The 463,071-nt window shown below is 40.1% G+C and overlaps 1 protein-coding gene and 2 long non-coding RNA genes across 22 annotated transcripts; 2 read left to right on the top strand and 1 right to left on the bottom strand.

The window, feature by feature from the left end:
* Nucleotides 1-47,644: 47,644 nt before the first annotated feature.
* On the bottom strand, nt 47,645-341,738 carry DTNA (dystrobrevin alpha). Of its 18 annotated transcripts, none has more exons than XM_074352224.1 (24): nt 269,190-269,415; nt 206,331-206,460; nt 164,971-165,156; nt 161,004-161,071; nt 152,532-152,612; nt 133,706-133,919; nt 123,738-123,823; nt 119,880-120,034; nt 115,751-115,856; nt 113,030-113,196; nt 110,480-110,604; nt 105,626-105,709; nt 96,178-96,255; nt 95,488-95,580; nt 84,599-84,686; nt 82,790-82,887; nt 79,221-79,334; nt 73,423-73,519; nt 71,591-71,611; nt 63,084-63,243; nt 60,335-60,424; nt 58,923-59,091; nt 56,496-56,628; nt 48,606-51,319 (listed from the first exon to the last, which is right to left on the bottom strand). In XM_074352224.1, exons 4-24 carry the CDS (start codon nt 161,068-161,070, stop codon nt 51,122-51,124), a joined length of 2,424 nt encoding a protein of 807 aa, XP_074208325.1. In that variant the 5' UTR covers nt 161,071; nt 164,971-165,156; nt 206,331-206,460; nt 269,190-269,415; the 3' UTR covers nt 48,606-51,121. The 18 variants fall into 18 exon arrangements, with proteins under 18 accessions (XP_045366772.1, XP_010945474.1, XP_074208325.1 ...); XM_045510818.2 differs by lacking the exon at nt 164,971-165,156 and adding an exon at nt 54,380-54,428 and having other exon boundaries at nt 48,645-48,745; nt 269,190-269,414; XM_074352228.1 differs by lacking the exons at nt 71,591-71,611; nt 164,971-165,156 and adding exons at nt 54,380-54,428; nt 103,858-103,947 and having other exon boundaries at nt 51,191-51,319; nt 269,190-269,414.
* On the top strand, nt 269,555-299,439 carry LOC123614515 (uncharacterized). Of its 2 annotated transcripts, XR_012502043.1 has the most exons (4): nt 269,555-269,849; nt 270,215-270,290; nt 294,376-294,720; nt 295,501-299,439. It is a non-coding gene; the product is annotated as an uncharacterized LOC123614515 (long non-coding RNA). The 2 variants fall into 2 exon arrangements; XR_012502042.1 differs by lacking the exon at nt 295,501-299,439 and having other exon boundaries at nt 294,376-295,441.
* LOC123614511 (uncharacterized) lies at nt 340,643-445,297 on the top strand. Of its 2 annotated transcripts, none has more exons than XR_012502044.1 (5): nt 340,643-340,817; nt 342,268-342,335; nt 373,781-373,904; nt 392,164-392,373; nt 443,166-445,297. It is a non-coding gene; the product is annotated as an uncharacterized LOC123614511 (long non-coding RNA). The 2 variants fall into 2 exon arrangements; XR_012502045.1 differs by lacking the exon at nt 443,166-445,297 and adding an exon at nt 404,704-405,418.
* The last annotated feature ends 17,774 nt before the right edge of the window (nt 445,298-463,071 follow it).

Below are 463,071 nucleotides of genomic sequence, written 5' to 3'. Positions count from 1 at the left end.
TGTTGGGCCGCACCCGAGAAGGATGCAGCCGGCGCCGCTTCAAAGGGGGCTGGAAGAGGCGACGCCGCACCCTGAATTAACGGGGGGCCGGCACACTAACCAGCTTGCATCCGCTTTTTACATCAAGTTCCCATACCTGGGGAGCAGTTGATACTGAGGAGAAAACTTGTTTTGTTAGGCACATTATGCTTTAAACTAGTCAGTTTTAAGCTGAGCAATATATAAACAATGTAATAAATAATACCAAGTTCTACTGAGGTTTCAAATCTGCTTGTCCGTGCGGTTGATATTTGGATTCTATTTGGATTCTATTTGGAAAATGGAATGCAGGCTGGAGAAGCTAACTGCAGATTATTGATGTGGGCACTTGTCCATTTGGAAGAGCACCTAGTTTTAATGAAATGAATTGAGAAGATGTTCTGGCTTCAAGACCCAGCTCAGTATCTGCGGCTCTTGAGAGTGGGCCAGACCCTTGCCGGCCTCCAGTGTTTGAAACCGCGACCTGTTGTCTGAATCTTTCCTTTTGCCCGTGGAAAACACACACACGTTTGTTCCCCTCAAGTTTTACCTCAGGGGAAAGATGGTTCCCATCTCCCCGGGGCCCTTCAAAGTGAAGTCTGCCTAGTGGAGTGACTTAGCCCTGTGCTTCCCAAACTTTCATGTGCAGAGGGACCGCCTGGGGGCCTTGTTAATACCAAATTCTGAATTGAGCCAAGGTCTGCTTGTTGGATCTGAGATTCTGCATTTTTGCAGAATCTCAAATATCATCATTGCTGCTGGTTTGAGGACCACGCTTCGAGTAGCAAGGCTCAAAGCACCCTCTTTGGTGGTCAGCCTATATTGAGTCTTGACTGCACCATTTAATAGCTTTGTGACCTTAGGCAAGTTTCTTAACGTTTAAGCCTCCACAGCGGTAAAATAGGGATGATATTAATATCCACTTCAATCTTGAAGGTTAAATGAGAAAACCCATTTATGGCACCTAGTGTAGTGCCTGGCATGCATACCTAGGGTTTAACAGCCTTTAGCTAATTAGCCCCTGTGGTCATCCTTACAGGGGCAAAGTTGGCAATAAGTCCACCATACCGGTAGGGGGAGCAGTGTGTGTGGGCACAGGGAATGAGGCAGCCCGCCCAAGAAAAACGACTGCATGGCCATTGCACCTAACACGGGCCAGAAGGGTAGAATGTTTGTTGAATTAAAGAATGACTATAATTCAGAACAAATCATACATGTTTAAAAGTTCTTCTGTTTCTTCGGCAAAACTTTAAATCTTGATAAATTAGTTCTGGGACACTGAATTAAAAAAAAATCATTTTGCTTTTCATTACAGATAATGTCCAGTTGCCTGTCGGCTGGGTAATCTATTTTAATATCCGAGCGAGTAAATGGATTGTTACAGAGGAGTACATTTTTTATCCTCATTAAAAACCTTGAAATTTAAGTTTAAATGAATGTATTAATGAAGATCTGGTATTCTTAGCTCTCAAAATGAATGAGTATTGTCATCAGAGTTCTCATATTTCCCTTCCCTGCTTCTCCTCCCTCTGCCACCCCCTCAAGTATCATTGTTTCTGAAGACTTGTTTCTTGGCTTTTTATTTTTCTCACTTCATGTCATTTCCCTTAGAAATTTTATTTGTAGTTTATGTTCAACTTTCAAGTGTGTGGAGATTACTTCTGAATTTATGCCCACATTCTCTACCCATTTCCAAGACCCATTTCTGGATTACCAGTTACTTGCTAGGCATTTCTACTGAATTCCCCACTAGCCTAGAAGTTTCAGTGTGTCCTAAATTTAACCCCTCTCCCCTTCCCTAAAACTGATACATCCTCAGTAATAAATCAAGATGGTTATTTGCATTGGGACGCCCTCAGGGGTAATTCAAGGACCTGGCAGGGATGTGATTCTGATTGTCCCACCTACCTTCTTGCTGCTCCCAGATATTTCCGTGAGACTTTCCTTCAACAGTGACTGGGGCCAACTCATGTATAAACACAACTCACTGGTCTAACAGCCACATATGCAGCTTTGGGCCGCTGCAAAAATGGTGATCAGGGCGAGTTGAGCTGGTGAGAGACTGCATCCCTCAGGGCAGGCTAGATTATGCTGCTGCAACAAACACCACCAAAATCTCAGGGACTTCATGCAACAAAAATTAATTTCCTGCTCAAAGCAAAGTGTCCAGGGCAGCCCTCATGGTGACTTATCATTCTAGCCTGCTTCGTTCCTGTGACCTCTACACGAGCACAACAGAAGAGAGTGTGGGAGAACTTAAATGCTGTCACCCACCTCACCAGTCAAAGGAGGTGACATGGTGATTACCTAACTTTAAGGGGGTAGGTACTCAGAAGGAATGGTAATAGAAATCTCAGGGAGTATGAGTGATGTCTACCATAGGGATCCATTCCGGTTAGGAGGATGAGGGATAAAATGAAACTGAGACATTTTAGTTATACAGAGGGTGAGCACAGATGACCAGGCTGAGGAAGGTCCCCAGTTGTGAGTGGAGTCTTTGGAGAAACATCAACATTGATTTTATGATACAATATTATTATATAGACACTTAAAAGTGGGAAATTGTCTCTCTGCCTGTCAGGGTCACCTTATGATTTAGCCAAGGTCAGTCTATTCTAGGCATTGATCATCCAAACTTGTCTGCCACACCAGGGCTGGGACATAGCTTCCATCTTGATTATACCCCCAGGAAACACACCAACCATTAAGTAAGTAAGGTTGCATCAACACAAACACATTTACTAATTCTGCTGACTCTGATGATCACTCTCTACTTGAGGAATGAATGTGTATCTATGAAGAATGAAATTTTTCAGCTGGATCAAATTGCCCCATGTTTCTCCTATGATTGACTGAATTACGCCTTTGACAAAGAATGTTCTTGTCTTCAGGGGAATGCTGAAATGTAGCCTTGAATTGAAAAATCAGTCATATCAGTGTGAAAAAAATAATCATGGTTTTCAATAAGCTTTTGGGCTTCTTTCTCCAAAGAGCAGAGATTCTATCAACTAAACTTGCTTCCTATATCTCTCAACACTTCATGTGCTTAAAAAAGATAAAGCATTGATGAATGCTGTAAGCTTTAAAATGCTATACAGATACAAGGTGTTACAATATGTTCTTGGGCACAATAGCACCTTTAATCTCAACAATTTTATGTTATTTTGTACACATCCATCAGTGATAGCCCTTTTAAAACATTTACCTCTCATTAAACTGTTCCCCCCCAAATTTTTATATAACACCAGTATCTTCTTCCTAAGACTAATATTCTAAAAGCTGCAATCACACATTTCCACAAGTATCTAACACGGGGGATTAAAAAGGAGAGGCAGTTTATCAATTAATATTTTAAACTGTTTGCTCAAATGCTTTTCATTTTATCCGATTTATTTTTGGCTCAGAGTCCTTGCTAAGCTGTAATACTGCTCTAAGTATAAATCATAACCTCAAGGGATACGCTACAGTGAACCACTTATAAATGTATCATTAATACCACGTACGACTGAGATGGAAGTGTTCATTACCAAGATATGATAGCATTTATCAAGATGAGTGGAAAAGGTGGCAGAAGATGACAGCTTCACAGGGATCACAGAGTCTTGTGATGACTCTGGTGTCTAGTTACAGAGTAAATGTGAGAATAAAAAACATTGCCACGTTCAAAGCATAGTCTGAGTTCTTATGAGTAAACATTTGTGAATTAGCTAAAAAGTATCATTATTTCATAGAAGAAGTTACAGAGAGAGCTTGAATGACTTATCCAAGTCCTAATTTCTAGGGATGACTGCTAGCAAAAACTACTGCCTCTGAAAGATAATATAGAATGGCAGAGAGAAAACATACTTGTTATATAATATATATTGGTGTATACATCACAGACTATGTTTAATGTGGATCAAAAGAGCAAAATGTTACCTCGGCTCCTACGAAGCCATTGTGTGATAAAGGTGTCTGTTTATAGAATATTATCAAAAAAACCCCTCATATACAAAGAAATAAATTAGGCAGATATATTCCTATACACTAATTGGAAGAGGTGTAGCACAGCCATAGAACTATCAGCTGTTTCTGTATTCAGTATTTTTATCACAGCACATTTTAATGGCAGCAGATATAATGAATTAATTTGTTGATTATTAATTATCCCTTAAAGGATGAAGTGTCTGAGGCCAAGAGATGCAATCTGTTAAAGTTTTCTGTGGCAGATCCACGGAGCCCAAATGAATTTCTGGGGACCGATGGGATCATCATCTCAGCTTGGGATCCCTTGGGAGACAGTTCAGCCAATTTCTGCTGGATTAAAAGCTAGCTTTGTGTTATTAAAGACGGCCTTGCCAATGCATTTTCTTTGCATTTCTCCTATATCCTGTCCATGAGTTGGTCAACCAGTGTGAGAATATTAGGTAATTGATTCCTTATGCCTCCTCCGAATCTTCTTTTTCATGGTCTTTGATTCTTCAGAAGAGGTTTGCTCTTCTTTGGCTTTTCTAATTTTAAAATCAATTCCTTCTTTCTAACTTGTAACGTATCCAACAAACAGTTCTGTGACGCCTTTTACCGGGCAGTCACCGGGTTAGGTGCCTGTGGTCATCCAAATGGTCTCTGGTCTCAACGGACTTACAGCACAGGGAAAGTGTGTGTGGTGCAGCTTGAGGGGTATAAAAAGGTATGGATAAAATGCTAAGAGAACACTGGACAGTGAGGGAGAGCATCAGAGAAGGGCACACCTATGTGTTGGGTCTTCAAGGCTGAAGAGGAGTGTACCAGGTGAGGATAATTTAGGGTGAGGCGGAGTGCATGGGCAGAGTATTCTAGAGCGGGAAAAGTGAAAGCAAAGATATGGTCAGAGATAAATCAGAGTTATGATCAGAGGATGGTGAGAAGTCCAGTGCGGCTGAAGGGTGAGTTGTGGGGAATGAAGACGTGGCTGGGGTAGACTAGGAAAGGGCTGGGGTGTCCAGCTGAGATGTCTGGATATAATACATTGGCCAGTGGTCTCCAAAGTGGGGTGAGAACACTCTGGGGTTCTGTGAGATGCTACACCAGGGTGTGGGAGGGAAGTATGAAACACGCATATCTGTCTGAAGATAGAGGAAAGGACTTAGTAACAGATGGGTTGGCCTTGGTGCTTTTGCTTAGTTTGCATGTCAGACAGACAGAGGGACTTAGCAGGTGCAAAGAATTTTTGAGGGAAGGGTTGGTATCCACAACACAACATGGAAAGGGGGGGGGTCTGTCCCTAACCTCCTTTCTAATTCTGAAAGCAACTGGAACTTACTAGCATTTTATGTGTACTTGGTTAAGTGGACTTATGTATATTGTCTAGCTTGACTAGTCTAAGCCACATGGAATGGATAAATGACTTTAAAAGATTAAAGATAACGCAAGTCATACAAGCATTAGTGAGTTTTCAGAAAAGCCCTTGCAAAGTTTGTGGGTAATTCTGAAAAATGAGTATTATCATCTCAGAAGCCCACCCAATGACACATTTCCTCTGTTTGCATATGGGATTCTTTGTAAAATGCATTCCGCAGCTCTGACACCCAGCAAACTCAATGTTGAAATAAACTGCGCTTAGAACCCGATTTTAAGTTGTTTTATCACAGAGTAATAGACCTTTTTGGAAATTATGAAGCATCTTCAACCACGTTACTCTCGTTAAATAACATTTTAGTGATAACAAAATATTTTATCTACCATTAACAATTTAAAATAATGTATATTTCATCTTTATCTCACCCTTTAAAATTTTAATTTTTATGCTGTTTTCTTATGTGTACAATATATTAATACAGTAGTTGTATATCTGTAGTATTTACAAATGAATATGTATGTGTGAGATAAGAAATGTCTTACTTCACAGGAGTGTGCAGGCAGATGGGAGCCAAAAACGGTATTAGGGCAAAGTGCCTATGATTGCGTTTGTTTTTAGGATGATGACTTGGGCAACAGCATGGAATGGAGAATGAGAGACCAGAATTTGGAATATCAGCCAGAAGGCTAGCCTGTTTTGTGACCCAGAGGAAAACTGGTGATGAAGAGGAAAAATGATGAAAAAAAGAGAGATTCTCAGTCTGAGTGGCTGGTGGAACTGTTACTTGAGATGAAGCAATGGAATATTGAACAAGATACAGAGTTCAGTTTAGGACATGTTAAGTCAGAGGTGCCCAAGGGATCCCCAGGAGATGACTAGTGGGTGCTTTAAATGTAATTCCGAAGCTCAGAAGAGCTTATACAGATTTTATAGTAGCTTTAATTTCTCAATCTGTAGCCCTTTCTGCAGCTGCTGGTCTTAAAAATATTCCTTCATCTAGAAACAAATTAACACAACAGTTTAACATTTACAGTTATTCATAATGAGATGAAAATGACTAAGAATCAGCTTATCATTGCTTGATGGTAAGACGTCATCACTAAACAGAGAATCTTAGAATTACAATTTGACGAATTCTTTAGGCGAATTCTGCATTCTGCTTGACCTCATTCAAAGTATATTGTCCTTGGCTGATTTTCCATGTTTACTCTTTTAACTGTTTTGTGACTTCTCAAGTGCTATCGAAGCTATGATTTATTGTAAGATAGTCACTCTCTCTTGTACCCCGTTTTATTTTTTGGGGGGGAAGGTGAGTTCCATGCCCTCCTACTCCGCCACCGTGATCTCCCCTTGGTCTGTGCGACCTTCTGTCTTTTCACTCCTAAAACCTTGTTGTTCCAGCCAGCCATTTCTTTTCTGGTATGATACTGTAGAAATTGTGAATGTTTCCCGATTCTGCTGTATCATGCCCCTTCTTCAGGCATCACGAGCGTTGTAAAACCCGGGTGTGATGTCCTCCATCCTCTCCACATTGTCTATGTTGTTTATCGACCAATCTGCAAAGCATGTTCTTGCTAAGTTATGTGGATGCTGTTCATACCAAGTCTTGTTCCCCAATTCCTTACCTTATGCTTACTAAGAATCTGTAGATAATTTACCAGTTTAACTTTTAGGTTTCATACAATTCTATATTTAATCTCATACACAAGGTTTTATAATTAAATAGTACCAAATAAGCATTCGTTTAAAATCTGAAGTTTCTTATATCATAGCTTTGTGGCATTTTTATTATTTAACATCTCAGACGCTTACACACTGTTGCCTTCATTAAATTGGAGTTTAATTTTAATTTTAATCCAGGGACACATCTCTCTCCACGAGAATGCAAGTCCCATGAGGGCAAGAGTTTTTGCGTGTTCAGTTGACTGTTCTATGTCCAGTGTGTTGAACTGTGTCTGTGACATGATAGTTGAAAATAAAAATTTGTGAATGATTGAAGGAGCCAGAATAGACTCATAAATATGTCTCGAATTATCTTCATTCCTTGAAAGAAATCTAAATCTTCTTTGTCATATTGTATTTGTCTGTAATTTGGCCACTCCATTCATTTTTTTAAAAACTCAATTTAATAAAAGTCTATTGTGAGGTTGTTGCTTTCATATACACAACACTGTTCATCTTTCAGCATCTGGGAGAAAGTTTTTCAAGCTTCCTTCAGCTTACAGATAGACTAAAGACTCAATCATGTTTTATGAGAGTCAGCAGTACTTAGGTAGGAAGGCTAAGTTTAGTCTTAAAAACAAAACTGAGTGTGTATAAGCAAAAGTTATCTCTAGAACATGGAAAAAGGAAATGCATAAAATAATAAAATAATAGAACAGGAGACTTAGAAATCAGTTTCTTGAAGAAACTCTGTAGTTAGATGCTAGATTCCAAGGCCTTTTAAAAATTGCCTTTAACCACATCCACAAATTAATTCCTGCCATTACTATCACCATTTCACAAAATGCTTTTTTCCACCCCCATCTAAAGTCTGAGAAGGGTAATTGGAAAAAAATGCCACTTAGCTGTCCCAGAGAATTCCAGCTGCGGGGGGCTGTATATTGGCTGTGCGGACTTGATCAGACCCTCTGTCCGTGAGGGTAATGGATGGAGAGAGAAACTCGCAGTGGTCAGGGAATGAGGCCCTGAAACTCCCGGGCCAGCCCTGCCTCGGAGGGATGCAGACGTGGCCCACCACGCCGCCGCGTGTTTCTTTGTTCTCCATGAGCGCACCTTCTGTTCACCACTCACGCGTGCCTGTGTAGTCTCCTCTCATAATTAGGAGTGTAAATGAGTAAATAGAGAATCCAGAATATTTTCCTGCTGAGTTTCCCTATAGGCCCATTCGTAACTCCCCTCCCTCCTTTTATTTCCTTTGTTGTTGTTTTTTCATTCTTATGAGGATCTTGTAAGATTCAACACATTTTTGGACAAGTCACAAACATTGCTATGTTACTTGAAGACAACTGTGTGCTCTTAACAGTGCTGCTGACGTAGGCTCAGGGACCAGGGGTCCACGTCACTGCCACTAAGACCCTTAGGGTGGGTGCAGATCTTCGGGGTTATCTCCAGAACATTGACTTTTTTTGATGCCAGGTCAGACTCACTCTGGGTAAAGGCTGATCTGGGAACACACTCTGTATTCATTATAAGCTCTAGCTGGCACCAAGTGCAACCAAGTGTAACACTTTTCTCTGACATACAAAAAACTGTACATATTTAATGCATCTAACTTGATGAGTCAGCAGATACGCGGACTCCTGCTACGTACAGCACTTTTGCTCCCAATCTCGGGACGCCTCAGAACCCAGACGCAGCACCTCTCTGGCTTTGCACATCAAGAGAGAGGGTTGCGCATTTCAAGAATAAAATGAAATCATCCCCAGACCCAGAAAAACAGTCAAATAGCTAAACAGATTATCATTTGGTTTTGTGACGGATCATCTGTTAACTGCTAAAAAAATCACGTTAAAATATTTAAGGGCATGGAAAAATGATCACTTGAACATACGAAGGGACAAAAACAAGACTGGAAAGATCTGAATCTGGTGTATTCAGTGTGATGTCATTTGAGTGAAATGTTTCCATATGTTTCTGTGCATAGAAAAGTAAATAAATAAAGTTGGAGAAAATATTTTAAAATGGTATTCCTGGGGGGTTGAGGGAGGGGGAAGGGAGAGAAAGAGAAAGATTGATTTTAAGGAGAGAGATTGATTTTAAGGAATTGACTCCCACAATTGTAGGATGATTGTGGGGACTGGCAAGTCCGAAATCTATAGGGCAGGCCAGGAGGCTGAAGACTCAGGTAAGCGTGGATGTTGCATTCTTGGGGAAAATTCCTTCTTCTTTAGAAAATCTCAGTCATTTCTGAGGCCCACCCACATTATGGAAATTAACCTAATTTTAATCACATCTTAAAAATACCGTCACAGCAAAATCTAGGCTAGTATTTGGCCAAGCAACTGGGCACCATAGTCCAGCCAAGATGACACATAAAATTAGCCATCACAGTTTTCAAACAATTCTCCTCAACCCCCATTTTTTTTCTAGCAACAGGCAGATTTTCCGGGTGAGTATGACTCCCTTCCCCAGGCGGTCCATGCACTTTTCATGGACATTTGCATTTCCCCAGCAACTGTCACAGCTCAGCTGAGGTGAGACGGCTGAGGTGATCTTAGCAGTCCAGGCGAATTTTAGAGTTCTTGCTTGGAGTGCTAGTCTTCTATGCTTTATCTCCAGTGTAGCGTGGGGTGCAGATGGGACACCTGGAAATGATACCATGGAAGAAGCTTGTTTCTGGAAGGCTGCCTCTGGGGGAGGCAGAACAAAAGAGATGGAAAGAAAATGCTCTTGAGATAGCCTTCAGTCCCTGAATTAAGCCAATCCAAATCTCTGTCCTTCCTCTGAATTTTCAGTTCGCAAACTCTTACTTAATCTAGCTTTTCTGTTTCTTGCAACCATCTTTCTGCTAATATGCAGTCTTTTCCAGCTTTTCAACAAATATGGGGTCCCTTTATAATAAGAAAGCGATGATTATATTTATTGATTCTAAGACAAACTTTTTCTTTTTTGCATTTTTAAATCTCTGGCATTGGGATGTGTCATGGCATGTTGTTTAACAGAACTTTATTTGGTAGTGTGTATAAAAAACGGGGTACCTTGTGTTCAATAATGATTTAGACTTGATGAAAGATATATGATGCTTTTGATAAAGGTTATTTTTAAGAATTATGGAATGTAAATAAATGCTCAGGACCTTGGAAGGATATGGCTCATATATATATGGGGCTATATATATATATATATGATGACTTGGATGCCCCTAGATTTTTGGAATGGTTCAAGAGGAAATAAAAAAAACCTAGAACTTGGCTTTGCCTTACTAACTTAAAACTGATATAAACGAGACTGACATAGAACACTTAGTTCTCCATATTAGAAATGGGAGCACATCTTTTCCTTTCAAAGAATCTGTAGACATCCTTGTTGCTTATTTGTTTTATGTATAGTAGTTTGTATCCATTAGACCCGTATTCCTGATTTATTCCTCCCCCCTCCCTTTCCCCTTTGGTAATAGCCTAGCAATAGATGACTTTTCAATGTCTATTTTTCTTTTTCTTGGACTCTATCTTTTAATAATTTTGATTTCAAATGGTTTCAAAGTCAACCCCTCCCCTCATTATGCTATTTCAGGCTCTTGCACATAATAATAATAATAATAATAATAATAATAATAATAATAATAATAATAATAATAATATACATTTCCTCTATGTAGTATTTAAAAATTTTTAAAATAATTTTTGGATCTATGATGTGATTTGAGTCTCATAATCTTTATGTGAGTTAGGCAGGTTATTATGATTCTGTTAGTATTCAAGAGACCTGTGTGCTATCACGGAGTACTTAGTCATAGAGGTGGACTTCCAGTGGACTAGAAAGAAAGGGCTGAGATGAAATGAAGTTTTATTGCATGAAGTTATGATCTGTATCGTTAGCAAAGATAGAATACAATTTTAGAGTTTTTGAACCCCGGTTCAAGGTTATGGTCATCAATTCATGACCATCTTTCTGTTCACATATATATTCCTGTCACTAAAAAATGGTCATTGGTGACCTGAGGCCATCGTGATTCACTAGTTTTTAAAAAGCCCTATTTATTTTGTGCTAAGTCACACTGTGCTGTAAATAATTCAATAATGAACTGTCCTAGGAATGAAGGTCTTAAGCACTATTATAATTTATTAGATTGATTTGAATTTTAAACACGATTTGGAATGTATCTTATATTTACATTTTCTAAACTGGATCGGGCAGAAGTTAAAGATACGGGAATGATCATAAATTAGAAATTAGGAAGTAGTTAGAATGAATTCAGAGAAAAACCCCAGGTAACTATTTTTTTTACTTCCAGTTGCTTTTATAAAAGCTCTTGTGAATTATGCTCGCCTTGTGAATTACGATCTCAGCTTATTCAGCTACAGTTACTACGTTTTGTTTCAACTATTTCTTCCCCACGTCCTCCTCTTCACTAGGCAATGAATTTCTGGAAGATGGCGCCTGCATCTTTTCTCTCAAGTATAGTCTTTCTAGAGTACTGTCTAGGGCTTCAAGACATGCAGGAAAAAATCAGCGATGCTCTTTATTTTCTTGGTGAAGCAAGTGGGCTCTTCTGCTGAGAATTAAGAAGTAGAATCAGGTTTGGAAATCTGAAAGCATGAAAGAAAAATTTCTAGGTTTAAGTCACAGGATTTCCAAGCAGCACACTGAGATTCCCAGTGAGGCTGGCAGCTACAGGATTTGGGCTTGGATTTGGGGTGGGGCAGATGCAGGATTCTCAATGCCCACTCCTTCCATTTGATGTGGGAGCAGCACTGAACTAGACAGATGGAATGTTTGGGTCTTTTAGCTTCCATTTCTGACTGATTTATGGCAGTGAACAGTAACCAACATTTTTTTTAAGTTTAAGCACCTCACTTACTTTCTTTGAGAAGCCCATTTATGTAAAGCAGACACAACTATTACTATTCCATACTGCCTAGAAAAAACAGGGCAATGCAGTGCCTTGTTTCGTTTATCTGGACCATGCCAGTGTAGAACATGTGTCCCAGGGTCATCTATTCCAGGGATGAGGGAGCTGGGGTATTTATATACCAATTTCCATTGAACACAGGCTGAATGCTGTTCCTAGAGGTCATTAATTCCCAGCACTGTCAGCTTACTGCCCACAAAGGCAAAATGGCGGCAGTGTCCAAGCATGCGCTCAGGCAAAGGAACACAGGTGCTGAGTTGGTAGAAACATGAATCTGACTGTAATTTTCTTCCTTCTGAGCTTCAATTACATTTAACAATGAGCCGATTTCATTGTTTGTAAATATCAAAACCCTCAAATCTCCCAAATGCTGGAGACACTGCATAATCCAGCATAATTTCTTCCATCCATATCGTGCTCCAGTTCATCCCAGGTGAGAGTCTTACCAACTAGGTTGCCACAGCGCTCCTGGGATTGTGCCCACTCCACTTATACCACCAGTAATGGAGTCCTCATTGTCTTTTGGCTGGTGAGTCACTCAGTTCCAGAGTCCCAGACTGAGGATCTGCTTCTCAGGACCTCTTATCCAACCAACGATCTTAATTTAAGTTTTGCAGAAGTAGACCCTTAGAAGAAGATTGCAGAGCAAAAGTTAATCTGGGAATTGAAGCAAACTTCAGCAGGAGAACTGGGCAGTAAGACAGGGAGGGAAGGCAGCCAATAAAAAGGTACATTGCCTGGCCAGATACCACCGTGGGCTAGTGCGCATAATCCCACTGGGGGGTGCGGGGTCTTTGGGATCTTATGTAGAACACATAGTGCAGTGTTATCTGCTCCTCTCTAGGGTAAGGGATCTAGGATATTTATTTACTAACTCCCTTCCACATTCGTGGAGAGCTCCTGCTGAGAGATGCTAATTTCCCGGCATTTCTGACCTGCTGCAGAGTGGCTAGAAAAAGCCCTTAGGGAAAGGAACCCAGGTGCTGGGTGTTAGAAGCCTTGTCTGCACGCACAGAAATGGTAAGGTCAAGGGGATACTGATGGGCTCTCAATAGCGTCCCTTACACCACTGCCGCCCCTTTCTTAAGAATTTTGCTCTAATTTGAGGTTAGGTATTTATATAAAATAAGAATATTCAAATATTTGTAAAAAAACAACTACAAGTTCCAAAATCGCCAAAGCTTTGAAAATAACCACGAGGCATTTTTAAAGTGCTGGATAGTAAGTGTGAATTTGCAGAAGACAGATTTGCTAAACTGAGCTATTTAAGCTAAATTATTTATTTTTTACTTCTGCTAATAAGACTCCCAGATGTAGCTGTGAAGGAAGAGAATAAACATGTTTCTTGGATCCCCAGAGGAAGGAAAGAATATGAATCATGTGTCTATAGACAAACAGCGATTTGCTTAGAGAGGAATTAGCTCTGGTGGGCCTGAGTACACCTACTTTAGAATAAATAAATGAACTAGCATTGCGGGATGAGACCTTTCTGGTACTATGTGATACTAAAATGGAAATAAGTTTTATTTTGGTATTTAGCATTACTGAATTAAGTTTTTTTTTTTTAATGACTATATCTGTTAGAGATTAAAGGAAATTATTACTGACAATACATGAACCAGGGCTGGTCTTGTGCTCATGGGATGACCATAGTGAAACTTTTCATTATCTAAAATTTTGTAAACACCAAAATCTCAAGTGAGGAACATAATATCAGTCGTCAATAAAACCTCTTAAAACAAAATTTTATGTCTGATCCACTTTCTCATTACATACGTATTCCGAAGATACAGTAAGGAAGTGCAATTAATTGTGGTTAGGTATTCTGACAGGATAATAGCGGTAACAGTACAGATAATTTTTTGTGTGTTGGAAAAGCAGATCGGTTCTTCTGATTTCCAAAAATCACAGGGCAGTTTTCACTAACGCATGCCAAAGACTGGGTTTTCAATTTGCTGAAATCTCTACTGTCATTTGTCGTTGATTTTGTGAAAAGCATTCTGCTGGGCACTCTGGAGAGTACAAAGTCAAGTTCCACGGTCGCTGCCTGCAGGTTGCTTATGGACCAAGACGAGAGAAAATGCCAATTTGCTGAGTTACAAAACAACGGCGATTCTTCAGACCTTTGTAGAGAAGAGGTGTCATCTGACTTCAAAGGTGGGGAGAGTGACTCCACCATAAAACTAGGCCCTGAGCAAAGCTACTGGCTGCTGGAAGAAATGATCAGCCGTGCAGGGTTAGAACAGCGAATGAGAACCCCCTGGGAAGGGTTCCTGAGCGGTCCTGAAAATGTGAAGGCTGCTAGTTGGATACATCCCAGGTGGAGTCCTCTTAGGCAGGCAACGCTCCCATTCGGAAAGAGGCTAGTCTCCTCTTCACAGCATCTCTCCGTGGCTGCAGATGTGGGATGGGGATCCCCACAAATACTTGGTGGCGCTGAGTGTATTTTGCCAAAATAAACTCTATGAAACGAGCCTCTGCTAGATCCTTGGTCTGCATGAAGGCAATTTATCTGAGCCATTAGCTGCGATTACAGCTGATGGTCCTGGCCTCCTTGCATGGTCTTAAGTGGACAGATCTGCTTCATTATCTACTTAGTGAAGTCGCCGGAGAGTCGGTAGTCCTGTCCAGCTCTGTGTGACCTGATATTAAGTAGGTGGGCAGCCAGCCTGGAGGAACTTCTCTGCACTGTCATCGCAGCCTCCCCAAACCCTCTCCTGGATGGAAGCCAGGTCCGAGGCTTGCCCTGTCTGTCGTTCCCCATAGAACTGCTGAGAAGGCGGCGAGCAAATGAATTCTGCTTAACGTGCTCTCAAAAGAGCAGTAAACAAAGCTTGACCTAATTTTAAGGAAAAGCTCACATTTCTTTCAGTTACCTTTCTGGGTATGAAGTTTTGTTTTGTTTTGTTTTCAAAGGCAAAAAACAAAACCCAGACCGTAATCTGGATTTGTGCCTTGACTAACTGTTAGATGAACCTGGGTCACTTAGCACGTTCAGGGCCAGAGGGAGTCAAACTATTTCATTGATGAGTCTGCTATTCAGACTAGAATAAGTTGATCGGAGTGAAAAAAAGGACTGAATGTAGGACAACAGTTACTGACAAAGAGAATCAATATATATTTATATTTTAAAAGTATTTCATCTTAAATGAGCTTTCGAAGGAGAAACTTTTATTTAAACATGAGGCTCTCCGGGGAGGGGGAAGGGCGAATAGCTCAGTGGTAGAGCGCATGCTTAGCACACACGAGGTCCTGGGTCCAGTCCCCAGTGTTTTCATTAAAATAAATAACTAACCATGAAGCTCTATACAAGTTCAAGAACAGATTTTTAGATTAGAAAAGGGTCTGAGTTGCAATCCAATCTGAGAGTTAGACATTCTTTAATATATTGTATTTGCCTGCCAGACACCAGTACCACCAGCCCCTGGACCCATCATCCAAACTCCAAACTTTAAAGGGTAGTGAATTCACTTAAGGAAAATGAAAGGCTTTATCCAAACACCTTCTGATCATCTCCAGAGTTAGTCTGCTTGAGTGGCTGGCCCCCGTGACTGGGTTGCTCTGTGGTAGCCCTTCTATAGGTCTGCGGAGGTCTTTGGTAATCTTCCTTGAAATGATGAAAGATCACTTTATAAAACCAGCCCCTATTTTGGAACAGCGAGTAAGTTTTGCTTCAGAGAAGGTGGCAATGAAGAAATTCTACAAAGTGTGAAGAAAAGTACAGCATGACAATGCACTCCCGTCTTTTCCTAGTGCACGCATATTTCAGTGCCTCTGTGATTCGGAGTGCGGTCTTCCCCGGGTCAAAGATCAGAAGGTTCAAATGTACGTGACTCAGAGTCTTACATACTCATGGTTTTTAATGTTGATTTAATAAACATGTGGCCGCAGTTTATACAATATGAGGCATAGATGCCAGACTTTCCTGTGCGTAAAGCATCATATTAATGAACGGTCATAACCACATCCTTCTGTGCTTCAGCAATTTACATAATGATTCTCCTCTCGTTTCTTTTCTCTGCTACCAATTTTAATGTAGTCCAGTGATAAAGGTTTAAGAATATGTGCTTTCAGTGTTAAAAATGGCTGTCAAATGTGAATACACTCCACGCTTCCTATGTATTCCATCAGTTCTTATCGGAGGAAAAAAATGTGAATAATTTATTGGTGAAAAGTTCAAATTAATCTGCTGACAACGTAAATCATGCTTGATGGTTGCTAAGAATGTAGGGCTTTGGGGGAAAAAGGCATGATCTTTGCTAACAAGAAGAGTGACTCCCTCAAGGACCAAGAAAATAATTTCGCCTCCAACAGAAAAAGTCAGCACACAATTATCAAATCTATTTTCTCACAATGTAATCATCTTGGGTAAACATTTTTTCTTTCATTACGTTTATAACTGGTGTTTCTAAATATACCAGTTTTATGTGGATTCATCCACAGATATGTGATAATACAGTTTGTTTAAAGTTATATTTTAAAATGCACTTATTTTTAAGAGATCATTTTAGATCATTACATTTGAAAAGCTAAAAACATTTAAACGTAGGATAAAAAATCAAAATGATTAAAAAGTGCAAATTATAGAGAATAGCGGTTTCCACAGAGAAGGCAGGTGGGTGCAGGGATTGAAATGTAAAGAAAGAAGGTTTTTGAAAACAAGGAGGAGAAGAGAAAAATAAATGATTTGAGATACTTTAAGAATTGCCAGTTTTAGGCAAAATTTAGGTGAATTATAATAATAATTAAAAAGTTAGAAAGGATTGAACGCTTACGTTATATGTGCAAAATTTTCCATTTAATTCTCAAAATGACCCCTCCAAGAGGATGCTCTGATTTTTCCTGTTTTCAGATAAGGAAGCCGAGGCAAAGATTTGTTTCTTAAGGTCACACAGCTTTTAAGTTTCTGAGCTGGCGGCAGCCCTAAGAAGGTGGAGTTCATTTTCCTGAACATTCCACTCGGCTGCTGAGGATGCCTGTCCCTCCCCCCCTCCCCGATTTGCCTGCCCGCATCCCACTCTGCAGGGCCTGTTCTGTGAAGAGACCCAGGCAGATGCTTTTCCAGAACGATCTGCACTCATTGACTCCACTTCCTCACCTCCCGTTGCCTGATCAACTCTGCACTCAGACTTCCATTCTCACCACTTTTCAGAAAATAACTTTTTTATTCTGAAATAGCTGACTCACAAGGAGTAGCAAAAACAGTACAGAGCTGTTGGTATTATTATTATTTTTAATTTTGGCCATCCTAGCCAGGTGTGTAGCGGTAGCTCCCTGCAGCTTTCATTTGCATTTTCCAACTGGCCAAACAAACTGAAGGTTTTTTTCATGTCCTTATTGCCATTCAGACACTGCCTAGTGAAAAACCCCTTCATACTTTGTCTGGCTTCTAATTGGATTATTTGTTGATTTACTGCTGAGCCTGGCGATTTCTTTACGCATTCCGAATACAGTTCCACTGTGAGGCATATGATTTGCAAGTATTGTCTCCCAGTTTGTGGCTCGTCTTTTCATCAGAGCAGAAGTTTTAATTTTGATGCAGTCCAGCTTATGGATTGTATTCTCATAGGAAACGTGTCTTTGGTGTCATGCTTAAGAACTCTCCTCCTGACACCAGGCTGTGAAGTTTTTCTTTTATGTTTTTATTGAAAAGTTCTATGGCTTTGCGTTTTTATACTTCAATCTATGATCTATTTTGAGTTGAATTTTTATACGGTATAAAGTTTAAGTCAAGGGCCTTTTCTTTTTCTTTTGCCTATGATTGTCCAATCATTTCAACACCGTTTGTTGAGAAGACCAACTTTCCTCCCCACCCATTTTTAAAAAGTGCTCTCACCATGGTTGCTAATGGTCTCTTACTTTCCTAATCAAAGGAACAGTGGCCAGTAATGAATTTTAGCAAAGTATTGTTGGTGTAGATGGCGTGCTGCACACCAGAGTGAGACCAGGAGCTCACTCACCTGGCTGTTGAGAGGATGGAGGGGAGTGCTGGTCCCGGCCACCACCATTGGAGAAGTGACATGCATTCAGGGGTGGCAGGAGCAGCCCTCTCCCTGTACATGCCCTGCTCAGGTAGAACAAACCAGGTCTGTCTACACACCCTTTCCCAAACTGTGACAGAAAATGATCTTTCCAGAATATTTTCCATCTGTACTTCTTGAAATAACAAGATAATATTTTTGTTTTCATTTCTACTTCTAACATGATTTTTTTTTCTTATTGCAAAAGTAATATGTGCTTGTTGTAATAAATTTGGAAAATATTCAAACATCTCCTCCTCTTCTTTCTGTTCTTCCTCCTCCAGCTCCCTCTCTTCACTTCCTTTTTCTTCTCCTCATTCATGGGGATGATCCACATAGACCTTACCACGGTGGCTACTTCCGGAGAAGAAGAGGAAAGAGTGAGGGGCGGAGGTAGACAGATGGAGACATACAGGGGTTGAAGCCAATATGCTAGAAAGTTAACATGTTTAATCTTGGTAGTAGGGATATGGGAGTCTGTATATTTTTTCCATTCTGGTCTGTAGGTTTGAAATGTTTCAGAAATAAAATGAAAATGGATAAAAGCCCTCAAGGCATTTACTTTTAGATGAAGAGACACTAAACATTTATGATCTTTACTATTAAAATACACCGGCTGGGAGGTCAGAGGTAGAGTGTCTGCCCCCCACCGTCCCAGAGATGGCTGAATACCACTCTTTCCTGTGTATCATGTCCCAGTGCTGTTATTCAATAACATGAAAAATAAGACAGAGTGTCATCTATTCTGGGTGTTTGGGGAGGTGATGGATGGGAGGTGGACGGTACTTTCTCTCGGTCTCTTTATAGACGTGCTATTTCTTGGTATATGTGACAGGATGAGTAAGTGACCTGTCTGGCAATTTGGGGAAGGTTCCCGACGTGTTAAGATAATTAGAACAGGCAAGTGAGCTGACTGGGAGCTATTAGCTCAGCAGGTCAGAATTGCCCTTCAGAGTCAAGTCACCAGTTTAATAGAAGGTTTTTCTAGGTTTCGTTCGCTGATGGGTCTGTTAGGTTTGCATTTGTTCCTTTTCGGCCTCCCCCTGCCACCTGATTAAGCTCTGGAGACTTAATTCTCAAGTATAAATATTAATTGGCCCTAAAGCTGGAGGTGTCTGTCGAAAAAGGTGTAGCATTTTTAAATTTGTACTTTATAGTGGTGTCCATGTATTAAAGCGAAGCAGAGAATTAGGGCAATCATTTAGATGATTCGAGAAAAAAATTTTTTACAAGACTAGACAGTTCAGGCTAAATCTATTTTTGGTACAAAATATTCAGGAAGTTATTTAATTTGTATATATCTATGCAAAAATGATGTCAAACCGGATTTGTTCATCTGTACCCAAACACATACTTTTTACACATACGCTTTTTTTTTCCCCTTTGGAAAAATGAGAGCAATACTTTTGCTTGGAAAATTTTCCCAATGTTGGAATCTCACCTTGAACAAGTCTCTCACTCTCCTTGGATCTCCCTGTCCTTGGCTATAGAATGTAGGGTTTGGACTTGATGAAATTTCAGCTCCCTTTTATCTTCATGCTTATAAAGAAAAACCCTTGTGGGTTCCCCCTCCCATTTAAAAAAATAAAAAATAATAATAATACATAAAAAAAAGAATTATTTTGTTAGTCCATAGTGTATCTTTTTTTTTTTTAATTGAAGTATACTCAGTTACAATATGTCAATTTCTGGTGATCAGCACATAGTGTATCTTAAATAGTTTAAAACATGTAAGAAAGTAGTCTACATTTATCAGAATTATTAGGACTTGAAAGTTAAATTTAAAAATTCAATAGACAGATTTATTGCCAAGGAAAAAGAAAACAACAAATTTTTAAGACCAGTTTTAGGCTCCCAGCAAAATTAAGGAAGAGGAGAGATTCCTCTGCCCCCACACAGGCAGAGCCTTGCCCCATCATCCACATCCCCACTAGGCTGGTATAGTTGTTACAATTGATGAACCTGTATCTGCCCATCATAATCACCCAAAGTCCATAGTTTACATTAGGGTTCACTCTTGGTGTTACCTATTCTGCGGGTTTGGACAAATGTATAATGACAAGTATCCATCATTATAGTATCACACAGTCTTTTCAGTGCTCCAAAAATCTTCTGTGCTCCACCTATCTTATCTCTTTCCCTCCTTCCTGCCCCACAAAATCCCTGGCAACCACTGATATCGCTACTGTCTGCAGAGGTTTGCCTTCTCCAGAATGTCGTAAGTGGGAATCATACAATATAATTGTAGCCTTTTTCAGGTTGGTTTATTTCACTTCATAATATACATTCATGTTTCCTTTATGTCTTGTCATGGCTTGATAGTGAGTTTCTTTTTTGCGCTGAATAATATCCATTGTCTGGACGTACCAGTTTCTTTTTATCTGTTCATCTTCTGAAGAACATCTTGGTAGCTTCCAAGTTTTGGCAATTATGAATAAAGCTGCCATAAACGTTTTGTGTGGACATAAGTTTTCAACTCTCTGAGTAAATACCAAGGAGTGCCACTGCTGGATCATATAGCAAGGGCGTGTTTAGTTTTGTAAGATACCACCAAACTGTCTGCCAAAGTGGCTGTATTATTTTGCATTCCCACCAGCAATGAATGAGTGTTCCTGTTACTCCACATAATCTCCAGGATTTGGTGTTGTCAGTATTTCAGATTTTGGCCATTCCAATAGGTGTGTGGTGGTATCTCATTGTTGTTTTAATTCACACGTCTCTGATGACATATGTTGCAGAGCATACAACCTCTCTGGAAACAGCTGGCTGGGACAGGGGTTCTAGATGGGACAAAGGCCCAGAGATAAAAGCTACATTAAACTGCTTGTTAAAATTAATGTCAAAATATCTATTCTATTCTATGCTGCCTTGTAGTTTTAAAACCACGCTTGGAATGATTGCTCTTACATTCATCTTGTGTAAAATTTTAAGGTAGAATTAGCATAATTGTCATTCAAATTTTAATATCAATACTTCTATAAATTGTATTTGTTATTCACTCTTTTAAATCATTACATGTCCACCCCCCCTTTTGATTTTAATTAAGTTTTATTTAAGTTTTGAATGGTAATAGAACACAAATAAGCTGTCATAACTTATGAATCTTTGGGGCAGAAAAAGACATTTGTCTGTTGTTAAAATATTTTAGAAACTCACAGATGATTTAAGAAGGTATTTTGCCAGAAGGAAAGGGCTTGGGGTGAATTTTTCAGTTAATACCTTTATTTACTAGTTCTTCTAAAGTGGTTTTTAATAATCCTTGGGCATTTTTTGTAAGCCAATATTTTTGTTCAAAGCAAAGTTGTTAGGAAACTTTCATGTAATAGACTTAAACTTAAGAATTCTGGCCAAGTTTGGCATTATAAACACATACATTTTTTGAGGAATAGAGCTTTTCTATAAATATTCACTCTGGATGAATACTCTTCCTTGGAAGTGTTCTGTATTTCAACTCAAATAATTTTTACGTTGGTTTATCTGTCTTTTGCTTATAGAATAAGAGATATAAGTAGTTTCAGGTGTGATGGAAATTCTTTTCTTCAACTGACTTTTATTTAAACACTATCAGTAAAATACTAATTTACTAGAGTCTTTTTTTTTTTTTTTTTTGGCCTTGGGACGGTTTAAAAGTGCCTAACTTTTTTTTTCTTTTTTCACACAGACTAATTGTTTGAATTTGAATCTAAAGAGTTTTGGAGAAATGCATGAGTTGCAGGTTGAATATTTCACATTAAATTATCCATTTTCTCTGACCTGTGGACTAGAAGTACGTTGCTGTGAGCAAATGGAGAACAGTGTTTTAAACACATGGCCAAACTGTATTTGCCAGTTACAGGAGCTTGCTAAGGGACCTTGCATAATAGCAGATGTCTTTGAGAGTTGATTGTTGGTTTAAGGAATATCATTGTGAGAAGTTTTTAAAGACAAACTCTGAATTCCTCAAACTTCTGCATAAGAATGTCATACTTCATAAAAAATGAGTTACTTACGTCAACATACTTTCACAATGCCTCTGTGGTTTCAATTTGATGCCACAACAGTCATAAATGAGCATTTGGGATAGTATTTCTTAAAGTCATTCAAGTGATATATTTGAACTGAAATGTGACCTCTTTTTCTGTTTGCTATTTGAAATGGATGCAAATGTTTAAACTGTTGGTAGAGAGCATGGAGTTACTTAGTTTCAAGGGGGTGAATGAGATGTATTGAAATTATTTTTTAAAAAATCTTTTCAGTAGAGGAGAGAGAAAAACTACCAAGTTATTAATTTGATATTTTAGATGTGAATGAAATGGCTGAATTCAGAAAGTTTTATACCACAGAATTACAGCCAAGAGAAAAATTATATTTGCTTTAGACCAAATGTAGCAGAAAATGAGTTTCAGGAATATTCCCCAAGGCTTATCTGGAGCAATGATCCCCAACCTTTCCTCTGTTGTAATACCCTTGACATTCACATACGTGATAAATTCCCTTGGGAATACTCAGATGGTGAAGAAATTCTCGGTATTTTTTCACACACCACAGTAATTGTGACAACTATTGACATTTACTGACTGGCATCATGGTAAACTGTGGGCTGCTATTCAGGATAAGCTGTGGTTATACACAGTTCTCATGTATTCAAGGTAAATGAATGAGAAAGACATAAGGACATGCTAGAATTCACCCTATGTCACATTTAAAAAAGAAAATAATTGTAAAATGTTGATACTTTGTTTTCAGCAAGCACACCGCAGTATGCCTGTTTGCTCGTCGCACACTAGTCTATTCTGATAGCGTATGTGATGACTGCTAGTCTACAGGATGCTGGCTTCGGAGAACACCCAAGCGCTCTGAGTTATCAAGATTTCACTATTACAGGAAACCAGAAGCAAAACAAAAAGACAACCTACAGAATGGGAAAAAATATTTGCAAAAGATGAGACAGACAAGGGCTTAATTTCCAGAGTATATCAACAGCTCCGACAACTTAATAAGAAAACAAACAAACAAACAAACAAACAACCCAATCCAAAAATGAGAAGAAGACCTAAACAATCAATTCTCCAATGAAGGCATACAAATGGCCAATAGGCACATGAAAAAATGCTCCATGTCGCTCATCACCAGAGAAATGCAAATCACAACTACAATGAGGTATCACCTCACACCAGTCAGAATAGCCATCATTCAAAAGTCCACAAATGATAAACGCTGGAGAGGGTGTGGAGAAAAGGCAACCCTCCTACACTGTGGGTAGGAGTCATTTAATTGTACACATGCTATGGGGAGGCGATTGTGCAAGATATCGGGGGTGGGCAGAAAATGAAAATGCAATAAAGCATTCCTTAAGGAGTTTTTAATCTAGTAAAATAATTTCTAGGTATAAAAATCAAGTGCAAAACTCATATTTTTCCTCTCTTAAAAAATACAGATTACTCAGTATTCAAAGACTTAGTGTAACTAGGAAAAGCAAGGTATTTAGGTATTTAATAAACAGTGGGTGACTACTATGATCAGGTGACACCCCAGGCTTGTGGGTGCAGTGGAGCCTGAGACCGCCTTATCCCTTGCTTGACTTAAATGGGGAAAATTATTTAAAAAGAAGTAAACTACAAATAAATGGTGCAAGTTGTGTTAAGTGCAATGAGGCAAAACAAAAACAAAAACAAAACAACAACAACAACAACAACAACAACAACAAAACAGGGCTAAGAAATGGAAAAACAGATCTGAATAGCGAACCTTTAAGTAGGCTGCTCAGGAAATGTGTCTCTCAGAAGATGTAGGGGGAAAGGAGCCTGTCTTGTGGAGAGGGAGGGGAAGGGCATGCATGATTCTAGGCAAGGGGAACAGCACACCCGTGAACTCCAACTCCAACTAGCCAAAGCAGAAGGGAGTTTTTGGCTAAGTGAGCAGAAAGCCCTCGGATAGATCTCATTTCACGCTTAGCTAGAGTCAAGGCCTCAAAGGATGCTGTCAGGACTTGGTCCAGCTTCCACCCGGCACCTCTGCTGTCTGTGTATTGGCTTCGTTCTCAGATGCGCCCTCAGCAGCTCACAGCCTGGCTGGCGCTCAGAGTGTGGGCGGCACTGGATCTTCTGAACCCAGTGGACTGATGGTGGGTGGGGGTTACCCCAGGGGAAAAGGGTTCTGGGATAGTAGAAACAACAGCTCCATAAAGGTGAAAAGACTTGAGGCTTGAAAGAATTCAGAACGGAAGACAGAAGGCAAGAGCGGCCGGTGCTGAGGCTGCGGCAGGAGAGAGGCCACGGCTGGGCGGAGCTGGGGTGGGAACGCATCGCGCGGGTGTCGGAGGGAGCAGCGCCAAACTGTTCAAGGGTGTGAAATGGCAGTGACATAATTTGATTCGTCTTCAATTCTAATTTCTAAGATTTTTCATGCAAATATACTATTTCTCATTTAAAAAAATCCTTTCGATTTAGCATCCAGTCATTATTTGCTTGAACCAATCTTTACTAGGATGGTGGCAAAGAATTTTTTTCCAACTCAACACTCCTTCCACACGTATCAGTCAGCTTGATTGTAAGCAAGAATCGTCCCTTCCCTTCTGTGTATGTCTTTATTTATACTGGTGTGTGGACACATGGGTTCATATTTTTCCCCGTAGTCTGTAGTATTTTACCATTCCTAGTTGTTTTGGCCATCAAATTGTCCCAGGTTTGGCCAGGGATGGCCCTTTCAAGCTGAAACCTGAATCTTGTGATAGGCCCTGTCGCTTCTTTTTTAAAGTACAGTTTTGCTTTCTGGCACAATTGGATGTTTCATGAATTCTGTACCCACCTTGACTGAGCCTTGGAACAGCTACTTCTCTGAGGATCCGTGGTGCTTTTTAGTGGGGAATGGTATTAGAGACCAATACCTGGGAGTTAGGTGTACTCACTGCTACTGGGCTGGCTCAGGAGACAGAGCCAGGAAATGTGTGCATGTATTACAGACACATAAATATGGATACATATATCCTTGTCCCTCGTTGGTTTAATTTTTGCATATGGAGAACCTTAACCTCCTTCTGAAATAAAAATGTCATGAAGAATTATACTTAGGCAAGTGTTACTCCCTTCTACAGTCCTTCCACCCTTCTTCACTCCACTCCTGACCCCTTGTAGCGGTTGGGAACCAACTTCATTGCTTTTTAGTTTATCTTTCCCGAATTTCTTTTTAAGGATAAGCAAGTAAATTCACGTTTTCTTTTTCTCTATTTCTTTCTTACAGAAAAGGTACATCCTACATGTGTTCTTTTGTACTTTTTTTTTCCATTAACAATATCTTTTGGAAATTCTCCATACCAATTCATAACTATCATCCTCATTCTTTTTTTATAGCTCTGTAATTCTCCATTATGTATATATACCATTGTTTTTCAATCTCCTATGCTCTCCATAGGAGACATTTAGATAATTTCCTATATTTTTTAATCGAAAAATAATGCAATAAATAACTTCTTCTGCACATGTATTTCCTTACCATTGAAGAGCTGTCTTTAGAATCAATGTGTGGAATTGCTGGATAAATAGTTAGATGTATATGTAGTTTTATTTAGATGTTGAAAAAATTCATTCCATAGAGGATATGTTAACTTCTTTTTTTTTCCAGCAATGTGTAAGAGTGCCTGTTTCGTTTTTTTTTTAAGTTTTTTTTATTGATTTATAATCATTTTACAATGTTGTGTCACTTTTTTTTTAACAGCCTTACAAACAGCCTTAAAAATCCTTTTATGAGGTAGATTCTTCAGGAAGGGCACATGAGGACGTTAGGAAATAATTCCCAGAATTCTTTCATTTTTAAAGGCATTTATTTACAGCTTTGATTATTGAAGGATAGTTTGAGTGGATGTAATGCTTTTAATTTACACCCTCTTCCCTTAAGTCTTTTGAAATTGCTAGTCCGCTGTTGCCTTACTTTGTTCTGAGATGTCTGATGCCATCCTATTTCTCTTGCAAAGATAAATGGATTCTCTGAGTTTTTGTTTATTTATCTGGGAACATCTTTATTTCTGAAAGATAGTTTTTCTAGATAGTAGACTCTTGATTGACAGTTTCTTTCAGCCCTTTCATTATTTTATCCCTTTGTCTTCACCTTTTCTGACGAGAAGTCAGATGTTAATCTTATTGGGGTCCCTTGCATGTGACAAGTCATTTTTATTTTCTGCTGTCAAGATTTTCTCATTGTATTTTCCTTTTGACACAGATGCGGTAGAGGGTGAATCCCTTTGTGTTTATCCTATTTGGATTTCCCTTTTAGTTCTTTGCTTCAGTTTTTTTCTCTTGGTTTTCTGTTCTTAAATTTTCATTTGAATCTTCTCCTGAATACTTTGTGATTTCATCTTCATTTCTGACATGATTTTTGTCTTTTTTCCCCCCATCTATTTCTTTCCTGAGTTCAATCAACTCTTATTTTCCTTCTTCCTCACTCCTTCCATTTCTCTTCTTAGTTTTGGCATTTCTGATTCAAGCTATTTTTTTTCATAGTTACAAATGTTTATGTGAAAATATTTGGAGTGTTGTTTAACATCTCTTTGGCTTTACAGTTGACTTGGGGGGGGGTAGAATTTTTATCAACTGAAATGCCTTCGTTCACATTTTCCGAATTTTTATAACAGTTTTACATGGATGTGGTCTGCTGTTTCTATTCTTATTCATTTTGTGGTCCATGCTCCTAGCTTGATAATTCTCTGTTCTGACAGTTCTGCCCTCCTCCATGCTGCTCTTATAGTTTTGTTGATGGTGTCAGGAAGGGAATGTTTTGTTTCTTTGTTTCCTTAGTTATTTTATTTGATTTAATACAAAATATTTACTCTTCCTATCTTACCACCTTCTTTTCCTTCACTGCTATGTCTGCAAGGGCATCTCCTTCTTTCCCTGAGCAATGCTTCTCAGAGACTTCTGCGTCTGGTCTCACCACCCACAAGCCCTGTGGCTGGTGCTGTTCATTTCCAAGACCTAACCTGTGGTCAGTGTTCACTGCTGGATTTTCTCTTCCTGGGGAAGGTTTTGTCTGTAAGTCTCCTGCACCCCTTCAATATTTTCATGCAGTCTGTTAAGCTCCCCTCCTGCACCCCCTGCATCCACAGGCTTGCAGTTGTGAGTGTACAGCCAGAGCTCAGCTGGAATTTGGTTTGTTTCTCAATTTAACAGATCACTTGAGTATCATGATATTCTCTGTTTTATGGTATTACTAAAGCAGTGGATTACGTATACTTTTATCCACTCCCTTTGTTGGCTTTATGTTTTTTTCAGGGGGTGGAGGGTGAGTGGGTAGATTCAAAATCAGCCAGTTGCCATTACTATTTTTAAAAAATTTTTTAACATATCTGACATCAAAATGTACTTATAATTGATGTAACAAGAAAGCGTCGTGTCATAGTCCAAGTGGTATGTTATTTCCTTCATATGTAAGTTATGTTTAAAAAATGAGGGCTTCAGAGATTTGATAAAGTCTAGTATATCTTAAATAGATGACTCTTGCTGAGCTGGGGAGAACGGGTTTTAAGGGGCAAGAGTGGAATTAGCTAACCTAGTTAGGAAGTTTCTGTAGCAACCTGGGTGAAGTGAGACAGTGGTTTGTATTAAGGAGACAGCAGGTATATAGATAGGCATGGACAGAGAAGACTTTTTTGGTGGAGGCTGTGCTAAAGCCAATAGGATTTATCAACAGGCAATGGAGGAAAGGAAGGAGTGAAAATGATTCTAAGGTTTTGAATTTGAGCAATGGATGCCATTTGCTAACATGGGAAAATTACATATAGGAAGATTAGCAAAGGAACAGGTTTAGGGGAAGAAAATGAGTTCTGTCTTGGCCATGTGACGTTTGGTCTATCTATGGAGATTTCAGATGGAACTGTCAAGGAGGCTGTGGTATGTGGGAGTCTGAAGCTCAGAAGAGCAGCTTGGACTTAAGATACAATTTCAGGATCCTCAGCATAGGAAGCAATAAAATTGCCCAAAGAGTCAGTGTGGTGAGAGAGATGGTTAAGACAAAGTCCTGAGATGTTGCAATAAAAAATATTTAGGTAGAGATTGAAAGCTCATCATGGTGGACTGAGAGGGGGCAGTGAGAAAGCAAGAAGGTCGGGAGGATGCCCTGATGTGGAAGCCAAGAAAACAGATTGTTCATGGATTCAGGAGTAGACTTTGTTAAAAGCCGCTAGAGGGGGAGGACGGCAGACACAGAGACACAGAGGTGTCTGCTTTTATTAACTTTTTGGTTGAAGATGGATTTGAATCTTGAAATACTAGAAAACACAGATAAGTTGGTAGATAGTAGGGAGATAGTAGGGAAAATCTTGTGGAGCCATAATTCTCTTGAACCATTTTCAAAGCATGTTAACATTTGTTACTGTTTTCTCTACAATGTTCCTGCGGGGTGGCAGGTCAGTTATTGTTATCACTTCACAGAGGACTAAGTAGAGGTTTGATGTGTGGAAATGATTATAGCTGTGTACCCCAAATTCATGCTCTCCCTCACTGGACTGTATTTCTCAGTCCCTAGCTCCTGTCTCTGCAGTCAGTCATCGGCATACGACTAGTTCTTGATGTTGGAATGAGAGTGGAGGTGAGGCATGTCACTTGTAGCCAGATTATTACAAAGAGGGTGGGGCTTTTCCATAGTCTCTTTCCCTTTCCACCAGCACGAAGCAGAGGCCTTTGATGTCCTCATGAAAAGGGGAGTTTTAAAACAGGAAGACCCTGGACTTCTGAATCATCGTGGGAAGGAAAGTTGCTTGCTGACCAGGGACATCTGCATGGACCTGTCCTATGAGTAAGAAACAATCCTTTATCACCAGTGAACTTCTGGTGTTTGTTACACAGTTAGTGTTACTTTACTTTTTTTTTTTTTAAAACTGAAGTATAGTTGATTGACAATGCTGTGTTAGTTTCTGGTGTACAGCATACTGATTCAGTAATACGCACACATATTCTTTTTCAGATTCTTTTTGATCACAGGTTATTACAAGATATTGAATATAACTCCCTGTGCTAAGCAGTAGGACCTTGTTTATCTATTTTGTATATAGGAGTTTGTAGCTAGCGTTAACTAATGTATTGGGGAAAATTAAATGTCTCGCACACTATCCCATACTAAGTTAATGGTAGAGTGATGACTAGAACCCAAGTCCCTTAACTCCTTGTTAACGTTTTTTTATGGTCTTCATTGCAAAAGGCACCATGGGATCTGGGAACAGAGGATACACTTTATAGAAAACTCTAAAAGCAGGCAAGTGGACAGTTGTACCAAATGCTCATTTTTAAAAAGTGACAACATTGTAAATCACCTATGCTTCAATAAAAAATTTTTTAAAAATGTTTTAGATTTTTGAAATAGGTAAAACTAAACACTCATCCTCATTTCTTTATACATCTGTGATTTATTGTGAAGTAGCCTCTATTGGCTGCATAATATCATTTCTTTTTTTGTTTTAAAAAACTAAAATACACTTCTCACAGTGAGACACCAACAATGTGGATAACATTTTATCCCAGATGGCTCTCTCTTTTGCCAACTTTTATGTGGAAATCAACAGCTTGTCTGGGAGAATGCCTGAATACCCTCCCCAGGTCAAAGTTCTCCTCCCATAATAACACATTCACATGTTTTTCTCTAAGATGAGAGCTGCATTGTAAGGTAGAATCATTCTAAACTTAAGTATAATGAGCATTTTTTAGGAAAACCCCCATTCTAATGAAAACATTAGATTTCATTATCCGGGGGCTGATGATCTCCTTCATGGATCATGATCAAGAATCTATTGTTACCAGGCTTTTGGTTAGTACTATTTTGGTTAGGGCTATTTCTAGTATTTCCTTTTTAAAGTATTACCAGTCATCAGAGGAAATGATGCCAAAACTTCCACAAGTGGTTTGTCATTTTTTAAAATACTCTTCCTGTTGGCCGCTCTCTGTCCATATCGACAGTTTGCAGCTCTGTCTCGTTCCCAGCGGAGAACGGTTTCTATCTTGAACCCGATCCCAGGAAAATGATGCTGGAGTTTTCCCTTTTAACTTGAAAAACCTCTCAGCAGCTTTTCCAGGGTAAATTCAGTGACTTGGGGAGCTTGTCCACAGCACAGAGAATGGGTGGGTGCACAGAGCGAGGCAGAGAAGCAAATCCGGGGCCTGGGGCATCTTCCAGAAATGCTCCTGTTCAGTCCTATGCAGCGACACGCCGGCTGGTCCTCCGGACTCCTCTCTCCTCTGTGGCTGTAGGTTCTTTTAAGTGCAGAACCACATCTCCTCTTTATTGGAAGAGGTGACGTTTTCTTACATCCAGATGGTCATGAGTGATGGTCAGTAGTTATCACCTCCTCCCCGGAGGGTGGAGGGACTCCAGCAGAGCGTGTGGGGTCCTGGTGTGTGTGGGTGTCTGTGAAGTTAGAAATGGAAGCATGGAGTTGCACAAGAGTTTGTTGGGATTGAAGGGATAGGTCAAGTCGGAGATGGGCCAGGAAAGTTTAGGAATGATGATGGGGATTGAGGTTAACTGCATGAAGCAAGTGCTCAGGAGGAGCACACAGTGTAAGAAGAGCAGGCTCACGATCTAAGTAAGCCATTGCTTAATTCCCAAAGTTAACTGTTGCCTATTTTGGGGGAACAATATTTCCTTAAAAAAAATCCCTTTGAACCCTCTTGAAACCTTTCTAGTCTTAGCTTATTTTGTGCGTAGATGTATTTCCCTATGGGGAGACCCTTTCAGGGTTCCCGTATGAGATGCCAGGAGACACTCTCCCGGCTGCTAACTTCCTTGCTTCCTTCTCTAGGCAGTGGGACCCACTTGGGCAGCTGTAAAGCAAAGCACCAGATTCAGGAATGCACATCCAGCTGGGAGCAGAACCCAAATTCTGATCAAAGGAAGGCTTTCTATAGGTGAGGAAGCCCTAGGAAACCGGGCTGGAAGAATCACTCTGCCAGGGAGTGCCTACAAAGTGCTAGGTCAGGGGGCACAAGAGATTTTGAGATTAAGATTTGAGATTGCTTTGCTGGGGGTGGTGTTTAGAGAAGGAAGTGCAATTAAAAGAGCATGGTCTTAATCAGTGTAACTCTCTTATCTCATAGGGCTACCTGGAGAGAAAATTGTTGTCTTATTTAAGTAACGGAAAAAAAAAAATCAAAACCTCTATCGGTTTCTCCCGGTTTTTACAGAGCAGCCCCGAGCAAAAGCAGAGGCCGACTTCAAAGACGGTGGACCCAGGGTAGCCAGCCACAGGTCGGGCTCAGAGACAAAGGGGGGTGGGGGATGGGACATGAAGGGATTTCTAAAGAGTCTGTAAGAAGAGAAAGGAAGAAAGTTAGCAGGAGACCACTGGAGGCAGGGCATCAAATACCAGTGCCCAGCAGGGGACAGTGGGAAGTTTGCATTCTTACCTAACCACCTACCCCCCCCCTTTTTTTTAAACTATTTACAGGCAAATTTCATTCAGTTTTACTAGGATTTAGGTTATTGTGGGAAAAAAAGAGGTTAGATGTATACAGGGCTCTGATTTTACTGTTTTGCTTGAACCCTATTAATGCAAATAACACAACCTGGATGGACACATTTTGAGAGCAGTTCTGGGAGAGATCTATGTTGACTTTCTAGGTTTTTTTTTTCTCACCTCAAAATGTTTTTTAAGTGATACTGCTCGCATTTCTGAGTGAAGGCTCTTCCCCTCAAGATGATCCTTTTTTCTTGGTTGGAACTTTTCTGTTTTTTTTAGTAAGCACAAAAGTCAGAGTCCCAGAAGTAACCAAAATGAGGCTGAGTCTGAAACAAAGTGTTTAGGAAAAGAAGAATTTTAGCAAAAGAGAAAATTCTGGCCATCAACAGATGAGTGGATAAAGAAGATGTGGTATATTTATACAATGGAATACTATTCAGCCATAAAAACCGACAACATAACGCCATTTGCAGCAACATGGATGGACCTGGAGAATGTCGTTCTAAGTGAAGTAAGCCAGAAAGAGAAAGAAAAATACCATATGAGATCGCTCATATGCGGAATCTAAAAAACAAACAAACAAAAACATAAATACAAAACAGAAACAGACACATAGAATACAAACTTGTGGCTGCCAGGGGGATGGGGGGTGGGAAGGAACTGGGATTTCAAAATGTAGAATAGATAAACAAGATTGTACTGTGTAGTACAGGGAAATATACACAGGATCTTGTGGTGGCTCACAGCAAAAGACAATGTGACAATGAATGTATGTATGTTCATATATAACTGAAAAATTGTGCTCTATACTGGAATTTGACACAACATTGTAAAATGACTGTAACTCAATAAAAAAAAATGTTAAAAAAAAAAAGAAAATTTTGGTCTCATCAGTTTCTTCTTTCTTCTGATTGTTGACGTCAGGGCTTGAGTTGTGACTGGCCACCCCGCCCTGTGAATTATATGCCACGCCTAAGGACAATTTTGTTGACTGATTAAAGTTTTTCGGCCCAAGTATGTATTAAACTTTTATCACCAAGGGTGACAAGTCTAGCCAACATTCAGATTTTGTTTTTCTTCTCTCAGCCTCTCCTGACATTTTGTTTTGAAAACTGGGGTTTTGTACAATGTGAAGTTTATCGACAAGTAACCACTTGCCTGGGCTCAGGCTTTGGAACACAATGACATCTGAGGAATCCTAGCTCATGGCTGTGGTTTTGGGGCCTGCTGGTTTCTTTTGTTCAGAAAATACTGTCTGGGGAACAGTAGAGTACTTTAAAAATGTACACAGAAGAAGAATTTGGCTGTCGAAGAAGCTTCCGGTCCACAGTTCCTTGGATTCATGTAGAAATTACAGCTTTCCTTTAATGCCAGCAGATACAGAGTTTAGTATTGGTTTGCATAGGCAGAGAATGCATATCTTTTAATAACATCAGCTTCTATTTTCTCTCTTTGTTTTCATGGACTTAATGTATAGATTTTAAGAATTTCCGATAGTAAATGACCTCCCTAACGATATCCTTCATTTAAAGATGTGGTGAAACTGAGTTTTAGTTATGCAGAATGCTGTTTTTAAAAAAAATTTTTTCAGTGTAATTTTGATGCATAGAATTTTTTGCATTTGTAAAATGCGTTATTATGATTCCACCACAAATGCCGAAAGAAGTGGCAGAAATATAAAGAATGTCTTCTTTAGAATGCATTTGGCTGTCTTAGAGCTAGTGAAATTTCAGTTGGAAATAGATTCATATGAGAAGGACAAACATGTTCCATTGAAATGAGCTATAGATGTCTGTCAAATGGCTTCGCACAACATGGTTGCCAAGTGTCACGTTAATTTTTATTAGCTGTCCTTCACCACAGACTTGAGAAGTGGATGCGTTATTGTTTCCTATACTTTATTATTTTTAATTTTTAATTAATTAATTAATTTATTTTTTTATTGAGGTATAGTCAGTTACAATGTGTCCATTTCTGGTGTACAGCACAGTGTCCCAGTCATTCTACAGCACAAGGAACTATACTCAATAGCTTTTCATAACCTAGAGTGAAAAATATAAAAGAATATATATAAAGAATATAAAAAGAATACATATAACTGAATCACTATGCTGTACACCAGAAACTCACATTTTTAAATCAGCTATACTTCAGTTTTTAAAAAAAGACAGTGTCTGGGGAGGAGGTGCGATACATGGTCAGACAGCTGCTTATTCGGGTGGCCCCTAGGTCTGCACTGAGATACTTCCCCCGTGTAAATAATCGAGACATTTACTCAGCCATGGAAGAGAATTTGAGGGCGGTTTTAACTGCTGGATGGGAAGGAGAGTAAAAAGCCCACTAGTTCCATCTACTTGTCAGTTACTTCTACCCCTAAGTGACATAAAGCCAAAATGATAAACGTCAATTAAAAAAAAGTTAAGCCTACCATGAACTAATGAAGTGGGTAATTCCCCCCCCTCCCTCCAGCCAAGTGCCTTGCAGGGCTCAGGAGGAAGCTTCTGCTTCCCAAACAAGTGGAAACCACCGAGCAGACCCCTCATCAAACCACCCCGGGGCTCCGTCTGCAAATTTCGAGTTTCATATACCACGCCTCTTTCATTTCAATAAACAAATACTTGGGCAGCATTGGGCCAGGAGGGGAGGGATGGCTGGCTCTCAAACCCCAAGGGGACACCAGCCCTGCCTGCGGGGTGAACTGGGTCGTGGGTCCGGGTGCGGCCAGGAAGGCTCTGCTCCGAGTCCAGGGATCTGGCTCAGAAACACTGACACCATTGTCTTCAGAGGCAACAAAAAGGGTGGTTGAAAAACCAAGCTTTCATATACAGCCAAAAATCTGTGCTTGTCATTTTGTGTTTATTTGGCATCCAAGCATGGCCGTCCTCCTCGGCTCTCGGCGCTGTTTATATTTAAAGGCAGGCCTATGGCCATGGACTGAGAGCCAGCTTTCCCTATCTGACTCTTCAAAAAAACAAAAACAAAAACCCCTCTATCATTTCTACTCACATGTCCTTTGGGATCCTGTTGAAACTTGGGGGCTGGTGAGTGACAGGTCAGCAGGCGCCCTAACACCAGAGCCTGCTCACCACCCTGGGCCGCCCTCTCATAACCAGATACACATTTGTATTTACTCGGAAGAGGGGGACAACATTCCTTCGCCATTGGGTCAGATTTTCCTGGGCTCTCTCCTTTTTTGTGGCTCTCGTTGGGCAGTTCCTGTGAAATTGCAGGAGGAGGGAGCGTGGAATCCTTGTGCAGTTAACTTTAGTTTCTTGGTTAACGGTTACATGGGACCCCCCTGTTTATGGGAAACCAAGCTAACCTAATCTTGAACGTTAGAGGAAACTGCTGCAATTATGTAACCTCTACCCTCATGGCCTGATTGAAGGAGAGCTGGAAGGGAGGGTGATGAGGTGGGGCTGGTAACTTGGCAACAGGCAAGGGTCACCATGTGTTAATTGGTGTCTGCAGAGCCGACTGGTTTTTCTACGGTCATCAGTTGAAGAATATCATCATTTGCTGAAATGAAGCAATGCCCTTGACTTCTCAGGAGTGGCAAAGAATTGATCAGAGAAAGTTCTCTGAATGTAAAAATAAACTAAAATAAACCACTAGAACCGATGTGTGTGTGATAGCAATAACTGGTCGTCTGATGGTGAACTGCATCTTTTCATGATGTGTTTTATTCGTATTACTGTAAATAACTATATGGCTATATTTATAGTTCATGATATTACTTTATTTGATCACATAGTAAATCAGTAAAGAAGTGAAAATAGGTGTCCGTCCATCCTCTCAGTGAGTTGGTGGGGAATGAGAAGGTCCGTGATCTGCCTAGGGTCAAGTAAGCCAGGTCTCTTGTTTCCCAGAGCCGCATGATTTTTCAGCACGTCATCTGACTTCATGAAATGTTGACAGCTAGCCAAAACATTATGATTCAACAGTTGCAATACCATAAAATGATGACATGTCAACCCGTGGAAAATCTCAATAAGGGTAGATCCTGGTTCTTTGACTCACCCAGTTCTGACCTGGGAAAAGAGCAAATGCTGGGACGAGTCATTATTTTTCCCTGCAGATTCTGCGCCATGACAGAGGGCTCATTGCTCCCTGTCTTCTCCCTCCATCCTCTTTGTTTTTGGCCATTAAAACTTATTTTCACTTGACTTCGGTGAAGCCTTTGGCTTAATTCTGTTTTCAGTTAACTTAGGATAAAGTCTTTTATCCATCAAACCTTAATTTCAAAGGAGTTACAGTTCCTTAAGCTAGTGTCTTGTAGTGTACCTCCCCTCCATCCGTATTAAAAATGCTCACAGTGACGACACATCTTATTCAAAAGTGGTTGTTGGATTTCCTGGCCCAGGTAGCTCACTCAAAATGTTCTTAACCAAATTTCCAAAGATTCAGTGAAAGCTGGTGAACAGAGAGTAACTATAGGATCTGATGAAATCCCATTTAGCCAACTAGGTGTCTGAGGTGTAACTCTTCTGTGAATACTGTGGACCTGCGAAGAGACCGGTGGCTTCTCACACCTCAAAAGAGTTAGTTATTCAAAAATATTTGTTGATGGTAAACAACAAGACTGGAAATATTTCTCTTTGGAATTTTTTTCCAAACTTACAAATGGACATTTTGTGGGATGTTGAATATAAATATTTAAGAGCCTCAGTTAAACCCTAGTTCTGAGTATTTCCTGCTTCCAACCTTTTGTTTGTTTTCCAGTGAGAATGTACAGTAATCCATTTCAAACTCTGGCTTTCGTGGATTTAGACCAGGCTCCCTGGAGGTAGGAAGACCAGGGCAAGAATGAACCAGATTGTAATCTCTGTGCCTGGCAGTCTGACATCACTTGTAAGCTCTGCCAAAATTCCCTTGGAAGCAGATGTTCCTAGAGGGGGAATGGTAATCACTTATGCTTTTACATTTGTTCAGTAAATGCTGATTCGTGGGAAACACAAGGATTTAGGTTATGGTTACGAATAATTCACAAGGGATATACGTTTTCAGAGAGAATAAACATGATTATTCCAAACACATTTTTCCTCTCTCCCAGCACTTCTCATGTTTTAATTCAGGCTTTCTCATCCACTTACAGCCAGTGGGGGGGAGTTGTCAGATCTTCCTCCCCCTTCCCCAGTGCAATAGTTCCCATGTCAGGCTGTGGGTAATTTATAAATCTTGGTAATATTTCCTAATCGCCAGTCTAACATCCAAATATAAACTTCAAGCCCTCCTCCTTATATTTGTAAATTATCCTTTTCAGCCAAAAAGAGTGGAATTAAAACATAAAACTCTGGAGGGGCCAAGTCTGTCGATGACTTATAAACTAGGGAAACTGTGGGTCCCACCCATGTTGGCCTTTGGATGCTATAATGAATGGGTGTGTATTGACATATGGATCTGAAGAATATTGCCGCTGATTATCAAAAACGATTTTTAATTCATATATTTTTTGCATTCAAGGAATACATGCTATTTGGAACAGAAAGCTGAGTAAAACTGACGTAAGACTGATTTATACTTGCTTAAGTCTACAGCCAAAAATTTCTACATTGGCAGTTAGTCTTGAAATGAGTAAGTAATCAACTACTGATAAGAATGAGTTCTGTCAGAGGTGAACTGGGGCCAACAGCGGAAGCATCTCACCCAGGAAGTCTTGGGGACCTCTTATACAATTTGTAGTGTGTTCTACAGAGCGTTTCTCTGTCATCAGAATTTGTTCATTATGTACTCTAAACCTTCAATCATTTAGAGAATTAAAAAGAAAAGTGTGTTAGAATAAGTTTCCTCCAGAAATTGCAGGATGGGGCATTCTGTAATGTCATATATAAATCCTACTATATGTTAGTAGCAATTCCAGAAATACAGAGGTGGTACTTTTAAAATTGAGAACACAAGCTTTTACAGCATGTATCTGATTCAATAAATGGAAAAAAAAAATCTCTTAAGAGGCACATTGTCTGTTCCCTCTATAGAGCCCAAGGTTATATGCTCATTTCCAGAGTCTGTTCCAACACCCCACTGAGATTACAGGGGAGAGAGGCAAAAACAGGGCTGAGCCTTAGCCCCGTCTCTGTGAACTCATGTCTAAAGAATTTGATTCTGCTCTTAGATGAGCTGAAAAATGTCCTCTCTTCAAAGAAATGGGAGGGCAAGTGAATGACCTGGTAAAAATTTCTGAGGTAGAATCAACTTATTCTTGAGGCTCATAGTCAATCACTGTCTTAAAATAAAAAACAAAAACAAACAAAAAAAAAACAACACTCATGATCAATTATGCCAAATCTCAACTTGATTCTTGCAGTCTCTTTGGCATTTAGATGTTTCAACAATTCTTAGCCATAGGTTATCTCCTTTTAGAAACCCCAAAGCAAACCCACAGGTGTTCTCATTTTAGTGAATTCTGCAGCTAATATCATCCTGGCAGGACATCAGAATGTAGTCCTGCTAAAAGTTAAACTTTTGATGAAAAAGATACTCATGGGAGAATAAGCATTCTCTGTTCTCCAAATGTCCCACTGTAGGGTAACAGCTTACTTGCTTGCTGGTGCAGAATTCACCCGTATTCCTGCCTGAATGCCCGAGAGTCTCCTTACTTGCTTGCTTGGGAGATAAGTTGCCCTGATTTGACTGGGACTGAGGTATTTCTCAGGAATCTGGGCTTTGTCTGCTAAAACTGGGTCAGTCTCAGGCTAACTGCTGAATCACTTTCTGGGAGGAGTTCTGGCCCCGTTCTCAGGTCTTTTTGCAACCTGGAGGAGCGGAAAACAAATCAGCATCTTCACTTCTTGGAACAAGCAAGGATCCCTTCCACGCAGCTTTGGAGCATGAGGGTGGCCCCCTCAACCTCCTACTTCTAGTGTTTACCAGATACACTTCCATCTCTTCCAAAGCTTCCCTTAAATATCCTGGCTGTGACTGTCGGTATTTGGAAGAGCAGCCTCAGGAATGAAGTGTTTTCTTTAAGTGCCTTCTTTTATTTTTAAATCTCCTCTGTATGTGTTGCTCAGCCACTTTGTAGCAGGCACTGGGTTTGGCGATGTTCTAAATAAGGGCAGGCTCTTCTCACCACCAGCACAGAGTCTGGTAAGACAAGTAACTTACCAGTAACTACTCACAAAGCCTAGCCCTTCATCAGGCCAGGACAAGGCTATATAGTCTTGGAGTAAGTTCTGTTCCGCTCACTCTACTCACCCTCACAGATTTGCAATGAAGCACCAGGCTCAGCCAGTAGTCATATGAAAAACGACTTTGTGCATTTTTTAATTTTTAAAGGTTACCATCCATTGACAGTTAATACAAAAATATTGGCGGTTCTCCCCGTGTTCTACAATACATCCTTGTAGCCTATTTTACACCCGATAGTTTGTATCCCACAACACTGGTAATGGCTAGATTTTTCCGAGTCTGCTTCTCTTTGTTATACTCACTAGTTTGTTGTATTTTTTAGATTCCACTTGTAAGTGATACTGGGACCCAGTCCAAGCTTGTACTGCTCACTGCATGACCGGCCAAAACATCGAGAGACGAGTCGCTGGGGCATGGAGTAACAACTCTGTTCAGAAAACCAGCAGATTGAGAGGATGATGGACCAGTGTCCCCCAAACCATCTTGCCTGAGTTAGAGTTCAGGCTTCCTTTATACCAAAAGGGGAAGGAGTGAAGTCAAACATTTCCTGGCTCCTATCAGCCTCCGGAGGGGACGTGTTAATTTCTTCCTTCCTGTGGTCATTCGCAGAGGGACCTGGTTGGGATGTTTCCTGCGAGCTACACAGAAGTATTTTAGCCTAATGCTCGTTACCTGGGTGGCAGGGTTCCCAGAGATGGGCCGTTATAATTCAAGCTTTAGGCAGCATCCCTTTAGTGATTAACTTGCAGCAAAAGCAACAGAACACAAAGGTCAAAGCAAAAGAAACAGGTCCAATACGGAGTCAGATTTGTTCTTTCCTGTTACAACTCCCCACTGTCAGGGTCCGTTCCCCTATCTTGTGGGGAGAAGGGGTGATGACTGCTCTGGCTGCTTCCTGCTGAATGGGGGCCATGAGAGGGTGATCGTGGAAGGGAACGTTCCTTAGAATCGTTAGCAAGTGGTACAATCCTCTTTCCTTCTTTTACAGCTGTTTGAACCTGATGAAACCCCTCAGTTTGTTGAACTTGGGGAAGTGGTTCCAGCTCCCAATATGTATTTCTATACAAATCTATCAGTTTTACTTTTCTGACTGTGCTACAGTTACACTAGATTCCTTTGCTACTTGGACAAGATTGAGCAAATAGACTGATCCTCCTCCAGCTACAATGAAATTATAATCTCCATACATATCCCTTTTTATAAGAAATCACCTGAAGTCTTCCGAGTCTAAGGGTTCACACATCAATGTCCCACTCTCAAACAAGGACAAGTTTTTTTCTTTCTATTGCTTTCCTCCATTTGACATCAGTAAAAATTTCAAAAATCACAAAACTAGTTTGGCTGTAAATGGAGAAACAGTACCAAAAAAAAAAATGGAATGAAAAACCCCAAGGACAAACAGAAAATCCTAAATAAATCCTGCAGTTTGGTCTTGGGGTTTTACATATACCAACAACACAGGAGACCGCAAGTGACGTAACACAGCAAGGTGGCAGTACCCCGTGTGAAGATCCTGACAGGTGCTGTGGCCACACGTTGTTACAATAAAGTGTCATCTTCCTCTCAGTCACAGGTTCATAGCTGTGGTCAGATCACTCACCCAAACTGCGCCTCAGAGGACTTTCTTTATGAATACTGGAAACATTCCCCATCCTTTAAAGGCAGAAATACAAGAAACACAAATGGCGCACACAGATGCTAGCATCCAAAGAAACAAATCGGTTTACAAATCTAGCAGAAATCCAGCAACTATTTCCTCCCTCCAACAGGGTACCTCACTTAAATGCAAAACAAACTGGCTTATTCCGGAGGAAGAAAAACCTAACAGAGAAGAAATAAAGTTTCCGGCTGTACACACCGGAGCGACTTACCTGCAGGCTCCCGGATGTCGATTCCTTGCTCCAGCTGCAGAGCGCTGGAGCAGCCGGTGCCACCTCGGGGAACTCTGAGGGGACGATCCTCAGGACGAGTGGTCCTGGCAGCTGCCAGAGTCTCACCTGAAAACTCCCCAGCCAGGGCCAGCTGGTCACGAGCTCCCTCCTGATTTGCTACCGAGTCCAAGCTTGTACTGCTTGCTGCATGACAGGCCAATAAATCGAAAGAAAAGTTGCTGGGGCAAGGGGTAACAACTTTATTCAGAAAGCCAGCAGACTGAAAAGATGGGGGACTAGTGTCTCAAAGAACCAGCTTGCTTCTTTTATATTAAAAGGGGCAGGAGTAAAGTCAAACATTTCCTGGTGCCCGTCAGCCTCAGAAAGGGATTTGCTCCTTTCTTCCTTCCTGTAGCCAATCATGGGTGCGCCTGGCCAGGATGGCCCTCCTCCTGTTTTCCTGTGAGCTAAACAAAGGTATTTCAGCTTAGCACGCACTACCTGGGAGGTAGGGTTCCCAGAGATGGTGCCGTTATGTATCATTTAAGCTCATAGGCAGCATCAGTGATTAACTTCTAGCAAAAGCAACAGAACACAAAGGTCAAAGCAAAAGAAACAGATCCAATGTGGAATCAGATTAGTTTTTTCCTATTACAATATTGCACAGTATTTTTATTTCTCTATCTGACTTATTTCACTTAGCATAATGCCCTCCAAGTCCATCCATGTTGCTGCAAATGGCAAAATTTTGTTCTTTTTTATAGCTCAGTAGTATTCCATTGTATGTATATACCACATCTTCTTTATCTATTCATCTGTTGACGGAAACTTAGGTTGCTTCCAAGTCTTGGCAATTGTAAATAATGCTGCTATGAACATTGTGTGCCTGTATCTTTTTTTGGAAACATACTCAGGAGGGGACTTGCTGGGTCAAATGGTAGTTCTATTTTTAGTTTTTTGGGGAAGCCTCTATATTATCCTCCACAGTGGCTACACCAATTTATGTTCCCACCCAATAGTGTGTGAGGGTTCCCTTTTCTCCACATCCTGACTGTGCTTTTTTAGGGAAAAAAAAATGAAGACCATTCCTTACACCACTCAATGTTCATAATTCAGAGACCTCCACAATTGCTGGAAAAAAAACATGTCTTGGACCTTGAATACGCATGTTTGTTTGCAGTGGACGCTGAGAACTAGGAAGCTAAGTTATGTTTTACCAGCAGTTTTCAGTATCTTTTCTTAGACTTGGTTTAGTTTTTCTGGTAAAATTATACTCTCCCTATTATCCTGTTAAAATATTGGAATCCCTTTACATCAAAGAGGCTTCTTGGATCTCTGCAACAGAAGGGAAATATTTCTCTTTTCTCATACACTAAACTCTCCGAGGCAGCATTTAAAAAAAAAAAAAAAAGACTATAAAGGATTTTATTTTTCAGAGGACTATTATTCCCAAATTGCCTATGAACCAGGGAAAAAGTTCTTGCCCTAAGCTTCTCCAATGTTTGACAACCAGATCTGCCCCATTTCTCCTGACTTATGCCAGTGAAGTCTTAGGGGAATGTTTTGAGCAGTGGGTGGTTCTTGGTGTCTATCACAGTCTTGCTTCAGGATCTGATGTCTTAGGAAAAAGACTGATATTGAACATCTCTTTTCACCTTTCCAGCACCTCCCAGTTCTTCTTTACTCCTTTACCAGCTCAGATAACGTTTAGGACAAAAAAATTGTGAAGTTTCACATGTGTTTCTAGGGCAACCAGAAGACAGCAGTAGGAATTAAACCCAAGCCAAGAAGCTGAGCACAGCTCCTTGAATGAATCTTCATCTTGGCTGATGCCAGATCTAGTCGGGGTGAACTGAAGTCTTCAGACACCTGGAGAAAGGGAGAAGCCTACTGTCTGAAACCCCTCTGAGAAACACACCATCTTCTCCTGAGTGGGAAATTTCTTGTGTTTTCCCTCTGACTCTTCCCTTCTCAGCCTTGCTGCAGATTTTTTTTTACAACAAAGGCAGCTCCTAGGTTATACTCCTGGATGACTAAGCACTCCTCAGATGGGTGTTGTGAGGATTAAATGTAAATAAAACAAGTTTTTTGAAAGTTGTAAAGGATTACACAGATGTTATTTATTTTTTTCCCAATATTTGGAATTGGGGGGAGAAAAGAAAGCAGAAAGCAGAAAGAAGAGGAAGAGGAGAGAGGAGTGGGTTATGGATTTTTGACTTTGAGATAGTTATCAATTTGTGGCCAGTGAGGCAAAACAAATGACCTGAAATGGTATTGGAAGGAGCGGAATGTGACACACATAGCTAAGGTAGGACCTGCTAAGTGATGTGCTTACAGTCAAGTTTGCCTTACATTGACCCTAAAACTTGCAATAGAGAAACATTTAATTTGTTGTTAAAGAAAAAAACAAAAAACAAAAAACAAAACCCAACAGAGTTAAGAAAATGAGTGGAGGGAGGGCCATTTCCGGTATTTTTTTTTTCAAAAGGATCAAACAGATGCACATTTACATCAATCGGAAGAGTAATTTGCCCTAGTGAAAATTCATCTCCTGTTTATTTAAGTCAAAACTAGCTAAATAATTAGAATAATTTTCCATTGCTTAAAAACAGCTAAATAATTAAAGATGCCAATTACTTTCAAAGTATTTCACATTTAATTCTTACTACTTTTGACACAGGAAAACAACTTTAAAACTTTATCTAATTTCAATCATAAAAGTAACCCATGTCTATTTTAGCTTATGCAGAAAATACAGATGGAAGAAAAAATTCCTGTTAACACCTAGAAGTCTTCTACCATATTTCTTTTTAAAAATAAAAATTATGCTTAGTCTAAAAACAATCACTTCTTCTAAATTTCCTTTCTCAGAAACAACTAATTTTAATGTAAGCCTATTCATTTGGTATCTTGTTTTCAAGTTGGAGGCATTGTCTATGGTCTCCCCATCACGGAAGATGAGAAGTTAGCTCTCCTGGTCTGCCACATCCGTGCTCTCATCCCGTCTGCTATCTTCTCAATATGGTTACGTGCGACTTTGGTCAATCAACATTCCACGCTTAAGTTGTTACTGAACGCAAGTGTGTGTGCCTGATGCACAGTGAGGCCAAACAATTCTAAATATTGGAGTTTAGAGCAGAGAAAATTTTACTGCAGGGCCAGGCACGGAGAACGAGTGGCTCATGCTCAAAAGACCCAAACTCCCTGAAGGGTGTCAGCTGAGCATCCTTAAAGGCCATGTGAGGGAGGGGCGCCCCAGGGTACGTGGTCAGCTGCGCACAGTTCTCTGATGGCTTGATGGTGCTCAATCCTTAGGCGCCAGAAGGTCTGGGGACCACTTGTGCTCATGATCATCAAGTAGTTAATTTCTTCCCTTTGGTGGTGGTTTTTAGCACCTGACAAACTCAGGAAATATGCATGAGATACTATTATCTGGGTACTTCAGAGAAGAGAGAAGGCAGAGAATATGGGGGACGGGGTCTGTCCCAGGAAGGCCCCACAGAGTCCCACTCGGTTACAACATGATTATTTTGTGCATGCTGTTTGGAGGTGAGGGTCAAAGCTGAGCTATATGGTATACTAGGAGTATTTTTCCTCTTCTTGCACAACTTGGAAATTCACAATTATCTTGTTTTTCTTTTAACATTTCCTTTCTGGGTATAAACAATGATAGCTCCAGGTTTTGTTGGCATGGGCATTATACAATTTGGGGAACCTACTACAAAATAGAATACAAATTACAAAATTTCAAAAGATGTGAGGAGCCTGGATCCCTAAATCAGTGTCTAGAGGAGAGCTGCTTCCTTACCAGGAATGTCCTTTTTACAAGACGTTATTCTATAGAGGTTTGTTTTAACAGCTAGCATTATGTAATCTGATTTCTTAGGCAAAGTCTGTTTTGCTTCTGAGGTACTGTTTTTTTTCTCTCTGTTTTGGTCTCTATCACTCCTATTACAGGCTTTTCTCAAGTGTCTGCTTCTACTTGATTGTCTGCTAATTTGTAAGAACAGAGGTCTAAGTAGCTGAGTGGTGGTCTTAGTATACGAGCTTTTCTGTAGGATGCTCTAGTTGGCTCCACGTCAGTATTTTTAGGCTTTTCTTTTGGGTTAGTCTGATTCCCCAGAGATGGCGCTTTCATCATTTATCTGCCAGGGTTCTGCGTGTTGAGTGGGGAAAGCTGGCTTGAGGGTCTCCGAATTCACTGTTCATAGGATCATTAAATCCCCTGGGCATAACAATGTCTTAATTCCCAGTCTTTCCATGCCTAATGAGGTTGAATAGATTTCCTCCTGTTTGTTTTTAAGTTGAATTGATTTTTCCATGAGTTTTCTGAGAACAACTATCACCCCCATTTTATGAACTTCACAAGGGAAAAGGGAAAAAAACTGACAGAAGCTGAATTAATTTCCATCATGTTTAGAAACCTTGCTAGGTGCTTTACATGTGCTGTTTCCTTAAATTTAACTCTCAAAGCAACCAATAGATAATGTCAAACAAACATATATTGCCATAAGATGGAATAGACATTTAAAAAAACTTTATTTTTGCACATTCAGAGATCAGGGAATAATTAAATTATAAAATTTAAAATGAATTGTAATTTACATAAAACTATACATTATAAAATTTAAACCTTTTTCTGAAATATAACTAAGGCAGATGACATTCCAAAATCAACAAAAGGACTCCTTTCCCCAAAATAAAAATTAGTATACCCTTTTCATTGAAAAAAAAGTCATTTTAAAGAGTCAATAAGGGAATGTTGTCTATTTTAATTTGCTTCTTACCAATTTATTGTGTCTATCACAACATGTAAATTGTCACTGTTGTCTTTGTGGGCTGGGAACAAAGAAGAGGAGGTGACCAGTGGGGGGTGTGGAGATGGAAATCGGAGCCAATCTTGTGGATTTGCTATGCTTTACAACAGCCCCCCTCAGGCCCTGAGAGCAAAAGCAAACATGAATTTCCACTCAGTGTTCCTCAAGATTTCATTAAGAATGTAGAAACTGGGAACAGCAGAGAGATTCTTCAAATGTGATCATGTTAATTCCATTCAACACACACGTGATGCATCAGTTACTTGTTCTCGTCTTACCTGACCTGTCAGCTGCACTCAGCATAGTTGATCGTGCCTTCCACCTTGAAACACTTCCGTCACTTGGCTTCTAGGTCACCACAGCTCCTGACAGTCTTCCTACCTTTCTGTCCACTCCTACTCAATCTCCTTGAGCATCTCCATCCAAGATTTATAGCTCCAGTCTAACTGTCCCTCCCGAAGTCTAGGCTTAGATTTCTAACACTACTCTCTCTTTCCACCTGGATGAGTGATAGGCTTCTCAAACGTATTATGCCCACAGCTGAGCTCCTGAAATTCTCCCCATCCAGTCTTCTCCGTCTCAGTAATGCAGCTCCTTTCCCCCAGCTATCTGGGCTCCCAAATTGTAGTCGCCTCCTTGTCTCCTCTCTTTCTCTCACACACATACAATGCATTCACAGAACCTGTGGGCTTTACCCTCAAAATGTATTTAAAATATGACCTCTTTCCCTCTACGCTTAGTCTAAAGTATCATCGTCTCTTTTGCCTGGATTATTGCAGTGACATCCTAACCAATCTCCTGGCAAAATCATCTGTGGGGTTTGTTTCTACACATTCAAGGAGCTCAACAAATGTCAGGCAGGAGAAACTCAATGAGATCTACATCGAGACTCATTACAATCTAACTGTTGAAAGCCAAGGGCTAAGAGAGAATCTTGAAAGCAGCAAGAGAGAAGCGACTGCCACGGTCAAGGGATCCCCAGTTGTTTCTCATTGGAAACCATGGAAGCCAGAAGGCAGTGGAATGACATATTTAAAGTGCAGAAAGAAAAACCTGTCAACCAAGAATTCTATAGCTGGTAAAACTGTCCTTCAAAAATGAAGGAGAAATTTAGACATTCTCAGATAAACAAAAGTCAAGGGATTTCTATTATCAGTAGACGTGCCCTGCAAGAAATGCTAAAGGGTGTACTTAAGCTGAAGTGAGAGGACACTAGACAGCAACTCAACACTGTATGAGAAATAAAGGTCTCCCGAAAAGGTTAACTATAAGGGCACATGTAAAATTGAGTATGATGGTGTGGTACAGTAAAGAATATATCTGATCTTTGTCCCTGGCTCCTGGCACAGAGCTTCAAAAACCCTTGGAATTTTCTGAATGACAGGAGTGCCTTTGTTATGCTAATGGGGTAACTCAACCTGGGTCCCTGGACAGCTTCAGCATGGGGGCTGGTCACCAGAAGAATGGACCGTGGGGTTAGATGGTTGAAAAGTTGGGCCAGGCTGACCTCCAGGAAGAGGAGTGGGGGCTAGAGACTGAATTCCATTTGTTTATCAGTTATGCCTACCTATTGCTGTCCTGATAAAGTCTCTGGAAACAGAGGCTTCCTGGTTGGTGAATATTGCTTTTCTGAGATGGTGGTATGGCCAGATTTTGCAAGGAGAGGGCATACAAGCTAAGTATCCTGCCCGGCTCCCCCAGACCTTGTCCCACGTATCTCTTCATTTGACTATTCTTGATCTGGATCCTTTATGATAAAACCATAATAGAAAGTATAGCGCTTTCAGTGAAGTCTGTGAGTTGTTCTAACAAATTATCAAACCTGAGGGGGTCATGGGAACCCCTGAATTTATAGCCAGTCAGAATTGTGGGTAGTCCCACTGACATCCGAAAGTGGGGGCAATCTTGTGGAGGACTTTGTCCTTAACATCTGGGTAGTTAGTGTCAGAAGTGAATTCCAACATACCCACTTGGGATGGAAATGGAAGATAATTGTATTTTTGGTTTGTAACACTATTTTTTACTTTCGACATTATGTAAAAGACAGATGCATAAAATTAATTATAAATCTATGTTATTTGGCACAGAATAGAAAGATTCAGGCGAATGAACACTCGTTATTACCATAAGGTGTCTGCCCCACACTTGGCTAGATGCTGCGGATTCAAAGGATGGAGGGAAGAAACATAAAGTGCTAGAAACAGTCTCTGATATAAAGTGGAACAAAACACGTTAGCGATGGGTATTCCCAAACGCACCCTGACCTTGATTATAACAAGGCTTCCCATGAGCAGCAGAATAGTATCTCATTTAAAAAAACTGCATCCCCAAGGGCAGGAAAAGGTGAGATGTTTTGCCTCAACTGCTTGATACTCAATCGGCGGTGCAAAAACTGACCTGTGGACTTTCTCCTTTAACCAGACTAACCCCAAGTTGCTTTAGGAAAAATTCAACAAAACAAAGGCACAGAACACACAAAATATAGTGTTTTTAAAAACATTTTTTTAATGAAGAAATAATTCCATTCCAAAATATAGACACACAATTAAATAGTTTAATCACTTCAAAATATAACATGTCCCCAGGAGGTTCCAACACACACACATACACACAAAACAATACTTAACAGCAATACAAAAAACCCATACAATAGTAGTTTTGTTACAATACCAATGAATCTTGTGAAATCTTTAGTGTCTCTGAACTGGTTATTTTAAATGGTGTCAAATTACAGTAGTCATCATTAAAAATCTCTTACAGTTAATTAGCCTCAGGATGTAATGCTTCTGATTTTTTTCCCCCCTCTTTTTGGTTCAAAGGTAGAAATGCCCTTTCTTCTGAGGACACAGTGGAGTTCTTGTTTGTGGCTGCTTGTGCGGAATTGAACCAAGGTGACTGCAGCAACCGAAGGTTGCCGTATTTACAACGTCTATCTACAGGTAACAGCCAAGAACTAGTAAGGGTAGACAAAGATGATCAAAATAAAAGCAGACATCAGTGCTAAATTATGATGCAACAGCTGGGCTCATGCATATAAGAAAATACATAGGCTATCACAACAAAGGCCACACTCTTCATGTAATTCAGTTCACATTACTACTTACAAAGGGACCTTCCCTGCCTGATAGTAGATCGTTCGAGAATCCATTTTTCACAATCTCCAGCACATCTCCCTCTGACCAACCAAACGTACCCCGACTTCCGTCCTGACCAACCACAACTGATTCCTGAATCCCCTCCAGTAGATTCCATAGTCCTCCCTCCCTCCGCTAACATCGCGCTGCTGGGGAGGGCTGGCTGTGTTAGACCAGTGCTCACGAACAGGCCATCATCCCTAATGGAGATGGATGTGCAATTCATTGTGGAACAAGAGAGAAACAGCCCCCGCCAAGATATACTTGTATCTAATGGACAAGACAGGTGACACCTGCTGGGTTTGCACTTACAACAGGCCCCACAAGTAGATTTGGAGAGCCAGGGAAAGAAACCCACCGAGTAACACAAAAACCCAAAACAACACACGCCATTTTGTCTCGTTTACAGGACAGGGGTGCTTGAGTCTGGTCTCAGTGCTGACGTGGAGCTAAGAGAAAGAAAAGGCGGCTGGTTAGTCAGGAACTGGTCATTGGCAGCAGTTTCCAGAGTCCTTGCAATGGCTTTGGACGATGGTTATCAACAACCATGTGATGGAGTTGGCAATAGGACGGGGGGAAGGTTATCAGCAAAACAGTTCAGACCTTAGACAAACATTTTGATGTAGAAACACAAAATGACCACACCTGTCAGCTCGGTCCAGCGGGTGGCTGAATGCCACTTGCAGGGTCAGAGTTCTGGGGTCAAGAACTACCCGGCTATGATCTAGAGCTGACGGCAATGTAGGCAGCCAGGATGCAGTGGTTTTAGGGACTGAGTCTGAGGCACAAGTGGCCACCTGCTCCATCTAGCGAGGTACGGTTTCACAGAGGATGGGCGGTGGAAAGAGAGATGAATGTTAAGATCTACCAACAAAACCCACAATAAAATCCATCTGTGCAAAGAGACGTGAGAACTGGGCAGCTGTGCCGCTTTGGTGTCAGCCTGTTCTCAGGGGTATCTGCCAGGCTGGTTCTCCGGAGGGAAGCAGGATTAAGTACATCAGCGGACAGAACAGGCTCCTTGCTAGAGTCAACCCAGAGCTTCGCGATCCTCAAGGCAAGCGATTTAGTCCCACAGGGCAGCCAAGGAGGTGATTTCTGACCAAACTCAGAGACACGAACATCTTAGAACCCTCCAGAGAGGAGGCTGGAAGATGTCAGGGTGTCTGTGCTCAGCTGGGCACCCACCAACTACTGATGATGTGGGTGGGAGGAGGTTTTTGCCAGCCCTAGGAGCAAAATCGAGTTGCTGAAGCTTTGAGGTTGACTCAAAGCCTGTCTTGCTTATTCTGAATAAGGCCTTTTCAGGGATTTTCTTATACAACTTTATTCTAAAGCAGTGGTTGCCAAACTTTGGTGTGCATCGGAATCACCTGGAGGGCTTATTCAAACACAGGTTGCCAGGCCCTGCCCCCAGGACTTCCGACTCAGTCGACCTGGGTTAGGGCCTAAGAACCCACAGCTCTAATCCATTCCCAGGTGCTGCTGACGCTGCTGCGGGCCCAGGGAACACGTTCTGAGAACCGCTGTTCTAAAATGTTCTCTTCTTTCCCTTAAAGGAGAATCAGGAATCCAGAGAAGCTGCCAATTTAAGTATAATGTATCCACTATGTTGCAGGATTTTTAGTTCTTCGAATCTTGAAACAAGTAGAGGGTTAGTTTTTCATTTCCCCAGAATCCCCTAAGGGAGGTCTTTACCGCTCCCCCAAAAAAGGGCCCTCGGAAAGGACCATCGACAGTCTTTCCTCCTCCCTCCTCTGACCTGTTCTTTTGCACATCAGCTTTTCACGGAGTGCAAAATCCCAACTCCGCTTCGAAGAGCCTGTTTCCTCTCACATGACCACAGGAGGCTGCATGCATACACCAGGTAGCCAGCTAAGGCAATACACATTCAGAAATAAAAGGAGAGCAAACGTTTGCAAGCGCACTTTAAGCCTGTACATTTAAAGCTGAAAGGCCTCCGAACGACCTGATAGGGGAACGTATGGACGAACGGTGCTGTTAGAAACATGCTCCCTAAAGCTACACCGAGAGGATCGAGCCCGGGGAAGAGCAGAGAATCTGAGTCCGTTTTGGGGAGTCTGATGGCACCTGTGGTTTATAAACAGCTTTAGTAACGAGTATTTCAAAACAGAGTTCACAGTTTTTAAGAAGATCTGTGCTGATTTTAAAAACTAGATTCTATATAATTTGAATGTTGTCTCTTTTTTTTGAATATGATATCTATTTGGAAAAAAAATATTTACACTAAACTCTATGGCTGATTGGTTAAGAGTCTCTTGAAAGAAAACAACCCCAAGCTGGAAAGAGGCCCCGAAGACTGGATGATCCTGGTGTGTTTGCGTCCAGCCTCTGCTCTCAGAGACCTGGAGACGAACCCAGACCGTGCTGGCCGAGGACCCTGCTTGGCTTCGGGGCTGGGTCTGTGCACCCAGGCACCAAACCCTTCAGGCTTAGTGAATGATGGCAAGTGGTTGTTTTTTTCAATTGCTATGGAAAAAAAAATGTACAGTGTATATAATCAACTGTCTTGCTAAAATCTCAGAGAATTCGGAAATTGAATGTCTAGCTATAAACACTATGCATACTGTCGTCGTAAACTGACCAGGTTCAGTGTCATGTACGAAGGCTTAAGATGCATGTTAATACTGCCATCGTGAGTAACCGCAGCCTGAGTTTTCAGCCTGGGTTTTCATTTCGAGGGATGAGCCATGTTACAGAGGATGTAAGCTGATAAGTTAGCTTTGAACAGAAGTCTTTTTTTTTTTTCCTTCTCAAAACACACACCTATGAACTACAGATCTTAGAACAAAAAGTGAGCTGCACTAGAGTCGGCAGAACATAAATTTAGGGGGTAGGGTGGGGGGGGTCTGTCGGGAGCTGCTGTGGGCGGTGGTTCCTCTCTTCCGTGAGGTGAGGCTGCTGCCCGGCTGCCGTCTTCTCCTCTGGGGGGGGTGGGTGCAGCTCAGTCCTTCATCACCAGCTCTCCTGTCCCTTTCATCATCTGTCTGACTATAGCTTGCCTGGGAATAAGCAATGTGTAATTTTTCTTTTAAAGATGGAAACTGTTTTCTCAATTAGGGTTATGAGGCTTAGAACCCCCCTTTTCCCCCAAGACACACACACACACACACACAGACACACACACACATTCTCCCTTCCTCTGACAACCAGGAACGAATGTTCTGGGACACTGTGTGCTACTGCACCTTCTGAAAGAAGAAAGGATGAGACTCCTCCTCCCGCTGAGTCTCTTGCCTCATGGGTACCTGAGGCACCTGGAGGGTGTAAGCACCGTAAACAGAGCTATTTGTGCTGTCCTCTGGACAAGGAGATGGAAGCACTGACTCATTACCAGGATGCCATGCTCATTTTTAAAAAACAAATCCACTCCGGATCTTCTAATCCCCCAATGTCTGAAGTTAGGATGTGGCTGGCCAAGGTGAGTGGAGTACCATGTGGCCAGAGGGATGGAAAAGGGACCAACTCAAGGTTGGACTGGACACAAATGGAATTTTGGTGAACTCTACGCTGAGTGCTAACCTTTATGTAAACTGTTTCTTCCATCGTGGCCAGCGGAAAAGCAGTAAGTCAGGTTTCACTCTATTCACTCTTGTTAGTGTGTTGATGAGTGCATGTTTATCTCCAAACAGGCCAAAGGCTCTTCTTGAGCAGAGAAGGGGTCCTCCGCGCTTCTGGAGTCCCACCTTTTGCCCCTTAGTCATGTGGGGCTCAGCTTGGTAGATGCTAACTGACTGTGAGCTGATGAAATCGGCCTCAGGACCCTTGGATAAGAGATGCATGTACTTTGGGATAATTTCTGATCTTGCAGTGTAGCCAGGAAAGTCCAAACAAATAGATTTCAATAGCATAAACCATTAAAAAATTTCAGCTGTATTTCTTGGCTACATCAAGAAAAACGACAGTGGGTTAGAACTAGCTGCAAAGATGAAAAGCCACTAGCTTCTGCAGTGTTCTGTCAGGTCCTAAACGAATTTTGTCTGACTTGCTGATTTACTGACAGGCTGGTTTATATTTAGTGGCCTGTGGAATGCCAGCTAGTTAGGTATGGGACGCAATAAATGGCAGAGGCCACAACAGCTTTAATTTTTCACTGCCAGATTGGCATCAAAAGATTAAAAAAATGGTTTAAGAACTTTCAGAGTACTGAAATCTTTGATGTTTATGAATGAGAACCAAATACCACTTTTTTATCTGGGTGTGTGTCAAGGGCATTTTATTAGGCTTTCAAAAAAGTATATTTTTCTAAGCACTACCTACGGATGTTTAAATAATGCGCAGAGCAAAAATGATCAAATTGCTGGAGCTCAGAGAAAGAAAATGCTATGTAAGGAAAAGGCTTGCTCCTTTGGGACTAGGTTTGTTATAACTGGAGTGAGTATTTTCAGAAACAGCTCCTGGGAATTATTTCCCCCACAGTCATCATGAATCAGGAGGACACGTGGTGTGGCATTCTCAAGCCCAAGGGACGCAGACTAGCACACATTCGGTGAGATCCTTCCTTTTACACCAAACGGGCCTCCCAGCTCAAAAAGTCTGTTTCATAATAACAATTATGCCTCAATTGTTACTTGCTTACTCTTAGCCTGAGGACTGAGACGGGAGGTCAGTGGTGTTTGAGCTGGAATGTATTCTTTACTAATGGATATGTCATTTAGGAGATATATGTCCGTTTTTTTCAATTTGGCAGGCGGGGCTTACTGTGAACTGTGCTATAGACTGACGGGATTCCATGGGTGGGAAAAGGCTGTACAATTAGAGTAGGTGCAAGTCCTTGGGCTCACGCAGCCAGAGGACTGTGAGAGGTGTGTTAGCTTTGAACTGTAATGTGGGACGTCTAACTGGCCACCAGCTGGAGACAGAGAAACCTTCTAGACTCATGGGACAGGGTAGCTGGAGGTGTTTCAAATCCTTGTACAAAGCTGAGTCCCGGCCTCATTCACAAAAGTAGATGGTCCCAGGGACTGAACTGCTTGTAAAGCACTGAGCAGAGTGCTAGGCATGTATGGGTGTGCTTGGCATAAAGCTACAGCGCGTCTGCCACTATGGTAAGTCTTTAAAAACCACACCCCAGTGAGTTCAACCTCTCTGTGAGGTAGGTATTATGATACACATTGTACAGAGGGATGGAGGCTCTTAGAGGTCTAGTAATCTGTCGAGGATTAAGCTGCTGGGATTTGGTGAAACACATGATTTGACATCAGTCTTTTAGAATCCAAAGATGAAGCTTCAGATCACTACAGTCAAGTGACCCTGCCAATCGTTAAAAGAAATTACGGAGGATTTCCCATGTATTTAGGTAGACCCTTGAAGCTGGGAGAATCACACGCCACATAAACGCTATTTTAAATTAATTTATATCTTGCTGAATTCCACAGTGGCTTTGAAGCGGCTACTGCAAAAGCTTACCTCTCCATTTTGCTTTGCTTGTTTTCTTTAATAATACATGCTTTTGCTTTCACTTTTTTTTTCCCTTAGATTTGTTTTGTTTTAGTTTTTTTTGGCGGGGGGGGTAATTAGGTTTATTTGTTTATTTATTTTTATGGTTTATTTTACTTTTTTAATGGCAGTACTGGGGACTGAACCCAGGAACCCTTGCGTGCTAAGCAGGCACACCACCGCGGAGCTCTACCCCCCACTCCCGCGGCCACCTGTTAAGGTGCACACCTTGACCTCCGGGGTGCTGAGCGCACTAAGGAGCTTACTCATCTCTGCAGGTGCTCAACAAATCTGGGCTATTCTCTCTCAAGCGCAAGCGAGGCTGAAAACTTGGATGCTGTTGTGACTTCACCGTCACAAATTTCTGGGGCCTCTCTGATGTTATAAACATTTCTGTGCCAGTCTTCCAAATGAATAAAGTCAACTCCCAAGTCTGCCTGCCAAATCTCCACTGGACTATAATGAAATGCTTACATAGGCCAGGGTGATTCTTTGATATCAGCAGGGAAGGAGGATATTTCATCATAGAGAAAACCTAAGAGACAGTGCTTGTGAACGCGGGTGACAAGTTATCAGAATTCAGTGTACAGTGGCCATGTTTCCTCCTACTGGGGGGTACTTACTTGAGAGGAGAGTGATAAAAGGATATTGCATTCAACCTTGCAAGCTGACCTGTGGGTGACAAAGGACACAAACAAGAAAGGTGACAATGTCAAGTCTGTGCTGCAGTCAAGCCGGTGAATTATTTGGTTGGAAGCCATGCAGAAAGATAGACGGAGAGAGAAACACAGAGAGAGAGTCTGATGAATGAAAGTAACTTTCTGATCCATCCAACAACCAAATGCTCACAGAGCAGTCCAGGAAAACCACTTCAGCCTTCTCCAGGGCATGTATCTTGCGTGGGCCTGTTATAATCTCCCAGCCCTCTGCTTTGCCTTTCCCTTGAAGTCACTGGGTATGGAAGGGAGAGACAGAAGGAGCTTAAGATTGACCAGAGATGGCACGACCTCCAGTTGGAGCTGACGCTGTTTATAGAATTTCCCTTCTTTTTGCTCCTGTCAGGTTAAATTCCTAATTCATTAAAACAAATGAAAATCTACCGTGTATGAAAGACTCCCTCTCTTCAAAAAAAGAAAACTAAAAATTCAGTTACTGTTGTCACCAAAATCCAGAAACCCACGTGGGCTCCAAGAGGGAGGCCAACAGCTGCCTCTAACAGCACGAACCAGAACATTGATTAATTAACCAGCTCTCTCTCTCCCTCCATGCAGCAGGGCCAAATGAGGCAGATGGAGGAATGTCCTCCCTCAAGAGTTCCTGGAGACACCCTGGGGCTTCATCCAGGCCAATTCCCTTCTGCGGACAGACCACAGAAATCCCAAACGAAGAGCATCCTCCTTGCTCTGCCTCAAGGCAACTTTATTTCAGCAGTGTTGACGTATCTGATCACTGTTTGTTTTGTATGACTAGGCCTACCCTGGGGTTGCTTCTGAAATGCGGCTGTTAAACGGAAAAGACTAAGGGAACATTCCAGAACCTCTATTTTATACTGTCAAGGTGGGGTTATGGCTTCCTTCTTGATATATTCTTCTTGGCAAAATATTTCTAAACTGAATCCATAAACAGATGAGGAGAAGAGAGTTTATTCTCTCTGCTTTTCTTTCTTCCACCAACAGAGTAAGAAAGGGCCACTGCTGACTTAAGAAGGTGGAGACAGCTTGTCTACCCATTGTACAGAAAGCCTGATGTGATAAAATAACCCACTGGGGTCGTGGAGGCAACAGATCTTGACCAGGCAAACAGCCCCGAACTCTCAGAACCCCAACAAAACACAGGGAGGGGAAACAGAAGAAAAATAAACATGGCAGTTGAACAATCTCCATGGAGAAAATGCGTTCCCTTAAGGATGAGTTACTAATTACCTTTATTCCTAATTGCACGTGTTATATCCAGTGAATTCCCAGATGGATTAATACGCTTTAGTATACACGACAATCTGTCCATCCACACTGCTGAGTGTGAGCCTACAGCTCCCCCAAAATTTCTTGATGAGGTCTGTCACTCTTCTACTATTGACATCTTAAAAAAAATGGAGGTACTGGGGATTGAACCCAGGACCTTGCACACGCTAAGCATGCGCTCTACCACTGAGCTATACCCCACCCCCTCCTACTGACGTTTGATATGAGGCGGAAGTGAGGGAAGCTGAGGACAAATGGTTCGAGGGAGGAGACATATGTATGCTTATTCAATTTCCTGGTGACTTGTTCTCTGTTACAGTCATCCCACAGTATCCGGGGTGGGGACTGGTTCCAGGACCTGCCCTTGCCTTGGACACCAAAATCCATGGATGCTCGAGTCCCCTATAATTGAACCTCAGTATCCACAAGCTCTGAATCCGTGGATATGGAGGGTCAACTGTGTCTTTTTTCCAAAAGCATTTTCCTAATGATCTCAGAGGATGAGGGACAGTCGGTCACCAGGTTTCCACTAATGTTTCCACCACGTTTTCACTTTCCAGCTCAGCATTTATAAGACTACATGGTGAGTGACAGCTCTAAGAAGTATTTAGTATTTTTTACCGTCTAGAATATGTGGAGTCAGGAGTGCTGCTGGAATACTGCAGGCAGGGAGGGTGGAAGGATGGAGAAGGCTCCTGAGTTTTGGAGCCGGGTGAGAGCCCCGGCTCCCGCGGGCGGGGGCAGAGGTGGGGGTAGGGGGGGGGCTGGCTCTCGGTACCTGGTAGGCTTCATCCTGCAGCTTCTGTTTCAGGTATTCCTCCATCTTCAGCTCGTTCTCCAGCTGCCGGACGGATTCATCTTCATAGTTCTCATCCTCTGGCTGCACGTAGGGGTCCCCATCTTCTGTGACCCTGGGAATAAACCACAGAGGGCGTTTGGGAGCAAATCTTAAAAGGAAACTATGGATGGAATTCATGTGTTAGCTGTAGTTTCGGGTGCACATTTATTCAGTCCTCCAATTCGCTCCGCTTTAATTTACTTCAGTTCAGTGTCTTCTTTCCCCCAATGAAAACCTTTTAAAAAAAACTTCGGAAGTTTGGAGAAATATATGCTCAAGGTTTTCTCATGTGCAATTTTTCCATGGCAGCCTGGTGATCACTGTCATTTATGTTTTTCTAGGGCTTACCGGAAGGAGTTGCCTTTTAAATGTTTGTCAGTCTTAAAAAGGGCAGGTTTTTCTTTTGGGAGGATATAGTTTTCCCAATTTGGGGGCTTAAAAAAAAAATGGAATCCAAGAACACTTTCTATAAGCAAAGTGAGCCCCCTAGTGAAATAATGATTAAGGACATTTGTCTATGATTTAACCCTCTTTGTGTTACGTGTATACATAGGCACGTGCGCCCGTGTGCTTTATTTTTATGGTAGAATCAAGTCTCTGAATAACAGCTAATTTTTTTTTTTTAATAACAGCTAATTGATGTCGGGAAGACTAAAGTTCTACCCCATAGCTCTTGATCTTAAAAACGTATACTAACTCTAAATGGAAGAAATCCATTTAATTGTCCAATTCCACTATGAAATAAATAGGTAAGAATGATCTTATTCACTAGCGTGTGATTCCAACTGTTCATCCCAGGATATATCAAGCTCTTCCTGGGACTGAACATAAATTCACTACCTAAATCATAGGACTAAAATATTCTCACGGTAAAAACACAGTCGATGTTTAGATAGTCCAGATATTAAAATATCCCCTAAAAAAGACTGGTCAACTAGAAGTTTCTGGGTTGGAACTTAAATGCCATTGTTCATGTTTATTTATATCTGCATGACATGTTCTTGTTATTTTTAGAGGTTTGGGGCCAGCCTAAATAGGTCTGTGAGACCTCTGTGAACTTTCTCTCCTTAACTCCCACAGCCGTGTTGGTAGCTAGTTCTGCCACCAGCGTACGGTCTTGGACTTGTCTGAATTTTAGGTAATCACCATGTAAATGCTTAATTATAAAAAAATCAAATAGCTATGTATTTACCAGACTAAACGGATGACAACTAATGCACCGTTTTGAACAGCAAACAAATCAAATGACTCTAAATTATAGAGGACAGGACAGAAAGCAAACTGAAATGAAAAAGCAGCGGCCTCCTGCCATTTTAAATTATGTTATAACTGTTTTGTTTGGATCTAATGCTCTGCCTTTTCACAGCTGGCTTTCAAGCTACGTCTATTTATAATTCCCATTATTACTGATCTTTTACTCACTACTTGGTCTAAGAGCCAAAACACCAGAAAGGCTTCTGGTTAGTTTCTTCTTTGGGTCTTTAAAACAGCCAGTTTATTTTTGTAGACTTGTCTGCAGTACTTTTCACATTAAGCTCCATCACTCTTCCATAGGTTTTTTTTTTTTTTTTTTTTTTTTTTTTTAACTATTTATCAATTCTCTTCTCCAGCCTTTGGTGAGCCCCTGCCCCCATGTCTCAGAACTCCACTTCTCGCTCTTTGTTCTACTCTTTTCCCTCCCAAGCTGGGCTGTGCAGGTCTGTCCTTGCCTTGCCTTTGTTTCTTAGCTTTGCTTTCCTCTGCCTGACTATTCTGAGCTGATCCAAGGTCGCAGAGAGTCTAGTGGGGACGTCACTGATTCTGCTGGCTCCTGTCAAGCGACCGAAGCCTAATTGGGTGAAAATCCTCGCACGATGTCTTCGGAAGGTCAGATTGATACATATTCAACAAGTCAAGGAAACTGGATTTCTTTATAATGGGATTTCATACATTTACTTATTTCAATCACAAGTGTGTATATGATGTTGTTTACACCCACTCTGAACAGAGGCCTCTCCAGTGTCACCAGGTCCTTTAAGAGCAAATATAGTACATTCAGAACATAGGATGATTTATCTCCCAAACTGGTCTGTGAGTCCTGGCAGGCTGTGGGCAATTTTTCACACTACTTAGTACCCAACCAGCACAGCGCCTTGGGCGAACCGGGCTCTCAATAAGCTCTGGTTGGTTTTAATTATTGATACTCTGGAAATTGTGAGGGAAAAGTCACAATGACAAATTTAAACGTACCTTTCTACTTTTGGCAGAAAAGGAAACTGCATCTTCCCTTTCCAAAATAAAGAACTAAGCAACCATGTTTTTATGTTCCTTTGCTCCCTGCAGCGTGCTCTGTTACTGCAAAAACACCTCCAAGAAGGAGATACTCACATGTCCCCACGCATGGTGATTGGGGTGGCTCCACTGTGAAGGTACCCGGGTTTTCGCGCGTGGATTTGTGCTAGAAAAGCCTTTTCAGAGGTTGGTGATGGAACCAGGTCCTCAAACTGAGTCCGTGCAAATTCAGAATCCACATTACTCTCGGTGTCACTCCTCACGTCTATTAGGTACAATGGAAGAAGTAAAGAATGACTTAGAACTTTTTATGATTGGCCAATAAAGGGCTAGGCTTAATATAAAACCAACCTGTGCTGTATAAAACACTGACCAGTTAGTGTACATAAGTAAGTGTTCATTTCTTTCAAAATGAGAATTGACACTGACATGAATTACCATAACACCACTTAGTAGACCATATTGTCTTTTTTCTAAACTTAATAATGTTATAAGGAATTTTTGTCTTAATAACTGATTTAATTCTTTAAGCATCCTGTTTTTCCCTCTATAAAATCTTCCTTAAATCTATTGTTAGTTTTGCTTAATATTACTTTAATTTAGGAAGTACAAGGCCAATATATTATATTCACTTAATATTTCAAAACATTGTAAGAGTATAAACTAATAGTAATTGAAACGTCCACAATGAGAATAACGTTTTTAGTCATCATTTGCTACAGCAGTAGGTACATGCCATTACTCAGGATGTATTAACTACTGTCATTTTTGTACTATTTGGTAATCTTAACCTAAAATAGCAGCAATAATTTTCATGACTTTAATTCTAATTATAGAGGCTTTAAGAAGTTTAAATACAGATTTTTTTTTAATATTGAAGTTTTATTTCTTATAGTTGTTGTAATCTCAACTATATGACCGCAGTCATGCCAAACAGAGATCTTGCCAGGCGGGCTTTAAGGAATACGTGAGATATATTAGTAACTGGTAAGAATATCTGCACATTCACGCTGTTCAAGTTTTTAAAACTCCAAGTAGTATTATTAGGATAGTGTTGCAATTTTACGCTGTTTGTTTCCTGGGCAGATCTTTCATGAAATTGCAAAGGTAAATTTCAGTTTAGCCTCATTCAAATAGCTCTGCAGTCCAAATTAACAAAATCTAAATTAGTAAATAAGACATATGACCTTATAAAAATAACTTTAGCCTCATGCCACTTTGGGTCATGAAACATTTAACAGTGGCTAACTTAGGATCCTGGAATTACAAGTCAATTTTAATGTTTTTCTTTATTCTTTTCTGCATTTTTCAAACTTTCTGCATTGATAGATTATAGTCTTCTCATCAGCAGAACATAAACAGTACTAAAAAAAAAATCTAACACACCAACAAAATACCACATAGCTCTTTAAAAAGTCTTTTAATACTTGGCCACGAGCAGATCTCTAACAGAAGCTTATGGGTCCCTCCACAACGAGCACACCAACGAGAGGGGACCCAGGGCTCACCGGAATTCAACTCTTTCACAAGAGAGGACATGGTGTTAGTGATGGAATCCGCCGCTACGAGTAAGTCATTCCTTAAGTTTCTTCTTGAACCTTAAGCAAAGAAGGAATGATAATTAAAAAAAAATCAAAACTTTCCTTTTCCCCAAATTCTTATGCTAAACTCATAGGATATGTTATCACATGATATCCTATGAGTTTTTATCAAATCATATGATAAACTCACTTCCACTGATACCCTAAAGCAAGAACACTTTCCAGAAGTGCTTTGTTTCACTTCCTGAAAAAAATACATTGTGTTTAGGGCAATGTGGCCTTTGATGTAAGAAGACATGTCCACTGATGGGGGTTTATATAATTTACTGTCCAAATTGGGACAGTTTTGCGAGTGAAAGGGGTGGGATTAATAATAAGACTGGGTGACATGGCACAAACTGGGACGGTCCCAGGTAAGCCAGCACGTGTAGTCCCCCTTCTTCAGGATAACCCAGGTGGATGACGAGTCTGGTTCTGCCAGGTGAGCTGCGCCGTCCCAGCAGCTGCTGCTGTTTGAGACGTTACCTGGAGGCTGAGAACATCCGATTCTGGTCCCTATCACTGTAGGGATCTCAGTGGTCCACCTACCATCTCAGGTATCTCTTGGGGAATGGGAACCCCATGCACTGAATGTCCCCAGACTGTGGAAAAGGGGTGAGGATTCTTGCTCCTGCCACCAAGACCTGGGCGGAAGACGTACGCCTGGTACCCTGAGCTGGAACTCAGGCCATGTTTCCCCGTCGTAGAGAAAGAGTCTTAGGATGTTTCTGGCACACTAATGGTTAAATGGGTATTTGTGGGCTGGTCTGGGAGTGGGGCAAGATGGATGTGGAACAGAGGGCTAAATCCATAATATCTTTGGGAAAAGAGGCTCAAGATTCCAAATACCTGACTCCCAGATGAACTTAAGCAGGGTGAGCTCTTTCTGAAGGGGGGTTGCCCAGATAGGCCACATTTCATTCTGTCATTTCTCAGAAAGTAAAACTAAATAAGTAAAATAATAAACCCATGGAAATTAAAAAAAATCAAAGTAGCTAGAGGAAACATTAATTATAACAGGAAGCTCAAATTGATTTAAAGTACCGTAAATGTCTTTAAGATTTAGGGAAAGGACAGTTTCCCTTCTAAAAATTAAAAAAAAAACAAAGGAAATTATTTTGCATACAGTAAGTGATATTTGTACAACTTAAATTATTTTCTTTTTCAGAAGAAAAACCCCTGTAAGGAATCACCCCTCCTTCCCTCATAACAGACTAGAGAGTAGATGAGTCTGTCCTTTCAAAATGTAAGCGTTTATCCCCCATACTCAGTGGATGACATCTGTTTCTTCACAGTCTCCCTGGGACATGACTGATGTTAAACAACTTTTTTTTTTTTTTTTTTAATCTGCTAGGGAAAAGGTGTTTGTTTTGTTTTTTGTTTTTTACTAAAATCTGCATTTCTGCAGCTTTTTGTGAGACTGAACATCTGGTCATATTTTTCTCGGCTACTTATTCCTCTGTTCCATCCTTCACTTATTTCTGTTTGGGGGGGTATGTCTTTCTGACTGATCTCTATAGGCTTTATGCTGAAATGATGAAACTTGACTGCCACATATGTTGGAAATGGTTTCCTCAAGTCTATTTTATTGTCTTTTGACTTTATGTTTCTTTTTGCCTTAAAACTAGTAGTCAAATTTGTCTCTCTTTTCCTTCAAGCTGTATATAAGGACCTGGAAGGATGTTGCTGATATTTTGCGAATCTAAGGAGCACTGCAAACTGCAGACCAAAATGCAAAACATAATCAAATTTGGGTGAAAAAAGAAGAGTATATATGTCCATAAAAGCACACTTAAACATAGATATTTATACTTAAGTGAAAGGTTGACAAGGGCCAAGTTGTTAATGGTGTTTACTTCTAGGAATCAGACTGGCAGGGTGAGGGTCTGCAGCAGGATTTTTTTCCCTAATTTTCTATCAATTTAAAAAGTGATGACAAGAAAAAATTTTATAGATTGTTAAAATAATTCCATATGAATAAGATCACTTGTTTTGGGACCTCCCCACCACCACCTACCTGCCCGGCTCCCCCTCCCGCCCTGCCCTTCACTGCCCTCCCCCGCTCCCCCCCCCCCCCCCCGCAGTTTGTACGTACAAGAGGCAGCTACGGGGGGCGGGGGGGAGAAGCTGTTTGTCCCTGTTTGTCATCTCACATCACCCTCTGCCCTCCTATATTAACTCTGAAAGCCTAGCCTCGTAGCCCCGTATCACAGAGGCAATGACTCAACTCTTTTAAGGCATCTGTAAATAGACTGAAACACCCTTCTTGATCGCCTCAGCGCTTAAGAGCTGGGATTGTTTACTCCCAGTCTTGAGTTTGCTTTAATATAACAAGAAGAAAGCAGGAAATAAGACGTTTCAGAATTTTAAAAAGCATTACACTTGATACAATTTCCTGGGATATTGCTGAAAAGATTTCCCTTCCCTTAAAGAGCAAAGACTCATAAAAAACAAGACAGGGCAACAGAAGCCGAAAGAAGATACAAGATGGTGAAACGAAGAACAGATTAGCGTAGGGAGTTTGTTTCTGAAATGCCTCGCAGGCCCGGCTCTGACACAAGCCAGGGAATACTCTAGAACGCCCCAGGCGTGGCTCTGATTGACCCTAGACCTCGCAGTCCTGGGTGACGTATTTTCACGTGAAAGCAGAACACAACCAAAAAACGAAGCCACTTACTTTGTGCAAACGCCTCCTGGACATCGCCCCCCACCCCTGTGAGCGAGTCCTGAGGCGCGTGCGTCGGGGTGGAGCAGGCGGACGCGGAGCGGACGGGCGTGGGGATGGGCCGGCTGATGGTGTGGCTGGGGGAGGAGCGGGGAGAACCTGGCCCCTGGGTCTGGGGAGACAATGCACGTCGTTAATTTGCTTTCCCAACAAAGAGCCAAATGCCATTCCCAGTGCCTCAGTCAGATGTTAAAAACCGTGACCATGAAATTCCAAGAGCAGGTGGAAATCCTAGGTGACTGAGACAGTAATGCTAACCCTGAGCTGCAGGTGCAGGTGCTTTAGGACCTTACTGTATGTCAACTGAAGTTTCGGTTACAAATTGAAAGCTAGGAATATTAGTACAGCAGTCGTTGTTCTGTGATGTATGAGATGTGTGCCCAGGTAATGGAGCTACTGTTGAGCAGGGATAATTACAAGGTGTGTTTATTTTCTCCTTGAAGGGAGTTCTACATAGAATAAAAAGACATTAAGGAGAATGCTTTAAATATAAACTCAGAGACTCCTGGGGAAGGGTGGTTTATACACTTGCTAAATTTTCACCCTGTCTGTCCTGGCATCACCTGTTGAGGATAATGCCTAGTTCAAATCATATCATGCCATATTGCATATATTAAGTCTCACATTAAGAATCAAATGAGATGTAAGCTGTTTAATCTCTCTTTTATAGTAAAAGTTGACTGTTGAATTGCTCTGTGATTGAGGGATTCAAATGAGGAAAAGAAAAAAAAATCTTGGTTTCTAATGTTTGGTTAATGTTTCCTGTAGGAAATGTCCTTCTCCTCGCCTATGAAAAAACAATATTCTAGCAGTAGGAAAAGTGGGATTTAAAGAAATGAGTAAAGAAAAGAGGAGAAAACAACTCAAAAGCCATTCATCTCTGCGCTCCAGTCCTTGGCATGAAACTGATCTGAAACTGTCACACCTGGAATTTCATAGCCTTGTCTCTACAATGAGGTCTCTTGGAAACACTTTTCTCTGCTTTAAAAATTAGTTTACAAAGGAAGTAATGTCAGCACGTATGAGAAAATGCAAAGAGATTAGGTGTTCACATAAATTCCACTCCAGTCCCTTGGGTCTGGCCGGGGAGAGTGAGGACTCTTCCACAGCAAGGCCCAGAAATTCATCATCACCCCATTCAAACCCCAGACGTGCACCACCAGAGCAGTGCTCTGGAATATTCGATTTAAGTCTTTTGCTGTGGGCTCAGCTCCTTGCAGTTAAAACACACAACATCAATCCTGTAAAATGCCATGCTGTTAGCTTTCCAGGGCTCTGCGTCACACATAAAAGTCACATCTATGAACTGAGAAAAACCCAGAATTAAAAATGAAGCAAAACAGAAAATAACTCATCTGGTGCTCGAGGGGCTGAGGACTCCACTCTTTTCACTCGCAACAGTACCTTGGCATGGCCAGTCCCGGCCCCAGGAAGAGAAGTTTGCCCGCTGGCGACGCTTCGCAGCCTGCTAGACCCAGCCTGCTCGAGGACGGGTCTGGTTTTCCCCCCGCGAACTTTGGCAGCTCCGTGTCATCACCACGAAACCTCTGCGGCTGCGCTACCCGGCCATTTCTCTGCTTCCCACGCCAGTGATAAGTGACTTCGCATGGGACTCTTTTCGCCATGTAGGAAAGCTTTTCATGTCTGTCCTCACTGATTTCTCTCCGCGACCCACTGAAGTAGGTCCCCTTACACTAAATGTGCGGTTGTTGATCTCACAGCTCAGAGAGGTGAAAAGAACTGCCCAGGAGATGGCGCTAGAGAGTCCTGGCTGGAGCCTGAGTCCAGGTGCTCTGCCTCCCCACAGGATGGGCTCTGGCTGCTGGAGGGTCCCTCCAAGGAGACAAGTGTTGGTCAGGTACCCTGAGGTCAGGGGCCGCCCCCTCCCTGGCAGCCGCTCCTGTGCATCCTTTTCCAGGCAGGGTCCTCAGCGGGGCCCTTTGCCCTTTCTTACCTGTCCTCTTTACCAAGGAACCAGGTGCAGCAGGGAGGTGGGACGGGGGACGAGGCTTTGGGCAGAGGAGTTGAAGGAAGAAGGCTCCTCTTGGCTACACAGTGTAGGTTACCCTCTCAGCTCTGGAAGCCAGATTCTCTTCTGTGATGAGAGGTTCACAATAATAATAACAAAATTCTACTTTTGGTGGGGGGCGGTATAGCTCGGTGGTGGAGCGCGTGCCTAGCATGCATGAAGTCCTGGGTTCAGTCCCCAGTACCTCCATCAAAGATAAATAAAAACTTAATTACCTCCCGTACCAAAATTAAAAATAAAAAAAGCAAAACTCCACTTTTGTATGTAATTTTCAGTGTCTAAAGCACATTTACATACATTGTTTTGTTTTATTCTCTCACTAATCAGCGCTAAGAGTGATAGTAGCTTGTATCTGAACAGCAACGTGCAGTTTGGACAGCACTTTAATCCCAACTACTTCACAACAAGCCTAGGATGTATTATTACTCCCATTTTTCAGGTTAGCAAACTGAGGCTCAGTGGTGCTAATTAGGTTGCTCTAGGTCTCTGAGCTAGTGAATGATGGGGAGAAAATGGATCCCCCACCTTTAGGCTACAAGACCAGGGCCTTCCCATGGCACCGCAGCTGGATCAGGATCTCAGGCCCAGTGACCAACCATCACATGTTTCCATCTATGCTTTACTCCAGTAGAAAGGTTTAGCGATGGGAAGACATAAGGTCTAGGGCATGGGCACACCAGGGAGGGGTGTCAGGCATCGGCCTGAGGCTTCCTGCCAGGGCAGGCAGTACCTTCTAGTTACTGGGTCATGGGGGGCCATGTGAGTGCCCAGGGGAGAGAAACAGCCTTTGGGCTGTTCATCAATCAGTACAGAAAATATAGGCCCATAGGTTCTCATTTCTCTGCAAATGTGAAATCCAGAGCCACACGTGTTGTTTCATAACTGATGTGAGGCTACTTACGTGGTGTCTGCACTGTATTTGCATTTCTAAAGCCTCCATGGTTTTGGATTCTGGAGCACATCTGGACCCAGTGATTGCAGAGATGGGGCTGCGGGCCTACCTTTCGACATGTGATGGCTGTGCTCAGGCTGTACTCACACCAGCCCTGCTCGCACCTGTTCGGCCCGGCTCTCTAGCGCAGGGTGCACATGGGGCCGCCCCCTCCTCTTTGGGCACCACACTGGCCCTTCTGCCCTTCCTTTCTGTGAGCCTCTTACCTCTGGCAATGCTCTTGCCTTCCCCTCTGCATGCCTGCCGGGCTCTCCTGCTAACTGTTTATCTGAGGCATGCCCAGCCCCACCTCTTCCTGCCTAACACCCTGTCTCCAAACTTTTCCTATTTCTTTCTGTCTGCTTCTGGCCTTCAAAACTCCTATTTGTGGTCTTGTGATAGAAGTGACATGATGGACTGTGGTGATATATTAAGGGAAACCGACCACTTGACCGGGTCTAAATTATACCAACATGTGAATGACTAACAGCCACCAGCTCCTAAATGAATTTCTCATTGGTGCAATTTCAAGCAGTCTGATTACGTGAACAATTTAGGTGGAAGATTCTGTGCTGAAGCAAAGACTCAGCTGCATCTTTCCCACAATCTGTAACTCCCCAGTCACATCCACTTTTTACCCAGACGTGGAGTGGGGGCAACCTTGGCTCCCTGGGCGATCAGGGCCCCATCTGTCTTCGTCAGAACACTGCCCAGATTGATGCGTGGTAGACTTACTGCTGGGAGCGCCATCTCTGGCTTTCTTTCCTGCTGTTCCTGGAGGACCACTAGGGAAAGGCAATTGCCTCCTGGGCTTGGGGTAGGTTGGTGAAGACGTCACGGAGTTTCATTGTCACAGGCAGCAGCCACTAGAGAACAGTGGCCTCTGGCCTGGCTGTGAAGCATGGTGGAGTGAATGATCACTGCGAGCCTCCTTTCCTGGAAATTACTCGATGATTAATGGAGCAGAAGACTTAAGGGACAACGGTCCATGCTGATCAATATATAGATCTAAAATTCCTGAGAAGAGGGTTGATTTATGGCAGAAGGAAAACATACATCACCCTTGGCAAATTTAAAATAGCTCTCTTCCTAGAGAATAAATGAAAAATTCATTTCCACCCTCCATTCTCGGAGTCCAGTCAACCTGCTGTTATATCAATTTTTAAAAAGTCTGACAAGATCCATAAATTTTCGGATTTTTTTTTTTCCCCGGGAAGGATTTGGGTTTCCACTCAGCACCAGAAAGGAGGAGGGAATGCTTCAAAGAAAGGGCTGAAGGTCTATCTAATTGTGGACCCAGCACTGCCTGGAGAAAGGGCAGAGCAGAGGACTGTGAGACAGGAGTGGGTGGTGGAAGGGACCCTCCCCTAACCAGGTGCCCCCTTCCCGAAAGTCAGCCTCTGGGGTTTGGTGGCGAACGCGGCGTCGTCAGGCCTGGTTTTACCCAGCGGCCTGGGAGCGTGCAGCAAAGCGGTGTTTGGCCACATTCAACCCTCTTTTTCATCCCTTCTTCCAGTGTGCACTTACTGACCACCATCGGGTTTGCTGTGGGGCTACAGACGAGGTGACTAATTCTGACTGGCCAGGCAGGAGGCGTCATTTGACTTGGGTCTTACAGTGGAGACTTCCAGGCAGAAAAGAGGAAGCATCGCAGGGCTTAGAAGAGCATTATGGTGGGCAAGGCTCGGGGTGGGGTGGGGGTCCTGCAGACCCACTGCGGAGCCAGTGTGGTTGATACAGTGGGAGGCCAGTGTGGGGAGTGGAGCGGGGTGAGGCTGGGCAGGGGTGGGGCCAGGTTTGGGGGCCTCTAGGGTCATCAAAGGCGCTTAGCCTTTATCCTGAACTGGAGGGTCATTTTCTAAGGTTTTTTAAACAGAGAAGAAATTTTTACTTTTCTAGAATTAATTAACCAATTCCTAATTTTAAAAGGCATGAGAGGGAGAAAGAGAGAGAGAGAGAGAGAGAAGGAGAGAATGAGTGAGAGAGAGAGAGAGACTGGGAGGGTAGGTTTTTGAACACGAAATCTTAGTCCTAGAATTGCAGGGTGATTATTTCCGACACTAATTACCCCCACCCCTCTCACTTTTGATTGCTTCACGACACAGAATACCCACCAGAGAGGATGAGCAGGGGAAATAATGGAAGGTGAACATAAACCGGGGAAAAGCTGTCATTTCTGGCTTGTTTATTATATTCCACAGAAGAAGTAGGAGCCTGAGCCACCCAGTTGGAAATACAGAAGAGAAGAAGAGATGGAGTTTGGCTGACCTTTGACTCTCTCCCCGATTGGAGGCACTGCTAGTTAATGTATGGAAGAGAAGTGAATGCCTACGTGCGTGTGTGTGTATATGTGTGTGTGTGTGTGTGCGTGCGTGCATGTAAAATATGAGTCAAATTAGACAAGCGGATAGATTCCCGTGTGTGTGTGTATACACATATATACATACATACATGGACACTTGTATCTGACAGGCATGTAGCATTTTACAAAGTGCTTCCGCACCAGTCATCTTTTTAAATCTACAAAACTCTGTGAGCCATGTATTATCAGCGTGTTGGAAATAAGTTACTAGGAAGTTAATTGACTTACTCAAGATCTTACAGCTGTGAGTGAAGAGCTGGGACCGTTATAACTCAGGTCTAACTCCAGTAGTCTTTCTAAGAGAATTATTATTTGGACCCTATTTCCTGAACTCAAAGAGTCAGGATATTTGGTTTTAGACCGGGTCATACTGTTTGGCACTGGAGGTATACCAGAAACTCTGGAATGTATCATCACTGCTATTACATCCCAGCCGCCTTCATTATTAAACTTTTTATGAGTGTTCTTTTTACGGCTCCTTCAATAAATCTTAAAAATACACAAAGAAGAAAGAGGGTAGGATAATTTCGATTCAAGGTTTGTTAAAAAAAATTTATTGCTTATGATACCATAATCATCATATTATATTACAGGCACTATTTTTTTTAATTCATGTTCTCTCCTCAAGGGGAATAAATTCATGCATTACCTCTAACAAGAAACAGTATAAGTAGGAATTATATATACCAGTATAATAAAATACATTGAACCACACAGACTTTCATGATAAAGCAAGTAGAGGCTATTAAATCAAGCAGCTTGTTGTGTGTGGTGTCTTAAATCTGATTTTTACAAAGAGAATGTCCCCAAAGGGGAAAGGCTCATAAATAGAACCAGAATTTAGAAGCAGATGCCAGACTGAGACCTCTAAATTCTCTCCTTAGATCATGTTATACCATGAGAAGTCTATAAATGGACGGCATTTGTTTATTTCCTTGTAGAATTCTGCCCCTACAAGATTGGGACATATGGGGTTCTGTCTTTAATTTCGACTGAGGGTCAGTATAAAAATCAGCCACACGAGATCTACTACCATATTGTCCATTTCATCATTCACTACTCCTCTGAGTGAAAACTTTCTTTTTATCACTTATGCCAACAGAAATTTGGGTCTTTTGAAAAACTGGCATTTCCATTCTGATAAAACTGCCAATTATGTTTTCCCTTTTCTTTGCCTCATTGCTAGAAAGCTCACAGGAACACCCTGGTCCCTTGTGATGAGCATATTTGCATTTTCTTTAGTTCTTGATTTTTCTATTTCTATTTCACGAAGTCATTGTTTCTTTTATCGTCAGCTGCCTTGGGTCCTTTTTTGAAAAGAGGCTTGAATATATAAGCAAATAAAGGAGAAAGACCAGCAAACACTCTCCCCACCCACACAAGGCATTGATGACATCTGGGTGTTACCAATAATGGCCCTTAAGTACCTATGCAGTGGTACCCACTGCTGGCCGGCTGACAAAGATGTGGCCGCTGTGGTGGGCTCCGTGGGGAGGGGCTGGAAGGAAAGGCAGCTGTAAGGCTCTTACGGGCGCTGCTGTGGTTTGGCTTTATGCATCCATCTGTTTATGAACTTCCTGGTCCACTGAGCCTTTCAAGAATGTGTTGCCTCGGAAATGGTAGAGAAGGGGTCCCCGGGGGAACCGGCTAAAGCCAGGCTGACTACAGGATGGTTGCTGTCTCCACTAGGAGGAGGAAGGTTATATTTGAGCCTTATTTCCTTTTTCTATGCACATGCTGAGTAAGAGACAGGAAAGAAAAGAGGCTGTTTGCAGAGAAGCACCATGAGATGGCATTTTTCTTTACATGATCTAAGTGTGTTGGACGTACAATCGCAATATCCCACATACACGTTTATGGGCAATTACACAGGCAGCAAATGCGTGTCCTTTACCCAGGGGGACTGTTTGCTCATTAAATTTGACTTCAGTTAAGTGAAGTGATTTTTTTTCACAAAATACAAATAATGTAATACATTGTCTTTATTGTCTGACATTACAGATTCATTTTACACTTTCCTTTTTTACAGACGGGCGGGGAGGTGGGGTGGGGAATGAAGGATAAAAATGTGTCCAGCATTTTGCAAACATTCTTTGTAACACACAAACACACACAATGAATAATAGGAAAGAGAATACAGAAGAAGTAAAAGGTACGCTGAAATCAGACAGGCTGTGGTTCTGATCGATCCATGGAAAGAATGTCCACAAGTGGGACATGTTGTCATACGCAGCTTGGGACATGCACTTGAAATGAAAGCTGCTTTTATTTTGCTTTCGTTTCATTACTACTATATTTTGAGTACGCTGCTCCCTCTGCTGGCTTCTGCACCTGGCCACGTGGTCAGACAGTTCAGTTTACAGCGAGAGAGTCACAAGGCTCCTATTCCCAGGGAAACAACTGTATGTAGGTAACAGCTTATGAACTCCCAGAGCAAAAAGTGCTTGGTGATAAGAGAAAGGCTGAAAGTTACCTAGTCTTTGGAGATTACTGTCAACTAATGGTAGGGATTCTGCTTCGGGAAGAACGTAACAACAGGAAGTGAACAGTTACCAAGCATAGTCTTTCTTTTATTAGACTGGACACCTTACGGTGAGCAGCGGGGAGCAGGGCTTAATAAGTATGCAATGAAAAGAGATGTAATTGGCTGATTTTTACAAAAAGAGGTTCCATAACTTTTTCAGTAAAATGGAAACTGAACTGAATATTCTCAGCATGAGAAGATGTCAAGGTTAGCATCTGAGTGCTGTGGGTTTTACCTAGTGTAACTGGGGTGGGTGTCTTTCTATTACGAGAAGGGTCTGATCAACAACCCAGAAAAGCGTGAGACTGGCTTGAAACCTAGACCCCTGGAGATCTAAAAAGTTTCCAACAAATTAATGTTTTTGTTCCCTCTTCTAGAAGATGTAATAGCTCTTCTTTTGATGCTGACAGTAGTAATAGTTACCAAAAAAATGCTAAATTGTATACGTCTCAATTCAAGCACTACATTGAAAAGGAAGCAAATTAGTAATTTTTTTTTTCTCTTTCCAAACTGAAGCATGAACATACATTAGAGGCAAAAGCAATGAGAAAAACAGCAGGACGGCAGGCCCCTCCACTGTTAGTTAAGACCTGCAGTAGGGGACATAACTTACTCCCTGCTTCAATTCTTCTTCCTACAGAAAGATTGAATCAATAACAGTTAGATTACCCAGGGTTCCAATACAAGCAAGTACACAGTGAATGAAGGTGGGGGAACCTCAATACGGCTTGGATAGCAGGTCAAGCCTCTTCTACCTTGAGGCTTGACTTCCAAGTCTATTTAGGTATCTGAGACTCCAGACCCCTCTCTTTCCTCCGTGCATCCAACCATCTTTCAACATGATTTCCCTCCCTATCCTGCTGTTGCTACATCCTGACACTATAGACTGGGCTCAGTTAGGCTAGGCTGATGCCCAGACAGCTGGTGGGAAATAGACTCCTGTCCCGTTGCTACAGTGATAGACGCTATAGGTATAGACCCAGGGGGCTGTTTTCAGTTTCCTCATTCAGTGAAGGGAAAGATGCGACTGGCCCTCTTCCTTTGGTGTATTTGGAAAGGAAAACAGAAAGAGCTTTCCTGGACCACCAAATGAGACACGAGGGCAGAAACAGCAAGCGGTTATTCATTATCCAGTCCTGTCTTAACGTAGACAGTACAACAAAACTGGCTTCTACATTTCACATGTCTAGTACAATAAAAAGTAAATTTGGTTTAATAAAGACACAGCGTTCCCAACACTGATGGCAGGAAAAGTCGACTAAGGAACAAAAAAGAATAAAGAAAACAAAAGAAAACAGTGTTACACTTACTTCAGTGCCTGGGACACAGTAGGTTTCAACAGATATTTGTTAATAATTTAATTTTTTTATGTAAAAAATAAATAAAAGAAAGGGAGGGAGAGAGAAAAGAAAAGGAAAGGGAAGGAAGGGAAAGGAAAAAAAGAAAAAAAAGAAAGAGAAAGAAAGAAAGAAAAGAAAAGAAAAGAAAAGAAAAAGAAAGAAAGAAAGAACAATACAGAAACAATAAATGATGGGGAGTCAGGGATGTGGGGGACCCACGGACTGAAAGGCAGGACATCTTGTCCCACAAGTGAGCTGTCTCAGAGACTCTGCTCTTGTCATTCTGTCAGAATTTTAGTTCTTGCCTTTGCAATGTCACCATTCCGATCCGTACTGGTTCATGCTTATTTTTACATCAGGCAGGCTGACCACAGAGCACTGAAGCCTCTGTGGGGGGCAGCTGTGGACATGTGGCCATAATTAGTCTACTTTTGATTCGAGATGTAATTTAGACCAATTTTTAACTGAAAAAGGGAATAAGGATTTGTGACAGGAAGAATGCCACTTCCCAGTGAGAATCAGAGATTACAACACTCCGCAGAGGATGTCCAGAAATCGCCCTCTCCCTGCAGAAAAGTATGGAGATTTGCCCATTTACAGTTTGCATTTGAAACCCACAGACATTATGTGACTTGCTGCTAAAAGCCACACAGATTTGATCAAATTTACTGAAATTAACAAAGTCACTCCTCTTAATGAAACTATAATCACCAAAATTATTTCATGCTTTTATCTTCATTTCCTGAATTAGACATTAGCTTCTGTTCAATTTAGTCAGAACTGCTGAAGGCAATTACATGTAAAATGTTTCTGAATAAATCCAGTTTTATTACTTCGAAGGACATAAGGAACTGGAAATAAGCCAAGAAGTTGTCCCCTGAAGGTCCTCAGTAGTCTGGTTCCAGGAAATGGATGCGAATGAGCCCTATAATTGACTGCTATCATTTGATGTGTCTAAGAAAAGATCCTATGGCTGAGTTTGAAATCACATTTTGGAGGAAACCACACGATAGTAACTGGAAAAACCATTGCACATTATGTGCATTTTTGTTTAAACAAATGCCACAGTCCTAAGTCTAAGAAACATTTATTTGAAGTATCTTACCTTTAGTAGCTTCATGAGACCTTCCAACTGGACCATTAGCTCTCTCCGGCTCTCCTGGAGAGCAGACATTCTCTGTTCCAGCTCATCCTTGCGCTGTCTAAGAAAGAAGCAGTTGTTATCAGAAACAGCATTCAACTCACTGCTAAGCACACGTTCCAATCTCGTGGTGCTGGTGGACCACTAGAAAAAGGGCATCTTTGGATCTTTGACATGGTTTCCAGGTAGGGAAATGGTGTCAGATAAATGAACAATTACAGCTTGGGTGTATGTCTGTTTGTTAAACTTCATACTAAAACAATTAAACTCTTACTGGGTATTTCCCCCATCTACCCTGAATTAACCATTTAATGAAATCTTTTCTGAACACATATTATGTCATGGGCCTTGTGTTGTGCCACTGGGTCCCCTTCAGATAACAAACAAAAACCAGACTGTCCCTGAAGGAGGCCAATCCCACAGATGCTCCAAACCCAAGGACCCTTTCGTAAATCTTGCAGAAAATACCAGTCACCTTAGTATGTACGGAAATAAGATTAAGAGAAGTACATTTTTCACCTCTTCAATTCTTGGTATGCAAGGTGGCGCCTTTCAGAGGTGAAATATTCATGGTATATGGTTTTTATAGTCAATCTAAATTTTCTGGTTTGGGTTTGGCTTCAGAGAGTGAAGTCAGAATAAAGGAGTTCTTACACAATTATTCTAACTGAAAATAATCTACAAGGCTTGTGTCTAATTTTGTTCTGCTTGCAGAGCTTCTATTAAACTGTCAGCGAGAATGAAAACCATGAAGGACAATCTGTATTCTATCCTGTATGTTGACACTAGAGGTACCAAAAATATCTTCCAAGGAGGGAAAAGAAATAAAATGGTGTGGAGAATATTAATGGTTCACATTTTTGAGTAGAGGTGTACTTCCCAAATCAATTCCAAATCTATTATTTCATGACTGTTAGTGAAAAAGTAATATATGCAACTTTTTTCCTTGCCCCAAAGGCGTCTCTCTGATTTTGAAATATTGGAGCTTACATTTTAAAAAAATGTGTGGATGCTTTAACCATGTATGTGTTAATGTTAATGAATGGACGTGCCTAGTCTCAATGGCACAGACACAGAATTAAGTCGAGCTACAGCAGGGACTCTGAAATGGAACACTGACAATATAAAAATGTCACACTGAGTTAGGTCAATGACTCATCCAATTGCAAGATATTCTGTGGGAGGACAGGCTCTGGATGTAAGAGAGACATCTCTACTTTGCTTTCATATCGGCTTTCTCTATAATGAATTATGAATTGAAAATATATAAACACATCTCAACTCTTCTTGAATATATGTATATCTTAGGCTTTTATTGCCACTTAAAGCTTATTCCCAGAGTAATCCTTCCTTTGATTCCCTTTATAATTGCCTCTTTTCTGAATCCTGAGGACAAGGAACATCATAATTTTATAGACTTTAATGGTATCTTATTTTAGTCTTTTGTCTTTCTAGTCTGCAGCACTGTAATTTTGAGAGTCTTGCCCAATTCAAGAATATTCTTCAATGACAAATCCATTATCTGTTTCTCCTTTGCCCTTGTCTGCACATAGTGTCCCAACTACATCCTCTCAGTAGACTTGGTAGAAGGCTGGATAATGTTTCTGATTTATTTCCAGTTCTTTTCTAGCTACTGCTCTGTAATTTTTGGTCTTTTGATCATAAGAGCACTTTGAGAAGAAGGTTGAAGCAAACTTCTAATATTGTAGGTAAAAAATATTAAGAGGCATCCAAAAACTGTCAGAAAAACTTTGCTGATACTAGTATAATTAATCAACATTGAAAAAAACCTTATTTGTGCATTTATCTTATGGTAGTATTCTTTCAAAACATGACATTTACTCTTTTATGCACTTGATTGAATTCAATTTTTTAAAAAAAACCCATTAATTTAATAATATATTCTATAAGTGTTTACACCAGTGGTTACCAAATGTGGGTTTGATAACACATCTGTGGTGTAGCCTCCAAGGAGAAATGAGAAAACAAGTGATTTTCTTTCCACAGAGCTAAACATTCTGAAATGCTGTCAGATTATTTCTAATTTTTCATGTGCATAAAAACCTACTTTCTTTTAGGACAGTGTTTGGATAATAGGCAAAATTTTAATATGTATTGTATATTAAACGATATTAAATGGTAATATTAGCTTTCCTGAATTTGATGATGGTACCATGGTTATATAAGAGAATATCTTCTTTTTTGTCTTAGAAACTATACACGTAAGTATTTAGGGGTACAGGGTTATGATGTCTGCAATTTACTCTCAAACTGCTAATCAAAAATGTGTACGTAATTTATATATATAAACATATATAGGGAGATAGAGAATGGCGTGGCAAAATGTTTGCAATCTCTTTGTGAAGCATGGAAGGAAATTCATTGTGATATTCTTACAACTCTTCTGTAGGCTTAAGTTTTTTTCAGAATAAAAAGTTAAAAAACATACTGCCACTCATGAAACTTGTGATAACAGATGATGGTAGTTTTAAAAAAAAGTCATCATATGGTAAAACAAAAAGTACTCAACTTTATGTTGTTTCCCCCAATATTATAAAAAAAAATTTAAAAACTGGTTTAATGAAATTCAAGTCTGGAAACCACAGACTTGCATCAGAAATTATAATTTCATTTTTATTGGTGAAACAAGAAAATCACTTTATATTAATAAGTTTTCTCAAAGAATAATTTCATGTGAACTGAAAAGAATGCAACTTTTGGGGTATAGACAATGATGCTTATTTTTAAGGCAAGGGGTAGCTATGGAAATTTATACTTGTTTTTTCCCAAGATTTGTAGTGTGAAGTTGCTTTGCAGGTTTAATGAATGTTTTCTTCATCATAGAAGATGATATTGTCTTTGCAAACACAGTTCTTTAGCTGTCTCACTGGTTCTGCAGTTTATCTCTTCATCCCACAGACATCTATTCAGCACTTTTGTTTTAAGACACTATAAATAAAATAATGAGGGGGACACAGTTTTGGTCCTTGGGTGTGAGAGACGGAAACATAAGTTCAAAACAATGCTGGTGAGCGTGTAATAAAAATAAGGACAAACTGAGAAGACAGTGAGTTCTGCATGGTTGGTGGAAGTCAATATGGTGGAAAGGCTCGCTGGATCACCTTGCAAAATTTCCTCAGAAACTCCATTCAATAGGGGAAGAAAAAACCTGGGGAACTACATGGAATGTTCCAGACCTCTCTCTGCCTGTGCCTCCTGCCTGCCCGTATTCTTAAAATGATTAGCAATGTTCAGTACTGGGGTGCGATCTCTGATGCAGGTGAGTCTGACCTGACAAGCTAATCCACTGGTCTAGCTCGATATGTAACTCTCATCCCTCAAGGGCTTCCTGTTGTTGGATTGACAGCAATATCCTCAAGCTGGTCTGGATGGCCACATAGCATCATGGTCTACTCCCACCTACATCCTCAGCTCCATCTCTTACCAGGCACCCCTTCATTCACTACATTCTAGGTCTATAAACCTTCTGGTTCTTAAAAAAGTGCCAGATGTGCTCTTGCCATTTGGTCTTTGTGCACAGAGCATCTGTCTCCCGGAGCCCCTTCCGGCAGCTGCTCCCACGCCCGTCCCTGTCCGTAATCCCCATCCATAATCCCCATCCCCTGTGTTCCCAGCTTTCACGCTTCAACTCAAACAATCCTTCCTCCTGGTAGCCTCTTCTGACTGACGTAGCAGGTTTGATAGTTACGTCTTTTTTTTTTTAAAGGAAGATTACTTAGAGCACTTTTCACAGTTCAGAATTATATTCTTCTTTGTGTGATTATTTGATTTATGTCATTTTCCTGTCAGACCACAAATTCTGTGAGAGTGGGGTGACCAATGGAAGAGATGTAAAGAACATTCCAGGCAGAGACAGGGTGCCCTGAGGTATAGATGAAAATGACTATTCTATTTCCAAGTTGGTTTATTCCGTTATATTTCTGTGTACACTAGACTCCACTTCCTTAACTTGTGAGTCCGGAGGGCCTACGTAATCCTATTTGACAAAGGATGCTTCCAGGCAGTAATTTACTTTTATATGCCTTTGAGAAGGAGGAGGGTGTAAAACATCACTTTTTCCTTCTTTTCTATTTTCATCCCTTCTGGGTGACGGTGTCATGGAATGTGCAAGGATTTCTAATACACCCCTCTGAAGGGAGGACCAGAAATCACATAGGTGGAACAGGGAGAATCGACGTTTCTTCCATTAAATTCTGTTATTCTTCTAAAGTATGATGTGATCTCTTCTCTACAAGCTACCAGTTCTGCAGATCTCCTTTCTATAACTCAAGCCTTTGGTGGGTTAGCGTCTCCAGCCAGGGACATGAACCTGGGAGGCTGGATCCCAGCTGAGAGGAAGCGCCTGCGGCCTGGCCAGGTGGGCTGAGTCCCCAGATGCTAACATGTCCAAAGAGCAGGGCTAGGGTGGAACTCCCAGGAACATCCCTGACTATAATCAGCAGGGATTTGGGAAAATCCAAATATAGCCATAATGAACCTGCTTCCTTTAGTCTCTCTGTATGGAGGAAGTAAGTGGCACCCTAATTCTGACAAGGGTTTCTGAAAAGAGGCATCCGTATTTACTGCAAAAAGTGTGCCTCCGAGTTAGATACACCTGAAAAATACTTGGCACTCAAACTGAAAGATGGAAAGAATGTCATACTTGCTAAGTACAAGTGTCTTGAGAAATAGGACATTTCCACGGGGGAATGTCTTTGAGTTTATGTCTGTGTTGTTTTCTGCACAGACAGGCTAGAATTATGTGCCGTATTCAGGGCGTGGTGGTAAGTGTGACGTGGAGCCCACGGCGTGGCTTTCCGTCCACACGTGGGCACAGCGGAGGAACCGCAATTCTCATCCACATCCCACTGCTCTCCCCTCGTCCGACTCTGAGAAGTGCCCTGAAATTCAGGGGTTGAACCACATGACCTTCTTAGGTCCTTCCCAACTCAGATCTTTCATGATGACAGACTAGATAACACCAGGCATTTACATTCATTGGTAGAACCAGAAGATAGGCAGGTATGTGAAGCTATCAAGGACCAAGATTTAGAGAAAACTTATGGGTCCCAGGTAAGTTTGTAAATTTCAAAACCTGTGATGATTCTTTAGTTGTTTACGTGTTTGTTTGGTTGATCACTTTTTATCATAAACATACTGTTGTTAGTGCAGATAACGAAAAAGAGTTGAGTTCAAACTTCTTCCCATGAGACAGATACAGAGAAGAAAGTAGTGGTGACCAATGGGGAGAGGGAAGCACGGAGGGGCCACATAGGGGTAGGGGATTAAGGGGTACAAATTATTATGTCGAAAATAAACTACAAGGATGTATTGTACAACACAGGGAATATAGCCAATGTTTTATAATAACTATACATGGAGTATAACCTTTAAAAGTTATAAATCACTATATCACACACCATTATTGTATAATATATATTGTATACGTACTATTGTACATCAGGTATATTTCAATTAAAAAATAGTGCACTATAAAAAAATTTTTTTCCCCAGGGAAACATTTTATTTTGGCGCTAAGGAATGCTGTTTCCTTTTCTTTGTGTCAAAGGAAAAAATAAAATACAAACAGCCTCCCCGCCGAGCCCCCCAGATCTCAGCCACGAGGTGTGTGCTATTAAAAAAAAAAGGCCAAACCACAGCCACCAGAGTGGGCGAGGACAGTGTTCTGGTGGACACTGGGAGGCTTCCGTGAAGATCTCAAACACCTGTCCTTCCTGGGATGCTGGGGAGCCTTTCCTTACCTGAGGAGCCGGAGTTCCGCCAGCAGAGTGGGGTTTTGCTGCGCCTTCTCTGGCGTGGGCTGAGAAGCTTGTTCGTGCTCGAGCCGAAGCCTCTGGATCTCCTGTAAGATTTCTCTTGGGAGAGAGGAGGAAGGTAAGAAAGCCGGTCAGTTAACTCAGAGAGCATCTCGAGCAGATCAGGGCCGTCAGAGCCAAGGAAGCAGGGCTCACCCTATGTCCTGAAGCAGAGCCACCCCTCACTAACCAACCGAGCTGACTGGAGCTAGTTGGGTGCTGAGGGTGTGGGGACACCACCTTCATCTCCAGGACATCCAAACCACGAAGACTCGGCAGTATGTCACCGGAGCCCTCAGGCTGAAGGTTCTCACCAGGACCTCATCATCGCACTAGTAAGTAATAGAATGCCGCGCTAATGTGTTCAACTTTGAAATGTGCACTGCTTAAGAGACAAAAATGAATCTTCCTTTGATTTATGATCACAGCCCGACGTGGTAAAGTCCCTGCAGCTACCAAGTAAGAGGTGCTTGGCAGGAAAATAAGGATAAATGGTGCTCATTTTACAAAACTAAATAACCCCATTCTCTCACCAGGAATGAAACTCCTCTCACTGAATTTATCGGAGAAGCCCCCAGTGAGGCCACATTCTTTCTCTTTTTCTTAACAGTTCCAGTCTTCACAATGGATTTCAACGAGGGCAGCCTTAGGAGAAAAGTGCTTTTAAAAGGATTTGCTATAATTGAGTCTGTGGCATGAGTGCTCTTGGTGTGACCCCTGTCAGGGGTGAGACATGTCACTCTATTATTGATGTTGGGGGCTGGGCTGCCCTGCCGTTGAGGTGAACATTAGGCCGGCCAGAAAGGATAGGTGACCGATGCCAGCCACATTATCCCTAAGTGAGTTAGAACCCATTAAGCAAGGTTACAAGTCACAGATTCTCGGGGGAGGGGTCAGTCTCCCCTCCAGCGAAATGCACAAGAGCCAGTAAGACAGAACAAAGCGCCCAGGATGGAAGGTGAACTTGGTGAGCAAGGGGGCCGATGGCTTCTCATCTGAAAGGCTGATTTACAACCTCTGGCTTCACAAACACACCAGATTCAAGGAGCTAATGACCAGTGGGTCACTACACCTCTCAGGGTATAATTCAGTGGTTTTCAACTTTTTCTTGGTCCCCTTTGGTGTTCTGTAGTGGAAAACTCCCTTTAAAAGAAATCCTGACAGGTCTAGCCTAGGCAGTCTGTGAAATATACAGTGTAATGTGAAGAGTCCTGCTATTTCTAATACTAACATCAACTGGCTCCTCTAAGGATGCTACAAAGAAGCATTATCTTCTAAAGGGCATTGCTGAAATGGCCATGAATTACCTAGGGCAGCCATGAAATAAAATGAGAAACTGTATCCTCCCCAGAAGCCCAGAGATCTGATTATGGGGTTAACTGGCACTTTGGAGATCATAGGATCCCTGGGTGATCTCCATGGGGCAGGAAGGTGACCTGGATGAGCTTCTGGGATGTGGTTCTGGGGGTCTGGGAGGCTGAAGGCTGCTGGCTTAGAGAGATGAGTTCAGGGTGGACTGGATGCTCTTCACGAATGGGTTAGGGAAATAACTCAGGGACAGGAGGAAGCTCTCTTCCTGTCAGCTCTTCTCAATCCCATTGCTTTATTCTCTCCCTGGGTCTAAAAACGTGCATTCAGAGAGTGCCATCCCCAAACGTCCTAGAAACAAGCAGCGAGAGTCGCAGCATGGCACAGACGGGGCCGTCAGCACAGTCACGGGGCTTCTTGCTGGTTCTGGAGTCCCACAGGGAGGCGGACACTCCTGCGGTATTTCCTTAAAGGAAGTCCCAATGTCCCCTCAAGACCCCAGGCTGAGTGGAAGCAGAGGATTAACAGGGGAGACAGAGTGCTTTAAGGGAGAGGCGGGAGAGTCGGTCAACACTGCAACCCAGATAAGCTATTTGTGAGCTTTTGAGTTTTTGCTTTAGTCTTTTTTCCCTAAGAATATAAAAATGTGTCAACCAAAACTGTACTTTCCTTTTAACTTTTTCCTACTGAACTTTAAAGAATACTTTGACCGTTTATCCCCAAATTCTCAGGTCCAACTCTATAGGCATGAAACTGTGATCACAACCTCCCCCCTTTACCAGTTTGATCTCAGAAGTGACATCAGTGCTTACAAAGGAGATTAGTGTTAAGATAGTTGGGTGCTGTTTTAAGAAACATAGAATGTACAAGTTGTTCCCATGCGGGGCTTACTCAGCATGGAGTTTGAGATCTGACTCAGCTATTTATTTTTTTCTCACTCAGTATGTATTTACTGAACTTCTACAGTGCACCAGGCATGGCTCAGGAACCAAGGGGCTATTTGGCATGGGCTCTGTTCTCAAAGAACTTCCATATCAGTCAGGGAAGACATACAATAAAAAGGAAACACACTAATAAGCTATTTTTTCAGATAGTGATGTCACAGACACACACACACGGATGTAACAGAGGGTGGTTCCTGTTCCTCAGGTAGGAGGTAGTGGGTAAAGATTAGATAGGTGGGCTTTTAGGAGCTGACACTTGAGCTGAGACCTGAGCGATGACAAGGGACCATCATGCGGAGACCCTGAGGAAGAGCTTTCTAAGCTGAGAGGACAACCAGGACTTTAAAGGCTGTGAAGGAAGGAAGAAGCAGGTGTGTAACGAACAAGGTGGGCTGTGGCTGGAAAGGGAGGCAGGGATCAGGTCAGGGAGGACATGCTGATCATGGTAAGAGGGGTGAGTTTTATTCAAAGTGTGATGGAAAGTGGGGGTGGGGATATAGCTCAAGTGGTAGAGCGTGTGCTTAGCATGCATGAGGTCCTGGGTTCAATCCCCAGCACCGCCATTAAAAATAAACAAACAAATAAATAAATAAATAAAAATTAAGGAAAAACCCACAAAGTGTGATGGAAAATCATCAGAGGATTTTGAACAGGAAATAACATGATTTATGTTTTATAAAATGACAGGTGAGATTGCGTGGTAATGGTGGAGATGAAGTGGATGGTTTTGGGCACCTGCCTATGGGGCGCAGACTGTGAGTCACCCTGTGTTGAACAAAGAGAGGACCTACTGATGAACTGGATGTGGCAATGTTTGGCTTGAACAACTGGTTGATGGTGGTGTCACTCCAAATGCCTCTTTAGTCTGGGATCCTCAGGGGACCCCCCCCGCCTGGCGAGCCTTCTACTTGTCTCTGGGTGGCTGAAATACTTTCCCCCCAGCCCCTAGAAGGGCCCTTCTGCATTAGATGGCTCCTTAACCAAAATAAGTGTGTCAGAAAAAGGGAAATAAGACTGTCTAGGGAGAAAACATTAACTGCATTGACATCTCAGAAATATATAAATATTTGTTTCCCCTTGTGAAGTTTCTGAAGATCTGAAATGGAAAGATTAGCTTTTCAGAAGCCAGCATTGCTGGCTCCAGACGGCTTCCCCTGACTATGCACACAGGGTGAAAAAACCTGGGTGTTTTAAAGCATGACTCTAGGTTATCAATGAACGCATATTTGGATCAAGAAAGCCAGCACGGCCAAAGGGCCTTACCTGTTCTTGTTTTCTAGCTCTGCGATCAGCTGCCTTTGTTGCTTGTTTGCGTCAATGGTGAAGGAGATGTCAGGAGCACTTCTCTGCTGAGCCGGCTGCTGTAACATACAGGGTTAACACTATTTAATATTGGAAAGGGGAACCTGCGTCTGAGAAGACGGGGGTCGTGAGATGCGCAGACAAGAAGGAAGAAGCCACTTCCATCAAAACAATAAAGCCAGTACATAAAATTAAATGGCCACTCCTCTTCTAAGGACCGAGTTCTTTTGTGGATCTGGAGCAGATCCATATGTGGTGGAAAGCAGAACAGAATTCTTAGGCAGGCAAATACATAAAACACAGGAAAAGTTGTTTTTGAGCTTTCTGACTTGAAGTCTTCGGGGAGCCGTTCCCTTCTTGCAAATATTCTTTTAATAAAGTGGGGTTAAAAAGGTTTCACGGCTGAGGTAACACTTTCTCTAGAACTACTGTTACATCACTGTAATATACCAGTAATAACTGTATGTTCAAAAAATTTTTTTATTATTATTTTTAATGTAAATACTGGAGATTGAAACCCAGGACCCAGTGCGTGCTACCATGCACCCTTCCACCGAGCTGTACCCACTACCCCCATTTGATACAGTTTTATAAAAACCGCATCAATTACATAGACTTCCCTGTGCCTTGCTTTCTTTATTCTACAGTACATTATAGAAACTCCTCGAGGTCAATTTTTACTGTTTTTAAAATGAATTCAAAAAAATCACAACTAACCTTTCTACCAAAGAATGCCAGGCTTTAAAAGCTAGCACCCATTGCTGTTGCGCAAGCTATGGAGAAACTCAACCTGCTTTTTAATTGACAGAAAACTAACTGGAGGAAATATTTAAACTTGGTAAAGTTCTGGCTTTCAGAAAGGCCTTTCTATTGTTTTTCATCGCATTTCTTTTTTGACTGAAGTATAGTCAGTTTACAATGTTGTGCCACAATTTCTGGTATACAGCATAAAGTTTCAGTCATACATACACATACATGTATTTGTTTTCAGATTCTTTTTCATTATAGGTTACTACAAGATGTTGAATATGGTTCCCTGTGCTCTACAGTAGAAACTTGATGTTTATCTAACTTACATATAGTAGTTAGTATCTACAAATCTTGATCTCCCAATCTATCCCTTCCCACCCCCTTGCCCTACTGGTAACCATAAGTTTGTTTTTATGTGTGTGAGTCTGTTTCTGTTTTGTAAATAAGTTTATTTGCATCTTTTTTTTTTTTTTTAAGATTCCACATATAAGTTATATCATATGGCATTTTTCTTTCTCTTCCAGGCTCACTTTACTTAGAATGACAATGTACAATCCATCCATCATTAGCATTTCTTTTAACAAGGAAACCATGTGTGTTGCTGGAGAAGAATGTTGAGTCCTGAATGGTCTCCTGTGGCAGCTTTGACATGCTGTGCAGGATCTTCTTTTGAGTTTACGACATAATTTTCTCTTTCTTGTATATATTTTACATACTGATAAAAGCAGAAAGTTATCTGAGCCAGTTGTGGGCCTGAATCATCGCTTGCTCTTTAGAGTAACTGATGAGGAATTATGCGGAGAAATCAAGCGTCGGGCTGGTTCAGCACTGCTGGAACAGAACACTTTGGGCTCTGATTCGTGCTCTACCAGGACGATAGCTGAGCAGTGAAGCTCAGGAGCGGCCAGAGCGTGTCTGGGTCTTGCAGACAGTACTGCAGGCAACTGTTCAGCTCCGTGCTTGTCACCCCGGCTATCAGGGTAACGATGAACAGGACATCCTTTCACCCAAACTACTTACGGATGAAGTGGACTCGGCCGCCAGTCTTGCCGCGTATCTGGCGATCAGCCGGTGCTCCTCGTCAAGCCGGTTGGAGCTCTCGAGCATACTGTTAAGGACAGAGCAAGAAGGAGCCTGTTAGGCAGCTGAGAAAGATGGACATGTTCATACTACCACCGGGGTGGGAGTTGGGGAGGGTTGGGGTTGCTATTTCCATTTTTCAGGGCAAAACATTTGAAGGCTATACAAAACCCCGTTAGGTTAATGATACCAAACTTAGATTCGTGACATGATCTAATAGTGGCCAGGAACGTCGTTAATAAATCCTGTCTTACTAAGAAAGCTCCAAAGAGGAGTGACTTTTCTGATAGAAATTGAGAAAAGAGAAAGAATACCTTCTCTTTAATTGAATTTTATTGCCTTTAACAATTTTATTTCCTTATTACACAAGTCATACTTGTCTAAAATCAACACGTAAGAAAATAGGAAAGCAAAAAGGAGGCAAAAAGCAATTGTGGTCACTGTGGTCAGCCCCCAGTGATCCCACCTGCTGGCATTCACACTCCTGTGTGTAATCCTCTCCCTTTAGTATGGGCTGGACTTAGCGGATTTCTTCTTCTTTTTCTTAGTTTGCTAAGAAGCCTATTTATTCTTTGCATTTCAGGTCACATGTTATAACTATAGTGATTTCTTCTCTAAATGCCTTATCTACATTATAGCAAGGTCTCTCCTTCTGGTCTTGCTGTTCTTTTTCATTAAATCCTGTTGGATTTTTTTTTTTTTTTGGTAGCACTTATATTGTGAAGCTATATGTTGTTTGGGTAGTTTGTTTTTGTTTCTGTTTAATTGAAGTATAGTTGGTTTACAATGTTGTGTTAATTTCTGATGTACAGCATAGTGATTCAGTAATATATATTATATATATATATATATTCCTTTTCATTATTACAAGGTATCGAATATAGTTCCCTGTGCTATACAGTAGGTCCTTGTTGTTTATCCATTTTATATATAGTAGTGTGTCTCTGCAAACCCTGAACTCCCAATGTATCCCGCCAACAGCCCCCCTAAACCACCCCCCCCCCTTTCTTCCAATGAATAGAATGTGGCAGAAGCAATGGAAGGTAACTTCCAAGATCAGATTATAAAAAGATCCTGGACTGGATCCCCTTTGGAAGAGCCTTTAAATGAGACCACAGCCCAGCCGAGAGCTTGATTGCAACCTCATGAAAGTCCTGAGTCACACACCCCTAACCAAGCCCAACATGGATTCCTGACCCTCTGTGAAATAATATGTGTTTGTTGTTTTAAGTTGCTTAGCTTTTGCATAATTCATTATGCAGCAAAACGTAACTAATATAATTCTCATTTATCGTATTACTACCCAGGTAACTTGCCATTTTATATTTATTTCCAGAGAAGTAGAATTATGGTAGTGGCTTCTAATGACATTAATGGGAATTGTTCAGGGTCTCCTGTAAATTTATAAAAATTGTTCCTACTAGAGTAAGGATAATCCAACCCGCTAAAAAACTAATGCAAATAGATGCATTATCAACTCTCCCTTATTTCAGAAAGCCCTTTGTTAAGACTAGTTTTCCGTGCCACTAGAAAAAAAAAATCTATGAAACATACCAGTAACACTAGTCCTGTTAACAGACTAGTTCATCACAGTTAGCAGTTATTATGGTGAGTGTCAGGTCAGGATCAAGATTAAGGAACTAGTTCCTCTCAATCCCCAAATATACGGATTCTCTCCTCCACTGGCTCTTATACTTAAGCCTATTCCTTAAAGAAAACAATTAACACTCACGATTATACATTAAAAATGACACATTTCTTTGCCAATATTAAGGTTCTAAGAATTATCCACTGAAAAGACTTGGATCCATATACAGTACCAGACATTTATATCATTTATGTGTACATTTGCACACACAGTAAACATGCCACATAATCTTTTACCCTTTGTTCTAAAGTAAGAAGATGAGTGAAAGTCACATTAGCAAGTCACTTCCAAGCAGCTCATCTCTCTCTGGCGGAATCCATTACCGTAACATGTTTTTCTGGTCATTTGGAAGATATTCACGTCTCCATTATCTCTGCTCTAGTCTATACGCCTCCCATACGTAAACTATACCTGTTCTTATCCTGAATTCTTCCACTCCAGGTTAGCCCTTTTCTCTAAGTTACCGTATGCTACCTAGGGTATTCCTGAATTTTTCCATTTACCAGATCGCTGCTCCATCCTCATAAAAAGAGTCTCCTCTTTCCTGTTGCCCAAATGAGGTGATGCATGAGAAAAGCATCGAGCTAGTATGATGTCTGGAATACATTAAATGCTCAAAAAATTAGTTAATGCAGTATTATTATTATTTTGCCTCTTAAGTAACCTGTTGAGACTCATTAATGATTCTTAGCTCCTTTAAAATGCCATCTACCACCCAAAACTATTTAGAGCAGGGCTCTTAGACTTGAGTCTGTGCACAGGTCACGTAGGGATCTTGTGAAAATGCAGTCTCTGGTTCTGCAGTGGGGGTGATGGGGTAGGATGGAACCCGAGAACATGCATTTCTAACAAGTTCGCAAGATATGTTGCTATTGTTGGTCCCTAAGACACTTTGAGTAGCAAGGATCTAGATCTTGAACATAAAATTTAAAAACTTAAACACATGAAATGAACCCCAAGTGTAAACCATGTAAATAAAAGAGATCATTTTTCATGAGTATTTAAGTGATATTCACATAGCATGTGTGATACTTTACAAACATTCGCTTAAGACAGAAATTCCAGGATTCAGGGCTCACACAGGTGTAATATTAATCCCAGTGGATTGGCATTTCAATCAGCCTACAAACTTAGAGTTGGAATAAAAAAATACTTTTACTAGTAAAAGGCAGAATTAATTCTGGACAACTGATGCTTTAAGGCAGATAGTTAAAACAGATGTATTACAAAACATGTCTGCGCTCTGCAGTGGTTAAAAATAACTGAATTTCTCGTTAACAGCTTCAATAAGAAAGTTATGCTGTCCTTGCTTTAAACATAAAATCACCCCACAAAGAAACAATTTAATTTGATTTTATCATTTATCATTTCTGGTTGGTATATTAGAGACCATACACCTAATTCAACACAGTTCGTGCAGACGACCAGGCCCACTGCTCCGAGCCCAGGACAGTGATCTGTGTTTCATCGCCTGAAAATGACTTTGTCCAAAACGTTTGTGTTTTGATAAATAAATAATAGAAAAAAAACCCCTTGCTTTAAAAAAAAAAAACCTCATGATAAAAGTGCCTTTTATCATGAGTGACCAGCAAGCATAAATAATATGAAGGTTATATAAAAATCATCTTGGAAAATGTAAAATGTGAAGTTACGGGGTTTTGTCTAGTAAGCTATAACTCATACTTCCATGCCTCTCCTCCCTCCCGCACTGAGTGAATGAGGGGTGGAGTGATGTATTGCCCCTTTGTGCACACAAACGATTTATGAGTCCACACGTGCCATTTTGGTACGTTCACATTATACAAGGGTGAATGAGGCATTCCTCTAATAAATTCCATTATTTCAAGACTTCAATTACAAATAGTTGAAAATGAATGGCCAATAATCCCTAAATCATTAAAGAAATACCAACTCCAACATTTTCTCCATCCCTGCCTATTCATTTCCAGACTTTATAATCAGTAATCTTGCCACAAGACCATGATGAATGATAAAGGGGCTGCTATGTGGACTGCATTTCAGAATGGGGAAATCTATTATTTTGAAAGCTCTTCCACTTTCTACTTAAATACGTGGCCAGCGTCAGCTGCTAGTGATTTCAAAGTGGCCCCCGCTGTGCCAGGACCTCCTAAACTGTGATTTAGCAGGGATTTCTGGGAACTCAAGGTTTGTTCTCATGTCTCTGGTTTATCTGTAGGCCTGTTCTGACTTCCAGGGTGGGTGGGACAGTCAACCAAGTAATAATGTGATCCAAAGAGCGCCAGAAATACTTCCATGTTTTTCCTTAATATTTTTTCCATTTGTCTGAATGGTGCCAGGAATTTATCGCTCGATGAATTTTTAAGGTCATTAAGTGTCACTACTCTTTTATTAAAATGCAGATAGCTATTCGGAGGATTACTGTCTGAGAAGGCATTATTAGTTAATACCTAAGTGGAGGATGACTTTATCAGGGTATTTTCTGTCTTTCGCAGTTGGTTGGGAGCAAAAGACCACAGGGTAGATACTGTCCTCCTGGCCTTTAGGAGTCAGTGACAAGAAGCGGGTGGGGGAAGGAATGACATGATACCGGGGCCCAAGAAGTGGTTTTACGGACTTAAGGCTGGAGAGGGAAACTAACTAGCTCTCAGAGCTTCAACTGTTGACTGGTTTGCAAGGAAAAGACAAGAAATCATGAAATGCCCAACTTCATGGATCGTCAGCATCATAATGATAACTTATTGATAATAATGGCTTCTCTACAGAGGTGCCTTCAAACTCCTTTATTGAGACCCTGACTTTGAGAAACCACTCCATTGCGTTATAATCGACGATCAAGGCCATGCCTTCTACCTTCTACAAACTCTCAAGTTCCTCCATTTCCTTCTATTTCAGCTGTCACTGATGTGCCCCTGGCCAGCGTCATCCTATCCTGAATTAGGGTAAAGTCCTCTCAACAGGTCACTCTGATTTGAGAGTTATTCTGTCCTCCAAATCGTTTTCTATCCCATAGTCAGCGATCTTTTAAAAATGAAGTTGGCTGGAATATCCCCATACGTATAAAACTTCAATAGGTTCTCATTTCTCAAATTCCCCAAATAAAGCCTGAGAAGATCCTGCATAATCTAGCTTCGTCCTTTACCCCGTGGCCTTACTACACTTCAGTTCCTCGAATGCACCACATCCCCTCTGCCCTGAGCAATCTCTGCCTTCTCCACCTGCTTCCGCTCGGCCAATTCCTCTTCCTTCTGCTGTTGCCTTTGGCTGTCGTTTGCTACCCTCATGTCCAAACTCCAAATTCAAGTCCATCGCATCTCATACATCCCATAGCACTCTGCGCTGCACTGCCTTTTCTAGAGCTGTTATCTCTTTGCATTGTGTTTATCCTTCACTAAACTGCAACTTCTCTGAAGACAGCCTGGTTCAGTCTTTTCACCATGAGAACCTGAGTGTTTAGCTCAGGGCTTGGAACACAGCAGCAACTATCCAAGAATCAGTTGGACAAAAGAACTAATAGAGGGTGGCCCCCTTAGGCTTGCAATGTCATGCTCTTTGGCTCAACTCTTCTATATCCTGCTTGGCTCTGCATGCATCCTCAACACTTTGAGAAAATCAGAAGAATACAGGTGGAATACTGTACCTTAACACTAGCCAGGCTACCTAAAATCAAACACCTGGCAGAGTTAAAATCAAGATATATTCTATGGCTGCACACAAATTCCTTATCTGCTCTGTATAGGTGTTAAAGTTCATAGAAATGTCATTATACATGTTCATATTTGTCAGCAGATCTCCCCCACCCCCAGTCACGGCAAATTCTCTTTTGGCTCACATTTTGTTGTTGCTGTCTTAAAGATTAGGAAAGCAGATGGTGTCTGAAGAGGTAAGCTCCCACTCCAAAAAAATGCTTACTCTTAGGAAGGGTGAATAACTGACAGCAGTATACAAGAGTGGGTGGGAGGCTGGACTGGATCAATTCTGTATGCAAACCCTAGCCCTCTCACTTACAAGCTGTGTGGTTCTGGGAAAGTCACCTAACCTCTCTGTGCCTCAATTGTCTCATCTATAAAACGGATACAGTGGTAACTTACTTCGTGGCTTATGGGAGGATTACCATGTGTAGTGTTTATAGCAATGCCAGGGTACGTGGTAAGACTTGATTGGAGTATTCTTTTTAACTCTTACCTCTAAAAAGCAGGTAATATTGTTTGCTATGACCATTTTTGTACCACCACTTCCTTATCTATAAATTAGCTTTTTGCTCAAGAAAATGTGATTGATTGCCAGCCAGTATTCTAGGTTATACCCCAGTAAAGAAAAACAGTTCAGTTGAATCAATGACGGATTTTACAGAAGCAATCGGTGGTCTTCATCTCTCTGATTTCCTAAACAAAGGAAGAATTCAGCTTAACAGTGATACCTTCTCTATTTCTTCTCGCTTCTATATACAAAGCTGCATACAGAATTTTTAATTTGAATTTTTAATCAAAATATCCCTTTTGTACAACTTATCAAGCAGCATATGAGACCATGCCCCATTCTGAATTCTTTATTTTAACACATTTAGAGAAAGTACACTCTGAAGTTCATCCACTCAGAAATACTGATGAACATTCGTGAGCTATCAGTCTATTTCTATCATATTAAAACGGACAGGTTTTACATAATGGGATTTAAAATCTAACTTATTATGTGTCTTCAACCCTATTCAGAATTAAGTGAGGAACTAACACTGAGTTATTCCCATGTTCCCAGTCCCATGCTAGCTAATTTACATCAATGACCTCATCAAATTGGTAGTGTCACTCTCGTTTTCCATGGAAACTTAAAACGTATTAGAATCTATAACAGGGAAATGAACTCATCTTAAAATTTATCATCTGATTGATTATGCTGAGAAAAACCCCTGTGGGTACAATGCAGCTCATGCAGATATGTGCATTGGTGGTGTGACATTCTTTGGGTTTATGCGTTTAGGATTCTAAGGAAATATCTTTCTCAGAAGTCTAGTTCTACAACTGAAGGTTCTAAACATTTTACAGAAGAAAGGGAGTAGTGTTAACAAGGAGATAAAAACTCATAAAAGAAGATACTGTGGATGAAAAATATTGCCTGCCGGATCAGTAAACAAGGATGCTGTGGCCATCAAGTCATCAGCCACTGCCATCACTTGTGACAGTGAGCAAAGGGAACTCAGGATGCAGACAAGCTGGCAGCCTGGCCTCTGCGGCCACCCCCAGTGGTGCACCTTGAGGGCACTCAGGATGTGGAAGAAAAGGACACCGGCCCTAGATGGCTAGGTGCGTATCAAAGGAATGACTTCAATGAGCCCAGACCTTTGCACCTTCCTACATATAGAAAAATGCTAAATTCCTTAACTTGAGATATCTGGTTTTCTTTAATCAACTGTAATCTTTATTTATTTATCTTTGTTTTTGCAGGGAGGAGGTAATTAGGTTCATCTATTTATTTAGTTTTTTGATGGAGGTGCTGGGGATTGAACCCTGGACCTCATGCATGCTGAGCATGTGCTCTACCACTTGAGCTATACCCTCCCCCCTACAGTAATCTTTCAATGTTCCAACCACCTGGTCTTTGTGGCAGACACTCCTACACAGCCTGGCTCCTCCCCGGCCTCTCTGCAGCAGTCTCTCAGAGCAATCTGAGAGGCTGTCATCCCAGGCTGAAGTCCTCAGAATAAAACTCTCAACATTTGGGTTGTGCTTTTTTTTTTTCCAGTCGACACATGACGAAAGCTTCTGACTGGTAAATATTGAGGCTTATAATTACGGTTAAAAGTTGGAAGTTCTGGGCTGGTTTCTGATTTCCTTTGGTCCGCCTGCCACAGTCTGCACTATAAACCACTAACAAGCTCAGGCACTCTATGAGCTCTCGGGGAGGCCAGAAAAAGCCGCTACTATGTGACTCTGAGACCTCTCCTCCCCCATGGAAGATGGGGCTTGAAAACCATTCAGGCTTTTAAAACTTCACTTAGGAATTAGGAAGACAGCAGGAATTCTCCCTTGAGCTACAATTTATTTATGTGGCTTATCTGACATTAGAACCAGTAAAGACACATAAGTACATCTCTGATGTAGTGGCAGACTATTAACAAATGAATCCATTCCCCATGTTGTTAAGTAGCTGACACAGGGGAGAAGGCCCCCATGCAGAGTGGATCAGGGGCATATATGAATAACTACAAAAACACACCTTTTCATCACGAACGACTCTTAGGTTCCTATTTGTAGACCATCTCATGAAGGAAGGCTGAGGAATGAGGTGGGAAACAGATGCGTTCAGTATCAGAAGACCTAGCTGGCAGGTGACCCTGGATAAGTCACTTACTGTCTTGGAACTGGCATTTTCTTAGCGGTGAAAAGGCAATAATAATATCCAAATGTACAGGGCTTTGACAAGCAAATTAAACAATGGGTGGGAAAAGGCTCTGTAATTTCCAAAGCGCTTCATAAATGTACAATTTATTATTCATATTCTGGCTGCTGTGATGAGGTACAAGGGACCGGAGAGAAAATTCTCATCTTTTTGAAGCTTACAATTAAAATGAGAACTCACAATGCATAGAACTAAATACATAAGTGGCAACTTATTAACAACCACTATTCCTATTACTGGTCTGTGCTCAAAATATTTGTTAAAAGGAAGTAAAAATAGTGTAGTAGGCAGTGGCTACTAGATATGTGGTGGCTCTAAATAGGGGTGCAGAGGATATAGTGTGGAGAAACGTCCAGAAAAGCTTTCTGGAGGGGATGCATTTAAGTAGGTTTTTTGTTTTTTAAATGGAGGTACCCGGGATTGAACCCACGACCTCATGCATGCTAAGCACGCGCCCTGCCACTGAGCTACCCCACCCCCAAGTAGGTTTTATAAGACGTGATGTGGCACAGTGGTTATAAGCCTGGATCAGCTTGAAATCCCTGCTCCCTTGTGTAGTAGTTGTGTCCCTGGGGGAGAGTCATGTGAACTCTCTAAATTAATACCTTTACTTGCCTATAAAATGGGGATGACAGTATTTACTCTACAGGTTTACGCAAGTTCTAGGGGAAATTCTGTAAACAAAGGTTTTAACACAGTGCTTTTCGTGAGGCAAATGCTTTAAAAATGGTGGCTTTTGTGGTTACCACCATGCTATAGCTCACTGCAGCTGAATGACGGGAAAGCATTATGCTCTAATGATGATAAAGGAGGCGAGAGATCACTACTTTATTTACATGATCATGGCAGGTGTGGGGAATTGCCAGGATCTGATTATACATAAAGGAAAGGGAAGGAAAAAAATGAGAAATTCGAAAAAGGAGTTGGAATTTTTTAAGGATGCCAAAAAGCAGTGAGAATCGCGGAGGCCAGTAGCTATTAAAGTGGAGCCCGCTTCATTGATCAGTCTTAAATTCCGCTTTGTATTCAAAATACAAATCACATCCAGCTTTCACCAAGTAGATGTAAGGCATCTCTGCTGAGACAGTTTTACGGTCTTAAGTGACCATCAAGTCAACATGATTAACCACTTGAGGAGGGAAAAGGGCTGGTAGTGACAAACTCTTGAGCTTTCCTCTTTAGAGATTCCTTTGTTACAACTTTAATTAAGAAAAGGTCAAAGAAGAGTGGTAGAAATAACCCGAGTGTGCTTAGATTATGGGGGAGGGGACACGGTGTAGGTCACATCACTGCCTTCAGACGTGATTGAATCTTTATCGAGTATATCCTTTGAAGATTACTGATACAATCTTTTTTTTTTGATAATTTAGTATTTAGCTCTATTGTTTCAAGCACCATATAACATCGGGGAACCAAACTCATTGGGAATTAGATTAAAACAATCACTCTTTCCCTCTTGTAGTTTTGAGAGGCTGAGATGCGAGAAAGAAGAACCGTTTGATCGACAAGCTTGGAAAATCTGAACATAGGGATGGGCTGAGCTGAAGAGTGCATCTGTATCTTCTGAAAGAGTAGGCTATAGTATAAAATGAAACCAATATCCTTGTCATCTGTATTATAAAGATACAAATGAAGATAAACATGTAACTATTAAAACAAATAGATGTTCATCAGTGTTATCATCTAAAATCATCTCATGTACTAATCTTGCAAAAAATCGTTCTAAGGTATCAGAAGCAGGAATAGGAAGGAAGTTTGGAAACAGTCAAGGGGAGAAAGTTCTAGAAACAAAGAAGTGGGTCACAAGATCAGTGGCGAGGGCAATCAGCAATGGACGTTTGAGGGATGCTTTCTGTGATGTGGGAGAGAAAAGGGGACCAATTTTAAAGGCAGTTTAACCCACTGGATCACTTAATAGTTAAAACTGCAAAAAAATCCATAGGCTCTTATTATTAAGCAAAATCGAGCATTTCTAAGGAACTGGTTTGCTAAACATGTTTATAAAACAGTTTCCTAAACTAGGGTTAAAAACAGAGGATGATGATAAAGTCTGTCCACTTATTTTCATTTAAATTGAAAATGTACACATATTATCAAACTAAGTAACTTTAACCAATGGGAGGAATCGCCTAGGTCACAATTAAAATAGAAAGGGAAAAACTTCATGAATGCCTTTATCCTAATACATAGGGTTATCTGAATTCACATATTTAACACATCTGAAAGTATGTTTTGCCCTATTGTGGGATTTGGAAGGAGGCTTTATCAGGACGGCTACCCAGAAACATTCATAAGAGAAGAGCTGAAAGACACTTTCTCCCAGTTATCATTGTTGGGGAAAAGATTTCCAAGGTATGAGCCCATCCAATCACTTTTCCCCTTTTCCACTTCTATCTTAAGGGAATGTAGCAGTTTCCCAAATCAGTAGAAACACACCAGTCCTTGGAATAAGACACACTCTTGCGCCACAACCAGGCGGTAGTTTGACATGGCGCATGGAAGGCAGAACCAACCGGTGGCACCCAGAGTCCTGCGTCCACCTAGATCCTAACACTTAGCGCAGTACCCATTTACACCAGTTGTCTCTTTAGCTAAGATATAAACAAGGATGTGAATTCTATGATACATTAACGGGAAGCATCTAAACTAACAGCACAAAAGACATCTTAGTGGCATTGGTTAAAAAAAAAGTGCCTTGGTGGCACCTCTGGCATCCAATGACTTTGCCCCTTTGCTGAGACTGCTTGTCAAGAGCTCAGACTGTTCCCCTCTCTCAGGACAGTCAAGCAGCCAAACCTGCACTAACCATGATGGGCTGTTCCGGAGCATGCTGACATATAACCCAATGAGAACATGTTCGTCGGCCAGCCTGTCTGCCACACTCAGGCTGTACTGTATCCTGAAACAGGGCAGGAGGAGAGAAAGGGTGTCGTTAGGACAGGTGGACAGGACCAAGCAGAGCGGGTAGGAGTGAGTTTGTGGGAGAAAGGACATTCAGAAAACCAAGCAAGTAAAGGGAAACTAAGTGATGGTCTATGGAAAAAAAAAAAACAAACAAAAAAACCCACAAGCAAAATCCAAGCAAGGGAATTCACAATTCCATTTCACTATCTTTAAAAAAAATTAAAGATTTCCACTTAGGGAGAGTAACTTTTAAGAAAACAGATTCGCATTCTTCAAACCACTAAGGCCAAGAAATTTATCAGTACAGTAAATGCACTGAAATTGGCTGCAAGCAAAGATTATCCTTCGGAAAACCAAATCTGAAGCTTAGTCATTAAAAAAAAAAAAAAAAAAAAGAAAGGAAATCAGGGAAGGTAACAACACAGATGTGCCTGCTCAAAATAACTATTCGGTGCTGTTAATGGGGTTATGGCAGAGCTGCTGTGACGACATCAAAGACAGTCTTTCAAACACAAAGCATTTTTAACACGAGAAAACCCGCATTTTTAGTTCAGTTAATTCAGGACTCGAGCACACTCTGGCTTGAACTTACCCTCTGCCCTTCAGCAAAGCTGGAGCAGCCCTAGCCAGCAGTTTGCTCTGCTCTACTTCACTGTCCTTGGGAGGAGAGCTGGTTAATAAGATGGGAAAGCCAAGAAGAGCGTAAACACGGCAACGCCCTCAAGAAGAGACACTGGCAACACAAACTCCCGTCTACCTCCGCGCTCCACTTGGACAGCTCTTTCAGTATTTTGAAACGTTCAAGATGTTTCCAGATTCCCACAGAGTTGGACTAGGAGTAGAAACCTGGGCCGAGAACCACAGTTACAACTACACAAGCCACCTCGATCCCACATTTGCCCTCTGCTGTTTGCTCGACAACTCGATGGCATATGCCTAGACACAATGAAAATTCAGTCAGCGTCTGTTACAGACCATCCTGCACACAGACGAAGGGTCCACTAGGTCCTGCCAGCCTTCAGATCCCACACAAGGAGTTTACTTCCCCAGTCTGCCCTATGGTCTCCGCGTTTCTGTGTTGACTAGAGACTTGGAAATCACCGAGTTAGAGGCTGGCGGCATATTAATCAGCTTCGCTACCTCAGGCACAAGTCACCTGACCTTGGCTGTGAGGCTGCGAAGAAAACTTCCAGAGAAACAAAGAAATAAACCTTTGAACCTCATACATATACATTCATGTTCCTTGTGTCTTTAGCTGGTGAATAGAGTCCCATCCATATAGCAAATTCTGACCATTTTAGATTTATTAGGAAGAACACTCAATTTAATTAACAATATTAATGACAGTTTAAAAAGTTTAATGTAGTTTTACTTAAGGATAAATTGAAATAGAAATAATAATAAAATGTGGCCAAGCCAAAGTCACCAAGATTTAGTGTAACCAATAGGCATGCTTCATTGGGAAACATGCTACGATGTTTAGTGTTACAACTGGGCTTGTGCTTGAAGAGAGTTTGTTCTTTTGCAGGTTAAGAATTTGCTCTGCATCACTGGTGTATCCAAAACCGTCCTTCTCTCTCTTCATGGAGAACACAAAAATGAACTGTCTGACTTTGTTTGAATACCAAATTTTTAAATGAGGTTATGAGGTTTTTTTGTACTACAAACATTTCCAGCTTTTCATGAAGTTCTAAATCTAATATATATATGTATGTATGTATAAGGATGGCTAATAAAGTTTTAAAAACTTTAACTACAAGTTTTACAAAACTAAAAACTTTTACTACAAAGTACCACCTTTTCAGACCACAAAATGCTAAATATAGAAACTTATAAATGAATATCACATTAGAATGATGCACATTATAACTTTAATTCTTGTTTTAGAATAGTATATATTATAAGATTCCTTAAATAGTGAGGCTTCTGGTAAATTTAAAATCAACTCTGATTTATAAAGACAATACCTAGTTCTTTTTTTTTTAGATTTAGTACATTTTTTAATTACTTTTTTTTTTGGAGGAGGAGGTAATTAGTTTTACTTATTTATTTACTTATTTTTTTAACATTTTTTATTGATTTATAATCATTTTACAATGTTGTGTCAAATTCCAGTGAAATATATATTCATTGTCACATTCCTTTCTCTGTGAGCTACCATAAGATCTTGTATATATTTCCCTGTGCTATACAGTATAATCTTGTTTATCTATTCTACAATTTTGAAATCCCAGTCTATCTCTTCCTACCCCCCACCCCCTGAAAACACCTAGTATTGAGTAGGCATTCCTGTTTGTTGGATGTATACGTTCGCTCAGCTTTTCAGGAATGCACCTATTGCTTAAAAAAAATCACTGTGCAGAAATGAAATTGACTTTAACAATGAAATGAATGCTCTAGGAGAATTTACTTTCCTGATGAACTTATTATTTTTAGCATATTGATCTTCACCTTCTCAGACTACGAAACCTGCCCATCAGGGCCAATTACCACCTTCAGCCGTTGGAATTGATTTCCCATCATCCCATTGACACAGCATGCCACACCTGTCTCCTGAAACACGCCCCCTTCTGTTCGTTACCCAGCAACCACAGTCTCACTGCTGCCCAGTCACTCCTCCAACTTTTTTTTTTTTTTAAATAACACAAGCTAGGTCTACCGGCTATAGAATTGATTTCAGATCCCTGCAAAGCCACTCAAAACACCGTGTGAAATAGTAATGATTTTTCCCTCCACACGAAACGACCTCCCTGCCTGGTTTTGCTTCATTGCCCCTTCAATTCCAGAAATTGTGGTGATACTGCCTTAAATCAAAAGTCTACTAATTACAGAGGTACAGCTTCCAAGGATGAATGTGCAAGAAGAAAAAAAAGCAACACAAGGGGATCGACCACAAGGATGTGTGTGCTTGTTACAAATTACTCTGGTGATGTCTGGTGGAAGGAAGGTGATGTGTCAGCAACGTGCACCCCTCCACTGGCTCCCCGACCAGCACCAGTGCTGGCGGAGCCTGAGCACATCAGTGTGGCACAGGGGTGGTGGCAGGAAGTGAGCGGCTGCCCAGATTTTCCCTTGGATGGGCTCAGTCTGCCCTTCTCTCCAACTCTTTGGTCCTCTCTCTCCTTCCTCTTCTCCACTTGCTTGCCTCCCCTCTTCTTCCCAAGTCCCTTCCTCCCTCAAAGGGATGAGCAGATGTTTACATACGCACATCTCTTGTCCTTTCGTGGTCATTCTCTTTGCCTCGGCACTTGCCAGTGCTGGTTTGAAGGCATCATTCAAGTCCTTTCATGCTCCTTTCCTTTCCCACGTGAGTCCTTGGGAAAACCCGTTCTTGGAATATATAGGGATTACATTATCTGCATTTATGAGTTTGTGGAAATAAACCATTTATCTCATTTTGCTACAGTTTTTAGTCCCTAGTGCCAAGAGCATTTCCAACTTTAGGTACTCACTGTCCACACAGTTTCTTTACTACCTAGAATGGGTCTCAAATTCTCCTCATCACTTATTTCTGGGAAGCCAAGAGTATGACCATAGCTAGAGGAAGCCAAGTGCTGGGGAAAGTGGACAAAAACCTTCCACTCTTTCTAAATAAAATGGATCGAGAACTTAAGAGAGTTGACCAGAGGCAGGTTTCCCTTAACACTTGGGTCTATAAAGACGGTCCACGTGAAGTGTCTTCACTAGGATTTCGTCTGCAGCTCCCAAGAAGCTTGAAGGAGGGAAGCAGAGTGAAAAAGCAATTTCTCCTGGGTTGTTGGGAAGGCAGTGACATTAGGTAGCGGATGGAGATCTCTTCAAGCAATGCGCTCTCACAGTATCTTATAGCATAATTTAGATGCTTGAACTTTCATTTCGTGGCGCCAGCAGTTTGCTGGGAGAAGTTTGGTGTTATTTCCAATTCACTGTGGGCTTTGGGGGTCAGGAAATCCTGGAACCTAGGACCTCATCAAGAAGTAAGGACTTCCGGAATGTCAGTGCGTCAACATGTTCCAATGGCTTTCCTGTAGCGCTGAAAGCTTCTCTTTCTTCTATGTGCCCTGTCTTCAAATTTATTTTATTTTTTAAAAAATATCTTTATTTATTTATTTTCCCCTTAGTGGAGGCACCGGGGATTGAACCCAGGACCTCGTGCATGCCAAGCATGTCCTCTACCACTGAGCTATTCTCCCAACTACATCTTCAACTTTAAATGCATTCTTCCTTTAACCTCTGAAACTGGGAGCTACCTGGGGCTCCTCTTGACCATGGGTGGTAAATCCGATCTAATCTGAGCCCACGGAGAAGCAAGGCTACCATCCCTAAAATGGTGTGCGTTAATGTCCCTTTTTCTCCTTATCATTTTCTTTTCACCAAGACCTGCCAAGGTATAAACACATCCTTCTGCACACATATTGTCACTAGTGGGTGTGGTGACAATCATACCCTGGAAGATGTGACAAGGTCAGTTTTGAAGTTCATGTGTTCTGCTGAAAGAAGAGAGACGGGAAATATTCCTTTAGATTATTCTTTCCTAAAAAAAATTATTTTCCCACTAATTCCTTTTTATACTCTGGAAAAGACTATATGTAAAGATAAATGGCCTTTTTACAGAATTCTTCATACACACACGCACAATGGCACAATGGGTTCTGGAAGGACTGGACAATTTCAAAATACTTCATATTCATTTATTTAAATTCACCCTTTAGTTTTGGGGGATGAACAACTCATGCCAATATTTTTCCCTTAAGTGCGAACACTTTGGGGATGTTCTAAGGTAACAAAATCACCACACGAACGCTACCTGGGTTATTTTCCTTAAACCTGCAATACAGTTTTAAAAACCACTTCTGACTTGCTATGTTATTAGCTCTGGCCAAATTTGTTTTTTTCTTTTACTGAACATGAAAATAAAAGGACTTGAATAAAAGTCCCAGAGGCAGTCTCCCGTATGATATAAACAAATTATATAACCTGGCATAATTATTATCACAGTGGTTAAATGGAAAATGACATTTGAAGCTTGACAAGTTAAGAACAGACATTTCCTTTCTTATTGATTCTTAAATAGTTGACAAACACGTGCGGTGTTTGGGCTTGTGAAGAATCAGTGGTAACGTCGGCCCCTCCCTTAGCTGACAGTTCTGGACTTCTCACTCTTATTAACACAGTCCGTAACAAGGTCATCCCACTAACTTAAACACAATAAAAAAGAGTCCACATGTCAGTTCTGTCAAGAGAGAATTTCTTGAAAAATTATTTTCCCCTTTCTTTTTCTGGCTTTCAATACCTTGATCTGAAACATAATATATCTGCCGCATGCAAATCAGCCAACAAGCATAAAAACATAGCTTAGTATCTCCGTGGGAAAATGAGCTGTCATCAATTCAGGCTGGCACGAAAGTCGAACCATGGTAGGCAGGTACCGTGGAAGAAATAATAAGAATTCTTAGGTCATATTTGATTCACTACATTTACTATCTTGTCCCCCAGAAACTCTCAAGGCATATCAATTGTATTTTTGCTGAGAACAGCTCTGGAAAAGTTTGCTGGGTACAGGACACGCACAGACAACAACTAAAGCAACTCTAGGAAGAGAATAAAGGTTATCGAAGTGAAGAAGAGGTGACCGCAGATTTAATTATACACTAACAGTTTAGTATAGGAAACAGAGCTGAGTTTAATGCAAGGTTTGAAAGAAGACCAGTTTAATTCAGGTTTGGAATAAACCTAGCATATTAGTGGAGCTCTGGGGTTACATGGAATAAATAATTATTTGCAGAGAGTGTTTACTTTCAAATTTCATACAACATGCTCAGAAAGGTGTGAAAAGAATGAAGACATCTTCAGGGCGGTTGATTTATCAATTACTTATTTTGTAATGCTGATTTAGAAATGTACTTACTTTCCTGACTGAAAAGGGACAGGCTTTAATCTTAGAAAATACTAACTGTGGAGAAAACTGATTTTCAGAAGCAAAGGCTGAATGCAGTACCTCAATTTTATTTCTATTCGCTTCTGATGACCAAAGCACAAGTGCTTAAAATTTAGTTTGAACGTTAAATGTCAGATTAAAAATCTGGGCTGCTGGGTAAAGACTCTTTGGGAAAGCAAAGTATTTGAAAAAAACTGAAAAAGACGTGTGAATTAGCCTTTCTGTGGTTGAAAACCCAAACAAATCAACCAACTGACCAACCAGTCAACCAACAAAAATAAGTCACAAATGCCGTTCCACTGAGAAGAATCAGGATTTGGGAAGTTCTTGGAACGGGCGGTGTGTCTTCCCCATATGCCCTTCTGGGCCCAACAAGAGTATTAGTAATGAACCAAATGATAATGTTTCAAACCAGGATAACACGTTAGACTGTGTTCAACACACTCTATGGATCATAAGCAATGTTCTGATATTTGGGAGAGTCAGAAGATCTGGCTAGATGCCGTATATAATAGCCGAAGTGATTCTTTCCGTGAGTGGTTACGAGTTTAGAGGATGTATTTACGAAAATATCTGTGAAACCTTCAAGAGATGTTTCTCAAATCGGAGGTAAAGGAATCTAGCCATTCAAACTCTGAGAATGTCCTTATTGGAGCTTATGAAGAAGATGGCCATAATTAATGAAACTTATTTTGCACAGGAAAGGACTGGCTGACTCCCACACAGAAACGAGACAAGGATTTTGGCAAGACAGTTGAGATGTTACAAAGGGGCCAAGATGCCGACAGAGACAGCAGACGTTCAGATGCACAAGGCTATGAGCAGTGAGGGGGAAGGGGGGCCTTTGGGGCCTGACTTCGTGGTCGGCTCTTGCCATAATACTTATAATCATGGCAGGCTATCTTTCATGAGTTTAATGTTGCTGCCTTATCTTACATCATACACTGGAGCTCTTTTCCTAGTGATGATAATAGATTGCCACTGAGCCAGCTTTTTTTTGTCCTCCTATAAATTTCATGCATTTGTAAGAAAATCTAGGTTTAGGGATATATAGTTACGATCAAGAAAATGACCGACATGAATTCGTCCATGAATTGTGTTATTTGACTCACATCATTCCTAACTGCTTATCAGCATTGAGTGTATACACACACACTCACACACACACACACACACACACACGCAGGAAGACTTAGGGTTAAAGGCGAGTGCCTTTGAGAATTCTCTCTTTTCTTTCAAGTAAGGGGGAAGTGAATCAAAAATACAGCTAGAAACGGATTTCAGAACCGGGGATGGGACAGAGTTATACACTTGTCAATCTGTGTAAGTGAGGTTTACCAGGATGTCAAAAGACTTCAAAGCTAGACCATAGTGTCCTTTGAAGATCAAAGTGGTATGCCTGTAAGGGACTCTAGGTGAGGAACACCGAGCGTTTGTAGTGAGGATTCCGGTGATTTCAATTCATCCTCATTCTGCTTTATCTTTGTAAGATCTGTTGCAATACAAAGGACCAAAAACTCAGGCTAAATAAAATGCCTACAGGGCAAACTTCTTCCCTTTCTTAATGCGAACCTAACACTGACCAGCACCATCCTTGGCTTGTTCAGGTTTCAGGTTTTATCCGATTTTGGAAGGGGCAGTGGGGGTGGGTCAGAGGGAGGGCAGAGCTCTAGGTCCCGTTTCTGCGGTTCAGTTCCCATCGTAGGAAGATCAGGGTCTTTCACTTCTGCCTGCATTTGGTACAGATGGGTTTCCATCAGCCTTCATGTGCGGACATGGCTAGGAAATACACAGCATTACCAAGTGGGAGAAATTCAGCACTAAGAGCAGGACGTTGGATTTGAACTCGCTACTTCAAGAGGAAGCAGACTGCCCTACCTGGAGCCGGGGAAAATGGCCCAAGGCCAGTGGGGCAGCAAGGTGTAAGTCCCCAGGTCTTTTCCTGTGACATGCCCCAGACCTGTGACACTGGCCTGGCCTCACCCAGTTCGTGCTGAAATCATTTCAAGAGGCTGTTTAATTCGGGTCTAAGGAATCACTATCTGGGGTCTTGCAAACTGTACAAAAGCAGAGAATCGTCCAGAGAAGGAGATCCAATTTGGTTCTCTTCATAGATACACGTCTCATATATACTGTTATGATGACATCAAATCACTAAAACCAGTGGAGAAGCGGGAAAGAGAGAAAAGAGGTGAGCAGTCCAGCTCAAGTTGGAAGTTCTCAATGGAATCTCATGAAACCCCAGAAGACCTCTATCTCCAGCGAAGCACACTACAAGAGGATTTTAGTGATGAGGACTAGCAGTCTCGCTAAGGAACTACTGCTATGATTAGTGCTTGGGGCTGGGGTACTGACCGTGCGCCGTGGTCAAGCTGACTTACATACAGCTGTATGAGCGAATGCTCCTCAGCCACGGGGCTGGACGTACTCACCCCCTCAGGTAACCTGAGGGATGCAAACAACGAGACCTCGTTAAAACCTCCCACTGGACAGAGCAAGGCCCACTCAGAGAGGAAAGACGTTCGTGTACACAGCTTTATTGAACAGCACCCTTAAAACAGAACACGGAGGCCAACCTCCGCGATGAGAAAGAAGGACCGCAAACATTCAGCAACGTGCTTGTGCTTCAGAGGAAACATTCCAGAAGGACTGAAAACCGGGAAAAAAGGGAACGGACCATATTTTGCGTTAAAGGGTACTGTGCACCCTGGAGGAACCAGAACAGCTCAAAGTACAATAGGAACATTTTAGAGGAGAGGAAGCCATGTTATCCATCTAGACGCGTCCACCATAAGCACCGCCCGAGCTGAAATGATATAAAATGACCTTCAGTAAGGATGGGGTCTCTCTCTGCTCGACGTTTGCAGAATGCAGAGCTGCCTAACAAAAGCACATCTTTCTTAACATCACGCCAGGTCTTCCCAAGGCAGAGGCACTAGCCCGGGTTTCTAACAGACTCCACAGTTTCGGATTTTTGTTTTCAAAAGGCTGGTTGAATTTGCTGGCGCTTCTGAAAAGGAAGGCTAAAAGGAGCAAGCTGAGGGCCTAAACCATGTGACTTCACTGGGCATGTCCTGCAGGTCAATTGTCTCCTCCTTTCTACCTGTTTCACACGTACTTAACTGGCAGGAAGGAAACACCATGAATGGCCACATTCTGTTTATTCTGCTAATTAATGATTATGGGGAGCATCGCCATCTCAGGCTCCTGCTGATGGGCAAATCCAGGAACTCCGGGGGAAAAATCAGCAGTGCTCCGAGCCTCACTGCACATCTTCACAGGGAAACTGGCCCCTCAGCAACTCTTCAGGGAGAAGATTGACTATGTTCATTTTATGACACATGAGGCCATTTTTGTCCCCATACTGAAAGGCATTTGAAATCTTGCATTCAATTACTCACTCCAATTTTCCTTACCGTTGTTTCTGCTTCCCTGTGAGCCTTCTCCGTGCATTTCTAAAAGAATTCCCTGGTGCTTTATTTGTGATATTTGATCAGATGACTTGGAGTGCCTCTCGATCTCTGTATGTTTATCGCGTTGGGTCTAGGAGAAGTACCCGCCTCATCTATGTGCTTCCGTGGCTGTGGGTCTCCACGCAAAAGATGAGACACGTCTGCACTCTCTCTTTTTAAAGTTCTTGTTATTATCCACAGATTATTTAAATAGAAACTTTATTTCTACATTTGATCTTGAGTCTCTAGCCTCAGGAGTTCACCAAGAAGAGTCCTTTCTACCTGGAGCTTTACATGATGGGACGTTTCAGAATGTCCTTAGTGTGCTCCATCGCATCTTGAAATTCCAATTCCCTGGCTTAAATGGGCCATTCTAAGTGCTATGAGAGTGACCTTCTCAATGGGCTAGAATGCACGTGTGTCATCAGTAGTAAAACTTAAAAGTCTTCTGCATTCCTACCATGGACGGATTGTAAATGCAAGTTTCCAGAAGTGACATGAATCCCCAATCACATCCCAACGAATGCAACTGAAACTTGTGACAGATATTCACAAACCAGTTTCTAACAATTATCTTCCACACTTGGCTTAAATGAGAATAATTTTCTTGCCACAGAATCAAGGCTCATTCCCAAAGAGAGGGTTGATTTTATAACAGGATTGGAACTTACCTCCTGGTAATAAAAGGACTTCCTGAGGAGGGGACAGAGTGCGAGAACAGGGTGTCATTCATGCTGGTGACAGGTCTGGGCGGCCTAAAATGAAGTACAGTGTGGATGGCAAGTTAAAACATGCAAAAGTCAAAACAAGTTAAAACTCATCCACCATCCCTCAAAGAAAGGGCCTGGGAGACCAGAGTTCTTATCTTACCCAGGACCCACGTGCAATTTTACACTTTCCAGTTAAATTCATGAAGTGTTCGCGGAAGTGACATTTCCTTGAGAATAAAGAATGTCTGTTCAACACAGGGAGGAAGATCTCTGGACACCAAAGGAATGTTTATCTGTGAGCTTTGAGCCTTGGCATTTTATTGAGTCATATTTTCCAGTGGAGTGAAGATTTTGAGGCAGTCGACTGCCTTCTAAAGAGAGAAGCTCAGAAAACTTGATGATTGTCAGAATCTACATCCTCATGGAAAGAGGAGGATTCCTGAAGCTTTGGGAGCATCTCCCTGTGTTCCCCATGACAGTGGCCCTCTCCCAATATACCCAGCCTGCACGAATCCAGCTGCAAAATCATACGGTGCCCTCTTTGCTCTTTGTTCTTGGTGAGGATGCCAGTAAGCACCACAGGGATTCCCTGACTTTCTGTTACCTGAATGGCCTATACGATGGGATACCTAGTGCAAAGCAGACCATAAACTTCACTTTGTTTTCACATGATTAGGGAAAGAAAATAGGGTTCAGTATTCCTCGGAATTGTCCACGGTCTTAAACACCAAATGCACCAGGTCTGTCATCCCCTGTCTTAATTGTCATCTCACCCTGTCATTTTTCTCCCTGTCACTGGTGTCTTAGTTCAGGTAAACTGATAGAGCCAAGATCCTCATCTCATCTCCAAGCAGGTTTCAGCCTTATGTTAGGTTCACGGCAAGATGTTCCGTGTAGGATGAGATGAGATTTAGAGTTCGGAAGGCGGATGGTGGGGGAGGGCATCATTTTGACATTCTGAGCCAGAGGAAGCTTTGGTTTCACTATAATTCTCTATTTCAGTTTGACAGTGCAGAATTTTTTGAAGATGAAGCAGTAGCCTATAGACCCTACTTGTGTTGGCTTGATCAAGAACCAAATTTGTCACGTTTATCTTTTTTATCTTAGGAAGTCACAGTTGGTTTGGACTGTACAATGAAGAGATTCTGGGGAAAGCGTAGACTTTTTAATCCCAGTGTGTTTACGGATATGGACATGATGCCACGCAGGTTTTTAAAAAGTCAGCGCTACATGCAAAAATTCATTGAAACTTTTGGTTCCCGGTGCCTGGGTGCTAAACTGTAGTTTTGTATTTTTAAGACACATTATCTGTTGGATGAGGTCAAAACAGCAGGTTCACTGTTTAATCTACTCTAAACGTATCAGCTGAAGTCCTGAAAACTATCTTAGTGTTTTGTATTACTTATCTGGAATGTGTCTTTGATACATGAGACTCATTTGAAATTAATTCTGCTCTGAGCAAGACACTCTCACTTTATAAAAAAGATGTTAATTTTAAACAAACGTGCCCTGTGAATTTGGACAAGCTAGGTATATCAGACTTTAAAACAGTAAGCAGAATGAAATAGCTTCATCTTAACTTGCAAAAGGTGGAACAAAATCAACTTGACCAACATTTCTGGTTTTCTTTTGTCTTTTTATAAACTTTACCATCTTGCGCTAATCTCTAAGACATGAGACAAAAAGTGGATTTGGAATGCTTTTTAACCAGCCTGGGATATTTACTCTATTGAACCTGGTCACTGGAAAGCTGACATTTCAGTTTCTTAGTAAATGGCTTCATGTTTAAGGTTCATCCCGAAAATGTTGAACTTGGGTCACAGAATGGCTGACCTTGGCACCAAAGAGTGGCTTTCAAAGGGACCTATTTCCTCCATAATCAAATGGTGAGTTACCTTATATAATAAATAGGTCACATTGAAAATTTTAAACATATTTACTCTTACGAAAAAGAAATAGCTCCAGAAGATAGAGTCCCAGAGGCTAGTGCAAAGTTTTCTTTCTGGATAAGACCTTCGTTAAGGACATTATCATAAAATTGGCATGCTTCTTGTAAATTGCAAGTGTTCAGCTTAAGGCAGACTTAGTTTTCAACTAGACTCCTGTCTCTCCCTTGTTTTGTGTCTCATAACCACTTATGATTATAAATCTTTATAAGCACACTGGGGACTATTGAACTACTTACCAAGTATCTCTTTTGGCAGCGAAAAATTAAATAGAATAGAGACAGTTAATCATGGTAACATTTACAAGCAATACAATAGCTAAGAACAAATGCCAAAATACCAAATGTCACCACGTTAGTGGCTTTTATGTGCCCATGATAATTTAGAATAGCTAAACCAACAGCATATTTTAAGATTAGAAGTTTAAGATATCCCCATCAAACAAAAAAAAAAAAAAAGAGAGAGATATGAATATCTGTTCAGGGCAAGACCACTTGAGTAATAAATAGAAAAATGTCTAAAGCTAAAAATAACAAAAATCCAGTTCTAATAATAGATTGAATATTCTGCATCTGGAGTTCCTTGCATATTATTTTGACAATTAAATATCTTGTACAATTTGTCTTGTAAAATTCAGACGTTCACCCTGGAAAAATATATTATCAGTGGGTATACATCAGTATTTTGACTTAAGGAGTATTTTAAGAATCTGGTTAAAAATATAGAAGGTTTTTTTTTTCCCAGAAAAAGGTACATTTTGTGTAGAATTTTAAGGGAATCCTGAAACTCTCCATGGAATCCAAATTGTGTAGCCACTGTCTTTAGTTCAGCAAGAAACATGTCAGATCGTATTGCCACTATAAATTAAAGTTAAGACATTTTTACTCATTGGCCAGTTAAATCACACACACACACCCACACACATACACCCCAATACTGAGCGCTGACTGGACACCACCCTGCAGTGTGACTGACTGTGGGGCTGACTGGACCCCACGTGGCCTCGCTTCCTGATTCTGTCTCGAAGTGGGAGACTCCATCCTAACTCTGTTCTGCTGCAAAGCTCTTAGAACCAGGCTGTTCACAGCCACCCTCTCTGTATCTTCCTTACATCCACCAGCCCGGATTGAAAGCTGCTCCCTTGGGGGGAAACCCTTAGTGGGACTGGTAGAAAGGGACTTGGCGGCACAGCTCAGAGGGCACAGACTCACTCTCACTTAGCGCGTGTTCATTCGTGAGCAACTTAGCGATTCTCCCTGGCCAGGGCAGGAAAGTCAAGTCTTCAGAAGAACAGCTCATATAAGGTCACTTTCCACAAGTGATTGGTCCTTTGGGTCACTTCCCAGATGTATTTACCCTTGGTTTACTTTAAGGCTTTTTTTTTAGGAGCAAAATTTCCAAAAATAAGTTTAACCACCTTCTACAGAATCAGTTTACATCAGTTTTTGGATGCTCAGCCCATGGCAGGGACAGACACTTTCAGAATGTGCAGATGGCTGAGAGCAACTAACCCTCAAAACCTAACCAGGAGCAAACCAAACAAAGCCCCGAAGGATTTATACAAAGTCCACAGACACGCTGCAGCATGGTCCTTCGATGGGCTCTGTTCGGGTCCCTCAGAGGAGAGAGTTACCACGTTCACAAGGCGCTGAGATCCAGCCCAGTGCCTCGAACGGGTCATACTCGCATCTGCCGGAAGTGTGAACCTCACATTGGTGGGTTCCTGACGTCGGTACGTCCAACTTTATTTTTTAATCTCTATATTTTTATTTTTATCTCTATATTTTATTTTTATCTCTATATTTTTATTATTATATTTTTATAGTCAGTTTACAATGTTGTGTCAGTTTCTGGTGTTGAGCACAATGCTTCAGTCATACATGAACACACATATACTTGTTTTCATAGTCTTTCCTACCATCAGTTATTACAAGATGTTAAGCGCAAACAAGTTCATAGTGTACAGCACAGGGAACTTTATTCAGTATCTAGTAGGTCTGACCTTGATGGCAACAGGCAACCACAGCCCCAGCAGTGCGGGAAGTCGTGCTGAGCTGTGCAGAGAGGTGGCACAGAAGGAGGGGACCCTGCGGCTACGTAATTCCTAACTGGGCCTCGAAACAGGTAATGAGCTTCTTTCTTCTTTTGAGCCCAAGATAACACCAAGGGAAAGATGCTTGCTTCTACCTAAGCCTCCTCTGTTTTCCGGGCCCCCCAGACCTGAGAGAGGCATTTAGGAGGAGGAGGAAGGTGTACACCGTTCCTTGGCCCAATTTCCTCTGCTCCCTACCCTCACGTGTACTTCGGACAATTTTTTTTTTCTAAGTCTGTTTTTAGATCGTCTGATGAATGTCCCCACCAATCCCCCTCTTCAGCCTTCCCCGACCCAGGCCACCATTCCAGTAGCTTGGGATTCAACTGCAGCCACAATTTCTAGGTTTGCTGGTATCTCCAAGATCACTGGCTTGGCAGAGAAAGGAAACAAGGGGCTTCTATATTTGGGACTCAAAGCACGTATAATACTAGGGTATAGTGTACCTTAAAATTCCTTATTACAGTAATTCCATTGATTATTAACATCCCATTGTGCAAACTCCACTAACATCCTATTTTATAATTAAGCTTTTTGAATATTTTCCACTTCAAGGTGAATGACAAGAGCGCTGCATACTTGTACAATTGGGCAAAAGTATGGTATATTCCTCCAAGAAAAAAGTTATCATAACATGAGTTTCACTCTTTTTTTAAAGAAAAGAAAATTTAAAACTTGGCCCTGGACAGTGGATATGAAATCAACTGTCTTTGTATGGATCTGCCTGGGTGTCAATGAGGAGAGACGCGTCTTGGTCTGGAGAGCAGGGATACTCACACGATGTGGGCCAAGTTGAGCGGCTTCTCAGGCTGGTCAGGGAACATGGGGTGCAAGGGTTCACGGCTGGAAGCACAGCTCAGAGATTTGCTTAATGCATTAGTTAGCTTCTTAGCGGGGGATTTCTGGAAGGGAGAAGAAAAGCAGAAGGGATAACAGTCGACATCTATGGAACATTTTATCAGATGATTTGCTTTATAGTAGATATTCATTCGTTCATCATTCAAGGAATCTTCTTTGAGTATCTAAGTCAGGGAGTTTGCTCATCGCTGGGACTAAGATGCTCAGAATAAGCCACCAGGGTTCCTGCCTGGGGCTGCTTACTGGCAGCAAAGGCTGTGATAAATGAAGCAGTCCTTGTGCACAGGACCTCTGAGCTGGACTTAAGCAACAGCAGGGGTCCTTTGGACAAAAACTCAGGCAACTGGGAAGGTCATTCCAGACAGAGGAAGAACAGGAGACCCTGCTCTAGACAGGACAGCAGGAGGCAGATCATTAAAGTTTTATACACGGCATCCAGGAAGGACTGTGGTCTTTGCCCCAAACGCAGAGGGAGACAATGAAGGATTTAAATCTCAGAGGTGACAGGATCAGACCTGATTGACTGCTTCTGCTTAAGATCAGAAAATGGTCTGAGAGGGGATGGGAGTGGAAGGAAGGAGCCGAACAGGAGATTCTGCAGGAATCCAGGTGCAAGATGTTTCGGGTGTGGCTGGATACAGCCAGATGGACGCGCCAGTGGAACAGTCTGAGTCTTTAGAATGGAAAGTTCACGTTCTTCCCTGAGCATCACGCTACCTCTTTTTCATGTGGACTAGCGAATGTTTATCTTAGTATCTCACAGCCAAGATTATCAGAAACAGTCTACCACATATAAGAAATCTCTACCCCAATCTTTCCTTTCCGTGAGAAGTGATTTATAATTTTGTCATTTTTTGGACACACAGAGTCCATAATTGACATTATAATGAAGTGACTTTTGTCCTCATTATTTAAAAGCTACTTTAAATAATGAAAAGAAGCCCCGCTTTGACTTCCCCCAGGAGATGTAATTCTTAGAACACTTAAAACAGCAACTCTTCACCCCATAAACACTGGGGCTCCTTGGTTCTCTCAAGCGGTCTGGTCCTACTTTGTAAAGAAACTGTCCTGCCATATAATTGCAGAGTCTACAACTTCTAAGAAAAAGGCTCCTTATCTGACTTCAGCATTTACATAAAATAACAGTGAAAAACAATTAGTCCTGAAACACCAACCCTCTAGAATTTGGGACAGAACATATCTGAAAACTGGTCATACACCGACAATGGGAAAATAGTATTTTCCCCTACCTTCTCTGCTAAATTGTATTTCATCATCTGTATTAGTATAGCAGTTCTCAGCATATGATGAAGCCAGCAGTGACAGGTGGCATTTGAACTGGTTTCAAGCCCTCAGTATACAAAGTCTTAGTGAAGCACTCTTAGCTGAACTCAGAATCCGACACGTGCTAAACCATTCATATATTTACACTGAATGTCAGTTTCCAATGAAAATTCCTAGAAAGAACATTCTGATTGGAAATGTATATTCTGAAGATCTTTTTTTTTTTTTAAAAAAATAAGACAAGTTACTCTTTAAGTAATGACTATAGGTTGATTTGAAATACATTAAAATATAGAAAAAAACTCACTCTTTAAAAAGTTTGTGTTTTCTTGTGATAGAATTATTCTGAGAGGGGTTGGCAGGACTCAGAGCACATCCCACAAAAACCAGTCTGTGTAGAGAGCCATACTTTCACAGAAGCACCAGAACGACATCGCTGGATCTGCTCTGAGTTTAACTGAGGTGGGGCTCAGCGAACTGTGAACCACCTGAACAGCAAGCTCACTGAGTCAAACTCCTCCCACAGACCCAGTGCCCTGTGCTCCTGAAAACACATTCATCACATGGACAAGTCACCTTTAGCAAGTCACTCTCACAGGTCACCTTCAGAAAGTTAGTCACTTGCACTATTCATGAAAAGATGATTTTCTCATATAACCACAATCTCCCCCTTTTCCAAAAAATTAAAACGGAACAGCCTTGTGAAGCCCATATGTTCACACGTCTTTCCTGAGTGTTCTAACTCTGCACTTAAGAAAATTCCAGAAGCTCAGAGAAAAGGAACTGATGAAAAATTTTAGCCAGTTCACACACACACACACACACACACACACACACACACACAAATCCCCCAAACTTGAAAAGAATCTTAACTTACTGTGAAAATGAGATTATGTTCCAGAGGGTGCTTGCTATTTGGTTGTTACCCTAAATCAATACTGAATTATCTGTATTCCAAGAAGTGATATAGTTTGAGTCTTCCGATATTTGAAGTCAGGAAGCTACACCAGTTCAGACGCAGTAAGTGAGAGATCCCAGTAAGATGGGGAGTGGGAGGGGAAAGGAAGGAATGTTGGAGAAGAAGGTAAGTTTGCCCCCTGATTCGGTCACCATCCTTGCGAATCCCTTGCGTTCTGCACAGCACGCACACATCCAGCCGGAAGCATTGCCCGGACTTTGCCTTACCCAGGACGTGTACTCTTTCATTTGGTGCTGGTTGCTATGGGAACCGCCGGCGTGCCCCCTCCAGAAGCAGTCCTGGCAGAGCTGGTAATTGTGGCACTGCTGGCATCGGTAGCGAAACCCCATCATGCTCTCACTGTGGCAGTAGGAACACTCGACCGGATGGAAGACTGAGCGGGGAGGAAACAAGAAAAGACAAAAAGACACAGAGGTGTGAGCCAGACACACAGCCCAGCGGGAACTGCATTCTTCTGCTGTGCGCCGTGACATCAGATGATGGTCAGTTCTGGTGAGAGAAGCATTAGGTTTATTCCAAGACATTCACTACCCTCTTCAAGCACGAGCATGGGGGTGGAAGAAATGAAATGGGATGGAGGACGGGGGTTCCTGAATAACAAATCTGTGGAAGGCCGTCTGCTCTTTGGACTCCCATCTCTTCCACTGCAAGAATATAAATTACCCAAACTGGCTCGCCTTTTCCCCAAACTGCCCTCTGTCTCCAGGAGACCCGCACAGCTCACTGAAGACCGAGCAGCACAAAGGATGAACGCAGCTGACCGTCCGGTGGGTGGGGCGCAAACATTAGAGAAATGGAAAACAAGGACAGGGAAGTGGAAGGAGAACAGAAAAACTGGAGAGCGTATTGAGTTACTTTTTAAACAACGAAGTAGCTAATGGGCTTAATTAATGAGTGACAGTGACTTGTTCAACAGATTTTTTTTTTTAAATTTCCTGAGAGGCAGATAGATTGGGGCCCAAAGGGATGGGTAAATTATCTGAATACAGTTCTAATTCAGATAGTTCAAGAGATACTTAACTTGTCTTTGGCTGGAAATTTGAATGATAAAGCGGGCAAGGTGAAATATTTGAGATTTGAAGGTAACCAATGATCAGATCCAAGTAGTTGCATGCTCTGAGCTTAAACGCACCAGCAACAAGAAGGGCCATTCTTGCCTTTAGTTAAGTTCTTTTCAGGCTAACCAACCAGGAAAAGAAATGCAAATAAAAATAAATAAAGACGAAAAGTACCCGCAGGAGAGGGATGAATTAGGAGTTAGGGAGTAACAGATACACATTATTATATAAAAAATAGATAAAGAACAAGGACCTACTGTATGGCACAGGGAACTATACTCAGTTTCTTGTAATAACATATAATGGAAAAGAATCCAAAAAATATGTATGTATATGTATAACCGAATCGCTTTGCTGTACACCTGAAACTAACATTGTAAATCAACTACACCTCAATAAAAAATTTTAAAAAGATATTAAAAAGTAAAATAATTAATTCTTCCTCCCCAAAAGATGAAAAGTCAATTGTAAAAACAAAGACATAACCAGATCTGAACACTGTCTTCTGAACCAGCATCGTAGCTTCCTTTCCTGGCTCCTGAGACAGGCTGAAGGGAGACCTGAGTCTAGGGACAGCTGCTCTGGGACAGGGCCGAAGGAACTCATTTCCTGCAACAGGAAATACTGAGAGAGAAGGAATGAAATGACTACTTTATAATTGGAAAATGACTAGCCCTCGAACTGCAAACAGTAATATGAACTCATCCTGCATGATCTGGACCTGGATTGCTCTATGCCCTTATAGATGAATAAAAAGCATTAAAAACAAACAAACAAACAAAAAAACCCCCAAAAAACTATGGTGGGCAGGGCATAGCTCAGTGGTAGAGCGTGTGCTTAGCGTGCACAAGGTCCTGGGTTCAATCCCCAGTACCTCCATTAAAATAAATAAATAAAAAATAAATCTAATGCCCCCTCTGCCAAAAAAGCCCCACAAAACAAAAAAGTAATAAGATTGAAAAAAATTGAATCTTTAAAAAAAAAATCTGTTCTGGTAGTGCTTACAGAGAAACTAGTAAGTTCATTCTTTAAATCTTCTCCATGAGCAGAACAGAATAAATTTATAACTTTCAGAGAGATATATTAGGGCAGATGCCAAATGTTCTAAACGGGTTTTAAAATTAGGCTAACTTTGACCCCAATGTCTATTAAAGAAATGTGCAGAAGTTAAGATTCTAGTAAGAGACACGGGATAAATTATTTTCTACTTAAGGCTGGAGAATTCCCAGAGTTAAACAATAAATAAGAACATCTAAAGATCAGATGGAGGCACTGAATTATTACATGTTTCAATATCTTTAAATCTGGTTCTGAACTGTATTTCATATTTAAGTTTGGATATGCCATTGGTAACAACTTTCATCATAGAAATACTTTTATTTTAAAAAAGCACATTACAAAAGTTAACATTACTCATTTCTTTTACGTAACTATAACCATCGATAGCTTATAATTTGGATACTAAAGATTAGCGAGGTGCTACCACCCAGTTTTTTTCCATCTACTCCATCTATTCTTGGTGGAGTGCCTAGGAAGAAACAGTCAATGCCAGATATACCAATGCTGGACGTTCATACCTAAAACATTCCATATTGAGATTCTCCCTCTGTTATAGCACGTCTTTAAGCCACACTGGACGTGTAACTGAGAGGGAGACTGTGAGATTTAATACGTTTTTAGGACAGCCAGTCCTAATTTTGCAGTGCACCTATAAGGCTTTACTGACCAGGGAGGGAGTTCAGTTCTATTAAAACTCCAAACTACTAAATAGCCTTCGCTAAAGCAGTGACCTTGGCTTAATAACTATAGGCTTGATGGCCTAATTTTAATAATTAACAAAACCACCTTAGCTCAGCAGTAACTACTCACCGTTTTCAACATTTGCCAGTCGATGCAGAAGGGGCAGCCAGACCAGACACTGTGGGGGAGGATCTGACATGAGCGTGTCCAAGAAACCGTTCAAGGTGACTTTTTTCTGCATCAAAAAACCCATCAAAATTTAGAACAGAGAATAATCTTCCTTTACCTGCTACACAGGTTATCATTCGAGATAGAAGAAACAAGACATTCAACTAACCTCCAATACATTAAAAAAACAGAGCTTGACACTAGTTCCGAATTTAAAACATTAATTGCTTTTTTTATACGTTAAGTATACATAGGACTGGATTTTCTCCACTGAGGCTGAGTCGATGTTATCATAAGGAGAGAAACAATTCTGAAAGGACCATTTCATACAGGAGGGACAGTATGAAAATGGTGAGGAAGGATGGAGAGTGGATATTCTCCATGAAATGTTACCCCACAGTGCATCACAGCACACAGTACAATTCCCGTATAAGTTGGTCCTCTAAATGTGCAGAACAGCGTCCCTCTCCAACTTCCACAAGGACTAAATATTTTGTGGTTAATGTGACTGGTTCTGCTGTACAAGATTAGGAGTGAATTCTCTTCAAAGGGAGCTATTCCTCCTTGTTAGAAAAGAACAGTCTAAATTTTAAAAAATTTTCTTCTCTCCTTTCTTTATATATCTTTTCTCACAACCTGCTTCTGTGTCAGTATCCTGGTCCTTTCTGATGTAGAGATGAAATGTATTTTATCTATAAGTTTCTTTCAAAATGACAAAAATAAGTTATATTAATACATGATATTGTAACAGTATGAATGACAAAAATTTACATGCAAAAATCACTATTTTGTTTAAAATTGTGAATTAGAATATCAAGGTGGGTGGGACAGTTTTTATTTTTAGATAAGAAATCAGTCCTGAAGGGCTACAGTACCTTTTTAAGACTTAAACCTTACACTAGTCCTTTTAATTCACAAAACAACTGTTTTGGTACCCTTTTATTAATTTTTTTTAATCAGTAGATATTTACAATTTTAGCCTTATTTCATAATAATAAATAACTTAAGCTTTTAAAATCAGGTTGTGATGAACATTATTGTTAAGATAAATTATGTAAAGTATAAGTAATGAGACAGTATTTTTTTAAAAGCTACTATAATTCATATATCTAAAATGATACTGTCTCTCAACACAACCACTTGGGGTGGCTTTCCAATGAAGCAATTAAAACAATTCAGGAATTTCATCATTCAAACTGCTTTTATAGCCAGTTTATGAAGCACAAAAATAAACCAGTCTTATTATTTTTTTGTGTGTTGTCTCTTTTTGTACTTCATATGATTTTATCCATTTTGACCATTCATCATACTGGCTAAAAATCACTTCTAGAAGTCAAATAATGCTCCTATGATTCCAATATAAATAAATTTCTCATCACTGAGGATACATAACAGGTTATATAATGTGACAGTCTATAGGATATTTCAAAAGGAATTTTGAGCGATGGCAACATCGTATATAATTCTTTTTGAATACAGAGATCCTGCTAAATTTAAAAAGTCCTATTATTCCAGCTGGTTTTTTTCTGAGGTATCAGTATATTTCCTGAGGATTTGACAATGTTCCACCCCAAATCAACAAATGTGCAAACAAACAAATCCAGGGGCAGAGAGGGCAGTTTGGGGTTTAATGCCACAGGCCAGGCAATAGCTGACGATGAGGAAAGAGACCTGAGAAACTTTTAGAAGGTGAAATCGGTAGGCGTTGGTGATTGTTGATACGTTCTGGGTGAAGAAGTTGTATTGCAGGAGGCCTAGGTGAATGGATCCATTCTGACGGCACCAACTCGAAAGGGAGTGCTGCAGGTGGGGGCAGCCATCAGGCACCTGAGTCAGCCTGGCGGTGGGGGCGTGGGTGATAAAAGCAAGGTTCACATATTGAGATAGAGGGGAGTCATTCTGGCTCACATATGACTTCACTTGAATTGGATGCTGACTAGAACAGCCTGTTTGTGGCCTATTAAACATACATGATACATCGGCTTTAATTATTAAAGAAAAGGGCACATTGACCAGAAGTAAAGAATGTCCATGTTCAAAATGAAGATTAAATGCCCCTGTTCCTGGGACGCCAACGCTGGTCCTCCTTTGATGATAAAACTCCCTTCGCAGGTGCCAAGGCGCCAGGGCCACAGTGTATGTGCTGTATGTGTACATGCTGGTCTTTTCCCCCTAAACCTTGAAGTAATGTATCCCTCACTTGTCTAATACTCTTTGTTCTGACAAGATATAAAACTGTGCTGGAAACCCGGCTTCTCCAGAGCAGTTCCCATGGTCATTTGGGAATCGGGCTTTGGGCTAGCCCCTAGTTTGGCTCAAATAAAATTCTTTTCTATTCTTTTTTTTTTTTTAACATTTTTTATTGATTTATAATCATTTTACAATGTTGTGTCAAATTCCAGTGTAGAGCACAATTTTTCAGTTATACATGAACATACATATATTCATTGTCACATTTTTTTCTCTGTGAGCTACCATAAGATCTTGTATATATTTCCCTGTGCTATACAGTGTAATCTTGTTTATCTATTCTACACTTTTGAAATCCCAGTCTATCTCTTCCCACCCCCGCCCCTTTGGCAACCACAAGTTTGTATTCCATGTCTGTGAGTCTATTTCTGTTTTGTATTTATGTTTTTTTTTTTTAGATTCCACATATGAGCCATCTCATATGGTATTTTTCTTTCTCTTTCTGGCTGACTTCACTTAGAATGACATTCTCCAGGAGCATCCATGTTGCTGCAAATGGCATTATGTTGTCAGTTTTTATAGCTGAGTAGTATTCCATTGTATAAATATACCACCTCTTCTTTATCCAGTCATCTGTTGATGGAAAATTAGGCTGTTTCCATGTATTGGCTATTGTAAATAGTGCTGCTATGAACACTGGGGTGCAGGTGTCATCCTGAAGTAGATTTCCTTCTGGATATAAGCCCAGGAGCGGGATTCCTGGGTCATATGCTAAGTCTATTCCTAGTCTTTTGAGGAATCCCCATACTGTTTTCCACAGTGGCTGCACCAAAGTGCATTCCCACCAGCAGTGTAGGAGGGTTCCCCTCTCTCCACAGCCTCTCCAGCATTTGTCATTTGTGGATTTTTGAATGATGGCCATTCTGGCTGGTGTGAATTCTTTTCTATTCTTATTATTGATTGTTTATTGATTAGTTTGGTTAACATTATGAAGGGTCAGAAAGGCTACCTGGGTGAGATGCCCTGGGAGTAGAGTTTGATACTCAGTGTATCTGAGCCTCCTTTCTCTTCTGGATTGTACAGATCCATTTATAATTCTACATAAGTCCATGACCAGCAAGGATGCTGGAGGCACTCTGGACCTCTTAGATCACCAAGTAAACAGGTAGATGAGGTTTACCAGCTGGACAATAAATTCAGTTTTTCAGTGGCTGCTATGCACTGATTTCTTATTCAAGGGATCCCTTTAGAGGACATACTTGGTTAGGCTGGATTTTTTAAAAACTGTAAACAAATCTTCAACTTATGGATTTACACACCTCCACTGTGCTGTGCTGGAGAACAGCTCTAGACACAGAGACTTTCCACGTAACTGGAGAGATGTAAACACGGAGATCCCTCCAAATGAAGCAGCTTCCCTTGGCTAACTTGGACCACTCCCAGTTAAAACACATCGTTCTGAACCCCAGGTTAGTGGACGATTTAGGGCCTCCCAGACTGCATGTGGAATGTGCTGTGGTTCCTTTCTTGTCTCCTTTGCTGAACACTGGTGAAGCGTGGTGCAGGTCAGACTTGTGTTTCAGGTGAGGCTGAGCGATAATTCAGCCTTTTTGATAGTGTGGTGATAATAATAATATCAAGAGTACAGGGTTGTTGTGAGGATTAAATTAGACAATGCAAGTAAAGAATTTAGCGTGGTGCCCGGCTCATGCTCAGGAAACATCACCTATTATTATTATCTGGATTGTTGAGTTTAGGTACTGACTCCGAGCTCCTTTGCCATGAGCTAGAAGATACATTACAGGTTATCATGAAGAATAATGTGTCTAAGTGATGACTTGGAGTGACACACAGGACAGCAACCACGGAGGGACACTTCCTTAAACAAGTTTTTTCCTACCTGTTGAGAGAAACAGGATCTAGCTGACTGTTCTGTGTATCCAAATGAAGGACCTTCAAAAACGGCCGTGGGTAGTTTGAGAACTTCGCGAAGGAACTGATCGTATCGTCCATAAACCATCACTCCACTGGAGTCAGAAATCATTGAGAAAATATCTGATGGATGGAAAAGGAAAGGTATTTATTCATCACATTAAGAGTCCCTGTTGTTTTAGTCCAACAGGTCTGCTGGACATAATTAAAAATGTGGCAGAAATTAAATATGTAATTTATTAAGAAAATAATGACATGGCGGAAGGGCATAGCTCAATGGTAAAGCATGTGCTTAGCATGCATGAGGTCCTGGGTTCAATCCCCAGTACCTCCATTAAACAAACAAACAAACCCAATTACAACCCCTCCAGAAAAAAATAATAATATATGAAAGCTAATTTTTATGCCAAAATATTCCTGCCATGGTGTTTTCTCTGGTGTCTTTCTGCAGATGATTCTGGCACAGAGCATTAACAGATAATTTGGATAAAATTAGCATATTTTCATAAGACAGAGAATACCACAGTTTTATTTTGAAATCAACTATCAACTCATATATAACTCCATGGGAGGAATTTTTGTATATGTTGAGAAATATGCTGACCTCATTTGAGACACAGTGAAAATTTTACTTCAGTGTTGGGGTGTGTGTGTATTGAGTGAGCTAATTAATTACCCACCTATATTATCACTTAAAACTTTTGGGGTTTGGTCTAAGATATTGAAAAATGAAAGACATAATAGAGATACGGATGTAATGAAAACACTTGATTAACTTCCCACAGAAGCAGAAAAGTTCCTAAAAAATCCTAGTGTTCTGGGTGGAGGACACTTGGTTTGCAGGGAAGGGTTTGCCTCATGCAGCCAAGAGGAAGGTGGCTTTGCCCAGAATCAGTGAGGACAAGTCGACGTTCTAGGTCACTCTCCGCAGAGCCACTGGCTTCCCCGAACCTCTTTTCTTCAGTTTCTGCCACTGCGTGCACTTAATGAATACTAATGGCATAATTTCCCAAGGTCATCTGTAATTCCTCCGTGGAAGTCACTATCGGAACGAAATGGTTTGCTATGACATGGTTTGTCACCATGCTGGATTGTGACCAGGCCAGCACACAGCTGGAAAGTGCTGTAAATTCACTGGGCTGCCTCTGCTCATTTTGGACTTAATTTCTCAAGGTCAAAATGTTGTCTGGGGACATTTTAAAACTCAGCTTTACATTTGCTGCTGTTTTCTACTGGTTTGCTTTCTAAAATTTCTAAGTTATTTTCAGCCAATTACCCTTGCTTTGCCTTCTCCAACATTAAAAGGCTAGTTGGATTGAACTAAAGATCTTTCCTCTCTACACACAAAAATAGAAAAACTGCCAAAAAAGCACAGTTGGAGTGTTGGCTACAAATGAATTAGAATTTAAAAGAGGGAAGACAAAACCCTCCAGTCCTGAGAAATTCCATAGCCCTTCATTTTATTTTTCTTATTATAAAACCAGTGCTTATTATGAAAGCATTACTTTGCCTGTTTTATGATTAAATGCCAAGTGAGCAAAAGAAGACTGGAGGAGACGCCCACAGTCCGCTCACTGAGACGCAGCCACTGCCGTCTGGGGGCTGACTGGCCCACATTTGCTCATTCAGTCAATAATCATCACTGAAATATTGGTGACTAAGAATATTCATTTTGGACTAATTAACATTTGGGAGGGGTTCTTCCAACCAAACTGCTTTTAGCTAAATTCTTTTTGGCCAAATTGCTTTCAACCAACTTACCTGGAAACCATTAAGACTACCTTCCTGGGATTAACCATTCAGAGAGTGACTCCCCAGTCAGAGAACTGGGGACACACCGGGCTGTGAGTCAGGCCCGCTGCCCTGGGAGAAGGCAACGTGACGTGTCGTGATCACACTGTCTGTTTCTCTACAGAATTTGTGACACTCTGAAGCTTATTTCTGCTTGGGCTCCTCTGAATCCCAACTGCACTTGGCTACTCCCTGAAAGGAAGTTTCTGGAAATGAGGGAAGATGTGGGGTTACGTGGGGTTTCTATGTGCCTCCCCCTTATCTACTGCTCAGATGATGTAACGCTTCCTTGAAGCATGACTGAGGAAATTCCAAAGGAGTAAAGCTTTTTTTCCTTTTTTTTTTTTTTCCTATATCTTTCTTCACCCTCCCACTCTTGGTCCACGAAGAAGCAAGCAATCACACCCAGATGCTGACAGGCAGCAGGTGACCGAAGAACCCCGAGGCTGTGAGTCACAGGTGAGTGCAGCTAGCCGGGATGCTACAGGTGTCCAACAAACTCTCCAAATTTCAGGTGGAGAAGGAAGCTTCTCCAGGAGGAAGAAGGTGACGCCTTTAGTCTTTAGGAGGACTGAAGAAGTGAGGTGACTTCCACAGGGTAACCCAGCAAATTAGTCACATAGCTGGGCTCGCAACCTGGGACTCCCAGCTCCCCGAGAGCGTTCTTCCTCATACAGCATTACAAGCAAAACTCATAATACTGAGGGGAAAGGACACGGGGACATGACAATTTTTCTTTTCAACAGCGACATATACATAATTTCAAACTAGTTAAAAATAAAAATTCTTGCCCACCCTCCCCACCCTAGGCCTACTGAATCAGAAACTCTGGGAATGGGACCCAGGCATTTATTTTTTTTTTTAAAGCCCTCCAGGTGATTCCATACATATGAAAAGTTGAGAATCACTGACGTGGGATTCAATGCCTGGTACCATCTATGATTTACTTTAATTCTCTAAATCTCAGTTTCTTTACCTAAAACATACAAACCAAAAAACTCCCACTGTTTTGTTGGTTGAAAAACTACCACACTTAGTGACAAAAAGTACATGAAAGGCCCATAATCACTCAATGCACTTTAGCTGTCATGTGTTTATGGGCATCAGTTAATTCTCTGTCTGTTGAGTCAACATGCAATTTTTATGCCTACCCTCTGGCCATGTCTCCTGGGAGCCTTTGGGGTTCCCAGTGACCTGAACATCATTGGCTGGGAAGAATGAGGGAATGTGCTGGGATTTTTGGCTTTAGATGGTCTAAAAAGGAAGCTTTCCCAGCATGGCCTTCATCTCCCTGTGGTGACAAACATGCCTACAAGACAGCACAGTATAACGAACTTGAAAGAATGTACATCTTACTTTAATATCATGAACAGTCCAATTAGCCATACTCAACAGCTTACAAGTAATGATAATCCATAAATAGAAGAAAAACATTCATTTCACGAACATTTACCTAATATGAAAATATTTCTATGACAAAAATCCAAAGATCAAAGAAGATGGCATTTCTTTTTTTATGACAGGTCATCTTGGTTTATTTCATTCTCAGTTTTACAGAGAGGGTAAATTAAAATAATCCCATTGATAGCTTTAGTCATTGTCACCCTCGCTATGTACTCTTTGTAATGGAATGACAAGGCATAGCAAAGCTTAAATATTCACTATATTAGTTAAAAGATGGAAAGGTTGAAATCTTGCTTTTGCTTAAATTGATTTGTACCATGTTCCTTTTTTAAAAAAAACACTTGTATTGTGGAATGGTTTTTGTATAGTAAACTACATGTATTTCAGATGTACAATTTGATGAATTTTGATAGATGTACACACCCGTGAAGCCACTGCCACAATCAAGATGGCTAACAAAAGATATTTCTTAAACAACTCTCACAGAATGGGGGAAGTCAAAAGTAGGGCATGGAATGGGGTGGAATGGGGGTGGAATGGGGTGGGATGGGGTGGGATGGGGTGGAATGGGGTGGAGGAAAACGTGTGACACAGGAGGAATAAGCAAAGAGAGACAGAGAGAATCACTTACATCTTAATTTGTCCATGATCTTCCCTCCACACAACGTGGCTAAAGCCATTTTGACAGCAAATACTGAAATTTTACCATGGCCTTCCCTGTTTAATGATAACAGAAAAAAAAGAGGTGTCATTTGGAGAAATTCCAGTAATAAGGGTTGACATTTCCTGTTCTGCAGAAGTCACAACGACATCGCAGCGGCATGCATTATGTGAACACATCCATTTCAGAAAAGGTTGTGCAGACAATTCAACACACACTTCTGAAAAACGCTCTATTTAATGCTTCCTTTTTTCAAGGGACAGCAGAATCTTTATGTTATTCTTTGTACATGTCACTTGCTCAAAGTACCGACTGGTAGCCAACAGGCTATATGCTGTTTAACTGTGGATTAAAATGATAGAACATCCTTTTCACTTTGGGTTTCCTAAAATAATTTTATGCATGATGATTCCACATTCTTTATAATTTATTTAAACGAGCCTTCAGAAAAATCTTTCTTTTTGGTCAGATAATTTCTGAATTTTGTTAGGGGAAATACAGTTTTTTTTTTTTTAATCACGCTTTTTTTCAACCGTAATTTCCTAGCCACAAGCCAACTGTCCTTATGTGATACACTTATTTTTCAAAGGGAGTTGGTATTTTAAAGGGGCAAAAATTAAGAGCTCTTTTGAATAGTTCTCTGACCTAAATGACACCAAAGCTGCCAAATCTTCATTGATTTAAGAAATATAATTAACTGGTCTTTCACCGAATGTGATGTAAAGGGCATATTGTAAGCCGCAGAGCATTTCAGATCAATGATTTTTCCAGTTGAAATAAACTGCTTATTCTTATATCCTTGGAACCGGAAAGTGTATCAAATTAGTAATTCATTTCCTCAGTAGTTGCTACTCTTAAGAATGATCAAAAGAAGTATTTAAAATAATAATGTAGCTGAAAGATAAGCAGGGTCTTTACTGACGAGGGTTTACTACATGGAATAAATAATTTATATGAATAGAAGTCATATATCTGACATCGTAGAAGAACAAGACATAATAAATTATTGTGTCTTTTTTCCTTACTAGACTTCGGAGACAGAAAGCGAGCATTTGCTATTCAACCTTGTTGCTGTCATTCTTAGCTCAGTACCTGAAATACAGCTAGCTGAAAAGCAAAACTGACCCGGTCCTATGCTAGTGACTCTCCCATTTATATTTTTAAGCCCAAGCACCAGACTCACATCATTATATTATTGGAAATCTTCACTTGGGTACTCCACATCAAACCAAGTGTGTTCAAAGTAGAATTATCTTTTCAAAGCCCTTTTGTAATTCTCCCACCAACTTACCTAATAACCTCCTCTTCCCGCTACTATCCCTCTTACGGTTGTCAGAATCACCAAGTATCTAGCTACCCAAAAATGAATCCTGGGGAAGGGATCGCCTTCGACTTTTTGCTCTTTCTTAATTCACTACCACCCAAATAAATGTGTGAGTGGCTCAGATATACCCACCTAGCTGTATACTAAACCCATTTCCTTCTTTCCCTTCTGACTGCCATTGCTTCCATCAGCTCTTGCTTTAACACTCTAATTACTTCTTAAATGACCTCTCTGCCTCCCCACTCATCTCACAGATTTGACCATATTGTAGTCAGCACCCGGTATCTGCGGTTCAGCATCCTTGGATTCAACCAACTATGTGCGGATACCAGGGGCATCTTGAAGGGACTCGAGCATCTGTGGATTTTGGTATCACTAGGGGGTCCAGGAACCAATCCCCTGCGGATACCGAGGGATGGTGGTGTTTCATTATTTAAAACCCTATTGCCTTCGTTTGCCCGCAGGATATAGCTCCAGCTTTATCTGTTTTCTCCTGTCCCATCTGCTACCATTTCTGCAGCACGCCACACCCTGGCCCCCGCCCAATGCTTCTGCCCTTCCCACCACGGTCTGTCCAGGACTCTCCCACTTATTCATCAAGTCTCACTTCAGAATCATCATTAATTCTGCTCCCAAAACGTCCTTCCCTGGATGTGGAGGCAATTGCTCTCCCCTTCGCTTGGTACCTTTCACCCACCCGTCAGTGACTGATCACTGACCCGATTTGTTTATTTACGTGCCTGCATGTGATTCAACTCTACACCGTGAGGTCCTCGCGGGCAGAAATCTTGTCCTCTCAGCTGAATGCCCAGTGCCTCGCACGTTGTCTCCCACAGAGTTAGTGAACAATACATTTCTTGCATTAATCATTATAATAGGTGCCCTAGAGTTTTGAATAGCCACTCATTAAGTTGTTTACTAATTTTAGAGCAGGTAGCTATAATAAAAATGCAATGCTTTTGTAAAAACTGCCTCGTATAAAATTACCCCACATCCTCTGCATTCCCAACTGCACAGATAACTGAAAGTATCAACAATTTAATTAGCTTCTTTTCCTAAGCTGAAACACGGTTCAAATAATAACAAGGCAGTCTACGAAGTGTGGAAGAAAAGGAGTAATGTGGCAATAAAGCAGCCTTCAAAGTGCAGAGAAATGGAAGGGTATTACACGTGAGGCTTTAAGAGCAAATACAAGTTTCTTTTAGTGAATCAGAGAGAACAATTTAACTCAAGAAAGAGGCTCGACCACAGGTGATGTTGAAACAGAGAGTGCTCCGAAGGATCAAAAAGAGGATAGCTCACGGGTGAATTCTGAAACCTTAGCTTTTCATGAAGAAGATCCTAGGGAGATCACCAGTCTTGTATTATTCCTGGAAATGCGAGGTTAAGGCGATTAAATCCAACAATGGTTGTATCAGAGCTCTTTTGTCAAATTGACATAATAAATCAAGACACATCACCCAGTGGAGGGCAGCTCAATGAGAGTTTTGCGGGAACTCAAGGGTGAAATGAGGCCACTGGAATTTATTGTTACACCAGCTACTGTGCCAGACTGCGAATGTGACCCCTGTCACCAAGAAGACTCAGGGGGCACGCAGGAAGGTAGATTGAAGTAAGCACACAGCTACTGGGTGAGCCCAGACCATGGTCAGCCCAGGCTTTGGATAAACCTTTAAGGAGTTTAAGGAGTAACTGGAGATGACCCACTCATCGAGGGAGAATCCAGACACCAAAGATTTAAACACAAATGGATCAGTTTAAAGAACATTTTCAGTAGATAAAACAGGATGAAGAAAAGGGACAGAAAGAGAAGATTTTCTAAAGGCCTCTGACAAGATTCCACACCAAAGACCATTACTTAAACAAAGTCACCTTGGGGTCAGGGTCCCTATTTTGCCGTAAAAAAAAAAAAAAAGAATTGGCATCGATACAGGAAGTAAAAAGTAGGGAGAAGTTGGTGTGCCCCAAATAGAGAATGCAAGAGCCATTCTCTTTAGGGAGCTTCCTAACTCTGGGCAGTTTGACTCACGAACAGTGAAACCCCTGAAGTGTCTATGACATGAAAAGTCAAGCTCACGAGGACGGCTAACAGGGAGTTCCCAGGAGTCTCGGGCAAATGAGCAGGAAAGCAGCATGTTGTTCCCAAGTGAGCGCTGTGCACGCGCCGCCGCCAGGAGTCAGGTGGTCAAGCGGCAGCGGCGGCGCGCGTGGAATGACGGCTGTGGGCCGCAGCGCAGCACGCAGACCCTCCAGGGGACGCTGAGGACGGGAAACAGAGACGGTCCCTAACGCTGCAGGCCAGCGCCCAGAGGAGCCCTAGGAAAAGTCTACACCCTCGCCCTGCTTTTGTGAAAAGCCACGGCAGCACAGCTCGACTTTCCTGCGTAGTTCAGATTGCCACCTCAAGGAAGAGGCAACAGCCCCAAAGGTGTTTGACAGCACTGTGTACAGCATCCGGTGTGTCCATTAGACCATCAGCTGTTAGGGCTGGGGTGGGCCTTAGAATCAGTGCTCACTGATGTGACCGCATAAGCTTTTCTTTGTGAGTGACAGCTGCTGGTGTGAAAGGTACAGTAAAGGCTTTAAAAATAAGTTTATTACCAGCCTATTATTTTTATTAAAAGGATAATTTTACTTTTAAAGTAAAACAAAATTTTTACTTATTTCAATGTTTTCTCTTTCAATGGAGAGCGAGAACACAAAGCATAATACATATTTTACTCATTTTCTCCCTCCACTGTTTGTTTTTTGGCATCATGAAATACATGCCATTTTTAAGCCATTTATCCTGAAGCTTTTCCCTCTGCAAATTTTACTTTCCTGTTCTAGCTTGATAACAAAATATACCTAGTGAAATTATTATGTTTGTATTTATTGAACACCTAAAAGGATATTTAAGAGAACCAGCAAATGGTCAAAGGTATAAATTAAAATTGCTTCACAAGTGATTGTTTCTTGAAATCTTTTATTTCCTCTTGTACTTTGTTTACTCATTCTGAAAATTTTCAAATTTTTCTAAGGGACAACTGATTAAAAGTGGAAAAAGAAAAGCATTTACTCTCTGGTTAAAAAAAAATATATATATATATGGAGGTTGGTAGAGTGTCTTAAAAACATGGATTACTTCAAAGTTTGACTCATCATAAGAAAAAGTTAACTGCTTTGCACTGGGCTAAGTTTTCTGTGACTATACAGAGACAAACTGACTTCTTTTAACTAAGAAGCTATTACTTTTAGGGAAGGAAAATCTACTAACAACTAAATCTAAAAGCAAATGGATATTGACAGGTCTGGGGTGTTAGGCTGAAGTTGGAACTGGAAAAATTTAATAAACAGAAAGGCTCAATTAAACAGAGTCAGGAGACCAGCAGGGGGAGCTCTCACACCCCGTGATGATAACATCCTAACAGGAGGAAGGAAGACTTTTCCTGGAAAGGACTCAGCCAATGAAAAGCCGTGGACTCTTCGTTCACTGTGGTCCTCCCAACTTCCTTCTCCTTCTGTAAAAGAGTTCTCCTTCCCGTGCCCTGTGAGGATGCGCCATGGCTGCAGCCCTTGAATGGCAATTCCCTGCTGATCCCAAATAACTCGTTCTGAACAGGCTGAGGGAACAACCTCTCTATTTAAGAATACAAAACCCAGAAGGTCTCCTCTTACCAACATATTTTGCACAAGCGTTTGGTAAGCACTCCCACTTTCCCTTTTCTCTTTCTCACACACTTTGGTGGCTTAATTAACTGAAAGAATTGCTTCCTCCCCTGGCTTCTACAACGTGCCTCTCTGACAACACGTTTCTTTCTCTGGGACTTACTTTGTTCATATGGATCACGCATTTATTAACTCAGTACATATTTGGGCATCTCAAGATGAGTGAGATATGGCTCCCACCCTCAACTGGCTTCCCATCGACTGGGGAGAAAGAGTTGAAACCAGCTAACTTTAATACAACACATTTTAAGGGTGGGGTCCACCTTCCTCACCTATCTTCCCTGCTCTGCCGCAGCACCTAACACATAGCAAGTTTTCAAGATACATTAGTTAAATGAATAAATGCACAAGTGAAATGTTCTGATTTTACACTTAAGTTTTCTATTGTGCATTATTTGAGGAAAATGACAAAGACTGACTTTATGGCCCTTAATATTAGATTCTGCAGTCATGTGGTGTGTTGGATTGAGAAGGGAACACATACATAATTACTCTTGTTTGGGCGACAGTGAAGTTAACATGTGAACAGAAAGAAATCCCTTACTTGGTCCTGGCATCACTTTGGGGTCCCCAGAATGTTAGCAGGACATCTGGGAAAAGAATTCCTCATCGCACTGGGCCAGGTGAGTTTGCCAGGAGTTTGTCCAGGACGCAGGATGGAAGGGGCTGAATCTCTTGACATGTCTCCCTCACTACCATGAAATCCCATCTGCCACTCATCCAAAGTATACGTCTGACAGAAGGATGAGTGACATTAAGGATGCTCGATTCACCTACAATTGTGAAAATTCTTTGGAAGGAGATTCCATTTTTGTGACATGTAGGAATCTTGGAACAAAGTATTTTCTACCAGAACAAAATTTTAGTGACTAGAGAATGTGAACATCTTGAATTTCAGATGTGCTAAGGAAAAAACCCACTAAGCCAAGTAAACTTGAAATAACGAGTTTTAGCCACAGATATAACAAAAAGCGGAGAGAAGAACATTTGGTTTCGTGTGATTCTTCCCTTTTTCCTTTGTTCTCACACATCTACAGAGCCTCAGACGTGAACAGCACGTTTTGTGGGTGCACGGAGGAAGAGCTGTGGGTTCTGTAGTGCATCTTGCATTAAACGTCACAATCATTTTTAAGACTCAAAAGGCGGAAGGGTTTTGGCAGAGTTCCAGGATTACTTGACATCCACGCATCGGAACTAGGGCTGTGGTACCTTTCAACGCGTCGGGGGCTCAGCCCTGGGAACGGATGTGCACATGACTCAGCCAGACTCCATATGTCTAACAGAAAGGAAAATTTTGTTCTTTGTGTTCTCTGTGAAAGACTATTATAAGCTGGATTGGGCGTTCTGGATGGCTGTCGTAAAACTGACTCTAAATCTACAACGTAAAACATGTTAAGTCCCACTGCCTCTTTCACATACACTCTGTCAAATATGTTTAAATACCACACACTGGAAAGGTTAGGAATGTGCGCGTAATAAAAATACCCTGTAATAAGCAGGGTCGATCTGGGGGAAAAAGCACATTAATTCTCATTAAAAAAAAAAAAGAAACAGAAAGCATGAATAGAGCAGAGCTTAAACTGATGCCTGAAACAAAATGATTCCCCCCCCCCCCGTACCTCATCTATGAGGGAAAGCTCCATGACCTGCAAATTATTTGACCTTTTTATGTCTCAGCCTCATCACCTACTCAACCTGGAAAATTAGAATCATATAGCACCAAACCGGTAAGACTGTCGGCACACAGGAAACACCGAGTGTATCTTGGTTATTACTACAATTATTCTATTATTCTTATTATCATTAAAGAATTGGCATTAAGAATTGACCTGCAAATTTTGATAAATTTAGTTTAGACGTGCTGAGTTTGTATGTCTGTAAATCATCCAGGTGAACAGATCTAAGAAGATTATATATGGATTTGGAATAGTAATAAGTCTATGAATGGAAATATAGATTTGGAAATTTGAACAATTTAAAGAACAGGAGTTGTTTGGAGAAATGGAGTAATCAAGATGGATGGGTGGATGATTGTAGCCATAGACCGTTGCATCACAGTTCAGGATTTTAGAAGTAGTGCCATCCTGAGTGATAAGAAACTCCAGGATGAGAAAGTTGAAATTAAGATGAAGCAAAATGGCATAATGGATCAATCTTATAACCACATTTTAAAATGACTTGGCTGTTTTTAGAATTCTTTTCAAACAAAATAATGAAGAATGTTAAAAAAAGAAAAAAGAATTGACCTCCAAAAATAGGAAAATCACAGTTTCCTTTAACATATATCATTGTCCTACTTTGAGTCTTGAATCTATGTGAAAATAATATTTGCTGAAAGCAAGGCCACTGTCACAAACTCTACTTTATGAGGGATTGTCCCAAGAAGGAGGAGTCTCCTGAATTGAAATGAGATGAAGTCAACTGACTCAAGTCGATGTTTGCCCACGTTAGTGACCATGAACGTCTCATCTTCTCTGTGGGACATGAGTAAAGCCAGAGGAATGGATCTCGGTGACAGAGCAAACTTAGACTCGCTAGTTTCAGTCAGATATCTGAGATTAAGGAGGACTTACTCTCAGAAGGAGACTAAAAAGAAATTAGTGTGAGAAGAGCTAAGAGAAGTCAACCCTTGACCTTCAGTCATTCATTTGCTCATTCACTGATTTGTAATGAGCTGGAAAACGTCTCCGGGTTCTATCACTGGCCAGGTGGTAGGAAGGGACATCAGGTTTCCACACTGGCCCTTGTTTGGATAATTAGGAGTTTATTATAAGAGATGGAACTGGACATTCATTTTATTCTTGTTTCTATTCTCATATTCTCCTCTGAGTTAGATTTCCAGGTAGCGGGACGTGCTGGCTTACCTCTCACATTGTTTAAAATTTCAGAATCCGTCAGACAGAAAGTCTGCTTTGCAGTAGGGCTGGCTGTGCCTGTCTGCTCTGCAGCCCGGGGGCTCTGTGTGGCTGCGTCTGGGGGTCTCTCCGAGGAGATCGCTCTGTGTGGACGTGTTCGTGAACCTGCTACAATGAGACTACTCACTGTGTACCATATAACTGCAGTGTAGACACAGACGCCTTCCTATCTGCTGGAGCAATAGGAACCCAGTATTTCTTCCAAACACTTGTGTGAGCTGCTCTTTACCTCGGCGTAGTCCTTAAGCTTAGCATCCATCAGTCTCGAAATGATTCAGCTACATCATCATAGCCACTTAGAGAACACTTGCAGCTCTGCTTCTCGAAATGCCCTTCCCAATTTCCAAACAAAAGTGAAAAATCTGACTCTATTAGTTTAAGCTCTATCTACTTTACAAACTACCCCTCCTTGGTGTGAATGTGGCCCCATTTCTGTATTTAAAGAGTCAATCCAAATTATTTTTTTTTAGCTTTGATTCCTTATGAAACCTCTAGCAATACCCCAAGATTTAGCAGGAAATTACGTCTCTCTGTTTACATTTTCTACTGTTGCACTTCTAGCAGTAAAATAAGTCTCCCAAAGACTTTATGGCAGGTCCGAAAGCTGCCATGCTCTTGTTAAGGGGACAGACGGAAATGCTGCAGCAGAAATTCCAGGGCTTGGTTCCACGCTGCCACCTGTCACGTGCAGCCACAGCCTCCTCCCCCTGGCCCACTGCTTGGCTACCATAGTGACTGGCCCAACACAGCGCATCAGTGCTGACGTCTGCACAGACTAAGTGTAGGATCTCTCACGCTGGACTGCTTGTTTTAGAATGGTTTATTTCAACTGGGGAATTTCTCAAAACGTAAATATCACGGAGACAATAATGTGCACTGGTCAAACTGGGCACAGGCAATTCTGTCACCACGCTAGGTTGAGAAAGTGACAGCTGGTGACTCTCGTAAGTGCGGGCATAATGACATTAGTGTGGCTGGAACATCTCCAGGGCTGGGCTCAAAGACTCCCAAGCACTGGCCGGACACTGAGACTACACAGACTCTTCTGAGAGTCTTAAAATGTGGCTGCTGGAAGGCCCAGCCAGCAATTTCCCTTCTTCGTATTGCAAACCAGCGGTGAAACTGGAGGTGCTGATACCACGTCCAGACTAGGCGCTATCAGCAGAAGCCCTTTTGAGATGATCGGCTGGCGATGTGATGCAGGGGTCGTTTCACATTTCTCAGGGCTGCCACCTATGCCTCAGAAAAGAAATCTGAGCTGAGTATGTAAGTTCCCGCTCTGCCACTATCATGCTGACTGTCACTAGACAAGGGACAATCTCTCTGAGTTCTGGGTCCTTCATCTGTAAAGTGAGAGGTTTGGAAAGCACAGCCTTTAAGATCTCAGACTACTCTGAAATTCTCTGAGTCTGTGAGGGGAAGTGAGAAGATGATGAGGCGGAGTTTCAGTCGTGCTGTGTGGACGGCACCATTGTTTTATGTGCGCGTTACTTAACTGACCAGTCCGTCTAATGCCGGTCATGGCTACTTTCACTCGGCTGGTCTAGGAACCCTTTTCAGCTTTTCCCTGCTTGCTCTGGGGTCTTGTATAATAGCAACGCCTCAGAAACACTGTCTCGGACAGTTTGCAAAGGAGAGAGTCAAACACATCCTCCTATGTCATGCTTCATTAAATCGCTCCACAGGCCTGCCATCACCCAACGCTTTCAAGTGTGCATAGCTTCTGGAAAGCGTAGGATGAGTTAATAAAGGTCAGCCTGTAAAATACAATTGTCCTCCATCTCCTGTAGTGCTAATTGACCCTCTGAGTCTTCTCCAAAGCATTTGAAATTTATATTAACCACACAGACTTTCTTGAGACAGGTATCTGGTCAAGAGGAAAAAAAGGCAGTTGGTTACCCTAGAAAATCCTTTGCAATGAAGACCAAGAAGGACAAGAGGAAGGGAAGACCGGACACAGAGAAGGTAGCAGACATTCAGAGAGAGCTTACGGATCAAAGGCTGCCAGCAGGAAGTTAAGCAGGAGGCTGATGGACTGCTCCACCTGGATTTGGTGAGTGGTCGGCATCCTTTTGTTGAGCTGGTAAAAAATGGTGGAGAGCACAGCCTCCAGGCGGGCCACACTGAGTTCCATGTTCGGGTCCAGGTTGTTCAGGGCATTTTCCCGCAATGCTTCTATGACGTTCCAGATGTCCACCAGGTGCACTGCATACAACGAAAGCAGAGTGAACACATCAGCCCAGAGGGCATGGAAAGGAAAGTTCATTATTTCACACGGACCTTCTGTCCTGTTTTGTCAAGGTGCCTGCCTCACAGGCGTCAGTATTGATATTAGTAAAGGTACATAGTACAGGATCTCAAAGATTTGATGTACAGTGTATAACAGCAAGCAAATGATTTTCTGAATGTCACACTAGAGAGTTATTTCTCTTCTTCATAATGACCCTTGAAATACATGTGAGGAATTTGAGGATCAAGGATGTTAACTGACAAATGCAAAGGTCCAACTGATATTCGCATCCAAGCCTACCTGGCTTTTTTAAAAAAAATATTGAGATATAATTGATCTGTAACATTGTGTAAGTTTCAGGTGTACAACAGGTTGCTTTGATACATTTTCATATTTATTTGATACATTTCTGTATTGCAATATGACTACCAACGTAACGTTAGCTAACGTATCATGTCCTGTAGTCATCTTTTTTTTTTTTTTTGTGGTGAGAACTTTTTAAGATCTAGTTTCTCAGCAGCTTTGAAGTGTGTAGGACTTGTGATTAAAATTAACAAGTCTCTCTGACTTTAAAGCATTTTCCCACTGCACACACGGACCCCTTACAAAGAAAAGAGAAAATCAACACTTAAAGTCTGGTGTTTGAAAGGATATCAGAACTGCCTTTGAGTATTTAAACTATTTTCATTTATTTACAAATTTTTTTTAGTAGTATAAGGTTTGAAATTAGAAAAAAAGGTAAAGTGACGGCAGGCAGGAAGAAGGGAACGTTATCTCTACAATACAGCAGCAGAACCAAGGCACAGATTGCTTAACTAACTAGTCAAGAACAAAGAGTTTTTTGGTTACACTGTTAGCAAGCTCATTTAACTTAAGTCTTGGTTGCGTTCACTAGGATAGTCAAGAAATCCATTTCTATTTCTTCCTTGTTCACCTGAATCCTTGTTATGACATCCCAGATACCATCACCACAGTCAAGACAATGAACACGTGCATCCCCCACAAAGGTCTCCTCAGGCACCTTTTGATCCCTCCTGCTCCCCATTCCAGGCAACCACAGCTTCCCATCACAACTTTCTAGAATTCTACATAGCTGAAATTGCACAACATGTATTCTTTTTTGTTGTTGTTCTGTATTCTTTTACTTAGTGTAACTATTATGAGCATCATCTACTTTGTTGCATGTAGAACAGTTTGTCCTTTATTAAAAATTGCTGAATGGTATTCTATTACATGGATATACCACAGTTTGATTATCCACTGCCCTGGGGATAGACATTTGGGTTATTTCAGATTGGTTATTAAGACGAAAGCGGCTCTGAACAATCATGGACACATCTTTGGATAGACGCTTGCTTCCATTTCTCCTGATAAATACTTGGAAACAAAGTGGCTAGGTTGTATGGTGGGTGTTTGGTTAATTACAAAATTTCCAAAGGGTTTTTCAAAGTAGTTGTACTGTTTTACATTCCCATTGGGAGGGGAAGAGCCCCAGATTCTCCACATCCTCGCCAAGTTTAATTACACTTTGGTATCTGAAAATACATATGTTGTCTTAATGAAATATATATGACAACTGTACACTCCACATATGCTTTACCACCAACAACTTTCAAGTTTTAGCCTCCTATATCTTTGCTCACTTCTGATACTGTATTTGAAAAGCAAAACTAACATCTGTTGAGATCCTGGACTTGGAGTCCAAAGACCTGGGTCCAAACCTGGCTCTTCTACTATAAGTGCATATCATTTTTTTTTTTAAGTGCATATCTTTTTAGTTTTGACTTAGACCTCACTCTCCTTATCTATAAAGTAGGGCTGGTGTTCATTAAACGGAAAAATGCATGAGATCAAAAGTGCTAGTGCCTGGTATATAGAGACAATAAATTACACACAAACAAATGAATAATGTGAGTCATGTCAAAAGAAAAACTTCTGAGCACATCTCCAATTTGAGGCAGAGGAATACAAATCACTTTTCAACAGAATTACTTAGGTATTTATTAGATTTGGATACATTCAGTTTTATGTGATTCCAAATTTGCAACCTTCTCTGTGTATCACACAAGGACATTATTTATATTTCTTACTGTTATTTATCCAAGTTTTTCAACTGAGCAGGCAAGGCACCCCCAAGAAGATGGCATTATAAGTTGAATTTTTTTATTAATTATATTTCTTGAGGGAAATAGCTGGGATTCCTAGAGTTACCCACTATATATTCACTCTACAAATCCTCTGGATCCAGTCCTTGGGGATGTCTGGGTACAGGATACTACGAGAGCAGTGATGGTGGGATCTGGTCCAGGGACCCACAGGGAGTAGGCTACTCAGCTATTCTGACCAGGATCCTGGCTATGGCTCATGTGAAACAGGCACTGGAGAAGAGGAACACGGACAGTGAACTTGGCCACAGGAGGAAGATGGCTCCCAGCCAAGAAAGAGAAATGGTTGCTGGTGGAGGGAGATAATCTGGATGGCTGGGTCTCTCTTGGTGAGGCTTTGTAGGGCAAAGGGAGGCTCTCAGGATTCCCAGAAGTGGAATAATAAAAGTCCACGGGAGTGGCCAGCGTACCCACAGGGAAGTCCCTAAGGCAAGTTAGTCTCTGCTTGTCCAGCCTAACCTCATTGCTTCTCTTCCAAGCCCACTTTCTCTGGGGTTCCCTTCCCCAGTGAGTATCACCACCTTCCCATCCCTCCTCCTGCTCCAGCCAGAATGTAGATTTCATCACTGGGTCCTCACATCTCACACACTATCAGGGACCAAGTCCTGTGGATCTGTCTCCTACGTATCACTTTAATGCCTCCATTTTCATGGACCTTTGTTTGCATCCTCCAACTCCATCATCAGCTGCTGTCACCATTATCTTTTACTGGTTGACTGAGTCAGTTCTTCAGTCTTTTTTCTTTCTCCACTCCAATTCTTTCTATACGCAGTAGCCAGAGTGCTCATTCTGAACTGCGAATCTGACACAGCACTTGTGTGCTGTCTCAAGCCCTTTAATACCTTCCCATTAATTTCAAACCCAAACTCTGCAGCATGTCTTGCCAAGTTCTTTTTGATCTGGCCTCATTGATTTCTCATCTACGTCTCATCCATCATATAACTTAGTGTCACCATGACATCTTCAAGGATGTCTCTCTGGATCCCCTGCCTCTAGTTTTGTACCCCTCTCACGTGCCACCTTAGAACCCTCTTCTTTCCCATCCCATTTAGTGGAGTCTCTGTACAGACCAGCTGATCATCTGTTCCCTGCTCTGCATCATACATGCCACGGGGACAGGACAGACTGCCTGTCCTGATACCTGTTCACAGCCCTGGCCCTGTCACAGGGCCTCACACATCACAGGAGCTTCGTGAATATCTATCTGTTGGCTATGTGAGTGCATGACAAGGAAATGACAACAGTGAGACAGGGCCTTCTAAGGATGCATTTGATTACTAAAGAGGCACTAAGGCGCAGTCAGGAAGAATCACACAGCCCTGGTTTGAATCTTAGGGTTATCGTCAGTCAAACGACTTGACTTCTCTGGATCTTAGAAAAAAGGGGCTGATAACAGAGCCTACCCCCTGATGACTACTACAGTATGGTCTAACAGTATGATGCTTGTAAAACGCTTGTAATAAGGCATGTAGGTACCACAGGAAATAATAATGGCTTATTATTATAGACAAAAGTCTGGAAGTCATATGAAAGTTATTAAAAATAAATATGGTCCATATTTGTGTCTTTACACATTTCAGGTCTCACTATAAGGAAAAATAAAATACTGATTTTGGCCGTGAGGATAGATCGTTACAAATGACTTAAAGAAGCTAGTTTTCATAATTTTGCACCAGGCACTATGGTAGGTCCTGGGGACTCAATGACAGAACATCCAGATGTGGTTCCTGTCTTAGGAGCTAACAGCCTGGTGGGGGAGAGACGTGACTCACCATCGCATAAACAGATAAGCAGCAAATGACTTACTGGACAGATAAAGTGCCAGGTTTGGAACAGGATTACATGGTTTTGAAGGGACCAGAAGAACGAGATAAGGCGGAGGAGCACTGTAGATATGGTAAGGATTTTGGTCTTTATGCTAAAAGGTATGAAGACCCTCAAATGGGTTTTAAACGGGAGAGTGACATGATCAGGAATGCAGCTTAAAAATATCACTTCTGACTGTGAGGGAAGAAAGGAGCGGAGATGGACAGGCACGCACGGGGAAGCAGCTGGAACTGCGGGAGCGCACGTAAGAGGAGGCGGTATTTTTGCATAGGGGATGGAAGTACACAGAGAAACTGTAACCACGCACATCGTACGTACCTATTTTCTAGGAGTGGCAGAGCAGAAAGGATGCAGATTTTGCAATCACAAAGATTGAGGTTTCATTCCTGGCTCTGCCAATGACTCTAAAACTGTGGGCAAGTTATTTCACCTCCCTACGTTTTATTATTCCCTTTTTAGAGATGAGGAAACCAGTATCACCCAGAGGGAGCTGCAGTGAGGAAAAAAGGTATATACCTGTGTTGACCACAGGGCTTGGCACATAATAGAAGTCTGACAAATGAGTTATTAGTGTTAAAATAATGAAACACCCTCTGACCTACAGCCATGCTATGCTATTATTAAGTGATAAGATTTATTATGAGTCCAAACCCAAGTTTTCACCCAGTCCTTAAATTCAATAAATGAATTAACATATAATGTTGAGCACATACTGTGGAGGTGATAGAAAAGAAGGCTAAACTACATCCCAGCCACAAAAAGCAGGTATTTATTTAGTTCCGTTGTCATATATTCTGAGTTAGTGGAGTCTGAATTGATTTCACTGTCTTTGACAATTAGAGACGTGTTAAGGAAGACCTCCTTTCATGAAGATTTTTCGGAAACTTTATCTCATTGGTAACTACGTTGAGAGGTGCAGGTCATCGCGCAGAATAGTGTAAATTCCCGGGCAGCTGACTGGGTTCCCACTGGGCTCCCCTACTGGCTTTCTATATGACCTTGAGCGAGTCCCTTAAGGTCATTCAGTTTGATTTTCTCATCTGTAAAGTGTGGACAATGACAGTTCTTCCAATATAGGGTTACTGTGGGGGACACACGAGGTAATTCACATAAAGCCCGTCACACAGGGCTTACTGCATAATGAGCATTCAGTATCTGTTCATTATTATCGAGACAGAAAATATCACAAGCCTTTTGCTTAATTAAATAGGAACATTAAGAAACGTGCTAAGTTGAGAGTCATCAGGAAGTTATTAAGAGGTCTGTTTTAAAAGTCTGACCGTTGTATAAATATGTTAACTTACTGCTGAGCTATCAAATTGTTTTAGAAAATGAGGACTCCAGTTAGGTCATGCAGTGATGACTGTGCAACACTAGATGGCACTGTGCACACTTTACTAAATATCCATCAAGTGAACTGCCCATCACAGAGCACCTGCTACTATGCACAGGAGGTGAGAAGTGGGGTTTCCTCATCTATGTAACTGCACAGGTTACACTAATCTACTAGATAAGGCATCCACTTGCAAAATGAAATTATTCGGCTGACACCAATCATATCAAGAACAAACAAAATGTATTCGTAAAAGTAGTATTTTAGTACTTTATAGAATCTTAAAAAGAATATGTGTTAATTTCAGACATTTATTATTAATACCTCATGTGTTGTCTTTATAAATAAATGGAAATAGACAGAGCTTCAATAGCTTGCCTTCAATCCAGGCAAAATCATGAAGACAAGAGCTAGGTCGGGGCAGGATCGGGGGTGGGAGGGAGTGCTTGTGTGTGGGTAGAGACGACTTTGCTGATCTCAAGCGACGTTTCTTATCTATTCACTGATGTCTCACACCCTATTAATAGGAGGAGACTCTTAGTTCATAGTTAGAGATGATTTAAATCCAAGTATCCCTGAGAGAGGTGCAAAATGCCAAGCTCGCTGGTGCCTAGATAGGAATGACTGATGTCATAAAACTGATGAGAAGTGGGAGAATCGCAGAAATAGGGTAGAAGACGGGACTTCACCTTAGTCACCTCGGAGTGGTGGTTCTCAGTTGTGGCTGCACACTGGACTCCCTGCAAGGCTGTAAAAATAGGTCCCCAGTGATGTCGCTGCTGGTCCAGGACCGTACTTGGAGCCACAAGACACTAGGCTTGTTAGACATGCAGACCCTCAGGTCCCCACCCCAGACCTAGAGAATCAGAATCTGCATTGTAACAACATCCCCAGGCGGCCTGTATTCACGTTAAAACAGAGAAACTGCTCCAAGTCAGCAGTTCTCAGTCCTCTGGCATCAAGACAGCCTCCTATGTCCTAACAAGTTGTGAGGTGTGTTTCAAGAAGCTGGGAACACAAGCTTTTTCCTACAATTTCAGGTTTGTTTTTCTCTTAACTGATGTGATTTATAAAAATCCATCAGATTGTATCAGAGCGATGACTATTTTAGTTCACCTTCAGATTATATACTTATCTGGAAATTCAGAAGGCAGCAGTTCATGAGAAAACATTTCAACGTGTAAGTGTTTACCAGGTATCTATCTATTGCACGTACAGGCATTAACGTATGGAGAAAGATTGCTGTATGCTATGCCTGCAGAGTTGGGAAGAGAGGTAAGAAATGAGATTCCGTAATATTTTCAAAAGAAATTAAATCTAGCTGGTAATTTTAAAGATTCTACACTACCTTATGCTTGATGTTATAGGTGATTTAACACAACATGAGAGCCTGGCCATAAAAGAGCTTGTAATTCCCATGGGAGAGACCCATTCAGATGGCCTAACCAAAGCCCTGGATGAGACCCTATACTGTTAAAAGGCCACATCGTAGAGCAGATTAAAAAAAAGAACTACTGGATCTCAATGTATAGGGATGTATTATGGGCTGGAGACTTGGGAAAGATTTAGAGGAGGATGGTTCCTGAATCACAGGAGGATAGGAATACGTAGAGATGAGGAGGGGTAGGTACCCCAGGAGAAGGAGGATCGAGGGACCAACGGCAGAGAGCAGTGAGTGACCGTGATGGAGCCGGATCTTGTATTGACCTGACTGCTCCAGCAGAGCTCGTGTTGGGGTTTACTGGAAAGCAGGCTCGAACACTTAGTAACCTTTTCTCTTGCCCGTTACATAAGACTTCTCTAATTTTTCAGTAATTAAATAGATTAAGACTCTGTATCCTGCAAAGTTTATTCTTAGTTTCATTTTCAAACTACCATGCCAGCTAATTCATATCCTTCACTACAGCCAACTGGTCCAGCAGCCACTACAGGTGTCTTGAGAGCAGTGAGTGGGTCTCAAATCACGGCCGCTGATTCCGCAGGTATGGAGTGTGGCCAGGGCACCGCTAGGTCTAAGCGGCTCCTTAGGGGATTTTGAAAGACAAGGAAGTCTGAGAACCACCGCTAGGGAGTGTGATAAAGGATGGGGTTCACAAGAGCCCGGAGGAAGAGGAAACTGATGCTCACTGGAGTCAGAGGAGTTTATTTAAAAGGTATCAAGAGAGTCCCAGGAAGAGTGTGGTCAAGAAAGCCATGTGCAAATTAGCCAGTTAAGATTTTCCAAATGAATAATTTATTCTGATGCCCTCCTTCAGGTCTGTGAGCACGACAAAACTGTGTTTAAAAAGCTGTTAGGGAGGAAGAACTCAAGTTGAGTGGTTATGCTTGGCCAGGGTCCTCTGGCCGGATGTGACTGTGTTGAAAATATCAGCCATCACTCACATTAACCAAACACTGAGCTCAGAAAGAAAATGTTAGTAAAAGACAAATTTCAGACTTGATCTCTATTAGTGAGCCATGAGCGATATTCCTTTCAAAAATACGAAGAATGTAAACAACATCTCAGGAGCTCACCAAATTACTTTATGCTCCTAAACTCAATGTACGCCTTTATCACCAAGACGGTTCTCTTTGGTGAGGATCCTTGGAGAGAAGCATCATCTCTTACAAATGTAACGTTTCAGTTTCACTTTAATTTCCTGGTTAAGGTGGACGATGAGACAAGGGCTTCAGGAAAAGCTCTACAATGTATTTTTGGTGTAAAATCACCCTGAATATCGTGTCAGTCCTCAAAGGCTCTGGCGGTACATCCACTGCCTGTGAGGAAAAAGTATTCAGTTTTCCTTAAATTGTGTTTGTAGACTTGCATCATTATTTAAAATGAGGGATCATAATTGTTGGCTCAATAGCTGTCATACTGTAAATTAAATTTAAGTAAATTCAATTGAACAAGCATTTATTAGGCCCATTATTTTTCAAAGTATTGTACCAAGGATAGTAAAAATAATAAGAGAAGGTAGATGAGGAGAAAGATCTGAACAATAACTAATTTCTCACTGCCAGTATTTCACTTTGTTCAGAATGTATTTGGCAACCTTGCTTCGAGGAAGAGAATCTAGCATCTTACCTCCCCTCTGGGCAGTCATTTTAGACTTCACTGGATAACTTTGCATAGGTTTCCCGAACGTGCCCTAACTGTACCCTACATTCTAGTGCCCTATTTGGGGCTTTTGTCGCCTTCTATTTAGATTTTTACAGCAAGCCTCCTCCCTTGTCTCCAGTTCCTGCCCTTTTCCATCTGTCCTAAGAAATGTTATAAGGCTCAGTTCCGGTCATGCCGTCCTCTGTCCCCGTGGGGTAGACCCAAACTTCTAAGTATTTTCAGCATAGTTTGGACTTGAGTCTTGTAAGCCTTATCCTCAGCTCCCACAACGCTCCAGCTTCTCCCAAGAGTCCTGTGCTCCAGCCACACGGGATGCCTCACAATTCCAGATCATGCCCTTGGCTTTCTCGTCTGAGCGATTCCTCAGCCTGCTCCCTCCAGGGGACACAACTCTCCATCCCCTATTTTCCAAGGCAGTATGCACATGTGTGCCCCGAGGAAGCCCGTCTGATAACTTCAGGTGGAATGACTCTGTTCCTTTCTGCTCCCAGACATCCTCACGCACCACATTTATGACACTTGGCATTTCCCAGAGTCATTCACGGACAAGTTGTTCCTGCCACTTTTTAGACAAGCCCTTGACTGGCCGTCAGGGGAGAGGAGGGGCTCAGAAATGATGAAGTAAATTTTATGGTTAGGGTCCTGCGTGCTTTGGGGGAAAGGGTCCGTGGCTTTCATCAGAGTCTCCCAAAGACATACAGGAGGAAGTTGAAGAACCACAGCACTAAACTATAAGCAGCTTGAAGACAGGGACTGTTTCTTGTTCATCTTTGTATTCCTCAGAGCTCCTTGCATAATAGCTTGTTCAAACTGGCAGCTGGATGATGCTGGGTGAATGGAACAGGGCAAAGAGCTTACTGTTTGCCCAACGCTGCATGTAACCCCTAAAAGCATCTCCTTTACTGCAGTGTTCTAAGAAAGCTCGCTGAGACCTACTGCACATGGCTTCCCGCAGCACCTTTATCATCCCTTACCTACTAGGGCTTGAGCAGGTGGCCAGAATCCTAGGTGCCAGAGGCCATATTTCCAGAAAAAAGGGCATCCATAGGACGGGCAACCACGAGGCACTGTCTTCTATTTCTTCTTCATTGCTGTTGCCTTGTGTGCTTATCCGGCCAAGATGAAGGCTAGCAGACCAAGCACACGGTGTCGCTGAGAAGTTGGGTTCGCAGAAACTGGCTGGGACGTGCTGCTTTTTTCTACACTCACTCTGTACTGTTTAAATATCGAATTCATTGTCTTTGGACAATGAGAGCAAATAATGGGATGGAAAATGGAAAACGCATCTCATTCACCCATTCAGAGAAGAGCTAGGGCACAGCTTCCTAGTGCACAGCAAATTATTTGGGAGATGGGCTAGCATTTGGGGTGACGAGATCTCTAGATGGCTTTTTGGCAGGACAGATTATTTACAGACATCCTGAGGTCAAGGTCTGTAAAAGTCAGTAGAAAGGGCTGATGAGGAACTTGTAACCCAGAAGGTCAAGGTGCACAGGAGTGAGGTTTCAGACGCCTCTTCTGCGCCTTTGGCTCCACCTCCTTCTCCAGCCGCTGCAGGAGTGACCACTGTGACACAGACTTCGGCTCAGGGCAGCTGCCGCCAGACAGCACTTGGCCTCAGGCTCCGTCTATGGACCTCTGATGCCTCGGCCGAACACGCCCACAGCTACCAGCCGGCAGCTCGGGGTATCAAGTCCTGTAGGTCTCCCTTGACCAGTGCAGGAGAGAGCAGCTGGATCATTGCCTCCTCCTTTCTACCCCTGGGCGGACCATTCTGGAGCGCCCTTCACAGGGGTCCTTAGGAGTTCCTCATTGTCTGTGGGCTTTCCTTTCTTGTTCTGCTCTGGGTTCACCATATAAATGAGCTGCTTCCACACAAGGCTTGTCCTGGAGCCTGCTTTCTGGGGAAACATAGGCTAAAGCACTAATTCTCAACAAGCCCCCACCTATCCCTGCCCGACCCTTCCCGGAATAACACATGAGCAGGAAACAATTACGACCACGTTCAAAGTAGATTCTGATTCTGTTTGGTCAGACAGATCTTCCTCAACTTGACCTTCTCCACAATACAACATCGCTGTCTTATTCAGCCGTGTTGATCTGGAAAGTTAAAATGAATTGTATTTGAGCTTCCACTGAAGTTCATTATTTCTCTGAGAAGCCAAGCTAAGTCAGGGCTGGTGCCATTATGCCTGGCTTTGCAGCAGGCCTCGTGGTCCCCAGGCCTGCCTCTTGATGGCAAGTCTTGACAGACATCGTAGAACAGTGACTCTGTCCACTCTCGGCTAATACTCGGACGTCAGAAGTTGAGTTCTCAGTTACATGACTTTATCTGGTGTTTATCCAAGGGAAGCCGCTCAGCATGTCTTGTGCTGTGCTCTCCTCACCTAGAACAAACAGAGCTTCCCAATTCCTGATGGAAAAGGAGGTAAATAAAGCAGAAGACCAAGCCCAACTGCGCGAAGGATTAAAAACAGCGACATACACTGTCTGTTTCAGTAGACACAGGCTTACTTGATTTCTCTGAACCACCAAACTTGCAATTTTTGTTTTCTTCAGAAAAGGACAATTCGCTCAGGGCACCGACAGGCTAGATACAAGTTTAGTCTAGTGAAGTTGTAGGGTGTATTTGCTATTTGATATTCACAAAAGCAGAAGCTTTGAATAAATAGGACACATCCTTCAATTCTAAACTTGAGGATACTAATGCTAACTTTGGACATTAGGGAATCTTATGACACTTTTCTCCCCTCCATGGTCTAGCATAATGCCTGGAACTGAGTAAATCTCAGTCCATCTTTGTTGAATGAATGAATAAATGTGTGATTGCTAATAGCAATAGCAAAACGCCAACAAAGCTTCCTTGGGGAGTGAATCAAGGTGGATCAGGAATGCCTTTCTTGCAGGATCACAGGTGTGGTTATGTGGGAGGGGCCACTCTTGCATTCCTGTCCTCCAGACTGTCTTTTGTTTTCTCTCCGTGTTCGCCAGATCCCCGGGATCCTGGGAGAGCACCCCCTGGGTATCCCCTCATCACTGACTGGCTCTGGACCGATCTGGGAGGCTCTCAGGAACATAGCTTGGCAGGCCCGCTGAAGCACGGTCACTGCATCTTGCTTTGGCCCCCAGCAGACGAGGCTGGGGGGGCGTGAAAGGCACTCCTCTGTATGTACCACTCTTTCCCAACTGACTGGGGCATTTAAACATGATGCTCTTTCCTAAATTGTGGGAGTAAAAGTGCTTAGTTGGCACAGTTTCCTGACATAAGGCAGGAGCAGGAGAGAGGGAAGGAAACGAGTGGATATTAACATCCAGATGCCTGGAAACTAGACTATATAGGTGTTGGCTTAATTCACAGCTTGTGCATGCAGTGGCAGCAGCTTGAGCAGACAAAGCTTCCAGCATCCTCCCAAAATAAAAATCCTAACAAGAAAACAAAACCCTGGATCTTTAAGATCTTATAAAGGCAATTAAAGGGAAGCAGCAGCTTTAATTAAACCCACATCACAAGATCAGGACTTTGGAGAAAATCACAGCTTTTCTCTGCCAGAAGTTTGCCCTGATGAAGGGGAGACATTTTTGCCGTCAGTCCAGCCTGCCCAGCGGGGAGCACTGTTCCCATCGCCCTGGTGCACCTGCATCTTTAATGGGTCTGTTTATATTTCTGCTGTCACCACCAACTTCCCCACAGGGAATTTTTGGGAACATTGTATTTGAGTGCGATTCACTTTTCTTTATTCTAAACAGGTGCCTAGAATGATTCAATGTCAGGAATGCAAATGTGTATCAGAAACATTTGGAATAATACAAAGATATGTGAATGCACCTGCTCTTGCTTCTGACTCCTTGACTGGAGAGAGCTCTTCTGTCTTTCTCTTTTAAATGCATCTCTTTAGGGGGAGCTAGTTCTCTTGCCTGAGTTTTTACTGTAAACTTTGGGCCCTGGGGTAGGCAGAATCTGAAGATGCTCGACCTCACCCCACCCCAAGGTTCCTGGCCCGTGGACTGCACACACCTTGTCCCACGTATTCAATCAAACACTAGTCCAGGTACCACTGTGAGGAATTCTGCAGATGTAATGAGTTTCCCAAATCAGTTGGCCTTAAGATATGGTGATTATCTGGGTGGGCCTGACCTAATCATGTGCGTTGGGGATTACAGACACACATTACTACATATAAAACAAACAACAAGGACCTATTGTATAGCACAGGGAATGCTATTTGATTTCTTGTAATTACAAATAATGGAAGAGAATCTTAAAAAAAAAAGTATATATATGTATATATACGTGTAACTGAATGACTGCTGTACACCTAAAACTAACATTGTAAATCAATTATATGTCAATAAATTTTTTTTTTAAAAAGCAGAGAAGTTTTTTTTTTTTTTTTTCCTGATTGCTCACAGAGGAGAGAGTCAGAGAAATACAAGAAAGAAGCAGACATCTGAGCTCTGAACAGCTTGTGGGGAGCCACGTGGCAAGAAACTTGAATCGCCTCTAGGAACTGAGTGCTGTCCCCAGCTGACTGTCAGTAAAAAATGAGGACCTCAATTCTTCAACCATAAGGAAACGAATTCTGCCAACCGCCAGTTCACTTGGAAGAGAACCTGGAGCCCTGGATGAGAACCACAGACCCAGCCAGCACTTAGATGTCAGCCCCTGAGACCCTGAGCTGAGAATCCTGCCATGCTGGTTGGATTTTTGCCTAGAGAAACAGGGCGATGATAAAGGCGTGTTGTTCTCAGCTGCAAAGTATGGTCATTTGCTCTGCAAAGAGAGAAAACTGACACAGAAATCCACAGGCTTAAAAAGTGAGGCAAAGATGAGGAATATGCTGATACACTGGCTTGAAAAAAAATGAATGGGATATTAGCATTTGTTACTAAAAAGTATCTGAAGGCAACTCCGGCAGCATAAGACTAGTCACTTGGCTGGGGAAGAATGAACCTCATGGGGGCACAGTCAGTCATTCAGAGAAGAATATTTATTCAGGAGCTACTGCACAGATAGCCCTCACTTGGGTTAATTGCATAGTGATAAACATTTAAGGTAAATAGGTAACTGCATTTTTTTTTTTTGCAAGAAATCTTGTAAGAAGATTATACCACACTGGGTAATCAAATGATAAGTATTAAAATGTTCACCTGGGAAGAAAAGTAACATATAATGATTACTCTTAAATTGCAGATTTTAAATTATTCACTTTATCCTAAATAATGTCAAGTTACCATCATTTAAATAAATGTTGGCAACTGAAAAAAAGTTTAGAGATATTACAGACAAAAGTGTGTAGTCTAACTTGAAATTGTATCTGGGTGAAGGATACTTGAAAAAAAATATTTCATATACTAGAGGAAAGATAGTTGGAAAAACTCTGAAAGTCCAGACGCACACGTAGACCTTTTGTCCTCTTTTTCTTTTAAATGCAATTTTAATCAATATGAGTGATGGAAAGAAAATTCAGACTGTAACCAGAAGAACTAAAGATGGTGCAATGCCAGCGGTGGGTGTGGGGGAGAGGATCGCCTTGGCTCCTTATTTTTTTGTTCCCACTATTAAACAGCAGGGATTCGAGGTTTCTGATTTATTTCTTGTCGCCTTTTGTTGTTGATGAACTTAAGGTTGCGTTTCACTGACTCCAAAGTAATTTCTGAAAAAAAGATCTGCTGACATAACGGGGTATCTGGGTCATTAACCATGTCAATGCTGACCAAGGAAATAATGTTCTAATAGGAAACGGCTATTTGTTCAAAATAAAGGCTGAGATGTTGCCATTTCCACACATGCTTATGAATGGTTTATACGGTACTTATTTTGTGCAAAGTTACCAGGGCTCCTGGAAGCTAACAGGAAGGCTGATGATTAAGAAGGGGTATTGGAAATATTATTCGTACTCTCCGGTCTGTCCCATTCCTCCTAGAAAATAAACTAGCCAACATGTCATGCCCTAATTTTTAGAGACATTCGTTCCTTTATTCTAGTAGAGAATGTGCTAGTTGTGGCATGGGGAGGGAGGGTGTCGGCGGGTACAAAGATGGGTGTAAGGGGAAGAAGCTGATTTGGGAAAAGATCCTATGGAGAAAAGTTGAAGGAAGAATTTCTTGCCTAAAAAAAGAAAAAAAAAAAAGAGATAGACTTCTTCAACTCTTCTAGCAGAGGCTGGGAAATGTTTTTCATATACCTACAGGCATCACCATGTTATATAGTAATATTATATAGATATTAGGTAGAGAAAACAACTTTCCACAACATTTTTACTTACAAAGTTAAACATATAATAATGCATCCTTTTGTTTTTTTTTGAAGCACATCGACCAACGAGAAGAAAGGAATTATTTAGGGAGAGATAATGTTTTGCTTAAGTGGGGTTAAAAGTTACTGTTCCCCATTATCAAAAAGGATACAAGTACTCATCTGTGGAAACTACTCTTAGTTCACGGTCTATTCAAAATAGATTCTGGGCTACATTCAGTTAACAGGCCAGTTTTCTGGCTTCTTCTTAAGAGTTTTTAGAGCACTGGGAACGAGTTATTCTAAGTATCCATTAGGAGCTGCCTTGCAAGGAATGAATATGAATTGTCAGTGGTAGGAATCAATGGTCTAGAAACTGAGGAAGGCAAGGTGGGTGGGGAAGGAAATACAGGAAATATTAACTAACACTATTGGTCCTTGAATTTAGACAAAAAAAGAAATCTCCTGAAAATCTACACACTCCATGCTATATCCAGCCAACATTTATTTTTTTCTAGGTGATAACTTTACAAGGACCAGCTTTTATGTTTTTTCTTCCATTATGTGGTTTTTAAGCTTTTGTTAATATAAAAAATAAGTTTTACCTGTAAATAAGGTCTGAACCTAAAAATGAACAACCTGTTCTCAGTTAAGGTCCGTTGATTTCCATGGAGTAAATAGTACGTAACAGGAGTTTCCAAAAAAGCAATGCACTCACAAACACCACCTGGGTTTTTTCTTATTTCTTTTATTGTGGAGTAAAACTCCACTATCATAACTTATTGTGGGTTAGGTTTTATTGCAGACAAAAATTATCCCCCTCTGATACAGGGGTGTATATTCAATACTGACTAATGTTATGTCACAAACACCAGTGCTTCTGGTTATCTTCCTAAAAGGAAGACTTCAACTTTGATTAAGATGAACCAGGGTCAGTTGTGGGAACATTTTGCAAGTATCTCAACATCACAACTGTCACATTACTTTTTTGTCAGTAAGGAAAACTCACCAAATTACATAGAGTTACTTGCATTGAAGGCTTCTGATCAAAGTAGATACAATTTTAAAATGAAACTTTTTTTTTTTTTAAATGGCGGTACTGGGGATTGAACCCAGAACCTCATGCATGCTAAGCATGAGCTCTACCACTGAGCTATTTCCCTCCCCTAAAATGAAACTTAATTTTAGCAGAGCTTTCAAAATACGCCTCTTTTTTCTGCCTTGAGCCCTTGTTTTGTCTAGTTTGTAACGAATGTGATACCTTTTTCTAAAATGCATGATGTTTATAACGTACATTGTATAGCAAACAACACTTCTCTGTGTAATGTCTACTCATTCTTTAAGACTCAGCCCAGATATCTCCCTCTCCAGGAAGCTCCTGAAAGCAGCCCCCATACCCAGGTCAGGGCACTGCCCTCCTGGCCACCCCCCCCCCCACTTCCCTTATTTCTGTCATTACACCTCCACACTGTTCGATACGGCTCTTTAAGACTCTATCTACCCAATTAGGCGTTGGTCAACTTGAAGGCAGGGATCACATCTTATTCACTATTGCTCCATCCTTGGTACCCAGCACAGTACCAGACCTATAGCAGGAGCTCACTATTCACTTGCTAAATTAAGGGGTAAATGAATGGGTGCCTCGAGGGGCAACTGGACAGGTGCGAAGGTTCTGTTCTCACCCAGGGATGGATCAATACGCTTTCCAAGAAAGTCACTGTCTTCTGCACTGTTTTCCAAGAGGGTCAATGAGACTCTGACATGATTCTGGATGTAGGATAAGGACGAGGGCCAGAAAAGAACAGGAAAAGGAAAAGGAGGCGCTCAAGAATGAGAAAGGGCCTTGGGCAGAGAGTAGGAGGAAGGGGATGTGGCCAACAGTGTGTGCCCTTTGTAACTTTCCCTGCCAGTTGCCAAATCAACGTGGGTCTTTTTTCCTTTCTTTTCCTTTTCCCCTTCCTTCCTCCCTCCCTCCCTTCCTCCCTCCCTTCCTTCTTTCCTTTATTTTCCTTATTATTTATTTTTGGGTTCATCCTTGCCATTTTGTAATGTCTTTTTTTTTTCATTTTCTTTTTTTTTTTGTGGGGGGAGGTAATTAGGTTTATTTGTTTATTTATTTATTTTCAAATGGAGGTGCTGAGGATTGAACCCAGGACCTCGTGGGTGCTAAGCATGCGCTCTACCGCTGAGCTGTTACCCGCCCCTCCTTTGCATTTCTTTTTTTATTGAAGTGTAGTCAGTTTATGATGCTGTGTTAATTTCTGGTGCGCAGCATAGTGAGTCAGTATGCGTGCATACGTTCCTTTCCGTGCTCCTTCCCATGCCAGCTATCGGATACAGCTCCCTGTGCTATGCAGCAGGACCTTGTTGTTTATTTTATATACAGTAGTGTGTATCTGCAAAATTCCCCACCTCTACTGAAAGCAGCCTAAGGAAGGCTCTGGTGGCCAGGTTTTAAGGGGATGGCACTCCCATCCCTAATGCCTCTCCCCCAGCCTCTATTTTGAGGGCCACTGGAGTGGTAATGGGGAAAGAAAGTGGGAGGATCCCAGCACTTTTTTTATCGCTGAAAACACGGAGATTCTCCCCTTTGTTTGAACATGGGTGATGGGGGGGGAGGGGGGAAGGGAAGCTTTTCTTCCGTGGGAACATTTTCCTGGTCCTTTAACCCAGTCCTGGAAGGGGCTTTTATGATTTATCAATGCCCAGGACTCTGAGGACAAGGACAGATTCTTTCCCACATTAGTAGAGTTTTTCTCATTGTTTTGGAGGGTTTGGTTTAGATCCTATGAGGAGTCAAAACCCATCTTTGATATCTGACCAACCCATGTTTTTTCTCCCTTCTTGTCCTGCCCCAAACTTTAGCCCCATTTCTAGCCACTGGGCCTGGAGAATAAGCTGCAGCTTGAGGAGTAGATGCACCCTGCCCTTCCTCACAGTCGTTATTAGCTGCAAACCAAGGAGCCCTGGGGCCAGGGGGTGGGGGGAGGGGTCGGGGGAGTGGCAGTCTGCTCAGGGCCCCTGGAGGCATCTGCCTGAGACTCTGGGAGGGTGGAGATGCGGACATGTGTCCAATCCCCATGCCACAGACTCAAGAACCATGTCTATGTATTCAAGAGAATATTCTGGTTTTCATGTTTTCATTCGTCCAATACTAATTAGAAAATGAGAACAAAGTTAGTAATTTTTTATAGCAGTCAGTTTTCACAAAAGAAGAGGGTAAGTTCGTATACATGAAGTCTGAAGCAATATTTTTTTTTTCCCGGGAGAAAAGGGATGTGATAATGTGATGGAAGCACTGACCTACAGGCAGGGAATGGGAACCTGCTCACTGTGAGTCGTGACCCTGGACCTAGCTTGCTGCTTACATGAGAAAATCAGGGGAAGAGCTGAAGCCAGTTTCTCTGTTCCTTTAAGTCTTGTCTCTTGCCGTTGTCTGATGGAGGCAAAAGTAGTTAATCCTCTAATACAAAGGGCTAATTTTTATAGTTTCTGAAAGAAACTTAGATGTTTCCCAGAAACTTATAAACATTTTCCTGTATTTGTAAAGGAAATACAAATATAAAGAGGACTTAATGTTTGATATTTTATGAAGTTTTTGGAAACCACTTCAATGGCGCTGCGTTTACAATACCAAAGCTAGCAAATGGAAGAAAAACATCCATGCAGATTTAAACCATTCCAAGGGCAGGATTTTATACACTATGGCTCATCTATTCCAATACTTCGGCAGTGGAGTAATTAAGCCTTCAGAAGACTTAGGAACAGCCTTTCTACCATTTGTGTACCACAGTACTCCTTTTATTGTTGTGTAAACATGTTTTTATCTATACTTGCAAGAGAGCCTACTTTTAATAAACAAAGCAACAAATATAAACTATAGGATTCATGAAGGTAATTAGTCCAGACAACTGGTATACTTACAATTGCATTTCTTCTGAACAAACCTAAGCTTGCATGCTGTTCTGTAGGTGGAGAGTCGGATACGATCCAGATCTTGAGCCCCTGAGGGGAAGAAAAACGCACACATATGGTATGCCGTGCGTGTGATAATGTGTATACATAAAACAGCCACGGATTTAACCTACACAATTTAATTTTTATTTTTATTAGGATAGAAGTTTAACAGGAAGACTTGAGGAGGTCTGTCCCGTCCTCCTCAGGTCCTGGGGAAAGAGAGCATGTGGAGCCAACACAGGATGTCAGGTTGTCAGCCATGTTTGCTGGCCAAGGGTCACCAACTCAGCCCTGTGGTGTCTGCCACTTCTGAGAACAGTCTGCTCCAGCTGTGACTTCAACAGCTAGATGAAACCAGATAGTAATCTCACCAAATCATCATTTTAAATGCACTGTGATGGGTCATTAGACCATGGCTGTGAGGTGCACGCAGGTTGAATGCTGGGCATCTTTTCTTAGTGATCTTAGGCCAGTTGGTTTTAGAAGCCTCAGTTTTTTCATCCGGAAGATGGGTCTGATGATAATACCACTGCTTATTTCACAGGGTTGTTGTCAGGATAAATGAGTGACTATAACCTAACGTGCTGGGAACGCTGCCTGGCACACAGTCAGTGCTATAGAAGTGAGCCAGGCTGGGTCCTGGGACCCTGGGCTGCAATGCTTGCACTGGGACAGATGTCTCCTTGAGCAACAAAATACAAAGAAACTACTATAAGGGACTAAAAATAACTGCGGTGCCTGCAGTCGGGTGAGTTATGAACAACAAGATACAAAATAACCAAAAACCTAACTGCCACTTCCGAGATGTCAGGAGCAGAAGCAGGGACTGTACATGACCCCTGCACACTGGACCAGCAAGGCGGTGGGCTGACCACCTAAGCCACCCCTCCAGCCCGACCCCTGGACCTGTCCCTACCCCCACCCTATTTAAGGGACCAGTTCGCCCCCTCACTTAGGGAGGGAGCAGGGCACCTGTTACTTGTTTTCGCTCCCTCCTGCTGCAGCACAAGTCCCAGAAAAGCCTTGCCTGAATTTCTCATCTGGCCTCTTATCAATTTCTATTGATTAAGGAGACCAAGAACCCTGGTTGGGAACATAAGTGCTCATTATTACGACTCGTGTCTATCCTGCAAAGCTTCCAGTCACTCTCAGAGGAGAGTCCTTTCTGAAAACAACCACTGTTCTTTCTGACGCTGTGGCCTCCCCCTCCTCACATGCAGGAACACGTTCCCCGTATTTTTGAACTACTTTCCTCATTCCACTCGTCCACTCCAAACCCAGCGTGGCTTTTGCCGCCCACGGCATCAGGTCTGAATGTTCCACTCAGAATCCAAGCCCTCCGCAGGCTCTTGCCCTCCCACCTCCCCAACAATACTTCCCACTGCTCTCTACCGTGGAACCTCTGCCAGACTCAGGCCTTGCAGTCCCTCCCAGGTGGGCTGCTTGTCACATCCACACCTGACGTCCTGGTGATGCTCGCCGCCTCCTCTGAACGGGCTCACCTCTAGAATGTGTCTGGAACGTAGTAAGCTTTCAGCAAATGTCTGTTCTTCTCCACTTCTAAATATTTGGCTTTCTTCAAGCCCGTGTTTATGATTCCCAACAGACAGGAAGGCACATAGCTATATTTTGACATGTATCGAACTTTCTCTTTACCAGGAAAAGCGCTGCAGAAATGCTTCAGAATAGAATTAGGGTAGCAAGTACGTGAACGGGCCTTGAAATAGTAACATTAGGAGGCCAGTTAAGTGCTTTCCTAATGAAACTCAGGATCAGTTAGCAAGTGTCCCTCACTGAGTGCATCTATCAATCTCTCAACTCAAGCTAATCTCTTTAGATTTATTTAAAAATACTATCAATACTCCTATTACTTTATGGTTTTATGAGGCAGATCATTAAACATTCATTCTTATGAGGGTTTATTACTTGACAAACAGGTTCATTGATACCGAGCACTTGAAGGATCAAAGAGGTAGGACCTCACCCAATGCAGGAATTTGCCTCAACACGTTCTTAACAGGTGGACATTTAGTCAACAGCCATCCTATGAGATTATTCCCATTGACAGGGATGATTATAACTTAGGGAAAATACATGAGCTTTCAAGTCAGTAAACATTAACCTTTCACCTCCTAGTTGTGTGAACTCTGACAAGTTTTTACTTTGGGTCTGATTTCTTTTTATTTTGCGGTGGTGGAGGGGAGGTAATTAGGTTTATGTATTTATTAATCATTATTATTTATTTAATGGAGGGACTGGGGATCGAACCCACGACCCTGTGATGCTGAGCATGCGCTCTACCACTGAGCTGTGCCCTCCCCACTGCCCCGATTCCTTTATGTGTGAAATGCGGATAACCGTACCAACCTCATCAGCTGGTAACCTCTGTAGCTGGTACCCAGTGAGCATTTAATAGCAGGTGGGCCTCCTTCAAAGGTTTCCGGGGCCATTTTTGAGGAACAGTAAGTGATAGAAATTTCTTTTATATCTCTGGGCTTTAATTTGCTTCCCTTGGGGGCAGGTATAGCTCAGTGATAGAGCGCATGCTTAGCATGCATGAGGTCCTGGGTTCAATCCCCAGTACCTCCACTAAAATAAATAAATAAACCTAATTACCCGCCTAAAAAAATTGCTTCCCTGTAACTTCAATCCATTTGATCTGGTTTCCCTTCTGGAGCCACATAATCTTTTTTCCCTGCCAGTTGATAATTTGTTTCTTAAAGATTGGGGAGCAGCTGTTGGGATCATTGTTAGCATCTTCATCACTATCCAAAGATTAAGCACCAAGGTCCCTGCCATCACGGAGTTTAATGTCCAATGAGAAGGTCACTTCTCTTTGAGTTTTTCAGGTTGAAGATGTCCAACTCCAAAGCCATTTCAAGGACAATGTCTACCACAGAGCATGCACACAGTGGGCTTCAGTCCATGGACGTTGCTAAGACTATTATTCTTATCACCAGACAGGGTTTTGAGAGATCCTGGTCTATGGCTGGCTATTATCTGCTTGAAATGTGACACACAAAATGAGCCCAAAAGCCACAGCTATGGCCTCACCTGTACAGAATGCAGAGAAAGTAATTTTAACCACCACTGATAAGGACACTTACTGATGCAATTTTTTTTCAGAGCTGGCTCATTCTCCTGATTCTTATTAAGCTTGCAGTTCATTATAAAGCTGGTTTTAAAAAACCAGATGCACTTATATTAAGTCAAACCTTTTCTATTTTCCATTAAAGTGCCTACTGGGATGCTAAAAGTAGGATTTTTTAATTTGGTTAGTTTCTTTCACTTTTTAGCTCATGCTTCTAAGCTTCCTGATATTTTAAACAATTTGGATCTTGTCACTGGCATTTCAAAGGACCTTCCCAGTTTCATGTCCTCTGCCAACCTGAGAGGCCATGTGGGAAATGAGCTCTCCAGGGTGCCTGATTACCAGAGACACAGAGAATATCAGAAATACACGAACGCTAAATCCACCTTTTCTGCCAGATGAGGATGCAGTTTGAATGATGCTGAGTTTGGCTCAATCATCAGAAGAGTCTCAACATCTGTAAATAATCCTTTAAAAGAAGATTTTAGGAACCACAGATAATTTGTGTAAGTCTTTGACAATAATGGTTTAAGCTCTAGGTCTAAAAGAACTGTGATGCAGCATACAATTAACTTTTCTCAGTTTCAGCCGGACCTCATTCTCTGAGAGAAAGCGTGGATTCTCTGCTCCTCCCTCTCCTAGAGGTTGCAGGGGGCATTTGGCCAAGGTGCACTTCTCTGGGATGCAGTAAAGAGGGACGCAGAAATGATGGTTAGGGTCAGGAGCACACTGACTGCTCTCCTCTGCTTGTTGACCGTGTGGACTGAACCGACCCTCTGCTTTGTTCAAGCACCAGGACGGGGTCTGGAGGTCTGTTGATATTTCCTATTTGTGAAAGTTCTTCCTGGCAGAGGATAAAACCCCTGAACATAAAAAGGGAAGTGGAGAGCAATGAAGTTTAGCTTTCCAGATACAGCAGCGCACTGCCCGTATGGACAACCTTAAGTGGCCACTACGGAATCCCTAATGAGTTCTGGGACAAAAAAAAAAAAAAAAACAAAACAAAAAACAAAAAACAAAAAAATTGAGCTGAGATGGGCCACGCAGGTTCTTGCTCAACTTATTCATCTTGTTTAAAATAAGTTTCTTTGTCTCTGGCCCAAGAAATCATGATCTTAATTCAGTTTTATATGTGTGGTCTCTTCTTGAAAGTCTGTACGTTCATAGTCGGGCTTGAGAGTAGCTGCATGTCTTCTGTGGAAATACTGGAGGCAGCAGGCTTGGCCAGACACCGGCTGTGTTATGACGGCAGTCGGTGGGGCTAATGGTGGGTCCACCTCAAGCTGCTTTCTCAGCAGAAGCTTTGACAGTGAGGAGGCAAGTCTGGAAGGGACACTGACTTAACGTGCCAAAGATCCTGAATCAGCTGGTTCATGAGAACACGGGAAGTGGCTTTGAAGGACTCCTTGAACACTTGAGAGCCACAACCGTAACGGTGAAGCCTTGAGAAAAAGTCAAATTGTAAAGGGAGAGAATTGCTCAGGAATAAAACTTTGGTTAAAATCTGGCTTCCAGGGGGTTTGGAAGCTACCAAGAGACAGAAAAAGAGAAGGTGGTCAGAAACAGCAGGAAACTGGACCCCGGTGGTGACACAAGGGAGAATTTCCAGGATGGTGACCCACGTTGTGGACATCTTCAAGATGCTGAAGACCATGAAGAAGGGACATGGGAGTGAAAACAGAACCTGGATCCACCATGGCCTGAGGGTGCGGCCACTCATGCCATTTCCCCGAATTTTTGAAATCTGTTTTCTTGCAACTCATCGTGTGCATTGCAAAATCATGCTCTAGGCGCCATTCCAACTATGCACATGCTGACTGCGCTCAGCATTCTGGGGGGCTGTCTGCCTTGGAACCATTCAGCAAGTGTTTGTTGAGGACCTCCATTTGCCTCCCTTTGATTTCCGGTCCCTCCTCCACTCTGCTTTCTCCACATGACCTTCTTCATCTTCTTAGGCAGCTTTCTATGCTCTGACAGAGTTTTCCAATCACGTTCCTTCCGTTCGAACCGACCTATCCTGTGCCCTGAGGCTTTTAAAGCCACGTGAATTCAGCATCTCAGGTGAATGGGTTTGAAGAGGGAGGTAGGGTCTATCTGTCAGGAGGCGTTCCTGTGAGTGATTGACACGGACATGTCCACAAATAAGCGTCACACGAAGTGGAGGAGATGTGCACCGAGCAGAAAAACAGAGAAGACAGCGAGCTTGAGTCCGAGAACAAACTATTTGTTCTGCTGAAAGCCAGTCTGATAGACTTACTTGAGCTGACAAACTTTGATGACTGAAAAGGGCAAGGTGAGGGGTCTTTTCAGCTTTAATTGAAGGTACTAAATAAATTGATAATTAGTGCATTATACCAGGGGGGAAATTTTTGGCTGAGGGCAACTTGCCCCAAATTTCTTTAATCAAGGTATGTGGCCACAGAGGTTTTCTTGTTTTGTTTCGTTCTTTTTGGCTGATTCATGAGTCCATGCTTCTTAATTTTGTTTCTTTGTCTTTTTTGTTTATTTGGCTTCTGCTGCTTGTGGTTCTGAGCTCAGAGTAGATGCTTAACAAGTACATGTGCTGCAATCACCTGAATTAGCCAAAATTTCCTATCAATTGTTCTTCTTATTAATTGTTACTCTGTTCTGTGTGTTCTCCGCTCAGCGTGACTAAACTTTAGACAGGTTTCTCCTGACTCTAGGTCTTCAGCCTCCCTTTTCTTAGAACACTTACATTAGAACACTTGCCTTTGTAAATTCTTTGCCCCTTTAAAGATGTAAAACCTCCCAGCCTTTCGCCAGTTTCACAACCCAGGAATCTTTCTCAAGGACTGGGAGCCATTCCTGGGAAATGCAATCATTGAAGGCAGCCTCCTAGTCTCTGTGGGAGGCTAGGAGACTAACTTCCTAATCGTGACAACTGGTTGACACAGTTCACCAACTTCCCATCTGACATCCTTCAGCACTTTGCTCTAGCTCACCCCAGTGCTTAAAAACCCTCCCGACTTTTGTTCCAGCAGAGGTGAGTTCAGTCTTTCTCCCCTCTCCCAACAGTCTTGAATAACGTCTTCCCTGCCTTCTTAACGCCCCCACGTGGCATTTTTCTTTGACGTTTGTAATTTCCAAAACAAGTGATCTTTTTGGCACTTTCCTTCGATGTTTAAAAAAAGCACTTCTTCTAGGTAATACTTAGCTGACCAGATTTATAAGTTCCTCCTATGTTTCCAGTTCCCTGTCCAGACATCCCAGACTCCTGGAAGAAATGACTTTCCAAGTTTCGATGTCAGTCTTCTCTGGTAACAGTTTTCTTGTCCTTCTTTGGTGCTGATAGAGCTGGGGTGACCCATATATTTTTCAAATATTTAACACGTTCTTTTTATGAGATTACCTTTTTCTTTCGTATGACAGTTAATCAAAGTCAGTTTCTTCCTTTGAAATCAGCCAACTGTTTTATCTGGCAGGGTTCCACTTACTGTGGACACGCCCTGTTCAGTGTGAGTCCTAACACGATTGCTCACTAATGGATTGTCAAGGTCAGATGTGTTTACTTGGCTTGGAAGAAGGGAAGAAAGGAAGAAAGACACATGCTTACCTATTCTGACCACTAATCAGGAGAACTCAAAATGATTTAATAAGCTGCATGACCTCCCTGAAAAGTTTCCATGAAAAGGTTAAGTTCCATTTTGGGAAATGAAGGCACCCTTTTCCTAAGTCACTCTCCCTTGAAAACGTTAGCGCTTTTCTGTTTCTATGGCTATAAAACTTATATTGCTCTTCCTTTGAGTTGGACAGATTTCATTCCCAAGACATTTGTGACACCTGTATTTTGTCTGTGTCAATTTTGCACCGAGTGCAGAAGAAGCTGGGATAATGTACTCAAATTCAGACACATGTTTACAAAATCACAACCTAAGCCCATTTTTAGAATTCTTACAGTCTGTTGGCTGATTCAGGCTTTAATGTAACGATGATGAAGTCAAAGATTTCTCCTAAGATTTTATTGCTTTTTTTATGCTAAATATTAATATATTTTTTCCTTTTCTGACAAAACACTGGCCTGTGAGAAACATGACACTTGGCTATTCAGTCTAAGAATCTAGGTATGGGAAGAGACCTGGGCTGCTTTGAGCCTTGGTTAGCTGGGCAGGCGGTAATTAGGTTCCTTCCTCTGTTAGATCTGTCTCAACAAAGGCAACACTTCCAGGTGTGCGGTCTGGCCAGAAGCGAAACTACAGGGCCAGACATGGCCTAGGAAATTGGAAGGTCATGGCTGAAACTCTCACAGGCACTTCAGACATGTTTCTAAAAGTGGAAAATGCAAGGAGCATGATTGAGATTCCTCACATCAATTTTAATTTTCTTTCCTCTTTGTTAGTTCTAACGCTGCCTTGGTGCCTCTAGATTATTCGGAAATGATAAAGGAAACTGTGAATCGTATTATCTGGGGTTTTCCTTTATCTGCTCCGACCCTCCTTCTTGCCAATCAGTTCCAATCTTCAGTAGAAACCTAATTTTGTCTCTTGCCTTCTCAGAGTGAAAGGCTTACAACTCACTCCTGTTCATCTTCCTTCCTTTCGCAGGGAAGGAGAGATAAAAAGACAATATGAGAATCGTACTTTTTCCTTCATAACATTGAATTTGAGATGTGTGTTTCTCCCCCAATGTCAAGTTCTTCTTCCTCATGAATAAGAAAAATGGTCTGTAAGGAGATCCGACCACCCAATTACTTACACAGCAACCTCACATTTACATAAACCAACAACCTTTATTTAATGAGTTCTCTGTTGGAGTCAATCAATAGAATCTTGGTTTGGTTTTCCTCGTATAGCAGGTCACCTCCAAGCTCTGTTAAACTTTTGTTTTCCTTTTCACTTTTTAGAAACTAGTTTGCAGGGCAGATTCTCCCCCTCTGCATGAAGTTCAAGTGACAGCTTATATAGTTTGGTTTGCTACTCACACCGGATTGCTCTTTGCCATATGAACACATGACATCACTTTACAGGGAAGACATACAATGATTCATTTAAAAAATTTTATCTAGTGCCTACGATGTGCCAGGCGCTGTGGTAGTGCAGGGAGATGAACAGAGACTTTGAAGCGTTAAATAGTGTTTACTAAGTGTCCGTGTGTGTATGGATACATTTAGGTCCGCGAACCTTTTTCTTTCATATAAGACATACAGTCCTAATAACAAATTATGGTGATTAACTGAATAATTTAATTCTTACCTAAGAGGAGGCAAGAATGCCCAAATGTACATTTTATGTAACTAATTTGGGATTTTAAGGCAAAGTACAAATGCCATAAGGAGTAAGTTGCTATTTCCAGCTTTTTTGCGAGAACTCAGTGGACATTTCTGTACTCACTCATCTCTGCAAACAGCTGTCTTCTTTCTGCCATGGTATTTCCTCTTTTCCCACTATCTTCGATCATTCTATGAGACAAAATGTTGAGAACGTGTATTAGCCTCTTGCTAGTGAGGCAAACAGTCATTCCCCTGTAAACACGTTTGCAGTAATGATGCCACAAACTATTTAAAACTGCATATTCAAAAAAAAAAAGAATAGCTTTCCTTTGACTAACTTAAATGCTTGTACATATTTTCCATATATAATGTTGTTGTAGTTGTTGAAGGGGGTATAACATTTTTATTTTTTTAACTCACAAATAACCACAAAAGTATCCTGCCAGGTGCTTAGCTTTCCATCGCCCTAGTTAATCACACCATTGTCTGCAAAGGAACTATTTCAAAAATACTATGAAAATGCCAACAGTTAAAACAGAGAATAAAGAAAGGATTAAAAAATTAAAATTTGACTCGAAGAAAAAGAAAATAATGAGAAAGTTCATGGAAAAGCTGCTTAGCTCAATAGAGGGTTTGGGCTAAATATTAAGTGTTTTACAGGTTGATGGAGTTGACTTTTTTGTTATATCTAGTTAAACTTTAAAAGTTTTCTTTCATATCATATTTACATATATATATATATATCTCATTACGTTTTGATCCAGGCATGGTAAACAGAAGGCATAGCTGACTTTTTTGCTCAGAAGTAGAGTTGAGGCAACAGAGAGGTAGGGGATAGGACCAGATGTTCCTGCATCTGTCTATATGTTGCAACAAGATGAAAAGAACCATCAAAAATAAATCACAAGGATGGCAGGTCGGAAAGCTCTGACTGAAAACGTCAGGGAGGTGAAGACTGGCTTGTGAACTCGAGGCGCTTACTGCCTGTACTACGCACTTGGTACCGTCCGTGACATCTCTTTTTCTAGGTGACTTTTTGTATGTCTCTGTGAGGTGTTTAGGGGCAGTGACTTGGAAAATTTTAAATTCTTCACAGTGTCTGGCCAAATCCAATCAACAAATACTATGTCCAGGTAGTACTTACTGACCAAACGAATAAAACAGAAAAGAAAGAGGAAGGAGAGAGGAAAGAAAAAAATTTTCTTTCCTTGAAATGGATTTTTAATTATATTTTCAAAAACTGACTCACATAGTACCTCCATCAAAAAAAATTAAAATAAATAAGTAATTAAACCTAATTAACTTCCTCTGCACCCCCCCAAAAAAAACTAAAAAAAAAGAAAGAAAGAAAGAAAGAAATTCTAAATAAAAAAAACTCACTTCCAGAAGAGTGAAATTCCAATTCTGTTAGTTTCAGAGAATAATTTGACATGAGAGAAATCAATTTATATATATTTTTTATAATATAGGACTATGCATTTTAAAGCAAAATCTTGTCCCATGAAATAGAAGGTAAAAAACACACAGACCACTGATGTCACCTTCTGGTCTATTCATGCCTGTTTTTGGCTATTAACTCATAAAAGAACCGTCATTAGTGACACAATAGGTATTAATTCTCCCTTCTAAGTAAAATGTGTACCTTATGAGGAAAAGAAAGAAAAAACTCAGTGGTGTGAAATAATGGAAAGCCTGGAATATAATTACAAATATAAGAGGAAAAATAGCACACCTCTCGTTTTACCCCCAAAGTTTCCCGGGAAGCAGCACCGTTAGATAAAATGGAGAATGTTCATGTATTCTCCAGTCATAATAGGAAGAAATAGGGGAGGCTAGTTTACAGCTTACGCTGATTCCATACAGGGACTTGTGGATGAAGTAAAGCTCAGGAATCAGAGAGGTAAGCAGCATCACTGAGAGCTCCTCACTTTCCAATTTAACGCTGACCAATGGGACTTGAGAGACACCACGCCTGACTCCATTCTCCTTGCTTTAGAAAGAGAGACGAGCACAGATTTCCGTAGGGGAAGGATGGGGCGCTTTTACCGAGAGCCATTTTACTCCTGAAATTGTCAAGAAGCTCGGCTTTGTCATGAATTTCAGTATAACAATAACTGCTCAAAGTCACACAGAGGAGTGAGGGGGAAGAGAACCCATCTGGGATCATACTAATGTCACCCAGGTGTGTGACTCACCAACAGGCTTAATTTGGTCCGTTCCTATTGCTCCTTCCTGTCGACACGGCACTTAACTCAGAATTTACCAGAGGATCGCATACATGTCCAAAGAGCACAAAGAACGAACAAGGACAGAAAATCGATGAGCCTGGTCAGATGTTTCTTTCACTAGCGCTCAGCCCCACGAATTACACAGGGTGTGTGTTGTTTTCACTTATGAAATGAATCCACCCTTTCATTTACTTCAGAAATATTTATACTGTAGCTATAATTTGACAGTCTGCCAGCTCCTGTAGATTCAAAGATGAATGAGACATGATCCATTCCCTCAAGAAGCTCACAGTCCAGAAGGAGAAACAGATAATTCTAACTCGGTGTAATATGTGCAATCATGACAGTATGTACTGCTGGATATGGCAGTTTACCTCTAGGGAGAGCTGAAAGAGACAGGAAAGAGAGGGTGACTCTGGAGCAGAGTTTTAAAGGGTGAACAGGAATTTCCTAGATAGAAAAGAGTAGAGGAAAGGTAATCATACAAAGCGTCATGAAAAAACCGCAGAGCTTGCAAAAGGGAGGATGGTGCATTTGAGAACTGGGAATAGCTCAGTATCACTGAGTGCAAGTGGGAGTGGGGACATTGGAGAGGTGAACAGGCATCAGATCTAGAGAGCCTTATTTATCAGGTCTAGACAGGATAGGCCTTTCCGCCAGGAGGCTGGGTGCCATTCAAGATTGAAGGAGGAAATTAATGTGTACAGACATTGGTTTTGGTAAGACTGCCCAGCATGCTGAGTGGAGGAAATACTGGGTAGGCAAGAGGGAAGGGGGTGGGAGCCCATAAGTTAGGGAAGAGTCCAGTTCACTGAATACTTCTGTGATTCAGGAGTGGGAATAAAAGGTCTCATGCGGAAGGACTGACACATTCAGTAGGGCTTGGTGATTGGCAGGTCACGGGGAGAAGGGCAGAGGTGAGGATTCAGCGTTTGCTTTTCCACAGCACTTCACACGCATCAGGAAACAATCTGCTGTCCTCATGGCAATAATGAGTGTGTAGGAGGTGAGGTCACCAAGTCATCCTTCTCCCAGCTTAGTCACTAAAAGAGGCTGCAAATTGGACAGCGAGGGCCCCTATATGTGAGGGAGGGATGAAATAATAGAGTAGAACAGGGTGAGAACAAGCAAGACCCAAAGAATAAACCCGCCTGTAGGGCATTTCATTTTGGCACAGGGAAGAGAAGTTCACAACGAAACAGCATGTCCTTTACAACATGTCTTTAACATCATTCATAATATACGTACATTTCTATTGCATATGACATAGAAGACATTTTAAAGGTAGAAGCTTAAACTCATGGCACCTGACATTTGTATAACTTTCTGAAGATTATAAAGTGCTTTCCTCTATAACCTGATGAGGAGGCTGGAGAGATTTTATTTCAAATTATAACCAAAGAACTTGAGACTCAGGCAGATGAAGTGGCTGCCCTGACTTCCACCCCCCCACCCCCCCCAAAAAAAACATAGAGCATTTTCTGGCAGGGCAGGAAACTGAGTTCATTTTTCTGCTTTTAATTTTTAAATTCCTCAGCTAGTATGGGTTCTAATCGCCAGTAATCTTATTCCAGCTGCCACCGTTCCATACAAATTAAGATTTTTCTGAACCTGGTAAACTCCAAAGAAGTTGACAGAGGCTGGGAATTAACAGGCCAAAAGAAGACGAGAGAGGGAGGGGCCACAGCTCAAAGGTCACTGAGAAACTCCTCTGGAGGCTACTTCTTAATGGAATCTCCCCATTTTAAAACACTGTTGTACTGAAAATTATCAGAGGTGAATACTATTCCCGGCGTCCAGATTTATGTAAACTCAGACACACACAAACACACCAACTCACACACTGATTTGCACTCTCACGTTTTAAATCCACAAAAGCTGACAGCGTTTTATAGAAACGTGGGACTCTGCTTTGCTTCTGCTCCACATCCGCGAACACTCACGACTTGCGGGTTTCGTGCTGAGTATGACGAGGCTCTTCCCGTGTTTTATATCCCTCCGCTCTGCTCCAGGTGGTTGACAGGAAGGCGCTGGGTTCGGCAACCGCTGTAATCCCCAAAGTTAATAACTGTGATGAAGGCCAGGACAAGCTCCTTTCCCCCTTTAATTGATTTACTGGTGGCATATAAATGCATGTTTCCATTTCTGTTAAAGAAAGAGGCCTCTCGGGATTAGGCCAAGCTGGTGGAGAAGGACCTTGAACTCACCTCCTCTCATGAGCACACCACAGTCACCACTCACTGCTAAACAAGCATCGATAAAAAGGGCACCTACTGAAAATCATCTCCCACAACCAAAGGCATAAGGAAGGAACCACAACGAGATGGTAGGAGCAATGCAATAGCGATGTAATCAAATCCCATACCCGCTGGTGGGCGACCCACAGACTGGAGAATCATTATATTGCTGAGGTTCCCCCCCAGGAGTGAGGGTGCTGAGCCCCATGTCAGGGCCCCCAGCCCGGGGGTCCGGCGATGGGAACATTTACAGTAGTCAAGACCTGGAAGCAACCTAAATGTCCATCGACAGGTGAATGGACAGAGAAGATGTGATATACATTATGTATGCATATAATGGTATATTACTCAGCCATAAAAAGAATGCAGCAACGTGGATGGACCTAGGGATTATCTCTACTAAGTGAAGTAAGTCAGAGAAAGACAAATATCATACGATAGCGCTTGTATGTGGATCTAAAAAAAATGATTCAAATGAACTTACTACAAAACAGAAATAGACTCACACACATAGAAAACAACCTTATGGTTACAAAGGGGAAAAGGGCGGGAAGGGATAAATTAGGAGCTTGGGATTAACATATACATACTACTATATATAAAATAGATAACCAACTAGGACCTACTGCAGAGCACAGGGAACTATATTCAATATCTTGTAACAATGGAAAAGAATCTGAGAAAGAATATATATATATATATATAAAACTGAATCATTTTGCTGTACACCTGAAACTAACACAACATTGTAAATCAACTAGACTGCAATACACGTTTTTTTTTTTTGCAGGGGGTTCATTGATTTATTTTTTTCATAGAGGTACTGGGGATTGAACCCAGGACCTCAAACACATGCTAAGCATGTACTCTACTACTTGAGCTATACCCTCCCTCTAACTATACTGCAATAAAAAAATTAATTAATTAAAAAAAAAGAACGAGGCCTCTGATAGGGCTTTCTTTGATTATGCTAACCTCTGGCAATATAATAAAAAAGTATTTGGAGCTCTTTCCTGAGGCTAAGTACCACTGCATTTGCTTTTACTTCCTAGTCCTTTATCTGGATGAGCCCCTGACAGTAGGGAAGTGCTGTTACTAAAAAAATGGCTACGTTGAGTTTCTGACTTTGCCTTTTACTTTAAGCATCATCTTCTGCTCTTGGAACTTGAGCCTTGTTTCTGGAGGGCGAGGGGCGTGAGCTCACTATTTCTGTGTCCTGAGCAAGCTGGATTTGTTATCAGGGATTCGCTCTTCCCTCAAAAGTATCCACCCTTGTGGTTCTCAGCTGCGGCTTCCCATCACTCCAGCCTGGAGACTTTTATCAAAAACACAAACACTACCTGGATCTACTGACTGTAGGGTTGCAGCCGGGCATCTGTGCTTTATAAAAAGCACCACAGTTGCTCCTGACACACAGCCAGATTTGAACTAGACAGAGGACAGAGTTTGACCGTGAACTTAACCGCACAACACGAGGTGGGAATTCTTATGTTGCGTTGTAATACATTTCTCCAGCTTGTAAGACCCACTTTAAAATGTCCTTTGAACCAAGGGAGGAGACAATTAATTCTTTGGGGGCTGTACATACACAAAATATATATACATACATTGATATGAGTACCTGATGAGGCAAACTTTAAGAAACAGAAAATGCCGTTAAAAAGTGAGAGACCCATTTTTATCCAGAAAAGAACTATTATCATTGGTACTTTCAAGTCAGGAAGGAACCTGCTGTTCTGGGGTAAGAGTGCACAAGACGTTTAGGGACATTTGGTTTTGTCTGACTTCATTGACTTGGTAACGAGGCTAGGACTTCTGCTCGATAGCAGCTGCTATCTCCCTCACCTCCTCCTTCCTATTAGTGAGGGTTTGAAGATTGTAGAGCAGGGCTGGGAGCAACTTGGCGTGGTTGAAAAGAAGCCTTTTGGGAGGAAGATGATAAAAATTTGGACTTTGTCATGCGAGGTTCAAAGTTGTTAGAATGTCTCGGAAGGACTGGGGAGCCCTGCCTAAGAGCTTGAGCAAAAGGACCCCAAGGGTCCTTGGGGGAGACAACCCTAAGGAAGGGGCCATCTGTACTGCTGCCTCCAGCAGCGCACTGGGACCTAAGATTTTTCAGAGCACCGTGTTTTACCCAATCTGATGTGACTGTGGGACGACGGTTGTGTGTGTGTGTGTACGGGCACATGTGTGTGTTTGCATCGGTATTTCTCAACGTTACATGTACAGGTCCACTTGGTCACGGTGGAACTATGGCTGACCCTAAACACTGGAGTCAGAGTCTTCCCTGCTCTTCTGCTGGGATTGCCAAGTTCTTAACTTCTCTGCCGGGCAGGGTGGGGAGCAGGTGTTAGGAAAGGACTGCCTTCTGATTGTTTGGAGTCTTCTTGATTCACTGTAGGATGTCACTGTTCATAAACATAGCTCTGCTTCTTTTCCCTACATATCTAATAAATGAAAACAAATAAAAAAATAAAAGCCCCCTCTCCCATAATTACAAGGCAAGTTTTCATTAATCTTGCAAACAGGACAACCCCAAATTTTTGAGGTTTTAGATTTTTGAGCCCCACTTATCTCATTACAGTAGGATTAGACTATATATATTATATACTATATATGTTATTATGTTATTACTATATATGTTATTATATAGTATATAAAACATATAATACACTATATATATTCTTTTACTTACATATGTAGAAATGTGCATATATATATGCACAGTCATACAAGTAAAAAATAATTTGGAAAAATTAAAAGATTGTAATTCAAAATTTTTTTCAGGTGACTGAGTTACATTTAGCTTCTCAATGAAGAGGTGTTAGCTGATTAAACAATGCAATGCAAAGCAATGCATACTTTCTTTTAAGGTTTAGCTCCTTTCAATGATCTGATTAAAGGTATGGATCCTCACCCCACCAAAATGCTCATATCCCTGGATATACAAACAAAGGAATTATAACTCCTTGCATGGGCTGGTTTAGGGGAAGAAAGCCTGGATGTGGTGAGAATCAAGGGTGGCTTTAACTCTAGGGAGCACCAATCATCAGTGAAAGGGAGCAGCCAGCGGGTGTGTGTACAGAGCAGCTGCCCAGGGGAGAGGGCACAAAGGCTCCTGGTGGCCTCCCAAGGCCAGGAAAACAGCAAAGACGTCGAGCTGGAGCACTGATGATGCAGACACGGCAGTGACGGGCTCCTCACATGGTAGAAACCAGGGGGCCGGGATATACAAAGTCAATACCCCTGGTCAGGCAGAAGCTCTCATCTGGAAATGCAAAGTGCCTTAGGACATTATCGGCATGACTCCTGGAGCTTGAAAGAATTCTAACTCATCTTTTGTTTTGGAAGATCTTAGAAAGATTAGTAGAAAGAAGTAGGTCTTCCCTTGCCTATCTCTAATGCGCTGAGAAGACAAAACAAAACTGGGGCTGCCACTGACCAGGGGCTACTTGTTATGCGGGCTTCTAGGAGTGCGCTTTCCACGAGGAGAACTGGGAAAAGGAGAGTGAGAACAAAAGTGTGGGGCAGAGCATCTAGCATCCAGATGTACGCCAGGCAGACGTGTGCGCTTTACATTCTTTATTTTTTTACTGTTTAGGCTTGGGGAGTGGTGAATTTGGAGAGCTGGAAAAGGGAGGGGCAGGTAAGTATATTATTTTCTGCAATGGGACAAGAAAATCGGATTTTTTTTCTGGGAGAAGAAACAGTAATAATAATATTAAGGAGAATTGCCACAATATTATTTAAAACAATTATGTTACAAAAAAGCACACAAGGTACCAAGCACTATGAAGGCATTTTCTCATTATGCTCTTAAAAGAACACCATAATACTGGGTGAGGGGAGGGTATAGCTCAGTGGTAGAGTATATGCTTAGCATGCAGAAGGTCTTGGGTTTAATCTCCAGCATCTCCATTAAAAATAATAATAAATAAAGTAAATAAATACATAAATAAATAAACCTAATTATCCACCCCCTGCAAAAAAAAAGAAAAAATAAAGGGCTATTAAAAAAAAGAACACCATAATATTGATATATTACTAGCCTCATTTTACTGATATGGAAATCGAGCTTTAGACAGATCAAGTCATTGCCCAATTTAGGGTTTAAAACCAGATACACATTACTATATATAAAATAGATAAATAACAAGGACCTACCATGTAGCACAGGGAACTATATTCAGTTTCTTGTAATAACATATAATGGAAAATAATCTGAGAAGAACATATGTACGTATGTATATGTATAACTGAATCGCTTTGCTGTACACTTGAAATTAACATGGTAAATCAACTATACTTCAATAAAAAACAAAATTAAAAAAAAGAAAAGAAAAAAACCCAGACATATCTGACTGGAGCATCCACTGGGCTTCTTAAGAAAGACCAAAATGGAATTGTGTGAAGTAAGACGCAAATGTATTTGTCCCAGAACAAATATTTTTAAAAGATAAATCTCAGGAATTCTAGATTGCAGGAACGGCTATTCTGTCCTCATTTAAAATGAGAACTTAAGGAAACCCACGTTCAACAACTTTTCAGTCTAGTTTAATGAGTCAGTAAGAAGTGGATTTAACCCATCGTTAAATATTAAATTAATTAAGATCATGCTGTTTTCTTCCCTTCCCCAAATTCTCTCCGTGGAGACTATCTCGGGCTGATATAATATAGAAGGCTCAGGAAACAGCAGTGACAGTGTAGGGACTTTGATGATTGTTGGCCAATAAAAAGCACAGCCAAGTATATGGGGTTAATGGACGCACATGCCAAAATTAAATAGGCCACAGTGAAAAGAAACAGGCAGAGTGTGGGAGCAGCCAGAAAGTTATGGCTGCAAGAGTCTAAGAGCAAACAATGGTATTTTGAACACCAGGGTCCCTGCCCTGAGACGAGGGTTGACTGGTAGGACAGGCGTGTGGAATGGAAACAGAAGGAACAGAGGCTGCCCTTATTTCTTGCCTCTGGGTTTGTTTCTGTGAATTATAAGGCTCTCAGTTATAGCCCTTCCATTGAAGAGAATTTTGTCCGAAATTAAGGAGCGTCTGGAAGAAATCTCCGTTTCTTGAGCGAGCCATGGCTCTAAGTTGGTAGTTGCCAAGAATCTGAGGGGGGAAGAATAGCTGGTGGGAACGCGCCTTCTTTTTTCGTCTTGAATCAGGCAGGCATCTCTGAATCACCTTACTGAAGCAGAGGCATGAGTGCCTGGGTTGTGTAGCAGCAAGGGACTACGAGACTCATTCATGGATAATAACAACAGTAACAGTCAGCATTTAGTATGCGCTAACATGGGTGGGTAGGCTCTGAATTAAACATTTTATGTGAATTAGCCTATTTATTTTTATCCTAACTGTATCCTATTGATGGGAAGACCAAGGCTGATGAGGCAGGCAGAATGGTCTCCCAAGGGTACGCATGCCCTCATCCCCAGAATTTGTGAATATGTTACCATGGTGAAAGGGACTCAGGAGATGTGATTAAATTAAGGATTTTGAGATGGGGTGATTATCCTGGATTATCTGGGCAGGCTCAATGGAATTATGAGTCATTATAAGGAAAAGAGAAACTCTTGGAAGACAGAGGAAAGGCCCCGGAACCAAGGAATGCAGGCAGTCTCTAGAAGCTGGAAAAGCCAAGGAAATGGCTTTTCCTTGACCTTCCAGATGAGAAGCAACCTGCCAACACCTTGATTTTAGACCCATTTTGGACTTCTGCACTCCTAGAACTGTAAGGTAGTACATTTGCGTTGTTTTAAGCCACTAAATTTGCGATAATTTGTTACAGCAGCAATAGGAACCCAACACAGCTGAGAGGGATTAAGAAACCTCCACAAGGTCACATTGCTGGTGGCCACAGATCCAGGATTTGCACTTCAGAGGTCTCTCCACAGGCCATGTTCTAGCCCTCAATGCTATACCCCCTCCCCATTTCACCTGAGACTCTACCAGCTCCTGAGTATGATTTAGTCATTTATTGAGACCTCCTTGTGTTCATTCCTAATTTTCATGATCTTATTTAAGCTTCAAGTCTGGCAGTATTATTCTCCCCATTTTACAGATGAGGAAAGTGAGGCTCAGAAATTTTAAAGAGCTGAAATTTAAGCCTAGGTTACTCTGACTTTCATTCCAAGCTTTTAGTCTCTTCATCCTACTGTCACATACTTTGGACCACTGTTTATTGAGCATCTGCTAAATGTCATCATAAAACACAAACTCACATTTGACTAATTTGCCTCTCAGTAATTCTTGAATGCATCTAGATGGCTTATACAGGAGTCACTATGTCAACTATGCTCTAGGAATATTCCACTCCAGTGGGCTAGCGGTGGAATCCATTGACCCAAACCCTCTCCATCTCAGGGGATTCCTGATTAGAATGAACTGGGCTGCACTCTGATGCCATCTATATTACCACGTTGAAATTAGCTCTAATTGCTTAATTGATATGGTCGAACTTAATAGAGGTAAATACGGTGGAGAATATTTTCAGAGCATTAAAACACAAGATCATATCTAAGACTATCATAATAGAAGCATCACCGGAACCCCCAATCTATCACTTACCAAAAATCATTTGGACGGGAGAATACCCTGCCTATAACAGAATATTCTGAAACATAAAAGTAGCTAGTTAACCAAAAGCTGTGAATATATATGGTGCCTGCTACTGGAAACTTTATGATCTCAAAGTCAGTACCACAATGAATTACATTAACCCAATTAAAAGATCACATCCTTTTACTGTTTATGTTATTCTTATGATAATATAAAGGACAAGTTGATATACAGCACAATCATGTTGAAAATAGACCTACTCAGAGAACCAGAAAACACAGCTAATTTTTGAATCATAATCCCTCAGGTTAGTGCCTGTAAATGGAACAAATAAAACACACACACACACACACACACACACACACACACACACACACACACACACACACACACACTGTGCTTCTCTGACTCACGATGCCCATACTTCAAAGTACCCCCCACTCCACAGACACACCGCTAGAAGCAGTCATGGTGACACAAAGTAAGAACTGAACAAAACGTTTTAGCCAAATAGCATTAACACCACGGTGGACACACTTTTGAGACTGTAAAAGTCACTCTTGTGATGCTTTCAGCCTACAAACCTATGAATACTGAAAGCAAGTGCTCCAGATTCATGCTTCAGTGTCTGCATTTACGGAAACAAGCGTCCCTGACCTTTGTGAGAACGTAGCAAAGGGTAACAAGCAGCGGGCTCCGAGTCCCAGACTGAACAAGCAGTTCTTTTTTTTTAACAAAGGCTTTTGCTGAGGGGCACTCAAGCCATTTCCTGATGCTCTGGGCACACAGACTAGCTCCCACCATTCCACTGTCATTCAATGCACCAGAGCAGCGATGCATTTAAAAGCTCCTTAGTGACTTCAAAGACTTAAAGAGCCTAAATTACTACCTGGAAATGATTACACACAGAGAGAAATAACTACTAAAAAACATGCTTTTAAAAAAGCTCCAAAAAGCTTCTGAAAGGGACTCTGGGACTTGGGAAGTTTACTATAGGTGACCAATGATATCCTTTGAGCTCACATAGCATAGAAAGCCACCTCAGAGATGCTCCCTTCCAGCTGTGAGCTGTTACATGATCAGGCTTGAGACGTGCCTGAGTCTTGTCAGTAACACAGTTACCTAAAGTCCAGCCATTTCAAATAGAAAAGCCAGAGCCCCAGCATTTCAAGGGCAAACAGAAACAGTGTGTAAATCAACGAGTCAGATCAAGAAGTTCCTCATCGTTGCTTTTCCATTTGCAATACGTTGTCTGGACGACTGTTTCTCAACTTCGTGGCGTCACTTGGTGAAACCAATGACACTCAGAAGTCAAATGACAGTGGTCCAAGGCTGCAAAGTGACGTCGCACAGTCAAAACTTAAAAATTCTTGGGTTCTGGTTAGAGATGCTTCTCAGCATGATTGTCTTCACAAGTCCACGTCACTTTTTCTCTTTTCTGCTTTGCAGATCTATTTCTTTGGGCCAGTCCCTCGAATGTGAAAACTCTCTAGAGAACTCCCGTCAAGAAATGAAGATGGCGTATTAAGGAAGGGAGGAGGAATGAAGAACGAGAACCTTGAAGTTCACAAGTGAGTGTCACCATCACAAGGGTCTGCGAAGTCCTTTCAAGCCAGCAAGTCATTGCCCTGTGGCTCCACGTTTTAAAGTTGAATTATTGTTCTCCAAGGTCCATTAATAGTCTGAAAAGCAGCCAAGCTAATGAGACCTTGAAATGATGGGCTTTTTAAAGTTGAATGTGCCTTTGTTCATCCAAACGTTAGGGTTCTGCCAGTATTTTATGGAGGCATGCAGAGGGAAGGCTACTTATAATAGTCATGAATAGAAAGAAAACTGGGTCTCTCACCTCCAAACAAAAACGAAAAAAAAAAATGACGGTCAGTTTTAGCTTTAAATACGTCACTTAGAAGAGGACAAATGCGTTTATTTTTAATTCAGAGCCGGCTAGATCCTAATCCCACAGAATCAGAGTCAGGCTTTTTTTAGTTCAAAAAGTTCAAGTTAATTACACAGCTTGTCTCTGCAAAACTTGTCAGGAGTTATTTGGAATGCTGATCTGGGAAACGTTCCGCACTAATCCTTCATGAATGTGCTCCCAGCTCCGGGCTCGCAGAACCAGGACCAGGACCGTGCCCTCTGCACAGAACTCTAGCTATGAGGGCATCGCTATGAGGTCAGCAGGTCTTCCTGACGAATACTCTCCTCCACAGACACAGGAGACCCGAACAGTAGAGGGGAGGGCTCCGTCAGATCAGGGCAGCAGATAGAAGGAGAGAGAAAAGAGACTGAGGGGCAGTAAGAGGGAACAGGAGAGAGAGCAGCTAAAAGTGGGGGGGGCAGGGAGGGATGGTGACAGACTCAGCCTCAAAAAGGTGTCCAGGCTAAGCCTCGTGGTTTGCTTGGATATCTGGATTATTTGTAAACTGTATGTTGGACTATACGTGGAAGAAGCAGACACAGGACGCTGTTTGGCTTCTGGGGTTTGGGATCGCCCCTCCTCACCAGCTGGCCCTGTGCCCTGTGCCTTCCTCGGTTTAGACGCTGTCCTTCTATTACGACAGCCTGTGACTAGGTGAGCTGATTCAGCAGACGTGCCTGCTGGGGCTAACGGCCCCTGTCAATACATTTGGGAAAATGGCGAGTAAATGGCAGATGGACTTCCCTCTGACTTCAGTTTAAAGTCCAGAGCCCTTAATTGGCTGTGTCGGTCCTGAGCGACCCGGCTCTCACATCCATCCTCGGCCCACGTCGCTCTGCTCGCTCGCTGCACTGCAGCCACACACGCCTCTGGGCCTTCCTTTCTCCTGATTCCATCACCTGGAACATTCTCTTTTCTCTCCCCCTTGCATGTCCCAACCCCTCTCAGCCCTAGACCTGGCCAGCTCCCATTAGCAGGGTAGCCTTTCCTAATTTCTCTAATACCCTAGCAAACTGCTTTCTTAATGCCTTCATAATTTACTTTTATAACAGGTATCACAATTACAGGCATAAAACATTTTATGAAATTGTTTTTGGTGTCCTTATCACTCATGAGACTATTGGTGTCATGAAGGCATGTGCCATCTCAGTGATGTTCATTAATACTACAACCAAGCAGGACCCTATGGGGCCTTCCTGGGCAGTCACCTCCCCTCATGTCCTCTGCCTGCCTCTTGTTAGTAACAAAGCTGCAGTGTCCCAGGCCTCCCCCTGAGTCACAAAAGACTGGCTCAAGAAGGACTGACTGACAGGATGTGAACATGTGGTGACAAAAATAGCAGCTGGGCCAGGGGAACTGGTAACAACTTAAACAGTAAATCAGCCACATGGCTGTCACAGAATCTTTAGTTCCTCCCTGAGGTACATAGTCCCTGACGCACATTCCTGAGTTGTTTTACAGATACTAAAACCCCCATCAAATGGAAGATGTTAAACACATGACGACCATGAGCATGTAGCCCCCAGACCCACTAGAGCCTGAGAACTGATAATGTTAACCTGTGACACCACTGTTTACCTCACCATCAACCAGCCAGAGCACTGCACGAGCTGATCACACACCTTGCAACTCCCCTTCCTCACCTTGCCTTTAAAAATGCTTCCCTGAAATCCACTGAGGAGTCTGCGTTTTTTTGTTGTTGTTGTTGTTGAGGATTAGCTTCCCACACTCCTTGTTTGGTGCCTGCAATAAATGTTACACTTTCCTCCACTGCAACCTGGTATCTGCAGATCAGTGTCACTGTTCATGGGTGAGTGGACCCAAGTTCTGTCTGGCGACAAAACCATCAGTGCCTAGAATGAATGAAATCAGGGAGTGTGGCACTGACTGCAGGTCATCTGGGGGAGCTTACACTTCACAGAGGAGGAAAGAAGGAGCTTGGGACGATTCCTGTGCACAGGAGTTAAGTAATGCAAGCAGTAATTACAGAATAGTAATCTGACAGTAAATGCACCAGATGAATTGGCGATGCGGAGAGGCTGAAAAGCTTGGGAAGATTTGACCTGGAAATAATGGCAGTGGAGCGCACATCTGAGAGGTAGTCCCAAGAATGGAGGGGCTTCCTCTCTGAGCAGGCCTTGGTATATGTTCTGTTAAGACGGAGGACCGTGACACAGATGGCTTAGTTGTTGCAAAGACAGACTACTTAGAAATAAAATGAGAAGAATCATTCACTTCTACTCTTATGGCTTCAAGTATATTTTTAAGAGATGAGGACACATGGTAAAGAGCAACAGACCATCTTAGAAGAGATAATTAAGATGCCACCTAAATAAGTAAGTTTCATGATCATTTTACAAAGTAATTTTGCACACGTGTCATTTAAAATTGTAAACTGTATGCTGTTTGTGGATGTGAACTTAGCTAACAACTTCCATTGGTACAGTCTGACTCACTCTCCCTAGTAAATGTTAGCTAGCTCTTCCTTTAATGATTAAGATAATCTTTACTCACATAAAAAAAATACAGTCCTATTTCAGTTAAGCCTCAAATGGTCAATTTTGGATAACGCTGAATGTTTTCAAAGACGCCAAATATCCTTTGACTACCAATACTTTCACTATCTACACAGTGACTTAAAATGAATATCAATTAATTTTTACTACTGCTCAATTTTGAATGAAGCTAATTTCTTCCTGCGCCAAAGAAAGGGCAAAGTGTGGCCTCTGGCAGTGGAAGCCCTTCTTGGCAAAACTGAGGACATGTGACAGTAGGACAATCACATATAGGACGAGTAGAGAATTACTCTCCAGATTCTGTCACTTCTAGAACCAGATAGATTATTTTCAGTTTTTCAAAATTCACTACTGAATTTTCCATCACTACTTTCAAACAGGATCTATATTCAAGAAATGTGACTGATTCACTGGATTTTTGGCAAAAATGTAGTACAAATATTTTTTGAAGGTTCATAATATCACTCTTGTTTTAAATGCAGAATTTGAAGAGCCCAGGAACATGTGACAAACCGTCTTTCAATCCCAAGAGGTTCAAGTCATTTAACTGAAGCCTTAAATTTCAGAACACTCAGATTTTTCCCTTTACAAAGCTGTCTGTACCTTTTTACTCCAGGCTAGTGGTTTTAGAACCTGGAGTTCAATCCTGTCTGTGTAATCGTTCATTCTTCTTCCCTTACCTGTGACTTCATTTGAAAATCTACGACGTAATGGCTTTGGAAAGCAGTTCATTTCTCTCTTTGGTGGTAAGTGCTTAGTATAAAACCAATGGGAAATGTACATCTTAAAATGTTTTGTCTGGATGGATATAGTCATATTAATTATGGCTCACATCTAATCTATTTGAAAAGATTCTTCCACAGTCTTTAGAAAGTCTCAAACAAATGATAAATAGCACACATGCATGTAAGTGCAGTGTGCAAATGCCCATTAGGAAAAGTTACATTTTAGAATTTAATGTGGTTTTACTCTCTTGTAATTATAACTTTTATCAGTGTTAACAGCTAATCTGATGGTACAAACATAGTGCTCCACCACTGTCTTGGCGAGCTCTCCACATGCAGGGCACTGAGAACCAAAATTTCCAACTCCATGGTACAGATGCCCCCTCGGTGTATTTGCTGTGAAGTTCAGTTTTGTATATTGAGCACTATTTTCCTATTGATTTCAATTTTTAAATGAGAAATCAATTCCAGAAGTGGGAAGGTCATGGGATGTAGTCTTTGGGAGGGAAGTGGGGTGAGGACCCAGCATGATACAGTAAAAGGAGGTGAAGCTGAAGCTGAGAGAGTGGCTAGCTTCTTGTGTGCTGCTTTAGAACCTTGTGTGAACAGCACATCTGAAAATCGGGCCCAAGAAGAGCCAGGCCCATTGGCTGGCAAGCGGAATGACAGTGTTCTCCAACGCCAGGCAAGCCAATGAAGTAATGCAGTAAAATTTCAAGAGCCATACCAATTATTGCCTGAAGCTGAAATTTAACTGCATATCCTGCTTTTTTATCTGACACTCCTATGAACATAGTGCTTTAGACTCAGAAAATATTTGGTGGGTGATTTAATTTTCTTTACTTTGGCTTACAGAAGGGTCTTTCCCCCAGCTTGCTTGGTTTTTATTTCTGTCATGGAATCTTTTCTTCAAATGAATTCGTCGACTGGAGCCAAGCATTTAAAACAGATAATCATGGAGTTGCCCTGGCTGGGGAGGGAGGGCAGAACCCAGCCCACTCAGGCTCCATCCCTCACGATTGTGTAAAATTCTTTTCCTGAGGCCAGACTCCTCATTTTCAGGTGAGAAAAAGAGGCCCGTGGAGGAGGCTGACTGTAAATCCAGTGTCTCAGCTTTGCAATGTGCTGTCACTGCACATAGAGGCAACTGTGCAGGAGAGGAGTGAGTTATGTTCCTGAAGTTCATTTACAAGTTTCATTACAGTACACAGCCCATTTTGTTCAGAAAATGCAGGAACATTAAAGTTAGATTATTAGGTGATCCCACAAGGTCGCTAAAAAGCAAATTATCTGCCATGGAAAAATACTAGGGAAAAAACAGCAACTATTTCAAATAAATTATGGGTAAAGTAGGTTTTCTTGCACGAGTCGGAAAACCTAATGATCATGAGTTGTGTTTGTGAGGCAAAGCGGAGGTAGGCAAACGAATATTCTATTGTCTCCTTTTCAGCTTCAGTGAGGCCAATAAACCCAATGACAATAGGTAGGAGACTAATCCTGTTGGGGTGGGGAACAGAAAATGCAGAGAGACAAGGAGTACATGAAGGAATGAAGGCTCTGCTAATCATTTCCAAACTCATAAAGCACTTACAACATTCTAAGAACATCTTACGTGCCTCCTCCATCCCTCACCTGCGGTCACTTCTTCTTCCTCTAATGTCACTAACTCTAAAGAAAAAGTTCTCCATGCCTAACATCGCTCCATTTATTCATTCATCTGTTCATTAATGCAGTGAAGAGTTAAATATGTGGGCCAGGCACCCTGTAAGGCACTGGTGATGCACCAGTAAATGAGACAGAAATAGTTTCTGCCCTAGGAGGATTTATGGGGGAGACAGATATTAAAGTCTGGTTGCAAAAAATAATTATTCTAATTGTGACTGAGGTGGGAAGCCCCATAAAAAAAGACCGGCAGGACCCCCAGGCAGGGCCACTACTCTCCTGCCAGCACCATCCGGTTCCCTGGCCCAGAGGCTTTATCTCACTTTTTGCCTCTTAAACAGCTTACTTCTAGGAAAGTGGAACTTACCCCTAAAATTCTATTGGTTCCCTGAGCTAACTCCTGATTGGTCCATTTGTAGTGCTTCATTTGCATGGAGCTCACTCCTGATTGGCTATTTCTCTTACTCCTGATTGGTTATTTCTCTCACTCGTGATTGGTCCATTTCCCTCACTCCTGATTGGTTATTTCTCTCCCTCCTGATTGGCCCATTTCTACAAAGCTTTTTCCTAATTAGTCAACTTTTGTTATACCTTATTTGCATATGATGTTGCAAAGTGTAAACTGGCAGCCTATAAAAGCCTGTGTAAACCTGCAGACCGGGTCCAGAGCTTGGAGTGTTAACTACTCTGGGCTTGCTGGCGTAATAAACCTGCGTTCTCCAACTCTCTTGAGTGCTGCTTGGTCTCTCACCCAGATCCAGGTTGTTGTCTCAACTGAGCTGTAACACTGAGCTATTACACGCTTTTCTGCAACATGATAAGTGATATCCAGAGAAGTACAGTTACTGCAAACAGTGGCTACCAAATACAGAATCATCATCATCACCATCACTTATTATGCATTTACTCTGTGCAAGTATTTTACATCCTTTACACCTAAAATTCAAACAAATCTCGGAAAGGAGCAGAGGAGGGATGACTATTACTATTTTAAAAAGCTAGGGAAAACTTTCTCTTTTCTGTGTATAACCTGGACTATCTTTTGAGGAGGCCACTGGAAGACCCTTTGTTCTGCAAGCATCTTGATGTATTTGAGAATGAAAGTTTGGAACAAGGACAAAGGGGGCTAAATCTCTCTGCATAGTGAGAGGGAAGATATTTGTAGTTTCTAAGAAACAATCAGGAGGCCTCTGTGAGGAGTGAAACAAAGGAGAAGTAAGCCAGAAGTTGCTGGAGAGATGAAAAAAGGCTGTGTGCTTCCGACCCTCACCCCATCCTACCAGTCCGTGTCAACCCCAAACTCTCAGTGACGTTACTGAACCCTCAGTCTGAGTGGATTCTTCGGTGGACACTGGTGAGGAGGCAGAGTCTCACTTGCAATCTGATAAAGAAGGAAACGAGAACACAGCTTGCCTACGATTGGAGTCAGACAAATAACAGTTTCAGGGACAGGAATCCCCAGGAATCCCCAAAGGTGGTACGTAGGGTTTAGATGTACATATTGGTTTGCACCAACTTGATCTGACTCCCCCAAGGGGAGAGGAAGTCCTGGCTGACAGCTGGCTAATCCAAACGAGGACCTATGGACTCAGAGAGGTCCCAGAGCTAGTTACTGTGTGAAGATTCTATCTGAACTTAAATCTGACTTCAAGATCTGTACTCTTCCTACTTTGCCAGGCTCCCTCGGTTTTGTCAAGAAGAGCGCAAGAGGCTACAAGGCAACACTACCCATCCTCTCTTGCTCCGGAAGGAATTAGCTCCCAGCTGATGGAGGTGCCGGCTGGCTATTCTCACTTCAGAATCCCAGCAACTGCGTGTTGCGTTAATGCTCAGCGTTCAAAGCACTTCTAAGCACATTACTTAATGCATGGAATTTTACTTTTTCTGAATGAAGAGTGAGATAAATTGTGCTAAATAAATCCTCAGGTTTTTTTTTTTTTTTTTTGGTGCTTTTTACTATAAATTACTCATCTAAGCAGTTCCTTCGTGGGCATTCTCTACTACGTGCAGCCTTGCCTAACACAGATACCACACTGGGAGTAGAACCTGCATTTGCTGTGCTAGTGGACAGACTTCAAGAGCAACCTGGATGTCCTGTAGGCTTTGGAAAGAAAAATGAGGACATGACGTCCCGGCTCAAGCAAATGCCTACATTTATTTTTGGAATTGCTTCTTGGAGCTGTGGGGAGATGAGTGTTTTCATGCAGAATCAAGGGCAGGAAATAAGAAGGTTAAGGGAATGGAAACCCTGAGGTCTGAAAGTGCTACTAAACTTATCTAGTGTGTCCTGGAGGCTTAATCACTAGGTAGAGTAAATCCTTTGCAGGTATAAATACACTTAGGTTCCTTTTAGATGGTCTGCTTTGGATGGGGAACTGGCAGACCCACAAAGACCACTATTCCAGGTAGCCGTTTAGGTCTCCTCACCTTGAATTTCTCATTTCCTGCTTTAAAAATAAAAAAAGAATGCAGCAACATGGATGCAGCAACATGGATGGACCTAGAGATGATCATACTAAGTGAAGTAAGTCAGAAACAGAAAGACAAATATCACAAGATATCACCTATATGTGGAATGTAGAAAAATGATATAAATGAACTTATTTACAAAAAGAAACAGACTCACAGACACAGAAAACAATCTTACGGTTACCAAAGGGCAAGAGAGGGAAGGGATAAATTAGGAGTTTGGGATTAACAGATACACACTATTATATATAGAACAGATAAACAACAAGGACCAACTGTGTAACACAGGGAACTATATTCAATATCTGGTAATAACCTATAAAGGAAAAGGAGCTCAAAAAATGTATATCTATATATGTATGTATAACTGAATCACTTTGCTGTACACCTGAAACTAACACAACGTTGTAAATCAACTATACTTCAAAAATTTAAAAAATTATCTGCGTTTGCTCACTAACTCAGTGCCTCAAAGACATAACATAGAGCTTGATTCTCTTCCTCCTTAAAAAAGAAATTATGACATCACCTTATCTGCAGGATTGCTAGGAGATTCAGATACAGTGCAACTGAACTACCTTGCAAACAGTAAATCACGATACAGCATATTAGTTACTATGGTTAATAAAAGCTTGCTACTTCTCCAGATAATAAACCATATGTAACATTTGCAGAGATTGCTTTGGAGACCTTGTGGGTCACTAACATTACCAACACACTCCTTAAGTGTTAAAAGAAACTCTTGTCATGGAAGCTCATGGAGAAGCAGCCCACCGAGATGGGGGGCCATAGCAGAGGACAAATGTCCAAAGAGAGATTTTCCCACCCCACTCTCCCAGGGCGTCCTTGCCGAGTAGCAGAGTGGTGGCAGGTCTGCTGGTCTCCTCAGTCGTCCTCTTATTGGGGGAGGTGGCCTGGGACACTTACCCAGTGACATCATTACCTCCAACACTCCAAGGTCACAGATAAAGACTGAGGGAGCCATAGGAGAGACAAGGCAACTGCTGGTCACCCAGCTTGAGGCTGCAACATAGTCTCTCTCTTCTGCAGTCTCTGAATCCCTCTAGAGTCCCCACATTTCTACCGACCTGAGCCAGGCTGTCCTTAAACCTGCTTTGCCTTGTCTGTTGCTCATTTCTCATGCACCTCCCAAGGCAGCACCCTTCTCTCCAGGAATTCCAGCACAATGGCACTGCTGCTCCCAGGCTGCCTGTGTCTAGGACATGTAAGTATGTGTAATTCTTCATCTGTTACATACTTACTTCAATTAGATGTCACGTCACCTAATTTTCTATACACTTCTTTCTGTACAGAGGATGACAACCCACCTACCCCTCACTAACCCGTATTACTGGGAAAAGAGATCAGAGCCCAAGTTTGCACCTGACTTTTTTCTAGGGTCTGTTTGGGTTCTGCCTGGAACCACTGCATGACCTTGAGGACTCTGTTAACCAATCCATCCCCTGTGACTTAAGGCTTTCCAGCCTCTGGCCTGATTCCCTTCCCTGGCTGCCAACCTCTCACTAGCTCCCTTAGGTTATGCAAATGTCAGAGCGTTTAATTCCTAACAAGATGGCCATGAACAAATTGACATATTATTCAAATACCAAGCGTGGAAGGGGATTCCACTTGCTCTCATTAGTACCATTAGCTGCAATCACTCTCTGTCAAAAGGTCAGAGCTGCAAAGATGTGTATGTGGAAAATTTCTATCAGGCATATTCTTTTGGGTGAAAACTTCAACTGTGCGGGTCAAAATGATTGATAGTATTTGAGCAGAAGGAGGATTTCGCCAATTTATAACGGGCATGCTCGTAAACAAAGCTTTACTCAAACTTACATAAGAAATATCCAAAGCTGCCCTAAAAATCTTACCATTTCTGAGCAGTGTTGTGTAGAATAACATACATACCAGAACATCTTCTAAATCTTATTATGTAATGATAATTGCTAACATCTTTAAGAATTTACCATAGGTCAGATACTTCGTGAGCACTTAACAAGTGCTATCTTTTTACATGTGATAGACTTGACATAGATTAAGACAAGACAGCATAGTGGTTGAATCCCATTAACTACACCTCTCCTTCTCATTAACTGTTCATCCTTGGGGATATTGCTTAACCTCTCTGGACTTCATTTCTTCCTCTGTAAAATAAAGACGATTAAAGTACCTGACTCATGAGGCTGTTGTGAAGATTAACTGAAAGATAATAACTACTTATATTTATATTCAGCAATATCTATGTGTTAGGTATGGTTCTCTAAATGAGGCTCAATTAACTGAAAATTAAATGGGTTCAATGAAAAGCACTTAGAACAGTATCTGGCACTTGGAAACTATTCTATTACAACAGAGAACTCACAGAACTCTCATAGAACGTGTTCCTGTGTGTCCTCTTGTATGTTTGGGTTTCCCACTGTGGTCCAACACGCTGGGAAGAATGACGTGGTCAGCCCATTGGCCAAATAGCTGCTATTCCCTCCTCACTCACCTTGGCTGGCAGGTACCACCAAAGTCCTCCTTACAGCCAGGCTGCTCTGCATCGCTTTCAATGGATGCACAGCAATACCCTCTCCTCCTCCCAGCTCTTTATTCATGACAAAGCTCTATCTCCTCCACTTTTTTTCCCTGAATTTTCCCAAAGTCATAAGACCTTGGAAGAAATCAAAAGTAATTTATTAGAAAACGTGGAGGCTCTGATGCTGGAGGTACCAGCTTCTACTAACTTCCAACCCACAGATGAACCTGGATCTACTGCCAGGAGAAAAGAAAATCGACCCAAATGGGGCAAAGGCAGGAGAATACTAATGTACCCAAGTCAGAAATTTGAGTAGAAGACTGCTTCCACAATGATAAAGGGAGCTGTCTTTGACCTTTCTAAATGAGCTTGTATTATATATTTTAAATATTCCTGTATGTTGGAAAGAAAAAAAAAAAGCACAATTTGTCAATAGCGAAGAAAAGATTTTGATGATAGGGAAACTTTCATGAATATAAAAGTCCACCTTGAATGTAATTTGGTGCAGCCACTATGGAGACCAGTTCTTTAAAACAGAGTGTCCGTAAGATCCAGCAATCCCACTCCTGGACATATATCCTAAGGAAACTCTAATTCGAAAAGATACTTGTACCCCAATATTCACAGAAGCACTATTTACAATAATCAAAACGAGGAAGTAAATGAAATGTCCACTGACAGATGATTGGATAAAGATGTTGTGGTGTGTCTGTCTGTCTATCTATCTATCTATCTATCTATCTATCTATCTATCTATCTAGATATAATGGAATATTACTCAGCCACAAAAAGAAAGAAATAATGCTATTTTCAGCAACACTGATAGACCTAGAGATTATCGTACCAAGTGAAATAAGTCAGGCAGAGTAAGACAAATATCATACCATTTATGTGTAGAATTTTAAAAAATGATACAAATGAACTTATTTACAAAACAGAAACAGACACACAGACATGAAAAACAAACTTATGATTACCAAAGAGGAAGGAGGAGGAGAGATAAATTAGGAGTTTGGAATTAATATATACACACTACTATATAAAAAGTAGATAAACAACAAGGACCTACTGCATAGCACAGGGAATTATATTCAGTATCTTGTAATAACCTATAATGAAAAAGAATATGAAAAAGATATATGTGTAACTGAATCACTATGCTGTACAAGCAGAAACTAACAAACACTGTAAAATCAACTGTACTTTAATCAAAAAGTAAAGTTCCCACCTTTGTTGTTAATTATCCATGGTAAAAAATTTTTGTACCATTCTGGTGATGTTGAAAATGGGGGAGGCTATGAAGGTGTGGGGACAGGGAATGATGGGAAACCTCTGTACCTCCCCTTCAATTTTGTTGCAAACCTAAAACTGCACTAAAAAACAAAGTTTTAAAACATAGTGCTGTTCTCTTTCTTGTTGATTTATCAGACCTCATAATATACTATTCAGAACCTCACCTTTTCTCTTTCATGTATGTTGCAAAGTACATGATTCTAATTAGCTATTTGTCTTTTAATTTTGCTTATAACATTTCCAGAAGTAATGACTTTTCACATAACCATTCATTTAGGGTGTCTCCCTTTGAAGGCATACTTTTCTACCTCAAGTTCTATATTTTCCTCCAGTATTTTGATGGAATTGCCAATCCATTTGCCATTTTTTTTTCATGTGACAGTAGGTAGAGTCAAGTGGTTTTTCTGAGTATAATTTTTCCCCAAACAAACCCTAATTAATAAGTTTCAGAAACAAAATATCATTGTTATTTAAAACAAGTAATTAAAACTTATATGATAATTAAAATACTTAAATGGTGTCAACAGTGAACACTTTTTATTGTGCATGACAGATAGAGGGGAATTATAATTATATTACTCTAAGATGTATCAAGCTAATATTACCATGAAAGTGAAACCAGTTGATTGTACCTTTCCATATATTAAAAATGTAACAAACTGTTCATTTCTAGCAATGCATTTACTCTTTTTCTAGCAGATATTGGTCCACACATTGTACAATTCTTGGTAAGTTTCACCATTACTGATGAAAGCCTCTATTGCTTATTGAACAAAGTCGACATCCTTTATAATAGGCTCTGATAAGAACATTACAAGCACATCTATTGTCAGTGATTTGTAAATGCTATTAATGGACTTAATCAGGTTGGGAGTAAATATCTGAAAATCATACCACCCATTAGAAATTTCCGGTTTCTTTCTAAAAACATTGGCCTTTGCCTACACACAGAGCTTAGAGCTTTCGTGATGAAGTCTATCTTACTCTCTGCATTAATCATTACTGCCATTGTCATCAACATCACACTCACGATCACGGTACCATTACTTCTTTTTTCATTTGAAATATTTAAGAATATTAAAAAAAGAGCCCAATTCTTTCTAGACAAAAGATCACACAGTTGTCAATAATAAAATCCACCTTAATGAAGTCATAGGTTTAAAAGCAGCAACTCCTAAAAGTGAAATATCTAGCTGATGTGGTGTCGTTATTCATTGCTCGATCTTCATCTATTTCAGAAACATTGTCCTGGGGCCCCAAAAATTATCATTAACTTTATTGAAGAGGCTATAATAGTCAATGATTCTTCCTTATTATGACTCTGTTGAACATCTATCTCCTTAATAGAGGTAAATGTTTGCAGACAATTAGCTATTTGTCTGAGAGGCTAGGGAGCTCTAGAAATTAAAGCTAAAATGTTAAGAAATACTCCCAGTCCATTCAAAATTAACAATAAAGCATGATTGAAACAAAGGTTGACAAAAATGATCCAATTAAGACATCTTTTGCAAAATTGCTAATTTAAAGTAAGAATACCCAAAGTCATTTTGCTTCTTAAGAATGTAAGCATCAAAAAAACTATAAAAGGAGCTTCCATGGAGCTATTATGGAAAACAGTGGGGAGGTTTCTAAAAAAAAACTAAAAACAGAGCTACCATATGATCCAGCAATCCCTCTTCTGAGTAAACACCCGAAGGAAATTAAGTCAGTACCTGGAAGAGACATCTGCACTTCCATGCTCACTGTAGCACTAGTCGCGATAACCAAGATATGGAAACAATCTAAGTGTCCTTCAACAGATGAATGGATAAAGAAATTGTAGTATATACATAAAATGGAATATTATTCAGCTTTGAAAAAGAGGGAGATCCTGCCATCTGTAACAAAACAGATGAACCTGAAAGACATTATACTAATGAAATAAGCCAGACACTGAAGGAAAACTAGTGCATGGTCTCACTTATATATGGAATCTAAAAAAGTCGAATATATTGAAGCAGAGATTAGAATGATGGTTACCAGGGGCTAGGGCTGGTGGGGTAGAGAACCAGGGGGATGTTGGTCAAAGGGTACAAAGTTGCCTTTATGTAGAGTGAGCAAGTCTAGAGATCTAATGTACAGCCTGGCGACTACAGTTAATAATACATTATACTGTATAACACAAATTTGTCAAAAGAGTAGATTTCAGATACTCTCATCACAGACACAAAATGATAACTATCTGAAGAGAAGATATGTTGATTAGCTTGACTGTCATAATCATTTCACTAAATATATGTCTATCAAGTCATCATGGTGTGTACCTTAAATACATACATTCTTACTTAAAATTTAAAAATAAAATTTAAAAATAAAATGCTTACATCTAACGGACCTCTCAGTTACAATGACCTTAAAAATGGACATGTGCATTTGGACTAGTGTCAGGTGTATAAAAATCAGAGAAATCGGGTATGGACTGATTTTTACACCCTTCTAGCTCTGATGCCTAAGCTAGCTGATATCTTAGCCCCAAACAACAAGGACTAAAACAAATCCCACTATAGGAATTAGTTTTCATTTCAATTGATAGACAGGAACTCTCCATGCCTTATCATGTACTTGAAATATCGAATGATGGAAACTAGTACTTTTAGCTAATTTCACCTCATCGACGATATACTATCTTTCTTCTTTTGTATATAGAAGAGTTAACCCATTCTAGTACTGAGGGAAAGAAGAAAGTTTGGTTAAGAGATCATTTACAACTTATCTTTACCTTTTTGTCTTTCTTTTCTCCTGTCCTCTCTCTGTGTCCCTGTCTCTTTCCCTCTTTTTACCTCAAGCAGTGCCAGTATTGAGGATTTCAGACTTTAAAATATTTTAAGAGATACCGTCTTTCACCAATTCTTGGTAACTTCTTTTTTTTTAAGTACTAACCACTTAAGCTTGTGAAAATATTTTATGTGAGTTCTGTATTCAAAGCAGCAAAGGGAAAAAGGAAAGAATGAATTTGAAGACAAGCATGGGCATTTTAAAAGTGTTACGAATGCGCTACTATTACCTTTTGATATTTGTTATCATGGAAATAGTTACCCTTATTTGCAATCATGGCAAAAAATTGCTTTGAATAATGTTAACCCCTTGTTCAAATTTAGAAGAGGGCCTGAACGTAGGAAAACTAGAAAGACTAAGGAAACAGTAATAAAAATCACAGAGCATAAATGGACTGAACAAAATCTAAGTGTCCCTTTTTGAAGAAAGAGTGGTATATGAGGAACCTTGGGATAATTTATTGGCTTTCATCCCAATCAGTGCCAGTTAGTGCCAAATAAATGGCTTTTAGCTAAGAAAGCTAAGAAAGACTCTGCGCTATGAAAAGAGCCCACTGAATACTGGACAGTGAATACACTTGAATAAAGGTGGGCTCTGCTACTGCTGAGTTAGGTTTTATCTCTGGAGCTGCCAAGACAACTTTGCTCCAAGAGGAAAAAAGTTGCCCAGGTTAGTCCTTAACTGAAAAATGAAAGTAAACGCTACTGTCTTATGAGAAAGCCAAACATCTAACATCAGCTGAAACCACGAACAAGAAACAAAAACACGTTATTTATAAAGAAATTTTCTTCTTCTTTAACTTGCTCTGTGCCTACGGAAGCCTCCCCTTTTGAAGCAAGCTGCTGGGGAGATCTGTAAACAACGCAAGGGGAGGCTCCTGGGCTCTGGGAATTGATGCTTCACTGAGCCACCCTGAATTGTTTACATTTGGCTTTTACCAGCCTCTAAGCAAAAGAGTGCATTTTCTACTACCCCGTATTGTACTCACTTCTATTTTTAAGTCCTCTAAGACACACACAACCACAACGCCGGAAAGAATGGAATAGTAATGGAAATAAAATGTGCTGTAAACATCACAGATAAAACGGAACTCTTCATGTTGGACGAGGCTGGTAGTAATATGAAGAAAGAGGAATAAAATCCTAGATACAATAAATACACTGAATAACATGCGGCAGAACTTTGCCCTCCTGCTTAATTTAATATGAGACAAGCAGTTTTGGACCAATGCCACGAATAAGGTGTCTTTGAAGAAAAGTGGACTGTTCTCAAAGAAGAAAACAAGGAAACACTTTACTCCGTTTTACACTGATCTAAAGAAGCTAATGACTGCATCTTTATTACTTCCTTTCCAGTTTCCTTTCTTTTTCTTGCACGCACCCCATCACCCACCCTGCCACAGAGCTGTAAAAATTCACAACGTTTCAGACTTTCAAATTAAAAACAAATTAAATCAGAGGTAGGGGAGTTGGGGGTAGGAGAGATAGGAGAAATTGGTCCTGTGTCCATGTGGGGGTGGGGGTGACAATGAAATTCCACCCAGCAGATTACACCACTGCAACAGAAGTCAGAGTTCAGTTTCATAGATTCAATTGAACCTTACCTGGTTTTGTAGTTAAAGGCACCAGCATGCCCCTAATTCTTCCTCTAAAGTGCTACATATGCTGAAAGCTATAGTATTTGACCTTACACATTTCCACAGAAGAAACTCCAAAGTAACCTTTAACTTCAATAAAACGCTGTGTTCATTCTTCCCCTGGTGCTCAACACACAGCAATCTAATACACCTCATCATGTGGTCTGTTACCATGGCAGCGATGAATCCAGCTGCTGAAATACAAAAGACTGACAAAAAGTTGCTTTTTTCCCCTCCACCCACCCTGACAAAGTCAGATTTTTTTTCTTCTGTATGACAAGTCTAATTTGAATGTTTCTCTTGATGACTCAACTTCATGAACAAGGAAAAAAGAAAAAGAAAGACGAATAACAGAGATGTAAGTATAAAAGATCTCCCAGAACCTTTAAACCAACAAATGAAGTACCTATATGCACTTTTAAGTTGCCACTAATCCCCTGCAATACTGATTAGTATCTGCTACTTCTGCTAACCGAATATTCTGAAATCCCAGTTTCTAACTCAATAGGAAATGCAGCAATAATCTCACAGCTCCCTTAAAAATTAAAAAAAAAATACATTAAATGATTCAGTAAACACAGACGCTGAAAAACAGTACATCAGGATATGAAGGGCTAGTCTCAAAGTTTTCTAGGGCAAACTTCTAATCACAGCTCAGAGTTGGGAGGTAAAAATTCCTCCTTTTCTTTTCATCAAAATCCCGTGTTTAACCAGTATCTAAACAAATTAATTTCAGTTCTATTTAACATGTTTATAGATTTGGATCTATGGCGATACAGCCCACTAGAATCAACCAGACTGTATTTGGGGGCTCTATATTAAGATTAGAGACCTAGGAGGTGGGATAATGTAAAGTCTCAGCCATCCTGGGACCCCCACACCCATGGCTGCATAATTAAGATTTAGGGAATCACCTTCATTTTATTCCCAGTACTTTGAGGAAGGCTGATGGGAGGAGTCCGGGTGGGGCTGGGGGGGCTGGGGCTTCGCCTCATTTCAGCCGCTGATGGCTCCCCGCCCAAGGACCTTGCTGATACCTGGTGCTTTGTTCCCCACCCAGCGACTGCTTTGTCCTTCAGCTCTTGCGCTCCCTAAACCTTGCTTAGTCCCAGATTTAGCTCATATTTCATAGTAATTTGTTTACATATCCATCTTCTCTCCTTAGATATGGACTTTCCTAGCAAGGGGAAGGGTGTCTTATTCATCTTTCTGTACCAAGCAACCAGCAAGGGTTTTGGCACAATGGAGGGCTCTGGGCTGTTTGTTGAATGGATAAAGCAGGGAATGAGTGTTTTGCCCTAGTGCAGTGGAGGAAACCCTAGCCCCTCCAGCACTCTGTTCAAACTCTGTGGTTTAAACCCTGAAGGGTTCTGCACAGGTTTTCCCTAATGTTCCACAGCACAAAAGGAGGTGGGCAAGAAGAGCTCCCAGCTCTTAAGAAGATCAACTGTGGAGTCACCCAGTCGTGGGTGAAACCTGGCGCTAGTCTGTGATCTTGGATGGATTATTTAACCCCTGTAACTCTGGGTTACTCTTCTGTCAAGTTCTGACTTCAAAGAGTTCTGAAAAAGGATTAAATGAGATAGTTCAAAGGAAGCTCCAAGCACTGAGCTTGAAACAAACTAAATGCTCAATCAATCACTATTCAGTAAAACTGTTTCTGATTTTTGAATAAGAGGGACGATGAGAAAGCTCACTGACACCTGACATTCTTTTGCTGATTAAGACTGTCATCTTCAACCAGATACACATTATCAATCACTTGCTCCACGGTATAAGTTTGGCTGATGCCACAGCAGAGATGTAATGACCATTTCAGGCAAACAGCTAGGCATGCTTGTGCCCACCTACAAACCATCTAGGCGGGACTGACTGGCCAAAAAGTTACACATCTTCCCTGTGCAAAGCGGACTGTGGGAAGGGTCTTACATTTGGTAGCCGATTTTTAAGAATTTTTAAATATGAAAGAAAAACATGTTAAGGAAAGCTGTTCACTTCGATACTTATACTGGGTTCTCAGGAAAAGGTCTATATGTTATTTACCAGTATTTTTTTTTCAAATTAAAATGGGGTATAAAAAATTTCATCATACCGAGCTTCAGGATAGAAATTAAATACATAGATCACATTTTAAACAAATTCTCAATGTTGGATTAGCAGTGGCCTTTAAAAGGCCACCTTGATCTGTAACAAGGGCTGTAAACTGCTCACCAACACAGACTCCTGGCTGCTTTTCTCCACAGTCCTCTAACTCAGGAAATTACCAGACACCAAAGCCAACTGCATTGGAAAATTAGCATTAAAATGCCTTTGAAGACTTGTGGTGCAAAGAAGCAGCCAGGGGTTTAGGGGGAAAAAAAAAGACAGCAACTACCCGTGGGAGAGAAAAAAAAAAAAACTTTCATCATAGGAAGCTGCCAGAAAGAATAAAATGAATGTTGTACACTGTAAGATTTCTCTATCATTATGGGGTAAAAAAAAAAAAAAAAAGGCCTACAACAAATCCGTAGAGATGATGAAAATAGCCTTGGCACTGTTACAACTCGGAAAAATCCTTAAGAGTTGTGACTCACGATGACACCATCCTAAAAGGCAGAACAGGCAAGGGGGCAAGAAGCACCCCCATTGGAGAATCAGCACCTCTAATGCTCTTCAGGGCAGCCGATGTAGGAAAGACTAAGAGAACCACAGTCTGAATAATTCATAGCTGTTCTCGTGTGTGGCTGGCTGAACTGAAACTCTTCCGATGCTGGTATTCATTTCTTTGGGAGTCCTTCCTGTGGGCCCTTTTCCTCTTACGGATTGGTTAGGTGTCTAATTGTTCTTCATTTTGTAAAAGTAAGAGCCTGTCGTTTCTCCATAGGCAACGTAGACTGCTACCAGGGCATCGGATATGATTGGCAAGCACCCCTCGTCAGGTGTTAAAGCGACTTGTTTGATTCTCTCTCTTGAGCATCAGGGAATATGACGTTAGTACACCTGGTTTCACAAAGGTTGAAATCCCCCTTTCGCGAATGTTAAGATTAACTTCTCGCTCAGTGTGAACAAAACTGGTAACGTCATCTGTGCTGGTGTGACCCACTTAATTTCCTAGGAGGAAGTCAGTCACCCAGGGAGAAACGCTCCTGTGACATCATGCTTCAGGAGGTACGCCAGGAAGTCAATCTGCCAAGCCCCGGACCCAGAGACGTGGGAGGGAGCTTACAAGGGTTCTTGCTTCACTGCTTCCTCCCTCTTGATGTGAGGGCACCTAATTTCCCACAAACTCAAGGTAACCACACAGTCTCAGAGGTCACAAGCACGAATCATGCAGCCTGGCTACAAAAAAACCCCTGGATGCTAATGCCAATGAAATTAAAACAAGACCAAACAATCTGAACTTCTGCAAAGGTGATCTTTTTTTTTTCAGGTCACATTTTAAACCTGTTATTTATTTTATCATACCACGAAGTGCTTTATTGTTAGGGAACTGGTTTAAATCAAACAGGAAAACCTGTTAACTGCCGCAACAACAAAAAAAGATTGTGGTACACTGAACAAAGTTTGCAAGCACAGAGGTTCTTGGGCTGCTTTGAGCAGCTGACCTAAAAAATATTAATCAGATTAGTATCTATTCTATTCATGAAAATTTCTTATGAAAGAACAAGGCCCTTGCAGGCCATTTCAATTTATACAGCTCAATATCAAGATATTTCATTTTACCCTTAAGATGCTCTCAAAGCATGCACTCCTCTTTTGAATTCTATTAATGTTGCTATAAGTAATAAGGATTTCTTTGTGTTTTTCTACTGTCGACACATCACAGAAAATATCTGTTTTTAAATAGCACTGTGAAATTGATGGCTACACAGCCTACAGATAACTTATTGTAGACTGGAATCATTTTGCCCTACTCACTTATGGAAATTTATTCCGAAGTTTCTATTTGTGTTTCCCATCTCTTTAAAATTCATAATTATACAGACATATTCTGGATTTCTCCTTAGTGAAAAACAGCCTTGGTTTTTAAACTTAATAACAAAAGCTACACTTGTCCATTTTCTCACTAAAAGATAATATCACATGTCCACTGTAGAGAAGTTGAAAAATGCAATTTATGAAATAACTTTGAAACACATATAATTCAACTACCTGAGGTAACCGATATGGACCTTCTGATGTATTTCTTTAACTTATACATGAAAAATCTCGGATAATTTTGAACATCGCTTTCTTTTGTTCAATGAAAGACACGTAAAACAAGAAAACTATTACGTGGTCTTTGAAAATATTTTTTAATAGTTGCATAAATTTCTACTATTTGGATGTGTCAGAATTGATCTCGCTATCCCCATTGTTAAATATATTTTTAGTCTCTTCCAGGTTTCTTATTATAAGCAATATAACTTTGTATATAAACTTTTGGTTACATCTTGGGTTATTTCCTTAGAACAGATTCCTGTGAGGGCAAGGGGTGAGGATTACTGGGTTTAAGTTAGAAAATCTAAGCACAGAATTTTAGACTTGACAGGATCTATATCTGTAATTTAGTCATAATACTTCATTTTATTGAAAAGAAAACTGAGGCTCAACGAGGTACAAGAGCTGGCTCACGGTCCTCCTGTGAATTCTTCTAGTGCTCGGACAGAAACTGGGCTTCTCTGTGAGTCCATTTTGCTTTCTGCAATCTCACCCCGCCGGCTCGAAGTGGCCCTTACCCTCCCAGGGACAGTTTGGTGGGATCTGTGAAACTCCACCAATGTGCTCTGAGCCTAAGGCAGGAATGGGAGTTATTTGGAGGCTGGTTTTTCTGTCTCTAAAGCTACCTTCCACTGAGAGCAAAACAGAGTGGGTGTGGAGAAGCCAATATTCTCCCCGACCAAAATCCGTCCTGTGGAGAACACACTGGAAAAGGATCCCAAGGGAGTTGAGAGAACTCAGAACGTTGGTAAATTCAAACTGATATAAAATTTGGCAGAGCTAAAAAGTCATACAAGTGAACTTATTTACAAAACAGAAACAAACTCACAGACATCGGAAACAAACTTGTTACCAAAGGGGAGGAATAAATTGGGAGTACGGGATTAACAGATACCTTACATAAAATTGATAAACAGCAAAGGTTTACTGTAGAGCACAGGGAACTATATTCAATATCTTGTAATAACCTATAATGGAAAAGAATTGAAAAAAAGAATATAGATATATACACACGTATGTATCACTGAATCACTTTGCTGTACACCCGAAATTAACACAATATTGTAAATCAACTACATTTTAATAAATTTTTTTTTAAGTGGGTAGAGCTCTTGATGGGGTCTGAGTTCTTTTATGGCCCTGTATTTTGTCAGGAGAGCAGGGAGGAGCTGTGTGGTTCGAGTGGCAGACTGTCAGGTAACTCACCGGGGAAAGGGGAGTAAATATTTGTCTGGCCACCCTCCCTGACAATCCCATATCCTGTAAATTCAGGTGTGTTTGCACAGCCATGATGAGGTCTCCATTTGACAGGAGATATTATTTCTCATCTAGAGAGAAAAAGGAAGGATGTTTCTGAAAATCAGGTCTACCTGTGAAGTCAGGGAAACAGGCAGACTCCTGAGACCTCACTCTTGAAAGAATTCATTTTCTCAGTCTGAATACATAGTACACAGAGATCGCAGTTTCTTGGTCTCTTCTGTGAGACTTAGTCTAAAATTAGATGACGTATTCTAATTTAATAAATATGAAGTGCCTTCCAAAAGCACGTATTGTACTAGAGGGAGACAACGTGATACAAACGGCCTACAACCTGGATGGGGAGATGAGAACGTGGATAAGGAAAATACAGCTGCAGATATAATATACGAGAAAAAATAAAATCCACCGACTTAGATGAGTCAGGTAATTGAATTAAGTCAGTTTAAGCAGAACATTTAGGGGCAAAATCACCCATTCACTCAGCCCTAAGCTTGGAAAGCATTTGCTGTTGGGCTATTAAGTGTGTTTTCCCGGATTCTTCTACCTCGTGTTTGGGACTTGGGACACATCAGCACAGCAGACATTCTAGAGCTCTGTGGAGTGATGCCTAAAAGCATTTTCAGTGAGCAAGATTAGATGGAGGAGTGATAGAAGCTACTGAGTTTCTCCCTTCCCTTGTAATGTGCCCCTGGGAAAGGACAAGTAATTAAGAGGTCGGTGGCAAGGTGACGGGGGAGGGTGGACAGGAACTGTCCATCAAGTAGTATGAGTATATATGTTACAGGAACATGGGGCGCGAGAGGATGGCCATGTCCCAGGCGGTGTCCCTGGGATGCGCCCCATCAAGTGAGGGTGCTTGGCGTCGTGCAGGAGAGAATTCAAGAGCAAGCCGTAGCTGAATGAAAGTAGATTTATTTAGGGAGATACACACTCCATAGACAGAGCACAGGCCATCTCCGAAGGCAAGAGAGAGCGTGAGGCCCAGGAACGACACATTCCATAGGCAGGATGCAGGTCATCTCTAGAGGGGAGGGGGAGGGGGCCTCAGAGCACGGGGTCGTCTAGGAAACGGAGCTCAGCCATGAGCTTGGGGGCGGTTAGTCTTTATGCGCTGGGTAGCTCCATATGCTAACACGTAGGAGGGTTATTCCACAATTTGGGGAAGGGGAGGGGACCCCCAGGAATTGGGCCACCACTAGCCGCTCAACAATGCTGTGTTCATGGTGGGCGGTATAACCGGAAAACTGAGCTATTAACTAGATCCAGGGAGGATGAGTGCTGGAGGCCTGGACCCCAGGAGCAAGGTCCGGGCCAAAGGGAGCTCCCACCTGAAGGGGAAGCAGGTTCTAAAACATGGCGGCCCAGGGGCAAGGAGTCAACATGGGCCTCCTTCTGAAGGATGTGACTAGGGTCTAAGGAATAACTATGCTCATGACTAATTTTAAACATGCTGACTGCTAAAATCTCTCTGTTATCATCAAGATTTTAGGAAAGCTGTGAGAACTGTTCTCAGCCCGACAGTGGGTGATCATGTCCATGCCTGGAGTGGGGTACAAGGAAGGAATGTCCTCTCTCAGGTGACCCATGGCTACCTAGACCTCTCTGGGAAAGTGACACTTGAGGTGACGCCTGTGCAGAATGAGGAGGAGGCCTCTGAGGCAAAGGGAAGTGCTTATGTGAGGTCCCTGAGGTACAGAGAGCCCGATGTGCACAGGGAATACAGGAAGACGGTGGAGGCACGGGAAAGTCAGGGAAGTCTCGGCTACTGCCCGGTGGCTGTGATGGGCGAGAACACAGGCGATGGAGTTGAAGGCATATCAAAGGGAAGTTGGTACAAGGCACAGACCATGGACTCTAAGCTGGCATAACGCTACTGCACACTTAACAGACCACAGTGCGTTGTAAACGTAACTTTCATATGCACCGGGAAACCAACAACTTTGTGTGATTAACTTTACTGGGATATTCACCTCATAGTGATGGTCTGAAACTGAACCCGCAGTCTCTCTGAGGGGTGCCTGTGGTGGTCCGAGTAGTGTGGTGGTTCATTTTGTGTGTCATCTTGACTGGCCCCAGAGGTGCCCAGATATTTCATTCAACACTAGTGTGGGCGTGTCTGTGAAGGTATTTCTAGATGAGATTTAGTGAAGCAGACGGCACTTCCTAATGTGCTGAGTCTCATGCAACCTGTTGAAGGCCTAAATAGAAGGAAAGAGAATTTTCTCTCTCTGCCAGATGGTCTACAGGCTGGGACATCGGTCTCCTGCCTTTGGACCCAGATTGGAACTTACTCTACCAGCTCTCGTGTTTCCCAGACCTTCAGGCTACAGATCTGGGGACTTTGCCTGCAGAATTGTGTATAACAATTCCTTATGATAAATCTCTTTCTTTACATAACCTATTGGTTCTGTTTCTCTGGGGAACTCTTATACAAGTAGTGTCCCTCGAAATATCACACTTGCTCAGAAACTCAGCATGCAACCTTATTTGGAAATAGAGTCTTTACAGATGTCATTAATTAAGGACCAAGATGAGGTCATACCTGAATGGGTGTGCCCTCCATCCAATGACTGGTATCCTTATAAGAGGAGGCAAGGATAGAGAGAGACACACAGACACAGAGAAGATGAGGTGAACATGGCGGCAGAGATGGGAGTCACCCAGCTACCAGCCAAGGAATGCCAGTGATTGCTGGAGCCACAGGAAGTCAGGAAGAGGTGGGAAAGAGTTCCTCTCTAGAGATCCGAGGGAGCACGGCTCTGCCAGCACCTCGGTTTTAGACTTCGTCCCTCCAGGACCACAAGAGAATAAGGTTCTGTTGCTTTAAGCCACCTAGCTGGAGGCAATTTGTCACCGCAGCCCTGGGACACTAATAAAGGGAGTTTCTGGGAAAGGTCTCTTTGCTCAAAAAAGAGACACACAGGGAGAAAAGAAAAGCTTGGTGGACGAGGACATGGCGAAGGGCTCTGTGTGGCTGGGGCACGGGTGAGTGGGTGCTGAGTCAAGGCCCCGGAAGAGCCTGGGAAGGTGCGGGGAGCCTGCCCCCCACCCCCTGCCAGAAGTGCTGAAAAGCAGTGGGTGCTAGACCGTGTGAAGGGCTAGGTCGAGGAAGGATGAGTCAAGTCACTGTTTCCTTTCACATGTTATAGATGATAAGTTTCTTTTCTTGCAAGTGTTGGCTAAAGCGAACTGTTTCCTTCCTGACTGGTGAGTACGGACATTTCCCTGGGGTGCCGGGCTGCCCAGGCCTAACGGCTCCCCTTGCCCTTCCCGTGGCTCAGACTCACCGAGGGGCAGCCCAGGGGGCTTCTCCAATAGGACGCAGTAGCCTGTCATCTCCTTCAGGACGAGATGCTTGCTACCTCTGACACTGTTTCACACCATCAGATCTACGGTGCATAATCCGGACTTTTCTAGACTCCAAGTTCCCATCTTCCTCACCAAAGGTGTCTTCCAGAGAGGGACTTTTTAAAGTCAAATTTCCTTTTCCAGGAACTCTTTGGCTTCCCTTCTAACAGCGTCATCTCCTCTTGTCCAGTCCAAATCCCTAGACCCAGTCAATTCACCCTAGACTCTGCGGTTGAGCGGAAACCCATGAGTCACTCTCTTGCCACCCTGCTCAGAAGATACCAGGCACTTTAATAGGGGCCCTCGGGGCACACAGGTTCACACTGTGGCTCTTAATATTTAAAGCTGAACTTCTCAACCTGGGCACTACTGATGCAGCGGGGCAGATAAATTCCTTCCTTTAGGCGACTCTTCTGAGCACTGCAGGATGTTTAGCTGCATCCTGGCTTCTGCTCACTAGATGCTAATAGCCCTCCCCACCCCCACGCCCACAATTGAAAACCTCTGCTTTAGAGTCAAGTGGGCAGGTCTTTGTATATCTCTTCAGAAACAGAGGCTTATTTGCTGTGGCTGAATGGTAAGACTGTAGTTTTGTCTGGAAAATGATAAGGCTTTTTTTTCTCTCCAAATAAGCCTTTTGTGGATGCTAGTACCCTGGGAAGAAATTCAACTTCAGAAGGAGAACCCTGTGATACAGGAGTTGTTCATATATACTAGGAAGGGATGGTATAAAAATAAAATAATAATATATAAATTATTATAATACACAACAACACATTATTAATTAATTATATCATATTAATTAATTATTAATTATATTATTTAAATATATATTTAATATTGTATTAATATATAATATGTTTAATATTATATAAATATATAACTATAACTAATATGATATAATTATATAATCACTATATAATATGATAATCATTATATAATAATGAAATGCTCTTAGAAGCATAATAACAAACAAATAATATAAATAGTAATAAATAATAATTAATAAATAATAATAAAAATGTTCTTGGAAAAAGACAGCTGCCTTACCTTCTATGCACTTAGAATTGGAAAGATTATGACAAGTGTTTATCTGGGTTGGAAAGCATATTAAACACACATATAAAAGTCAAATTTCCAGCCCATGGTTACTAAATTGTTAGGAACTGACAGAAAAGAGGCCTACCTTATTCATCTGCTTCGATGATTTGAAACTAACAGATTTGCAGTTTAAGATTTTGCTAAAAAAAACTCTGGACAGATTTAAAAGTCAGGCTTTGAAAGTTATGAAAAAACAATTGATGCTTAAAACACAAGCTAAAACAATAAACTGTCTCTCACAAAATTACACTAGCTATAAAGCCCATTTTTACTAACTTGTAAACATCATAATCTTTAGTTTTTTGATGAAGACATTGTTCCATCCAATTTGGTGATGATCAAAATATTTCAAATCATATTTACATAAAGCTAGATAGCTTTCTTCAAACTTCTGAGGGAAATAGAAGAGAAATCAGCCAACAGAAGATAACCCAATAGGCAGGAACATCATCTGGGAATGTGAATAGAATTCTTATATTTTCTAAGATACTATATATTTATCTTACTCAAAGATCGACACAGCACAAAGGCTCATATTTTTAAACAATTCTTTCTCACTTCTGGAATGTTAAGCTATCCATATGACAGTGGTAAACCAAAGACACAGACATGTATCTTTTTGTTTGAATACAAAAGGTACTTCTGGGTTGCACTGTTACACTATGAATATGTTACAACTCTAATTGCCATTTTTAGCATCACACTATGCCTGTCATCACCTGGGCTGTTTCAGGATTCCCATTAAAGGGCAGTTCAGGGCTTCAATGCCGGGGTTTCACACACGCGCGCACAAGACAGGAAGCAGGATGTGGGCCAGGAAGACACTTCTGGTTTTTCTAGGCCAGACGTCCAGCACCTAGCAAAACGCCTAATATTTCGTTAATTCTCAATAAGGATTTGACGAATAGTAAATCTACTTCTATGTATTATAAATAAAACCAGAATCAACCTGACTTTCTTTGTCTTCTTTCCTTCTTTGTAGAAACTTCTCTTGGGGGCAAATAAGATCAGGATTACAGGAATGTAGTCTAATGCGTTTTATGGTGGAGAGGAGCCAGATGTTAAGTGTCAGATAGGTCCGCTGCTGCTAACACATGGGGTAGTATTTTCTGGGTCTCAACTTCCTCAGATATAAAAATTAGGGGGTTGCTATGGTCTGAATGTCTGTGTTCCCCCCAAAATTCGTATGTTGCAATCCTAATGCCCAGTGCGATGGTATCAGGAGGCGGGGCCTTTGGGAGGTGATTAGGTCATGAGGGTGGAGCCTCATGAATGGGATTAATGCTTTGATAAGAAAGTTCCCAGACTTGGAATGTGAGGACACAGAGAGAAAGCACCTGCTGTGAACCCAGAAGCGGGCTCTCACCAGAACTCAACCATGCTGGCGCCTTGATCATATACCTCCCAGCCTGCAGAACTGTGAGAAATAAATCTCCATCCTCTATAAGCTACATAGTCCCTGGTACTGTGTTATAACAGCCTGAATGGACAAGAACAGGGGTCCAGGTTAGATAATCTGAAATATCTCTTCTGAAGCTTCAATTCTATCATTTTAAGACATAATCAGTGGCAGATCTAACTAGGATATTACTTGGAATAATTGTACCTTATTTATGTCAGGCTCCCAGGTACCTAGCACAGAGTCAGGGAACAGGAGAGATACTTAATACATATTTAAAGAACAAATAAATAAATGAATGATCATGATAGGTACAAATGTGGCATAAGAATCATTAGGGTTTTTCACAAAAGGAAAGACCCCTTCTCTCAATACTGATTTTTGGCAAGGAGAGTGAAGTGAGAAGATTGCTTTTTGGAGATTTTGAGTTTATTCATGTCAATGATTATTCTTCTACATGGTGTTTGAATTGTGTGATTAAAAAAAGTTCAGACCAAGTTTAGGGCTCATGGTGTCACTAGGTCTAGAGAAATTTTTATTTTGCATCCAAAACAAACCCTTTCATAATGAGCTACAAATATTCATTTCCATAAATATTCTTAAGGAGAAAAAAAGAAGAGAGTCAGAAATTCTTGCCTCAAAAAGTCCCCAGCTCTCGTGATGATTCTTCATAACATTTATCCTTAAAATTCTATCAGTCTACAACTTTAGATATCATTTCCAGGCTTATGCTCACATCAGTAAATGAGGTTTTTGCAAAAATCGGTTTCAGAACCACAAGGTGCTGTATCTTTTAAACTCTTGTTGAACAGAAACAGTGCTAATTTTAGCATCAAACTAAACATAAATGCATTTGCCACGAGAAAAAAAGACCCGTGGACTTCTAAATAGCTGACTCTCAGGAAATATTTTAAATGGAAAATTCTAGCATTATCTTAGGTACATATTCTTCTTACAGGATTAAGTTGGAAAGCTCTTTTAGAGGGGTAGTTTGCTGGAGTAGAAAAATATGACTTAACATTCTTGTTCTGCCTCTTACTAGAAATATGACATTGGCAACTTACCTAAACTCTAGTTTTCTTCTAAATAAAGAGGGAAATAATAGCTAATTTGAGGAGTTATTATGAAAATTAAATAAGGTAATGTTCATGGAGCATCTGCTTTGGTGCTCAGCACAAAACGGGACAGATCTGCTCTGTGAGGTCCCCCTTCCCCAATGGAACGCTCCTTCTGCTTGTAATGGCTGGATGAAGCGTTATAATCTTCATCACATTAAAAATGCTCAAACCTATCTCAAAATATGACCCCCTCATACTTCATTCAAAACCAAAAAGGACTATACTGAACTTGGTAAAGAAGATTCAAAGATTTAAACAAAGCAGAACCAAACCAAATCAAACCAAAACCTTGGCACTAGTCCTGGATGAAAATTTCAGAGGGAAGATGGACAGACACCATGAGGAATTACAACGCAAGACTGTGAGCGATTGCACAAGATGGCTTTTCTTTCTGCTGTCTACAACAGGAGCTGATCTCTGTGATGACATGCTAAGGAATACAGGAGGCAGGCTTTGTCCTGCAGTCAGTGGGACAGCCAACACTGGCTTCCAGATCAACGTGGGTAAGGATAATTAGATCACATTGGCTACTGTTGGCTACCTATGAGGTACCAGGAACTGTACTTGCTGGTTTTTCGAATATTATTTTCTCATTAAATTAGACATATCTTTTCAGGTGGGGAATCTGAGGCTCAGGGAGCTTAAGGAACTTGCTGCTCAAGATTATAGATTCTTCAATTAAGCAAATGGCATAAAACAGCAATAGAGCTTTTAAAACATTAATTTCAGGACAAACCATTAAAGAATGGGAATGATGAGATCTGAATGTCAATTAGGTAGCTGATTTAGGCAGTCATGTTTTAAAAGGGAAGGAGAGTAGAAACACCGAAAAGAGGGAATTTGTGTTCAAAGTGAGGTTGTTCAAGATTTGAGCAAGATTTCTTAATACAAGTGTATTCTAGAAAGACACAAATTTTAAACTAATAAAACAGTGTTGCTTCTGTGTTTTATAGTTACTTGATGATTGCATTACAGGAGAGACGGGGTAGCATAAAAATTAAGGGTTGAGCTCTAAGTCAGACTGTCTGGCTTTGAATTTTCACCCCAACTTAGTTAACCTCAGGCAGGTTATTTATCCTTTCTGGGCCCTACTTTCCTCATCTTTAAAAAAGGAGATAATAATATTACTTACGCCAGAGGACTGTTTAGGCATTGAAAGGAAGTTTACCTGCATTCAAAACAGTGTTCAGTATAAGGCAGGAACTCAAGCCAGCATCGCTTTGTGCCTTTGCTCTTATTCACTGTAGATAATTTCTAAGTAAATTCAGCAATTTATTCAGAAGTTATCTACAGCATGCCAAGCACGGTGCTTGTTTCCAGGGGTGCGAAGATGGATAACAGATGATTTCTGCCTTTTAAACACATTTGATTTTCCCAACATCATACTTGGTGGTTCAACAGAAGTAGTAAGACTACTTCTTGGTTAACACATCTTCCTCGATTCTTTGGGCACCAGTGATTTCAAATCTCTATCCATAACGTCGCTCATTAGTGTAACGACTAACGCTTCCACTCCTCCGACCCCCTCTTCCAATGTGACATTAAAATATGTTCAGCCCGAGTTATCTTTTAGGACAAGTGGTCCCCTCCACCCGCAGGCAGTACTGTGAAGTTAGCGAGATGATTTCATTGTCTCCACCTACTGATGGGTACCAGACTCTCAGAAGCTGAGTGTCCGCACCGCTACCGCAGGAGTCTCTTCCTTGCTAATTCATCAGACTTCTGTGTGATGTAGTATGTATTATTAAAGGATGTATTTCTCTTCCCAAGAATATTTTTTTTAAATGTGACTTTATAAAGCCTCATTTCCAAAAGCTAGAGAGAATCATTAATGACTAGAATGGTCAGTGCCGTACCAAACAAAGGAAGACCTGAGAACCCCCGTTACACACTACTGCATTTTCAACAGCGCCATAAAGCTGCTCGTCCCTGTGGCTCCCAATTTTAGGTTATGAAGGGGTCCAAGTAATTTTGCTCCTGATGGTATTGTCACATTGTCTGAAAGGATTCTCAATTAGGCATTGCAGGTGAAACACTGACACTGGTAGAATAGATGGAAATTGTTGGTCAGAGGGACACCATGTCGTTCTGGGTGTACGCACAGTACGTTAGAATAGACAGGTGGGCAGTCATGACGACCTCTGAGAAAAGCCTGGAAAGGAACGTGTCTACGTGAATAAATGGGAAGGAAATGAAAATAGCGAGGCACTTGCATTTAAAATAACCAAGTGAATTGCCAAAATAATGACGTTAAAAAGCTTCTTGCATACCCGGGAAGCCCTTTAGAGCGAGTGGGGTTGCTGGGACAGTGGCGAATTGTTTACCTGTCACAAAGGACAGACACTGGCATCCTCATCACCGTGCTTTCCAATATATTCACTGTTTATTATGGGAAATGGAAAATGTTCAGACCATAAGGCATCTTCCAGTAGCAAAGAACCATTATTGAAAGAGAGACATCAGAGCCATCATAAAATAAATCCGAAGCTTGAGATTTAAATGTGAAGGCAGAAATAAGACTGATGCCCTGAGAAGTTCTTATGTTGCACAGACAGAAGTTTGTGAAATGTGAATATTAAAAAAAAAAAAGTAAAGATCATATTTGGTGCCTATCTGAGAATTTAAAAAAACTTCCCATTAATTTGATACACACAATGGGAATCTCAACAATGATTTTGTTAACAGCAACAAATTAATGCCACAACATTGTGGGATTTGGAAGATGGCTTTAAACACGCCAGACTAGATGTCTGTTCAGTGTGAAAATATCCAGCTTTCCATATAACTTAAAATTTTCTTTCCTGAGAATCATTTATTTTTCTCTTCGGAGAAGCAAGTAATCCTTGTTCACTTTTCTTCCAATAATTTTGGGAGAAACTAGTGAAGCACTGATGGCTCAGTTAGGAACTAACCAAGGGAAAACGGTAAACATGTAAAACAGATGGAATTTAATCCAGGAAAATGGTTACCTGGATGATGGAAGGACTGAGAAGCTAAACTGAAGCCAGTTAATCAACCTGGAGATGTAGCAGCAGCAGGAAGGCAGACACACGACCACCCACAGGTCCCAAGGGACAGAAGGAAGCGGTGATATTAATGGAGCTCAGAGTTCAAGGTCACTAGGGGAAGCCAGAGGCAACAAGAGGGCAAACCCAGCCCATAGGGGACAGCCCCCAAGGAGCCAGCCGAACAGTGGCAGGGCCAGGAATGGATGCGAAGCCAAAAACAGGCAGACCAGCACAATCGGAAAGGAGGGAGTTAAGTAAGTCAAGTAAACACGTTTTCCACTTTCATTTTCTCCTCCAGAGTAATGTTACACCAGGCAAACTGATTTACTGATATTCTCAAAGGGCATTAAGTTTAGCTCCTGGGAACTGCGTTCAACAACATCTTGTAAATAAATGAAATCACCATTTTGGTTCCACATCTGACCTCGATAAACCAAATTTACACCCCTCCTTAAGATTATGACACAACGATCCACTTTCACTTTGAAGCTAATGAAGATTATAAAGGGAGCATCACTGACTTTTTAGATTAGATCCAGCCAGTGGTCGATGCTCCATCAGCTGCTTTGCTTTATTCAGAATTGTGAACACAGGTACAGTCTGATTTTCCGGAAAACACTATTCAAAGTGGGTAAGCAAACCACACTTAGAGAACAGGACTCAGCTGGCGGGGTGGAAAGCCACACAATTTCCACCATAAGACAACCGCTCCGTTCCTCTGTTTCTCTCCGATTTGCTGAGAAATGACAACGGCATACTGCGGACTAAGAGTAAAGCATCCATTTGTACGCTCATGTCTTTTGTAGCATGGAATTACGTATGGTGATGGAAAGAAAAATTTATCCATCCATTCCATGGCCAGGCAAAACTGAGCTCAACGTGCGAGCACGTGTGTGTGGTTAATCATACAAACAGCAGTTTGAAAACCATACCTAACCTAAACCATGCCCTGTGTTAATTTAAGCAATGTACAACCTCCCCACAGGGCAGGGCAGCCTCTGAAACATTGACCTTATCTCACACTCCAACTTGTAATGATTAAACTGTCATCACCACGATCAAATTTTTCTCTCATTTATGTCATTAAAACATGGTTTTGTCTCATTATGACTTATTACTCCGCTATTAAGTACTTTTATATATTTTAAAAATTAGATGACCTTTAGGATAGAATGAAACATTACTGCTTTTATTGTCTTGATGTTTCCATTAAGCAAACATTTGCTTAATGGAAATCAGGAAGAGATGGCAAGGCTGTCTCTAGATCTAGATGGTTTCTGTTAATAACAAAAATAAACAAAAGGCCCATCAACAGAGCCTTCACTGAGTGGCACCTCACTTAAAAGCATAAAATGCCGATAACAGGTAACCCCATTTTCTTTTCATGCAAAGAAGAGACGCACTTTCAGGGGAAATAGTTTAATGTCCATCTTAAGTTCCTTGTCTCAGACACACTCACCTAAAATTCAGTGAAGGAACAGCATGAACTTTCCAAAACCATCTGTTTTCTCTCCTTTGAAATGGCAGTTGACTGTGGCATTTAAAGGCTTCCCAAGCACTTCATCCAGGAGCTGGTAAATCTCACTTACCTGTAATGAGAAAACACACTTCTACTTAGCAAAGCAACTCACACTTACAAGCTGATTACAGAAACAGAATGGGCCGATCTGGAACCCACAGAGTTTTTCAAGTTCCCTCATCCACTGAGAAAGATTTGTAACCCTCAACTCAGAACTTCGGTTTTTCATTTACTATAGGAAATATTTAGAAAAATGGACGTTTGTGCCAGAAGTTTCACAGATGAGGACGGAGAGGCCTGGGGGGGTAGAGTGGCTGCCAAGATTGAGAAGCTGGTTGGCAACAAAGAGCAGCCTTGAACCTTGGGCTCCTAACATAGCCTTTCATTTTTGGTTGATTAAAAACCCGGAAATGGGAAAACAGAGAATCTTCTGTGTTTTCCAAGTTGTTAATTATCTAGAATATTGTGTCACCATAACTATACCAAAGACAAGGAAACTGGAGTTGAGGTCAGAGCCCTCAGACCAACCTTTCCTCTAAGGGTAGACATCCAGCAGGCGCGGACTGCCGCAGAGGCGACCTGACATCATTTAATGATCCATACAATTTATCACGTGCGTCATAATAACATAAATAGTAACTAGTTCAGAATATTGTCTGCTGGTGTTTCTTAACAAAGTGGGAGGATGTTGTAGTCTTTCGCCTTCTGAGAAAACTCACAGAGGAGAACGGAAAGAGAGACGCCAGGTTGCACGCTGCAATGTGTCTGAGTCCCTGTCCTGAAGCGTGGAAGCACCTCTCTCCCCAGCATCTCCCATCAGCTAGTCTCTCCCACCTTTCTTTCTTCCCCTTCTGCTTCCCCTTTCCTTCTTCTTACCAAAACACAGGTTGGATGTTACTACCTACGTGCCAGATGGCTTGAAGCAGCAGAAATTTGAAGCTTAGGAAATCCCACATTAAGATGAAGGAAGAGTGGGGAGAAAGAGGATCCCAATGAATAAAGCAGAGAAGGCGTCTGATGGTGGTGGGGCTGGAAAAGGAAGGGACAGAGGAACCTTGCTCTGCACCCTGGCCGGTGGCAGGTGGCCTCTGTCTCCAGGGCCACCCTGCACTTCCCTCTCCCACTGTTTTCCTTGGCCCAGGTTCTCTACAACAATGGGAATAAATATTTCAGCGTTCATGGCTTCCAGCATTCTGTGTGGTTTTTTTTAGGTTTGTAGAGAAAATCCTATACAATAACTTCCTCTGCCTCTAGTCCAAGTTCTCAGATGTATTCAAGATTGCATGAGATTTACTTAATAGGAGAGAAAGAAATTTTCATTAAAAGTTTAGAACAATTAACACCTTGTTCCGTCACATTAGAACCCAACAGCCTCTCACTCGACTTAGATTCTGGCTACATGCATGTATGTGGTATTCTTTGAATTAAATGTATTATTACAACAATAGTACTTTCAGATTTTTTTTGTTTCCTTAAAGTACATGCTACTATTTTTTTTTTTTAAACTGGGGTTCGGGTAAATTAGATTGATGCATCAGGGAATAAGTGATATATTAAAAATACTAGGCTTCCTTCATGAGTGCAGCTCTCCAAGCCAGAGCACTAGGAAATAAATGGAAATCTTACATAATCTTATAAATATTTTAATTTTATTTTTGATTGAAGTGTAGTTGATTTACAATGTTAGTTTCAGGTGTACAGCAAAGTGATTCAGTTACACCTATATATTTCTCAGGTTCTTTGCCATTATATATTATTACAAGAAATTGAATATAGTTCCCTGTGTATACAGCAGGTCCTTGTTTATTAATTTTATGTATAGTAATGTGTACCTGCTAATTCCAAACTCCTAATTTATCCCTCCCTGCCCTTTCCCCTTTGGTAACCATAGTTTGTTTTCTTTCTATATATAAATATATATATACAAAATAAAGTTTGCACACTTAGATAAATGTACCTCTAGCTACACCTGGCAATTTAAAGTCACTCAAGAAATCCTTGGTATAGGTTGGCCTGGGCATCTCTTAGGATCGTTCTGCTGGTTGATGCTCCCCTGCCTGAAGATTTTGGGAAGGATGTTTTGCACTTCCATTTTTGACCTGGGCCATCCCAGCCCCCAGCGGACTGGGAGGCAGATGAGAGAAATGCTCAGACAGAGGCACTGGGTGAAAGCACCCACAGGGCGGCTCAGGATGCGCACCTTAACCGGGACCTATGACTGCAATAAGAGGGGCACTGACGTCCTGATTATGAGCCAGTTGTTCTTGCTGTTTGTCCCCCACCAGCAAGTGGCCCCCATCTCAGCCTGCATCCCACAGGCAGTGATCAGAAACAGCTGTCTAGCAGGCAGCTCCATCCCTACCCCTCTCAGCTTCTGTCCCCTGTGACCTCTTGACGATACTCAGAACCGATTATCCACAATTCTCTCTACTCTTGAGCCTGAGGGTGGCCACCTCTGAATTAAAGGCATCAGTCCTGCCCTCTACTCTCCTTGCAGCCCAGTGGACGCTTGCAAGGAAAATTCTCATGTGAACACTGATTGCAAAGAGCCAATGATAACTTTCTCTCTTAAAATTCTTATTTAAAGTCTATGTCAGCTACCAAATTCTAGTCTGACTAATGTGTGACTTGAAGTTAAAATTTAGTGTCACGTCTTCAGAATTTAAGCAGTCCTTTTTGAGTGAATAACTAGGAACAAAATGAATGAAACTGATGCATAAATGTGGCTTACATATTTATATGTTTTTCTATGTCTATGTTTTCATCTGTAGGAAGAGGGGCACCCTTTACAAATTGTTCATTGAATTACTGATGCAAATTTCTTACTGTGTCCTTTTTCGCTATTAACTGTTTTAACTTAAAAAAATTTTTTTTAATTGCAGTCTAGTTGATTTACAATGTTGTGTTAGTTTCAGGTGTACAGCAAAATGATTCAGTTTTATATATATATATATTCTTTCTCAGATTCTTTTCCATTGTTACAAGATATTGAATATAGTTCCCTGTGCTCTACAGCAGGTCCTTGTTGTTTATCTATTTTAAATATAGTCCTGTGTATATGTTAATCTCAAACTCCTAATTTATCCTTCCCCCCCAACCCCTTTCCCCTTTGGTAACCATAGTTTGTTTTCTACGTCTGAGTCTATTTCTGGTTTTATAGATAAGTTCACTTGTATTTTTTTTTTGTAGGTTCCACAGATAAGTGATACCATATGACTTTTGTCTTTCTCTGCTTCTTGCTAGGCAGCCACTGATTTCTGTGAAGTTTTGAAGTCTTTGGCCAAATAATCAGGGAAATGAATCTAATCTCAGAGGAAGCAGTGCATCTGTAATTTTTGCCCATCACATTAGAGCAGAAACATGGACTGTACTTCCCAATATGAAACATCTCGGTGCCTGCAGAGGGAAGGTAGTCACCGCCTGCCTCACCGCTCAGTCACCTACTTACCGCCCCTGTGACACGGAGCCAGACCGCCAGGGAACATTAGAGCAAGAGGAAGCCAGTAGCAGGGTATTCAGTTTCCCTCTTGATATTTCACCAATAGACGAGGATAAAAAAGTCATCCTTCATCACTCAGGTTAAAGTAAGATAAAGCGAGAGGACAACAATATTTGGACAAAACAGCTGTCAGAAGGAAACAGACATCTACAGTTTGCCGTGAATGTAGAATTTTTTATAGCATAAAGCCAGAGGCCCGCTGACATTCAGGAACTGGCAAACATTTTTTGCTTGTCAACATCAGTTCAGAGGGGTTTTCAGTCAAATGTTTTAAAGCTGCTGAGAAGGAAGAAGGTGGTTCATAAAGGACTTCCCAGCTCTGTTCCTTGCCCGGCACGTTTTCCCGAGGGACTGCCTTTGTGTTTCTATCTGCTGCCTCTCACTGTAAGGCTGGGCAGGTGCTAACCCAGATGGCAGTTGCATTTTAAAAGAACCTCCCCCTTCCCAGCTGCCCCCGCATGTTTAATGATTTGCACTGTACCTGGGCAGTGCCCTGCACAGAGGAACTCAGTTGTGGAGAACTCCCTTGAGTGTCCATCATTTTTTTCTTTTTTAAAATAATGAGTGTAAAAATAATTAGCTATATGTTAGTACATATGCGTAAGCAAGTTTAATAAAAAATGAATCAAGAGATGACTGGAAACGTGGATTTTTTTTTTTTACAATCAAAGGAACTTTCTACTTTACGAAATGTAGAAAATACAATCAATTGCAAAGAAAACTAAAATCATCCACATTCCACTACCCAGAGGCAATCCCTATTAAGATTTTATACATTCACTTCCAATTATATATACATATATATGTATACACACATGTAATCTTTAATGAAATTGAGGGATTAGAAACTATATGTAATTTTATTTCGACTTATTTTCATTCTTTGTATTCTTCTAGTATTAGTGATCCACACATATTCAGCATACACACTTCCTCTTTCACGGCTCTGAGATTATTTGCTCAAACTTGCTAATTAAAGATGCGCATCAAAGTTTTAAGACTGAATAAGATTTTTGCTGTTGTTGATGCCTGCCTTGTTTTTCACTGTAAGTGCGCGGCAGTGAAGAGCATGATTATTACGGTACAGTTTGGTATCAGTGCCTTGATTTGTAATAAGATTACAGCAACTTCATCCGCCATTACTTTTTCATTATCGCTGCAAATGTCCACGCAGTCAAAATGGCTAATAATCTGTTAGAGTTATGACTGAAATAGTTTTGGCCTCAAGGACCCTGGGAGAGTGTCTTGGGGACTTTACTCTGAGAACCACTGTCCTAAAAGGAAGGGGATATAATAAGAGGGTAGAGTGAAGACACTTGGACAGAGCCGCTGGTAAACTTCACCTCATTTCTGACTTCATCTCTGTGTAATATCGAGCAAGTTACTTACCCTCCCCAAGCTGCATTTTTTCCACACCTCTAAAATAGGAATAACAGATCTCACCTCACAGAGTTGTTCCAAGGATTAAAGGCAGTCACTTAGCCTGACACATGGTAAACTCAACACACATTAACTATGATTACTAATATTTATATCATCACTTCTTTTTGAGACCAAGCAGCAGTGATGTGAGTAAGTCAGAGGATCAGCTGTGTTTGCTGGGATTTGTTTATGCTGCACCCATCTAAATTTAGCTCTAGATTTCCTCTGTGAGTACAAGCTATAAGCAGATATATATATATATATATATATATATATATATGTATGTATATATATATATATATATTTTCCTACTATATTGAGCATAGAGATTGAACGTTTGCCCTTAGGATGCTGATTTTGCAAATCTCTGTGTAGTCAGTCACGAGAGAGATCTCTGGGTGGTTAGAGCTACTGATGACAAATGATAGATGATATTTTGATGGGGACCTTGATCTCTCAGCCCCAATCTGCTGTCTGTCACAGTCCCGTGAGGGAAGCAGATACGACCAGTGGGTTACACTCTGATCAGAAAGCCAGATTACAAGGAGTCATGGGGGCCCCGGTTGCTAAGGCCTGGAAGAAACACTGGAGCAATGTCTTTCCCAGAACGTTTATTCCTGCCCTAATCTCAGTCCTCCAGATTTCACCACTTGGTGGAAAAAAATGAATTGAAGGAAATGGTCTCTAAGGAAAATAGAGGGAACGAGGGTTTTTGCCCCAAGAAAGAGTGAGGTGTGTGTGTGCACACACACGTGTATGTATGTGTTGCACTCTCACCAACAGGAATTTAGCAGACTATGTGGTGGAAAATTCTAACCATGTAGACCCATCTAACTGATGTCAGTGGGGAAATACGTGGGGGTAAAGCAAAGAGACCCAGGTACACTCTGCCAGCACACTGTCCCCCTATGAATATTTTTTACTGCCTCAAAGACCTACGCTCTGTCTTATTTTCTTTGTAATTGTAAGAGGTTCACTTGGTCTGTTTTTCTTTTTATTGCTTTTGAGACTGACCTGAGTACAAAAGAAAAATCCAAAACCAAACAGCTCTTCACAATGATGCAAGCTTGATTATAAGGGGCCCATGATATCTGGTCTCAATGTTGGAAAAATAATAGCACGGGGGTAGCGATGGAACTGAAACGAAGACTGTGTGCCCTGTTTAAAGAGAGCAGTGCCCTCCAGCTGAGCCACATACAGGCGTGGACCCAATTTGGCCGTATCTTCCTGTTTTCATGTTCAGGGTGGAAATCCAGATTTTTTTTACAAGAAATCTTTACATTTATAAATAGATCAAACAAAACATGCTGGCGAGGTTTGCAGGCTACCAAATTTGAGATTTATCCAAAGATATGATTTCATTTCCGTCCATCTCTTGAATCAATGTACTGTGCACCTGACTCATCTGTCACCACAGGGTGGGAACAGAGGACAGAGCGGAGCCTCGATCTCCCTCTAGTGGTTACAAAGTGCCAAAACAACTAGCTGAACACCCATTCCATTTATTTCATGAAGTCCTTTCATATACTGGAAACTCACTAAAATCAGTAGAGTGGACTCTGGCTCTTCTGTGTGAGATGTGAACCACATGGTAATATTACTGTTAGTTCGTATTAGACTCTGGGATAATAAGCAACAGGAAGAAGGAGCAGGGAAATCAGTTCATGTAGAGACCGGAGACTTGGAACGCATGAGTTCTAGAGCGAGCCACCAGGAAAAGAGAAGAATCTGAGAAGCTGTGCTCTAGCTGAAGGCAGGGCCAGCAGTCCACGCCGCTGGCTGCAAGGTACACACTGTTTTACACGTACAGATGAGCGTAGTGTGAAGAATCGTCTTATCCACTGGCTCATTTGATCCCTGTCTTAAGAATCCGATGGCAGCTTAGCATTTATGAATTAACCGAGGACATCCCATCCTTTGGTTTAGAAGCTGAACTCGAGGAAGAGCACTGTTAGGGTGGGGAAGGAGATAAATTTGGTAATTTTGAAAAGATTAAACAAAATTTCAAACAGGTTAATAATATAGAGCTAATAAAGGATGCTGAGAAAGTTGAAACATGGATCCTGTGACAGCCTTGTTTCACTCGGGCGCCCGTGTTGTCTGAGAACACTGTCCCCAAGTGTTACATGCCTGCAGCTCAAATGTCAGCTTCCAAGGACGGTTCCCCCTGTGTATTCACTTCCCTGCTGTTATGCCCTCTGTGACACACTCAGATAATTTAACGAACTGAAATACAATGGCTTTTAGAAGCTCACGGCTCCATTTTACTTTTGTTTTAAAAACAGCGTTTGAGTTCAGAGCATGTCAGCAAAACCAACCGAAAGAATGTGGATGTTGCTACAAAGTCAGCTTTTCAGAAGCTGGAGGCGGCGTTGCTGGCCGGCTGTCAAACTGTCCCCGGGGCGGCAGGGCGGCGGGGGACGATGAGTCAGCACCAAACACAGTGACCCATGAACGTGCCTGGCAACCGGCACACACGCGCCTTCAGAGAGCACGGGAGGAGGGAGATGTTTTATTTTTCACGTTTATTGAGAAGGAAATCCGGACAGGTCATTAAAGCTCACGGATGCATTCATGTGAGTCTGTCTGTATCGGAACCCGGATTACAATATTTATACATATGGATTCCGTCTGTCCAGAAAAACATATTCGGAGTGAGAGCTGAGATGTCAGAAGTGAGGCATTTCAAATGGGATATTGCCGTGGAAAGAGCGAGCCGTGTTTTACACTCCGGCTGTCCAGTCCAATAGCCGTTGGCCACGTGTGGCTCCTGGGCAGTTCAAATGTGCCTAGTCCAAACTGAGATGTGCTGTTAAGTGGAAAAACACACTGGATTCCAAAAATTCAGGGAAAAAGAAGATAATGAAAATATCTCTTTGATAACTTTTTATACTGATCACATGCTGAAATAACATTTTTGATATATTGGATGAAGTGGAATATATTTCCATGAATTTCACCTGTTTCCTTTAACTTTTTATGGCGGCTATTAGACAATTTAAAATTCCTTATGTGATTTGTATTATATTTCAATTGGACAGTGCTGCTTTAGAAGAAGAAATACGATTTCATCTCCTTCCAGCCCCACCCCGCCATACACACACACACACACACACACACACACACACACACACACACACACACACACACACGGGATAGGAAGGGAGCTAGAGTAGTGAGCCATTTAAAAATCACAGGCTTCAGAATTCCATTCTAGGTGCCGATTTGGAGATCTACACCAGAAAATGGGTATAATATGAGCCACAGCGCTGGAAGACATCCTATCTTAAATTGCCAATAGGCCTCAACTGTAGGTCCAGGGATGAAAGGGCAGGTGTCAAAGTTCATTTAATTCTGGCCACTTCACTAAGAATGAAAGGGGACTGCCAAAGATGCTGAAAATGCTTTTCCCCCTTACCAACCACTCTCATAGAAAAACAAAATGAGCTCTGTAGAAAGGACCTGGGGTAGCTTCCTGAAGTCTTCAATCTGATTTAGACATGGATGCTCTCAAGAATGATTTAACTGTGGTGGTCGAAACCGTTATCATAACACATTGGGCTAAAACTTTGACTTCATAAGGATTTTGATGAAAGCAAAATCTAGACACTCATTTGGCTATTTGAATCCACCCATGAAAAATCCTACTTTCTAGATCTGCCTGAATGTGGCTTTGTGTGTGTGTGTGTGTTTTGAATTTGACTTCTCACTGCTACTAAATTATCCCCCTAAATGCCAGCTAGTGTTGAGAGGTTTCTCCTGCCCCTTGCTGCTCCATTCTTTTTAGTTTCAGTCCATGGATGAGATACGTCACCCAGCTTCTTTTATCCTCATCTTAGCCATCATCTGCTTTGAGGACTGTGGAGTCCTGGAGTGGAACAGATGCCACTTTGGGGCTCCAAAGCCATCGCCCCTTACCCTTAAATTTCTCTTTCATCCATTTTAACTATTGACTTGACTTTTTATGAGCAGAGCTGGAAAACAAGGAGCTGAGCAGAGGGCTCATTAATGGGGGCCAGGTTAGTCTGAACGATTGTCCAATGGTATGTTCTCACAATAAAAAAGGTGGTGGTGTTCTTGGCTCCAGAAAGAGTAGGAAGAAAGGGTGACATTTCTCAAATGTTTCTTCACTTAAAGCTATGCAATAGCTCCCCCTCATCCCAAATAAGCAACCTAATTTTGTCCCTCAAAATCAGAAATTGGGACAGGTTTCTGGAGGTAGGGGGACTTCTGTTGGAGAGTGGCTTGTGACACTTCCCTAAAATCTCTATTATATTCTTCCTTCTCTAAATAGACACATATGAAATGCAGTGTATTCATATAAAGTTACAGAAATGTTTTAAAGAAAAATTAAGATGTGCACTTTAATAATATTTCAGATTATTTTTCATATATTTTCATATGCTTTCTTATTTTATTAAAAAAATTGAATGTTACATTAAGTGGTACAATATGAGCATTTTCATAAGGGATCAAAACTAGACAAACACTTTTATTACTCTCCTGGGTAATTTAAAAAAATCTTTTCAGTTTGGACAGGGAAAGGAAATTGATTTATACCACATTTAACTTTTTGACAAGTTGATTTTTTCAGTCTAAATTCTTGACAAGTGTTTCTGAGCAATATAAAGAAAAGCACCTATATTTGGAAAACATACAAAAGCAAGGAAAGTTCAGGCAAGCTAGGAGAAGCTTATAGCATGTGGAGAATAGCAATTTTATATTATCTGATTCCAATGGTTGGAGTTTGAAAGATGATGAAGAAGACTGCAAATATGGAAAGACAATGTAAAACAGGCCGATTTAATTTCACAAAATTTTTAGATAACTGCATTACACTGTTAAAGATTTCAACATCTAATAGATAGAATTTTCCTCTCTTTATTCTAGATTTTATTACCAAGAAATATAATAAAAAATATGGAATCCTATACATTCTAAGATTTTATGGGTTGTTGACAAAACTCTGAGAAACTAAAGAAAAAAAAAAAGCCATACCATTGAAGGCTGTGACATCTGTGAAACGTGGTTTGGGAAACTTGACAGGGCTTGGAAGACTTCAAATCAGAGAATAAAAAGCAATTTCAGATTGCTCCCTGACCCGGAAGTTCAGGAAGAAAGGGGTTATTGGTGATTGACAGCTCATCTCAAGTCCTTTTTTCACGCCATCGGCGTTAACGGAAGATGAAAGATGACACGATTCTCAGACACTTAAGGTAAGAAGAGCCCCTCCGTTCTCCTGAATGCGATTCCTAGCAGGACAACGTGCAGAAGATAAAACTCAAAGTACACAGCTCTCACCGGCACCACCGAGATGCGCTGCTTTAATGAACGGCTTGCCTCACCTGTTCTAGGATTGACAGTCTGTGCTCAGTGTTTAGTAACACTGAAATAAGAAATAAAATCATGGTGGAGCTATGTCTCATTAAAGAAACTAAAGGAACGTGTAACTCTAGCTTTATAAAAGGAACTTATAAACTGTGTTAAAATGTGACAACGCTAGAAACCGTGCTGCAGTGGGATTCCTCAAAGCACAGAATTATGGTCAAGAACATAAGGTCCATTTGCATAACTTAATTCTTTCATCTGCAGCAAGAGAAACAGCCAATAATTAAACATTACTGTGTGTATAAGCATGTGTACATGTGTGTACGTGTGTGTGTGTGTGTGTGAAGCGTCTCTTGTCTGCTCATTTAAGGGTAGAATGTGAAAGTTGACAAGCCGGAGAATAAGGGAAACTGACAACTTAATTTCTTTGTGTATATGAATATTGACTTTCTTCCCCCCCAGAGAGTCTGTGTACTCCATGGCAAGATTATAAGACTCCTGGAAAGACTGACCCATTCATACTCTAACAGAAGAGTTTTATTGTACTCAAATGCATCAAGTTCTTAGAAAGGAATTCGGGCAATCTAACTTCCAGAAAAATCTATCTATTATTACTTATTAATTGTAAACCTAAGTGCTTACAGGAAACAGAACATAGTTTAACCAGAGTAGTGACCCTCTGAGTGTTTTTAGAAATTAAAGCTATACAACTTCTGTGATAAAAGGTGAAAACATAAGAAAATCAACAGCTGAACTGGCAAAATGCACAACAATCTGCTCACATATCTAAGAGTTTTTCCTTCTCATTTAATAATAATTAATAACAGCAAATACACTCAAAAACAACTACCCGCATAGCTATGCCTTTAACCACTGCTGCCTTACCAGTGGTAGTTAAGCAAGTAGGCTTCTGAGCATCTTTAAGCATGAAAATGATGGAGTCGGGGAGAGGAGGGGAGGTGAGGAGTGACCTGAGTTATGCTCGGGGGATTCTCGTCTTCCTCTTGCTCCAAAGTACCACCAACTGTGTAAGAGAAAGAGGGGCAATAATTTCCTATAACTGACCCAGAGAAAGCTGGGGGTGGGAAGCTGTAGTGTGGGAAGGTCATTTCTTGAACCCAGCAGTTTACTTGCCTGCCTAGCAAATTTTGCGTGGCTGAATAAGAAAATATATGTTGCCAGCATGCTACAGGGTTCTGAAAAAAAATTACATATATTTGTAAAAAAGATTCCTTAATTATAAATATATACATACATACATATGTATGTATAGATAATTCTTTTGGAGTTTTACAGTTGACTTCCTAAATGCATATGTAGTGGAAAATTACCCTACATGGAAGATAAGTTCCAAACTCCTCTGCATTTGGGGTTCAGCATATGAGGCTTGTTTTCAGAACGTGCCCAAGAGATTAACTTTCACAACTAAGCTCCGCTCCAGCTCGTATTAACGGTACTGCTCTGAATATACACTGGCAAGATGCAGAAATACAGAGTGGCCAAGAGCATGGAGTTACAGCTATTCCTTATTTTCTCTAGAAGTCTTTCCTTATCTTTAATATAAGGAGAATATTAGTGCTTTCCCAGAGTCATCTGCTGGATTAACTTAGATAATGAATGAATGTATTGTACCTGGTACACAGCTAGGTACCCAACGACAGGTAACTGCTCAGGGATTATTAACCAGGTGAGGAGTGGGAAGTAACTAAATAGAAATGGGGGCATAGGAGAATTCCTTTCTTTTTTTTTCTATTAAAAAAAATTGAAGTAGAGTCAGTTTACAATGTTGTGTCAATGTCTGGTGTACAGCACAATGTTACAGTCATACACATACACGCATTTATTCATTTTCTAAGTGAGGTAAGCCAGAACGAGGAGGAGCATTTCTAGTCTTTTTTTTTTTTTTTGGTTTACCTTTGTTACTTTTATTCTATTTTTACTGAAGTATAGTCAGTTTGCAATGTTGTGTTAATTTCTGATGTACAGTGTAATATTTCAGTCATATATATACATACATATATTTGTTTTCATATTTTTTTCATTATAGGTTCATTATAGGCTACAATACTTTGTAGTCAAGGTATTGAATATAGTTCCCTGCGCTATACAGAAGAAACTAGTTGTTTATCTATTTTATATATGGTAGTTAATATTTGCAAATCCTTAATTCCCAATTTATCCCTTCCCACCCCTTTTCCCCCTAGTAACCATAAGTTTGTTTTCTATGTCTGTGTGTTGTCTATTTCTGTTTTGGAAATAAATTCATCATTTCATCTTTTCTTTAAGATTCCACATATGAGTGATATCATGTGGCATTTTTCTTTCTCTTTCTGGCTTACTTCACTTTAGAATGATGATCTAAAGAGTCGTTTCTTAAGTGAAAATCTCCTCCCTGTCAATTCTCAACAGCTCTGTTACATCAGCTACGTGAGAATATCACCAATCCAGCTAGAAGACTGCTGTCCAGTCACAGAAGAGAGAATTGAGGACAGTGACCAGGTCAATGACTGAGGCCACCCAAGCCCATAACTAAGTCCACAGTCCCTTGGTGAACCCCCTACCCTCAGCCCAGACTTCCTCTCAGGGGAATACTCTGAATGTGGGCTTCAGTTGATTATCTGGCATGGCCTCTGAAGGCTGACAAGGAAAGGCCTCACACCCTTTGACACAGTTTGCATGAAGCTCAAACAGCATTAGCAAGCCTGGGAATGTACAAACAGGCTGAAGGGGCCCACAGATCTGAAGACGTGTACGTCGGGTCTCTGGTTCAAAACTGTTTGGTATGTCAGCACGGATTCCTCAGTGGCATTTTAAAATTCCTTAGGGTTAAGTGGTTTTTCCTTGTCCTGTTATTCAAACAGACCTCAATACACTGGAGAGAATCAAGCCTTGACTACAGTATTCACCGTGGGGACAATCAGGATTCAACTTGAATATTCACTGTGTATCACAGAACCGGCCCAGAGTATGACGGGTGGGCCCAGGAAATGCAACAGTTAATCGCTAAAAACGTCAGCTGTAAATCCATGCAGAGAGCTGTAAAAGCGAAGGCGAGGAAGAATCTTACTTTTAGCAATCAACAGGTCCAAATCTACCATACTTTGCTTCTTTTCTGAATGAATGTAATTATAAGAATACACAAAAAGCCTAAGTAACACACAGAGCACACTGCAGAGCTGATAAGAGGGGTTTCAAGCACTTCAGAGGCATAAGCCTTAATAACATCTTATCCATCTGTGGGATTTTTATGTAAATCTTGGACTCTTGTCAGAAACGGCAATTTTTTTTTCAGAGGAATTATACTAGATTCAGGCTTAATCAGTTTGAAATAAATAATTTAATTGATCTGCTTGACGACGTGGGTCATGGTTATTATATAAGCGTGTTCATTCGTTTATGTATTTATTACGAACACTGCGGCTCACAGTGCAAAGTTAAGAGCTCTGGGAAGTACAATGATAAATTGGACCCGGACTCTGTCCCCGATAGCCCAGAGACCTTGTGGAGCACTGAAGACCCACTACTCATTACTCAGACCCATGAAGTTTCATCATTAGCCCTAATGCAGTATCAAAAGTGCCAAGAGCCAGAGGAGAGACACATTTCAGATACTAGGATTTCAGAGGATGAAGACACGTGGAAGAGATGAGTCCAGTTGAGGCATCTGGGCGCCTTCACAGAAGAAAGGTCATTTAAATGTGGCACGATTCCCTCTACATGGTAGTGCTTAATAAATATTTATAGACTGAATAAATGAATGAATGAATGAATGAATGAATGAATGAAAAGACATTGGAGGGATAAAGGCGCACAATGCCTGGCACATAACAGTTACTCAGCGAATGCTTTCTACATCGAAGTGCAGGCTTTGAGGAAGGATATTGTAGTCAAGGGAAGAAGCAAACGCGGGGCTGAGCAGAGGACACTGCACAGGGCTACACGGAGGAAAGCGCAGGAAAGGGGCTTCAAAAGGCGCACGCGGCTAAATCGTATAGCGTCTAGTTGAGGAGGCTGGATGGTATTAGATGGAAGGAGAGATGCCACTGACACTTTCACAGCTACTGCAGGATGCAGTCCAGACTCCTTGACATCAGTCTCAAGGCTTCCCGAGATCTGGTGCCTGCCCGCTTCTCCAGCCTTCTATGTCTGCTCCATTCATGCCAGACTTTGTTCAGTTCCTCAATAGACAGCATTTCTTCCACCTCCTAAGGTTACATGTACTTTTCCTGCTGGTAATCTTTCCACTTTTGTCCTTCTCTTACCCCCTCGGTCTGGCTAACTCCTACTTACCCCCAGGTAAGACGGTAAACATCACTTCTTCCCGGAAGCCTACCTGCCCCCTGTATTAGGTTGGCTCCCCGTCTATGCTGCTGCATTGATCTGTACCTCTCCTGGTACCTTACTGTAATGACCAGTCTGTTGTTGGTCTCCCCTGTCTGCGGCAGGTGCGTGGAATGCAGGGACCTTGTCCACCTGGTAGCTGTATTCCCAGTCCCTAGCCCACTGCCTAAAATACTCATTAAATGAATTTGCTGAATGAATGAAACAGACAAGTGCAGACTTGAGTCTTAGGAATGTTAATCTGACTGGAGCATATCCCATATTATTGAATGAGGGGAACCCAGGCTTTAAAAAATAAAAGTGGCTGGCAATGGTATATGGTCATTAAAGTCTTATGAGGAAGGTAACAAGGAAATGGAATCATAAATACAATTATGCAGAAATAAAATCTGACCAACTCACAAAAACACTGTGTCTCTATCTTAGGTACCACTTGGTACCAGAGCTCACAGGGCTATATTTGAAGTATCTAAAGGGAATAATGAAATAGGTGTATAAAGACAGACTGAAAAATACATGGTATTAAAAAGAAAATCTGAAGTGTATAAAGCTTTGAATGATCTGGAAAAGATGACAACAATCTCATTCCCTGAAAATTCACTGACACTTCAAAGAGGTAAGTTTAAGGTCCATCAGAATGTACTTCTAATATTACTAGGAGGGGGATGAAGGTGGAAAACAATTTTTAAGCATCCAACTGACTCGTGAGCCATTGAGCTGTAATAAATTGCTAACGGACATTAGGATTTAGAGGCAAATTCTTAATCTGACAGTAAGAATCACTGCATTCTTTCATAACACACCTCCTGATGCCATTGTAACAACAAGAAAGAAAACAAGCCATGTTTTTACCAGGACCAAGAGTCTGATTCAATACTCTGGTTTTATGTTCTTTACTGACATTAGAAGATTCTCATAAATACTCAGTCGTAGCAGCTTTTTCATACAGGCCTAGTAACTTGTCTCCAAGCTCAATAAATATTCATTGAATACTCAGAGTGACCAGGGGTGCTACCGGCTAGGAGAGAACCCGAATTTTCATTCTATTTTGAGGTAGAGACATTGGCTCCAAATCTAAAAGATGATTAAGAGCATCTAAAAAGGAAGGGATCTAATTACCACCATTACTATAAAAAGACTATGTCCCAAGGGAGCATAGGGGCAGAGCAGGTGTGCACATGTAGGGAAAACAACACACCCACCCACAGACACACACCCACACACCCACCCACCACCCACCCACCCACACAAACACCCCCCCACACCCACACACCCACCCCCACACACACCCACACACACACACACACGCCCACACACCTTTTTCACTGTTTTCAGTTGACTCATATAACTGGAACTTCACCCTTGAAGTAGAACAAAGAGTTCACCTGACTCATAGTTTTTCTGCTTACAGTTCATTTTTAGCACTTTGGCAGTAAATTCAGGTGCTTGGAAGGTCAATTTTTCTCGTCAAACACTTTGCTTTTAGGACACAAGGGTTTTCATTTTCTGTGCCAGGTGCCAGAACACGGTGTAATCCGAGCTCTGCTGGGCTGTTCTGTGCAGTTGGGAATCTTAAAAAAAAATGTAAGACTCCTTTGACTCTCAAATTCTCCTGTGTAACTGACTATCTAAAACTCTGAGTCCCAGACTTTTTTTTTTTTTTTTTTTTTTAAGTAGGGTGAGAAGTACCAGCTTTGAGATAAGCGAAGTACGCAAATACCTGCCTGGAATCAGAAGGAACACCTTGAAATCTGAAAGCAAACTTGATGTCATTTTTATATTTCTATCCTATTTCCACATCCAGACTAATGGCAGAACAACAAGGTGAATTTCCAAGAGTTCTCAATTTCCTACTCTGGCTTTTGATCATGGGTAGCGTAATATTAGAGTGAGGTGGCCACGTGACACGAAAGAACAAGGGGGAAAAAACAAAAATGGCTTTAAAGATTTTTGGGAAAGTGTTCTAAACAGAATGGGGCATATGTCAAAGGGAAACTAAAGAACATCACAATAGACACAAAATGAAAACATACGATTATAAACATCGATGTGTTTGGCAGAAACAAGCACAAATTTCTTGGTAACAAATTACATTCCTCCCAGGTTTGTTTTTTTTCTTCTCCAGAGATCAATAGGCCATCAAAGAGTTTTAGCCACTGACTTGTAGCACAAATAGCACATTTTGGGTGAAAATTATTCAAATAAACTCTTTAAAATGGAAACGTTTAACCCATGTAAAGGTCATTGCCGAAAGAGTCCCAGAAGTGAGGTTCTATCTTCAGAGTGAGGCAGGGAACCTATCGGATGTATTTCACTGACTGTCGGTACAATGTCCACGAAGGAAATCTGCCAGGGGTTCCCAGCAATTCTGACTTCTGCATTTTACCATGTTGCAGACATATCAAGTCCTAAGATCATAATATTCCTTTGCCCAGATCATCTTAAAAGCTGATGGATAAACACTAAAATAGCTCTCCTAACACCTCTGGGAAATCACTCTGATGTCCATTTTCAAGATGATTAATACAGACAGAGAGAAATTTGCAAGCCAAGAGCAAATGAAGAAGGGAGGAGGGCAGAATGGAATTCAGGAGCATCGAATTTCCAGTCCTCTGTACAGAGCGTTCTTATCTCCAAAGAAATTCTAATAAAGGCCTGAGCCATTACAACTAACTCTGAAATAGTAGAACACTGGCTTCAAGGATACAGTTTTAACTCTATTACAATATTTGGATTACATCCTGAGACGTTAAATTGAAAAATTAGAACAAACAGTACCACAGTACCACAGATGGTCCCAAATGTATCTTTAAAAAGATGTCATGGGTAAAATATTTGGACACTAAAGATACATTTGCACTTACATATACAAATGAAAAACCCTCCACTTTAATTTTGTAATTTACCTAAATAATTTGTTGAAGACAAGGAGAAACAGAAATACAACAAAATCAAGAATTTTGAAGAACCCCAAGAATTTAGCCAAATTTAATTTTTCTCTACAGTGAATGTGAACTCTTTTACTGTTAAAATAAAATGATACATTAGATATCATTTAAAATATAGTATGTGCTGATTCTGTGTATGTATAATGCATATATTAGCCAAACTTTAAATGCTTATTATTTGACTGATCTCTAAGCAAATCATCAGAGTTGGCACAAAGCTTCTAAAAGAATGTGAAGGAAGCGGAAATTATCTTGAAAGGTCTCCTTTTAGTGGTAGCAAGGTCACTGTAATGACATTTCATAGAGAATAATAATGCAGTGGAGAACCAGGGGACTCTCTTGCTGTGTTTGTTCATCGACTCCAACTTCCCTCCATCTGCTCTGCCTGCACCTTGTTCGAAACCACTGTCCTGGTTCACTCCTCGTATCTGGATGATTTGAAATCGTCTCCCAACTAGTCCCTCTGCATCTATTCTCATTTCAACTCATTGTGGACAAAAAGCTGGAACGATCTTTTGAAACGAAAATGTGACCGCATCACTCCTTTTCCGTCATTTTCCATTCTACTGGCTTTCACTTCGCCTGCAGGAAAGACCACAAGGCTGAACACATCCTAGACCCCCTGCCTGCTACGGCCCTTGCCTCCTTTTCCAGCTTGACTTGTACCATTAGCACCTGGCCCCTCTGGATTCTCTTTGAGCTCTTGACCTTATCAGTCTGTTCCCAACTCAGATCCTTTGAACCTGATGTTTCCCCTGCCTGCAAAACTCCACCTACCATGCAACCCTTCTCTTTGCTAAATTTTATTCATCTTCCAGGTTTCAATGTCAGTATTACTTCCTCAGAAAGACCTCCCCTAATTGCCCCCCAGATTTAGTTTCCCCTACTGCTTTCTTTCACAGCACCTATTTTTTCCATCATATGTTTTCATTCATTCATTCATTCATGCCTTTATGGATGCGTTCATTCAGCAATTATTGCTGAGCATGTGCTGTGCACCAAGCACTGTGCTAGGAGCCAGAGAGGCATGGTCCATGCTCTCAGGAAGCCTACATTAATTTTTAATTGTACATTGATTTTCATGTTTATTTGATGTCTGTCTTTTCTTTTGGACTGTGAGCTCTATGAGACCAAATAATATGAAAGGTAAGGAAGTTAGTTAGAATCTGTTAAATTTTCCACCATTCCTTAGTGACAAAGCTAGCCCTTGAAGCCTGTCCCCAGGAGGTCAGTGCTTTCCCTCAGTTCCAGGAATATGTGACACTGTAGGTGTGGCAAAGACCACGGGTGTTCTCTTCCTCCTGGGAACACAGCTGTACTACATTTCCCAGGTGTCCTTGCAGTTAAGTCATGCGATTAAGTTCTAGCCAATGGGATGTGAACAAAAGTGAGGGCCTGCCCTTATACGGCTACCCAGTGTGCTCAGCTCTGCTTTCTCCAACTCCTGCTGGCTGGAAAGAGAGGACTCTGGAGTTGACGAGGATGGCAGTGCCATGAGATGAAAGGGCCTGGTTCCCTGAATCACCACATGGAGGGAAGCCACCGTGGTGTTCTACTGACCAAGGACACCTACCTGAGGCTGGTATATGAAGGAGAAATTTGGGGATTTATTTGTGATAATGGCAATTATTACTACCTCACTCATTTGTTACACATGTAGCTTTTCTAAAAAAATGTTAGAATTTAGGGATATGAGCCAAGGAGGCTACTGTGCATTATTTCTTTTTGGAATACTGAGTGATTTCCTAGAAAAGGCCATTGGACAGTTCCTCCTGTATTCAGTCAGATGAAGAGCACAGATCCATCTTAATTCTTCTCAGAAACCTGTGGGCCACTTGAGCATAAAAATTATAGACATTAAAGGGAAACCTGGAAAGAACAATAAGTAATTTGAGTATGTGGTTTATGCTTTTAAATAATTTTGGGGGGGAACAGAATTTGGCACTTCTGACGTCATGTTGCCTGTTAAAATAAAAGTTAACCTATAATGGCCAGTTTATCCCCAACAATGACTTGCGGCAAACCAAGTGTTTAAAAGTGAAAACTGGTGATTATTACTCTAGTAAATTAATGTCATTTGCTTATTACCTCAAAGTGACTTTTGGATATTACACAAATAGAAAAACTCTAGACATAAAATACACTTCGATTTTCAAAATAAAGTACAAAATATGACATCCATGTTGTCTGGTTATTTTTCATATAAGCTGCATCTTTCTAATTTTAAAACTACTAAGTTTAAAATGTTTAGATCTAAAAAGTAAGTTGATTGGTAATCCTAAACATAAATAATTTTTGAATTTAGTATAGACAAATAAGAAACAGAAATTTAAGTAATGTACCCAGTTTTTTTCCCTGTGACTTTTCATTATGCAGTGAGCAATGTTTTATTGTTATTTAGGTCACTATGAATTAACTGATACGATGCTTTTTAAAAATATTTATTTAAGGGTAAGGGTTGTTGAAAAATCAGAAAGCACAAACATTCCTACTCAACCAAGAAAAAAAAATCGAACTGAGCAAATACATATCCAGTCACTGTAATTTAAATTAAGCACATCCTAGGCAGATAAAAACACCAATAGGAAGGGATGGGATGTCTCGGACATATGTCTCCAGCTCTGTTTCTTGATGTCTGTATTAGATCAGGTGTGAAGAAAATGTGCTTAGAGGAAATATTAATAAATGAGACCCAGTTTTTCACAAAATAGATACAAGACAAGGAAATACGTTTAAGAGCAGAAAATGATGTTAGTCAGTATCTGATGTCGATACAGCTGAGAAGCCTCCAAATTATTTGTTTTTCTCCCCTCTTCCAGCCTTCCAGAAAAGACACTGTGGGAGAATGAAAGGACTCCCCATTTGCCCCGATAACCTGTATTTTGTGTTCTTGCTCAAAGGCCCGGACTAGGAATCTTTCTTCATTGTTGGTGTTGATGTAACTTCTCCATGTACCTGAGTCGAGTGTAGACACACACCGTCCATATAAGCTGATCCCTTATTGAGGGACTGAGGTCTGTTCTTCACCTTCTGCATATAGAGATACATCTGGGTTGATTATTCTATGAGCAGAAATCTCCGCTCTGCTGTATTACTGAAGCTAATACCTCTTTAACAAAGCCTAAAGTCAATTTCCTCTTTCCACAGTCAACAGTAACTCTCAATTACCTGCCCACATTGCAGAGGGGAATTAATAACACTCTCAACTTTTGCCAGTTTTCTGGACAGGCTCAAAAACCATATGTAAATCTTATTAAGAGCAAAGGGAACCACCCTAGTGGGTATATCCAGGGTTTACTCTAAGTGCTTAATATTGAGGGTAATAAACACATCGAAAATCACACTATTCATTTAACTAAGTCCTTCACATAATGTGAAGAAAAATCTTCAAAGGCCTTCCAGAATCAGGGTCTACAGGCTAGAGCCTGTGTTTGTAACAGTCTCTTTCTAAGATAACGCCTACATTATGTCAAAAAGCCACGTGATAAATAAGCTTGAGAAACTTAGGAAAGGATTGAATTTTCATCCAGTGTGAAAGTGATCGCAATGAACATAGCCAGTTCACGACCTCCCAAATGTGCACTAGGAACTCCGAAAGGGCAGCAAATAAAAGAATGAATTTACCATTTTGAAAATAAATTCAAATACTTAGCATATGTTAAAATCTGCTCCTGAGTACAAGGAATATTAGAAGGAATGTGATGGGCTGTTTTGAATCTTATGTCTTTTTATATTCACTGTAATAAAGGAACCATTGTGCAAAGGTCCAAACATTCTGGCAAGCTGTGGCAATACTATGAAACGCTACTGCCAGATACATTTTATATCCATATTAGGCTGAAGAAAAAAGACGAGTTGAAGTGGGCTGCAAATTTTGGTCTTTTGCTCGAACTTTTTGTAAAACACCAGTGACGTTCTCTTCAGATTATAAAGTGAGGTGCCAAATTGTGTATTTCTAGAATATTCCTGATTACAAGGACACAAATTGACAGTGACTAAACCGAAACCTGGAACTCGAAAATAAAGTGAGAGATGCTCAAGTGACTGTACATCCCGGGAGAGCCTTCTAACTCCCCAGGAGGATTTAGGATAGATACATCTCAGAGTTTGTCATTCCAGAAGGTCTTTTGAAATGATGACTCTGTTTAAAGTTGGAATCTTAAAAACGTTATTTTATGTCTGTGAGTCTGTTTCTGTTTTGTAAATAAGTTCGTTTGTGTCATATTTTAGATTCCACACGTAAGTGATAGGATATGACCCGTCTTTCCCTGATTGACTTCACTTAGTATGATAATCTCTAGGTCTCTCCATGTTGCTGCAAATGGCATTATTTCATTCTTTTTGTCTGACTGACATCAACTAAAAAAGAAAGTCAAAAAATTATTTTATTAGCTGCTTTATAATTTTATTCTATATATCTCAGCTAATAAATATGAAGATGATAAATAAATAATTAACATTCACAAAAATGTCCTCTTGATAATGGTACATTCGACTCCTATGTGTCCCACGAATCATTCAGGTTCGTGGCTATTTGGCCCCTCTGCTCTCCTGTCTATAGTTCGAGTCTCTCTACATGCATTTCCCCTGCTTATTAAAAATTCCACTAAATGGCGAACAGGACAATGAAAGGCTATAGATGGGGTAAGGATCTCGCGAGGGAAGGCGGAAACTACTTACTCAAGTGAGGTTTGGCTTATTTGTGGATTTCAAATATCTGTTATTCCTATCTCCCATTATCTCCCATAATCACATTAGCCATATAAAAGTGATAGGTAACTTAAAGAAGAAAAGCTAATAATATGAAATTGAAGAAAGATGAGTTGTAGAGTTTTGTTCAAGCAATTTAGGTTTGGGTTACAGGAGCTTACGGTTTTTACAGTTATATAAAGATACTGCTTAATGCTGTATGGGGATTTAACAAATTATGGAATTAAGGAAAACACAATCTGATTATTGCATATTATATAACAATAATTTCATTAAGATTTCATATTGGCAACTAACCCTCAAATGTAGAGCAGAAAACATCATCCCAGTTTTAATTTTTTTTTTAAAGGCAGCTTCTACCATTAAATCTGAAATATGTTTAAGGATAAAATTGGAATAGTGCTCAGATACTTCTGGCCAACAGCCTAGACAATGAAACTGGATCTTGGTGACAAGGGCCAACATTTCTGGTTCACCCAGTGAATGCACAAAACTTCTGCAGAGAATAATGAAGATTAAATAGATTTCATTAAAGATATGAACCAAACTAATTAGCACATTGCTGAGGAATCTTTTGGCATTCTGTATTTAAATTCAAGAGCTGGAGATAGGCTACTATCATTTAAGAGTGATTCGTGTAGATTCTTGTCATGAAATAAGAACGTGCTATTATTGCAAATCACATACCCTTTAATGAGTGTTAATCTTGAAAATTAAACTAACATCCTGCATTCTCCTAAGAGTGATATTTCCCATATCTGGGGCACATGTTTTACCACCATGACAAAAAACCACGGGTCCTAATGGTGGTTAAAAGCACCAATGGTCAACATAACAGAGGCTCAGAAGGCAAGCACCATGACATATCCTGCACCCCAAGTTAAAAGATTGTTACTGGAAATAGGCATCAAATTCCTTTTTTTCCCCCAAGTCATAGGCTCCAGCCCAACCTAATAATCAAGAGTTGTTTTGCAACAGCCTGTGCTGAGTTCTGGATGCTAGTTATTGGCATTGATTCCAGGTTAGTGTTCCACCAGTTTGGGACAGGGTAATGCCGCTGCGACATTTCTGGGAGGCTCTGAAGCAAAGAGACTTAGCATCGCAGCAAGGCAACATGATGCCCCAGGAAAGCCAGCCCAGAGTCAAGTGGAATGTGTAAGCTGTTTTCCTGTCAGGAGACTGCATTCCCTCTATTAAAGCAGTAAGATTGCATATTTGAATGGCATTCAAGAGTTTTAAAGAGTGAAGAAAGGTGCTCATTCTCAAATCAGCAGACTTTCTTAGAGCCCCGTGGAAGACCTACATGTACCCAGCTTCTATTTGGGTAACCACAGAGGGGGACCCCAGGGCAGCTCCACACACCTTCATTCTTGTTGCCTTGGGGCCACTTTTGATTTTGCTCTGTGACGCCCCCGCGGACTCCCAGAATGCCTCAGCGGACCCGCAAGGACTCTTGCTATGGAAAAAGTTAAAGAATAAAGTTTGAAATTTTAATATAAAATTGTTAGTTGTGGTGTAGGCGAGGCGATGGCTGGAAGGAATCTAAACTGTGGCTTAACTTACACAGACGGGACAAACAATCAGGCTGGGCTGAGGAACCAAGACTGGGAGATGTTCTCAGCAGCTGGGCCAAGCATGGTGCTCAGGGAATCTTGAAACAAGCAAGAGGTCTAGAAGGATTGGCAGGAGTATCAGGAGGTGGGCACCTGTGCTTAGCATGTGGCCTGGATAATAGGGTTATATTACTATTCTTGGTAAATGCTGATAGGATAAATGAACAAAGAAATGAATGAACGAATGTCTGCACATGGGCAGCAGGGGTCCTTGTCATGGGATCAGGCATTCTTGGCGAGGCGACCATCCCCATAAGAACAGAGATGGAGGCTGGGAAACATAGCAGGTACCGGTTCCCGGACCAGGGGCACCATTGCAGAATAAAACCAGGACAGTTGTCTACAGACCAAGGGGAAAGGATTGTAAATCTGTAGGTGCTCGTTTTTCTGCTCGAGAGTGTGGGGGAAAGGGAGGCAGAACTGAGCTGTGGGACACATGGGACACAGGGAGCTGTCGCTGTCAGGAGAGGTAAAGAAACAGTCTGCAATGTACAAATAGTCGAGAGTGGCTAATGACATGGTGTGGATAATATAAAAATATAGAAAGGATTATTATCTCTGATTGTCCCCCAAATGCAGCTTTTCTGACAGAGTTTGAAACGTAGACCAGTGGAAATTTGCCTCAAAGGCTTTTATTAGAACTTGTAAAGTCCTATCAGTTATACCTTTAAGGACAGTTGATTTTCAGGTATTCACCGGGTTGTGCAGAAAACATTCTCTTAACTATGATCCTAATCTTATCTCAGTAAATCTTGGGGAAATGTGTCCAAATTAAAAAAAAAAAAGAGCAGAAATTTAACATATCCCACATCTGCAGTTGTTTGGCCCCAAAACAGCTCATTTTAAGCATCACCAATCCTCTGTATTTTAGCTGACAACTGCATGTTCTTATGACATTGCCATGACTTTGGATTTTGTGACTCAATGGTTTAAAAGCTGGGGGTGAGAAAGGAGATGCTTTAAAATAAGATAAAACAAGATACATTTGGAAAGGGATATTGTGTCCAGAAGTGTTCCTCAGTGGTCCCTGGGCCCCTGGAGGGTGCCCAAAGAATTGATATTGTTTTCATAATATCACAAACATGGCTTGGCTCACCGTTATCATTTGCATCAGTGGCGCAAGGACACTGGTGAGTAAAACTTTTAGCACCTCAGCCAGAATTGAGGGAGTTACATTAGACTGTGCTCGTGATTTTTAACTGCAGTTAAAAAAAAAAAACAGCATTTGCTTCACTGAAGATGTTCCTTGTTGGACCAGTAAAAATGATAATTAAATTTATGAAATCTCAACCCTCAAATACATGTATTTTTAAAATTTTGTGTGATGAACTGAGAAGTATACATAAAGTATGTCTGCTGGACACCAAAGTGTGTGTGTGTGTGTGTGTGTGTGTGTGTGTGTGTGTGTGTGTCTGCCTGCAACTGTCTGTAAGCTGGACTAGCTGCTTTTCCACACAACGCCACTTCAAGTAAAAGACCGACAGATAAACTGATTATGCAGGCTTGGATTTTTCACAAATGCTTTTTTCCAAAAATGAACAAAGCGAGCTGTCATTTGAAGCAAAACAAATGGCAGTATTTGTTGCCAATGATAAAACTGGAGCTTTCAAGCAAAAATATGAATTTTGGAAAGCTTGCATCAGCCACCACAAGCCTGACGGCTTCTCAATACGTAAAGAACTTTGTGGAAGAGATTGATGGTGACGTTAACAAAAGTGACTTTTTTGTTAGTAAAAAGGGAGCTGTGTGAATATTTGGAAGATCTGCATAATTTGGTAAACCACTGTTTTCCAAATGACTAATTTATGATGTCATAAAATCATACCAAGGTAAAAAAAAATCTATATAAAGTATGAGGAAGAGAATGAATTTTAATGTAATAGACTACACAAAGTTCATTGACATGGTTTCAGATTCCACATTGCAACTCACCTTTAAGAAACAATCATTTTTTGAGTTTGGGTATCATATCAAAGAAAACCCACATTTATCTGAAAAGGCTATGAAAATACTGTCTTTTCCAACTGCTTATCTGTGGGAGTCTGGATTTTCCTCATTACTTCTACCAAAGCAACATATTGCAACAGATTAAATGCAGAAGCAGACAAGAGAATTCAACTGCCCTTTATTACGCCAGACATTCAAGAGATTTGCAAAAGTGTAAAAAGCCACGCCACTTTTCTTAATAATTTTTTTGCATCAAAATTATTTTTCATACAAAACATTATTTATATTAATGTGCAAATGGCTTGCTTTTGTGGATTGCATTCATAAATTAAAAATGAAAAATTTCTCAGTTTTGATTTCTCATTTAAACATCAATAGATGGTACTCACATAAATAAAAGAAAGCTCTTTGGAGTTAATGATTTTTCAGAGCATAAAGAGGCCCTGACCCTCAAAATTTCAAGAATAGCTAACGTCCAGAGTGCACTGGGCAAAGGAAGCAAATGCTTTAGAGAATTTTCATTGATGAAAAATGCAACCATAAAGAACGAAAGACAGACTCTCTGGACGTTATATTGTCCAAATCTCAACCTCACATCCAAGAAGTGTCTTAAGATACATTAAACGGATAGCTACTATCTTTTTTCTTTCTTTCTTTTGGTTTGAGGGTTTGGGTGAGCAGCTCAGTTTTCCCAGTAACACTATTAACTTCCATCTAGAGGATGCCTATGACTTGCAGCACAAGCTACTATGGAGGTTTACATTCGTTATCTCATTAATCAATTGAACTGATATTTAAACCCACGTTTTTCAATCCAATTTTGATAATGCCTAAACATCTCATTGGATTCTTAAGAAATATAAGCTCTGTTTTCCCATCAATTCTTTTTTTTCCCCCTAAGTTAAAAACTCAGGAAACTTTGCACCACTGGACAGTCCTTCAGGAGTGGGTGTCTTTGGGGCTAGTACAAGTCTTACCAATACGATGATGGATGCTCAGACAGGGAAGCTGAAATGTGGTTTGCGTGCATGCATGTGTGTGTGTATTTCTTCACAAAACATATTCTATTCAGCACTTCTGGGGCCCTTTGAGTAGATGACCTGTTAATATTGCATGTAATTCGAAAAATTTTTCTGCATGCCAGCTCTCTCTTTCCCATTTTCACCTGCCTTCTCTATTTCCCAACATGCAACTTTCCCACCTCATCAAATATTATTATGCTTGGTAATGTGCCTGATTCAGTCCCTATTTTTCTACAAAAGAGCTTTATACTCTTTTCACTTTATAGTTAAATTGAACATTTATCCAAGCAAAACTACTCAAGATTTTTTTTAAGTTTCTTATTGTTTTTTATTTTCCTTGATAACTGACATCACAACAGCATAGCTTCTACACTGGTTACTAAAAATAAATCACATTTCAACTATCCTAGAGTTTAAACATGATTATGTGGGCTGGTTGGGAGCACCAGCTAGTATTGTATCTGGAATTCTGAATAATTAACTTGCAGGGGACTCCTGGAACTCAACATGTGTATAGAGAACTGTCTTCATTCAGATATTAGAATAGTTACCGCTGCTTTATCACAAATGAGATACATTGACTTAAACTGCTGTATCTTCCTCATTCATCAAATATAGCTCAGTGCTCACCTGTTCAGGCACTGGAGTAGGAGACTACCTGGATTCAAAGATTGGTTTTACAAATTACTAACAAGGAAATTTCCTATCTTCTCTCTGTCTCAGCTTTTGTCAGCTGTAATTGGGTTTATAAGGAATAAAAATGATTATTTGGTTTACAACATCACAAAGGACACCTGACTTAAAATTTAGCAGATGATTGTTATTAATTGCAGGCGGCACTGTCCTAAAGGGGAAAAAATACATAATTTTATCAATTAAAATGAAAGTAAGCACTCACATGCTTTATATTATATGGTCAGTTGAAAAACAATGGAAAAATCTTCTGTGAATTAAAATTAAGATTTCTACCTAAAAAAGTTAGTGGCAAAGGCTGAAATTTCCTGATCAAATATTTCGCTTTTAAAGCTCATAAGATGAACAATCAGGGTAATCTATAGTTGGCATATTCCATGGGAACAGAATTTACTAGTAAAGTGCTGAATGAGTTTTGAAACAGCTGAGACATCCCGCTGATAGAAAGATTCTCCCTGACAGGGGACAAGAGTTCAAGCTGAGTTCTGGCATTTTCTGCAGAGGACTTTTCCAAAATAACACTAGGGAACTGTTAAAGACGGCAGCATGCCCAGAGTTATGTAGAAATCTACAACAAAGCATAGCAACATCATTTGCAGCTAGAAAGAGCTGAGATGCTATGGGAACCACTTGGCTTACTTTCTAAAAGATCTCCCTTTTAAATCATCATAGCAATGGGAACCATAAGCTTCAGGGACTGGTTAAAAAAAAAGTTGACACAAAATGCTCCAAATGTACAAGCCATTTATGTCTGTGCCACCACATGAGCAGAAAGGGACAGCATAATGCCAAGTTATCTGCTTCTGATGCCAAGAGATTTATAAATTATTGTGAAGTTTACATACAGTCTGTTTTCTTTAATGAAAAGCATTCCATTGAAAATGTTACGAGACATACAAGATGATGTTGTTAAATAAATTTCGTTATGATCATGCAAACTTGTAAGCAAAAACAAAAACAAAAACAAAACCCCCTGCCATTCTGTAAAATGTAGAATGAGCAGATCGATATAATTGTGATCAAAAACAATGTAAGGCAATGATCACGGAGGATGGATTTCAAACTAGAATGAATCGGATGTTAAAATAAATGAAACATGCACAATTGTGAAGCTCCCAACGGGAGTACAGCTGACTAAATGCAAAGATAAACCCAACTGTCTCACTGCATTGATGTAACAGGAAATCATGCCCATGAGCTCTTCCAGGCACCATCACTCTTGGGTGATGACCAAGTTTGCACATGGGACTATTCGGTATACAGCTCAGGTGAGGAGCATAAATTGGCTTCTGGTAAAAGTTGCCTGTTATCACATTATCCTCATCAAAACCTCTGTTGCGATTGTTTAACCCAACGAATCAAGAGAACTGGTTCGATGGATTATTTGCATGACAACTTCGTTACATTTAACCGATTAGTCACTCTCAGCTTCTTAAAATATCTCCCTTTGTTGCTTTCTGTAGCACCCTTTCTGGCCAGTTAAGAGCACAGGGTCCCTAGTAAGGCCCACCGCCTTTCAAATACCAGCCCCACCACTTATTTGGAGTAAGTAACGTAACCTTCTGAATCTGCTTCCTCAATTGAAACAATGGGGATAATTATAGCTCTTCATGGAGCTACTGTGAAGATTAAATAAAATTGCAATGATAAAAATAACTGGTAACCCTTGAACGGGGCTTTTTGTGAGGCAGGTTCTGCCGGACATGGTGCATTAACCATTTCAGCCTTCACACCAACCCATAAAGTTGGTACCATTATTATCCCCAAGCTACAGAATCACCGAGAGCTTAACAAACTTGCCAGTAGTCCCAGTTAGTAAGTGACAGAGTTGTGATTTGAACCCATCTGTGCTCTAAACCACCAACCACCTTAGTATAAAGCACATAAAACACTGAGCAAAACTGCACTCACTCCGTGTTATTATTATTGTTTTCATCATTTTAATTTGTAAGCATTTCTTCTTTCTCTGGCCCTGTGGTTGACTGTCTCCTAATCACTCCTACCATGTCCCAGTTCTTCCAAAATCACCCCTTTCATGATTCCATCCGCTCCTCCTGGCTAGTTCTTTCATAACTTCAATTACACTTACATGCTGGTGATTTCCCAAGCTTTATCTTCTCCTCTGACCTCTCTTCTGAACTCCAAACACAAATATCTACCATGTTTTTGCATAGATAGACTCAAAAATACCCAAAATTTATCATCTAACTGTTGTTCCATTCTCCAGCTCCATTAACAGAGCTACAATCTCATTAGTTTCCCAAGATAGACACTTTGGAATCAGCCCCCACTCCTTGTTTCCCTATAACCCGAGTGGTTATGACATTCTACAAATCTTTATCTCAAGACCAAATTCTCCTCTCACTCACGTCTTTGGAAAGTAACCACTAGGGAATTCTTCATTTTCTTTTCTCTAACTAGCTCTCATGTAACTCTGTGATGTATGATTGATTATAACTGACCAATATTATCACATATTTCATATGACTAGTCATGGAAGGAGTGGGGTCTCTGAAGCAGGAAGAGAAGATGCCTTCACTTAAGGAGGCCAAGGCCCTGAGACACTTTAGTTTTCATGGATCGCCCAATCCAGACGTGAAGTCACTTAAGAGGATGGAAGTTGCTGGGGCTGTGACGTTTACCATGTGCTGGCTTCTAAACTCAGTATGTGGGTCGATGACAGTGATCAATGGAGGTAGAGAGAGGTAAAGAAGGACTTCCCCAATCCCAAGATGAGGTCTTTATCCAAGGATTGTAGAGAAAGATCTGGAAACCACTTCAGGGAGGGAGGAAAAATGCCAACCACATCATTTAATCCTGTGGCACAGAGGGTGAGGTGGGATAAGCAGCCTTTCCAGGTGGGGCAGCTGGGGAAGCCATGTAATCAGAGGCCCTGCCGGTGCCCAGAAGGCCAGGAGATGGACAACTGCTCAGAGAAGAGAGTGAGTGTGGGGGTTGTGAGGAGCAGCAGTCAGTCCAAACTGCAAAGACTTAGGAGGGAAGAAGCTCAGGGTGTTGAATCTGGTGACAGATGTCAGGAGAGGAAGGAGAGGGGCTGGAGGGCTTTCCCTGCTGGGCTGTGGCTGACCGGAGGAAGCAGGTGTGAGGGGCGTGGAGGACCGAGGGCGCTGCAGGTTTTCAACCACACTCGTCTCAGAAGTCCAGGCAAACGGGACGTGTTACGCATCCCTGGAATGATTTCACTAAGACCCGCACTTACTGTTTTTCTGAAGAAATCCTAGCCCAGGAGAACAATTAGCATGTTGAGGGAATTCCTAAGATCTGTACTAGAAACGCTCTGGGTTAGGACAGGAAGTACCACACTCATCAGGAATCTGAACAACAGCAGCAATAAGATAAAATAAAGGGAAGACAGAGGAATAAAAACAAAACCAGTTCTGAACTTCTAAGTCCTGAAATAATAAAAAATAATAATAAGAAAATTGTTCAGGTACCAGGGAAAATCTGAGTTATTTCTTAATATAAATAATGTGGCAATTATATTACATATTATCATATATTAACTATATAATTAATTATATACTTATAATTCACATTAATTTATATATTAATTATATAGATAATTATAATGTAACTATGTTAATTACATATCAAATTGTGTTTGTAGTTGAAACTGAAATTGAGCTGTAATGAGAACTGAATTTTTCTTTAATTAATTAAACTACAAGGGCTTGTGTAAACAGAGGTGAGAATTATTAGAATATTTTATATGATATGCCATTTCACAACTTAATAAAACACGTGATTAGTAATGAAACGTGAAATTATTTATGCTGCTAAGAAGAAAAGTACTAGATAAATTATTAACGTTAACATGAAAAAAAACATTATATTGTGAATGTTATACATTTTAAATAATTGATAGATTAGGAATACCGTAGATATAAATTGTCTCAACCAGTTGGAAAATATTAGCTTATCAAGTATGACAAACAGTTTGAAGGATGAGAAAAAGGAAAAGTACAGAGCTTGGATGAAATTGAGGTAGCCAAAATACTTTACAGAGCTGTCTTTCTGCGTTAGCTATAGCTTTAGGAAGTTTGAAGCTGTATAATTACAACAAAAAAAATTGCTACCCAGGGAATCTGCAATTTTGAAATGCCAGAAGGTTACTGGAAATTCTCTGATAAGCAGTTCTTTGAAAAGGCATCAAACAAGAGTTATCTGGATCAATGAAAAGAAAATCTCAAAGAACAGAATGCAATTTGAACATTGTATAAATAGAGGCCAAGGGAAATGAGCCTTTTTCCATAAATGGATCACTAAGCCGACGGCTAGCTTCATAAAGTGGCATGTCACATCTAAAGATCCTTATGGTACAGGAGGATCAAAATAACTCACTGGGTCACAGGAATATGTGAATCCCTTACCAAAACACTTTAAGATACTTCAGTACAATTCATTTGGCGTAGAGATCTTTGAGATCTTTTAATTTATTTTTTTATTAAAAATAAGATAACTTAGAGATGATGGTTAGCAGAGAAGGAACACAGAAAAAGAATTTTATATGTCCTTTATTAAAACTAGAAAAATGACCAAAAGAAACACTTGAGTGTTTACTTGCTATTAACATTTATAGAAAACTTGACTAAAGATGTAAAAATTAGAATTCATATCTAAAGATTAAAATTATAAATTAGAATTCATATTTTCAGAAATAGGATCTGGACAGACAGAAGTGTAAAAAGAAATTCCTAAAAGAAACTAAGGTTAGAAGAAATGCTAGCAGCATTGGAAAGTCATTCAGCATAAAGAAGCAGAATGGAGACTTTTAAGGAAAATCTTTCACGTTTTGCCTCAGGCTGAGCACGCTTGCCAGAGAGAGGCTGGGATGTGGGTGGAATTTTCCACTAGCACAGCTGCCCTGGTACAGATCAAGGATGGCATCTTTCCTTCCCAGACACAGGAAGTCAAGGTGGGGGACCATGCCCCAGGGACACAAAGGGCAAAGAACACGGGACAGGGAGTAACACAGATAATGGCACTGAGACCTGAAAGCTCCTTCATCTGTGGATACTGACGAGGACTTCTCAGATGCCACGCCTCTCCATGACCCCCAACTGGCATCTGCAGACCTAAAGTTAATGTCTTGAGTGGATATGTGGGTGTTAGTTGGGAGGAGGCAACGGGGCATAAAAATGTTATGGAAGCCAGTAGGGACCTGGAAGGAGAAGACTGAGAAGTTGTGGGGAGCTGGGAAGAGGGAGCTTTCCTGGCTGAAGAGAGCAGTGCAGATTTCAACAGTGGGGTAAGGAAGTGAGCACAACTAACACAGACCCTACCTGGTATGACTGTTGGTTCCCCAACTGCCATGTCGTCTCACACTAGTATTCTTGGTCTTAAGGGTGGATTTATTTGCTTTGACTAAGAGAATAATAATAATAATAATAATAAAAAGTTCAAGGCAGTTAAATCATCAGCTTTCTTGATATGATACGTATTCTTTACATTTTTTATTATTTTTTTTATTGAAGTAGAGTTCTTTCATTGAAGTAGATTTACAATGTTGTGTTAGTTTCTGGTGTACAGCAGAGTGATTCAGTTACACCCATGTCTATTCTTTTGCAGATTCTTTTTCATTGTAGGTTATTACAAGCTATTGAATATAGTTCCCTGTGCTCTACAGTAGGACCTTGTTGTTTATCTATTTTATATACAGTAGTGTGTATCTGCCAATCCCAAACTCCCAATTTATCCCTCTCTGTCCCACCTCCCCTCTTTTTGGTAACCATAAATTTGCTTTCTATGTCTGTGAGTCTTTTTCTGTTTTGTAAATAAGTTCATCTGTATTTATTTTTATTTATTATTTTTTTTAAGATTCCACATGTAAGTGATATCACAAGGTATGTGTCTTTCTTGGTCAGACTTACTTCACTTAGTATGATAATCTCTACGTATTCTGGTTTTTTGACTGTCAGACTCATCTCTGCTTATAGACTTTTGCCTAAGTAGGATATAAGGGCATTTTTTCTTCTACTAATGATGACGGATTTCTTGTGTTCTACCATTGCTGTCCAGTTCCGTCAGTGACAACAACATGCATCGTGATTCAGCTGGAAGGAGGGGGCCCGGCTGGTCATGTGACTCCAGGAGAAAGTGCGTCCACTTGGAGGGAAATTTCATTACTCTGACACCATTAGCACGAACCTTCGACCACTCAGTTTATAAACTACAGAGAAATGTTTTCATATTAATAGTGAGACACGGCTTTTTCCGGAAGATGGCGGAGTAGAAGGATGCTCGCAGGTCACCCTCTCCCACATATACACCAAGACCCACATCTACAGACCCACTCAGCCAACCAGAGCACCTGTGGAAATCCGACAGAACATCGCCCTCTTCAAAAGATAAAGACGCCAAAAATTTGGTAGGAGAAAAGGAAAAAAGAAAGAACAAAAGGCAAAGCAGCGCGGGACGGGTCTCGCGGGGAGGGAGCAGCAAAGGAGGACTGGCGCTCGCTCCCTGGGTCTCCCCTCTCCAAATGAGAGGCCAGCGGGACGGAGGGGGAGCCTCCGAGGCTCGGATCTGTACAGAGCAGCCCTTGACTAACAGAACTAAGTTAAACGGGCACAGAGCGTCCCCCCGACACCCAGCCTGAGACGCGGCAGGCAGCAGCGGGCAGGGCCAGGCTGCACAAGCCGGGCGGAGGACGAAAGTGGCTGCACGGAGGCAGCCCCGGGGGAACGCAAGGGGCTGCGCGCCGTGGCTGTGGGTGCACAGGGCAGAACAACCTGGGCCCTCCATAAAACAGCAAGGTTGATGTGCTCTCGGGGGAAGGGTGCACACCCCCATCTCTGAAAACCCGCGGAAAGTTTTCGGGGGAAGAGAGGGGGGGGGCTCAGGCACAGCCGCCATATCCTCCGCGCTGAGCACTCAGGCCGGGGGCGGGGGCGAAACCTGCATCCGCACCGAAGGGCTTGGCAGCCTCAAAGGCCAGACTGAGACTGGCCTGCAGCCTGGAGCAGATAGGCTCTTTCCATCCTGGTCCCTCAGAGAACTTGCTCCACAAAGACAAACAAGGAGCTGGGTTTTGGCTCGGAGTAGGGACAGGGCTGTCCCTCGGTCTTCCCCGAGCCCAACTGCGGAGCGCCGACCAGGGCGGAGCGCGCAGCCGCACAGAGAGCGGAACTACCGGCAGAGTAGGTAGAGGGAGAGCGCCCCCCCCCCCTTTCGTGCAGGAACACAGCCCCTGACCGAGGTGCTGGGAGGGGGCACGACCCGCCCTCCTACCCGGCCAGTCTGCAACATCTGACTGCGGCATCCAGAGGGGCAGCGACCCGCCCGCCCACAGCAGAGAGCTGCACCTGACCCAGTGTTAGGAGGAGGCGCGATCTGCTTGCCGACAGGTGCTGGGAGCAGCACAGAAGAGGGCGCCAACGGAGGGCCTCTGAAAACAGCAAGCTGAGCTTCCAAAACAGGACGAAGACAGAAAGACTTCACATTAAAAGCACACAGACTCCAGGAGAACACCGACAAACACCCCCCCTCCCCCTTTTTTTAAAATCTGTTTTTACCTGTTCTATTTTCTATTACTCTCTTAATCTTTACTTCTTAATTCATTTCTATTTCTCTTGGGTTTTGATGTCCTGCTATTGATTAGACACAGGTTTCAAATACATCTATTCATCCCCCCCCCCTTTTTTTGTAAAGGTTTCAAAAGTACGTCTCAACCCGATTAATACTCTGCTTCAACTCACTCTTCTATTATTCATTATACACTGTTTTCAAACCCTCTTTCTCCCTTCTTTTAAAATTCTTTCTCTCTCTCTCTTATTTTTTTTCTTTTTTTCCTAAGTTCTATTCCTAAATAGGCATCAGATAGATAAAATCCTTAAGGACCAAAATAAACAACTGATACTCCATAGACCACAGTGCCAAAGAGGTATGAGCAAGATGAAGAAGCAGAAAAACCTTTCCCAATTAAAAGAACAAGAGAAATCCCCTGAAAGAAAGATCAACGAAATAGACATCGATAGCCTACTAGATCAAGATTTCAAAAAAGGAGTGATCGAATTGCTGAAGGAATTAAAAGAGATAGTGTTTAGAGATATAAAATATGTCAAAAATGAAATTGAAGCTATAAAGAAGAGCCAAGTAGAATGGGTAAACTCATTGACAGAGATGAGGAATGATCTAATAGCTGTGCAAAGCTGACTAGATAATGTAGAGGAACGAATTAGTGATCTAGAAGACAGGGCAATAGAAAGCACCCATTCAGAAGAACTACAAGAGAAGCAAATAAAAAATAATGAAAATAGCATAAGGGACCCATGGGATAATATAAAGCGTCCCAATCTTCGCATAATAGGGGTCCCAGAAGGAGAAGAAAGATCAAAGGGGATTGAAAAGGTTTTTGAAGAAATCATGACTGAAAACTTCCCAAACTTAAAGAAGGAATCAGATATCCAAGTACAGGAAGCTCAGAGGGTCCCAAACAGGAAGAATCCAAATAGACCCACACCAAGACATATCATAATCAAGATGGCCAGAGTCAAGGATAAAGAAAGATTCTAAAGGCAGCAAGAGAAAAGCAAAGAGTAAGTTACAAGGGAACCCCCATAAGGCTCTCAGCTGATTTCTCTCCACAAACACTACAGGCCAGAAGGGAGTGGCAAGATATATTCAAAGTCCTGAATGAAAAAAAGATGCAGCCTAGGATCCTTTATCCAGCAAGGCTATCCTTGAGGATAGAAGGAGAAATAAAGAGTTTCACAGACACAAAAAAGCTGCAGGAGTTTAGCAACACTAAACCCATGCTAAAAGAAATATTGAAAGGGCTATTCTAAATAGAAAAGCAGCAGGATGCTACAGAAATGAGAAACACACAACTGGAAAGGTGATAACTCATGAATTACAAATAAAGTAAACATGAAATTATAAAAGAAGACATACAAATTACTGAGAGTGGGAGAGGGAGGCAGGGAAATATAGAATATTTTTTTCTTTCTTTTTTAAATTTTTTTAACAGTAGGATGGGTTTGAGATCATGTTACTATCAGTTTAATAAAAACAGTTATAGTAATGGGTGGATAGATTTACAAAAAAGGGTAACCACAAGCCAAAAATGTACAAAGGAGTCACAAAAATTAAATAAAATCCATGATAATACAAAGGAAAATTACCAAACCACAAAAGGAAGAAGAAAGGAACAAAGAGGATATACCAATTCAACTGCAAAGATAAGTTCAAAATGGCAATAAACACACATCTATCATTAATTACTGTAAATGTTAATGGACTAAATGCTCCAGTCAAAAGACACAGAGTGGCAGACTGGATAATAAAGCAAGAACCTTCAATATGCTGCATACAAGAGACCCACTTTAGGGAGAAGGACACATATAGATTGAGAGTGAAAGGATGGAAAAGGATATTCCATGCAAATGGAAAAGCCAAAAAAGCAGGTGTTGCAGTACTGATTTCAGACAAAATAGACTTTAAAACAAAGGCCATAAAGAAAGATAAAGGACATTTTATAATGATTAAAGGAGTCATACAAGATGAGGATATTACACTCGTTAATATATATGCACCCAACATAGGAGCACCTAAGTACATACAAGAATTACTAACAGAGATAAAGGGGGATATTGATGGGAATACAATCATAGTTGGAGATTTTAACACTGCATTAACATCACTAGACAGATCTTCCAGACAGAAAATAAACAAGGCAACAGAGAAATTAAATACTACAATAGAAAAACTAGATTTGGTGGATATTTTCAGAGCATTACACCCCCCAAAAATAGGATATACATTCTTTTCAAGTGCACATGGAACATTTTCCAGGATCGATCATGTACTTGGGCACAAAAGAAACCTCAACAATTTTAAGAAGATAGAAATTATCTCAAGCATCTTTACTGACCATAATGCCATGAAACTGGAAATCAACAACAGAGAAACAAAGGAGAAAAAAAGGAAAGCATGGAGATTAAACAATATGTTATTGAAAACACAGTGGATCAATGAGGAAATCAAAGCTGAAATTAAAAAATACCTTGAGACAAATGATAATGAAAGCACAACCACTCAAAACCTATGGGACACAGCAAAGGCAGTGCTAAGAGGGAAGTTTATAGCGATACAGGCCTTCCTCAAAAAAGAAGAACAATCTCAAATAAACAATTTAACCCACCACCTGAATGAATTAGAAAAAGAAGAACAAAAAGCCCCAAAAAGCAGCAGAAGGAAGGAAATAATAAAGATCAGAGAGGAACTAAATACAATAGAGATTAACAAGACCATAGAAAAAAATCAACCAAACCAAAAGCTGGTTTTTTGAAAAAGTAAATAAAATCGACAAACCTCTGGCCAAACTCACAAAGAAGAAAAAAGAGAGAGCACAAATTAGCAAAATAAGAAAGGAAAATGGAGAAATTACAACAAACAAAATAGAAATACAGAATATCATACGAGAATATTATGAAAAACTATATGGAACCAAACTGGATAACCTAGAGGAGATGGACAAGTTTCTGGAAACATAACTGTCCGCCAAAACTGAATCAAGAAGAATCTGAACACTTGAACAATCCGATCACTAGAAAGGAAATAGAAATAGCAGTTAAAAACCTCCCTACAAATAAAAGTCCAGGACCGGACGGCTTCACCGGGGAATTCTACCAAACATACAAAGAAGAACTCATACCAGTCCTTCTCAAACTCTTCCAGATGATTGAAAAGGAGGGAATACTCCCAAACTCATTCTATGAAGCCACCATCACCCTGATACCAAAACCAGGCAAAGACACTACAAAAAAAGAGAATTATAGGCCAATATCACTGATGAACATAGATGCCAAAATCCTCACCAAAATTTTAGCAAATAGAATCCAACAACACATAAAAAAGATTATACATCATGACCAAGTGGGGTTCATCCCAGGGACACAAGGCTGGTTCAACATATGCAAATCAATCAGTGTAATACATCACATCAACAAGAGAAAGGACAAAAACCACATGATCATCTCAATCGATGCAGAAAAAGCATTTGATAAAATTCAACACCCATTTATGATAAAAACTCTCGCCAAAGTGGGTATAGAGGGAATATATCTCAACATAAAAAAGCTATATATGACAAACCTACAGCCAGCATAGTACTCAACGGTGAAAAACTCAAAAGCTTCCCACTAAAATCTGGGACAAGACAAGGATGCCCACTATCACCACTCCTATTCAACATAGTCCTGGAAGTCCTAGCCACAGCAGTCAGGCAAGAGAAAGAAATAAAAGGGATCCAAATTGGAAAAGAAGAGGTAAAAGTGTCATTATATGCCGATGACATGTTACTATATATAGAAAACACTAAAAGGTCCACACAAAAGCTACTAGAGCTGATTGAAGAATTCAGCAAGGTAGCAGGTTACAAAATTAACGTTCAAAAATCAGTGGCATTTCTTTACACTAACGATAAATCAACAGAAGAAGAAAGTAAAGAAACAATCCCCTTTAAAATAGCACCCAAAGTAATAAAATATCTGGGAATAAATCTAACCAAGGAGGTGAAAGAATTATACACAGAAAACTATAAACCATTGATGAAGGAAATTAAAGAAGACTTTAAAAAATGGAAAGATATTCCATGCTCTTGGATTGGAAGAATCAATATTGTTAAAATGGTCACACTGCCCAAGGCAATCTACAGATTTAATGCAATCCCTATCCAATTACCCAGGACATATTTCACAGAACTAGAAAAAATCATAATAAAATTCATATGGAACCATCAAAGACCTAGAATTGCCAAAGCATTACTGAAGAGAAAGAAAGAGGCTGGAGGAATAACTCTCCCAGACTTCAGACAATACTATAGAGCTACGGTCATCAAGACAGCATGGTATTGGTACTAAAACAGACATATAGACCAATGGAACAGAATAGAGAGCCCAGAAATGAACCCACAAACTTTTGGTCAACTCATCTTTGACAAAGGAGGCAAGAATATACATTGGAATAAAGACAGTCTCTTCAGCAAATGGTGTTGGGAAAACTGGACAGCAGCATGTAAAACAATGAAGCTAGAACACTCCCTTACACCATATACAAAAATCAACTCAAAATGGATTAAAGACTTAAACATAAGACAAGATACAATAAACTTCCTAGAGGAAATCATAGGCAAAACATTATCTGACATACATTTCAAAAATTTTCTCCTAGAAGAAATAAAAGCAAGAATAAACAAATGGGACCTAATGAAACTTACAAGCTTCTGCACAGCAAAGGAAACCAGAAATAAAACAAGAAGAAAACCTATGGAATGGGAGAAAATTTTTGCAAGTGAAACCGACAAAGGCTTGATCTCCAGAATGTATAAGCAAGAAAAAAATAAACAACCCAATCCAAAAATGGGCAGAAGACCTAAACAAGCAATTCTCCAAGGAAGACATACAAATGATCAAAAAGCACATGAAAAAATGCTCAATATCACTAATTATCAGAGAAATGCAAATCAAAACTACAATGAGGTATCACCTCACACCAGTCAGAATGGCCGTCATTCAAAAATCCACAAATGACAAACGCTGGAGAGGCTGTGGAGAAAGGGGAACCCTCCTACACTGCTGGTGGGAATGCAGTTTGGTGCAGCCACTATGGAAAACAGTGTGGAGATTCCTCAAAAGACTAGGAATAGACTTACCATATGACCCAGGAATCCCACTCCTGGGCTTGTATCCAGAAGGAAATCTACTTCAGGATGACACCTGCACCCCAATGTTCATAGCAGCACTATTTACAATAGCCAAAACATGGAAACAGCCTAAATGTCCATCAACAGGTGACTGGATAAAGAAGAAGTGGTATATTTATACAATGGAATACTACTCAGCCATAAAAACCGACAACATAATGCCATTTGCAGCAACATGGATGCTCCTGGAGAATGTCATTCTAAGTGAAGCCAGAAAGAGAAAGAAAAATACCATATGAGATCGCTCATATGTGGAATCTAAAAAACAAAAACAAAAACAAACAAACAAACAAAAACAAAGCGTAAATAAAGGACAGAAATAGACTCACAGACAGAGAATACAGACTTGTGGTTACCAGGGGGGTGGAGGGTGGGAAGGGATAGACTGAGATTTCAAAATTGTAGAATAGACTACACTGTATAGCACAGGGAAATATACACAAAATGTTATGATAACTCACAGAGAAAAAAATGTGACAATGAGTGTGTATATATCCATGAATAACTGAAAAATTGTGCTGAACACTGGAATTTGACAAAACATTGTAAAATGATTATAAATCAATAAAAAATGTTAAAAAAATAGTGAGACACCCTTAATCAATAATTAATATATGAATATAAACCCATCAGCTATGTCCACATGACAGACCTGCAGACTGAGTCTGTGCAGCTCATTCAAAAGGATGCCAAGTAGGGCAGACACCAAAGTCTAACAGAAATTCCGGGACCTTATAACCTCCTTATCACTAAGATCTGTTTCTGTGTCTTGGGTGGAAATTGAATTGATCTGCCCTGATCTTCTCTTCATAAGGTCTTGTTGATTACTGACTAGAGCAAATGCTCTGTTGGTTGCTGGCGACATGTTGAGTCTGTCCTTTGTCAGGAATTAAAGTTGAAATAACCAATCTGTAATTCCAAAAGATACTTCTCCCTTTTTAAACATTTTACCAAAGGAAGCTTTCTTTTCTTTTCTTTTCTTTTTTTTAACCACAGACAGGGCACCTTCTGAAGGTTCCTAAAATATCTGAGATAGGTCCTTTTGGACATAAATCTTTCTTTGCATGTAGCATTTCCACTTCTGTTTCTCTCACATTTGTTTTAACAAACGCTAAGCCATTATATCTGTTTTTTGTCTCCTCCTTTATGGTAGGCCAAGCCAACCAAATGACTTCTTCTAAGAACTGATTTCAAGAGTCTACAGAACACTTTTCTACAAGTGTCAGGGTTGTATACACACTCACGAGTTCTCTGCATGTGTCTAAGGTAATGATAACATTGTACATCTAATGCCTTACAGATGCCAAGCTGTTTAGAGGAGCTTTATATAAAACAATTCTTCAGAAAAGCAATCACTGCCAGGCTCATCTTTCTAGTGTGTCTTTCTAGCTTCTCTGCTTGTGCCACTGGGCTGCTGGACCAACGACAAGAATTTCCTGTTCCCAACAGCTCAAGCCCAGATTCTTCCTACTCTTGGCATTCAGGGTGCACCGCCATCCTACGCTTCCTTAAACAACCGCTCCGTTCTTCCAATACTCCCCAGGGAAGGCCTCCTGCTTCAGCCAGGTTGTCCTCTGAAGGTCACAGAACAGGCTGTAATCAGCCCTGCCCCAGTTCATCGTCTTCATCATTTCTGTTTTTCCCTTTGGCGGCTTCTGCAGATACCCCCAGCACTTCCAGCCCATATCCTGGTCCATCTTCTCCAAGGCATCATTCAGTCTCTCCACTCCATACCAATTCCTCCCTCTATTGCATCTTGATTTTCTAATTAGAGAATTTGGGGGGTAATTGTACATTTTATAATATTGTCTCCATTTACAGAATCCTCTAACAATTCTATGTATAATTCTTATCTCCCCAAGAATAAGGACCTTGAAGGAACGGGCCATGTCCTAGGTGAGCATTGTTGCTCTCTGTTGCATCTAATGCTCAACTCGGTGTACATCATTTAAGAGGTTTCCCCAACTGGAATTAATTTCTCTGCTCCCTGCAGGACTTTCAGGTTCGATGTTGTTCATTCAGCTATTAAAACACTTATCACAGTTGTTTCCCACTCTATATTGTGAGCTCTGGCTGAGTCTCCGTCCCATCTAATTCATCTTTTTATCTCTCAAAGCACCTAAGGTAGCACTGTGTGTAAAAAAGAATTGAATAATAGTTGCTAATTAAGTTTCTATTAAATTTCAACTGTGTTTAACACGGCAGCATTCCCTGTAGCCCTCTTTTGGAGGAACAAACACTTCCAGAATTAAAAATCATTATACTTGAAGAAATTGTGTTGACATTTGCCATGGGGGAAGAAAATCACAGTTTGATGCTTTCCTAACCCCTTTATTCAAAAATAATGGTTAAGTCTACATTTAAATACAATTTAATCAGCTGTGTTGTCAGATATCAGTATTTAAGAGGCATCTGCTATATAAAAATGCAAAAATAGACACTGAATGTAGTCAGTAGGTATAAAAATGTTCATGTATCAATGAATATTGTGACACTGTTCTCAACATAGATTTCACACCAACATTAATTTCTTGACTTTAATATCTTTACAGATTAGTATATGTGTAACTGCCAAAAGTAAAATGAAAATTAACTGTACTGTAACATTTAAGGAAATCTCATAAAATCACCAATCAATAACGAATTCATTTCTTTATTTTTTTCCTTGCTATTTTGATTTAAGTCTGACACTTTCTTTAGAGGGGGCAGAACTTTTGATGGACTCAGATGATCACAAGAAAACTTCTAACCAGCCCTTTGAGCAATTTTAATTAGAATTCGGTCCAAAATCAATCTCTTAAACTTAGCAAAAGCATCTGCCATGTTCCCCCACCCCTGGGAACTTGAGCTGAAAATATGAACATTTTCCTGTTATAATACTGCTGCGTCTGTGTAAAGTTAAAATAGCTTCTGAGGACAATTTTCAACGCATTGGGAAGAATTATGGCTGCAAAAATGCAACTTTCAGAAAACAACACTGATTCCTCATTCACTGATGGGCTGCACTGCTCGCTGCACACAGTGCCTTCTCTCTCAGCAGGGGCGTGAGGCCTTGAACTGCTAGCTTCCTCTCAGTCTCACTGCCTGGCAGTGGTCAGAATATAGCACACTGCCTGCCGAGTAACACGCGCTCCAAAGTATTTCTTTTTTAAACATTTATTTATTTATTCATTTCAATTTATTTTTAAGTGATTTTTTGTCTGCTTTTGGGGGATCATTAGGTTGGTTTGTTTGTTTGTTTATTTAATGGTACTGGGGATTGAACCCAGGACTTCACGCATGCTGAGCATGTGCTCTACCACTGAGCTATACCCTCCCCCCTCAAAAGTATTTCTTGAATGAATGAAAGAATGAATGGAATGAATCAAAGGACATAAAACCTTGCCATAGTCCCTTTATGTTACCCTACCTGGACTAACAATAGTTACAGCTTCTAGATTAGAATGTTCTCCTAATACAATGATGCCTTTGAGCTCTTGTGATTCATTAGTGAAAAGTGAGTAATACAGAAGCAGAGGATCCAGGAAGAGAACTTAAAAAAGGCCTTTGTGCAAACAAGAAAAGCAAAATTGTTGTCATATATATATATATATAATTTTTAGAAAAGGCACTTCTATCTGCCAGAACATTCTCTAAAAATCTAGTTCTAAGGAATTTACAGTATGAATGGAGCTCCTCTTTGATTTGTTCCTTATGTTCACTGCAGCTCTTGTAGAACCAATGTCAAAGTCCTGCAAAGTCTTTCCCCCGATCTTATTTGAGGCTCAGATTCTAGTTCATGAATCAGATTTTTGTTTCCTGCTTTAGTGAAGCCTGCATCGTTTGGTCCCTGACCCTACACTGGCCGGGTTGTCATGCTGTGTAGACCAGCGCATTCCTTGTGAATGGTGCGTCCTGTCATGAGCCTAAACATACAAGCCACATTTTTTATCCCATGGTATATATATATATATTTATTATATATATATTTATATATATATAAATATATATATATATATTTTTTTTTTAGAAGAAAACTCTGTCTTAATTCTAGAGAGTCTGAGGTTACCCTTGTCATACATATCAACCCGGCATTTTGGATTCAACCAGTGTTGAATTCAACAGTGATAACAATTCCAAGTTGCTCCTTTGATGGGAAAACACACTCGCTGAAAACGCTGAGTTAGCTGCAACGTTTGGAGGCCAGGTCTGATTTCTTTACTAAGAATACAGTGCCAGTTCCCACATAACTTTTCTTTCTAAAAACATTTTCTGCTGAAGATAGACTGTCATAATACATAATGATCTCTGAGAGATCTTGTTTGTAACCCTATGTGATCATCTGGAGAAGTGAGACCCAGAAATTTTTTCTGGACTAAAGGCTAGCATAGTGTCTACTTATCTTCCCTTGATCAAGAAAAAACAGAATCTGGAATTTGCAATAAATAGCTGATTTTTTTTTTTTAAACAATGCTATTTTCATGAAATAGTCCCCTGGAGCAATTCAGTCACTTCAAGTGGGTGTTTCTTTTTTTAAAAAAAAAAGTCCTTCAGTGTGGGTTCCCCTTTGGCCAGCCACCCTCTCTGAAAGCTGGTCTCTTATCCACTCTTCTTTTCCCAGCGAAGGGACCTTTTTTCCAGCGAGGAGTTCCCTTTTGGGGCTGAGTAAAGTTGGCCTGGGGATGGAGTGATTCAGAGGGAGCCGTCTTCCTCCCCTTTTTTGTGTGGCTCTCCGGTGTGTTGTTCCACTGTTTTGCTGAACTTTCTGAAGTGGACCCCAGAGTTCTCCCAGCGCTGCCTCTGCTTATGGACAGCTGACTGACTAATTGTTGTTCTTTGTTGGGCAGATGGAGGCCACCATTTTGGTGATGTTCCTCCAGTTAATTCTTCCCTATGTCTCTAGAAGATGCTCCTTCTCAATCCAAATCACCAGTGTTTACTGGGTTCTTCCTCAGCCTTCTTTTCCTTTCAGTTTGCATTTCCTTGGGATAACTCACACTTTTCACAGCTTTACCCACTTAGACACAAATGAATTTTAAATCCACGTCTCTACACGAGACGTTTCCCCTCATTTATCTACCTGCCTACCAGGCATCTTTACATGAATGGCACACAGAAGCTTCCAACTCAAAATGTCCAAAGCTGTTGTGTTCACCCTTCCCCTATATGAACCTTTCCCGTATTTCCTACCATCACTAATGACATTACCATCCATCCTGTTGCCAGAACCGGAACCTCAGACCATCCTGGATATCTCACTATTCTCTGAACCTCCTGCCCAATCGCTAAATCATACTGATTCTATTTGTGAAATATCATTTGGGTTTATCCTCCCTTTTCTTTCTCACCGTGATTGACTGTCACTGCAACGTCCTTAAAAAAAATGCTTCTTGCCTGGCATCTGCAGTGCATCGCCTTTCTGCTGTTCTTCTGGTTTGGGGTCCTTTGCTCTCCAGCTGTTCTTACAGACAGTGGCAACAGTGCTTTTTCTAAAATTCAGATTGACTAATCCATTGCCTGATCTTAATTCTTGAATGGTTTCTCATTGCCTCAGTATACATTTTAACCTCCTTAACACAATCTTAAAGATCTTTTATGCTATTTCTCTCTGTCTGTCCAGTCTCAGTGCATGTCACTTATTCTAACACATTTTATGCTTTACGCTGAGTCATTTTCAGTTACCTAAGACTATCATACTTTCTTGCCACTCCAATACTTCTGAACTGACGTTTGCTCCTCCCAGAATATTATTTTGCATTTGGATTGGGTAGCCCTCCCCTCCAATCTGCCTGTCAAACTTGGGAGTCATCTTTCAAGTTTCAGCTCATTTATCTTTCCCTCTATTAATCCTCTGCCCTCTCTATTGTGCCTTTTGGGGTTTATGTTGTGGCATCTGTCACATGAAATCATGACTATTTGCTTGAGTATCTGGCTTTCTCCTGCACTCTGTGAGCTCCCCAGAGGTTACACCCCTAGATCTCAGACAGGAGCTGGCACATGGCTAGTGACAAAGTAGATGGCGAATGAATGAAAATAGGAATAAAAAAAAAAGATTCTCTTCATTATTAAGGACCACTCATTTGACCAATGATTCCATGAAAGGTGAAAATGCTGAGTCAAAACTGCAAGTAATTGTGTTTTTGCGTTTGTTTCAACAGAACGCTGATTGGAAATTCTCTCTCTATTCGCAGCACAAAAGCCCTTGAAAACATCAAAGATACAACTTTCTGACAATAAACGGTTTGGTCTGAGCCTCCAAAAGTGACACGGGCAGAGAGGAGTAATGAAAAATGAGAAATTGAGAGGATTGTAATGCGAGTCACAGAATGATGACCTCTCCGCTCCAGCCTTTGAAAGAAATGTTTCCATTCGCCTGATCTGTTTGCAGGGAATCATCTGGCACTGTGTTTGCATAAAATGGTGACTTACAGTCACCTGGGATTCAAAATGCTTTCCACCCCAACTTTTAATCCTTCTCTCTCTAGTTTTTCCTTATCAAAAATGATTTCATGATATTGCCTACAAATAGTCCAAAGCAGGACAACCTCCACAAAAGAAAGCAGTTGGGGCTGACAAATCACTATTATAAGGGCCAAAGAATGGGTGCCTGAACTTTTAAAAGGCCCCAAGGTGTAGCAGAACCGAACTGGACAGGGTGCTACTCTTGGTCCTTGTGTTCTCGGCCAAGCTGATCTCTTTAGGATGTGGTTTCCTCTTCGGTAAAACTAACAGATTGTACTTGTCACTGGAAGATGTCTAGGCCTCCTCCCAGCTCTAAAATTTGGTGACTCAATTCAGAGATGAGCTTCTCTGGACCCAGGATAATATTAGAAAATTCATGATCAAAGAGGTGGGGGAGTACGCAGAGGAGTAAGAGCTCACAGAATTGTGCGTACTTGTTTTCAAAAGCAGTAAGAGTATATAGCATGAAGGCTGATTTGTTAGAATTGATTGATGCACTGAGAACTCGCCCAGCCATGATTAATTCTCATGGGTATAATAAAATCTTCATTTAGGTGAAAGTATATAGGGCTTCATAATTATAAGGTAAGAGCACAGTGCACTGGTGGGGAATTGTTTACAGGTAAGCTGAGCATCACTGAAAAGGTCAAAGTGTAACAACGTTTACTGATGAGTGTAGGTGCTGCAGAATTAATGACAACAACCTTTCCTTGTTTATTGCTCCTCAATATCACAGCATGGGCAGAGAGGATGCTCCCCGGTTCATTTCATTTCTGTAGGTGCCACCTCACCATAGTTATCCGCCCCCATGTCCTTCAAGGATGCATATTTCCTCCAAGCTTTTCCTTTGCTAAGAGAATGACCCAGGTTCTCAGGAAAGAAATAAGCACCTATGAATCAAGATTTATAGATCTCAATACCTGAGACTGGAGAAAACTTCTAAGAACAAATAGGATCACATCCTCCTCCACCTGATAAATTTTTATTACAGGTGAGTGAACTGGTGTATAAGACTGGAAAGGATCTGGACCAGAATACACTATTTCCTCCGTATATGATGTACACATTAGGAGGTGAATGTTTGTAAGCAAATAAAGCCATGCCACGTCCCTCTAAGGATACAAGAATTGTTAAGATCCAAAAGAAGAAATGTTTACTGGGTTGAGATTTATTTTTATGAATTTTATATTTTCCTAAGTGTATTTTGAGCACACTTTGTGAATTTACATAATACAGGAGATACAAAAAAAAATCTACATCTCATGATTTAAAGATATTTGCAATTACTATTTCCTTCTAAGCTTTTTCTATCAATATATCCTCACAATTATGATCAACTGCACACTTTTGTGTCCTCACTGTTATCGCTACATTATGACATCAGCATTTTCCCTGAATCATGAACACTTTTCACAGATATCATTCTACTCTGTGTAATGTGAGGAGCTCATAAATTTTTCACACGGATTAGCTCACAGAAACCTCTCAGCAATCCCAAAACACGGCCCTATTATTATCCTCATTTAACAGATGAGAACAAATAGTTAAAGAAATTAGACATCACACTGTTTACATAAAGAAGTTTGGTTTAGCTCATAAAAGACATGTACAACAAGATTAAATGCATAAATGACCACATAGTATTTTGTTGAGCAGACTTACCAGAGTTTTCTTAACTCTTTCCTGTTTGAGTGTGCATTATTATTCACAGTGTCCTCCCCCATCTCCATTCCCTTGGACCTATCCATCTTTCAAGTGCACCTCAAAGCAACCTATCTGTGCCACCGGCACTAGAGAGACAAATGACCACACCCCACATCCCAAAATGGAGCTCTGTATGGTCATCTCAACAATGAGGGAATGCGGGTCATTTTTTCCCCCAGCACATTGTTTCAGAGAAACTTTGTGAAATACCTTAGGAGTATCTGAAAGAGTTCTGGATTATAAATCAGGGTTTTAGACTGCCAATTAGCAGTCTGGTTTGTTCTTTGTCATTTATTTAATCTCTCCAGCCTCATCTCCTAAGATGTCAAAAGACTTCCAGGAGGAAAACACCAGCCCCTGGGAGAGAAGGTTAGTCTGACTCACCTCAGTTCTCATAAAGACAGCCTCACAGGTGAAATCTTTAGCCTACAGAAGCCTCCTCCGTACTTGGCTAATAGCCTTTGTCACTTGAATAGGACAAACTGACGACATAAACACATTGTAATCAATAACCTTGTTGCTTAACTCTTCTGTCAAAAATCCTCTGATGCAAACTCCAAGAAGGTTAAAACTGGTTGAAAATAAAACTTAACAAAGTACAATGTGACCTGACTGATAACAATAAATACAGACTCTGGGCAAAACTGGGGTGCAGACTAAAGGATATCACCGAACTCTTCAGAGTGAAGGAATTTCAAATGCCCCTAAGGAACGTTACTGTTGATAGTTATTCCATTTTTCTCAACAGTCTTGTTAGTCATCCCTAATGGTTTGAAATTTTACTTATTTTCAAAATGGAGTAATTCAATATTAAAAATATACAGGACAGAGGGGTGGCTATAGCTCAGTGGTAGCGCACATGCTTAGCATGCATGAAGTCCTGGGTTCAATTCCCAGTACCTCCATTAAAAAAATATATATATATGCATATATTTATATATGCACACATACATACAGGACAGTACAAAGTCATGTTAACTCCACAAATACTATTGTCTGATCAGTGATGAGAGATAGTGGGGCACTAGGCAGTGTCACCTGAGTCAGAGATCACAGGTGGGGAAAGCATGAATTACACCCCAATGACATAGATGAGTGTTACTATGAAACAGGAAGTAAACTGAGCAGTTGCTACAAACAAGGAAATTGATAAGCTACTACAGTTTTTCCTAACACAATTAAAAAGTTTACGAGTTTATCTTGAGAAAGAAATGCTTTCCTGGCACAAATTCCTACGCGTGGCATAACTCCCTTCTGAAGGTATCAAGTGACATTTAGCACAGTGTTACTGCAGTTGTTCAGTGTCATTCTTTATTTTCCCCATGTGCCTCATCTTAACGGTAAACCTGAACAGCACCCAAGGGCACCAAATGAAACAGCTGCTCAGTAATGACATTATATGCGTGTGGAGAGGGCAGGGAAGAGTTAACTGAATGAGCTCCAGGTACGTGATTCAACAGACCATAGCACTGGGAGAAGGTGTCCTGGCACACTCTTAGCACAGTCAATTCAGGGTTAAATCTTTTAATTGCTGCTGAAAACGCGAATATTCTGTATGGTTGATTGAAGGAAGATCTATATGTTGAAATAGCAGGTGAAAAGGCAGCAGGCTGACATTCTGATGGAGAAATTAAGAAGCCTGATTTATATTCTCACACAGAGATGGGTCACTCGGGTCCACAAAGAGACAGATAAGCTTTTTTTTTTTCCAAAAGATTTTTGAAATCGTGATTTTACAAGTTCCTTAAGGCGTGAAAGAAACACTTTGGGCCTAGAAATTTTTATGGCTAGGTCTCACCTTTACACTATCCAAATCCATAAAAGAACCTCAGAGATGCTTTTGTCAAGTATCTGAATATTTGAATAGATGGACTGATGGGTCCTCCAGGGTTTTAAATGCTTCCAGTAGATGAAGAAACTGACCAAGTAAGGTTATTTGGTATTAGTCTTCTGAATACTAGAACTTTACTTTTTTTCAGCATTGCTAAGGTAAAGTCTTTTGTCCAGGTGACAAATTGTAAAAGGCACAGACACTTATTAAAGCCACTCCTGACTGTGATAGCAAAACTAAATCATCATCATGGCTCAGGCTGCCTACAATTTACCTAAATACCAACCCAGTTATTTAGATCTATAAAGTGAGGAGGACGTGGTATGGCTTTTTTTTTTTTTTTTTTTTTTTTGGTAAGACCTAAAATTGTAATTGAATCTGTCAAAAGAGCAGGATGTTTGGTTTCATCAGGGATTGAGAAAGCTTTCTGGGTTCCCCTTAACTGGCATCACAGCCACTTAAAGATCCAAATCAGAGGGATCTGGAGCCACAGCCACTTCCAGATTCAGCACTGTTACAATCCTCCATCTTGAACTTCACTATCAAGCAGAACCACTCCGGAAATAATCTTCCTCTCTGAGTATCAAAATGCTGCCTCTCTGCCTTTCTCCTCCTTGATCCATGCAATTCTGTATCTTCTGACCTACTGATGCTGGATAAGGTGCATTATGAGCACCAGTAAAGAGGCATCCAGCAAAACTGAGAAGTTTGAGTGTTTCTGGAAAACTCCCACAGGAAGCCAAGAGGTCACGAGAAGAGAGAAGGGGGACCCTTTGGGATAAACACCTCTGTGCTAAGAGTGCTGGTTACAGTGACACACATTTCTCCCATCTTTCCCAGTAGGTATTTACATTGTTGCAGAAGGGCTGAAACTGGGAGAAAACTATGAAGTCTTTTTTTTTTTTTTTTTGGTGTAAGCTTTGCTTAGAATGTCCATTTTGGAATGAGGCTAGAGAATATTCAGCTATATCAGACGGATTTCTAAAGAATTAAACTAAAAAAAGTATACGGGAACCCCATTCTTGTGGTCTGTCTAACTCGGCATTATGGGATCACTTAAATCTTCTCATGTTTTATGAACAGACTACTGCCCTCCATTCCTGCCTTCTTTAAAATCATCACCCAGAGGGATCAAGATATCCATACTGCATCGCATGCAGTTCCCACTACCTGTAGCTACAGCCGTGCTCCTCAAGCAAAGCGATTTATAAGCAAAAGAAGTTCTAAAGAACCTGGAAGGATGAGAAAGCTACTGGATAAACAGGTTGCATCTTCCTAGAAACTTGGAGAAAAATACTTTTTTTTTTTTGCTGAATGAAACAAAGATTTATTTCAGAGTAAATGCAAACACATGAGAATTCAAAGAACTTGATACACATGGTGGATCATTTTGAACTCTGGCTCTGGGCCATATGCCCTGTGAGTGTGCATTTATTCTCCGTTTTGGCTTTGTTTCCTTTAGGGGCGGGGTTTAGATTTCAGAAGCACTAAGTACCCTAAGGAATAGAGAACAAACCCCTTGGAATGCCATAAAAGGCTTTCCATGGCTGGGTAACTATTTATCTCTTCGAACTCATTTCGCATCACTCTAGCCTCAAACTCTGGCAATACCAAACTGTTGATCAACCCCTCTGCTATCGTTGCTCATGCTAGTCCTTCAATCTTGAATACCCTCCCATCTTTCTTGATCAAGGTAACTCCTACTCACCTGTCAAGGCCCAATATTGTCCCCGCCTTCAGGACATCTTCACTGAGCACCTTAACCCCACAACCCATCACTTCTGACATTATGACTAAACCATCACGACATGTACCTGGCTTCCCAGGACACTAGTCAAAGACGGGGACTTGGCAATGTGTGGTTGTCCAAAATATCAACTACAGGGTCTTACTCAGAGATTTAGGAACCTCCGACTCTAACAGACAGGATCATGTAATTTTGACATGAGTCCCAGTAATGAAATAATAATTTAAAAAATAGGCATATGGTTCATTTCTCTTACTGGTTGTGAAATTATTTTGTTGTAAAACAGTGAAATAACACAATAAGTTAAATCTGATTTTCCTTTTATTTTGTATTTCGAGAACATGTGCCATCTTAAGAGCTAGGCAACTACATAGCCTTCAGGATTTAAATTTGTTATACCAGCATTTCAGCCACAGCAGATGATTTCCAAAGAGTTGAAGCAAAAAAATCCAAGAGCCCTCTAGTGGTCAAAATAATATATGCAAATACTCATCGATACTTAACTCAGTATTTCTCCCTCTGAAGAACTGAAAAGATTTCAATCTTCTTTTACACAAATGCTTGCTTTGATTACTTTTTTAAATCACTATTATATTACATAATTTTTTTAAGCATTTTGGGAAAGCAGATGTTTACCCAAATCATTTAAGTCCACCACAAAAATTAGCAGCCCAAACCACACATTGATCAATGAGAGGTTCTGACCACCATCGGCAATCCTAAATCTTGTCCACATAGGAGGAATTTAATTCCTTCCCTTGCAGTTGTTGGAAGAAATGATAGTAATGATAAGAAATGATATTAAAACCACTCAGGATAGAGAAAGGATCTGGTCAACACCAGCTGGATCTTATAATGTGTTCCCCTTAAGCACAGAGTTGGAATTTAATGTGTATCTTCCTAGACTTATAAAAGCATTGTGCGTGTGTGTGTTCCTAAGTTGTGATTTTGATGGTTGCATAAGAAACGTGTTGGCTTGTCTTTTAGCAAACGTGTCTCTAACTAAGCCAGGCAGCAGTACTTTTCATTTGCTTCATCTCTTGATTACCAGTAATGGTTTGGCAGAAAGCCTGGAGTCGTGTCTCTGCCTTGAAAGTTGTCAAGCGCTAACATTTACCCAAATGCTGCACCACTGATTGGTGAGGGGATTTTTTTCTTGTTTGTTTTAATTCAATTCCTATATTGCCGTATTAGAAAGTAAAGCTTGTTTAAAAGACTCCCACACACATTTTGATTCATCCATTTGGTGCTGAAGAGAGGATGAAGTTTTTTTGTTTTGTTTTTTTGTTTTTGCAAATCTGAAACTACATACTTAACTGTTATAGTCCTAAATCTTTGTGGACCACCCTGCAAAAGCCTGTGCTTATTTATTTAGAAAGTTAGCAACATCAGAGCTCAAATGCTCAGAAAAAATTTTCTGTCCTGTAATTTCATTTCTTACTCAGAATTTTAGTGCTTATTTTCCAGTTTTAGACAGAAAGAAAATGTCCATCGTTTTCCCTTTTGTATAGTGATGTATGAAGAGTTACCACGTCAGTCAATGTCCCTACGTTTAAAAAAAAAAGTTACGTACAGTTAGCATCTGTGAATGACCTTCAAGAAATTCAGCCCACTGCAAGAAATGTTATGGGTAATTCTCCAAAGGCACACTCTAGTGGAGTAAGTTATTGCCGAAGACAAAAGTAGACGTTTCTGGAAAGCTACATTGTGTCTTTGAGGCCACTGGGGTACCATATAGGAGACTGGAGCAATAATTTACCCTTGTGCAATGAAAAATATAATGAAACTTGCACACTAGGATCCTTTGCCTCATTAAGTTAAACACTTCCCTCATGTCATTTTAAAGGAGAGATTATAATACTGTAAATCTAAGTAACTTAGATTTATGTTCTGGTGTCTGGCAAATGGTTACACAGCGTATTTTTCAGCATTCCTAATGCTTAGGTGCTAGGCAATTTCAGAATGTAGATATAATTGCCTTCATAATTTGGCAGGCGAGGCAGAGGTGAAGTTGTGCTGTGCGGTTATTTACAGAGTTGCAGAGGAGCAGCCCTGCAGTGCTGAGAAAAAGATCTTCAAATCCTCCTGCAGTGAATTTTTAGCGGTGTTGGTGACATCATTATAGTTTCTGAATCTTTTTATAACCGCCAGGGAAAAATATAAACAAAAATCAAACAGAGGAAAATATGTGTGCTATGAATTTATGCTGTCCACACGTTTGATTGAATGATTCCTCTTTCTATGTAGCAGAAAGAAGGTACATTTCCCCCAATAATTATCTTTCTAAAAAAATATATTGATTTATCTCATTCTCTTAAAATCAAGGGAGGAGAACTGGGATGCTAATGAATGAAAAGCAGAATAACGTCACATTCTCTCTGTCACACCTAAGTACCCTGATACCTGTAAGTGAACCGAACGTCCAGAATTTTCTTTGAATAGAGTTGCTGGTGGCGTAGAAGTTCGTGGAACAATTAGTTTGTTTTAAGCAATCACAGCACATAATTGAATATAACACACATTCAAAAGAAAAGAGTGGACATTTTGTTCTTGTTAGTCTATTACGCTTCTTCTTGCACAGAAAAATTCCCATAGATGGTAACTTTCGTAGAGCATCTTTTGAAACCCAACAGTTTTTTTTTCCTTTTTAAGCTTTAAAAATCTTGAACTTAAGGGAGGTGAAACAAACAAACAAAAAAAAAATCAAGAAACAGATGTTGAAGATGACTTTTCTTTCCACATGGTCTTCATAAAGAAGATAACTTAGCCTAATAAATTATTAATGTATGATCAGATTCTAAAAATGGAGTAACAGTTTTAGAGCTTCCAAAAAAAAAATGGATATAATAGTACAAATCCCTATTGAATTCTGGGTTCTGAGGGACACAGCCAGGGTCCTAGCAGTGCCTGTATCACAAATTATATGCCCGAGTAAAGTTAAACAAATGTCCCTGGCTGCCCTATCAGATTAAGATCTGATTTCTGTTGGTGTTTAAAATTAGTGTCACTTATCAAGAGAATACAAAGTACCCAAAGGTAAAGATATTTTTTGAAGTCCTTATAATTCTCAGCTTTACGTTCTCAAAGTATTACATGAGCTATGTGGTAAATATTACATCATCACATTTTTAATTACTAATACAATCAACTGGGAGTGATTTAATGCAGAATTTATCAAGTGTATTAAAGTATATGTTAAAAATTATATATATAATAATGTTGATATATATGTTTATATATTTAAATTATATATATTTAAATTATACACACACACACATCTATTCAAGTTAGCTTAAGAAACACTGGGTTAAAGAAAATCAACCATGTCTCTTTAGTGTAAAATTTCAAGAGTCTCTAATGCAAAGGTCACCTTAATCTCCAAGAGAGCGCTACGGTATACAGTATTTCCCAAATTCATCTGACCCAGGACCCTCATCTTTTTTCTTTTTCTTTCATACAGCATTTCCTAGAATTATTGCCCCAGAGAACATAAATTGGGTTTGCTGAGTTAAATTAAAATCCAAAAGACCTTAAAATATTGGCTTAATAATTTTTCAACTTTTAAGTGTCCCATTAATCTCTGAATCCCCATTTTATCTTGTTAATGCTTAAACTAAATGCAAAGCAAGAGTAGAATATTAGTGTGATGTAAATGCTATTCAAAACTATGCATTTCTTGCTCACTTTCACTAATTATCAGAGAAATGCAAATCAAAACTCCAAACGTCCTACACCAGGCAGAATGGCCATCATTAAAAAGTCCACAAATGATAAATGCTGGAGAGGGTGTGGAGGAAAGGGAACCCTCCTACACTGCTGGTGGGAATGTAGTTTGGTGCAGCCACTGTGGAAAACAGTATGGAGATTCCTTAAAAAACTGAAAATAGACTTACCCTATGATCTAGCAATCCCACTCCTGGGCATATATCCAGAGGAAACTTGAATTCAAAGATACATGAAACCCAAAGTTCATAGTGGCACTGTTTACAATAGCCAAGACATGAAAACAACCTAAATGTCCATTGACAGATGACTGGATAAAGAAGTTGTGGTATATTTATACAAAGGAATACTACCTGGCCATAAAAAAGAATAAAATAATGCCATGTGCAGCAACATGGATGGACTTGGAGGTCATCATACCAAGTGAAGTAAACCAAAAAGAGAAAGAAAAATACCATATAAGATCACTTACATGTGGAATCTAAAAAAAAGGACACAGATGAACTTACTTACAAAACAGAGACAGACTCACAGACACAGAAAACAAATTTATGGTTACTAGTGGGGAGTGGGGGTGGAGGGATAAATTAGGAGTTCTGGATTTGCAGATGCTAACTACTATACATAAAATAGATAAACAACAAGGTCCTACTGTAGAGCACAGGGAACTATATTCAGTACCTTGTAATAGCCTATAATGGAAAAGAATATGAAAAAGAATACATATATGTATAACTGAACCACTATGCTGTACACCTGAAACTAACACAACATTGTAAACCAACTATATGTCGATAATACAGATTGTCATTCCTCTGTGGCATTTCCCCTCAGCCTAGTCCTTTTCTTTGCGCCTAGAAGTGGGGGCTGGGGATTAGAATTACATTCAGTTACTTGTTCTCCATTTCTCTGCTACACGTGGTCACTGCTTAGAGATGGGAAAGTGGTAACGTTTCACAACTTCTCTCTACAGTCTATGGAAATTCCCCTATCAGAGGCTCTTTTCCCTTTCCCAAAACTGTCCGTGGGCACAACTCCCTGAGAGATAAGTGTGAGGAGAGGTTAAATGCCAGGATTCCCAAGGACCAGAAAAGCTGAGAGAGGAAAGGTCACAGATGCTCCAGAAATGGCCAAGATTTAGAGACCCAAAACCGGCTCAGTGGGGCTGAGAGTCAAAGGATGAAAACAGACCAGAGACGTTAGCATCAATTTGCAGGTAGTATCAGTATGGACCAAATACTGTTCACAGGTATGTAAGAGTTTAAATCTAGATCTCTGTTGGTCTGGAGGTTTAGGGCCATCTACCGTCCATGACTGTGGAATTCATTAGAGCTCTTCATGAATATTCCTGCTCTTTCTCTCTCCAGGCAAGTGGAACGACTGTATTATTCACCCAGCTGAAGTCAGGTGTGATCACGTGGCAAGCTTTGGCCAAGGGAATGTGAGCATAAGGAACATGGGTCATTTCCTGGTGAAAGCAACAATGTGGAGACGGGCCTTCCAACCCCGTGGCTGATGAAAAATTTGCCTGAGTGGGAAGGAAACCTTGGTTTTTATAAGCCACTGAGATTTAGGGGTTGTTTTTTACCCCCAGGAAACCACATGTAGTATATCTGGAGCACTTCGTATGTCTGCATCTTAGTTTTATCGTATAGAAAAGAAAATAACAACATATGTCTCTTACCCACAAAATAGTATGAAACATTGGATGCATTTTAGGACAGAATCGTTACACTTATCTGAGGTGTTAAAAACAACATCTTTTGGTGAGTAAATATGTTTCTACAAATGTGTAGGAATGAACCATCTAAGACTAGAAAGTTCATATGTATGAGAAGACACATTTCATTCAAAATGAATCTACATCTTTTAATAAAATTAATAAAGGAATCTGTATTATTGAATATATATATCAACAAACTATGATTAATTCAGCGAATCCATTCTTTCAGCACCCAGAAATGTGTGCTATGTAGGAATGGGGTAGAAAAGTCAAGTGAGACCAAGACAGAAAAATAATAAAAATAATTCTTATCGCTGTCTTCAAAACACACAGAGCTTTACAAAGCCTTCATGACTCAGAGTGTCTCTTGAGTCATCTTTATGCCATATTCATCTTGCAAGAATGCAAAGTCCAGCTTTATTTATGCAAATAAATGCATTTTTATTTTATGTTCAGATACAACATAGCTTCCTATGTGATAAAAATACATTTTCTACGTAACTCTTTTTTAAAAATTTGTTCAGGTCTCTTTAAAGTGTTCTATAATAAAATATCTGCTAAACACTTAAAATTTAGCTTTCTGAGAGGAAAAACACTAATTGTTGAGGAAAGGCAAAGTCACTTTTTAACAAGTGTGGAGATTAGTAGAAATTAAATAAGAATATAAATGAGAGAATAACATAAAGCAATTTGCAAATTGCATTTCCATTGTTTTAACACAACATATTTCAGTGTCAGTGGCCAGTGAAGGGGTCTATCTCAATTTCATGGTCAAATGCAAGCGCAGGTAAGGCACAAGGTATGAGCCTGGTAGGGATTTCTTGAATTAATAAGACAAATTAGCTCAGCTGCTTGGAAGCTACAATTTAAAATCAGCCAGTTTTCAAGAGCTAGTCTTAATTTCTTTGATTGATGAGGTAAAAAAAAAAAAAAGGCCAATAATGTTATATTGTCACATTTTGGGTTTTTTTAATATATATTATTTTCACATTTTGTGATGAAGAAATCTGTGTGTTCATCTTAACAATGACTTGAACATTAGAGTTACAGTCAAAAAAAATTTAAGATAAATTTTAACTCCATTCATATTAGGGCTTTTTGTCTTTGTGGAGGTAAAAGAGCCCCATATAAGGAAAAACATAAACCAAGTTTCTTATTTTTTTCTAAATCGCAGGAGTTTGTATATCAAAGGCATATAATATGTGTGTGAAAAGTTTATAAGTGTTCTGAGGAATACGAAATTGGTTAAACATCCTTAGAATTAATAAGCTGTATTTCCTCTTCCTCTGATTCCCACCAACTCTATTCAGTTTTTAACAAATAAATGCAGTTTTCTAAACTCAGCATAGGAAAAAGATTAATACTGTACTTTAAGGCCTTAAAATTTTTTAAGGAAAAAGTTTAACCGACTTGAAGATTTAGGGTCACAGTGTCATATCCCGTAAGCAAGCCACCGCTTTCCTTCTAGCACACACTGCGATCGGAAAACAAGCCAAACAACCATCGGAACCAATCTGATGGTTCAGATTCAGGCTGTGTGCAGTGAGATGCTTTTAATTTTGTTGTGTCATCCTGACTTCTTCTATTTGTGCTGTCTAGCATTCTGGGCTGGATTTGTTGGAACATGTCTATTTTCCAACTCGATGACTTCCTTTCTGATTATGAATCTCTCTGATAATACACAGCTAATTTATCATACTTACACTTCGACCATCTCTTTTGTCATCACAATCAAGTTATATAGTCTCATTTGGCAAAAATGAAAACAGATAACCTTCCCCCCTCCACCACCAAAGTAACAATAACGAAAAATTTTTAACTGATTCTACTTGACACCAAGGATGACAAATGATCACCATTCTAGACAAAGAGCCTAAGGTGAAAAGAATACGATGTTTAGAATAAAACAGAATAAAGTCAGAAAGGAGTGGTTGAGGAAAACCTCCCTCCAAATTGTCGTGTGTTCACTCCTTAAACATGTATTGAATGGTTTCTACGTGATGGTCACTGAGAATAAACGTGAGTAAGACACAACACCGGCCATCAGGGCCACCCAGAACAGGGGGTGAGCTACACAGTGAATGGACAGGGGATGAGATCCACATCGAAGGAGAAGTGGGATTTGCCCACAAGGAAAATTGTGCCCACATTGGGCATTCTGGGCAAATAAAAAAGAAACCAAAAAAAAAAAAAAACCACCACCAGACTAGTGGGTAGTCAAGCAGACATACAACTGTGTGTGGGTTTCTCTGGAGGCAGCGATCACAGGGGACTAACGTAACGTGTTGGAGGTAATCAGTGGTTGTGGTGGTGATGTTAGAGACACGGGTTGCGGCTTTGTGACACAGTAAGACATACTAAGGAATGTATATTGACGGGAATGGTGAACCACGAGAGATTTTTAAGGGGGGGAATAACCCACTTGCATCTGCGACTTTAGAAGACGGGTGTGCTGGTCCCAGTAGGGGGATATGTTGGAGGGTAGAACCTGGGGACAGAAGAACAACTGGGAGACCACAGGAGCAGCCAAGTGAGGGGATGAAGCCCTGAAGTTGCAAAGAGAATGGAAAGCGGGGAACTTATTTACGATGATTTTTCAAATGTGGTGATACTGGATACGGGCCAAGGGAAAGCGAGAAGAGTCAAGGTCAACAGCTGAGAGTGATGGCCGTGGGGGTGGATTAGAGAGACTGAGGGGCCCGAGAGGGACAAATAAAAGGGCTGCTAAGTGTTGTTGACAGCTCAGATCAGGCTGGAACGCGGGGCTCTTCCAATCAGAAACCTGCATTTGCAAAGTCCTCCAAAAAGCCGAAACAGACCAGGCCACAACTGTAACCCCAAATCAGACAAATGGACAGAGATCATCAGTCGCCTCAGCAGACTGCCTGAGAGCTTCTCTAGAATGAGGAATATCAACAAAACGAGCATAAAAGCAGACGAGTGAGTTTCTATTTCTAGTCACAGCAACGAGATAATTCGGACCAACACTCCCACCGCGGTAACGGAAAATATTTAAAATGTAGAACAGCAAAGAGCCAATAAGATGGTGAAGACACGGAAATTCAGCAGAAGACCAGAACTCAGAGGGAGATGCCCGTCTTTGAAAGGTTTTGCTCCCGGGCATCTGAGTATCAGGAACGAGAGGTCTGGGAGACCAGCTGGACGCCGGGCGGCCTTACGAGCTTCGTGGGAACGACAGGGCCCGTGGCCGTCAGATGAGAGCTTTAACACGCTAGCCCAGCTTTCACTTGGGACCTCAACAGGCCATCACTTCCCTCGGGGTAGACGTGAACCCCCAGTAAACCGCTGTTCCTCACACAGACCTGAAGCCTAGCTTCTGGCACTCGTGTTGCCCTTTGACTAAGGTGATTCTGGCCTGGCATTGCCCCCAGGGGCCTGGCAGAAGCAAACTCAGACCCTCTTTGGAGGAAACCATCATCACCACTAGCTCTCAACTTTTTCTTACCAGTAATTTAAAAAAACACATTTCCAGCAGAGTCAGAGGTAGCCAAGCAACCAAGCAAACAAGACACCATGAGTGAGAACTGATAGGAACAATAATTATAAGAATAAATCTCAGTAATTCTTGAGATATGAGAATTAGCAGACATACGTCATAAAACGACTTCACTTGCTACGTTTGAAGAGATAACATCCAAGCTTGGTGACGTCAGCAGGGAACTAGAAACAGTGAGTGAGTCACAGGAGCAGAGAAATGTTCATTGGCCCCCTTGTCAACACTATTTGGCCACCTAAGTTCAAAATTCTTACATTTTAGAATTTTTAAATTTTGTGTTTTTTTGAGGAAGGGGTTTTCTTTTGACACACTGGAAACAAAAAAAAGCCCCACACTGATAAGCCTAATATAATTTTACTTATGTGCATAATTCAATCAGAAATATATTAGTTAAGTACAAGGTAAGTTTACACGTGTTTGTGTGTCCTTGTGTGTACGGTGCTCACACACACATGCGCGCGTGTGCGTGCCCTCACTAATTTCTTGGGAGACACCTATGATTCCTGCCAGGCTCAATCCTCTTGCCAACAGTCCAGGACAGAGCTGGGTAAGGCAGGGAGGACATGCGTCCAATGTCACCAGGGAAAATGTACAAAGGTACCATCCGCTCGCAGAGAAGTGAAACTTACCTGCAACTCTTACAACCTAATGGGTTAATTATGAGGATTAGGGAAGGTTAACTGTGATCTAACGAAATGGTTGTAAGAACAAGTGCCTCTCTCATTTTTCACTGTATCAGAGTAATACGGTCCCTTATTTATCCTTACCAAAGTTGAAGGAAAGGTTCATATTAAGTCATTCACTGTTTGCACGCAGGTCAGCCAGCTTAGTTCACTAGATTCTGGTCTATTTGACAGAACAAAACCTGGCCAGTTACATGCAACAACTGTTCGGCCCCACACTCTGTAATAAGAACGTCAGCACGTTTATTTATCCCATATAAAGTAGAATTTCCAGTTCACTCCACGGACTCTGTGACTATTATGGACAGTATTTATTCAGAAGGAACACTCTGCAAGTTTGGAAAAGCTGTCTCTATGAGAGCCAAGAGGTCACTGGACAAAACAAGAAACCAAACCTATACATGGTCAAAACATGAAGACGATTAAAGTTTGTCATTCTTCCTTTGAAAAAAAAGAGTTTTGAAATCCTTAACACCCAGCGAGTCAGGAGCAAATCAGACAACTTTCCGTCCCACACCCTCAAGCTCGTATAATCAGAACGCCTCTATTTGCTTAGCAAGTATCAGCTTTTTTTGGAGGAGAACCTGCTTGGAATTAATGAGGCGACACCAAAAAATAACTTCTATTAATAAACTGTTCTCTTCAATGGAAAATTGCCTATTTTTCTCATTTATTTTTTTCTAAAAAAATAGTATATCTTCTAAAGGCTCCTTAATGCACTGCACACCACCTCTTTCCCCCTTCTTTTATTATTTTCTTTTCTCATTTTTTTTAATTAAAAAAAGCCGTAGTGCCAAGCGAGGGAAGTAACTCTTATCTCCTGATAATATAGTCACATCCAATGGCATCCCGGACTTAGTAACATTTAGTCAGTGTTGTGACATTTAACTACCAACGTTGTAATTCAAGAAATGCCGGGTGTTTAAGAGAGTTAATAGAGAAGAAAGTAAGTAAGGGTAAAGCAAAACTGAAGTTACAAGGTCAAGCTCACAACTATCTGAAATACTTTGTTTCTTTCTACTTCACAAACTGTAAAATGCCAACTATCTCAAGAAAGGGAAAGCAAGTTCCAACGCTGGAAAATCCTCACTCTCACGTTTTCACTCGCACCCATAAAAAAAGAAAAACTCAGCATGAAGCTTCCCAGAGGAGCAACGTGCCTGACACCAATCTTTCCACTTACCCTAGCGTACGCACACCATGATCTCTCAAATCCTTTTAACTCCAGCACATCCCGAACGTATACGAATTCTTAGCACATTCACTTAAAGAAGAAACCTCAATCAAACGGTTAATTACAGCAGAGATGGCAACAGGACTCTGTGAAATGCTGGGGAGAGGCGCGAGTTTAAAATCCAGCTTCTGGATCCTGGTGTGTACAGTGTCTATCTTTAACTTGAAAATGATTTGGTTTCACATTCCACTCAAGTCCCACTGGCAGACGCCTTTGGTAAACTCACCAATGGCAGCCTGTCAAACGCCCGCCCTCCACCCCCCACCCCCCACGCTCAGGCTGAGCTTCCGCTGTTACAGCTAATGCTGATTTATTCAGCTGTCTCTTTACCTGTCTCCGCTTGGGTAAAAGGAGATGCTTTCATTGATGGCTATTACGGAAACACTTGGGAGCTGAAGACCAGCCCGAGGAGGAGGGCTCACTGTGCTCTCCCCACCACCATCCCCTCCCCCTGCTTGCTGCCAGAAACCAACTGACTTCCAAACTTGGCTGTCTGAAAAAGAATGTTCTCTGATTGGCATTCCTGGAAGCAGAAAGCGAGGCAGCTCAAGTTTTGTTCTGTTACTCAGCAGGAAAAAAACTTCCCAGGTATACATAATCCAAAAACAAGTAAGTTTCCTGATTTTGTGTTTTCTTAACTTTGTGGAGAAACGGGGCAAATATTTGGGAGGCATTACAAAGATTTTTCTTGTTGCATCGCGTTTAAGTTTTAATGTTCACATATAATTTTACCCCAAATGGCCGTAGATGTGGGGGAAAAAAAAAGAAAGTGAAATGGCAACTCTTTTGTTAACAGCTGAGTTTTTTCTTATTAGCAAATGAGTGGGGACCCATTACGGGAAGAAACAGTCATGCTGCCTGCTTGACAGTATTCTAGAGGCAACTGTTCATTCCGTGGCTTTGCTGCGAGAGAAACCCTTGCTCCTAGGAATTGTGAAGAAACTGATTCAGGTGTCCTTTGTTTTACATTGCAGACAGCAGGAGGAGAGGGTGCAGGAAACACTTTGATCTCCCTGGCAAATCTTTTCCAGAACTGTCTTGCAAACTCTGGTGAGGACTGGGAGGGAAAGTGTGTGTGTGTGTGTTGGGGGGGCACATATAATACACCTCCACACCCATGTCCGAACAAAGAAAAACTGAGTGAATGGAAATGAGGGGAAAATATATTTCCTCCAACAGGATCTGGCCAGAATGAATCATGTGGAGTCCCTTCAAATCACTACTCATAAAGTTGTTTTAATATTGATGTAGTGGTTACTGGGGTCAGATCCACCACTGCAGAAAATAATTTGCCTCTCTTTGTTCAAAATTGTGAATGTACTTTGTGCAATGTGATGGGTCAGACACCTTCTTGATAGCCCTGACAGAGGGTCTGTAATTTCGGCAGTCAGACCCACGACAACCCCAGGCACCTTGGGGTTTCCAGATCTCCTCCGGCGGTGGAGGCCAACTCCAGGCAAGCGTCAGCTGGCTGGGCTCAGGGCGGTGGTGTGGGCACAGCTGCTCCTTGCAACTTGTGCAGCCGTCTCAAAATTATCCAATGGCAGAAGGCTAACTCCAAAAAGAAAGCTTGCTCTTTGTTTGTTTATGGTGGGTTTGACATTTTCTGCTGGAGGTGATCTTTTACCACATCTGAACAAGACCATTTTCGGGAACCGTGAGTGAACACTTGATAACCTAGCATCACATTACTAATTTATTTCAGGCTAATTTGATGCCCCAGATAGACGGGCATGCTACCAACCTGCTCACTCTTTTGCCTGTTACTGGATGTCCTTGAAAAAAAAACCAAAAAGGTTATAAGAAGGAGGGAGAGGAGAAAGAAACTTCCCTTACTCTTCTTCCAAAAGCCAATTAACTAAGGGAAATTTCAAGCTCTATGTCATAATGATAGATAAAGGCATCCGAATGCCTTCAGAAATAAAGAGAACAAACCACTCACCCAGAGAGCACGCAGCCCTGTCTTTGGGGTTCTTCTTCCCTCTGTCAAAACACTCCTCCCCGAGGCTAATGGATGGTGTCAAAACACATGTGAGCTAAGAAGAGTGGACAGAGTTGGCGGTAGGCCATCTGGTTCACATTCGGTCACACTACTTACTTCCATGGTACCTTTGAGTGAACATTTATATGTAACCGACACTCAGGAGATGTTTGTTGAAAATGCTTATGTAAAAGTGTACATTTTAACCCAAGAAAAATGGTTAGACATTGGCTCACATTTTAGATAATATATCTTGCATTTGTCTGAATGATTTGGGGGAGAAAATTATATCTCTTTTCAAGCCATCAATCAAAAGATTATATGGAGGGTATATTAGGCACTGAGCACCTCTACTGAAGCAAAAAAAAAAAAAAAAGAAAGATCATTATGCGTTTCGTGTCTGTGTGAGTGAATGACTCTAAATACCAACTTGGCATATTCTGCTAAGATTATTTCTGTTGATCTTGCTGGCTTCTGAGGGAAATAAAGAAAAAAGGAAACATTAGGCCCTCCTAATATTTCATATTAACTAGTAAACTAAAACAGTTTTCTTCATTGGGTCGTCACTCGCCATTCCTTAAGAGTACAACAGTCATCAGTCACGTATCTCCGTAGGTTTCCAACTTCATCTCCTTTTATATTTTCATCTGTTTCGATCCATGAAATTCCAGAACATTCTGCAAGGGTAGTGACAGCATTAGTCCAAACCCAAGGTTAAGTGAGCACACGGGAATTTTTTTTTCTTCTTTCTTCCCCCCTAACCTTCACAAGGCAATTGATAAGATTTATAATGGCTAGAACTCAGTCTTTATCATGAGTAAATGTTATTTTTCTCTTTCATAAGCACTAACAGGAGAGTTAGGGTTTGATCAGAAAAATAGCTTCCAGGGCTTGCTTCCAAAGAAAACTGGGCATGTAACAGGCAAATCAAATACCCTTGATTTATCACGAGCGAGCAGTTAATCTCTGCTCCATTCTCCAGAAATAGACTGTCTTAGCACAGTTCTGTGGATGGCAAATGCTGGTAGCAGGCTCCTAGCCGGGTAAACAAGGTGTTCAAATTCAGGTCTTAGGAGCTGATCTGTCAGGCATCCCCTTGCGTGAAGAGTCCGGTCATTGTTACCTTTTCCTCCCTGGCATCCTGAAGACACGGACAGAGGCTCTATTCTCATGGTGATAGTTTTGTGGATGACTTTTTGTGTGTGTCTTTTCCATATCATTATTTTTTTAAAATTATACACTATTTGCTATAGACTGAGTATTTGTGGCCCCCCCCCTCAATTCATACTGAAACCTAATCTCTCATGTGATGGTATTAGGAGGTGAGGCCTTTAGGAGAGGCCTAGATCATGAAGGTGGAGCCCTCATGAATGGGACTAGTGCCCTTATCAGAGGCCCCAGGGAGCTTCTTTGTTCCTTCCACCGTGAGAGGACACAGCGAAAAAGATGGCCCTCTGTGAGCCAGGAAGCAGGCACCGAATCTGCAGGCATCTTGATTTTTGACTTCCAGCCTTCAGACTGTGAGAAATAAATTTGTTATTTATAAGCCACTCAGTCTGCGTATATTGTTATAGCAGACTGAATGGACTAAGATGCTCTTTATATAAAAGTGAGTTTGTTTGTATTTTTTTGGGGGGGGGTGTAAATAGTGGTTTTTGTTCCTATGGAAGAAATGAATAAATCCAAGTAGTAGTTGTTTGAAAAGAAATTAAAACAGACACTGCCCAAGAAAAAGCAGAAAAACTATTACAACAGACTCTAACAACAGATATGGAATGGATCCAAAACAACAAGTTCCTAGTGTACAGCACAGGGAACTATGTTCAGTATCTTGTAACAGCCTATAATGGAAAAGAATAGGAAAAGGAATATATATATATATATACTGAATCACCATACTGTACACCAGAAACTAACACAACATTGTAAACTGACTATACTTCAATTTAAAAAAATCTTGCTAAGAATATAAAAACCCCAGCAGCATGCTATGTATAATCTTATTAAATGCCAATCAATTTCAAAATGGGATGAAACAGGCACTCAGTTTGAATGCCGAGGGTATGAAAATATCCCTAGTTATGAAAAGGGGCCGTATGTATAAATATACTAATTATAATTTCATGTTTGGTGGAGGATAACTGGGAACAATGATAATTTTGAAGACAACAGAAAGATATGGATTAACAATCATAGCATATAAACGTACATGCCTCATGATTTCAACTATCTGAGAACACCTGTGGGCACTAGGAGGAAAGGTGAAGGCCAGAAGGAATCCTAGCTAAATGATTTATGGGTCCACACATACACCCCCCCCCCAAAATACTCAAATAAGAATACATGCAGCCTGTCCTCATTCCTTCTCTCTCCTCATCTTTGAAGAGGTATCTCTCTCTCTTCTCTGAGTCTCTGGAAAGGCAGGTGGGTTGGGAGAGGAGCGGAAGGGAAGTGGGAGGCTCCAATGGGGAAAGAGACCCAGAAGAAGCTTAAAGGGGCTTCTGTTGATGCGAAGAAAGGGCCTGGAGAGAAGCATGCAAGAAAAAGAGTGATCTTGAAGACACCAGTGAGAACAAGGGAATGGATCTGGGAATAGAATCTGGCCCAGCAGAAGCAGGCAGCAGGCTGTAACCCAGACTGGGGGCAGCACCTTGGACGCAGCAGACTCTTGAGGACAGCAAGGTGTAAGGGGGGGATGAGGATGGCTAGTCCTAGGATGTCTGGCTGTGTGTTTGGTGATTACTTCTCATGGGATGCTTCACAGTTCAAGATTTGGCAGTGTCCAGTTTGGGTGTCTTTTGGACCCTTCATGATATTGACATGGATCATGAAGCTACAGATGTATTTATTTATTTATAGGAAACTTTTTGTCAAGTTGTGGTAATTGTTCTGTCGTGTTGCTGTGGTTGCTAAGACCGATTTTCTTTGATATGGGTGAGAAATCATCTTCACCCTTGTCTCCATAAACCATCTCGATCACTTTCCTCTACTTGCATTTCTTGTCTCTCTCTCTCAGTTCCCATGAAAGGCATCTATTACAGCCTTTTAGGCTGAGCACTGTCTGTAAAGTGACCAAACATCCTGGTTTGAATGGCACTGAGGGGTTTCCCTGCAGGCAGGATTTTCAGTGCTAAAACCAGGAAAGTCCCAGGCAAACCAGGACTAGCTGGTCATCCTATATATGCGATCCGGGATTTTTTTTTTTTTATGTACTATGCATGCTTTTAATAAAAATTAGTCTTTTATTAATTAAGGGGTGTTTGGCCCAAGTAGAATGTTAGAAAATATAGATTTCTTTTTGTGTTTACCCCCTGTCATCCATGCAACCTGGGGCACTATTTCCTCATCTCTGCAATGAGAATACTACTACATACGTCAAAAAGTTGTCAACTTAAATGAGATATACATGTAAAATAAGAATATATAAAATACATAAAATGAGTGCATACATTTTATGTTATATTTTATGTAAACTTTATATAAAATTATATGTAGTTATTTTTCTTTTTTATTGACGTATAGCTGATTTACAATGGTATATAGCATAGTGATTCAGTTAAACGTGTGTGTGTGTGTGTGTCTGTTCCTTTTCATATTCTTTTTCATTACAGGCTATTACAGGGTCTTGAATATAGTTCCCTGTGCTATATAGTAGAATTGTGTTGTTTATCTATTTTATATATAGTAGTCTGTATCTTTAAATCTCAAATTCCCAGTTTATCCCTCCCCATCCCCTTTCCTCCTCGTAACCATAAGCTTGTTTTCTGTCTGTGAGTCTGTCTCTGTCTTGTAAATAAGTTCATTTGTGTCCTTTTTAAGGTTCTACATATATAAGTGACATCATATGGTATTTTTCTTTCTCTTTCTGGCAAAGAAGCTCTTAGTTATTTTAGACTTAGAAATAGTGGATGCCCACAGAAGACGTACAACACTTCAAACTGTGTGTATGTGGCGGGGGTGGTGGGAGGGTGAGAGAGAGAGAGATTGGTTGATGAGGGAATAGCTTTCTCAAGAGTATCTATATCAGCATTTGACTTTTCCCTAAATTAAACTCACCGAGTTAAGGATGATTTGTTTTTGAGAGGGTCTGTAGCCCAGGGAACAATCGATACTCCACACGTATAAATGATAGGGATTATCCTCAGTATTAACAGTCACGATTTTATTTGGATCTTTTCCTTTAAGCCGGGGGAGGGGTATTTTTCCTTATGGGATTAAATTCAACCCTAATTTGAGCACAATCATAACTATATCACTAGGCAAAACTAGAACATCTAACCTCCTCCTAGGGACACAGAGAGTCCTGCTATTACAACACTTATTTGAGCTCCAGCAGCATTTTCCACATTTGATGCCTCTTAAGAAGTGAGGATGCAATTTGGTTTGGGAGAAAAGTGAAAAGGTTTTTAATGCCATCACTTCAAACCTGTGTACATTTTCATCATCAACCATCCAGTCCTTACTGAAACCCAAACAAACTGGTTCTACGCCAAGTTTCTTGAGATTTATCCAGAGTTGGAAATAGGACAATTGTACTGGACGAGGTAAAGGAACACGAAAGGTGATGGGCAAGCTGGAAGGAGCCTGGCGATGACTGTATTCAGCTAATTCATTCGGGAGCAGATTTTCTCCAGATGAGCATGTGGCTAATCAGGGCTTTTCAAACCTGTTGGTTGTTGTCATTGTTGTTTTGCTATGGAATCCTTTGTTCAAAGGAAAGAATTCACTGAAACTTGACCATGATGTTGCACAGCTTTAGCAGAAGCTCAGGACCCCCTCCGCAGCTCCCTCTCCCACATGCAGTCCCTGAAGAAACCTCCAGGCATCTGGGAGGCTCAGCTTGAACACCGCTGAGCTCTAGAAGTCACTGCATTCAGTTTATTTTAAAAGTGTAACTTTTATATATTAAAAAAAGTATGCACGTATTTTTAAAAGCTGTATAGAATGACAGAGCTTAAAAGGATGTCCCATCCCAACCCTGCCCCTCCTTCCACTTGAATCCCAGAGACCAATGCCTTCAACTTGCAACTATTCATTATGACGATTATTCGATATTCCTAAATGATGCTCTCGTACAACTTTTTTATTATTTTTCAAATGTCGATATTATCTACTGTCCTTCTACTATGGAAGATAAGAATGTAGTTCTTACACACACTTCCTCCAGCACGTGTGCTCTAAATCTCTCTTTCTTACACACACACACACTCTTCTTCCCTTAATCCATGCAATTTAATTACACAACGATTTTAGATGAAGCACTAACCAATGTTTACATCGTTTTGGCCACGTGCATGTATCGTTTACATGTAAACCACATGGGATATATGATCCATTTCCTTTCTTTTATACAGTTTTCTTTTTCTTGCCATTGGTAGTTGTGTCATGTTTTAGTTTGCTTAATTTTCTATCTGCCATTATTACATTCCCCCCCCCCCCCGCAAACTCTCCGATAGACATGCAACATTTGTCTTAATATAGGCAAATGTATCAATTACTTTTTCAGCATCCCCCTCCCTGCCCCCGCACTGGTCCCTTTTGCAGCAATAGTGCTTCTAAGCTGTCATCCTGAGACTGGCTTTTGCTTCTCTGCGGTGTTGAGCCCCTTTGCTGGATTCTTTGTTCTCTTCTTCTTGATGGACTCCCCCCTGGGTGGGTGGGGTAGCATAAACTCCAACCGCTTCCTGGGAAAGATGCTCAGGACAGACAAAGTTTTGGAGAACTTGAAAGCATGAAAACATTCTTCCTCTCTTCTTTCATTAATCAGTAGCTTGACTAGAGTTCATTGTTTAGAAATACTTTTACTTAAAAATTTCAAGGAATTTCTTCATCTGACTTGTAGTTCCTAGGGCTGTTACTGAGAAGTCATTCTGTTCCCTCATCCAAATATGATTTCTTCTTTATTCCTGGTGTTCTAAGAGCCCATGGCAGCATACTTTGGTGGGGTCCTCCCCCCCCCCCCATTGTTTGTGTTTGATTCTCAAGGGACTTTTACTCATCATCTCCAAGTCTAGGGAAATTTTATTATATTTTTGTGTAATTTCTGAGCCCTGTTTCCTCTGTCCTTTCATTCTAAAACTAACCTCCTTTCAGTTAATGTTGGACCTTTTAGACTGATCTGCTCATTTTATTATCTTTTCTATTCATCTTCTTTCTACCCCTTCCTCCCTGGAATAGTTCCTCATCTCTCTCCTGTTGAATATTTAATTTCTGCTAATAGATGTTTAGTCTCTAAGAATTCTGTTTGTCTCTTAACTGTTTCTCTTTCATAACACCATGTGTGTTGCATGGATATAATTCCTTTTCTAATATCGAGTACATACATTTCAGGATTTTTTTTTTAAAGCTTTCATCTCTATCCTGCAATCTTTGTTTCCTTCAATTGTTTGTTTGTTTTGGTATGTTTTATGTTAGCAATTTTCTGCCACTTCTCAGGTTCCTTAACTATCCACTCAGCCACTGCGTTATGGGCATTAGGACTAGACAAAGCTGTGACTTCCCTGAAACATCCTCGAGGGTAACTAGATTTCTCCCCCCATGGGTAGTCAGATCTAGAGACCTCCAATGTTCTGCCTGCGAGGGACAACCCTGATTACCAGGATCCTGGGAGCAAAACTGGGTAAGAAGGCTTGGAATAGAGGGAAGTTTATCACGATTCAACACGCAGATTTCCACTTCGTCTACCAGACTTCACTGTTACACCTCACCCGCACCTGCCACTGTTTCCACACTGCTGAATCTGCAGCCTGTCTAGCTAAGTCACTCCGGGGAGCGACGCCCCCTCCCGCCGTGTCTCCTGCAACGTGAGGGAGAGGTGGCTGCCAGGCTGCACAGGGTGAAGGAGGCGACTCTGGGGTCCAATTACTCGCTGGAAGACTTTCAACCAAGCCGTGTTTTCAGTTCCACCTCTCACCTCCAGCTTCCTTGTGCTTCCCGTCCTTGAACCTTTCGAGGACTCTCTAGGGAGTCTCCATTTCCATCTCGTTGGCATCTCCTCTGCAGACACCCAGGTTTCCGCATCTCTGCCCAGCTAAATCAAGGACCACTCAGCCATTCCCTTCCCATTTTTCCAAATATGTCCATAGCTCTCTGCTGTTCTATGCACTCCCTTTTCTTTATTCTAGTGAGTATTTTCGTTTACTCTTAATATAGGGTTTCTTTGGGAGGGAGAGGGTAGGATTAAGTACATGTTGCACCCACCATATTCACTATAATTCTCTGCCTTCACTCCTCAGCACTGCTTCAAAAAGGAAACACATCCTCCAACCTCTCTCCAAGATGATCCCAACAAATTCAGCATTTGTGCGTGTGTGTGGGGAGGCATAATATTTCATATTTTTCTACAAGTATATCTTAGGCTACAATGAAAGCTAAATCCCAGAAAAGCATACAATTATCTGTATCAGACACAGTGAAGAATAACTTTTAATTAAAGTTATCTTTTTATTCTGAAGTTGGTTGTAGTTCCTTACATTAAAACTTCCATCATGTAATTAAATATAGGAACACCTATAATTATAAATAATTCCTTCATATGTAAAAACTATGTACCTTAAAAAGTGAATATAAGTTTCTTTTGCAACTGAAGTTCTGCCTAAACTATCAATTAAATCCTAACCCAGTCAAGACAAGTAAATTATCTTAAGTTTATCTCAGCAGTCATTCCGTGCTTGCTTTTGGTTGGAGGGCAACGTAAAATCTGATAGTGAAGACATTTCCCCTTTGAGTTGTCATAGTCATTCTCAGGTGGGCCAAGTTTGTGTATTTTATTAATTGAGGTAAGCTTTTACATTAGTTCTGTTCCTTATAATATGTCAGTCTGGAGAGATTAGCTTTCTAGAAGATGTGCTGTACCCTATTTCTTCAAGACTATCCCAGCAATATTGAAGCCACCTCTACTCTTAGAGAGATGATGTCTGTATTCTATTTCTATAGCTCTAAGAGTTGGCCCTGGGCAGAGTCATAGGTCATCTTCAGCATCTTTTATTTTCCCCTCTACATTTGCCTTCTCTTTATGAAGTTTTCCCACCTGTCTCCAAAATACTACGCTATCATCAGTACTGACCTCAGACCTAGCCAAGCGAGCAGGGAAGGCCCTGCCCTGGACCTCCTGGTCCTCCTTGGCTTGTGTTCTTCCCTACTCAGCTATGAGTTAGAAGAAGAACCAGTAACTCCCTTCTACAACATATGCTGGGTACTTGGGACTCTGGAGTTCCCTGCCTTGAAACTGCTTCTAGGTCTGCCTTCCCAAGGTGGACAAGCTTCCGGTACGCACACCTTAAACACTTAAGGGTGGTTGTTTGTGGGGAGGTGAATGCAGTAGGTATGAAATAACCCACCAAAGAACTGAAGACCCAAAGTAACTTAGATAAATTAATTTTCAAAATGAGATTAACCCTTGGAGAGAAGAATCTACAGCTTTAATCACTCCTGAGGACACGGTGAGAGGAGGAACACCCTCACCACATGGGACGGGGGAGGAGAGGGATGTAAGGACAAGCAACTCAGCCATTAGCAAAATTTTAACAGGTGCAAAAGGGCTGGTATCATAAATTAAAATCCCAAGGCACCGCAACCACAGACAGACTCTGTATCTGACTGCCAACTCTTTCCTGCCGGCGTCCATTGAGTGTTTAGGGGTGGCTGAGAGAGGCTGGGCAGGGCAGGAGAGCTGACAAAGATCCCCTCAAGGTGCACAAGGTCTTCAGTCTGTTCATTGCAGCAGCTCTCCAGTGGCTGGGGGTCAGGGCAACATGGTGGAGAAGTATGTCTTCAAGCCTGGACAGTTGGGACCTGGAGTGTAGAGCAGGGGGAGATTTCCTGTGGTTCAGAAATGCTGGGTGTTAGGCTGGGCATAAAGACATTGCTGCAGCATTGCCAAGCTCAGTTTAGCTAAAGGGAAAGTCCTGTTTCCTTCCTCAATACGCCTAAAGCTAACAGTGAGCTGAATTTGTAAGTAAAGCCGTAGCAAAGCCCAGGTCCAGATCTGGCACATGTGAGACTGATTCAGTCCCCTGCACACCACCCCCAACCCTGCCCCAACACACACACACACACACACACACACTGCAGTGTAGAGTGTGGTTCTAGGCCACACTATGCTGAATTACTGGCAGTAAAAATGTTAGACTTCTGATAAACTATGAAACCCCATATTCCATTTTTTTGGCCTTATTTTTTGAAAATTACCCTTCATTTAGTGTGAACAACAAAGCCTCAGATTCACGTTGAACGTGCCTCTTTTTCCAATCTATTGTTCATATAGACTATTCCTATTTCTACAGAAACAATAGTTTCATTTTCCTCATATTTCAAAGAGCATTTTCTCCCAAAAGCAATATTCATGTAAAGAAAACTACATAATTGTAACATGCAGGAAAATAACATATAATTGTATCTTTAAAAAAAATAAACCTGCAGAATAAAGAACTTGATAATGACATTATAAGTAGGGCAAGGATAAAAGCTTTACAGAGATCAGAATTCTCTCTTGGGTGAAAGGCTTATTAAATTCTAATTAGATACACATATGTAGTTTGTGAATATAAATGCTAAAAGAATAGAAAATACACTGCTGGATTTTTCTATGCTGTGCCAAAGAAGCCTTAGGATCATGTCTTAATTGTGGGTGGAAACTAAACTTTGGTGGTAAGCACACTCTAGTGTATACAGAAGTTGAAATGTAATATTGTACACATGAAACTTATTATGTTATAAACCAATTAACAGCCTGGGTGGCCAGCAACAGTGTAACATATATTTAAAAATCACTGTGGATAAAGAAGATGTGGTTTATGTATGCAATAGAATACTATTCAGCCATGAAAAAGAATGAAATTCTGCCATTTGCAGCCATGTGGATGGACCTAGAAAATATTATGTTTAGTCAAATAAGTCATACAGAGAAAGACAAATACTCTACATCATCTGCATGTGAAAGAAATGAACACACTTGCCCTCACCTCAGCCCATAAAGCAGAGAAAATGATTCAAAACCAGCCGATCATTGTTACCATTTAAAATAACAATGTCCAGATTTGCAAATGTTAGCCACTATATATAAAAATAGATTGAAAAAACCCAAATCTCTTCTATATAGCACAGGGAACTATATTCAATATCTGGTAAGAACTTTTCATGAAAAGGAATATGAAAACAAATATATGTTTGTATATGCATGACTGGGACATTGTGCTGCACACCAGAAATTGACACACTGTAACTGACTGTACTTCAATTAAAAAATGATAATAAAAATAAATAAATAAATAAATAAATAAATAAGTAAATAAACAATGTCCAAAATGGCCAAACTTACTTTCCTTGATTTTTTAAAAAAAAATCAGTTGACACAGATGAACTAGAATGTAATTACTATTGTTACTACTTCAAGAATGTTGTGAGGGAATATAAATTACAAACAGAAACTGCAATGTCCCACTGTTTCCCAACCCAGAGTTGAAAAGGCCAAATTTGCAGTGCAGTGACCACAGGCGACAGAAGAGTTCGCTCAGTGTCCTCGTAACAGATGAGATTGTAGCTACCAGGGTATTTCAGTTATTAATTTAAAAAAAAAAACACCAAACTTCACTTAACAGTAAGTGCCACTGTAAAGGAAAAAGCTGATGATTCAATCAAATTATAAAGTGGCTATAAATCTCTAGCGTATGAAATTGAATCATCCTTTCCTTCTTGATACATTTCACACGACTCAAAGGAAGGTCTCTGGGTCCATGTTACGGATGCCTGACTGCTGTCACAGTCGACTCAGTGGGATGCCCGGAGGACATCCTTTCACCTGGAGGACAGAGTCAGAACCACGGTCTGGGAACCGTGTTCTTCCATCGTGGACATGATTAGAAGCCCCGCCCCAGCAGGGACAGCACAGCCACTCCAACAAGGCAGGGCCACTTGTCCAGTCCGTCTCTTCGATCAAAGAAAAGAGGTCACAGATGTGTGAGATGTGTGTCCTCATACAGAATTTTTAAAAACCCTTCCTCTGACACATGTACATTGTGGGTGATAAAAGCAATGTTCACATATTGAGATAGAGGGGAGTCATTCTGGCTCATTCATGAGTTCACTTGAATTGGGTGCTAACTAAAAAGGCTGTTTGTGGCCTATCAAACATACATGGTAGCTTTGATTTAATTATTAAAGAAAAGGGCACACTGGCCAGAAGTAAAGACTGTCCATGTTCAAAATTAAGATTAAATGCCCTTTACTATTCAGCCATAAAAAACGACAACATAACGCCATTTGCAGTAACATGGATGTTCCTGGAGAATGTCATTCTAAGTGAAGTAAGCCAGAAAGAGAAAGAAAAATACCATATGAGATCGCTTATATGTGGAATTAAAAAAAAAAAAACAACATAAATACAAAACAGAAACAGACTCATAGACATAGAATACAAACTTGTGGTTGCCAAGGTGGAGGGGGTGGAAAGGGACAGACTGGGAGTTCAAAATTTGTAGATACTGACAAGCATATGTAGAATAGATAAACCAGATTATACTGTATAGCACAGGGAAATATATACAAGATCTTGTGGTAGCTCACAGAGGAAAAAATTTGACAATGAATATATATATGTTCATGTATAACTGAAAAATTGTGCTCTACACTAGAATTTGACACAACATTGTAAAATGATTATAAATCAATAAAAAAAGTTAAAAAAAGAAGATATTTTGTTAAATAAAGAGACTGATGCCCATCAAAAAAAATGTGACAATGAATATATGTATGTTCATGTATAACTGAAAAATTATGCTCTACACTGGAATTTGACACAACATTGTAAAATGACTATAACTCAATAACAAAATGTTAAAAAAAAAAAAAAAGATTAAATGCCCCTCTTTCTGGGATGCCAACGCTGGTCCTCCTTTGATGATAAGACCCTCTTCCCAGGTGCCAAGGCCACACTGACTCACTGTTCATGTGCTGGTCAGTTCTTTTTCATTTTGAAACCTTGAAGAAATGTAACTCTGAGCTGTTTAATGTTCTTTGTTCTGACAAGATATAAAACTGCTGAAAACTCTGCTTCTCTGGAGCAGTTTCTCAGAATCATCTGGGAAGCGGGCTTCTGGGCTCATCCTCAGTTTGGTTCAAATAAAACTCTTTTCTATTCTTATTATTGATTTTACTTATTATTTTCATCAACAGGGGTGATGGAAGGGAAGCCTATATATTGGTTTACTTACACTGCTCAGAAAATTTTTTTAAAAGTTTGTCAAACTTTCTACCATTTTTTAATCCACTGAAAACCGGCTTCCTAAATTCTGAAATTGCTTACAGCATCAAAATCACCAAATCTAGGTTTTATACTACTTAATCAGCTTGACCTACCCTGACACCTTTTTTTTTTTTTTTCTTCCTAAAGGTTCTTTCCTCTCCTGTCGCCTAGGCTACCCTCTCTCCCGTTTTTCCTCTTGTTTTTTCAGCAGTTTCCTCCTCAGTCTCCTCCTCAACCAGCTCCTCAAAGATGGACTGTCTCCTGGTCCTTGCTTCGCTCTCCTGTTCTCACACAGCTTCCCTCGGTAATCGAATCCCTTCTTCTGTCCAATCCAGACCTCCCTCCTGATCGCCAGACTGTACGTACACCTGTCTGCTGATCATCTTCATGGGTGCATCTATTGTAGGGTTATTATCCCGCAGCCACAGAGTGCTTCCTGGGTGCCGGGTGTCGTGCTGAGAGTGGAAAAGACCTGGGCATTTCTCACTGTCCGTGCTTAAAAGAGAACTCACAGTGTCCCCCTCTCCCCTCAACCCTGCTCTGCCATGAAGGTGTCCCCTCCTCCGGGTAGCTGGAGCGGGTTGAACAACAGCCCCCAAAAGATACACCCACCCAGAACCCAAGAATGTAATGTTATTTGGAAAAGAGTCTTTGGAAATGTAATTTTAAAGATCTTGAAGTGAGATCACCTTGGATTAGAACCAGCTTTATATCCAATGATATATCACCTCTCAAGGGGCAAGAGAGGAGAAGACAGAGACACACAGAGAAGGCCATGTGGAGAGAGGCAGATCAGAGTCACGCGGCCACCGGAAGCTGGAAGAGGCCAGAAGGCTACCAAGAGCCTCCCAAGGAAGTGTGGCCATGCCCGGGCTTTGCATTTGAACATCTAGCCTCCAGAACTATGAGAGAGTACATTTTTTTGTTTTGTTTTAAGCCACAAGGTTTGGGGTAATTTCTTATAGTGGTCGTAGGAAACCAACAGAGTACCTGATCTGAATTTCCCCCGTCCAAGTGCCCCCATCCTGTATTTAAGCTGGTTCATAGTTGTCTGTTTACGGCCCCTCTTCCCTGTTAGACTAGTCTCCCTTGAAAGCAGAACGCTGAGTGTCTTCTCTATGCCGAACACCTAACACTCGACACATAATAGATCTACTGGAAGAACGAAAGGAAAGGGTTTTTGTTTGTTTGTGTGTCTTAATGATTAGTATAGAAATAGCATAAATCTACATATACTAAAGACAGCTTTTCTTCTTCAAGCAGTCTTGCTTAATACCTTCAGATTCAGCATAACATTTTTATGCTATCACCTTACCCCAAAATATTTATCACTTACACTGATTTTTTTTTATTGAAGTATAGTTGATTTACAAAGTTGTGTTAGTTTCAGGTGTACAGCAAAGTGATTCAGATATATTCATACATACATGATTCAAATATATATTCCTATAATGGAAAATAGTCTGAATATATATATATGTGTGTGTGTATATATATTCAGACTATATATATATCACACACACACATATATACATACACAGTCCTATATGGAATATATATATTCAGATTCTTTCCCATTATAGGTTATTACAAGATATTGAATATAGTTCCCTGTGCTATACATTAGGTCCTTTGTTGTTTATCTATTTTATACATAGTACTGTGTATCTGTTAATCCCAAACTCCTAATTTATCCTTCCCTCCCCTCCGCCTTTTGGTAACTATACGTTTGTTTTCTATGTCCGTGACCTATGTCCGTTTTTAAAAGTTAACTCCAGCTTCCTTAGCATGGAATTGAAACTGCACTACCATTGCTGGGTTAAAATGTAGAATTGATCCTGTGTTGAGGGAATTGTCTCAAAAATATCTTTGAGAGAGATCTTTGTGCCAGCTCAAATATTACTGAGGGAAAAATAATTGAGAAATACTAGAAAACAATGTTGACAAACTGACTAAGGATGTTAAAGTGTCAGGGGAAACAAACATTAGCAGGTTTAGAAATGAGGGCTGTAGAAATGAAAAATAGAAGAAAGCACACGAAAAATCACGCTCTTAAACATTCTGTGCTTTTTTTCCCTACATGTTAACAGTAATGTTGCATTACTGAGCAACCATAACAAAAAAAAACAACTGTTAAAAAAAAAAACCTAACAAATCTTAAAAAAAGATAAATCTTTTAAGTCATTTAAATTATCCTACCAAAGTTGTCTTGTTATTAAATGTTTCTTTCAATTCGTATGACTTTTAAAATATGTATTTGTATATTAAAAGACAGAGGTTTGACTGAGTCATTTGAGAAAAAAGACATAGCAAAGGAGAACACGGAGCTATTCACACAGGGTACAGTGAATGCAAATCCATATCCTAAGGCAGCTCCCTAAATATATCATTTATAGTTACACGTGTTTTGTTTTTAAGACACAAAGGGCTTTGCTTGGTAAATCACTGTTCTTTATCTTAAATCTCCAGCTGGCAGCCACCACACGCACACACACTCACACACTAATTAACCCTGTTTCTGGAGGGTCAGTGCATTCATGACACAACTAAAACAGCAACAGAAGGAGACACAGATACACTTAATAGTATTAGAGGTATTTGCATATAAAATGGTCCAATTAAAAGGCTTGGTATGTATTCGAACAAGTGAGTACAAAGCAGCTTAAAAACATAATCCACATCAATCTAAAATTTTATTGAAAGACAGATGGATGGAAGATAATAGGCATGATTTCTAACTAAAAATACACAAATGCTTTATTTCTCCACGATGAAAAGGATTTTACATTGAATACTTTTTCCAGGAGAGTTTTTTTTTTCCTCCAACAATAAATAAGAATACGACTTCCATAGCTAGAGCTAGACTTTTCAAAGGTCCTTTAAAAGGGTGGAGGGTTGCACAGAGGCGGGGGTGGAACCAACAGAGGTTGAGGGCGGGCAGGGCAGCCTTCTAATGGAACATATTTTCATGAGAAGGTCTTTACGGACCAAGAGTAAGTCATAAGATTTAAACCTTATGATGTTCTCTGTCTTATTGTCCCAGAGATGCCGTAATAATTTTAGCAACAACTGATTTGCTTAAAACAGCAGACATTTATCCTATCCTATTTCAATAGACCTAATGTCCAAAATCAAGGAGTCAGCAAAGTTGGCTCTTCGTGGGTGCTCTGGGGAAGAAACTGTCTATGCCTGTTTCCCAGCAAAGGAGTTTTCAAGTCTTGGTGTTCCTTGATTTGTGGCAGCATAGCTACCATCTCTGTCTCCTTCTTTCCTGGGTGCCTCTCTACATGACCTTCTTACTAGGATACCAGGCCCACCTTAATAGGGTATGACCTCATCTTAACTATCACGTCTGCAAAGACCCTGTTCCCAAGTAAGGTTACCTTCTGAGGTTCCAGGTAGACATGAATTGGGGAGGGGAGATCATTCAATCCAGTACAATCCCTCAGTCTTTGAAGTCCTCAAACCTCATATGGTAACTTGTGACACAAATGTCCCAGAGTCAATCATTTTGGGGACAAAGGTTCTTACTTTGCAATATATCCAAAGGCACAGGACCTCAGGATGTCAATTTTCCTGCATTTAATCCACACATTTGCAGAAGATCTTCAAGAGGAGCGTAGAATTTTCTGTGCCCTCTCTCATGGGCGATTGTCACAGTAATTATTCCCTAAATCAGGGGTCCTAGAACTTTTGCGTGTTTCACAAGCGCCTGGGGGCTTGTTAAAAGATGGGTTTGCTGGGCCCTTCTCACAGTTAGACATTTGTATTTCTAACAAGCCCCTAGGGATCTTGACACTGATGCTTGGGGACTACAGTTTGAGATTCACTGTCATAAATGATCATCAGGTAAGAGTCTCTATTACTCTCAGGAAGGAAGACCTTTCCCTCATTATTCAGCTTCCTCCTTCTACTCGGATTATTAAAGGCGAAGAGGAGTAGAATGCAACAGCAAAGAAAGAAAAGGAGGAAGACCCCACTTTCCGTGGCATAATACATCTATCACTAACTTCTGAGTGATGGAGAAGTCAAGGACAGAAAGAGGTGGAATGAATACACCAACCTTTGGCTAGTTTGGGGTTCCTGAAGAATTATAATTCATATCTAAAAAACAGGAAAAGGTTTTTTTTAATATTTCCTGAACCTAGATTAAGGTCTCCAAATTTTGGTGAAAGTAACTGCAGTGAAGAGTAATAAATATGGGGAAACTATGGACATGAGTTTACTTTCTTTTATTCAGTTAGAGGTGTTTAGGTTTTGTGTGTGTGTGTGTGTGTGTGTGTGTGTGTGTGTGTGTGTGTGTGTGTGTGTGTGTGTATACTTTTAAAAGAAGCTTTTAGCAATATTGACCTCATTGTGATAGTTTTTATCTTCAACAGTTGTAGAATAAATGAATGTCCTCCAGTAGTGAAGCAATAGTTAATGGCTCCAAACTAGTTTTACAAAAAAAAAAAAAAAAAAAAAAACCCATAAATATAGCCATATAACTTTACCATAAATTCTAGTATATGAGAAAAAAGAAGGGTATTAACATGTTAAAGTACAAATAACGATGATCTGGAGAATAGAACAAAACACATGCAATTGTTTAACTTTTAATTAAACTTGCTATAATTGAATAGTTGCTGGGATATAGCATTCTCAATTTTCCTCTGCACAAGTACACACAGATAAAAGTAGCTGCAAAAATGAGACTTATTCTAAAATCAATAAAAATCACAATATGCAAAAAAATTCACCAAGGTAAGAAGGATGATAATTTAAGATATTGCTCTAAGCATCCGTTTATAACCTTTCCTCTAACATAATTAGCATATATGGCAAATTTTAGTATTTTTCTATCAATTATGAGGTTCATTGAGAATGGATTATTTTCTATACAGCTGAATCATTGATTTATGAAGAAATTAAAGCATTTTCAGATTTGAGAGGCCTTGTAAGAAAGCCATTATCACTCTGGTAAACTCAACTATAATGTTGGGAGGCCACCAAATATCAAATACGTAATTTAGAAGGGAAAACAAGTTCATTTGGCAGTCCTTCAAAATTCTAAAGAGTATAATCTTTTACTAGAGTACGTGTTATAAAATACATATAAATATATCCCTAGGGGGCAGTGATTTCAGTATTGAGTGCTTCTGAAAAGTTCTTAAGGATCCCAATGATCTTATGTAAAATTTCATCTCAATTTCTTTTTAAGGATGTTAGAAAAACAGTATTTTTAGGGAAGCCTATTTCATCTTTGAAAGTGATGCTAAAAGCTAATATTGTCATGTTTGCTGCAGTATATTGTTGCTTCATGTTCAAGAAGAGAAAAAATATGTAATTTTTTTTCTTTTTTCCGGTAAGACCATTCTTTTCATTACCAAATGACATAAAACCATCCAATTTATTGTGCAGGTTATAACGAGCACTGAGTTCAAATAGATAAGAAATGAAAATACAGAGCTTACTATATAAAACCAAATAATTTTAGATTACTTTTGTTCACTGACATTGTTTGGTAAAAAAATATATATATATATTCCATCAAGAAATTTTATTCAAATTTTTAAATTGCTGTAGATTCTCAATGACTACCCTGAAAAAGTAAGATGTATTGTGCATTGAGGACGATTCAGTGGAATAGAGTCATCTCAATGAGCACCAGAATAATTAAGCAAAATGTAAATGTGGGCTTATTTCAATTACGATTACATGACAGTGCCTTTACTTTAAAAGGAATTCTAAGGTGAAAAAAAAAAAAAGTGAATGAAGGGCTGCAAATGGCAAAATACCCTTCTTTCTTATGGGTGAGTGTATTTCATTACATAGATATGCTGCATCTTTATCCATTCATCTATTGATGTGCACTTAGGATGCTTCCGTATCTTGGCAATTATAAATAATGTTCCTGTTAATAGCGGGGTGTATGTATCTTTTTGAATTAATTCTTATTTTGTGGCTGGCCTTATTCCTTTGATAACTTTGAAAATTTAAAAAGCTAAAGCTCTAAATGTTCTCAGAAACAATGAACAGTACATATAGGTGAATTTAAAAAACATGTGCAGTATATTGTGTATATGTATTTACATGCAATATATTGTATATGTGCAGTCAAATTGTAACAATTCTACCTAATAAAACTGAAAAATAAATAAATACATCATACATAAATAAAAAGGAATTCTAAGCAATAAATACCTTCATGACCTTAGAATTCACTACAATTTTGTCACTGTTACATATAAATAACAGAATGTTTGTTTTGGGATTGTGTTCATTCAATTATTCAACAAATATTAGAGTGCATAGCCATGTTCCTGGCATTGTGTTATATACTGTGGATATAAGAAAAGTTAAGATTAAATTAATGTGTTAAATTCTATAATATAGATATACAGAGCTAACGTGCAAAGAATTGTCTACCCAGAAAGGATGATTAGGGAAGGTTTACAGGAAGAAGTCACTTAAAACCTCCGTTCGGAAAGATGAATGGGAGTTAGTCAGGCAGAGTGGGAACTGGGTGGGGAAGGAAGACATTCCAAATAAAGGGACTCATCAATGTGAAGGGTTATGAATGAAAGAGAACAGGGTGGAATGAAAGCTCTCCAGTGGTTCATTATGGCGAGCATGGTCTAGTACATGATTATAATAATTACAAAATGGGACATAATATTTTCAAGCGCTGTATAATTTGCATTTTTCTGTACCTACTTTGTGGTTTGGTGCATGTAATGACAAAGAAGATGGAACATTAATCCCAGGTTATTAGGCAAGAAGTAGATAGTAAAAGAGGAAAAGGAAATAGTTCGGTTCTGAGAATAACCATGTTTACTGAAGACCTCTAGAAAGTGGCTCTCTTTACTTTTGATTTCAGGAAGGGAGACTGTGAATGAAACCTTTATTTTCTGTTTCAATCAGACACAGTCAATGTCAGCTTAAAGGTTTTCATTATGAACATGGATGGATGAATGAAATGAGGAGAACACCAGAGAGGAACACTTTTTCCCTTTTGCATCTCCTGTCCAAGATTCTAACGTACACTCTTTGTAGTATCAGACTTGGCATTGAGTTCTTATCCCGTATCTACCAAATGAAATGCAATACTGCAATACATGCGCTAAGTACAGTTTTCAAGTTTCAATTAAAAAATAAAAGATTACATGCATTTAATTTCCATTCAGTATGTCTAGACTACTTTGATTTTCCTTTTTTTTTTTTTTCACTTACCACAGAATTTGATTCAGTTGCTTACACGGGTCATACTGCAATATAGGACAGCAATTAAACAACTGTGAGTTTGGAATTTTAAATAACTTTGAAATGCTTAGTTCATTTCCTTTCACAACTATTTCTAATTACTTTTTTAGAACTCACCGTAATTATCTTTACTTTCTCTTCATTCTCGCTGCCTTTGTGGAGTCAACTAGGGAAATCAGGCCTGGTAAGTGTCATGTATGTAGTGTTCTTACTAGGACTTAAGGCTATCAGGAATGTTTTGAATCAAATCTCACCATACAACTTCCTTCTCTTGGTGGTACTGTCGCCATGTTCCAATGGGTAGTATCTTAGCCAGCAGTAAGGGTGGCCATGTGTGAAAAGCACAGGCTGTTCATCATTGTCAAAGTTGGCCAACGACCTCCATCAATGGTCTTATTATGTGGGCTTCTCCTCCAACGCCATCTCCTAGCCCTGCTCCTCCCTACCTAAGCTCCAGCCACACTAGTATCCTGTTGCCCCTCAGTAACCGCACATACACTTCAGTTTCAGAACATTTGTCCATACTGTTCCCTCTGTTTCTCCTAGATATCTACATAGCTTGGCCCTGATTTCATTTAGGTCCCCGTTCAAATGTCACCTTGTTACATCTGCATGCTCCAACCTCTTCCTCTTCCCTTACCATGTTTTCCTTTTTATACTCAACACATGGCATGCTGTACATTTCCTTCATATTTATTTATAGGTTTTCTTCCTTCATTAGAATGTACGCTCCACCAGAGCTGGGACTTCCATTTTGTTTATAGCTGTCTCCCCAACACCTAGAATAGTGACTGATGCCTAAAGGGTACTTGGTAAATACGAGTTACATCAATCAATGAATCAAACATAAGCAAGCTAGGACCAGCAGCTGTGCCTGTGATGACACAGTGTTCTATCATTTAGGGACTTTTTGGGTGTTTATACAATGGTTGATTTGCATACACTGGCGTCCTCCGCATGAGGTGTTGGTTAAACGCATCTTCCAAAGATCAATGGCTGTGTTGTAATCCTAGTCACACAGACCAACTAGAAAAAGTAATGACTGAAAAATCAGATTTATATTAATTGTGAAGAAAATCCAAACGTAAGGAAAGTAAAGGAATAGTATTAGGTAGGGGCATTTAAAATGAATACTGAGATAGAGCCAAGCAGAGAAGTACAAATGGTGGAGACAACCAACAGCTTGTAAAGTGATGAGTGAGAAAGGCGTCTTTGCAGGGAAATAAAAGGCCAACTGAATACAACAACCACCAACTGCTACAAGGTAACAGTTGAAGGGATGGGACCAGATTCCATCATCTTGGGTCTTGTAGGTGACTAATGTCTGTTTGCACTGCCTACCAAGATCAACAGGGAGCCACTGAATGGCTTAAACTGGGGACAGTCATACAAGGTGATTTATGTTTTTAAATGATATTCTGGACTTTCAGGTCCAGATCAGGTGGAGAAGATGTAGTTTTCCCTATTTCTCTTGCTCAGTACAGCTTAAAACCCTAGACATTACATATAAAGCAAACAGGAGAAGACTCTGAATGCTGGAGAGAAGACAGACAGGTTAGGGCCCTCGGGGCCTAAGGAAAGACCCAGCAGGGAGTTCCCTGGTTTTGGGTTTTTGTTTTTGTTTTTGTTTTTGCCTCAAACATCCCAGACTGTGTACTGGGGAAGCTAACCTGGGAATGCCAACAAGCACAGACAGAAAAAAAAAAGTCTTCATTGAAAAGTAAAACAAGAAGATATTCTGGCCGCTGAGTGAAGAGTGTGTTAGGAGAGTGGTAAGAGTAATGCAGAAGACACTACAGCACCTCAGGGATGAGATGTCTGTGACTTGGACTTGAGTGATGGCTGTGCATACGGCTGTGCCGAGGTGAACACCTGTGGAATGCAGTCTGGAGGCAGAAGAACCCCTCGACTTGCTTTTGGCCTACGGATGGGCAGGGTGGAGGGCAGGCCAGGGAGAGCCTTCATACAAGTAACTCATGAACTGTAAGAATTTGAGTGAGAAATGATCAACTGCTGTGACATAAGATAGGAGAGCTAAAACAAAACTCCTTTGTTCTGAGGGCTGACAGGCTAGATTTATCAACAGAGCATGAATGGGGTCCAGTCTAGTCACAGTGATGATAAAAATAATAACAGCCCAGACTCAACAGATGGTCTTATATTTTACAGCAGAGGAAATAAGAGCTCCATTGCAGTGCGGATTAAAAGAAATCTGAGTTACTATGGAGCTCAAAGCAGCGTCCAAGGACGGCCTCTACTGAACAACACAAAACACAAGCGAAGTCACCAAAGAAAGCTGTGCAATTAACTCTAGAGTCATAAAAATAAATACAGTTACCAGGAGAAATGAGGATAAAACACAATGTAGTACGGAAATGGAAATGTTTTCTTTCAAAGGACTGCATTTAATTTTGACTGGGAACAAGACATGAAGAGCTATATTGGATTTTAGTGTATCTTGAAAGTGATGGCAGAAAGCTAATGCTCCCCGAATGGACCATGCAATTGTCCTAAAACTGAAATCATTTGATATCTTACTGAATTTTAGATAAATGCAACTAGAACAAAATTAGCAGATTTTCTTATTCTTTTAATGATGTGATTAATTTGGGTTATATGTTAAAGGATACCTAAGAATTTAACTAGAAAATATTGGGAAATCTGTTTAAAACTGTGTTTGTCCACCTGCTCTGCACCCTGATGTGACATAAACACTAACATGGTATCTGGACTCTTTCCTGCTAATCCAGCATCTCTCTTCGGGTGGGCGGGAAAGATCCAGTCTAGCATCATGTTTAGACCTTCAAGCCCGAAAACCATAAAGCAACCAATCAACCCCCATATACTTTTCAAAAAAAAAATCTGACTTTGTAAAAGATACATTTTTATTGAAGTATAATAAGTTTACAATGTTGTGTCAGCCCCCATATACTTTTTAATGGCCACAGCAATATTTTTTGCTTATTAATCTTTTGGAAAATAGTGTATGGGAAATGTTGACTGCAGAATTTCTGAGAAAACACCACCCTCACCCTACCAATGCATACAACTTTCTGGTTTATGGTAACAATGGAGACAGCAAATTCATTTTTTTGGGGGGGAGGAATTTTAGACAATTAGCCTAAAGCAACTAAGGGGGCACAATCATTCTGGAGACGTGATTGGAATCATGAGCTCAAATATAAAAATCGAAATGGGCCAGAACACTTTCCAAACTTGCTTTCTGTTTCTCTTCCAAGGCAAAACGGTTTTGACTGGCCAGGCATTGGAAAGAACAAAGGGACAATTACAGTACCTTTGTGCAGTCCCCCCTATTAAGGATGTTAAAATGCCTACATTCAAGTCTGAAGGTGTTTTTGCTCAGGGGTCAGCTTAAGCTCTCGAAGAAATATGAAGTAGAGCCAGATATTGGAAGTTCTGACTCCTGACCTGGGACACTTAGAAGACTAACCCAGGCTGAACTGGTTTCTTGGTGTCAGAAAGATGTGTGCACAGACATGATAAAATGACAAATATTTCTTTAAAATCCTTGAAAGCAAAGAACATAGTTTGACTTCTTTTTTTTTAATGACTTGGTACTTTCTTTTTAATACTTTATAAGCACTGAAAGAAATGCTTCAATTATAAAATGCTCTCCATGATGTTAATTATCATCGTCTTCTTCACCTTAGATTACTTCTACTGATAAAGAAAAAGAAAAAGAATTCAGCTTAAGAGAGACAGAGACTCCCTCTTTGGAGTGCCTGGTGACCCCTTCCCCTCAGGGCTCTGGTTCCCTGTCCGGGGAACCCCTCTAACCCACGTGAGCAACAGTGCATGAACCCAGGCCCATGAACCCAGATGACGGTGAGCCACACAGTTCTCAACTGCACATCCAGTCACTAGATGCATCGCGGAGAAGTACTTATCTAAGGCAGCACAGAAGAGGAGGGGGTCATTCTTTAAAAGAGGAAAGTTAAAGTCTTCACCTCATTGTAACCCAAAGATAAATTCCTCATGCCTCAAGAAAATAGAAGGTAAAAGACTGTGGCAGCTTCCTCAGATATTCACTCTTCAATCATTAAGTTAGCTATTTTGGAGATTGCTCAAAAAACTAAAAATAGAGTTACCTTATGATCCAGCAATCGCACTCCTGGGCATATATCCAGAGGGAACTCTAATTTGAAAAGATACAGGCACCCCAATGTTCACAGCAGCACTATTTACAATAGCCAAGACATGGAAACAGTCTAAATGTCCATCGACAGATGACTGGATAAAGAAGTTGTGGTATTTAATAAAATGGAATACTACTCAGCAATAAAAATAATAAAATAATTACAGCAACATGGATGGAACTGGAGAATGTCATTCTAAGTGAAGTAAGCCAGAAAGAGAAAGAAAAATGCCATATGATATCACTCTTATGTGGAATCTAAAAAACCAGAAAAAGAAAAAAAATAAAAGAGGACACTAATGAGTTCATCTACAAAAGAAACAGAGTCACAGACATAGGAAACAATCTTACAGTTACTGGGGAAAAGGAGGAGGGAAGAGATAAATTTGGGAGTTTGAGATTTACAAATGTTAACCACTACATATAACAATAGATAAAAATTTTCTTCTGTACAGCATGAACCATATTCAATATCTTGTAATAACCTTTAATTAAAAAGAATATGAAACAGGGACATTATGCTGTACACCAGATATTGACCCATTGTAATTGATTATACTTCAATAAAAAAGAGTTAGCTATATTGATACAATGCTCTTTTAATCTTTCATTAAATCTTGTTTCATTTCATTGCTTTCAGATTTACGTGAAAACCATCCGAGAAAGTTTCCGGCTGGGTTCACATTTAGCTTGGTTGCTGTTATGACAACTGGCTGATGTATGGAGACCCATATTGTACCTGGGGCACATTAAAATTCATATTTTTAAAGCCAAGGCAGAATAGCCAATAGTCTTCTTCTAAACAATCTATTCCAACTTTTGTCATCTGAGCTCAGTCCTCTGTCTTTTTCGAAGTGATTTTGAAATATTGACTTTGTCCTCCTATGAATAAAGCAGACAAATTACGTAAGTCAGAATGTTTTGTTTTCCAAGGAAGAAAAAGTGAAAACGACTTATTCAAGGGAAATGGTAAGGGACATTTCTGAGAACACAATGTTGTTTGAAAAATAATAACGGATGTCTTTCATACACTAGTCCACATCAAAGCAGCCTGTAATTTTCATTGAGTCAGGCCTTATGCATCCAGGTCATTGCACAGAGTAATTCTCGTCTTGTAGGAGTTCTCCCAGGACGTCTTGCAGTGACATGTATAATAGAGTAATTCCTTGGCTGGTTGCAGCTCAGAGCAAAATCCATAGCAAGATCAATTTTTGCTGCTTACAATTCTTTTTTTTTTTTTTTTTTTTTTTTTGATGGAGGCAGAGGGAAAGTAAAGGCAAGAAGATGACAGGTTGACTGAGGCTCCCTGGCATAAAGAATTAGAAATTTAATAATTTGAAAATTGTCGTGATAAGAAAAATAGGTCCTCTCTGCTTTTGAAATGTATATATTTTTAATTTTGCTGGTGATTGACAGGGCCTGATGATCAAATTTACCAAACGCAGAAAACAGTGTCTTTCAAAATATTATTATACAAATCTCCAATCTTTATGAAAATTGTCCATATTTGTAACAAATCATCTTCATATCATAATTTGTTATGATTATTCCCAATATATCATTTCAGACAATACCATAATAACCAATTTATAATCATATGAAAGTTACAATGAAATAAGGGCAAGTAATTACTGGGCAACTTCCCTCCTGCAAGGTCCTTCCCTAAATGACATGCATTTTACCTACAAAAGAGTCACTTAAACTTTTTTTTAGAGGTTTAGTGTTGATCTGATGCATATGAGATATTGTTGGAGGCCTCGCTTGTGCCTTGATTTTTGAGTTTTTTGGAGAATGGGACTTATGTGATGAGTTTGTTGCTGACATATTTATTAGCACAGAGTTAGTCCAGCAGGAAGACATGCGTGGTCCCAGATCCTTCTGGTAAGCCGAATTAATCTTTGAGACACTTCCCTTCACCTATTAAGGAAGTATGATTAATTCAGAGTTACAAAACAATCCAAGCTAATTGGTAATGTTTATTGAAATCTTAAACTGGGTAGGAGTGAGCCTTGTCTGGTAGGATGTGAGCTGGGTTAATGAGAGCTTGTTTACAATATCTGTGAATGTGAAAAATGGTGGATATTCCCTAATTCACTCAAACAGGGTGTTTTAGGGCACTGTTTGGGGTATCACCGACTAGAACAGAATGCTGGCTGGAATGAACCAGGAGTGGTTTTGAGTGTGTCTAGTTAGAGCACTGGACTAACTGAATTCAGTCTATAGGACAAATCTCCATGTAAACTAAACATAAGGCAAATCTCCATGTAAATTAGTTAGTTATAAATTATCCAGGTCTTCACTTAGGATGAGCTGAAATTCATGCCTTTGGTTAGACAGAGGTGAAAAGGAGGGAGCTGGAGAACACGAGAAGAAATATATTCCCATTGCTGGAAGGCAGGGGAGACCTGTGCTTTCCTTCTTGTGGGTCAGTAAAATCATTTTTGAAAGCATCTGGACATTTCGTATGCTTTTGCGACCAATTTATAGGAAAGCTATATTTTAAACACTCTTCCTGCAGTATTAGTACAGAGCTGAGCACCTGCAGATTCCCTCTCTCTCTTTTTTTTTTTTTAAAGAAACACTTTAATGTCTCAAAGTCGCAATTTCAGTGCTGAGTAGATTCTTAATTAATGATCTCTGGATGACTGCTTGGCACACTGCTCTGAGAAAGCTGTGCACACTTGGGACCTAGTGTCTTGCTAAGAAAGTGTTGACACAGAAGAAACTGACCCCATGAACTCTTAACCTTACTCCACAACCTGCCATGAGAACCCAGTAAAAGTATTTTCTCGTTCTTACTGTACAAAAAGAGAAACAGAGACGGAATTGAACAAACTGCACCAAACTCTACCTAGTGTCATTTACAATAAAATATTTTCATATTCTTTGTCATTGTAGGTTATTACAAGCTACTGAGTATAGTCCCCTGTGTTACACAGTAGGACCTACAGCTAAGTGGTCAGTGGCTACAAAATATCCGTACACCCCCTCTAAGGAAGCGTTCTCATTTCCACTTTGCGCAGTTAACGTTTTTTTTCCCCGTCCTCCCCAAACTAACTGGCTTTTTATGTGAAAGAATCCATCACTTTCACATGTCATTCTTTGCCACCACCTCTTGAAATTAACAGCTGGCCCGAAAGCTTTGTACAAAAAAATAAATAAATAAATAAACCCTTCCTTTACATCCTTCCATCATGATTGCTGTAGCTCAGGCTAGTTTTTCTCATCTTTCTGGCTTCCCATATGCCTGCTGACTCTGACACAAGGTTGAAGAATCCTTTTAGTGAATCAAGTATCACTTTCCAAGTGCTTCTCTGTGTGTAGACTCGTGTGGGTGCACAGTATTTGTTCGACGTTCTCATTTTGTGAGATACTCCGTTACCCTCTTCTGTCCATACTTTCCACGTCCAGGAGTTTTATGTACGAGTTTTCTTCAAATTTACTTTTGACTCCTCATGTGAAAACCATCAAATTTCTCTCAAATCCGAGTCTCTACTATAAACACATCCTCTGTATGTATTCTGAGCTTATGTCTAGGAAACAATTCAATTTTCTACCATACTGAAGGGTCGCTATTACCTAATTTGGGTTTCTTTTCCCACTGCATATGAGAAATGCGCACTACCCATTTACTAAACTAAATAAATAAAACCCCACATGGCAATTTACACTTTTCCTTGTGCTACAATAAGTATTCCTAATGCTTGTATAAAAGAGTTCAAATATATGAGAGCTAAGGTGTTCTCTTTTGTCATACAGCAAATGACATGGGAGGGGAAAGAAGAAAGAAGATGTAGGTACCTTTGTTGAATTTCAGTTACAAAGATAATGTAAGTCAGCCAGCTGCTTTTGTAAGAGCAAAGGGACATGAATAAATGAAAAAAATGCAGGGACAATCAAAGAAAGATATTCTCTCCTTTGCTCCCTTGAAGTTAAACTCTATCCTATGAACTATCAGAACGACTTCCTAATTACCAGCTACCCATGCCTAAATCCACATGACTGTTGCGACAAAACCAGTTCCTTTTAAATTTTTGCAGTGCTGGTTTTTACACTCCTTCTGGTAAGGGGCTTAGGCAAATTCACACATCATACTAAGATTACTGTTAACTAAAAATGTGGATACCTGATGTATTCTTAAGGTAATGATCTCTATTTGTAATTTCTCTATTAACTACCTTTTTCTTGTTAACATAGCACATAGCAAGCATGACAGTCTACGGAGATAAAACTTGTAATGCTGAAAATAAAAATGTAAATATCACAAGAAAGGAGAGTATTTGTGAATATTACATAAAACCACTCAAAATCATGTTTAAGAAAAAGAAGAAATCTAAGGAAAATTTATTATATAAATATATTGGAACATGGTGCTTATTGAAAATGTAAGATGTCATGTGAAAGAAAACTGAGAAGTATGTTTACAGCGTCACACCCCTTACAAAGCAAGTTATAAGTCTCGGAAACATACCTCAATGCATTTACATTCTGAAATTTCAGGCACTTCACATGTGACTGATGTGTAAAAATGGCAATAGTACAACACACAGAAGAAAGGTCTGCAGTAAAATTAACAATAACCTGGAACTATAATTCCAGACGACTTCAGCACGTCGCTGGGATCCAGTAAAGAAGCTGGCATTGGAAAACGAAAAGGTGTGGTAAGGTTTTTACGCAGAAGGGGAGAGGAAGGTAGGTTAACTCTAGACTTTGATGAAAGATGATAAACTTTAAAAAGCACGTTGTGAATTTTTGAGTAATTATTAGAGAATTATAAATAGGATACATAACTTCAGAATCATTAAAAGGAAAAATATGAATAAATTTTTCAACTTTTTTTAAAGTAGGAAAGAGGCAAAAAGAAGCAATAAGAAAGTATGATAAACACACACAAAAAAATGCAGGAATGTATCCAAATTGTTAACCATCACAGTAATTGTGAAAAACAGGGTAAGCTACCTGAACTTCTCCATCTGGGTAAGTACCTCCACGTTGCCCACAAGAGCTATGCTCAGCAAAATAGCAAATAAAAGTTGAAAACAAAGGGACAAAGGTTAAACAAGGGAGTGCTAACTAAAAGTAAACAGGTTTGGTGATCTAAATATAAAATCAAATAAAATTAAAGGGAAAGGTTTAGCGTAGAAAAATGTTCTTTCCCTCCAATTCTGTTTCGTTGAAAAGCAAGGAGAAATGGGGTAACCGTAAATGGGCTGGTTGATCATAACACAATATTCTTCTTTCATCAACTGACAGATCAAGTAGAGAGAAAAAGAATTAAGAGGGTGTCCACATGTCCCAGTTTGTCTGATGGTCCCAGTTTACGACTATTCTTCCTAAGTAATTATTAATAGCATCCCCTTTCCTCCTCACATGTATTCCAAATTGGACATAAATTATTATTAATTAAGGATAGAGCAGACTTTAGTAATATGATTAATAGTCTTATTCCTATCATCCTCTCTCTCTTCCTTGATTATGTCACCATCAACGACCACCATGTTGTGCCTTCGGTCTCCTTCCCTTTTCTCATAGATCCTTGTCTGTCAGGCTCCTTTTCCTCATTCAGTTCATAGCTTCATTAGGCCTTCCTCAGAGCATTGATCTAAAGTGGCCACTGCCATTACTTGTCCCCCATCACATCTCCCTGTCACATTTCCTTCATGGCACTTGTCATCATCTGATATCATCCTATTTGAGTGTTCACTTCTTTAGCCTCACCTCCTCCCACTAGAATGTAAGCACCAGCAGAGTGGAGACCTGGATGGCTTTGCTTCCTGCTGTACGTTAAGAGTCTGGTACCCAAAGCTGCTCAGTTGAAAAAATATAAACATTTTTGCTGTTCAGATCAATCATGGTAGGAACAGTACACATTCAAACTTATGGAATATAATTAAAGAAGTATTCAAGGGGAAGAACTTCAGTGATGATGTTGAAAACCAGACAGAAGTCTACACGTAGAAATTTATAATAGTTTTCAAGGTGAGGTTCATATAAGAACAAATACACCCAAATGAAATAGCTCCCTATATGAATTACAGTAACATATGTCATAGAGGAACAGATACTCCCTACATAAAACAAATTATTCCAAATTACTGAAAAAGACTGCTAGCATGACAGTATTTTCGAGCACAGGTGAAGAAAACAGAAGCATAATATAAATTATGCACTTAACTGGAAGAATCTTAGGGTGTATGAAGTTCAGTTAAGTTATCAGGAGAGCAAACATACTGGTGAAGCAAGCTTTTTTCCACGAATACCAAAATAGTATAGTTAACAACAGTAAATACACTAGTAGATTGAAATAGCATTAATAAATTAAAAGAAGAAACCTCTCTGTGGTAATAATGGTAATTATTTTTCAGCTGCTGAGAAACTATTTAATAAATAAAGAGCACCAATTCTTGATATAAACTTTCTGTAACCTATGGATAGAAGATGTTTCTCATGAAAAGGTCTGTCTATGAGAAATCAATAGTAAACACTGTATTAGGAACCGAGTCCCACAAGACTGAGTTCCTCTGCAGAGTTTATGATTAACCTCTCTACCCAAAACTATTCTCTTTCCTGTTCCTCACCTGTTCTCCCTCGGGATTGAGGAGTAACAAAGAAAAGGGGGAAATTGTAACTAAGCAGGACTCTATGGGGCCTTCCTGGGGGACAGAACCCCCCAATTTCCTCCACCCATTTCTCTTGTTTGTAGAGTAACTGTAGCCTCCTGGGTCTTCCCTGAGTTCCAAAGAATAAATTTAATCAGAGAAATGAAAAAATGCAGAAACAAAGAAAACAGTCAAACAAGACAAAATAATAAGTTTAGCCATTAAACAAAGTCACAGCCCTTTAGTTCCTCCTCAAGGGATACAGATGATATTCTGAGCCATATCCTTTGAGCTGTTTTGCAGATACTAAACCCCCTACCAGGTAGAGGCAGTGAACTACATGCTGCCCACAAGCATGTAGACCCTACACTGGTTGGAACTAGAAGGTGATGATGTTGACTCTTGATTACCTCACCACAAACCAATCAGAAGAATATTCATGAGCTGATCCTACACCCCGCAACCCTCTCTCTCACCCTGTCTCTAAAACATTTCCCTGAAAGCCATCACAGAGACTTTTGAGAATCAGCCACCCAGACTCCTTGCTTGGCACCACCAATACACACTGCACTTCCCTTCACCACAACCCGGTGTCAATAAATTTGGCTTTACTGCACATGGGCGAGTGAGCCCAAGTTTGGTTTGGTCATATATTTACTGATGAAACGTTAGAAACATTCCAAGGTAGTCAAGAAAATGCCAGAGACGCCCATTAGCATCAGCACTGTTCAACATGAAAGTAGAAATTCTGTCCAAGACAATCTAATTGTTAAAGAAACATTTTAAAATATGCTTATTTGTAGATAATATGGTTGACAAAAAAATCCAAGATAATCTAGTATAAAACAATTAGAACTAATGAGAAAGTATGATAAAAATTTTAAAAACCAATAGCTTTACACCAGAAATAGCCACTCAAAATGTAAAAGTAAAATAAATCCGTTCAGTAGTGCAAGACATTTATAAAATACTTACAAACAAATCAAACATGAAATGTTAAGAACTTCTATGAAGAAGACCCTCAAAGTCATTTGACAGAAATACAAGACCAGAATAGTACATGGAAATGGACATATAATTTTTGCAGATACCATATTGGAAAGGTATCAGGACATCCACATTTATTTGTGAATTTGATACGGTACGAGTTAAAACTTCATCATGGAATTTGAGAAGGTAATTCTCTAGATTATCTGAAGGATCAAATGGTGTGGAATGACCTCAATTAGTTTGAAAAATCACTTCCCATTTACCAAGGGTAACTGTCCCACCAGATAGCAATACTGATGTACTATAAAGACAGAATGATTAAGATAGTGCAGTAGTGGTTTAAAAATACACACATACATTCATGGAATGGAAAAGAACTCAAGAGGAAATTCATACACATGTAGATACTTAGTTCAGAGAAAGCAGTGGCATTTCAGACCAGTTAAAGGATGGACTATTCTTAGACCCATGCTTGGACATCTCAATTATTCATTAAGACACTACCACGTAATGGTTTATCTTGAGCCAGCAGCCTCAACATCTCTTGGCAACTTGTTAAAAATGCAAATTCTCGGGCCCCACCGCAGACCCACTGAGTCAGATGCTCTGGGTGGGGTCCCCCAGTCTGTGTTTTAATAAATGGTCCAAGGGATTGTGATTCTTGTTCAAGTTTGGGAACAATGGTTTTATATATATCCTCGGTCTCAAATTCTCTCTCTCTAAATCGATGTGGAATTAGAACAAGGATCATACAATCACAGACTTTTATTAGGATAAACCTTCATCCTAATAAAATACTGTGAGAACTAGGAGGAACTTTCAGAATCCTCAAGTATCCACTGTGGAGTGACTTCTGATCACTTAAATCTCTATGCAGGCAGCTTGCTTGAGTTCAAATTAGTTTCTCATTGACTTTTATGACCCCGAGTAAGTTAATAACCTGTCTGGGTTTCAATTTCCTCAGATGCTGTTAATAAGAAAATAGCAGTATCTTGCATGAATGTTGGGAGGGTTAATTTTGGTAATTCATTTAAAATACTTAGCCCAATGTCTGGTGTGTGGGAAATATCCTATACATGTTTACTGGTATTATTTAGATAACATTTACCTCACACGTAAATGTATCCATATGGTCTAAAGACCTAAACTTAAATCTATATAAGCTTTATAAAATAATACATAATTGCATGTTTACAGTCTTAGGTAGGGAGGACCTTCCTTAAAGACACCAAACCCACAATCCATAAATGAAAAGACTGAAAAATTCGCTTATTTGTAATTTAAATTTCTCTACCACAAGACAGAAAAGTAGGAAATAAATGCCATGCTGAGAGGAAAATAATTTAAGAGAACAAACGGAATGCTTATCAAGAGGAAACACAAAAAGCCAAAAAGAAATGAAAAGATGCTAGTATCACTAGTAAATGCAATTTGAAACAATGTGGTGTCACTCTTTACAGATCAGATTGGCAAGACACTTAGAAAAAATCAATAATGTGCACTGATGGCCCAGTAGCAAGAACATGGTACACTCATCTCCCAGTGTAAGTTTACTTGGGAAAACGATTTCAGAGGAAAGTTTAATGTTATCAGTGAAATTTCACTACCAGGAATCCATTAGAAAATATTTGGCAATGAACATGAAGATATTTGTCCAAGGAAAACAACTCACAATTTTTGTTTAAAACGTTAAAATTAAGTAGTGTATCAACCAACAGGTGAACGATTTTACAAATTACCAGTATATATTTATGGTTTGTTAAGAAACCATTAACAATGAGAAAGGTCCATATATTTGGGGGCAAGAAAAAAAAAATCACAAGAATAAGTGAAGAAAAAAATGGGAAGAATGTGTGTACTTCACAGCCATTTTATGTTAGAAAACTGTGTGTGTATGTGAGTGTGTGTATTCATAAATTTTGTAGAAGCAAAAAGAAACATCCCAAACTTATTTTTGCATAAAAGAGAGAAGTTGTTAGAAGAGTGAAGGAAAATGATTTCACTCTATAAATGTCTGTATTTTAAATTTTTATCCTGAGAATGCCTTCATGTGCTATTTGCATAATTAAAATACAGAATTCTGGTATTTAGTGGGCAGGAGTCAAAGATGCTTGACATCCTGCCCGTGTGTGTGGGAGACTGTCTCACAACTGAGAATTGTCCTGACCTTTCACTCTCTCAATCACATTATTTTAAACCTTTCATAGCTTCATAATAGTAAAACTAATTTACTCAGCAATAATATTTTAAAGCATTATTTTAAGCTACCGGCATACAAGCTTCAACAAAATTAAACAGTGGTTGAAAACGCGGTATGGTCTTAGACTAGTTGTATTCAAACTCCAACTCCTTTACTTTAGATGTATGACCCATGACCTTGGGCAAGGTACTAAACATCTTTGTGCCTCGGTTTTCTCACCTGTGAAATGGGTATTGCTGTGAAAGTGAAATGATTATGTGTAAAGCCCTTAGAACAGTATCTGGCACATAGTAAGCACTACATAAATGCTAGTAGTTACTGTTAATGCTGAAGGCATATATCTGCAGAAACTTCTACTTTACTCTTTCATCAAGAAATTTTTTTTTCCTTTTCCACAAAATGTCTGTCTTAGCCTAACCATTCTCAATATGTCTTTCTCAATCCTGTATTACTATATATTTTCCTTTCCCTAGTCACTTTTGATTATAAATGATAGTATTTTGGTCCATTCAATTATAATTCAAAACTTTTTGGTTATCAACTTTGTCTTCATAGGGAACACATATAAAGCATGGAAGACACATTCCCTCTCTTTTTTCTTTTCCTTTAATCATCAAGTATTTTTGATCTTCTAACATGTTAGACATTGAAGCTGCAAGAGCTCAAAAGACTGAATTCCTGTCTGCTTAAATGGCTCCAAAGAAACCAATGCCAAAACTCAAGAAAACTAAATATGCAGCTCAAAAGCATGAAAAGCTCTTTAACTCAAAAACATTTTTGCTCCAATCTGAAGGAAAGTAGCGAGTCTATTCACTACCTCCAGTGGTCCTCAGAGCAGGTGGTGCCCGTCTCACTACGTGGTGAGCAAAGGTCAAGGACACTGGATGTCCCGCCATGCACTTGGCTCACTTCCTCACAAGAAGAGTTACCCCAAATCTTGCAAGACTTTTAAACATCCCTTGGGACATTCACATAAGTGAAAAACACGTTTGCTATTTTTCTGAGCCTATAACCTAAACACACACACACACACACACACATACACAAAGTAGCTTTTATATAGTTCCTATAGGAATTAGAAAAGATTGTACATTTGGGGGAAATTTGCCAAGTCATGCTCGCCATTCTGGAAGATCACATCACCAACAGCAATGCCACTAGCACCACCTGAGTCATCAGTACAACCCGTCTGTATCAACACAGGTGAGTCACAATCCGTACTTGTCACACCTACAGTGAGTCCTGGACCAGGTGGAAGCATCTTAATATTTCAGTATGTTTTTTGTGCAGTGAGATCTCAGCACTTATACATGTTGAAATACATATTATTTTTATTCTAAACTATTTTCCTTTAACTTCTTTATGTTTCACTTGGAGAATATATTGATATTTTGCTTTAGTTGTGTGTAAATAAGGTTGTGTTATCTATGAATTTTATTTCAGGAGAGTATAACGCATGACCAAATATTTGATTTAAAGAGGGATTCTGGGAGGGAAGGTATAGCTCAGTGGTATAGTGTGTGCCTAGAATGTATGAGGTCCTGGGTTCAATTCTCAGTACCTCCATTAATAGATACACAAATAAACCTAATTACACACCCTCCAAAATAAAGACGGGTTCTGGGTTTGATAGGCTTAAGAATTGGAGTTACTCAAATCAGAGGTCAGACTAGCCACTTGACTGAAAAATATGAAAAATGGGGTTCAGTGGGGTTAGTTTTTGCCTGACTCCAGAGAAACAAAGAACAAGTAATTTAAAGCTGGAAGCAGAATCAGTTACCCAATGCAACCTCTTCATTCCATGCATGAAGAAACTAAGAACCAAGGGGTATTTACAAATATCAGCTGCTAGTCTGTGGCTGGACATGGATCAAACCTGAAAAACCAGTGACAAGTCTTTGAGTAGTCTTTTTAGAATACCACGCTGTCCCCAGCGATTGAGAAAGGGAATCAGGGTAGATGGAGTGGAGAAAACAGAAAGGGACTGGGTAAGCAAGTAATTCCAAAGCTGGCATTTCTTTTGGTGATTGATTTGGTAACCAGTAATATTTAACCCTTAGCCCTTAAAGTTTGCTTGGAGCCAAGAGAAAGTGATGAAGTAAGTTTTAGAATAAAGGGATATAGGAATAAAACAGAAAAGTCAATTCTGGAAACACTGACGTACATAACCATACAAATTATTTTCCTATAACTGACACCAGAGTCAATTGCCATTATTTTCACTTTCCCTTTTAATTATGGATAGTTAGTTAATTACTGAAAGACGTCCTGGGAGAGTCTTCGCCTACTGGACGCTTTAGATGACGAGACGCCGGCTTTCTGCATGATGCCTAACGTGAAACATTTGTTGCTTATAAATGGTTTCAATTTGAAGGTTATTGGAAAACCTCAGTCAAAGCATCTCTGGTAGGACAAGACTGACATCTGACATCCTGAAGCAAACCAGCAAGAATGCAAATTTGTTAGGGTGGCGGGGAGGAGAAAAGGGAGTTGGGACATGACTGATGTGATCATGTTGCATCTCCAATGCCAACACCAACATCTCCACCTAAGAGGAACCCAGATATTCACAAAGGGGAGGGATGGAAAGGAAGTGGGAGGGAGGAAAGGAATTAACCCATTCTTGGCCCTCTTCTAACACTCAAATACCCTTTCTCTAAGATCATCTATATCTTATCCCAGCTCTTCCGTGTGAATATATTTAACAGATCTGATTGTTCTGGCTGTGATGGCCAGGAAAGTGGTGAAGTAATGTCTCTCCCATCTAGTTTGCTTGTTTACCCAGGGCAGAAATTGCTGTAACTCAACGACACCTTATATATGAAGCCTTTCTCCAGAATAAAAATATTTTCTCCAAGCACCGTTTAATTAATTCTCTAATAGAGGGTGTGTTTTTGAAGTCCTTCCTGTTCCCACTCCGAGCTGAGGAAACTGAGTTTCAAATGGTTCGGTTCTGAGAGACTGATAACCAAGCAAATTTTTATTCTTTTTAAAATTCATTCATTTCTCAAAGCCATTTAAATCGTTCCTGCAGAATCCAAACAAAAATGTCTCACCAAATTTCAGAAACACAGAAAAGCCAAACTGTTGGCTTATTTTTAGAACCGTCAACAGATTTTCGCCTGTACCATACAGCACCTCAGTCAAGATCTTTTAATATAATGTCCCACATCATAGAGTTAGATATTTACATACTGAACACGTATTTTGTTTCTAGTATGGTTTAGGCTCTTACCAGATACATTTTCAGATTTCTCTTATTCTCTCACTATAATGATTTCTGGTTTTTTTTTTTCTTCCCTTGAGAAAAGGACTGAATTTTCAGAAAATACCTGCCGTAAGCGAGTCACTGAATTATAATACATCAGCTTACGTCTTTGAAGAGCTTCCTGCAGAGAGGTGTCCTAAAAGGATGTTTTAGCTATTCTTACTGGTGGATGTTTGCTCTATGATCCCAGCTACGCCCATTCGAGAGCTACTGACGAGACTCTGCAGAGGTTAATTTCTGATATTTAATCCAGCGTGGAAGATGGCAGACCCGGGGACCATCACAACTGGCAGGAATCATCATCTCCCACTCCGTGCATTCAGATCAGTAAGATCATTGAGTTTATCTTCGAAAGCCAGATTTGGGAAGAACAAAAACCTATCATTTCGCTCATCTCCCCCAAATCTTCTACATTATTTGACCAACAAGTGTCCTTCATTCCTGCCTCATGCTGTTAAAGAGTGGGGAAGACCTCAACCCCCTGGGTTAGTCTGTGTGGATTTTAACCTTGGCTCTACCACTTAGCCACTGCAGGAACTGGGGCAAATTATATAACCTCTGCCCGCCTCCATTTCCCCATCTGCAAAAGGTGGGTAATACTAATACTTAACTTATTGGATTATTTAAGGGTTAAATGAGTTATACATGTATAAAGTGCTTAGAAAGGCATCTGGTATATTACAGGTCAATAAACAAGTATTTTGGGGTCTAAATTCTGCTGCGTATCTTTGATTTCACTTTCTGTAAGTGACTCATGGAGTAGCCATTGACGTGCTCACCCTCAGATTCCCCACATCCAAAACAGAATTCCTCCTCTCCTCCTCCACGTGTGTGCCTGAAACTTGCTCCTTCTAGTCTCTTCCCTATCCAGCTAATGGCAGAGTCAGTTCCTTGTCACAGAAGCTAGACAACTCAAAGAAATCTTCATTCCATCTACCCTCTCTTGAACTCAGGTAGTCACCAAATCTTGTCCGAACTGCATCCTCAATGTCCTGCTTCATGTGCTTCTTTCTTCATCCCGGGAGAGCTACAAACATTCTCCTCTTCTCCATCTTCCAGTCCATCCTACACATGGTCATCAAATTTGTCTTCCTAAAACACAATGCTGACTACACAGCCTTCTGATTTTTTTTAACGTGTTCATTCCACAAATATATGTAAAGTAAAAATCATTTGCCTCCTATTGCACTAGCTAGATGCTAATGATACAGAAGCAGACTGATCTCGCTCTCAGAGGGCTTACAGCCTAGCAAAGCAACAGATAAGTGAGCAGGCAATTTTCACACACTGTGCTACACACTCTTTTTGTTGGATGGCTTGAGGTTCTATGACATTAAGGAAGGGGCAGTAACATGGACTAGGGCGAGAGGCATAAAAACCAACACTTGCTTTCAAGGTGTTCATTGCCAAAAATAAAAACCTTCAATTGCTTCCTGTTGCATATGGTGGATTCCAAATTCCATAGCTGAAGGCTGGCATTCAAACCTTCCATAAAGCAGCCTGAATGGAGCCTTCCGGCAGCTCCCTACATTCTACAATCCCATCATCTTGTCGTTTTACAGTTCCCCAAAGGATCCCAAGCACCAGCACTGTTTTCTTTTTCTTTGCTTATTTAGAACAGCTAAACAGCTTTCCATTCCTTTATCATTTTTCAGCCTAGAACAGCTTTCCATTCCTTTATCATTTTTCAAGAAACAAATGATCCCCCTCCTCAGTGAAGCAATGCTGAAACGTCCTGGTCAGGATTAATCTCTTTTTCCTCCCTCACGTCACACTTTGCTTCCACTGAATGGTTATCCGGTCAGCCCTGCTTGACGGTAACATACGCTTGCATTTTTTTTCCCACTGGCCTGTGCCCTGACAGAGGGCGGGTACCTCGTCTCATCCATCCCTGTGTCCCCAGAGAGGCTTTTACAATAACCCACACCTAGGAGTTGCTCAGTAAATGCGTGTTGAATTAAATTAAATTAAACGGTTGAGAAGGCATTTTTATTCTTCGCGATCTTCGGGCACTTTGCTGAAAGGCCCTCTATTCAAAGGATTTAACCTTTCAGCTGAAGATTTTCATGTTTTTTTTTCCAACTCTGAGGGAGAGGATTTTTAACAGGAAGGGTAAAAAAACCTTCTAGGTGGCCATTTAAAACGAATACAAACCAAGTATTATCTTTCTTTGTTTCGGGACTTTTCAGATGCTTTTTCAAAAATTGTCAAAACTCAGAGTCAGAAATGGTTCAGAATTCTTACCTGATTGGACAGAGAATCATGAATGAATTTTAGATTAATTCAAAAATCTTAACTGAAACTAATGGAGGTATTCAGACTGCTTTGTACTTTCTGACTACAAAATCTTAATTATTAAGCATTTTGTGTTTGCATTTGCAGAGTAGAATAATTCACATAGATTACAGCCCAATGAATGAAGGGATAGAAAAAAAAAAGGACAGAAAGAAAAAGAGAGAGAGCAGAAAGTTATAACCTGGATAATGGATTTGCAGGACAGTAAAATGCTTTTGTTATCACTTACTGATAGCACAGTTTCAAATTTTCAAAGGAAAAAATAGCTTATTTAATCATGTCTTCATGACACAAATGTAATAGGAAGTCCCAGCCGAGTTATGGATATTTTTGAGAGAGATGAGGAAACAAAGGCTGGCTTAAAGTCACATAGACAGCTAGGCAGAGCTGGACTAGGAATCCTTACCTCCTGACCGTCAGTCCTCTGCTGGTTTCACTGGTGTTAGCTTTTGATGACTCCAACAAAGCGTCATAAATTACACTCAGAGTGGAAACACCCAACTTCTAAGCTGAGGTAGAGACTGTCAGCAAACATCTGGTTTCTCACGTGTCCTTCTTCCATTTTAATAGCATGTTTGCATTCAGACTCACCTCTCGATCTGAGTGTGTAATTGCCTCTACCTTCTATCAGTGGCTTTCCAAAAGCCACTGTAATTTTAAAGCTTTAGAAAAATAAATTGTCCAAGTTCTAGCTATTGTATGATGGCACAGAAGTGTTCAGCTGGGCATCTGAAGCTTGCTGCATAGACCATGTTCTGGGAGTGGAGGTGGGGGAGAGCTGAGGCTTCTGGTATACCAGGAGAAGCTGCCTACTAGTCCCCTGGTAATGGTGACAAAGAACTTTTCTTCTATACTTTGACTGTCAGCTGGGTTTCTAGAAGCAGAAGATTTGGGGTGCTGGATCAGATAACTTGGGTTTGAATTTTGGCTCTACTATTTAGTGTGACTCCCCAAAGTCTTCTCTATTAGAAAAACTGGGATAAAAATAGTTTTCTTCTTTACAGCATTGCTACTTAGGTTAAATGACACAATATATGTAAAAGTGCTTAGCAAAGATTTTGGACTTGATAAATCACCAATAATTTAGCTATTATTAGGAGTAGTGGTAGTACAGAATTATCAATTTTGCTTTTCTGTGTATGATAAGATAATAAAAAGCAGAGATGGGGATTTGGGTGGAAATGGAGATACAGCAACTGAAGAAAAGGATGGGCATTTGTGGGAAGAGACAGTGATATTGGAGGCAGATTTCCAAATGAACAGGCTACAATTTCATCATGATTACATTTTTCTTGAAGGAGAAAGATACCTAGAGTCATTGATGGAGCATGAGCCCAAGAGAACTAAGAGTAAATCGTTCACTTAAAAGACAGTGCTTTTATTAAAATGTCATCATTCTTTAAAGTCCCAAATTAGGATAAATATGCCTTGATAGAGTTCACATCCTCATTCTGAGCACCAGGCTCTGACCGGCCATTGTGGGAATTTGCTCTGCTCTGGAAGACAGTGGGCTGGCCGACGAGTTCACTCCCCACCTGCCGTGAGCATGAGTATCAACCGCCAGCATCAGCAAGTATTTTCTCAAGGATAACATGGCTTAGAGGTACCTACACATCTCATGCCTTTATTCGTAATCCCACAGGGTGAAAGGAACATGCTATCTTATCTGTCTTCTCAAAGAATCCAGGAAAGCCCTCATAATTACATGTGTTAAACATATTTTGTGACTCAGTGTCTCTGAATAGCTACCAAAACTTTGGTTGAGAAAAACTACCCAATGAAGCACATTCTCACATTGTGTTTTTCTAAATACTCTTGGTTCTACTCTGGATTAAACCAGACTTTCAGAGAATCATGAATTTATATGGCTTCATACTGGTGATTTATAAAGTTGTTTTTGTTCACGGGCAATTTGGCAGATAATATCAGCTTATATTAAAAGACCATCCAAGAAATAAGAAAACCCTATAAAACATATAATTGTATGAAAACAGTTGAAGATTTTGTTCTTTACAGTAGACAATGACTACTTTGTGACTGTCCATGGGGAAAATGTCTCCATCATTTCCTAGTCAGCAGCAGGCAGCCTTCTGGTAAGCAACCAGTCTGTTTTTCTCTTCTGGACACTGTAAATTGTGTAATTCATTCACGTGTACCCCTTTGCACTGGATGCTAGAAAGTTTGAGCCTTTTGTTTTATCTCTAAAAAAATATAAAACTTCTAGATACATGTTTGTGTTCTTTTTATTTCACTTTTCTACCATCATATTCTCTTTGCCCTATATTTCCCATCATTACAAATTTCTTTTACCTTGCCATACTGTATGCTGACTTCAGGCATAAGGATAACTCAATGAATAATGAATGAGTAAGTGGATGAATCAGTACTTCTGGTGATGAAGTTATACTATGATATTTAACAGGATGAAGGACAGAGGGCATATCAATCTATACACTTCTACAGAGTTCTAAATATTCAGATAACAAGGATTCTAGAAGCAGAAAGTCACTAGTAGGGGTTGAGTTGCTCGAGCATGTTGGATATAGCATCTCTCAGGGTCTTAAAGTCTTTTTCTCATGGTGGTGTGATGGCTGCTGCAGCTCCACTAATTCTACTGTTGACCAAAATGGGATAAAAAGAGTGGGAGCAGAGGCAGCGCCAGCAGACAGCCACCTACATCTCAGTGGTTAGAACTGTGTCACATCGTCACTCATACTTACAAGAGAGACTGGAAAAGACAATCTATATACGTTATGACCTATAGAGCAGCATAGGAATAGTGAACAGGGTTAGGATTAGGTACTGGGTGTGACAACATAAATTCTGCCACAGCACGAAAATACGGCAATTCATCAAAATGATCCTTTCAACCATCAATTCAAATTTGAACCATATTCTCTAACTTTTTAAGGAAAATATAGGCTCGTGTTGAAAATACAGAAGCAGTCACCCAACTGGTGGTTTGTTTAAGGGTAAAGCGCATCCTGATGCCAGAGAGGCATTGTCTCCTAGACGATTTAGGAGGCTGTGTGCCCCAGAAGACTGATCTCATTACGCAACATGGCATCAATGCCTTAGTTCTGGGTAGTGCTTTTCTGTTAGAAAGTATTTAACCTGAAGCTCTTCAGTTACCCAGAGTATAAATCATCATTTACTTGGCTTTATTTACATCAGAAAAAAATATATGAATATATTTGGTGCTTCTGCAGGTGAAATTAACAAGGCACTGCCTCAATGACTTTTGCCGTTACTACGGCTTCCTCGTTCTGCTTTGTAGTCACACCCTGTTGAATGAGCTGATGTGACTGACCTGTGACTATTCAGAGTCTGTTCAGAGTAGGTACTACCAGCTGGCTTAAGGATTCTAGAATTTTTAATGGTTCAAATGCCGAGCTATGAAGTTAATGCTCTTCTCTGGCTCTAAGTAATTTCAATGGTAGATTTGGCAGGATTTCCCTCAGCGCAGTCAGTTGTCCAATTTCGAGGTCTTGTCTGGTGCCTACTAGCTGTAGAGGGAATCCAGGATTCAAGGGCAAGATTTCACAGCAGCCATGTATTAGAAACAAATGAGTTTCTAAGACAGAAGTAGGGAGACTCTAATTCATTAAAGGAGGAAATAAAAATAGAACTAAATAACAAACCAATCCCAGCAGCAGGTATATTAATATTTCTGTGTGCTCCAAAAAGAGAAAACACTCACTTTTGCAAATCCTCTGCTTAAATGCCGGGCAAAAGAGCACTTTCAATGGACAGTCGGGATCTAAGTAACTTTATTTCAGGAAGGAATTCACAAAGAATCGTCCAAAATAGGTGACTCTGTTGAGTCTGACAAAGACTCAAATAAAACTTGGGATTTTGTTAAACTGCAGGATCTGGACTTAATTTATGATGGCTTAGCGGTGTAAGTAACAGTTTAATAACTGCAAATTGGGTGTTCCACTGTTTTTTTACCAACGATTTTCTCTGACCTTGGACTAGGCACTTGACTCTGCAGAACTACTTTTCCAGGCTTTTATTTTTGTTCTATAAAATGAAAATAACTTTCAAAAATGATAGGTCAAATATCCAAGTCACAAAACTGTAGAAATTAAACTGGCAACAGTGCGTCTTCACTCTAAATATAGATTTGTTTTGCCCCTTAAATGATTTCACCTTTTCTGTAGGAAGCACGGGGCCTTGAATAAAAACACAATGAAACATCGTCTTGTTTCCCTGAGGTTTCTGTCTATATCTAGAACGTCTACTATTAAAATGCCATTCTTTATTAACTGTTGGCAGCATCTGGTGAACCACTAAAAATACACTTTTGTATGGGACTAAGGGAAGATAAGAAATCTATTTCTTGATGAGGAGACAATTCTCCTGGGTTTGTGGCAAGAAGTACTTGAAATAAAAGGGTTTGACTAAATGACCTTTCGAGTTTCTGTCTAATCAGTCTTACTGCAGCCCTCCTTCAGAGGAAAGAGCTTACCTACTAGATCCAAATACGGCAAAATGCGCACACACACACACAAACCCACCACGTTTCCAAGCACACATGTATCTGTGTGTACTTACATGGGAGAGGGTCACAGAAAGGACAGGTGGGGAGAGAGAGTAGAGAGAAAAAAAAAGTGATGGCCAAATGCCTAAAAAATGGTAAGCCTGAGAAAAACAGCAGGCAAAGCAAGCAGAGCCTTCCAGTAAATCCTGCCTGAGATTTTCACGTCTGTTCCTTATGAATGGGACCAAGATCATCCCAGGGCCCCTTGCAGGTGAAAACCACATACAATTGCAAAATGATGTTAGAACATTAAATCAAAAAGGCAGACCAAGGGAAAGAAACCACCTCTAGAGAAATGGCTTCTCTTCTCTTATTGAGAAGACATCAGAATTTTTTAAACACACAAAAATATAAATTGTGCATCCTTAGGTAATTAGAAAGGTCAGCTTCTTATGCTGGAGATGGGCAGATATTGTTTGCATAGGACTGAATCTACACTGTGACGTAGAGTTCCATAAAAGTATAATTTTACATATTCCTAATATTAGAATTAAAATCTCTGTGATGATTTAAATATAGAGATGCAGCAGTTTTCTTTTACTGGTTAATTCTAATTATGATAGTACATACTTTTAAAATAAATGCCAGGTTCTCACTATTTTACATTCAGTATACTTATACTCACTGCAACCCTATGATGTAGGTACCATTATTATTCCCATTTTTAGAGGTGAAAATTTCCCAAGAGCACACAAGCCGTTAAGTGTTCGGTGCTGGGATGTGAGCTCAGTCAATTTGGGTCAAGAGTCCCTGCCCAGAACCAGGACACTGCTGTGCCATCTAAGAGGGCTTTATATTCACTGTACTTTTTAAATCAGTCAGTCTTACCCTGAAGAGTGGAAGGACAGCATACTCAAGAAGACAAAAGACAAAAGTTACTAAATCACAACCCTTTAAGTTCCCTGCTACTTTTCTGCAAAACAAAAGTTTGCTCATCTCTCAAGACTCTAATAGCAAAAGGCCAGGTGAGTAATGGATCTTTGGTTTTTAACCGGAACACGTGGGGATCAGGTTCTTTTATCACAGATCACCAGCTACTCCTCTCTACTAACACACACTCTACTACAGTGCATGCATTGCTCAGTGTTCCAGCGGAGTGCTTTATTGCAAGGAGGTACCAACCATTATAATCCTACAACACCTAGTAACCTTTAGGAACGAGGACTGAGCTAGATCACGGGGCAATGGAGCCTAGCCTCAGCTTTGTGATGTGGAGATGATTAACCTATTCTCAGGAAGGATGACGGCATGAATGAGAAAACAGATGCATAGAGCATGTAAAATTCTTGGTAGCACCTCACCTAGTCAATCTGTTGCTTTCTCTGTTTTCATTATGTCCAAATAGAATTCCATGGAAGTTACTATCAATCACAGTCTCTTCAGTTTCTACCAAAACCTACTGGCTCATTCTGAATCAACAAAACTGTGTTGAGGAATTATTATTTCTGGCTCTTCCATTGTGTGTCTGAGGAGGGGTCTTCTTTGAACAGTGGAACAGCTTACTCTAGAGAAACATGATTGCTGAATCCACCTCCTTTCACAAAAGAGCTGAAGGATGGAGAACCTCTGGCCTCATAATACTTTCTAAACTTATGTACCAAAAAGTCCAAACACCCCCTCAAATAGGGTAGATCACATTCAGAATCCTGTAAGGTAGGCAGTGAGAAACTCCAGGCACCAGACAGGAGGGGCTGCAAGAGCAGAGGGAGAAAAAGGAGGACCTGACATGGAGGAAAGACAGAAAGGGAGAGGAAGTGGAGAGGTGGGTGAGGCAGAGCTGTGGAGAAAGGCATGGCGGTAGAGACATCTCTGCTCTGGTTGTTCACTCTAGTTGTCTATTTGCTTTTATTTTTTGGAGGCGGAGAAGCAAATGCCGTGGACCTGCCTGGCCCACTGGACCCCTTGATGCCTCAGGGAGGAGAGTACTTGTTCATTCTCAGTTTGCTCTCTGCTCTTTGGGGATTCAACCAGCTCCATCTCAGTTCCCATAAGAATGATGGTCTCCACGTGAACGACAAAGCTGACATCAAATCTGATTCTTTTAAAAGATTTGTCACCTTGGGTATGTGTTGCCTTTAATTGTTTCCCTTTCTATGACCTCAAGACAGACTTAAGGAACGAGTGGGTTTCAGAAATTGAGCTGTCATCCAATCTCTGCCATAATTCATCTATGATCTACAGCTCGGGATGGCCCAAACTCACCTGCCACTGAGTGCTAGGCTCTCTGCACAAGTGACTAAATTTAGTCCTCTATCAGACACATATGGCCGGGTTGTCACGGCTTCTTGGAATATTTTTCTCTTAGCTTCTGAGAAATGTACAAACCTTTAAAAAATATCCTCTTGTGTCTCTGCAAAGCCTTAAAAACTATAATTTTTTCTGCAAGCCACTGACAACATAAAACACATACTATCTTTGCATACCAGAGCCATAGGCACCATAAAAAAATAATTCCGCCCTGTCCAAATCTGGTAATGGAGATCAATTACTTGGAAAACTGTTTGTAAATTTAACTTACTGCTATCTCTTCAAACAGGCTGTTTATAATAGGAGCCAGATGACATCCTATCAAGCTTCATGAAGAGAGTGGTTTTCTGGGTTTCTTTAAGTGAGCTCACTTTCAAAACACTTTTGATTCCTAAGACTGGAAAATTGCATTACTAGCTTCAGGTCCAAAAGCAAAACTCTATCATGTTTAATAGTCCCAAGGTAAATAGTAATTACGGCATATTGTTTATTAGCGAGTCAAAGTAAGAACATGGCATTTTCAGATGGGAAAAAAAAATCATGAAGTTAGGCCCAGTGGTACAAAATGAGATTTCTATTTTTCAAGGATGCTTTCATGCAGAGCATCCACAGAGCACAGCAATTTCTTACAGAGTCCTCCATATGGCTGTAACTTTGGTGGCCACCATTTGAGTTTGGAAAATGACAAAAGTACTGCTCAGTGCACAGTTCCCTTGAGCAGTGACATTGTGTTAATATCTCTAAATGGAATTGATATAAAAAACAAACTAACTAATAAGTAAATGGAATTGATAGATAACCATGAACATGATCATGGACAACCATCAGCATGATTATTCAAAAATTTCCCACATTCAGTAATGCCATTTGCAACAACATGGACGGACCTGGAGATTGTTATTCTAAGTGAAGTAACTTAGAAAGAGAAAGAAAAATACCATATGATACCACTTAAATGTGGAATCTAAAAACAAGGACACAAATGAACTTTTCTACAAAACAGAAACAGACTCACAGACATAGAGAACAAACTTATGGTTACTTGGGGGGTAAAGGGGGAGGGAAGGGATGAACTGGGAATTTGAAAATTGCACCACTTGGGAATGATGAAAACGTTAGCTATCTTGATTGCGGTGGTGGTTTCATTGCTGTATACATCTATCAAAATTCATCAAAATGTACATTTGAAATATGTGAATATGTATAATTTATTGTACAGGAACCACATCACAATAAAGGTGGTAAAAAAAAGCTTTTCCCGCATTCAGTAACCTAGTCAAAACCTTAGAAGACTTGACGGTTGTCGAAATCCTATGGAACAGCCCCAGAATGCTGACTTTGTGTCAGTGGCCAAGACTCTTGAAACATAAAAGTTCCTCTTATGTCATCATTGTCAGATTTCATTAATAAAATTAAAAATAGAAGCAAGACTGTAAAGACTGTGATAATTTAGAAGCCATCACTAGATAATTTCTCATTATATAACAGCCCGCAAACTGAAGTCACAGTGAGAAACAGACAAGTGATCTTGAAGTTTGAGCTTGAGTCATTCTACCTGCACAAGCCTGTTTCCCCGATCGCAAAGTGAGACTAACAGGCTTGTTTTACTTGCCTCACAAGGTAATGGTGAAGCTACAGCCACATAACGTATGTGAAAACTGAGAATATGAGTGAATATTATCATAAAATATCCATGAATTATATGTAGGGTTTGTGAGAGGTTCATTTATCTTTTTCACCACTGTTCAGATGGATACAATACTTATAAATCACCTAAGGCGGCTTGTCTATTTTTTAGTCATTACAATTCTTCTCCCTTTCAAGTCTTCCACTTGGGTAAACGGAACATTGCATAGGTAAATATTAAAGTGGACTTTCAAAGTGTAAATATTTTTGCTCATGCTGCAATTTTAGCAGCATAATGTCACCCTGCAGTCATCATCTGAAGTTAGCAGGAAAAGAAATGAAACTGAGTTCTTTTTTTATTGAGATGGGAAAAATGAAAAACAGAAAAAAAGGTGTTTTGGAAAATGATTCTAATAATATTTTGAGAGGACGAATATGTTAGGAGAATTAGTTTCATTGCACGCAGTGATTCTCCTAGATTTCTGGACGTTTTCAGAAAAGATCAGGCTACCGAGTAAGCTCGCAAGTCCAAAGTTGCTGGAGTCAGACACGGCATCCCCTCCAGTGATGAGGGATTTGGGATTGGGTCTGTAACAAGTTACTCTATGAATTTGACCAAGTGAGATTAAAATGTTGATTCCTTTGCTTGAATGTTTTAAGTAAGGGCTGAAAACTCATCCTTCCCTGACTCTTATTTTGTAAACTTAAGCCTTTCTGTTTACGAATTTGTCTCCTATACCATATAATATCACTCATATGTGGAATCTAAAAAAAAAAAAAAAGAAAAAAGAAGACACTAATGCACTTATTTACAAAAGAGAAAAAGACTCAAAGACATAGGAAACAAACTTACGGTTACTGGGGGGAAAGGGAAGGGATACATTGGGAGCCTGAGATTTGCAAATATTAATTACTATATATAAAATAGATAAAAAACCAAATTTCTTCCATAGAGCATAGGGAACGATATTCAATATCTTGTAGTAACCTATAATGAAAGAGAATATGAAAACAAATACATGTATGTGTATGTATGACTGAAACATTACGCTGTACACCAAAAACTGACACATTGTAACTGACTATGCTTCCAGTAAAAAAGAAGAAAATGCATTTGTCTCCTGTAAATTAAAGACACAGACGAACGGACATGCGTGTTCTGCCGCCGCCCCTGCTCGGGCCCATCTGCTCTGATGGCAAGGTGCCCACTGGCAAGCTGGCTCATTCTACACGGGCAGAGCTGCCAGCCTCCCAGGGGTGTGTGTGTGTGGGTGCAGCGTGGTGAGAGCGAGCTTCCCGCGAGGAACCCTTCCACCCAGCCTACATATGGGTCTGTTTGCACTTGACCACACTTGCTGGCTCTCCTGTGGCATAAAACAAATGCTCCGAGCATGAATAAAGAGAGGACAGAGCGGCACTAGCATTCCAGGCCTCAGTGAACCCAGACCACGTGCAAAACTTCCTGCAGAAAATGGCTCATGGTAACCGAGGAAGCCGCACATGAAAGAGGAAGGAAAATCATCCATCTGTAGGTTTCCAGTGTGAGAAGTAAGAAGGAATATCAGCCCGAAGGTCCCAGAGTGGGCATTTTTATCGCAGCATGTAAAGGTACATTTCCCTCCCTCTGACAGTTCTGCACAGATCCGGGGGAGACAGGAAGTGTGCCCGGATAGTTCCCTGTCTGTGGGGCACCCATGACCTGATGTAGCACACCCTCTTTATCATCCTCCTTCAATCTAAGTCTGAAAGCGCTGGAGCAAAGGCCAGGAGGCGCAGCCTTGTGGCTTCAGAGTAGAGGGGTAATACTAAAGCGTTTTAATGACTCGTGGTCCTAGGAATGGCTCTGTTCTTTATAAATATTAAAGAGCAGTGACAAAAGAGAAACAAGATCATGAATAAAATGACTGAGAGAGATCATGACTTATGTCATCTAAATTTATAGGAATTCCACGTACATCTGAGGGGCAAGCATCAAAAGCATTGCTACAGAGAACTCAGAAGGGTAACAACCACTATATTTACTAGTTCATTCCTTCCTTCATTCATTCAACACATACTCAGTGGGCACTGACTATGTGCCAAGGGCAAAGGATACAGAGGTGAATAAGAAACGATCCCCTCCTTCACAGAGCTTGCATTTTAGTGGGGGAGAGAGAGCTAATAACAAACAAACAAATGTATGCTACAGTGTTAGGTAGTCATAAAAGACCATGAAGAAAAGCAGGAAAAAGGGATAGAGAGTGACAGATGGGCTATTTTAGATAGAAAGGGTGGAGAAGTCCTACTTAGAATGATATTTGAACAGACACCTGTGTGAAGTAAGAGAGTGAGCCATGGGAAGCTCAAGGGGAAGAGTTGTCTAGGTAGGAGAAACAGCATGTGCAAAGGCCCTGAGGTAGGCAAAAGCTTGGATCATTCAGGAAACAGTAGTGCAGCAGAGGGAAGGAGGACAAGGAAGAGTCACATGACATGAGGTTGGAGAAACAGACTAACCAGATCATGTAGAACCTGTGGGTAATACTTGGTAAGGACAAGGATATTCAACTTAAATGTGATAGGAAGTGACTGAAGGTTTTAAGCTGATGGATGAACATCACTGGTTTGCACGTTTATCTGATTATTCTGGCTTCGTCTCTGAAGAACCAGCCATGGAAAGCAAAAGTAGAACAGGGAGTGTGGTCAGCCAGCTACGAAAACAATATAGAGAACAAGTAATGGTGACTTGGATCGAATGGCTCTTGGTGGAGCAGGTGAGATGTGGTTAGATGGGGATATATTTGAGAACTGGCGGCTGGATTGGTTATGGGATGTCGGGGGAAATGGGAGATAAGAATAACACCTAGATCTGGGCATGAGCGGTCGGCAGGCTGCCGGGGACACAGTGAGGAAAGCTGGGGAAGGTGCACAGATCAGGGAAACGAGTAATCCAAAGTCCTGTTTGAAATACTGAGTCAGCTGTCGTAAGTAAAACTCTATGGTTCAGACTTCTGTCATTCGAAAATGCAGGCAAAACACTAAGTTCTCATCTGTCACATAGTGAACACTCAGTAAATGGTGGTTTTATTTTGCTGCTGTTACTGCCAAGCCGACACCGTCTTTTGTCTCTGAGATGTTACTGGAGGAAAAGGTTGGATGACTTGGAATAGGCGGACTCAGGACAGATTATGTTCTAGTTCTGAACTAGAGAGAAGATTTGGGTGAAGTTACTAAATGTTCACCAGCAATAGTTATCTAGAAAGAAGCCCTCAGGGGAATAGTGCTGGCAACTTCAGGAGTCCTGTGCTGTAGCACAGAGCAATGGTCCTCAAATTCCAGCCTCCCCAGGGAAGCTTTAAAAGAAGATCTCTTGCCTCAGAACCTTCAGGGATGGAGTCCCGGGAATGTATAATTTAAAAGTGGTCCCTGAGTAACTCCAGGTTTGAAACCACTGCCCAAGGACATGATCCTCTAAGCCCTCTAAGACATAAACTGTTTGCCAGCACTGGCTGTTAAGAGAGCAGGATGGAAAGAACATCGTGGTTGTCTTTTATTTAAAGCCCATTGTTTAAACACATCAAAAATACCCATGAAACAGAAGCTTTCTTTTCAGATCAGATCAGCCAACGAGAGGCAGGAATGCTGCTGCAACTCAAAGAACATTTAAGACACCAATTTCTTTTGGATAAAGAAGTTGTGGTGTCTATATACAATGGAATACTACTCAGCCACAAAAAGAACAAAATAATGCCATTTGCAGCAACATGGATGGACCTGGAGATCATTATACTAAGTGAAGTAAGTCAGAAAGAGAAAGAAAAATACCATATGATATCACTTGTATGTGGAATCTAAAAAAAAGGACACAAATGAACTTATTTATGAAACAAACAGACTCACAGACATAGAAAAAAAACTTACAGACTTATGGTCACCGGGAGGGAAAGGGGAGAGGTGGAGAAATGAATTAGGAGTTCAGGATTGGCAGATACACGCTACTATATATAAAACAGATAAACAACAAGGTCTTACTGTGTAGCACAGGGAACTATATTCAAAAGCTTGCCATAGCCCACAATGAAGAAGAGCACGAAAAGGAAGTATATATACATATGTGTAACTGAAACATTATGCTGTACATCAGAAATCAACACAATATTGTAAACTGGCTACACTTTACTTTAAAAAATTAATTAAAAAAATTTTAAAAAAGACTGCAGTTTCTTTTGGAACTGTAACTACAGTCACTCATGTAAATCAATGTTATTTTAGAATATTGCATGATAGGGAGTTAGTAACCTGGGGAATAGACCAGGATCTGTCTCCAGCAAACCATGTGACTTGAGGAAACTTTCTTTGCCTCTTTAGACCAGTTTTCTCATCGTTAAATTGAGGCTCTTACAGTATTAGTGATTTTCGAATAGCCCTAAGATTCCACATTGGTGCTGCAGTTGAGAATATGGGTAAAGAGAAGACAGCTTTGCTTTTATCTGTTTTCCAGGTCTGAAGAAGCCTTCATTTGAAAGATGGGTTCCCCTCCCTATTGTTTTCAAACGTTATTCTAAGTGATCTTAAAAACATTGTGTAGGAAAAACAGAATTAATGTGTGCTACATCTTCATTGTAGATGAAGTACTTTAGGCTTCTGGTCACCTCATTTGGTGCTCACTGCAATCCTGTACCTCTAGCGTTACAATTGTACCCATTTCATAGATAAGAAAATTGAGGCTCATAAGAGGTTTTTTTTTTTTAAAAACTCAAAACTTCTTTAGCTAACACAATTTGTAATCAGAAACACTCTATTTCAGACTCTAACCTAAAATACACCAAAGCACAGAGGGTTTACATTAAACATAAAGCTTCTTTCTACAATTCTGTGACTTGCCTTTGATTTAAAACAGTATAACTTAAATGTACAGCATCTTGGCTTTAAATGGTTTTCAGCAGTTTTCAAAAACTGCTCACCATGAAATTTGCCCAGAAATATTAGCTTCATACTTGAAAACCATGACTAGACCCATCCCAATTAATGTTGACTGGCTACCCCAAACTCAGAAAGTTTAAAACATATTCCTTATCTTCCACCCAAACCTGATCCTTTTTTTTTTTTCTTTTTTGGATAAACCACCACCCACACAGTCAGCCTTTAATGCCCCCTTCTCCCTAAACCACCCCCTGCTTGGCTCTGATAAATATTTCTCGTATGTATTCCTTACTTCCGTTTTTATACCCCTGCTTTAATGATCTCTCATTTAAGCTATTGTAATAGCTTACATTTACTCTGCATTCACTTGTGTCCTTCAAGCCCTTTTCCTCTGTGTATTCCTCTGCCTTATAATTTAATCTATAAATTTGAAAGTATTTGCATAGTTACCTCCCCAAGGATGAGATCTTTCAGGGACTATATTCTATTAATTTTCTTGTCTGTACCACCTAATGGTGCCTCACACATGGTAGCCTCTCATGATAATGTGTGATGAATTAAAAAAAAAAAAGATATGTCAAAACTGAAGGCATTTTTGTTAGAGTAATTGGACATCATAAGCAAAAACATGAGCCTCAACCCAAGCCTCTCATGTTATACAAAAATTAACTCAAAACACATCATGGAATTAAATGTGCAATGTAAGACGTTAAAATCTTTAGGAAAAAATACAGGAAACAATCCTCAGGATCTAAGGCTACATAAAATGTGCTTAATGCTTGACACCCAAAGCACAATCCAGAAAAAAAATAATGAATAAACTGGACCTCATCAAAATTAAAACTGTTTGCTCTGTGAGAGACCCAGTTAAGAAGGCGAAAAGACAAGCTTCACACTGAAAGAAAGTATTTGCAAATGATATATCTAACATATTCTTTATATAGAATATATTTTTAAAAAACTCCCAAAGCTTAACAGTAAAAATACAAACAATACAATTAAAAAATGGGCAAAAGACATGAAGAGACATTTCACCAAAGAGGAGATATAGCTAGCAAATAAGCACGTGAAAAGATGTTTGACATCAGTAGTCATCAAGGAAATGCAAATGAAAACCACAATGATATATCACTACACATCTCAAAATGGCTAAAATAAAATGAAGTGATAAAACCAAATGCTGGTGAAGATGCAGAGAAACTTGATTTTCAGGAAACATTGGAAGGGATGTAAAATGACACATCCACTTTGGAAAACAGTTTGACAATTTCTTATAAAACTTAAACATCCAGAAATTGCACTCTCGGCCATTTATCTAAGAGAAATCGAAACTCACATTTATACACAAACTGATATTTGAATGTTCATAGAATATTTATTTGTAAGAGCCCCAAACTGGTAACAACTCAGATGTCCTTCAACAGGTGAATGGCTAAACAAACTATAATACATCCATACTATGGAATACTACTCAGCAACAAAAAAGAATGTATTATGGATACACACAATAACTTGGTTGGATCTTAAGGCAATTATGATGAGTTAAAGAAAAAAAACCCTCAAAAGGTTAAAAATAGTACATTTCCATTTATATTACATTTTTGAAATGACAGAATTATGGAGAGAAAAGATAGATTAGTGGTTACCAAGGGCAAGGGATGGAGAGAGGAGACGGAGTGGGAAGGAAAGTGGGTATGGCTATTAAATGGTAGCACTAGGAATTCTTGTGGTCATGAAACTGTTCTCTTTTGACTACAGTGTTATTTACACAAATCTACAAATGTAATAAAATTGTATTGACCTAAACAGACACACACACACACGTAAAATCTGCAAAGTCTGAATAAATTTGGTGGCTCACACCAATGTCACTTTCCAGGTTGTGATCCCGCACTACATTCTGCAAGATGTTATTATTGGGGAAACTGGCTGAGATGTACACGGGACCTCTTGCAGCTGCATGTGAATCTATATCTCAAAATTTAAAGTTTTTATAAAATAAAGGCATGTGGGAGTCTTTAGCACCTTAGGGCAGCTTCCATATGAGAAGGTTCCACAATTTTATAGAGCCACAGCAGCTGCTTTGGTTAATCACATCCAGCAGTTAGTGAGATGGCTAAAATCCATTACGTTAGTTAAAATTTCAGATACCATAGTTAGAAAGAGATTGCCTACAAAGGTCTCGGTCTTCATTCATTGTCCATGGGACTAAGATGGTGTGTGGCTTTGGGAACTTTCTACTGCATGGCACTGACACTAACCGAAGTGCATTGTAGACCCCCCACGGGACCACCCTTGACTGATAATGGACAGGAACCTATGAGTAAGTGCTTTGCCCTTTCAACTCTCAGCTCTGAAGGCTGAGAAGTCCAAGATCAGAATGCTAGCGATTCATGTGTGGGAAGAACCCTCTTCCTGGTTTCCAGGCTGCCACCTTCGTGCTGTGCCCTGATATGGTGGAGAAAGAGAGGGCTTTGGTCTCTTCCATTTACAAGGACCCTAATCCAAAGGCTTCACTTCCAAATACCATCCTGATTGGAGATGACAGCTTCAACATATGAATTCTGAGGGGCACATTTTGTCCACAGCCTATCCCACAAACCACCTCCAAATTAAACATTGGGAATTATGTTCAAAACAAAACAAAGAAACAAACAAGAAAATCTCTATCCTTAGAAATGACTATACCCTTGGAAATAACTCTACTTCCCACCTGGTGAGATGCTTGAAGCACAAATGAAAAACACAAACTACAACTTTTTCTAGAAATGATTGAGAAGTTTTAATACTAGGGGTAGCTAATATTTCTGTGCCGTAACACAACTCCATTGCCCAAATCCTACAGCAAATTCTGCTAAACACACAGCCTGCACTGGTGGTACTTTGGGCAATGAAGAAAGGATCAAGGGTGGTAGACAGCTGGGTGACCTCGTGGGCAAGCTGGCACTGTGCTTAGGAGACAAAACTCCGAGTGGTGACTGGGCACTTGACAGATGCAGAAACTCAGAACAGAGACACAGGGAACCTGTAAGCTCCATGAAAATCCCCCCAAATAACAGGAAATATGCTTGAGTTGGAGCTAGTGAAAGTTCCAGCCAATTTCATTCATATTTTGAGACAAAGTGAACTCAGGGTCTGGGGACATCCATGAGGCAGACATGTGCAAACTTGTCGTCTATATATCAAATATGTTTATTATTGCTATTTATTACTATTTATGATGGTAATTTGTATATGGTGGTGATACATTTTTAAAAGAAGAAAACTTGAGAGCAGAACCTGCTTGTGTAGACCTTTCACTTCACTGCAGCTATAGAGGGCTCAGTTAAACAAACCACAAGTTCTGACCAAGGCGTCACTCTTCATCCACCCAGCAGCTGCTCATTCTCATGACTCATGACTCAAAAGCCTCCTCTCCATACAAACAGTGGCTTGCACATTCCTTTCTTTTCCACCAACTGGCCGCTCTTCTGCCCTCCCTGGCTTGCTTACTTAGGTGGCAAGACCCACGCAACTACAGTTACCTGGTAGTTCCTTTCTTTGGTCACTTATGACTTAGTCCTAGAGCCCGGGAATTTCAGCGCTACCGCTTGGCAGCTCCGTCGTATTGAGCAAGTTATGCGGTCTCTCTTTCCCTACCTTCTTCTCATCTAGAAAACAGAGCTCACAAGACCACCAACAACGGGTCGTTGAGAGGGATGCAATGAAATCACCCATGTGAAATGTTTGGGAGACTTCCTGACACCTAGGAATTCTTACTGTTTTCACTACTATTATTCAACTCTAATTGCCCCGAGTCTGGCTCCAGATTCCAGGAGCAAATGTCTGCTGATCATTTTTCCTCCTATGGAGATTCTTGCCTCTAGGGCACGAACACCCTGGCCAGGCTGATCCTAGTGACAATGGTAATTCCAAAAATGGCACTCTTATTTACAGATCAGCCCCTATACGCTTGCTTAAAGTGACTATGCCCTTGAGAAAAAGATCTGGTTTCTGAATTTATAAATGAGGATCAATCTCTGGACTTTGATGAATTCACTGAAGTCATGTTTCTGTGTCTACACCAACTTCTGTTCTCTCCTTCCAATGTCTACAGCTCTTTTTCTGGTTGTTAACATAGGCTGCCCAAGAATCACACCAGGCTGTTTCAGTGGTAACCCTGGGATGGGATCCGGGCGTTATGATTTTTAAAAAGCTACCCTGGGTTATAAGCACAGATCTGGACGAACCCCCCAGTTAGTGTTAGCCTGAAAAATCCTGAAGTCAGAAAGAGAGGTTCTGTTTCAGTGGGTCTAAGATGGGGATTAGGTACCTGCACTTTTAATAAACACCCCAGATGGTGCTGATGTAGGTGACCTTGAAACATATTTTGAGACCAATTAAAAAAAAAGCATGGCCAAGTTCATAGCCCCATTGAGCCAGAGGGACACGTGGACGGTATGGTGGGTATGCATTATGGCAAAGGCTAGTTCTCCCACAGAATATCATAAGATAGCGAACGCAGGTGAATAATGTGGGATGACTGATGGACCAGGGTGGGAGGAGGGAAGCTAAGAGAAAAGCAAAACAAAACCAACCCACCAACCAAACAAATGATGGAAAGAATAAACTGATAGAAGAAAATAATGGTGACTGGCATGGATTACCATCTGTTCACCAACCGGGCAGAAGGATTAAGGCTAAGAAATGAAGTACTGATACCTACATCACCTGCTCCCACCTTAATCATCAACTCAACCCTAAAACCAAAACCAGAAAATGGTCCACATGCTCAGTCATGTGAAATCACAGGGCTATGCTGCCCGCTTGGACCAAGGTTAGTTGGGTCAAGTTGGATAATTCTGCCTTTATAACCACTCCATAGCAGATTGGTTTTTCCTCTTTGTCAATTCAAGGATTCAAACTGCATAAATATGAAGCAACTCTCCAGCTCACATCTACAACAGTAGAGGTATTTGGACAATGAGAACATTTAGTTTACAGCTCTTATGTCAGATGCTTCCAGAGAATAAGGCATAAAAGGGAAAAAAAAAATTCTTAAACCAGTAAAGTAAAAAGATAAAAAAAGAAGAAAAAAAGAAAATGAAAAAAAAAAAAAAAAAAAACAACGCACAAACAGCAGACTACCTTGACATTGAGGAAAACACAAAAGAGCAGTCAGATGTTTTGAAATGTTTTCCCATCTTGAAAATCTGATTCATACTTTGATCAAATGTTCAAAATCAACCTGACTCATGTATATTACTTTCTAAAAGTTGTTTAGCAGCAGGAGCAGAAAGTATTATTTGGTATGCATCCTAATGGTAAACATTACTTTTTACAATGTTTAGATTAAAAGGATGGGGCAGAATTTATCTGCATATGGGAAAAAAAAAATTACCCGACACATTTTGTGTTTATAAATAGAAGCTAACAAACACTGCAGGGAAAAACCCAGACTTCCGCCTGCAGATGACACATACCTTTCTGAATCCCCCACTTTTTGCCCCCATTTATTGTGTAAGAACTATTTGTCTTCATATGTAAGCCTTACCTAAGCATTCTGGGGGTGATTTAATCACTGCGTTTTCAACCGCCAAGCACGGGATTACTCTAAGAAAGGAGACATCTGACTGGTACCACCAGGGCTGGGGTTCTTTACTTTCTAAAGGATGAGTGTGTGAGAGGAAACATCTGCTCCCCCATTTAAAAATATGCTTTCAAAGGGGTGGTTCCTCCAACCTGCCCAAATGGTGTTATTTAACCAACACTGTGTAATGAAGGTTTGGGAAAAGTCTTCTCCCCCAAAACATTGCTGAAGCACAACCGTTTAAATAGCCAAGCGAAGTGAGTAAATGAGAAACATTATCAGACTGAATACACAAAGGGAACAGAAGGGATGAAAAACATAACACAACTGGTTGTGGGGAATATTGAAAGGAGAAGAGAATAACATTTTTCCCAACCAAGACTGTGTGTCATTTTAAATCAGAAGCAGGTAACTGGTTCACGAGCCATTTCCTTGGTTTTACTCAAGAACAAGACACCTTTAAAAAAGTGTACCAAGTAAAAGGTAAATGGAACCGAAATCGATGACCTATAGAAACAGAAAATATTCAGTTCTAAAATTACATATAGTAAAATGTGATAATTGATCAAAAACCTAAAATATTAGTAACTGAAAGTGATGGAGAGTAAGTAAACTCAAATCTATTCCCTAAATTTAGTGAATTGCTAATTGAAAAGGGTAAAATAATATAAAATACTGTCCTTGCAATAAAAGAAAACTGAAACATATTTAGGACTAGAAGCCACAGACTGCTTCTCAAATCTGCATCTATATTTTATTACAATCATAAGCCATTTCTTTCACCTTTTAACCTTTTACCTCTTACTGATGTTGTCTTACCCCATCCTGGGGTGTGTAATTGTACCCCAAATGGAAAATCTCTACTTAGGAATGTAGCTTCTCTTCCTCAGGACAGCCTTGGGGCCCAGAGTTCCCTTAATCGCACATGACCCAAGAGGAAAATGCTGGCATTCAATAGACAGTGAATCCCCTGCTGGTGGAGCTGATGTGGTAATGACAATGATGAGTCTGGACATCTGCATATGCATCTGTCTCTAACAATATTGTGTGACAAGATCTCGAAAATGAATCTTCGTCAAGTGATGCAGAGACGCCCCCACCCTCGCCTCCAAATACTCTCACGCCTGGTCTCAGCCCTGGAGAGGAACGTGAAAACAGCTAGAAAAACCCGTGAAGGGATGACTTGGCAGCCATGAGGAACGAAGGCAGGGAAGTGTAGGCTTGGATCAATTTTTTGGTTTCAATCACAAACTCAGGCATGGAGCAGTTATGACTACTTGGGTGAAGGATACAAAACAATTGTGCAAATTGTTAAGACGTATTTAACTAAAGAGACCGTTTGGGGTTATACATCTTTAATTTCTTCACTATATTTCCTTGAAAAAAAAATCTTTATAACTGAAACACACTGAATATTGAATACAATAAATAGATTTTTCCACAAACCTAACCTGATGAGTCAAGAATCATGAAAAACATAGATTTAGTGCATTCGGCAGTGGTCAGAGGGGCTGCTCCAGTAAGTGGTTTCCAGCTGTGGAAGTATCCGGAGGGCTTGTTGCAACAGATTGCTGGGTTCTATCCCCAGAGCATCTTAGAAATCGCATTTACATAGAGTTCCGAGGTTGTGTTGATGCTGCCTGCGTGAGGACCACACTTTGAGAACCATCGCTCTATTCTCCTGAGAATTTCAGGGTTAACGACAATGTCACTAACTGGCTTTGCCTTTGGGAGAATTTCCCTAGACTGTTGCTCTTTGGGGTCGCCTTCCTGTCAACTGTTATTCCACAGAATATTGCTTTCAGGCAGGAAATTCATAGCCCCACCTCTTGTATTTAATCTACTGAATGGTGATCAAACAACTTGACAAAATCAATACATTTATTCTGAATGTGTAATTTTACATCAAAAGAAATTAATATGCATGGTGGCTGGTAGGTGCTTCCTAGAGTTGAAGCATGGATTTTATGTTCACTATTTCCCTCCTAGTTCAGCCACATTTCCCACAGGTTTTCTGGTCAAAAACTGCGTTTCAGATGGATAATGTTCCTGGGAATGACGAACGCTTAGTGAGAATTCAGTAAAGGCTGGGGTGGTGTAGTTCCAGAATTTTGCCAGAAGCGATAGTCTGCGCGAATGGGGTAAGTTTCCAACCTTGCTACACCCTGCAGTAATGGTTTCCCAGGACAGGAGAACATGCTGGTTTGGAGGAATAAGGCAGCTTCCACATGGTCCCTGAACCTTAGCACTAATGGAATATTCTATAATCCTATTTGCATCATTGTCCAAGTACTCCATGATCCCACTGATCTGTAAAGTGCTTATTATTCAGACACAGATCAGCAGTAATCCCCTGAGATTCATCCTCTGAGAAGCAATGTTGAGTGATATTTTTAAAGTTACACTTGGCGTAAAAAATGGGGATTGGACTTTGTGAAGATGGAGGAGAAGTACTGGTCCCTATTCCTTTCACTAAATACAATTCAAAACCCTGGATAGTACACATCAAATAGACACACCAAGACTCTGAAAGTTGGAGAGGAGGCAAACCAGCTAGGCAGCCTCAGGGCTCAAGAAATGACAGGGTGGTGAGTTCCCTGGATTTTTGTCTTGCTTCGTATATATCAGACATGGATATAAAGAAACCAGAAATCCAAAAGTGCCAAGAGGCACAGATTAAAAAAAACCAGTAGGCCAGTTACCAAAGAGAACGCACGTTCTTTCAGCCAAAGGACTAGGAAAGGAGCAAACACAACAAAACAAAAAACCACTGAGACACCAACTGCTCTCCTCCAGCCATGCAAGACAGAAAACACTGTGGCCCCCGCCACATGCACGACGGTAAAGGCTGAATAGGGAGCCTGGACCTTCACCCTCACTAGGCTGCAGCAAGGAACCCCAACTCCTCTCACCCTCATCAAGGTGATGTCACAAAAAGCAAAGGAGGGAGCTGGGACTGTCATTCTCACAGGTGGTGACGAGACTCCCCACCTCCCACCTCCACTAGGTTGTCAACAGGGACTATACGGGGAGCCTGGACCCCCACCCCGACCTGGTAGTATCAAGTCTCCCCTCCTCTTCTCCACTGGGTGGTGTCACGGAGGCCTAGAGAGAAGGAAGGACTCTGATCATGGCCCAGCAGCCGTCAGGCCACCTCTCTGCTCCCATGTTGTCAGGGGAGGCCACATGGGGAACAGAGAGACGCACTCCTCTTTCCGGGCCAGGGAGGTATCACTGAAGACCTAGTGAGGAGCCTGAGCTCACTGCCCACCTCACAGTAACGCTGAGCCCCCTCAGGTGACAAGGGAGACTGAGTAAGAAGCCTGCACTTCTACCTCCACTGGCAGTGATGAGGTGGCCCCTTCCCCATTTCACCCACTAGGGTGATGTCAGTGGAAGCTAGCTAGGATCCAGGATCCAGGGTCTCTTGACACAACAAGAAGATGGCCAGGTTTCATTTGAAAATCAGTCATCATACCAAAAATCAGGGAAATCAGAAACTGAATGAAAAAAAGACAATGACAGATGCCCATAATGAGACGACAGAATGTTTGAATTGTCTGACAAAGCTTTTAAAGCAGCTATAATAATAAAAATAAAATACTTCAATGAGCAATTATGAACATGTTTGAAACAAATGAAAACGCAGAAAGTGTCACCTAAGAAACAGAACATATGAGAAAGAACTAAATGGAAATTTTAGAACTGAAGAAAAAAAAAACCCATAACCAAATATAAAACTTAGTGGGTGGGCTCAATAACAGAATGGAAGTGACAGAGGAAAGAATCTGTTAGCTGTATGGTGGATCAATTGGAATCACCCAGTCTAACAGAGAAAACAGTCCAAAACCACCACCACCACAACAAAACAACAAAGCCTCAGAAACCCATAGGTCAGCTGAATAATGGCTCCCAAAGATAGTCGGGTTGGTCCTAACCCCTGGAAGCTGTGAATGTTACTTTACATGGCAAAAGGGATTTTTGCAGAGGTGATAAAATTAACGATCTTGAGACAGGGAGAGGATCATGGACTATCCAGGTGGGACCTGAATGTAATCACAGTGCCCTTAAAAGGCGGATGCAAGAGGAGATTTGACTACAGAAAAGGAAGTAAGAGATGTGATTACAGAAGCATGAGCTCGGACTGATGTGGAGAAGGGACTGCCAGTTAAAGAACAGAGGTGGCCTCCAGAAGCTAGAAAAGGCAATGAAATATACTGTCCCCTGGAGCTGTCAGAAGGAACTAGCCTTTCCGACATCTTGATGTTAGTTCAGTGGAACTGACTTCTGACGTCTGGTCTCCATGACTGTGAGAGAATAAATGTGTGCTGTAAAACATCATGTCTGTGGTCATTTGTTACAGCAACCATAGGAAACCAACACACTGCTTCGCTGTAACAAAAGGGCGAACATTCACGTCCCGGAGACCTGGAAGGAGAGGAGAAAATGGACGGGGATGAAAAAGTGCTCAGAGAAAGAGTGGATGAATATTTCTCTTTCTGACAAAGGAGATAAATCCGACTTGTGAACCTGAATACCAAGCGGAAAAACCCAAAGAAATCCATGCCAAGACACAACATCCGTCCTTCAGCATTTCAAATGTATGAAAACTAAAAACAAACGAACATGAATCTTGAAAGGAGCAAGAGAGAAATGACACTTTACCTACAGGAGAAACCCAATTAGAATGACAGATTTCTCATCAGAAAACATGGAGGCCATAAGGAAGTGACATGACATTTTGAAGTATTGAAAGAAAAGATCTGTCAACCCAGAGTCCTATATCCAGTTAAAATATCCTTCAGGAACGAAGGGAAAAATCAAGATATTCTTAGACGAAGGATAGCAAAGATACACTGTTACCAAGAGACTTGTCTGCACTAAAAGAATGGCTAGAGGAAGTTCTCAAAACAGAAAGGAAGCAAATAAAAGAAGGAATGTTAGAATATCAAAAAAGAAGAAAGAACATGGTAAGCAAAGATATGGATAAATATAATGGACTTTCTTGCTCCTGTGGCACTAACTTGTATTTGACAGTTAAAGCAAAAAATTATAACACTTTCTGATGTATGGAGAGAAAACATGTAAGAAAATTATACTATAAATGGAAGAGGATAGAAGTACATAAAGAAACGTAAAGTTTTCATGCCTCACTACAATTGATAAAGTGACAACAGCTGTAGACAGTGATACGTTATACATATATAATGTGTGTAATGTAATACTCAGAACAGCCACTGAAAAATCTATATGAAGAGATGATACATTCAAAAACACTCTAGATAAATAAAAATGGAATTCTGCATATGCTCAAGTAACTAACAGGAAGGTGGGGAAAAAAACCCAGAGGAACCTAGAGAAACAAAAACAGTGGGAAAAAAAGGCCAAAAAATAAAATGACAGACATACATAGCTTTAATATATAGATAATTACAGTTATTGTAAATGGTGATATATAGAAATTAAAAGACAGATCTGCAGAGTGGACTAATATATAGGACCCCCCTGTATTTTATGAATAAGGAATTCAAATTAAATACAACAATATAGGCAGGTTGAAAGTAAAAGGACAGGAAAAATAATATCATGCAAACATCAATCAACAAAAAAAAAAGAATGCCTCTATTAGTATCAGATACAGTAGACCCTGAACAAATAAAATTACCAGATATAAAGAGGAATAATATATAATGATAAAATAATCAGTACATCAAGAAGACATAACAATCCTAAATATGTGTATATATCAAACAACAGCTGCAAAATATGTAAAGTCAAACTGAAAGAAGTGAAAGGAGAAATCAACAAAGCCACAATTATAATTGGAGACTTTACACACTATTTAAACAATCAATAAGACAACTAGACAGAAAATTAGTAAAGACATACAAGGATTCATCAGTGCCATTAACCAACAGCATCCAATGAGCATCTTTTAATGCTCATTAAACACTCTTTTGAACACTGTACCCCCAAACAGCTCAATATCCAATCTTTTCCAGTGCCCACAGAACATATACCAAGATGGACAACATTTTGGGCCGTAACATAAACGTCAACAAATTAAAAAAAAAACTGAAATTATACAAGGTGTGTTCTCTGACCAAAATGGAGCAAGATAACACAGGAAATAAGGTTCTCTGACTCCACACAGAGGATGATAACAGAAAAATCTCCAAACATTTGGAAGCTAAATACCACACTTCTAAATAACCCATGGGTCAAAGAGGAAGTCTCAAGAGAAATTTTTAAAAATAGTACTTGAACTAAATTCAAATGAAAACACAACACATTAAAATGTGTGGGACCAAGCTACTGCAGTGCTTCAGGGAAATTTACAGCATTAAAAACATGGACTGGATCTATTCGAACTTCTCAGATTATGTTTGTCAGTGTAAAACCATCACACAGTATGATTTGTATGTTTATCCGTGTTACTTTTTTACAATAATATGTGATAGCACATATGATACTTCTGTCCATGTTGGTGCAGCTGATCAAAAAGACACACACAAAGCTGTTCAGTTTTCCGTACCCTGTTGATATTATCAAATCCGTTCAGAAAGCACAGCTGTATTGCAGGTCTTGGCACTCCTCTTCCCTTGTGCTTGCTGTCAAAAAGGCGATCGCCTGCATTTACTCAAGATAAACCAGAGTTTATCATCATTCTTTGACTAAATACAACTCCTACTGAAAAAGGCAAATACCATCAATTTTACAAGTTTAGCTTCTACTTTCTTTGCTGGTGGTTTTATGCAGGCATTCTCTTCCTAGGCTGAAGTTTGAAAACACAGTTATTACATTAAATCATAAGTCATTTTGACGTGATAAAACTATTGAAGGGAACTGGCTAATTTCATGTGGCAATCATTAGGTCTGTTCACTAATATTGCAGTTTCTTCCATCTGGGCACGTGAGCGATCCGCACTCCTCTTTCATCTTCAAATTAGGAATGGACATGTGACTTGCTTTGGCCAGTAAAACATGAATAGAAATGCCAGGTGCTACTTTTGACAGAAGCCTTTGAAGAAATTGTGGGTGATTCACCATGGTCCCATGTGCTTGATGAATGAATGATGGGGGTGCTGTAGGTGACAGGGCTCTGTGAGCCTGGGTCCCTATGTGCAGAAGATATAAACAGATTCTTTTATTGACCAACACAGGCATATAGCCTTAGCAAGAAATAAACCTGTGTTCTTTCTGTAACCTTGATTTTAGAGTTGTTTGCTAGGACTGCATAACCTAAACTATTATAACTGATTGATATATTTTATGTTTAAATTAAACTCATGAAACTCTTTGCAATAGGATCCTGTACTATGGCATCAAATTGTAAGCTACAGTTAATGAATTATTCATTGGTGTACTTGATGGAATCTTCCACTCTGATAATCCACACACACACACAAAGTCAAATCAAGTCTTGCATCTCTTTACTTATGGTATAAATTAGAGCAATAGTTTACTAGTTACTCCATGATATTGAGCTTTGTATGATGTGGAGCACACAGAGAAATAATGTATCATATTCTCGACAGGGATAGATGCATCACAGAAAATGTAGGCACTGCCTAGAACATTTCCGACAGCTTAAAGAAGAGACTCAGATACTTGTATATGTGCACTGTGTGTGAATTGTGATTCATGGTTAACAGTAACATTATAACACAGTAAGTAGTAACATTAATATAAACTGCATTATACCCATCATTTGCAGGGAGAAATAACACTGAGTAACATTTCCAGACAGTATGCATCAGCACACCTAACCAATTAGTCTTTCACTTTGCTAAGAACATGTGTCAGGTGTTTTAGGATAACGTTATTTAGATAATATTTAAAACTTCTAAGCTTTTTTGTATTGTAACAATTACTATGAGTCATGTCAAAAGTTCCCAGTGTAAAGATTCACAGGGACATTTTAATTTTACCAAGATAATTCATTGAGTGTTTTTATATTATATTTTATATCCTCTTTGCAAGATACAGTACTCTGGACAAAGACGTTGCGGGTAGATCAAACAGGTGACTTAAATTCTTAAGTTTATTAATGGTCATAGAACTTCCAGCTGTTAAAGATATTTCCCCAATTACTGAAATTAGCTAAAGTATATATTCCTGATGTGAAAAAGTCTATAGTTTCAAAGGATGTGCAAGTTACTATTTTTTGAATTCAAAAAATATATAATATATTGTGAGAAATTCCCCACAATCCAGCAGTCACCAGGCTGTGTCTAAGCATTTATATATTTGTCCTTGCTTTATGTATTTTGTATGTAAAATATGGGGCAAAAGCATTGATAGTAAAGAAGTTCCAAGTTTTTCCATGAGTTTTTCTTGAGGGAAAGAAAAGTAACCAACAAATTAGGAGGTGTTATGATTTTTAACAATGATGGGAATTTAACAAATCAGTAAAATTATGAACCAGATATTACATATCGGTAGTTAACAGTATGGACTATGGAATCAATACTTGAGTCAGAATATCTACCTACCCGTGGTCATGACTACGGTCCTACTGCTTTGGTTTCCCCTCTATAAAATGAGAATAATGGTGATACAGGTAGACATCATACGTATTGAGAATATGTAAGTTAATTTACATAGAGCCATAGAATGATGCCCAGCACATGGTAAGTTGTCAATTAATGTAGTTATTATGATGTTTGCTTTAAACTGTTAATACACATTTCCCTAGTATATGCAACACTTAATATCACCTCCCTGATTCTGGTGCCTTTTCTCTTCCTACAGACACTTCAGGGAATTTTAGGGATGTGTGATGAATCAATTACGTTTTTATTTTGAGACATTCTGCCACTTTAACAACCCAACACACAAACATACACACATACACACACAACTAATTAGAATTTGAAAGTAGTTGCTAAGGCAAAGAAAAGAAATGACTACATTTCATTAAATTTAAATAACTCTTCAAAAATAGGATGATAACCAGAGAAGAGTTGCACATGATCGACATGCTAATACGAATATTGACAGGCGTTGTGTAAGCCTCCCCACATCCATAGGTGGATAATGGGGGGAGATAATGTATCTGTTGGTGAGTACAGAATTGCAGAGATAACCAAAGTAAGACTTAAGTCTCTGATTCTGAAAACATTGATGGAAACACTGAAGACCCCTGATGCAGTAAACACCTCCTCACACATCATGCCTCTGTAAACAGGCGACTTCTGGGGCATCCTGTTCCAAACTCTGTGTCTGGTCCAGAATCCTTTATTCCACGTTCTTACAGAATTCTTTCTTTCAGAATGTACTCAATTTATATACAAACATTTATTTGTATGAATTATTTTATTAAAATCTGACCCCTGAGCTGGGAGGGCTCGCTCCCCTTTCTGCTCACAGCTCCTCCCCAGTCCCCCACCCAGCACCCAGAGCGGAGGGCCTCTCCGGAAGCAAAGACAGTACAATTCTCCCAAAAACTAGAGATAGGGGACTTGAAAGGAAAAAATCGTGTCAAATCCCCCAGGTGAGATAAAAGTAGCAAGGGAATGCTTTTTCTAAAATAAGTAACAGAAACTAGAAAACTGGAACAGTTGAGTCAGTTAAGAAAGGGCATCAGTATGTACCATAGGATTTATGCCTTAATAGCCATCAACATTTTATATAGACTTGGAAAATTCAACTTCAATGTCAATATTGAAAAATTGTGCTTGATTGCATGTTACTTCCCTGACCATAGCACTGCACCCCAGCACCCCTAAATAGAGATGGAGCCATGATTTGAGGTGTGGAAGAGTTTAACCACTGAAGAATGGGATTCATTTTTTGTTCATATTCAACAATCAGGTCTCCATATACTTCAGTTGGATTCTAGTCTCTTTTCACTTGTAATGTTGAATAAGGGTGGATTTGAAATACATATACTGAATTTAATTAAACTGAAAGACAAGAATTAAGGAAATCTATGAATGTCAAAATAATTTTGAAACTTGTTATGGGAAGAAGCAATTAAATTTCCTTGAAAAAAATAACAGTTGAAGACTTAAGAGAGACGTCTGTCCAATGAATATTACGAGAGGTCCATGGTGAGCTCAAATGAAAAGTGATTCTCTAAATATGTGCAGCTGGACTTCACCCTACCGAGACCTTTCTTCACATCATGGTTCATTTAAAACAAGTGGAGTTTTTTGTTTTTTTTTTTTTTTTTTTACCATATTTCAACTTAGAACTAATGAGAAAATTTTATTTCAATCTTCATTGCTATACAACTTCGTATAAAGTGCATACAATTGGTGAAATGGCATCAAATACATGAACACCCTCACAATACAGCCTGCTTTTAATCACTGAGAGTTGAAAGAGAATTGCATAATTCTCTTCAAACTGCCAAACCTCTTGTCAGAGTGATTGAATTAAAGATGATTAAACTTGCTCAAAAATTCTGCAAGATGGTGTTCTGAAGAAAATGATGGCCCTGCTTGGAGCAAAGAACAGACTGATACCTCGGGAAGTTTAAAATTAAGTGCAAATACATAGATTCAGCCGCCTGCTTTCTAATAATTCACTTTGCGGATAAATCTTAACTGCTGAAAATCTTATCGCTGATAAATTACTTTATCTACATTACTTTTATCTACAACTGTTGGAGGAAACTCGGTGAATTGTGGCAAAAGGAAATGACTCAAAGGATACTTGCCATAATTATAGTACTAAAAATTAGAAAAAGAGTTAATTGTCCCTAAAGTGTAGGACATAGTTAAGAGGTTCATCTTGGTAAAGAGATGTGGTCAACATTTTAAATGCAGAAAACCTGAGGTACAATGGGGTCCTATTTTATGAAAAAAATATATAAGTTGGTTTAAAGTACATCAAAAATTCAGCTGGGCTCTAACATTTAATAACTATGACCTTGAGTAAATTATTTCACCTCTCTGTGTCTGGATTTCCTCATCTCTAAAAGGTGGACAGTATTATTACCTACACCTTACGGTGTAAGAATTAAGTGAGTGAATAAAGCTAAAGTTTATAGGACTGTCTCTGGAATGTGTGGAAAACTGGTTGGTTTGTGTTTTCTCTCTAAAGTTTCTACATTTGGAATAGGAAAAATAAGTCTTTTTTGTAAAAGAAATCAATAATGATGTATACCTCAACAATCTAGGCTACTGCTATGATCAAAAGGAAACAACATGCATTAAATACGCAGTGATCACAACCGGTAACAGGAAACTTGAGCAGAAACATCAGCTCAAAAGATCAATTTTTAGAGCAACGAAGAACCGAGTGAACGGTGGTGAACTTCACGGCCAGAGTACATCCACTACCCCCACCCCCACCCAGTTTTACAGTTACTTTCTCATAAGCCATGGACCAAGCCTGCCACAGAGGAAAGTTTTACTCCCCAGCCCCGGGCACGGTACCACTGAGCCCAGCACTGCCACCCCTCTTGCCTCCTTGGCTTTGGTCTTTTGACAGACACCTCGCCACCTCCCACTCGGGTACCAGAACCAACCTCCCGTGCGCCCTCCGTCCAGCGGAAAACTCCGAAGCGGGCAACAGGCTACAAAAGCCGAAGACGCTCCCCCCTCCCCGCGGCCTCGCGCCCCGCGCGCCCAGGGAGCCCCGCGCCCGCTCCCACCCGGCCCGAGCCGCACGGGCGCCGCAGTGCTGTGCAGCACGCGCAGATGCCGCCGGCCGGAGAGGACCCCGCCGCGGATTCCCCGGTCACCGGCAGCCCCCCAGGCGGCTCCCCACGTGAGTGTCATCCCTAATGCAAGTGGCCACGCCACCTCCCAGCGGCTCGGCCCGCGGGGCCCACCGAGAGGGTAGCAGTGACAACAAAAACAACTCAACCCGTGGCCTGAGGGAGCCGGCTGCCATCCCCGGCCCGGGAGCGGCGCGGCGGCGGCGGCGGCGGCGCGGCCGGGCCTGGGCGGGTGGCCGAGTTTACCTGCGCGGCCCCGCGGCCCCGCGGCCCGACCCGGGCCGGCCGTCCTGCGGCAGCCGCTCCCGCCGGCCCGCGGGCCCGAGGCGCCGCCCGCCGCCCGGGGAGGCGCCGCGCCGCAGTCCCGGCTGCGGCGCCCCGCACATGCTTGGCGCTCGCGGCGGCCGGCGCCCGCGCACAGGTGGGAGCCCCGCGAGTGGGCGTGGGGGCGAGGCCCCCTCCCGCCGGCGCCCGGCGCCCGCCGCCCGCTTCCACTCTTGACTTTGCCGGGTGCGCGGCGCCTGCCCTTGCTCGGGCGGCCGAGCCTCCCGTGCCCGCGCCCCGGCGCCGTGGGCGGCTGCGGTCCCTGCGCAGCTGGGGCGGCGCGTCACGGGCATCTCCCGCCTGGCGGCTGGCTCCGCGGCAGCGGGCGGCCGGGGGGCAACGCGGGGCAGCCCTGCCCCGCGCCCCCTCCTCGCCCGCGCCGCGGACCCCCTCCAGCCCCGCGCCCTCCCCCACTCCGGAGCTGTCAGGGAAGAAAACGCCTTGCACACACCTTGGAATGGACGGGCGCCTCAGTCACCGACTCGCCAAACTCTTAGAAGGTGTCCACCGGTCTGCAGGGAGGTTTGGGCACGGAGTAGGAGCCGCTTTCTTATTATTTAATAATGTTGGAAGTGCCGGGTCCGCTGCCAGAGTTGTGGGTCATGTGGGCACAGCAGAGGCTGGCTGCTGCCAGTACCAGGGTTTCCTGAGGATCCTGAAACTATGATCTCATCCTCCTCATCCGCCTCCCCCGCCCCTCTCTCCGCGGGCGCGCACGCACAGCACACACACACATACACACGCATGCACACACACGCACACACGCTCTCACACTGCCTGCACTATCCTCCCTCCTGGGCCGAAATGTTCTTCCAGGGAAATCCAGTGTTCACGCTCTTCATTGGGAAAGGGGGAAAAAAAACACAACCCTTCCGGATGAAGATTTTTCTCTTCCCAAGCTTGATTTATGTGCTTTGTTTATTTTTACAGTTGGCCCTCACACGTGCAAGGGATGTGAACAGAGCCTCAGAACTGAAATTTAAAATTACCATCCTCTTATGTTGACCCAGATTTTGGTCAGAACCCAAGGACTCAAACAGTACAATTTCAATTTAAAACAGAGGCAATAATAGACCAGGCTTGAGTATGGAATAGTCACAATATCTGAGATGGTGTGCAGTGGGTTTCTTTCCCAAGCTGCAAACATTTCCCAAACATTACCTCATTTATTTGCAGAACATCTTTGCAGAGGAAGTGGCTGAGAAGGCAACTAGCGCTGTCACTTCAGAGACACACAAGCATAGGTAAGATAACATGCCTTCTCCAAGTTCACATGAGTCAGTGTCTCACTATAAATATTAATTGAACAGCTACTCCCGGGTTACTAATGCACTACAGTCAATGCCTGGAAACTTAAGGTACTGATAATAATGAAGATTTTTTGATTATTTGTAAATGACCTGTAATTGAAAATTAATTAATTACTTTTTCTCTATGTGTGGATTTTCATATAATTGCTCTTGTGTATTTGTCTATATCTCTAATCTCATTTATTTTCTTTCTTTCCTTTTTTGGGGGGCGCTGTGTGTGTGTGTGTGTGTGTGTGTGTGTGTGTGTATTCATGTTCATTTGAGTTGTTTAAACTCCTTCAATAGCAGTGTTTTCAATGTTTTAGGGGTAGCCACCAATTTCATAATGATTTCTATATTTCACTCAAACACCTTTTAAGTGCCTGGTATATATGAAGAGCTATGCTACGTTTTGAAGGATATAAAGGAGTTTAACACAAAAAGCTTGTCCTCCATCAGTTTACATCTAGTTGCTGGGACTTGATAGATAGATAGGTAGAAAGAAATAGGTATGGTGAATGGTCTGCAGGTGAAACACTTTATTATTTTTGCTGTTGTAAATTATCGCAAAGAAAGTACAAGATGCACTCCTTTTCACCTACTAAATTTCTGTTCCATGTCAAAATTATTTCATCTGTCTTTGTGTTCCATATTTTAATCTGTCTTTGACCCCCAGAGGATCTCAATGTTCAAGATAATGCATCATTTTGCCCTTGACTTACATGCACCATACTCACATAAATGCTAAATGGGGATTTTTTTTTTTTTAATATTGCAGAGGTTCTCACAAAGAGCACTCGGTGGGTAGCCTTTGTGCAAGTGTATATAGGAAAATTCGGCCACTAACCAGACTTCTACTAATCCAAAGAGGAGAAACGTCGTGAGGTAAATCAAAGAGAAGGCAGAAAAGAGAGAAGAGAAAAGAGGTGGGGGAAGGGGAAGAAAAAAATGGGAATTAAGAAATTACAAGTAGAGGCAGAGAAGGAGAGAAAAAAAATAAGAGAAGGAAAAGAGAATCAACTTTCAAGTGAAAGCAAAAGTTTTCCAAATTTTACCACATGGAAAACAGATGTAAGAAATCAGAAACGTTCTTGTTATCAAATGTTACTTTTTGATAAGCTTACTGGAATTTAATGGTAAAGAATCCGGGTGTTAGTCCTGCAGGGGCTACCCTGAATGATCTTAATTTTAATAATTCTGGACAGGACCTACTAGAAGAAAAAAATAGACTGATCTATCAATATAATGTAATAATGAAAATGACAGTGGGGTCAAATAGCCAAGATGTATTTAACATTTTTAAGCAGAAATTAACACCGACATTCAGGAAGGTACATGGGAAACCAAAGGCAAAGCTATGTTAAAGTGAGCATTAGAGAGTTGAGCTTGCAATATTTAAAGGAAAATAATAGTAATAATAATATCTTATCTTTTAAAGCACTTTAGATTTCTCAAAGTGCTTTTCTCACAATCTCCATTAAGCCTAATAGTAATTAGAGGCGGGCACCTTGTTGGGTTTCATTTCAAAAGGACATAATCATCCTCCTTAGTTTTTTATACACTGAATGGAGAAGTGCTGAACATTCTCACCCTTTGTTTTGGAAATATCGTTTATCTTTTGTGATCAGTCAGCCGCAGTGATGTTGCTCAGTGCACCTTCCTCCAATCCTCATAAACAGTTCACCTAGACGGATTCCTAGGCATAGATTGCAACAGTGATTTATAATCCAGGATTTTACACCGACTGTTGGCGTTCAACTAGAAGGGTTAGCAAGTAGCCGACTCTAATGGCTTTGCTGGATCTCTGGGAGATTTCTACACGAGGAGTGGAGGCCTAAATTGAACAACACTAAATCAAGAGCATTTTCCTTTTGATATGCCTACCCTTGGCAGGATTTGTTTTAATTAGAGATATATTTAGGTTTGATGAGTATAACATGTGTTCCATGAATGCATTACAACTCCAGTGGCTCAACCGTCACTAGCCATTTGTAGCAGAATACTTTCATCTAGGAAAAAATATTTTACACTAGGGCTATGCACACATACTTATAGTTCATACTATTTAAGGCTCTCCTCACCAAGGAAAATAATTTACTGATATTTGCTATTCTGCTCTTATAATTTCTTGAGTTTGAAAATAGTTTACAGTTAAAATGAGAATGGCCACAGGTCAAATCACAATGGTCACTATATTGCAGTGGGCCTTGGGCAGAATTATGAAGTGGGCAAATTTTATTCCTGTCCTTTTATCCCCCCAATGTTCCCTCTTCCTGTGGAAGTCCCACCCTCTTTCTGGCTCCCAAGGACAGTCAGACCCCGACTTTGCTGTTCTCTGATATTTCAAGATACCGCTACTTTGGAACTCATCAGCCTCAGATAGAACATGGCCTTCTGACCTCCTCTGAAATGTGTAAATTGTGACCTCAGCCTGTTACCGAGTCCAAACTCCTTCTGCTCACCGCATGACAGGCCAATAAATTTTCTATTCTTCAACTTGTTATCTTTATATAAATGCAGACGTGTTAATATCCTTAAAGGTCAGAGCCCTAAGAATGAGCTTTCCATATATTTCAGGCTAACGACAACATTCTTTTCTAAGGTGCAGAGCTAGTAAGACTAAGTCTAGAAAACAGGGCACAGGGTTAAAGCCAAAGGAACAGATCTAATACGGAGTCAGGTTTGTTCTTTTCTATTACAAGCAATCCTGAAAATTGAAGGGATTTAAGTTTGGTTTTCATTTAGTCTCCGCATCTCACTTCAAGATGACATTTATAATGTTAAAGTCAGTATCTGTTTGCTTGAGAGGTTCTGCATTGAGGCACACTCCTGTCACCTGTTAGGGGGTAATTGCAAGTCCAGGAGAGCAAAGGTATTCTTCCTTTCATCCGCCCGTGTCCCCTGCCCCCTTACCTGGACCGAGTGCCCGGTACCTCAGCTGCTCCTCGTAACTCAGCGTCTCCTTGGCTGATCTTCCTGTCTGACTAACATCCTCAGGAGAAATGTTGTTTGCATTCTCCCCGGATGGACCAAAGGGGAGAACAGAGCCTAAGAACAAGTTTAAGCGGTGAAGTTGACTTTGTTTCCTAGGGTTAGAACAAACAAATCTGCAGCCATTTTAAATTGCTATGATTCCACCTTATCATGGCAATTCATTAAATACATATTATGGTGGTTTGCACTTCTCAAAGGCATCACACCAGTGCGCCCTTTACTCCTGGGAGAATTTATTTTCTCAGTGGACCATAAACAGAACACAAATGTTTTAGATAGATCCAAAGTGTACTGTCACTGGAGACAGTGCAAAAAAGCCAGCTGAGAGTACAGCTTTTCAGAAGGTGCTTACAGTCTACTCTGCTGCTAAAACTGTTCTGACCCTATTTTTAATTGCTTTGAGGCTGAATGTTTTTGTTTTGCCCAAGAATACAAAATATCTTGATACATGTAACCCAGAATAAAATTGAATAAGTCAGAAACATCAGTAAAAATAAATCTGATCGATGCAGATGACCAATCCAAATAACTAAGGACAAAAAAAGTGCTATTTATTGAAAATGAGTTATCTGAATAGCTATCCACATTATCTCAGGGAAATGTCAAATTTTCCCTTGATGATTTCTAAATAAAACCTAATGGTTTTTTAATGACACCAAAGAAACCCGTTACAAAGTGGAAAGCTTAGTCAAAACACTTTTATGTATGTGAAATCATTTGTCTAATTTAATTATTTCCCACTGAAATGATTCTTTACATATCATATAGACACAGCCGGAATCTCCTGTAGACAGTCGGGAACTCTGTTAACAAGCACACGTTTTAATTTAAAACTTAATCCGTATAGTAAATACCATATAATTTATTTGATGCTGTGAAGTTTTGTATTTTATAATGGAAAACTAAATGAAAAAAAAAAGGTGGGGGTAGAGATGAGACTAAATACATCAAATTGTAATCTTTAAAATGTATAGCAAATCAAAAGTAGATCACAGGTAGATCCAGAATTAAAATTTATTATTGAAAATACTGGTGTTTTATGTTTTAGAAGATACATTTTGAGATAGTTCAAAGAGTATTCCCATGAGGTGATAATATGAAACTTTGCTTTGTTAATTAAGATGCATATCTTTTCTTCGGGCCGCAAATATCATGAATGATTCTGCTGTCCTTTCCTCCTTTTGGTCCCTGACCTGCATCACCAGATCAGCTTGAACTTTCTATGTGATTTCAATGCTATTTCGTTTACGTATTACTTTTCCTTTTTCCTTTTTTATGTCAATCAGGCTATCGGAAAGGAACAAGAATAGCACAGATTTTACAATATTTTATCAAAACCAGACGCCTTATATTGTGTAGCCAATTCCTAATCTAGGGTCAGCATTGTTTGTGCCGCTCTCTGGACACACATGAAAGTTCTCTGATTTTGAAGTTGTTATTGTTTGCACAGAGCTCAAAAGCATTTTAAGATTCTCAAGGACAGGCGTCATGATGAAAAATTCCTATTTTTTTTCCTCGCTGGAGAATCAAGCATGTTTGTTTCGTATAAGAGGTGCTTGGAGAATAGTTGTAGGTATAAGACGAGGATGTTGGTGAGGAAAATTAAAAACTTCTACCTCTGGCACAATGCCGTGCATGGAAATAATTCTTTTAAGGTTGTAAGTACCTTTGGCAGAACATGTTTTGGTGTATTTTATATAAACAAGCTGAACTGGATACCCTGTGTGACTCGTGTGCTATTGGGGTACAGAAACCTTTCTCTTTGTATACTTAAAACAAACGCCCTAAATTTTGGGGTGATGGAACTATGCACATGTAAAGATACTCATGTACGTCTTGCAGTCAATATCAGGGCAGTGTACCTCTCTTTGTAATGATATCTCTTCAATTTAACAAAGAAAAATGATTGTAATCCCACTGGTCTCTATCTGTGTCTTAAATGCTTAGAGGAAGAGACTCTCAGCATTTCAAAAATATTTCACAGTTTATGTTAAAGGAAACAGTGGCTATTTTAAGGTCTTCTGTTATTTCAAAGATGATAGAAACAATTTACTTATATAATAGTAGAAGTAGAGTGAATACTTTAAGGGTTGTATGCAGTGCCTAAATCAAGTATTCTATTCCAGATTCTTTCTGTCCTGTTGTTACCATCATCAAAAGTTCATTCTCCAGCTGGTGTTTTCCATCCTCTTTGAACTCATAGGAGAGACTTAACTTGTGGAAAGCCTGTCTTGACACCTATTCACATAGTGTGTTGTTGCCTAATCATTTCATGTGTATTAGAAGTCTAGACTGTCTCCTTCATCAGAGTTGTGAATTCCTAATCCTGTACATCTCTTGAACATTTCATAGCATCTTGTTGTTATTCCGTAAATATTTGATTGCTTTGTTGATTAACTGAAAATAGGTTACCATTTTGACATGATGTTCCCCCAACTGTAAAAGAGTAACGTCTTCTCTTTCTGTTTATGATAAATCTGCGTGCATTTCCAAGTCTTTAGATATATATTCCTAGTACAGCTTTACGTTTTTTATAATGATGTAAACTTTGAACAGAAATCTTTCCTGTATATCTATAAACGAATAAGAATTTAAAAATTGGTTTGTTGTTTAGTTGCAAGGAGTAATTTTACTCTACCTATGATCTCATAAATTTCTATCTTAACCAAAAAAGATTACTGGAGTATCATTCATTTGCGGACAGTTTGGTTTTCTTTCTTACTTTAAGAAACTTAAAAAAAAAAGTGTAGGTATTTAAGTAAAAAACATTTTCTTTCTTTGGTATTTTTCTCACTGTTGTAAATTTTTGATAATCTAAAAATTTCAGCTGATTTATTTTTCAAATTATATGCTCATCACGACTAGAGAAGGCTTATATTTGCTCAGAGAAAATGAACAAATTATTCTAACAACTGAAAATATTTTTAAATTGCCTAATGTATACTAAACACATTCATTTAACGATAGGTACTATCAAAGAGCTGCAATCTATAGTCAGTAGTGTGTAGGAAACTCACATTTGCTGCCTTAGTTTTTATTTTCTAAAATTATCTTCTGTTTCTCAGTGATAATTTTATTCATGTCCTGAATGAAAAAAAAAACAACTGAATATACTAAGACCTGTTCCACTGCTACCTCTGCCTCATCTGATGTGAAAAGATTTCTGGTTCTCTCTTCTGTTAGCTGGAACGCTGCTTACTAGGCAGTGACCAAGGATTTGGCCCCCTCTCTGAGCTTTTATTTGCAGTGCCCCTGGGGCATCTTTAACCCGTCAAACCTCCCTGAGATAAGACAATGGCTGGCAACAATCCTCAGGGCCGCACAGGCTCACCCAGTAGGTACCCTGTATGTGGGCTTTTAACATTAACAATGGGGCATTAAAACAGTTAAAAGATTTTTTTTTAAAGCTTTAAAGTAGTTATTCATGAAGAGTAAATAAAAACTTCACTGGCCTTAGCACACTTATTTTATGGTTACTAAGGTTTTCTTTAACTTTCTTTCGAACGTGTATAATGATGCCCTGTATCCAGCTGTGGCAGTTATTACCCATGGCCAAACTCTTCCATGCACCCGTTCATCCCTCCACCCATGTTGTTTTGAAGCGCATCCTAGATATCATATATATTCATCCACAAATATTTCAATCTATGGTTAATACAGTTTTAGTTTGGGAATTACACAATGGGGGCAGGTAAGACAGAATACCATAGTCTTGTCTGTGTTTAGGGTGCTTTACAGGTCTTAATTTGGTTCTCGCACATACATCCTTAAAGCCAGTGTGGTTATGTATAACATAGACGTTGCACACACACAAATAATTATAAGTGCAAGTGTTTAGATGCCGAGTAAGTAAAGGCTGTTCATCCCTGGGGGCACTTGTCCATTCTCTAGAGACTGCACCTTCTTACCTTAGCGTTTTCCAGGCTGTTCTTGTTTTGTAACGCCTCTCTGCTTTTGACCTGGTCTAGATTATAATTTTTTCCCCCAAGATGCTGACCAGCACTTTTTCTTTTCTTGGCTTTGTCCCTTCATATTCTCTCTCTCTCTCTCTCTGTCCTGCCTCCTCTCCCTTTCTGTCTCTCTGATCACAAGTGAACAGCCTGACGATTTAGATAAATGTATACACCCATGTAACCCACCACATCCATCAAGATATGGGGCACCAAGAAAACTCCCCTGTGTCCCTTTCTAGTAAATCCTTGCCCACCTTCTTCACCTGGAGATAATCACTGTTTCAATACCTATGTCAACAGTTTAGGTTGGTCTCTTTTAGAAATTTCTATAAATGGAATTACACGGTACATATAGATTTGTGTCTCTTTTTTAGCCCAGCATTATGTGTGTGAGATTTACCACAGCCAGTGTCATTGTATGTATCCGGAGTTGGTTCCTTTTTATTGCTGAGTTTAGTCCATTGCATAAATATATCACAATTTGGGTGTTCACACCCCTATTGATAGACATTTGGGTTTTTTTTTCCAATGTTTAACATTTAGGAATGAAGCTATTATGAATATTTTTGTACAAGCATCTATATTTTCATCTCTTGAATAAATATGCCTGATCGTGGTTTTTTGTTTTTTGTTTTTTGTTTTTTTTGATCTATATTTTCATTTCTCTTTGGTAAATTCTTGATAAGTCTTAAAAGGGCTATCAATTTTATTTATCCATTCAAAAAGCCAACTTTTAATTTTATTGATTGTTTCTTTTGGGGTCATGTTGTTCTCCTTTTTATTGAGTTCCTTCTTTATTTCTTCTTTTTGCTTATTTGAGTTTAATTTACTATTTTTTCTAGTTTCTTATGGTGTAAACTTAGGTTATTAACTTGAGACCTTTTTCCTACCCCTGTATTAGAGTTTAATGTGATAATTTTTTCTCTAAGCACTGCTTTACCAGAATTTCACTGTTATATACTGCTTTTCATTTACATTCAGTTAAATTTTTTTTCTAATTTTCCCAGTGGTATCTTTTTATTTAGAAGCGGATTTTAATGTCCCTATTTTGAGGGGTGTTTCCAGACATTGTTCTGTTGTTGATTCCTTAATTCCACTGTGGACAGAAAACATACTTTGAATGATTTCAATCTTGTTAAATGTATTGAGATTTATTTTATAGTCCAAAATATGTTCTATCCTAGTAAATAATCTGTGTTCACTTGAAAATAATTCATTTTCTTCTGTTATTGACAAGAGTATTTTATAAACTACATTTAGGGCAAATTGCTTGAGAATATTTTTAGAGTCTTCTATATCCTGATTTTTCTATTTGTTCTATCAATTATTCAGAGACCAATTATAATAGTTGTGTAAGTTATCTATTGCTGCATAGCAAATTACCCCTAAATTTAGTGACTTAAAACAACCACACATACCTATTATCTCAGAGTTTTCTGTTGCCTATCTTTAGATTTTCTCTGAATCTTTGATTTTCGTCATTTTGACTGTGATGTACTGATGAATGTTTTTCTTCACATCTTTCCCGTTTTTGGTTTTCTGAGAATCTGGAAACTATAAATATATCTAAATATGTATCTAAATATATATCTTACCAAATTTTAGAACTAGTAAACCATTATGTCAAATATTATTTTTGCCCCATTCTCGTGCTCCTTGACTTACTTAATTACGTGCATATTAAACCTTACTGTCCAACAGAACTCTCTTCTTTCTGGAGGTTATTCCCTCACTTTCCAAAAGTTGTAGTTTCCCTGAAGTCTGTCCTTTGTTCCTTTTCTACCCCCAGCTTTATTGCAATAGCACTGGCATGTAACACTGTGTAAGTTTAAGGTGTACCCGTGATGCTCTGATACACTTACATACTGCAAAACAATTAACACCATAGCATTAGCTAACCCCTCCCTCATGTCATAGAATTATCATTTCTGTTTTGTGATCAGAAGGCTTCAGATCTGTCCCTTGTTTCTTTGGGTCAGAAAGTCTGCAGATGTTCTGTAGGAATTTTATCCGGAAGCATTCTTTTAGGCAAAGAACTATAGAAGAGGTAAGACCGTCTGCGTGATTCTGTTTCACAAGTACTGACCTCCTCCAGTATCCACCTGCTCTTTCCCACCCTACGGTGCCGTCAGATGGCTGTTCTGTTAAGCAGGCAACCCTGGCAGGCACAGTACGTGTTAACTGAAACCTGTGAACTCTGTAACCACACTCTGACTTTGCCTAGGGACCTCCGCTATAGAACCGTGTAAAGCAAGGACCAGGTGCCGATACGCACGAGTTTCAGTTAACAGGTATTGCACTCCATGAGGACTGCCTGTATTCTGCTCAGAGTCTATAGCATTGTTGTCTGGAGGTTGGTTCTTCTGGTTGTATCTTTGTTGTCCACACCAGAAGAGAAACCTATCTCCTGAGAGTTTTTTTAATCATGGTCTCATGTTTTTCTCCTTCATAGCACTTTTCATAACTTATAATTATTTAATGTATGTCTGTTTACTTACTTATTTTCACACTGTGCTGTTAGAATTGTATGACAAATAGGAAGCATCATGAGATAGGCATTGAATGAAGGAATGACATCTTCCATGATGGTAAAACACAGGTTGCAAAACGGTTTCAATTACAGTCCCAAGATACTTTTAGGGACCACAATCAGATAAACAGTATCATCACAGGAACCCAGATAAGATCTCCATGTGTGTTTAAGATCCAAGTTAGGCAATATTTGATATTGTAATAACAAAATATTTATAAGATGTTTCCTTAATAGTGTCTAACTGGGGAAATGCCTGGAAATGTCAATAGTTTATAATAGAGCTGTTTTTTTAACACATAGAATTTTGCAAGTTATTAAATGATTGAAAAGCTATGTATTTATACATATAACACCGTATTTATGTGGTTAGAGAACAGGTCTCAAGCTTAGCATTTGAGAGACCCTGGTTCTTTATATAAAACAGCTAGCGTGGTACTTAGCACAGAGCAGATGCTCAACAGTTCATTTCTTTTTGCTTCCCTCTTCTCTTCTTCCTACCAAATCAAACAAGTACTCTTTTCAGTGGGTTCAGTTTACTTGTTTCCAAGCATCATTGCAACCCTGTATTTTTAAAAAGCCTAGTGAAGCTTAGGCGAGAAATAGTCCTTTGTGTATGACTTAAAGCAATTTCTACAGCAAAATTGTAGAAGAATGGAACATTTGTTGTAAAATGCATAAAAACATATGTATCTTCCATACAGCTCTCTAAGTGCACTGTGTGCCCTGGTGAAAGAAGCAGCAGATAATGAAGAAACTTGGTTGAGATTTTTGAACTGAATTTCTCCCGGCGCTCCTTGGCTAGAGTGAGTGGAGGAAGGTCCCGTGAATGGGCTAAACCACACTTACAAAACTCTAATTCAAGCTACAGGGTCCTAGATCTCCTTTCACTAAGCATATGACGTTAGGGCAGATGACATCATATAACGTGATTAGCTGAAGACAAGACAGATGTGGGATCTCTGTAGGTGGTTGATACAAATTTCCTCTCTCATTGGGTGTAGATCCAGTAGGATTGTGTATCGGTGCTTCTCAAACTTTAATATGCGTAGGAATCACCTGTGTGTGTATCTTGTTAAAAGAAAGATTCTAATTCAGTCAGTTTGGAGTAGAGTCTGAAAGGCTGCCTTTCTAACAAGATCCCTGGCAATGCTGAGGCTGCTGATCTGAGGACGACATTTTGCTAGATTCTGTTGACTTGCTGTGTCAACCGAAATGGGGCTTAGAATATTTGCTCCTATTCCCTTCCTTTTAAGACTGTGATTACTACAGTCAGAACCCTTTAAGCTTCCTGGATTAAAAAAAAAAAAAAAAGCTTAGTGTAAAATAAATTCTGGAAAATATCAATCGTACCATCCCACGATTTTAGATTTTCTTGGCTAGAGTTCCTTCTGGCACATAGTTTAGTACACCTGGCAACTTCCATAATAAGCTCTTTTTGTTTCCCCAAGATTTAGTGTTTGCATGCAATATAAGGTTACTAACTAAAAGATAGCTTAGCTATCATTCCAATTTCTCATTTCACAGATGAGGAGACTGAAGCTAGATTAATTACTTACATGTTTTTAGCCTCTTTAACATGCCAAAAAATCAACATATGCTGATTTGGAAGCAGATCACATTGTGGTTTTACCTACAAAATTTATTAAATAATGGCTTTGATTGTGATTTAACCAGTAAGTTTATAAAATAGAATTATTTTGATATTATGTAGACATGGTATATACCCAGAGACCTCTTTTGCCGGGAAAACTGACACTTTACATTTTATTGGAGGTATTAAATGGGAGCATTCACTTAAATGGTAAAAAAATTTCCCTTTCATCATAAACGTTCATTTTACTAAGCTAATCTCTGCCAAATCAGAAGACATTGCTTATAATGTTCTAGCAAAGCACATACATAAAAGAGACGTGATGAAATGCAGAATCTAACCAATCTGTTTGAATGTAATTTTAAAACATGATAAATAAAAGAATGGCCAGGTCCCTTCAGTTTTCAAATGTGATGTTCAAGTTGAAACTTTAATATTTTATCTGCTTATTATTTTCGGTGAAGTTTTAAAATTAAAATAGATGCACCCCTGACCTCTCACCTCATCCTGCAGTTTCCGCAGCACACAGCACATTTCCTCTCATATATCTACTTATGCTTCGAGTTAAAAGTCTTTAAACTGAACTCACATTTTCTCTTTTTTCTGTATGCTTTCCGAGTTGAACTAAGTGGAAATATAATTCTCCACACATTAAATTGGAATTGTCTTTGACGCTTTCTTGTCGTTAACTCTGTATATCATGTCAGCCAGTTTCACTATTCTTTTTTCCAAATGCTTCTGTTACTCAGCGAATCTTACTGGCATCACCCTTCTCAAGCCATCATTAGCTCACACCTATTTTAGAAAACATCCCCTCTATTGATTTTCCTTCTTTTAGCCTCCCTCCCCATTAATCCATCCCTAAGTGTTAACACCAGATCATTCCTTTTAAAACCATGATTAGCCTCACCTTTGCTGAATCCTTACAATAGCTCTCCATTATCTGTTGGATAAAATACAAATTCTTTAGGCCAGTATTCAAGGCTCTTTGTAATCCGTGCTCCAATCTATGTTTCATGATTTACTTTATACTAATCCCAAAGTAAACCCTCTACTGTAGTCAAATTGCTTGACTTTCTGTCTCCCCAAAATGCCAGATACTTTCCAGCCATTAGTCTTTTGCCATTTCCCTTGCCTGGTAGGCATTCCCTTCTCTTCTGTTCCCATGGAGAGAAATTGAAGTGAAAACTACAGAATTTTGGACTGGCAAGAAGTATTAGAGTTGATGGAGTTCCACCTCTCACCTCTTCCACTATATTAAGAGACTAAGGACACAAAAATGCAGGTTCATGCTTACTAATATCTGATGAGCTCTATACTAATCATTGCATAAGTTGGTTATCTAAAAACTTATGTGGTTCATTTCATATTTACCATATTGCCCAAGTTTTTGATAAATAAATTTTCATAAAGACCAAAAATCTACTAAGTTTGACCATCATAAACTGTCTCGAGGAAGTTCAAATGAAGCCCAATTTCCTACATGTTCTGTGGACCAGCTAATGACAAGTTCTGAACTGACTTTTCATTGAATGTAAGATTTTTCTGTCCTAGTAAAGGGGTGCTCACACTTTATGCCTCGCTTATATCAGGATAAGTCTAATAAAAATTCAGAAGCTGCACTTTAAGTAGCATTTAAAAATTTCTCCAACTTTATTAGTGTGTATGTAGGTGGGGCGGTGTGTGGAGGCAGCAATTGGCTGATTATAAAAAGCAAATCAACTAATATTTAGTGAGTATAGCCCTTAATAGGAGATGGTAGTGAATGAGATTTTTCTCTATACTGAGAATAAATTAACTCTGCCACTTACAAGTTAACATTTCTAAGATTAAGAATTAAAACATAGTGGGGTGGATATATACCCAGTGGTAAAGCACATGCTTAGCATGCATGAGGTTCTAGTCAATCCCCAGTACCTCTATTTAAAAAAGGAAAGAATTAAAACATACTCTATAGTGACCTTGAAATAATGTATTGCAGATGACTTTATTGGTTGCACAATATTTTGTTAGGCATGTAGCACTACCAGACTGAATTGGCTACAGGTATTCATGACGATTTGCTATAACCTGAGGTTTGGAGGGATATGATTTTCCACACAGCCTGCGTACTGTGATTTGAATTTCAAATGCAGAATAATTGCAGATATTTGATAATAACCTGTTCTGGTTTATGGAGGTAATATTTTCAGTTGACAAAGTATAATAAAATGGTGTGTAAATTTTCTAAAAGGAAAGCACACCAACCTAAAGGCATCTTCAGGAAACTGTCTGTCTCAGCAAGTGCCAGCTCAGGGGAGAACAAGGTGTCACCTCCTCACCAAGGTAGTGGCACGATACACACCCCAGGGCTTTGAATCAGGAAGGGAAACTGGGGACAGGGGATGGTAGGACTGTGAAATCTTTATTGACTGGGTGAGTTCACTTGGAAACGACTAAGACTGCACATGCTGTTATCAAGTCAAATGGTGCTCAACCCATATGTAGTTTTAAGAAAGTAAAAGACAGTTTTATGCCCACTTGAATGCCACAAGAAGTGATGGTTCTCAGGCTGAAGTCTACCAACAGTAAGGTAGATGCTGCCCAAGTCTGTTTTCTGCAGAGAATGTCCAATCAGCCAGTGCCGACTGAGTGTCAGAGTCAGTTTGCTGTGGGTCATTCACTTGTTATGATCTATTTAGTTTGGATCCAGAATTCTAGAATTAATGATGACTATGACCACCAACAGCCAGTTAAAAGAATGTTCACAGCAACTTTATTCATGATGGACAAAAATTCCAAATAACCCAAAAATTCATGAGCAGAAGAATGAATAAAGAAACTCTGGTATATTTATGCAATGGAATACTACTCAGCAATAAAAAAGAATAAACTGACCACTTCCTGTTTCAGATCGAACATCTAAAGAGCTTGGAAGTTACCACCACTTCTGTTCTTATATATTAAAACAAATAAACTAACTAACAAAAAACTTGAACAAATTGAAAAGCAATGACTTTTCTTGGATCTTATCAGATTGTTGAGGTTGCAGGGCAGATCATCACCCTGAAATCTGAAGACACAGGCAAATATAGAGAATCACAGCCAAGATGTACTCATGTGGGTTAGAGGCCACTGGAGCTATACACCCACCAGAAGATTTAAACAGTAAATTTGATGAGTTGTTTACAGGCCAAATGTAGACTTGTATGAGAGTGAGAAATTCTTGAGGGTTGCATTTTGGGGGAGACCCCTCACACTTTTATAGGTATTACTTCCAAGAACCCTTCAAGGTTCTCATGCTGAAGATCCAAGAAAGAGCTTTCTGTGGAGACGCACTTATGAAGGTCACAGTCCGGAGACATATGCCCACAAATTTAATAACTTAGATGAAATGGACCATTTTTTTTGGAAGATGCAAACTACTAAAACTCACACGAGAAAAATTTGATAATTTTAATAGGCCTGTATCTATTAAAGAAATTGAATCCATAATTAGTAACTTTCTGGGAAAAGAAGGCACCAGGCTCAGATGGTTTCGCTAGTGAATTCTACTGAACGTTTATAGAAGAAATGATACTCAAATTCTGGCTCCTTTGAAGAAATGGTTTCCCAGGTCGGTGTTTGGTTTTTGTTCTGACCTCAGAAGATCTCCTTCAAGGTGTCCCATTTCCTATTTTCTCCCGAAAGCTAGCTGGTCAACGGTGTAGCCTCTGTCTTTAATATCCTCCCAATGTCTGGTCACTGCAACCTCCGTTTCTCTTCTAAGCGCCTTTAGGCTTGAACTTCTTCACTCTCTGTTGCAAATGAAGTCAGTTCCTCTGGGAAGAGTTTGAGAGCTGTTTTATGGCTGTTTCTACCCCCAGGTGAGGTCTTTGAGCCAAGGCTCTGGAGCTGAGGGTAACAATACCATAAGCTGAGCTACAGGCCAGCTCTAGAGGCTGAACCCTCAGTGGCCGTGCGCCAGCAGCCTGGGGACCTCTCCGCTTTGCTGGCCCGGCATGAACCTCCACGTCACAAGCAGGGGAAAGGCAGCTGTTGCTTCAGTGTTCCCAACATGCTCCTTTCAAGACAGAACTTTCGTTCCCCTAGTCGGGGCTGGGCAGAAGAGAGCCCCATCTCTCAACCATACTCAACAGGGACTTAGCTCAGTATCCCTGAGTCTCCCACGGGGAATCTATCTGTGTGCACACGCTTGACAGAAACTCACTTTCTGACTTTCTTTTAGTCACACTATGAAGAAAGAGCCCAGAGTCAGGAGATGAGACATCAGTGGTTTATTGGATAGGGGATCTTATGTATCCAGAGCAAGGGGGTCTTGGAGCGACAGACACCCCACATGGATGGCTGACAGCAGGCAGGACATGACAGATGACAGCCGTCTTCTATGGGTGGCTGGGTGGGTGGGTGGGGTGGGCCAGGGAGGATAAGGGAAGGTTACCAGCTATAGGGGGAATTGACATCAGGTTGGCTCATTGGTTGCCAGGGGACCCAGCAGTGGAACACGTAAGCCCCTCACTGTTCCTTTGGTAACCTTTGATAAGCTATCAGAGAGGAGAGTAGTTCTAATGTAAAGATTAGAACGGTCACTGGCTGGGGCTGAGGGCAAGTATGTAGGCACTACTGATTACGTTCTCTGACTAAGAGGGAGGGCCGGCCACATGGGTAGGGTGCAGGTGAAGCTGGGACTGGCCCAGTGAGGGATGTACAGAGAGCAAGAGAATGGCCATCTTGCGTGGCCTGGCTACACAGATCGTAAGCAGAATTTTGACTGTACAGGAGCTGAATGTATATACCCGAATGATAAAATACTATCTCAGTGAATGTCTGTCTAATGTATGTTATTCTACCCTGTTTGTTATTTTTTTTTCAACTAGAAATGAACTAAATTGGAAAGATTAGGCTTATATTAACATGTCTAAGGGAGAGTCTCTGAGGACAAGCAGAATATTTTAAATGAATGTTAAGGGCTATAAAATATTGGATTAATAGATTAGCATGTCTCATATCTTCCTCATTACATTGTCAGAACAGCATACACAGTGTTAAACGTAGTTTTAATATGTAGTTTAGATGGTGTCAGCATTCAGGAGGCTCCTGCAGTGTTTCCCATAGCAGATTTTACATTGGTAACCTTAACAGTTTATGAAATGCTGGCACACGCCTCGTGGTTTTTAATTTCTTTTCTCATGATAATCCTGTAAAGTAGATAAAACCAAGGATCCACTCAACTGAGATAAAGGGCAGAGCCTGGACCTAAATCCTTGCTTCTTTTGATAAAGCTCTCAGACATTATGTATCATTAACAAACATGCACCTACATGTTCATAGGACTTCCTTCCTCTGCTGCTGGGTCATTTCTATAGTGACTGCATTTGGAGTTCAAAACCTGTGCATCTGGTAAAACAGAGATCTAGTAGTTTCCAACTCTTGTTGAAAGATAAACTGAGGCGTATTACAATTTTTTAAGTTCATCTGAGCAAAAATTGATTAGAATGGGGCACCGCCAACCCAGAAGTGCTTAGGAGAGATTCCTGGCAGGAGCTCAGGGAGAGACTTTCACAGAGAAAGGAGGGAAGCGAAGTGGGGAAACGATGGACTGGCTACATCTTAAAGCCTAGTTGACCATTTGTGATTGGCTGTCTTAGGTTTCAATTTTCTAACCTTGAGGTATTTAAAGACTTAGATTTTGGTTTGCTTTTATAAGCATCATGGCCTTAGACCCCACCTCAGTCTACTGGCCTCCTTGTTTAACTAATTTAACCCTCCAAATGCCTCATCTCTCTTCTTATTTGGAACCCCCTTTCTCACCACCCCCTTCCCCGTTTATGGGACGTTGCCTTTTCTAAGATATCTCAAAGTGCTCTGAGTTTACCTCTGCCGTGGCACTCATCTCCTGACTGTAAATGTTTATCCCCACTAGAATTAGCACGATTTCAGGCACTTACCAGACACTCAAGGATGTTGGTAAGGTGTAGAAGTGGCTGACTACATTGATGTGTATTGTTCTGCCTCCTCTTAATTGGGTTTCTCTTTTCTGGTTGATTTTTTTCACCCTTGTTTTTCACCTGCCGGTCATTATCACATTGCTTTTTAACCTTCTCTCTAAATCATAATCAAGTATGTGGCTTCTAGACTTACAGGGAATTCCTAGTAATGAGTGAGTGGGTAAGATGTAATGCCAACCCATTTTCAGCAACGTGATAGCAACACTTACTGTATTTTAGGGGATCAATAAATATTTACTGAATGAATGAACAAAGGGAGGAAATACTAAATTTTCTCAGTGATAAGGGTAATTGGGCAGGGACAGAATCCTAAGTAAATTCTGTTTCCCAATGCTAACAGAAAGCAGGAGAAGGTAGCTACTACCAGAGGCTGCATAATTCTGAGAAGGCCTGTTTGCAGATCTGAGTAAATGAAAGACTTAAGTAAAACTTAGCCAGTCCTTTAGCAGCTAACGTTAAGGTTGGGGAAAATTTTTTAAATTAAAGTTTTAGGTACAAAAATTTTAACTTATATATGTTAAATTTCATATTTATGTGTATATTACATGTTGCATATTCTATATGATGCAATGTTATATATTATATATAATGTAATACTATGATACCATCAAAATGATGCTTATAAATCAATGTTTATCTACATGCAAAGAAAATTGCAATATATTCAGTGAATCATTAAGTTCTACTCAAAAAAATGCCTGTGTTTGTTTAAAAAATGTAAATATATATTCATATATGTATAAGACACTCTCTGGAAAGATCTCACCAAGATGTTAATGGTTGATACCTCTAGGCAATAATATGAAAGGTGTTTTTGCTTTGTTTTTTTTTTGTTATCTGAATATTTGAAAAGAAAATTATAATCTATCTGAAATTTTGAAAACAAAATAATATGTTCATTCCAAATAATTTGTAGTGTGTTTTTGATATTACCTGTTAAAAATACCCAGAGACACTGAATGGTATCTGGGGCTTAAAATAGGAAACAAGGATGGAAAGAGGGAAATAAAAACTGAGAATGGGTTGACTAAAAACAAAATCCTTCCAGAAATATTTCAAAGTCATAATTAGGTTCCCAAAGAAGGCGTTCTTACCTCCTTAAATATTTCTCTTTATCCACATTGCCTGCAGGGGGTGGGGTCTTTGAGGTGGCGGCAGCAGTGAGAAAATGCAGGATTCCAGTGATGGAGCAGAGGAAAGGAAGGTGGAAGGATGACCAGTTAGTCTAGAATGGTACTCACTGGCTTCTGTCAAGGAGAGCATCACACAGTCGGCTTATCTTTTTTAAGTTTTAGAGCAAAGCGGAATCAATTCTTTAGAAATTTGCTTACATCAGCGGCTTGGAATTTGTTTAATGTCCTTCAGCAGACTGAACACATGTGAAACTAAATCAAATATCTATTTTTAATATAGTTCATCCCTAGTGAAATCAGTTGTTTCTCAGAGTATGGTGATTATGAACTGCTAAAATTCACTAACTACATTCTAAAATATATTTAATAATGTCATATTTTTAAAGTATATTCGATTTGAAATTATTAGTCTTAACTCTAGGGCTTTTTTGGTGGAGGAAAATCATCTGGGGATGGAAGGACAACCCAGGGGAGAACTGTAAGTTTTATGGTATTATTGTTGACAAATATAAAAGAACCATAATGACTGAAAAGACATGGAATTAAGAAATTATAAAGAGCCTGAAGTTTTACTCTATATCATTATTAATTCTACAATACAATATAATTATATTAACATATTGTATAAAAATAACCAATCAGTTTAATAATAAAATGAAAGTGATGTCAAAGTCAGTGAATAATAAATAATATGATTTATAATTTTCAAATGGTTATCTTAATAATACATAACTAAGGAGGACCTCAGCATCCAGTGGATGAGCTGAGCTGGCTGAAAATTGTGGTGACATCCGATTTAATGATTTATTGCTTGTCCTCTTTGTGTATCAGGCCATTTCCTTGTAAATCTCAGGACCCCAGTTTGGGAAGTTGCCCCCAGATGAACCTTAAGCTTATAGATGTTTACAAAACACATTCTTTCCCTGATTTGAGATCTCAAAGGGAAAAAGACTATAAACATACAACTGAATCATTTTCCACTTCTCTGCAACATTATTAAATTAATGATTAATAACACTTAACAGCTGTCTACTTTCTAACATTTGCATACATATTTTAATAATCATATTATTCAGAAAATTTGTTAAACAGATTCAGATATCTAACTACAATTTGGTATTTTCCTCACCAAATTTCATCTGCTTTCCATCTTGCTCTTTTTTCAGATTCCATCTGAAGGTTTGGCTAATTCACTCCTGAACTGTGAATTAGTCAAAATTATTCTGTCCATCTCTGATTTTTAACACCGTATCTCACATTGTAATTCTTATTTACAGCTCTTTAAGGGAAAATTATTAAGTTGTGTTTCTAAAACCCCTAGTAGTTATATGGAAATGTTAGGTTACTATAAACTGTAGCCGGATGTTAGTATTAGTTATTATCATTCATTTCTTTTTTCAAGGAAAAATAATATTTGAAACCAACAGATAGAAGTAATATAGATGATTGGAAGTGACATAGATCATGGCTCTCGTTCATGTATCTTAATATCACTCACATTAAATGGGAAGTAAATGATGAACGTGAAAACTCCAGGAGGACAGCAAGTGAAAACAATTTTAAACCTGACTACGATGTTTATGGTGTGAGTAAAGAAGTAGCCACAGAGGGAAGGCTTTCCTGGTAAACGAAAAGGGTTTTCTGATACGTAGTGTCTGCATGCAATGATTTTGGAATCAGGTGAGTCTGAATTATTTTTCAACACTATATTCATTTTTTATCACACAAGTGTCTCATGAATAAATTTTCCTGATAAGAATTGAAACACAACAGATAAATATAAAGCTCTTTTGACTATCTTCTCTCACCCCTAATCCAAGTCCCTTTGCAGAAATAACTATGGTTGTCAGATTGGATATATTCCCCAAGAATTTTTCTGAAACTTTTATATAGATAAAGCTATAAATATATTATTGCTGTTTGCAGCTATAATAGAGTTCAAAAATAGAGCTCCATGGAAAGCATGTATTTTTCACTGATATTTTATGCACTCAACACTGTGTGTCAGGAATTTTTCCATAGCTAGCAGTGAACACAAATATTTGTCTCCATTTATTTGCTACAACAAAGAGTGCAAATAATGGTGAAATAAATATCCTTGTGTCAGTGTCTTCATGCAAATAGAGGAGTGAAATGGCAGACTCATGATTTATGGGCATTTATGTGCCCAATACTCTTACAAGTGTGAGATAAATGCTGTTATTTCCCCCATTTTCCAGACAGAGAAACTGAAGCACAGGGAGGTTAAGTATTTTTAATAAGAAGTATGAGAGAGGAAGCAACTCACTAAAGGTTATATGGAGACTCAGTGGCAGAGCAGAGATCTACCTGAGCTCTTCACCTTGTTGCTCTGTTTCCTGCCTCTTTTTTGGTCTCTGTCCCTCTGCCCACTCTTCTGCAAGTAGTCATTTTATTAAACTCTCCTCAGCTAAATGATTTTGAGTATCTCATCTGTTTCTTGCCAGGACACTGCTAGGCACAACTTCTAATTACAGTACTAATGACATTCTAATCTAAGAGTAACTAGAAAAATGTCTTTCCTGATTTTGGTCCAAATCCTCTTCTAGAAAATCAGATTCCACCTAATCTACTTATTTTATTCCACATGGAATAGATCCGTGCCAATCATCGCTGGCATAGCTCATAGCTAGGATTCTTTCTAGCAAGAGGACACTGCGAGGTTCAAGCTGATGGCTAGTGATTTCGCCAGTTGTACTGTGCAGGCTAAACTCTTGCCCCAACACATAGGCCCATAATTCACTTTCAGTCACTACCAACACACAGCTAATATCATTTCATCTATACCTCACCCACTTGCTCTCTTGCCATATTACTTTGATGAAATCTTAGAGGTCATATCACTTCCTCCATAAAAACATTTGATCACATCCCTCCCATTGTTACAAATTTTTAAAAAAGTAATGATTCCATAATGTCATCAAATATGTAGTGTTCAAATTTCCCACCGTCTTATATTACATTCTGAAGAGTTTGAATGAAGATCTGTACATTTCAACTGATCATCATGTCTTTATTCTCTTTTAGTCCATGGGTTCCTCGCTCATTTCTCTTTGTTCTCTTGCACTTTGTGGAGGACACAGAGTAGTCCTCCACAAAGTCCACACACAGGCAGTTTGTGTGAAGAAATTCCCACAATGTGAAATCTGCTGTTTGCATCTCCCTCGTGTTTTATAACATACCTCTCTCAATATCTGTTTCCTATACATTAGCAGTTGGAAAGCGGTAAGGGCTTTATCAGAATCAGGTTAGTTGTGTTTTGTTTGTAAAGACCATGTCATAGGTGGTGGTGTATGCTAACATCAAAGTACGTTTACCTTCACTCACAGGTGAAGGTGGTAAAAAGATACAAACGTTCAGTTATTATTAAAAACAAAGAGGAAAGGAACATCTAATCAACACAACATTGTAAATTGACTATAACTCAATAAGAAAAAATGTTAAAAATATAAAAATTAAAAATATGAAACCAACACACACACACACACCACATGAAACATCTAATCTCTAGTTGTCTCTCTTATAGTGAATTAGTAGCCATTGATTCTCAAAGCCTAGATCCATCTGGAGTTGCAAAATAGTAATACTTACATTCTATTGTTTACGCTTCATTTATTGACTAGAATCTTTCTGTTAAAAAAATCCCAAAGCAAAATTTTCCCTCATCTACTATTTGGTTTTCAGCTGGTACAATTCACATTAGGATGGCAGGAGAAATGCTTAATTCTTTTGATTTCTTCACTATTTCTAAAATATTGAGTTGATTTACTGTATCCTCCAGGGGTGACCAATTAGTTTATTTTAATATCATTTCGAAATCATGACTTTAAATATATTGATATTTATTATTATTATCAATTATTATCCTTATTGAGAATCAAATTGTCCCATTTTTGGCCAGTGGGAGCTCCTTCAAGTTGGCTACAAGGCTTACTGACACGACCCTAGTAGTCTTTGATCATTTTCTTACTATCTGGTATTTCACACTCATCTTGTACATATCTGGTCCCAGATCTGGAATAAGCCCCATCTTCAAGGACCCCTGTTTCTTTTCTTTTTCTTTTTTCTTTTCTAATTGGAAAATGGTTTTTGAAAATCAAAATCTAAGCACTAGATGTATTTGTTGTCATTGGCGTGCTCATTGTGTCTAGGCCTTTCCAGTAGCAGAATTCAGAGGAAAAAAATATAAAATACATCATGAGTTCTTGTCTATACTTTCAATTCAAACTTAGATCTTAGTTTGAATTACTTTCCTCCTGCACAAAATGCTAGGTCTCAAGTTCACTGGGAATACGAATAGAGCATTGTGTAATTTTGTCTTGTAGTCCAAAAAAATAGGTAACAATTTCGGAATACCAATCACATCATTTCCACCAGCACTATGATTGCTTAAAACTGTTGAATTATTATTATTTTGGCGGTTCTTTTTGTCTTAGGTTATAGCTGAGCTATATTATCATGCTTTGAAGTCACTTAGAGTTGTGGCTCTCTGTTTAATTATGCCACAAACCGTGTTTCCATCTGGGTTCAGTTGTTTCATTTTATATATATTTTTTTATTTCTTTGTTAAAATTTAATTTAATCTCATCGTTATGCAAAATACTTACATGATTCCAAATTCGCATCGCCATTCCTCGTGTTGACATCTCTTCATCTCCTCATCTCCTCATTGCTTTTGATTATCTGAAGCTTACTCCCTAGTAGATTTCTCAGGATGCACCCTTATTCCTTAAATTCCTATATGTTCATAAAAAATCTATGGGTTTTATAATAAAAAGTGATTATCTGACATTTTATCCTAAAACTTAAGAGTGCCGAACAATACCCCTTACAGAATAGGACTCGGAAAAGAGCTTCTTCCTGTGTGCAAATGGCACATCCCTGATAGATGTAGCAAGACTGTCTTTCTCTAAGCAGGTACTTCCCTGCTAGGAGTTTTAGCACATCATTCTCATTCTCACATCTTTCTTCTTGCATTTGCATTGAACCTGAATATATATGTCCTTAACTCTGCACATATTCTTGAAATTTTAAAATATTAAAATCTAGTGAATTTTTACATAAATGGGACACTCTCTTAAAAGTGTATTTTAAAGGACCATATTTTAATTTATGCAGAGTACATAGCCATATTCATGTATATACATATTCATATATATTAATTACACCTTAGAGTGTGGTGTATATATATATACACACACACACACATATATATATATATATATATATATATATATATATATATATATATATATATAAAATCAGGGATATACAGTCTGAATATATATATAACAGAGTATATACCTATATATTTGTGTGTGTGGGTTGCTGGTGGGAGAAGGAAGAGGGAAGACAAGCTCAATTTTGGTTTTAAAAAGTTTAAGTCAAAATATTCTGTAGATAATTATAAATGCTTACTTACACACATACACACATATAGTATAATATTTTATACATATAATTTGATTATACACTCCTAAAGGTGTATCACCAAAAGGCAGTACACATACATAAACATATCTCAGTTTTCTCATTGTCTAAATCATAAAAATGGCCACAGATTTCACAAAGACCTGTGTTTTTCATTTCTTTCAGTCAAGATGTGGTGTTAATAAATAGAATCAAATTAAAATGTGCTTCCAAATATATATCTCATCTTAAGTGTTATTTATAAATTCCTCTAAAATATTTCCCCTTAAATTAGTTATACTCAAAACCACTTCCTTCTCTTGTCAGAAATCCATATACATACCACAAAAAAAAATTTTTCCTCAACGTTTCTCATTTCTGTCTCTCCAATCTTATAATCTACCAGGTCAAAAACTGTAGCATCCTCTGTGATTCTTCTCTCTTTTCCCTTACACCTTCTTCCATCTTTAATCAGTCATCTCTTCCTTGGGCAGACGTCTTGGATTCACTCCTTAATCTCCAGTTCCACTGCATACTCGAGAGTAGAGTGTTTAGTGTTCTTAACACCAAAGCATGTTGTATCTATTGCTGGAATGAGACTGAGTTTTGAAACCACAGAGATCTTGGTTCAAATTCAGCCTCTGCCATTTACTGTTTGTGTGTATTTATTAGTGAATTAATCTCTCTGTTGTTGTTTCCTCATCAGAAAATCTAGGTAACAGGAATTCCTTACAAGGCTTATGTGAGTGCTAAAGATAATAAATGCCCTGACAACAGCTCTGTGCCTGGCACATAGTGTGTGTTTATTAAAGTAAAGCTATTTAGTTTTGGGGTCTTATTATCAGGCCTTGACTAGTTCTAAATATTCTATTTTCTTCTCCTTTTAACAATTCCTGGCACTTTACCAGCAGGCATGACCTGCCTCTAAGAAGTCTAAGTCTCCATTCCCACTTTAACCAGAGTGACTATAAAGACATTCAACCATCAGATGGTCTATTCTACACGATGTCCTCTCTCCTTTGATTATGTGCCCCAAATCTGAACTGACCTTTATGTCTTTCCTTAACTCTGATTTTCTCATTATGCCTCATTACAGTGAGTGGATCTTGGTTTCACTCTCTGTCCTCATGTCCCTGCATGAATTACCTGCCTAGTGACCCAGTCCCTCCTAGACCAAAGTGCCTGCTTTGCTTGTGACAGTATCTCTTCTAAAGGCTGGGTCTTTCTTCTCTATCCTTGCTTGTTAATTGTGTTACCAAGCCCAAACTGGTTCTGCTTGCCTCACGACAGGCCAATAAATCAGGAGACAAGGTATTGGGGTAAGGAAGAATGACTTTATTCGGAAAGCCAGCAGACTGAGAAGGTGGCCAACTAATGTCCCAGAGAACCATCCTCCCCAAGTCAGAATTCAGGCTCCTTTTCTACTATAAAGAGGAGGGGGTGTGGCTGGTCGTCGCAAACTACTTGGTGTTTAAATCCTTTGTTCTTGCAGCTTGTCCGCCTAGGCCAGGTCATGCTGTTCCTATAAACCTCCAACAAGACAAATGTTACTCTCCATTCTGCAACTTTTTATCTCTATGTGAATGGAAAAGTGTTGTACCCTTAAAGGTTAGAGCCTTGAAAATCGGCTGTCCTGTGTATTTCTAGCTCTAGGCGACATTCTTTTACAAAAGGTGCAGAATCAGCATGACTAAGCACAGGCCACAGAGCACAGGCTAGGAGCTAAAGGAACAGGTCTAATATGAGTCAGAGTTGTTCTTCCCTATTGCAGGAAGGTAATATAGGGGCAATGATGGGCCATGGCAGAAATAGTGGACCAGCAGCAAATGCCCCTTTTGTTCCCTCTGCATCCTTCGATGTCAGCTCAAGATGATCTCATCAGAGAATTTTTTCCTAGCCCCCATGTTGTAAACTGCACTGTGTTCTCCAAGATCTGTTGAAGTCCCAACCCCTTAAGAAGAGAGAGATTTGGACACACATGGACTCAGGGAAGAAGCCTATAGGACAACGGACACAAGACTGGTGTGATGGACCCGCAAGCCAAGGAATGCTAAAGGTTGTCGGCAACCACCAGCAGCCAGGAAGACACAGGCATTCTTCCTGAGAGCCTTTGCAGGGCCCTGCCAACACTTTGATTTCACACTTCTGGCCTCTGGAACTGTGAGTGAATAGATTCCTGTTGTTTCAAGCCCCTCAGGTTATGGTTATGTTTTATGGCAACCCTAGGGAACTAAAACACCCCAGACTAGGTCTAGTCCACTGTGAAGGGATTGCATGTGAGTCTATTCCTCTTCCTAAAGCCCTTTCAAAATCAAAGTGAATGAATTAATGTGTAACTAGTTTTAAATGTCTTTCTTGCCTACTAGAATGAAAGCAGGACATTCCTAGGAGAAGGACCATGCATGTTTTGTTTACTCCTGAATCCTCAGCCCTACCTCATTGCCTAGAATAAATAGATACTCAATTTTTTATAATTCAGAAATGAATTTATCTGCTGTGGTACCTCTTCAGTGCATATATATCATAACTCCATATGATTCTGAAGTGAATTTCTATGTTAGTTTCTGTGTCAGTTGGAAATTTTTTAGTTACAGGCAATGGAAAATAAAACTCAGAAAGCTAAAACAAACAAATGAACCAAAAAGATACATACTGGCTTTATCTTAAAAGTCCAGTGTACAGCGAGCTCTGGGTCATGACTGATGCAGCCAGCTGTTTAAACAGTATCACCAAGATCTGGCTTCTCTTTGTGTCTCTGCTCTGCCTCCATTCCTGTTAGCTTTATCCTCAGGCTCTACACGGTGGCTCCCTTTCTGGTCACAAAATGCTTAAGGCAAGCCTCACACCGCTAAAGCAGACCCTGTAAAAGGAGATCAATTTCCATAGCTTGTACACATGTCATGGAGCGCTTAATTCAAAAGCCAGACATGGGAGTCAGTCCCTTCCCAGCCACGTGGCTAAGGATTTGGGAGACATGAACACTCCAAGGAAAATCAGTGTACTGTTGGTGGGAAACAGAAGGAATCGATGCCGCAGTGGCAGCCGGTTTATTTGTAACTATTTTAACATCGGTTACAATAAAATTTCCTAGGATTGGGAAAATTTAGCTATGTTCGTGAGAAATTTTGTATAATAGAATTAACTAGGTGATTATCAGAATTGGCTTTAAAATGAATGAAAGTGTTTGAACAAACGAATTTCAAGTCAGTGTTTTAAACTTTGTTTTAGGATGCCTACCAAATTGATTTCAACTGTCTTGTTACTATTATATTTTACATACAACGTGATGAGTACAAAATGTGATTTTCATTCCTCGCCTACTTAGTATAAAATCACTATCCTAGTAGAAGATGAGTTGTTACTAATTATAGTCATCATTGTCATTATAGAACTGAGTGTCAGAATTTAATAGGTGTTCTTCAAATGATTTATAAACATAATTTCATCACTGAAATTGAACTTTAAAACATGACCTACATAAGGATGATCTAAAAATATTGATAAAACTTCTAAATAAAGCATTGTATACATTTTCTATATATCCATGATAATGTATTGTTTAATAAGGGTACTTTAGTAAGAAATATAGCCTAAGTAGATTATTTGACCTCGATCTCTCTTAACTCTTCATTTCTTACTCCTTCTAATCCAGGAGGGGAAACATCAGATTAGGCAGGGCATTGTGTATATTCAGTAAAGCAAAAATCGGAGTCAGGTTAAACGTTGCCTGGTAATCTCATCTGTACGAGTAAGGTCTGAGGAAAATAGAACAAACAGAAGAAGGGCAAAAGAGCTGCTTACATGTAGACAGAAAAGGGTAGAACAGAGGAAAAGGAAGCTGTTGGTGAGTGGAGCATCAGAGCAGGAAGGAGGACAGGCTGGGGAGGTGGGACAGCTCAGAAGCAGAACAGGGGGATAGAGCTCAGGGATAAAGCATGTGCTTCACATGCACGAGGTCCTGGGTTCAATTCCCAGTACCTCCATTAAAAAAAAAAAAAGAAGTAGGACAGACACTGTGGACTCTGGGAGGTATCTCCCCTCCCCTAGGATCTTAATTTTGTTTCTTAAAAAAAAAAAAAAAGAGTAATTATATATAACATTATTTTAGTTTTAAGTGTACAACATAATGATTCAATAGTTTTATACAATTGTCCCTTGATATTTGAGAAGGATTGGCTTCAGGACCCCCAGGATACCAAAATCTGCAGTCCTTTATATAGAATGGTGTAATACGGTTAGGCCTCCATATCCCCAGGTTTCACATCTGCACATTCAAACCAACCTGGGGTTGAATCTGAATCAGGGGTATGGAACCAGAGGATACAGAGGACCAACTGTGTATTGCAAAACGATCACCACAGTAAATCTTGTTAACATACGTCACCATATATAGTTCTAATTTTTTTTTCTTGTGATAAGGACTTTTTAAGGTGTACTCTCTTAGTAACTTCCAATATACGATGCAACAAAATAGTATGTGATGTAGTATTATTGGCTATCCACACCACTACATCCCTATGACTTAATTTATAGTTGGAAGGTTGTACCCTTTGATCTTATCTTCCCTCTCCTAGGATCTTAGATACAATGAAAGGCCAGAAATACTTGGGGAGGGTAACTTTCTGCTGGATTCACACTGCATGGAGCACAGTCTGCAGTGCCTACTTAGAGTTTCTAGTTCCTCCTTACCCAGTAGCTAATGGGGGGAAATTTGCCACTATCCTCTGCTAAGTGGCAAAGTATTCCACTCAACAAAGTGTGTGGAAGGATTGATGCCTCTTCTTGCCCCTCCCCCATCAGAATTCAAGAAAGCACTTCTTTTCTTTTTTTTTATTTTGACTTTCTTTCCCTTCCAGCTGCCTCCCTCCATCCTTTCCTTCCTTCCTTCCCTTTTTGGATACAGAGAACAAAGGAAAATGGCACTTCTCCCAACTCAGTCACTGGAAGAGGAGGTAGGGGTTGAAAGAAGAAGTTAGTGAAGATTTCCACAACTACAAGGAAAGTGTGTGTGTGTGTGTGTGTGTGTGTGTGTGTGTGTGTGTGTGTATGTAGGGAAAGCAAAAGGATCAAGGCTCTATAGAAATGGAAAAAAATCCCATAATATGTGAAAATACAAAAGAGGTTCCCTATGGAATACTCCATGGGCACCTTGTACCAGTTGAGAGAACACATAGCAAGAATATGGGACAGATTTATAAAATTTAAACTCATTTAAATACTCGAGGAGAAGGGAGTGAAATTGGGGTTTGCAATACTCAACGCTTGATGCTTCCACGAACTCTGTATGGTTAGCATCTTTCACGATGACCTGCGGTTATAATGTGTATGTGTATATGTGTGTGTCTTTGTGTGTTCTTGCTTGAAGAAGACCATCGCTTGCCTCCTCCCCTATCAGCCAATAGCAGGTACTTGAGATACCTTTAGGGAGGAAGGAAGACACATATTCATGAGGGTCAAAGCTAAAAGCCTAGTGTCTGAAGTCAAATGTCTTGAGCTGTTTGCTGTGATTATACATGGGCAATGGAATCATGGATGCTTTTTTTCTTTTCTTTTCCTCCTTTTCTTATTTAAAACTTTTTGTAGTTTCCAAAACAAGAAAAAAAAATTAGAAAAAAGGCGTTGTTTTATGTTTGCTAATCACTTTAATGTTTGGCTTAATAGAATGCAGCCTGATTCTCCTGTTTGTATTCCATCTGTTGCTATCTGTTGTTTTGTTTTTAGTATATTGTAAATGTTTGGAAAAGAAAGGAGTGTTTTCATAACCTTTCAGATGGTAGTAATATTACACTAAAAGTATTGGTAGTTTCTTAGAGGTTAGTTGCAATGTGTTATCTGACATAATGTGGAGGAAGTTTCCTTAATCTGTTATACATTAAAATCCGTTGGTCAGTTTTGTATCTTGTGTGGAAGTTTTGTCCACGCAAGATTTTATAATATCATGTACTGGTCATTGGAGTTTTATGGATCTTCTAAATTTTGACATAATTTATTATACTACTTTAAAAATCACATTTGTTATATCATCACTACGTATCCTGGAAAATGTGTTAAGGATTGAAAAGCTGAAAAGCTTTATGGTAGCAGATACGTTTTCCAAAAGTTGAATTTTCTCTTGAAAGCAAAATTTTATTATTGATAACAAATATGATCTGCTGCTTTTCTCAAAATAAGAGGCTCACCTTTACTGATGCTCCAAAAAAAAAAAAAAAAGTCTGCCAAATGCTCTAGTCTGAGTAACTATAGTGTATCTGCTGATGGTTCTTACCAGTAAAGGTGGTGTTCCATAAAAAGCTCAGTTCAATTTGTCACTCGCTTTTCTTCAAGACAGCCATCAGTCTCTGGAATGCAGAAGTCCTTTCTGTGAACTTTCCATTTTATCACATGTAATATGAAAAGTACATCTACTCAAGATTTGAGATGTAATAAGATGAAATTTTGTCTTCTTAAATGGCATTTTGTAGTAAATTTGGGACTTTTATGGTGAACGCAGACCTGTGATTACAGGTGCAGTTTGGTGCCACTGCCTTGAATCACGCTAAGGTGCCAGCGGCTTTACTCACCATTGTTTATGTACCATCTGTGCAAATGTTAACACGATGAAAAAGACTAACATTTCAGAATTATTAGGAGAATAATTTTGACCTCATGGACTGCCTGAAAGGTGAAATTTTAAAAAGAGAATATTGCATGTATCTTTGGAACTCTATCTCCTCCAGTCTAAAACTTACTAGCCTCCTATCCTCTCTAGAGTTTACCCATCCCCAAGTGAGTGTGCATTCTTAACGTCGTGCTTGTATCCCTTTACTACATATATACATATCGATCAAAATATATACCATTTCAGGTGGTTCCAAACGTTATCTCAATTACATGTTTCATATTATTTATACTACATGTATTATTATGCAACCTGCTTTTTTCCTCTCAACAATACATCTTAAGATTTATCAATGGTGATACATGTAGATTTATTTCATTTACTTTAAAGTTTGTACAATATTCCATTGTATAAATATTCCAATTTATAACTATGTATATATCTAGTTCCTTTCACTACCGTGGAACTGTATCTACTTCCACTCACCTATTGATAGACATTTGTGTGGTTTCCAAGTTTTTGGTATTACAAACAATGCCAGCATATATGCCTTCCCTTGTGAGAGTTTCTTATGGGTATTTATTTGAAAGAAGTTCTGGGCTGTGCTAGTAAGTTAAAAAAAAAAAAAAGAATGTAATATAAGATGATGAACTTAACCTATATTATTGATACTATAAATCTGTATGTTTATTGTTTGGCTATCTTATGGAGTAAGCTTTTATGGTTTTAATTGAGAAGTGGGTGACATTTATAATGTGATTTCTATAAGAAAATACATTTAAAATTTTAAATAAAGCAAAATCAAAGGATAATGTTTGGAGCCATAATGTGCTTTTAAGTTGAAAACTGCCTATCTTTTTAATTTCTTACTCCAGAACTTAATAATGATAGATTAGGGAATGACTTTTGGAAATAATGTCTCTAAAATCCTATACTCAGCAAAGGGGAACACAAAGAGAATCCCATTTCCTAGTACCTAAGAGAATCAAAGAAAGAAGATGGGAACTATTTTTCACTGGTGCCTATAATCATTGTTCCAATTTCTGAGGACCGAGGGTAAACTAAAAATGTTGGATAATGGAGATTCATTATCATGACTTCAAGGAAAGAAATTACTCTCCCATAAATTCTAGGTAATTTGTCTTTTTCAAGCTATCTAGTAATGAATTTCTGTTTGTTTACAGCTTGCGTAGGGACACCTTTTTCACAAATGGCCGCAGCGACTTGCCGTCTTGTATCTGTCTTCATTTATCTGAAACCTGTGTGGCTTCAGAATGTTTATTTCCTTTTTGACCCCAGAGCAGATAGGTAAGTACTGAATTTTGTATTTAGTGACTAAGAAGACATAACCATTTCTCAAGGGTACTTTTATTTAGTCACAAGTATACTATCTCTGCTTTTGTCAAGAAAGACCTAAGTTGTTGTCAGCATGTGGGGAAAACCTGAATTACTGGGGTTGGTGTGATCTAATTAACAAAACTCACCACTTCCTAGTAACAGGATATTCTTGTTCAGAATTTTCATACACTGGAGAGAAAACACTCTTCAGTCTCATATTTTCCTAAACAGAGAGATGGTAAATTATTAGTTCTCTGGGTTTTATTTATTTTTCATAAAAGATATGTACTGCCTGTGGGAGTTTTAGAAGGCAATTAAATTCATCAATTTTTACAACACACAATTCAAAAACTCCTAAGACTCAAATTAGAGTAATTAGCTTTAGTAACTTTCCAAAAAAAAAAAAATCTAATATCTAAGTTTATTATTAGTTCCTAATGAATGGTCTGAAGTGATACCAGCTTCTCAAAGCTGTTTATGATTGCATCCTGCAAGATTCATTCAAAAGGAAGCGATAGAAGCCAGCCTAATCTCCTTAAAAAACATCAAAGTTGGGAAAGTAAGTGTAACTTTTTTTTGAAGATTACTGATGATTGGCATAAAAAACTCACAGAATGAAGTCAAAGGATTTAATTAAAAATATAACATTTTTAAACACTTTTTACACTGAGTAGTCAAGAAATTTACTGCACACACGTATTTTTCTGCTGAAGTGCGTTATACTTCTAGATGGAAAAGAGCTGATGAAGAGTACTGTGTAAATAAGGTTAAGCTTTTCTCTTACTATGCTATTAAAATATATACATAAGTGCCGAGATGTTACAGGTTTATAAGGAAAAGCATAGAAAGGGAGGGAATATATAAACAGAAGAGACACTTAGCAACACAGACTTCTTCTAGGCCTTCCAAACTCTTCCTTTCTGTGGCTAGAAATTTTAAAAAAATTGATTACTGCTAAACCTACATGAAAACAGTTATGGAAATTATAAAATGTCAATCATGGTTTTGTTCTGTAGTAACGTAAAAATTAGAATTACTCTGTTAAGTCAGAAAATGAAATCAAAGAAAATATATGAGTGCCTTTTCCTGGAAAAAATCCACTTCTGCGGCAATAAAGTAATAGGTACCCCCTTCCCTACCATTTTAACTGTCTCTGTCTATGTATTTCACAATTTATTTCAGAATCCTTATCCATGCAATGATTTGGCTACAATAAGTTAAATGACAAAAAAAAATATGTACTGTGATTTGATGCTCTGAAGAAATTTTTTTTTTAATAAATTGATATTTTTATATCTGACATCTGTTAGCTATCTGTTTCTGTCTGTCTGTCTCTCTCTGGAGAGGTGGTAGAGGGTGATGATTAAGAAAACTCTAAGCTTACGGTTTGATCTGAGCCCCATACTTTCTAGCTGTGTAACCTAGTGCAAGTTCTTTATCCATTCTCTACCTCAGTTTCCTCATCTGTAAAATGGGGATAATACTAGTACCCATTGCCTATGCTTTTTTTTTTCTTGTGGATTAACTGTATTCCTATATAGAAAATGCATATAAAAGTGTCTATAAAAATGTTTACTATCTTTATATGTTTAAATATGGTATATAAGTTTCATTTTGGAAAAGGCTAAGATCTTCAATAAAGAAACAGAGTTCTAGCAAAAAGAAAGGAGGTGAATAAGGTAAGGAAAAGGTCTTTGATTGTGAGGGATGTAGGTGGCCATGACATGGAAGCCTAGGTCAGGAATCAGTCACTGTGTTGGTCGCCAGGGTGAATTCAATTGATCTGGACATAGATGTCTCACTTGCAGGAATCTGGGTTAGTTTTTGAAGGTGGGAGAGGATCAGGCCCCGTTGCACTTCCTAGGCCAGGCCTTATTCCTGGTCTACCCCTCCCTGAGGTTTACTGAGTAGGTCCCTCAATGAGGAAGCCTTCAGTTTTCCAGGGCCACACCAACGTTGGCCCAACACTCAGATTTAGTATTTGAGGAGCTCAAATGTGTCTTGTATCAGTCTTGGCTACAGACATAAGTCACATTCTCCACATCAGTTCTATCAAAACTAAAAGAAACACTTTTTATTTTCTCACCTGGCTTTTCTTCTTACATGGTTGGTTCAAAATTTGGGATAAAATTTAAACGATGAAATTCATTGAGACATCTCAGACCCTCAGTCATATTCTTCTCCATTCTTTCATAAAAACATTAGAAGAACAAGGAAGCATAATTTCTAGACACAGATTCTTTTTGTAAGAAGTTGGTAAACGTTATATGTTATTCCTTTCTATTGTGAGAGAGAGGCACCAAGGTTTTACAGCAACCCTAATGGATTCCCAGCCGAGAGATGTATGCTGGTGTTTGTACTGTAAGTGTTAGAACTGCAAGTATATAAAGAGAAACGTGAACCTAACATTTATTTGAAGTGATTACCCAGATTGTATAAGTACATTCTTTAGGCACTTGTACAAGTACTTCATGTGCCCAGTTGATTCAACACATAAATTGTGTGCTCACGTCAGGGAGATGGCAAGACAGAGGGCATGGTAGGGGCTCAGACCTGAGAAGGCTAGATAAAACCTTTCTTGAAGAAATCAAGAAGTAATTTCTTCTTCTGATATATGCTGAGAACGGGTAAGATTGTTTCATTAACCAGTTGAGAATAGGCTGGTAACCGATGGAGGACAGACTTGTTTATAAACTCAAGATATTTCAAGGTGAAAGAAGATGAACAAACAGCCACATTTTGTGTAAGAAGTCTAAAACCCGTTCAGTCTACTGTCATGACTATTTCAGTCGTTGATTTTTAGTTTTACCTTTTTCTCATCATATATAATTGTGTGTAGAGATGGGTATGTTTTAAGCACATGTGCTTCTATGATTAAATCATTTATTTTTATAGGAAATATCCCCCCCATGATAATGTATCATGTTCTTGTCCATCTCAGTATCCAAATCTGATTGACTAAGGGCTTATACTTAACTGACACTTTCTGTGTGCAAGACGTGATCTAAACGCTTCACCTCATTTCATCCTCACAGTAATCCTTGTAGTTATCAATAATATCAACTCCACTTTGCAGGTGAAGAAATTTATTTTTAGAGAGGCTAATAGATTTGCAAAGACCACACTGTTTCTGTACAGCGAAGCTGAGTTTTGCAGACCGGAAGTGTAACTGAGCAGGACTCGCAGCTCTCTTAGGTGGGCGGAAGCCAGTGAGGGAGGCATAGCAATTACAGTCTTGGTGGAAGAAAGCGAGAATTCTTGCCAGTGATAGGTTCTAGATATAACTCATAGAGAAGAAAAATTCAGGAATGGGGGCTATTAACATGAACCAAAATAAAGCAAGACCTAATGAAATCACACGTCAATGGCATGGAAAAAGTCAATGCAAAATTAATGACGGGATATGTCACACGATACACTACAGCTTGCAGTCTGTTCTTCCTTCACAAGGAAGAGGCCATAGCATGGAAGGTGGGGTTTCCAGAAGGGCAGAATGATGAGCTTGGCAGACCCCACCTCCCCCTAAAACAATCATTTCACTCAGTACAGGTATTAAAGAAACCAATCATTTGACGTCTCTGGAGGTTCTCCCAAGGACATCTAGCAAAGGAGGAAACAGTCACTCACGGAAACCTCCTGCATCACTGTGTGAATAGTGAGAGTCTGGTATCTTAGCCACAACCTGTTCTTCTGACTCTGTCCCCATCTCATGGGAATGCTCTTCTCTGGGTGCTCTCCCATGGGAGAGTGAAGTCAAAGTGTTAAAAGCCCAGGATACAGTGAAAAGCTTGAAAGAAGTAAGAGAAAAGCAAGTCATCTTGTATAAAGAATCTCTCTTAAGTTCAGTGGCTGTTTTCTCATCAGAAACAAGAGAGGTCAGAAGGAAGCCGGGTGACATAGTCAAAGTGCTAAAGGTAAAACTACATCTATCAATCTTCTATCCATAATAATAACTAGTTTTCAAAAATCAATGGTGTTGAATTTTCTTTCAAGGCAGAAAATGGCATGTTAGAACACTGTTAATCAAAATGGATCATAGTTAAACTCAAGTTTATTGATATAAGGACCAAAATTTCAGACCAAATAGGAAAAAAGGAAACAGAAATCCTATCAAGCCTCCAGGTGTTTAATTAACACTCAAGACTACTAAGGATATTGGCAACCATCTGAATATTTGAATTTTACATTTTTCAGTTCAGTGTTTGGCATGATTTAATCACCCGGAAGCAGTAGGGTGTCTGGGCATAAATAAAATCTTTTCCCCTTAATTAGAGATAGAAAGACTAATTAGTACCCTAAAACGACACAATACATTTTGTATGATTGCTTATCAATATTGGTTAAAAATATGCATGTGGGAATTCCAAAGGTTATAACCAGTTTGGCTCCTTCAATAAAATAGATTGTGTTTGTATCATTGCCTTGTTGTTTTAATGGTCCAGTTTACAGATTTGGGATGTTTCTTTTAACCACTGAACTGTCAGTTACAGGTTTTCTAAATCAGCCTCTACTCTCAGCAGAATAAGGGAATAGAAATGGTTTGTTTGAGCTCCTAAGTTGTGCTAAATATTTTGCTTATAACACTTAATTCAGTCTACACACAAATCCTATAAAATAGGAATTATTCTCCATATTTTTATGGATGAGAAAACTAAAGCTCAGAGAAGTTGCCCAATATGAAATGTTCTAACATTTCATATTCTATGAACCTAGAATATGAAATGTCTAGGTTCATATTCAGTCTCGATGTTTCTATCCCCAAAGCCTTGCTCTTTGCCCCATATCCCTTAATGTTACTTTCAAGGACTTAGCAATAATTTGATTTTAACAGGATTCTTAACACTGATAAAATCCACTGAGCCATGACATCTGGGGAAGCCCAAGTTTCACAGCTATATAAGAGGAAGGCTTTGAATGAGACATGAATTTTTCTCTGGAATACAATTTCTTCAAGCACGTGGCTGGTTACTGGCATGGAACCAAACACATTCAGTGGCCTAGGAGTCATTGTGTGCCATCTGAAAATGTGTATCAATTATAAAGCACTATATAAATACATATAAGCCATAATTCTTCTATTATCACTAGTAAATGCCTACAGGAGTTGCTAGAAATATATAGTAGTAAGAATGGCATCAATTTGGCATCCAAAATCAGATATAGAAATGGTTCTTAAACTAGTAGTACTTTGCGCCTTGAAGAGTGTTACACAAGCTGTTACAGCGTTATGAATTTGTGGGGAATTTGAAAACAACAGAAGAAATCTATTGTAAGTTTAACCCCAGAAATAATGCATCTTATATTTTTCCACATTCAATTTTTTGCACTTATATACACATATACGTGTACTTTCTTTTTTCTCTTTTTCTTTCAAAAATTGAGATTCTACTCTAATAATATTTTAATCCTCCTTGTAATATTTAACATGTCTTCAGCATTTTCTTCTGTCATGAAGTACTTTTCAAAAGCGTCATCTTAATGACTGCATAATATTCAGTTGTGGGAAATTGGTCATACTATGTTAAAATAACAGAGAGTTTTATGAATTTCAATATCTTTAAACAGGAGCCATGTTATTTTTATTTATATTATTCCAGCTTCACTATGCATGTCCAGGAAATACATTCTCATAAGGATTTCCTTTAACATTTCACAGATACCCAGAGATAAATTCTGCCTGCATTTGGGACAGTGGATGTGTCCTTAGTGGTTCTTGATTTCAAAGTTCAGTGTCCTTAGGCTGAGCTGGTTTTCAAGAGCCTGCTGTGTGTTAATCAAACTTAACTGGTTTCTGCTCCATATTTAGGTATGCCCCATCAGCTCATGTCTTCAAGCTTTTGTTCAAGTGCTTGGTTCCTACTGCTTGTATGTTTTTGTTTTCGTTTTTTTCCCCCAGTTCCTCATGTGTAAATTCTTCCTCTCTTCAAGGACTACCTCATGTTTTACTCCTTCAATAACATTTTCTGTCTACTAAGTGACCAGGAGAATCTCTTTCACTCTCAGCCATCACAGCTCTTTATTCGTGCCAACATTTCTTGGATGCATATTACTTTCTTTCTTGCAAGGAACTATTTATCAAACAGCTAATGTACAGTGTTTGAGAGGGTCCAGTACAGAACAGCTAACAGCTACCTTTTTCTACCTGAGTTTTGAACCAAATGAAAAATGAGTCTAGCAAGTGGGAATCAAATAGCCCTTCAATTACTGATAAAGCAAAAACATGCCTTCCAGCTTTCCTTACCCACCTCGTCACTGACAATACTGCTCTGGGAAAATTTATGGTTTATAGGGAGACTCCATTCTGTGCTGCCACGTGGAAGGGGAAGAAAGGAAGTGGACTGAATACCGAGTCCTTTTCTCAAACTCACTGTCAGAGAATTTATTACAATTTTGTGGGAAGGGCTAGGGAATAAGACAAGAGATGAGCACTATTTAGCAGTAGTCCTTTGTTATGAAACCACAACAGTTCTGTACTAACACTGCTTAGCTTTTTCATTTCTTAACCAATTGGACTTCATCATTAAGTCCTTGGTTACCCAGAGGCATGTCTGTCCTCCTTTGGAAAGGTGATCAGCATCCCACTGGGAAGCCCTGCCCCCACCTTCCCGAGGCTACCTCCGGCACATCACATCTTTATGGAGTGCCCCCGGAAGGCTGTCGGGTGAATATTTTGTATCAGAAAATTCAGAAATATGCCTAAAAAGTGTGTGATTTTTAAAGATTCCAAGGCCACTCTGTATTCAAGACTGAAACCTCACTCTCTCTTATATTCCCATCCCAAATTAGGTCCAGAGCACTTCGGTTGCTGCACCTGGGGCTGAAGTTCACTGGAATGGGTACAGGTCCTTCTGGGCTCTGATGTGCCTCACTGGTAAAGACTTCACAGCTCTCACGTAATTATCACACCAGTGACTCTCACTCATGACATTTCAAACTGAAACACACGTTGCCAATGCCTAATGAAGTAGTCCCGGGCACATGTATGTTGCCAGAGCCCATTACTTAACGTTGGCAAAGTAGAGAGAAGTGGTAACTGAAGGAAAGAAAGTTAGACAGGGGAAACTTGATTTCTGTTTCTCCAGAATCCCAGTCAGTCTTAAGCCAGTTGTCTGGAAGATGATGTCTAGCAAAAAAAAAAAAAAAAAAAAACAACAGCAGCACCTGGAAGAACTCTTCCTGCATGAGAGATTCATCGTATCTGGGGAACGAAAATTTACCTTTTCATATTGTCTTCTCTCATCATGAGTGGCATTTGAGACATGGTGACTTACTGCAATTGAAAACTTTTACAATGCTGGCAGCCCCAGGCAGAGGTTTATTTCAAGGTATATATATTTTTTATGCATCATGTTCAGAACCCATTACTTGCCATTTCTACTTTGAACCCAAAGGATGTGTTACAAGAGGACTTCAGACTTTTGCAAGAGGTATTTTTAGTCCTGTGCCTCTGCCATGTGCTTCTGAAACTGTATGAATGCTTCAGGTGTTGCCTGAAATAACAAGAGCAGTTAAGTGTCTATTTAATTATCTGAGTGAGAAAGGATGGTGGCGTAGATCCAGGTAGCAACGGTGGATATGAGATGGGTGAGATGACCAGGATCTAGACGTATTTTGAAGATAGGACAGCCAGGATCTGATAATAGATTGCATGATGTGGAAAGAAGGGACAGTCCAAAGATTCTAATTTTTTGGCTTCACCCCTGGAAAAATGGAGTTGCTGTTTATAAGGAGTACCACCTAAAACCCACCCAAGAATTCTGACAATATTTTAGGCTCTGTCCTCTTGGTCTTGCCTTTCAGATCTGTCTCAAGATTTTTACAATCACTTGGTATATCTGTTCTTATCTTTAAGGGCTGTTTCCCAGTTACTCATATTATGGCTTCTTTATTTTGGTCTCCACCACCACAGAGTTCTTAGCAGAGTCTAGATATTGGTTCCCTCTATACCAAGGCAGGTTTTAACTGTTTTCCACCATAGACCCTTTTGCAAAGTCTCGTATAGCCTAGGAGTGTCTTCTCAGAATAATGCTTCTATTTTTTAATTTTAATTTGTTTTTTGAGGAGAACTATTAAGATTTAATCTCTTAGCAACCTTCAAGTATTCAACACAGTATTATAAATTATAGTCACCATGTTGTACATTACATCCCTGTTGCTTATTTATTTTTTATCACCAGAAATTTGTACCTTTTGACCCCTTTCCACCATTTCATCTAACCCTCCCATCCCTGGCAACCACTAGTTTTTTTTTTTTCTATCCATGAACTTGGTTTTTGTTTTTTCTAGTTTTGATTTGTTTGTTTTGCTGTTTTAGATTCCACATATCAATGAAATCACACAATATTTGTTCTTCTTTGACATAGTTTAGTTGGTATAATGCCTTCAAATTGCATCCATGTTGTTGCAAATGGCAAGGCTCCATTCTTTTTTATGGCTGAGTAGTATTCCGTTACACACACACACACACACACACACACACACACACACACATATACACAGCCATATATATATATATATATATATACACATATATATCTTATTTAAAAAAATTTTTTATTGAAGTATAGTCAGTTCACAGTGTTGTGTCAATTTCTGGTGTAGAGCATAATATTTCAGTCATACTCTTCTGTATCCATTCACCAACAGTGCACAAGAGTTCCTTTTCTCCACATCCTCAACAACATTTTAAAAATAATAGTCATTATAACTGATATGAGGTGGTATCTTATTGTGGTTTTGATTTGCATCTCCTTGATTAGTGATGTTGAGCATCTTTTCATGTTCCTGTTGGCCATTTGTATGTCTTCTTTGGAAAAATGTTTGTTCAGGTCCCCTGCATACTTAAAATTTTTTTTTAATTTAATTTATTTATTTATTCATTTAATTAGTCTTTTTGTGGGTGGAGGTAATTAAGTTTTTGTTTATTTTATTTATTTATTTAACTGGAGGTACTGGGGGTTGAACCCAGGACTTTGTGCATGTTAAGCATACACTCTACCACTGAGCTATTCCTTCCCCTCTCCTCTGCCCATTTTTTAATCTTTCTTTTTTTTTTGCTATTGAGTTGCATGAGTTCTTTATGTATTTTGGATATTAACCCCATATTGTATATATGATTTGCAAATATTTTCTCCATTTATTTCTCCCTGTCCTTTCATTTTGTTAATGTTTCCTTTGCTGTACAGAAGCTTTTAGTTTGGTGTAGCCCCATTTGTTTATTTTTGATTTTGTTTTGCATATCTTTGGAGTCAAATCCAAAAATTCATTGCCAAGACTGATGTAAAAAATCTGACCACCTGTGTTTTCTTGTAGGAGTTTTATGGTTTCACCTTACATTCAAGTCTTTAATCCATTTTGAGTTGGTTTTTGTGTATAGTATAGTCTAGCTTTATTCACTTTGTTGAGTGTTTTTATCTTAAATGGATGTGGAATTTTGTCAAATGCTTTTTTCTGCATCTGTTGAGATGATCATAATTGTCCTTCATTTTGTTAATGTTCTGGATCACATTGATTGATTTGCTCATGTTGAACCATCAATGGGCCCCTGGAGTAAATTCCACTGAGTCATGGTGTATAATTTTTTAATGTATTGTTGAATTGGGTTTGCTAATGTTTTGTTGAGGATTTTGCATCTATGTTATCATCCATATTGGCATGTAATATTCTTTTTTTGTGTGATGTCCTTGTCCAGTTTGGGTATCAGGGTAATCCTGGCCTTGTAAAATGAATTTGGAAGCATTCCCTCCTCTTCAGTGTTTTGCAAGAGTTTGAGAAAGATGGTTATTAATTCTTTTAAATGTTTGGCTTCACCAGGGAGGTCATCTGGTCCTGGACTTCTGTTTTTTGGGGAGGTTTTTGAATACTGATTCAATATCCTTACTAGTAATTGGTTTATTCATAATTTCTATTTCTTCATGGTTCAGTCTTGGAAGATTGTATCCGTTTCTTATAGGTTATCCAATTTGTTGGCATATAATTATCCACAGTGCCTCATATGATCCTTTATATTTCTGTGGTATCAATTGTAATGTCTCCTCTTTCATTTTTGATTTTATTTGACTCTCTCTTTCTCTATTTCTTTTTTCTTTCTTTCTTTCTTTCTTTTTTGTTGTTGTTGTTGTTGTTGTTTTTGGTGAGTCTAGATAAAGGATTATCAGTTTGGTTTATCTTTTCAGAGAACCACCTCTAAGTTTTATTGATCTTTTCTATTGTCTTTTTAGTCTCCATTTCACTTAATTCCACACTGATTTCGTTTTTCCTTCCTTATACTAACTTTCAGTTTTGTTTGTTCTTATTTTCCTAGTTCCTTGAGGAGTAAGGTTAGATTGGTTATTTGAGATTTTTCTTGTTTCTTGAGGTAGGCTTGTGTCACTATGAACTTCCTTCTTAGAGCTGTTTTTGATGCACCCCATAGATGTTGGTATGTCGTGTTTCCATTTGTCTCAGGTATTTTTTATTTCTTTATTGACCCATTGGTTGTTCAGTACCTGTTGTTTAATTTCCACATATTTGTGATTTTTTCCAGTTTTCTTCTGGTGTCATACCATTGTGGTTGGAGAAGATGCTTGATATGATTTCAGTTTTTAAAAATATATTAAGACTTGTTTTGATATATGATCTATCCTGGAGAATGTTCAGGAACGTTTTTTTTTATCAGGTAATTATTTGTCTCCTTTTTTCTTTTTCTGAGTTTTATCTTCTTCTTTTGTTTGGGACATATTCCTCTGTCCATAATTTTGCTTGATTCTCTGTATTTGTTGCCAGGTATTAGGCAAAACAGTTACCTTTCTCAGTCTTGAAGAAGTGACCTCATGTAGGAGTTGAACCTTATTCAACCTTGCCCTAGCTCTTGGCTGTCTCTTGAACTTGATGATTGTCCAAGCAGCCTGATTTATTTATTAAAGTATAGTCAATTTATAATGTGTAAATTTCTGGTGTGTAACACAGTGATTCATTTATGTGTGTGTGTATATATATATATATTACTTTTCATATTTTTTACTATAGGCCATTATAAGGTATTGAATATAGTTCCCTGTGCTATACAGTAGGAGCTTGTTGTTTATCTATTTTATATATAGTAGTTAGTATCTACAAATCCTAAGTTCCCAATTTATTCCTCCCCACCCCCTTTCCCGCCTGGTAACCATAAGTTTGTTTTCTATGTCTGTGAATCTGCCTCTATTTTGTAAATAAGTTCATTTGTCTCTCTCTCTCTTTTTTAGAGTCCACAAGTAAGTGATATCATGTGGTATTTTTCTTTCTCTTTCTGGCTTACTTCACTTCGTATGACAATCTGTAGGTCCATCCATGTTGCTGCAAGTGGTATTATTTTATTATTTTTTATGGCTGAGTAGTATTCCAGTGTACACACACACACACACACACACACATATATATATATATACCACAACTTCTTTATCCTTCCATGTCTTGGCTATTGTAAATAGTGCTGCTGTGAACATTAGGGTGCATTTTTTTGAATTAGAGTTTCATCCAGATATATGCCCAAGAGTGGGATTGCTGGAGTATAGGGTAAGTCTAATTTTAGCTTTTTAGAGACTCTCCATACTGTTTTCGGTAATGACCACACCAAACTGCATTCCCACCAGCAGTGTGGAAGGGCTCCCTTTCTCCGCACCCTCTCTGTCATTTATTGTCTGATTTGCCTTTAGTAGCTCCACTTGTTGAGGGTATGCCAAGACCTGTTAGTGTTTCAAGGGGAAGAATCTCAGTCAGCACCTAGTTTCAGGCTGATTGGAAGCCAGACCCTCAGGCAGCAGCTTTTAAGTTATGCAAATATATACAGTTTGTGGGACACCAATTGGAAATCCTCCTGGCCTCCAGCCTTGCTGATCTGGAGGTATTCCCTACGGGGCAGCAGCAAAAATCAAGTCTCCATATGAATGCATCAGCCTTTTTGAAAGGTGGTGGCAAGCAGAAGAGACGCAGAGGGAGGGTGCAAAGATGGCATCCCCTGACCTACATTCCCTGAGAGCATCTCTGTAGCCTGTAGATGACTAGCAAACCTGAAGCCTGCATCTCAGGCTGAAGCTTCAGGACAAATAAATAGGTCTCTTTCACAGAAAGACTGGTGGTGTGTTTCAATCTGCTGTCTGCAGTGTCCTGGGGGTGGTATCCTGGCAAGACTGTCTCTCTGATTGTTACAGTCCTGTAGGACCCAAGCCCATGGCCTCTAGAACCAGGAGATCGAGGAGCATCCTCTGTGCAGCAGTCACAAAAACCGTGGTGCTAGACACAAAAAATGGGGCACCAGACACACGTGGGAGCTCCGTTCCAAAAGATACTGGCTTTCTGGGTGCAGGAGAAGAGACAGCACCCCCCTTCCAAGGTCTCTGGAAAGGCTTATAGTCAGCACTTAGATGTGTGTTTCATTGGAAGCCTACCCCTCAGGCTATGATATGGTGATAAGCCAACTGGCCTCTTTCATGGGGAGACTGAGTGCCTGGGTCTGTTGCCCACTGCTGTGCCTTGGGGGTGGTAGGTATTTAAGAACTTTTTCTTCATTGGTTACAGTCTTGTGGGACCGACGAGCAGAAGCCCCACTGGCCTTCAGAGTAAGTGACATAGAGGTGTCCCCTGACAGCAGCTGCAGAAATCAGGGTGCTAGACAAGGATATAAGCTCCTTTCTAGGAGGTGCTGGTGAGCCAGGCAGGTGCCACGCATTAAGCAGAACACACAGATGGTGTCCACAGGCCTGCATTCCCTGGGAGCACCTCCGTAAGCTTCTGGAAGTGTGCTAGACCAGAGCCTGCCCTGAGGCCAAACTTCCTGAGCGGGGGGGGGGGGGGGGGGGGGGGGGGGCGGGGGGGGATAGATCTCCTTCTCAGGAAGACTGGGGCTGTGTTTCAGTCTGCTCTCTGTGCAGGGCCCTGGGCCGGGGTGGGGGGGGGGGGTGGGGGGGGTAGTTGAAGTCGTCTTCACATCCCCCACCAGCTTTGCAGTGTCTCACTTTGCTTTAAGCCTGTTACGCTTGGTTTGTAATCATTAAAGCAACTGAATATTTTTAGAGCACAAAATAAATGTCAAAATATTTTTAAGTGCCTCTATTCTTGCCGTTTTTATGGAAGAACAATATAGTAGTTGATGAGGGTGAGTACAGGAGTATCTGATCTCTGGCAGAACCCGGAATAAACTTGTCTTGTGTTAGCTACTGAGCAACATGGTGAATTAAAAGCCTTCCTGGGAGTGTATTCTTGGTTATGAATTATATACAGAAGCTGGACAGAGAACAGCATCCAAGTCTCTTAGTTAATGATAATCACCCCCAAAATAAACCGACTAATTAACGTTAACTATAATGAAAACACAGCTACTGTTCAATCGTCCTGATTACATAGTTTACTTAGTAAAACACAGGCTTAGAAATTTCTTTAGCTGAGAGAAGCAATGGTTCTCAATACTAAATCTTCCTTTTTTCCATTAAAGGCCTCTAGCATATTAATTGCATCATCAGCCCATTTATTGATTTTAATGCCTTGCAGTTTGCTAAAAATGAAATTCTAGTTGCTTTAGGATTCCTTGAAATTTAATACATACAGTGATTTGGGGCTAGAGAGGTTCCACTGGCCAGTTTTAATTAAAAAACACAGTGCAATGAAAAATAAAACTCTAGGTTCACCAAATTACTTTTTGTTCAGTGGGGAAAAAAATCCAGATAAATCAGATTTTCTTGCATTTACTTTACTAATGAGGAAATACAATCCAAGCAAAATAAATCTCTTTCTGCTGAAATGGCAATTTGTTAGTGCTGGAAGTTTTATTTCTTATTGATTAGGTAATAGATATAAAGAGACTCATTACTCTTGAGTGCTCTGGCTTGAAGAATGCTAACACAAGACAACTTCAGAGCGATTTTGAGTAATTCTAGGAGTCCACCTGCAAAGGACATTCATATTCTGTTTTGTTGTTATTTGTTTTTGCTACAGACATTCTTCAAAAAGAAAGAAGCAAGTGCAACAGACAAACATCAACGTTTTCCATTTATTTTTAAAAATCCAATTCGGCACTAGCAAATCCATTGAAAAATGCTTTTTGTTCTAATAATTTAAATTCCTCAAGCTTAATGCTTGGGTTTGTTCTCAAGAGACACAGCATGTTAGATGACTGAATCTTAGAGACTTGGAAACAATAAGATTTTCAGGTACCTCTTTGTGGGAGCAGCAGTCCCCAGCTTCTGAAGTAATATTTACCCATCCACTGTGGGAACTATTTCTGAACTATTCCTAATGTGACATGTTGAGGAACATTTCTATTTTTTCGCTCTTTGGCAGAGTACGTGACAGAGACCCAAAAGTGTTAGTCATCCTTTATTTTTATTGTGCTTTTGTGTGATTCAGTGGCCTGCCGCAAAGCTATCTTTGGCACTGTTTGAAGAGTTCTGACTCCACTCAGTGGTTTGATGGGACTTTAGTGTAGCCAGATTAACTGGTCTTGCTGTATAGTTTGATTTCCAGTGGAATCCCATTGTATTGCTGTAGGAAACAGACAAGGCCAGCTGTGGGTTTCAGACGTTGCCCGCCAAGGAAACTCACCACACAGTCTTTTTGATTTAAAAACCTAATATTATCAGGGGGAGGGTATAGCTCAGTGGTAGAGCGCATGCTTAGCATCCGTGAGATCCTGGGTTCAGTTCAATCCCCAGTACCTCCATTAAAAAAACAAAGCACCCTAATATTACCAAGTTATCCAAGCATCCTCAGGTGGGGGTAGAGGGTGGGGCTAAAATGTGGGCTTAGGGCCTCCGACTGGGCAAGAGTTCTAGCTCAGGTGGAAAATAGCTTCTTTCCCTTGACACCAGTGGGTGCAAACCATCTGACTGAATGAATACTCTGATAAACAGAGTCGAGTGACGGCTGGGGGTGTTCGCTAAATCCTAGAAGCAGAAAGGATTTTCTGCTAGACTCTGAAAGTCTTGGACAGTAACCTAATACAAAAGGCTGATTTTCAGAGCAAAATGCTAATTTGCTTAATTGTGATAAGGTACTCTGATATTTAGACCTACCCCAGGTAATAGTGATTCTCAACCTTTTGTAAAAACCAGTCACACAAATTATACTGGGATGCAGTATAGTGTTCATGATTTTCTAACTTAGGTTCTGACCACAATTGCACTGTCATTCTGCATCTTTGTGACGAGAGACAAGGATTGTGTTTCACTGGGCAGTTAAATGAATTGTGCAGTTCTTAGGAGACTAAAGGGCACTCAGGTATTACTGTCGTGGGCACTTTGTGTAAGTGCAACAGAGCAAATGATAGGGCAAAAAAGTGAAGACGGACAGGCCTTCTGGAACTGGGTAATTAACATTCATTTTGCATCAGTTTTATTTGCCAAGTGAGTCTGTTTCAAGGGCCCACTCTCCCAGCTAGGGCCCCAGGCTGACAAATCCGTCTTTTCCTCCTCTCGGAGTGTAGCAGATCAATCATCACGCACTGCTGGCACCCAGCACTTGTCCCTCTTGATCTCTATAAAATCAGGAGTCAAGTGTTCTTTCTGGATGTAATGGATCAGTTACTCTCGATAATCCCCGAGGCTTTGGCACTAAGCTCACCTGTACCTTCCTCTCATATGTGGTCCAGGGACCGCCAGCTGCAGAATCTTCTGAGCTGCTTGTTGAAAAATACTTATTCTGGAGTTTAATTCAGACCTTTAGAATCTCATGGGATGGGTCCTAGGAATCCGTATAGGATCCACTGTGGATGGTGGTGATGGGGAGGCTCTGAGGATCCTTCCTTCCCTCTGTGGCCAGGAGAAGCTCTGAAACTCCCTAGGAGCCCCCTGTGTGCTGCGGCGGGATTTTTGTGGGAAGAGCACAGTGCCCTCTCCACCTGGGCCCGGTTCTCTGCCTGGAGATGCATCTCCCACACGGTGCACGCAGTGAATGGGCCCATACATCCCTCCTCACTCGCGGAGCAGCAGAATCAGAAAACACAGCTGGGTCCCGGAAAGAGGAAGAAGGAAACCCGTAGGCTCACACCTGGCCTAACTCAGTTCCCGGGGGCGGGAGATTAGACAGGCTTTAGGTAACCAAACGTCAGCGAGTCATAACTATGAACATTTGCTAGAAAAACAATCAAGGACATTCTTAAATGAATCTGGCCTTTTTTTTTTTTTTTACTGCAAGTGAAGGGCACAGGGACTGCTGGTACGGTTTGCTGCCACAGCCTTGATTTGTTCTAAGGCAACAATTGTTTTCCCAGCCATTGCTTCTGTCTCACCAGTGAGGGTGTCAACACAGTGAAAGGCAAATAACATGTTAGCATTGTTATGAGAATAGTTTTGATCTCAAGGACCCCCTGAAAGAGTATCTGGGACCTCCCAGGATCTCTGTACCACACGGTGAGAACGACTTACTGTGTAAGTATGTTCTCTGAGCTACATAACAGCCCCTTCGTAACCTAGCAGCGTGGTATTACAGAAGTTGATGGGAGATTTAAGGATTTGGTAATTCAGGATCTCAGCCATCCTTCCATCTCTAACACTTTTTAGTTTGTCAGATGAAGCAAATATGTACATGCTATTCAACATCAACTGTGAAAACTATGTGTGTTCAAGTGTACGGACAACACCCCTGAAGCCAGAGAGGGTCTGCTATGGATTTGTTTTCCTTGAGCTAGAGCCAAAAAAAAAAAAAAAAAAAAAAAAAAGCAAGCAAACAAAAAACCAAAAACCCAAACTTGTACTTTTTCTTATGAACCAAGTTCCATATGGACAGAGCAGAGCATCTGCTACAGGAGAGATTGTAGCAAATATCTCGTCCTTGCAAGGTGAAGGATGCTGGTCTTCCCAAAGACAACTGCAAGATCTTTCAGGGATCTCAGACTGCAGCTGAGTTTTCCATCTTAAGTGTCTCCACGGCCAAATCCTTGGAAACCTGTGATGATAATTATTCATTCAGCTCAATGGACGCATGTGCATTAATTGCCTACTACCAGACCTGTAACAGAAGCTCCCCTGAGCGGGCTTTTCTGTGCTGATCTCTGTTGTGGGTATCGCCAGTACTGAAGGTCTTGGAGAAGCTGTGTAGCTGGATGGCACTTCGGAAACCAGAAATATATACACAACTACAACCACCTGGAGCTTCCACAGACTACTCTGTGTAAAATCATAACCATGCTTCTTGTCTCCCTAATGGTAGTAAAGATCAGTACCAAATTAAAAAAACATACAAAAGTGATGTAACAGCCGCAGTGTATTTCTGATAAAAAAACTAATGGTTTGTTATAATCATTGCACTTCATCGTATGAAAGTTAATTATAAAGTCAAAGATAGCACTGAATATAAGATTATGTCTAAGTAACATTAATGGATAATTTTTTCTTAAGTGAGACTTCCTTCTTTTGTTCCTGCAATATTTATTGATTATTTGCTACACGCCACGTATTTTAGCAATCAAGCACTTTTCTGTCCCTCCTGGAGTCCACAATGTGGTTGACTAAATGCACTGTCTATAAAACACATTATATTATACAGTTCAGTAATTGCCACAGTATTAATTCATGTGTCCATTCAGAATATATTGTTTGAGCCTGTCGTATGTGCCAGACACTGTCATGATATTGATGAATCATTACTCTTAGAAGTTATGTGGTTTGTAAATATTTGATTAGTTGTCTCTGTTAAATCTCTTCATTCTTCTTTATTGATAGCTTTAAAAATAATGAAACATTCACCGGAATGGTGAAGTCTTAGTAAATAAGCAATAATGGGTTTAAAAGATGGGTTATATTTCATGAAGAGAAATTTTAGCTCTTCATACATTCTGTAAAGGAGAAAATGATCGCACTGAAGAATTAGTCAGTTCTGCCATCAAAAAGAGGACCACCATCTATCTGTCCTAGAAAAAGAAAATTGTATTAGCTTTAAGTGGATCCTTCGAAATGTGAAAAAAGTGGTTTACTTGTTTAAATGAGGTATTGTTGCAATGGACTTCAGAAGGGTTAGCTGGTCTGACCTTAGGAGAAATGTTTAAATTACTTAATTTACCGGCAAAGATTGTAATTTGCCATGCCCCCAGCATGAAAGAAACAAAATTAAGGATGATTTCAAATCAGGTGAAGACAGTGCATGGCTGTGGCTATGAATCATTATTTCCTTACAGAACAAAATAAAAAAGAGCTTGGCATCTTTTTGAGGTATATACTTAATTCGTGCATCAAAGTAGAATCTGGTAGGAAAATTATGGCTATTTTTTTTTTCCCTCTAGTAACAAAGGACACCTTTAAAGTGAAGAAGTGAAAATTGGGTTGATGTCTCAGGATCACAAAGAATTACCTTTGCCTGAAATACCCAGAGGCTCAGAATTGGAAACCCAGAAGCCCTATTGCCAGGATTGTCTGGTGAGACTGGAGGCATCCAGCCTTAAAGCAAGGAGAGACATCTGATGACATTTCTCATTACCGACAAAGAAAACAGAGTAAGTCACCCATTGAGTGAAATATTTATTTTTAATTAAATAAGTTATTGGGAAATTGCAATAGCTGTCAAGTTCGAAGCCACAAGATTTGTGAGAGAACCATATTCAGGGAGGTAATTTACTAGACATGTAAGAAAATAGAACATTCCTTCTAAGGAATGTCTGTTGGACACTCTGGAGTAAACTGATTTTAAGTGGGAGTTGTTCATCTGAGGTTCAGAATTCCTTTTTGTGAACAATAGATTTACCCACCAAAAATACAAATTTATGATTTTTATAATTTTATAACAAAGGTCAGTGATCAAAAAGGAAAACAAAGGTTCCATAGTTTTCTTTAAACATTTTGACCTACTTGATTTCAGAAACCAAAGGATAGAGTTGCGTTTTAATACTTCTGGATTTATGCATCATATTGTATTCATTTCTGCCTTCTTGCTGCTCCAATTTCATTGCCTCTGGGTATATTAACTGAAAAGATTAAACACGTAAATTATCATAACTAATAAAATGATTCCATAGGCAATGTAAGAGAAAAAACTGTATTTTTCTGGGGATGTGGTTTGTACTGACCGTGCTAATTACTACTCTGACCAAAGTTACGTTTTCCTTGGGTGGGCATATATTTTTAACACAGGAAAATAGAAATTCTGGACCTAACCCATTACTTAATTATTCATAGACAACATTATAGCTTGTATTTTTCTTTTTCCATTTATTTGAATCGGGACTTAAATAAATTATATTTTGTGATGGGTTAGCGTGCCTCTCTGGACTTTGCAATAGACTGGATTGTGCAGACTGTATCCTTGTGGAATTGTTTAACATGTTGCTCTGTGTTGTAAATTTCCTGTCAATTAAAGGTAGCTCTAGAGGTTTGATCAGCTGCAGGTTGGATTGCCTTGGCAAGATAGTGAGTTCTTCACTCCGGAGGCACTCAGTGTCTGGCTGTGTCTCTTTTGGTGATGTCAATAACCATGGATGCTTAGTGCCTACATCCAATTGGGGTTTTAGGAAATGGTGACATTCCAAAAATATCAAACTATCATTTTTTTCTGGTCTTTTTTTTAAATTTGGGACACTTTTATAAAGATTTATTCTCTTCATCTCTTATTTGGTTTTGCCCTATGGTACAGTTTATATAGGATACGTGGGATGAATGCTTGGTTTATTCCCTTTTATCTACTAATGTTCAAAATAATGAATTGATTCTTCGTCATTCTCTGGTGACCAATTAGGTTTCCTCTTTTTTTTAAAAACACACTTATGAATGCAGGAATTTAACCACTCTTGGTTTCTCTATCCAGAGTAATTATTATCATTTTTGAAGCTAAACATAGACCATACTTGGCTAGTTTCTATCTCTTTACGCTGACTCCTGAGTCCTATTGACATGACCATAGTAGATGCTGGTAGATAGCTTACTTGTGATACCATCTGATATGGCAAGATGCTTCAGATTAATTTTATACTTTGCCTACTGAAGATCTGGAATTAGCCATTTCTCTAAGGATCTCTGTTTCCTTTTAGCGGGAAATGTATTCGGAGACCACAGTCTGGGTGCTAAGGGTGCTCGTTGCTACTGGGTTCATTGTTTTCAATTTTTCTCAAGTGCTAAAGTGAGGAAATACATACACACACAAATATAATACAAGTATACAGTGTTTCATCATGAATTCTATTGATACATCTAATCAGTTTCAAGAGTACAGGTTTTTTATTTCAGTCTGTGTTATAAAAATTTTGTTTAAATTTTAAAATTTATTTTGTCTTTGCCTTACATCTTCTATCTGCGCCACTTTTGCTCCCCACAGTAAGATAAATAATTCAGGTTTACAACCACACCAGGACTATAACTAGAATATCACATAATTACTCAATTGGTTTATTCCACAACCCACATATAACTATTCCAGAATAGCAATGCCAGCCTGCCAGCTACCAGCACTGCTACCAACAATATGATTGATGGGAAGAGTTTAAGATGTTTTTCTTTTAACTTTTTTTTTAATCCTAAAATTATATCTCAATAGGCAGTGAAATTACGGTGTTTTTAATGTTGTTTGGAACAGTTCCTTTATACAGTTATGCCACCAATAGGGTATGCATTTATTTACTTCCTTTTCTGTTTTTAAGGATTAAAAATTTTTTTAATTTTGTCTTCTAAGGCCCAAATTTAATCCTGACAGTTTTTTTCAGGGGAGGGACAAGTTAAAGAAAGAAATCAGGGGTAAAGGAAATCTAGGTTCAGAGAAATCTAATACATCATCCAAGTTAAACAGCTAGAACTTCTGCATAAATCCAACATTTTAAGACCATATTACTGTAATGACTTTGAATAAATTTCATGTTAGTCTAAATGAACTATCAAGTCAAGATCAGTAGGTTAATTTCTGACTTTGAGTATCATTGTTGCTGAATGTTTAAGTAAAAGCGAATTTTTGCTTCCACTCCAAGGACAAAATAGTTTTGTAAAATTATGCAGATTATTATATATTTATTGTTCTAATTGTGGATTTATAGCAGGCAGGTTTGCAGGATTATATCTTTGCCATCAGTTCCTTTATCTGTAAAATGGTACCCGGGTTCCTTCATTGATTTATTCAGCAACCGTTTATTGCATTCCTACTGTGGTAGATAATATGCTAGTTACTGACAGTGAACAATAAATAAGATGCTCTCCACTCTCAGGGAGACCATACCCTGGGATGAAAAGCAGAATTATAAACAAGCAATTGTAAGATAGAATGATAAACATCATGCTAGAGGTATGTTCTGGATGCCATAGGTACATGTTGGTAAGGCAAAGCCCCTGGTAAGGAGGAGGAGGTAAAGGTGAGTGTCCTCGAGAGGTATTTACCTGGCTGACCGTTGAAGGAGCAGTTAAAATTCACCAGGTTGGAGGATGAGACGAATGACATATTTTCTGTGTAAAAGAATATAGAGGGTTAATATTTTTGCAATATTATCTAATGTGTGTTTCTGTTTCTGTGACTCCTCTTCCCCAGAAGCCCTTCTAACATTAAAATTAGATTTCAAAATAACAAAATCTTCATGTATTAATGTTCTTAAAATTAATGTTATCCCAGGCTTTCCTAATTTATTAGGATCAAAGGTAGATTATTTTAAAGAAAAGCATGACTGTCCTATTTTTATTTTTAAGACCTGGAGAAGGAAGAAGAAAAGTAGCGTTTATTTAGAAAGCACACAATAAGTAAGATTTGGGAACTATTCAGCTAATTTCATCATTTCAGCCAAGGCTGAACAGACTACTGTGATAAAACTTACTCTATAATGCTGTATCATTCATGGTGTCATTTCTGTTACCTACGTAAGTTTCAAAAACTGACCGTGTGTTTTTGATGAACTATAAAATGCAAGAAAAGATAAAGACAAATACCGTATAATATCACTTACATGTGGAATCTTGAAAAATGATGCAAATGAACTTATTTACAAAACAGAAATAGATTCACAGACGTAGAAAACAAACTTGTGGTTACCAAAGGGGAATGGGAGGAGGGATAAACTGGGAATTTGGTATTAATAGATATATACTACCATATATTAATAAATGACTTAAATGTCATCACATCACTAATGAAAAAACAGAAGGCAGATGTAACATCTTTCAATAATGCCAGCACAGTCAGCTTTTCCTGCAGCTTTGGAACAGGTGATTGGCTGCAGAACAGATGAGATGTTTGCATTTTAGGTGCCAAGTTTAACCTCCTTAAATGCCCTCCATGGGTTTATATGCTAGGATGATATTTAATGTTTGATGTATAGAGTTGAATTTCTCTAACTTAAATATGTTTACAGTGTGACCTTACACCTGATCGGGGCTCAATGATTATTTGTTGCATAATTGATTGATTAGGCAAATTAAAAGATTACTTTTTCTAGACACTACAGATAAATGTTGAACCAAAATTCTTTGATAATTTTGTCAGCCTTTCTCTCTAGTACAGGGAATTTTTTGCAAGGTCAATTCATGCTTTTTCTAGAAAGGGTTGAAGCATTTGTTTGGAAGCTGGGTATTATTCTGCAACTCAGGAAAACTAGGCGCTCCAGTCCTCTTGAGCTCTGTTATTATCAGCTACAAACATAACCTCAGTTCTGCCGGCAGTTTTGCAGTGGAGGGACCACTAAATGTGCACAGTTATTCTGGTGAAGCCCAGAGATTATTCCAGCGTTATGAGAGGTGATGTTTTTGCATCTTTGCTAAGTTGTCTGTGCCCGTCTAAGGGTACCAGAGCTACACTTGTTAAGTTCATTGTGCTTGGAAAACCTTGACGTTTTCAGAATTTAATGCAATGCAGTTGGTGCTACCCAAAATGGGCTTGTTAAAGAACCGAAACATAATTTGAAATCTTAATAGCTACCATTGCTGTTAAATTCTCTTTGTTATTATTCTGTGATAGAGTTCCCAAACTCATTGAGTTTTTTAAGGAAGTGACCATCCTCATATGGGTATTATGGAAACATGATTCATTATTTTATGGGCTAGAGATGAACAAGACAGACATTGAAGCCAGGTATCTCTGGAAAATTTACTGTTTTAAGGAAACCAATAGAATTCTTTTTCTCCCTGATGGAAAAACAAAACCAAAATCTGAACAAAACATGTAATAAGGCAGTAGAAGGCTTAATGGAAATGTTAAAAAGAATGTTTGCCATGAAAAACTTGCTTTTCCACTCTTAAGAAGCTTAACGGTAATTTTTAAAAGAATACCGCAGAAATTTGCTTTCTCAGTTAAAATGATGGATTTACAAACATGAAGATCATGAATGTCTAGTCCACTCTTTAGAGGAAAAATAAATCACAGTTAAAATAGGAAACTGTCATTTTCCTTTTGGTAATTAATATCTTAGCCATGAAGCATGTTTTTATTATCCTATATGAAGTCCTTCGTAAACCTAAGTGGGTTTTTAATATGGTGGCAATTGTTTTTGAAACCGTGATTAACTTTGAGACAAGGAGATAATAAGATTTTTTGTTATCTCTGCTTTCAGGTGGGTTGATTTTTATTAATGCAGAGACAAAACTACACAAAATAATTCAGCATAAAAATAATTTATAGCAAGATGAAATTTTTTTGAGTGGCATAAAAGAGCAAACTCAGATAAGGAAAAAGAAATCTTGTGTTTTAGTTGGTTTTTCTTTTGGAGAGATTCATTTCTGGTTAGGGAAATATATCTGCCACAGTTAGATACTTTTGCTTGAGTTTCATGCAACTAATTTCCATAAAAATAATAATTTCACTCATATAACAAGAGAAACAGAGACATACACACAATAAATGTCATTCCCTTAATTTTTCAGTGTTACTTATTTTGGAATGGGGAATACAGAATATGTAAAACACATAAAAATACTCTATAAATCATAAAGTCATTTCTGCAGCTTGTGTGAATCCCTTCCATGCATATTTCTTTTAGGATATAAAAAGATCATTTAGAAAATCAAGATAAAGTGCTGAACAAATTGTAGAATCAATCACCTAGTAATAATAATATTTCATATTTATATAGTGCTTCACAATTTACAAAGCACTTCTATATATGTGTATGTGTGTGTGTATATATATATATATGTGTATGTGTATATATATATAATTATCATGGTTTTAAGCAATGTCTTTCCTTTAAAAATGAACATTTATACTAAGTTATCCAGGTACCACAGGTGTAAGAAATTGAGAAGAGAAAGCCAGTGAAAGACGATGAATGAATTAATCAGAAGATAGTTGATGTCTTAGAAGCCAGCTTGGAGGATTTCAAGGCACAAGTGGTCAATGATATCCATGTCAATTACAGGGGAGAAATCCAATAAGACTCAGGCTCAGATTTGTCTGTTAGGTAACTGGAGGGAAAATGGGTTAGGGGAGCAGTTAGAAACTGTGGGCAGAGGAGGATTTACTATGAAGCTAATAGAATTTCAGTACCAGAACCATTCAAATTCAAGTTCCCCTTCCTATTCCTTATCTCATGTTTCATTTTTTGTAATCTGTCTTCTTAAAGTTCACCTCAAAACTGTATATGCTTTAGGTCCCACAAAGCCTGGTTAACTTCTGGTTTTGGAGATGGAAGCCTGATACAATGAATTGAGATACAAATGAGAAAGGAGAGGAAGAGATAGTGAATGTGAGTTATTCTTTTAAGAAGCTTTTATGGTCAAGGGAGCTGCGTATGTACAAAGAGCCAGCTTCGTGGGTGTGTGTCCAGTAGACATGCTCTGAAGGGCCCCACACATGGGGCTTAACACTCTTCCACTGCTGTCCTGATATTCTTAGCAACTCTGTTTTGTAATTTATGTTTTACAAGTGAGGGCTGATCAGACAGGGTATCAAGCACTGTGTTTACCTTCAGCTTTTGCTCCCCTGCAGTCCCGCCTTCCCCCAGGTCCACCTGGCGTCTGCCCCTAGAAGGAGCCTATGTGTGGGCATAAGAAAGGGCAGTGTTGGATATGTACATCCTGCCGTATCTCGGGGCTGGGATGGTGACGGCTGTCCCCACCCGGGCTGATAGCAACGTGTGTTTGGTGGTTAGCCTGGCACATAGCCCGACTTGAATCCAGGTGCTTAGTGCTTCTCAGCGGGGAACTTTAGAGACACTGGGTTTCACGCATTTGTGTGGCTTGAGGTGACTGGCCTGGGGGAAAGGGAGATGACTGCTAGACTTTGCCTCCCTGGGCTGCAGTGCATGGATTGGGGGTGACACACGGGGATCCTGGATGTCCTAAGGCTGGAAGGAGCACACGTGCCCCTTATGGGGAGGCAGGTCCCCCAGGTGGCTCTGAGGGTCTTCACGTCAAGCCCTCTGACTGGAGGGCTCCTCTCCTCCTCCTGCCACATTTCCTGGTTCTGGCACAGATTTGTCTCTTTGGCTAGCTCAGGGCACTCTCTGGGTTGAGCCACAGAATACAAATTTTATCATTTTGGTGAAATCACACAAGTTAAATGCACTGACAGTTTGCATTTAAAACCAAGTATGACAATATAAATATGAATGGTAAAATTTATGCTAAAAATTTAACATTTTCATTTGACTGTATTTAGAATGACATTAAATGGCAAATAAAAAAGTGTTTAAGTCAAGAGAAGGAGAAAGAGAGAAAGAGCACAAAAGACAGGAACATTGCTTTACATGGACCTTTAAGGGCACTTCACTTTTTGAACTAAAGGCCGTATTTTCACTTTGTGCTGGGTCCTACAAATTTTGTAGCTGGCCTTGTGTGTGGGGAAAAGCCATCTGCTTGATGTGCTAAATTTGATTTTGATAAATGAGTCTCATCATCTCTGATAGAAGGAGAGAGTTCTGCTGAGCATCCTGCTTAAATTCCTCCGTTGTGTCTGGCTGGCCGAGCCTGGCCACTACGCCTGTGCCCGAGCTACGAGGGAGGTGAGCATTTCACGTTCCGTTTCTGTAATGCTAGGGAGTCTCTGTGTCCTACCAAGGGCCCTAAAATTGGGAATTGTCCAAGCTTTAGGAAGTAGTTCAGATGCTGTAGGAGAAAACTGTAGGTGCCCCACTTACACTGTAACTGAGCCAGAGCCTGTGGGGCTTCCCAGGGCCAACCTCTCCCCCATGTCCTCTGCTGCAGCTCCTCTCTGAAGTTCCCAGGTGATAACAGTGTCTCATGTATATTTCCTGAGTTTTTCAGATGCTAAAAACCACCACCAAAGGGAAGAAATTAACTACTTGATGATGAGAGCAGGTTGCCCCCAGACCTTCAGGCCCCTAGGTGTTGATAGTGTTGACCATCCTGTTTCCTCAACATTAACCAATCAGAGAATTGTGCACGAGCTCATCACGCACCCTGCGACCCTCCTCTCTTACCTCACCTTTAAATATGCTTTGCTGAAACCCTTCAAGGAGTTTGTTGTTTTCTTGGACGTGAGCCACTCCATCCTCCTCCCTTGGCCTTGCAGTGAACCTTTCTCTCCTCCAAACTTCACCGTTTCGATTTGTTTGGCGTCGGGCACAGGAACTTTCATTCCTTGCATTTGGCAACAATATCCTTGAACCTTCCTCCTTCCATGTGCTCTGGCTGAGTCCAGCATCCCGCTGCCAGTGTCTTTGCTCGGAACCTATTTCCAAAGCCAGTGAAGGGGGCTCTGCTCATTCACAGGGCTGGCCAGGAGTCCTGGGGTGCGGGGTGCCTCAGGAGAAGGCCCCAGCCAGGGACTGTTAGGAACTCCCTCTTTCTTCCCTCTCTCCCTGAGTGGGATAACAATGAGATGTGTGTTTTATCCCATTTCCTAGAATTTCCAAGTGGGACGCTCCTTCATCTCTCACTGGTGGCTGGCTTGATCACATACCCTTTATTGGCTGCCTTCCTTTCTCTGATCTGACTCCCCTCCCCAATGTTTCTTTTACTTCCCACATAATCACTTCGTACTTGAATCTTTTCCTCAAGGTCAGCTTCCACAGGAACTCAAACTAAGACAGACACTGAACAGCAAAAAGAGTAACAAATGTTCCTTCTCATAATGTAAGTAGGTGCTTCTCTGCTTCAGTAACACCTCTCTGCCTGCATGTCTTAAGTAACACTTACCGCTCTGTAGTGTAACATTCGTCTAACTTGTCCTCTGGTTAGACCCCCAAGACCTAGGACCATGTGCCTGTCACTGTGGGATGCGTGTAATGGTGCCCAGTAACCTACCAGTACACATGTGACCGAACTCATGAATGGTTATGAGTTTATCCAAACCTAACGACTCATGAAAGATTTAGATGACAAATGTTCACCTTATTACTGTTGCCTAAAATCTCGATTGAAAGGATTGTGTTTGTCTCTGCATTTTCCAATCTGTCCAATTTTATTTTTGGCCTGGTTGCTGCGTTGCTTGTGGGCATGTGATCACACTAATTAGTGTATGTGAGGGTGGGCAGAGAACAATGCCTTACTGTGGGTATTTTTTTTCCCTTGAAATCACAGAAAAATGTCTCCCGAATCTGTCTTCAACCTGGCAAATGATATTAAGCAGACCCAAAGTGGGTGGCAAACCTCGTTTCTTCTACCTGATGCCTGAAAGTTTTTGAGAGTCAGGAGAATGTCTGTCTTATCAGAGACTCAGCTCAGACGTGTTCTATCCTATGAGTTTGGTGCTAGCATTTTCCACAGAGGTGTCCTTTCACATTTTTCTTACTGTGTTTTTGTGCTGAATGTAAAGTCAGCGAAATATGCCAGCTCAGGGCTTCTCAAATCTGAGGATCTCTGTTTCCTAGAGAAGTTTGGCTTGTCAGAGCTAACGCCACCCACATTCCAGAACCCTCTCAGAAGTGGGCTCCAAGCAAATGCCCATGCCTTAGCCCCTTTACCTTCCACGAAGAACAACAGCTTTGAAAGTCTACCAACTTGAAGGTCAAATCTCACTTCTCTCATTATATTCAGAATGATTTGTCTTCTTCTTCTGAGAACAATGAACAGGAAACCATACAGATGGCAAAATGTGTTAAAGGCTTTGAGTCTGTTAATACTGAAGGAAGCAGCAATAAGTTTTCCAGGCACTTACAGAAAAATTTGCTAAAGCAATGAGAAAAATAGGCTTTTCAGTGTTCCAAGTTCAAGATCACTGCCCGTTTGAATAATGGGACATGAAAAATGGATGGGGCTGTCAAATCTCTAGGATAATCAACTATCTTTAAAGTAAATAAATGGATAGCTAAAATCTCAGATTTAAGTAATTAAGAATTTTAAGAGTTATGTGATTTTTTTAGAATTTCCTACTTTGATTTAATATTTGATCTTAGATATATTTTGTTAGCTTTTTTTTTTAAGTTGGTGTTTTTTTTCAGTGAAAATTTATCTTTGTTTAAAAATCACCAAGTTCTAAAAATTTTATAAGATTATGTTCATTTCTAATTACTGCTGTAATAAATTACGAAATTAAGTGTGTGGCTTAAAACAGCACAGATGTATTGTCTCATAATTCTGGAGGTCAGAAGTCAGGGATGTTTCATCGGGCTTAAATTGAGGTGTCAGCAAGGTTGTGTTCCTTCTGGAGCCTAGAGAGGAGAATCCATCTTCTTTTCTACTTTCTAGAGGCTGTCAATGCTTCTTAAGTGCAGGGCCCCGACCTCCACCTTCCAAGCCAGCAGCGATGGGTGGGGCTTTGACATTAAATCACTCTAACTCTGGCACTTCTGCTTCTGTCTTTCATTCCTGGAGACCCTTGTGATTACTTTGGGCCCACCTGGATAATCCAAAATAATCTCCCCCACTAATTAGCAAACCCATTCCATCTACAACCTTAACCTCTCCTTGCCATATAATAGAACATACTCATAGATTCCATGGATTAGGGTGTGGACATCTTTGGGGACCCTTTTATGCCTACTATAAGATGATTTATAAAAATATGTATAAACAGCAAAAGTGCATAAACTACAGCTGAGAATGATACAACAAAGAAATAAATTGATCGGGAGATCTAATGGTCCAGAAATTCAGCCAACAGGAAAATGTACACGAAGGAGGTTCTGTATATCATGTCCTCTGAATTCCAAGTCAGTGAATCTTAAACTTGGGGTTTAAATCAGACTTCTGAATGCCACAAATTTTGGTGGTGTTCTTGAAGGGATTAAAAGAATCAAAACAAGACTAATCATGTCACTAATAATTAAATCACAATGATTGCCCCTGTATAATTCTCCTCTTTTTATTAGAGCAATCACAGAGAACTTGATTGCCCCTAAGCACAGTCATTGCTTAAACAGAACTGTTCACCGTTTGTACCTAATTCTCCTATGAAATAATGCAGCAGAGGGCTTAACACGTTCTGTAAGCATCTTCCTTTTGGTGCCAGCCTCATTTTCCTTTATGTTTTTCTCATCTTATTGCAGCCAGATGAGCCCCGCTTTACATTCTATGGAACAATTTGTTCAGTACAGCACTCCACTTCATAAACATTTCTGTGACAATAGGTGCATTCAGCTGTAATAAAAAAAGTCTAAATGCAGGCCAAAATATGGTGTACACGCATGTCACACCAGAGGGTCAAAGCATTCCAGTCCTAAGCTCTCTGTCCTTAAATACGGAGATAGATGTGCACACTACTGTGCATCTGATCTCTAACATAATTCTTAATTCATAGCATGTGTAGGATGAAAACAGATTAAATTCTTAACAGAAAGCCAGCTATTCCTGATAATAGCTAATACTCCTGCTCCACTATGTCTCTGAAACGCTTAGCATTTTTCTAAGTGCCTTTTCATGCTTTAATTTATTTAATCTGTGCAATGAGTGACTTCTGCTTCTGTTCCCATTTTGCAAATAAAGAAATTAAGGCACAAAGAGGCTAACTGACCTCCCCAAGTTCCCGCTAATAAGTAGCAATCTGGGATTTGAATCTAACTAACCTGGCTTCCACTCTGTGCTTTTCCCGTACAACAGTATTGCTTCTAAGAAGAAAACCAAAAAAATGCATCCTCACACTGTTCATAAAGAAGACGTTATGTCAGACTTTTTATGAAACTTACTACTTACTGCTTTGCTCGGTCTATTGGATATTTGCCAATGGAAGGTTGAGGTGCAAATGACACCTTAATCATTGAAGGAGAGCTAATGTTCTTCTAGAAATCTCCTTTGCCTACAGTGGTCTCTTCTTTTCCCTCCCCTCCTCTTCATTGGTTAGCTCCTAATGCAGATCTTATGAGAAGTATCACTTTAATTTAATTTAACTTAATTTATTATTTTTATTTTATTTATAGTTTATTTATAATATATTTATAACATTTGCAATATTATATTAGTTTCAATATATATATAATTTATATATTATATAGTTGATTTAAAATATTATATATTATATTAGTATAACATAGTGAGTTAATATTTTTATAGATCATGCTCCATTTAAAATTATTACCAAATAATGGCTATATTTCCTGTGTTGTATAATTTATCCTTGTTGGTTATCTATTTTATACATCGTAGTTTGTATCTCTTAATCCCCTACCCCTCCCCACTGGTATCCACTAGTTTTTTTTTTTTATATCTCTGTTTCTGTTTTATTTATATACATTTGTTTTTATTTTTTAGATTCCACATATAAGTGATAACATAGGCTATTTGTCTTTCTCTATCTGACTTATTTCACTAAACATAATACTCTCTAGGTCCATCCATGTTGCTGTGAATGGCATTATTTTATTCTTTCTTACGGCTGAGTAATATTCCATTGTATAGATATACCACATCTTATTTATCCATTCATCTGTTGATGGACACTTAGGTTGCTTCCATATGTTGGCTACTGTAAATAATGCTGTTATCAACATTGGGGTGCATGTATCTTTTTAAATTAGTCTTTTCCTTTCCTTCAGATATATACTCAGCATTGGAACGGCTGGATCATATAGTCATCCTACTTTAAATTTTTCGAGGAAACTTCATACTGTTTTCCTAAGTGACTGCACCAATTTACATTCTCACCAACAGTGTACAAGGGTTCCCTTTCTCCACAACCTCGACAACGCTTGTTATTTGTGGTCTCTTTGATGACAGCAATTCTGACAGGTGTGAGGTGACATCTCATTGGGGTTTTGATTTGCATTTCCCTGTAATTAGGGATGTTGAGCATTTTTCATGTACCTCTTGGCCATCATATGTCTTCTTTGGAAAAATGTCTATTCAGGTCTTCTGCCCATTTTTCAGTTTGGTTTTTTTTTTGAGTTGTGAGGTGTTTATATATTTTGGATATTAACCCCTTCTCAGTCATATCATTTGCAAATATTTTCTTCTATTCAGTAGGTTGTCTTTTCATTTTGTGGATGGTTTCCTGACGTATCACTTTAGGAAACTTCCTGCAGTCCCTGTTTCCTTCATTTAATTGCATTTTCTGTGTTAAATGCTCTAATAAAATGCTGTTGCTTTCACAGTGCTCATTTCAGTTTGTAATTAATTTGTGTGAATGTATTTCTTCATTTGTCTAATTAATTTGCTTATAATTTATTTTGATTAAGATGTATCTCTTCCCCCAGACTGTAACATCCATGAAAGAAGAAACCATGTCTATTATTTGTTCCCATTGACCCCTAGCCCTAGCATGGTGTCTGTCACATCATAAGTGATTAATAAGCATTTGTGGAATGAATGAATAAAATCCTAGTTTCTGTGTATCTGTACTTCACTTCTTTTTTTTTAGTATAACCAATTTTATATCTCAGATTATAGGACTAATTAATTTGGTTGCAAAAATGATGTGAAAATATTTTATTTCTGAAATTCTATACTTACTACATTTAGCAAAGCATAATTTTTACATAGATACAAAATGAAGAATGATGATGGTCTTAGAAGCATTCCTGGTTCCTTGCAAATACCCTAAAATCCCTTCCCTCTTACTGTACCTTGTTCCCTTAGCTAAATCAAAATCGAAGTAATCCAGTGCGTTGCCGATGCTGAAGGAAAACAAAACTGTGACAACTAGTAACACCTTAAATCTATAATTGTTGGTCCTTACTATTTTCTGGCAATTATATCAGAGTCCCTCCTCTATTCACTCATATTTTTCTTTTATATATATTTTTTTATTGAAGTATGGTCAGTTTACAACATTGTGTCAGTTTCTGGTGTACAGCACAATGCTTCAGTCACACATGAACATACATATATGCAACAGCATGAACTTGTTGTTTACTTATTTTATATGTAGTAGTGTGTATCTGCAAATCTCGAACTCCCAATTTATCCCTTTTCACCCCTTTCCCCCTACTGGCAACCAGAAGTTTGTTTTCTATGTCTGTGAGTCTGTTTTGTGAGTAAGTTCCTTTGTCCACTCATATTCTTCTAAAAGACTAATTCTCCTCTCTCTTTGAGCATCTGGCACTGCTTCCCTTTTTCTCACTTCTGGCTGATATCCTGGTTCTGATTTTACTGAATGGAAAACTCCCTCAAGGTCACACTGCCACCGCTGTCCAGCTCCCTGTGTCTGTGCATGTAATCTCTGCCTTCACCCTGTGAGCCCCCACGATCCTCTCGTGACCCTTCAAGCTCAGTCTTCCTGCAATTCTCCCTTCTTTCCCCCAACTTCAGTTGTTTCCTCTTCTGCTGAATCATTTGCTATTCCCTCTACCCTGATGCTGTTCCTTCCAATCTTTGCCGAAATGCCACCATTTATTTGAGGACTGTCCTCTACAACTTTGTATACAATTGCATCCCCATGCTTCCTATGCCTCCTCAGGTCACAGTGTTCCTGTAAACCTCCAACAAGACACACGGTATTCTGCAACTTTTTATCTCTATATGAAAGGGAAAGTGTTATACCCTTAAAACTCAGAGCTTAAGAATGGGCTGTCCTGTATATTTTGGGCTATAAGCCACATTCTTTTACAAAAGGTGCAGAACCAGCATGACTAAGCACAGGCCACAGAGCACAGAGGTTAGAGCTAAAGGAACAGATTCAATACGGAGTCAGATTTGTTCTCCGTTACAGCAGCTGAAGAGTCAGGCACATGAGTGATCATTTCATCTTGGACATCCAACCAATTTAACCCTCCAAGTGACTCCAGCCCAGCCACCACCTGTCTATAACTGTGTTAGAGGGCCTTGGTTATAATTGCCCACCTGAGCCTAGTCAGCCCATAAGAGCCATGAGGTATAATAGCAGATGATTATTTTTATGCCTGTGCATTTGGGAAGTTGTTTGTTACACACCAGTAGATCACAGAAACGTCTCTTGTTCACAGGACCTCTGTTCTATTCCTCTCCAAGGAATAAATCTCCAATTTTCTTTTGAGGTGGGGCTGGGGTAGTTGCCTAGTTACACAGGGTAAAGGTGGGGACTTGAGGATCAAACTGCTCCTAAAATGGCATGTGAATGACCCCCTGCTTTTAAAACACACCATCACCCTCACTGCTTTTGATATATGAACCATTTGAAAATTCTGTACTTATCTCATGTTATTGCACAATTTCTGCCTCTAAAGCTTAGAATTCATCTTTCTCACGTTTTCCAAGCAGTTATCCTGTATCCATCTGTTTTCCAGATTTCAGAATTCTGTTTTGGTTATTCTCCTATTCTTTTTATCTCTGTGGTTTTATGGCTTCTAAATCACTGTTATTTTGGTGGAGTATCTTTAATCATAAGTTCCTAGAAGCCATTTTATTAAAGGGCATTACTCAGAGCAGAATGTCATAAAAATAAATAGTGCTTTCAAACAGATTAGAAGTAATGACTGAAAAAGAGTAAGTTCAAAGGTCCACTTTATAAAATCTGGGACATGCGCTTCAAACAGCAGGCGTTCCCTGAAGGACTTGCCCAGGTACTTCCTTTAATTCCATGCTTATAACAAATAAGACGCTGCTAGGCAAAGGATGTACTTACAAGCCTTAGGCCAAGGATTCTGAATAAGTATTATTTGAGCTGAAAAATACAATTTCAGAAAGATTCAGTATGGCTTCTCCTTCCCTCAGTGCCTCTCCCTTCCCCAGGAATAGTCCTGCTCCATCGCTCTTCTGTGTTTCTTGTGTCCTTAAAGTCATTCTCAGAAGTCATTTGCTACAATAATTTTGCTGCAACTTATTATGGAAGTATTTATTTTGTCATAAGCAACAAAAATGGCATCTCCCAATTTTTTTTTTCCCAAGATGAGTCACGATTTCTTGAAAACATAGCCAGATACTCCTAAATTTAAAAAATATCTGATTTTGCTAGGAAAAAGCAGTATGACTGGCCACCAGTTGTTGAAGAGAGCAAGGAAACTTGGGGAAGTTATGGAGGAAGAATTAGGTAGCAAATGATTTAAGCAACACCAACCTTTTAGGATTTCCCTTTGAGTTTTATGTCTGAAACCATAGTTTAAGTTTACTTAAGTCCTTAATATGATTTAATAAGGAACTCTCAGAAAAACCTTTACTTCTAAATGTAGTGTAACATGATCATCATGAGGCTTTAATTTTGAGTTAATGATCATAATATGCTTGTAGCTTTCATAAAATCACCTAGAATCTCTTGGGAATGAAAATATTACATTCTGGTGCCCCCTGGCAGATGCTTTGTTTTCTGAATATTGTGAACTGCCCTAAGGAAAATGAAAACAGAATAGAAGCTGCCCTGTCGGTACATCTCCACAGAAAATAGACTATTCTTTTAGGTGTCTGTTATCCTATGAACAAATATTACCACTGGAATGAAATTTGAATTAGGACAATGCTGAAGCAGAACCAGTTCATCTAAATTCTTGCTTTCACATTCTCTGTAAGTGGGGTAGTTAATATTAAGTGAATGCCCAAAGAAGATGTGTTATGAAGAAATAGTAACAGAGAAGTCACTTTTCTAGGCACCTTATCATCAGTTCAACCTGTGAAACATGAAACTAAATACAGGTAGAGTTGAGGACCATGTGTCTTCTCAAATGTTCCCGGGGCAAAGAGTGCTTTAAACCACAGACGTCAAGTGTGCACACGTTAGCAGAGAAGAGGAAGTGTGTTGAGCTGGTGGGGGTGGGTGTAGATATCGTCTCCTGCATCACCTTGTGCATGTTAAATTGATATTGGGACGTATAAGAAGTAATGTGTGATCTGCAAACTGTCCACTGAAGAGTGGAGTCCATGCAATCAGAGATCTGCAGATGATTCACAAAGTGAGTGCAAAATAACATATAAAGTGTTAATAGTTCCTGTTTCCACTTACTTTTTTTTTTTTTTTTTTGCAGTAGACAAAGCAGTGAGTTCCCTGAAGACAGAGGAATAGAAATGTTTCAAATTGCCCAGGAGTTGTTGTAACTGACATGTTTTGGGGGAGTATTTACTGGGAAGTCAGGTGGGAAATAACCTGGTTCTGTCTGTATCTCACTCTTGTCAGGACATTTCTGGAGCTGGGGAGGTGAGGAGGGGTGGAGGGAAGTTAGGGAGGGATCTGATTTGAGGATCAGCCAGTGACTCTGGTGCACCAGGATTTTTATTGACTTCCAGGCAGGACAGAGTAGTTTTATTTTATGTTTTATTTCAGATCATCAGGTCCTCTTCCAAACTTATCGAATTAGAATCTCTGGGATCAACCAGGGAGTCTGCATTTTAACATCTTTATGTGATATTTGGGCAGAAGTGAATCTTGGTGAAGCAGTTTTTGTTATGCTGTATATTCAACTAGAGTGTCTCTTTGAACTTTGATGGTATATAATATTCATCTGATACTGTATTGCAGACATAGACAATACAGTATCTGTATACAGTAGGCAAATTTCCTGGAGTCTTCTCATGCCTCTGTGGACAAATACTAGATATGAATCCCATGTGAGTATACTCAATGTAAGATTTGCCTGTGTTAAAAAAAAAAGTAATTGGAAATGTTATGTAGAATTATCCATTGCTTGAATGAAAGCCTTCTGAGAGATTTGGCCTGAGTTCTTATTCCAGGGTCAGCATTATTGCCCTTAGCAGTCTTTGTGTTGAGGAAGTTCAGTGGACTGCTCTCAGAGTAATGAAAATAGGTTAGAGAGATTAGTACCCAAATTCCCAAATACTGCTTTTTTGGTGCAGCTAGCCCTGAGTTAAAGGATTTCTGTTTTCTTTCCCTGTACAAACGCACATAGGTTACATACCCAAATATATTTCTAATGTATATGCATTCCATTATCTATGTCAATGCTGTGTCTGTTTAACCTGGATTACGTGTTACTTTTTTTTTTTGTTTAGAGTTTTTTTGTTCTTTATTATTATGCGTTGTATTTTTCTTTGTATTTGGTAATATGGAGAAGAGATTTATTGAGGAAGGGGACTAAACAAGATGATCTCTGAATGCATATTTAACTTCTGAGACATATAATGATTAAGTGATAAATTTTCATTCTTAGAGACTAAAATACTTCTAGCAATTTTATGGATTCTGATTAAATAGTAAGGACCATCTTTAACAGATTTATTTAAAAAAATTTTAATTAATGGCCTTTATTCTCTTACAGTAGCTTTAAGTTTACAGAAAAATGTCACAGAAAGTAGAGGGGGTTCCCTTGGGCCCCCTGTTAAGCCCTTCCCTGCCCTCAGTTTCTCCTATTATTAACATCTTGCATGAATGTGGTATATATATTGGATATAATCGATGAACCAATATTTATAGATTATTATCAGCTAAGGTCCATAGTTAGCATTGAGGTTTCATTCTTTGTGTTGTGCAGTTCTGCTTTTGACAAACGTGTAATGCCGCATACTCAGCATTACCATATTGTATAGAATAGTTCTGCTGCCCTAAAAATCTACTGTGCTCCACCTACTCATCCATTCCTTCCTTATTTCCTCAAAATCCCTGGAAACCATTAATATTCTTACTGTCTCCATAGTTTTGGCTTTTCCACAGCCCCAGAGTGGGAATTGTGTAGCAGGAAGGGAGGAAGGCGACAACTGCTGTGGGGAAATCCTTGGGATCAAAGGTCAGAAACTGCTCACCTCTGCCTCCTTCATGCTCTCATTCTCTTTCTTTCCCTCTCCCGCTTTCTCTCTCCAAAGCTCAGAGGTCGGTGGGACTTCACTGCCCTGTGACATAAGAGAAGCTTATTTAGCGATGGTCATTGATGAAGGGGGATCCCGCGTCTGTGAGCACTCTTCCTTTTCTCTCTGTGCTCAGAGGCAAGGCCCAGCCCCTTCACCAGTTTTCTCAGAATCTCTTCTCAATGATGCACTGAGCGAGGGGTCTAAAGCAGTAGTGTTTGGATTTAAAGGTGACCTGGATGGCATTTGGAACTGCCAGCACGAGATGCTGCAAGATGCCCGCTACTCCCAGAGCCATGGACACACCCCAAGCTGGGAGGTAAACAATGCCAGGTAGCTTCTGGGTCACCTACGACCCTTTGTTCTGAGTCCTAGGCCCCCACGCCCTTCTAATCAAGCTTTGTCATTCATGTAGCTGTACATACAGCTACACATGTCTATACACGCCTCTCTCAAAAATCTGCCTTGGCCGTGAAATTCTTATGCCCTGAATAATCATAAAAAAGCTAGATCTTTTATCTTCACAGGTTTTTTTCCTTTTCTATCTCAGTGTGATCAGAAATTTTACATATGGAGCTGGTTGCCCTCCAAACCCCTTGGTGTGCTCTAGGACTGACTCCACCCCACCCCGCCCTGCCACTACATGGGGAATGCTCTGTACACACAGATCAAAGTGGTATATCAGGCCCCCAAAATGACCCTGGAGAGGCCTCTTCATCTCCTATCCCAGATTCTTCTTTTTCCAGGAATCATTCAATGATCTATTCAACAAATATTTATTGAATAATTATGTGCTAGGTCCTGGGAAATCAGTAGTTTTAAAAAAATCACAGACTCCTGCCCTTATCGTGCTTATATTCTGGTGGGAGAGGTCAATCGCTGAGCAAAATGTTTCAGGAAAAATATGGATGCTAATATATGGTGATAAACCCTTTGGAAAAAAATTAAGTAGGGAAAGGGATGAAGAACGGATGTGATTTAATTTCAATTACAGTGTAAACTGGGGTGGTTAGGGAAAACCTCACGCAGGAGGAGGCATCCAGGAAAGATCTAGGAAGATGAAAAAGCAAGCCAGATGGTATTTAGAGGAAGAAAATTCCTGGTGCAAAGACCAACAGTTGCAAAAGCATGGAGTTGGGAGAATTTCTGCTACGTGTGGGGAACAGCAGGGAAGTCATTGCGTCTACGGTGATGTGAAAAGTGAGGAAATATTAGGAGATGTAGCTGGACAATGTTGGGGAGTGGGCATAGGGGCCTAGAGGGGAATCAGATCATATGGGATCTTGTAAGTGCTTGTAAGGTACTCTGAGTGAGAGGGAAGAATGGGGAGAAGAGGAGAAACACAATCTGAATAAAGTTCCCCAGGCTGCCAGGTTGAGAGTAGCCTCCAGGGGGCATAGGACAGAGCAGAGAGATGGGTTGGGAGGCTATTGCAATAATCCAGAGGAGAGATTTTGGAGTCTTGGACTGGCTGGTAGCAGTCAAGTGGTCAGTGTTGATCAGATGATGGACATACTTTGAATGTAGAGTGGAGAGATGTGTCAGGTGTAGAATATGAGACAAAGAGAGGAATCAAGGATGTCTCCCAGGGTGTTGGCTTACAGGTGGAGAACAGAATTGTCTGGCACTGGAAAGTACAAAATTGAAAGAGAAATAAGTCTGCTTGGGAAGGATGAAAAGCTCAGCTTTAAACATTGGTTGAGTTTTGAGATACATTAGACATCCAAGTAGCTACCTTGAGCACCCAACTGGATTTATGAATCTGGGGTTTAAAGAAAGGGTTTGAACTGCGGATAAAAATTTAGAAGTTGTCAGTGTGCATTTTATTTAACACCATGAGACTGGATGGCATTAGGGGTAGATGTAATAGAAAAGGCGTGACTAACAGCTCAGTAGGTCAGTTCATCCCCTTCAGAATAAACTTCATCCCTAACTAGGAGGGCACGGCCTTGTTCTAGATACCCAAAACTCGTCAGCATAAACTAATCTGACGTCAGAATCCTCCCTGTAGTCCTGTGGGTACAGTGGGTTACCAACAGATCTGTCACTGGGCGCCGCATCCAGCACAGTCCTGACCTGAGTCATGTGCTGTCTCTCCTGCAGTGTGAGACCAGTACACCTGTTTGTCCACATTAAGTTCCCAAGGTCTCCACTTAGGGTCTTTGTCATGCAAACTGTTTGAACAAATACAGGGCAATCTAAATCCATAGAGAGAAAAGCAACGTTTTTCCAATACAGGATCAAGTCTTTAGAGATCTCATTTACATGACTATCCAGAATATTCATTATCTCAGACTAAAATAATTGCATTTAGATCACACTGCCTTTAGGGGTGGGGCTGTCTTCCTGAAGAATAAGGTGTAGCATTTGCTTTATCTTTGCAAAACTAAAAGGCCCATGGTGGTGGTTTTCAAATCAATTAAGACAGTTTCTCCCATAGATTTATTTAATGTATTCCTAGGAGGCTAAAGTTTGCAAGTTGTTTAGACTGTTCCAGCTTCTTTGAGTCCTATTCCATCAATTTGTACACATGTGAATAAATAAACATACACAAACACACACATACACTTCTAAGAAGTATTTGAGTTGCCTCATTAGAATTAAGACATTTTGGAAAGAGTACATCTTTTAAGTTGTACCCATGGGTAGTGATAGAGAAATATTAATATTTATGTAAAGATCCCCTAAATTTATATATACATTTATATATATTATATATTTACATGTAATATATATTTTTATATATTTTATATACATGAAATTCTCTTGGGTAAATCTACTAATGAAAGATTCTGAAATTTTGTATTAATATAAGTAAAATGCTTTACTTTAATATAGTTCCCTGTAGTAACCTATAATGAAAAAGAATATGAAAATGAATATATGTGTGTATATGTATGACTGAACTATTATGTTGTACACCAGAAATTGACACAACATTGTAAACTGGCTATACTTCAATTTAAAAAAAATGCTTTAATTTAAAAATAAGATAATTAGGAGTAAGTAATAGCTGCACAAATTCAATAAGGAATAAAAATTCTTAGGATACTTTTAAAGCAAATTATACAAATAGGACATGTAGGAAGCCTGAACTAAGAGCACCATAGAAAGAGGTCTGTTGGTCAGTTCAGAAAGCATATCAAACATGAATCAGATTCTGTTCTTCAAAAAGTAATTGTGGCATTGAATTCTCATTTAGAGAATTCGGAACGCAGGGAACACTTGGCACCTTTCCCATTAGGTACTCAGAATTGTCAGAATCTCTACACGCTCACTTCTGCTTCTGGAATTAAGTAACACAGTGTACATGGAGAATGTTCAAAGGATGCCAGTATGGGGCAATGTAAACATAAGGAAGTTAACACATTGGTATTATTTATCTGAGGGAAGACATGACATAAGTGGCATGAAACAGTCATCAGTCTGCTGGAAAGGAAAATCTTTTGTCAAAAATAAAACCACGTCATGATGGGAGAGAACACTGAATTTCAGAGCCAAACAAGCATGGAGTAAAATCCTGGCTCTGCTATTGTAGGGCTTTGAGAAAGGAACTTAACATCTCCTAGTCTCTTCAGCTGTAAATGAGGATAAAATGCAACCCTTCATGCGTTACTATAAGGATGAGATTAAATTATATAATGTAAGTAAAACGCCTAGTAAAATGTCAGATAGGGAGCAGTGATGGGAGTGACAAGGATAAACTGATCAAGCCTGTGGGTGGTGTTGGCATATGTCGTGGCGGTCCTGGGTGGACGGTGGTTAGGAATATGAGTTCTAGAGCTACATTGTTTGGGTTCAAATTCCAGCTATACTTCTTCCTAAGCTTTGGAACCATGGACTGGTGATTTAATATCTCTCATTTTTGTCATTTCTTAACCCAGGATTATCTATACATTTTGTGAGGACTGCATTACTTAACATGTAGAATGTTTAGAGTAGTTCCGGACACTAATCTTTTCTGCCTCTTCCTCTTTTTTAAATCCCTTCCTCTTCCCCTTTCTCCCACCCTCCCCACTTTTTCTTATAATTGGTCTGGTTCCTTTGGATATTTCTAATAAGTGGTGAGCATGGATATTGAATCACAGCACAAAGTTCATTAATACTGGTCTCATTTGTCTGGCCAGCCAGTCCTCCTTCCTTGCCTTCCATTCCTCGTGCTCATCCCACGAGCACATCCTAATAACCCTTCTGCATGCTAATCACCTTGAATCTACTTCCTGCAGAATGCAGTGGGGACAGTCAGCACCACTGTCCTCCCACCCAGAATAACATCTTCACAATGACGGTAATAACTAACATTTGAATATTTATTATGTGCCGAGCACTGTGCTAAATGCTTTGTCTGTATTATCTAAGACAGCTTTCAACAGTTAGGTACTATTATCACCTCCAGTTTATAGATGTGGCAACTGTGGCTCAGAGAGGTTAAGATACTTTCCTTTGTCACCCAGCTGTGGAGCCAGGATTTGCAACTATGTAGTTCCCCTCAAGATGTCACCTTTTACTGTGATAGTCAATTATAGGTGCTCAGTAAGTAGTTGTGTAATATTTTGAGGTGATTTGGTGTTTTCATGGAGTTGCTTTCAGAATCCTCTCATTGTGATAAATTCCTGCCCTGAATGGACCTGTTATTGTTGATAATAAATGCAAGCAACTGGATGAATGGGTAGTAAAAACGGGAAGAGAAGCAGAGAAATGTCAAGTGGAGACATTTCTCTAAGGGAACGTTGTGCTCGGAAGATAAATGTGTTAAGCAATGTGGAATGTGCAATATGCATATAAAAATATGCTCAATGTCACAAGTAATTGGGGAGACACCCATTAAAACAACCCTGAGACATGATCAGATTCACACAATTTGTAAACAGCTGATAATACCAGTGTTGGCAAAAATGTGGGAAACTGGACGTTACCACCCACTGCTAATTAGTTTTAATCAGCACTTTGGAGAGCAATTTGACACTAATAAATTTTAAAATGCAACTTTGCAGTTAAGTTCAAATAGCTGGAGAAATTCTTAAACACATGCATGAGGACAGAAGTATATGGATACTCTGGCAGCATTTTTCACAAAAGCAACAATTTTTTAAAAGTTCAAATACCGATTGGTAAGGGCATGAATCGTATATTGTGATGGTTTCTTTATATGGCAGGATGTTCAGGCAGTATCTAAAATGAATGAATCCATTGTATATGTATAAACATGGAGAGATCTTGAAAATATAATGTGGAAAGAAAAAAAGCAAGTTTCAGACTGTTATACAGCATGATATATCATTTATGTAAATTGAAAAATAATCAACATTGTTAGCACATAGTTAACGGATACAGATGTGGGTGAAAGTATACAGTTGTGGACTTTATATAGCAAATCTATGACAGTGTTTTTCTTGTTGGACAGTAGGAGAGTTGGTAGGTAGAAGAGACCTGGTGAGAGATACGGAGAAAACAGTCCTTCCTTCAAAGATTTATTTCTCAAAACTACCATAACAAAAAGAGATCTGAGGCAAATACATGAAAAAAAAATCAACATACTCTTGTTTTGGGACAGTGGGGTTTTGTCTTCATACTTTGCTGTATTTTATTCATGCCTTCCAAAAATACGTAACAGTAAAAATAACTAAAAGAGAGAACATATGTTTCCTAATGAATTACTTTGTGACGTGAAATCTTCATCTAAATGTAACTATTTAAGTAGAATCCAGATACACAGGTTATTTCTAAGTGGACTTTAAAGTGAAAATATATTTTATACTGAAAAACTAGGGAATTTCCTTTTTTGTTTCATTGCGGGTGGTTTAGGGGTGGCCTTTCTTGGTGGAGAGAGAATGGGGTGGATCAGAGGTGTCTAAACTGGGCTGATCTTTGGAATCACTTTGGGGGAGGGGGTCCTTTGATATGAGCCTCACTGCAGGTTTATGAACCAAGTTCTCTGGGGGTGGAGCCCAAAGATTTGTTCCCTTTATTTCTGTCATCTTTGATAACCCCCAGGGGAATCTGGTAATTAGCCTGGCTTGGAAATTTACCTCCAGATGTCCTCACAAGTTTCCTGCCTCCCGATTATTCTTTTAAAGATTAATGAGTTCAGTTTAGGAGTGAAGGTGGTTGTTTCTGAGAAAGTGACTGGAAGGGGGCCATAGAAGAGGTTTCCAGTTTATTAAGTGGGCATATCTTGTAACAGCGACCCCACTCGGCAGATTCCTCCTTTCCCTATAAATCAGTGTGGGTTTCAGACAGCCCACGGCGCTTTGATATGAGGTCCTGAATGCTGTTCTTAATTCCTTGGTTGCTTAGTCACTTTTCTTTTCCTCTCCTAACTGCAAGAAGGCTACAGACAGTTGAATATCAGTATGAGCGTTACAATTTTGGCTGCCAGGAAAAGAAACATTATTGCAGTTCTGTTTGTGTGAAGCTCCTTGTCAGTACAAAAAGCAGCTAGTAAGCACAGGTCTTTGATTCTGAATCGCCTATTCTTCGTACTTCACTTACCAGTGAATGTAACCTCCATGCGCACCCACAAAATAAAAACAGGATAATGATTTGTATCTGTGAGGCATTTTCTTTTTCAGAGAGGCCTCACTGTAAGTCCTTCTGTGGGTTATTGAAGGAGTTATATGTCTTCCAGCACCTGAGAATATAAATATCTGGATCATAAAAGCAGTGCCTCCTGACAGAAACTTCTCATCTGTATCTGGTCCACAGGGCTTTTCTGGGGGCCGGAAAAACAGAAGACAGAGAAGAAGGTATCAGAGAAGTTTCCTTGCGGAAGCGTTTTATATTTATTGGTTTATAAAGACTATATCCTGGGGGGTGGGCATAGCTCCAGTGGTAGAGTGCCTGCATAGCATGCATGAGGTCCTGGGTTCAATCCCCAGTACCTCCATTAAAAAAACGACACTATCCTAGGAAATGGCCTAAATTTATACTATTAGGTACTTTTTCATCATGAAAAGCTTGAAGTAGCAGGTTACTGTTAAAAATGATAGTTTTGATGTTTTCTATTCCTTGTGTCCTCCAATCTGAACACAGAGTCTCACTTCTGCTCTGACCCCGTGCCTTTGGCCCAGGCTGGCCCACACCCGCTCCAGTTTGCCAATATCCAGTCAAAGGGAACTCTAGGAGCCCCAACTGTTGTTCATAATCAGAGTTTTGATCCATCTTTCTTCATTTGCACATTTGTCCCCTGTCCTGTTCTGTGTTCATTCAGCTCCTGAGCTATGACTTTCCTGCTCACAGCCTAACACTTGACCCTGTGATCTAATTCTAGATTCAGCTTTTCCAACTTGACCCTCAGATCTGCTCTTAGCCTCAGTTTTGCCCCCTGTGGTCCTCTCTGTTCTGGTTTTGGCTCCTATATACCAACCCAGTGTTATCTACGCTCTTGTGGCTGATCCCTGAAGAGGAAGAGAACCCCCACCTCCACTCCACCTCTGTCTGATGATAAAGGTTTATGCTTTCTTGTCCAGTGTTTGTCTGACGGTCTAAGGAAGCGTTTGCATCAGTCCACCAGTCATATCTGAGTCTGCGTGGCCCGATTTCTTTTGTAAAGTATGTACTACATGTTTGCAGGGCCTTACGTGAATTCTTAGGATGCTGCTGTGCTCAGAACATTTTTGAAACACCCCATTTGGATTGCTTTCTGAACACACAGTCTCATCCAATAAGAACTCCGCTGGTGTTTGTTGGATGAGTCCATTACAAGCATGCACAAGGAAGTCAGTCTTGCTGCTGTATAAGAATACTTCTTTTTAGAGTCAAGAGCATGTCTCAACTTTTATCACCCCTTCTTATACATAACACACGTGTCACTAGGTGACCATGGAACATTAAAAAAAAATCCCTTTACCACCATTGGAGATTGTTAAATGTATGTGCCACAGACTGGGAAGGAAGATCTCAAACAGGTAATTTGAGCAAATTTCAATGAATGGTGGAATTTCTAGAAGTATATGGCCCCTTACAATGAATTCTTTCAAAGAGGTTATGCTCATTGGGTTGTTTTTTTTTGAGAATATTTTTAAAAATCAGCCATGGTGTTATATAGCCACCCTTGTTCCTCCGAGCTGCGTGCGAATCCTGTAGTCTTGGGCCTTTGTTGAATGTAGCACCATCTGATTTTACTTTACGGAAACCATCTAAGCTGAAGAACAATGGTCCCCCAGAGAAATCTATAATCCTCGTAAAGCTCTACTGAGTAACACACTCAAAGAAGTAGAGTAAAAAACATTTTACTTTCCTTCGCATTTTCTGCTTTATGGGTTTTAATTGGTTCCTCTAATACTTTATTCACTATGTCACCAACCTTGCCCGAGCACTTTGTTTCAAGCACTGCAAGAAGAACTAGTCATACGGCAATAAGTAAGATAGTCCCTGTCTACAAGGAACAAAGAGTTACTTTGGGGAAAATAGACACATACGGAAATTAGAGAACGCTGGTAGTTACTCTTCAGTGCCTTGTCATGAATGCTGCAGGATTACAGAAATAATGTATTGATTAGGAGACCAAGATGGAATGATTGCTTCACAAGAAAAGTGGTCCTGGTGTAGCTGGAGCTCAGCAAATTTTTCCGTAAAGGATCAGGTAGCAAATATTTTAGGCTTTGTGGCCAGACCGTCTCTGTTTTGACTCATTTTGGCAGCTGTAGTGTGAAAGCAGTCATAGACCGTTGTCAACGGCTGTGTTCTAGTAACACTTTCTTTCACAGAAACAGGCAGAGCTGCAGACCAGACTTGTCCATGAGCCACAGTTTACTGACCCCTGATCTCTAGGTGATGAGGATGAGTAAGGCAAAGGTATTTCAGGTACAGGGAGCAGCATGATGAAAGGTCCACGGCAAGACAGCACATGGATCCCTGGGTGCTGAGAACATGAAGATAGAATAAAAAGTGCTGCGAGTGCAGAGTAAGAGTGACTAAGACCAAGTTGCAAAACGCCTCATGTGTCAATTTAAAGGGTTGGATTTTACCCTGTGGGGAGTCACAAAATGGGCTTCTGTCTTGTGAAACAAGTATAAATCAACTTGCTCATTTTCAAAAGTCAGGGATGGAAAGTCTGTTAGAAGGAAAAGCACAAGGTGGATAAAAATTCTTTTTAACATTTTTAATCAATAGCACTGGTTAGATTATTAGACATATGATAATCTTGTCTCTTCAACTGTGTACTATTTTTCCTACACAGTAATTAACAAGAACCCACAAGTACACACATATATCAATGATACAGTCTCTCAGCCTATTCTGCCTTCAACCAACGACTTGGTTTTGCTGTTCGCCTAGAAATAATGGGACATTTTGGAGAAAATTACTCCAATGACTTGTCTATAGAAATGTTTTTTTAAAAAGCTACTGGAGAAAGCAGTATTTAGATGAAATGCTAAAATGAGTCAACTATAGAGATGAAAAATTGCCCAGTAGCTTAGAAGATTTTATAATATGACAATTTGTCTTAAAGATAGTAAAGAGTATAATCCTCCAAGAAAAAGAATATCTCTGAAATTAACTACTTAAATCTGTAATACTCAGAGAAACTTGGAATCTTTTTCTGCTCAGAAACTGGCTGAACTTAAAAGCAACAGTTTGTAAAGAGACCTTAAAGCTAATTGATAGCATATATATATATATATATTTATTATATATATATAATTGATAGCATATATATATATACACACACACGCACATATATGTATATATATATACATTTTAAAGGGATGACTATCCCTTTTAATCTTAATATTTATAATTATTTTAATAATTTAGTATTTATTAATGTTAATCCTTATTTTTATATAATTTTAATTTCAATAACCTTTACTTCCATAATTTTACTATTCCTTATTTCTATAATTTTCTAACATAAAACTAAACCATGAAGACATCATTAACAGAAGCACACTGTTTACAGTAGCCAAGCCATGGAAGCAACCTAAATGTCTGTTGACAGATGAATGGAAAAAGAAGATATGGTGTATATATACAATGGAATACTACTCAGCCATTAAAAAGAATGAAATAATGCCATTTGTAGCAACATGGATGGGTGTAGACATTAGCACACCAAGTGAAGTAAGTCAGACAAAGACAAATATCATATGATATTTGTAAATAAGTTCATTTGTGTCATTTTTTTTAGATTCCACATAAAGTGGAATAGACAAAGTGCATATCCACATCATATGATATCACTTATATGTGGAGTCTAAAAAAAATGACACAGACGAACTTATTTACAAAACAGAAAGAGACTCACTGGCATAGAATACACTTATGGCTACCAAAGGGGAAAGGGGGTGAGGGATGGATAAATTAGGTGTTTGGGATTAGCAGATACGAACTACAATATATAACAACAATATATGAACAACAAGGTCCTACTGTATAGCACAGGGGTATTCAATATCTTGTAATAACCTGTAAGGAAAAATAATATGAAAAAGAAAATATATGTGTGTGTGTGTGTAGCTGAATTGCTATGCTGTACACCAGAAACCAACCCAATATTATAAATCAACTAAACTTCAATTAAAAGAAAAAAGGAAGAAGCAATCACAGCTCTGGGAGAAGCAGTGCTTGTGGAGGGAGCTGTGACCTGAGTCAGAAGCCTGGAGGTCTAGGCCAGCTCTCTGAGGCCAGAAGGTACTGATTCTTTGATTGCAGTGAAATAGGAATCATGAAATACCAAGAAACTGCCATCAGGGACGGCTGGAGACCTGTAAACGAAGCTGCTCAGATTCTGTTGGCCGGCCGTTGGGGAAGCAGAGAGATGGGAGCAGGGATGTTCCACCTCCCTTCATAATTAATATGGGTGATAAATTAAGGGACCAAAGCGACACTTGATAACAACCTTCTTCTTGATTTGGGACGCTGATCGCAAGAGTTCTCCCTAATCGACACATAGACCACGTAATTTCTAATGAGTAAGCAGTCATAGTCCTCAAAGAAAGGGAGATTTCTTGGCAAAGAACACTTAAACACAGTAAAAATATCAAGGGAAAACTTTGCATGAGGGATTGTCAGACACTGCATGAGTGTCTCATCCCAAGCAAGTTCTTTCTTGGAAGGAACACAAAGACATCGGCCCACTTTACACAGAAGCAGCAGTGACACTCTCATTGATGCCTTAATCTCCTTGCAAAAGGGAAAAATTCATTCCACTGAGGTGTCAAGAAGGTCTCAGGCCCTTTGTTGGTATTTTCCTGATGGTTCCCGTTGAAGTTGGGGGAAACTGAGACTTAGGTCCATGTGCAGCATCAAAACCAAAGTCCGAGCATCTTCAGGTCTAAAATGGCCCTCGGACCTGATGTCCTCTCTTAGAGGCTTATTGTCACCTAGCAGGTGACCTCATGATGAAGCTGTCATTGAGGAGCCCATGCTGGCGGAATGCCCACAGACTAGAAGACTTCAGACAGATTAGAAGGATCTCTGTGTCATTTGCTATGAGATCAGTGGGTGGACCCTGGACATTATAGCTCATATGCCCACCTTTGGTCTGTGGCAGCACCCGGTGATGGACTAGTCCTTGAAATGGCGCAAAGTGTACCTGTCATCTGCTGGGGTTTTGCCTGACCCCTTGTTAACTCTTAGCCTGGTTTTCCTATTGGCTACCACTTCTTTGCATGCAGTCTTTTTAAAAAAATTATTAATTGAAGTATAGTTGATTTACAATGTTGTGTTAGTTTCTGGTGGACAGCATAGTGATTCAGTTATATACATACACACATATAAATATACACACATATGTGTACATATATATATTCTTTGCAGTTACTCTTGATCAGACTGTGAGTCAAGATCATCAAAATCCTTGCATAAAAAGTTGATGAGCAGATTAAACATAGCTAACTAAGCATTCTTTTCTGGAATTTAAACCTAGAGCAGACTGTTATAAGGACACAAAATAATTGGAACTGATCATTCCAATTGAGGAGTGGGGTGACACATTTTTTTCCATCTGCTCAAAAGCAACCACCACCACCACAACCCCCAGCCAACCAAACCAACCCCCAAATCCACCCTCATCAACAACACTCAAGTGTTAGCTGATAGCCAGGAGGAATTTGCATAAGTACGATTATTCCTGAATCAGAGCATATGCTGTTCTGTCCCATGATAAGTTCTCGTGCTAGTCGTGTTCTTTCTTTTTGAAAATAAATCAAGGCAATTAAATAAAATAACTTCACTTTACAAATCACATCAGTGATAACTTTGTAGTGTTGAATATGATATTCAAAAACAACAACAACAACAACAAAAAAAAACCCCAAGCCTATTACCCAGCTTCGGAAGAGAGGCGTGATCTCTAGCAGTAAATTTTCTGGCTTTTGTCACAGCGTGCCAACCCATTTCCAGTTTTCTTCTCTGCCTGGCTCTGCGAACCCGCTGTAAGGCCGGTTGGTCCGTAAAGGCTCCACCACATGGTGGCGCTCTGGTTGTGCCTTTAGTGAGATCGCTGGTGTTTTCCTTTTAGGAAAAGGGTTGACAAAACAAGAAGTTAAAGAAAAAAAACCCCAAACATCCACTCCTCAGCTTTCAATGGTCTTAGGGGGGAAAAAAATGCTCTTTTTCGTGTTTTCTCTACGTCCTTCCTGTATCCTTCCTCTGGTTTTAGAGGCCTGCGGGGGACCTTGGCTTTGGCTCCTGCAGCTGCAGCCGCCAGGACCCAAAGGTGGAAACCTGGCGGAAACGGCCTGAATCTGAACAGTCAGAGGCTGGTTGGAAGGTAATCCTAATAGTTCCTCTCTTTGCCCGTTCACAGCCCCTGTCCTCCTCTCCCTAAGTGAGTCACCGGGGAACTTCTAGCGCACCCACTTACTGACCAAGAGATCGCTTGCGCGCTCGTTCTAACCGACCTGAAATAAGATGTACTAATGTACTAAAGGAAAACAAGGTGTAATGGATGGGGTCCTGGGATGAAGTCATTCCAATTTAAACTCCAAATGTGCAGAAGGCACCTCGCTGAAGGTGTGGTTCAGCTCACCTGGAGAAAGGCTGACTTGGAGATTTCTGATGGATAATTCACAGGAGGCAGAAGCACTTTTCAGCAGAGCTACACGAAGAGGAAATTATAAATTGATTGTTCAAGAAGTATGTACTTTTCTTTTGAGCATGAGATTTTTTAAATTTCATGCACAGTGAGACAGGATGCCTGGTGTCTTGGAGAGCATTCATTTTCAGTGTATTTGTTTACTATTGCTGTATAACAAATTACCACAAATTCGGGGGCTGAAAACTATGCATTTACTGTTATTGTGCTTTCCGGTTCTTGCTGTGTGTAAGGAAGCTAGCAATTATCTCCACGTTGCCGCATGTCAGGAGTCCAGGCACTTCTGCACTGGATCCTCAGCTCACAAGGCTGTTATCAAGGTGTCCGCCAGCAAGTGGGGATGAATCTGTTTCCAAGCTCACTTGGGTTGTCGGCAGAATTCATGTGCTTGCAGTTGGAGGACTGAGGTCCTGGCCTTTTGCTGACTCTGGGCTCCAGGTGGCCTGCAGCTCCCTGCCACTTGGCCGCTCCTTAGGCAGTTCACAGCCTGGCTATTTGCTCAAGAAGTATTTTTCGTTAAGAGAAAATGTTATTAAATTATCTGTTCTCTAGTTGTGGAAGTGTATTAGAATTCGACTGCTGTGTAACAGATTTCTAGGAGCTGAGTGGCTTAAGGACGCCCGCTTCTTGGTTCCCAGTTCTGCAGGTTAGAAGTCAGCGTGGGCTCACTGGCTTCTGTGCTCGGAGTTTGGCAAAGTTGAACCCGAGATGCCAGCAGGACTAGTTCTGTTCTGGAGGCTTCTCAGGGGGAAACCTGCGACCAAGCTCAGTGGTTGTCAGCGGAATTCATTTCTTTGTGGTTGTACGACGGAGGTGCACATCTCCTGGCTCCCTGGGCCTGCATATGGCTTCTGTTCGCTTCTTCCAGGCCCAGCAGAACCCCCCACTTTTAAAGGGTTCATGTGACTGATTAGGTCACACTCGCTCAGATACCTTCCCTTTCTTAAGACTGAATGGTACGGGTGCTTCATTACATCTGCAGGATAGTTTCACAGCAGATCTAGATTCGTGTTTGACTGAATACCTGGGAGAAGGTGTGGGTATACCAGGGGTTGTCTCAGAATAGTTGCTTCCTTGTAACTCCACTCGCTTGCCCCTGCTCTGATATCAGCAGGTGGCCGGGGTGAGGTGGGGATTTCTCCAGTGGACTCTGTCTTAGGAAGAACTATAGAGAGTTTGGGTTTTAGTGCTTCTGCACCCCACTCTTCGGGCTGAGTCAGAGGATATAAGAGGACTGGAAAAGTCATTAGAGGTGGAGTCCAATTTATGGGAGACCATGAGAGATGGGGTCAGAAACATCTCAGGGTCACAGAGAGGGTGGCCCATCTGGCTTTGGCCAGTGCCTTCTGACTTCTAGTCCCAGCTTCCAGCTTATTCCAATTAGCCAGTGCTTCTTCTTTGTGGGGCTTTTGTCAGGTTGAGGGAAAATAAGAAAAATTAGTAAGTTTTTAATACTACTAAAATTTATATTATGAGATTATACTACCTACTTTTTCTTCTTTTTTTTTTTTTCTTTCTTTTTGGTAGTGGGGAGAGAAGAGTTAGCTGAAGTGTAGCGAAATTATTTGTCTGGTGATTCCAGAATTAATTTTTTTTTAGCCTCCAATGCAATATATGTCTTTTGATTTCCAGCTCAGGACATAAACATGATGTATCATGCTCTTCAGAGTGTCAGAGAGCTCCTTTAAAAGAAGAAAAAATAAAACCGCATCCTAAATGAAAATATTTTGATCCAACTCTTTCAAGTGCTTAGTCTGCTTTTTTAGTTATTATTCACTATTGTAATTAAGAAAGTTCATTGCCCTTTACATTTTCAAATTACTTTACAACCTCCACCCCAACGCATACTACAGACTCATTAACGGTGAAGACATTTTGGCATAGAAGAGTCAGTTATCATTATTATGGTCATTGATAATTCCAGTGACTGTCGGGTTGAAGCCACAAAGCGCCTGAATTTTTAATCTCTTTTATCGCCTTAGTTTCTGACATGTTCAGAATACATTCTGGACATGATAATGTATTTTTCCTACCGGATTGCTAAGTGTGTTTATAGGGATAATTAAGAATTAGTAGTAGGATAAAGAAAATGGATAAATATATGAAAGGTATCATTTAGTGACTGCTACCATTTGCCACCAGGCGCTCAGAATCATTTTGTCTAATTCACTCGTCAAGGTAGGTATTATATCCTCTTTGCTCCACATGTGGATAACAATCTTCAGAGAGATTTAATAGCTTGGTCACAGTCAGAAATCAAAGAAACAGCAGAGGTATAATTCGATCTCAAGACCCCGTAGGTCAGGTTCATTTCACTGCAACATCATCCCGCAGTGGATGAGGGCGTGCATCACGCTGGTCCACCACGTCCACCAGCTGCCTCAGGACCTGGTCCTCAGCCCGCCGACCGGCAGCTGCCTTCAGGATTTCTTCCTGGTTCACATAGGCTTGTAGCTCTTGGTCCTGCAGTTTAGTGCACGTGCACATCTTTTTACTACCACATAAGAATAATGATCGTATTCAGAGATGAGAGATTACATCGCAGCTTGGAACCCCTAGGCCTGGAATTGAGAAGGGGGTGTAGACTTGACACTGTCAGTAATTGCGATGAACTTGGGTGAGTCGCTTTGGAAAGTTCTCTGAGCCCCAGTTTCCTTGTCTGTACAACAAAGTGATTCCCACTGGCGGCAACTGACCTGAAAGGCTGGCTCCCTTGCGTGTCTTACTTTGTGCATTCAGTTACTTCCTCCATCCCTCCTTCTGCAGTTTATTTCTGTGGCTGTCACAGTTTCCCCTGCTGACACAAACATTGCTGTGGCTACTGTCAACATTACTGCACTGCTGCTGTCACACTGCCGTGGCGACTGCCTCCAGTATCACTGTTAAATGAACTCCCCTAACAATACGTTCTTTTATTTGAATCCCAAAATCTCTTTGAGACAGTTATCATCTCTCTTTTACAACTGAGAATAAAAATGTTTGGACACGTTTTTAAAACTTACAAGAGATTGCGTTGCGTATCGGTGGTGGGTATAGAATTTAAAACTGTCTTCAAAGCCTGTGATCTTTATCATAACTGCCAACCTGACATGTAGGAGATCCTCCCTCTCCCGTGTTTGCTTTCATAGGAAAAGAATCTTTTTAATAGAAATAAAGTGGGTGGGGGAGAAGATAGCTCAGTGGTAATCTGGGTGCTTAGCATGCACCAGATCCTGGGTTCAATTTCCCAGTCCCTCCATTAGAAACTAACTAACTAAATAAAATAAATAAACCTGATTATCTCCCTTCCCCCCAAAATAGAAATAAAGTGGGCTTTCCAGGATGATGTAGTAGGTTTATCCTATGACTTCTCATGCTCCCTGGGACACAGGCATATACTCCTGGGAGTATGTCTACCCAGATTTGAGTAACTGAGGGGTAAGGATCAAATCTTAGAATTTCATTATTCAGCATATCTTTACTGAATTCTGTGGTGGCTCAGTGCTAGGCACTGAGGATGCAAGGATGGGTGAGACACAGCCCCTGCCCCAGAGCGGCAAGGAAATGGACTTGGTTTTCCAGTAGCTGCTCGGCTGGCTTTCCAGGTGGGCGGGGTGAGGGAGGGGTTAGCACACTGCTGTCACCTGCAGAGGAAGGCTCGAGAGCTCTGGGTCACCTTCCTGTAGCTCCATGAAAGATGTGCAAAGCAGGTCCTCAAACAGGGCTACAGAGAGTGGCTGCCCAGTTTGGGGATCGTGATTTTTTTCTTTGAAATGGAAAGATTTGGCTCTGGGGCCTAATATGGGAAGGAGATGTGCAGGCAGCCATAGGAGTGAACTTTCCCTGAGGCACTGAGGAGAGTTTGGCTGACGATGGTGATTTTCAGTGATGAAAATGAGCCTGAGGAACCCTCCTACACTGCTGGTGGGAATGCAGTTTGGTGCAGCCACTATGGAAAACAGTGTGGAGATTCCTCAAAAGACTAGGAATAGACTTACCATATGACCCAGGAATCCCACTCCTGGGCATATATCCAGAAGGAACCCTACTTCTGGATGACACCTGCACCCCAATGTTCATAGCAGCACTATTTACAATAGCCAAAACATGGAAACAGCCTAAATGTCCATCAACAGGTGACTGGATAAAGAAGAGGTGGTATATTTATACAATGGAATACTACTCAGCCATAAAAACCGACAACATAATGCCATTTGCAGCAACATGGATGCTCCTGGAGAATGTCATTCTAAGTGAAGTAAGCCAGAAAGAGAAAGAAAAATACCATATGAGATCGCTCATATGTGGAATCTAAAAAACAAAAACAAAAACAAACAAACAAACAAAAACAAAGCATAAATAAAGGACAGAAATAGACTCACAGACAGAGAATACAGACTTGTGGTTACTGGGGGGTGGAGGGTGGGAAGGGATAGCCTGGGATTTCAAAATTGTAGAATAGATAAACAAGATTACACTGTATAGCACAGGGAAATATACACAAAATGTTATGATAACTCACAGAGAAAAAAATGTGACAATGAGTGTGTATATGTCCATGAATGACTGAAAAATTGTGCTGAACACTGGAATTTGACACAACATTGTAAAATGATTATAAATCAATAAAAAATGTTAAAAAAAAAAAAAAGAAAGAAAGAAAATGAGCCTGAGCCCAGAAGCCCAGAGGACTAGAGCTGGGCAGGGAAGACAGAGCCCTTCTCTCCGTGGCCAGTCAGGGAGGCATGTGTGTGCGCTGCGCATGTGCTAGTGAGGATGCATGCACGTGTGTCTCTGTGGGTGTGTGAGCGTGTGTGAGTGTGGGCGTGCACACGTCTGTGCACACATGTGCCTGTTTGTGCACATGTGCTTTGTTGTGTGCGTGTTCTTGTGTGTGTGCAAAGGTGTGCACGTCTGTGCACTGTGTTGTGTGTTGTGTGTGCATGTCTGTGCGCCTGCGTGTTTGTGTACAAGTGCCCAGGCAGGGTGGAAGGGAACCTAGCAGATCTGCTTCTGTTGATGTAGACAGAGGCCTACTGCCTCTTAGTCCAGAAAGGACAGATGCTAGAATATCTATGAATGGATGAGGCTGAACCCATAAGAGTAAAAAGCAATGCAAATCGTAGAGATTAACAATATTCTTGATGTCTAGTGTTTCCAGAAACAAACTTGCGCAGCTGAGAATGTTTGCCACCGAGGTCCCCAAGGTAGGTGAAGGAGTAGCGTGGAGGTAAAAAGGGATTTATTCTCTGCGATCATCTCCGCTTTCTATAGCACAGCCCTCCTACTTGCCAGAGAAATCGCTTTCTTTGTCTGAACTTGTTTACAACAGATGCCTTATTGCAGCCTGGGTTTTAATTGTCCTTATGAACACTGAAAACAAAATGAAGGCAGGAAGAAAAACCAACAACAACACACAGTGTCTATCTACAAACATTTTTAAACAGAGCTGGAGGACGTGATATTTCACAAGGATTTCCGTTTGACAAGGAGGCTGGAAGCCTGGCCTTTTCCCGAAGGGGTTAAGTCCCTGGGGCGGGGTTAATTATGACTATTTCTGTTCCTTGTACACACAGCGCTGTAAGGATCTGTTGTCTTTCTCTCTGGTATATGATTTCCATCCAAGTGGGCTTCTGCTGAAACAGGGCTTTAATGTTTATTTCGGAAACCGATTTTAGTCCTTTTTCTTTCATCCCAAACTGAAATATTGTCTTTCAGGTACGGGCTTGATAACAGCAAGACGCCAGACCTAGAGCGCAGCATATTTGTTTATTTAGACTCAAGCATACGTTTTTCATCTGTGCATATGAATGTGATGTTGTATTAAAGAGAAAGCAGCACCTTTCTTCCTTCGTTGACACCCGATTAAGAAAAACAAAATCGCTGAGCGTAAATCTGAAGTCAGACATTATCAAGCTTTGGACGGCTGATTTTTAAAACGGCCTCTGGTTCTTAGAAGGCTGTCTTTGTATTCAGCTGTGACAGGCCCTCTGGAAGCCCCAGAGCGAGTGTAGCCCAGGCCCAGGCGATAGTGGCGGCTGCTGAGGCCTGATCCAGCTCTCAGGGTGAGAAGTGCCTCTCTGAGCCCCTTAATCAGGGGCTCAGAGCGCCCACTAATTAGAAGGAGTACCAGATACTCCCGCGTTCGCTCCACTTTGCAATGGAACGTGTTAAAGGAGCACCGAATCGTGGCGCCTTTAGTCTGTCCTTTGGTTAAAATCAATATATTGGGAAAAGAGAGAGACGCTGAGCATCTTGGCACCTCGTGATACTGAGAGCCACTCCTTGCCCCTGCACAGTCCATGATAAGTTGATATTAAAGATGAACTCCACGTGCAGCCCAGGAAATACCCTGGCTGACAAGGACAGAGCTGGAGAGCAATACCATGTACCAAGGGGCTCCAATGACGAGGACATTAGAATCCCAGCCAGGACCTCGCTGGAAGAGAGAAAGGAGGCAGGGGAAAGAAGGGACACCAAAGATGGCTTTTACAAAAATGGGGCAGGGAACCTTTGTGTAAGGAAGCGTGAAGAGGGGAGCAAGTTAAACTTCAAAAAGGTATTCAAAAGACAAAACGCTGGAGTGGCTTCCCCAGTGAGGAAGCTGGCACCAAAGTAGGGGACAGAATGAGTCATTTAACATCTCTGACCATCAGGGAAATTGTGCACAATTTATGAAAGCCCCAGCTGGATGAAATATTCCCTAACTGGGTATTGATTTGTGGTTAGAGGTGAATTTTGAGCAGGGAGCATGGAGGGAAGAGCACCTGCAGGAAAAACGGGGGATGAGACAGTGTTCAGGTCCGTGCAAGCGGGAAAGAGGCCTTCAAGTGGGAGATAGGACTCAGGGTTCCCTCTAATACTTTAGCAGGGTCTTGGCTGCCTGCCCATTGTGAGGAAGCATTTGGGGTCCTGAGTTGCACTGGTTAAACTTTGGAACTACGTTTCTAGTGGGTGCATGTAATAGAAAGATATGTGAACACGAGACAGGGGTTCCTGGTGTCTCTGATTGGTGGAGCTGGAGGGAACTTTGTGTGTCATCTCCTTCAGTCACAGATGTGGAAGCTGAAGCTGAAAAGACTTGGCTAAAGCCACTCATCCAAGCAGTGGCAGAGCTGGCGTGATAACGGGTCTCCTGGCTTCTGTCCTGTTTTCTCTCTCTCTCCCCCCTTTAAATCTGTTCCTATTGCTCTGAAACAAAGACTACATCTCTTTTAGTGATCAGTGAGATTGGTTGATTAATCGATTGATTATTTTTTTATTGAAGTATAGTTGACTTACAATGTTGTGTTAGTTTCTGGTGTACAGTGTATTGATTCAGTTATACATACATATATATAATCTTTTCCATATTCTTTATCACTATAGGTTATTACAAGATATTGAATATAGGACCCTGTGCTAAACAGTAGGACCTTGTTTGGCTATTTTATATATAGTAGTTAGCATCTGTAAGTCTCAAATTCCCAGTTTATCCCTTCCCACCCGTTTTCCCCAACAGTAACCGTAAGTTTGTTTTCTATGTCTGTGAGTCTGTTTCTTTTTTGTAAATAAGTTTGTTTGTGCCATTTTTAAGATTCCACATATAAGTGATATCATGTGATAATTGTCTTTCTCTGTCTGACTTACTTTGCTTACTTACTATGATAATCTCTAGGTCCATCCATGTTGCTGTAAATGGCATTATTCCATTCTTTCTTATGGCTGAGTAGTATTCCATTGCATAGATATACCACAGCTTCTTTATCCAGTCATCTATCAATGGACATTTAGGTTGCTTCCATGTCCTGGCTATTGTAAATAGTGCTGCTATGAACATTGGGGTGCATGTATCTTTCCGAATTAGTGTTTTCTCTGAATATATGCCCAGGAGTGGGATTGCTGGATCACATGGTAACTCTATTTTTAGTTTTTAAAGGAAACTCCATACTGTTTTCCATAGTGGCTGCACTAAATTACATTCCCACCAAGAGTGTAGGAGGGTTCCCTGTGCTCCAACGGTCTCCAGCATTTATCATTTGTGGACTTTTTAACGATGGCCATTCTGACCAGTGTGAGATGCTACCTTATTATAGTTTTTATTTGCATTTCTCTGATAATTAGTGATGTGACTGACATTTTTAATAGATAAGACACCTATCTAAACACTAACAGAAAGCACTCATCTCCATTGTTTTTTCCTGAGCATAGCTCCCATGTATCACATCATTGAAAATTTGGAGGCAGCATTTTCACCCCGGGAATGGTCCCACACGCACTGCGGTTTTATACCATGACACAAATGGCAGTCAGTTAAAGAAACCCTGATCCAGCAGGTGCTCCCATAATAATGGGCTCCTCCAGTCTCCAAGCCTATTTACTTAGCCCTTGCTTTGAGACATGACACCGTGACTTTCTACCAACTGATTCACAGGTTCTTTATTCATTTGAGATCATCTGAGCCATTACCACGTACCAAGCAACGAGCCAGAGTAAACGGCAGGGATGCAGTTTCCATTCCTAACACGTGACACGGAGCATGCAGCCTGGCAGGGCGGGAGCCATTCATGTGAAATCCCCCATGCGTATCAGGCACACATGGTAAGAAGGGCTATGAGCTGATCAATTATTTCTGCGATAGTATTTTTATTCATGAAATCTCAACAGATGAAGAAGCCTAGGGGAAGATGGAAGAGAAGCTGGAAAGCTTAGATCCAAGTAAACAAGTTACCAATAGCGTAAGTATAAGAAAGATCTCATTCATGGCCTCTTTCTAAGTGTCTCTGCTGAGTTCAGGGTTTGACTTGAACTTGCCATTTTCTACTTCCAAGGCCTCTTAAAGCAGTTACACACACCAGTCAGCTCCACACCCTTTACGTTTCCCATTGCTCTTGTGTCACTGAAGCGCCCCAGCTATTACAAAAGCCAGCGCTCCCTCTTCCATCGCACTCGACACAGCCCACCAGCTACGAAAACGCTGGTAACTCTGACACTGCTTCAAGTCAGGGATGACACCACTGCTTTACCCATCTTAGCCAGCTCTGGACTTAGTGATTGAGGTGGGGGCTGGGCCCTCTTGGGGAAGAACCCTGTACTGCTGCTGCCAACACATTCAATTATCATCCCCATAATCTTCCCCTGAAGGGACCCTCAGAGGAACTATTTTGAAATTTTGAGAGTTTTTAGGTACCAGGTCCAATCTGACACTCAGAAGCCCAACAGTTCTGAGAGTAGTTCAAGTGATGAGAGACCAGGAGATGAGCAAAGTCCTGGCCCGAGTCCCTCCAGGGTTGGGTTTGTTGGGTTCGCGGATCCGCTCTGTGGTTATCTCCTCACTTCCTGAAGGCAGGATGAGTGTGGGTATAGTCAGCAGCTGGAAGAGCCCTCACATGGGCTCCCTGACCTAGGGAGGAATAGCCATGATTGTAGGAAGGGTCTAATGGAAGCCCCAGAAACTGTCCTCGTGCTGCTCCCCCCAGCTCCCAGCCCCGGCAAGATGGTAAATCACACGTTGGGCAGAATTGAAAGGATTAGAGCCAACATTAAAGACGTAAAGGATGCGGGAGCGGCGGTTTCATTACGTTGCCATTTGATTTAATTGTAAGGCCTCACAGAATCTTTCTGGGTTGTGGTGCACCATGGTGGGTTGATATAAATTTAACCGAATGGTAATCCTCACTGTAGCTGTTTTGCTGGATATGGCCCCTCTACTTGAACAGTCTCTGGAATCACATATGAGGCCATTGAACTGGGATTTTTTTCCCAATCCCGTTAGTCAAGAAGATCCAAAACAGTTGGATTATGTACGAAGACCGTCTCCTCTCTAATCTCAGCCCTGTATTAACTCCCTTGTTCTTTGCCACAGTATAATTTTCATGGACCCTGATCAGTTTAATGTTCTGAAGGATATCACGTGGGTCAACTATATTGGTGGCAATATGCTAACTGGACTTAGTGGTCAGGAAGTGGCAAGGACTGTGTATTCCCTGGTAAGACACACGGGGGCCAGGAAGTGAGAGGATAACACCATGGAGTTTCGGGGACCTACAAAATCAGTGACGATGTCAGAGTCTCTGGGTCTGGACCATATCGCCACTCCCTCTGAGATAAAGGGCAAGTTGTTATCCAGGTGCTCCTAACAAAAAGGACACAGCTCTTGGTGAGATTTTTTTGGGGGGGGGTCTTTGAACCTGCATATATTGTGCTTGAGATTACTGCTCTGAATACTTTATGCTTTGGGCCCTGGAAGTCATATGCTTTGGGGTGAGGCTCATAGTGTGTGGGGTGCAGGTTCTCAATTACCAAATAACAGAGGAGGAAAACCCAAATGTGATTCAGAAGCGGACTGGCTATATATGTTGGTGCTAGCTGAAAATGGACTGCCACCTTCTGCCCCTCAGGTGTGGACCTGTGGGAGTCAGTGCGAAGCAGAAGGACCTCTGCACCATGTGGTGATGCAAGCCAGGGGGCTTCTGCGGTAGAGGAGGCACTCACCAACCAGGGAGACAGGCTGGCTTGTTCAGCGGTCTTTGTCCTTAGCCATTCTAGGGCTTTGACACAGCGAGTAGGACAGGGGGCAGGGATGGAGGCTATAGACAGGTCCCAAAGCTTGGGTCCCCTCACTGAGACTGATCCAGTTGCAGCTACTTGCTGATTGCCCAAGCTGCTGAAAGCAGAGATGGACCCTGACCCCTCAGTAGGGCACCCTTCCTTCCTTGATGGCAAGTGAATTATGGCAACTCCTTCAGCTCTCGAGGAGCAATGGTTGCCTTTTATAAGTTGAAAACATGAGTTTACTTCTACTAGCACCATCATCAGAGGGATGACTACACGCCTGATTTCACAACATGAGATGCGAGAAAACGTGATCTCAGACAAAGGGGTACACTTCACAATTAATGAGGGTAACAATGAACGTCTAACTATAGGATCCACTGGTCTTCACATATATGGCGTGACCTAGAAGTAGTGAAAAAGAATGATGGAATGGTTTATAAAAGACTCCACAGAGGTAGCAGTTTGGAGCCATGCAGGGCTGGAGCACTAACTCCAGGATGTGGCATGTACCCTGAACCACCAGCTGATATTAAGGCACTGTGTCCCCAACAGCTAGATCTGAGAACAGCGGGAAGCAGGAGCATTGGCCTCTCTCATCATCTACCCAGATACCCACCTATGAAATCTGTGCTTTCTGCCCTAGGCCATTTTGGAAGATATATCTTGTTTGGGAGACATAGATGCTTCCATTAGGGGGCACAATAAAGATTCCATGGAACCTATAACTATGACCATCACTTGATCACGTTCGGCTCCTTGTGCTAGTGGGTCTTCAGGCAGAGAAAGGAGTTCCCATGTTGGTGAGAGTAACTGAACCTAATTACTACAGAGGGCTAAGCTCGCTGTGAGGCAGTTCTTACTAGGACCACTTGTGAAACCCAGGGAGCTCCCTGGAGCATGTCTTGTTTCTCCTACACAGGGTGATCAAAGTAAATGGGCAGTGTCCACAACCATGGCCCAATAGGGGTAAACCAACTAGGGGTCCTGACCCTTTGGGAATAAAAGTCAGAGTTTTCCCATTGGTCAAGCAGTCTAATTTCAAGGACAAGTTCAATTGGGTAATGGAAGAAAAGGTATAAATATCAATTATGGCATTGGGATCAGTTATCCCAGTTGGGGCTGAAGCCTATTCCAGCTTCAGTGAATTCAAGTCTTTTGTAGATGTTGCAGATGACCGCCATCTTGGACTTGGTGTAAGGGGCAGGTGGGTGCCAGCAGTGCCTGGGCTGGCTGTCCTAGACGCCTCTCATGCCCTGCCTCAGACCCTCTCGACCCATCTTTTAATCCCGTTTGCTGTTGCGATACCGTTTAGGTACAAGTGCAATCAGCTGGACTGAGTATTCCTCACTTTCTGTCATGGGTTCTCTTTTGCTGTTACCTGGATGTCTTGGATTCTGCTGAGCCATTCTGGTGCTTATGCAAACCTGCAGTGGGCAATCTTGAGCTGTGGGTGCAGGAGCTGGTGGATGAACATTTCCCTCTGCCCTGAGCAGACCATTCTGAGTCTCACTCTATAGTTCTTCAGGAGGTCTCCGGTAGGATCAAGTCCCAGGTGCCCACGGTGGGAACCAGTTTGATAACCATCCCTTGGACTTGCTTTCTTTTTCCTTCCCCCAGTCACCCTTGTCTGCCCTCTACTTTTGCTCCTTGGGATGAGTTTCCAAAATGAGCTATCTGAATGCAAGCTTTTGTCTCAGGCTCAGCACTGTGGAGTGACTCAAGCCAAGATGATAGATGTCCTCTAATCTGTTGTCTGGTTTTGTCCCCTTTGTGGAGCATGGGGGTGGACATGCATGTTTGTGCTTATGTACACATATTGTTAGCTGTGTTCAGGCACTCCTGCCCTTGTTGTGCATTTTATTCTACTCCTCGGGGTTTTGCTTTGCCCTCTGTGCTCTATTTTTCTCCCCTGTCCTAGATTTTTTTTTTCCCTCCCAGGAAGGCTTTACCGTGTCCCCTTATCACTTTCCCAAATGCTGGGCTCTGACATCTGTGTATAAAGTAGAACCATTTGTGAAGGCAGATACGAGATGAAATTCTTTGGCTTTCTCTTTAATTTACATCCCTAGGAGGAACTAGAAACTCTGTGTCCATTTGAAAAAGAAGAAATTATTTATGGCATATTCAGAGTATTTTAGAATGTATTAATGAACGATATTTGGGTAATCATATGGATTGTGTGGCCACCCTAATTTAAATAACCAGCTTAGCCATGCTGCAATATGATTGCATAAGTTTTGGAGGCCCAGCCTGATTCTCTATAAATAATTGTGCTGAACTGATTATTCAGGAAGATTTTATTCCATTCTAGATGGATTTGCATCTGTGCTAAATCAGTGAGTAGCAATTCAAAAGCGCTAGCCCTTGATTTCCAGTATCAATCAGAATTCAGGAAACCAAAGCCGTACGTTCCACGTAGCTCCCATACAGATGAATAAGTTAATAGTGTTACTTACCTAGTATGTCAGAGAGAGAAAAACATACCCGCATTTCTCCTTTAGCTGTAAACACGTATCTACAGCCTGTGTCGTGATGTGTGTGGTGGATTCAATCTCATCCAGTTAAGCTCCCCTTCAACTGTGTCTTTCAAGTCATGATGACTAGTGTATGTTATGAGTGGCTGATAAAATTAATGCTGAAAATTTTTTTACAAGAAGGTAAATCAAGTAGAATGACTGAAGATCTGATTTAAAGTATAAAATTGAAAAAATGTATCACAAAATGAGCCCCAAAGGGACAGCCCCAAAAGGAAGGTGAGTGGAAAGATTCTGTCTCTGCTATGTTTTGAGCTAGCAGAATCACAGATGAATCCAGCACCCAAGATATGTCTTCTAATAGAAAACATAAGGAAGACTCAGTACTTTTTCCATGCCAGTGTATCAGTTTTAGAATAAAAGATAAAAGTCTATTTATTAAAACATTTTAATCTTCTAGTATATTTATAAGATATCAAAAGCTATGCTCTTTCAAGGTATCTGCTAAATATTAATCTATGTTCCAAAGAGAATGATAAATGTGACTTAGATCTAAGATTTATACTCCATGGTTTTACTTGTTTACTAAGTTTAATTTTAGGTCAGGTGTTTGAAATGCTTGTTTTTTTCCTCCTCTCTCTCACAGACAGACACAAACACACGCACACAAGCACATGTATATACAATATTTTATGAATAATATTAGTTTCATGTTTACCCAAGTATTAGATTACTATTTTTCATAACTTATAACTTTAGATATAGTCTGTTTTTTCATAAACAGTTTAAAATACCAATAAAACTAAACTTTTCCATCAAAATGTAACATATTTCCTACTGCTTAGTAACATCATCAAAAGATTACAACATTCTCAATGATCTCAAATGTCCCTTTATTTCATTTTATGAATAATAGTAACTACAAATATCCTATATTTAAATTATTTAAATACCAAATAATCCTCAAAAGATATCTGATTAATGTCCATATATGAAATGTATAGTGTCATTTTGATAGTGTATTTTTGAAGTCTCATGCTTATAATACTAGAAAAGATATCTAACAAAACATTATATTAAAATAAAAGCTTTTATAAAACAAAAAGACTACCTACAGAATGGGAGAAAATATTTGCAAATGATGCGACTGACAAAGGCTTAATTTCCAGAATATATAAGCAGCTCGTATAGCTTAATAACAGAAAACAAACAAGCCAATCCAAAAATGGGCAGAAGACCTAAACAAGCAGTTCTCCAATGAAGACACACAAATGGCCAATAGGCACATGGAATAATATATATTCAGAGAACAGTATGATTCAAAAAGTCACATGCACCCCAATAATACCCTTTGTAGCAACATAAATAGACCTAGAGGTTGTCATATTGAGTGAAGTAAGATAGACAGAGAAAGACAAATGCCATACAGCATCACTTACATGTGGAATCGGAAAAAAAAAAAAAGATACAAATTCTATTTACAAGCCAAACGGACTCATGGACATAGAAAACAAACTATGGTTACCAAAGGAAAAAGGGCAGGGAGGGAAAAATTGGGGGTTGAGGGAGAACAGACACACACTACTATATATAAAAAAGATGAACAACAAAGACCTATTGTGTAGCACAGGGAACTGTATTCAATTTCTTATAATAACATAATGGAAAAGAATCTGAAAAGAAAAACTATATATGTATGTTTATATATATAAAACTGAATCACTTTGCTGTACACCTGAAACTAACATAGTAATTCAACTACATTTCAATGAAAAGTCTTGAAAAGTTAAGATGAGTTTCATAGATGAGTAAACAGAAGCTTTAAAAGAAAATGAAATGTTAGTTGTTCATACGTCTATCTCCCAGGTGAACTTGAGGTTTCATGGAGAATGTGAACCATCACCTGTTCATCTTTACCTTTCCAACACCCAGCCCAGTGCCTGACCCGGAGCAGTGTTTAATGAATGCATGTGGAATCAAATACCTAAGTGTAATAATCTACAACTTAACTTCACTACGGGTCCATCATTACTTCTACTTGAGGATAATTATTTATTTTTGGAATCTTCTCCCAAAATATAGAACTTTTTCCTGCCTCAGATAAGCACTCTGTTGTCTGAAGAACATGATGCTTAAAAATACAAAAACGTAAAAAGCATCACCAGCCCAGGCGCCAGTCTTCATGGAACTTGAAAACATATGGGAAGCCTGAACCAGAAAAACAGACACCGACAGGAAGGAACGGCTCCTGGGAAAATATTGTTGAGTGTGAAGGAGCTCCCAAGACTGTAACAGAAGGCAACTGGTCAGTTCACAGACCAGAAGGAAACATGTTTCATTTTGAAGCCAAGTTGCTGGTGTGCAAGTAAAGGAGATACGAGACATGGAAGAAATAAGGAGAGAGAAGTCAAGATAAAGAAGAAGAACGGAGCAGCACAGAGTAGAAGGAATAGCATCAAGATAGTGGCAGTAAAGAAAAAAAAAAAGAAGTGGGAGTCAAGTTTAAATGGCATTCCAGTGCTCACCTCGTTCCGCGGGGCATCATTGTGCCACAGTAAAAAGTAGGATTTAGGAAACAGTGTAAGTATGCAGATGGCTTCATATACCTCAATAGAAAACATTTAGAGAGAAGGCAAGCTAAATTCTATTCTATTTGGTTGTCTCAAAGCACATCAATATTCAATGTCATGCTTAAGGCAACCCAACAGCTGTCTGTGGCCCATTCACCACTGTACAGAGAAAAGTTCACCATAATAGGGTAACGCGCCGATGTTAGTGGAGCTGTAATCAGGTGTTACCTATAAACTGTCCGACTGCCAGTAAACACCTTGCTGCATTCTGTACAAATTGGAAACAGCAGAGGATTTTATATGCAAAAGTTGCTGAGTTCTGTGAGACTGATTAGAAGGCTGGGTGTAACTGGTTAAAACATAACAAAAACAGAAAGCTGTGAGGTGACAGAATAATTCTGCAGATTTCTCCTCTCCCCACTGAAAACAGTCTAGTCCCTTAAACAGTTTGTTTTTTTTTTTAAATGCTGGTGAAATTGGCCTATTTTGGCAAAGCTTGCTAAATTTTAGCCCTGCAGGGGCCAGTGAATCAAGTGCTTGAGGGCTTAAGGAGAAGGAAAGGCTGACTGCTACTATATGTGCAAATATTTTAGGCTTCAACAAAATAAAACCCATGATGATGGAAAAATTTCCACTCCTCTAGAGCTTTCTAAGGTCTCACTCTTTCTATGCTGCTTATGGACTATAAACTCTTTCATAAAGGGACATAACATTGTTCAATTCTCTTGACCATTTTGTCACTTTATTTCTTGATCCCAGACCCCAGAGAGATAGACTTGAGTAAGCTGTCCCTCCAGAGAAAGGGCAGAGGAGGTTGTTCTGGGGAGGGTTTTTATATTGGAAGCCCGCATCCTGGGAAGCCATCAGTCCCTGGCGAACCAGGATTTTGCTCACCCTCATTCCTGATTTATTTGCGCCCCATTCCCCCTTTCCAGGGACTTTTTGCAGATGTACATCAGAAACCTGAGAAGTAGGGAAATGCAGTCGATCCAACCTAAGGAACATAATCTCCAAAAGGAAGGACTGGGGAGCATTTTGGATACAGGCTGGTGGTCCTCAACCTTGGCTGTGCATTAGAATCACCTGGGAAGCTTTAAAATTACCTGTGTCCCACGACCCCGACCCCGGAGCCTTCAGGTAATTGTTCTGGGGTATGGCCTGGACAGGTTCCCAGGTGAGCCCATGTGTAGGCAAGATTGAGAACCACTGACATAGGGAGACACTGAAGTGTTCCTCCTGTTTGCTAAATTAAACCTTCAACATGACTATATTTTGAGTTCATGAAACTGATGCCTATTTAACACCAATTACTGATAGAAGAATATTTAACTTTAACCGTATTTGATGTTATCAATCACACAAAATAGGCTGGAAGAAAGACAACATGAGCTAGTTGAACAGAGTTCCCATTCTGTCTTCAACAAAATGAAAACATGTATCTCTTTAGTTATTAATCTGATTCATTGTAATTAAATGATGTGAATTATGCATTTTCATCATGAAGGCTTTTAAACACATGACCCTTTCATATTTCATATCTAATTGTTAACTTATCTTAATTTTTTGATGAACAGTTTCTGTTCCAATTGACTAATTATGCCCTTCAGAGTAAGTTTTAGTCTCTACTTAGCTCACTTGCAACTCAACAGAGTCATTGAGTAGGGTGATACTGAGAATATTTTACAAGTACAGGCACTGACCGGTTACCACGGACGTGGCCCTGGCTCTAGATTACCCCCTACTAGGGTAGAATTAACACATTACTTGCTGAGTCAAAATGCAGTCCTGGGAATCCTCAACCACGTCTAAAAAGGATCCCGGGGGAGCTTTAGACAATGCTGTTTACCAACCGGAACAAATGCTTTAAAATATTTAACAATTGATATCATTTTGCCAATTTGCATCCACCAAATCCTAGCCCCAATTTAAAATGTCCACAATCAAAGAATCTCGGTAGAGTCAGTGTAGGAGGGTATCAGTCCAACTCCACGCCCAATGAATTAAACTATTTTATAGCTGTCACTGTGTTTTGCATGGGGAAACCCTGGACTTTGAATTCAGACAGATCTGGATATGAATTCCAGCCATGTCACAAGTTGCTGTATAATCTTGGGTAAAGTGCCTCTTCGAGCCACCGTTCCCACCATTGCTTAGGTTTTATGAAGATTAAATGGCCTCAGGGGTCTAGGCTCTCATTAGGTACTTTATAAATGGTAGCTATATTTATCATGGTGGTGACAATTTTTCAGCTTCTGTTGAGATAATTTTATTGCTCACTACACAGCAATTCATCTCTAATTGCTAGAAGGTTACACCTTATTATAGTTGGTTGTGCTTTTTGTTAATATGTTCACTGTCCTTCTCCGGAGAAGGAATACTTACCTCTATCCAACTGACGTCAGCCTTGACCGTGGGATTTGCTTTGGCCAATGAAGTATGAACAAAAATGCCTCGGGTAACTTTCAGAGACTAGCTTGAAGCACCAGAATTGGATTCTGCCTTGTGCTATTTTTTTTTTCTTTGCCCCAAGACTATCAGCATCTCAGATAGGGATGACTTCTGGACCAGCCTGGACACCAGAATGGAGAGCAGACGGAGGCAGTTGACTTACAGTGGACATATACCGTGAATGAAATGTGTAATTTTGTTGTTTTTCTTAACCTCTGAGATTTAGAGTTTTAGATTCTGACGACATAACATTCTACACTTTCCAAAACAAAAATGGGTACAGGGGTGCTGCCATTACAAGAAACCCTGGTAGAGCACATGCTTAGCATGCACAAGGTCGTGGGTTCAATCCTCAGTATTTCCTCCAAAAGTGAATAAATAAATAGACCTAATTACCTCCCCCTCCCCCCACCAAAAAAAAATTGAACAAGTGTGAAATGGTACACTTATTACAGTCAAAAATTTAAAACTGTATACACACACCATATCATTGAGTGAAAAAGCATATATACAGTATGGTATATATGGTGTGACAGAGCCATTTTATATTTATGTATTATTTGTGTGTGTGACTTCATACCAAAGTGCTAATGACATTTATCTTTGGGGACTAGTGTTGGGATGAAGGCCGAATTTATCTTTAAACACATTTGATATTTTAAAAATTATTTTTATTATGAGTACAATGATTTGGGTAATAGAAATTAAAGTTATCCATATTAATTTTAGAAAAATTGAAACAGAAAAAATATACTTTTATATTATAAAAAATATAATACTTTTATATTTATAAAAAATAACTATGTTCCTATGGGGCTGCATTTCCCACTCCAATTTCTTGCTTACCTATGTTTGGACATATTTGAAATCATATCGTACAGATATTTTATAACCGGTGTTATTGGGTCTCATCCATCAATTCATTTATTTGACATTCACTACCTTTGTATGGAAAACTCTGGTTCCTAATGCAGTAAATGCAAGAAGAAGAAAAAAATATTGAGAAGAAATCTGCCATCCAAACACATTTTATTTACCTAATTTATTCATTCAGCAAGTGTTTACTGAGGGTCTTTTATGTGATGTGCTAGGCGCTGTTCTAGATGTGACAAGCATGTAGCGGGCGATGTTCTTAATGGAAATAGAAATCATCAAAATCCATTTGACAAGTCTTAGTCTTAAAGTGAATAAAGGCACGTCTGGCCTTCAGATAACCTAACAGGGCTTTAGCACACTGTGGTAAAATTTTTTATATGACTAGGGGTTTTGTTCTCTTGAGTTAAGGTCACAATCATTTAAATTTCTTCCAGTGAACATATGACCTCAAACCCACGCCAGCTGACTTTATGAGTAGAAGATAAATTATTGTGTTCATCGATGGAAGAGAAGAGGATTAACAAAAAGACGCACGTAGCCAGGAATGAATTCAATGATCACCTCTGTTCCAGGCGCTAAAAAGTGGGATGAAGACGAAGACCAAATGGAAGAGAAGTCAAAAATTACTATCAATGATAATACGGTAACCATAAACAGATCCTTTCTGCTCTTTGCTTTCATATTCTCAGTTGCTCCTCTTTCTCGTATTGGGGAGTTGGCTTCCCTGATGACAACTACAGGTGTTGATAGGTTGGATGGAGCCAGAGATCACGGTGACAAAGGAGAGGCCGCGGTTCAGGAACCAGGCAGCTCCTGGCAGGGGACTGGGGCAAGGCAATGAGAAAAGTCGGCACACCAAATTTCAAGGGAGGGACTGAGACATCAAAAAATACAGTAAGTGGTAACTGTAGATGGGATACAACGTGAGGACTGTGTCTCCAGGGCAACGCACTGGCTTAGTTACTAGAGCAGAGTATGAGGCTGGGGAGACACTGAGTTCCTGGCTTGACTCCTTTTTTGTCGACCTGTTGATGATCTGGTCCCAGAGTTACTTATGTGGCTTACTCTGCAAATGGAACTCACCCTACTCAGCTATGGAACATAGCTCTGGGGGAAGCTCATTAAATAGGGCAGTCATACCTCTCAGCGGTATAAAATCGAGGACTTTGTAGGGAATTGGAAGATCATGGTCCTTAGAGTGTACCTTCCTAGATTTTCTGGTTACTAATTGGGACCAGCTACCTTCTCTCTTTGAGCTGTATTTCTCTCCCGCACTGTGGTACTATTCTGAGGATCCCCTTTTTCCTTTCTTCCCACTTTCATTTTGGATTAAAATGAGAATTACGTTGGAAACATCATGATGCTAATTATGAGATCGTTAATTATAAATTGATATCTATGTCAAACAAAAGCTGACAACTGCTTGCCTTCTGCAAAGGGTTTTAGATGATTTTATACTCGGCTCACACTGGGCCAGTTAACTAGATAAATTGGATTCAATATAAAAAGCATTTTATCCTCTCAAAACAGGATGCAAAGCCACTACCTGCTCAAACCCAGGGACTCCGTTCTGAGCCTTGGATATGTTGGGGTGCCCTGAAGTTGTACCATGTACTGCCTGCTTGACTGTGGGTCGTGACTTTGTACACCTTCATCATGTTATTGGTCAAATTTAATTTCCCAAAGGTCAGAAATCTCAAAGTATTTCATGTTTGCATACCTTACGCTTGAAAAGAGAAGATGGCAGTCAATTTCTTTTTCCATTTTATTCAGTTTATCCTTTGGAATTTCCCAACTGGTGATAAAGAAAACTGCATTTGTTATAAGTGGAAGGAACTTAATTGAGTGTATTGGTTTTGTTCTAGATGGCTATTTGTAAGTACGCAGAAACCAAATGCCACTTGGGAAGTAAAAATCACTTTTTTCCAGTGCAGTATTTTTAATTATGTCTTTTCACCTGAGCTCCAGGGCAAAAGTTCCATTTTTCCTCCCTGCTCATTATTAGCAAAACCCACAAGGACAGGGTTTTCTAATTTCATATTTTTAAGTGAATTTAGCATGCAAAGTATTCTGAAATGACATTAGATGTGTAGTTAAGATAAGACCTAGGCTCTGGAATTTCTTTGCTTCACACAAATCTTTATATTCTACCCAGTCTGACTGCCCTCCGTTCACATAGAAATACTTAACCATACTGCCTGCATGTTACTTGAGGTGTGTTCAATGGCTTGTTGTGATTATTATGTTTTTTTTAACTGAAGTAGAGTCGATTTACAAAGTTGTGTTGATTTCTGCGGTACAGCATGGTGATTCATATATATATATATATTCCTTTTCATATTCTTTTTCATTATAGGCCATTATAAAGTATTGAATATAGTTCCCTGCACTATACAGTAGGTCCTTGTGGTTTATCTATTTTATATATAGTAGTATCAGCAAATCTGGAACTCCCAATTTTATCCCTCCCCACCCCTTTCCCTGCTGGTAACCATAAGTTTGTTTTCCATGTCTGTCAGTCTTGAGATTTTTGTCTGCATGCTACATACATTTGAAACATGGTCACCATGATGAGAAATACATATATATATATATATCCTGTTGTTTTTGTTTGTTTTAATTTGTGTTGAGTGTGATTTAGTGCACCATGCAGACTTGCAAACATTTTGAAATTAATTAACCTGAACACAATTGAATTCCCCCGTCTGGGTTCCTTAATAATACCCTAGCAAAGACGCTAAATAATAAATGAGAGGAAAATGGAAGTGGTGAGATTCCAAGGAGAGAGAACAAGGATTCCTGCCTCCTGCGTTTGTAACCCCCATCCTGCCACTGTTTCCCTCTGTGAACTGGAGTCCGCCACACTCGGCTCTCGTTTCCCTGGCTTTGGCAGGAGAGTAATTGCAAGTGCAGGCAGGGCTGTCGCGAGGGCGAATTAAGGCCTGTAATGTTCTTTGGGAGCCTCGAGTAAAACACACTATGCTGCATGTGGAAATTATTATTAGTTCATTCTTCATGCACTTTTAATCCTTGCCCTCTAGGCTCAGACTGCCAGCCAAGGCACCAATTACTGTCGATGGGGCTGTTGGTTCTTGTGATGTGAACACCTGTCCTCCAGCAAATGAACTGAGATAATACATACCAATTTACTATGTGTCATATACGCTACAAATTGAATCTCCAAAATACACTGAGTTGAATAATAAATGACACTGGGTTTAAATGACAGGAAATAGACGCAATACAATTGGTTGGACATATGTGTCCACCCAGGCCTTTGTCCACCCAGTCTGCTGCTGAAACGCCAAGCCAGACCTCCCTCCACATTCTCAGGGCTGACTACGGGGCCATCTGTATGGGGAAAGTCACTGCAGAATGGCTGGCTTCCCTGGGACAGCCTCGGGCTGATTAATTCAGTCAAGCCAGGACTTGGCAGACCGGGGCCCATGCTGCTCATCAGAAAAGACAAAATTGCATCTGGATGCAATTCCAGGGGCCCTCAAATTCATATCGAAAGAAACATTCATTAGGCCCTGGATGACCTGCCTCCTATGAATTGTTGCCCTGAAATTTCCTCTCCTAATTGCAGGGTGAAAAAGGGAAAAAGAAATAGTAGTCTAGGGTAGTGGCTGAGGGAATGAGCTTTGAAGGTCAGACGCTGGTGTGAATCTTGGCTCCACTTTTGCTAGCTGTGTGACGTCTGGCAAGTTACAAACTATCGTTTCTCGAAACTTCAGTTTCCTCATCGGCCTCTAAGCTAGGACCATACCTAACTTGCTCACCGTCGTGTCCCCAATGCCTCGCGCGTTACTTGGCACACAGTAGGTGCTGATAGTCAATGGGTGATTCGAGGTTTTTCTGGAGTTGTTTTCACTGCTTGTTACAGCTACTGATTTGCCAGCTGGGGAAGGCAGTGGTGGTGCACAGCCATCTGCACCAGCTCACTCCTGTGCTTTGCTTTCCTTGCAGTCTCTATGGGAACAACCTCTGGGAGAGGGAGGAAAGGGCTGCTTCAGTATTTGGACTGCTCTGCCTGAGCGCCCAGCCAGCAGGTGAAGCCTAACGCTGAAGCTTGTTTCGTGCGGATCAAACCTCCTCCCTCAAAGAATGCCTAGGGCACAGCCAGAGCGTCATATTTTGATATATTTCACTTATTCATAAATTTATGAAATTGTATATATGTGGGATTTTGTAGTCTCCAATGGCTTCCTTTCAGTTTAATGACATGATCCTCAAATACATATGGGCCTATTAACATCCGTGGCTGTATTTGATGGGCACATAAGTAGGTATCATTTTCCTTTCTTTTCTGTTTTAATTATATGTTTATCAGTCGGAAAACTACACTGATCCAGATACCTATTGTCTCTTTCTTTACCATTTGAAAATTAAAGTGTAGTTGATTTACAATATTACATTAGTTTCAGGTGTACAATGTAGTGATGCAATATTTTTATAGATTATCCTCCATTTAAAGTTAGTACAAGATAATGGCTATATTTCCTTGTGTTGTATAATAGGTCCTTGTTGTTTATCTATTTTGTACATAGTAGTTTGTATCTCTTAGTCCCATAACCCTGTCTTGCCCCTTCTCTCTCCCCTCGTAGTTACCAGTTTGTTCTCTATATTTGTGAGTCTGTTTCTGTTTTGTTGTGTACATTGGTTTTATTTTTCAGATTCCACATGTAAGTGATAGCATCGAGTATCTGTCTTTCTCTGTCTGACTTATTTCACTAAGCATAATATTTGCTAGATCCATCCACTTTGTTGCAAATGGCAGAATTTCATTCTTTTTTATGGCTGAGTAATATTCCATTATATATATATATATATATATATATATATATACACACACACACAGTCATCTGTTGATGGACCGTTTGGTTGTTTCCATGTCTTGGCAATTATAAATAATGCTGCTATGAACATTGGGGTGCAGGTATCTTTTCCCATTAGTGTTTTCATTTTCTTCAAATATATACCCAGAAGTGGAATTGCTGGATCATATAGTAGTTCTATTTTTAGTTTTTTGAGGACCCGTCATACTGTTTTCCATAGTGGCTGTAGCAATTTACATTCTCACTAATAGTGCACAAAGATTCCTTTTCTCCATATCCTTGCCAACATGTGTTATTTGTCTTTTTGATGATAGTCATTCTGACAGGTGTGAGGTGGTACCTCACTGTGGTTTTGATTTGCATTTCTCTGATGATTAGTGATGTTGAGCATGTTCCTATTGGCCATCTGTATGTTTCCTTTGTAGAAATGTCTGTTTAGGTCTTCTGCCCATTTTTTAATTGGGTTTTGTTGTTGCTGTGGTTATTGAGTTGTATGTGATGTTTATATGTTATGAATATTAATCCCTTATCAATCGTATCACTTGCAAATATTGTCTCCCCTTCAGTAGGTTGTCTTTTCATCTTATCCATGGTTTCCTTTGCTGTGCAAAAGCTTTGACGTTTAATTAGGTCCCCTTTGTTCAGATACTACCTATTTTCTTTGGTTGTGTCCATTTCTAACATTGTGACTGAGGAGAAGGGTGGAGAGGGGAATACATCCCCAGGGAAATAGAAGCAACACTATGAGAAGAGACAACGGTCCTACAGAAATGCCAGTATTCTGTGCACAGACATGGATGTATTATTCTACCCATGTTAATTTTGTCATTCTTCCTCAATTAATGTCTAAACCCTAAAAAGACGAAGTCTTAGCTGTCTATTTTTACTTTCTCTGTAACCCCACATGATCTCTGAACTTTAAGGTCAGTTAAATAGCATCCTTAATTTCCCTTTGTCATGTAACCTTAACATACTCCCAAGTTCTAGGGATTAAGACATGGGCATTTTGGGGGGCAGTTATTCTGCAGTATAGGTATTGTAATCAAGGATGATGTTGCTAAATGGCTGAGAACTGGCAATTACTTGGTAAATATACATAAAGCCGTGGCTGCCTGTGGTTGTTTGAAGTCATAAGATAGAACAAATGGCAGAGTCACGTTGATTCCCATGGTCTGGCACCATGTCTCGTGCTACCTCTAGCTGTGGGGACTTGGGCAAGTATTTGATTTTTTTCACTCTCAGTTTAGTCACCTGTAACGTGGAAATACTCAACATTGGTGCTACTTATCTTTCAGGGTTATCGAATGGATAAAATCAAATAATGAAGTGTTAAGGATATATATGTATATAAAGCTTCATTCTTTTTTTCTCTGTGATGATATCTACACAATAGAGTATATAGGTTGGTAATAAGGTCATCGATTCAATCTTGCCCCAAATTACTCTTTTCATTGGACCATGCCTTCTGTGGCTGTGTGTACATCTGTGAGCTTGTAATTATCCTGTGAATACAGAGTCAGCTAATTCACTTTTCCATTGAAAAAGTAATGCAGCGTCCAAAGAGGTACACCTTACCTTCTTCATTTCTTCACCAGTAAGAACCATTGCAAAATATTCAGTAATAAATGGGTAAAATTAAGATATCCATTTCCGCTGATTTAAAGTCCTATGTTTTCAGATACATGTATGCCTATATGCATTTTTGTTCTATACTATAAAAAGTTTTTCTTCTACTTAATCTCCCATAGCGTATCCCAGCATGGTCTTGCCATTCTAGCTTTTCAGCTAGAATGTGCCACAGATATAAAGAACAATGAATCGAGGGTATGAACAATGTATCGAGGGTTTCTTATTTCAATAAGAAACTCACTAACAGAATGAACATATAAAATTGTTTTTTTTACTTTTGTTGGGGGTTCAGCTTGGTGCTCATTGCCTGACTGTCTTGGCCAGCTCCTAAGGCATCCCTGGCTAAGTAGCAGCTGTCTCTCCCAGTGGCAGCTGGAAGCTCTTCTTCCTCTTTTGGCATCTGTGGAATGGAAGAATTCATCTTATTCCACGTATGTTTATTTGAGATCAGAATATTATAGATACCCAAAGACTTTGTAACTTTCTACATTTTTTATTCTTTTTGCCTGCTTTTACACATGCTTCGCTATTTAGATATGTTTAATTAAATGCATTCCTGCAAGTTTATCCTGGAGGATGTACACACAAATATATGTGCTGTTATTTCAGATCAAATTATGATACTTGTCCTGTTTTTAATATGCTGTTTTCAAGAGATCATAAATTTATTGGTTGAAAGCTGATCTTTTTTTCCAGCAAAGCAATGCAATCAGAGAAAGCTGTCACTTGTAAAAAAAAATGTTTTCACATTCAACGAACATTCCATGGATTTTGAAAACATGCTATGCTGTGCTAAACACAAGCATAAGAGTTAGTCCAAAACATGACACTAATACATCAAAAAGTCCTATAATACTCAAATTAAAACTTCAGAAGGAGAATAATAGCTAAACATCACATACAATGTGCCATACTGGTACTACATGCCCTGAAAAGTAAAAGGATTTGATCTTTCTGAGAAGGAAGTCATCTTGAAAATTAAAGTCTAATAAAATGGAAGATCTCTATTCCCTGGCTCAATTCTGTACTCTGAAATTAAATATTCTAAAATATTTTTTGTTTTGTAGTTAATTTTGCTGTTAACCATTATATTGATATATTTTATAATACAGATTATAATAAATATGTTTATTTATATATAATTTATAAATATATCATATAATATGTAATACATTATAATATAAATTTTATATATTATATAATATATAAATCATATATAAATATATTATACATTATATAAATTATATATATATTTATATTTATATAAAGTATAAATGAAATATTTATAAATATAAAGATATTTATGTTATATAAAATATATTTATATAACATAAATATAAATATATGTATTTATGTATGTATATTTTATGTATGTATATATATGTATTTATATGTATAAATATATTGTATAATGTATATTATTATATAATATGAGTATGTATTATATATTATATAATGCATTTAATATAAATACATATAAATATATAATATATTATATAATATATATAATATAATATAATAATATATAATACATATTATATTATATAATATATAATATATATATAATATAAATTATATATATAATATAAATATAAATAATATATTTTATATAATATATAAATATTATAATATATACTGTAAATTACATATACATTATATATAATAGCTGTTTATTTGGATATATAATAGATATATTTATTTATAAATTATAATCAGTAGATTTTATAATTGTTGTACTAGTTTTTGATTGATAATATTTGACAGTAACTGTCTAAAGTAACAGAATAAGTTATCAGATATAATATATTTTAACTAAATTAAAATTACAAGCCTACACAACAATTCATATTTTATAAAAAACATGTAAGCAAAAGGACAGACATTAAAAACAAGAGCACACTCTCTGGGGAAGAATGGAAAATGGGAATGGGAGATGACAATGAAGGAACACATAACTTAAGGAATGAATAAAACAATACGGGTATTTGATATGTTATGAATGAAGGAGCATGGTTAGCTTAACCTTCTGCACCAGGGGTTCAAAAATATTAATTTGTCCACATTGCAGTTTCTCCTGGGGGCAGTAGTTCAATTTTGGATGCAAATTATAATGACCTGAGGAGCTTTTAAAAAATGTCTACACTTGGACCGAACCCCCTAGGTTTTCTGATTTAGTTAAGTCTGGGGTTGAAATTAGGTATGTGTAATTTTTGTGACTAAATATTACTACGTGTTCTGTATAATTATAATCTAAAACATAGAACATTATCAGCATTCCAGATGCCCTTCTCTTTGGACAATAGTATTTTTAAAAGCTCCAGATGTGATTCTAATGTTTGAACAGGGTTGAGGACTATTCCTTTAGTTCATACTCAGGCTAATGGCTTCTTTTCTCATAGTAATTTTCCTCTTTTATTTCTTTTTTCTTTATTTTACAATATTCCAAGCATCATCTATTCATAGTGAGGAAGGATGGCTTGTAAACTTTGTCCTTATATCTTAAAAATATATCTCAAATGTAATTGATAGATTAACTATACATAGAAGTATTATTTTAAACCATTTTCCCACTTAAATTTGATAGCATTTTCCACTGTCTCTGAGCATCTAATTTTGCTGAGATCAGTTTGGTTTCACTTGTTATACATATCTTTTTCATTATTATCTTTTCCTTGGAAGATTTCTTGATTTCCTCTTTATCCCTCAAGCTCTCAAATTGCACCAGAATAACTCAATATATGGGTTTCTGCTGTATATCCAGCTCAACACCTGCTAAGTTCTTTCAATCAAAAATGTTCCTACTATTTCTTTGATATTTCCTTCCCTTCATTAATCATTAACTCCTCCTGGAATATCTATTAGATTAACATTGGCATTCTGGAATTGAACCTCCATGTTGTAAAGAAGAAAGCAACCTATGCTTTCTTATATATATTAATACATATAACACATTATATACAAATACATATAATACATTTTGTATATTATATAGTATATATTCTACATTGTGAGAAATTTCTTAAACATAATCTTTCTAGTATTAACCTTGGTCTTGCCTGATTACTCTTTTATTCAGTGCATCGACTGATCTATTTTGTAATCACAATTAAAATTTTAATTTCTACAAACTCTTACTCTCTCTAATGGCTCCTTTATTCTTAAATTAATAGTCTCTTTATGTGTTCTGGATACAATATCATCTTCAACTTCTCTGGGGAAACTAATTTGAGTATTTTAAACTTTCATTTCGGTTCCTAGATTACTTCTGATTCCTGCAAAGTTAATTTTTTGGTTTGTTCATTGTGGTTTTTGCCATGGATGCTACTGATTTTCCTCCAACATACGGTAGTTTAGATAAAAATCTGTATTTACTGAATGAAAGATGTTTGTCCTGTTATCACAGATGAGCACTTAATGGGTTTGTATAATGCTTTCCTTACGTAGGTACCACTAGATTTTCCTAAGGGAAGCTGTGGGTATTGCATAGTGACATCCCTAACTTTCCTTTCATGGGCCCATTTGGAACATTTGTGCATTAGTCAAGGTATGAATGTTTTATACTGTCACCTAGTGGTGATTGCTTGTCCACCAACAGCTTAATTTCGGCAGAATTGCCAATATTCTACAACCGTTTGTATTATCATTTGAATACTCTAGTCAACCAGTTTTGTTGAGTGGCTGGTATAGGTCAAGTTCATTTCCAGGCACTAGAGCTACAGTAGAGAAAGAAAAGGAAAAACCAAAAAACAAAATCACTGTCCTTATGGAGCTGATACGCTGTTGCCATTTGTTCTCTTTTCTAAATAAAAATGAGGGGGGGGGGAAATAAAGGAACCTTTAATAATATGAGAAACGTAGGATATGGAACTTTATACAATTGAAATTCATTAGGTGCTAACAGTGGAAAATTTCGGACTTGGATTGATGCTTTTGGGGCTGAAGATATTCAACTACATGTTAAATAGCAATACAAAATTCTGGAAATGTGTAACTGTCTAAGCGCAAAACATGAATTCTTTATTATATGTCTTTCTAAATGTCCGGAACACAAATATTTAACTTTAATTTATTTTTCACAGAGGTATGCATTAGCAATCCTGAAATTATTTTATGTGTATTCTGGGACTGAGAAAATGAGTATGTTGTGAATAATGAAAGCCAAATTTTTTTCTTCAGGGAAAGTAGTTACAAATTAGGAAAAGGGAGTAACTAGAATGAACCATGTGGTACTGGGTCGAAAGTGGGGGAATCAGTATTACCTATGACTTGATATGTATATAGATGATAGATGGATAGAGAAATAGACATGGATGCATTTAAGTGGGTATACGTATATTTCTTAACTCCCTCCATTGGGCGTGCCTACAAGCATGGATGACTTAGTAGCCATGAGCACAACAAATGCCCGGATCTTAGTTTCTAAATCTCATTCTTGAATGAGCTAGTGCTTTTTGGAGAAATACTGATTCCTGGGTTGGGATAGGAAAAGTACAAAATGAGTCTGGAATAATATCTGATGTCAGAAAGTGAGCAAGCGCTCAAAAGGTAACAACAGCACAATGAAAGGAGTTCCCAGCCACTTGTAGTTCCCAGTGGCTGCCATCTGGGTCAGTTTGAGCAACAAAATAAAGACGGATAGTGGTGGAGTATAATCCACAGAATAAAGTAAATTTTTGTGAGCTCACACTGGTATAAAAATACAATTGAATATAGAAATAAAAGAAAGTAAAGGATGGCTCTTCATTATAGAAGAACTTCAATGAACAAATGAAGAAGAAATGATTTTTTTTTTAAATCACCATTTGGTGAGTATCATGGTAATAATCATTACAGGCAAGAATCATCAGTGGGTCCTAAAATTAATGGGAAACTATCATGAGAAACAGAATATTTTCATAACCTCAAATTATTTTCCCCATAAGATACTTACTAATTATAAAGGGGAATATTGTAACTTTACATGAATAAACCTGGCAGACATCATCACCTTAACACGTGATCAAAGATGATCAGTAACAACATATTGATACAAAGCACAAGGAGGGCATGTTATCATTTAATGGTATTCTTATCAGAAACAAATAATTTGAATTTAGTCATAAGAAGATATCAGACAAACCAAAACTGAAGGATGTACTGCCAAATAGCTGGCTGACCTACATGCTTCAAAAGTTCCAAGGTCATGAAAAACAAAGCAACGAAGAACTCCCCAAGATTAGAGGAGATTAAGGGGACATAGCAACTAAATGCAATGTACAATCCCCATTAGATCTTGGATTTGAAAATGGACATTAACAGGACAACTGGTGAAATTTGGGATCATTTAATAGTATTTTCAATTTCCTGGTTATGAGCATTGCACTATGGTTATGTGAAGTGTTGACTGTTAGGGTGGCTGGATGAAGGGTATATAGAAATTCTTTGTGCAGTTTTTGCAAGTATAAAATTATTTCACAATGAAAAGCTTAAAAATAAAAATAGCTTAGTTAAAAATAGTTTATCTTATAAAATGGAAACTTCCTTTCCAATCACAGTAAGACATAAAACTTGTAAATCTGCCATTCTGCTTTTACACATTCAAACCGTGTATGATTTTAGATACTCACTCTGTGACTCCTTGAGATAAATCTCCAGAGTAATAGAGTCATTAATAATGACTAATTGAGTAACTTTTTTTTACAACTAGTGCAAAGCTAACAGACAATTTAATTAGAAAATTATAGCTACATTCCAGTAACAAGTGCAAATATTATTTAGTTTGATCAGTGATTTTCAAACCTGAGATAGCATCAGAAGCACCTGGAGGGCTTGTTAAAATGAAGATTCCTTGGGCTCCACTCTTTTGAGTTTCTGATTCAGTTGGTCTGGGGTGAGGCTTAAGGATCTGCACTTCTAACAAGTTTCCAGGTGAGACTGACAGACACTGTTAGTCCTGGGGTCACACTTGGACAAATAGTGGTCTAGATAATAGTTTGAAAGCATAGGATCAGTGCAGCACTAAGAGTCCATTGTTTCTAGTGCTATGTAGTTATACATAAAGACCAACTCATGGGTTCATTTTAACTAAAGTTTAATCCAGTGGCTAATCTAGAATATAAATATTGAAAAACTGTGAACTATTTCATGGCAAACTTGAAATCCTAATGCCCGATGTGATGAGATTAGTAGGTGGGACCTTTGAGAAGTGCTTAAGTCTTGAGAGTGAAACCTTCATGAACAAAATCACTGCCTTGTAAAAGATGCTTCAGAGACATCCCTAGCCTCTCCCGTCATGTGAGGACAGTGAGATGGTGCAAGCTATGAACCAGACAGAAGGAATGTCCTTACGGAAGTGTGACCAAGGCTGGCACCTTGAGCTCAGACTTCCCAGTCTCCAGAACTGTGAGAAACAGGCTTGTTGTTTGTAAGCCACCCAGTGTGTGGTATTCTGTCATAGCTGCAGAGAGGTGGAAATTATAAGAAAGATACACAGGAAATGTTAAAAATTTTAAAAATGCTGTACCAAAAGTGAAGAAGGTCTTTGTTGGGTCATCAATAGATTAGACATGTCAAGGAAAGAATCGCTGGGTTGAAGGAATGTCAATAGAATCAACAAACCACAGATCCAGGAAGAAGGAAGCTCAGAGAACACCAAATACGATTAATACAACGAAACTAACTAAAACACTCATATACAGCTAAGCATATCATGTTCAAACTGCAGAAAGACAAAGACGAAGAGAGTATCTTGAAAGAAGCCAGAGAGGGAAAACCCACTTATATATAGAGTAACAGATACAAGAATTATAGTAAACATCAATGATAGTAAAATTATGCATTAACAGTCTCAGGGTGCAGGCACTGTGGCATACATTTGATAAGTGCCTCTTGTTGTCATTGTTTTAATAAACTTAAAATCTTCTTTCAGAGGAGTTTCTCATCTCCTCTGGGGACTCATTATACTTATCAGTAATCTCTGCATTAAGCGATTGAAAGGTTTTATTGAATTTTCTAAAGGACCAGCTCTTTGATTTTGTTGATTTTCTCTGTTCTCCTATTTTCAATTTCATTGATTTCTACTCTGATTATTTTACTATGTGCTCTTTTCTTGTTGTTTTGCCTTAATTTGCTTTTCTTTCTTAGTTTTCTAAGGTGGAAGCTAGATTACTCCTTTTAGATTTTTCTTCTTTTTTAAAAATATGTATTTAGTGCTATAATTTTACTCTACACGCTGCCTTTGCTTCATCCCACATATTTTGATAAGATGTACGTTCACTTTAATTTAGTTGAAAATATACATATTTCCAGCCCTGCCAATTTTTTTTCTATAACTCATGTGTTATAAGCATTTTGTTTAATCTCCGAAATTTGAGGATTTTTTCCAGCTATCTTTCTGTTACTGATTTCTAATTTAATTCCCTATGGTCTGAGGACATAACTTTGTGGAATTTCTACTTTTATAAATTTGTAAATTTTGTTGTTTGGCCCAGAATGTGGTAATAACTTTCGTAACTGTTCCATGTGAACTTGAGAAGAATGTGCATTTCACTGTTGTTGGATGGAGTATTCCATAAATGTCAGTTAGGTCAAGGTAATTGATAATGCAGTTCAGGTCATCTATATCTTCACAGATTTTATGCCTGCTTTTTCTATCAGTACTGGCAGTGAGACGTTGAAGTCTGAGCTGTAGTAGCGGGCTTATTTCTCCTTGCAATTCTATCAGTTTTTGCCTGATATATTTTAATGTTAGGTGTATACACATTAAAAATTGTTATCTGTAATTGGAGAACTGATCACTTCATCATTATATGTGCCTCTATTTATCCCTGATGATTTTTATTATTCCAAAGCCTGCTTGTTTGAATTTAGTATATAGGTCAGCTTTTTAAAATTACATTAACATGGTATATATTTCTGTATTCCTTTAGTTTTAATCTATATGAACCCTTGTGTTTAAACTCATTTCTTACAGCCAACGTACAGTTGGGTCTTATTTTGCTATCCACTCTGACAATCTTTGTCTTTTAATTGGCGTATTTAGACCATTCACATTTAAAGTGATTTTACTGATATGATTAGATTAATAGCTATCATGTTTGTATCTTTTTTTAATTTGTTGTATTTGTTCTTTGTTTCTCTCCCCTAGTTGTCTGTCTTCTCTAGTTTTAATTAAGCATTTTCTATGACTCTATTTTACATCCTCTCCTAGCATATGAATTATACTTTAAAAAATATTGTTCGTGATTGCTCCACAGGGTTTGCATGCTTATTGCTTTTTTAAAGGTATACTTAATTGAAGATTAACATACATGGGGAAATGATAATAAATATATAACTCAATGAATTTTCCCGAAGTGAACTACCTATGTAATTGGCACATAGATCAGAAAACATAATGTTATTAGCATCTTAGATGCCCTCTTAGTGTCCTCTACCAGTCACTACCACAAGAGTAACGACTAACCTGACTTCTACAACCATAGGTTAGTTTTGTCTGTTTTTGAATAAAATCATTGAGAATTTACTTTTGTTCTTGTTACTTCTGCTGGCTTTTATAGATGATAGTTGGTTTTCTTGTTTTTGGACATTTCAAGTTGTATGCTCATGTCTGGTTGATCTTAATCTAAGACACATCTGATTACTCAAATTGTGAATGTTTTCCTCTACAGATAAATTTGTATTTGCTTTTACTATGAGCCAGGTGGCAAGGCCAACTTTCTAATTATTTTATCACCCTTCACATGTCTCTGGCTTAATACAGGATTTTCAGGAACAGCTCCAGGACTATGTTGCTAATCTAATATTCAGTCTTCCTACCGTAATGTTGATATTAACCTTGCTCATAAGATCATCCAGCCCCTTGGGTGTGTTGACTGCTCACTGATCAGTTTTCAATGGCCTTTCTTGGGGGAGAGGAGAGTGAGATACTTTCCCCACATCCCATGAGCCCAGTCATGCAATCAAAACTACTCATTACACATCCTTGAGTTGTTTTCTTGAAAAAGGGCTTTTAGAGTCTCTAGTCAGCCGCAGCCCTAGAAGCGGAAATCCACATTAATTTCATTCTTAAAATGTACAAATCAGTGCTGTGCCTTTGCCTTGATGGATATTAGTAAGAAAGTGAGCCAATATCATCGCTACATATTTCTTACTTAACTGGTTGGTACTTTAAAATGACATCATTTTCTGCTATTTTAGAAAATAATGGTCATATAAATATTTTGAAACAATTTTTAAAAGTATGAGGCATGAAATCACTTCATTGTACTTGGTATTAGTAAATTTAATACTCCAACAAAATGATATGCTCAGATGATTTTATGAGTCAAAGAAATCTTGAGATTTCAAGATTTCAATTTTGCTGTTTCAAAATTCAGGTATGTTTGTTTTTGAACCAGAAGACATGTGCACATAAATATACTCAGAAAAATAGCTGTCTCTGCAAACCATTCTTTATCACTGACCCTTAAGGAGTGGCTCCATCTTTCCCTTGTATGTGAGGGTTTATTTCAATCAGCACACCCAATTACAGATTAATGGCTAAAATGACTCTTAAAGGTTTGATTGGCTCATAGCTTCATTGTACCTAGTGAAGTTGTTCTTAATAAACTATGCTGTATGATATATTAGGTAATTTGTGTCTCATGCACACATGTATAAAACTCTACCTTGAAGATTAATTCAATCTAAAATTTACAATTCATTAAGATAAATGGAAGTGTGTCACCATCATGTTGATGCTCTGCTTTTCCAAGCTATCAAGACCACCAGAGTGGACAGTTTAAATTGAACTGCCTAAGAGGTATTTCTGCATATAAGATGAACACTTCATGTTTTAAAGGTTAACTCTCATTTTCAACACTCAATATAAACTATGAAAAGAACTGAAATTTTTGGAGCTTCTAAATGGTTATTCTGCTTTTGGATTAAAAGGTTTAATTCAAGAGTTTTCTAAAGACTTGGGAGATGTTCATTTTAGAAGAGAAAGGGGAAATCTAACTTACTTTCTGCCTTGCTTTTCAGTGCCAATTAGCATGGTCCTAGGAGAAAACAGGGGTGGTTTTTCCTTCAACTTCTCTCTTTTTTTACCCCAAAGGACAGGATTTTAGCATTGTTACAGCTATTTTACAGATTCTGATATTTGAACTCAGATGTCTTTCTTCCCTCTAAAAACTATTTCTAGAGTCTGTGGTTTTAGCCAAAAAATATGTGTCCGTTCTTGTCACTTTTAACCTGCAAGTTAAGCAAATGTCCTACAATGATTAATAATGGATTGCAAATAAGATAGAAAGGCTAGATGATGATGGTAAGATATTAAGTGGTTCATTCAGCAGAAATCACAGTGAAAACTAGAAATACAGAACGGTATAATGGGAGTTGGGCAGAGGTGCGTTGCTCACTCGTCCCCAGAGAGTTATTTTCCATGACAAAATAACTGTTCTAAAAATAATGTAGGAATTCTATAACCATGCTGTCCACTGAGTTGAAGATGCTATGTGGATTACTGTTTTAAGACATACATTTTGGAAGAAAAGACAAGCCATATGGCTACTAGAAATAAAGCAATATTTGGGGCCAGAAAAAAAAAATGTATTTTCTTCTCTGTTACAAGGGACATGAACACCAGACTGCTAGCTTTGGACTTTATCATAGTTCTAACAGCTAGATGAAAATGCCAGGTGGATGAATGTTGAATGAATCCATATGCGGCTGTTAAAATGTAGCAACTGGCTGCACCACGGACTTGTTCAGAGATGTTAAAGGCAGGAGTTAGAGAGAAATTCAGCAAATCCACTAGGCTTGTCAAATCCAATTTGTTGTTTGCTCTTAGTTTGTACATTTAGGTTTATGTGGAAATTAACTTCTGACCAGTGCATCATGTTTAATGATGATCATACCAATCAAACATAAATATCAATCAATTTGGGGACTTGCAACAAACATTAAATTTCTAACTTTGTTTCTTTTGGTGAGAAAATGGAATACAAATACTGATACTATAGCTCACAAATTTAAAAAAACCCAACACTTTTTTGGGGTGTGTCTTAGTAATGACAGCCATAAAGTTCAGGACGATATTTAAACTCTCTCAAAAGCATTTCTTTCTGAACCGAAGGATGGCTATAGCATACTAAATAGATTCGTTTCAAAATTATTTGGAAGAAGAGTCAATAGAATGGAAATCAACTAATAAAATCAGATTTGTGACACATTTTATGTGGTTCCAGACTTCCCGATCTGCAAGAGCTGTCCATTTCTGCTTTAACTTTGTTTGTTCTGTTTCCTTTTGAAAAGTTACCAAGCTATGTGGTAATCGAGTTACCGATTGAGTTGGCCATTTGATTCTTTTATAGATTCCTTTTCCTTGGAAGAGTCATTCATAGACGGTTAAACATCTGAACACATAATGATGTTTAGATCTTCCAGTTTTCAAAGCAGCAAGTACCATCTATCACACTCTCTAGTCCAGCTAAAGGGCTCAAATTCTCTTACTGACTTAACTCAGTAGACAGTCTCTATCTGACCCCTTTAACGACAGATTTGCTCATAGGCCATCCTCTAAGTTTAGATTCCTATTTTAGCATGCCTCTAGGTCTTGATCTAACTGAGAATAGGTCTAACCGAAGTTTTTAATTTTTCCTTTTTAAAATGTTATTTATTTTGAAGTCAAATTTTTATGTTTTTGACTTTAAAAAATTCCACTTAATTTTTTAATGGAATGAATGATTCCTTAAATTCTATGGTGCTTTACAATTTTCAAGTTTCACACACATGATTTCATGTCATCCCGTAATAACCCCTTTTTTTCCCCCTACACCTGTATTGTCCCTCCCCCCCGCCTCTCCCCACTGGTAACCACTAGTTTGTTCTCTATATCTGTGAGTCTGCGTCTTTTTTGTTTTATTCACTAGTTTGTCGTGTTTTTCAGATTCCACATGTAAGTGATATCATACAGCATTTGTCTTTCCTTTTTAAAATTTAAGTGACTTTTAAGGCCGCATACATTTTGTAACTCACTAGCAGTTTAGGTCCGGTCATGGATTGATCCAAATGGCTTTGCTATACTTTTCTCAGGTTTTCTCATCATCAGTGTTATAACGATAGGAGCTAAATTCTGCTCTTTAGGACACAGCATTCCATTTTAGTCCTAGGGTATTAATTTACAAAATCAATATCAAAAGATAGGGGCTTTCCCTTCTGGGGGATGGAAAAATATGGACAGAGGTGATGTCATTCATTCCCATGACTTTAAATTTCCTGTATTTATATCTCTAGCCCAGACTTTTCTCTGTCGTTCAAGCTTCTATATTCAAATTCCTACATGAACAACTCTTCTTGTATTTCAAATTTAACTTCTCTGAAATTAAATTTTCTTCCTGCCTCTCCACCCCAACCTACTTCTGCTCCTACCTCAGCCTCCAACTCCCAATCTGTTCCTCTCTCAAACTCCCCCTGTAAGTCAGTGGCCTCACTAGCCATAGTACTAAAGCCAGAAGCCATCTGGTCATCCTGGACTCAATCTCCTCCCTCACCTGCCACATGCAATCCATCAGCAAACCCTCTGCTATCTTTAAAGGATATCTTCGGTCCATCACTTCTCTCCCTCTACCTCGACCGTCACCTTCCTAATCCATTACCATAGTATTTCACCCAAGTGGCTACAACTAATGAAAATTTCCCAGCTGATCTTGTTTCCACTCTTGCCTTCTCCTAATCCTTTCTTTTCCAAAATGCCAGTGAAACTTATAGAAATGCATTTCATATCATATAATTCTCTTGCTTTAAATACTTGATTTTCCACTGGACCAATAATAAAACACAAACTCCTGTGCCCTGCAGGATACGGCAGCAGAATAGGACTCAGACCTCATAGCCGATCCCGCTCTTCCAAGCTCAATGTGCTCCAGCTGCCCTGGGCTTCTTTCTAGTCCTCAGACATGGCGAGAACTCTTGCCTTAGTACTTCTGTGCTGTGCCTGTGGTTCACCTTCCTGGCTCTTCATATGGTTGACTTCTTTGCATCCTTCAAGTTCATAACCAATGTTACCTACCTGGAGTGATCCTCCCTGAGCCACCAAGTCCCTCTAATCTGCCACTGTTTTCAATTATAGCACCGTATTTTCCCCTCCTAGCACTTAACCTCAAATGCTAATTATTTCCTTGCTTCTTATCGGTGTTCCCTTGGAAAACTGCAGTTCTACTGGATGAGGACCATGTATACACATCTCTCTTGCTGACTACTTTAACCCCAGAGTCGATCACAGAAATTGGCACTCAGTAAATATTTGCTGAATGAAAGCATAATTATACGGATGGATGAATGAAGTCTTGCTTATTCTTTGTATCCTTCGTTTATGATTACAGATTACATGTTGTTTGCAATGGAACATTTTGCTGATGAATATGTAGTGATGCATGAATATTTGTGATTGATATGAAAATGCAAGATTTTTCCAGATTTTTTTAAAACATCACAAACTGACCATGAGGTTGAGAGAAATTTTATTTTCATGATAAAAATCACATCGATCATGTTTTGAAATTTGGATTATCTTGAATCAAAATATAATTTTCTGATATAACAAATCTGACTTCCTCTCCCTATCAGTAATAGTCAGTACCCTGGACCAGGGTTTAGGGACCGGTGTTCAGATATGGGGATGAAGGGTCACTTTTTGGAGAGAGACGCTCTGTAGAGAGGCAGTTCTGAAGAAAGTGTCTTGGGGGAAATGCCAGTTAATTTCGAGGCAGCCTGTTCATGAATAATTTAGCTGAAGGAAGGGCTCAGTACGACCCTCCAGGTGGAGCTGGGAAGAACTTCTAGAGAAGTAACAAGTAAAGGAGAGAAATGAACCCAAGAATGAGTTGCTGAAGCAGATTTTAGATTTTTCAAG

This window comes from Camelus bactrianus, chromosome 24, assembly GCF_048773025.1.
Source record: "Camelus bactrianus isolate YW-2024 breed Bactrian camel chromosome 24, ASM4877302v1, whole genome shotgun sequence".
NCBI classification, from domain to species: Eukaryota; Metazoa; Chordata; class Mammalia; order Artiodactyla; family Camelidae; genus Camelus; species Camelus bactrianus.
This window is presented reverse-complemented; position numbering and strand designations above follow the sequence as displayed.

Bases quoted from the DNA above. Each gene is read 5' to 3' on its own strand.
- DTNA (XM_074352226.1), bottom strand. From the start codon at position 161,070: ATGATCGAAGATAGTGGGAAAAGAGGAAATACCATGGCAGAAAGAAGA. The intron at 152,613-161,003 runs GTGAGTACAGAA...TCTTCCCCTCAG, and splicing joins ACAGCTGTTTGCAGAGATGA to GGGCTCAAGATCTGGATCGT. The intron at 51,320-56,495 runs GTACCGAGAGCC...GCTTATTCCCAG, and splicing joins TGCAGGATGAAGCCTACCAG to GCAAGCTATAGTCAGACAGA.